Source organism: Lepisosteus platostomus, chromosome 13 (assembly GCF_059453375.1).
Source record: "Lepisosteus platostomus isolate fLepPlt1 chromosome 13, fLepPlt1.hap1, whole genome shotgun sequence".
Classification (NCBI taxonomy): Eukaryota; Metazoa; Chordata; class Actinopteri; order Semionotiformes; family Lepisosteidae; genus Lepisosteus; species Lepisosteus platostomus.
This window is the reverse complement of record NC_142623.1, coordinates 14,510,905-15,085,510: the sequence shown is the minus strand read 5'-3', so window position 1 is coordinate 15,085,510 and position 574,606 is coordinate 14,510,905. Positions and strand designations below refer to the sequence as shown.

Genomic DNA, 574,606 nt, shown 5'->3' with positions numbered 1-574,606 from the left:
TGATTAATGGTTTTATGGGGATGTTTTTTGGCAGAGCTACCTATGATTGGCTGAGGGACGATTACTAAGAGATCAATTTCGTTTCAGGGTTTTTGTGTGCCTGGCAGGGTGAAGAGTGATCTGTTTTTTAACCGCTTATTCCAATTCAGAGTCATGGGGGAGCAGGAGCCTATCCCAGCAAGCAACAGGTGCAAGGCAGGGTACACGCTGGCCAGTCCATCGCTGGGCAGACAGACACAAACACAGACATGCACGCACACACTCACTCACAACAGGACCAGTTTTCACACAAGCCAATCAGCCTACCAGTATGTCTTTGGACTGGGAGGAAACGCACACGCACACAGGGAGAACAAACAAACTCCGTGTACTGTAGATCGCACCGCAAGGCCTGGAAATGAACCCAGGGCTCCAGCGTGCAGAGTGATGATATAGTGCTTGAAAGAGTCACCCAAATTGTAAGCTTCTGTGTATTACATTTTATCCCAATGGATTCCAAAGCCCCCTAAGGGTGTAGGAGGGGATCCCACTTCGTCTTTTATGAGGTGTAGCTCACACTTCCGTGACACACAACCCCACTTCTCAAGCAGATGTGTTCCGGGAGGTGAGAACTTGCTTTACCACAGGAAATTGAGGGGAGTTTCAACAAGGTCAGGTTGTGCAAGCTCAGTGTTGTTTTTACTAGTGACTTTTACAAATGTCACTAGTAAAGCCGTTAGTGTATGTTCCTCAGAATATTAAGGGACTGCGCCCCATTCCAGCTTAGTACCCAACTCTTGTCCTTTAAGGTACAGGACCCTCTGGTTTCCAGTCTGTCCCGGTTATGAGGCTTTATTGAACTAAATTAAGGTCCTGGATTTTTATGCAGGTGGGGTTTGTGCTGCCATAGTGCATCTGTCTTACCTCCTACTAATTGAACCTGAATAAATTCAGTTGATTAATTGAAGAAGACGGATTTCGAATGGTGAGAATCAAAAACGGATTAAAAAAAATAGGGTAATTTCTGACCATGTCCGGTGTTATTTATCAGGGTACACCCACTGGCGTTGAGTTGCCTTAGTAGTGCCCTAGAGTGGAGGGAATGGGATTCAGCTTTTTTGGGCACGACAGCTGTTTCAGTATCTGTCTTTCCCAGTCACGGGCCAGCTCGGATAACCCAGTGGAGGGAATGCAGAAGCGTATTTTTTAGATTCTGGGAAGCAATGAAGTGTGGACTTGTTCTTGATTTTCTATTCCTGTTGAGCATCTTTGGGTTGTTTTTGACAGACTCATTCATCTTTCACAACCTCTGCCTCTCTACCTCCTTGCAGTAATTGCATGAAATATAAATGTCTGATTAAATTAAGGTAGTATTTCGCACCATCTGTGTGTCATTTCTCTTAGTCTCCACTGAATACTCAATTTATCTTGGGTGGACAGTATGGACCTTTTGGAAGAAGTGACAGCAGTGTGTGCTGTATTTTATTGTATCTTTTCTGTCAAGAGATGTATGTTTGCAGTTGCTGTGCAAAATTACTAAGAGAAAGGGTGTTCACAGCACACAGATGTCTGTATCAGTTGATTGGAGACTTCCTCTATGAAAGGTCAGCTGACATGGTTTCTGCTAATTTGCAATTCCCACTGGCTTTTACAAAGATTTGTTGAAGCTTAGAGGAAGTTGGAGCGAGATGTATATGAGTATAACGCATCGATTTTCTGATGGGCTATTAAAACAAGGACCAATGCAAATTTGTTTGCTTTTGCTTCTTTTCTGGTAATTAATTTAGGATAGTTTCTGTTTGGAAGATATTTTTGTTGAGAAGATGGGTAGCAGAGTTATAGAAAAGTAAACTGAAGTGGAATCGATCATAACACATATCACTGTGTGCAACAAGTAGGAAACTTAATTAAAAACAGTTGCAGGAGGAAATTGCCCTCAAATGTTTCTAAAAGGGAATGTAGGCTTGTGCAAGTCAATTGGTAAATTGCCATTGATTTTATTTTCAGTGATGACAAGATACCTACAAATTGGTTACTAATGATAAGATAAAAACACTTCAACACCAAATCAATAAAACGAATCAATAAAAGCCAGTGACGGGGGTGATTACAATTTTTTTTAAAGCCATCAGGTTTGAGTCGATACTCAAAACTATATTTTGTATATACAGAGTTTAAATGAGGCCGTAAAAGTGATATTTTTCAGCCATATTCTAACATGCAAACCAATTCAACAATGATTGTTTATCCATGAGTGTCCTCCCATAGTAGTCATCAGACAGTGGCCTTTATAGATAATCCGTGAGCCACGTGCTTTAGACAAAATTCCTTTTCTTGTTCAATAAGGACACTATTGCAGGTGCCTTGCAAGCAGCAGCCTTGGTCCTTTGTGGTTCGCTAACGTACCTCATCATGTCGTCCAACGAGAACTCCTTACAGGCAGGTGCTCAGAATCTTGAAAGGTATTGACAAAATAAGTGCAGAGGGGCACAGATGAAAATTAAAATGCAGTGCATCTAGGACAGACAGCAGGGAGCGTTTCTATACCCATGGGATGGCTGGTGTCCGGAGCAAGCTGCTCAACCACGTTGTTAAAGCAGACTGTCTCGGATCTTTTAAGAAATTATGAAATCATTGGATCCAGTTGCTGGTAGTAACGAATAGCTGCATGGTCTCCCCTCACTTTGTAACATCCTTTCTTGTTTTTAATGCGGTTCGTTGCATTTCTGTCACCTAATCGGACCACAATGTTAGCTATTGATCTCCGTCTTTCAAAGAACTCTGCTCTGTAACTTTGGAAGATTCACCTCCATTGGAGGCGTCGGAGCTGTTGCCTGGATTTCTGAGGAATGGAGAGAATCGCGGAGCGCCTCAAGAAATAGCTGAGCTGCATGGGAAAACTGCTGGAAAGGAGTCAGACTGAAGATCAGATTCTCAATCGGGACAGCAGAGGGAGGTAAAGTTATTGATTTTTTTTCACCGTGTCCTGGGAATGGATGTCTCTTGACTCCAAAGTTATTCATACCCTTGATACAACTCAACTGAAAGTTGATTTTACCAAAATAAAAAATAAATGCTTGGAGTATGTGTTGCTTGAATAAACGAATACATGGAAAAGTGTTAGGCTGCCAGAATTAGATTTTGTAAAAACAAATCTGTCCAAAATATTTGCATTATTTTCTAAATACACAATGCTGAAATTTTTCACCCTTTAAATGTATAGCATATTTATTTACAGAAATAAATATAGTAAATGCAATGGTATACTGTTTTATGGTCATCTGTTAGATTCTCTGAACTTCTGCAAGATATACAGTATGTACTGTAGTTTCTGGATGTCACCTCAATGACCACTGAATATAAAATGAGACTGTGCACAGAAGCAAACCTGTCAACATCTTCAGTCTTCATAGGGAATTGCTATAAGATCCCGTGAAACTTAGGCAAAAAGTTATGGACCACCACAAGTTATGAGATGGCTAAAATATAAAATGCATAGGAAATTGAAAATGTCAGTATCCACATTTTCAGGACTATTACAGTAGTTTCTGCTCCAAATATATCCAAAGTTTTATCCACAAATACAATCCAAAAACTAGTCTGGGAGGTTAACTCGCACTCTGGGGCAACAGATGGGAATTTAAAAAATCCTGTCATCATCAGAATACAGATTCTGCACAAAAACTGTCTGAGTTAACTTCCACAATCTGGTATCTGTGGTGGAGCATCACAGCAACTCGCAAAGAAAAGGCAGCGGTTTGCCAAACATCAGCTAATTGACTCCCAAGTGAAATTGGGCAACGTACTGTAGCTCTGGGAAACCGGAACTGAGTTTTTGGGCGGGATTTCATCCCTTGATCCTGGTGCCCTTTTGTTAAATTGAAGGACGGATGGATACCAAAATGATTAAGGATGTTGCATCCAAAAAATGGTCTCTGCAAAGAAGCTCCAGTCTGGTCACAAATGAACTTTGCAGCATGTTAATAAAACCCCATCTCTAGACTGATTACCAGAGAGACTCAGTTTTAAGGGAGAATAAAATCTTTGTCCATATAAATCTCCAGACCTCAATTCAATAAAACATTTGTGATAGAGGACTGGCGTCCCATCCAGGGTGTATCCTGCTTTTACGCCTGTTGCTTGCTGGGATAGGCTCTGTATTGGATCAAGTGGTTAGAAAATTAATGGATGGTTTTGTGGTAGGAAAGCTGTGCACAAATGCAAGATGTAGCTCCTTCAGATTACACAGAATTTCAGCATGAAGGAATTGTTGAAAATGCCTGGTGAGAAGTGCCTGAATGTATTAAGTTACAGTATTGTATTAAAATAACTATGTGTATTAAAAGGTTACAGAAGGAGCTTTCAGTATATTAGCAAACACAAAAGGATAGTCATCTGACTGTGAGGTACAGTATGAAACATTTTGAATATAGTATATTTCCAAAAATACTTGGGACACGTTTGTTTTTGTAGTGTATTTTACTGATTAGTCTGAAAGTTTTCAGGTTTTCATTTAAAGAACAGCGGAACAGACCACCTATACCCAACCTGTTCCTCGCTAACGTACGGTCCCCAGACAACAAACTGGACGAAATAAAACTCAGGCTCACTACTCGCCAGGAAATAAGAGACTGCTGCACTCTTGTGTTTACGGAAACGTGGCTTCACAACAACATACCGCCATTCAGCTGGATGATTTTTTAACTCTCCGATCGGACAGAACAGCCGCCTCTGGTAAAAATAAAGGAGGAGGTCTGTGTATTTATGTCAACCAAGCATGGTGTAGAGATACTACAGAAATCGCGATCCACTGCTCACCCGACATAGAATATTTAATGGTAAAATGACGACCATTCTACCTACCTAGGGAATTCACGTCGGTCATTATTACCGCTGTATACATACCTCCTACCGCTAATGCTAAGGAGGCAGTCAAAACGCTATCCAAAGCGATTAGTAAACAATAATCAGCACACCCTGATGGTGTTTTTATTATTCCAGGCGATTTTAATCAGGGAAATCTGAAATCAGTCCTGCCTAGCTACAACCAACACGTTGACTGCCCCACCAGGGGAAACAACACTCTTGACCTTGTTTATACTAATGTACCCGGTGCTTACAAAGCACTACCTCACCCCCCTCTTGGACAATCTGACCACATCTCCCTGTTCCTACTCCCAGCCTACAGATGACTTCTCAAACACACCAAGGCTCCAGTTATAACTGTAAAAACATGGACCAAAGAGGCAGAATCAATGCTTCAGGACTGTTTTGAGTGCACAGACTGGAGTGTGTTAAAAGATGCAGCTTCCCATGGATCCCACACCGATATTGATACGTATGCATCAGCAGTCACTGCCTACATCAGCAAATGTGCTGATGATGTGGTGAGCGTTAAAAAGATACGCAAACTCCCGAATCAAAAACCTTGGATGAATACTGAGATCCGCTCCCTGCTCAAAGCCCGTGATGCAGCCTTCAAATCTGGTAATGAGGAAGAACTGAGAGGGGCTAGGAAAAAATTAAGAGCTGGCATAAAATCTGCCAAGAAACAGTACAAATCCCAGGTAGAACACCACTACAACACCAACACTAACCCACGATGCATGTGGCAAGACATAAATACAATCACAAGCTACAAGAGCAAAACAAGCCCTGTAAGCGCTACTGACCCCTCTCTTCCAAACAAGCTTAACACCTTCTACGCATGCTTCGAAGGTCAAAACCCTGAACCAACCACCTGGACCACTGACTCCCCTGCCACCCCACGCCCCACATTATCCAAGCTAGATGTGTGGAAATCACTAAGTAGAGTAAACACACATAAAGCTGCTGGACCTGATGGTATCCCTGGCCTGGTACTCAGAACATGTGCCTTGCAGATAGCTGATGTCTGTACCGACATCTTCAACATGTCCTTGGTCCAGGCCACTGTACCTAGCTGCTTCAAGAAGACCACCATCGTGCCAGTACCGAAAAAATCACCCCCCACTTGCCTGAACGACTACCGCCCTATTGCACTCACCCCCGTCATAATGAAGTGCTTTGAAAAACTACTTATTCCACACATTAAAGCCAGCATTCCAAAAACGCTGGATCCTCTCCAGTTTGCCTATCGCACAATCCGCTCCACAGAGGATGCAATTGCTATAGCTTTACACACCACACTAACCCACCTGGATAAAGGGAACACCTATACAAGAATGCTGTTAATTGACTTTAGCTAAGCATTTAACACCATCATACCCATAAAGCTTTCTACCAAACTCAGGGCTCTAGGTTTAGATACAACCCTCTGCAGCTGGATCCTAGACTTCCTCACCAGCAGACCCCTGACTGTCAGGATTGGCAACCTCACCTCCAACACACTCACCCTTAACACCTTTAAGGGTGCCCCTCAAGGCTGTGTGCTCTGCCCACTGCTGTACTCCCTGTTTACCCACGCCTGTACTGCCAAGTTCAGCACAAACACCATCATCAAGTATGCTGACAATACCACAGTCGTGGGCCTGATCTCTGACAATGATGAGACAGGGAGGAGATAAAACAACTTGCAGACTGGTGCCGAACCAACAACCTATGTCTCAACATCAGCAAAACCAAAAAGCTGATTGTTGATTTCAGAAGACAAGGAAAAGTTCACTCCCCCATCTACATAGAAGGGTCTGTGGTGGAGATGGTGAATAACTTCAAATTCCTAGGTGTTCACATCTCTAAGGACCTTACATGGACACTGAACACCTCCAGTCTCATCAAGAAGGCACAACAGCGGCTGTACTTCCTGAGAAGGCTGAAGCAAATACACCTACATTCACAGATCCTCACTCCTACAGATGTACGGCGGAAAGCATACTGACCAGCTGCATCACAGTCTGGTACGGCAACTGTACTGCATCCGACCGTAAGGCACTGCAGCGGGTGGTCAAAATTGCCCAACACATCATCGGCAGTGCCTTACCATCCATCCAGGAAATATACAACACCAGGAGTCTGAAAAAAGCCACCAAAATTATGTCTGACCCCACTCACCCCAGTCATAACTTGTTTGTTCCCCTACCATCTGGCAGAAGGTTCCGGTCAGTCCAGTCGCACACAACTAGACTCCAAAATAGCTTCTTCCCCAGAGCTGTCAAGTTGGTGACGCCCCCACTCCCTCCCACCATATTATGATCTCTCCTAACTTCCTGTACCCACAATGACTGTACTCCTACACCACTACACACACATGTAAGCTGACATTGTACTGTCCCCTCGATAGCCCAGTAAAACTGTACCAGTCGTAATAATATTTAATATTTATTAATTAACCATACTATTTTTGCACTGTTCCAAGAATTACCTTGCACTGTTTTTGTCCTGTTATATTTTCTCTGTTTGCGGAATTTTGCACAGTTTTGATTACTTGATTACATGTTATTTATGTTATGTTATTACATGTTACTGTTATTGCTATTGTGTTACTGTCTATTGTCTTATCTTCTGTCCTATTTATATACTGCACCTGAGTGACTAAAGAGAAACACCTTTCATTATACTATGCACCTGTGTAAGTTTAATGACAATAAAGTTGAATTGAATTGAATTGAATTTATACATCAAATTCTGAATGTATATTTGGACTGAATTTTTGTTAAAACCAATATTTGTGGTATCAAGTGCATTAATGAATTTGGAACCAGAAGTATCCACAGAACAAGCTTAAGTGATCTGGGTTGTTATCTGTTGGTTTTTTTTCAATTTTGTTTATTAAGTGTTTCAAGGTAATCAACGTAAAATCAGCATTTTACTTTGTTTCATTAAGAGAATTACCGTGAAATTAATAAAAACAGGCACAGTGATCGCTGCATAAAAGTATACCATAAAATTTGTATAAATTAAAACTGTATATCAGATTTATAGTGAAAATCTAATTTGGGTTTAAGTGTATATATATAAGAGGATATATAGAGTATATATACAGGATGTACATTTCCATAAACAATGGAACTGTGTTCCATCTTGGGTTTTACACTTGGGGCAGTTGGGTGATGTGTGTGTGCTGAGCTTGCAGTATACAGTATATGTTCAATGTAAAGAATTAAGTGTGATTGTAGAAGTCAGTAAAAGAATCGCCTTTCAGGCATCACTATCCATGCAGCATCTCAGTTCTAGGCTCTGAGTTGTCTGTGAAGACTTTAGGGAGTCTGCTTCTTGCCTAAACAAGAGAGTGTAAAACATGGATAGGAATTTCTTTGAGTTCCCACTCTCGTGGATAATTTTTCCAGTATGTGTGAGTTGCTGGAAAAAAATCAAGCCCGCTATTGTTGGTGCCACCATAATGTCTGACCTGGAGTTAGACTCTTGTTGGTCTACTATTTTGTGCTTGAAGCTGTTCAAATGGTTAAAATACCAGTCCCTCAAAAAGGTCAGATATTCTATATATACTTACTGCTCGCCAGTTAGTGAAGTGGGAACCTGTTTATTCTGGAGGTAGGACAGGGCTGTCCACAAGTGTGGATAATACATAGGTGTGATAGTGGCTCCCATACTGTTCAGTTGGTTTAATTATCCTTCTTGTGTTGAGGTGCTGTTTTAGCTTCGTGCTTTTTTTCAAAGGGAATTAATTTTTTTATTCTGCTCCGTGTCTTTAGCTGGGTAAACTCTTTAACAACAGGAAAGGGCCCTGTTTTTAAAAAGAAATGAGTGCTCAGAAACGAAGATTAATTACAGTTCATCTGCTCCTTTGTTAGAAATGTCAGTCATCTTCAAACTGTCCACCATCAGTCCCTGAGCAGTGCAGATGTACTTGGACTTCTGTTTTGTCAAGGTGTTATTTTCTTTGTTTTAGAGTTGCTTTTTAAAACTCCTACATATTGCAAACACAGATGATTAAATATTGAACACTTGATTTGTGTGCTTGCTGTGGGGGGGTCTCTTGGTGCCCATTGTTTTTTTCTCCTGCTGTTTTTGAAATCAGAGTATTGAGCTCTTCAGGGTGTTAATGACATCTGTTAAAAAAGAACTACGCTTTTAGCCTGCTGTTAATTTTTAATCCTTGTAAATAACAGACTCTTTAATTTTTTCATTCCATTTTTAAATAATTCATAGTAACCAAATTGCTTAAATGATGTTATCTTATATCAGTCCCCAATGAAACAGTTCATTTTCTTTTTTTAAGATCCACAAATTGAGAAGGTTAAAATTTGCTAACGAGTATGTAGTGGTGACCTTTTGAAATTAATTCTTGGATTTTTCTTGGCTGTGGCATTTGCGAATACAAATGTCTGATTAATCATTAAATATTTTAACTAGCTTTGCAGAAAAAAAACTTTTTAAAAACAAGTTGCCCTTTTATTTTTTTTAAACAGATGCTTCAAACATGCTCTACAAAGTCCGCAAGTGAAATTTAAATACGATTGGTTTGGCATTTTCAAGTAATTGTATAGCAACAAGCCAGCCCATGAGTGCCTTTCATTTGCATTTTGGTAATCTCCTCACTTTTCTCCCACAAATGGCATAATCCTGATGTATTGCACTAATTTCCTTTTAGCTTGGCCCAACAAAAGAAGCAATTATTCCCATGAATAACAGCTATACAGACTTTAAAAAGAATAAAAACTAGACTCCAGATGAATCATGCAACAGAAGAGTACCAATGTTTAACTCCTTTTGAAGGGCAGTAATTATTTGCGCGCATGCTAAAGAAGTACAGATTACAGTATATATTGACCTTACAGACCTTTTTTTACTCTGCAGCTGGACTCTTGCATTTAAGGGAAGTTTTTTTCTTGTGTTTGTTAGCATTAAAAGGAGTTTATATCTGAAGATTTAGAGTTAAGGACTAAGTCTCTGACATACCCAACTAGGTAGAAATGTAGGTAATGAAACAACATTCCCAGAGTTCATTCATTTTACACCCTTCCTCCACTCCATCGTCCTTCAGTGAGACTCTTTATTGCTGCAGCCCAAGGTTTAATGTTGAATCGGTATTTCCAGTTGTTTGTGCACTAAACTGCTCAATGCTAGGGCTTGATCTGAGCCACAGGAATACTTTATGGTTTGGATGTGCAAGGAGAAACGATCTGAGCTGTAATGGTAGGTCTGAGCCCACCACCCTCCCCCAAGAAAGCAAGCAGAATAGCATCAGATACGCTGAACTGTGGTACAGTTACCTGTTCAACTGTGCCTTGGTGAAGAAGAGAGGAGAAGGCTGTCCTTCTGTTCAGTTTCTCTCTTCCGCTGTGTTTCTGTGAAAGGTCCTATGTTAAACCTTATTTTGCAATTTCAAAGCAATATAGAGTCCCCCACTTTTTTTGCATTGCTATGCATGCGGAACCTGCGTACAACGTTGGCGTTAGAGTTGTGAGTACGGAAAGAAAATCTCTGACCTTCACACTCTGGGGTTATGGTAACGATTGATTCTAATTTAATTGCAGATTGGAGGATCAGCTCTAAAAGTTTAGGTAAAATTAGTAACGACTCTCTCCAGCAGGGCAGAATGTGAGAAAGTGGAAGATCGAGGGCTTGAAATTAAGGGCAGACAGAGAAGGAGGGAATCTGATTATGTCTATGATTTTAAAACATTCTTCCCTAACTTAGCATTAACTTTGCACTTATTATGGACCTTCGTACTACAGTAGGTATGATCAGCAACACAGCTGAGTGCTTCTGTTTTTCCTGATAGTTACAAAACAAAAGCCATCTCCCCACAGTCCCCTTTCGATTTCTGCCCCAACCTCTGTTCTGCTGTGCTGCCATGTATCATTACTCCACAGTTCATATATCTGTACATTAAAAAATGAGTCCCTTCGTCTCGCAGTGCTTCATAGATGAGACATTCTGTAAGGATGGTGTGGCTTTGAAAGGGAGGCAGAGAGCAAAAGACAAACCCGCATTTGAAAGAGAGTTTTGCAATTCCAATCCTTTTTCTGTTCATGCCGTGGGGATGAATTGGCTCTGTTTAAATAGCTGCTGATTAAAGGGGTGAATTGCAAGTTTGTCTACAGCATCACTACCTCATTCGATGGCGTGAGTTTCAGTGCAATTCAGGAGAAGCCAGTGTTTTGCAGATGTAAAGCCACCTGCCAGATGCTCTGCATTGGAGTGGTGTCATTTTGTCATTGAACTGAAGCCTCTTAGAAAATGCCTCTACAGGCGTCTTAACTCTTTAACTCATTGAGCACTGTGTCTGGGGTTGTATTGCTAGATGAAGGCTGTTTTGCTGTTGCCCAAGATACCATGTTTAAAGTCCGGACACTTTTCTTGGTGTGCTGCTGCGAGTGAGATTGTGTCCGACCCAGTCCCCCTCTCCCTCTTGCCTTCTGTCTCTCCAGCCTGCTTGTTTATGCGGAGGGGCCTGATAATTGATGACTTGGCCAGGGGAGCAGGAATTGAGCTGCGGGGCTGCGCTCAGCATCCCAGCCCCGATGATTGATTGCCTTTAGCCCGCATGATGCGGAGACCGGACTAACCGCCTGGAGGATTGCACTTCCTCCCTTCCATCAACATGAATAGCTTTGCCGAGCGTTTTGTCTCACACCCCATCCCTCAAAGGGGCACTATGTGGACGAGGCGAAATTGCTATCGTTTAATTCTCAGTCCTGCTTATACGGGTGTCTCACTTGTGTTAGTTGCAAAAAAATGCCTTTTCACTGATGTGATCGTGTTTTGAGACATTAAAAGGCAAGAAGGAGATGTTGTAGCCTAATAATTCAAATCAGTCTTAGGGTGTCCAACAGGTGTTGCATTCCTAGACTTCAGCACTCTTTTAAATGCTGTAACTTACAGCAATACTGGCTCCATATAAAGAGTTTCTTTCAAAATATTTTAAACTGGGAATGTGTATTTGCTATGTGTATCTCATCACTTTTCGAATTGCTTTATCCAATAAAGGGTCATGGGGGAGTTGGAGCTTACTCGCAGAAAGCAACAGCCACTGTCTGGATACACCCAGTGCTTCACAGGGCACATCCAGATACAAAAGCCCACACACTCACACCAGGGCCAGTTTTCCCAGAAGATTATTAACCTGCCAGCATGTCTTTGGACTGTAGGAGGCAATCCATTGAAAAGGGGGAGAACATACAAACTCCACACAAGCACCCCAGGAGTTGAACCCAGGGCCCCAGTGCTGACAGGCAACAATGCTAAATCACTGGGCCACCATGTTTATTTATTTTATGCCTGCCAAATTTGTAAATGCTAATTGCTAATCCTCTGTGGTTTACAGCTTTGTCCCTCATACCGCACAAAGAGAATGAGCATTTGTGCACTCACATCTCCAACACATCCGTTAAAAGGAGCAATTTTCATTTAAAATGCTATGAACCTGTAGTGCCTGAGAGGACAGTTAGCACTGTCTCACTGGTAACCCTGCAAGCTAGCAAGGCACCTGGGAGGTCCCTGAATTTACCAATACAGTACATGTCCAGCCAAGGATCTCCAGGCCACCTTGCTGAGCCCCAGCTGCTCTGAGCCACGTGTGCACCTCCTCCTAGAGCATTCTGATCCTTTCTGCTAATGACCGAGCCCAGGCTTAATCAGGTGCAACAAGTTCAAGTAGGTAGCTGAGTCAGTACACAGGTAAAGGTTTATTCCATGCTGAAAAGAAAAGAGACATAACATTTCAGCTGGGGAGTCTTCTTCGGACTTCTCTTTTCTTTTCCTTTCAGCATGGAATAATCCTTTACCTGTTCCTTAGTCAGGTGCAGCTATATAGCTATAACTTGGCTTGCAACACGGCATGCAGTTTCAAAATGCTTGGCATTTCTTCTCTTTTGTTCTTGGTAAAACCTTTGTTTGCTTCTGCATGATCTTCACTTGCCTGGCTTTGAGAAGGGTGTCTTGAGGGAGACCAGTGTGGCACAAGTAGCATGTCAGGAGAGTGCAGAAGCGGTATACTCTCCATATAAGCAGTTGAAAAGTATGTGTGCCAGTGGGGTTGCTGGTGCAGAATGGCCACTACTTGTTGTCAAGGAGGGTGCTGCAGTGACAGATGAAATGGGTTCCCTCACTTATGTATATAAAGCACTTTGATTTTTTGGGGGGAGGAAAAGCAATACGAATATGGGAAATTATTATTAAAAGAATGCAATGAACTGTGTGGGTTATAATTTAATTTAGTAGTAAGCAGACATAAAGTAATGTATTAAGAACATTTCTGATATTTGAAATGAAATATCAACTGGATTGAGAGTGCTTACATTGCATCCCTTTCCAGCATTTTTTCCAGGGCTTCTGTGTTAACCCCATCTGGCACGTGTTAGTCTGTACTTTAATGGACTAAATACTTTTTTTCTGGGTGCAGTAGAACCACTGAAATCCATTATTCAGTCATTTTCGATTAGCAATCACTTCAGTCTTTTTGAACAGCGGACTGTCTTTCACATGGCAGAAAAGTCACATTTCATTTCACTGAGTCAGCCTGAAGTGCCCAGGGACAGGTACTTGGCTCTGGGAACCAGAGTAGTGCCATTTCTTGTGGGGCTCAGCAAACCGCATGTGCCATCCCCCCACCCAAATGTTTTTTTGTCAATAATGGCAGAGTGACCTACAGGACTCACATGAATATTTAAGTCTATAATCTGATTATGCAAGCATATCTTTTCAGTGTTTGATATATACGCTTTCAGAACGGTGTGACAAAATTTTGAAGGTCTGCGTTATAGTTCAGTAACAGGCATTAATGGATGTTAATTTAGTAGTAATAATTACAGAGTTAGCGGCACTGAAAAGAATACTGCCTGCAGCTTGTCAGAAATGAGTCTTCTATCCCGTGGTTATTGATAGGGCTGTGTGTCTTAGGTTTTCAGCTGCACTGTTTTTTGTTTGTTTTGTAAAGTATGTTTTAGCATGTGGGGAGGGGGTTGCAGAGGAATCTTGGCACAGACTGGAGGAGAGGTGTGTGTTTCTCTGTCAGCACTGGGTGGGAGAACCCGGAAAGCCAGTTGGCTGTCACCTGTAGCCAGCAGAGTCTTGGCCAAGGGATCCCAGCGGCTGGCTAGTGATGCAACATGCAACCAAGACTCCAGTATGGCTCATTCTTTCTTTATCCCAGATATTGCTTATTACAGTATTTGCCATGTCATATATCCATCCTTCCATTTTCTGACCACTTTTTCCAATTCAGGGTCACGGGGGAGTCGGGGCCTATCCTGGCAGGGAACAGGTACAAGGTAGGATACACTGTGGATGGGATGCCAGTCAATGGCAAGGCAGACAACCTCAAGTACACACGCTCACTCCAGGGCCAACTTGGTCTTTAGACTGTGGAGGGAAGCCGGAGCGCCTGATGGAAACCCAGGCGAACACACAGACAGCACCTCAGGTCTGGAATTGAACCCCGGGCCTCAGCACTATGAGGCAGCAATGCTAACCACTCCACCGCCCTGCCTCCCTGTGTGTAATAAACAAGTGCAGATGAGTTCACTCCTCATGCGTTGCGGTTTTGATCTTTTGTTTTGTTCTTGGTCACACGCAGGACTTTAAAAGAATTGTGAAGTCAGGAGATGTAATTGCTCCCTTCGTGCTTGAAGGTTTTTTCTTTTGGTCTGTTTTTTTTTTGCACCAAAGAATTGTGTGCTCATCTCAGAGTCAGTTCTCTCTCCTCAATGAAAGCATCTTTTCATGAAGCACCACCAGTGCCAAGAGTATCTCATAGAACCTTTAAAGAAGATGATGAAACAAGAAAATTCTGATTAAACTGCCGATTCTCCTTTGTTGCTGAGGCTTGTCACTGGTTGTGTACTTTACATTAACACACACAGGTTTTGTACTGAAATCAGTCTGTTTTGTCCTGCAAGACTAACCTAGTCTGAAGGAAAGCTCATTAAATCTCCTTGATTTGTATTATTCATTAAGCTGATATAAATGTTTAAAAGAATAATTCTGTGACTGGTTCAGTGTTAGACATTGCTCCCAGCCTCACCTTATTTTAATCGCTAATTGGAAGGGTCTTTTTTTGCATAACTTCTTAAAATGCACATTCATGGTGAATTTGTTAAAGTTTTAAGAAGAGGAAATTTTCAGAATTTCCAAAACCATGAGCATTGATTGCGATGGTTTTAAGACAAAATGCAGTACATGTTTTAAGCTGGCAATAAAATTTCTTATTAAATGCTGAGAGGAATTGAAAACACAGCACGGCTCTTCAAGCCAGTAGCAGTTGTTGATTTTTTAATGCCCCTCTGTATGTTTTGCGCTCTCCCTAAGCAACTAAAAGATTTATAACTTTGCTTCATGAGAGCTCCCATTAATGACAGACTGTTCTAAAAGGTTACATTTTTGGCAGTGCCGCATAACAAATGGGGATATTTGTCAATGTGCATAAATATTGCCTTGGTCATGCACATACCTATGCTTGGGCATGGTAGATCCCCGAATCTGTTACTAGACAGCTGACTTTCCACAGGCTTCCTTCAAATCAGGGCTTCCCAGATCCAGTCCCAGAGGGGCTCCAGTAAAAGCCAATAATGACATCAATTTTTTAGATTAGGAATTGATCTGTAATGAAAATCGACAGGACTGTGGATCTGTAGGATTGGGTTTGGGAGCCTTTGTTTTAAATAATCTGCTTTCCAAACAGGCATGGGAAGAATATAAACATTAGCCAGGCCCGGTGAGTTAATATTAGGTTGAATATTTTGGAGTCCTTCAATTGGGTTTTCAACTTTTTTTCTTGCTTGGCTTTACCCCCTTTTGCAAGTGATATGTCACAGTAAGACATATGTCACAGTAAGACTTACTGTAATCCGGCAACCCCCTGAGATACAGCAAATATCCATAGTAGTTATAAATAATTACACTTCTGGACCGAATCTTTACTATTTTAAAAGCTGAACTGCGTGTCCCCCGCTAGCAGTGTCAGAATGCAAGTGAAGTCTTGTTATTTCTGGGGCTTCCCAGATGGATTCTGAAAAACCCTGAAGGGTCCCCTGCTTTCACACTGAGAACTGTGGAGTTTGAACATGCTCCAGGAGTGTGTTTGTTGAGCAGGGAGCCCTGCTGCACTTCTCTGAGGGGGAAGCTGGTGTTTAAGGAGTGCTTTTAAGAGGGCAGCAAAATATAAAATATGTGGCCTTGGAAGGATGATGCAGAAAAGTGGGTCTTGATCAGCTTGGATCCACATGAGGGTTTCTTTAGGATTCTTATTTGTACCATGGTACTGTAAATATCAATAAAGCAGACCTATTGCTGTATGCAGCGGTCAGTATATGTTGTTCATAAAATTGAATATGGTGGCAAAGTGGTGCAGGGATTAGCATTGTTGCCTCCCACCGCTGGGGCCCTGGGTTCAATTCTGGACCTGTGGTGCTGTCTGCATGGAGTTTGTATGTTGTCCGTGTGTTCACATGGCTTTACTCCGGGTGCACCGGTTTCCTCCCACATTCTAAAGACATCCTGGAAAGTTAAATGGCTTCAGGGAAAATTGGCCCTGGTGTGAGTGTTTGTGTTTGTGCTTGCCGGGATAGGCTCTGGTTCCCTCACAACCCAAAAGAAGCAATTGGACAGATGTTGTTATGGTGGATTCTTATAGATATCTGTAAGCATGGAAAATAACTCTGTGGATGTCTCTTTCCACATTCTGTAAATGAGCTCCTCGGGAAGCTCAACCTTGTTGCAAGGTCTTAGCTGACGGGGCTCAGGCGAAAATCACACAGAAAATGTTGCAGGCTGTGCTCTGCTTGTTAAGAGGACCTCTGAAGACCCTGTTGTTCTTGACTTCTTTTACTTTCAAGTACAATTCTCAAGTAGATACATTTAGAAAAAGATGTGCACCGGGAAACGGGAGCCTGCTTTCTCTGCAGCCGCCTTTGTCCCTCCCTCCCCTTTCCTGAACCTCACTTTCTTCAGCAGGGCCCAACAGGCTGCTTGTCATTCACAGCCCCTCCTGTATTTATCAGGGAGAAGGAGGTGCCGCTTGAGGGATTTGATAGTGCTGTTCATTACCCCTGCCGCTGAATGTTTCTAATGTGATAGGCCACAAAAGGTAATTTATAAGCATGGATTAAATGTCAGTGCCCAGAAGACGCTACCCTCTGAAATCCTGGATGACTTCCAGAGCTAATCCCAGCTTGCTCTGAGCTCCCGGCACCTGGCGTGCATGCAGAGGCTGCTCTTGCTGCAGGTGCCAGGGCTGTTCCCAGGGCCTTCCAGAGGTTTAATGTTCCTCACAGTTCTTCTTATGACTTAGGCAAGGACGCATTAAGGAGCTGTAATGCCATTGGGTGATTCTGCTTGTTAGTTAATGGAACACTGGTGTAAACCAGCTGTGATAAGTCTTTGTTTTTAAGGTTTGCTCTCATGTTAATTGTCAGAGGAGTTTGGTTTTCTCTTAGAATGTAGTCCCCAGTAGGCATGAAACAACATTACAGAGTGGAAGTGTGCGACTCAGGGGTTAATGGACATGAAGACTGTTGTGCACCTGACACACAAATACTCAGGGTGGGGTAGCCACCCTGGATCAAGGAAACAAGAATACAATTATTTTAATAATAAGCAGGTAGCTTAGAGTAGTTTATTTGTTGTATTGTTAATAAAGGCATCACCTTTATAATAATTTGTATTCTGAAACTTGCTAAGACCAGTGTAAAGAGCTAGATTATGTAAACAAAACCCTGACGTTGCTGTCTGCACCCTCTATAGTTGTGGGTTGATTTCACACAAGGGATACAGTAGTGAGGTGCTCTGCTATTAACACAGTTCATCTAGCATGTCTCACCTCCTGCAAAAATTCACCAAATCAAATTACTGTATCTCACTTTTGTATTATAAAAAATACATCTAGAGGCCAGAGAAATGTCAGCAGCAGCCACAAATTCAGATAATGGTTCCAACTGCATTCCGGTCATGTTCAGAATTGGAATCCACAGCTAATTAGTTCAAGGAGCTTGTTAATGGCACATTGAATTTGAAATTGCTCAGGATGTATGGAGAATCACAGCTGCAGGACAGCCTAGAAGCACCTGCTGACTGATTAACCCCCCCCTCCCACCCCCCAAAAAAACTCTCAAAAAATACTAATTACTTCACATTCTCTTCTGCACGCTCAGAAACTTCTCCCAGTGCAATATGTTACACGTGAAGGCTTGCCAGCTCAATCAGTGCTTTCACTTTGCTGCTTACAAATCGTTCCTCCTTTGCAGGGAAAGAGCAATTCTGTACATGCCATCCTTTCAAAATCATATGTAGCTTCAGTTTAAAAAACTATGACACAAATAAAATGAAGGATTTGCTTGCTATGTTTCTCGAATGAGGTAAATTCTTTTTGTATCTGAATTGTGGGGATCTCTACCAGCATGTACCTTGCTGCAGAAGACTGTCCCTTTGGGCCCATAATCCTTGAATAGCTCAATCACCTATAATCTACACTGACTGCATCTTGTGCTCTGTCTTCGTCATTGGCAAATTGATCTCCTTTGCTCCCCAAAAGATGCATCTTCCTCTATATGCCCTTTGACGTCTGTGCTCCTGCTCATTTTAAGTTTTGATCACACAGGGTTTTGCCATGCAGTTACCTCCTTACTGTTCTCCAGGTTTTTTCTTAAAGGGATTCCTTGTGGTCCATCTTCTACGGGAATGTGAGTGGATCAGTGCTGCCACCACACTGTTGATAGATTGTTCCACTGCTTGAGGTGCATCTCTTCTGTGGACAGGCGCTATTAGGTATCTCATTTTTGGTACTTGCAAGCATTAAAAAAAAAGGGAGTTCTCCTACTATATTTACTATTGTCACTCTGTTCATGTACAGTATGTTTCTTTTTTGTGTGCAGTATGTATAGATAGATCTTCTATTACACACCGATCTCTTTCTGGTCTCTCTTCTCCTAGTTCTAACAGTTCAGAAACTCAAATGAGTACAAAGTTCTTTAAGTACTTTTTCGGTGAAATGGCTTGTTACGTCTATTGCTCATCTGCCTTGGTGATATGGCATATGGCTTCCTGTGTTTTAATCCAGGACCAGATGTTTTTTTTTTCTCTTCTGTGTGATAGACTTTTTTTTTTTGTTGAAAACCATTTTAAAAAAAGCACACTGCTGAGCTGGTGAGCTCTTGTTTGTTCATCAATCAGAATATAAAATTGCCTAGCCCTTAATTAAAGGCTTGATTAAGCAGGTATTTGAATAAAAAGTCACAGAGAGAAAAGTACGAAACAAACTTTTCCTCCTTTGATCTGTCCCTCAGTGTTTAAGTATTTTGATGGTGCCAGGTGGTATACCGTATGTTTTCCATCAATCGCAGCTAGAGATGATCAATCAGCCTCGGGAGTAGCTTTGCAATCAACACTCCATGAAATGGGATGTCAAGAAGCTGAGCAGACATAACCAAAGTCCGTTGACCATGTTACTCCTCTTTTAATAAAAAAACCAGGGTGTTGTAACACAAAGTTCTGTTCCTGCTATGACAAAACCAACCATTGTTTTGTAACAATGCGATCCCTCTTTTGCCAAAGTGAGGGATTTGTGCCCGTATTGCACCTGTTTTGAAATAGTTTCCAGGGAATGAGCCCTCTGTTGATTAATGAGACCTTTCTGCACCTTAATTTAGAATGTGTCAGTACTTAATATCCCTATACCATTCTGGGCAGTCTTTTAAAACAAATGACATAGAAGACATACATAAAGTAGGCTAACTGTTTTCCTCATACAGTGCTACTTTTGAAATCGTGAATTGCCGTAAGTCACATCTTAATAATTGATCCTAGATGATTGAATACTCAGCTGTGATGTTGAAGAATGTTAGAGGTGAGCTGGACAATGACTCAACATGGTGAATGATAGGAAACAGCTCATAACTTCCTGAACTCTTGTTTTGTTGCCTGTTGAGAGCGGGTGTGTACATTTGTGGCATAACATCATGGTGGCTTTTGCTTGCCAGGATGGGTTTGATCAGATACTCTTTTTGTTGAATGTTCCTGTATTTCCTTGTTCCCTTTGTCGCACGTAACATTGTGGCATCTTCTGCTGGTTGTGACACATTTCCTGATTTAAAAAAAACTCAAAATGTTCATGCTCACAGACATAAATCATTCCCAACAAGCCCGAGCCTCATCGGAATCTTCCCACGGAACAGACAGCGTGACAGATGGAAGCGCGCTCCCTCCCATCGATCGCCTTCCGTTTCAGCCCGCTCTCCTGCCATATGCTCTGTCCCTTAGCTTCCACAACATGGCCTCCCGCTCCTCTGGGCCTCTTCCCCCAGCCAAGGGGCTCTGTGGGAGCCCGGCGCAGGGGCTGCACCTCCTCCGAGCCACGTTCATCAGCGGCGACCGCTGAGGCTGCTCGGCTCGAAGAGGCGGCCGGCAGTCTTGGTTGGAAGGGGACTGTCCGTTCTTTTTTAATCGTAGCCAGAAACGGAAAAGGCAAGAGTCTGTGCCAGAGCAGAAACTGTTAACGAAAGAGATGCCCACAGTTAAAAGTTTGGCAAGCGTGCTAGGGCTTTAGCGGTTCACTTCTCATCCGTTTGCCGTGCTTTCACATTAATGCATTTTATACTGTGTAGTTCACACTGTGACTGAATGAAGCTTGCACTGATTTCAGGGTGCTTTACTGTACCCTGTGACATGGTGATTTAATTGAGTGAGACTTCACAGAGAGCTCAGACGATGATCCACTTTGGATAGAGAATCCTAGTATGATAAGGAGAGCCTTAAAACACCTAAGCCTCCTGTATATATTTTCATCAGAAGAGGATGTGGGATGGTGAAATAATTCTAATCTTCTGGGCACTGAAGTCCACACATATTCACTTTTTTATGATTAAGACTGAAAGCGTTCAAGTTTAAAAACAAACATAAAAGTGCTGCTTCAGCTTGGTTAATAATACACCCCTCCAGCCCTATTCATAGCACCTCCACTGCCTTTGTAGTATTCCTGTGTGAAAGAACTAATCTTTATACCATTGTGTCATTTAGAAAACATTTCATACATCATTTATTACACAAAGAAGCCTTTGTGATTGAACTGTTCCTTGTGTTCATAGTCTGCTAACTATAGAAATTGCTCCAAGATTTCTCCTGGCTGGAGAGGAATTTAAAATCAATAACCTTTCCACAGTCATGCTTATGGGGGCATGAAATAGCTTGCATTCTCACCTTCTTGAATTACTCTACACACTGAAAACAAGAGTAAAGCAATGACATGATTTAGACTTTTTGCAGCAAAGCTTTGAATTGGTCTTGAACTGTGGGCCGATCCCTGCCAACTAGAGTTTGTCCTAGAAGGCCGTGTGCTGAAACGCTGAGAGTGGGCAAGGTGCTAATGAACAGTCATTGAAAAAGAATATTCCTTTGAGACGCACTGTATTTTTAGAACCAACCATTTGTATGTGTGTGTAATATTGTGCTGTCAAGACTTTTTGTTCAAGACTGTCAACAGGCTTGGACAGAAATTAAGTGGTATTTCAGTTAAAATTGGGTTTTATAAACTGTCTTTTTACAATGTGTAAGTCTAAACCGGGTGTCGGGGTGATGCAATGGTTAACATTGCTGTCTTGCAGCACCAGGGCCCTGTGTTCAGTTCCAGAGGTGCTATATGCTGAACAGTATGTGGGGTTTGTATTTTTCTCCCTTTGTTCTTGTGAATTTCCTCCAGGTGCTCCGGATTTGTATTTTGTGTGCACTCTTTTCAGAGCTTAGGAAGTATTACAGATGAGAGGAGGCTAGTCAGTGCTTTTTGTCTTTTTCAGTACCTCAGCAGATCTGACAATCCATATTTTCTTAAGGGATCACAGTGAATATTCTAAACACTGACCACCCCTTGAGTAAGAAGTGTTACCTATTAAGTGCACAGCATAAGACAGTGTCCTCTTAGTTAAGGTATCCCTAGAAAATGGAGTTTGTGTGTGCGGGGTTATGTGAGAGATGATTTAGATGTTTATTTGTTGGCAGTTAATCAAAGCTCCAAAGCTTTGTCTTAAAGCATTTTCACCTTAGTGTTATTTTGTTAATTGCTATTACTGATTTCAGCAATTTCAACAACAAAAAAACCCACCCCATTAACGTTTTTGCAAACAATTGGCACAAATCACCGCCTTTGTTGTTCGGAGGATCAGGCTTCTGTAATTGCGAGAAAGCGCTTGTAATGGAATGGCATTCATAATCACGTCCCATAGAGCTGCGCTAATGAAGATGGCATTGAGATGCAGCCCTGCCTGCTCCAGATTCAGATGTGCCTCTGAATGCAAAGTCTGCTAATATATACATGGAAGTGGGCCCGGCGGCCCATCTGAACAAAAGTACGCTGGCTTGGTAATAAGACAGTTTTTTTTTCTGCCAGGCTTTTTCAGCTCCTTGCAGGTGTTGTGCGTTCTCAGCAACACCGGAGGTGACCAGGCGTACCAGCGATTTTGCTTTCCATTCTTCTTCCTCCTCCCTCGCAATACACTCCTTATCTGGTAGGGCTCCATTTCAAAATACTGTATAGTGTTCTTTAACAGGCTTTCGTGCTCGCTCCTGCTCCTGCGCCTTCGTAATAATTACCAGGGCATGGCTCTGGAGCAGTCTGAGTCAGGACGCCGGGGTTAGCGCTCCCTAATCTAACAAAATAGCGCCAAGGGATTTTAGTGACCAAGCAGCCAGGACCTTAGGAACTACTGAAGAGTCAGAATGACACATGATTTATGAGCCTTTTTTTTTAAATCGGCATAATGGGAACGGGGTGGTAAAAAAAAATAAAGGGCCGAAAACATTTTTGCTTCTGCAGCATGTGTTTTCTCAGAAACCCATTAGTTTTGCTGCTGTTTTGTGTTAAGCCTCAAACGGCCTAAACCCATTTGCAGGCTGGTGGGGTGGGTGGGGGGTGGCCGTGCTTAGAGGAAAAAGAAGAGGTCAGCGACCTGGCGAAATGCACTCCCTTCACAACCTCATTTCAAGCTCCTTTTACACTAGAGCTCTTTTGCTATGGAATCTGGCTTTACAGAACTGATAGTATTTTATCATGTTGAAGAGCAGAGAAACAGCTTTGAGATTGCTGTCTTTAGCTGCGGTGCAGGTCAAGGTTATCCATTCCTGATCTTGCAAAGATAGTGTTTATTGCTTTTCCTTTCATGCCAAATCTCATGGACTTAGCTGAGCCAGTTGTTCAGCTGTTGAAAGCATCTGGGGCTCTTCAAAACCACCAACCCAGGGTAAATGGATGACAAACTGTAGAATTTCAAATCTAAGAATTTCTCTATATACTGTAGGAGGACAAAATACAGGATTATGTAACACTTTTCATCTCACGCCTCTTAAAACACCTTCCGCCATTAACGTGTCACACTGTGCTGACCTTGCTGACACGCAGCAGCCATCAATTTAGGGAGGTCAGTGCGTGTAGTGGAATTTAGTCAGAAGACAGGGGTTAACACTCCTATTTTTGCAAACATAAGAACATTAGAATGCTGATCCTGAGAGACCCTTTGGCCTGTCTTACCCGTTTTATAATTAATAATTAATAGCCTTTTGGAAATGCGAGGGTCTTATTCAGATATTTCTTTAAGGAACCGGGGTATTGACTTCAAGAGAATTGTCAGGTAACTTTTTCCATACTCCCACACCCCTTCAGGTAAAGAAGGGCCTCCTGTTCTCCATTTTAAACTTGATTCCTCAAGTCGAGTCAAGTACCCTTGTAGTCTTCTCTGTTCAAAACTAAAAAGGTTCAGTTCTTTGACCACAGGACATTGCTTTAAGTCCCAGAATGCATTATAATGCGCTTTGGAATGATTTCTGAGAAGCAGTATTGGGAAATGTGACAAAATGAGTACTCGATATTTAAAATGAAGCCTTAGTAGTGCATTATTCAATTTTAAACCCCATGCCTTTAGCTATATATCCTTATATTTTGTTTGCCTTTTTTATTGATTCTCCATGTGAAGTAAACAGAGTGTTAATCTAAATGCCTAAGTCTTTTTCATAAGTAGACTCTTCTAGCTTAGTATTTTCTATTTTGTTTTTTACTACCTGCATTCAAAACCCTGCACTTGCCTACATTAAATGTCATCTGACAGGTGTTTCCCTGGTCTTTAATTTGATCTAAATCTTTTTTTAATTTAATTCTTCAGCTTCTTCAGCTTTTCCTAATCCTCCTGTTTTGTGTCGTCTGCAAGCTATACCAGAATCTATGTCATTGATTATAAATAATGCTGAGGGTGGAATAGTCAGATGTAAGGTCTCTTCTGAAAGGCTGGTCGCCATACTTGGACATTGGTTTGTAACTGCTGGTACAGAGGGAAGAGCACCACAACTGGAACAATGGAAATGCCAGGAAAAACAGGAAAATCCATACCTTTGGACTTCCTGAGGCCAGGACTTCAGGGGGGTCTCATGTAGCTTCTCTTCCAGGAGCATCCAAGATTTTCAGTTCTCTAAGGGAAATGGCGCTTTCTTTGTGTGTCAGTACCACAGTACTGACCCTGCCTCCCCCCCAAAAAGAAAATCCAATGTTCTTTTTTTAAAAAAAAGTAAGAAAGCAAAAATACAACCACCAGAAAAGTCAGCGTGCCAGTGCTATTTTATGTGAGCTGTCACAGCAATTAGGCCCATTGTTGGTGGTTTGCAATATGTAGGGACATTGATTTTCCAGGGCAGGGGATTAGAGTAGTTACATGTGCACCTGGCTGAACTGTAGATTTAGAAAGTGCTTCTAATCTCAAATAATTTCGCTTTGAGAATCCCTATAGACTAACAAAAAATTTAGATGCTTTTATCATTCAGGTTATTTCTTACAAAATGACTTGCTGTTTTGGCTCAAGTTTTTTTTATTCATGTGATAGATTCACACCTAACGTTCAACTGTACAATACATTACAGCCAGCCCTGAAAAAGCCCAGCGTTTTTCAAGGAACATCGACAGGTCACGAGACATTTGTAACATCTGCTGCACAAGGTAAAAGTCTCGTGGGTTTCAAAGATGAGTTAGAAAAAACGGCAGCACTGTAGAATTACCTTTCCCGTTTTCACACGCTGTTCCCTTTATCATCTTGCTCGAGGTCACTTGGATTCCACACTAACAGCCGTCTACATACATCCCCTGAAAACACTGAAAAATAAAAATAACAAAACCAAACAACCTTAATACCTGACCAGAGGAGTAATTGTTTCAGTAACTGCAGTTCTCTCTCCTGCATTCCAAGTAAGCTGTTGCTTTCAACCCTTTCACCTTTTGCAAATTGACTAGAATTCTGTAGACTGTGGATATTTTATGGATAACTTTTTATGGATAATTTATTTTAAGGGATAAATACTGAGCTAGTCTTTTTGAGCAGGGTAATTTTTTTCCCTGATGGGGTGTAAGGGTGGTATTTGCTGTATTTTCCCCAGTTCCTAGCTTTGCCTGAGGTGGGTGCCATGCTTCATGATGGGAACCATGTTGAAGAACTAGGGTGACAGTCTTCCTCAGATCTTTGCTGATGGCTTCCAGGTCATGATGACGTTTCATTGTAGGTATGCATGAGCTGTGTCCCAGATACCTGTACCCCTGGAGCTCTGCCTGCTTTTGGTGAAGCAGCCTTAACTGTTCAGTCTGCAAATTGGGAATGTCCTTGTGTTGCTGCCCATAATTATGTATTTAAAAAAAACAACTTGATTAATGCTTGATTAATGTAAAACTTTTTTACTCCTTGGTTGAGGAATGTTTGTTTTCATAATGAGAGCCTGGAATGTAATAAGTGATCGCCAGTTCTGAGCACTTGTGAGTATGGCAAAGCTCACTTCAGGGGGAAAGAGATAAAAGAGGGACGCAGAAAAGTGAAAAGGGAAGACAAGGGAATGAGAAGAATGAGCGAAGAGAGGGCAGTAGGAAAGAGGAGGACATTGGGGTATTGTAGAGGGTGGGAAGAAGGACAGAGGTGGAGGGAAGGGCTTATTGAATCAAGAGTTTTTATAGGGATTTATTTTGCTGTAATTAATTCACTCTTTTCAAATCCAAGCACCACTACTTCAGAGTTCTGCATAGTTAACCACTCTATGCAGTAGAGCTTTCCCTGTTATTAATGCTTTAACCAGCAGATGGCGCTTTAGCAGAGCTCAAGGGCTATTTTCTCTCAGTTGGTGACCAGTTGGTAGTGTTTCAGGACCAGTTCAAAATCGTCACAGGGCACCACAACGTTCTCCTCATTTCAGGATTTATCCATTGGCAGACTAGAGCAGTGGATTATGGTGAATACCCATGAGCATTGTGACTTAATTTATGTTTTTTGATTTGTATGTTTTTACTGAGGGTTCTGTTTGTAGTCTCTAATTATAGCAGGGGGCTTTTTTGCACTGATCGCTGTCTTTTTGCCTTTGGGTTTTGGAAGAATCCTTGGAAACGGGAATGGAAGCAACCAAAAATCACATTACATTTAAACCACAGTTTTTGAAACACCTTGGAAAAAGAGTTTTTTGTGCTTATTTTGTTCTCTGAGGCTGGCAGTTTCTGGATCGTCTACAGGAAAGGCACAGCAGTAATAGGGGTTTTATTTCAATTTTTTCTTCATTAACTTATCTCTCTAATTCCCAGATGGCTTGTATTCATGTCTCTTATGGGAAAAGCTCTGATCCCTTGAATTTAATATTTCTGTGAGGCTCCTGCTGTGTAAATGACAAAGCAACAGCAGATGTGCATAAAAAACAGAGTTGTGTTCAGAATGAATGGGCAAAAGAGCAGAAAAACAACAGCTCCACAGAATGATAATGTCCCCATTTTACACAGTTTTGGAACTGCAAGAATCAGTTGAAAAAAAGTCTTTGAGATCCAGGGCGCTGTTTTCACATGCAAGAACTGAAGCCAATCCTGATTGACATTGCTCTTGCTGTTCAGATGCAGTGGCAGGATACAGTATAACTTGCAAGTTTCTGTCCCTCCTAATGCTGCTGAAATCGTCTGTAGGGTCAATGTTTCGTCTGTGTCATTGTGAATGTACATTTAAACATGTTCAATACGCTAATCCTTGCATTCTAGTGCAGATAGACATTCAAGCCGATAGAACCCCAGAATTTCAAGTACCTCCTTGAAATTCTAATTTTCCTGCAATGATGCATTGTGCAATGAATTTTTAAAGCCATACAGCATTCAGGCTCAGTAACTACCTGCTTAGATTATTTTAATGAATGTTTCTCAAAGGTTGAGAAGTTGTGTGATGTTTGTATGGTAGGTCTGCTCCTTTTCTAAAGGTGGTAACTTTTAGCCCTGTAACAGCTTCCTTTCCCCGTGGTAGAAAAATATTTCCTGTCTTCGTGTGCATCTGTGCATATGTGCCCATTAGCAGGTTTAGCAGTGTTACTTTGGGATAGACGTCAAGCTCAACCTTTCAGACTTGAAAGCTCGATACATTTTTTTACTTATGCGGAGGGAGAAAAAAAATCCCTCTAAACATAACAGATTCAGGCCTGGAGCGAAATCTGAGAAGGCCCAAGTTGTTATCCTCTGAGGCTTAGCTGTTTAGGACAGCGTTCCCTCCAAGGGTACTATCTGCATTTAACTGGCATGCAAATACATTCTTCTCAAGGACAGTCCACAGAAGCCCTTTGAGTTCTCCTCCACCGTTGGAAGTGGCTTTGGGAGCTGGCGAACTCTTCTGCTGTCAGACGTCCATCATGAAGAAAGCCAAGCGGAAACAAGACTGGCATTTCGAGTGCAGCTAAAGCAGCATTCTTAATAGCCATTTTTCCCCAATTTTTGCATTCAGTCGTAAAATCTAAATTCAACATGATCTTGATGCCTGGATGGGGAGGATCCAGCAAGCTCATTAAATATTTTTAGGTTTGTGTTAGGCACCTCTCGGTTTTGCTGAACAGTGCTTTATTGACAGGCAATGAATTATATTTGAGTCTCTTGAAAACCGACTGAATGATTGTGACGCAGGGTGTTGTTGCGTGCTTTGTACTACTTTGATATGGATATTGATTTACACACTATTTATGGGACATTACAGCTTTACTGTTATCACAGTAAATCTAGTTTCCCATTTTTTGGGGTCATCCCACAGCTAATGACATGCTAATCTCTAAGGTTGATGGTGCTGACAGTCAACATTTTTTTTAGCTTGGCACTTCCTTCCGCCTTAAAGTTCTGTAATTTCAAAACCCCATTTTATTTCATCTGCATTTTTATTGTGCTGTAGAAATATTCTAAGACCTAGAAAAAGCTCAAACCCTACAAATGAGAACAGCAGAGAATCTGTTGGAAGACCAGGGACAGCTATTCCCGCAGTTGCCATTAACAAACTTTAATTTGTTCCTGCACAAACTACAGTAGCACACCTCTAGGGAGTCAGAAGATAAGGTTTTCCACCCATGCGTTTTCCAACCACTTTATTCAGTACAGCAGGGGGAGCCATAGCCTGGACGAGACGCCAGTACATCATGGGGCACACTCAGGCCACTTTTCCTAGAAGTCAATTAATTGGCATTTCTTTGGGCTGTGGGGGAAGCTGGAGCACCCAGAGGAAACCCACACAGACAGGAGAAGAACATAAACTCAACACAAACAACCCCCCAGGACTTGAACCCAAGGTCACAGCGCAGCAAGGCAGCAGGGCTCACTACTGCACCACTGCGCCACCCCTCAGATAAGGTTTTGAGGTTAAACTTGTTTTACTTGTCCAACCTTAAAACCAAGGAAGAAACTAAACTGTGATCATGGAGTTTTTCCCTACTGGCAGTGAATGATGCACCCGTGTTATTTAAAAGTGTAAATGCAGTAACAAATAATCTATAAACCTCTATTACACAGTGGAAGGAAGAAGAGACGGTTTAGTGTGCTTTAAAAATGTATTCAGCAAGGCTGCAGAGCTGCATTTACAAGCTGGTGAAACACTGGGGCACAATGGCACTGTGCTGAAGCATTTATTTTATGGGTTGAAACACAAAAAGGCTCCATAAATAAAGCCTTGGAGGAAAGCCATTTTAATCAGATTCTCACCAGGAGAAGAAAACTAATACCTCTGTTCGGGGAGTCAGTAATGCAGTGTAATGTCCGGATGCTGTGGAGAGTCTCTGAGCTTGACATTAAGACAAAAACAGGATATAGGGAGACACCGTAACGGCCCTTGCTGTTAAGTATCATTTTTAATTTTTAATGAGTTTTTCAGCTAAATGAATATTTAGACAACATAAAAAGTCAGTCCATCCATTTCCTAAACACTTCTTCCAATTCAGAGGTGCGGGGGAGCCAGAGCAATGGGCGTAAGACAGGATACACTCTGGACTGGATGCCAGTCCATCACAGGACAGACATATGCACACACTTACACCAGGGTCAATATTTCCTGGAACCAATTAACCTTACCATATGTTTTTTGCACCTGGAGGAAATCCATGCAAAACCAGCAAAACCTACAATCTCCACACAGATAGCATCCCAGGTCTGGAACTGAACCCTGGGCCCCCGTGCTGCAACCACCGTGCCATACTTATCAAAACAGTTATGAATTCAATGGTGATTTTCTGTGGGATCTTGTTTTGATTTAAAAGTTGCAAGGGCCTGCTCTTTGTGAGCTGTGAGACGACACTTTAGGGGCTCCTGCATGACTCTGCTGGTTATGGTACCTGCCAGCACAGGACAGTTGGTGTCCAGTAGACCACATCAGGCCAGTTTATACCTGGCTGTATCGTTAGTCAGCTCTAACCAGGATCCCGCAAAGCAATGGGTACACAACTGACCAAGCAACAGTGAACTTGGAAGGGCCACAAGGTAGACAGGGTGTTGTGTCCTTTGACCTGTGAGGCTAGAATTTTTGTCAAGAAAGTGTAGTGTGGTCTCACGAGGCACCAGTTCTGTAGGGTTTGGGCATTTACTGGGACAATTATTAATTGTAGCAGTAAATCACAAAATGATTATTTTAATGGCTTTAGAATCCAACCATGCGATATAACTCAAACAACGCACACACACAGGTACTAATACACGAGGATACATTTATTAATACATAGAATATGCATGTAAACCTAACAGATCTTATCGTGAGGGTTATCAGAATACAAAAGATATATATTCAGTTACGAAGAGTTACATATATCAAGAGGACATACGTTCAGTATATCATTCATTTAGACCGTTTCGTAAATGCACTTGGTTATAACTTCTACATTGGATACTCAAAACAAGTACATAACTCTTAGGAATTAAATTGATATCAACTGGTTGGGAAAACAATTGAATTCTCGAGCTGTAATGCATTGAAGTTGAATACTCATCCAATCTCTGGGGATTCAGATCTCCTGCAGGCACAAAGAAACAGTTGCAGGCTGTTGCTGTCCAATCCTTGCTCTCTGGCTCGGTGCCAGGCTGTGCTGTGCGGCTTGCGATGGTGCGCTGCTGATGCTCTCTGAACTCGCTAGTTAGTGTTGGCTTTAACTAGCAAAGTTGTGCTCAGGAGAAAAGATGACTGTGGGTCCCAGTAGGTCAGGAAGAGGACCGGTTCGTTCCTGATGAAGCACTAGTTCTGAATAGTGATTCAGCTGTCCACAGTTCCGACCTGTTCACGAGGCTTGCTGCTGATGCTAACCTCGGGTAGATCCTCTGGTTACTCGTGGCAACCTCCGCTCTAGACTCTAGACTCTTAGAACAAAGGAAAGTTCTGGCACTCGGACACACTGGCCGTTCCGTGGTTGTCCAGGCTGAGTCTCAGGATGGTCAGGAGGCGCGCTGCGAGAATGTCCTGCCCTTGGGAGCCTTCTGCTCCTGGGCCGTCCTGCCCTGGAATTGTCTCGCACCCCTGGAATTCTTCTTAGAATTCTCCTACTGGAATAGTCCTAATAGTTCTGGAGCTCTGTGTTGCCTGTTTTTACCTGGAGGAACTTTAGCTCATTCATTGGCTGAAAGTTCAATGGGCATCAGAGTCCCACGTGGGTTATTCGGCCCTACCAGTCCCTGATTGGTTGATCAAGGTGAGATATGAGTCACTTACTCCTGACACCTAGGAATGCAGTCCAGATGTCCATCTGGCACTCCCTAGACAGATAGGCGCCAATGGATGACCATTGATCATGATAGCCAGGCTTAGCTAAGTGCATCCCCATTTGGGAGCTGTCCCTTAACAAAGGAAACCTTAAATCAGCCTGCATGAATAGAGATGAAGAGAGAGATAGGGCCTCATTTGGGAAAGCACAGCAACACTTAATTCTGTCTTATTAACAAGCATTGCCGCTACAAAAGCTGCAGTCACTGTGTAGTGCTGCCTGTCCTGTCAGGGACCGCAGTGACAATCGGCAGATGGCTGTCACAAGTACACTGTTCGGAGAAGAGCATGCACGCTACACGCTGCTAAAATGTCTAAAGCAAATTTTCCAGTGTGCTTCAATTCCAAGGTGGAGGGAAGAGGCTAAAAGGAAAATAAAAGGATGTATCCAGAGTTTATATTTTTAAAAACAACAATAATGGTGCTTTTTGCAGTTATTAAAAATCTTAAAATAATGTTACAGTAAAACAGTGAGCTAAAATGTCACGCCCCAGCTTGGAAGCTCCTCTCAAGGGGGATAAGGAAGGAGCTGGGGCCTGCTATTCAGAAAGATTTGGGGGTCATGTTCCTCTTCCCCAACCCCACAGATTTTATTTCTGTTTCCTACCTCTGGATTTCTGAACATATTGAAGGGAGAGAGGGATTTAAAACCTGCCGATCCCGAGGCATTGGCAGAAAGAAGAACTCACTCGACAATAATAGAAAGTAAACCAAGTCAATGAAATATAGAAACCTGTGCTGAAGGTGTAATGACCCACAACGTTAGATTTACAGATTAGTTTATCGGCGTATAGCTGATATTGGCTGTACAAGCCACTTTGATCCCGTGGCCATTTAAGGATTAATGGGTCCTCCTGTGAATGCAGGCGGGCAAGTGCTGTTATTCTTGTAATGGCCCTACATGCTGGATTACATGACAGTTGAAGCTGTGGGTTGTTGTCAGGGCCCGGGAGAAGAACGTGTACTGCGACTGCATTGGGCTTTGGAGGTGCATTCAGCTGTATCCGTTTAAAAAGACCACGTGCCTGGTTTTTAAGGAATAAAGGTTCCTTTTTCTTTTTGTTTACTCTTTCCACGTAGAAAGTTTTTTGTTTTTTTTTGCTTCCGTGGCGCAACACCTGTTTATTGTTTTCTGAAGACTCAAAACGCCAGCAGGGATGCGGGTGGGGACTCCTAATGCAATCCAATTTATTGTTGTGTTGCAAGACTCTGTAGAACAGTGGGGAAAAAAAGGTTAGGTTTTTATTAGAAAGATCTATCCCAGTTCATGTTTTTGTACTTAATTTATTTTTCTTTTTTTGGACAACATTCCCTGCATATTAATAGAAGGATACAATGAACATTTGAACACAAAGGTAATGTTGTCAGGGGCTTGCAGGTGTCCTGGTAGTTAAATTGACTTCATTACTCTGTTCTCCTCCCAAACTGATAGCTGATGTGTGGTGAGGGCACTGGCACACTTTGGTCTGCTGGCACATCATCCAGGTGGGGCTGCACACTGGTGGTGGTGGAGGGGAGTCCCCATTACCTGTACTTTGAGTGGAGCGTCCAGAAAAGCCCTAAGTTCAAGGATGATCTATTATTATCTCTCTCTGAGCCACAGCTTATTCACAATTGTTAATGAATCCCAAACAGCTGCATAGCTGGGTATCTTCCCAGACTCAGGTTGCTTTTGTGTGTCTTGTAATCTGGAATCTGAGGTGCTTTTTCCCCTCTTTTCCCAAATCTCTTGGCAGAATGTTGAAAAACAAGTTTGCATTTTTAACAATTTTTTTAAGTTAGGAATAATGTCCTTCCATTCCTTTTCCCTTCTTTGTTTAAGTGTGTTACCTGTTCGGACTGTAACACTTATGTCAAGGGTTGTCAACTTTTTCTTTGCCATTGCAAATCTTTGCTTCAACTTATCCTTTTTTATTGACCTGATCTTCAGCACCTAGGATAATTAAGCTACTAAGGATCAGTAATTCAGTAATTAATTTGTTGGAAGTCTTGAAATAGCATAGTTAGAAAGACACATGACTACACAAGTCTTGACAAAGTCAGAAGGTCCAGCTCTAGCTTGTCATTGCTAGCTTCAAACCAGAGACTAATGTTGGTGCATCTTTCCAGGTAAAGTAGAGGAAGGAATCGTGCACAAAGAGGACTGCAGGACATGCAACCTGTCCTTTTCTTTTTTTATGGAAAGGGGTATCCAGCTCATGCCCCAGGATTCTCTAAAACTACAACAGTGTTTTACTTGAGGAAGAAGGGTAACCTGTCTAGTTACTGTAAGGCTAGTATGGAACTCCTCAACTGGGGTTAAGGTGGTGAGGATTTTGATAGACTCTAGGATTCCTAAAAGATTGATTCCTACAAGGATCAATACTGAGGTTATAAAACCTTTTTGGGTTTGAGGTTTGGGACCAACTTGAGAACAAGAGGCTTTGCCAACTCCTTTTAGCCGAATTGGTGGTTCTTGTTTGCAGCTTTGGTCTTTTGTTATTTAATGAAAGCTGAAAATATTCAGGGTGTAAAGGAGACTTTCAGAAACATTTTCTAATCTAAAGAATATCAATTGATGAGAGCATTTGACTTGGAATTTCACTTTTAATTTTATCTAGCTAGAATTTGTAGACAATTTGTGTCCCTGTGGTGCCACTCAGCAGGCCTCTGTGATTAATTTGGCTCATTTGTGAAAGTCTCCTTGCTGTAGAGTAGACTTCACACTTTACTGAATACAGCTCCCCTTTGCAGGGAAATTTAGCAAACAATGCAGGAATACAGTTTCTAAAGTCTTATTTTTGTAAAGTCCATGGACAACACCATCAGGAAAATAACACAGACTGCATGTCATTTACTTTGTGGGCTTTTAAAGAAAATGTGGTTTATTGTTCTATGGATTCAAAAGAACTGTTAATATTATGCTCTTTTGCCACTTTTGAATTGATTTTGTATGACTGAGAACTAAGTGAGAAATTGTCTGAGTCTTTTTCTGGTTTTCAACGTTTAAGTACTTTCTGAATCTCTTATGTCTGGGCTACCTTTTGTAGAAGAGCTCTTTCTGCTCAGGGTCAAATCTGCAGTGAAGGTGACATTGTTTAGGATAAGATTGCTAATGAGCGGCGGCTCTTCATCTCTCATTACTTAATCAGTGTATGATAACCCGCTGATTGAATGACCATGTTACTTGCTATGATATGGGTAATGAATGTTAACCTTTGTGGTGACAATTAGTTGGCAAGATGTTCAAAGTTAGAGGAAGCTTCTCTGCTTGCCCTCTTAGTTTCTATTTGAGGTCTGTTCTGATTATGCACTGTTACATTCGTCCTGTCTTTCAATGTGACTGACAGCTTCAAAGATCATTACAGGAAGCTCTTGAGGCTAGGGCACATTTCTGGCCTGGACTGAGTGCACCACAACATGAAAATAACAGGAATATTAGAAATTAATTAAAATCAAAGACAATATAAATTAAACAAAGTGAAGGGAGAAGGCAGTGCAATTGATCAATCCATCCATTTTCTCCTCCCTTCTTCCAGTTCAGTGTTCTGGGTAAGCTGGGCCTGTCCCTGCAAGCAATGGATGCAAGGTGGGGTACATCCTAGATGGGATACAAGCCCATTGCAGGGCACACACACATAGATACAAACAAAAAACACACTCACACTTTTTCCCAGAAACCAGTTAACCTACCAGTATGTCTTTGGACTATGGGAGGAAACCAGAGCACCTGGAAGACCTACAAGAACACAGGGAGGACATACACACTCCACACATATAGCATCCCAGGTCCAGAATTGAACCCAGGGCCCTAGTGCTGCAAGGCAGCAATGCTAACCACTGCAACACTGTGCCAACCGATGCAGTTTATTAAGCCCCCAGGAAAAAGAAACATTTTTCAACTGGGCCCTAGTTCTAACAAGAGAACTGGAATTTTGATGTCCCTGTGAACTGTTTTCCACAATCCAACTAAAATAGGAAAAAGTAAGAACCGTTTGACTCCTAAATGCATGCTATATTTAATTTATTAGCTGTCTACCTCACATGTTAAGGGGCCTTCGGTCTCTTTACCTGCATGTCGCTTTCTGTAGGCAAAGCTGATTCCCCCACCTCAAAGGAGCCGGGCTAAAGAGTAAGAACAACAAACATGATGTTGTGTAAAAAATGAGAAGGAGACAAGAGTCATTGTGTTAAAGTCTGACACAGAGCTTTGCCCATTGCGAGAGGCTGGACAGCTGTGCTTCACGCAGGCAAACAGGGAGCAAATGGGGAGGTTACAGAGGTCTTGGCTACATGTGTATGCAGCGTTATTTGTGACACAGTGAGTGCACAGAATCAACTATGTGCTGCACGTTTGAAGAGTTCATTTCACAGTGCTGTCTGCTGATGGATTCCCTGTGGTATATCATTGTAACTGTGCTTCAGTCCCAGTCTGTGAGCGTTCTGGTTTTCTGCCCATCTGTGTCCTCTGTTCCTGAAACAATGTTCCTGAAACAATTTCTTCAGCTGGAGAACCACAGTGTGCTGTTTTTGGTTTTACTTGTGTTCACAGCTGCTGTTTGTGAAGATGTGCCATTTCAAAAAGGAGCTCCCAAAACCGCTCAGAACTGTAAGCACAGGTGGAATGGGATGATTTTTACATCTGGCAGAGTAAACCTCTCCAGTTATCATCACTTGAACTGCTCCCAGGGGTCACTTTCAGTTCAGGCTAGCTCCTTCTCAAGGATGTAAAGTCTGTGAGTGTGTCCGGAACTAGCAAAACCAAAAAGTAAAAAAAAATAAGAAGCAGAGAAAATGTTTCAATCACATCAAAAATACGCTGTGTCTAAATCTTCTTGAATGATGGTTGAACTTTGATGAGAAGGTGAGCTCTCACTCCCACCTGACAGTAGTGCCTCTTGAGGCAAAATAGACTGCAGCTTGTGCCAGGCTGCCTCCAGACTGCAGCTTATTCAGTAGACCTGGACTGCCATTCCTCTGAATACCCTCACGTCCCGTTGCTCTTTCACAGCATCACCCTGGGGCAGAGTGGGGGGAAAGATTACATTTGCCTGTTTTCAGACACAGAGAGGTGATTCCTCCTCGTCCTTCTCCTCTTCCTTCTCCATTTCTTTCCTTCTCCTTCTAAGCTTTGAGGAAATGCAAAGTTATATCTATGATTCTCCAAGTAACAAGGAGGTCCCTTTCCGCGCACACACAAATATATAAATAATTTCTAATGTTACAGCAGGAGGTATCTTTTCATCAACTTGTCCTTCTGTTTTCACCCATCCTTCAAGCAACAAGCTGTCAGGCGAATGCAGGCTCAACTCCAGCAATCTGAACATTGTTTGACACAAGCATTTATAATGCAGCTTGTTTTTCTGTTTGAAGGCTTCTGTCAAAAGTGTGAGACACTCCTATCAGCTGTCCAGTTACTTAACATCACCTGAGGTATAGAACCATATGTTAGATTACTTTATCTAAAAAAGGTGCCCTTAATGTTTATTTCCTTTCTCTTCCAGACTGGGAAAACCAGTCTGCAAACTTCTATTTTTGACTATCAAAATACATATTTTAATGTCCTCTTTTAACCTTCAGTCCTGCCGTCTTCACACATCATTTAAATCCATATCTATTTCTCTTTTTTACACAAAGGAGCCAATTATAAGACTCAGTATGGTCTCTCCATATGTCAAAGAATTTTTTTAATTGGCGATTTCTGATAAAGTACCTCTGGAAGGTGAGAGAGGGCAGTGATAAACCAGCACCTAATTTTACAAGGATGGAAGAGAATTTTGCATCATAATTCAGCACTTAGCTTTTTTATATGTTTTTAATATGTTAGTATGGAGAAATTGCTGTGCTGTGTATTACGTGATCAGCCCTTACTTGCAGACCTGCTTTTTTATGTTGATTCTCAAAATGCTTTATGCTGACAGTGATTTTTTATTCTTGAGAGTAACTGTGTAAGGCTATACCTTGAAACGTGAAATAATAAACCAGTATAAATAATAAAAAGTTGCAAAGAATGTTGATGTGCTGAAAGCAGGTCAGCAGGTTTAATTAACATTGCGAGTAAATGAAGTAAAGCCAAGATGAAGTGACTTGAATGGTCTTCGTTGTGATTTTGTTAGTAGCAGACCGGGAGTTTTCTCTATGTTTGTGCAACATTAGTGGATTATGGGTGTGTGAAAGTTTCTGTGAATTCTTGTACAATTGTACTTTCCCCAGAATTTTTTAAAAAGCATTTTGTTTTCTATCGAATGTTTTGGGAAGGGTCAGGAATCCTTCCCAATCCTTCCCACATGTGACAGGATGTTTTTCTTTGTCTGGGTGCCAGAGCACGCTGGGCAGCAGAAATCCGCGTCAGTTGAAATCTAAAATGAAATCTAAAATGCTCAGCAATAATACTGAAATAAAACAGATGACCGTGATATGAGGGAGTCTGGAGTATCCTACCCAACCATGTGGTCGATTCGCACCCTGGCTTCTTTTGAGAGCTGATGAGATCCTGGAATCATTTTGTATCAATTGTAAAAAATTCATATCAATGTAAAGTGCAATAAGGCATTTTTCATGGTAAAAGCACACTGAAGGTACAGTAAAGCCCTTTGAAATGAAGTAAAAAATTACAGTGAAAGGTAGTCATTCACAGCAAAATTATGGTAAGAATACACTAAAGCCCAGTGAAATTGTGGTAAACATGCAGGAAAGCACAGAAAGAGTTGATAAAACATTATTCTAACCACCGGAAACCACAGAAGACATAATCATGCCAAACATATAGAATTGCTGCAAACATCCTTAGCACATCAGCTGCCTTACAACACCAAGATCCTGCAAAGGAATAGGGTTCTTTGGTAAGGTGTAATATATGTGGCAGCACAGTAAACTATCAGAATAGGAGACAGTTTATAGGTGACACTTGAAGGTCTTGAGAGAATGACATAGGTCTCAATCCAGTTCCACCCTTGATTTTGGCACCCTGAAAGCTTAAGGCAGAGTTAAAAGGATCCATTCTGCAAAAGAGAATAGTATAATACGGTGTAATGGTTTTTTCACACTCAGTGCAGTTTTGGTGTAACTTAAAAGTAAAAGAGCAGCGCATATGCTCTTATTATTCACCAGCAGAGGGCACTGTTGGAGCCCATATGCATGCATCACTGGGCTCTTTAGTTATGATTAAGAAGGACTGTGTAAAGCTTTGTTTTGGCTGCTTAGTTTTTTCATTTTTCTTTATAGAAAAAAGCAATCAGGTCTGTGAGCTATGATGTTACTGAATACTGCAGCATTAGCAGTGGCAATTTTATTGAAACAATCTGTCTCTCACAGTTGTTACGTTTGCATTTACAGAAGTCACTATTTTACAGGCTGGGTGATAAATAGCAATGGATTTAATGTATATACATCTGTACTTGCAGCAACCTACACTTAGAAGTAAATAATATGGTTTACAGTGTTATCAAGTACTGTACAACATTTTAAAGTGGCTATCTGGATTTCACATTAATATAAGTCAGTGGGAGCAGTGGTATGTATGATTGGCTGCAATAAGTATTATACAGTACATGGAAGCTCATTTATCTGAGCCTTGTATGATGTTATTCACACACTTAGCAATGACAGCCTACAATCAATTTGGCCAAAGTATTAGGAACCCTCCTCCAAGTCTAATTAGTAGACTCTGAAGTGCCAAGCACTGTGTGACATACCTGAGGGTCGTGACACAGACTGCTGTGTCCTTGCCTTGCCAGAACAGTTCTTAGATCTCAGTATGACCGAAAACTAGATGGCATTGGTGGATCATGCAGTTCAGTCCTACACTCCCCCATTACCCCACCTCACAACTTCAGCCAAAGACCTGCTTGCTAGCAGAAACAGGTTGCCAATGTTTCAAAACCCACGTGGAATAAATGGCTAAGTCCTTTTTAGGCTTTTCCCAGCTGCTCATGAAAACCTGACGCATAATTTGGTGGGGGTTTCTAAAAGTTTGGCACGAGATGCTGGCAGTCGGATTAGGTGCAAGATGTTCTGTCAGGCCTCAGCAGGCAGTATTGTGATGCCACATTCCTGCTGTAGCAAAGATCGACCCGGATTCTGTGTTTGTTTAGCTTGGCGTTGGCGTCTGTTACAGTAACTGTCTCGATATCGCAGAGAGACACCCACTGTCTACCACTCTCACTTCTTCTTAGTTGAAGGGCCAAAATCAACAACAACAAAAAGGGAAAAAAAACTCCTGAGAATTTTTTTAGTAGCTAAAAAAACATGAATACAGCCTTTTTTCCAGTTGGTAAAGTTTTTCTTGCCAGTGCTGTTGACAGAAGTTGGTAAAGGCATGTCTTTTATTCCTGCAGCCTGTCTAAAGGAGGAATGCTGGTAATTAGCTGCTCATGACACAGTGGAAGCTTGTTTTGATTGACTCTCCCATCACAGTGCACCGGGGTTTTGTCTGAGCACCTGCACCAGGCAGGGAGCGGCAGGCGCACTGCATCCTTTCAGCAGAATGTTTACCCCAGCTAGCTGATGAGTCATCTTCAGTGTCTTTCACAGAGCGGCCGTAAGAGCTGTTGAATTGCAAGCAATAAATTATCTGCCCTGTTTTTGCCTGCTGTCAAGATGGCTAGCTAGATGGATGGATATATACAGATGTGTCAGCGTGCATGTAGTGGAATGTACAGTAAGGATCCCATTTGCATTGCAGTTTGATCCATTTCTGGTTTTGCTAGTGGTTTGCTCGTATGTGCGAACTGTGCGTTGACATGCTTGTTACTTTGTCATTTCTGAATGAATTTTTTCTCGGACAGGCTCATGGAATTTGAAATAATACAAAAGATGTGCATTACTCATTCAGCTAGTACAGGAGACACCCAGCAAAACCTGAAAAACTACAGTGCAGAGAGAATCTCTCTACCTTGATAAATTTCCAACTTTGATTTCAGTATGAGTTGTGGGGTGGGTGTGCAGAATTCCCTCCTCGTGTTTTAAGATGATCTTTCTTGTTGTAGCTGGGCTGAATTACCCATTACAGCAGGCTGTTGGCTGTGAGAGGGACAAAGAGCCCATTTGTCTTGTGTCCTGCTGTAGAAAATCCCCTGTTCGCTCTCCCCTTCACAGGATGCAACGTGATGTGTCAGGAACAGTCTTGGAATTGTTCATGTCCAGCATGTCACCCCCTTTCAGTCTCAGCAGAGTTTGGGTACCTATCCAGAGTGTTTTACTGATGCATATGTCAATGTATTTATTTGTAAACTCATTTATTTAATGTTCTGTGTGCATGCAGGAATTAAAGGCAGGTGAGAGCAACACCAAGTCACACATGATTCTACCAGAGTATGTGAGTTAGGATCCTTGTTAACTTCTTTAAGATCCCACAGGATCTGACCCACATATCTCAGATGCTCAGCTCTCATCCAGACAAGGACCTGGGTTTGTGCTTGGCCACTTTACCTCTAGAGAATTGCAGAAACAGGGTGAAATACAGGTTAATTGCTTCCTTTTGCGGCCAGGAGGTAATTGTTAAAAATATCTTTTTTTATTTGCATAGGCAATGTTGAAGAGCACTGGGTGAGCTTCTGATTATTCTGGAGCAACAGCAGATGGTTGTGTTTTTCAAGGTCTCATTGGTGCAACCTTGTAGATCAAATAATGCTGAACTTCCTGCTGTTTGCAAACAGAATATGGTGCTGCAGCAACTGGAAAGAAATATGTTGACATGTATCATTCAAAAAGAAATGCAAACTTAAAAATGAGGGAAAATTGCAGCACAAATCTCAAATGCAGTACAAATCATTTTTTATTTGTATTTCATCTACTCAAATTTTATTTTAGAAGCTTGGTGATAAGATGCGAGTTGCTTTATTATTCTGGCCCTCTGAAAAACACCTGAACCCTCTGGTCTGAGCATTACTGGGACAGTAGAGGACAGAAGACAACCAGGGTTTGGCAGAGCTGCAGGATGGTTGATTAGGATGCTGTCCTATGGGTTAAAGGCTATAAATATTAATTCCCCTTTGTGTAGGCCCCCCATCGCAGAACAAAAGCTTTCATTTTTCAGTGCAGGGTTGTAAAAATAGAAACAAAATGGTTTTTGAGTTCTGGCAAGAACACATTGATAGAGTTGCACTAGTTTTTTTGACTGAACATGCAATGTTTCATAGATACAATTTATTTATAACACCTGGAAAGAGGTCAGTACATGACTGAGCTGTGTTAGATGCATCAAAAGATGAATGACCAAGGAGTGATTGGGACGTAGGAGACCATCTGCTCTTCTTCATTCTCTCCAGGGGTCAGGGGTGAGAACCGAAATTTAAAGACGTGGTTTGCGATTATTTATTTAAAGAAAAAGGATTGGGAGGGTTGGCCTACAACACGTTTAAAAGGTAATAAGAGTCACAGCGAGTTCAGTATGGCTGAACCGTCATTTGTGGTAATGACGTTGGCCCCATGTAAACTGGTATCCCATCTGTCCTTTATAGTATATAGTCCTATTGAAGGGCTTATTTGCTCACTGTTATCCCAGATAGAAAAATCTTCTTCGTAGTTAGATGAAGTTAAATTTGGAAATGCTTGCAAATAATAATAAGAAGAAGTAGGGCTTCTAATAGATACTTGTAAGAACATCATTCACAAAACTGTGTTTCCAGAAGCATTCATCTATATGACATGTTTATGGGACTTTACCTGAAAGCTCTACCTTTGTAACACTTGCATTCAAAAGTAGTCCGTGTAGTTCAAGAGACACTGGCTTCCAAGTCAGACGTGACTGTCCATGCAGAAAAAGATTGTGACTGATTGGATAGTTGTCTAAAGGTGAAATAGCTCTTGTAGTCTACTGGGGATCCCTTGACCTAGTACAGTCTGTCCTTTAACTTTAGCATCAGTGAGTTGAAGACATTTAGCTTTGATTAAGTGGTTGTCTGTCCTGAGCCTGTGCCTGAAGACAGGAGTACTCCTACGGCCCCTGAGGCTAAAGCTATGCCTTTTTTTTCAGCAAAGCTGGTGCACAATGCAGTCAAGGGGGCCAATGTATGAGTTACTGTCCGTTTCCTGATTGTCCAGGGTGCACTGAAAAGCCTACAAGTTGAACCACTCAGTGGTCAATCGGCGCTCTTTCCCCAGATCCACTAGTCAAGTGGCATAAAGATCAACCTTTTACCCGAATGTCTGCATCAGTCCACTCGCAGGAAGCAAGACACAGCTTTCCAATGTTTTGTGCTTGTTGTGAGGTCACACACAGGCTACATCAAGGCAAGACAAACGGGTCCTAAAAGGAAAATTAATTTGTGATTTCAATATTTATTAAACCCAAGAAAAATTGAGATCGGCTGGTCTGTGGACATGTTGAGAATGCTATTATCTTCTGTTTGGTGACATTCATATAAGGGTTAAAATAATTTTGTATAAAGTGTAAGTTATTACTTTAGTTCCAAATTCATAGCATTCATTTTAACACTGAAGTACCTATAAAAAATTTTTATATGGGAGCAATTAATATAAGCAATAACCTGTTGGTTAATAAACACATTATTTATCATTTATAGAGATCAGTTCCTACCAAGTTATTAACACACTTTTAATGCTCTGTTAATCTGTTACAGGTTGTGAAGAATTTATAATTGGTGTGTGCTGTCATTAATCTAAATAAATATAGCTGTTGACAGAAGCTTGGCTATGAAAAGTACATTATCTGGGACTTGTTTGACCAAGAATCTGCCTATGATGTCTATGTGTGTGAAATAACCTAAATGCCAATCGCTAGCTAAACATCTTTGATTAATAGCTTCAGTAGTTGATACAGTAAGGCTTGTGTGGGCTTACGAAGTGGAACAGTGTAGCTGCTGTATGAAATAAAGTAACACAGCTGTGGTAGCATCTGTCTCACATTGTGATGTATTTTCAGCTCTGAATGTGCTGTACAAGGGTGCAAAATCAAGTTTTCAAACTCTGCTTTGCAGTCCGTTTTTGAAAACGGCTTTCTTCTTCCATACTTTCCCTGTCTTTTTTCATTCAGTATCCCAGAGACGGGGCAATAATAAAACAATCTGCCGCTACGCATGCTGTGGCAGTGACGGTGAGAGGCAGTCATTAAGACGAGCTGGCTTAATACTGTAGCAAAGGAGTGAAAGCGCGGTGAAACAAATGAAAAAGGACCCCTTGGGAAATTAGTTTTCTACACCTGTAGGGATTTGAGGTTTTGCTGTTCAGTTTGGAGGCCCCGTGGATAGCTCTCATGTGCTGTGGTTACAGTTGTGGTGGGGGCGAACCTAATCCTGAACTACTCCAGGCTGAATTCCTGCGGCCTCCTGTCGTTTTAGCTGAGATTGAGTGACTTCTGCCTCGGCCACAGAGGCTCTGCTGTTGGAGGACTTTTGAAAGTTACTGCCTGAGACAAGGGAAGGGGGCGGGGGAGAAACCCACACTGAGTTATCGAACTGACGCGGGCACCCCTCCCAGTCCAGAAAGCCGATAAGCACAGGGTGCTGCACGTGTGTGTGTGTGTGTGTGTGTGTGTGTGTGTGTCTGTGTGTGTCTGTGTGTGTCTGTGTGTGTCTGTGTGTGTCTGTGTGTCTGTGTGTGTGTGTGTGCGTGCGTGCGTGCGTGCGTGCGTGCGTGCGTGCGTGCGTGCGTGCGTGCGTGCGTGCGTGCAGTCAGGATTCCAGGGCTCGTAGCTGCAGATCTGTGTTCATAAGGGCTGAAACAGACCAAAGTCAAACCCTTGTTGACAGCCCATTTTGCTCTCTGGTTTTCATGTATTTTCATTTTCTTGCGATTATCTTGTTTTTATGGCGCGGGCAATTTACAGTACGTTGTGTATTGGTTGGTCTTACACCTGGGAGACATCTGCACGTGCATGTGCACTGTTGCTTCAGAAAATCCAGTTCTGAAGTACAGTATACAAATGCACTATTGCACATACTGTATCAAGAAGACTAAGATTACTAACTGTTGTAGTATGTACTGCTTGCATAACTGAAAGACCTCTTTATTATTAATTTATTTGGTTGATGCTTTTATCCAAAGCATCTTAAATTTGTGCCTATTCATATGGTTGAGTATTTTACTGAAGTAATCTGAGTAAAGCACCTTGCTCTAGGGTACAACAGCGGTGCCAGACCCAGGATCTGAAAGAACGGCTGCATAGTCAAGAGACCATGAATTAAGTATGTAGTGGGAGTCTGGTAAACTTCACCAGTGGTGGAAAATGGAATGGGTGACATTTTGGTGATGCTTGTTCCACCATTAAAATCAAAGACAATATAAATAAAATAAAGTGAAAGGAGAAAGGCAGTGTAATTTATCCACAGATTTTATCCATCCACTTTCTATCTGCTTCATCCAGTACAGTGTCACGGAGGAGCCGGACCTTATCCTGGCAAGCAACGGGCACAAGGCAGGGTAAACCCTGGACAGGATGCCAGTCCATTGCAGGGCACACACAGACACATACTCAGACCAGACCAGTTTTCCCAGAAGCTAACTAACCTACCAGCATGTCTCTCGATTGTTAAAGCAACCGGAGGAAATCCATGTGAACATGGGGAGAACATACAAACCCCATGCAGGTAATACCTTTGGAACTGAACCCAGGGCCCCAGCACTGCGAGGCAGCCATTCTAACCACTGTGCCACCTCTATGAAAATGCTTAGGAGAGGCAAAGTGACCTTTCTGGTTTAAATCCTTAGCAAAATTCTAAAACATGAATGATAAATCTTAATTGTTCACTTTTATGTCATAGCAGAAGTGTCCAACTCATGCTCCTGGAGAAGAGTCCTGTGTGTCTGCAGGTTTTCTAGATTTTACTGCAGCAGCACCCGAAGAGCCAGAGGAAATGGTTAAATTGGTCCAGTTAAGCCACTGATGAGCTGTTTTTAGGTCAGTAAGCTGTGGACTGGAATGGGATCCTGCAGGCACACTGGCCATCTGGGAACTGGGATTGGCTACCCCAGTAGTGTGGTGCATCTTGGCAATGATGAGAGATCGTTTCAATGTGCCGAGTATTTCCGTTGCTTTTGTCACGCGGCGAGAGACGCAGTGACCTGCCTGCGCCTCTAGGGGGCTTTTCAGCGAGCGCCGTGGGCCTGCAAGTCGGCTTTATTTGGAAAGAAGAAAAGAAGCCTGCGTGTGCTCTCCAGTCGTTGTGCATTCCGTTTTCCAGTTATGGTGGAGGAAGATTAAAACGCGCCTGTCAGCTAGCTTTAGCAGTTGAGTGCATCAAGTATTGAGCCGTGCTGGTGTCGGAGAGAAGCAGAGGAGGGCCGGGGGGCGGGGAGGAGGGCGATCCTGTAGCCTGTGCTGTAATCTCTGGCGATGATGGAGTTCACTTCCCTTTCATCCCCTCCCCCGCCACTTCATGTCAAATGCATCCCGTGATTGCGGTTTCTTGTAACGCTTCTTGTTCCGATTCTCACCTCTTGCCTCGGGAATTGGCGAGAAATAAGAACTCATATTCTCTGTGAGCAACATCTTCCATCAGGCTCGGCAGATCGATGGAGAAATAAATTAAGCAAAAGTATGTTTAGGGCAGCACAATGGCGGGGAGGTTAGTGCTGCTTTATAGTTTCTTGGGTCCTGTGCTTGATTCAGGCCACAGATCCTTCTGTGTGGAACATGCATGATATTGGAATGCTTCGGGGTTCGTGTGGGTATGCGCCCTCGCCGCTGTCGCCTCAGGTCGGCCCCCCACCGTCAGGGACTCGAACCTGGGCCTCCGGCGTCACTCAACAGGGACCCAGCCAGTTGAGCTAAAGGGAAATCTCCCGTCAGCCCGACGGTGCGGTCCCTGCTATTCACAGCGGAAGCCGGCTTGAACAACCTGCAGTGGTGGCCGTATGCGTTACAATATCCTAATGACTGTGTTAAGTTTTGTCTGGGGGCTTCAGTTTCCTGCCATAGTTTTGCCCCCCACATGCACGTGTGTGTACACCCTGTGATGGACTGGAAACCAGTTTGGTGGTCCTGCCTTGTGCCCTGTACCTTCCAGCTTAGGCTCTTAGGCTCTTTGCTTTGTAAGAACAAGCCAGTTACTGAAACAAAAGTGTGGAAATCTACATTTAAAAAGAAGCTGTATTCCTAAGCATTTATAGCATCAAAATTGTGAATCATCTTTCTATAATTGTGTGTTTTTTGCTTTAAGTTATAAAGCCTTAATGATTATTTTTTGTTGAACTGTATTTTATTGTTCGCCCACAGTATGATTCATTCTGTAACATGTTGCACTGGCTTTCCTATTTCAATGGGCGATATCATGAAAACTTCATTAGGTTACCTGCTGCGATGTGTAACTGTGATTTTATGCAAATCATCTTGTCTTCACTATAATATAATAATCATCATTAGTATCATGTAGTACGAGGGTGTCCAGTCCTGGGCTTAGAGGTTCAGTGTGTCTGCATCTTATCAAGGTTTCTTTAAAACAGCAAGACCTGAAGAGCTGAGAGAAGCAGTTAAATTTGTCTATTTAAGACAATGTTGAACTGATTAAGATTAGTAAAACCTAGGCTGGAATAAAAACATGCACAGGCCCTGTTCTAGCATGTTCATAATAAAATATGTGCTATGAACACATGGGGGCAGTACAGAGTAGTAGACAGGGCTCTGGAATTGTTACTAGAAGGCTGTGGGGTTTACATCCCCACTGCTGACAGGTGCTTTAACCCACCCATCCAGAGTCACATGCTTTCCATCTCCTTAATTCAGGGTTGCACAACTCCAGTCCGGTACAGCCAGATGGTTTCTGATTTTTTTCCCACCCGCGTTTTTAATTACCTAATCGAAGTCATTATTTGCTTAATTGGACAACTTATAAAACCTGCTGGACTGCAGCCCTTGAAGACTGGAGTCACATTGTAGGAAGAGCCCCATGAACCTACTGTGTGAACTTTTTCAGAACAGAAAAACATGGTCCCTTTGTTCCCAAAGACCTTGAATGTAAGGTGAGAAAATTTGCTTTGTTTCACGTTATTAAAAAATAATACATAAATTAGTAAGACATCAAGCGGGAGAAGAAAAGCATCTTGCTGATCTATGGACGAATCACACTATATTGCAAAACATGGAGAAACAAGGCAAAAAATCCTTCAAATCTTTCTAATACTTGTGTAGAACGAGGCGAGTGAAATGGGCGTCATCAAAGCAATATATAGTTACTGTACTGCAGCAGAATCAGATGGAGGCAGAAATAAAGAAAGATCCTGGGTCAACTGTATCCCCCCACAAATGGTTTTTCACAAATAGTTTTGTGAGAAACGTTGAAAAAAACTGATATGTATTACTTTTTTCTATCTTTCAATCCCATCTTTATCTACAGTTCCACCTGTCTGCATTGAGAGTTACAGTGGCTTTGCTGCATACAAATGAGCATCAGAATTTTAATAGTTTTGTTTGGTAATAAAAATATGACCGCGATGTGGAAAGGAGTCAGCCCCCTTGTAATTAGGAGGCACGCTTGATAACCCAGGAAAATGAGACGCAGTTTACCAGTGTAAGTTGTTGACTGTAATACAAAGAGAGGTTTAAAAACCACTGTGCAGAAATGGAGCCCTGACCCTGTTTTGTAGATCTATACTTTTAACATCGGAGTGATTTTAAACCAGGGTTAGGATTTTTCATTAAAAAACCCAGGAAATGACAAACACTTTTGGATTGAAAGTACAGTTTGCCAAAAGACATAAGATATTGACTTTTTTGAAAACTTTTTTGACACTACAAGTTGGTAAACCACTAACATGTCATCTTCACAGCATCATGCAACAAGCATGTGCATGTTTTTCATAGAGGAGAAACAGAAATGAACCCTTTGATTCAGAAGCTGAGTTTAATTGCTGTGCTTCACAGTGCCGAGACTCTGAGGCACTGAAACATAATTCATTGCGGTGACCGAGAGATGCAATTTAAAAAAAAAAAGACATTTCCCGTTTGTCCTGATGAAATAAAACACTAGATCATTTTTATGAAAATAGGTTGCAGGATCTGTCTCAGTCAGACAGACTGTTTTTTCCCCCATTAGGTCCTTTAAAAAATATGGCTGCTTTATCTCAAACCCATTAAGGTGCAGGAATAGATTGCCAAGTTCCTGGGCACATGAATGAATGGTAGCAGTGTTACGTGTTGCAGGGCTGCAGAGTTTCTGTAGTACTTCTGGAGAGAAATAGTTGAGTGCAGAATGCAATTACATGTTGCATTCAAGGGACGATCCTTTGCTGGAATTTCTTGTCAGCATACTGACAGTTTTTGAGATGCATATCTAAATTGTGTACCATGGCCATTCTCCTATGCAGGTACATTTAACTTTTATAAAATTATTTGCATTTTTACATTCTTTAAATCAAGGGGCCTCTCAAAGTTCTTTGCCTTACAGTAGAGAACAAACTTCATTCATCTCTGAAGTGCAGCACCCACTTGAGTTATGAACAGCACTCATTATGCACCAGCCGCATAACTGCTTAGCAGACCAGATGCAGAAGTAAGAAATTGGAAGAGTTTAGGTGAGCCAGATTGAGCATGCCTAAGGTGGATTTTGGCTAGGATGCTGTAGCTGGCATCCCAACAGATCCATAGAACCTTTAATGACCACAAACAGTCAAGACCTCGGTTAAGTATCTTCCTCGAAGTGGAGAGATAGTTATTACAATTATTAATTTTCCTAGGAGGTGCCCTAATCAGGGCGGCACAGTGGTAACATTGCTGCCTTGGAGGAATGGGGCCCGGAGTTCAATTCTGGACCTGGGGTGCTATCTGTGTGGAGTTTGTATGTTCTCTCCGTGTTCATGTGGGTTTGCTCTGAGTGTATTGTTTCCTCCCACAGTCCAAAGACCTACAGATAGGTTCATTGGCCCTGGTGTGAGTGTGTGTTTGCGTCTGTGTCTATGTGTATTCTATGATGGGTTACTATCCCGTCCAGGGAGTGTCTTGCCTTGTGCCTGTTGCTTGCCAGGATAGGCTCCAGCTACCCTGCAACCCTGAGATAATAATAAACTGTACTTTATACAAAACGTTTAAAAGTGGCCCCAATGAGAGGAGACAGCACAACTACACAATTACAATAAGGGCTTAAAATACAGTAGGAAGGAAATCAAAGAGGCAGGTACAGAACCAATTACATAAAAAACAGTCTAAAGAAAGTAATTAATTGAAATTGAAGTAATGCATTGGAAGAAGCAATTAGAATAAATGGATGGATGCCCTTATCCAGAGCAATTTAGAAGAGAGATCCACTTTATTTATAGATTAAGTTCAAACCTGTTTTGTTTTCTTTTAGGGTTTTTTAGCAGCTTCAGATTGTCATTTGCTTCCTGTATTTTTTAATTCTTATGCCAATTTTGGTACAGTACATGCTGAATGGCAGATCTTTGAACAGCCAGCACCTTTCTTTGTGGTCTCATCAATACAGCTCAAGGATTGTGTTTTGCCTGAGATCAGTCCGCTTTTGAGTCCAGTGTGAAGTGATGTCAGGCTCCAGGCCCCTGTGCAACTAGGCACAAGAACATACTGGCAGGTGACTCAGGAGTGACAACAAGAAAGGAATAGAACCCAGGATTTTTACTTCCAGTCACTAAACATTTGTACCAGACTAGTGAGTTGAGGTGCTTAAAGAAAATGAATGAGATGTTAGTTGTACTTACTGGCTTAAAGCAGCGTTCAAGATTTATCTCTTGTGATTTCTCAGATAAGAATATGCGTTTGAGTAGGAAGTGCTTTTGATTCAGTTTCATACCTGGAGTTGAGCACTGGAGATGCTTATTGTTACTTTTCATCCTTTTAATAAAGGATTGTAGTTCCCATTGCTTTTTGGTTTTGCACGCATTCCATCACTCATAATTCCACTTTTATTGTGTTTTAATGAAACATATCATACTGTACATTCCTGGCAGTGTTGAAACATGAAGGATTGTGCTTATTAAACATCTGTTTTTACCTTGAAGTTACGAAAAAAAAATCTTCTCATTCAATAAGGCAAAATAATTTTATTAGTACAGACCTGTGAATTTTTATACTGCATATATCAGCATCTCATCAGATTTTCCCTTCCTCCACTTTAAGTTTTTATAACAAAACTTCAGCCTAGTTTAGTTAAGTTTTAGTTTGAAAAGGTACTGTATATGTTATGGCTGGCATCCTGTACATCCTGTTAAAGGCAGCAGAAGATCTAACGTTGAGTATCCTAAAAGGAAATAAAAGCATTTCTGTTTCCATACATAGTTTTACCTGAACATACACTACATGTAATCCTTACTCATTCCTTGTGTACGTTTATTAGGGTCTTGAATTGAAGGTCGAATGCCATGAGCCATTGCAGTCCTAGCTCCAGGATTTCAAACAAGTTTTTGAGAAGGGCCTCTTCTCTACCTGTATTCAATTCAGGCTTTATTCTCCTCTGGGGGAAATTTGTTTTTCTGCACAGTACAAGACTACAATATAAGGGAGACAAATATTACCAGAAGAGAACTCCGTGCAATAGTGTCACTGTGAAAAATATTCTGGCATTAGACAAACATTCTTCCCCAAATTAACAACTTAATCCCAGAATTCCTACACCTGCCAGAATCTGATCAACTCCTAATCCTACTGGGAGAATGGGGTGGGAACTGGCAGCCCAGTACGTTATCTTCCATCACTGCCGGAGCAACAGTGAGCCTGTCTCTTGATAATGCTCCATATGTTATATAAATTAGTCTGTATTGTGAATGTCGACACTCTAATTCATTGGTCATGCCAATAAAGCGTCTTGAATTGAATAGTGTCACAGGAGACAAGAGAGTTACTTTTGTTTGAGAGAGGTATTTCCGTGGGGATGCAAGATTTCCTGAGTCTGTCACTTTTACACCAGGGGACACAGCGATGTCTTTGAGATGGGAGTGGTGTACATTTTCAGTGGACTAGGTCAGATGCACACTCCGTAATAGTATTGGTCTCCTTTGCACCTTTGCAACCCTTTGTTTGTAGAGGATATTTGATTTGTAGAGTTGATTTGATTTGCCCCAATTATTTTGCTACTTATTTTCACAAATTTCCCAGCTGATTGCAGTTAACAGTACTGGTGTTGCCAAACCATCAATTGAGACAGTACTCTTTGACACCTTTATTAAGTGACTTAAAGGACAATGTTCACAAGCTTCTATGTACCTTAAATTAGTTGAGTTTTTTTTGATTCACCCAGGATGCAAAATTACATTTTATCAAGTATAAATTTTTTAATAAGACTTTCCTCTGTGCAACACAGGCATTTAATCCTACATTGATTAGAAAATTATTTTGGTCAGGGCTTTATTGATACTGCACTGGATAAATGATTCAACCAACACTAAATGCTAAAAGTCAAATCGCTTTGCTATCAGGAAACAGATAAAAGAGCAAACCCTGTAGTGAGTAGCCTGTTACTATTATTGTCCTATTATTGTATATAGAATGTTAATAGTACACCCTCTGGCTTATTATGCAGGGCCATTGTGTTTTGCAAGCATATCTGTACAAGGAATAATTCTAAATATTGTTACTGCTTTTTCCTCTTGACTTTTCAACAAAACTTTTCTCCATCAGTTCTGTCTGAGGATACTGAAGTTACTGTCACAAACTAGCAGGGAGCAATTGGACTGGTATCCCTCTGGAAAGAGCTATAATCTTCCATGTGGCTAAAAATATATAGAAGCATATTGCTTTTTTATTGTTTTGTGCTTTTTTATTTTGTTTTTATGCTTTTTATAATTGAAGGTAGATAGAGATTTAGTTTTAGTTACCTGTAGCAGTCTGACACCATGAGTTGGATGTGTTACTCATCCCGTTTGAAACTGGGGATCAGGAAGCACGTTTGTGTTCCACAGAGAATTGAAACACAATTGGTATTTCTGTTCTCCCTTCTTCTTCCTCCTGCCTTTTCCCCGTTTCTCTCCAGGAGCTTGCAGATTGAAACATATTAGATTTATAAGTCTCCGGCAAACAGTCTCGCCACTGTGAGAATTGAGGGACGCAATCTGCATCTCGAGTAGGCTTCTCGGGACTCGTTGGGATGCCAGGGACGCTTTCGAGGCAATCAAAAAAAATTAATTAGGTGACCGAAACTTACAGGTATTGGGGATAAAAGCAGAGATGAACTGTGTTGATGGCCGTTCTCTGGGGGACACTCAGAGAAGGAGAAGGGGAGCTGGTAATTTAGGAACAAGAGCTGTTTGAGGGTGCAGTGCAGTGTAAGATGGCTTATTGTTGCGCATCCCTGCATAGCATTAAAGTCAGATGATAAATCAATACATACAGCTCTGATCTCTAAAGCTGGTAGCAGGCAGAAACTCCAATTATAACACTCCTGGAGTGGCACGTCTGCTGTCGGGGAAAAAAAAAAGATTGTTTGCCGTAGAATTTATGCAGAGTAATAAAACCAACTGGAGTATCAAAACAGTTATATCTTAGAACGGTGCTGTTGTTGAAATTGTAGGCTGACTAGTGGAGTCCTCATGGAGTTGTCAGCCCCTTGCAGGAAACAGGATTGGATTCCCTTTCCTTGTGTCGCACATGCTACCTTGTTGTTTGCCACCAGGTATTGCACGGTTGGTAAATTTGTCATTGTTTCCCTGCGTCATTTCCACCCAGGTCTACAAGTATAGTACAGCCCGTTCTTTCTGCATGTGGCTCTTTTAAAATGTTAAAATGTTCTTTCATGTGGCTCTTTAAAAGTCACAGCACACTGTACAGTTCCTTGCGTCCACTGATATCAGTATACATGAGGCTCATTACATCCCTTTACAGCTCCATCCCTGTGTGTTGGCACTTGAGTGGTTTTCCAACAATGCGTGTCAACATTATAGCTTTTCCTTCTTTCGCTTTCGTCATGCCTGCAAAACTCCAGCGCTCAAGTGCACAGACACAGACACAAGGAATTGAACTCCAGACCCAAAGGGTTTGTCAAGGGATGAGTTTCTCCTCCTGGGAATGAAGAAGAGTGATGATAAAAAAATAATCTTTTGCGCGGTGGTATTTAAGAAATTGACGGCACAATCCATCAATTATGCACAACTCCAGACCTGAGAGGGGCCTGCTATCAAAAAGGTCTCTCTAAAAATTCAGCAACTCCTTTAGAAGTAGATGGAGCTCTAAGGAAAGTCATTCATCCCAGAAATGGAAAGATCTGGGAACCCCTGGCTTAGAGAAGACTACCTAACCCCTTCCCCCCTCTCCAGAAATAATAATGTAGAGCGAGTGGTTTATCATACCACCACACTCAGGAGACAACCCCCCACCTGTCCAGAAAACAACTGGACTCACAGAAATACCTTGAGGACTGTACCTTGAAGACTTTGGCCAACCCTGGTAACCCTGCACTTATCCTCAGATTTAATGAGAGACTTGGTGGTATATGTAGGCAGGACCATGTGTTTCGATAGAAAGGCGCTATATAAACTAACGATGATGTGTTTGTGTATTTGGAGTGCTAGCGATGCCAATTCCACTGAATATTTTTGTCTTGCAGTGTACTTTAGTCTATATCACATGGGACTTAATTATTTCCCAAATAAGAAAGAAAATATAGAGACACATGGACTGGAACCCCCCTGGCAATTTGCCTGTATTTTTGACCAGCTGGATGCCAAGTTGTATGTATTTTGGCCCAGCATATAATGCAATAACTGCATTATACAAAGTATTAATAAGTATATACAAAGTATTGTGCAATCTAAAAAATGCAATACAATAACTTTTATTTTAATCTCTATGTAAGTTTTTAGAAAGCAATGCAAATAAGAGTGTTTTCTGTGATGTAAGTCATTATAAATTATATAAAACAACCCCAGCTGTACAGTATGTGAGCATTCAGACTTGACATATAACCCCCAGTGAATGGGACTTGTGGGTAAGTCTTATAGCTTCTTTTGAGATTTACTCCTCTTCTGCCCTTTCTTATTGCTCAGGTTACTGCGAAAGATGATTTAGTCCAGCGGTTGTCCAATACGGAGAAATTCTAATCCTCATGGCAGAGCAAACTTTATCCAAGGTCACAGTTTAATCACACCTTCGTGATTTGAACGGATGTAATTATTCCTAATTAAAATGTTGAATTTTTAATGTAATTCACCCAGTCAATAATTCATGACATGCTATGGTCACCATTTATAATTTAAGACATTTGCTGATATTATTTACTATCTTGTTCTCTGTTTTCCCCCCTAGCTAATGTACTTAATCTAGAATATAGCAGATGCTTTTCCTGTTAATAAGTCCTAAAATTTTGTTACTGAAACTGATAAAACAGTGTTATGATTTTGAATGGAAAATAATCTGATGATCAATAGTGGCTCTATTATTAAGATTCTGGGTGTATCCTACTAGTTCAAGAGCAAAAGCTGTGCATGGCCTCCTGCACAGGGTGACCTGTATACAGGATAATTTAGTGTTTTCTTGTTGTAGCAGGTGTATGCAGACATTATATACATGGGATTTGTACAAAGATTCTCTTTACTGGATGCTGTCTGTTTGAAATGGGTTCGTGTGCAAATGATTACATTTATGTTTAGACTTTCAGTAGTAAACAGTTAGTCCCTACACTCTTATTTGCTTTTTCAGAATTTGTTTGCTCAGCCCCACCTCCTGGAGTCATAGGGCTTCAGAAACAAGGCTTCATTCCTCTTGCCTGGTGCTTCTTTTGGGCAATGGTTTTAACTCATGGCTTCTTTCACAGAAAACTACCTGACCTCTTCTTGTAAGACTACAAGTGCCTGCTGTTAAGTTGCCCCTTGTGAAAGGACAGCAGGTTAAGATGGAGGCTTGTGTGGACCACACTCTCCAGAAAGCTGTGGGAAATGGGCTTAGCTGCCCTCTGTCATCTGTCTGGGGATGGGAATACAATTATTCAGGTGGTGTTTGAAAAAGCAGGAAGCAGGGGCTTTCAGGGTCAGTCAGTAAAATCTGCTACCCGGAGCACAGAAGGCAGATCCCTTGTGTACTCCATTCAACAGAGGGAGAAGGACTGACCACGGGGCTGTAGAACCTGAGTTTAAGATTTGTGAAAAGTGTTTGTGTAAATTATGGAGAGGGACTGTACTGAAGTTTGTGAAGAATCACAGGGAGTGACTGGAGTTTAGAGGCACTTGTTTTGAGGCTAGTAAGCAGCTCACCTGCCCAGCTACAGTATGATAGTCAGGAACTGAAGAAGGTACTGTAGTTAGCAGCTGGAAGAGGAGCTAGGCTTTTGTTTTGGTGTTTGGAGTATTTTTGGTTTCCTTCACTGTAAATAAAAGAGAACTAATTTTGACCTTATTGTCCTGGACCTGTCTATTTTAAAGATCTTGTTACCACCCTGGGTGTGTCACAAGATGCTCCTGTTTCTTGTCTTGACAATAGACCTGGCATTGAACATACCAGAAACTGCTTCTAGTTCTGATGTTAGGTGTTAAGCCTAATGCAGACAGAGCTTTATAATTCCCAATAAAAAAGCACATGAGAACTGCCATAAGAGTCAACTCCGGTGATCAATCACAAGATTCAATGAAAGCGGAAATAATGAAAGTCTGAGTTGCAATAGATTATACCCAACTCTAAGTTTACATAATTTAAAAAGGGCAATAACATTAAGATTTTTCTATTCTGTTTCTAATACAGCTGTGTTTTATTGTTTTCTTGTCCAGTCATCAGTTTGAAATTTATCATGCCAAATTCTCAGCAGGCTATCTCTGTTTATAATGCGTGTTTGTTGTTGTTAAAGCCCTCATTTATAAAGCAGTCACAATTAAAGATCTTAACATGCTTTGATAGACATAAATGGAAAATGCAAACGCTAGCAACTCTGTAATGACACGGTGAATACTAAAGCAAATCTCAAACTACTTCCCTCCATAAGAAATGCGAGTTTGTCTCGTAACACTTTTAAATACACAGACAAATAATGCAAATTATTTCATAAACAAATGAGTGAGCAACATCAAAGGTAATGAAGCCCCTCGCTGTGCATTTCAGAAACATTTGCATGCTTGTCTGATATACAGTATGTATTTCTGAAAGCCTCCATATTTAGAAATATTTCAGTAAACAGGAATACAGAGCTTAAAGTTTTTGTTGTACTCATTCTTGTTGCTGTGCTACATGAACTTACATTATTTGTTTAAGCAAAGTTCACTGCTACACTAGGCTTGGAATAACCCAATTCTGTGGTGTCCTCATATTTATTCTGGTAGCTAAGGGATGATTTATCCCTCTGTAACACATGCACACATCCAAAAACTAAGAAAATAAAAAAAGTTAATGTTAATGTGTTCTTGGTTTGAACCAAAGGGGTGATGCAGTGCATGTTGTTTTTAATGGATAGACATCCAGCACTTGGTCTTGTTTCTAATCTGGACTGTCCTGTGCCTGGTCTGGGCTCACCATCCCCCAGTCCCGGGTAAATCATAATTCTTTGCATTAATATAGACCCTGTCAAAGGATTCCAAACTCTTTACATACAGTTGGGCACTCACTTTGTCCTTGACTGAAGTACAGTCCCACACTTGGGGGTGTTGAGGTGTTCACTGTTCACACTGTGAATATTACACTGTCTCTTCAGTACAGTCTCAGTCACAGGCAAATTAATACTTAATGAGCAGCCTTGGAGTACCTAGAAGAGTATGTATTGACATTGACTGAACCCATACGGGTTGGGCTGTTTTGTGGTTCTTTACATGTCTTTGCATGTAATTTTTTATTCCGCTTATCTGCAGATTTACTACCTTGTTCAGAAGTTGCTCTTCCTCCAGCAGTTAAATGCAGTATGAAGCCGTTAATCATAACAGGTGCTTTCACAGCATTATAATTGTGTACATGACAAAACAAACGCGCCGGCTGACCTTTCAGAGCAGGATTTCAGCCGCAGAGCTCACAGAGGTTTGCCTGTTTTGTCTCATTAGCTTTAAAATTATCATAAGGGCATTTTGTTTCCCTATTTTCCCATTCTCTACTGCAAGACTGAGCCGCAGTTGCCATTGGAGAATTGGTTTACACTTTCAAATTAACAGCTTGTGCTTGACTCGCACTTCGATATCTGTGATGATTTCATTAGCTTCTTATTTATCTTTCGCTCATTCACTGGCAAAACCGAAATCATGACCAGAATTCCAGTTGTCATTTGTGGCATCAAAGAAGCTTCTTCCCCTTCTTGACCTCTGTCTCCTGACCTCCAGTGAAAAGGACCTGCAGAGGTGGTGCTTGGAATCGATGGGAATAAGATGTCTGCAGCCGACCAGCCTTGCTCTCTGTGTCTGGAGGGTTTCCCCTTCCCACTGGCTGCAGCCTCTGTGCTGGGGAACTCTGTCGGGGATCCGTGTCTCAACATGTCCAGGCTGACATGCCCTTGGAAAACCGGAAAACGAGTCACTACTTGAAATGGGACATCTGCCCTGTCCTACTTTTTGTGTCTTAATCATAAGAAACATACTTCCCATGCTCAGGTCCAGTATGGCTTTTTTTCTATACATCCATATCAGACCAGCTATGGAGCCTCTCATACAGTAGCTGCAGGAAACAAAGGGGAAGAGGATTGTTGACAAGGTATGTCAGGTTATTCTTAGAAGCTGCATGGAATTGCTGATGTTCCTTATTGAATTGCCTGTGCATTCTCCATAAACATGATGAATTATTATAGCACCATCAAGAGCGATACGTGTTCACTTGAAACAAATAAAAGACGAACAGCTTCTCGAGACAATGATAATCAGATAAAGGGCAATAAATATGTCTGCACTGTCTGGATTGTTGAAGAGAATAAGGACTTTCCACATTGTCTGTGTTTGTGTTCTAATTCTATATTGACTGTGGTAAAACATCGCAATGAATTAGACTGAATCACTGTGCATCAGTTTACTGTGATCTATTAGTGTAAAGGACTGAGTGAGTGACAAGAGTCTGGCAGCCTCTTGCATTATCAGGACGGGTCTGAATTACTTGTTCTTTTGGCCTGGCAGTCATCCCTCACACGAAGCAAGTTAAAATGAAAATATCCATAAAGGCTCTTTCCACAGTTGCAGTATTGGGATTTGTCTGTATCTTAGCTTTGTAGCTTTAAAGCCCAAAGAGACAGTTCTGTTTCCCTCTCCCTGTAAAATTGTATGCACTTTCCCACCACACATATGTATCATGAGAATTGGAGAGCTAGGAGAGAGGAGTCTTTGACACTGGCTGTGTATGGTTTCTGTTTTGGAACTGGTGCTTTGTGAAGTAATTATACTATAAAGTAGGGCACAGGCTCTCAAAAGGAAGTGGGCAGTTTACTCCAGTCTGTGCCCTGTGGCCGTTAAATGTCAGCCTCCCACTCTTTAATTCCTGTGTTGTGTTCTCACAAGCACCCCACCTCTGGCCCTCAATGAAATTCATCTGTTGTTTGTGAAGTGTGTGGTGGAAATGAAGGAAAACACAGCCACAAAACAAAGAGGGCGCAACAACTCCTAGAGTAATTGTGGCCAACAAAGGTCTTAGTAATGGCCCCAGATAAATTAGAAACAATTAATAATTAAATCTGTATATTTGTATATAAATAATAATGTATATTTGATCACATTAGGTATCCCTTTAGAGTTAGATGGTATTTGGGAAGTGTAGGTCTTCTACAGGCAAATTTTGCCAAGTGGCTTTCTCTGGTTATTGGACCTGATCATGCAAATAAAACAGAATCTCCCTGAAAAGCAGCTCAAACATGTATTTTACCTCTTGTCCTGGTGGCAGCCGGGAGAATTGAAAGCAGTGTTTGATTTCTCCGATTTCAGCACCCTCTGAGTTGACACAGCGATACTCGTCTCCCGAGAAATCTGGTTTAGCCAGTTTGAGCACCAAGAAACATAACTTCTGGCCCACTTAGCCCTTGTGGTGTTTGCTTATTAAAAAAATGAGCTGTGTCTCAGGCCCTGGTATTGCAGAGTGGTTGAGTGGCGGCAAAGATTCCCACTAAATGGGAAAATTTAGCCTTGAAAGGACTCCACTTTGTTCTTAGTCTGTGTCTCTGTGTAGTAGCTAAGTGCTCATTAAAAGGATATGAGATGAAGTGGCCTTATTCTTGTTATATGGTGGATGCCCTGGTGCCAGGTACTGGTTGCCCTTAGAGCAGGGCTTCCCAATCCTGATCCAGGCAACCCCACTGTCTACTGGTGCTCGTTTCGGCTGAGTGCTCTGCTGCTTATCAAGCACAGAGGAGGTCATTCTGTCCTTATTGTCATGTTTGGTACTTGATTTGGTACTTGGTAAATAATTGATCCAAGGATTTCATCGAGCTGTTTCTTGAAAGACACCAGGGTATCAGCTTCAACAACATAGCTGGGTCTTGTTACACATTCCCAGTGAGTATGGAACATTAAATCCTTAATTGAACCAACAATTTGATTAATCAGATGTTTGTCTTTGTTTTTGCTCCGCTAAAACATTGTAGGTTTTATGTAGCATTAAAAATTTAACAGTCTCTGTGAAATCTCTTACGAGTTTAAGAACTGATTACAATAAAAATAGTTTGGGTTTATCCAATTATCAGTTCAGTAAAGGGCTTAGTGAATTACTGAAGAGCTCAGTTGGAATGAAACTCTGTGGGCCAGGGAAATTGGGATCGGAAACCTATTTTGGAAGCTGTTGTCTTCACCTCAAATCCCACTAAAGGTCTTTGGTCAGGAGGAGCTTTGAAATATAACCTAGTGGATCTCTGAATGCCTTTAGGGGAGATCAGCTCCACTCCTTGAGGGCCATACAGTCATGTGGTTCTCATTAATTTTATTACCTAATCTAATAAGTGGTCAAATCTCCTGTTTGTTCAGGTCTCTATCAGTAGAAATGTGTCTATAAAAACTCCAGGACTGGAGTTGCCCATCCCAGCCATGGGGTATCGATCATTGTTCCAAGTGTGGCCCAAGTACACCGTTTTCCCTTTCTAGTATTTGGGGGAACCCTATGCCTTTTGCTTTTCATTGCTTAACTGAAATTTTTATTGAATTAACAGTTTACTCAATTAGACCTTTGTCTTAAAATTGCTTTCAACATTTGGAGATGGTACGGGAAACAAATTAAAGCCGATTCGCCACTTTCATGAAGGGTTCTAAACATTTCACTCAAGCGAAATGTTAGTTTATGAGTGTAACAGCTGTACATTTGTAAACCATCTATAAATGCAGAGATATTTAAAAATGTGTGCTAACATTAAGCATCTCTTTTACATAAGACTACCACGTACTGATATGAAGCACAGTGGGATTTGTTGTGTGATCCCATTTAGTAGCCTTTCAGTTAGTTTAACTCCCATTTCATCCATTTGGAAAATGTAAATAAATCATCCCAGTTTCTGCTGTTCCCATCCGCAGTAAATAAAGTCTGTCTGCTGCAGGGCTTGCTGCTGACTGAGGTGAAGATACTTTGAGGAGTTTCTGTTGTTGCTGCTCAGTCCAAACATTCACGTCCTGCCTCTCCCAATCACCAGTAATGAGATTCCTACAGCGTAGTCTTTATTATTTTTTTGCTCTCAGTGTTAATTGTCTGGTTTGATTGTGGCTTTGCTCTCCAGGGTGTCGCTGTGCAGATCGCTCTCTGTGGCAGATAAAAAAAATTGCGTACACCCACACACACACGCAACCTCTCCTTCAGCTCCCAGCTGCAGTAAAAGGGTTATTTTTCATATGAATTACAGTTAGTGTTGGAAATAAAAGTTAAAAGTGTGTGACCCTCCCTCTCTCATCTTGTCATAAAAATTGCATCGCTGCCGTGTCTTAAAATTGCATGCTGTTAAATAAAACATCCATTAAACAGCAAATAATTAAAAAGATGCTTCGTGTGTGTGGAGGAGTTCATAAAATTATGGGTTGAGTTCAGCGAAACAACCTGCATCCCACTTACTCTTATTGATACAGGAAACGTACAGTATGTGCACAAACTGCGGATCTACCAATTCCTGGTCTATTACACACTCAGATTTTCACTGCAATATTTCAAGGCAGTGGCTTAAAGGAAAGAAGGAGAAAACAGAATGGCTTTTCCCTCCAAGATTTGAGATGTTGTCAATATCTTCAAATTCTTGCTTAGTATGTATCTGAAATATTTGCTGCTTCTTGTTAAAGAAAAAGGAAAAACATATTTTGGAGTCAAGTTGTCCTTAACAGTGTGACAGAGCTTACTTTCTAAAGCCGGGAGGTATAAGGAAGGTAGTTAGAGAGGTAATTGCAGTCTTTATTAATTTTAATTAAATGAATTTCACCTGAGGGGTGTGTGAGTGGGTGGATGCCCCCCCCCCCTTGTTAGTTGGTAGTGTCCTATGCAAAACGTGAAGAGAAAGAGGAATTTTCTTTGAGGGATAAGGGGGTGGAGAGGTGGAGGTTGGGTGTTCATATCAATTAAACTAGACCTACTTAACACAAACCCAGACATCTTGTTGAATAACCTAACTATTTAAGGTGAAAATGCATTGGAGATGACTCCTCATCACACAGTAATCAAGTTATAGGAAGTTTTTTTTTCAGGTTGCATGAAATGTTTTAGCAGTAATAGAAGGGGCAGTGTTTGTAATAATTATTCATTGCTTACCTACTGTCTACTTATAATCAAATCATTTTTGTTTAAATTAATTCATTGACCTCATATTAAAAAAGTCACATACAGTTGTACAACTGTCCAAAATCATTAAAAATCTGGAATAATAAAATACTTCAAAACTTCTATCCCTGGGTGAATGGCAGAATGATCTGTTCAAAGTTTTGGGAAAGAATAACTAAGCGCACATTGGGCACTACTTCTTCTAATTATCAGACTTGTTTCTTTCATGGGATAATTAACCTGATTAAAACCACACATCACAGGGCAGGGACTGATTCTTAAACTGTTGTTCAGCGTTCAGACAGGCAGGGAAACGAGGCAGCATCACGCTTGGAACAGATCACTGAGCTGTTTCATGTTTCTCCAGCACACAATTAAAACATAGCCCTTCATTCCTCTTGATAAGATGTCACCACTGAGCCCTTCAGACATTCATCCCAGCCTTTTAATTAGTTAATTAAACGAAGGGACTGTTTAATTATTTCTTTGATCCCCAAAACTTAAGGCTGTCCCTCGTGTACTCGTGCTGTGGCTCGATGCTTTGCACTGGTTTGTGAATAGACAGGCTGAGGTTGTTCTGTAATTATGATTAATAAATAAGTCCCTCGTTTGCTCAAGAATGGTTCTTGCTAATGGAGCAGGTACTGTACTGTAAATAGTCCGCAGAGACCAGAAGCATGTTTGTCGTGTTACTCTTGGTAGTTACTGTATGTTCAGCCTCCTAGTCAGTGGAAACTAATGACAGTGGCTTTCTCCTGCTAGTTTGCCATATCTCATTAACAACACGCATTTGTATTCAGAGAATTTATGCCGCATTGAGCCAAAGCCTTCATGGTGAGGCAGAAAGGGAAATTGGGAAAAGGGGGCATTTCATCCTCAACTGTTGCAGGCAGCTCAATGCCTTGTACACTGTATATCAACAGGTGACAACAGTGCCATATAAAGTACCATACGTTATGTGAAACACTGTGATTGTTAAAGATCCCTCAGTGCTGTTTGTAATGGCCGTTCTCCTGGCTACATTCACTTCTTGCTTATTCAGTATATCCTACCTAAATCTTGCCATCTCTTCAGTTGATGAAGTAATTTCCTCCCTTCGTATTGACCTGTGTGCAGTGGAGATGTATGTTCACAAAGGGTCGCAGTGAGTTGGGAGTATGTTGTCGAGTGGGTACTGTGGGAGCAGAGAGCTGCACACAATGTTCAAATGTTCAAAATTTTTATGTTCCCAGTTTCCTCCCACAGTCCAAAGACATACTGGTAGGTTAATTGGTTTCAGAGAAAATTGGCCCTGGACTGGTGTCCTGTCCGGGGTGTACCCTGCCTTGCACCCATTCCTTGCCAGAATAGGCACTGGCTCTGCCGTGACCCTAAATTGGAAGAAGCGGCTCGAAAATGGTTGGGTGGATGTTAGATTTCAAGGAATAATGGAACACCATAACCATTTAACAACAAAGGTAGCATACTGTTATGTAATATTCTGCTTAGTGCTTTTCTGTGCCCAATTTCCACTTAAAAAAATAGCAGCTGGGTCCCTGGCTCAGTCTGTAAAAGTAGTGAATGCACTACTGAATACAAAAATCCATCCGTTTTATAACCACTTTACCCAGTTCAGTCACAGGGGAGACAGAACCTATCCCAGCAAGCAACAGGTGTGGACATACACCAGCACTAACAGCAATTCTAACCACTGTGCCACTGTGCTGCCCGAATACAAACACGTTCTATACAATTTATGTGCCCGCTTTCCATAGTTTGATCATTGACCTTTTCAAAAAATGGAAGAAGGACTATTAAAGGAGTAATGATGTCCAACAGGAAGTAGGAACAGCTACACCATCCTTCGTCGGGACTAATGCAACGTAAAAATGAAAGAGCCAGAAAGCATTTACCCCGTGTTGCTTAATTGGATGCTATTAGCATGATTTGAGCATTTCATCCAACCGTTTTTGGAGGATCTCAGGGATGAAGGGTATGAAGTGTACTGTAGAAACAAGATTTTTAGAGTAGTTACTATTGCAGGGAAGGTGATTGGCAAGCCACAAAAACCATAGGGTGGCAACCTCCCTTCCCCTGAATTCTCAGTTAGAAGTGCTTCCATGTGGGCAACGTTTCAGGATCCCTAGAGCTGTCAGAAATGTGTATAAAAGGTCCTTTTTTCCTGTGCAAGTTAAAGCAAGTTGTTATTAGTTTATCTGTTTGTACCATTGTCTGTTGTACTTCCATTACGATCAGTTTGATTTTTATCTATGAAGGTTTGATTTTCATGTCTGATGTTTTTTCTCTTCTTTTATGTTTACTGATAAATTAAGTGTTTTAATTTGATTGTTTTATTTGTAATGGGGGAAACCTAAGACAAATTTCCACTCTTAATGGACAATAAAATTAATCTAATCTAACAATGTACATATCGCAGGAGAATTCTAGCACTTAAATATAATGAACAACAGCTCTGCGCTGAAACCGAAAAGATAAACAGTGAAGGAAAAACTTTTACATAACTGTAACAGCTCTGTCAGTGTAGAAAAACTAACTGAAGCTATACTGTGTGATTGTGATTAATCCTGAAACTTCAAAAACAAGCAATTGAAACAAAGCCCTTCCTGTTCTGAGGTAACAGCCTCATTGTTGTGCTCCTCACCAGTGAACTGCCTCCCTCCGCTTGCTATTATTTTATATTCTGTTTCTTAAAATGTTCATAAGTCGTGCACTGAGACATCTTTCATGAACTTCGCCTTTTCTTCATTAGTTTTAGTGTGGCATACTGAAAACTGCTTGCTGCGGTTTAAAATAGACAGAAGTCTTTGCATTTCCTCACAGAAATCTTTCAGCCAGTAATTCGTTTTTACTCGTCCGGTGAAGTCAGTCTTTCAGAGGTCAGTGTCAGATCAGTGATGGGCACCTCCTATCTTTCATGGCAAACTGGTACCTCTGGTATTCCACCTGTGTTATTAATTCATCACTTGAACTAATTGTTAAGGTAAGAAGCTAGATTCCTTTTTTTTAAGTCTTCAGCTTTTGTACTAATTACAACGTGCCTGTGAGCGCCCTGGTCCAGACATTTGTGACCTGCCTGAATAGTCCAGTGTGGCTGATGTGCCCCACATGATGGTTTACACCTGGCTGAATGCTGTTGGTGTTGGGTGGGTTTAAGCAAACCAAGTGTCTTTGGAAATGGCAACACGCGAGACATGTTGGTCTCCCAGTTGCTTGCAGCGGCATAAGCACGGCCCTGTGGAAGGCTCAGCTCATCGTAGGAGAGTGTGCACGAACCCTCGTTCCTCGTCTGGAGGCTGTAGCATTGAGTCAAAACTGATGAACACTCTGCAGGTCCTAATTGTGAGGATGTGACATCGAATAATAACTGCAGACCCCAGTACCCCAAACCTCCAGTTTGTGCAGTTTGAGCAGAAACACTGTTTGAAACCAAAGAGCATGAACTTCTCACATTTCATACATTCTTTTTTTGGTAAAATCCTAGAATTAGGCAATGGGGCATTTCCAGTTATTTTTCTTTTGAATACAGCAAGCTATCCTATCGCTCCTCTTTTGTGAGAAATTATCTTTCCAAATTCTAAACTCCAAACTCTAACCTATGTGTAAATCTAGTCTGTAGAAACTGTGGTTTTGCATGCTTTATCACACCTTCAGCACCCTCCACTCCATGGTAGAAAGCAAAATTCCAGTCTGTTTATTTGAATATGATAGACAATGCCGAGAGAAAGAATGTAAGGTCACCAGGGAACTATCCTATTGTACCTATATAGGATATACACACACTTTTGCCTTCCCAGGGAATTTCGTGGAACCCCCACAGATTCCTTTGATGTAGCACCCACTGCTTTGTTTTTAGTTTTCTGACAAAAGGGAGAAAAAAGTTAAAAAGAACTCCTGCATGTGATACTCCATACAGCAGATCTAATGGAGAAAAGAAAAAAAGAAAAGAGTGAAAAAAAGCTGACGGAATAAGGGCAGGCAGAAAACAGGCTGATTGAATTAACTTCAGGCTCGTATGCAGGCAATCTGGCACTCTGCGCAGGCACTTAATTCATTACTGACTTGCTAACTTGCTTAATAAATAATATCGCTTCACCAGAACCAAATGAGAAAAAAGCCTCGAATGAGGCTGCAATTATATATAGCACCTGTCCCCTCGCCTTGATGGATGGTCAGCCTGTCCTCGTGCTGTTGAGCGAAGTTGTCCATTTCATTTTTTAAAGTCTGTGCAATCAATGAGCTATTGCACAGCCTGCACTCCTTTTGTATTGGAGTTTAATGTTGACCAATTTTTTTTTTCCCCAGCTGAGCACGTACACTGTTGGATTGCTGTGTGATCATGTTTGCCATGTGCCCCTACCTCCATGCTTTATCCTTGGAGTTATCCTTACCTGAACACTTTTTAACCCTTTGCTCAGTGGAGGTTCATAAACCTTGCAAAGTCTTGTAATCTGTGGAGGAAAAGCAAAGCCTGGAATTGTCCCCCTTTACCTTTTCTGTTGAGTGGCTGATTAGCTGCTCTGAATGCAGGGAATTTAGAGAAAAAAGTAAGAGGCGAGAGTGGGATGGTGGTGCTGTGATTAGCATTGCTGTCTCGCATCACTTAATCCCTGGGTCCAGTTCCTGAGCTGGGGTACTATCTGCGTGGAGTTTGCATGTTCTCCCTGTGTTTGCGTGGCTGCTCTCTGGTGCTCCAGTTTCCTTCCACAGTCCAAACACATGCTGGTGCTGTAGGTTAGTTGGCTTCTGGGAAAATTGGCCCTGGTATGAGTGTGTGTGTGACCTTGTGCCCTGCAATGAACTGCCCTCCCTTCAAGGGTACATCCTGCCTTATTGTTGCTCCTGAAATGGGAGAAACAGTTAGAAAATGGATGTATAAAAGTAAGAGTTGCTTTACAGATCGCTTTGATCCATTTAGGTTTGTGTCAGCTGTATCTTTTCCAGGCCGCCTAAGAAATTGTATGAATGAAGCAGATAAATTGTGTTATTCGTAGTCCTAACATCTGAAAAATGCAGGATCTGGGTTTAGATGCAAGAGTCTGCCACTTATGAAGCTTAAAACAGAACTGCTGTATAAGGAGTGTAATAACTGATGCAGAAAACGATCTGAACTATTTAAATGTAAAACATCTCTTATTTTTTTGTGTCACTTGGATAGGAATTCCAAATGGAAAAAAAAACTGCATTACAGACTCCTCATACATTAAACAGTAGCTTGTTGTGTTAGTAATGGCTAGATAATTAAGCATTGCAATTGCAGGATTAGAGCTAAAGATTAATTGATCTAATAACCTATTCATAATCCAATTAATTACTTAAAGCATTCTTAATACAAATGTAAGAAATCTGAATGAAGCAAAGTACATCGTGTTCTCTAAAAAGTCGCTAGTCCAGTGCACTGCTTATGTCATAGAAATCCACTGCAGTGCAAACCCGAACTGTAATTGTTAAATTGGACCTGATTATTGTCAATGAAATAATGTAGGAGCTGTTTAGAAGCCTTTCCAGGTTTTCACCCTCTTGAAAATTGGAGATTTTCAATGTCTCATAAAACAAAACAGTTAAAAACACCTCCGTAATGATGAGTTTAAATCAATCACATTATTAGATCAGATGGATCAATTCAGCTCAGCTGGAACAGATACCAGCAGGTGTGAGGGTCTCCCAAGGACCTGCAAGGGGAAGCCCAGGAGCAGCTGATTAGGCTTTAAAAGAATCCCACTCTATGTCTGACCATTGCATCACGTGGATTTTGAAAGAGGGGGTTAATAAACGTTGGAGTTTAATATTTAATCGTTCCGTCTTTAAGTGCCTACTGACTTTTTAATTGGAACTTGATGGTGTTGGCTGGAATGCAGGAAAGCCAGAAACCCTGGTGTGCCACACCTTATGATATTTTATCGGTGGAGGTCTGCGACTCTCCTCCTGTGCCATGCTGGCCGTCTTCCTGTCAGCCAGCGCTGTTTGCCAAGATCAGAACAGCCTGGTGCTGTTGAGCTGATCTGTGGTGCTCTGCCTTTATATTTATCAGCTCGGCTGAAAATGATTGAAGGTCTCGGACAAAAAAAATTGATATGGTATGAGCTCTTTATTTAAAAGAGGCACATATATTTTTGAAATGTCAAAAATCTTAAATATTCTTATAGATCATATTCTTATAGTTGCTTCAGTGCTTCCCTTTTTCAGGGAGATGTTCTTTTGATAAAATCTAACTCTGCTGATAGATTCTGCTCTTGTGGTGACCTTTGTCTGCCAGTGCGACAGCATTGCACTGCCTTTATTGGGAATGCTTGTAATGGACTCTCTAGCCGTGGCTCTGTAACAGCGTCAAGAGTCTGGAAAAAGCTAGATGCCTGTAATTGTTATTCTTAATGAATATGCAGATTCTGTGGCAGCTGATTAACACCCCTCGTTATACCTCTGAGGAAATCGTTGCGACCAAACCAGCAGTGCTTCGGAAAGCAGTGCGTTGTCTTAATTAGAGATCTGCGCGAGAGCTCTAACGAAGGGAGGTGGAGGTCTGAGTGTTAACTCGTTTTCAGCCCGATGGGTGCCTTGGCATGATCCTCCACAGCAGTCTCATGAAACACCATGTCATTTTTCTGTCTAGGGGACTGAAGGTGTGCTGAGCTCCTCTGTGACTGTTTTTCGCTCCTTAATTTATTTCATTAACGCTGGAGAAGGGAAGGGGGTATTTAGGAAAATGTCAATGTATTCTGACTCACCCAGCCCCCTCCTGCTCTGTTTCAGTTTTCCTTAGAGGCTTTTAAGAGGGATTAATATTTAACTTGTTTTTCTTTTTTGTGTCTGGGCAAGGGGCTCACCTGTTCTGCCTGAGGTGGGGTTGGCATTGTTATCAGTCTCCTATGTACTTACAGTAGTCCCTCTCAGTCAGTGGCTATGGGTGAATGACAGAAAGGTGTTTCGTTCTTTTGCAAATGTACCAAAGCAGCTGGAAGTCTTCTTTGCAGTGCTGAGCCTCACTCTGTATGTAGTGGAAAGCAAAAGCAGGCTGATATGTACTGCTGATCAAATTTTAAAGTCTAAGTTTCAAAATGCAGAGTTTACTTAAATCTGAAGTACGTGCTGTATAGTGTCAATGAAGCATATTGTACTTACCAAGCATCTTTTGCAACTGATGTTAAGCATCCTCATTTAAACTTACTGGATGTCCTTAGCTTATCTTAACCTAGCTTTTTGTGTAAATGGTATTGTAGTGATTGATATATTATTATTATTATTATTATTATTATTATTTTGGTTAGCTAGTCACAAGGCACACCGATACCTATTTTCTGTACTCATTTTTTAATGTGTTGTCATTATTTGGCACTTGTCAATTTCATCTTCATTGTGGACTGCAGTTGCATGTAGACAGTGATCTACCTGTCCCAACCCATCCCAAACACAGCGCAGTTGTTCAGTTTGTCCTCCCCAATGCTTCTGCATTTCCATGTGGTGCCCTGCATGTTTGTGTCTCTTCCCTTATATGCCTGGTATTCTGTCGCATGCACTCTGTCAAGAGCTCACATCTCGGGGTGGCGCAGCTCTGCAGTGGAACGACAGGGCTTTTTTCTTACTGTGCATTGGCTGGTATAGCAGAGAAATATGAAAAACATGAAAAACATTACAGCCTAGAGTGCGTGGTTAGAGGTCTGATCCCACCCTCTCCGGATGTCACAATCTTTCAGAGAAGCAGAGCTGCGTGCGTGAGAGAGGGGGAGAAATTACGCGAGGCAGGAGAAGGACTGTCAGACTTTGGGCTATTAGCGAGCCTGGCTATGGAGAAGAGCGCGATTAATCAAGGTGGCAGGCCGATGAAGCCCTCGTGGGGTGTCATTTCCTCCTCAGCAGCTGTCAGTGTCGCAGAACAGGATGGAGCGACGTGGCGGCAATGACAGAGGGCCCTCACATCCCGCTTGCAGTGCCCGGGGAGCTTTGCCGTCACTGTCAGGTGATTGAGAATGGGATAAATTATCAGAAAAGCGCAGCGGCCATTCATTGAGGGTGGCAGGATATCCTCCTCCTGCCCCCTGCCCCCCTCAGCTTATGTCACCGCATGTTCTCCGACACCAGAGACGGCAGACCCTCTCACCCCCCCCCCCCCCCCATTGCAGGATCTTGGCATTGCTAATTGTTTTGACCAATTGCTAATTATTACACTGTCAAAGACCTATATGCCATCATCCATCTCTTAAATGTATCTTAAATGGATGCAGAAGAGTCTGCAATATGAACAATTATTGTCAATATATGATTCAAGAATGAACAAAATAGTTGTCACATATACAGAAAACAAAAGTTCTATGGAAAAAATTAAGAAAAGGAGAAAGAGAGGGAATAACATTCAGGCAGGAGTTTTGATTTTCCTGTTAGCATTTTTTTAATTGCATTTTCCATGAAGCTTTGAAAATAACTTGTATATCTAGAAGACAATTTCATGGCCATTAAACTCCAAAGTGCCATTTTCTCTCATTTGGCTCTCTTGGCTCTCTTTCGCTCTCATTTTTTGGCATGAAAGTAGCCTCAAAGGCAGTTAAGAGTTGTTTGTACCACCTGGCCTTCCTGGACACAGAGAGACATTATTATGGAATGATCATCATCACTATCACTTTCAGTAACCTGCCAAAATGGCAAAACATATTGCACTGTTTAAGCAGAACTGCCCTTATGCAGGACACAATGTTAGTCATTACAGAAAAGGTATCTTACTAGAAAGGTGTTTGAGATAGTGTTCTATGGAACTGGGGGCTTTCGTGTCTCATTAAATGACTATAGACATTACCCAGCTAATTGTGTGGGAGATACTTTAGAGCTGGGACTGGAGCATGGCTCATTGGACAGGGTGAGGATGAAGAAGTTTGCAAGGTCAGGTTGCTATAATGGGCCTTTGCTTCTTAGTGCCTCATTACCTATGGACCTAGGGAGCAAGCCGTTACCACAGCAACAGGTCTTACTTGCAGTCTTGTGTTTTCAGAAGCAGAACTTTGACAGCGGTTGCCTCCCTAAGCTGCAATTATGAGGGATCTCATTCACAATTCCTTTCCTTCACAATCTCATTCCTTTTCTGACACAGTGAGTTGTCCACATGTGTTTCTTAACGTGAGAACTCTGACATATTAAATTTGAGTTAAGGTGCAGACAAGGTTATGAGAGTCTGTTCCTGAATAATCCAAGTTTCCGAGCAAAACATCTGTAATTCCTGTAAGTGTTTTACAGTGGGTTGATAGGGTGAGGCACACTGACCAGCAGCTGTTGCATATTCATGTCTTTTGATTAAAAATTTATGGAGGAAATAAAAATGGATTCAAGTGTTGGCATTCTCAGGGAATAACATGGAAATGGAATTAGAATATTAAACAAACACCTTAAGGCAGACTTGAAGTATTGATCAAAAGCAAACCAGAAGAAATATGGAAATAAATACAATTTGAATGGAAAAGCACTTATTATCTAGGCTTAATTTCTTTTGAAAAGAATAACAAACAATTCTTACCTTGTTCACTGCTTATTGGCAGTACAGTATTATCATTCCTGAATGATTTACAAAGAAAGTATTTTCTAATTCAGTTTCTGAAAATGTTTGTGTTTATAATGAGTAATGCAGAAAATGTTTTTCAGTTTATAACTAGATGACCTCTTTTATAATTATTTATACTTCAGGATAAATAAATCTGATGACATGTTAGGGATTAAGTTTAGCTTCCTCATGACCTCCTTTTTATGATTTGTGGTGCATCATTTTGCTGCATTTATGATTAAAACATTTATTATGTAATACATTTTTTTGTCTATTAAAAGTTACTTTTGGCCAGCACGGTGGCACAGTGGTTACCATTGCTGCCTTGTAGTGCAGGTGCCCAACAGGTTCAGTTCCAGGGGTTCTCTATGAATGGAGTTCATATCTTCTCAGTGTGTTTGTATGGGTTTCCTCTGTGTGCTGCAGTTTCCTCTCACAGTCTAAAGCCATACCAGGAGGTTAATTGGCATCTGGGAAAATTGGCCCTGGTGAGAGTGAGTGCATCTGTGTCTGTGTCTGACCTTCAGTGAACTGGGGTCCCGTTTGGAGTGTATCTCACCCTCCATGCATCGCTTACCGGGATAAACTCCAGTGTTCCCCACGACCCTGTACTGGATAAAGTGGTGAGAAAATCGATCGGTACTGAGTAAGTGAGAAGCGGAATATAGCCAGGAGAACTGCTATTACAAATAGTACTTTGACAGTTACAACATTTCACACAAAAGATGGTGCTTCCTACAGCATAGTGTCTTCTGAAATCATCCTGGCAAACTGGTGTGTCTGTGTCTGAGTGTGCCCTGCGATGGACTGGCATCCCATCCAAGGTGTATCCTGCCTTATGCCGTTGAACATGAAATTGATGGTTGGATTTAGTGTCAGTGTGATCTATTCTAAAAGTGGTTTTATTACACTGAGCTGCATTGTACTAGCCTTGGCTTAAGAGTGAGAAAAGTGCAACCCCAAATCGGATGTGCCAGGTAAGCAATGCTCTTACATAATTTTGAGAGATGTACCTTTCATGTCTTAACAGTGGACTGATGATTGTTATTCAAGTCTGAACCATTTAATGGCTTTATATAGAAATAAACAAATCAATATCACATCTGTGCCAAAGCCATGCAATCACTCTATGAAAGTAAACAGTTCATGAATAATTGGACATTACCCCTCAGGCTGTGACAAGTGACTGCTATCTGGGACTAATCTTAAAAAAAAACACAATTACTTGTTTGTGTGCAAACCTGCGCAGCAAAATAAAATTATTTTTTTTACTGTTGACCAGTGTCATTGATTTGAATTCTTACCTTCCATGGAGATCACCTTGACTGTGAATCAAATATAACTTGAGAATAATTTGGTTAAATAATAATTTGATGTCTGTACATTTTGTTTACTCTTTAAAACAGTGTTGTTGTTGTTTTTAGAGACGCATGACACGCAAATGTATCCTAAGTCTTTTTTTGTTTTCCAAACTCAGCAATCTTTTAAAGGATGGGCAGCTATATCGTGTAATAAATGAATTCTGAATCTTTTGAGAAATGCTCATCATTACTATCTACAATTGAAAAAATCAATAAAATTAACAAACCAGAATAAACTTCTTCAACAGATTTTCACATTGTGGTGTTACAGAATTTCAACAGTGTGTGCGTGAGTCCAGCCTGATGAAAGATTTGTGTGCCCATAAGGTCACTACCTTCAGGTGATTATCAAGTTAACTTGCAATCAGTCACTGAGACTATAGGTTCAGGTTAGTAATAATTACCTTTAGTTCTGAATTCTAGTTTTCTACTCTGGAACTGACGGTAATTTATAACAAAAAATGAATGATTAGATGAACATGCCTGGTAGGATCCTTTTTACGTACATGTAGGATTAAGAATTTTTATTACAACTCCGCTCTGGAGCCATTAAAATGCTTGTGAGTGCGGTTTTATTCCCTCGTGCGTGAGCTTCATCCGTGCAGAACTTGCTATGCATCCTAAGATGTGACCTCAGTTCGCAGCTGTGACATACGTTGCTTTTTCATTTCCCTGTCTGTTGTTCTTGGGTATCTTGTCGTCATAACTACCAGGTTAGAAAATATCTTATTGCGAGCAACAGACTCCAATTAAATGCAAGCATGCACTTCTGATTTTATATCAAATGGTTAAGGCTTCCTTAGAGTTACTGCCTGAGTTGAACTGAACTAAGTAAAAAGGACAGTGTAAAATTTAATTGCAATGTGTACTTGATACTAGTTGGCTTCACTCTTTTAATTTGGGCTTTTATATGTTGGTGTGGATATGCATATTCGAAAGCAGGCCAGCTGGGAGATTAAATGAATAAATTGTGCCCTTTCTGATATATCTCATCTCTCTTCTTTAATCCCAAGAGTTGATGAAGATTGGGCACACCTGCAATTAGCCTCCCTTCGTTGTACTTTATGTATGTCTTCCCGTTTGGCAGTTTTAGCTGTCGTTGCCCTATTTTTTCCCCTTTTGCCATTATCGCCTGCCCCCACCCTCCCATGCTCAGCCCCTGCAGTGCTGATAGATAGCACCAGATGCGCACAGCTATTAAAGAAGCAGTTTACATCCTCTGCATGTGCCGAGTGGCATCTTTGTCTTTGTTTTATTTTTGTGCATCCTATTTCACTATGAATTTTGTTCAGAATCTGCCCAGCAAGGGCCCCTCATACAAGTACAGGAACTGGTCCAGTGTGCTGGCTGTGCCATGTGGCCAAGGCATGGCAGGGTGTATGTTATTGTATGTCACTGGCCAGCTCTGACCAGCCTTCCTCCCCAGCGACGCTTCACCATCTGTTTAGGACCACCAATGGGATTGAGCAGGCTTGAGTGCAGGTGTTCTGGCCTTTGTGTGAAACAGCACCTTCGTGCCTCTCTGTGATTTGCATGGTCACTTTGAGCATGCAGCAGCCGATGTTAACTGCCCTGTAGGAAACCAGGAACTTGCCATGTGAAAGAAAATTCAGACAACAGTTCCACACCTTATACCTGACATGGTCCTTCACCTGCCATTGACGTACAAGTCTTGGTATTCTCATCTAGTTTTGATAAGATTTTCGTTTAAATCGGCAAATCAACCTTTTTAAAAAAAGTTTGCAAGAGGGATTGCGTAGGGAGATCTGAGTAATATTGCATCGTAATCCAATTTAAATTAAACACTACATGTTAAGCAATTTATATTATTAATAATAATATGTTTTCTACTTAACATCCTCCACAAACTCTTCACATCATCCTTCACCTTCTTTCACATCATCATGAATACTTCCTGCTCTAGGCTCCTGTACTGTCCCTGCTTCTGCTCTGCTGTGTTGTCCTGCCAGCGCTATTAACCTGCGTTTTCTGTAAGGCAGAAACCTTACATCCCGTGATTGGTCACCAGTCTGTTTGAAATGTCTCCATTCTGAAATCCACTTTATTTAAGCAATAGTGCATGACTGACATTATTTAGAATATATTGCCAACATTTAGATAAGAAAATAGAGACCAAAATGCTCTAAATACTTCAATTATTTATTTCTCTTCTCTGTTCTGTAGCTCCCAAGATAAAAAGAAACGTTTGTTTTCTTGACACAGTGTCCAGCTTTCGGTTGTTGAGTTGTTGAGTCTTCTTCACTACTGCTGTATTAATACAGAACTCTGTCAGTACGACGAGAATATCCATTTACTGGTAGGAAAGTAGACAGCACTGAAATGTTCAAATTATAGGGCACAAAGAGCATTTGCTCTCTCAGTTTTACTACAGAAATTGTTACTATCTATTAGCAGTATTACACCAGATAGCGTTGAAAGCCTTTCAGTCTTTCAATAGGCTTTGTCCTGCTGATAGTCTCAGAGTATAGCCTGATAATCACTTTTCCCTGTGATCATATAATGACCAAGATGCCCTTTTCTGAAAACAGATAAGATTGTGCAAAATAACATGCAATCCAAAGTAATACCTAAAGGACAGTGCCTTTATTTTTCGATAAAGAAAATCTAAGAATAGCAGGACTCCGGCTGTCTGAATCCCACTTATCAAGCTCTGTGGATAACCCCAGCTACCCCTCAGCTTTTTTGCACCGCTCTGCGCCTGGAATGCCACATGTGGGCACATTTGGTTCTGCTTTGTTAATATTCAGTCATTGTATCCTTCTCGCTGCTAAAACGGCTTTGTCTTGTCAGCACAAGGAGGCTCGAGCACACTGACCTTTCGGCAGACAGAGGTACGAGATGGTGGAGTAAATCAGGAACAGGACACACGCTTCTCTGTACAGCATTCGTGAGCACCAGTCTTCTACATATAAGTCATTATTTCTTACAGGGGCTCCAGATTATCCAATACAGTATGAATGACTCCAAATCATAGGTTTGGGTCTAACTCTTCTCATTCAGTGTCTCTACTGTCATTTTCACTTCGTAGGGGCTTGGTCAGGCTTCTGTTGTGGGTTCTTGTTTATGCAGCACTTCAGCTGTGAGAATTGAATTTGGTGCTGGGAAGCAGCCCAGTTAGATTATACACTGACCTTCTGTACAAGACGGTGGCTTTGTCAATCTCATTGCAGGCTAAGACACCAGAACACACATTCGCTGTTCTCCAAAAAGCAATTGAGATCTCTGACCTGGCACTACACAAGGTTACGTTTGTCAGTCACCAGCAATGCTGCTCCTTTATCATCTCAGTAGCATTCTGGGAGAAGAAAAACATACTGTACAATAATCTCCCTTTTGGTCCATTTCATGCTTTTAACAAGCTGTGGATTTCTGTTCTAAAGTGTGTTCTGGCTAATTCAGAACTGCTACATTATTTTCTGAATGTTTGCATAATCAAACGTGGAGTTAAAATGATTTTGATATTTTCTAGTAAGGGCATCTATTTTCTGTTTCATTAGTACAGTGCAATGGCCACCTCATTTTTCTGCAACACAAAGCCTGGCAGATGCCCTTACATGAGGTTTACAGCCTACTGTATTCAGCAGAAACCCATCCAGTTCACATCTATTCAGATTGCAGAATAGATGCAAGCCTGAAACAGAGACTAAGAAAAGTTCTTCTTACTGACAGCAGAGTTTCAGTGACAGAAGACGCTGTATTTCTGTGAATTAATTTCATGTTGAATTACACATTTCAAAGAGGTTTACTGCAACGTAATCAGTAATCACTATTTGAGTGACTTAACCAGTATGGGTTAAAAACATGCAAATTCCATGGGTACTCCCATGCCAGAATCAAACCTAGCACTCAAGATCTGAAGGGTATCTTTTTAACAAATTGCCAGAAGGAATGTGTCATAATTTTTAATCTGGTACATCTATGTTTTTTTTGTTTTCCGTACAGCAGTTTTGAACTAAATTCAGTCAGACACTGACTTGCCTTCATAAAGGTTTATCATTCTTAACAGCTGGTTTATTTTTATTTTTGCTGTTTTGTTTGATTTTTTTTGGTGTTCACTGCCTGCTGACTGTGGGCTGTCCCACGACTCTGCATGAGCCCAGTTCACATGAGTGAAATTTCAAGACCAACCCTTGTATGTATGCAGATGCCTCACGTATTAATAAAAAACATGTGCTTCTGCACTCCCTGCATGTCTGGGCAACAGTTATGGAAGATTTATGTTTTTGTTTGCCTGAAGCAAGATCTTACTTATGAATATAAAGCAGGTCCCAGGAGATGAACCAATGTTTGTGCCTTGCACTATTCAGGCCGTGCACTGCTGTTTAACATGGGCAGAAATCACTGGCCCAGCAGAGGAAATATATTGTACATTTTTCTTTTTGAAACCTTGCTTTACATCCATCTGTCCATTTTGTAACTGCTTTAGCAAAGAAGCCGGAGCCTATCCCAGCAAGCAACAGGCCAAGGTAGGATACACCCTGGATGGGACACCAATCTATCACAGGGCATACATACAGTAGATACACACCAGGGCCAGTTTTACCAGAAGCTAATGTCTGTAGACTATGGGAGGAGACTGGGGCACCCAGATGAAACTGACATGAATACAGGAAGAACATACTTACTATGTGAAGATAGTCACCGTGGAATGGAATTGTTAGTCCACTTGAATGCACAGAAGAGCAGTACATCCAGAAAAGAGCTGTACTGCAGAAACTATACCAGAACAGGATGATGTCTGTGGTAGTGCATAATGAAAAGTCTTTGAATTGGTGGGAGTTTCAGAAAAAAATGAGTTAACTTTCACAAAAATAGTACCTTCAATGCCCATGATGTTATTATGTTTCAGGATTGAGTTTGGAGCTGCATTTATCATTGAAAAGTGAAGGGCAGCTCTCAGCTATCTGGCTTGGAACTGTAAATCGACAAATGACACATGAGCAGAGAAGATGTATGTGGGGCAGGAGTGGTTGTTAAATGCCTGTAGCCTAATCAGAAAGTCATGTGGTTCATATCAGTTCTGCAAATTAATTGCCCTTACTATCTCCTCCCTATCCCAAAAGAAGCGAATAACTCTTCCCATAGGTGATGAAACTATAACAATTAAGTGACTTAGAAGAAAACTTTGGAGTGTGGAACAAGTCAAGCCTGGTGCACTCAGAAGACCTCTTAAAGTGTGACGCACTGTCACTAGTAGCTCAAAGCTGTCAGACCACTGCCATTCACGATCCTCCACGTACAAATAGCTCACTTTCTGCAGCCCCCTCTGCCTCCTGACTCCTGACATCCCCGGCCTTTGAGCTGCGCAGTGCGAAGGTTTTTATTTTCTGTCTTTGTGGCTGTCAGCTTATTAAGCTGGAGTTCTGTCTCTCAGCCCTGACCTTCTGTGGCATCTCTGTTGTGTACAGAGCAAGACGAGGAAGAGAAGAAGGGGGATTTTTTTAAAAGAAAAGAGAAATCTTGCAAAGCCTTGTTTTCTTTTCCTTTGCTCAGCCTGTGCTTATTTCTGACTAATGAAGCCTGGGAGCTTCGGCACAGCTATGAGTGACACTGCCAGCCAGGTCTGCAGCCTGTAGATGACTTACTGTCCTGCAGGAGCCTTCAGCTTCACTGGTGCACAGGGAGAAGAATGTCAGTGGCCAGCAACTTCTAGGAAGCTGAACCCACCAGAAAGAAGCAGTTCCTGTCACCTGAACCACTCCCCTCATTCAATGTCATTTTTACTTCACATGCTATTGAGTATTTTGAGCAGCTCTCTACTGTTGTCCCTGGATTTCTAGTTGCTGTATAAAATGACTACTTAATAAAGAAATACCACTCTGTAGGGAACAAACATTCTATTTAAATTCTATCTCTGATTGTCAGCTCCTGTGTCTATGGAAAGGAACGAACTGCTACACAAAGTTCAGGAGTCGATCTGAGAGGCATTCTGCAGTCCATTTGTGGCGGCGATCTGATCCACTTCTCATTTTAGGGGGTTCATTCAGTTTTGGAGTAAAGGCAAAGGCGGGTTTAAAGTCACAAATTACCCCAGATTAGATTCAGGTGCTACCCTAGGAGCCATATTCCCACAGTGACCTGTTCTGCACCAGATGAAAGCAATGCTAGAAGATAGAGCTGAAGGTTGGTTTTGCAGTTAGTTTGTGAAGAGCCGTGTTGATACATAATGAGAAACAAAATATGATATTCAGAAACATAATTAAATCATCTATGGAGAAAAGACCAGACCTCCAGGATGAAGGAATTAATGTATGAAAACTAGGTGTTGGGGTTAATTGAAAATATAATAAACCTGTGACATGTGTCCTCTCAATCTTTTTCTGCCATTTTCCAATGTCATAAAGTGAGATATTATTGCAGAAAAATTGCAGGCAAGGCCCTGCTTTCAACTTTGGCTGCGGAGGTTGAGCTGTAATTATATTCAGTGATCGGCAATGTGGATGAAGAATGGGCGACGCAGGAGGAGATGAGATTGGAGAAGTCTGGACTGCAGAGAAGGTCAACTCATTTCTCCGTGTCTCCCCCTTTCTTGCTGCAAGCGTTCTGCGCAGTACTTCACTCCCAAAAAGCTCTGCTGTTCTGCTTCACGGAGAACAAAAATTAGAAGCAGAAAGCTTGAAAATGTGGCACTTGGAAAAAAACCTCAGAAGGGACAGTTTAGCCCACGTTTAGGTATGTTTGATTCTTCAAGTTCAGCCCATTAACTGGAAGTGGATCCTTCCAGTGAAATAATCCCTAATTGCTTGTTTGACTTAGAGCCCCGTGATTATATTTATTACAGGGGATTAGCTGGAAAAAAGACAAAAACCACGAGCCCTGAATTAGACTGTTCAAATATAATGGCATTGAGGAAGCATTGGTAACGTTCTAACTTCGACTTTTTAGAGGAAAGATGTAAAGGTGTGTGCTGTCATTTTGAAAGACGTTTTCCTGTAACAGTTTACGTTCCAATGGTGGATGGAAATAAGTAAGGAGCTATTGTTTTTTGTGCATTTTAGCCATCTATATTTTGAATGAAGAATCACACAGCTTTAGCATAGTTTGGACTATAAGCAGTCTGAACATTATGGTTTTCTATTTGTGCAGAAGTTCTAAAAACAAATTCTCCTTGTTTCCTATTTTTTGTATCCCTTCTCATGTTTTCTTTCAGCGGCGTTTATTAAGGGAAGTGAATAACAATTTCCAACAACGCTAGCAGAGCACCAATCTCCCAATTTTCCACAGTCTGTTGAAATCCGATTTTAGATTTGCTTATTATATTAAAATGAATTGTGTATATTGGTGTGTTAGAAGCTGCCTCTATTTTTAATTAATCTTTTCAAGGAGGTGAACAACCAAAGCAAATCAAGTGCCTCCGTGAAGGGAACTGAGGAAGGAACCCACTCCTACTTTTCCAGTCCAATGGATATTGTCATCCTTGATAGGCTCTTCAGTTATTGATAAGACTCCTTTCACAATTGCACTGTTAGGATGTATTTTGTATTTTGTTCCAGTGTCTTTTTTTCAAATTTTGGTTTTGTATCAACCCCCCCCCCCCAATAAAATGTAAAAAAAAAAACTTTTTCAGGTAAGTTTCATAGGTTTTTAATATATTTTTAATATATATAATGTTTCTTAATAAGCATGGGGAGGCTGATGGAAATTGTAGCTTTTAGTGTCACAGTGCTAAGTGGATGCCACTGGAGATGCAGATTTCTATCTTTAACTGTGTGCTGAACAAGGAAATATATTCATGACTGCCCTCTCTTTATCAGTGCCACATTCAGGAGCCACGTGACTGTGTTCAGGCTCACAGCAGGGGAATGAATGCTATTGACATTGACAGACTCGACTTCCATTTCTCCCGTTTGAGAAATTTTTTTTCACCAATCGGAAATTTAATCTGGGGATGTCTGGCTATCTAAAATTCAGGAGCCCTTTGGTGAAATGAGAGGGCGGAAGTCATTGAGACTTGAGAACCTGGGCTTGCGGAATTGCTGCTCTAGAGAGAAACCCAAGGCTTGTCTCTGACAAATCCCACTCCCCAGGCCTGGGTTGTAGGAATTTGACACAGGCAGGACTGCATCTTCCTCTGAAGACTTTTTTTCTTTGAAAAACCATCCCCTGTCCTTTAATCTTTATACAGTAAAACCTCTCCAACATACATGCATTGCTACAGACTTTAAACCACAGTGCAGTGTTTCTGTGCCTTTTGCATCTCATGGTACACTCCCAGAAATCTACAAATTCCGCAGACCCCTGACCCAGGCACATTATTTTAATCTCATCAATATAACATAGTTCAGGGTTTCATCTGGGTTGGCCTTAAAGTGCGGAGTCACCCTGTCCTAGTGGGACAGTGAATCAAGGAGCTAATCTCTTGCTTAGTCTTGCTCAGACATTATCAGGTTTTGTTTTTTATGAGGGACTTGAAGAATTGAGATCTTACCACGCACTTTTGCCTCCTGTGCAGTCTTAAAGCATGCCTCTGTCTCACGTGTACACTGAATGCTTTAGTTACTCCACAAAACTATCATATAAGGAGTATTTCGAATGTACTTGTTTTTTTATGTTTCTCAGATGTGACTTATGTGTTCTGGGAAACACCTGTTTATGGCAGACCAATTGAGAAACGCTGCCAGGGTGTCAGGATCTGTTCCGTGGTGAGTTGGGACATTCTGCAGTCTCGGTGACAACCCGGATCTTGATTAAAGGATGCTTTACTTCATACACTGGCAATGGTGGGGGTAGAACTCTGAAGTGGAATTGAGTTTTCCATTTCTTGTGTGTAAAGGAAGGGTGCAGTGACTCTACAGTGACCTTCCAGTTAACCTGTAATCATAAACCCCCTCCTTTTTCTATGAAAGGAAATGATTGCTGCACATTTTTGGTTTGTCTTAGAAGACCAACCCTCATTGAATACCACACTGTAAGCGTAAAACTTGTCTGGCACCGATCAGGTGGTGGTACTTATGAGAGGTGCTTAAGTGACTTTTTCTTCAACACATGTCTCTGAAAAGACCTCTAAATCTGAGATGAGAGGAGATGAGACATGGAGGGCTATTTGGCATTTAGAGGACACTGCTTCATCAGTGACTATTATATTCTTCTAATTTGCTTCCTCTGTATGCAAACCCTTTTGGAAGTATTTTTGTGGTGTATTTTGCAATTCTAGAATTTTGCGTCACAGTCATAATGGGATTATTATGTTTATATAAAAATGTTCTTATATTATCATGCATTTAAGGATGATTCACCATTTAACATTCTGCTAACATAATCTCAGCAGTCTGGCTCTAGAGTAGTGCATGTGAAGTAAAAGAACTACAAATTTTAACAACATTGATTTAGACTAATCAGCAGTTATTTTAATCTTTTTTTGTCCTAATTTGGATCGACGAGTGTTCAGTTCAATTAGATTTACCACCCTTGTGTCGGTATCTGGCCTGTGCTCTCTTTCTTCTGAAACACACGTTTCTCAGATCCCTGTGTCGTGTTTTTGTGCTGTGAGCCCACCGTGCCCACAGGAAGGTTTAATATTGGTTGGAGCAGTGACTGAACTCTGCATGACTACACTGCAGGCTCATGCGGCGTCTTCTGATGCCCAGGGATCGTTGTTGCACCTAAAGACAAGGGAACCCTCGCTGCCTGAAGCCCCCCACAAAGATGTGTCACAGCTGGCAGTGACTCTGAGAGGTGCTGGGGTGTTTGAGTCATTTCACTCCTGCAAAGCCTGGAGACCTTAAGCCACAACTCCTCTTTCCCACTCAGTTTGTAGTTTGTGTGCTGTTTTGCTCTTTCTTCAAGATGCTGTCTTCCAGTTGTGGAAGAAACAAGAGCCTGTGCATGCAGGCTTTAAAAAATGTCCTTTGACTGTAACATCTTTGTTTATAGGCATGATTGTTTTGTGTATTTTTCTATTGAGAGAAAAGGTTTGACTGCCTTCACTAATTCGGAGTTTTGCTTTTGTCTGGATTTCTCTCCATCTTGACTGTCAATTGCCTTAGCAGACCCTGTTACCTGTAACCATTTTCCCATTTGAAAATGCCCCTTAATTGTGAGTCACGTTGAACCAGGTGCAGCATTAAGCAAAGTGACACCGTTATTGCTATTGATCGCTCTGGCATGGACTCCTTAATTGTGTGGAGGCCAGCACAGACAGAGCAGGTTATAGGGAGAAGTTGCAAAAACATTTCAATATAAAAGCACAATTCTTCTGAATTGCTTAGCGTTAATGTGGCCATATGCTTACATTAATTATTTAAACTTAGGCTGTTAGAATAACAAGAAAATGTAAGAGGCATGACTAAGTACTTTCTTTATATAGGGTAGCATGCTAAATCTTTAATTTCTGTCTCAGTTTGTGATGTGAAGGGACTAGGAGAACATGTGTGGAATCAAAAATTTAATTTTCGTGTTTTTTTATGCTTTCATTTTCAGTCTTCAACATCATGTTTAGAGACTAATTGGAGTTTTCTCTTATCAGCAGTGCCAAGCTCTGCCTCGTGTATTTTCTTCTCAAGGAAAGGAAAAAACGATAATAAAAAATAATTTCCTAGGTTTCATTCTTGAAAATTTTAAGTCCTACAACTATATTTTTTTACATTGCTTATTATTGGTGTCTTATCAGGAAATTACATAGCTGGAATAAATTAATGAAAGGAAATTGCTTTTCTGTTAACTGTCTGGTGGACATAATGCTCTATGCCTGAAGATAGAAACTAAAATCTATAATTGTGGGCATGGAAGTCTGAGCTGGGCCGCAATGGGAATATTAAGCAGTTTTGATCTTTTAACATTTTTGGTTTATGATTTGGATTGATGCTGCATGCTGTGTCTTGATTAATTCTGAGCCAAAGAACTCACTGGGTTTAACGTAACAGGACTGCAGTTAATCGTAGGTGAGTTTGGTCGTTTTCTCTGAGTTGCTTGATTAACCTTAAGAACATAAGAAAGGTTACATACAAGAGTCAGCCTTTCGGCTCACCCAGCTCGTTTGGTTGTAGGGAGCTAATTCCTCTAATGACGTTGTCCAGCTGTTTCTTGAAAGGATCCGGGCGACTGGCTTCAGCAACATGGGAATGGTACTTTGTCCTGGACTTCTACAGTCCTTTGTGTAAAACGTGCCACCTGTTCTCAGTTTTGAATGTGCCCGCCCACAGTTCCCACTGTTCCCACTGCCTTCCTCTGGTGCGTGTTTCAGAGTCGGGTCTGAAGAAGTCTTCAGGGTAGTCTGTGTCAGTGCCCTTGAGGACTCTTGAGTGCCTGAATCAGCCTGGTGTTTAGTGTGGCACACTTTGGCAAAGCAAGGTGCAATGTGATGATACCATCCTGTGAAACCACGGCAAAGAAAATCCATTGTGCGACCACGGCAGGCAATCGTGGGACCCATGTGAAAAATGTGCCACCATAGTGTTTTCCAAAGGACACTGCCAGGTGCCCTCGCAATCCACAGGGTGTCTGCTGACGTGCACCCTGCCAGGTCTCGGCGGGAGCTGGAACCTAGGGCCCCGGAGACAGCGGACTCCACGCCAGACCCTGCCACTCCATGCAGAGCGCAATTACTCCACTCGCCGCGGGCCGCCCAGCCAGGCAGTGCAGCACATTGCTTTTCATTAGCGGCACCTTCTTTTTATAGCAGCGAAAAGACCCTCTTCCATTCATCACTCAACATCTGTTTGCCCTGGGTGATGGATGGAAGACTTTAGCGGGCTGGGTTTGCAAATTGCTCCGATTCATCACTGCGCGTTCCCATCCCTCACTGCTCTACAGCAGGTTGGGAGACAGCGGCCGGGATTCCTGTCCTGTTTCCCTGCTTCCTTGTTCTAAGTGGCTGAGAGGTGTATTCTGTTAACTTTTACTGCAGGAAAGTAAAGAGCTAAAATACCTAGATGAATTAGTGTCTCATTAAACCTCTGGAAAACATTGTGGAAAAGCTTTCTGGATTAGAAAAAAGCAACTATCAGGTTGTTCGCATCTTGCTTAACAGAGTGAAGTGTGAGATGTTGGTGATGGAATGCCATCACAAACCAAAGCTAAAATGAACACATGGGACTGGAGGTTTTCTGATTACTTTGCAAAACCCAGTGTCCTCCTGGAAATGAAAGTGACTTGGCATTATCTGTCTGTAAAGTGAAAATCATCTCCAATTTATTCACAAATAGTGAAGTAAATTGGGTAAATTGTGAATTGGGGGGCGACAGCTACAGTATACAGGTATGTCAGTGTGAACTTTCAGTGTTTCAAATGTCCTGATGTTTACAGCAAAACACACGAGTTGTTAAGAATGGTGGAAATGAGATGTGCACTCTCATGCCATTCCTGTGTCAAATGCATGTATATTGTATGCAGAGTGAAGACCAAGAGAACTATACAAATGTAAGACCAGATGAAAAGGTCTGTGTCATCCTTCTGTACGTCTTTGTTAGATCCTGATGAACTCTTCTTCTCAACCACTCAAGAAGTGTCTTTCTGTGTAATCCCTTTGCCTGCATGTGTGAAGTAAGCTGTGACATTTATTGCTTTACACACCTTACATAGTGCACATAAACTTTACAGTATAAAGAAGACAGTATAACAGACCTTTTCAATCAATGACCCCCAAGTGTCACTTTTTCTGAGAGCATGCGTCTGCTTCGTTAAAAATGCATTCCTCCAATTTTAGAGACACGTACAATCATTGCTAAATAGGCTGGGCTGGAAAACATGATTAATGAGCCTTGCAATCTGACGCCATGCTCGTCTTTTCTTTTCATTCCTGCTTTTCGTGTTTGTTCTGTGAAGCTCTCTGCCAAATGAGCACAAGGTCTCACACTGCAAATGTTACAGTGAGGACAACAGACTCTAATTAGCCAGACACCATCTGTTGCTTGCCAGTGTCAACACCATGCTGCCTAACAACAGCATTTTTAATTGAAATGAATGAGTTAAAGGGGGCGAGGGGAATCTCATCAGAATGGAGATGGACTTGGGGAGTATTCTATTATTTTTTGACAGGGAACATCCTCTTGTCTTTAAAACAGATTACCCCTTTTAAACGATTCCTTTAATCAATCCCATCCCTGTAGGTGCCTATTAGGAGTGCAGTTATGGATCATTCAAACTGAAATGAATAATAATGATTGTTTTACAGCTTCTCTCATGAAAATTGTTGATGAAATAAGGTGGTTGATGTAAATGTCAGCAGTGTAAGCCAGTCTGCCTTTTCCTGGTAAAATAATGAAATTTTTGTGAGGCCAGCAGGTCTTGTAAGTACGTGGAGGGGTAATTTCAGAGATGAGACGGATTAGCAATAGCCCTAGACTTGCTTCAGAAGCCATCAGAGGGAGCAGTACTAGTCACCTGGGCAATTGTGGTTTGCCAGGGGCTGTCAGCACTTTGTGGGCACTGTGTCATGGGGTCTTCCTTCCACCTGTATACTTCCTGATTGGCAACTTTTGAGAATTATTTTGCCTCAGGAATAGCAACAAAACACAATGCAAAAAAAGTTTCAGATTTATTTTTGAACTGAACTCGTTGAGTGGATAGTCAGAGATCATCTACAGGATGTGAATTAGTCCAGACAGACTCAGGTACAGTTCTTGTGATCATTTTACTTTTTTATGATTTTATATTTTGTAGAAAATCAACAGTACAAATTGGCAAAGTACAATAACTGTAAGACAGTCTTTGTTTCTCCCATGCCCTCTTCCCCCCACAGCCTAGTGTGAGGGTGTTGCACAGAGACTTGGGGGTGATAACCTGGTATAGGCAGAGAGCAAACATGTGTCTCAGGAGACAGCAATGAATAAGGATTCAGGTTTAAAATAAAAACACAACAAACTACAACAGGCTTAAAATGAATTTTACCTCAGGTTGTTTCTGGGATTGCTGGGAAAAAGAGGCTTTCTGACCTGGTTTTCACAAAGGGCAGGGGCATTGTTACCTTCAGGAAAAAACCTCACAGTGCAGCTTGGCAGTGTAGCTGCCTGACGCTCAAACCGACGTCCTGCCGCCTCTCAGCGGAGATCTGAAAGACAAGGGGCTCACGATTGCGCTTTGAGCTTGATAGGTCATCAGATTCTAAACTGATCACGGCTGGCCATGTTGAGTATGAGTACTGGTTTGGGACCCAAGCAAAGAAAGGAAACTCAAGTGGCTGCTTCAAGAGGTGTTGGTGGACTAATACAGTAGGTGGTGCTCTTTCACGTGGCCCAGAATCTCCAGTTCACTGCCCCAGTATGGTAACAGGGGACATTGTGCTGTAGGAGGTACAATCCATCCGATGAGACATTAAAGTAAGGTCCCAACTATTTGATCAATAAAGATTCCAAAGCTCTGTTTGTAAGAGTAGGGGCTGTGAATACCAGCATCTTTGAGAACCTTTTACAATTTGGTTCTCAAACAAGTTCCACCTTAAGTCCGTTAGTGAAGCAGTTTGTCACTTTTGTGCCTGCTGTGCTGTATAATCAGGCTGTTGGGGCAGGAGGGCTGCTGCCACCCAAGTAGGTCTTCTCCGGTGTACAGTGTATATACTGTACCTGTATGGCTCTTTGGTGTCCTGTGGGATGACAAACGCTACATGAATGCAAATATTTTTTTTTTAATTACACTGTGAAGTGAACTTTTGAAAACACTTGGCCTGAGAAACAGAAAAAGAAAAGTCTGATCTACACCATTCCACCTCAATTGTCTATTTTTCCCATTACTATGGAACAGTAGAAAAACACCCAGATCTCGATGATGTGCCAGTTCTCTGCCTGGTAGAATTTGTTGATCCTAAACTCATCTCTAATAACTGTTCACTTTCAATCAGTGTTCCCATGTCTGACGAGCCAGAGAGGTTTTTGCGTTGTGGTTGCCCTCTCTCTTGCAGTGGGATGATGTGCTCATTACTCATGCCGCACAGAAGTGCAAATAAACTCTGAATTTTGCCGCAACCCAATAAGGGGTCATGGATTAACAAAAATTATAGCTGTCATACACAAGTTTTTGAGCTGTTTGATTTGTTAAGGATTTGCAATATTACAGTTCAATAAAAAATAAGCTGTGGTTGTCGGCTGATTTCTGAATCAGTGTCAGCTCTGGGCACACAAGGTGAATTTGATTTCTCTAAGTGTTTAGAACTTCCCACCAGCACTAAGCTGTGCTTAGTTCATTTCACTTAAGGACAATGTCTATTTTAAAAGATGGCTGTGAATGTCTGGGTATGTATCTGTTTCAGTGTTTTTCCTTTGCCTTTAAGTCTGCTCCTGTGATTTTGACTTTTTCGCATCTTCTGAAAAGTAAAATCACTCTGAGGAAATAGAAGTGTCCCTTTGTACTGCAGACTGATGCAGTCAAAGCAAGGAGACGCCTGTGGTATTTTGCCCAAGGTGTTGACTTGCTGCTAAAAAAATCCAGAATTGGATCTCTTACAGTGAGATTCCTGTTTGTGTGTATGAAAAAGGGCTGCCCTTCAAATCAACAGCCATTTAGCAAAGATCCAAAGAGACTACAACCACAATGATAATGGAATGAAAAAAAAACAATTTCACAATTTTTTGCCATTTAAATAAAAAACAACAATTTTTTTAGACTCCAAGCAATACCAGTTTTTAGGTAGTGCTGTGAAATTCGTGACTTCTAGTGCAGGGTCAGTCGAGGAGGATTATCACCTCTCAGTCAAGGGTGGCATGCTGCTTCCTCAGCCTGCGTTTCCTTTGGAGTTATCCGTTGTTTCCCGGGAGCTGTAGTCATCCCGGGACCCGTCACTCAACAAGGTCTTCTCCTCTGCGAGGCGCCTGGCACGAGCTTACAGCTGCTGACAGGAGGAGCCATCCTCTCTGCCTGTGCCTGGTGACAGGAAGTGTGTCTCCGTGAGCCGGGGAGCCTGAGGGGATTCTCTGTGATTCTCTCTCACACGGGACTGTGTCCAGGAGTGAGCTGTGCAGCTCAGGCCAGCAGCCCTGTGTGGAGCACATCTGCCCAAACATCTGCTTCAGCTGTGCTCTGCCTTCTCAGAACTGCTGTAAAGCTGCCTTGGTTTGGCTTGCCTACTGAATTAGTTATCTTTGTGTTTTGTAGAATGTATTGCCTTTGTAGGGATTTTTGTATCTCTGATGTCAAGAGGCTTAACTGCTTGACTGCACTATCTATCACAGTGCTGACAGAATTTTCTCTGTCTATATTTAGAGCTTGTGAAGCCATGATGGGCCATCTCTTTGGGACCACAGGAGCTGTGGCACACCTTCAGAACCGGTGAGATTCTCCTTGCTTATGTGGGAGTGTTATGCATACTGCTCTGATTATCTTCACTGCTGCCTTCTGAAATACTGGGGCTTTGCAAAAGCTTGGCAACTTCATCACAAAATGGGTATTAAAGGTTTGCTTGTCTCCCACAAAATCAGGCTGATGCTGTGTTTATTACTATTGTGTTATCTGTCTTCAGCAGGAAAGTCACTGCTTAGTTTGCCAATTAAGAGTGAAAATAGTAATTAAGAAACATGTAATTCAGGGTTGGCCTGAAGGTCCTGCAACTGCATGATGTATAAGTGCCACTTTCCTACCTCTTCTTTTTGAAGAAATGGCACAGAGGGATTTAAAAATAACTGCAGAACTATCCAATCGGATATGACCTCCTTCAAGAGGGCACTAAGAACATAGGCATGTAATTGCTTATTTCGGTCTGCTGTTTTTGCAAGGAATTACCGTAAATCGAGAGAACCTGTTTTTACTTGTAGTTACAGCAAGCCATTTCAAGGGTCATCAGCAAAAGTAGGAACAAATTGCAGAAGTGTTTTCTAAAGAAGAATAGCCTTTTTTCGCAGCCATAACAGAGGAGTCCCTTAAGCTATGACTAGGGGTTAGCTGAGGTCTGCTAACAACCCTTGCAGTTTTGATGGTGTTTTGGTAGATACTCTTTTGCAGTTGTGGTTTTAGATGTCTCGTTGTTATTGCTGTAATTTGAAGCTGACACAAGGATTTTTAGTCCTTAAGATGTGTCATTACGGCTCTTTGATCTTCTGCATTGGTAAGACAGTGTGCCAGAAATGCCGTGGAACAACTGTGTTTTTGTAACAGCAGTGCTGTACTGTATCTCAACTTGAAAAAAACAAAATTGCATGGCATTAGCACAAACTATTGAAATTTGTCTGAAGTCCAGTTGAAAGTTTTAAGAAGACTGGCTATGGAATTGATATATTATTCTGATATTGTTTTGTACTAACTTTCCACTAGCATTTTTTTTTGGAATTCTGGATTTTTTTTTGCCCGGCAAAGAAGACCTGGAGTTTTAATCATTGCTGGTGAAGCAGTCGAAGTGCTTAGGCAAAAGAGCCAGGATTTTTTGCTCAGCCGTTACAGTTTTACAAGGTTTAGATTTTGTGGCCATTGAACTTTGCTTATGTTAAATTGCATTATGTTAGATGCAGCGTAAATTCAGTTAGATAATGCATTTTTAATCACCCGTTTTTCCTTTTTTATTGAACCCTTTTTTATTAAATAAGCAATATTTTAATGCAATTGTGTATTTTTTTCACTCCGCATATCATAGCCCTTGCTTATAAGCACCATTATTAATTCATGCGTTTCTGCAGCCTCGCTGGGTAATTGAAAATTCATGTTAACCGAAGTAGGCATTCATCAAAGGCAGAAGATCCATGCTCGCATTCTGATGAGCAGACACAGATGAGTTCCCAATAAGTGAAGCTTCACACAGCGTCGCCAGACACCCAAACAGTTACCACCGGTTGCAGAACTGCTCCCATTAAGACATATTAATTTCATAACCATGCATCAGAGATCTTGTTGTGCAAAGCAGTTAGAAAGTAAAACATTTCCAATGTGGTCTTCAGATAAGTGATCGGTAAAGAGTTCATGGTAGCGCACTTTTTAGGTAGGGCAGAGAATTGTGCTCCCTTATACCCCTTTCCTAGTCCATCTGCCCACTGGGTGCTAGTTTTGAGACCTCTTTTGAAATCAGAACTGTTGTGCATCTCAACTGATCTACCTGCTGGGTGAAACTCTTAGTTAATAAAAGATAAAAGACTTTAAAATATATAACGGCTTGGTAGTCCTGTGTGAGATACCAAGGTTTTAGAGAAGTTAATCAGAAGGTCCAGTAGCGTTTGAGTCACCATTCAAGCTTTACCTACAAAGAATGAAAGCATGGGCAGCTTTTAATCAGTCAGATAGAGTTGACCAATATTAATGACTTTCACTGTCTTTCCCTGTGCTTAAAATAAGACAAGAAGATCGGTGTGTGTTTGCTGTAAGTAGTCATTGCTCATGCTGTCCATTTGAGAATTGTTTAAACTCCGGACACTGTAGTGAATTTGTTAAATAAAGGGATATAGTCTAAGAAACGATCTGTTTTTCTTTCTGTATTACAATTACGAGGGCTGTATCAGCAATACGCATGCAGGCAGGAGGAAATCTATACAGAATAACCATATTTGAAAGTGGAAGAATTGATCATTGAAACTGTTGCCCATTTCACCAGGCTTAAAGAAAGGTGGGGGAGACCTCAGAGTCTGAAGCTGTTTCTCTGGCTTTTGCCTGTGAAAACAACAAAATTGGAAAGCGATGGAAAGAGTCCGTGAAGCTCAGGGAAAGCCAATGTGCATTTTTTAATTATCCCCCTGCGCCCTGGGAGACAGTCGTGTTTGTTATGTGGGGCTGTGATTTTTGACATTTAAAGTGGGCGAAGGCAAGCCAAAGGTCGGATGAAGGTAGTATCGACCGCAGTCCAGCTGGGTTTTGGGAGATTTCCGTGGTGGCGGGCCTTGATGGATTAGGGAAGACGCGGGGAGTGGTGGGGAGAGGGGCGATGATTTACTTTGCTCTTTCAGTTTAACGGCACAAACTATCCGCTAGGCATTTGCCGATGACAACATTTGTTCAGCAGATGTGTCAACACAAATATCCCTTCAAGGCCGAGTGGCGCTGAAAGAACGGGGGCTCCTGGGGGACCCCGCCACGCCAAAGGCGCTGCTGCAGAAACGCACGCTTTAAAAGATGGCTCAAGACATTTAGAGAGCGGCACGCAGCCGGATGCTCATTATTCCTGAGCTCTACCATACGGTACCCTATGGTGGTACAGTTTATCAATGGGCCCAGCCAGGCTTTGCATTTTTAACTGTGCACACCCTGTTTTTGTTTTACAAAAAATAGAACCTGAAATCAGTTTCAGCCTTAACTGGCATGTGATCCCAGTGGAAGAGGTTGTTTTTCCTTATAGCAATATTTTTTCCAATGGGTTGTCTAGGTCTTCATTGTTTAGAGTAGTTTCAGGAAAGGTAGGTGCTGTTCAAAAGGACTTTGAGTTGTTTTTTTATGTTGCAGAATCATCCTGTAATTTCTCAGCACACCTTTGTGCAAGATATACGAATAAGAGGCTTACTTAAGAACTTGACAATGTTTCATTTTATAAGCTTTTAAATCTGGCAGTGTATTTGTAAGGGCAGCAAGCCCTTTTTTGCTTCTGAGAACATGAAACTTGTTTTAGTCTTGAGAGAGGAAATGTAGTGAAGTATCATCCAGTACGTTTTTCATTATGTACAAGCAGTACTACTTTCCAAATTTAGTTGAGAGAAGGATGCTCAGAAGGGTGCTCTTTAGCTCTGTGGGATAGTAGCTTGCAGGAACATCCCTTCCTGACATTTTCAGAGAGGATTCATGCAAAATTGATAAGGGACTCATTAATATGCTGGACTTGGAAAATCCTATTGACTTCTGCAGCTGTGCCTTGCAGCTCTTTTAGGGTAATTAATTTAATAATGGGATCAGTGAAGCCCACTGATCAAGGGCTGTCCCTGTTTTACATATTAATGAAGCCCTATGAATCCTGCATGAGACATTTATGGTTGGATGAGGTGCATTGAATTGCTTTCTCTCTTTTCTTCTTAAAACCACAGCTAGCTTTGGGAAGTCCATGCCCGCATCCTGATGAGAAGCTTAAAGCCTCTTCAGCAAAACGTTTTCTAATGCATGTTTAGAGGTTTAGGCAATGTTATTTAGTTTGTTTTTTCAATACATTTGCATTGTTTTATTGTATTTATTTTTCTACTTAATCAATCTGCAACAGCATCCTTAACACTCCGCTGTATTGCTCAGGGGTGAAGGGGACATGCAGACAGCCCCAGATGCTGAGCCCAGTCTACTGATCCTGGAACTAACCTGGTGGCCTTCACCCAGTGAACTGCTGGGTGACCGCCTGGCTGATCCCAGTCACAGTGAACTGCTGGCCCTGTCAGATCCCAGTCATAGCAAACTGGTGGCTCTAGGAGATCCCTGTCACATTGAACTGGTGGTCCTTTGAGATCCCAGTCACATGGACCTGGTGGCTCTGGGAGATCCTAGTCGCAGTGAACTTTTAGTCCTGGGAGATCCCTATCACAGGAAACTGGCAGCCCTGGGAGGTCCCAGTCACAGCAAACTACTGGCCCCGGGTGATCCCTGTCACAGTGAACTGGTGGTCCTGGGAGATCCCAGTCACAGTGAACTTTTAGGTTTGGGAGATCCCAGTCATAGTGAACTGGTGGCCTCAGTAGATCCCTGTCACAGTGAACTATGAACAGGTGGCATGGTCAAGGTGAAGTCGACCCACTTTCACTGGCTGATTCCCATGGTAGCATTTATTTAGCTTCTAAGATTACATCATATTCAGAAAGCCATCAGTTACCTGCTTTTACTGTAACATATACATAAACCAGTATCTGTTACAATGTTGGCATTTATTTTTAATAAATAAAAATGACCTGAACTGAACTGATATCTATCCATCCATTTTCTAATCCACTTGATCCAGTTCAGGGTCGTTGGGGAGCTGGAGCCTATACACCCTGGACAGGAACATACAAACTGCATGCAGATGTTCTGTAATTGAACCAGGGCCCCAGTGCTGTGAGGGAACAATGCTAACCACTGTGCCACTGTGCCTCCCTATTGTCTATATCATGAACTAGAGAAGATTTAGCCTGGCATATGTACAGGTTGTTATGACCATATGCTCTGTAAATCTACAGTATAATACAGTATTAACAATAGGTTTGCTATCCAAGAACTAAATTGTACAGATGCAAGGTTGCTCATATCAGCTCTTATATCTATACATACTGTATCCAGTCTGTTGATCGTGAAGTACTGTTTGCATTGTTAGATAGTTTTAAATAAAAGGATGGTACCAGACTAACCCTTTCTGGGATGCTTAATTGGCGATTTTCACTTTCTTGTCTTAAGCCTGTCTTTCTGCTTATCCTTCAGAGGGGGGTGAAAGGGATTTGGAACCATTCACATTTGTTGTCTGGGTTAAAGCTCCTTGCATCACTGCCTGCAAAAAAGAGATCCATATTTAGTGTCTGAATCTTTGAATCAAACTATGTTCTCATTTTCATTCTAAGCACCTGCCAAGTGTCTGGGTTATTTTTTTACAGTGTATTGATCTGAAATTAGTCAGGTCGTATTAATGTTAATGCCGTCAGAATTCATTTTTTATGACCATTCCATAAAATCAGTGGCAATCAGCCATCTTATGCAGTGGTTGAAATGTGAGGCGTCTTTCCAGGACATTCCTAGTTCGAGCCCCAGCTGTACCACTGACTGTAACCCAAAATTACTCAGCATAACCCCATTGTGTGAAGCTCTGTATCCACAATTATCAATGTCCTTGTCTCAATGCCAGGAGATTTTCATGGGAGGCATCCAGCACAAATCTGGTCAGGTCTCCCTTAGAGCTACTAAAAGTCACAATTGTAGTACTGCATACCTTCAACAGATGCAATTTTTTAGTTGTTAGAATTGGTAACAAGTCATTACTCACCTGAAGAAGGCTCCACGGCAGAAACGTTGTGTTTTCTTCTCTTTTCAGCATGGAATAAACCTATTACTTGTTCTATTACTCAAGTCATTACTTATTTAGGGAAAGTAAACTTTTAGGCAAAGTCATTAGTCACCTCTTTAAGGTGTAATAAAACACAAATATAACAGAAGTGTTGTACAAGAGCTGAAAGTATATATCAGTATGAAAAGCAGATCAGGGGAGGAAAACCTACTTTTCCTTGTGTTATAGACATGACTTTCCTGAGACGTATTCCAAGAATATCAGGCTGGAAAATATTTTAACTCTATGATGATTCACAATTGTTTTTAAGGCTAGGGGTTGGGGATATGCTGAAATTTACTCTTGATGAAATTGTGTATCGTGCCAAACAAAATTGTTGGCCTTTAACAGAAAAAAAATTGTGACATGTAAATCAGAAAGGGCCTGAAAAGGTCTCATTCAGTCTGTAAAATCAGCAGCATCCAGTTAAATGCCTAGCTTGCTTGTTTACTGTGAATCATGGCATTATGATTAATTAACTTCAGATTGGGTTATCTGTCAGTTTAAGCTGGGCACCGTGCAGAGAGAAAGGGCTGCAGATCCAGAATATTTTTGAGTCTACAGGTCTGGCTGAAGCCGGAGTGTTGATCCTGCCACAGATCTTCAGTGTGTTTGTTCCTGTTTTTTCTGTGTTTCGCTGCTTGGCTGCTTCCTTCTGCTGTTTGCCTCCGCATTATTCTACACCCCCTCCCCCCAGCTCCCGCCCAATGCAAACTCTCAAGACGCTTCCCTGAGTTGTCTCTCAAGCATCAACCACTGGCATGTCAGTAAATCGAGCAGCAGATGGCTGGGGAACATGAAAGTCTGGAGTTTCCACAGAGCGCTTAGGCACTAAGACTCCCCACACTTTTTAATAAATGGAGGGAATCATGTGGTGCAGCTCTCCTGTTGCACTATGTAGCTTCGTTTAGCTTTTTCGTTCATTTATTCCAGGGGGACATGCATGTACAGCACGATTCTGTTTTTTACGTACATGCACAGACTGGAAGAGTACGTGTTTTGTTCGTGTTGTACAAAAATTTGCATTGGTTAAAAAATCGCTTTTGGACAAATGGCTGCTGTGTCAAAAAAAACATTGACATTGCAGTGCAGTGAAATTGTTCACCACAATGTCATCACAACCCAGTTAAGAACTAAGGACTTTTATCCGAAATGTCCTGCAGCAGATGACCATTCGTCCCTTCTGCCTTGTGTGGTGGTTGGTTAGTTAACTAAAAGTTAGTTTAAAAGGATATCATTCAGCCATTTTTGAAAGATGCCAGGGTATTGGATTCAACAATGCCGCTGGGTAGTATGTTCCATATTCCCACAACCCTGTTCTTAGTTTTAATTACAAGTTTCTTCTTGTATGTCTTTTACCCTCTGGTTCATGATTCAGTGTTCATTCTGAAGTGTTACATTATAAGGGTAACAACTGGGTTGACTGTGTTGGTGCCTTTGAGGATTTTGACTGCTTCAACTCTGTTAAAGACTAAAGAGGTTACATTCCTTCATTCTTCAGTCTTGGAATATATCTGAGACATCCAGAGCAACAATATCATTTTTATAATGATCTGAGCAAAGTTGTGCACAGTATTCTAAATGAGATCTTATAAGTGTGTTGTGCAATTCTAACCTAAGAATTTAAATCCTGTGCTTTTAACTATATATTTGTGTGTAGGATGTCGCCTTGGTCAAAATGAACAGCTTTTGGGGTAGGGGGCTGTCCAGTGAGTATAAGATGGAGTGATTTTCACTTGTTTCTGATACAATAATAACTAAGCTTCTTGTTGCCATTCAGTGTGCTTGTGTTGTTTCTTTCTGCATTTACTTTTTCTGTCTCCCTTAAATCCTTCTTCAGCTGTTCCCATCCCTATCCCTGAATATTGCTTCTGGCAAACTCTTTAATTTTCTTTCCTTTGTTTTTCTTTCCTCAGACATCTCCGCATTGTCTGTTGAAAATCTGGAGAAAAAAGCTTTCTCTTTTTTTCCCATTTGTCAGAAAATGATACAGCTCTCCTATTTGCAGGTTATTAAAAATCGATACCTCCAATTTGTTTAGTGATTGTTCATTCCAGAGCTGCCTGTCGCCCTTGACATATCTGGCGTGATCCAGGGCTGCGGGGTCTAGGTCACAGGAATATCTTTGTTAATGATGCTATTACATGTTTATTTCTCAGAGAGAGCGGTGTGCCCACCCCGTCTGGCAAGGAGCAGATGGATCTTGACAGTGTGTATGTTTTTTTCTTTTTCTGTTTGCTGTATTTTTCACGGAAGCTTGTGGCAAGGGGATAATGTCTGGTGCGGGAAGACATCTAGGATGCGATCCTGGCACTGACCTTGATCTGTGCTGTACATTCCTTATAAGACTTCATGTACTGAAGCCCACTCACATGAGTAGTAGGAAATTAAAAGAAATGGAGCAATCTTCAAGTGCAGTGGGGTTTATTAACTGCAAGAATTTCGGAACCTTGTACATTGCATAATGCACGCCAGTCCCATCAATGACTCAGCAGTGCACAGAGATAATGGAAGGCCTCGGGGAAACGTGGTGCGCTGTCATCAGATCTATCTAGGAATCTGCTGTAGGTTTGCAAACAATCAGGTGCCTCGGATTAATAAAAGCTCTGCTAAAAATACTGTAGCCAGATGTTTTGTTGTATTTCTAAGTGACGGAAATAGGCAATAATGAACATTGCACTAAAGTTGAGTAAATAATACTGTATGTTCAGGCCACACGACGCAACTAAAAAAGAGATGTGACTGAGACTGTCCTCAAGGACCATGAGTTCCTTAGGTCTTAATGTTTCTGCTTGCCGGCCTGTTGCATCTGCTCAGTATGCACACAGAAGCAAAGGACCAAATTTGAGTATTCTAGCATCGTAGGCTTTCAGAAACGGCTCCAACACATCATTTAATGCCTCCTAAAACCTCAGAGTGTGACTGGCCTTTTTAATTTACCACAGCCCCCCGCCTTTTAAATGCAAAGCAAAACTAATGAAAGCAAGACAACAGGCTGAGGAAATTTCAATCTAATCCTCAGACAGATTCTTTTTCTAGCTGCAGGGCTATGCGATCCGTGATTTAAAATATGACGGGGTGGGCTGTGAATGGGAATGAACTGAAGCACTCAAAAAAATTAAATAAAATTGCCAATTTTACCTGAGGCTTTTGTTTTAAAATACAACTCTGGGCACAACACATTTAAAAACCAAAATGGATCAGGAATTTACAGTTGAACAGCTTCAGTTTCCCCAGGCAAGTGAGTAAATAAAGCAGACCTTCAGACATCACTCCTTTGGGATGGAGCCAGAAGGCAGTAGAGGCAGAGGACAGTGAAGAATGTATCCAGAGAATCCGGTATACTAAAGACCTGTGGCCAGTTGTGTCCATGCAAAACTGTGATCTTCCACTCATTGCCTTGAAGAAAGCCATTGACCTGTGCAGTTCTGTTCTGTTCGGTTTTTAATTGAAGTAAAATGAACATGCTTTATTGTAGCTGTCACATGTGATATTTCAGGGATATGGGAATCCTGTGTCTCAATTCCCTGCTTGCTTGGGCAAAATGTACAGTACTTTAGCTTCAGCTGTGCTAAAGTGGTGCATTTCCCAATTAATGGTGGATCTATATCCAAATAATTGTGTGACCAGCTGGAGTCACTGTAACGAAGGATAAAAGAAAAAAGACTCAGTTTTGCTTGGTTTAGGGGTTTCTGCTCCTGAAAAGTAAGTAGCTTTATTTTTCAGGGAATTGCAATGAAGAATTTTGTAGCAAAGATGCTGAGTACTGTTTCTTTTTTAAATGCCCCTGTGTCCAATATAAGCTTGTGCAGAAATGCACAGACCTGTGGTATAATGCACATCTCCGCAAAGCAAAGCCCTTGAATACAGAAAAGTTCTTTCTATAATGAGGCACCAGTTCTCCATCCCCGGGTCCATTTAAATGTTAATTTGGCTCTCAGAATATATACAACTTCAGTAGTCGCAACAACATCTGGTTTATCAGTGCTACTGTTCTTAGAAAAGCAGCAGCAGAAAGGGAAATGTGACAAATGACTAAACAATAGGCAATACTTTTGTATCTGTCCAGTATTGCATAAAATATTGACTGTATTATATCATCCAAAGAATCTCAATCAGACATATTTTGTATGGAAAGCTTGTAGAACTTCATAGTTCCTCTGGTTTGGGCACATATTTTTACTTTATTGCAAGAAATATTGAGATGAAAAATTAAAATAATATACTGTTTTTGACCAGATTTGACCATCTGCTGCACTCTAATAGTAAGAAAAAAGTGCGCTCTAGGAAACACGCTGCTCTGAAAATTCTATCATCCTCCCATAAAATAGGCCATATTGACCACATCCCTAACTGCGCTAGAAGCTCGTTGATCTAAAATCCTTATCTCAGTAAATTGGATTCTGTGCTTTTAAGCTAGTTTAGCTCTAACTTTCATGGGCGTCTGCAGTCAAAGTCTGTCCCCCAGGATTCTGCTGCTCATGAAAGGGTCAGACACTCTTACAATGACTCCTTCTTGCAGTTCTGTTTCCCCCCAGCAAAAGAGAAGCAAAACCACACCTATGGATGGCCCTGCCAGCATATTACTCTCCTGCACGCACACCTCAGTTGGTGGGTTTGACACTTTCACCCAGCAACCCTTGACATCTGTGAATCACCTTGCTGCTAATCCCCTGTGAGTTGGGAGCTCTGTAGTGAGTGTGGATTAGACGTCTGTGGTGACTCTGTCTCTTCTTCTGGTGTGGTGGGCAGGGTGGCTAAGAACATCCTTTTTTATCTGTCAGCTCTCCTGCAATTATAGAGTGGTAAGCTTCACTGCATGTGCTTTTGTTGGAGTTTTTTTTGCCATATTCTCTGCCACGGATCAACAGAGTCCACAGATATTCACTGACTGTTCTAAGCAGAACAGGCATTTTCTGAGTGAGGGCTTTTAGGTCTTTGTGTGTTGGCTTTTTTGCATTCTCCCTTTCCCAGATGGCCGTTCTTCACGTTTTTCCCAGATTCCCATATTAGTGGGAGGTTGAAGTCGGTATGGGACCTTTGTAAAACACCGGATACCGCTGCAGGTAGTATATCATGGTCACTTTTACTGCCTGCATGAAGTGTGCTGTGTCAGAACATTGGGAGCTTAAAACAAATGGGCCGTGGTTATAAAACAGTGAATTTAAAGGTTTATAGTGCTTCACAAATCACTGCCTAACGAGCGATGGGTTGTAAACACTCCAAGCAGAACAAAAAAAAATACAATTAAAATGTCCATTAAAGGAATAGAGTCATTATAATATGATGCCCCACAAAAGAGCAGTGTCGTTTTTCTACCTCTTCTCCTTTAACGTTGCAGTAAAAGCCATTCTGCCTCCTCATGTGGGAGAGGCTCTGAATTGTTAGGGGCTACCGGTTGCCAATTGCCTGAACCACTGAATATCAGAGCACTACAGTATATTTGCTAAAAGGCAGGAGTGTCATCTGACTTTACTGGGGCACAGTGGTGTAGTGATCAGCTTTGGGGCCCTGGGTTCAATTTCTGGGGTCAGTCTGTGAGGAGTTTGGATGTTGGCCCCATGTTCACATGGGGTTCTTCCGGGTGCTCCGTGTTTTTCCTACAATTGGAGTTGGAAGACACGCTGCTGGGTTAATTGGCTTCTGGGAAAGCTGGCTCTGGTGTGTTCCAACCAGGGTGTACCCTGTCTTGCGCCTGTTTGTTTGCTCCGCCACAACCCCTAATTGGAAGAAGCGGTTATAAAATAGACAGATCTGAATTGACTCTATTTTTCCAAGGCTGGATGACAAACATGTTATAAAAATTGCACTTTATACTTTTTTCATTCTTCAGATGTCATTATCTAAGGCAGATTACGGAAAATAATAACAAATAGTACAGAGACTGTTGCACTGGGTAACATGATTCTCGGCGACTACAGATCAGTCACATAATGCAGCATGTAGAGTTGGGAGATACCCTCACACAGAGCAACTTATAGTGTATACTGTATATTACATTTTCTGGTACAGTAATTAATAATCATCTAAGTACAATAAGTTAAGAACATGACAAATAAGGCAGGCTGACTGTGCAATGCAAGCACTGTGCTAGGCAAATTGAAATGGTAAGAATGTGATTTAAATAGTACAGACACTGTGGTACCAGAAGCAGCTAGTTGGCTTGGTGGTCTGATACTCCATATCCACAGTGTTACAACAACCTGCCAAAAAAGTGTAATAAGTGATACAGCAGCAATTCAACAAGATAATGTGAGCAAACAACAGCAAACAATAGTCCCAAATCAGGCTTAAGAATTCATTGAAAATATATGAAGGTGCTTCTGAAGTAGACATTAATCCTTGAGGTGCTGATGATAAATTGGAGTATCAAGGCAGAGAGAGTGTAGGCGTTTTAAGAAGCTGATCTGATATTATCACTTCATTTGTATGACACTGGGTGAAAGGTAGGTCTTTCCAATGGAAATAAACAGCGCCACTTTTCCTTTGCTTAGGGCAAAATATCTTGAGTAAAGTTTAAACGTTCAGGAGAAGTGCACCACTGTTATTTATGCACTGCAGCTACCTGAATCCAGAGGAAATTGAATAGTGCATTGTTGGAACAATATGATTAATTTCTTGATTAATTACAGTGCTGGGTGTTTTTTTTAAAAAAACAGGAAATTAATTTAAAAAGCGATTTTGTCATTGTCTCAAGGCATCCATAGTCTCATCTTTACAGCTCCTTGATTTAAAGGGGTGTGGGGAGAGAGGTGGAGACTGTTTTGCAGAACCCTGCAGCAGTAAAATGAAAATACACCCCCAGTATTATAATTCTAAAATTTCCCTCTCTGTGCACCTTGAGGTTCTGTGCAAATATCAGCCTTCTGCATGACACTTTGCTCGACGTTCAGGGGGCCAGTTACGAGACAGAGGTGTGTTTGATTCTGCTCTGTGATTTTGTTGCCTGTATGTTATGCTGTCTCAATGTCAAGGCTGCTAATTCAGAATGGGTGAGGTGAGCTATATCATTTTGCCCGTCTGTTTGTCAGCACATCCATCTTTACACCTTCCTGCTTGTGCTGCCTTGAGGAGGCGGAGGTCAGGGGGGCATGAATCAAGTGCTCCCCCAGTTGGATTTTTGAAGGTTGTCTTTCTCAGTGCGGTCAACCCTGAGCACGATTATCTCACACACAAATCCACCCAGCTGTGATCCAATTTCTGCAAGAAATCCTGTTTCATGTTATTGTTTTATCCTTTAGTGAGTCTCCTGAGTCTCTCAACCCCCCCCCCCCCCCCAAAAAAAAAACAATCTGCTGGATACATTTCTGACCACCACAAGTTTACTGTAAAGTTCTAAGTCTGTAGTTGTTTTTTCAGGTTAAATTTGAACCGCACAGGCAGAAGTGTGCTTGTATCTGCTGAGCATGTTGCATCTGAGCCTAATCTCTTCTTTTTCAATTTTTAGAAAGAATTAAGCAAAACAGGAGTGCTTTGTTGAACTGGACTGAGAAGGCAGCAATCAGGTCATATAGTTATTAAAACACCTTTGTTTTTGGTTCGAGACTTCGGAGTACTGAACATTGCTCTAAAATGAAAACTCTATGGTGGGCCAACTTGTTTACCTTCCTTTAACAGTCTGTGGGATGTGAATTAATAAACAATCACCCTGGAACTGGCGGTGAAGAAACTTGACGTTTTAATTTCCAGAATGTAGAATGACTGTCAGCTTTCCAGTCCTCAGCAGGTTCTAATTACAGGGAGTGTGCATCTGGGGGCCAGGCCAGGCTGGAGTGCTGAACGATGTTCCCATTATTCCATTTTATTTCTATTTTTCCTTGACTGATTAATGTTTAATAACGCTGATCCCTGCTGTGCTCTCAGAATACAATTCTCTTTTTTTAATCAGCAACGTTATGATACTTTTACACTAGCATTATTGAAATATTTATAGCCCAGCTGTTCAGCACAGCAATGCGCTGAGCAGAGGTCACCACCCAAGCTGCTGTTCCTCCTTCTCCATGGTTGCTGCCATAATGATGGGCTTCCTGCACTGCAAGAGAGAGTGTTGTCTCCCCCCAAAAGGGTCAGATCCCCTTCTGAGGCCAGCAATTGCTTTTGTTCTCTTGTGCTGCCTGTGTGCATTTCCCCTACAGTCCAGCAGAGAGCACTCTTCTTGATAGATCATGAATAGACAGCTTGGCTTTCCATTGCAAGACTGTACCAGCTAACCCCTAACTATGAAATCATCTTCAACAGCACATACCTTATCGGTTAATTAGAAAGAATTAGGTACTAACTAGTTAAAAGTCCTGAATGGGAATGAAATTCAGTGAAATTCACTGCCATCCCAACATTTTTCATCATACTCATTGCTACCTATGTGTCCATTACCATTTTCTACCATTGATGCTTCCGCCATTGTTTCTCACCTAGTGATGACACTGTGCAGTCTCTGTAAACTGTTCTCCTAAAGGTAGGTGAATTGCAGTGCTTCACATTTGTTCATTTCATGAGTTTAAAGCTCCTCAAGCTTCACAGAAAACTCCTGCATCCCTTATTTAACTGCATAACCCAGGGGCTCTCCATTCCTGGTTGTGGAGGGCTGGTGTGCCTTTAGTTTTTCTAGGTTTCTTTAAGTTAGCAGCATCTGAAGAACAATGGAGAAGATGTTAAATTGCTCCAGTTAAGCCAATAATGAGCTGATTTAGGTAATTAAGAGTTGGAAACCTCTTGACGCACTGGTAGTTTTGGACCCCTGCCTTAATTAAAAAAAACAAGACCAGATAGATTTCTGCAGAGCAGTCAGTGTTACAACCTACGGTATGTGTTGGCAAGCACAGACGTAGCCCTTCTTAACCCTCCATGTTAGCTGGCACGCTGTTGCCATCTTTTGCCTTTTGTATTACTTTCCGAAGAGGAGACTATCTGCCTTATAAAACAAGCAAAAGGCCAATACTCAGCCATCCCACCTGGGAGTGGAGCAGGCCAGAGATTGACAGTCTGCAGGCTGGAGACTGCGGTGCAGCACGACCAAGTGCTTTAGGCCTCTGCTGGTTGCTTGGGGGTATTGAGCTCTCAAATAAATTAGATCAGAGTTTTAAATCCTGGGTTCCCTGTCTCAGATCACTGCAAAAATCAGGGCCACCTGTGCTTTGGTCCATTTGTGTACCCCGCTACCTCAGAACCGAGCCACCCTCTGAGATGTTTCTAGGAAGTCGCCTGCTGGCAGTGTGTGTCAGCTTGAGAAATGCAGATGAGAATTTATCCTGGATAATGTCACATCTATTTTCCACCAAGGCCTGTGCCAAAGATTTGAACACACACACAGGAGTCAATGTTTCTGCTGTTTGAAAGGGGTGCTCAGGGTTTGCACGGCGAGACAGATGATGCAAGAAAGAGTGAATGAATAAAAGAAAAAGTCTTATTAAAAAAGAATAATTAGAAAATGTTCTAATTTATCAAAGTGGATAAGGTTCAGTGTGACAGCTTTCTTACCTCTGTTGTGAATCCTAAGAGAAAAGGAAAGCTGAGAAACAAGAGATAGGAAATAAAATAAAACAGGGGTAGTACTGCCTAGACCTCTACCTTCTCGGATGTCTAATTGCATGTCAGAGGTGGACCCGGACTGCCTTGCAACGATCTTTGTTCAGATCTATGAAGACAGCCGTGGCAAGACACCAGACAGTGTGTCTCTGACTGTGGCACTGTCTCGCCTTATAAACAATCCCGGGTGCGGGTTATCTTTTCATCTCTGGTAAACCTGGTGCAACAGGTGTTACCTGCCTGTATTCAGTCACAAAGTGTTAGGTAAGTATTAAACTTCAAACTTTGGGTGCTTTTCAAAAGTATGAGCACCTGTACTTTACCCTGATATACCTTGGTTCACATGTTCTAAAACCTATTGATTTGCTCTTTCTTTGACAACCAGTGTACAGTACAATTAGACTACAGATGGCACCAATGTCCCAGGGTTACACAGTTCAACAATCTCCTAACTTCCAGGCCTTGGGGATCTGACAAGAGGCAAAGCTTAGTTTTAGTTATAGTAAATCCTATGTGTGTCACCTTTTCTTTCACATATGGAGGCTTTTGAGACGTGTACAGTAGGTGTCAGATCATCCAATGCATACTGTATATGTTTGGCTCTTTCAGCCAATAGCAAAACCAGTATTTTGTGCAAAACGGCTCTTAATGTTACAATATTCAAGTCGCTAGTTTTCTGAGTGGAGCTAATTGTATTCAGATTTTGCATTAGATCAGACTACAAAGGGTTGTACAGTAGTTTAGAGAGATCCATCCCAGACTTTCATTTGCAATATCTTAGAAAACAGAAAAGGACTTCCCCTGTCTTTGCCTTGATTGTGTGCTGCATATGTTTCAGAAGCTGATCCTTCTAGCACAGCAGGGAGACCAGGATATGCTAGTCCTGTACCTCCTAGTGCTTTATGTGTCTCTTCAGAGACTTTGTTTGTGTGGATTTGTGCAAACATTCACTTTCTTTTAGGCCTCCATGTTCTGCTTTTCTTGGCTTGTAAAAGAAAAAAAAACAGAATCAAAGGATAAAATGCAGAGGTGCACTTCAAAGACTCGGGAGCCTATGCAGACTCAAGAGTCTAATCTCCATTAATTAATATATAGTGTGTACAGTATATTAAGATGTATTCTCATCAATGTGTTAATTATTCATATACAGTATGTACTGTAGAAACCAGTTTAGAAGATTTCAAGAAGTTCAGAGGTTAAGCCATGCAACAGCAGTTCATCAGGTCTAGTGGAAGCGATCACACTACGCCTACCCTGGAGTCCTTGCACTGACTTCCTGACAGGTTTCGTGTCGTCTACAAATTCCTCATGCGCACTTATAAGGCTTTGCTTGGCTTTGCTGGCACCTCAGTACCTGTCTGAGTCACTATCGTCTTACTCCCCACCTCACAACTTTCTTTCGTCTAATTCTGGTATCCTATCTGTCCGCCAAGCCTATCTACAGTACATACTGTGGGTGATAGGGCTTTCTCCTGCTATGTCCCAATATGCTAGCTTCCTGCTCTAGAACTCTATCCCTAAGGATATCTGAGACTAACTTCCTTGAGCTCTTTCAAATCTAGACTCAATGCCTTCTTTTTAGAAATTTTTATTTAGGGCTTTTATTTGACTGGTTCTGTGTTTTTTTGTTCTGTAAAGCACTTTAAGAAGCCACATTTAAAGGCACTATATAAAAAGTTTATTTATCAGTTCAAGATGGCTGAATTATGAGGCATTGCAGGAGTCCTCACATTTTATTTCATTTTGGGGGAGCTCCTGAACCATGCTTTGGAGCACTTTCACGTGTCACCCAGTGATTTTCAGCAGGTGAGTTTCTTTATACAAAATAGAGTTTCATCAGGGTGATGTATCTTATACTTTACTTGCATGAAGGGAGCTGGAACCTCATGTTCAGATGAAAAGTCCATTATCAAAATGTTTGGATTTTTAAGGATAGGGTTCACTCAGAAATATGAGCATTTTACTGCTTGTTGTGTCAAAGGTTTTGCATGTAATATCTTTTCGTTGTTGTGGTTTACCCCTGCAAAAGATATGGTGTCTTGCAACTCAGATCTTCCCAATGACGTGTAGCCCCCCAAAAATGTAATAGTCCAGAATCTGGAAAGGGGTACTGCCAGCTTTCGATTATTTTCTAACACATTATCTTTACGGAATTCATTATTGAAAAAATGCAAAGCCAAGTCATTTTATTTCCAAAGGATTTTTCTAATTATATTAGCTTGGCTACCATACTGGAGCGCCATTAACAGAAGATTAAGCTCTAGAGGCAAGCTTTAGATATGTTAGATTTTTATATTGTTGCAAAGGTGTCGTGGAATCTGGCATCTTATCATACAAATTCAATTAGTTCTGCTGGAGCTAATGTCAGGATTTAAAAAGGCATTTATATTCAGCCCTGCTTTCCCGACAAAGTTTTATTCACAGACTCTTATCTCCATACTGCTGATAGCACCCGTGTTTAATTAAAGTCGTTTGATTAAAACTCTGTCTGATAATGAATTCTGAATTTCCAATAGTTTTCTAATTACCCCTGTTTGTAATTTTCTGGTTGATGCACAGAAAGGTGTAGCATTCATTGAATTGGTCTCTTAGTTAGATACAGGATGTTCTCCTGGATCTGTTTAACATACCCAAACCATACTTCTGAGTTCATGCTATGATGATAGTCATCACAATAATGTAATCACATTATTTTACTTTTGGCAGGTACAGGATATTTAAAAAAACCTTTCCCGTTGAGCCCCTGAGTGGCTCATTCAGTAAAGGCTAGCCAGTCAGACTGTATCTTCCTCTGCGGGGGTTTCAGGTCCAGATGTAGTCCGTCTCATTAGCTACTGTGACTAGAAATCCCAGGTGATGGCAGACAATGTGCTGAGCACTGAGTGAAGAGTGCTTTGTAGCGTCCTTTGTCGCACTTATCATTGTAGTATAACTTAATTTCTGTATTTCCTGTATTTGGCAGCATTTGGTTTGTGGCTCCCTTGGAATTGCAGGCTTGGGCAATGTCTTCAAACTCCACAAGCCCTGGGACATGGATGGCTATATGGCTATAGTGTCTGTGGCCTGCTGCTCATGTCAGCAGTCTGTTCTGCATCTGAGGCCTGGGTGCAGCTCTCAGCACCGTGTGGCTGGAGGTGTGAAAGGAAGAGGATGCTCTGATGGAGCATCTTTTAGAAACGGAGTCCATCCTGTCCTCACCTTCTCTAGTGAGAGGGTGGTAGTAGTGAGCTGAGCTGGTTAACAGTCTGCAGTTGCATAATTTGTGTTTGGGTGTCATAATAATAATAATAATAATAATAATAATTCCTTTCACTTACAGTATATAGCGCTTTTCTGGACACTCCACTCAAAGTTCTTTACAGGTAATGGGGACTCCCCTCCACCACCGCCAATGTGTAGTCCCACCTGGATGATGTGAGTGCACCAGTACACTCACCACACACCACCTATTAGTGGGGAGAACAGAGTGATGAAGCCAGTTCATAGATGGGGATTAATAAGAGACCATGGCTGATAAAGGTCAGGGGGAAATTTGGCCAGGAAGCAGGGTTACACCCCTACTGTTTTGACGACACCTTTTTATAGTATGGTGTCCCTATCACTATACTGGGGCGTTAGGACCCCCACAGACTGCAGGGTGAGTGCCCCCTGCTGGCCCCTCTAATACCTCTTCTAATACCTCCTGTCGGGGGGCAGGAGGTCCAGTATTCTGGTCTTGGAACGCCCAGGGTGTTTACAGGTTTTCATTCCAACTCACCTGTTACTGTCCTAAATCAGCTCATTACGGGCTTCACTGGGCGAACTTAACTTCGCCCACCTCCTCTGCAAGTGGTGCTGCTTTAGCAAGACTGGAAACCAGGACCCGCATTGGACAGCCATGATTTAATTTTTTTTGGATGAAATGAAAAAAAAATTAAATGCCGTGCAACTCTTGTGATTGGCTTTGAGAATTCACCGAATGAGCCATGGGACTTCACAACAAACGCACTTAACAGGAAAAAAAGTTTGCTGAGGAAGACACTTTCCAGTACACACATCCCTTTGCTCTTCTGCTGGCTGTTATCTTTGAAAAAAAAATCCGTCAGCACTCTGCAGAGCTGAAGACAGGCTCTCTGGAGCAGTATCCCTGTCTCCAGCCCTTTCCTAGATTGACAGGCTGTACCAATTAGGTATTCCAGTTAAACCCTATAGGCCAGCTCATAATTGCTTTCCTATGAGTTTGCAGTTACAGTTAATGCGCATTAAATGGCAGGCTGTATGTATCACAAATGCTTTGGGACGTAAACACTCATCAAACAATTATGGGCCCACATGCAGAATGTTTTTAAAAGTCGTGTGGTTACTTTATTTATAGAAAATCTTTTTTCAATTTTTTATTGAGTATTGGTTAAATTTGCATTTGATTTTTTAGCAGAGAGGGGAAAATTGAAAAAAACCCAACACAATGGCTCCTGAAAGTGAAACCACAGGTACATCAGCAGGCGCTGTTGAGGAAGCGGTGATAATCGCTCAGCATTAAGACTGTCATGTTTTTGAAATGCTTGTTGGGGTCACCCGCTGCCCCCCTTCTGTATCAATGATCCCCTAGACTGAACGGTGAATTATGCATGAACAGGGAAGCACCGAATCTTCACCCAGTTTCATTATGAATAAACTGGTCCTGGTGGCTGGGTTGCAGGGCAGAAGTCTCCATTATTTATTTCAATGCAAATGAGCCTGTTTCCTGCACAACACAGAGAATAGGATTAATTGTGGTTTCAGTGGGCACTGTGGAGGGTAACGTGGGACCCACTAGGATGATTATAGGGGGATAGCTAGAAATTGGAGCTGCATGCAGCATCTTAACATCTTAACGTCTTCTATTCTTTCCTTTCATGATCTATCATTGTTCCTTTTTTCTCGTATTCTCTCTTTATTTCCCGCCTTTCTTTCTGAAGTAAACAGAAGTGCATGCAGGAGGCGTCTTGCCAGCAGACAAACAAGGCAGAGCAAAAAGAGCAAAAAAAACAAAAACAAATAGAGAAATAAATGAAGGAGTAGGAAAAGCCCAGAAAAAAAATGAAATCAAAAGGGGTAAACAGAACTGTGATATTTGGAGTTCAGGATGAAAGCGCGGCGGAAGGGAAGACCGAGGGAAGAGTGTGAGTAAGGGAACAGCAGTTGGGGGGGGGCTAGTGGCTATAGCTCTCGTATGTGTGTGTATGTGTGTGTATGTGTGTGTGTGCTGGAGTGTTGGCTGTTCGCAGCTCTGACACCTGTTCACTGCAGCAGCGGGGAAATGTCACTCAGTGGCATTTGGACGGAGCGCGTGGCAGTGATTCGATCGGAGGTGACAGGGCTCCAGGTCGGGCCTGATCTCGAACACGTGGAGAGCTGCAGTGCCGGACTCCCGGTCGAATGTCAGGGGTCAGAGTCCACGCAGCATGTCCATGGTAAAGCAGGCGGCTTGCTTTCCCGCACGTGACTCCGCACATCCGGCTGTCTGGCTGCTGCCACTCACTCTGATTCTTAGACGAGCGCAAGAGAGACTGCAGTTGAGAGGAGGCTGTTCAGCCCACCTCGCTCGTCTGACTGCTGTCAGCTGATTGACCCAAGGGCCTCACCCTTCTATAAAAAAGCCAGGGCTTCAGCTTGTTCCAGTCTGCCAAACTCCCGGGCTTGGTTTTAAATGTGCTTCCTTGCAGTTCAGAAGATCATCGGCTACGGTCTCTCCGAGATTAAACAGCTCTATGAGGACCGCTGCCGTGGTAGAATTATGGCCATCACAGAGGACAGTCACCACCCCGGGCATGAGCTCTTCATCCCACTGCCCTCAGGCAAGAGATATAAGAGCATACGGACACTTACACTAGATCCTTCAATAGCTTCTATCCACAAGCAGTGAGACTGGCGAACACATTTAGCCATCCCCCTCGGACCACACCTACACCATCACCATCTACCTCTTTATGATTTCTTATCTATTGCACATCTCCAGATATTGTTTACACATCTGTATTGTTTACATTCAAACTGTCTACATGTTTACTTGCACATTGTCTATTGTTTGTTTGTACATTGTCTTGATGCACTGTTTGCACTTTGTCTTGTTTTTTACACTTGTTTTACAATCGAGAGACTTTCTGTAAGTAAGAATTCCATTGTACCAGTACCGGTTACATATGGCAATAAAGTTCAAGTTCAAGTTTCCACCTGCCTCCTCTGGCTCATGGTTTGCTGTCGGTCCTGAAGAATCCCACAGGGGTCGACTTTGTCAAAGCCCTCTGCTCCAGTCTTTTCTTCTTCCTTCCACACTTTCCCTGTTTGTCGTCTTCTCATTCTCCCCATTTTTCATATTGACCCCAGTCTGGTAATTCTTCTGCCCAGATTGTTATGTTTTTAAAGGATCATCCTGCAGTTTAAAAGCCCAATCTTCTCTGCCATGCTTTTATCGTTTTGTTATCTTTTACATTTCTTTTGTTTAATGAATATGGTCTTCTTCAGAACACAATGATAAATACAGGGAACAATTCAGAAACCAATTATATGTTTGTTTTTCCCCCATTTAAGGACTAGAGTATACTGAAGAATATGACAGGATTCCTGAATACTGTTGCTTTGCTTCATTACACCTTTTAAAGCTAATTATATTCTTTCAATTATTGATGGTAATTATTATAAATATTACTGCTGATGTTTTGACACACTTATGCAGTTTTTATGAAGACAGGTACTTGAGCAGAATGAAATATTTATAAGCAATAATATTCTGCTCCATCTTTGAAGGAAGACTTTGGGCTTACAATTTGTTTTTAGGTCTGTTTCTGACAATATCAGCTACAGCTAAAGTTTTTCATGCATAGGAATATAATACTACAGAGCATGGTAACACTGCGGTGAGCACAGTTAAGCACCTAGAGGGGCTAGAAAGCAGTCTAAGCAATGGAGTTGTCAGAGGGTGTATATCCGAACCAAGCATTTGGAGGTTTATAATTGCTGGTCTATTCTGTTGCAGCAACTTGTACATTATGAATGATAGTGCCAAATCACATATCCTGTCTGTTGGAGGAAGACGGGATATTCTTGCACATAGAACATAAATCTTCAGACACTGGGGGAAATCCCCAGTGATTTCAAATGAAAGTTAGTTCTCCAGCTTTCATGTTGGGTTTCTGCACTTGAGTTCCTTGATGTATGCATACAACAGAATTCCATATTTACGTCTCCCGTGAGCTTCTCTCTCTGTTTTTATCAAGGCAGCTCCTTCCTCACTTCCAGCCCCCTGGTTTACTGAAACATCACAGGGCTTGGGGATGGAAACTAACAAAACACAGTTCTGCTTTGTCTGTATGTTGATGGCTTACGCTGGAAGACACCCCTGGGAGATTAGAGTAACAACCCCGGTTTTCTTCAGTCCTTCATAATTGTCCACATGAGTTTAACTGACAGTAAAATAGGCAAGACACTGTTCAGCTGTTGGCAAATGCAAAAGGGAAATGGCAAGAGCTAATTTATATTTATTCTTAGGTTTCAAACACATACTGTATATCTGTCCTTAAATCTGTCTATTTCTATTTACCTTGCTGTGGGAGCCTGATTGCTAAGATACCGATTCTAAATGACCATGAATACATATTTTTTTTTGCTTGTTAAAGAGTACAGGGGTGGTGCAATAACATCCATAGGACCGTTACAGACTTGGGGGTGATAAACACAGCATCAAAACTAATGAGCAGTCACACAGCCACAGTGTATGTGATGAGAAATTAAGGATTAGCAGTTCAGCATGATTTCAGGTGAGGACCCAGAGAAAGGGGCTAGAACTTGTGGTGCCTTTTAGAGCCTTTTTCCATTTTTATGGTGTTCTGTCATTTAACACCTTGTCAAGTCTGTATCCGCTTTTTAAAAAATGAGAAGCCCACCATGATCTGTGCCCGCTGGCCAGTGCTGTTGATTGTAAGCCGTAATAGGCTCAAAGCAGTAAAAGCTAATGGGATTTTAATTAAAGGAAAGGTGGAATTGCATTAGCGAGAGGGGTCTCTTTCATATGTACCCCAGTGTTATTGTAACTGCAGTTGCATTAATTAATTCTTAAGGGGTGAAATATATATCTTTTTTTAAACTGCTTCATTTTTTATTACATTTTATTAGTCTTGCAATGTTTCTTCTAGCTAGCACTATTCTGTACTTCTCTTATCATGTTTTACTGCTTCTGTTTTGTGTTTTCACATATACTGAATATATTGAATTTCTTTTACCTCAGTGGCCACAGCCCTTGTCCTGGAGGACCTCTGTGTCTTCTGGTTTTTATTCCAGTTGAGCTGTTAATCACTGAAATACAATTGATCCCTTTAATTGAATTTCTTGCTTGATTAGACCTTTTTAACCCATTTCTGCACTCTTATGGTTTCAGAAATACTTTGAAGACGGGTGCGTAGTTGCGACAAGGAAATCGGAACCACATTCTGTCTGTCCCCACCTCAAGTTATTAAGTGGTTGCTGCTTTGTTTCTGTGTGAGCAGTTCTTTAACAGCTGAGAGATAATGGTGTCCAGACATCCAGGAGATGGGAATGACTGTTTATCAAACACAAACACCCAGTGTAAAAAAGCAACTCTTGTGTTCTGCAGAGGTCAAGTTACTGGCAGGCCACACACCAGAAGGAGGTGTGGACCCCAGAGACTGGTTCAGGGTTGATACTGATTGCCAACGTCCTAACGAGTCTTAATAATCGACTAGAAATCAGTTAACCTCAGTGTTAAAGAGCTGGCTCTGATGTAATGAAAAGAGTTTTCTATGAGCAGGGTTGAGAGAGCTGTTGCTCTGCATTGACTGATGAGCTACAGTATGAGTATGGACTCTTATACTTCTATGGCTTGTTGTGTTTTGCGAATTGTAATCCTTGGAAGTGGCATTGGATGAAGTCTTTAGTCAGACGATAGAACGATAATAACAATAAAAGATCCTGGATAATTTGAAATAAGAGTGATTATTATTTTAGAATGCTTCTCACTTAGCATTGACAACACTCCAGCAAGACTCAGTGTTGTTTTTAAGAAGTCGTACGGACACTGGCTACAATTTGGCAGTGAGTTAGCATCAGCGTGTACAGTATCTATTCTTGCAGGGTGGAATGTTTATATCTGTAAAAGTTTCTGTTGAGTCCAATATAACTCTAGAAGTCAATCGTCAGTCGATTTTGTATAGTAGATTTGATCAGATTTATTCTGTTAGTGATTGTACAGCATTGTATTATGTTGCCTGTTCATGCTACACACAGACCCCATGAATTGTTAAAAGTGCATTAAGCATGCAGGGTACTCAAGGAGCGTTTTTAACACATTTGAAAAAATATAGAGGAAGTAAAAGTCATTTGGTTGCATAGAGGAATAAACAGGGTTGTTTCTTGATGCTAGATTTGTATCTACAATTTCGATATTATTCCATAAATTTATAATTCATGTATATGAACAAACTGTATTTCTGTTCCTTCCAAAGGAACACATATTTTCATTTTCTCTAATTGTATAGCACTCAGTGTTCTTGTGTGCAGAGCTTAAGTGCACCTGAAATTGCAGTTGTTGTTTTTTTGCATGTCTGTTTTCAGTTTATCAGATTAAAGATAAAGTGAGACTTGCAGCAAAGACATAAGTTTCTCTAAACAGATGTTGCTGTTTGGTGCTGATGACTGCATCGGTGTGATAGCTGATGATGGACTGGCATCTGTCATGCATCAGGTCTCTGAATCTGTAAGCCATAGGGATGTAGCAAAGAGCTTGACAGGAAGATTGTGTTCTATTTTCATTATCGCTTTTTTATGTTTAAGTTTTGATGCATAAGACAAGTAGTAAGGCCAGGAATAGGAGGTATCCCCTATGTTTTAGCATGCTTGTGCTTTTTGCTTTCTATATTCTACTCGCAAATCTTGGAATCAGCCATTCTTCAGTGGTTTTAGCTCAGCCCTGTACTGCAAGTGGAGAATGAGGGCCTGTGTACACACTCCTCCAGCACACGCTCCCTTCAGAGCCATTTGTTATTGTCCACGCTGTGAGAGAGAGACCACCTTTCTTACTGAAGCTCCTCAATACAAGGAGAATAGGTATAGCCTTGGGTTTACTTTTAAGTTGATAAGCGATAAACCTTTACCCTGATTGCTCTAGTCTCCCCTGCAGACATGTCCCATCACTTCTTGGACCAATCCTAAGATGGACCAGTGCCCCATCCTGTTGGTAGTCACTCAGTTCAGAAACCAGAACACACTACATCTTACTTGCTCTACATGTGCATGAGTGTTTCCCTGCTTTGCAGAAGCCCCAGCTACTTCTGCGGCGTCTTATGGCCATTATGCCCCAATGCAGGGTGTAAACTGCTCCTGACATTATAATCTGTCTGCAATAATTAATAAACCTGGTTGGAACTGGAGGTGCTGTATGTTGCCGCAGGCACTGGGAGAAAAAATGTCAGTGTTTGCGCAGATTGGAAAATCGTTTCAGTGTCTCCCGCAAGGGACAGTGGCAGATTTATGGGTACAGTAAAGATTTTCTGACATGGTGGGGGGAAATAAACATAAATCAAGAGATTTCTAATTGAGGGGGTTCTGCCACTCAAGTGTAATTTTCTCCCATTTTTGTCCCTTTTGTTCTTTAATTACGTAGGGGCAAGCGACGTCTTTTACTGAGCACCGCTCAGGAAGAGCAGTAAAGCGCTGCTTTATGTGTTCCGCTCTGCCCTGCGAGGAAGGAGCCCATGGCTGTTAAAACTAATGAACTGCTCAGTTTATATACCACCCAGCAGAAGGAGAGCAGCACGGATGGCTGCTTTCATGCTGCACACCGCGCAGCGGCTGAGAGTTAATGCTTTCTATCTGGGATATAGCCATAGGTGGAAAGACAGAGCTGTAATGAATTGTACCCAAACATTTTTTTTTTAATTTTGGAAAGAGAGAGATATTTTATTCTTTAAAACTCAGTGCTGAACGGAAGGTAATAAAAAAACAATAGTGATGATCATAACAATAGAGCTCAAAATCCAATTTTCCTTGTTTATAGAATTTTCAGTATCTATAAATATTCAGAGAGAGGAGGATTTCGTTTTTAAGTCATTGAAGGCTTTTGGGTTATAAAATCGGCTTGATATATACAGGTATTTATATATGTGGTGGAATGTACTTTTCCCCGTTTTTCCATTTTTGTTTTATTTTGTTTTGGGTGCAGATTGCTTATTGCAGCCATGCAGAAAAAACCCAAGCAGTCTAATCTCTTCCTTTTCCAGCCAGAGCAGCAGCCCTGGCTCCTCGTGCTACGTTCAGATTGCCTGACCTGCCATCCCATCCTTGGACTTTGCTCAGGAAGAACAGAGTCATGCCAGACCCTGTGGACCCACTGATGCAACAGTGTTGCCATCAGGGCAAACCAGGTGGCTGCTATAAGTGGTTTTGGTGGACCAGTAGGTGGCGCTCTCTATGGTGAGAATTTCCCAACCACTATGCTGTAGATTCTAACTACTTGGTCAGCAAAGATCTCATGGCACTGTTCGTAAGAGTAGTGGTGTTAACCCAGTGTCCTAACGCTGGACTTGAACAGTCCGGCCTCCCAAAAATCCCCCTTAATTAATTTGGTGAAATAGTTTCTCACTCCTCCCCCTGATTTCCACTTCAGTGGAAGATTAAATGGATCCCTTCCTATTGTATGTGTAAAGCACTTTGAGATCCGTTGAGATAAAAATGCAAGAAATATTATCATTCTGTGTTATATCTATTTCTAACTTGCCTTAATACAAAAAGCTTAGATTGTGCTGTTGCAATACAATTTAATAGTCACATCATTGCAAATAAACTCTTTGAACCCTTCCAGTCTAGTTCCAGACAATTACATAGCACAGAAACTGCTCTTGTTAAAGTTACTAATGATTTTCTTATTGTAGCTGATTCCAATTCTCTATCTAGCCTGATTTTCCTAGACCTAAGTGCTGCTTTTGACACTAGTAGTCATGACATTTTACTCTCCCGTCTTGAGACTGTGGTTTTTTTCTTTCAGTAGTTGAACTCTTATCTTACTGATCGCCAACACTTTGTTTCTCTTGGAGGTTTTAGTTCTGAAGCTCTGAAATTGGGTTCATTAATACTGGTGTTGCCCAAGGTTCGATAATGGTTCCCTTGCTATTCATCATTTAAATGTTCTTACTTGGTCAAATATTAAAATCACATGGTCTGAATGATCATTTCTATGCTGATGATACTCAAATCTATATCCATACTAAACTAAACTCTATATCTACGCTCTCTAATTGCATCTCTGATATGAAAACCTGGATGACTCAAACTTTCCTACAGTATGTTGTCTTTGACAGTAAGCAGAAAAGCTAGTTAAACACATTTGTCTTTTCTAGATTTTGTTACTGGAATGCCCTTATTCGCTGTGTGTGTATCTAAATCTGAACTGAACAATAAGTTCAGAATTTGGCAGGCAGAAACCTGATCACATCACCTGCAAGCGATCACATTACATCACCAGCTTTAGAGTCCACTTAAAAATCATCATCTTCACCCATAAGGATCCACATAGCTTGGTACCTCAATACTTATCTGATTTATTTTCTTCTACTCCCCACCTCACAGCCTTCATTTGTCTAAGTCTGGGCTTCTATTTGTTTGTCCCCCAAGCTTGTTTACATTCTAAGGGTGACAGGACCTTCTCTTGCTACACCCCAAAGCTCTGGAATTCTATCCCTAAGGATATCAAAGAGTCACCAGCCCTGAGGCAAGCCTTTCTTTTCAGAAAGGCTTTTTACAGATCATCACTAATAAAAATGTGGTGTTACAATGCCCTGGCCACTCAAATATGATAATATTGCTTCTATGCTGTATGTGACTGCATCTCAGGGGCACATTTACAGTTTTGGTCACCATATTATAAAAGATACATTGCTTTTCTGTATTCAGTCCAAAAGGGTGCATTAAAGGATTGTACTTGCAGAAATGTCTGCACTGACAGGCTAAGAGAACTGTATCATCTTAGTCTTGAAGACTGTGAGGGAAGCAAATTGAGTTACTCAAAGTAGCTCCTGCACTTAGTGTCCACAGGTAATTGCAAAAGTATAGAGCCATTGCACAGGCTGTTTAGGGAAAATCCACTAAGACCAGACCACATAAGAACAGACTAACGAGCTGTTTGCTGTGGATGTTTATGAGTACTGAAGACTTCACACTCCTTTTTGGTTTGTGGCTTGAAAGGAAACTCAGCTCTCATGATACATTCCTTCAAAGGCCAGCACATCTTAATAGTTTAATGCACATTTTCTTAGACTTCGCTGTTTTGCACAACCTCTGAAGATCTTGCCTTATTTTACTGGAGCACAGTAAAAAATAGCACAGTAAAGACAGATGTCATCTTTAACCAGATGTGCGAGATTTTTTTATTGCTGGTTTTATAGTGGATGAATTCCATTTATATCAAAATAAACCAATTCTGGATAGGCTAATGGACGGATATTGTGTGCCCTTCACAAGATTAGCAATGAAATGTAATCTAATGTGCAGGTCTGAAACATGCCCTTCAAAGCTCTCAGTAGTTGTAGCTGATGTAACTGTGCTCAGAAGTGTGTCTGGAATGCTGCACATTGAAAAGCCAGGGAGCCCTGGAGTGTTTTCCTTTTTTTATAATGCAAGTGCCGTTAAAAGCGAGCCCTTTCTTGTGTATGAAGACGCCAGTGTGTGCAGTCTCTTCCTGAGTGAGACTAAAATGCACTGAAGCTCTGCGCTGAAGGCTGGCGCACCCAGGCACTTCAGACATTCATTTCCACGTCTTGAAGGTAACTGCCTGCGATCGCTCAGACGCCCACACACGTCCGGGCCCAACTCTGCCTCCAACTGAGAGGCCCTGTTAAAAAGCAGCTCCATGGGCAGCTGAAGGAAACCGTTTTGCTCCTCATTAAAATGCTTTGCAATCAGCCATTGAAACATGATTAAGATGTCTGGTTATTCGAGCCCTCCCCCGGAGTCACAGAGGCCTGTGACTATGGGCTTCCCATAATTTGCAGTGATGGCTAGACCAGGTAAGCTACCCTTGTGTTAAGATGATGTCTGGTGTTAATGTCCATCCTCTTATTTCTGTGAACGTGGAGGGATTTCTATAAACCACAGTTTGTTCCTTGATTTCTGTTTCTGTTTCTTGATGTAGTAAATGCAGTGTGCAAGACCTGAACCTAGGTCTCTCATGGGGGTGGGGGCTTGAAAGTTTTGTGTTAACCAACGCACTGTGATGGCTTGACTCTTGAGTGTTTTGTTGTTTTTAACAAATGAAGCCGAAGATGTCCTCATATGAACAACGGCAAAGCAAGGAAATGCTGTAAATGCTGATTGCATGCAACAGTTCATCTTTAAATAGCTCGTCTGTCACATTAACACTGTCCTGATATGCTTACGTCACACCAAAGGAGAGTTAGACACGTGGCTTTCAGCTCATAAATGCTTACTGTTATGCTCAGAGTTTTTCACAGGCACTGTTAAATAAAGTCCAAATCTATATTCTGCATGGATCTTATTAGTCTAAATATTTTTTCCAATAGAATCGCACCAAAAATATTATTTTCAGTTACTTTACTTCTGTAAATATCTCCTTTGTGGGACCTAGATAACACTATCATCAAAATAATAGGTACCCTCTCTTTTGTGCAGGTGTTGTGCTCAGAACGTTCTTATCTGAGAGACTTGAAGATTAAAACTATTGGATTGCTCTCTGGCGCTGAAATGATTTTTCTATGAAAGCACATGCTTACACGGTACATGGCACAGAGCTATTTCACTAGAAGTCACCATAAACCTATTGAGGTCAAATCCCTTTTTTCATTTTGGGCTGCTGTCAGTGTCTGTTGCAGAAGATTATTTAATTAGTTTGATTTGGGCTGGCATTTTTTGGGCATTAGAAATGCTTTCTGATTTTTTTTTTAAAGCAGAAGTTACAATTTTGCATAATCTGAAAGAAATAGGAAAAGCTAGGTATTACAAGGTGTCTTGCTCACTGTGACAATTGAATTCACATCATGTAAAACTCGGCACTCATTATGCACGTTCAGCAAGTAGGCTTACTGCAGTCGTACATTATTTAAGCCTGTGTTCTTCAGGAGTATCGTGCGGGACTGCAGATCCTCCCACACCTGCTGCTCACTCGAGGGGGCCTCACATTGCTATGCCGCTGCCCATAGTTTTGCTCCTAGGAGTGCTACTAAGTGCTAAAAGCCCAGAACAGCAGCATCTTTGCAGGCGCGTGTTTTCACAAGAGCTGATTAGATTGCAGATCTCATCTATTTAGTAAATGGGGCCCAGTGCTCTCTGAGCCGGCGTGTCCGCACCACCTGCGGTTTCAAAGGGTGATGGAGAGAGATGGAGGCACGTGTTTATGAGGCAGATGCTTCGGGGAGAATCAGCTTTTACGCCTCAGTAATGGTGGTGTTAACAAAGCAGTTTTTTTCCTGGTTATTTCTGAGCCTAGCCTGACTGAGAGAATGTCCTAAGGAGACTGCGATTTTACATGCAAAATCAGCACTACCAGACCTGGCAGGGGGTGGCACAAGGAGTTTTCTAGCGACAGGCCACGATGAGTTTAATTTATTTTCCAAGTGCAGCTCCACTGGGGTTGATCCTCTTGTTAACACATGATCACCCCTCTTTCACCAGGTTCCCAGCCAGATAGGAATGTCTTGTGTTTACTATAGCCGTTACCGTTCAGGATCCTTTGCTTCAATTCTAGGAATATTTGACTCCTATTCACTCCTTCTGACCGTCAGACTTAGGATCTTTGTGAATGAGTATGTGCATGGCCATCCTAGTGCCTATTTAAGTGGGTTTTCCCACTAGGGACAGTACATATCTGCCCTAGTGCTCTATCTGAATTTTATTTGTGTTTTTTTAATTAATTGTATTATTTGTAATAGGGAAAACCTAAGACAAATTTCCACTTTAAGTGGTCAATAGTGGTCAAGTGAATCTAATACAGTATGTGTTGCAGAATGCTTGCATAGGAGGCTACTGAGATATGCAGAAACCCTGGTGTGGTTAGGTTTTATTACGTTAGATTGGAGTCATCCTGTTCTGTCTCTGTACAGTATGTATCTGGGAATAAGGAGAAACACATTTCGGGAGCTCCACCATATGACATAAGCGAGCTGTGGCTTGTTCGCAGAGGTTTGCCATTTTAAAAGAAGCTGCCCAAGCCCCCCGAGATGTGTCTGGGTGTCTTCATGAGGCCCTGCAGGATGTTCAACGTGAAGCTGCCAGATGTGTTAGCAGCTGCTCAGTTTTAGGCTTGATGTGATGTTGCATATCATCCCTGTGTCCTGATTTGATTTTTGACTGTAAAAAGAAACTAGGGATGTAAATGTGCTTGGGCCACACAGCCCTTTGCATGTAAAAATACCCCTCAGTGGAGGAGATGCACAGACAGTTGAGCTGCTTGTTGCTTTTTCTCAATGAGTAGTCACCTGTGAGATTCCTTCTGGCAGATAGATTACATTTTTTCTTTTTCTTTTAATAATTCAGGATTCTTAGGCTTTGTCCATACTTACTGTACATGCTCATGTCCCTGCAACTCTTTATTTAAGGTGCAGAGACAGTGCTTTCAAGCAAACGTCCGAGTGATTTATGGTGGTTACCCAACTATCAATGACTATCATACTGATTTATTTATTTCTTGTAAAATTGTAGTAAATTTAGAAACGTAAACCTTATTTTTAGCTTTCCTTACTAAAACATTCAGTGTTGTGTTTTATATCCAGTTCAGATATCTAAATATCAGCTGTCAGCTGTAAGGTACAGTAACAGACAAAGGAGAATAGGCTGTCATGCTAATGTTGCAGGGTTCACTAGGAACAACAACATCCAAGAACTGAATGTTTATGAATGTTTGGAATACTGAATGAGATAGGTTTGGCCTAACCTACTTGGTTAAGTATGGCAGCCTCCTGGCCATAAGACCAGGAGGCTAAAACCACATTCAGAAAGGAGTGAATCAAGGGGTAGCTGCAAGGTGGAAATGGGGAGGAGCAGCCCTGCTGGAGACTAATACGAAGGGTTTGTGTTCAATATATCCTGTATAATTAATTTCAGAATGATGGTGATTAGGAACAGCTGTGATGTGTCGCTGTTATCCCATTATTAGGAACAGTAGATGAGACAGCATTCCGTTTGTACGGTTAACTGCTTAGGTATAAACGTGGCTATGGGTGGTATTAAACATCTTTAGCCACTTCTGTGTTAGAGGTTTATTGAGATTGTTTCTGTATGGGACATACAGTCTATGTGACATGCAGTACACATCATTGCTGAGTCACAAGGATTGCTGAAGAAAATGTCCAGTAATGTTTTTGGATCCAGAAGCAGGCAAGTCTCTGCACAGGTAGGATTATCTGCAAAATTGGTTTTTCTGAGAGAATTGCATGATCATGCAGTGAGCCATTGTGTTGCAGTGGCATTTGGTAAGTGCAAGGAGAAAGGAAATATAACAAAATGTTTACATTTTGTAGTATTAGGCTATCCATCCAGCCATTTCCAAACCCCTTTTCAGGGTTGTGGGGGAGCCAGAGCCTACCATGGCAAGTAACGGGCACAACACAGGATACACCGTGGACGGGATGCCAGCCCAAATCAGGACAGACACAGACACGAATACAGACACACTCACTCACACCCAGGCCAATTTTCCCAGGAGCCAGTTAACATACTATACCGGTAGGGTTTTGGACTGTGGGAGGATTGTAGCACTAGTTAATGTTCCAAATCGAGCCCCGTAAGACAAAGGTCTTTTGAAATAAAATAAAAAGCAGCCTCTTAAACGGCAAAGGTAAATGTTTATTTCTTGTCACAAAAATGAAACCATGCGCACGGACCACAAAAAGAAAAAAAAAGTCATTAATTTCTTTATCTCTTTATTTCTGGACTTTTATTTTTCGTTGTCTTTGTCCTTTTCCCCGCTGTCTATAAATAATAGCACTCTATTAAGATTTGTATTAAGATGTAAAAAAAGTCTCAGGATTCCCTTTCCCCCACTGTGTGGCGGTGTGTGCGGAGGGCGGCTCCTACAGTGTTTTACGCGTCTCCCGATGTCTTTATGACGTGGAAAAGTGTGACGTTGTACAGCACTTGGTGTCCATTGTTCCAAGTATATAGCACCCTCTCACGAGGGTTGTAGTCCAACATGGATATATGGGAGTACTGATTGTGGAAAGGGATGTCCGTGTACTCGTAACTGGAGGAGTTTGTGTAGTAGGCAAAGTAGATCTTGGCGCCGGCAAGGTGCGAGTTGGTCACGTAGAGGGTGCCGCAGATCATGAAGGACTCGCCCGCGCTGCGCTTGGGGTAGCCGGTGTCCCACGTCTGCAGGACCTCCAGGCTCTGCGGCTCCAGGCGGCTGATCACGATGTTGCCCGCGTTCTGGATGGTGGTGTAGACGGCCCACAGCCCGTTCTCGTCCGCCATGAGGTCGATGTCGGAGGAGCCGCCCCAGGAGTAGGGGAAGGTGTTGTTGTAGCCCGCGCCGTTCAGGCTGCGCTGCACCAGCACACTGCGCGACCGGAAGTGGTACTTGATGATGATGTTGCTCTGGTACTTGTTGTAGTAGAGGGAGCCGTTGTAGACCACGTGCCCCGTGCCGGCCCAGGGGTGCGGCAGGAGGTGCTGCACGAAGTTCTGGCCCTTCATGAAGTCGTTGAGGGTGCGGTACTCCAGCACTCGGCGGCCCTTGTAGTAGCCGTCCATTGACCACACCTGCGGAGAGGGGGAGAGAGACAGAATACATGACCTCTGGCTTTGGCAAGGTGTGTCCTGGAGTGCCCCAGTCTGGTCACCCTAAATCATTTCATGATCATCGTTAATCGTTTTGACCCATTCAGTGTGGAATTTGTTAATTTGAAGGGACTTTGGTCATTGGGGGTTGAAGGTTTTTGTTCAGAATTAACCATAAAGAAGTTCATTTAACAGCTCACCAGCAGTGGGTCACAAGTGTGTTTTCCCAAAGGATTTAATGGTGATCTACAATACCTGCTGGACTGGGGCTCTGCAGGAGCAAGCGGGGTTAGAGGTGCCCAGACTTACATAGTCATTAAGAACGTGCTACATTCCTAAGTTTATTTTTTTCCTTATTAAAAGGAGCCTTATAAAAGCTTATTAAAGAATCCTAGAAGGGATTTTTAATGTTTCATTTTGATATTTTGTCACGGTAACCTTAGTGTGTCTGAAACTGTTTAACAAATACGGTGCAGATCACCCATCAGTTTGTCTTGGGAGGGCAATACGAACTGTGAAGTGACCCTGTTATTACTTTGTGTACTTAAAAAATAATAGAGCCAAGTCTGTAATGGCTGTTTTCCAGGGTTGAGGAGCAGGGAAGAGAGCTCTAGCCAGCTCCCAGCAGGCTGTGATTTTCAGTGACGGCCACCCATGGTGAGGAGATCACGCTCCATCATTTTCTGCTTTGAAAAATTTCTTATCAAGCCAATTATTCTCAGTAAAGAGAACGTCCCAACCAGCTCCCTATAGGCGAGCATGGGGGAGCGATAATTGCTTCCCGAGCGCTAATGACCATGGAGGAGGGAGCAAGAGATTTGTGTTTGGAGATCCTGCATGGTCGTTAGGGAGGCAGTGGATTTCTGACATCTCTGTAATTGAGCAGGTCAGACTGAGGTCCAGCATGGCCGCCACCAATTAAGAGTCCCAGAAAAAGAAGGAGGCATCTCTAAGGTTCACGGTCTAGCATGTCCTGCACATGGGCATGTATTTCCAAAGGCACCTCTGTTAATAGATTGTTTTTATTCCAGGCTTTAAAGGAAGGGCGGGGCAAGGAAATTGCTTGAGGAGCATGGGAATCTAAAAATGACAGATAACACCCTGTGACCACTTTTTCTGAATGTGTGGTTTTGTTTTTGAACTGAATGTGTCTTTACAGAATGCAACTCTTGGCATATGTGGGACACAAGAGTGTGCCACACACTCTGAAAGCATGCAAGGTGGGCATTGACCGGACACACACTTCTGCTTGACATCGATGTTTTTTACTCTGCACCTTGGCTGCCTTCTTACGCAGCTGGGATCTTGAGCCAGTGGCGAGCACGACTCCTTTTGCAAGCCCTGTGTTTTGTAGTTTAATTTAAATGCCCTGAAGCATCTGACTTTTTACAGTCGCATGCTTCTAGAACAACAGTGCTTCTAGTACTATGGGCATGACAATGAAAAGACACCCCTCTGCCCTTTCCTCCCTCTCCCAGCACACCAGCGTGGTTTATTACAGGATTTATTAATAATATGAGGTCACGTCCTTAGTTAAGTGCCAGGTTCAGCTCTTTTGACTGATGGCCTTTGGATGTGGATGGCTTTCTGAGCGGGACTGGGCGGAAGCAATCAGAATCAATACTAATTTAAGATCTGAACCAGCATCGGGAGGAGTGCAGGGCCCTCATGCTGGCGTTGCTGCTGACGGCCTCCTCTGATCTGCTGCGATCGCATCTCGTTTTCTGCTGGACGACTTAATCAACCCAGACAGGGCCGTGTGTCTTTTTTTATTTTAATTTTGCTGAAATTAAATTAAGACCTGTCGGCCAGTTGATGAGCAAAAAAAATTAAAATGAAAATAATAACGTAGGGGTTGGTAGGTCACTTATGTGATATCTGCCTGATACCCTGGGGCTTCTTTGAGGTAATGGAAAGAGCGCTGGATCTGAAGTTTTCAGAAGTTAATTAATGCAGTGTTTGTAACAGCACTGACATCCACTGATCTGTAATAAACAGGCCTAGCTGTGTGTGTTAACACTTACTTGATTGGGGACAGGCTGACAATTGTATATTAATTTGAGGAAGACGCAAGACTGCATACACTGATCTATACAGTAGAAGAGGATCTCAAATCTTTAGAAAAGGAATCATAATTGGCTATAAATCTGCAAAATAATTTAGGGATTTAATTCTTGTGTGTCTATACATGTATATACTGTATATAAGTTTGAGTGTTGTGAAAATGCATGCCATTGTAAAATGCTGTAAATCCAGTCCTTTATAAATGGGTTTTACATCATTATAACCCTATTTGTTATATCACTTGGTGATTCTTTGTCTGTCTTTGTCTATTTTATTTTTCTCTGTGTTTAAAGGGCTTTGTGATGGTGATCATTATAAAAAGACTTTGGTAAAAAATGGAAGCTGATCTAAAGTAGAAGATATTTTTGCACTCCATAATGACCCATAAATTCTCATATCCGAAGATAAAGCCTCAGAAATTCAGACAGCCCAGCTTGTCAGGATTTTAAGTTCAAAACCTCAAGATGTCAGACTTCTCCAATAAAACCGAGCCGGAGAATAATTAAACAATCAACGTCAACCTCAGGCTTTTGCGATTTTATGATGTTATCAATTTTTTTGTTCGTAGTTAAGCTTCACTTTGAAACACATCAACTTCAGAAGAGCCATAAAGATCTTTACGAGGGAAAAGCTGACGATTTACTAGGATCTGAGGGAAGATTTACTAGGAGGCTAAAAGCCAGGGTAGCAAGTGTGTTTGGATACAACCATAATTTTCAAGGGCCTTAGACATGAGAGATGGGCTCTGCTGTTCTTACTGTATCGCCGTTCCTAACAGGCTGTATCATAAAACCTTTCTGAACCAATTGATTTAAATTTAATAAAACACACATATTCTAAGTCTATAATTTGATGCTTTAAGGGCAGTTTTTTCAGTGCTGTTGGGTTTTTTACTGTGTCTCAGGACATATTCAGAGTGAAGCTTGTTTGCAGGTGTTTAAGTTCCATGCACGATCTAAGAATAAATGCATTTGCCAAAACTGCAATTTGATGTCCTCACTCTAGACTTTGGGCAACTAAATATGTCTTAATAATAAAAATCGAGCTTTGGGAAGTGATAAAGCAAAAAAGTTAGGAAACTGAATACTAATGAAACAAAAAGCTTGCACTGCATTGCACAGTGTCGTGCTTGGCTCTTGAGTCAGTGGGGAGAATAGGGTGAACTGCAGCCCACCAGCTGCTCAAATTAACTGCTCTTCCTGTCTTTTTTATCCCCATATCTGTATTTTAATAGTTGGAAATCTGACTGCTAAACAAATTGGAAATTGTTTAAGTATCACGCCAGGAACCCACAGGTTTGGGTTAGTTTCTTGCCAGCCTCATTGTGCCAGACTGTCTGGCCAATTCCTTCATTGTACAGGGGGGCAAGCGAAGGTTATTTACATCACTTTCAATAACCACTTTATCCATGGAGCCTATCCCTGCAAGTATTGGGCACAAGGCAGGATACGCCCTGGACAGGATGCCAGTCCAATGCAGAGCACACTCACACCAGGGCCAATTTCCCAGAAGCCAAATAACCTACCAGCATGTCTTTGGGCTGTGGGAGGAGAACTGCATGAACATGGGTGGAACAAATGAACTCCATACAGACAGCACCTCAGGAACTGAACCCGGAGACCCAGTGCTGTGAGGCAGCAATGCTAACCACTGCGATACCATGTCGCCCATGAAGGTTATTTATTTATTTATATTTGTACATAGTATACTTCTGAGTGGTGGGAATCATTTCCAAACCTATCGGACAGAGCAATGGAACTGATAAACCCAGTGCAGAACAAGAGTGCGACAGTGGAGGAGAGAAGAGGAGTTAATGGCCACCAGTGCCAGGGCTAGACTGGCAAGCTGGAGAAGCACAGCTGCATCACTGCGTGAGTGGGGCAGTGTGATCTGTACTACAGCTCCACCTCTCCCATGTCCTCTGCCTCTCTCTCTTGATTTTTAAGCCCCTTAATTAACTAAGTTGAAAACTCTGTTTTTTTGTTCTCAATCAGTTGCTAAATAAAATGTACTGTACCTGTGAAATCCTCAGGACTCTTGTCCTTGAGGACCAGAGAAGGAGTCTTAGCAAGGACTGGAGAAAAAGTTCTCATGGAATACAAATAATATGAGCTGGCCTTTGACCTTGTAGTCTTGTGGCTGAATCTGAAGATGATGCCGACTCCAACTCCCCGTTTTACTCATTCTGTCACTGCCCAAATGGCTGGGCCTTGGTCCAGGTGTGTGATTCCTGCTAAGGACACCTCATTGGCTCTAGCCTTATGGGTCATCCTTAGTCACATAATTCTATTGAATGGCAACACTTGTAAATTATTGATCGATTAGGCAAGCACTTTGCTTAATTAAGGCAACTTTGGTCCCTGACAGATGCAATTTGCTTAGCCATGTATGCCAGGCGTCCTCTCGGAGTGCGACATCTGTGTTGTGCAGTATGAACATCGGCTTGCAAGTTTAAAGACTGAAGTAAAGAAAGAACACTTGTTGAATGGAGGCACATATGGGAGGGGGGGTTGTCTTGTTTATAATTTCGCTGTCCCAGCATGATGACAGCATAGGTAATTAGAGTGATGATTGGTGCAGACATTGTGAAAACAACTCGTTAATCCTAGGTTTGTTGATGGGTCCATTAATCACCCTGGGAGGCTTATCGGGGCCCACCGCACCTTAATGAGATGAGTTATTAGAGACGTCTGTCCTCAGCAGAGGGGCAGGGAGAGCCAAAGGGCACTCAAGCCAGAGCCTGCATGTGATACAGAAACCTTAGCTTTGTTCCCAAAATGTGCATTAAGAAATGGTTGTAGCAGACCTTCGAAATGTCAGACACATAAATCTCTCATTTTTGTCACCCCCATTGGTAGTTAATGTGTCGGAGAGGTTCTTTTCCATTTTTCAGCTTCAACACTGTGGTATTTTTTCATTTTCAACCAAGGATGGCTGATCAGCTTGTCTTTATTAAGCTGACCTTCATGCTGAGAGAGAGGAGCCACACTGTGCTGGGCAGGATGCCTGTGAAGTCCAGGTCTTGTGCTGGAGACGCCAGACAGATATTGTGTTGAAAGGAAATAGTGTTTTTAACAGAGACTACTTTCAAATAAATATAAAGAAAAACACTGAAAATGTATTGTGTAATTGACTGGATATCTTGTTTTTGTTATTGCCTCTGATTGATCTGTAAATGTCCGTAAATTTCCTTGCTGCACTGACAGTAGTGGTGGTTCTCTCTCTTTCTGTAAGATGAGTGGTTCTGAGTGCTGAGTGGTTTTAAAGCTCAAATGGATAATCCTGGCACTCGTTATGAAAGTTATGAAGTGTTATACTTTCAGAAAAAACTAAACCCTTTATCAAGTCACTTTTTTCTCTTAAATTATCATCCCTTCCCCTCCCCTCCTTTTTCCTAGTGTATTTGCAGCCTCATTTGAATCATAAATTGATTTTAAATATGTTGTTTGCAATTGTGAGGCTTTTGTAGATTTTTCCAAAACATTAGTTTTGCTAATGATTTCAGGCGCAGTTTGTGGGTTTTTTTCACCCCATTTGAAGGGGTTTCACATTTTTACACATAATAAAGAAAGCATTTTCGAAACAGTTCATTAAGCCTGTTTTTACTTACTACACTCAATACAAAGATATAAATCGGTTAGAAACTCATGATTGTGATACACCCTGGAGGTGCTGATGACGACTTGCAAATCAAAAGAACCAGTGCCTTATCCTCCCTCATTAAAGCAGTTCTTGTAACTTCAGGAATAGGCAGAGCAGCTGTCTATGAAACAGACAGGTTTGTTACATCATGGGCAATTCTTGAACAGATTGCACGGCCATTTATGGGGAAGCCAAGCTTTTAAGGACCCCCAGCTTAAATTTTCAGTAAGAGAGACAGTGCTGATGTGCAAGGTAGATGTCTTGGGATATCTGTAGATGGCTAATTGCCCACGCTGTGTATATTCAATAAATGCAAAGGACAGGGAAGAAGGGAACAGCCACAAGGTGAAAGCTAACAGTGCACTTCAAAGACAAGTGAAAGTTTACAGATCGTAAGGCAGAAGTAAGACAAAGAGTAGATGACTTCCCTCTTGTGAGTATTCACTTCTCCTGCGTCATCAGAAGTGAAGAAGGAAACAAAACTGGCTTAGAATAGCCCATCTGACCCATTTGGTAGTTAGAAGATTATTGATCCAAGGATCTGGTCCAGCTGTTTCTTGGAACGAAACCAGGATTACAGCTTCAACACCATGGCTAAGTAGTTGGTTCTATACTCCCATAACCTAATACTGAACAGCCAACACATTAGGACCTCCCCTGGTCAATATATTGGGCATCTTGTATATTTTAAGCAACAAATACACTTTGTTTAGAGCATTCTCCAAGTGCCAGCATCTGGAATCTGTCTTTACTGTGTGACTGCCATGTGTAATTTCAGTTTAGTGACGACATGTGGATTGTTGGGAAAGACTGTTATGGGCAAATAAGAGGCAGCAAGAATAGTTGGAACCTTAAACGACACATTAACAGATAATTTGAGATCCAGATGAAGGTCAGTTTGAGAATCCAGCACCGGGTGTTGACTTTCTGTAACTACATACTGTATGTCCCTTTACCTGTCCTGTGACTGTTGTCTAAAGAAGAAACCCCAGCTCCCTTACCCGATTGTCCGAACTGGGGATCATGGTGTCCGTCATCCATGAGCCGAACCTCGACCCCGAGGCCCGGATTGTGATCGGATTGCTTACTCCCGTCAGCTTCCCGCAGCCTGTGAAGAAGTAGGCATAGGAGGGTGGAAGGGTTAAAGGGTCACTGAACAGAATATGATAAAACTTTCAATGTCAATACTAACCCCTTATTAGAACCAGTGTGCTGTGCGATTTTGTTTCCTTTATACAAGACATTTAAGTCTTGTTTAAAAATATTCACCTGAAAAAAATGTGTAAACATAATTTGTAAATCAACAAAATGGGACATCATTGGAAGAGGGTTGTTGTATTGCACTGTATACAGTATGTATAGTATGGATTTCTTTATTGATGATTTGTGACTCTTCATACTTAAACAGATTCTTATAGTGGTCAAAACCCTACAAACCCCCCCCCGAGTATTGTGATTCAACAGAATTAGTGTCTTTTCTTTGAAAGAACCGTACTATTAAGTGTCCATTTCTGTTTCATCAGGTTAGGTTGGCAGCTGTATCTGATTGGCTGTATCTTGCCTAGCATACGGTAGCTGTTCAGATGAAGATAATAGAAGCCCCCAGCTGTGTCTTACTCTGAGACCTCTCCTTTTTTGCTTTCAAGTCGAGGATGTTTTGAGGCTGGGGGGAGAGTATTGGTAAGGAGCCCAGGGGGAGGTGTGTCGGAGATAGTATAAGGACATATTGTAGCAATCACAGTGCATTAGCGTGATGATGTCACCCATTCCAGATATCGGGATGGAAGTGACTTTCCAGTAACCCCATGGCAGGGGACTGGAAGTCGATCGTGACTAACATCAGCTGACATGTGGAGCAGCCTGGCTCCTTCTGAACTGGGTGAGGAGCTCTCTCCCAATTTCATCATCATTCCTCCTCAGCTGTAAAACACTGGGCTCTTAAGAAAAATAAAGAAATTCTAAAATGAGCATCTTAGGTTCTGATTTGCAGAAAAGAAATTGAACCCCATGTGCGGATTATGCATTCTGTCCGCTGTGGCACAGATGTGCAGTGATTAGCATTGATGCCTCGCATCGCTGGGGCCCTGGGTTCAATTCGGGGTGCTGTCTCCGTGGAGTGTTTATATTCTAACCACGTTTCCTCCAGGTGCTCTGGTTTTCTCCCATAGCTCAAAGAGATACTGGTGTGTTAATTGGCTTCTGGTAAAATTGGCTCTGGTGTGAGTGTGTCTGTGTTTGTCCTGTGATGGACTGACGTTCAGGGTGTACCCTGCCTTGTGCCTATGGCTTGCTGGGATAGGCTCTGGCTCCCCCTGCTATCCTGTACTGGGTAAAGCAGTCAGAAATGGGTGGGTGGATAGATGTTGGATCTTCACATAACTCCACATAGGTCCCTAAAAGAGTGACCAGCCACCATCCAACAGTTGCACTCCCCTTTCACCCAGACTCACCCAGCTTCTGCATGCAGGCATGTAGTCTGGCCTCCAGCAGCAGCACTCTCTGCTGAAGCTCCTCGTAGTCGTAGGCGCCCATTTCCTCTTGAATGGCCAGCAGCACCAAGGAGAGGTTGCGTACTTCCTCCTTCAACTTCACCACCATGCGCGCATCAGTCTTGTACTGCTCCAGGACGGGCAGCAGGGGGAGCAGCTGATTCACCTTGTCCTTCAGCTCCTGGAAGACATGGAGCAGTATTTGACTAAAAGGAACTGTGACTGACTGGTAAAAGGACACTCTAACACTGCCAGACCCAGCTTTACTGAGAGAGCATTTCAGATCCTGTACCTCCAACAGCAAAAGTTCATCATTATATTGCCAGCAGCCATATCACCCAGCAACTCCCAACTGGCAGCCCACTGAAGCTAATCAGGTGTGAGCCTGGTCAGTACCTGGATGAGAGACCTCCTGGGAAAAACTAAGGCTGCTGCTGGAAGAGGTGTTAGTGGGGTCAGCGGGGGGCGCTCACCGCCCACCCTGCGGTCTATGTGGGTCCTAATGCCCCAGTATAGTGATGGGGACAGTATACTGTAAAAAAGGCGCAATCCTTCGGATGAGACGTAAAACTGAGGTCCTGACTCTCTGTGGTCATTAAAAATCCCAGGGTGTTTCTTAAAAAGAGTAGGGGTGTAACCCCAGCATCCCGGCCAAATTTCCCATTGGCCCTTATCAATCATGGCCTCCTAATAATCCCCATCTTTGAACTGAGTTAATCACTCTGTACTCCTCCCCAGTAATACAGTAGCTGATGTGTGATGTGTGGCTGCTTTCGCATCATCCAGGTGGGGCTGCACATTGGTGGTGGAGTGGATCCCAGTTACCTGTAAAACACTTTGAGTTGAGTGTCCAGAAAAGCGCTATATAAGTGTAAGCAATTTTTATTATTATTATTATTATTATTATTATTATTATTATTATTATTAGGTTATTAAACAAAAAAGTGTATTTACAGTACATCAAATTGAGTTGTAAAGCAAACTGCAAACAACAATCATAATTTGCACTTTCAGCTGCAACAAAACTTCCATAATGCTGCATGTACTGTACTGTATCTGCAGCACACCAAAATATTCCAATCACAGGGGGAAAAATCCTTCCCACTTCTCCCTGAAGCTCGGGAACATCAAAATTTCATGCAATAGGAGCCATTCTTTTTTTTCTCATTTGTCTCTCTGATACAGTTATTGATTGTGATCATTTTGCAAGCTTTAAATATTAATTACAGTTAATAAGCATATCTTGTCTTCACTGGGAGGGAAGTCTCTGTAATGATGGAGAGTGGAGATTTATTACCTTCAAAAAATCTATAGAAAAGAAAGACCATAGAAAACAAGAAAAAATCCATACCAGGAAAATGAGAAAACATATTCAGCCCATCCACATTTATTCACAAGAACCAGTTTCTAGGATACATGATACAAGTTTCTTTTTAAGTAGCTCTTATAATTCTCCTGATGTTAAGTGACCCAGCTCCACTCTATGAAAGTTCATACTCTAACACTTTTCCTTGTTATAAATTAGGGTTTAGTGTGTATTTAAGTAGTTGTTGCCATAACGTAAATCAAAGACAGTAAATATGCAGTATATCCTGTCTTATAACCACTGGCTGCAAGGTCCTGTTAGGAAAACTGTAATGTTAAATGATTTATTAATGCAGTTTTTGGGGCATAAAGGATTTCTTTCAGTTTGCAAGTTTATATGGAGAATCTACAGAATCCTTATTTAGAATCACTTTATTTTAAACTTCAAACATAGCATTAAGGTTTATCAGTAACCAAACATGTAAATCTTTTCATGACCTTTGCTGAGCTTTTTTCATATTTGACCCACTTGGAAGATTAGTATTTAGTGCCTGAAAGATGTTCAGGTTAGTTTTTCGTTGCCTGAGAAATTTTCTTGTTGAAGCATTGCTGTCATGTGCAGCAGGTTCTGAAATCTATTTCAGTGTTACTGACAGGTGTTACAGAAATATGATCCCAGGAAAGACATGGGCATTTCAAAAAGTAGCAGTGTGCAGTTTGTCTGAGGTCTAATGTCCTCCTGTACCTCATTCTCCAGGTCTCTTTGCTTTTCCAGTTTTTGATTGTGTTGGTTACAGCTAACAGGTGCCACTTTTGCCCCTTCCAGTCTCTGTGCTTTCCTGCAATAGCATAATAGTTGAGCTAGTTATTAGCAATGTAGTTGAGCTTGTACCAGGGTAGGACTCTGCACTTCTCTGTAGTGGCTAACCAGTGTGAAAAGTTTTGTGCCAGGTGCTTTATTTCAAGTTCGAAAGCCCGCAGGTGTTAAATGCATTAAGATAAACAAGACGGAGCCTTCTGTTGGTTTAACCTAATGCTGGAACCTGCTGAGATGAAGGGACATGTAGCAAGGTTACACGGCCTGAGTGAGGAACTTAATGAAACACAGGAGGTCTTTCGGCCTCCCGGTGTGCAGCAGTACCTCGAGGGTCTACAGTATTCAATATTCTATTAAGCTGCAAGATGATAAAAGTGTTTCACTCCCAGCGGCCTACTGAATTTGCAGCCCTCCAGTGTTTCTGTAATTGCATATGCCTTTCACGTTTTGCTCTGTCGGTTTTTCTGGCTGCATAAGCTCTTCAGGAGCAGATGCACTGCAACAGGGTGGACTTAATACTGTTACCATATTATCTTTGTCTTCTTCTGCAGAAATTGCAGTTAAGTATTTGCAAACAAAGACAAGTTAACAGTCTGACTACATCTGAGAATGTAGTCCCGATAGGCCAGTGGCCAATGTTGGTCTTCCTGGTACTCAGGGCCAGTCTTTATATGTTTGAGTGGATCATCACTGCCTCCACAAATATTCTTGGCCATAACCCGCTGTGCAGTTGCAACTTGTGCTCCTTCACCTTGTCTTTTTGGTATGTCTTTTGTGTTTTTTCTTGGCATCTTACAGCTGGCCCATGTCGCTTTTCATCTGTCTCCGAGAAGCAGGCAAGAACAGCAATTAAGTAAAATGAAGGTGATGTTTCTCGGCTTGGGAGACACAGCCTGCAGACCTGCAGGAGGACATGGCCTGTGAAAACTCCTACGCTGGAGTTCCACTTGACAGGTTGCAGTCAGCTTAGTGTTGCTGGCTTTGCAGTGATCCTTCACAAGGGATACATTGCAATTGAAAAAACACAGCAACTCGCTTTATATAATGCAGCTGAAGGCCCGTGTATCCCTCTGTAACCTTGCACTGACGTTAGGTTTATTCATATTGCAGATTTAAATGATTTTTTCATGTTCAGGTTACTTTAGCAAATTAGCACTGAGATGGCTAATTAGATAACAGGGAGGGGGGAGGGGGTTAATGGGAGCAACAAATAAAGGAGTGCACATTAGCCGTGGTTAAAAGCATAGTTAGCATCTGTCTCTTTCTCTTCCTAAGCATCTGTGCAGCTCAAACCACAGTCATCCTCTCCTGTCCGCTGATATTCTTTTGGTTAAAACACTTCATAATAAGTCGGGACAAAAACACATCAATATGCAGTGCCCTACAGTGCAAATGTTTCTGTTGTCCTCTATGGTTTTGTTAAATAACAAGGGGACACATCTTCTCAATGAAGGTAGGTTTCCTTTAGCATGAATAGCATTATGATAAAATGAACGTGACTCATATTCTCTTCTGTACAGACTTCTCTCAAAAGGGACCTCCCCATCTTCTCGCTTTATCAGGTACGCTGCCTACTAAATATCTGTGAAAAGGTCAGTCTTGCCCAGAGTACATCAGATCCCTGGTGATTTGGATACTTGGAAAATACAGAGCCTTCTTACTCACGCAAAGAACTATATGTGACAGTGTTTAGCATCTCTAAATTCTAAATCTACTGCTTGCACCTTGTCCAAATTCGCCCCAGCATGGCAGGGGTCCTGACTTTGCTTTCGGCAGCTGCCCCACTGCAGAGACGATGCAGCTGGAGATGATAATCATGACCAGGCTGTTCGTCTATGAAGGAGAAATGGGGACCTTGCTGACATTCTTCTGTCTCGTGTTTTGCAGTTTTTTTGGTCAATTTGTTTTGAAGCCAGATTTAATAACAACAACAAAATAACAAACAATATATGATCCAGATTACTACACCAATCCATAATAGTAATAATTAAAATCTCACATGTATCCAGACACTACAGACACTAGGATCCCAAGAAGCAATTGTGGATATGAGTGCCATGGCTAGCTCAATTGGTGTTGAAGATTTTAGAGAACATTCTGAGAAGTAATGGAGTCATGCAGAAGCATATCATCTCAAATTACAGATACGGAGGTTTCTTTCCTAACCTCTATGTAGGCACAGGTATTTAGATACCTGCTTTCAGTTATGTAGCAGTGTTCTGGGTGAGATTTAGTTTGCTGGATGGCTTTCCATTCCCACCAGCCACCAACAGGAGCACTCTGATGGTCCCAGATGATATGGACCTCAATGCCCAAGGTCATATTAATGGAAATGAGGCATTGCTTTTTTCCGGGATTCTGTTGAGCGCTTTGCTGTATTTTGTTTCCAATTTGGCTTTTAAAAGGCATCCAATTTTCCTGCTCTTTTTGATGATATATTTAAGCATAGATTGACACTGCAGTCCCTAACTGTAGCGGATATGGAAAAAGATAAAACAGGAACGAACACGGACTGCAGTCTTCATTTAATACAGAGTGAATGCAAGCTGTCTGTTTTCCTGACAGCGTTAATTATGTTTCTGTAACGAATCCTCAGTGGGCAGCACACAAATCAGACACTGTAAAACATAACACAGAATGTAACCAGAGAGATCATTAAAATTTCTTTAGAATTCTGTAAAGCAGGAAGTAAAGATAAGGCCTGCTGAACTTCTCTTTGGCTGAGCTCCCAATACCCTGGAGGGTGATGGCTTCATCATACCCCTTAACTGGTGTGTATTTTTACAGCACATGGGCGAGGGACCAATGATAATTGGAAAATAACCTTCAAAACCTTCAAAAAGCCAAAAAAAGACTTAAGCTAACATCTTGCGGTGTGCATGACTATTTTATGTGTCCTTCCTAACCTGCCTACGCTTTAATGCCTGGAACTGTGCGTCTCCAGATCTAAATGTGCGGTAGTATCAGTATCCTCTTTTTTTAAGCTAATAGGATTGAGAAGCAAGATAAACACGAGATAAAATAAATGGATTAGGAGAAAGTGCCAATGATCTGCAGCCCAGTTCCTGATTATGTGCTCTTGGTTCTGCTGTAGTGGCCCCTGGATCTTGTCTACTGGGGTCCTCCGCTTGTGGGATCAGGTTAACTCGGGGAGCTGCTCCACTCTTAGTTGGCGAGCCCACAGCTGTCAGCGCTCAGGGGTACCCCTGCCTAAGGCGTTTACAGCAGGAATCCCCTTCGCCACAGTTTGACGAGCGCTTTGCTGTTAAACTGCTTTCCAATTTCAAGCGAAGCTGCCTGGATAGTTTTTAAAATATATGTAAACACTGCATTGCGGCACTGTCAAAGATAAAAATTGAAATCTTTACTCATTAGTCATGCTTAAAAAAAACAAAACTAAGGTGCTTAGAATTATTAGTTTTTCTAAACATGCCAAACCCCTTTCATTGCAGGGTGGTAAAACATTAAAACATTTCCACATTCTTGTTTCATCCTTTATTTCAGCAAGTACGTCATTGCAGAGCAAATTATCATTGACGATGGTGACTTGCCGTACGTCCATTAAAGTTCCCTGGCAATTTACTGATACAGTCTGAGACCAGTACCTTGTTCAAAGGTACAACAACAGACCCCACCCAGAATTCGAACCCTCATCCTTCCAGTCTAGAGCCCTAACCAATGCTTCCTTGTGCTATCATTCCCTCACAGGGTCGTGCCCGTGCTGTCAATTCACATGCTCCAGTTCTTCAAATTGTATTTCCTGTGCTGCATTTCAGACAATCACATAGTCTGGACCTAACAGAGTTCATGGTGATTGGACAGATCTGTGCTTTCCCAGACGCCTGCCTTAAAAGTAAGACCACGGCCTTTCTGTCGACTTTATACAGAACATTGAACTTGCAGTCAGGACTTGCTTCAAATTGCTGAGGATCAAAATGTGGTTGACCCTGCATCAATTTATACAAATAATAATGACTTATTAGTTGCAGTTATATAGCACTTTTTATTCCAATGATTCAAATGATATTTATATCTTTAGTAGCTTGGACTCCAGTTTAATATGTACTATAGTCCTTAATACGTCTGAATATGGACTACACTATTCCAATTCAGTTTCACCTACTCGCTCAATTCCAACACATGGAACATTTTCACTTTCTTGGTCATGTTGCCTGAAACAGAGAAGACAGCTTAAACTAATACCTCTTCACCAAGGTTTCTTGCAAATCTTATGATTTAGCACTACTTGGATGAGTAGCAGGGAATCATAAATCTTATTTGCCGTTTCACAGCTGTGAAGTTAAGTCTCGTAAATCTTATTGCTTGACGTGTGTAGTGGGGAAGTCAAGATTCATAACTCATCTGTAAGACGGAGAGAAATGAAGCCCAGCTTTCTAACAAAAGGACTCTTCTGTATGTGAGCAAATGTACAGAACCGCTAAAGACATTCATTTTAATTGAAGGCAGTGGCTAAATAGAATGAAGAGATACTTAGAAATAAAAACCATGGTTCAAAAGGAAAGATTTAACTTTTTTTGGTCTGTTGTACTGGACCATGGAAATGACTTTCTTAATGCTGTTCAAAAGGGAGGCATTTAAAACCTGCAGAAATGCCTTTTTTCAAAAACTAGCTTGCTATCAGATAAATTGGCATCTGAAACCAGTCCTCAGTGATCATACAAATGTGTGGATTTTCCTGATATGATTTTTGAATGTGTATGTGCTTTTATTTATTATATGTTGTTTTTTGTAATGGTGAAAAACACAGAGACAGAAACTTACAAGGAGTGCTTTCAAGCAGTAGTCTTTCCAGGTACAACACGTGGCCTATTGATACAGCTAAGGGTGGACTATTGGAATGCACCACTGTTTCTGCTGCAGAGCTGAAGTCTGCCCCTTTTACAGTGTAACAGTCTCATTTGGTCTCCACATATGCTGGAAAAGACCCCTGAGAAAATGTCAGCAATTTTAGGTGGCTTATGTTTTTTGTAATTGATAAGTAATGATATTGCCTACAGTATATATGTATTGTATACATATACAGTACAGTATACAGTATCACTTCTGATCCCAAAGAATTCCAAAGCATTTTACATGCATAGAAGAGGATCCAATTTATGCTGTGTAATGTGCACCACCCACCTACAGTAGGTGACACACAGTAGCAGCCATTTAGTTTCAGCAGCATAGTACACAGAAGATCAGGGGGTGAACTCAGAAAGTGAGGAGGAACTACGGGAATGCAACATTGGATAAACCCAGAGTGGAATAAAGTGTTAACATCCCTTTAATTATCTTGGGTTTGTGTACATTGTTTTATTGTGTGTCCAGACAGTCCCGACTGGACAATGAATCAAGTTTAATCCTGCAGCTAGTTCCAGTTACACTGCAAGACTGTGTTTTTAAGCAGGCAGCCTCATTCTTTCCTTCCTTTGAACAACCATCAAAAACAGACATCCAAAAAGAATCGAGCAATCATTAAAGGTTTTTCAGGCTTTGTATGGGGAAATTGTGATAACAGATATTAATGTTCAGATGGCACAGTGGGGATTGCACAGCTCGTTTAAGAATTGACTGCCCCTCTCACACACACACCGCCGCAGTAAGTTAACAGTCTGCCTCCATGCAGTTGTCGTGCGATTTAAGCAAGATGTCTGATTCGGGGCATTGTGCCAGACTCACCTGGGCTCTGGCTGAAGGTCATTCGTACGGCCCAACAGAGCGCAGCCCTGTCGTTTCGAGGCAGCCTGCAGTGGGGCGCGGTTTCTCACGACCACCTGGCGGTCAGTAATTCAGATAAATGTCTGCAGGGCGCTGCGGAGCTCACAGATCTTTATCAGCACAGAAAAGGCATAGGGACTTTGGAGCTGTTTGAAAGAGGCCCCCGAAACGTACGACAAAATGCCAATGAAAGGTCAAATAAAGTACCACCAACGGGATTAGCTTCAACTATTGCATTACAGATACACGAGGGGCACGCAGTGTGAAATATTGCAACTAATTGATACCGTGCTGTACATAACGAGAATAGCTCTGCTCATGGGAAGAACAACAGAACTAGCAGGAGCTCTTCCAGGTGAGAAATAATTGGTAAAAACATAAATATTGCACTTTGCATCTCTCCTTTCATGGGGACAGGCTCCTGTCAACGTGTTCATTAAAAACACAAAGGCAGCGGTCGTCACCACGGCCATGACGGGCGCATTCTAATGAACTGCTCGCGTTCCCATTGAAGAACTTGTCAAGAACTTGTGAAGCAGCCGTCAGAAAGAGAGGCCGGGAGAGGGGGATGACCGATCAATGGCAGGATCGCTTGGCTCAGCCCGCCCTTGTCAGCACCGGCCCAGGCGGCGGCTGCTGGCGGGTGGGAGACGTCTCCAACATCCTGTGCCTCTCCGGACTTCGCCGGCCCGCGGGAGGCAGAGCTCCTGGCCTGCCTCCCACTTTTTTCCCTCCCTTTTTTTCCATTCCTGTAAGCAGCGCGATAGGGGAAGATAAATAATTGGTTTTGCTTTTATCTTCTGTCGGCAGCGCAGTGCTGCGCATAGTCAGCTATGAGTGCCAGATCGGGGGAAGGCTCAGCGGCTCTCGGGAACACCCAGCCAAGCCAGGAATTATTCCTATCAAGAGCCGTGTTATTAATAGGTCGGCACAAATGGCGGTGTGACAACAGAAACGCTGTTTAAATAAGACCTGCGAGCCGTATTTTGGGAAAATTCCTCTTTTTCACGTGCAGAGGTTTTTAAACTCAGACGTGCGTCTGAGTTAGGGTTTAGACTTGCAGTCAGGAGTGCAAGAAAAAGCTTGAAACAAAGCTGCTTCTAACAAATTGTGTTATTTATTAAAGCTTCATTGTACTGTAACTGTGTACAGAACACTAATATGTAACCAATAACAAAATATATTTTTTATTAAATAATATTAAACAGGTATTGACAGAACTCTCTGAAACGTACAAAAACAATATTTCATTTTGTAGAAAGCAAGCATTGATGTTTCGACTGCTTGGAGTTCTTCAAATAAAGTGGGCAAATTTACAGTGCTTATAGTGTTTAGCACGTGTTTCCCGAGTTGATTTGTATGAAAGCTGGCAGGTATTACGCAGGTAATTTACGATTGTCTAGAAGGGATTATTGCAGATTTGCTGTTTTATTGCACAAAAGCAAGTCTGTTTTAATAATCGAAAGTGCTTTGAAGCCAGTGTAGTGTGTTTTAGTGAATACAACCACTTAAGGCTAACAATCTACTGTAAAGACTACATGCCAGCTACCTGCTCTGTGTTCCAGGTTTGTGTGAGAGCTGTTCTGCCTTAACAGCTACTAATGCTACTGTGACCAGACGTGTTTTCAAGCGTGTCTCCCTGTCAGCTTAATAGCATGTACTGTATTCAGATATGTCGTGTATGTTTCAGCTCAATTGGTTCCTCCCTTGAAGCAAAGCAAACATATTAGCCTGAGTTATTAAAAGGCAGAGCTTGATGGCAGACAGCTACTCCCGAAAGCCGAGAAGAGCCTTTTCCGCAGTGTTTCCGTACAAAGGCGACTCAGGTTGGCAGGATGAGTACCGGGAGTCATCTGTTGTACTGTATACTTGCAGTGCAGGGGACCCCTGTGCAGGGCAGGACAGCAGCACGAATGCGAACTTCACGATTGCACCCAGCACCCAGTCTCACATGTTGATCAGAAAAAAAAGCACCACACACACTATGTGAGCATCCAGGAGTGGCGAAAAGCCCTCCGTTTTCAAAAGCACTTCTTATACACAGATATGGCTGGGCTGAAGCCAGTTCAGCCCCTGATGTAAAGGGTTCTCTTGATTAAATGTATTGAGTTACTTCAGTGACGTGACAAAAGTAAAAACACCCTTTTGAGACAAATACGAGCTCCATACAAGCCTGGCAAGGCTGTCACTTTTGTGAAATGGATTGAAACGTGGCGCAATCCAGCTTTCCAAAGGTTCAGAAAGCAATTCAGACAGCGAGAACTGCAGCTCCTTATAGCATCCTGAAACATACTGAAACTCTTGCGGAAAGTATTCTTGCAGAAACAGGCTTTCTTTTTGTCGCCATTTTTAAATGTGAATACTGTAGGTGGCACTTTGGGAGCATCCGTTCCCAGTGGAAGTCAGTAAGACATTCCTCTGAATGGAGCAGGACTATGCAGATACATAGAAAAGGGAGAAAAGGAGAGCAGGCCCATCTTGCTCACTCGGTTTCTAGGTCTGAGGATCACATTCATTCTTTTTCTAGAAAGGCCTAAAGGAATCAGCATCAACCACTACCCACTGTGTCACAAAGTGTTAACACATCTCTTAACATGTCAGTGTACTGTTGGACATATTATATAGACCAGAAACTCATTCAGCGATTCTTCCTTGATCTCTTTCCAGGACAGCAATGTCCTTTATATGATGTGTGACCAGAATATGTGCACAGCATTCTAGACAAGGTCTGATATATTTATTGACTAAATTAAACATAACGTCCCTTGATTTAAATTCTGCGCTTACTTATAGTATTTACTGTTGTCCGGAAGAAGATAGTAATGAGTAAACACATTTTTCCTAAATCTATCACCTAGGGTGCTGCTTCAAGGCTCCCATCATCCATCTGGTATTTTTGTATGGGTTCACATCATCATAAACCAATGTATTCCTCTCAAGCAGGCCGGAAATGAATGTGCAGAAGCTGCTTGGTGAATGAAGCAAGGTATTTCATACTTAAAGTGGGTTGGGGGTTTTAAGGATTTGATTAGAAGGAAGAGGAGCTCTATTGTGTGTCTTTACTCATTTGGCACACTTCAAAGTGAGCATGGACAGTGTTAGACACGGAGGCAAAGAGCTACAGTAGAGATTATATAAATTTACAAGAATGGTGAACTCAGTTTTTTTTCTATTGTTTTCCTGCTTTCTAAATTGACCGATTACACAGGAACATGAGTGACTATGGTAAGCATTGATGATTCAATCTAAAGTCTGCTGTCGCCTGTCAACCGGTGATTAAGATTAATTTGCACTGCATGTCCTGTGAAAGACACTGGGCACATGTTAGATTGCTTTACTGAGCCGTGCAGTGTTCTATCATATATCAATATTGTATACCACTCACTATACTCTCCAGAAGTTTCATCAGAACCTCGGATGTGGGTCGAGATGCAGTGCTCAGCGAACGCTTGTGATGTTGACTAACGTAATCAATGGGGAAAGAATGGCAAAGTCAGGAAAAAAGAACTCTGTTCTGCAGAGAGCACTATTAAAAACTGTCACTGAACAGATGAAAACCCATTACAAGGAACAACGACGCTGGATTGAATGAGAAAGAGACGCCATTCATTATTTCCCATCCAGCGTGTCAGGGGCTCTCATTAAGTTGATTTAAAGCTGGGCATTTTTTTATTTTTTGGGGGGGGGGGGGTGAAAGAAAAATGAAGATTTTTATGAATTTGAGTGCTTGAATTTTGGTACATGGTGAATAGGAAAATCAAATGGAAAGAGGCTATTTTTGGTTTTCCCAAGCTGGCGGTCGGTGGGTCTCCATCTGAACACCGTGCCCCCCAAAGCCTGGGTTTGGTTCCTGTGTTGAAATTGGGACTTTTACTTTTCTTGCTACCAGCAGCCTGTGACAGTGAAGGCAGCTGGGAGTCAGCCACGGCTCTTGCCTGACCAGCACTGGCCGCAATGCAGACAGCAGCAAGCTACTAGCAATGCAATGAGCATAACGGGAGGAATGGCCTCCACCCGTTTCTGACCTTATGACATTATGCTGTAACTCTATTAACCCTCTGAGGACTGCTGTCGAGAGGTCACTTGTACTGCACGTGCTCTTCCACAATCACACGCACGTTCTTTCAGACCTCCGTGGCCCGTTGATGTGTGACGGATGTCGCTGGGGCTCTTCGTCAGTGACAATTAATGGAAAATAACAGAAATAATAGCCACAACAATCTTTTTGACCCTCCTATACAGCAGTTTAAAAAAAGATGAGGGAATACTTGATCGAACCTACACAAGAGCATCAGCCACCACAGTTTCTGATTGCCATGTTTCGTGATATCCCTCGCCGCCCCACAATGTGAGAGTGGTGTTACCTGAAAGCTCTTGGGGTCCAAGGTCCTGGTGCTCTCCGAGGCCACTTTCAGCTTACTGTTCACTTCGCTCACGAGGGACCCAGTCTTAGTGATGTACTGCAGGTCTCTCTCTGTCCGGAGATGCAGCACCTCCATGGACTGCGAGATGTTCTGTACCTGCAGAGGAGAGAGAGCGAGTTTATCAGAGGGGTGGGGAGGGTTCTGTTTTCTTATTTTTTTATTTTCTGGGTTGGGACAATGGACAGGGCATATTATTCAGGTGTGACCCTAAGCATAGCATTGTTGTGTAGTTCACAGTAGGTGTCACGATTGTAGTCCCTCCTACTTAAGGGCGCTCCGGCTCTTTCACTTTGGATTTAATTCTGTGCACCTGACCCCTGTTCCCAGTCCACTTTAAAAGCCAGGCACTGACCTTCATCCGGGCTCTGCATCTGATTTCCATATCGTGCGAGTCAGGGACCTGGAAGCGCCTGGTCCCGTTAAGGTTTTAATCTCTGTTCCGGTTCCCTGTCCGCCGGTTCCGACCCGGTTCGTGTTTTTAATTCCTTGTTGGATGGATCACCTGGCTATGGACTTATTCTTGTGTTCTTGGATTCCCTCTCTGGATTACTTTTGGATTGTTTGCCTCGGCCACACCTCCCCCGTGCACCAGCGCACTTTGGACACGCCCCCCTGTTTTTATCCCCGTATTCCTGCATGATCTTTTTCCTAGTGTTTCCTCACGATTCTGGATTGTGTCGTCCACATAGGGTCCGGAAAGAACTGTTCGTTACAGTAGGCTTGGAAATCATGTGATGAGGTGGACTCAAAGAACCAGGATTGCGTACCCTAGCCCTAGGCAACAGGCTTGCTCAGCGTGGGACAATCCTGTCTTTCAGCATAAGAACATGAGAGTCTAAAAACAAGGGGAGCACATTCAGTCCATTCAACACAGGGTAATAGCTTCTACAACACTCATGGGAACCCCATCACCCTTAAAAGGGCCTCTACTTCTCCACTTTCGGTGCATTCGTTTCTGCATGTGACCTCTGGTTTATCTGGTTTGTGTTTTTTACTGTTGGCTTCTATAGAACTGACCTCTCTCCTGTCTGTCGGTGAAAAAGATGTGTTAATATATTAGTGACCACTATTCACATCTGGATCTTTGGAGGTGAACTCTGTCCAGTGTCCACCTCACTTCTGCAGGCTAATGTCTCTGCAGACTGAAAACCTGCTTTCTTCCTGTCTGAAACCTGATTCTGAGTTCACAGACTTTTTCTGCTGCTCGAGCTTTCAAGTCAAGCAGCAGAATGATTACATATACTGTAGTACGTAATGACTCAGATTGGCTCTGCACAGCTACACAGGGATAAATCCTTCAGTTTACTTGAGCTGTTTGCTCATGCCTTTGAATTTAATCTGAAGCTGCTGCTGTTCAGTTTTGTTTAATTCAGGACTATCAATATCTGAGCAATTACCATACTTAATTCTGAGTGAGTGATACAGCTGGTACTCCCATCATTTTTTTTTCTTGAAATTTGCTTAGTGATTTGTAGGTTTTGTTATTTTATGAGAGAGGCCTTCTGTCTTTCACAACATTGCTGTTTTTTTTTTGCCCTGCACTGTTTGCACAGCCTCATTTAGTTTGGACTTCACATTATTTTGTTGCTGTCTTCCTAGATTTTATCAGCTCCTCCCTGGGTGCACCCACTGTTTAGGAATATCTTGCAAACACAAATTAAATGTCATTTAGGCGACAGAAACCTAATTTCGTAACAATCTCCTGAGCTTTCCACTGTCAACAGAGAAACTGTTCTCACTCCATGGAAACAATTCCAATTCCTCTGAGTGACAGTCCCAATAAAATTCAACTGCTGCTCCAGAAGACACAATTCCAGATGCATAGATGGTGTTTAGCTGAAGGTGTTTATTTTCCAAATCATGGGTTCTGGGTTCAAGCCCATGAGTTTTTCCAGGGTCCTCTGTGTCACATGCTGTCCTGAAGGAGTTGCGGGGCTTCTTTGCTCATCATCGTTTGGGTAAAGCGTACTGCAACACCAGCTGATGATGCCCTAGTTCCCCACTAGACTTTGCTTAAGAGCGTCTACTATATGGCTGATTATCATTAAATACAGACAGGAAAAAGCGGAGAATAACCTGTCACATTGCAAGCTGGGCACATTGGGGCCTTGACTGCTCTGTTAAAGACCTCAGCTCGTTTGCCTAAGCTTTCACCGCTCTGACTCACAGGCCAAAAGAAATGTCCTTCGCCTGCTGGAGTGTAGTTAGTAATACAAATAAGGAAAACCTTTCTTTATAGACACATCTCAGCAGTAAAACAGGACAAAGGCACAATGAAACAGACAGGTATGAACAAATTAATAAAGCCGATAATATGGCTCCATTTGAGTCAGTAGCTGGACAAGAACCTTGTATCAGTTAGCTACTAAAAACCACATGAGCTGGATGTCTTTCTCTCATCTGTGACCTTTCTTACATTCTTATGTTCCTGATCCAACAATGGGGAAAAAAAGGATGTTGCTGCTATCATGTACCTCCTCTACAGTTTGTAGAACCTGCTGAATTCTGTGATTTACCCATTTCTGGCTTCTGTGCTTCCTAATCAGCGCAAACTCAGCAGTTTGATTAAAAGTGTTTACTGTATGAGGGTCAGTCTGTCTGCACAATCAATTATGGCCCCATGTGTGCACAAAATAGGTTTGTTTACTGGGTTTGGAACATAAACTCTTAATGGCCCATCACCAAAGCTGGTCTGCAGCTACTGCCTAACTGCTCGATGGGGATTTCGTTGTTTTGTCATGTTAGCAATGTCTTCCCAAGCAGTCACGACTCAGGAGCAGCCAGAAGGCCTGTAAATGTAGCCTATAGACCCTGACGTGTTTGGCCAAAGACATGTTGCCTTTTATGCTGTCAGGCTTTCCTTAACTTAAAAACTCACACTCTGCACAAAAACACAATGAGGTACTAACCTGATCTTTTAACCCATCAACATAATAGTTAAGCAAACCAATGTACTGTAATTGGTGTCAGTCAGACAGTTGTGTCTCATCTGGATTAAGAAGCATTTTGCTGATTGCATAATTTCTTACAATAAGGCTGTCGACTCTGGAAGGCTGTCAGTGAATAGATCTCTAAAAGGATATAACCTGTTTCTTTCTTATTGTATTTTTCTAATGAGCTGCACTAAATCTTGTGGAATGCCAAGTGCCTGCCACATTTTAAATTCAGAGCCTCCTTAAATTTAATGCCCGAGACACATGATGCTGATGTAAGACTCTATCAGGGAGGCTTGAATGACGAAATCAGAAAAAAGAGTCTTTTACTCCCTTTATTGCAACACCCACCCCACCCCACCCCCCCTCCTCTTCTGTAACTGTGATAGTCAGGCAGTCAGAGACTCTCAGGGCCAGATTAGCCCTCCTGACCTGACAAGGAGGACAAATACTTTTTCTTCCTTAGTGATAAGATGTAACCCTGTATCTAATTATAGAGTGCCTATATATGCAGTAGCCAGGCAGCAGGGGGCATCACAGAGCACTGGAATCTCCTACATTATCATACATCAAGGGGAGCACGGTCACAACCGTGAGCCCAGCAACAACCCTAACAGGCTGGCATGGTTAAAGGTAACACATCGCAATTTACAGTTCAGTCACCCTCGGAAACGAAATGCATCCTTCGTGTCTGTAGATTGATTTTGATCAATGACTCTGTCCATATATAGAAAGTTGACATATTAAAATGAACTATCCCAAAATGGAGAGAATATGCATGAATGGGGTAGTTGCTAAGACAAGCAGCATCTGTATAGCTTGGGCCTTGTGCAGTGCACAGAATATCCATTTATATTCATATGTTGCTTTGCACATACTGTATGCTTTTATAAAAATAAAAAAAACTAGTAATAAAAATTGCAAACAATATAGAATATTGTTGAATTTGATGGGAAGGGAATTTATCCACATGCAAGAGAAAGAAGTAGATACTGTATGTTCTCAGACGTTCAGGCTGGCCACCCTTCCTTACATCTCCAGATTCAGGGAACCATTAGGTAGTAGATGGCTAAAGCACATTTTTATGTGATGTTATCACTAGCAGTCAGCAAGAATAATTAAGGAAAATGCCCTGTAATTTAGTCAGTAAGACTTGTTTGTGGACTAAATACAGCTTGGCAGCTGCTTTTAAAAATCTCACCTCCACTTCTTAAACAAGATCCTAATTGTCTCCCAACGGCTTAAGTAATCATTCTCTTAAATGTAGTGAACTACACCAAAATAATGACTTAGAAATCACAAATTCTTGGTGTCATTTGCATTAAATTGTAGCCATGATTTTTTTTCTATGGCTTGCAAAGACCTAATAATTGAATACAAAGAACCTTTAAAAAAGAATCCTCTAAAATCTGCCTGTCACATTAATCTCCTGAATTAAATATTAAAGCCTAGAATAACCCACTGAATTCCTTTATGCATTTAACAAGCAAAGCGTTTTCCATGCCATGCTTATCCATGTTCTTCTGATGTATTTTTTAAAATATAAATTGGGATCTGTAGTGCAATTATAGAAGAAGTAATACTGCTTGAAATAAAAGTAGCTTGTTATACCAATACGAAATTGCTACGGTACTTTGAAAACTCAAATGCATAGCTAAGTGCATTTCTAGCTTCTCTGTTCTACAGTATGTCCATTTGCTGATAACCTCATCCCTGACATCTGCGGAGGTCTATACATATAGATTTGTAGCCCGTTTCTATCAGATCTTAGTTAAAAAAAAACGTCCAGGACACTCACATAAATAACAACTACCATTGTAATTCCAGTTCGCTTTTTCTCAGTAAAATTCCAGAGTGGGCAGGGGCAGCTCAATTCAATCTCATTCTGCATCTAATGAGCTCTTTGAACCTGTCCATTGGGGGCTTAGACAGTGTACTGAAACAACCCTTTTTGAAGTACTTAATGAATTACTGTTGGCTTTAACTCTTGGTGTCTTAATATTCTCCCCCTTGTGGACCAGCAACTTTTGATATTTGTATCTTACTGGGGTACACAGAAGATTATGTGGGATCGGCAGTACTTTAATTCATTGGTGTGGCTCCTCTTGGACTATGAGGTGTCAGCTTGTAAATCCTGGCTGTTTTGAACTGATTTCGGTCCCCTTTGGGTATTCCATGGATTTCTGTGGTGAGAGCTTTACTATGTAGTATTTATTTTCTGTGTGGTCTTTGGTTTCACTGCTCACATTTACTTGTGAACCAAATCAGATGCTGTAGTGCTGTAGTTTCTGTACTTAACAGGTGCTTTTCAGATATTACGATATGGATACAACAGAGTTGTCTTATGGTAACTTGTGACAAGACTAAGGTTAGGCTAACAGGCTCCCCAGAATCAGCACTGACTTACAGTAATAATATTTTGTCAATCCTACACTAAATATATCTAATGCCATGTTCACAGAGTTTAATTTGTTGATAAGAGTTAACAAAACCTCAGAGAAAAAACACTGAACTTTTTCTACATTTGTCTTTACCTTTCTAGTTTCTTTTAGAAAATGAAAATCCCATCTAGTTGTTTTTACTGCACAGACTCTCCTCAGTGCCCGATGATGTCGCGCTTAACCTTGCTTACATATTTTTCCCTTGCCTTTTCAACCAGATCAGCTGCATGCCCCCTCTTTCTGTCTCATTATCCGTGTGATAAAGGTGAAGAATGAAAGAAAGATACCTGTATAAATGTCCTTTTTATATATAAATGAGCCTGAGCCATCCTCTCACGACAGCCTGGAGTTTGAATCAGAGGTGAGATTTGCCATTTTTAAAAGGAGACTAGTGACTAAAAGTGACTAGTTGTCTTCCAGAAGAGCATTGAACCGATTTTTAATTGCCTTACTGATTTTGCTGATAGCTACCTTAACACAATATGTTGGGTACCTTAAGTAGGCTAGAACATTGCTGACAGGTACAGATTGGGAATTAACCTTAGATTAGGTAATTGCAGCTCTGTAAATGAGGGTCTATAGATTGCAATTACTGTTTTCTAGACAGGCCATGAATTTTATCTGTAAAATATAGCTCCTGAAAGTCCAGTCAGAGGTAAATTGCTTCAAATTCCTGCTTATTAGTAATCAATATGCCTTAATTGGCATAAACATTTTTCCTAATACATCAGGAGTCTTTATGGTAATGGTTTATTTTTTCATAATATTTTATTTATAATCAGGACTAATAAATCATACCATTGAGTAATTTAAAATGTGTTTTTTTTTTCACCCAGTAACAGTGTTTGATCATAAATGCATGAATTCACAGTGGAGAAATGTTAATTTAATGTCTTAACACTGGATGAGTCAGAGTAGGCTTGAGCCACATTTAGGCTCTACTGAACTGGACTGAAATGCAGTTTGTGAGTCAGGGCTCACATAACAGAATTGCCCTGTAACTGTAACTGAAATGAGGAAGAAATCTTCTATTTTTGGAGATGTTACAGTTAAATGTCCATAAAATCTATAATCCTAGCTGCTCAATGGGAAAATATTGAGTTTTTATGTTTTTAAAACTGTGATTTTAAGACAGGAATACCTTCTAGGTATATAACTTTAATAATTCAAGCTTTAGAAAGGACTCTTACTGTGTTTTATTGAGTAGCAGAAAAAATGGATGATGTTGTGTTTTAAGCACAAAATATTGAAAACCGACAGTGTTCAGCTTAAGCACTGTAGTACTTACAGTAGCTCTTCGATGGTATGAAAGGAAAGAGTGGGGAAATGGATTGCTAACCTGAGTAGTTCAGGTGGTATCTCAGTGAGACAATCCGAGTAGCCACTAAACACCCTCTTGCTCTTTTAAATCCCTTGTGGCAAAGCCCTTCTCTCTTCATTACCAGACACTGTCATTTTCATCTCCACTGGACTGACAGAATGGTTACCCTGGCAGCTTTCGTCATGGACTGTAAAGTTTTGCCTAATTTTCCAAAAAGCCTTAGCTAAAGGAAAGCTGTGCCAGTGAGCTACAAACTTTTTTTTTCTTTTTGTTTTCAGCATCCCCGGGATTCACTTTTCCTTGCTCACATTGTCTGTTTTCAGCATTTCGACAACCTGAAAACACTGCTCACTTGTTTCAGAAATTCTTGCTCACATCCAGGCAGGTTCCAGGATCAGGCTCAAGTTATCCTGCTGCTTTTCTGCAGTTCCTCAGGGGAGCTGTCCGTCTTGTCAAGGTGCTGAACTGGGAGGCAGGTCTGCCAGAGGCGAAGCGTGTGGACTGTTTGTTTAACCGTATGGTCAGCGATTACAACCTCCCTAATCTGCATCACGGATTTCCACAGGCCTTCTGTGCATTCCCGACGGACAGTCCCCCGCCCCCGTCAGTCTGGTCTGGGACCATTATCCACGGCATCTTCCCGAAAGGAGCGATAGCCATGACTCTGATGGCGCTCACAAAGACTCCCTCAGGCCCCAGGAATTTCCCAAGGTGGGATGAGAGGAGAATAAGATTTAAAAAATGCAATCCACCAGAACTAAAAAAGAAAGAAAGGGTTCACAGCATAGTTTGCGGGTAATATAAATATGAGAAGGAGCCACAGATCGATAATAAAGTTCCTTGTTTCCTGTCTTGCTGTGGCAGTGTTTGCCTGGGATTGAGAACTTGGCTGTAAGCCAGTAGCTGGGGGCATTTTTCTCATTGTGGGAAAAACTGCTTTCTTCTGCTGATGAAGTGTCTTTCACCGAAACTGCTACGACCCCTACAAGTAACCTCCTTCCTAGGGTTTTTTTTTATCTGTACTGTAGGCATTACCAGTTGCGAAGTGGAAAGCAGCTGTTTTTAATTTTTCTGAAGGGATTTTGAACCTTTGTGCCTTTTATACACAAAGGACTTTGGTAAAAACAAATCAGAAGTGCAAAACAAAAGTGTTATTTCAGAAGTAGTTGATTAGTCTTTGGAGTTTTAGATATTACCAATGTACAGTGCTTCTAAAATAACTGACTATAAAGCTTAAGAACTTAGCCCATAAAATGTCTGAATTCAATGTCATAGTCATTTATTTTGGATAGATGGGCTGTGCAGTGGGTGCATTTTCACTTCCTTCAAGGGGAAGACACCAAATCATATTATGAAAATGTGATCAGTACAATTTTTACATTATTATTACAAATATTGCATTATTAAAGTGCTATGAGCTCTTTTTTCCAGAAAGGTCAATAAAAAAGAACAATCCTGGAAAAAAAGCTCTGAAAGCTTACAAAGTCAATAAAGAGACGATTATGAGCGAGAGAGTGGTGGCCAGGCAGCTCCTGTCCTCCTGAGAGCCAAGCTCATTTGCCAATTGGCTCTGAAATCTCACCATTTAAGAGGCACCTCTCTGACCTGACCCCTTGATTTTCAGTTCCCTGCACAGAATTAATGAAGTAATTAAGGCACGCTTCCCTAATAAACTGCAGGTCTTAACGAACCTGCTGTTTTTTCTCACTCGTAATCCCATCTCCAGGTAATAAAAGCCCTCCCTCCTTAGCGTGTTTAGTGCTGTTTTTTCCTCTTTGTTTTGTCTTCAAAGTCTAATTAATTGTTATGGAATGATTGAACTTGGTTTAACGAGTTTACCTGAGATAATCGTTTGTCTGTGTTGCAAAAGAGACGTGAAGTGTGTACAAACGTCAGCCTCACTTTGTTAAACACATGGGAGATTTGGCTGCCTCGGGGGACAAATGCACGTCACAAGTATTTGTCTTTGTGTCTTCTAGAATACCACAACTGGTCTGCCTGGTGTGTTTATAGTCTACAATTTTTCATGCCATCAATACCCATAATGATCTAAAAAACTCATTACTGGGCTTCAGTGGGGCCAATTTACCAACTTCTCTCAGCTCAAAGAGACTGGCACCTGTCCTGCTCTAAAGCAACAGACAGACAAACGGAAACTGCAGCCCATAGGAGACCCAGGACTCTTTTTCCTTGGTGAAGAATATGTGAATATAGCCAGCCCACCTCCCCTCTTTAAATTCCAAGCTACAGTATGTCCCTGGTGATTAAAACATGATTGGAATGGAAATAATGTGTTCAACAATTGTAGGAGTATGGAGCATGTGGCTACAGCTGACACAGAAACACTTCGGCCAGGCTGAGGCTGGCTGTGACATAAAACAGAATACAGAATGTGACTTTCAATACGAGACAGCTGCCTCTCACAAACCCCAAATGTATTCTGTTGCACTAATGGTCTTGTCAAAACGATCTGCCAACTGTTGTTGGTTTAGGGTAGGTGAGGAATAGGACATTTGCCTTACTGTGTGATGAGTGGCATCAGAAATAAGGCCTCCTGTCACTCTTAGATCACAGAGGCCAGTTTCTCTTTTTTACAATGTAAGAGCAACTGGGAGAATCTGGGGAGTTACAAAGGGGAGATGTGATGGAGGTGTTTTTTTTTACTTTTAAAGGGAACAGAATAAGATCTGGCCCTAGTAATAATTTCAAATCAAGTTCTGTATTTACGCAGAGCACAAGGACAGTGCTGGAAACCGTATCTGGTTCCCGGTACCAGAGTTTGCGATACTGTTCATAGAGTACAGCTGATTTCCAAGATGCCTTTGAGGAGCAGTGACGCAAGACTCTTTCAGAGCTAATGAAAATGATGACCCCTAATGTGCTGAATGGCCTCTTCTTGTCATTAGGCTGCAGTCTGGTGTTCTTTTATCCTTGTGTTCATACTTTCCTTTGTTCCACTCAGCTCACGGCATAATCTATATCTACTTGTCTGAAGGTGCTATATCCTGGAGGGGTCACTGAGGGGGTGAGATGGATTTGTGTCAGAGGTCGCAAATGGGGCAGCAAATCTAATTTTCTCCTGCTCCCAAATGAATCACCTGGTGCAACCTCTGGTCTCCCAATGCAATCTTTTGTTGCATCAAACACTCCTTCTCGGCTGAAAGGAAAATATTCTTTTCTTATTGCAGCAGGTGTGTAAAATGTAAGTGATTTTTTGTGTTAAGTATTTTAGTATTTTTCTTTTAAAAAGAGCTCTTACTGTATTTTATCTTCCTTCTTCCGGACTGAAGATTGTTGTGATTTATGTAAATGGAATTAGGTTACTGTGCAGCACCCGTCCCTCCTTTTCAAACGCAGCAACACAGGGCAGGCTAAAGGGTGTCAATAATACCGAGCCGCATTAGCCACTTTGCTCCATTAGCGTGTCCACTTTTGTATTTTCCAATTCTTTTCTTCCTGTATTATAAAATACATTGCTTGTCTGTTCGGTCTCTCCTTCCTATCGCTCACTAAAGTCAGGAGGGGGTCTCGTCTCCCCACTGTGCACTTCTTCAGCAACGGCAGAGTCCCATTTACACTCCTCACCCCAGACACCTTTCCCCAGCGTACTGCCCCCCCTCCTCCCCAGCTGCCAGATCTCTTCTTAGCAAAGAGAGCTGGTCCTTTATCAATCATACAGATTGACTGGTTAATTAAATGTCAGGCCTTTCTTAATGCCTGCCCTTGAGTGGCAATTGTAACCTTTGCGCAAGCAGACGGCGGGGGGGTGTGGGATGCAGGTTTTGATGAATCTCCTCCTTAGCCCCGGCTCCACACCTGTCTGACTTCCAGCACACCAAGAAAAGAAATGCTGTCCTATCAGAAAGAGACAAAGGGGGGTGAGGGCTCTACTTTATTCCTGCTGGACAAACACGTGAACCCTTGGGAAATTGTTTGGATTTCTAAGGGTTATTGTTTTTAAAATAGTGTTTTAACTTTAAAACCTTAAACGTTTGTGTGTTTGATTGATGTTTTGGTCATCCTTTAAATTTGGTTGTATGAATAAGGTTTTAATGGATATTCCATTAAAGAAGAAGGTCTTTTAAAGTGAATTTCTGTTGAATGTTACTGATACTTTGTAGTAAGTATATTAGGTGTTAGTCTAAAGTTTACAATATCATCACTACTGTATATCTGCACTGCACTAGGCTTGATCATAGCTTGATCTACCATGATCTACTCGTGAGGTTAATGTTTTATTAATATTATAGAGTATGCCCTTATTAGGTAGCAAATTATTATTCAGCAGATATTATCTATTAAAGCCTTATTTACAGTGTAAGCTTAATCTAAAGTATTACTGAATATTTTGCAAGCTTAGAATCTCAGTGCCAAGCAGCCCTGATACAATGTCGGAAGAAAGGCTTTCAATTTATCTTCTATCAAAAGCTGTTTGACGTAACTAAGCAGCCTTCTTTTCCTCCTTTTTGGTTTGCCTTAGTCTTAATCATCATTGTGTAATTCCGAAGTTATTAAGACTTTCCAGCCCGGCACCAGAAGCAGCTCTTTATCTGATGAGGGATTGAAGCTGTCCGAGAAGCTGCTCTTGCGCCCCCGAGCACCCCAGCTCCTCGTTCAGCCTGCAACTCTTAACTGATAATAACGTGGCAATAATTGCATGCAAATTTTTTTTCAATCCTTTCCAAAGGCTGCCTGTCTGCAGAGCCCTCACGTTGTAGACCTTCGGTGGAATGAACAGAAGTCACTGACTGCAAAGATGTAGAATAATTGGTACAGAAGACAAACTCTCCTTCCCCCCTCGACATTTATTATTGCATCAGGTAATAAAAATTCTCTGTAGAACTACACTGACTTGCTTCTCGCTTCCATCTTGTGAGCGTCTGACTCTTTGATCTCTTCCTGTTCACCACAGATGCTCTCTCTTATTCAAATGCATTTGAAATTGAACTAATTTGATCATATACAGATGCAGCCATCAAGACTGTGTGAGGTGTCAGTCAGTATACCACTTCAGGCACAGTGGTATCATCAGCAGCAGTGCTTTATGGCTTTTTTATTTTTTTGAATAATCTGATGCAGGTTAATAAACTGCCAGGTGGCGCTGTGAAACCTCATAGGACAGCAGCTGCGTGTGGTTGTCAGTACAATCGGTACAGTACTAAGTGTTTATTAACCTAGCTTTCCTCCGCTAGTCATACTGTATGCATGCTAGTGACAAACAATTGTATCATATACTATAATTATTGAGACAGGATGTTGTTAATAAATATTTAGTATTGTACTGATTTGACTTACAACCACAGGCGGCTGCAGTATAAGGAATCCCTGTGTGGCAAATTAACAACAGTCACAATTTCAGATGTTTTGATTAGTTTAGTCACTTCATTAAATTCATTGTTTTCTGAGAATTTCTGTGAAACCAGACACATTAAAAAATCGAGGTCCAATGCAGGCTCCATTCAAGGCATATAATGTCCTTTTCAGAGAAAATACTGTACACAGTTTTCAAAATATATACATTTTAAAATGGAAGCTAGGCTATGTATTATATGTTATTTTATGTTTATGTAACATATAAAATGTTGTATTTCTAAGAAATGTGATTGTTACCTTTTCAGTAACAACTACTGCAACACAAGTGCCACCTGTCAGTCTTCTTAGAGCTGTGACCGTAGTATACCGCAGTGTGCTTTCCACTGAAGCAAATTGAACGCACAGTCTAGATGGCTGAATTTATACATACTGATCTAACAAAACCTTCAAATGTGCTGAGAGATTGTATACTGTTTTGTGCACACATAGCTGCCCTGACGCTGATAGAATTAGAGAGCTCATGCATTTAGTGCCATGCTGAAAGTGTGAAAGAGCAAGGCTGTGACTAAGGGGAGCAGGAAGAATGGCCCAGGAAAGAGAGTGCAGAGGAAGGCTGTTGACAGATGAGAGTTAATGGAGGGGGGGTTCAAAGAGAAGTAAAGATGTGGGTTAAAGTAACATTGTGCAGTAATGGATATCAGCCATTCAGACCTGCGTCTCAGTCCCAAGAAGGCTATTAACCAAACCGTACTACAATTCAGCTCCGCAGCGCCTTTCAAAGTTTGGATGTAGTTCTCCTCCTTTCTCATTTGGGGGCTTTCAGCAAAGCTCTGATCTGCTTTTATTTTACTGCCATGCATCAGACAGTAGGAATACTTTGCAGGAGTGTCAAGGGCCAGACGACTGGGCTAATGGAGGAAGTGACAAGCTCAGCTGTGACAGTGGGAGGGCCTGAACCAGGGATATGGTTACCTAAACGAGTCGTGGTGGTTTATGATTAACTGCACTGTGACAGATGCCCCGTGCGCCGTGGTGCCCGCAGTGGAAAAGGAGAAGGCGGTTTAGGGCGAGGTGCAGGAAGCATGATAACGTCATGGGGGAGGGTACGTGTGTCCTGCTTTATCCCACCTTATTAGTGTTCCACACACTGCGCTCCTGTCTGTCCGCCCTTGCTGTGCTTTCCTCAATCCATGCTCAATCCATGCTAGTTTATGCCCACATATTCGTAGAGAATTCCTTGTTAAGTCTGAGGCAGTTTAGGATTTTCAAGCTGTAGACTCTCCTTTACTGGACATGTAACCCAGTACAAGTGCTGGATATTTCCTGCAAGGTGTTATTCTAAGCGTATCTGACTAGGCAGGCAAGCCGAGTTAAAATGGTAACGTCTTGTAAAATCATCAGACAAATCCAGCCTCTCCTCAATGGGGATTTTTAGCATGGAAAATGGAATCCCCGGTCCCATAACCTCTACTGTAAGTTCCACTCAAAGGAATTTTTTGCCAAACTTGTGTCCATAGTATCATAGAGCAGATATTCTCTCCCAATCATGTCCCTCCTCACATGACTTTTTTCCTTTGAACTCCCATTGGATAAGGGGAAGTGCTACAGGTACTTCTGCCCATGCTGCTTCACAGACTGGGGGAGGCCGGATTCAACAGCCCCATTTATCAGGGAGCCCAACAGCACTCTGCGTCCTCTGGGTCGAATTTTACTGTCATCCTTGAGCTACAGTAGTTTAGCATGGCGGCCCAGGCCACAGCAACAGGCAGAGGCAACAGCCATTTAAAATCCTCCACCAGGCAGCCTAGCGGAGTGGCACACTTACTCAGGGAATTCATTGTTAAATATATAGAAGGGAAGGAAGAAGAATGGTGTCACGACTGCAAAACAGGACAATATTGTACTGAGTACTTAGAAAGCACTCTGACTGCTGTCATGTTCTCCATTTATCATTCATGTCATTTCTAATACTTTTGTTTTTATTATTTGCATTTATGGTCCTTTATGAATTACAGTATGTACAACTGTTTTTCTAAAGCAGGCATTGATTAATTTAAAAATCCAGTTACTGTGCTTTTCTTCTCTACTCAATAAGCTTTTTTTCTTTTACTTTATATCCTGCTTGGCATTCAGTTAATAGAAAGTTCCACGTTTTTCTTTTTGTACTGACAAATGTGCCTGCAGAGGGCTAAAAATAATATTTCTGCATGCTGCCAACTTGCACATCCCAGGCGTGTTGAAATAATAGGCCTTAGCATAAAGATGTCAACTGCAAGCAAAGGAAGAGGCACAAACACACCTGCATGTAGTCCTCCCAGTCTTGTGCACCAGACAGGGTCTGATGTAGACGCTGTGCTTTAGACTGGAGGTACTTTTGAAAGCATGACAAGTTTCTCTCCAAAATTACTTTGTAATACAGAGTGTACTGTGTGTTTTGATGAAAAACTCAAAAGGTCTTTCTCCATAATCATACCTAACATCCATCCATCCTCCATTTTCTAACAAGTTCAAGGTTCTAGCCGACCTAACATTATTTTATTAACAATAATGGCTCTGTTTGATTTTTTTGGGTGGGATAAGTAATTGTACATGCGGGATTGTCTGTGTTCTGTTAGTGTATTCTGGGCTTCCCAGTAATTCCCAGTGCCACAGGGGGAACTGTTAACTGACTGCATGCTCTGTGCTGAGTCTCCACCCACCACGCCGCGCCTCCTACCTTCTCCATGAGCTGTCGGAGCTGCCTGCTGCGCGGGTCCCTGGTGCACATGCTCTGAGCGGGGGCCACCACTGTGCAGACGCACTTCCCATCGGGGTCCTGGGCTGAGCTGTAGATCTGCCAGCCTTCCTCCGGGCTCGGGAACAGGGTCTGCAGAGGGCGGAGGGGAAGGCAGGAGAGGGTCAATGCCAAGACACTGGCCAACTGCGCATCTGCAGTACAGTAACCCTCATGGAAATTAAACAAGGTCAGTAAGGCCACTCTGCCATCGCACTAGCATGAGTCTGGGCTGCGAATATTTCTAAATCCTGTCAGGTTAATGCCCTTGTCCTGTTTTAGCTATTTTCTAGCTACTAGAGTTGCAGCACATTAGTTGTTAGAAGCTTCCTAACACTGCCCATTGTGCACAGCCTGTACTTGTAAACCCTAGAACGGATCTAACTGTATCCCCGTGGGATGGTGTCTGTGATTGTTTCATTTGAAAGGGGTGTTGGGCATCCCTAACAGTTCAGTATCCCTGACTTAGACACACTGTTGTGCAGTAATAGTTTCTTAATAGTTCACAAAGCACCAGCATCAGTCTGCCCTGTTTGCTGGGCTAGCTTGTACCTTTTGCATGCTTTCCCACTTGTGCCCCTCCTGCAAAGGGTTGCATGAACATAGGAGAAGCCCTTCCCTTGCCTGGGTAATGAATTCCATTCCGATCTAATTAGGCACCACTCTGTTCCTACACACATAACTCAAGCCAGCAGCCTCCCCGTCTCAGGTGTTTAAATATTTATGGGATTTTATTCAGTGGCCTCAGCACAGAGACATCCATCTTCATCTGAACAGCTCACATTCATCTGCAAGGCCTGGCCTTTTCCCGATGGGCAAGGAGACTTGGCAGAGCACATAGGCTCTGCCTTTTAAAGATCAACTCCAGCCTCCTCCCTAAATGGCAGGTGTTGTCAGCAGCTCACTTCATTTAAGACACCCGTGTGGGAGAGAGGTGGATCATGTGCTGTCTGCTGCCTGCTGTTTATGTGGTTTGTTCTTTTTTTGTTCATTTTTATTTTTGCAAAGGGGGGTTGACACTGTCTGTCCCTTTGCCAGCACCTCAACTACAGATTTTGGTACTCTAATGTAATCGCAACAGTCCTTACAATGCAAAATAACATTTATTCATTGCAAAAACTGCTTTGTCTTTAGATTGTGACTTCAGTGTTCTTTCCAAGACTGTGCCATCACCATACCATAAACTTCTGTTCAAGTGTCTGAAAGCACCATGTAGTCTCAGCAGTGGTACAGGCATCACACAGAAAAGCTGCTGTTAACACAACACTGCATTCCTTCAGCTAGACAGCCACAGTAGCTAATACGATATGTCTTTGGTCTGCTTATAGAAATGAATTCTTTTTTTGCCTTTGGCTGCTCATGATAGTTTTGTACAGTATTCACTTTAAAGAAATCTTTAAATTACATTTAATGATCCCGAATATCCTATGAATAAAACAGAAAAGGCATTTCCAGCACATTACAATAAAGGTTTCCTATGCTGGGATTGCAAGCATTGTAAACAAACAAAGATGTTATATGCAGTAACTTTTTTCTTTAACTCTTTCTCTGTGCATTGTCATTTGTAATAGTTAAATATGAGAGTTAAAGGTCTCAGGGACCAGAAGACTTAAGTAGAAAGAGCTAATTGAAAAGAGAACTCTGAATGCCTCCTACAGCCCCATACTTCCAAGTGGGTTTCTTCAATAATCAATACGGTATAAGCTATTATGAGTAAGATGGGCCAGATGGTCTCCTCTCATTTGTAACCTTCCATGTGTCTTTTGGAAATACATTTACAGAGTTGTGTTTTGTCCTGAAAGCCCACTGTTTAACCCCTGAGCTGGCCCCGATGGTGGTGCAGACTGTTATAGTGCATAACCATAACGCGACACTGTCATTCATCAGTCTTCTGAACCACAAAGCACAGGCCTGACAGCTGGGCACAGTGCAGCACAAGCCAGCACGATCAGCTGGCAGGTGCCCAGCCCTGAGCGAGAGGCACCTGTAGCAGAGAGAGAGGAGGCTCTTGGAAATATCTCCTGGCACCCAGCCTTCCTGTATTCTCCTGGCCTTGTGGTTTGACCTTCTGTAAACATTGTTTAAAATTAATTATCTCATAATACATTTATACAAACATGAACCTATACTAACGCCTTTCTTGGGGGTTGAGATGATTTGTGTAAACTGCCTGCGATGTTGGTTACAGTTTTACTGTAACATCCCGAGGACTTTTGTACAGTAGCAGTGTTAGAGTTGCCTTTACAAGAAAAGCCCTTGCCCAGGGATGGATCTTTCAGCACTGTTTGGACATGCTGTGTGATTGCAGAGATTTTGTTTTCTAAGCCACAGACTCTCTGAGCACAGTGGTGTCTGCCTTGGTAGTCAGGTAGTCAGGCGTAGCTGACCCCAGGGAGCTAATTTAGAGAAGTGTGTCTCAGCATCAGTTCTGCAAGTAAACCTGATACTTTCTTATTTGTTTGCAAATAGATTGTGATGCATACAGTATGTTACATCAGGGCTGACCAATGGTCAAAGAGAGAAGAGTTGGAAAGAATATTGATTCCTCCTAATTAAGCAACTGATTCATCTAATTTTGCCATTCACAGCTCTGCTGGAACAAAACCCAGAAGACATGGTTAGACACTCCCACGACAAGCTGACCCATCTGATTTATCAAAAGGTACATACAGCACCTCCAGTCCTGGAGGGCCAGAGGTTTCTGGTTCTCTTTCCACCTACTTTCTATTTACACTTGATTACTTGATTGAACTTTAATTAAGTTAATTAGTTAATGAAATAATTAATTAATTAATTCACTATTTACTTAATTGAACATGTAGAATATTAAGAAGCCGGGGATATAAAAAGACCTATAAAACCTGCAGGACAGTGGCCTTGTGGACCAGACCTTGAGGACCACTTGGTACCCTTCACTAAGACACGCAGTTGTGCATTAATAGCTTCTTTATAGTTCGCAAAGCTGCTGTATTTGCTGTGCACAAGCTCCTTGCCACACATGCCGATCGTTTCTCTCTCATGCTGACTCCCAACTACTGGCCTGGTTTCTCTTTCCGACGTGCACTTTCATTTTCCTTCACTCAGCTCTCCGTCTCGAGCATCTCTCCATCCTCATCCCTCATTCTCTTTCATGATCCTCTCCCTCACTAGTCTCTTCCTCTGTCTTCAAAGAGCAGGACGTCAGTCGCGAGGGTAGGCATGTGATGGGAAGCAGAATTTGAGCTGCTTGACAGTTGTGTCGGCTGGGGTCCCCTGCTACCCCGCCCCACACACCTATCAGCTATTTCCAGTCTCGAGAAAGAGGATCAGAAAGCTGTCAGGTAGATGAAGAGATGAAGAGCAAGTGAGTGCAAAAAAAGAATGAATAAATATAGGAAAAAGGAATTGGGGAGGACAGGGATAAATTCTGCATGGAAGGGAGGGTTGAATGTCAGGATGTGTGTCAGACCTGATCTTCAAAGGCCCATGCGTCTGTTGGTTGTTATTCCAGGTCTGCTTTTAATTGCTCAGTCTTATTGATCCCTTGGTTTAACAGTCTACAGTCTTGTTGTTTAGCAAACATTCTTCTGGTCATGCTTCTCAAAGCCTGCTGCCCTGCACCTGTCTAAACAGTCCTCACTCATCAGTCAATCAGTGGTGCACGAGAGCCTCTCGATTGGCTCAGCCGGTGCAAGCACTTACTCTGGGCTCGGCCCGAGCTCTGCGATTCAGATGCACCACCCCGCTAGTCGGGATGCTTGTCAAATGAAGGCCTGAAAAAAGTGGGGGTGGACTGTGGGAGTGTCTCTGCCCTTCCTCATTGCTACAGTAGCTGTCAACTTCCAAAAACAAGTAATTTGCATGTGAAAAGAATATGGCACCAGACGCTTCAGTCACAGGCACAGGTGTGACACAAACGGGTGTTCTGAAACCCGGACCTAGTGCAGTTAATACTATATTAATATGATATTCATATCCAAAAATGCCTTGTTAAAAGCTGAAACTGGTCAGAAAAAGGGGATTTTTAAGGGCTTGACATTTAGAGCTCAGACCAGGACAGAGGTCAGAAGACACAGTCGTGATTATAAACCCATCCGGGAAACCTGTGATGGTGACTTTGTTTCCTACGGTGAGTGGTGGCACCTGCCATTTGTGTTATGATGTTGACAACTAGCTGTGTGTGTCTTTCGGGATTTAATACTCTCTAGCTGCTCTAAATGACATGTGAATGTTTGCTTTCAGTGTAACAATACTGAAATGTATGTCAGAGTCGTCCTTGGCCCTTTTTTCTGTTTACGAAAAAGCTTTGCCTGTATTGAATACCTCGATTCATTTCAAGGAAGAAATTGGCTCTTTTTAACTGGCAATATAGTGTACTTGTGAAAGAAAGTAATGGCCACTTACTTTGTGTGTCTACACACTATAGTGGGGCTGAGTCTATATTTTTAATTCTTTCTGCTTTGTGAGTCACCCCCATCAAAATTGTTTCTATGTGTTTTCACATGCATCCCTGTGTGTTCATTGATTTTACAGGAAAGGGTAAAAAAAATCCCAAACAAGCATACTTTAAAATCAGGGCAAGAGATGGACAGGTTGAAGCACAAAATCAATAGCCTTCACGATATTGCTCTCAATTATTCCCTTTGATATTTCCATCTCTTTTTTTTTCAATTCTATTACCCTGACAAGGCCACAGCCAAGACTTTGATCATTTTATTCCATCGATTAAGAAATTAAATGGGAGGCTTCTCGTTTTTAAACTCTGTCAGACAAACTTAAAGAGCATGGTGCATTTCTGTAAAGATCTGAACTCTGGAGTTTTAGGGACGATCTGCAGGCTTTTGCTTTACAGATGCCTGGTTTCCCATAGTGTTTTAATTAAACCTCAGGCAGTGCGTCTGTAATGCATTTAAACCTGTTAGAACACAAACATTTTTCCAGGTCATGCAAAAACAAAGGCACCTCTTTGTATAATCATTTGTGAGGCTAAATCGGCAAGCAGAAAGAAAGATTTTCATCTGGTTTGAACTCCCTACAGCTCCAACCTGGCTGAAAAGCAGGTGGTTTTGCTTGTGTTTCTGTTAAAGATCGTTGCTGTACCTCAAGCCCTATGGTTTTGCCTTTTTTAACACTGCCATTATTACTTCTCCATTCCTAATCTCTATATGCAAAAAAAAAACCCGAATGCTTTCCAGAATGCTGTCGGCCGCCCACACACAAGTATAATAGAGCACTGCTAGGGCGAAACGGGTTTGTCGATAACGAGACGTCACGCTGGCAAAACGAGCCATTTGTCACTTAGCCGTGCCACCTGGGTTACTGAGCTGCCGATCAATTGGAGACAAAGGACCGGCTGTGTCTGAGGGATCTACTCTTTCACACATGTCGATGGCTTTATTTTTACTGTGGCAGCGGAATCAGGGTTGTTTCGCCGACATCGAACCTTGATTAGGCTTTTACGGTGATAAACTACGCTGGTGTGTGAGACTTATGGCATACAGTATGTTTGCTTTTGTTATGTTTCTGAAGGAAAGGTTGCGGTTGGCTAATGACGGCAGGTGGGGTACACTGAGAAAGTGATCTATCACTTTCAGGTGACAAGTGGGACAGCCTAATAAATCCTCCCTGTGTTCCCTTTATTTTAGGCTTTAAAAGTAGAAATGATTTAATGCTTTTAATACATTTATAAAAAGTTTCTGGTCCCGTAATTGAAGAAGCATCTTACACTGAAGTACTGTATTTGACAGAGAAGCCTACGGTTTTAAGAATCAAAGTCCGTTTCGGTGGTATTCTTCAGGACCAACAATAAAATCACACACCGAAGGGCAAAAAAGTAGAAACGAAGGAAAGATGCATTTAAGATGGAGAACAGAAGTCACTTCATCGCAACAGTGGCTGTGTGGATGTGAGGATCAAGCTCCCCAGTCGTGATGCTGGAGCAGATACGCAGGGGTTCTTCAAGACATGGCTGATTGAGATCCTAGCATCAATTAGGAACAGCCAGTTTAGATAATATCAACCAAAACTCTGTGTGGGTAAAGTGGTTGCTTCTTCTTTCTTATGTTTTAATTAGAATAATTTGCTGTTATGTAGGGCTGTTGATTGAAAAAAGCACTGTAGTGATGTCTTGGCTTTTTTCAGCTAAACTGACAGCCAGGGGTGTCCCATGCATAGGAGACAGCGAAAAGAAAAGAAGCGTGGTTCATCGGTTAGGTGGTCTGGTGGCCCACCATTGATAGCTGCGAAACAAAGGGAGAGACATTCACAGCATGGGCTGTTCCAGTCAGAGCTGTGGGGCCTTTCAATTTGCCCTGGTGGATCAATAAACATCACCTACAGTACAGTACATCTCACTTTGTGGCTCCCTTGAAAAATGTATGCCAAACAAAACTGGGCTGGTGAAGGGTGGCCACCACTTTGTGTAGGGTTAATCCTGGAGAGTGGCTCAGATTAGCTTCTAAAGGACCGCCATGATGGCACAGCTTTATTTGGAATTTGTCATACTATTGCTTTGTGTTTCTCAGTTGCAACTGGTATTTAATTTGGGCAAGGCTGGGAATGTTAAGCTTTTTGCTTCCTACAGCCTCATTAGCTCCCTTTACAGGAATAAGAAACACCAGAAGGAAGAGGTGAAGAACGAAATAAGTGATACCTTGCAGCAATAATAAACTTGAGCTTTTTCCAGGAGGCAATCTGGAGCTACTCTGTCATTTTCTGGCAGAACCTAGTACTCACATCTGTCGTTTGATCACATGAGCTTCCTTTTCGAGTGGTCCTCAGAGTTACCCAAAAATGTGTGCTAGCGCTAGTCACGGTGGACACCTTGCATGTACCTGTATTTGCATGTATTTCAGAGCCTCCAGTCTAATCACGGTCTACAGTATGTTAGTCGCTGTGCAGCTTTTTTCATGAATTTCAGAATTATGTCCCTGATGCAGCAAACGCCGGACAATTGAGCATTCAGACCTCTGAGGCTCACATGGCTCTGATGACAATGGAGTGAGCTGCTCCAGAAATTTAGCGGTGGTCAGATTAATGCTTAAGGTATTCTGTGCATGAAAAGAGTCCCTATGGTCAGAACACGGATTTCTTTTGCTTAATTGCCACCATGCCCAGTCAGCAAAAAAAAAGACCTGACAGAATCAATTTCCTCCAAACTGACAGCCTTCCCACAAGCCTTTAAAAAGAAACAGAGTGCCAGCAAACGCTGTTTCTTTTCCCATTGCTGCTCATGATCGGAGGGTTCAGACTGTAACAGAAGCTGAGCCCGTTATTGTTTTCCGATAGAGGCACGGAGGTGTCGAGACAGGGACACTTGTGGAATCGGGTGGAGCTGGAATGGCCAGATTGTTCATCTCGGGACACTTACAAGTTTAATTAAAAAGAAGAGGAATGTAGCATGGCAGAATCAAAGCTCTCATCCCTGTGTCCGTCCCCTGGGGTACTGGAGTCGGCGCCGGCACGTGGAATGAAAGCAAGCTGTCAGACCGGAGGCGGATTCTGTGACGCCGAGGAGCCCAGGGGGGCGGGGGAGAAGAAACGTGTGGTTATGCAAAGATCCCCCTTCTGTTTGATTACCCCTGTCAAAACAGCACAGCTCTCCCAGAGACATCGGCCCGCACTTCCAGCTTCCTGACGCACACAAAGTCATGCAGCAAGACACTCGATGAAGTCTGCAAGGTCTGTTTCCTACCACCAGATCTTTAAATATATCTACTGTATGTTTGTACTGTTATTGTACTGTACAGTATGTTGGCATAACAACCATAAGCTAAACACGTGCTGATCGTGGCTTTTAACTCTAAGTCAGTAATGTTCTTCCATTCTGGGCATATATGAGTGTGTGTATGAACAGTACATCTGTGTGTTCAGGTCAAACGTGAACACTTCTTTGCAAAATGTGCAGTTAAAACCAGCTAAATACAAATACATAGACTATCAAACATTGGGTGTATATTCAATTTGTTTTATAGTCATAGAAACATTTCGGTAAATACAGTACCAGTCGTTAATACAGCTGACATACTGTAAGTTCACTGTCTGGCTTAAGCAAGACTCCTGCTCAGTAATTTAAAGAATACTGTTCCGTAACATGGAGGAAAACATAGGCAGAAACAGTGGTAACCAGGTCAAATTAACAGTGCACACCAGAAACATCTCAGTCAGGTTTTCTTTGCAGTGGGTGTCAGCAGTAATTGAAATGAACATCTTGCTGCTGTAGGTGAGTGAAAAGCACATTGTCCACAGCCCACTCATGCAGCATGGATACAAGTACCATGCAAGTAGCACTTAGATGTTCTCACGCAGTTAGATGTGCTTACACAGAAGAGCACTTAACACCTATTGTTTCCACTTAAAGCATCGGCTTTCACAGTGCAAGTGCACTGGATTCTAGTGCGTCACGGGCAGGAATAGAGGCAGAGACTGGAACAATCAAGCAGCCTGTTCTTTCCTCTATTAAAGTCACTATCAGACCATGTTATAGGGAGCTCTGCATAACTCACTGTGGACTGTGTTAGTGCATCATAAATGAACACCTAGGTACTGTAGGTAGGGCGGTGTTCAGAATGTGGGATATCAGACTCAAGATGGATGTCCCATTCTCTGACACATGCCCTGCAATTTATGGGACAGTTTGCATTTTGGTTTTTCAAAATTTAAAAATCACCAATTATGGAATCGCTTGCAGTTGCGAACCCCTCCACTGCACACAGGGGAGAATGAGGGAGTGCAGAGTCCTCTGACTCGCCTGTCTTCAAGCCACTCATACTTTAACACGTCACAGGCAACAACGCCTCATACTGGAGGTTCAGAGCCTACTGGAGGAGAGAAGGTCCTTTAGCGAAAGACAGCTAGACCCCAGGAGGCCGCAGAGCTCACTGACAGCTCTCTCTGACTGACTAATCCCACCCTGTTCCCTGTTGCACACAGCAAGTTGCACACTACAGCTTGGGAAATGCCAATCACAGTCGGCTAGTGACATGACGCAACCTGGAACCCACTACCATTGACACTCCACTTGAGTTCAGATTGGTGCTTGTTCCTGTTAGAGCACCTAGCAGGCCCTTCCTCTGTTTTTTGTATGAAGCCATCAGTGCTATGTAACCATTAGTGGTGCTCCTGGCTCCAGTTGGAAACATTTATCTCCTTCCCCGGTGCGGAATGAGATCTCTGCCTCCGTACACAGGACCACAGGAGGAAGTGGCACGTTTTCAGGGTAGCTGGTACATGCTTGCTCGAAGCCTGACAGTCTCTTGCATTGATGATGTCAAACTCTTAGGGAATATCGGGTTGTACTGTATTGAGTTTTCCAAATACACTGGCACCGCATGCTCGTACATTTCTTGTCCATCAAGTTCTTTGGTAAATACACTGTAGGTAGAGATATGTGGAGTTAAATGAAAGGTTCTGTGCATCATCAGTACACATTGCATGAGATCCTGCAGCTGGAAGACCTTGGAATGGAGCCTGCTTTTATGTGCTTTTTACCAGTGCTGCTGTACAGTATGTGAAGAATTGCTCTCCTGTGTGTGGCCCTACACGTGTCAACGCCTGCAGGCAATGAAAATGTTTAAAGCTTTTGTCTGTAGTTATTCTCTGAAATGACTCAGAACTTTAGAACTGTCAGCCCATCACTGCTTTATACAGTACAGTATTTAAATTCAAGACACAGTAGCACTGTCTTTTTACATAAAGGCCATTTCTTGGTAGAACACTATCCTTGAATTTAATTTTGTTTCTATGCATTAGGATTTAAGTTTTGTTTTAATATTTGTTTGGGTGCCACAGGGACTAAGGCTAAGGCCATTATTAACTTTGGACCATTCTCTTCAGGCACACGGGAGATGGATCTCCAAATAAGCACAAGAATAATAAATTTTTCCCATATTCTTTCACCAAAGCCTGTAGGAGATTACGGATATGTACATGAGATTAGAGACATGCAGGCTGGTGCCTGACAGCCAGAAAGGTACACTGTGGAAATCTAGCCTTTAGAGTGGAGAGAAGATTTTTTCTCTCCTCTTCCTTCTTGGCCTTTTCTGGGTTGCTGCATGTTTACAGTAGCTTTGACTTGTCTTTGCTGTAGGGTATGAAGAACAGCTGTAACGCGGAGCAGCTTGAAAATATATGCAAGCATTTTATCAAGAAGGGGAGGTGTCATATTGCATTGTGTAAAATGCACCTTACAAAGTTGAAGAAGTGGTTAACAAATAATTTATGTTGGAATGTGGAAAGCAATTAAAAATCTAGCAATTGAAAATATCAAATAGCGCAGGAGTATCATAAGGTATTCAGCTTTTTGATGTTAGAGTTCAGTTAAAAACATCGTTACTGCCTGAAGCTGTTTTCAACAAAGTAAACAACATTTACATTATCTCCCTATCTGCCAATCTGCCAGTCTGACCAACTGTCTATCCTTCTTTGTCTTCTATGTGTCTCTCTGTATCTCCTTCTACTTTGAACTTGATTTCAGCCCTTTTCCACTGCATTCTTGGTAAATAAATCCATCTTCCCCTGTCATTTGTGTTTAAGTTGCTAGCCCCATTACATTCTGGACTCATTGGCAGAAGACATCTCATCGATCGGGCAAAGGTATAACTAAAAGCAATGAGAGGGCCGTTTCCCTGGACTGTCTTTCCAGATTAGTGGCAGGCTGCTTCACGCAGGCCAGCAGGCACAAGTCAATTGAATGTTGTATACAGCCATCCTACGTGGCTTTGACTCCAAGGGCTTGTGTCAATATGCTACCATATTAAGAATAAAGAGAATAAAGAAGAAAACGCCTCCTGGTTCCTCCGCAGAGTTTGGAGGGAAAAAAAACCTCTTACGGGATACTTAATTCTCTTTTTCTATGCAAGCAAAATGTTTTTTTATTCCAATGACACTATTTTCTTGATTTTGAAAACAGCTATTGTCTGCGCAGGATACCGTGGGCTGGTCAGTCACACTCCCAGTGCAACTAAAACTGGTCTCGCCAGCCAGTTTCCCGAAGTGGGGGACCCCTTACGAGTCATGTTAGAATAGAGACACATGGGATAGATTGCCATTTAACATTGTTTTATACCAAAACCCTGAACCCCAAATCTGGCAGGTTTCAGATTAGGAGGAAGACATCATTTGCAAAAAAGGTAACGCATTACTGCAAAGTAAATTTTATTCATTTCACCTCTCTCCACGAGAACACAGTATTTAAAAAAGGGCTAACGGATGAGAGGAGAGACTGATGCAATTACGCACTTGAGGCAGAAGTCACAGACACAGTCTTGGGCCTTTTCAAAACATGGGCCCTACCTGAATAAGGCAAGGAGGACAGAGCGCAAGGAATAACACCCCCTTCCTGTGAGCATGAAATATTCAAAGTGTGCTCAGAGTTAATGACAACCGCCACACAGTGTCACTGATCAGATCAGATGACATCAGCCCAGCTTGCAACAGGGGGATCAGTCCTAAGTGTTCATATACTGTACAATATTTACAGCTTTGTGGGGGCAGGCAGAGACCTCCCTTTGCGTTTTGTTCAGTGCTGCAGTACAACAGCGCTGTTTTAATGAGCTCCTACAATCCCCTTCACCGCTCTGCCATCTGTTCCTTTCCAATCAGGGCCCCGATCCGGCTCAGGGGCTCGAATCCTGCCGTGAAGTGAAGCACGTTTCAGCACATGGCTTCGACTCGGGCCGGAGCATGGCTTCCCCCTGCACCTCGGGTGCCGAGAAGGAGGTGGGGTCCACACCGGTTTCTGTGACTGCATTTTGGGTGAAGGGGAGTTTCGTTCTCTTTCACAGTGGCTTGGGAGGGAGTGTCACCCGACTGTGCTGAGGGGTGGAGATGAGCATTGTCCTTCCTGTGAAGCGGTGCTCCGGAGTCACTTTGCTGTGTTGCACATGTGTGCCCTGCTTGCTCAAAACTGCCGATCCGTTCACAGACACCTTGTTCGCTCTGGGGATTTTACACAATGTTAACATGAAGATCTGGTGCTATTTTATACAGTATATTAGAAAAATGATAACTATTTTAAACTGGAACTCCCCTCCCCCCCATGAAATTGTGTGATTATGCTTTACTTTCGTCGTGGTCCCACTGAATGAGAATATACCTGTTCTCGGGAATAGGGACAGCAACTTGTGTTGTTAGGGTGCGCCTGGGATGGCAGGTGACATTGTGCCTGAAACATGATGCTCCCAATGCTGAAACACTTATTCATCAGAGCCACATAGCGGGCTGGGACTCTGTGTTCAATTTAAAAGGCGATAAGTGAGCAGGGGCTGTTTTCATTTGCAAACACCTGCCTGAGCCACAGGATTTAAAAAAAAGACGGGATTTGCGTGTGTTCTGGGTTGTTAATAATACTGAGGGCTATTTTTTACACAGTCTATCATCAACTTTGCAGTGCATGAAAAGTCTCCTGGTGGTAGTGTAGTTAATTTACTGTGTAGGAGCAAAAGTAGAGAAACTTTTAACTTCGTGAAGGATGGCAGAGTGACTCCCTGCAGTCATCTGAAATGCCTGTCGGAGTCAAAACAAAATTAAGTGCTTGTTTTTTTTTCATGAATTAAATGTGCACATTCAAATTTGCCTGGAAAGGACTAAGTAACAGGAGGTGTTGTCAAACGTAAAAATAATTTTCAGTAGCGTAAGTGCATAACCCATCTACAATATGAATATATACACAATATGAAATTTACAGTATTATGTCAGACATAATACAAATCTGTGTTTTTGTACTTAATGTTAGCTTGGACAGAAGACGGCTCGCCTTCCTCCTGTTTAACTTTGTACTGTACCAGGTGTAATGTGTTGACATCTGTATGGTGGGGTGATGTTGAACCTCCACAGTGACAAGCTCTTTGCGTTGTCTCGGAGGGGGGAGCCCTCGTTATTACCAGAGTCCATTTCAATTCAGCGCTGCTTTTTCCAGCAGGCTCTGCTGTGGCTGGATAGCCCTTTCTAAAGCTTCGAAGCTTGGCAGACCGCGCTGCAGTCTATTCCACACGGCTGGCCAGATAGCGTGACATGAGCACTGTGAAACTGTGAACGGACTGTTACTATCATAGCACAGGAGAGGGAGAGAGCCCTGACACAGATGCTATCAACAGTGGTGTAGCATGTCGGCCCCGATCTCACACTCGAGCTCGGTTTGGAAGAAATGTGTTTTGCCATTTAACACACTGCAAATTTAATGCATGGTCAGCGCTTCTCCCTTCTTTTTTTCCCTCCATTTATTAGTTTAGCTTGAGAAAATCTGCTCTTCCCTGACTCAGCAGCGAGACACAGAGTCTGTGTGTGGTTGCATGTGGTGGAGTATTACCTCAGTGACTACTTTGCTTTCCTTAAACCTGTGCACCTCAGGTCTGCTAGTGGTCCCCACCAACACAATATACTTTATGTACAACATTTCCTTACAGTTGGGTTTTTCTCATTTTTGAAAGTTTAGGTTATGCTCCTGTCATATTTTTTAAATTTGCATTATTTCTGAATGCCTATTGTATTGTGTTGAGGGGACTGGTTACTGCAAAATAGTTAATAGTTAATAATTCCAAATTATCACCTCTGAGACACTTTATGTCATCCACTACTGCTCTTATGCTGTTTTTAATACTGAAATTAAACTTTCATGTTTACTTTTAGCTTCAGTTGCAATATCCTTTTCTGTTTCTCTCTCATGGACATTCTAATATCCTTCGCTGGCAAAAGTGCTCCTTTTCTCTAACTGTATCCAGTTCTTTTAATAAAGCACTTTCTTTTGTATGCTTTTCTTAATTGATTTATTAAAGCTTTGGGTGCAATGCTTTCTAGCCTTTGATTTGCTTACTCTTGGGATGAATCTGTTCTGTTGTTCAGACAGAATGTCTTTATTCTGTAACCATCCTTTTTGCAGTGACTTCATATTGTATCTCTTCTATCCCATAGGTAATAAGCATGAGCAATCCGACACATGAGGGAGATAAGTTAATCATATCCCCAAGACACTGTATTTAAATGCCAGTGGCCTACTGTATGTCCAGTTAGCACTGCAAGATTTCCTGTCAGTTGGTTTTGAAGTGTTTATGCAAAGTACAGTGCTTTCAAAGTAGAGGGACAGCACAGTGGTTGTTACAGCAGGGCACGGGTGAAAGCTGAGTAAATTAGTGGGAAATTAAAATTAAAATTAAAGGGAAAGCCATGGCAGGAATTTTAAGGAAATCAATCATGAAGGATGAAGTCAGGCAATACAGCCTGAAGGCTTGTCACTCATTGGCTCCTCCGCCATCTCTCCGGAGGGCAAATGCCTCAACACCTTCCACTTGCTCTGGTTGATAAATAATTTAAGATGGAAATTCCGCTTCACACATTTCCCATATCAATTTTAAACGAGCTGCAAATTGCGCTTAACATTTGAGGCCAGGCTGTGAGGTCCTGGGATGCATTTCAAATGTTTTGTCTAATTTGAAGTGAAAAGGCAAAGACCAGCAAGCAAGCGCACCTGAGAAGGAGGCAAAGCCGAGTCTCGCCAGCTTACTGCTAGCTCCCTGACCAAAGGCAAGAGGCTGACTTTATAGCTGCTTGACAGTGATTACAGCCTTGAGAATGACTTTGTTTTGCTAGTCTATGGTCCCTCATTAAGGTGTCTAGAAAGCGTTGTATGTTGCGTTGTTCTTTTACTATTACAATATATGCTTTGCCAGGTTTGGATAAGTTGACCGTGTCCTGGTTTCTACAGCAGTGAAGTGCAGATGACTCCATAAGTAAAGAAAGAAAAATTAAAACAGAGAGTCCATTATTAAGTGCTTCATAAAATGAATTTTACTAACTCAGTATTCCTTATGGCAGCGCCATTACAGTCTTGTAGCCTGATCATGCCAGCTCTCAGAAGGTAAACAAAGCTAGGCCTCGCCAGTACTCAGATGGGAGACTTCTAAGGTATACCAGGTTGTTGCTGTAAGCGGTGTTGGTGGACCAGTAGGTGGTGCTCGTCTCTCTAGTCCATACTCCAAACTCCAAACTAAAGTACCAGTACTTATCTAATAAAACCGTGCTGTAGAAGCTGCCATTCTTAACTGGAGATTTTAAACAAAGGCCCTGAGTTCAGTAAAGAGCCTCGACACTGTTTGTAAGAGCAGGGGTGTTAACCCCGTGTCATGGCTGAATGTCACTCTGGGCCTGTACCTCCTCCCTAATGTTCCCCCTTCATTGACCTGGTGGAGCAGTTTCTCACTCATCTCCCTGATCTGCTGTGCAGTGTGTCACCCAGGAGGGCTCTTCGCTTCAGTGGTGCATGAAATGGCTCCTTTTCTATATGTTAAACACTTGGGGATTCTTTGAGATTAAAAATGCTACAGTATATAAGTGCAGTTGATATGTACTGTACTTAGATGAACAAGCTAGCAGCCCAACAAGCAAGATGGGTCAAAAGGCTTCCACTGTTATGTAAACTTTTTTGTGTTTGTGCATAAATGTGCTGGGCTAAAGTAATATAATTGTGAATTTTCACACACAAAAAGCTGTGGATCAGCCCCTTTTCTCTAGAAATTCACATGGGCAGATGCATAGCTCCCTGCCAGCTTTTCCTGGGAAGGCTGTGGATCGCAATATGGGAAGAATGAGTCTGCGTGTGCGTGTTGTATGCTCCTGCCCTTTGCCATGTGCAGCTCTGACAGTGCGTTCCTGCAATATTCCCAATGCCGGCAGCGAGCATCCTTCTGTCCCAACGTAACTTGTCAAAGAGCCATTCCCAGGTCCTCCGGCACAGCACCCCCCAGTGACCTGTCAATGCCATCATGCCACAAGTATCCTAGAGCACTGCCTTGGCCCAAGTGTGGAGGTAGCTCCCATCTGCTGTGTTTCAGTTTTAATATGCAAAATGCCTTTCACTCACAGGGAAAGCAGGGAGTGAGTCTAATATACGGTACATGATGTGTGACCTTTTGGTACTTCCCTTCTGCAATTGATTGTACAGAAACCCATCATTTGTGTGTAACAGCTTGTATGTATGGGTTTTATAGTACAAGCGTACTCAGTCAAGAACTTCTCTCTAATTGCTTGATTGATTATAGCAGTGGCTTCCACTGAAACAGATAGAAAGCTCCAGTATTTAACTGTTCCTTTTTTGCATATACTTTAACTGCTACTGTCTGTTTCTGGTTCTTATCTCTGTCCAGACGGTGTGAAGAATGCAGATCTCTTCAGCAGTCCCAGAGTTCTTTCCTCCCACATCCATCCGAAAGGTATTCTGATTTCTTTATTGCTCTCCCTGGTGTGTCCGCACTCTTCTTGGACAAGCTGCAGTCTCGCTGCGTCTCCGAGCTCACAGCCCAGTGTTTGTTTTTCTGCATTTACTGTACTCCCCCTTTACTTTAAAATATTCACAACGGGAAGCTCATCTAAGTGGTTTTTGGATATAATATTTTACAGATTTTATTATTAAAACCTTGAAGTCAAGCAGTATAAAATCTGAAAAAATTGGATTATAAATCTGCCATAGCCACAGTTTCTTTATGAACGGGGAGTTGAAAACCCTTTAGAAGCCATCGTATCGTATATTTATTGCACATTGTATATTTTTCTCACAGTGCCAGTGCCACTGAGCATTTAGTGCAAATTGTTGGTGAAAGTTCTGAAAAGGCAACCTTAACTTCAGACCGCTGGTCCCAAACCGAAATTTGAACAGTGACTGCTGGTGAAACAGTTTTTGACTACTACTGCTGTTTGTTGTGAATTTTCTGCAGTGCAATAATTCTCTGTATTTTGTAGTCAGTTATTGCTAACCCGGCATTACAAGTTGCGTTATTATGAGTTTTATTTGATTGGTGTATGAACACTTTAAAGAGCTTTAATTTGTAGCTAGTACTCTTCCCTAGGAATAGAGCCTGTCATCCACTGCAAACTTTCCTTTAAACCTGAAGCAGCTGTTGTATCATTGCAGTGGTGGTGAAGAGCTGTTTGTGAAATTACAGTAGCTCAGCAGACTATTTCAGGATCAGTTATGCAAAACTAGAGGAAAGTGACTCATTTGCACGATGGGTAGTGGGTGTCTGGACCAGGATGGATGGGCTAAATGGATTATTTTTACTTGTAACCATTTTTAAGTTCCTTTCTACAGGTTCAGTGCAAAGTGAGTACCTCCTGTAGTAATGTCTGACCTCTAACCTTAGTCTAAATAGCATACGTCTTTTTCAGCCCTCTCTCCTGTCTCATATTTCATGCTGTTCCAGGGCTAAATCGTTAGGTGGCTTGTGCTACTGGAGACAGCATGAAGGAGCCCCTATCTGTACAGTATGTAGGATTGGCCTTCGTGTTACTGCTTAACACTCCAGGAGATACTGTTTGTGACTGGCGACTCAGTCTTCTCCTAGTTCCCCCCCCCCCCACGACCTTTCCGAAGCTTTGCTCAGCGTGTCTTGTAGTGGGAGCTGTTTCTCAAACTCCAGCCCACTGTGGCTCAGGCCTGGTCCAGCCAGCGGCACAGGTTCCCACTGGTCCTGTTGGTGAGGGCTCAGGCTGGGGCCCAGGCTGCCAGGGGGACCCTGATTGCTCATGATTGCTGATGGCTCTCAGGAGCACCAGGCAGTCACCGACAGAGAAAATTAATTGCGCTGATTGGTGGCTCAGGGGGCTGTCATTGGCACTGAATGCTAGAGAGCTAAATCTTTTTAACATCCCATTAAAAGCCTGTTACTGGGGTACTCCATCCCAGTTATGGCCAGGGCAACGAAACACGAGTCCAAGGGATGTGGGTGTCAATCACCACTCATCTGCATGTGGGAAAGCCCTAGCATGTGGGGCAGTGGAGAGCCCTGGAGGCTCCCAGACAAGCTCCTGCCACCTTGATTTCATAAACATTTCTGCACACAAGGAGCTTCTGGAACGTGCGACTATTGAGCATTTGTAATTGGTTCTGCTCTGCTGCTCAAAAACAGCTCGACAGCTCTTTGACTGTTTAATTAAACTGAATAAAGACTATTAATTAGAAAGAAGCAAGTTCAACAGAAGTCCCAGAATAGAATTGAGTGAAAAATCTGTATATTGAGTTGTCTTTGTCTGTTATATTCGATTGATTTTTTTCTTCTTTAGTCTGAATTGCCTCTACTGACCGCCAACAACACCGCACAAATGTACAGAAAGTATGTTCCTATATCTAGTCTGTGTAGTGAGCTAGTAATGACTCAGTAATGACTTAATAAGAAGTGATATTCTTGCTATCACTCTTAAGCTGTTGCTCCACGTGAAATTGGTTGCAAAGGATTCTTTCTGTCTTTAAATGCACATTTAAACACAAAAGGATAAATTCCCTAGGCTTTGTTGAATAGAAAATGAATCCAAAAGCACAGTGGTTTCTGAAAAGGTTCTGAGCCTGGTATGGACAGTAGACCCAGAAACCATTGCTGCTGCAGTCATTTGATCCATACTGAGTGTAATCAAACAACCAAGCCACTATATAAGTGGCAAGCTTGTTTTGTTATGCTGGGGTACTATAATAAAGGTTTAAAACTAGAAAAAGGAGAATCAATCATTGTGCTGACATAAATTTATTTTTCTCATGGTGGAGAATGTTTTCAACGAGAGCTGATCATTTTCTTTTGGTTCAATGTTCTCTAGCTGTTCAAACAAGAGAGCTGTATTCTCCTCAACAAATGATGCTTTCAGGGCTTCACTGAAGCCCTAAATCTCATTCTCTCTGGTAAAAAAAAATTGCTGAAAACCAGATGGCTAGATACGTTCCTATGTCATGTTGGCGGAGAACTGAAGAGGTCGTGCTTGTCCCAATTCAGAAAGAAAATAAAACTGCCTAAAGGTAACGGTAATGGTGAAAGGGTTGTGGGTTCAAATCCTGGGTGAGACACTTTTGTTGTACCTCTGAGTTGCATTGAAATAGTTCCAGTACAATACCCAGATGTATAACTGGGTGTGACAGTGAGGAGCTCTGGACTAAGGCGTCAGCCAGATCAATTAATAAGTACTTTAGCTGCCTGCCCGGTCACTGCAGAGGTCTGTGTGGGAGTCTCATGAATTTTAACCTTGCCTAACAAAGTGAAGAAGTGAGAAAGTAAAGGATGTGGTTTCAGAAAGCCTGGAGAACTTTTCTTGATTGGTCTGACAGCAGCTACTCGACCGCAAGAAACGCAGAAGCCCAATTGCTGTGTCCGATGCCTGGCTTTAACAAGCTCTCCCTCTTGGGTTCTAGTGAGTTTGCATTGTGCTGTACTGGGAACATTTTCTGTCTTGTCCTGTCCTTCGATCCGGAGTGAGAAATCACTCAAACCTGGCATGGCTCTGTTGTATTTGCGCTACTTACTGCGTTGACACATTTCGTCTGTGATCCAAATATTGATCAAAGATGCCCCTTTCCACAATATCTTGGGACACAGAAATGCTGAGGGAGGTGAGGGGGTTATGCTGGTTTCTGAGTCATTTTTCTACATTTTAAATAAATGATAAGGAAATAAGTCTGGAGTTCTTGTTGTTCAGTCTACCTACAGTATTTGATGAAAATTGTTAAAACAAAATAACAAGTTGATTATTTTCTTTAGAGAAGCTGTTCTTAGTTGTTTTCAATTAAACGTTTACTTCTTAATTATTGTAGGTTGTAGGAGTGTCTTGATTTCACTTTATTCCTGAAATGTTCATACTACAGTCCGAACATCAGCATGTGTTGAGCTTTTTGTGTTAATACATGGACAGTTGTTTTTTGTCTAGGATTTCCGTGTGGTGTGACACAGCCAACAAGGAGATGGTGTTGTTGCAGCATTTCTTTAAGCAGCTTGCCTACTCTTGAGCATTAAGGGCAAACGCCTAGAGGAGGATCTTTAAGAATGATCTATTATAGATGCAGGACAAGGAAGAGGTTCATCACCCCTATTGCTCACCACATATGATGCCTCTTAAATCCTTTGGCTAACCCTTCCATTGCCTGCTCTTTTAAATATTTCACAAAGACACACTGCCGTTTGGTTGCTTGAATATAAATGGGTGCTTGAATATAAATGAGTTTTCGAATGGCTTTGGAAAGCTGCTCTTCCATCAGCGCAATTCCTGCGGCCCCAGCCTGCCCCTGCCGCACACTACGCAGACAACTCGTCATGAGCAAAGCAGTTTCCCAGCAGGCAGAGGAGCTCCGTCACCGAGCCCGACAGCTTAAAAGGGTCAGGCCCTGGGGTCAGGTCGCCTGACCCCTCCCCTGTTAAAACCCCATTCGGGACGGGACCTGAGATACAGTATTTATCTGGTTCTGTTCCAGAATGATGGTGCAGCTGGGGCACTTCAATCAAGGAAAAAAACACTGAAGTGCGATGCGATCGAAATATCCATCCATTTACACATCCACATCAGTTAAGAAAACAATATAAGGAAGTTTTAATATCAGGAGTGGAGGTGTCACACGGAATGAAAAAATGTGAAAGAAATGCCTGTATATCCCATTGGATATTGCTATTCTGCTGGAGTGAAGTGATTGCCACAAGGCTGCAGACGCCAGAGGATTTGGGTTTGATTTTGTTGGGCTAGGTGTCATCAGCTGAGAGCAGATTCTGCAGCACCAACCCCAGACCCGTGTGTGACTTCATTTTCTTTTAAAAAAGCTTTTTTTTCACGTGCTGACTGGCTAAATTGAGGAGGTGGTCATATCTGTGTCTCGTGTCCGTTTTTTTTTTTGGGAGAGAATCGTCTCTCTTCTGTGTCAAAATGAAAACCAAAAAATAACAACTGCTAGTTAAAACGGAGATGTGGAATTATCAAAAAACTGAACTTCCTTTGCTGAGTTTTTAAAAGGGGAGTAGGTTTATTTAAGGTGACATTAGTTGTGTTTTAGAAACAGAAATACTGTATTAACACTTTGAAAAACATACCCTGCTTTAATAGCCATAGCAGTGTCAGGTTCACTGAAGGCAGGACAGTCCCCTGTACTCCCCATTTTAACCGATCAACTCTCAACATACCAACAAGTGACATTAGGCATCAACATTAAAGAAAGACAACCCTTGGAACCCATATAGTCTCCCAGTATGTATTGTACAGCAAGCCCTATAATGGATCATACAGCAAAACCTATATGAAAAGTATCATACAGCGAGTCCTGTATACAGTAGATCATACTGCAAACCCCATACATATCATACAGCAAGTCCTATATAGATCATACTACAATCCCCACACGTATCATACACAAGCCCTATATAAATCGTACTGCAAACCCCACACGTATCATACGGCAAGCCCTATATACTGTAGATCATACTGCAAACCCCACATGTATCATACGGCAAGCCCTACTGTATATAGATCGTACTGCAAACCCCATACGTATCATACAGCAAGCCCTATATAGATCATACTGCATACCCCACACGTATCATACAGCAAGCCCTATGTAGATCATACTTTAAACCCTATATGTGTCATACAGCAAGCCCTGTATGGATCACACAGCAAACCCAATATGTATTGTACAGGAATCAGCAGAATTGCTCTTTAAATCTCCTTGAATAAAGTTTAAAACTCCAGTGCAAAATTTTCACTGCTGTCTCATAATCGATCTGAATTTAACCAAAATTCCGAAAGCCACACTGAGGAAAAGGTGCATTTTCCTTTCCCAGGCATAGCTGTAGTTTTCGTAAATGTTTACCTTTAAAACTTTTCTTATTACTTTTACACATTGAAAATGGGAAATATATTTTATCTGTTTTTATATCTGTAACGAAAATGGATGCTGATCATGTTTATCAAAGCAAAATTCATGATAGACTGATTAAGGCCTTTGTATGTCCCCAGCTCGTTAATGCAAAGTACACTGGGATTTACTTCTAATCTACCCACATATCCTTCTCTCCGCTGCTTTCTAATCAATGCAATATTTATGAGTGATCTTAAGCTGATATAATCGCTCTGCCTGTCAGGAGAGCTAACCAGGATCATGCTCTGTGCATATGTGCGGCCCTGATAAACCTGGCATTTATTTCACGCTGCGCAGGAGTCAAGTCCCCTTGGCACAAGCTGCTGTGATGGGTCTGGTTCTATGGGTTTATCCAGCTGGAACTGCAGGTTTCGAGTGTTTAAAGGGATCATGGGTTTGGAATCCTCTCCTCCCTTCTCCAGATTAACAAAGACAGAACCAACAAAGCTCAGGTCCCCGAGCTTCCCTGCCTCTCCTGCAGATTCTGCAAAGCCTCTCCTGCAAATTCCTAATCTTCGCCCGGTTTAATCAAAGCTTATTTGTCTGCTTGTTTAGTGAATGGGTTTGTGGGGGTTAAAGCAGGGCTAAGACCTTGATTGCACCATATTTTAAAAAGTCCGTCATATGCTGTACTGTGTGTGAAAGAGTCCCAAGTTCACAGACAATCCTCTGAAGTGCTACAGTAGAGTACAGGTGGGTACTCTACTGTTTGTAAAGTAGAGTACTCCTCAAGTGCAGAATTAGGAAAATAAGTCCAGTATACAGTATATGAGTTTTGCCATTTTATTGCTGCATCTTATATCCTACTAAGGTACTAATCAGATAAATTTGTGGACTGAATTGTGTCTTGGCTTCTTTATTTCTACCATTTGCTTCCTCTAAACTCTATTTCGTTATTATTATTTTTAAGCTTTCATGAGGGACGCGTTGACATGTTTTGCAGAAACCAGAAACAGACAAAGAGGGACTTCTTTAAGCAGAGAACCTGAAAGGCGTGGAGCCCGTTCGGCAACTGGTCTGGAAAGAGATCGGTGTGATTTTGTCAGGAAATGTGCCGAGCTGCTCTGTGGTGATGAGGGGAGAAATAGGGCAAGAAAGAATCATCTTGGTTATTGCCCCATCTTCATGTGAAGCCCTATCGCTTCTCAGGAGTGTCTTGTGGTAACATGGGGAGTTGTTGTTTCTGCTCTTCCAGCCCAGCGGTTGCAATTACGTTTCGAATCAAAGAAGCAGAGCCCCTGGGTCACTGTGTCCAGCCCCAGATCCATGCCAGCTTCTCCCTCATGACAAAGCATGCCAGGGTCTGCATATGGGACTCACAAAAAACACGACATCCTATTTCTACATTTATAACCTTCCCTCGTCGTCTTCGAGGAAAGCCGAACTGCTTATTCCTGCTGACCTTTATCAAAATAATAAAAAGAGGGCTCTAGTGGAGAAGAAAATCAAAGCTGTTTGTTGAAATGAAGTTCATTTCGGTTACTTTTTGCGCCTCTATGCTTTACCAGTCCAGTTTGTGCTCTAGCCCTGCATGTTCTCCAGATCACTTGGCCAGAATCGGGCAGCCAGACGTCTGTGTCCAATGACAAAGTGGGTGTATATATACAGGTATATGTCAGCATGTGAGATACCAAACTATCAAACAAGCCTGTTCCATTTCTGGGCTCTGAAGGAGTCAAATACCAGAAACTAGTCTGGCAAGGTCGGCCCATCCCTCTGGAATGGGCTTGAGATGGGAAGGTGGTTCCCAGTGTGCTCTGAAACATAGCTCCGAAGATCTCCAAGGAGAGGGTTGCACGTGGGTTCTACATTGCAGTAGGCACTGTAACAGCAGAAGGGTGCCTGGCTTTTAGAGAGTATATTACTCCTTCTGTCTCCCTGCAGCGCCCACAAGCAGTTCCAGCTGTGGCAGGTCCAGAAGGAACAGGGCAGGCAGGTTGTGGGAAGATGCTCCTTGGCACATGGGCAATCCCAGGGGGTATCGACTCCAGGACCCACTAATTGAGCACAGCACGCATGCCAGTCGGGGGTTACAGCCAGGGTTAGGGCTCTGTCACAGAGGGGGATCCGGAAGATGAATACTACAGCTATTCCTAGTCACGCCTGGAGCCATGTGAGGTCACCCAAGTCTGTGCTTAACATAATTTGTCACTGACAAGAATAATAATGTCCATAATAAAAAGGTCTGCATTTACAAAGCAATTTCACTGAGAGCAAAGTTTATTTGAGTGCCTTCTGGCTGGAAAAAAGGTGAACTTTGCCCCTGACGCAAGCCTTAGTCCAACTATGGTCATCGTTTAGTCCTCAATATTATAAAGGGGAAAAAAGTGGAGTGAGTGTTGTAGTGTGGGTGTATAATTTGTACTGTACTGTAAAATGCTTGTAATGTAATGTGAATGAAGATGGCTGGGAGAAACTTGTGATTAGACTCCAGGACTCAACAAACCATCCATCCCATTCCTTTTGTGAGAAGGAGTTAGTCCAGTAGAGGGGTCAGGGGGAACCAGAGTCTCAGCAGACAGTGGCGCACACCCCAGTCAAGGAGCCAGTCCTGATCAACCATTCAGAGATGGCATGACTTTGGACTTTGAACACATTTGACGGCATGCCATTCCAGGCAAGACATAAATCCAGCATCCAAGAGCTATAGGCAGCAGTGATGCTTACCATTGCACCACTGTGTCACCCAATGAAAATCAGCAAAAGAAATGTAAATATGCATCTTTGCCCCTGGTTCCAAATACCAGCCTTTATCTTTAAGCTCTGTGCCAGGCCCTGCATGTTGCAGAGGACTAAGCTGTTCACACATGACTGTGCTTGTGTCCGCAACACTCTGCATTCAGTGCCATCTCACCGGTTTTATCCTTGTGCGAACGCTGCTCAGTCTATTTTCTCTGGGTTGCTTTATTGTCCACACAGAAGCAAACCACAAAAGCTTGTCAAGCACCAACACAAGTCAGGACTGAACACTAAAATTTGCAGAAGACATCCTCTGCCATGAAACGTGGGTTGCAAGAGACAGGAGCAGTAAGCTGAGCTTGTGAACCGCACACCTCTTTGACATCGTGTAAGATCATACAGCCTCGTTCAACTGATGAAGCCTGTGGAAAGTGATCTGCTATTCTGTTTTCCCACTCCAATAAGAAGCAGTGTGAAGAAGAGGAGAAGCAGCATCTCACTTCCCTTGCCACTCTGCTGTGCAGTGGAGCTGTGGGTGCACAATGGCAGCCATGTGTCACTCAGATGGGTGCTGCACTTCAGGGGTCGAAGAAGCTGTTCTCCTCGCGTATGCAAAATGCTTATCAGTATCACCGTCATCTTGAATGGCACATACAGTACATTCAGGTCCTGCATGGTTTGCCTTGCCCTTTAAAGATAAGGTCCAAAAATACTCTCTTTTTAGAGAGGATTGCATTATTTCCGGAAAGATTAACCCTGAGCATCCCTTAATTACTTTTGACATCTGTTCATATGAGCTGAAGATATTGCAAGGTTGGGAATTTGCATAACAGAAATGCTGATTTCTGACAACTCCATATTTTTGATACGGACGGCACTGCCTCTCACCAAGACTTAGGTTAACAGAAGACAGGTCAAACTTTAAGGAGGACATTTAAAAGGAGGCAATTGGTCAGTCTGGCTTTAATACTTCACAGCTTCCTGATCAATTTTCCCTTCTATTCCAGCACTTTAATACTAACACCTCCATAATTGCTGTATTGATCTTGCTAATTATCAATTAAGGAATTGGTTAAAGCAAAATAGTAATACAGTTGTTTGGAAGAGCTGGCTGGCTGTTCCAATCCATTCAGCTACAATCCAGTGAAATGATTCCATTCCATGCCAATCCAAATCCCTTGAATTTGATTCCAAACCAGTCCAGTCCACAACAGGTCAGAATTAACACATGAAGTAGGGAAATTTAGTGAATTGCTCAATTCTTACTAAACCGTAGTGCAACCTCTCTTTACTGAATAAGAAAATCAAGGGTCTCAATGAATCAACAACAGGGTGATTTATTTTCCTTTTGCTATCCAAAGAAATGCTTCTTGCCGACAGTGGCAGACTTCTTATTTTCAAATCTTAAGAGACTGACGCGTGCAGATTGAGACTGCAGGAAACAATGTGCATCTCACAGGCAGGAATAGCTGGGAGGGCAGAGCAGGCAGTTTGGCTCCATCCTGTGACTGACAGATAATCCAATAACTGCGCTGCTTTAATTGCACTGCGCGTCGTGCTCAAAGATCCCTCGGCGAGCGGCGGTATTTTAGATGTGCAGGGCTTGAATCAGATCCATATTCAGGACCTGAGAGGCACCAGTTAGCCTTTTCTTTTACAGCTTAGTCACTGCAGAGCAGAGACCTACCCTTTTTGATTTCAAGTTTTTACCATGCACTCTTTTCATACATTTCTAATTGCAGTATGTGCTGTATGCTGTAAGCGTGATTTTCTTTTGTCTTTCTGCTTGCTTGCTGTTAAGATGCAATTGTACATCGGTACTACATATGTCAGTTACTGTACGTAGAGCCTGGACATTTCGCAGTATTTAGTTCCTTTGATGAATTTATCTTTCATTTGTGTATCTGCAGTAGTTTAACATGGCTTTGCTGTGCTTTCCTCCAATGTACCTTAGGAATACCGTGGTGTAATCCAGTACACATTCCTTGGAAACATCTATACAATGCTAGGTCCTGTACTAGCACTACTGCTAGGTCCTGTAGCAGTAGTGTTTAAAAAAATTGAATGCCATTGCAAGATTGAGGAAAACCAATATTAAGAATACAAAAACATCCTGAGAATTTATTATGGTAAACGTTTCTGTATAGAGGACATCCTGATCCTTATTTCTACATTTGCTCACATGATCATTGAGAAATGGGTTTGGCTGGAACACTGAACTGGAATTTTACTGTAGGTGCTCTATACTGTAGCTGGTAGCTTGTCTGCCTTCAGCCATTCTTAACAGGGCTTTTTCTTTGGTTGCTGTGCAAGTTTTGGTCCAGTGTCAGTAGCCTGGCAGTGAGCAGTGGCCTGAATGAACCTCAATGGCCAGGGTTGACACAGCATTTTTAAAACAAGAACCCACATCATACGTCAAGCTGGTCCCTAATAATAAATGCATTGGCCACTGGCTGCTCGTGCATTATCCCTTTGACAATTCGTGGCCTCTCTACATTTTAACAGACTGATTTCTCTTGTGAATCTTAAAGTATAAAAAACCTTAAAACATCAATTTTCCAGAAGCCCACACTAGCACCACCATCATCTGCACAGAACCAGATTCACTGGTGTGCAGTTGTACATCTTACTTTTATTTAATAAGACCCTGCAGACACCGGGCCGGTCTCCAGTGTGTCACCTGGATTAGACAGGCTAAGGACACACACACAGTCCAGCTGGCCTAAGACTGTAGTAAATACACTGGGACTCAGAGAAGGGGGCATGCTGCAGGGGTAGGAGGCAGACCAGCTTGTTAGCAGAAATGTAATGGCAAGCCCAGGTCGGCTTCCCCTTTAAAGAAATGAGATGAAGCTGAGCCAAGGAAGAAAGCCAGTCAGGGGTGGTAATTAACAATCAAAGCACCTTAGCTACTCTTTCCATGCTCCTTGTGGGTTCCCTGGACCCTGGTCCCACACCTGTTTGAACTCTCCAACACTGCAGTGCCCACAGAGCTCAGTCCGACTTCATTGAAGTGTAGAGTCAGTAAAGAGTCTGTTAATTTAACGACTTGTCAACGGGAGCCTTTATTTAATTTAGCGGAGCTGGCATGAGTGCAGCCACATTAGGGAAATTCGAAAACTCATTTGTTTGAGAGCGATAATCTGCTGAAGGAAAAAAAAAGGTTCCCTTTAAAGTTCTTTGAAAAAAAAGAGGAACTGTATTGGAGACGGTCTCTGGCATGTACAGTACATGTGACTTCACCCCTACTGTGGGTTAGATCTGGAGCCGAGCTCTGGGGCTTGTGTAGTTCATGCTTTTGTTCCCCGAGCAGGCTCGTGCCAGGAAACGGGCTCCTGTGCTTTACTTGTGCGTTACTGCCGAGCCGGTGACAGATCAGCTCAAGAAAACTCTCTGATCAGCCGATTTCACAGTTCTGGAATCATCCTTAATGGAGAATGGTAGAAAAAAGCCAGCATAGATAGATTTGACTGTTTATCATATTTTAAAAAATCCTTCTATGGATGTGAAAACACGTTTTTATGAGAAAGTTACACATTGGGGTGGAATATAAGACACTGTGTGTCGTCATTTTCCATACTAGACCACCTGGAGGTGCTGTGTTCCTTCTGATTCATTGATCTAATCATCTTATTATGGTATTTCCTATGTTCTGACGTGTTTATTGAGGTGGTGTTTGCCTATGAAAAGGCAACATGTATAATATTAAAAATATTGGCTACAATTGATCGAAAAATCCACTCATTCACCCATCCATTCATTGAGGATTCCAAGCCTCCTGTGAATACATTTGGCCAAATAAAGTCTCAATGAAGACTGTGGGTGAAATTAGGAGCACCTCTAAACCATGGGAAAACAGCGCCCTCCAGTGGATCAAGGTGCAACTTGTCACAGCCTCTAGGTACAGTATCACAGCCCAGCAGTCTGGAAATGCACTCCCTCTGTCCAGTCCCTAGACAAGCTCATTAATATCACACACCAAGCAACAGGTCAGACTGGCAACTTTCAGAAGGGCCAAGATCAGCAACCGCAGACCCATCTGCAGAAATAATCCATCATGGATTTAAACTACCCCCTTTTCGATCTCCACCAGGATTTTTGTGAAATTACCAGGATTATTCTAATTCAGGTCTCACATATGAAAAATGAAAGTACTCAATCATTCTTAACAGTGCTTAGTATACCAATAAATACATCAAAATGCAAATCTCTTAACAAAAATACCCTTTGCCAACAATCTTTATCTGATCAATCCATACACCTCCTCCACTAGGGCTTTGGAAACAGAGCGACAGTCAGGTATTTCCCCAGATTCAGAAGAATTATTTATAATCTGCCGTTCAGCAGGAGGACCTGCTTGCGAAGTATTTTCTGAACCCAGTTTAAGAGCAGTGACCGGTCTTTATGTCACATTACTGTTTAGTAGAGTACACAGCCTGGCCTCGGGCAGAGCATCACAACCTGCACTTTGAAATGATCCGGATGAAGTCGACACACACTCACAGCAGCAAGTGAGCTCCAGCGATACTCTAAACTAGTTGTAGCGAAGCTTGGTCCTCCTACAGCGCTTTTTATCTACAGATCACCTCGGGGGGGGGGATTCAAACCTTCGTCCCCCTGTAAAAAACAGCACCAGGAGCCCATTTCTCCAACGGAGAAGAGCTCTTGAAACGAGTCGAACCGGCACATGCAAACACTAAAGTCTTGTTTTGAAAAGGATAAAAATAAATTCAGATATCTAGGTACGCACCGAGACAAAAATGCTCTATACTAATCTCATGTTTCTCTCGGCAGGATTATTTGAGGACATTTCGGAGCACATACAGTAACACACAACTCCCTGCACCCTCTTTTGAGTCTCCCTGCTACTACAAGAATTTTTGGGCTGGATAACTAGTGTTACCAAAGCCCCCTGCTGCTCGCTACATCAAAGCTGTTTTAAAGATTGAGAAAGCTGGGGCTCTGGGAGAAGGAAGGTGGAGGGAGGGGTGGTGGGGGGGGGCGGACAATGGAAGCCTATTTATAGCTGACAGCACCCCCAAACAAGTTACGACACCCTTCAGAAAAACAATGCATCTCTTCAGAACAGCTAAAAAAACAAACTGCCCCGGCGTGAAAAAAGGAATCGTTTTACCCACACTCACGATTTTTTCGGATGTCCCCCCTCGAGATATGGTGGTCCCGTTGAGTCCCACGAGAGATGGAAGGGTCTGGGACATCCAGTTAGTCACCATGGCCATGGTACTGAGCACAGCCCCTATCTTCAGCAGCGGCACTGTCATTGCGAGCGCGGAGTCTTGCCGCCCGGGGCCCCCTGCGGCCCCAGCCCCTCTCTGTCAAAGGCCAGCCCGGGGGGATGAGCCTCACGCCCCCCTCCCCCCCCTTCTCCTTAAACCCCCCCCCTCCCTGCCTCTCCAACTTCAAGAGAAAAAGAAAAAAAATGCTGTAGAGAGAGAGACAGACCAGAATGAGAAGGGAGAGCGACTTGAGTGAGAGAAAAGTAAAAAACAAAAATGAAACAGGCTTTTAATCCAGTAGCATTTCTCGCTTTCTCTCCTTCAGTCGCTGTGTCAAAAGGCTGTGCGAGCGTCTCTCTCTTATAAGCTTAGGGATAGAGAGAGAGGAGCCATCCTCACTGCTGTGCATTCGCACACACTCTCTCTCGTAACACAGCGCGCATCCAGGCTGCAAATCAGCTCTCCCTCACTCCCCTCCCCGCACCACTCTCGTTCTCCCGATGACGCTGTGCTTTCCCTGGACACTGGCCAGCCTTCCTCTTGACGGGGAGGGAGTTTGAGCTGTAACTAATAGCTCCCAAGGTCTTTGGGGAGGACAGCAGTGCAATAGGGCCTGATAGTGGTGTTCGTCTTTGGAGGGGGGGGGGTTTGCAAATAGGAACACAAAGTGCCCGCAACCTTTGCGATTGACCTCCTGTACTCGGAGGCCAGATCCCCCCTCCAAATAAAATATAATGAGGCCAGCAGGCAGGCTGGGTTAAAGACACAGCACTCTATTTTAGAGTTTAGGTGTTTTTTTAAAAGAAAGTCACAGGTGCAAGTTTTTCCGAAGTCGTGCGGATTTCGGGATGTTTTCAAGTCATTGTCACTGAATGCGGTGCCACTGTGCCTTGTGGGCTCAAAGCATGTACAGCAAAGGCAATGATCAGCTCCTGTGAAAGATGAAATGCCAGCTTTCAGGGCTTCCCAGTCTTGGTCTTCATGGCCATAGAACGTGCTGGTTTCCAATTCAGCAGAATGCTTATTTGAACACTTAATGGAACTAATCAATCCCATCATTAGAGCTTGTCATTATTTCAGCTGCGTGTTTTAAGTTGCCTATGCAACTTCATAGCTGACCTCAGAGCTCTAGCAGTTGAAGTGCTGAAAACAGTACAGTAGATGTAATCCATCAAATTATCTGTTCAATTAAGGGCTCAAGAAATGAAGAGCTCATCTGGATTAAAAACCAGGAAAACTAGGACATTCTGGCCTAGTATAAGGTGCAACTGGAGACCAGGTGATTACACTATATCATTTTTAAGCACAGAATAATTTAGAAACATTCAGTGATGTTTCTCTTTGATCTCCTAACTGGTTGATTTTTAATGAACATCGCTTAGGAGGCTGCAGGTAGGCAAACATTCCCCTCCATCCCCAGTGTGCTGAAAAGGATTACATTTGTAATTAGAAATGAGAAAACGTATCAAATGCAAACACCTACTCTAATCTGAAATACCTTTCAGTACATGCCTGTCTAATTCATTAGGCTGCCATTTTTTTGTTAAAATGCACTTTAGGTTAATACTCAATCAGGACAGTTAAGTGTTGTAATAGCATTAGTAATTTAACATTTAATGGAGAGGATATGTGGTTTACGGTCAGCTATTTGCAGAAACTACTACAGGAAGTGGAAGAAATTATATTTTCAGGAATCAATAGCAATAATCTGGGGTTCTGCTGAAATGGCAGGGTAAGACAGCCTCATTCTACAGGACTTACAGGTGTCTTTGATTAGCAACTTACCAAGACACAGGGAAGAAAAATTACTTTAACCAATTAAATAAATGATCATGTCAATTAATAAATTAAGACAAGGAACAGAACGAATGGATGAAGGTGCTCAGCCCTGAAGAAACAGGCTTACACCGGTTTCTAACACTGAAGGACTTTCGGTCACGTGCCGATGAACTGGCGACGATGAGAACACAGACTCAACCTCTGTCAGGTCACGTGCAGGCTCCTGGGGGGTCAGGGAAGGGTCAGGAGGAGGTCACGGCAAGGTCAGGACTGTACAGAGGTGCAGCTTGATGCCGATTCAGGATCCCTACATTCTCCTACATTCAGCAGCACCAAGAACACACAAGCAGCTTCCTGAAGCCGCACAAAAATTGGGACTAGAAATATAACAAGGAAAAGGTACAGTATGAAGATGACAGTAATTCATAAATACATACAGTGGTGTGAAAAAGTGTTTGCCCCCTTACTGATTTCTTATTTTTCTGCATGTTTGTCACACTGAAATGTTTCAGATCATCAAACAAATTGAAATATTAGACAAAGATAACACAAGTAAACACAAAATGCAGTTTTTAAATGAAGGTTTTTATTATTAAGGGGGAAAAAAATCCAAACCTACTGTACATGGCCCTGTGTGAAAAAGTGATTGCTAAAACATAAATCAACTGTGGTTTATCACATCTTTGGAAAGCTGAGTTCAATTTCTCTAGCCACACCCAGGCCTGATTACTGCCACACCTGTTCTCAATCAAGAAATCACTTAAATAGGACCTGCCTGACAAAGTGAAGTACAGTAGATCAAAAGATCCTCAAAAGCTAGACATCATGCTGCGATCCAAAGAAATTCAGGAACAAATGAGAAACAGAGTAATTGAGATTTATCAGTCTTGAAAAGGTTATAAAGACATTTCTAAAGCTTTGGGACTCCAGCGAACCACAGTGAGAGCCATTATCCACAAATGGCGAAAACAGGGAACAGTGGTGAACCTTCCCAGGAGTGGTCGGCCGACCAAAATTACCCCAAGAGCGCAGCAACAACTCATCCAAGAGGTCACAAAAAAACCCACAACAACATCCAAATAACTGCAGGCTTCACTTGCCTCAGTTAAGGTCAGTGTTCATGACTCCACCATAACAAAGAGACTGGGCAAAAATGGCCTGCATGGCAGAGTTCCAAGACGAAAACCACTGCTGAGCAAAAAGAACATAAAGGCTTGCTGCTTCAGGACCTGGAAGACTTGCTGTGGTAAATGGAACCATGAATTCTGCTGTCTACCAAAAAATCCTGAAGGAGAATGTCCGGCCATCTGTTCGTGACCTCAAGCTGAAGCGCACTTGGGTTCTGCACCAGGACAATGATCCAAAACACACCAGCAAGTCCACCTCTGAATGGCTTAAGAAAAACAAAATGAAGACTTTGGAGTGGCCTAGTCAAAGTCCTGACCTGAATCCGATTGAGATGTTGTGACATGACCTTAAAAAAGCAGTTAAGGCTCGAAAACCCTCCAATGTGGCTGAATTACAACAATTCTGCAAAGATGAGTGGGCCAAAATTCCTCCACAGCGCTGTAAAAGACTCATTGCCAGTTATCGCAAACGCTTGATTGCAGTTGTTGCTGCTAAGGGTGGCCCAACCAGTTATTAGGTTTAGGGGGCAATCACTTTTTCACACAGGGCCATGTAGGTTTGGATTTTTTTTTCCCTTAATAATAAAAACCTTCATTTAAAAACTGCATTTTGTGTTTACTTGTGTTATCTTTGTCTAATATTTCAATTTGTTTGATGGTCTGAAACATTTCAGTGTGACAAACATGCAAAAAAATAAGAAATCAGGAAGGGGGCAAACACTTTTTCACACCACTGTACTGTACCTACACAGGTACACAATAATGCACTCATAAATAAGATTGATGATAGTTTTCAGTTCCAGTTTACATTTTTGAATATCTTTCAAATGCTTCATTAGTTGTTGTGCATGTCTGATAGTGTGTTGTGAGTAAATATTGAACTGTGGATGTACTTGTTAGATATTTCAGTTCCCGTGCAGAGTTAAGAGGTGGTCCTGTGGTGGAGGGGGTCATCCCGCCTCAGGCATGATCAAGCCCTGAGGCTAGACAGCAGGTCTCTCTCATTTTTACTTATTAATTCATTCAATAATTAATTCAGTATTCTAAGCCAACAACATCCCCTCCTTTAACCAGTGCAATGTGCTTGAACACTGGTTCTCACTGCCTGTGTGCTCTCTGTGATACTATTGCTTTCTATCAGTAACAAGACACGTTATTGTGTTTTCTGTGCTTTTCCTAAGGGAGTAAGGGGGGAGTGTGGAGCAGTAGTTAGGGCTCCAATAAGGGTGGGTGGAGTGAGGCCTGACCCAGCCTTTCCCAAAGCTGGTGTGGGGCCGTTGGGGTAAACAGGTTGGAAGCACTGTCCCGCAGTGGGGATGGGTCTATAGCTCATATACAGGCATGCATCATAGGGAGGAGGGGCTTGGCCCAGCTTACTCAGAGCTCTCCTCCATGTATAAGGTGTGTCATGCGGCGTCATGCCTTAACGCAGGTCAGGCTGTCAGACTTGATTGAGTCTGTCATGTGATTTGCTGTACAACCAAGATGGCTGAGCTCTTGCCACACAGGCAGCTGGAGGCAGAACACAAATATGGCTGGGGATCAGTGGTTCTACAGATTAATGTCTAGAATTTGCCTGCTCTCGCATCGCAAAGTGTGCTAAGGGTGGTCTTTTTTAACAAATGGCATAATCTGAACTCACGCTTCTGTGAGCAGGGGATACAACTGACTGTCAGGTCTCTGGCCTCACAGCCAGAGAGATTCATCCGGCATCTTTCTGGGGTTTGCTGGGCGCACACAGCTCGTGGACGCTGCCGCGCTGGAGATGGGACAGTCGGATGATGGACAAAAATAATATTTTGTGTCTCTGGAAATTTGTGCCTTTTTTGTGTGATCATGGATGGGTGTGTATGGATTTTCTCACACACCCTGTGGACAATTTTCATAGGATATATGGATGTTTCATTAGAGGCTCGTTCCTCTTTAACTAATTATTTGTTTGGGGCTCATCAATCCCACCTCTGGTACTTCCCATTAGTTCACAAGCTGAAGCAACCAATTACCCAGTTGAGCAATAAATTACACTCTTGTAAATTACATACAGCATATTACAACGCATGCAATATTTATTAAAGAATCAAAAAAAACAAATGAAAGATGGAGTTCAAACATGATCTCTTTGAGGTGTAAATGAGTAAAACCCCTTTGTGTGATTTGCACTTTGGAGACCGATTATCCTGACAGGAGCTCTCCCTGGTGCACGGATCCAATCCTGGTGCTGGAGAGCTGGTCTGTCTGCGGGTTTTCCTCCTACCTCAGCTCTTAACGACCTCAATCAGCTCGTTGTTGGCTTAAGCGGACCAGTTTAATGTCTTCTCCCATCTCTTAAGGTGCTGCTGCTTTAAAGAGACCTAGAAAGCCTGCAGAATCACCAACCCCCCAGGACTAGGATTAGTAAATTCAGACCTAATGTGAACGTTTCAAGCAAGGGATTCACTTCTGTACCTGTCCTGATGTACATGCGCTCGTCTTAATTCGGTTAGGTCTGACAGTAATTGATCTAGATATGACCCTGCGTCTATGCTGTGGGGGGGGCCCTGCCTCCTCTGTGAACCATCCATTCTGTGGAGTGGAAACATGGCAAGAGAGACCTCTGCTGGCAAAAAAGTGGAAGTGCATCTTGGCAGTACAATTTGACAACAAAAACCATACTGTATATAAAGAAAAACATAAGGTGGAACCGTAGGAGAAATCAGCAGGATGGACTGAATCACCTTCTTCTCACTTGTAACCCATCCTTTTTCAGAACACACTGCAAATGGATCACGCATTCATTTCCTCCTAAAATGTTCCTACTAAATATAGTATGCATGGTCATAGGGTGGCATTATGCTGTTCTAGACCCCAGTTCCAGCTTTGAAGTGTGTCTGCACTGATAGCAAAGGACATCTCTGTCAGAGTCATCTCTTACACAAAGGCTGGTGAGAGTTTGGAGCAAACTCTTAACAACCCAACCGTGTTGTTGAAGCCGATACCCTGGCTTCCTTCAAGAAAAAGCTGGGTGAGTTCTGGGATCAATCACTTTGAAAACCCCAACAGACAAAAGTCCTCATCTTATTTGTCACCTTATGTTCTCAGAAGTGGGCATGTTCTCTTTCCCATTGCCAGATGATATTAGCTACAAAGGAACAAGTAATAGGTTTATTCCATGCTGAAAAATAAGAAGGAAAACAACGTTTTGGCCGTGAAACGTGTTTTCTTTCTTCTTTTTTTCAGCATGGAATCAACCTATTACCTGTTCCTTTGCAGCCTACACATGCTGACGCAGCTACCCACCTGAACTACCACATATAAGCTACAGACAACAGTAGCAAATGTCTATACCATATTTGCTCAAAAGGCCCTACAGCTGAGAAATAGCTGTCAAAACAGTCAAACCCATGACTACACAGATGCATACATACATACTACACAGATGCATTTGAAGAGCTTTCAAGTCTCGAGAACTGATGTGCTTTATTAATTTTAAGCAAAAGGAGGATACAAAATAAAACAAGTCATATTTTCAGACAGAAACAGGATCTGCTGCACTCAAAAAAACAACACCCTCAAGAAATGGAACAGCAGTAATTCTTCCTCATTGCACACCAGCGTCTCATGTAAGTTGGGCAAGACTGTCCCCATGTGGTGAAAAGCTAGAATACAGCTGGAAATTTGTGTTCTGCCTCAGGAGCCTTTCCAGATCGGGCATTCACCAGCTTGCAAGATTCAGTGTTGACAGAAGTGTCATTTTATTATGATGCTCTACAGATACAATGATTAGAAAATACAGACAGCACTGCCAATGAGGGCAAAATTGAATTATACCACCTGCGTACTGTGCCGCAAAGTTCAATACCAGAAAAGACTCTAGTTAAACAAGTTGTACAAAGCATGATACTGTTGAATTAAATTACTGCTTGTGGAAACGGAGATGGACTGCTCAACTAGAACGACCTTTCTTAAATTAACTTTCCGGGTGATAATAGACTGTGTGTTAAAACATTGTTAAAACAGGATGGGTCTGATCCTTTAAAAGGCCCATGTTTCAGTCGTGTGCTAACACCCATTCACCAGAGTCATACAAATCATTCATACACTTGGGAAATGTGATAGCGTTTTCCACCCTGTGGCTGAACCTAGACTGGGTCTAAACAGCTGCAGCTCACAGTACACATACTCCCTTTTCTCTATTGATTGTCACATCCATCCATTATAATACATTTCCTGAACCAACCTTCTGGTCCATCACAATCCTTGCTTACTCTGTAGCAAATCTGCTGCCAGTGAGGGATGCCAGTGTAATACCAGCTTGAACACCAGCCTTCTTCTGTTCAGAAACAGGACAGCCCTGCCCTCCCAGCCCTCAAGCCTCACCCCCTCTCTCCCTGGGTTGATGCTAAATCAGCTCCTGCCCAGGTTGGGAAAGAGAGGACACTGGCTCAGGCTAAGCCCCTGGGCTTGGTAGCTTGACAGTTTCTGTGTGTTACGCCTTTGTCCATCTCCCCTTGGTGTCTTCAAGATTTCATGTTTAAAGTTTTTCAGCGTACTAATTTTAGATAATATTTAGGATTTTTAGATTATATTTGATATAATGATTTTTTTAAACCAATATAAACTCCCGAACTCCAGTTTAAGCCAGTAATGCACAGATTTTACGGGTTGTACGGATATCTACAGTTTGTGATGTGTGGTGACAAATATTGGTGTCTGTCCATGTTAACCAGTTCGCCTGCTGCTGTGAAGTGTGTGTAGGCATAGAGGACCTGAACATGCGATGAGGTCAGAGGTCACTGCTCTTAGTGGGGTGTATAACCAACAACCAAGGGGGAAAACACAAAGGGGGATATACTGTAGACCCTGCAGATAATACTGTTCACTCAAGACAGCTGCAAGCTTCCAGTCTTTAAGAGGTATGGTTATGCCAGGTTATGCCAGTGTTGGCTGTCAAGAGGCTTGTTGTTTAGTTAAAAGACCGGTCTTTCTTTGAGGTTGTTTAAACTGATTAATTTTTTCTCATTTATTCATTTTTAACTCGTTTGTCACATGTGGGATGACTCATGCCTCTCCTGCTAGAGCTTCTGCAGAGTGTTTGAAATTAAATTTCACAGACACGGCATGTTATCACTGGTCATCTCTCCTTACTAGCGGAAACAAAAACAGTCTAAATATAAAGGCCATTAACTTGTTTGCTTTAAGTCATTTTTAGCAACAATTTATTGAATTACATCAGTTTTGGGGGCTGCTTTGTATAGCCCGTGCTAACAAGTGTAATGTTCCTAGAGTGTCTTTGACAATCCCACAGATTAAACTTGACTTCCTTAAAAGACTGCGTTTGCGGATGGATGTTTCATGGGGGAACAAAAATGATTTCCTTTTTATAACGGTAGTTTGAAGAGAAGACATTTATTATATAGGCATGTGCACTGACAGTGAGGCCTCCATCCAAAATCATGCTGTTTAGTGCTCCTTTTGCATTGGGTGTAACATACAGTAGTTACAGTATAATGCATTTGAACATCTTCTGTGTAATGCATTTAAATCCTGGATCCTGAATTACGGACCTTTTTTTTTTTACAAATTCCAATAATGACCACTCCAGTTGCTGGTCATTACTGGGATTTTGCAAAAAAATGAACTGGGACGGACTCTTTCCTTGGCTAACTTTGAGACTGTAAGATAGCTGCATTTTACTGCAAAAGTTATTCTTCTAAAAAAAGAAAGAAGCACAGTGCACACAGAAAGAACACCCAGGAGGCAATTTATCATCTTAAGATAATGAGTTATGTTCCTTGACAGTTTTTTTTAATTAAAACCCCAATTGTATTGAAGCCCTGAGGAGAGACTTGGTTTCTGCTTAAGTGTTAGTGTTACATGAACCTGTATTTACTTGAGTTTTAACTCGAGAGCAGTCAGATGGACAGCTTTCCTGTTGTTTAAAAGACACAGCTGAACTGTAATTGTAGCTTAAAGCAGTTTTTGAGTGTCACATCTGCACGTTACATAATCAAGCAAACCTTGAGATTAAGATGTACTGTATATGCAGACATTTTTCTGCTCACAAAAAACAATAATTAGAAAAACAGACTGATAAATGTAGGAATGATCAGAAACAAATGAGCAAATTACTACATTAAAACACTTGATTTTCTGGCAATACCAAAATCTCAAAGATTCAGTGGTGTAAATGGTGCTGTTTCCCGGAAGCATTTATCACCGAGCACAGTGAGGGAATTTTCTCAACAGAAGACAGAGAGTCAGTCACAGGTATTTGAGAACTTAATTGTGAATTCAGACAGAAGGAAAAGCCTTAGAAAGTAAGGGAAAAGGATGCTTCGTTCTTTTCGAAAGCCCATCAGCTGTCAGAGCAAGCAGTGCCCCTTGAAGAAAGAGGGATACACATGAAAGGATTAATGAAGTACTGCGAGACAACAGTGATTTCTGTGGTCGCTAATGTGGGCTTGAACAGATGGCGCGGCCATTCCAATTAACAAGAAACCGGCACCCTCCTGTTGGCATTTGATCTTGTCTGCTCCGCCTGTCCACAGCCCTGCGGCAGCATGCCTGCTCTGTCTTCTGTCGCTCACACTTACCAGACCAGGCTCAAAGTGAGAGTCACCTCTTCACACAAAGAGTAGTGGGTGTCTGTGTTAAAAAGGAGCCAATTGTTTAAGTGATTTTAAAGATATTCAAATATCAGATGGGATTCTCCCTGTTTGCAACCTTTCTTAAGTCCTCAGTTTCCTAGCAGCAGTGTCTTCAATTTTGCCTTTTAATCAAAGTTGGCATCTCACAGAGTTTTGCTCCAGAAGCAGAGTCAGTTTTGGGTGATGAATTATGGCAGAATAATGACAGAATAATGGCATATGCTCTCAAGGGAGAATGCCGACACGGGAGACAGAATAGGACATCAAAAAGGCTATAAAAATAAAATATTTAATTAAACAAGGGAGGTTATCCATATGCCTGTTAATAACTAATGGATTTAGAACTTGTTTCTGGATTTCTGCAAGTGGGGAAAGACTGGAAGGTGGGATATACTGTAAAAGAGATGAAGGGAACTATAAACTTTGCAATATGGACAGGACCTTGAATTAACTCCCAATGGATTTTCATTAATCTATTGCCAAGACACGTGTATGGTACAGTAGGATAAATATTTTTAATTGCACAACCGAGTCATTGGAGAAGGAAGTTTTAAAGCTTCAGTTCCTGCATGTGAGCAAGTTACATGTTGCCCACCTGGCATGGAAATGGCGTTGTCCTCGCCAGTGCAGTGTCTGGATGCGTGCAAGCGTTCCCTGATGTGGGCCGATTGTTCTGAGGAAGGTGGCCAGCTGTTTGAGTGAACCAAGTGGGGGAATCGATTTGACAGCCTGTCATGTAGTGTGCGTGATACCACCCTGCAGGCAGGAACATGTGCACCAGAGTGTGTCTTTTGAAACAGACTCCATGAACTCCTTTGAGATTTAAACCAGGAGATCAGTGAAGGAACTGGGTCAGCCCTCATCGCCAAAGTGTCAGTTAGACCAGTCCGCTGCCTGGTCTGCTATGAGCTGCTTGGATGCATCAGATGCCGATTGTCTGTTCTCAAGCACAGAAGGTCAGCCTTGGGCTTCCTTAGCTAGAATGACTTTGGGAGTTTAGTTAGTGAGCTATGCCAAGCCAGTACTTCCTGCGGAAGAGGTGTGTACTGCATGTCAAAAGTCTTCTTGGTTTAAGCCTTATCCTTTGGAAACAATTTTTAGGACAGGGGTGTGGGGGCTCTGAGCGAGGAGTGACAACCTTTGAGTTACATATTAAATTTTCAGCACAGGAGGAACAAATCATAAAGTCTGCATGTGGGAGAAATAAGGTCTTGTTTCACAAATACTTTAGACCCCTGGCAGATGTTGCTAGGAGGCTGGTTTATCAGGTTGCATGAGACAAAGTTACCGTAAAAAATTCTTTGGAGTTTTTTGGAGGAGGGATTCTGTAGCCCTAGATGTCTAGGAGCCTGGATCAGACCTGGGTTCTGAGCTCTGCTGCCAAACTTCCTACAAGCTGTGCTAGAGCTTTGATGCCTCGGCATGTCGCTGATGGAGTTACCACCTGTCTCCTACGTCTGCAGCAGGTCCCAGACCTGGACCCTTCACGCTTGAGAAAAATAATCAAGTAGAAAACGAGAGGCTTCGACTTTGGTTTGAACCAAATCCTATTTTAATAGCATCGCCTAGGGTCCTCTCTAGTATTGTCTCTGTGGATTACGCTGGGAGAAGTGACAGATAATTCTAAAATAAAAATTCTAAACATAGTCCCAGAGCCTGAGCCTTTTCGGACTGGATCAGGTACTTTAGCTTAATCAGACAGTTGTCAATGTCATGGAACTCGCTCTGTCCTGCATCCACAAGTCCTAGCTGGAGTAACGCAGTAACAAAAGCTGGCAAATTTAACATCCATGACTGCTTCAGAGGCTAGGTTTAGCAACAAGCGTATTTCTTTTCTGAACAGTCACAATAACAAAGTAGCTGGGTTTTTAAAAGCCTGAGATGAAGAAAGAGAAGAATAAGAACTCCACCATGCTGAGTAATGGCAAGTTGCAATGAAAGCCTATTTATTGGTCTTTTCAGCGGTGCAGATTACCTAACGATACAATCTGCTTTTAAAAGCTTTGCCTCTTGTTCCGTTCTTATTGGGACCAGGCAGAGACAGGAGGGAAGATTGCAAAAGACACGAACGCAGCTTTTCAATCGCAGCCAGAGGTCAACAGGGCCAGGCAGACGCACTGAAGCACAAAGCGCTGTGCAGTATCTGCCGTGCCTCCGTGCAATTCCTGGAGTTTTACAGCACAGCGGGTCCTCTCCTGGCACAGTTGCTCCCAACACAGTGTAACACGTGTCTTGTTCAAGGTGCCTGGAGAAAGCATGGAGAGACAGCTAGAATCCTCTGCTAATGCCTCAGTGAAATCCCTTACTCTTCATGGGACAGAGCCGCTGTGTCACTGGGTTAACGTGACTGTGCTCTTCTGGGTGGAGGTATTTGAAATTTTCATTGCTCTTCTTTAGTTTCTGTGTTTCAAAACACTAATATTCTAGTGAAGGTTATGTATACAGTTTGTCTCAGAATTGGGACTTGCCATGTTAACTTTTTTATACTCTAAAAGTAAGAGATCCAACTGTGCATCCTAGCCCATATTGTACCTATCACTCAGTCATGAAATCCTGTACCACCCTCTATAGATGAGCTAAAAAAGGCTTAAATATTAAGCTTTGGGGTTTTTACAGAAACTTCACAGTCACATTAACTTCACTTCTCATTAAACTTCACTTCTCATTTTCCTAATGCATTGAATCTTAGGATATATACACTACCTACAGTAAAAGTACTTAAACTAAATAAAGACCTTACATGTAGAATATTGTATATACTTCTGGTCATCAAGACATCTAAAAATATACTAATGGTCTGTAATTAGTTCATAGGAAATAAAACAGGTACACTCCTGGGCGCAACAAAATGTCCTACACTGAAATGCATTTAAAAGAACTGAATCTTTTCTTTTTTCTCCTTGAAAAATCAACCTAGTGGTCTGCTTCTGGAGTGACAGTGAAACACTAACCAGGCAATACAAGTGAAAACTTAGGAAAACTGCATTTAATACTGGGGGTGGGGTCTTTACACAAAGTGTGGTGGGAGTCTGGATCAAGCTGCCCAGCTACTTTGTGGAAGAAGGTACTCTGGCTTCTTTCAAGAACTGGCTGGATGAGATGGTTGGATCACTTACAGTATGTAGTAAACACCAAGCAATTAAAATGATCGCTTTTTCATTTTTAAAGAGGCATTTCCTATTCTCCATTCTAATGTAATAGTAGCTCCCATTTTATATAAGATTTTATATCTTTTGCACTTAGGAACAGTTTCATATGCTGCAGCAATACAAACTCATCATGCTAGAACTTATGTTGTTGTCAATACTCTATACACGTTTGTGATCTTATTGGTACATACTGTATAGTGCAACATTTGTGAATGAGAGTAATATCAAATCACATGGTTGTTTGCAGCACCAGGGCAAACACCTTGTGGATTTTGTCTTGCAGTGGCTAAACTAATCTATTTATATTTCTTATTATTCTCAATAACACAAGGGGGCAGCAAAGTGTTAGGATAGCTGAGCTGAAGTCACTGAAATCTTTCTGCAGTGAAAGTGAGACGATTCATCCAGTGTGCTTTACAGAATATGTCTGCCATGTCCTGTTAGGAGTATTGAAAGCCCTATTATCGAGGAGTCATTGTCAGAGAGGTTTGCTGTAATCTTAGATGCTTCTCAAAATTCTCTTTCCTCTGAATTCAACAATAGTCCTTCAGTGTTACTTCAATGATTGTTATTAACGTCATAGTAAGACCAGCTGCTCAAAATGAGCCGAACACTGGGGATTTCCTGTGACAGTCCGTTTGTTTGCTGTTATAGGTTGTCCTTAAATCATCCTCTTCCAACAGTGTAAATGGTCAATTCAGGGAGACTGTTGGCTAATGCAACAGCTATCCTTTTACAGGGCTGCAGGATGTTCAGTTTTTGTTTTTAATATTATACCAAAAAAACGTCCCTGCTTAAGTGCTTACAATGAAGGCGACCCGTTAGGAATCAGTCAGCCCTATGAGCTGTTAGCTGTGGGTCCCCTGGAAGACGCTGGCCCTGTGCTGCTGGACTAATTAGGTGTCAGGCACTGCATATGTCTCAGTACATCAGCTGGGACAGCCCAGTTCACAAATCCGTTTACCCCAGGACGCTAAGTGTCCAGATTATTAGGATCCCCTAGTCGAATGGTGAGACCCTGGATGGCAGGCAGCAGGGTTCTCTAGGAGCCAGAGATAAAGGTCCCCTCCAGGTCTCAGTCCGGTGGCTGGAGCAGGCCTTCTTTACTCATGCCTGGTGTAATTCCCTCCTGTGGCTCCAGGCACTGCGGTGCAGAACCACTTTAGCAAGTCCAGTTTTGGGACGAAAGGGGTTTGCGCTATTTCTTCAATTGTTTGGCACAAGAATGTTAAGAATAAACTGTTTTCTTGACACATTCATTTCGTAGAATTTTATTAAGTGCAAGTTCATAACAAATTTAGCCCTGGTAGAGATGTCCTTTGTTTTACTGTAGCTAAAAGTACATAGTCCAAACCTGGAATGGGTTTGCTTGTGCTTGTTGTCTCCAGGGTCCGACAGCTGAAACCTTTTTTTAAATTTTGGCCAGAATGCAAATCCGAAGGGGCACAGCAGCAGTGTTTATGGGAAAGTGGCAGGGCGGCGTGGGATACTGTAGCATCTGCATGAAAAGGCAGCAGCCACGTTCGATAAGACACAAGCAGACGACAGACACTAATTACAAGAGACCTTATTCCCCCCCACCACCCCTCACCCCCCTCGTCCGTCCTGCTCCCTCCACAGGCAGAGACTAGGAGAGGGAAGTGTTATTCCCGGGAGCTATTGAAGAATGGCACAGCTCCCCTGTGATGTGCATCTCTTTATTTATCCCCCACACCCTGCGGAAGAATTAAATCAGCTGTTTGCAGAATCTGACAGCTATTTTCTTTCCTTTTCTGTCCTCACAATTAAAGGGAAGGATTTTAGTGTTTGTTCCTTTATTTCCTTCACATGTTACAGTAAGAGGGAAGACTTCTACGTACAGTATGTAGCATGCTGTTGCTAAGCTTTCTACAGTACGTCTGTCTTCTTCAGCAGTCACAGCAGGAGCACCACGGGGTCTGCTAGCTATGGCATGCTTGTCCTGTAAGCCTCTAGTGATATACTTGTAGTGCTGCAGATCTCCAGTTAGCAATAATGCAGGAGGTGTGATTGTAGGGCTGAACGAATGGATAGTGGGCAGTAAAGCCAAATCACAATTTTCATTTCAAGCTCAGGACTTGATTGCTGCCTTTCAGGCTGAAATGATGCTTTCTCATCACAGAAGCTCCACTTTCACAATCAGAAACAGGCTGTTCGAGATTGGACAGCACACTGGAAGTCCCATTTTTTTTCGAAAAGATAGGTCTGAGTGCCCTGCTACACACGGAGCTAATTTTACTGTTCAGCCAGGGACAAAACTATAAGGTGAAAATAACTTTTAAAGAGCCAGGCTTCATGAAAATGTCTGTTTTTGTTCAATGTCTTTTGTGTTTGTATTTTTTGTTACACAGATATTTTCCCACATGAAAAAGAGGTACATTTGTCTAATGTCCTCTTAGATCACAGACGTTATAATTTGGCTCCACATTTAAAGGGCATGTCTAATACTGGAAAGGGGTTCTGTCAGAACTCCTGGTACAGTACTTTATAAGCCCTCAACCAGGCTTATTAATTGTAGTTTGATTTCGGGTACCAGTTGCATTCACCTCTTCTACAGGGACCAATCTCTTTTCGTCCTCTCCCCAGTTTGATGGGATTTAAATGCCCTGTATGAAAAAATCATCCAATTGAGTTTATTTTTTCTCTCTCAATCTTGTCCCTTATAAGTCTTAGGTTTTTTGACAGTGCTGCTGTGTCTATTTTTTTATCCTCAAAGAGGAAAGAGGCACAGTGCTGGGAATCGCTGGCACACGTATAAGCTCACCCAGGGCACAGCACACAGCATCCCTAATACGGTTGGACACATACATTACTGCACAGGCAGCTTGGCCTTTTGTGACAATGATACTGTCTGCAAGGCCAGAAAACAGGAGTAATAGAGCAAATGCAGAACTCGGGGCTTATCAATGTCCTTTTTGTCCTCGCTCTTTCTAACTGTGCAGAAATAGACAGCACGCTAGAATCTGCTCTCGGTTCAGACAGTTCACCCCCACCTGAACCCTCACCCTGCTACAGAGGCTCCCACGGCTCTGGGTGTGAAAGTGTGTAATGACATCTCCCTCCTCTCTTACACCGGGAGCACCTGTCTTCCTCCCGGGGAAAAGCCTCGTGCCCACAGCCGCAGTTCTGACCACAGGCACACCTCCACAGAATCAGGCCGGTTTCGGAGATCTGCTACGGGAGAGTGTGCACACTGTACGGAGATGGATCCCGCAAATAACGTGGAGAAGAAATGAAGGATGCCCCCAAAATGCTGTAACAACACCACCTGAACTGTAGAGCTGTGTTAAGGGTAGAGCCAGGGGCTACGGATGCTCCAGCAGGTGGAGGGGAGGTGGCTGATCATGGCTCCTGTCATCTGCTGGGTCATTTTACAGTATGTCAAGAGAACCCAAAACAGCAGCATCATAGCCTTGTCGCCTATTCTTGTCAGCACGGATGGGATAGGAAACAGAATGGCTGCTGTGTCAACCAGGTTGGGCTGCACCTCAGTGAGTCTTTTCTATATGTAAAGCACTTTGGGATGAATAGTCCTATATAATTGCAGAGTATTATTATTAACCCACAACAGGTTTATAAACACATTGAATATACTGATGATAATACTCCAAATCAACTTGTTTTCTACACTCTGCGTTTTTCATATCAGTTGGTCTTTTCAGTGTTTTGCTCACTGTGCGGGGCTCGGGCCAGTGGTCGGGTAGCCTCTGTCTCTTTGCCCCCCTCATCCCCTACACTCACCTCTGCCACAAGAGCAGGAACCTGGCGCGAGTTCCTGGGTTCCCATGGTAACAGCTGGGGCTCAGGCCCAGGTTGTGTGCTAATGGGCGCGTGCTGCTGCTGCGTGAGTTACGCTCTGTTACTCAAGCGCCTGCTGGCACGTTTTGGGTCGGAGTGCGTCGTGTGGCAACGGGCTTGCTGATTGAGCCTGCTGCTGCTGTTTTTATTTCGTTTTCAAGGGATGTCAGCCGGGAAGGGGCACTTGTGTTTGCATTTGCCTCATCGTCAGAAGCAGTGCTGTGGCTCGGACACCTGCCTTCATCCGCTCCCTGATCCGCACGCGTGTGCGGCCGTGTGGGCGCGTGGGACCGGCTGACCCGCTGGGCAGTCCGAGCCGGCTATCTGCGGTCCTGCAAGACGAGGCCGGATGAGTCTGCGTTGAGCCGTTGTTCAGCTGCTAAGCAACTGAACGAGTGGGATAAAAGCACAAGACCATCTGCAGATCACAGGAGCCGGCCTGTCTTGCTTGTTTTGGTAGCTTGGTGGCAGAGCGCATCTGAGATTCATCCAGCCGTTTCTCAAAGGAGAGCAGGCTTTGGGTCTTCATCACCTGGCTCCACACACCCACAACTCTTTGGCAAATAATCTCTTTCTTTTTTTTCCATAACTTCCATGGATTAAAATTCCACACTTTTTGCAATATACCCAATCACTCTGTTTGCTTATTTCTTGCTTTCCCACATTGTCCTGATTCTACACAAAAACCCTTTATGTAATCTTTTACCACTTCTGCCCAATCCATGTCCTTTTGTCACATTTTTGTTACTCGCCTGCTGTTTGTTACTTGCTGCTGTTTCTTTGTCTGCAACTCCCCTATTTCTTTCCACTTGCAAGCTTTATTTTGTTATCTTATATCCATTTATACATGGCTGTACAAAAGTCTTAAACATCTTACAGGATTAAAGAACAATATGTGTGTGTTACTGTACATCCTCACCAGTTTATTCAGAGCATGCAGTAGTGTTTTCTGATGTTGTAAAAACCTTGGCTGTTAATACAGCTTAGTTTTGGTGAGAAGGTTGTTGTTTAGTAATCTATAATTCACATTGCATCTGCAAAAGCACGATCACCAGAGCTCAGAATGAACTATACATGAGCAATGCCAATGTCTTGCAGCAGCACATCCATCACATTTACCTAATCAAATATAAATGACTTGTCGACAGGTGTTCACCATCATTATTATCCATCCATCCATTTTCAGACTGCTCTATCCAATTCAGGGTCGCGGTGGGGGGGCCAGAGCCTATCCCGGCAAGCAGCAGGAGCAAGGCAGGGTACACCCTGGACACGACGCCAGTCCCCGCACACAGGCCAGGGCACACACTCACACCAGGACCAATTCTCCCAGTGGCTAAGTAACCTACAGTACCAGTATGTCTTTGGACTGTGGGAGAAAAAAACAGAGCACTTGGAGGTGCACACAGACACAGGGAGAACATACAAACTCCACATAGATAGCGCCCCAGGAACTGAACCCTGGATCCCAGCCCTGCAATGCTACCCACTGCACCACCGTGCCCCCACCATCATTAACATCATTTATGTTTTTTCTACATGTCCAGAAAGCTGGACTACTTTTTGTACTGCCAAATACAAATCTATATGGAATAACTGATATCTTACAACAAAACTGCTAAACTGTCAGCTGAACATCACAGCAGAATTGTGTTTCTGCATGAAGAATGAAAAACATGAGTGAAAAGAGCTGAAGAGACTCTGGCACTGCAGAACCTGGTTAAAAAGTCTTTTAGAAACCTGCATTTCACATTTTGTTCTCTAAATGCATTTATAAATACAGTCGAACTAATTCTATTGAATGGCTCACAACAGTGCATGTCCTTGTATTACCTAAAAGATAGTTCTGCAAGTTCTTGCTGGGTTTTTGTCAAATCTTATATGTCAACTCAGAGTACATTCTAATATTGTACATCCCCCCTCAGGGAGATGTACACATCTTTGGGAGCAGCCATTTGAAATATGCAGAAAATAATTTCTCACTGGTGTTATGAGACCTCAATCGTTGTCTCTGGCTACAACAAAAGATTGTTTACAAAAATATTTGTAAAAGTTGATCTAAGGTTCCGTTTTCATACTGCGCTCACAAAGTAATAAAAAGCCACTTGTGACAGCATGATCTTTTGGTGGGGGTATTTCCACTGCTTTGCAAGTGAAATAGCAACCTGAAAGACTCCACTCTGATCCTGAAAGAGTAACCTGAAAGACTTTGCTCTTAAGTGTAACGTTTGTGCGCTTAGCTCTGGGAGGAAAGCCAAATATGCAGTACTGCTCTTGACCTCCTGGTGGCAGCACCACCCCGTTTTCTTTATATGATAGATGGACAGCCGTGCACTCGATCAGCTCTGCATGGCAAGTACAGTATCCTATCTTAACAGCCCTTCGCTCAGCCTTTGAGAATTAGGATTATACTTCTCAATCGTGTTCTTGGGAATCCTGCTGCCTTCCTGTTTGTGTTCTAGCTGAACCCTCCAATTGTCCCCTGACTGAACTAATAATTATCTCGGCTAGGCTCTCTAAATCTTCTTTTATTATGGCATCTAAAGGATGCAGATTTCATGCTCCTTATGTCGTTCTAGAGGTTGCTTGAAATCTCCCCCACTGTTTCAGAGCTTAAAACCATTTTAAAAAGGATAATTATTCGTTCACTTATCACACAGCAGCAGCACTCTTCCTTGAACATGGCAGTTTAAATACTGTGTTGGCCTGCCAGCTGGATGTTTCTATATCTTGCGAGGCTGGGCTGGTGCAAGCCGATGGCAAGAGGGGAGCTGTCCGCCTAGAGGAGCTGGAGGCCCGCAGCGCTCACACGCCAGCCTGGCTCGTCCTGTCCCGCAGCTCAGCCCCAAGCCAGAGCCTGGAGGAGCGAAGAATGCGGAGGTCTTTATTTTTGCAACAGCCGATAACGTTACAGGCTGACGAAGGCGCGCCCCCCGGTCGCCTACCCAGCGCACCCTCTGCCGCCGCGGAGATTTACAAACGCTGGCACGGCTGGGCCCAGCACCGTCAGACCTCCCATAAAACACCCGGAAAAAAACTTTAAATTTGCTGGCACCTCCTCAAACGTTTAACACTGGGGACCTTAAAAAAAGGTGCGTGTGTGGAGAGGGGGGATGAATTATCAGTCAGTGTGTGTGTGAGCGAGCGGATGTGTTCAGGGTGCCACACACCTCGGGGTCAGTAGGCCTGTCTATCTCCGCTCCGCCTTGCCTGGCAGCCGGGCAGCGATAACGCCAGCCCTGCTACGACACATCAGATAAGAGCCCCAGTCGGCAGCAAGGCTGGCCTCGTGCGCTTCGTACACGTCAGTGAGCAAGAGCCAGCTGTGACAGCAGGAAAGGGCGCGTGCCTGTTTCTTAAGGGGTGCTGGGGGAACCGTAAGCACCAAGAGTCCTGTTGGGGCACACGTGGAGGAGCAGGATGAATGATTTGCCTGGTGACAATGCTGTCTAAAAATCAGTCTGTGGAGTATGTTCTCCTTGTGTTTTCGCGTAGGTCTCCTCCCACAGTCCAAAGACATGCTGGGAGGTTAATTGGCTTCTGGGAATACTGGCCCTGGTGCGAGTGTGAGTGTGTCTGTGTTTGTCTGCCCTGCGAGGGGCTGGTGTATCCCGCCTTGAGCCTGCTGCTTCCCAAGATAGGGTTTGGCTCCCCCACAATCTTGGATTGATGAAGTAGTTAGAAAAAGGGATACATGGTTGTGTATAAAACCATGTAGTATCATATAGAGAGAGTCAGCTACTTGAGAGGGCAGCTGTGTCAGTGTGTGTTGGATGCTAAGGAACAGGTAAAGGTTACTTGTTCCTTTACTTGCATTTATAGTTAAAGGTGAACCTCTCTTTCTCTCTACAGTATATAGCGTGTGTGTGCATATAATTACACAGAATCAATATACTGTACTGCTGTATACGAACTGAAGTTTTCCTGTGATTATGCATTCTGTTTTCTCTTTTTAAACTTTTTAAACAATGCTCAAGGTTGCTCAAATGCTCGAAGGTTTGCCAGTCATACAGCTCTATGAGCAGGCTGAGGGCAAGAACAGAACCTTTTAGTGCTGCATTCCAGCGATTCCTTCAGTCTCTGGATATCATCGTGCGGGAGGTCACTGGTGCCTGGGCTGGGTCTGTATTTCATGGACAGGGGGACCCCGATACGCATTGGTTAGGCCCTGTTTCTCGAGGCTTATGTTATGCTTCCTTCTTGTTCTCTCATAAATGAAATAACTTTTAAAAGCAGTGTTTTCAGTAATGTTTACTGTGGTCAAAAGCGGCATCTCGCTATCTTCATCCTGGAGCTCAGTGTCAGTTCAAGCACTCCGTTCTTCTGAATCGGAGCCAGCACCCCAAGAGGACAGCCAGTGAAACCACAGCACGTTCCTTCCCACAGTCTTTCTGCAGTATCTCTCTAATCGAGGCTCTTGGCACCCGACCCCACGCCCTGCTCTCCTTTCCCTCTGGCCAGCCAGCAGTCCAGCTCATCATTGCCCACTGCCATCCTCCGGCAGGGCAAGTGTGCCCATCCCCAGTGCTCACAAGTCTACAGTATAAACAGCCACACTCCTCTCCCTGCGCGACTCCCGGCTAATGCAAATCAAAAATCCATCTCCTCAGGATGAAGTGCTAGACTGACATTAATAGAGACCATTGATCCGGTGGGGGGAATGGAGTTCTGAGCTCATTAACTTTGTCCATCTGCCTTCCCATTTCACTGTTAGTTCTGTGTTTTTTATATAAAAAGTGTTAGAAGACAAATATGGCATCTAGAGATCTTCAGAGAACTCACAAGAGACAAGAGCATGTTTTGCAGTGCCTTCTCTGATGGCTCTGTAGGCATTGTATGAATTTTCGATCCATCTGTTAATTGACGACTGTATGCGAAGGGCTGTCAGACATCTTCAGTTTTTTTCCATCCTCCATCAAACAGCCCGAACTAGTGCTACACTTTGCATTGAGTTCTGTCCTGTTTTTCCTCGGGGACCCTCGAGTATAGCGCGCAGGAGTTTATATGACATTTCCCCCACCCCTGCCCACACTTCTGAAGTTCATGTGCAGGCCTAAATTAATGACTAGACTTTTGCTGTAGCTCATAAATTAAAAGGGCACGCAACTCATCATCAAAAGCTATTAAAAAGGCTGGTTCCTGTAACACACCTGCTCACTGAGACGCTTATTATGCACAGAGCGCTTTGCTGGTATTTCAGCAGAGTCTTGTGCAAATGTTTGGAAATGTCAAACAGGACGGCAGAACTTACAAAGTGAAGATGTTTAACTGATCGCTGTGATCGCCCAACTTACTCCCAGCGAGAGAAGGGGAGGGAGAGAGCTCTGAGCACAGCTGTAGAATGCAGAATTTTAAACAAACTTCCATCATCTTGCGGTGTCTCACAGCACAAAACAAAAAGCCCAGACTTCCAGGGAATCAGTCTCCGCTCTGTTGAGTGAGTACAGTAGAGGTTAGCAATGAAGGAGGGCGTTTGTTGAAAACTTTCCTAAGCCGGTGAGGCGTAACATCTTGCGTTTTCATTCACCCCCTTGTCTTAACGAGACCATCTGCATGACAGATCGTTCAATATGAAACACCACAATGATAAACCCTTGCTCTCCTGGATTTCTTGGAGTTTTTTCCTCAAGCAGGATTGGGGTCAGTCAGAGTATAAAGGGCCTCTCATCACTGCCCAAAAGCGTCTGTGTGCTGGAGTTGGATTTTGCTGTCCTTGAGTAATGGAGACCTCAATGTCGCTCTGGAGTTTTTTTTCCCTTGATTGTACACTGATAGCCTAGTTGAATTCCAACTTGCACGGGAATGATTATTTTTTTAAAAAGGGCAGAAGTGCCTTGCTTTTACTCAAATGAAATAGGCACAAAATATATATTTGTTTTCTTCTCTACGACAGAATCTGAATAAAACGGAATAAAACATTGAGGAACGTTGACAGTTGGCAGAATTTTGCTTTAACGAGTTCCTGTAGCTCCGTGTGTCAGCGAGCTTCTGGTTTTTTTTTTTATTTCAGGGTAAATCAGTCAGCAAAAGCACACACACCTTAAAAAATGACATCTCAGCAAGAATGTTTTTGGATCACAATATTGCTAGGCTGCAGTCGTGTCTTTCCTTTTCATTTTTTTTACCTCTGAACGTTAAAATGAGGCAAGTACCTGCCCCTCCATCCCACACCACCCCCTCCCCCCCTCCGCCCCTGGCATCCAGGATCCCCGAGGCAAGAAAACCACACTGCTGCTGAATCCGCGGATTTACATTTCAGTGATCACGGCAAAATGGGAAGAGCGGTCCCTGGACATCTCCTGATGCCTACTCTCTCAGGAACCATAAATCTTAGGAATGGTTATATGGGACAAAGGACGGAGATGCCAATGCCTTTCAGAGTTATCCTCCTCCCACCCCCTCACTTTTTTAATTAATCAGAATGACGCTTCAGTTGGGATTTTCACCCTTTCACAAACTGGGATTCTAAATGATCGTTCAGTCACGACTCCTTCCCAAACTGAGCTGCTAGGACAGAAGCCACACTGGCGCTCACACACACACACGCACCAGGGGCCCAGGGAACTGGTGGGCTGCAGTGATTTCTGGCAGCACAGGAGTCTCCAGCCCTCGTCTTATCCCAGCCCTGCCCGATGAGGACGACAGGGCACGTCATAGAAGAATAAAACCCCAACGGAACGGGCGTCACACGTGACAGGAGCAGCGTGGGCCGAGGCGTGGCAGGAGGAAGGAGCTGTGCGGGACAGGTTTGAGGTCCTTTGGGGAGCGTCTGCTGCCCCTGGAGAGAAGTGGGCACAGTGACCGGGCCGGGCTGGGCCGGGCCTGCTGGGGAAGGTCCAGTTTACCAGCAGCACTGCGCTTGTGGTGCACAGGCTTCCAGCAGCCTAGCTGATAGGACTGGAGAATTGCTAACAGCAGCAGAAAAGAGAGTGTGAAGCACATTTACTGCAGGTAACCCTTTAAATGAGGCATCAATAATACACAAGAACCTCGACCTGAGCGCTGTATTAATAAGTAATACTTTGCTTGGCCTTGATTGGACACTTTTTTTTCTGCCTGCTAAGGAGAGTTCAGGGAAAGGCCACTACATTTCTAACCTCGTGCAAAGTTGGTGGTTTTAAACTCATTAAAGTCATGAGGGATTAAAAAGGGACATTGAAGCAGTCAGGAGGCAAGGTAGGGGACATATACTGTAGCAGGGTTACAAAAGGCTTCACTTGCTCTCCCAGTGTCTGCTCATCCTCAGCATTGCTGAGCCTTCTCCAGGAACTGGAATTGCTCAGCAGAATCATTGTCAGGGGTTTCCAGCTGTAAAACCAATTTCATATGGGTGTCCTGGGCTCCCACAGAATGTGGAGGCCATCATAGCTGAAGAAAGCATCGTTATTCTTGTTTTATTATTTTGATAGTGTGCGCAGATGGTAACTTGTGATGATGATACTGTAGATAAAGCCTTTGACTCTCTGAAGGGGCATTCCTGAATTCCTGGCCATTAATGAATGCCAGGCCTAAGTACAGTGTTCACATTCATTGTAGATTTAGGGCAGCAGAAACTTCAGAGAGTCATAAAGGTTAATTCCTGGTTTTAAAAGAATATCTGACACATATTAAATGAACGTCTTACATCTTGAACAGAAAAGACTACGAGGGGTGCGAGATTCAAGTATTAAAAATCCAAAAAGGTCTTGCCGAGCTCCACTCAGTAAACCTCTTCAAGATCAACATTGAGACACAAGTCAGAGGACACCAGTAGAAGTTTTTTTGCCCAGGCAGTAGCAGGAGCCTAGCAAAAGCTATCCAGCCATGACAGTTGCAGCTGACCATCCTGGCATCTTTAAAGAAACAGCTGGATATGATCCTCGTCTCACTTAGCTGCTAGCAACCTAATAAGATAGACAGGTTACAAATGAGAGGAAGCTGTTTGGAGTTTGTGACGTTCCTGTCCTGTTTGACTAATGCTGCTGCAGTGTAAACAGAGCAAGATGTGTAGCATACGAAAAATACTATGGAAGTTCATACAGTGCAAATCCTTCTCTGCTGAGCTTGATACCAGATTATGCTGACAGCTGACTTCAGAGTAATTTGGTTCTGCAGGAATCTGGATTCAAATATGTGATTCCTGCTGGGAGGTAAAGACAAACGAACCGCAGAGAAGCCAGCAGGAGGTAGTCTTGTATACAGGAGTCTGTCACACATCTATTAAAGAGGTTTTTTTTAAATTGTCTTGCGATCACCTGGTTCAAAGAAAGAAAAAAAAAAGATTCTGTCCACTGTGCAATTATTTAAGTCAAGAAGTGTGTCACGTTTCTGATGTTCCTTCCGATGTACGGTGGGGGGGGCTGTGAAACACACGAGTCGCTTTAATAAACAGGGCGGAACTCCGGAGTACAGAAAACGGAGATTAAAAGAAAAGGGAGAAAGAGAAGAGAGCCATCTGAGGGTGTAATCCACTTTTGTCTGGGTCATAACAGTGTGTTCTACGGGCTCTGCTAATTAGGGGACTCGTCTTTTTCACTGACTGCAGGGTTTCGTGCACAGCTACAGTAATACAGCCTTAAAGGCATCAGACCCCCAAACCCCCCCCCCCAGCTCGTTTCCACTCTGTAATTATCTCCTGTGCTTTCAGATCACGCCTAGATGGATTAATAGTGACTGTCAGGCTAAAAACAGAAATCTATAGCCAGCTAATGGGGGAGGCCTCTGGTATTGGCAGCCATTCGTTTGCCAACCTGCTGCAGTGTGGAGTTAAAGCGCGTGGCCCTGCCACAATCGCTGGCCCACTCCCTCCCGCCTGGCGCGCGTCGGCGGCTGCGGTTGCTTGGTGGGGGAAGATTTTTTTTGCTCCATGCTGACGGGTGACCTAGTTACCAAACCCTCGGTGAACTTCAGGTAACCTCACACCGGCATTCTCGCTACCGCGGGGAAACGTTATACAGCTGAGTCCTGCTCACAGGCTCAAACTCTCCAAGCGCCAGCTTCTCCCATTGTACTTAAAGAGCACCTTTCACCTTTGTTTTCAGTTCCAGCCCATGCCTTCAATATTGCAAATTGATTTAAAAAGCTAAATTTGCCCACTGAATTGCTTTTTCTCCAAAGTGTACCTTCCCTCCACAACAGTGTCTTGAATGATCAGTTAAAAGCCAAAGGGAATACAGCACAGACTGCTATTGCCTATGACTGCGCCAGAGCCTGTGGAGGTTCTGTGTGCTCAGGCAGGGGTGGAGGATCTGTATATGTGGGGCTCAAATTAGGGTTAGGGTTAAGGAGTGGGGTGTGGCTAGGGGTGAGTTTCAGCCAAGATTGCCTTTTCAGCTCTAGTAATACACTCAGAATAAACCCAGCTAACGATATATTTGATACTACTTTTAAATCAGTCAGCAAACATCAGTTTAAAAGCAGCCTGTGGTCATATCACGGTAAAAGTCTGAATCTGATGCACTGCTCACTCTAAAAAAGGGTGGTGCTGCTTCAGCGGAGTCTGACCTCCTCTTTGACGCTCCAGCACATCGTCTTTTCTCTCTTTTAACACAGAGTGGTTTTACACCGGTTGGTGTGTGGGGGGGCGGCAGAAGCAGACTTTCGCATCATCCAGATTGAAACAAAGAGTCTATCCCAGCTGAAGCCCAGCGCTCTGATAGCCTGCTCTGTCTCCTCTCCCCGCCTTCCCTGGAAATAAACAGCTTGTCTGGGAGTACGATCACAACCGATATTTCAGCTCTCAACAGGCCTGCAGACTGCTTATCATATTTTAAGGTGCAGTGGAGTAGGATTCCTGGATATCAGCACAGATTTCTTTCGCTTTTTTTATCTCCCTCCTTTTTTCCTCCATAAAAGCATGTTTATATGGGTTTGCAATTAAGACCAGGCACCAAGGGGATGAACTGATTCAGAATCAGGGTAGTTAGTTGAAAATGCAAGTGTGGGGAGAAAATGTCAAGCTTGTTATTACGAACTGCTTTAGGGCAAATTCAATTTGCTGGGACATGATGCTGGTTTCCCTGGCACTACTGTTTTTCCTGGTTTGTCTTCATTAATCCTAATGTATTTTTTATGATAACTGAAGGTAACACTAATCATACTCGCACACTAAAAAGTAGCTCATGATTATAGGGGCAGTGCTGTCTAGTTTCCTTCTGCTTTTTGTAGACACAGCTGGAAAGGTTCTAAAACAAAGGAGCTTATTTGGCCCATCCACCCCATTTTAGCTGATTGATCCCTGGATCTCAGCCTTGTTCTTGAAAGAAGCCAAGAGATTGGCTTCAACACACGGCTGGAACCATGGCTGGGCAGCTTGTTGCACGCTCACATTGGCTGAAGAAGCACCTCCTGCTCTCAAGTTCTGAATGCACTTTCCTGCTGTTTCCATTTGGTCCAACATTTTGGACTACAAAAGAAGAGGATGATGCTCCAGAGACAGAAAAGTGCAGGTCACAGCTTTAACGAAGCTGGCACCAGCCCCTCAGAAACGGGGTCAGGTACAGCTGGCCCGGGATCCTAGGCTGGTTCCACTCTGGGTGCGCAGTTTAAAAACACAGCAGCTGGACTGGTAAAACACAGTGATGGGTGGCACATTAACAAGATAACAGTAATGATTATTAATAATAATACATTCTTACAAGGATCTCAAAGGGATTTACATACAGGAGGAATGACACTTCATCCACCACTGAAGATGGATTCAGAAACACTTGACTAAGCCAAGGAAATAGTGAGGAAGAAATGAGGAAATATGAACCGGAATAGGAAAGATTGAACGATACAGGTGGAAGCATGATCTGCCTGATCTGAACGCCTGTCCTAGGCCTGATGTATGGGGCTGCAGAGATCTTACAGCCAAACGTGCAGGACTCCGCCCCTGCAAGGCTGTGCTTGCTTCATCCCACATGTTAGCTCAAAGAAACCAGAGGGAGAGGCAGTGTCAATAACAGAAGGCCGTGATGTAGTTCTTACCAAAAGTGCAAATTCTTTACTCGCCGTTGATCAATAGAGAGCAGTGCATTTCGCTGCCGGCTGTAGTTATAGTGCGTTGTCAGGCACCTGCTCGGTGTGCTTACTGTTGTGTCCAGAAGCAGTCGAATGCTAATTACCTGTCCTCGGCACCTCAGAAAGGTCGCCTCTCACGTCACACAGCAGGGAGTGGAGGGGGGTACACTTGTTCGTTCTGCTGTGCTCGGACAGGGCTCCGATACAACAACTGCAGACTGCAGAGAATATTAACCGACCAACATCAAGCTAATCCCAATGGTAGCCTGTCCCCTGTCCTCTCCCCCTGACCCTGTACCCTAAATGCATTCAGGGCGTAGAGCCTAGAGGTAAGTCATATGTTCCTGGATTCATCCAGCAGGCTGCCTCTGTCCCACTGCTCAGAATAAGACATATCTGACTGTGAATTAATTTTCACCCGCAGAACCGTGCGTCACGCGACTTCGCCGGCGCTTACAGATGTGTGCCGCGCTCTGCTGCGTGATGACCTTGAAGCAGTTTTTCATCGGGTGCAACTCCGGGTGGAGGAAGACCAAGAGAAGAAGTACAAAGCGCAATAAATAAAGGTCTGAGGTGCATTATGCTAAACAGCGCTACTCCATTAACATTAATTTGCAGTGCATTTCAGCAAGGACGGCTTGTTTTATTCACAGTTCCAGCTGAAGAGTAGTACATAAAACACAAATCACAACACAACAAATCTGTAAACTCTAAGGGTCATGAATTTTGAGTAATTTACTAAGGAAATAATTTTGGTTTTTGGTGCATATCTGTGGGAGCTGGTCATCTTAGTATTTCTAGTATGGTCTAGTATTATGTTAGTAGGGAGCATTCTGGTGCACTATGGCTGGTCAATAGTGCACCAGAACGCAGGTGGGGCTGCACATTGGTGGTGGTGGAGGGGATCCCCAGTACCTGTAAAGCACTTTGAGTGGAGTGTCCAGAAAAGCGCTATATAAGTGTAAGCAATAATAATAATAATAATTATTATTATTATTATAATTATTATTATAATTATTATTATTATTAGTGATGTGTTTGAAGAATTAGAATGATCATCGATATTGTTTCTATATCTGTGTGACGCATTATGGATTTAAAAACCTAGACATAGTACTGTATACCTCAGGTATACTGACTTTCTGAATATGATTTATGCCGATCACCATAAGCAGAAGATGTGTGAGCAGCAAGATAAACTTTACTACCTTGTCTTTGTAAGCTGTGCTTTGTTTCCATCCTATACAGTATAACAAGACAGCATTCTCTGATAGCCTGTGCATTAGAATCCTGCACATACTGCATATTTGTATACTCTTTACAGACGTAGGGGATAAAGACTTGATGCTTTTCAATGCAGCAATGTGAAAATGTTGCAGTTTAGCCAGGTGGATGCATTAGCGTTTCTGTCATACGACAGAACCTCCTTGTGAGTCGCCCCCCTCTCTTTTACAACAATAGGCTGTTTTTATTTTCTCGGATGGAGCCCCTGTATTAATTTCCAGTACACACAGGCTAGATAACCATCATGCAAACAGAGCAGGAGCAGTGTAATGTGCTCGCAGAAGGGAGCCTGCTTCACTCGCTCACATTGTCTCAACCCACATCCCCACCCCCCCGCTCCCTCCCTCTCTCTCTCTATCTTCTGGCTAGTCTTTCTAATTTATACAGCACTGATTCGCTGCATAAGGGCCCCATATTGATTTAATGATATTGCCCTAATTAAACACAATCTGTTAGGGTGCTTAATCAGCCAGATATCTCAATGCATTCTGGAGAATACATTTGGAGCAAAGGAATAGAGGAAATGGAGAAAAAAACACCCATATCCTCTAGTTATTCCACCTACAATCATCTCAAGTTGACATACAGTAATAACGCCGTGGGGCTGAATGGATGCTAATATGTAGCATTTTGGGGTTTTGTCTGAGGAGTAGGCTAAGGCCACATCCGGTGTTGGGAAGCGAAATCAGAGATGGAAGCTAATCCAAAAACATGTGGGAAAGAAATATCACAGTCTAGGGGTAAGCAGGAGCCCCTGCTTTATAATAAGACCCCTGCTGGCAGGGAATCAGTCAGCACTGAGACTCTCAATTACAGGGAACTAGACAGCATTGACTGCGTCTACAGTAGAGCACTGACACTCTCAGTGAGACAACACCACAGTGCATTCGTTTACAAGCTCCATAATAAAGCAAACGGGATCATATCGACAATCCCTATAATAGACTGCAGATAGCATTGACTCTTTCAATAATAGGACGCCAGATGGCACAAATACTTAACATTAATAGACCTTACAGCACTGACACCATCAACAACAGGACACTTGAGGGCACTGACATTTCCTGTTGACCATCAGGCCTTGGCTTTTGGTCTTATCCACTGGAAGATGATTTATCATTTATGCCAGCCCCAGAAAAACAGTCTCCAGGAATTTATGGATCTGTTTTCACCGAGAAGCGTCACCGCAGCTCAAGTGTCCCAGTATCATTGCAAGGCTTGTTTCTGGTTGAACCTTTAGTAAGTGAGCAATTAAGCTGATCAATTAGGAAAAATTAGGTCAATTTTAAAGTATAGTTAGAATAAACAAGCTGCAGTGGCGTGGACTGAAAATGGCAAAATTTAGATGTTTTTTAGAATTGCACATATATTCATTTGTGAATGACAAATGTGCATGGTACTTGTAATTTTATCTTCAAGCTGCAAAAGCATTTTCAGATAGAACATCTACAGTATATAGTAAATCTTCATGTACTATAACATTCCATTTTAGTGCATAACTGGCTGTTTTATTCTTTTTTCTGTAGTGTCTTTTGTTTTAATTTCCAAGACAATATAAATAAAGTATAATTTACTTTTGGCATTTGTCCATGTTACATTCCAGTGCATTCTAGCATGCTCACACAACATAATTTCTAGTAATCGGCTGGCCTTGCTCAGTAATACTGCATACCAGGCGGAACAGATGCATTATGGAGGAGAAATACAAAACAATGAAAATGACATTGCAAGTGAAAGTAGGGACTGTGCATTTCTCCTCATTATTATTGTTTTAGTTACTATTGCTCGTGATATCTAGTACTTCTAATTTAAGTGGCTCTTACACAAGAACCAAAATTGTCTCCCATTGAGTCGTTATTGATTTCCCAGGGATTAAGCATACTTTCATAAGGAAACGCTCAATGCCGCTGTGACTGATCATTCTCATTATGGAGCATCACAGCTTCCCAGTGAATGAGAAATAAAAACTGGGTTGATGTTTACTGCCTGTCACTTCTATAGGAAGTGCCCTGGTCGGGGGGTAATTGAGTTTGAATTGGCAGTGCCTGCTGTGAAGTGAGACTGTATAAATCACGGTGAATTTGCCGTGCAGACTGTTGCCTCTTTGCTAGTGGCTGCCTGTCTCTGTGTACGGGATGAATCCGAAATGGAATAAATTTCGATTAGGGTAAACCGTTGATACGCAGCTTTGGGGTGAATTATGGATTTCACATCCCGAATGCATTTCCAATTTCATTTTTCTTGAAACCATTTTCCAATGGCACTTTTCAAGTCTCCTTTCAGTTCTTTTGACTCTTTTGCATTTGGATTTGGGAGTGGGTTTCAGAGTTGGAATTGGAGACCTGGATTGCTTCAGGAGGATGGAGTAGAATGGGTACTGTTACTGGCACTGGCTGAAACTGATCAGGAACCAAAGATTGGTTTTAATATTTAGAAAACTTTGGGACTGGCATTGGAATTAAGAACTCAAAGAAGTGGCTTTGAAACTATGGTAGTAGTGAAACAAGCAAACCTGCAACAGAGCTGCCTGGAGGGAAAAAAGTAGATGTTTTTGAAACAAAGAATGATTTGATATCAGTGAAATTTTCCCAAGTACACTGTAATACAAGCAGTCTGCAGGCTATAAGACTCGTTCTGCGCTCCAGACTGAGGCTTTAACCAGATACTCAAGCCCACTAAAGCCTGAGTCTGCACACGTGTCATCTTCGGGGTTTACTCAGCTTCCAAGACCTGAGTTTTGAAAACTGCTCTTCCTGATCCACATCGACCAGAGACCCCGCGCTTTCTTCCTGCACTGAGCTTTGCCTGTCAGAATCTCTTCACTGCTGATTTGATGAACAGGGCCTGCCACATGTGACCCATGCTTGCTTGACAAATAAACTGCGGCTGTCTTTCCCTCCGACACTACTGACGACTGACATGTCTTGTAGCTGAAGTGCATCCCTTCCTTGGATTCAGAGTGTTTGCGAAATGTGTGATTTTGCTTCTGAAAACGTTTTCTGTCGTGTCAGCGGTGTGGTGTGGACTAGAAAAGACATGATTACACATCTTCAGGGCGGGTCTGTGTGTTGTCCCTGCGCAGCTTCAGTTGCAAGAGGCACAGTAACGAATCCAGCCCACTTATGCAAATAAAACTGATAGATTTTGACATAATGCCAGCAGAACAGAAAATGAACCAATGTCTGTGTCACCTGCTTCGGCTCCGGGATTACTTTGGCATGCAACACCATCAGCCTGTCTCCCAATGTGACGGCTGCTGTCCCCGTAAAAACTAGACAAAAAACTACAGACTGACTTTCAAAAGAATTCTGTTCCAGTGTAAAAACTGTGCTGCATTTTTCTTTTCTCACTCCAAATGATTGTTTTTTCCCAGAGTATTTTTTATGGGGAATGTATTCTTTTTGTTTTCTTGCGCTGTGACAGGAGGGAGCTGCACTCTCATGCTACACGATACTTCATGTCGAGAGCTCCCAGCGTCTCAGCTGTATTCATATTCCGATCTCCTACAAAGAAACCCACAATGCTGTGCTCATAAAAGATTCATGGGACAGACAAAAGCAAGGTCACTCTGTGCATAGGAACAAGCGGCAGCCTAAATTCTTACAAAGCGATAATGTGATAAAAACTCTGTTTATAGAGACAGAAAGAACAACAGGAACTTCATGGCAATTAAATTGCTGGTGGCAGATCGGAGCCCGTAATGTTGCTCATTAACTCGTTGACCAAGGACAGATCGATGGGGTTTGTGGTTGATGAACAGACGTGCTGTAAATGATTGTGCTCTTTGAATAAACATTGCGTGTGCTAGAATCAGCCCGGGTTCTGGAGGAACACAAATTGTTTGCCATTATTTTGACCTGAACAGCTCAGTTGATCAATAATAAGAAACAGACACAGGTGGGCATGACACTATAATACACGCCCATAAAGAGCATTTTTTCCTTCTGCTTTACTTCCGGGTGCATTCGTTTTGGCTTTCCAAGAGTCAATTATTTGTGATCCACACACAATGAAGCCATGTGTAGGTCTGGGTTTAGTTGGATTGTCTGGGATGTCCATCCAGTTTTATCACAGGTCTCTGAAGTCAGGACCTGGAAAAATGCACCCCCACCTCTAAGTTAATTTCTGCTTCTTCAACCCTCTGCACTGGGGACTGGCTTAGACATTAAGCCAGTTTTAATTGACTCATTGTCATTAGGATAAGAAAGAAAGCCATAATTCAAATAGAGGGAGGATGGAATTATATATGTAGATTTCTGCAAAGCTAAATTATCTGAGCAATATATCCATATCTGTTTGGCTTCAAACACACCTGAAGAATTAGAATCTCTTTAGGTGACTCCTCATCCCTTAGTATTGTAAAAAGGGAAGAGCTAATTAATATTCATTCTGACGATTCATAGCAACTGCCTGCTCTTAAAGGGGAACTACAGCATATAAATCAGCATTGATGAGTGCATTTAAACCTCAATAAAAGTAAACAGGTGCAGAGGACACAACTGATGAAGGCTCCACAGCCGAAATGTTGTGTCTATTTTCTTTTCCTTTCAGCATGGGTTAAACCTTCACTTGTTCCTTTGCAGCCTCCGCATGCTGACACAGCTCCCAACGTGTACTTCTTCATGTACACAGGAACTTGTAAAACCTCCAATTTACAGCACAAAATAGACTAAATGTGCATTACAGCACCATATTCTGCAGCTCAGAATTAGGTAACAAACCTTCCTGTGACATGTTGCAACCTTATTACATGATAAACAAACAGCCGTATGAATACATTAATTCTAATCCAAGGGAGATATTGTTCTTTGATTTTCGCCGACAAACACTACTTGTTAACTGTGCATGCAGATCACGTTAGAACATTTCTGTGGTAAAATATCTGCTGCACAACCTGTACTTATTCGCTCGTACACTACATTACATTAGTCATTAGGGAGACTAGTGAGCATGAAGGGCTGCATCACATCGCAATTTGTGGGAACTCGAATGCGAGTTTGTGACAACATGGCAACATACAGTGCTTTCACAAAGTTCATGATTTTGTGCTTAATTTGAAATTTGTAATTTTTTTGTATAATGTCATTGAATTTATTTTGTTACAGAGATTTAATAACAAATTCCTCTTTAACACTCACTATATGCCTGAAAAGTGTCCCTCAAAAGATACCTATCCACGCCTGTTAGACCGGTCAAAGCTGGTTGTGTCATGCTGATGAGCCACATAACAGTGAACCAGCTGTTTGTGGCTGCTAGCTTTCATGTTATATATGAAAAAGAAGAATTAGAATTATTTTTAGACTGTTCTGTCCTCTAACGAAGAGAAACAGAAAGAGGTAATTAATATTCACTTCCTGTAGTTCTTCTCTATCTACAGTTTCTGTTATGTATTTTGGATTTATTATTACTAATTTATTTCAGTGATGCTTTTATCCAGAGCGACTTAGATTTACATCCATTTATAGAGCTGGGTATTTTTATTGAATTAATTTAGATTAAGTACGTCGCTCAAGGGTGTAACAGCAGTGTCTCGGCTGGGGTTTGAACCTGGAAACTTCCTCTTACGAATCTGAATCTGAAAGCCGCTGCCTCACACCGCTGCCTTTAAAAAAACCTAGTTCTTGTGTAACTGAGGTATACTGAGCTTCTGCTAGTGGAATACACAATAATGTATTTACAATGTATAATGTAATGTATAAACAATGTATTTGTATATATACGCAATTGTACAGTGCATTTAAAATAAGGCTGCAATGGACTGGCGTCCTGTCCACGGTGTATCCTGCCTTATGCCCAGTCCTTGCTAGAATAGGCTCCGACTCCCCCTGGAGCCTGTACTGGGTACTTTAAATAGAGCTAGTGCTAAAAGCAGGAATTGGCATTGGGAAGGGAAGCCAAAGACAGGAGCGGGTGCAGACACTCCTTCTGGAAGGAACCTCAATAACTTTCCTAACTAAGGTAACCCGTGGTTTTCCTGGGAAGGGCACGTCCTGGGTGAATACGTCCTAGGAATGCCAGGGTCAGGGCTACAGTATATGTAGTATTTAGTGCTCAATGTGTTGTATTGAACAGCTATGCTGAAACTTGCACTGGCTGAAAATGGGCAATATTGAGATAAACACTGAGACTCTTGTAGATGAGGCTCTTTTATGTGTTCTTCTGTCCTTTGGTCTACAAAGACTTTGAGAACGTGGAAAAGCAACAAAGTTCCCAAGCAGAAAGTCTTTATGAAGAAGCGTCATTCCAAATAACATTAAAAGCGACTGATGTGAGTAATGGAGTTCACATAAAAGTGGAATTTATATACATAAGGAGGTGCAGGGTTCATAGTTGTTCTTGAGGGCCCTGGAGCAAATTAATCAAGTCTGTCAGGGGACTTGCTAGTCAACTACAGAAAACGATTGGATTCTTTGCTGTTGAAGCAGCTGACAGTACATGAAAGCCGGCAGAGTCAGGGCAGTATGCTGGACGAGGTACTGTGGTGAGTCTCTGGAGTGAGCTCTCCTTTGTTCTGCTATCACTGCTTGATTACTGATATAACTAATGTGGAGAGACAGGAGAGGAGGAGACACGTGGCCATGTTGTGTGTGTGTGTATGTGTGTGAGTGGGCACGTGCGCAGAGGGGGAGGCATCTGAGCTTTGTATAAACTGGCAGCCCGTTGCCGACAGAGCTCACAGAAGAATTAATGCTGGATTTAGCTCTTTGTTTGACATTTATCATGGGAAACAGGTAATACCAATCCACCCTGAGCTACAGAAATCCTTGGAATCCTCAGCTGTTCCTTGCATCCCTCCCATTTTCGGATTGTTAGTCGTGAGTCAGCTCACGCTTGCAGTTGTGACCCATGACACTGGTGCAGAGGGGCGCTGACCCACAGGCACACTTTCCACAAGAACACACGCAGAATGGGCCCTGTCCAGTGGCTTCTGCCCTGCAGGAACCCCTCCCTCCACAGCAGAGAGAGCTGCGGGTCACTCAGGCACCCCAAACTCCCCCGAGTTCAGGGGCCATTGGGGTGCCAGTTCAGGTACCGTTTACTCTCTGTGTAGTCCAGAGCACAAGGGCACAGAGCTGTGCTTTAAACATTTTTGCTTCCATACACACAGAAGCTTAGAGATCCTTTGGCAGCTGAAAAAGATCTGGACTTGGAAGCTGCCCTGGTTTCCAGGTGTATAAACCCAGACACAGCAGAAGGAAGAAGCATCACGTTGGGTACAATATAAGCCAAAGGACTGAGTACAATGGTTAATGAACAGGACCCTGATACCCATGATAGCTCAGAGGTGCTGTACCTGTATTTACCCCTTGGATTTTTTTGCTGAAGGTCTGAGAAGATGAATTCTCTCATCGCAGTGCAGTTGGGCCTCAGAGCTGGAGGTCGCCCTCCTTGGTTCCTGTCCAGATCCATGGACGAGGCTGATTAGCTCCCGGGAGCTGACAGCATGTGGCTGAGCGAGAGGAGCTCTCTGCAGGGGGGCTGGCGGGTTGGGGGGGGTTCACTTTTTGACTGGGATCCAAGATGAGAGTGACAGTGTGGGGTAGCTCAGGGCTGTATCTCATTATGCAATACCCCCAAGGCCTTCTGTCTTTCCCTTTGAAGCTGTACCATGCTGGAATACAGGCCTCACCTCAAGTACCCTCCGGTAGAACGAGGCAGGTTAATTCAAGGTAGCACAGTTGCTAGGCTACTCTGTATCCTCTGTAGAAGGGCGCGAGCTGTATTATGTGGTGCTCGCAGGCTGTGGAACATCATTTATTTCACCTTTCCACTCATCACATACTAGCACACTAAATTAAAAAAAAACACTGGTTAACCCAGCCTCACTGTCTTTAAAAGGAAGGAGGAAACCAGAAACATCCAAGTGCCACATCGTGGTGTCGCCCACATACAGTATAGTTTCATTATGTTCCAAAAAAAAAACCCTAGCGGAGTTTCCTTTCAAATATGTAGCCCTTCAAACAGGGCACTAGCCACGTACTGCTCAAACAGAACTAATCCAACAGGGTTTTTCTGTTTTCTTCCTCGTGTATGAAACACAGACAGGAAGTGCACTAACTCATGAGACTGAGCTGGCGAGACAAAGAACAGAGGGTAATTCAGCTCAGTACACGGGCCTGATATCTAATGTCAGGCATGCTGCTCTCGTTGGTCTGCTGACTTGACTGTGATTTAATTCATTATTGTTATTGTGTTTTCTGTTGGTAACTTCTGTGCCTCTGGTTAATGTAAAATGTAATGTAAAATGGTCGGTGGCCTTGGATGATGATGGTGATTTGATCAGAAAGAAAATGCCCTGTCTTCGAAGTTGGAAATCTCCATTGTGATTGTTTCAACAGGTAATTAGTTAAATCAGAGTAACTTAGAGATCTGGATTTGTAACAAAACACCCTGCAGCCAGAACAAATTACTTGATTAATTGATCAGTAGCTTACAAGTGTTCCTGTTTGTTAGAAATTGGTAATACAGGATAATTGCTTCACAGGACCAGGAATGGAGACCCCTGAACTAAGAGCTTTTGTCACCGTTAATTTTCATGCTTTTGAGAGGTGAAGTTTCTGGCAGGCTTGTTGTCCTTTGACTTACTGGCAAGTAAGAGTTTAACAAGCTTTATACTGTACAGAAGCCTTGTTTCAGGTACAGGCTGTAGTACAGTATATGCGTTAAATACCGATTAGACTGCTTTCCACAGTGCAAACACATAGCAAGCACACTGGTGATGGAACAGTGCATCAGAGAGCCCACAGAGGATGCACTCTGCCAGCCCTGATCTCTTCATCCACTCTGCCAGAAACAGTCAGCAGGGCTGAGTCTTTAGCATTTTTTAGTAACCGCGATCTCTTGCCAACATGACACCAGTCCCAAAGCCTACAAAGAACCATTTGCCTAAATTAGGTCAGAAGTCAATAAGCAGTTTTGATGCAGCAAAACATTCAAGCCTTAAAGTGAAACAGAAACAAAAGAACTGATCAACAAATATGCAGTTGTCTGCCTCGTTTTCTGCTATCTGTCTGTGCTGATCAGACTTGCAAACCAATCACATCTAGAGTATAAAACCACAGGATTTTAGGAAGACTTGTTTTTTGGTACCCCTCAAAGAAGATGATACCAGTCTGGACTCTGGGGCATTAGATCTGCTGATTAAGCCCAAATGTGCAGAGCAGGCTGGATCCTAGAGTCTCCCATCCAGGTACTGGCCAGGCTCACACCTGCTGAGCTTCAGTGGGCCACCAGCTGTGAGCTTCAGGGTGATATGGTTGCTGATATGGCAGTTGGGAGTTTATCAACAGATAAGCATTTGTTGATACACTTAATGGCAAACCCTATCTGCTTACCTCCAGATTCTTAATCCTGCACAAAAGTGATTCCATTTTTAACTGCTTCTAACCCGCCAGCTACAGGAGGACAGTTGTCCCAGGCTGGGCTGACAGGGAGCAGATTCATAGGCTCATAGTTTGACAGGACAGGCCACACACTGGCCACACACAGTCTGCCATTAAAATGCATTCCTCTGGGGTTTTATTATTTCCTTCAACACACAATAAATTATCATGCATTTGCATTTAATTGTATTCAAAGCGGCATATATTAAAACTGCCAGAAAGAAACAAAGGAGTAGTTAAGGTCAAAATAAAGGTCAACCACAGATAAAGAGAGGGGGGGGGGAGAACAGATCATTTGGAATCAAGCTAATGTGTGACAAAGCGCGATGAAGTAATTAGGGCACGCGGAGGCCTTCTGCATTCACTGGACACGCACGGCTCTGTCAGACAGCTTCCCCACTGCCATACGTCTTCTGCAAACACATGACAGGAGCTCTGCAAAACTCATTACCACTCGGCAAATATTTGCTTTGCTGGAAATAATTCCCGCACATATCTCCCCTTTATTCCACATTTTTCATCCCCGTACATATGAAAACGAGGAAGCTGCGCCGTTTATTTTAAGGACGCGGCCGTGATGTGATAGATGGACACGTGGACCTGCACGAAGAGGAGGGCACGGCCCCCCGCCCTGCTGCTCGCGGATTGATTCTGCTTTCTGACGAATGCTGTCTTAATTGACGTTTAATTTGAAACCATTAACTTTTTTTTCGCTTGCCTTCAAGCCTCAGACGATTATATGCTGGGCCAGTGAAGGAGGCTGTAACCATTCACACAGCTGACACAATGAGAGGTTTGCTGTGCTCTGCAGGTCATGATGGCGGAGGCAATGGTGCCACTTTAAAATGAGCAGCAGTTCGTCTTCCTCACTTCTCTGTTTCCACATGATCAGCCATCTCAGACTCCTGCATCGTACATGGCCATAAGGAGTTGTTCTTGCCTGCTTTGTTTGATGCACAGTGTTCTGCTACTCTTCTGCTATCTTACAGTTAGGTCAAGATCAGGGTCATTAGGAAATTGGGGGTGCAACTTTTTTTTTTGCAGATTTTGCAAACAACAGTTCCCACGCAAGCTCTGCAGATTGATCAACCATTAACCATCTGTACGGTCTCAACTTGAATAATTGTAATAGTTTCCTCATAAAAAATAGCTTTTCTGTAGCTTTTAAAAAGGTTGTCTGTTATCTATTAATTTATTAATGCAATGATTCATCTACCTAAAAAATGTGAGAAAAGTAGACAAAAACAAAGCACATGAAGACACCTGCTGAAAAGCCATCAGAATAGATTAGTTCAAATAGCATCTGAAGAAATACGAACGAAACAGTCTTCACTCTTTTGCTACACACCACAGTGACATCATCGTTAAGCTACGGATGAATTAAGATCGCCCCCCTGCAAAGAGAACGTGTTGGCCTTTATTTCGTGTTAAACTGTAGATGGCTGATGTACAGTGCGGCAGTTGTCGTCTGTCTAATTGGTGTCTCTGCAGCTCTGGCCGCCTCCTCCCTCCAGCTTTTCAGAGAAGCGCAGTGAGACACAAACTGTGCACTGTATGCAGTCTGCGATGCTGGGTGTCCTGGCTGATTGATATGCCGATGCCGTGCAGCGGCGGAATACTAACTCTCTTTGTGTGTTTTTTTTATTTTGGAATGCGGGAGGGAACAGGATCCCAATGGGGGAGGAGGGGGGGAGGGGGGTTGTATTTGCACTTGCTCTTCGACACCACCAGCCGAACTCGGCGATGTACTCTCCTCTTGTTAAGTTACAACTCTCACCTCTGCTCCCCCGACCGAGGGCTTGAATTATTTAAAAAACGAGCTCTGATCGGGCCTCGGCCCAGGCCTGGCAGAGCGATCCTGTCAGCTTTTCCGCCATACACCATAGTCAACCCAGCGCACGCACGCGTTGGCTTGCTGCTGGATTGAGCTGGGAGGTCCTTTGGCGTGTGCAGTGCTGTCTGTCGCCTCTCATGTGAGTGGTTTATGCTAATTGCTGCAAGTAGTTTTTAAGATCAAAGCACTTGTTTTCAAAACGTGCACTCGGAGCTCTGATGCACACATTTTGAATTGCTACCTGACCAGCTGATGCACACTTAGAGCTTTTGTACCCTTTCTTTGTAGGACAAATCCAGTACTGAAACCTGCCTTTCTCCTAAAACCGCTTCATCCATTTAAGACAATAATAACCTGATAAAAAGAGAGGGTGAGCACAGCCTTTCAGGGTCATTAACACAGAGAAGACCCAGGATGCTGCTCAGCTTGTACTCTGGGCGGTACAGGACTTGTTGCTGCTTGTCCACAGGAAAATGTCTGAAAGTGGCGAAGAAGTGTAACTTAACAGAACATGCCCGCAGATTCAGAATTTCCCCCTCGGAATAAAAACATAAGTGCCCTGCCTTTCTATTCCTGAAGAGTTCAGACGAGGAAACCTGATCCAGCAGCCTTGGTACTGTACCTCTGCTGTTCACACTAAATAGTTTGTGGAATTTGAATATGAATTTGAATGGCTTTTACTTTAGGGTGCAAGATCAGTACAGACAGAAGCCTTACGGACCATCTCCTTAATGCAAGGCAGCATGAGCATTATTCTGTGTTTATTTAATTTCCCAAATGGAACAGAGACCTCAGATCAGAGCCAGTCAGACAGTGGGATTCTTCTTCTCTGTTTTTCCTTTTCGTTTTTCAGCCTGCCTTCGCTCCTCTCCTGCAATGTCATTGTACAGTATGCCTTTGGTGATCAGGAACTTATAATTACAGCTAGCAAAAGCTAGCTGCAGGCCCAAGTTTTCAGATAATTACCATATACATTTCAATTTGAGGCTTGAGCTTTTTGATAATGAATTCAGGTATGCTGATGCTTCAGAAACTGACTGAATCTTAGCAGAGAGAGAGGAAGAGGGGCTAGGGTGTGTGTTCAGAAAAATAACTCCACAGTCCTCAAGTTGACATTACTAGTATCAGTTTGCACCACTGGCAGTGCAGTGATGGTGATGAGCTAGTCATCCCCAGAATCCCCCCTGAGAACCGTCATGCAGCAGTAATGTAACCCTGTGGTTAATGCAGTGCTTACCCTTCTGCCTGTGTACAGATATACAGAATATTACTGTGCCAGGATGGGCAACCTGTTGCCCATTTTTTCCTCCCATCACGCCCATATCCACGAAGTAAAACACAAACGTTTTTTAGCGTCTGCGCCTGCCCTTGCACAGTGCACGAGCCATACAGTATATAGCCGTGTTTGTGGCAATTCCTGTAGTATCTCTTTATCAAGCCTAATCATTTCAGTAGGACGGAGCACATGCTGGCTGGTAATTTCTCTCATCAAAACATAAGAAAGCTTACAAAAGAGAAGAGGCCATTCGGCCCACATAGTCCATCTCGTTTGGTTGTTAGAAGCTAATTGATCAGAGGAACTCGTTCTCATCCAGCTGATTTCTGAAAGAAGCCAGAAGCCAGCTTGTCAGCTTTGAAAACATGCTAAATGCTTGCCCTCATGTGAGGAGATCTGACAGAAATCACTGGGTATCACAATCCTATGGCACAAGTCCTTGCTCAGGAAAAACCTGCCCTGCTGCTTCTTTATCCTCAAAGTTCCACATTCTCAATGTAAGTTTTATTGCACTGACACACGTTTGGCTTAACCTTAACACCGCAAGTTGGAAAAATCAAAAACTAAAGAAATTGTTGCAATGTTTGTATGAGCACATCCCAGCATCTGAAGAGATAGTGGTCCTAATTAGTCTTGTCTTTTTGCCATATTTAACTGTCAATTCCTTTAGGAAGCCTAACTGTGCAACTAAATGTTTTTGAGTTCTGAGTTCTCCAGTCATTTTCATAATACCATTCTGCCCTGTTTTTTATGTGTAGGCAGTTTCTGTCAAAGGGATAGTAACAGATGAACATCAGGTGAGACGAGTTTGAGAAGTCTGAGTCCTTATGGCTACAACCATGAGCCCCTTTCAGGAAGCCAATTACATGGCTGCTGTACAAAGGCATTTCCCCTCCCGTCTCTGCATCCTGCTGGAGCAGAGCTGTCCTGAGATCCACCTTTCATAAAATGCATAAAACATTTGGATCAGCAGAGAAAAAGAGGAGAAAATGTATTTTTGGATCTCTTTCTGTTTTCCTTAAAAGGAATTCATAGTGTTGGAGTACACAGAGCCTCTCCTTGCTTTGTCTGCAGCCTGTGTGCATGTAGAATGATTTAGAGCAGAAGGGAGAAACAGCCAGCACAGATTTATATTTGCCAGAGTCCCCGTTACATTGCATTTCTTTAGATCCTTTAACCTAAAAAGCTCATCATCGTTGATCAGTAGATCCCAGAAAGGTAAGTGAACCAGGAAAGTAAGAAATGAAAGTTGTGTGAAGGGCTCACAGTTCCAACTTGGAAAGTGTCCACAGTTGAGAGAAGAGATTTAAAGCCCTGCTCTTGGATCTTTTAATTCTGTTGATTCTTACTCTGGGCAGGGAGCATGGACAGAGACAGACAGAGGTGGCTGTTTGAACCATTCGGAAAGCCACAGTGCTGCTTTGTTGTCCTTGTTGTGGGGCTCCCGCCTGCCAAGTAGTGGTAACTTTCTGGTGTGTTTTTTTTTTCCTTTTTCGCCGTTGTCGACATCTGCTGTTGTCGTTTTTTGACGCTGCTGTTTCTTTGGGCGCCTACTTTGAATAATTAACGCGGCTCGTTGAGTCTTAATCGGCACAACGAAATGTTTATTAAACAGCTGATTTAGCCACAGGTTATCCTGCGTGTGCCCTCTGCTATACACACTCTTAACTCCTTCACCTCCCGCGCTGGGCGCCGGCTACTGTTCGTCCCCAGCCGCGGCTGCAGCGGTAATCCCGAGCAGCGTCTCTACCGTCTTGTACTGTCGACACCACCAGGCAGGTGTGTTGATGTAGAGTGGACCCGCACCGGTTTGGGGGCAGTCATACCGCGATCAGAGCTGCGGCGTCTGTCAGCTCGGAATCGAGCCGCCAGCGGAGCGAGCGCTACCTGCCCTGACCCCGCGCGCAGCCCCTGTGATCGTTAGGAGCCGCTCCGCGAGGCACCGAGTGGCTTTCATCGCGCGGGCCTCGCGGGAGCCCCCGTGATCGCGCTTCTGTGGTTGTGCAGTTCCTTTCAAAACGTTTTTTTTTTTAAAAAAGGTAAATCTTAAGAGTTTTCCTGGAATCACAACTACAGGGCCGTCTGGGGACGTCCCGCGCTTCAGTTCCTGCGCTAAAACCATCGGGCGACTAAACACTTCACTGCCACCGCTTGTTTGTAGCCACCGCTGGAAAGAAAGGCGCTGTCAATCAAAGCGCTCTCCCAAAAGGCTCCTCGGTTCCTCTCCATCAGATGCACGTTGTACCATCAGCTACACACAGTGCACATTATATATCAACCCTGTTCTTCCCCTGAATGCCATCCATCTTTGTTTGTCTATCTGTACCTTCCCCATCTATCTAGTTGCCTCTTTGTAATATTATAAAGGATTGGTTGGGAAAAGTTAACAAGCCTCAATACAAGGTTCCAGGAAGGTCTAGAGAATATCTGCCCCAAGTGTACAGTATGTGACCTAATGTACAGTATGTGGGAAAGAATAAAATAAAACCAGCGAGCTTGAAGGTACTGTACAACAGCGGAACCCAAATCAGAGAACACAAGTGAAAACTGTGTGGAAGCACCATATAAAGGAAGCACTTCTTTACACAAAGGGGTTGTGGGAGTCGGCCACAAGGTACCCAGTCGCGTTATTGACCCTGATACCCTGCTTTCCTTCAAGGTGGGATCAATTAGCTACTAATTACAAATCAATTGATGCTTGCAAGCTTTATGTTTTTAATTAAAAGCAATGCCCTTGTAACAAATCCCAGTGCTCCTCATTCCTGGACGGTAGACTGCCGCTAATTTGAAATGTTCAGTAGGTAAGGACCTGAACACACTGCTCTAGTGCTTACCGCCTTCCTGATGTCCTCTGTCCTTTTCACCAGCAGCAGCAGTTCAACAGAATCCACATCTGATGCTACACAACACCAATACAAATCTACCTGCCCACAAGGTACGAGCCAGCGCGCCTACAGCCGAAACTTCCCCCACAGTGAGAACGCAGCCCAGGATCCTGATGGGAGGCCTGGGAGTTTGTAATCCAGCGGCTGCAATCTCAAGGGAACAAGCGGTGGGGAAAAAAATAAAAAAGAGACCGCAAGCAATTTGTTGTTCCCCAGCTGGATGTTTCAGAGAGCATCTCTCTTAATCCCCCACAGTGGACTGGGATAAAAAGGCAGCTCTTTGGCGTGTGAAATCTCAGGGCTCAGGAAAAGCGAAACTAACACTGCCGGAGAGCGGGATGGATGCTATCGCTCTGTCTCGGAGCTTCCCTGAAGAGCTCAGGAGGGTCTCCGATCAGCAGAAAGCGTTTCATCCTCCTCTCTTTATCTCTGCTTTCGGGGGAAACGGGCAATTACATGCGTGTGTGCAGCTGTTAAAGGCTGGGGTCCTCCCGTAATTACATGGGTCTAGAGATAAGAAACTCCGAGGAGAATCTCTTCTTCAGGGCCACTAACTCCAAACGCATGACCTTTTCCGCTCCCAGGATTAGGCTCTTGTTCACTCCTAGCTAATTGCTCTCCCCGCAAGGGGTCTATCTTGTGTGGAAGGCTGTCACAGGAGGCGGTCTGAGCTCCAGTGAGCGGAATCTACCATTTTGCAACTGTTGTCTTTCTGTATCATCCTCCCTCTTCATCCCAAGGCCACTGCTGGGTCATCACAGCCACTGCCCTCTCCGGGCAGTCAGTGGGACAGGGGGCTTTTTCCCACCTCACCACCCATCGCCCCCTGGTGCCAAGAGAGCCCTGGCCCAGCGGGTCCAACCCTGCCCCCTGCAGCACTGTGCCCCTTGGTGACACCAGAACACAACAATTTACAATACAATCGCACAGTCTGTCAATTGTATTGGAAATTGCAATTGTATCATCACGATCTTAATCTCTTTCCCTATAAACATCCGTCCTCCTATTCTTCTGTCCCTCTTAACGAGCTCGCGGACGAGGCACTTCATTGCTGACAGCACCGCCGTACACTGGATTGTTCGTGCACTGATAAATCAACCTTGATTGACTGATCAATGCCAGAGGAGAAGAGGCCATTGTCTTGTCTATCCCCACCGGAGTCAGTAGGTAATTGACCCAAGGCTCTCATCCAGCAGTTTCTTCAAAGGAGCCTGGGAACCAGCTCCCACAACATGGCTGGGTAGCTCGTTCCACGCTCCCACAACCCCAGCAGTAAAGACGCGCCTCTCGTTCTTGGTTTTAAATGTACACGACCAAGGCTTATGATGTCCGGGGCAACTTTTTTAGCATTTTGTTTCACCGGTTGGTGTGTTTGGTAAAGGCTCGTGCTTTGTACATGTACGGGGGGTGGGGGGGGACCAGTTCAGGTACACTTGGGCTGAGCTGAAGTGCAGGAGACTCAACACCAATACAGCAAACAGCATATTAAAAACCCAGACACATATTCCTTATGTTTTATATTTGATGTTTGTATGTACTAAAACAGAAGAACACACAGGGAGGATTCTAGCCTGTCAGCCATGAAGTCCTTTTTAATTATAAACATTTACAGGATCTCGTTGACTGCTGCCAGCATAATTCGGTTCGTATTTTTAAATTACAATCACCACCGTACAAAACTCTTGTTAATGCCGTCATTTGAACACATTTGAATTGCTTTAATGTGACAAGAAGCTAATATATCACTTTTTTTATTCTTTACGTTCATGCAGTGATGAAAAGTTCACCGCTGTTCGTTTGATAGGAGCTGGACGAGGTACTTAACGCTCTCCTGACACCGGCACGAGACACCTGCCGGAAGTAGCCATTGGCCCGGTTGTGGGGAGCGGAAATGCGTCAAAACAACCGCCGCCACCGTTTGAAGTGTTTCGGTAAGTAAAATACATTTTATGGGGCTTTTGTTTTAATGTTTTTCCTACACGTATCGGCTGGTTTTGAAAACACATGTAATATGTGCACGTTGTACATGATGTAATATGATTAAATTGTAAGAAGGAAAAGTAAAATGTCTTAATTAAAAATCGACTCGTAATTGGTCAATTGGCTTTTAAAGACCGGGGGAGAGAGCGTAAGAAACGCTAGGCCACCGCTTGTCCTCTGAACTTGAGTTTTTTTTATTTTTCGAGTTTTGGCCTCCAATATTGAGTTCAACCCCCCTGTCTGTGACAAGTGTGTACTAATATTTCCCTTTTTTGTGTTAGCGCACTATTTCTAAAGTTGAGGAGTTTCGGTATCAGTTGGGAACCATCTAAAAATAACAACCCACACGTATTCATCACAATTGCGGTCACGGACTTGCCATGAATAAAGATGGTGTTGACTTTAGGTTGAGGGGAATGAGGTCTGAAATAAACGTTTTATTACTGTGAGAAGACTAGGCTTTGACGTGAACTTGGTACTGTGTTTTTATTTTAAAACTGGGAACCATATTGTAACTTAATGCAGCGATTCCCGATTGAACTGGGTCGTTCGGGTACTTTTGTATGTTAAAAGTAATCAGATATCATCACTCTCCTTTTGATAGTTGCGAACTAAAAAACAAGACTGTACACTGTCGTACTATGCCACCGTGCATATTTAACACGCATTACCTACGTGGAATATTTGTCATCGCTCTGAAGTGTAAGAGGCAATACAGTATTTATATCTGTTAAATTGAGCAAACGGCACTCATCAATTGTTGATGTTTTCAGCATTGCGCTGGGAAAGGGGAGGGAGCCATTTACCATAAATAATTAAACGACACTTTAAAACAAATTGGCCCTTAAGGGCAATTAACAAGCTACGATGGTGGAAATGAGGGGGCTGGAACTAGGGACGCTGCGATTTTAGAGCCACTCCGGTCCAAACTGGTAGTCTGTGCTGACGATTCCCGAACGGAGTTGATAAAAAAAATAGTAACATCTTAGATATATTTCCAAGAACACGTCCCATAAGAGTTCCTTAGAGAAGCCGCGTTTTAAAATCGTTTCGGTTGTAGTCTTCTTTTCTTCCGTACGCATGCCTGTACAGAGCGTCACGACACATCCTCACAACTTGTGGAACCGACACCTGCAAGAGGCCAGCAGTGGTCACGGGTATTTTGTGTTGTTTTTTTTTAAAAAAAGGCTTTGTCGGTTACTGGAAGATGTAAGAAAAGACTTGGCCGTCCTTTAGAACTTTATTCGTGTCGCGGGTATTCGCTGTCCAATCGGTATAACTGTCCTCAATGGGCGAGTGCCCGACAGCCAGCGATCTCTACCCGCTTGCAAGGCTCACACTGAGTAGTACTGTACGTGCGGGGTTAATACTACGAACACGGACTCGTGTGCCCAGACCGTAAGGAGACGAGAGACGCTATAATTCTGTCTGCACCACCACCACTCCCTGTCCTCCCCACCTACAGCAGACGTCTGGGATCTCTGAACTATAACCCGAGACCCTTGATTCGGCTTGAAGAAGATACCGTCAGTTTTGTCTTTCAACTTTGCGGTGCATCCCGCCGCCAGCTGGAGCACAGAGAGGGGGGGCAATTGTTTTCCACATCCTGCGTGTCCGACACCAGGCTAGCGCTATGCTAGTGTCCTAATCTGAAACGGTAACAGTACAGTATGTAACCCTAGTACGCAATCCCCGATAAATGGCAAGAGCGCTTTTCAAGTGAAGCATTTTAGCACTTTTTTCCCTCACTGAAGATGCTGACCCATGACAGTGCATGTTGTTGTTACTACTATTATTTTCCCCCTTGAAACGATGGCATAAAATGTCAACATCGCAGACTAGCCATTGAAGAAAACGCTGTGTATTTTATAGAGCCCGTACCCATCGAAAGGCATTAACTATTGGCACAGCAGCAGCGTTTGCCTGGTCTTCACTAAGCACACAACATAAGAGTCAAACGAAGAGGATTAGAATGTCGCCTTACCTCACTCGGTCCAATTATTAACATCAGCAGCAGGAATATGTCACTAAACAGATGCATCCTTTTGGAAAATGCAGGGTTGCAGCTATCCCGGGTCCTGTTCGTGGTCTGTTCAGCCTTTTTTGCGTTCTTTATACAGATTCCGTCAGCTTCGTGGATATCAAAGGGGTTTTGTGAATTCTGTGGCGAATCTGTGCAATGAAAGACATAACAGCCGGTCTGGCGAGCGTCTTCCCTTCTCACGATGCCGATCCTGCCACAGTTGCTTAGAATAATGATCTTCTGCTATTTATTTAATTTCGACGGCGCCTCCACCTCCAAAGATATTAACTGATCGCGTCTGGGGGGAAGGAAAAAAAAAACAGGAGTGGATTGTCTATCCGTATGAACAACAGTTTATACCATGCGTCAATCCCTTGATATGTTAAAATATACCAACAACAATTCTGGAAAATCAGAGGTGGGATTGAATTGGAGAGAGAGGGGAGAAAAACGCAGAGGTTGTAAGGTGATCGCAAGACAGCCTGATAGTGGCGTAATTGCTTAGTTTCGCCAGCAGGGGAAGCAAACCCCAGCCTATGAGAGGAGTGTCCAAGAAGCGAGTTCTTTCGGAGGGAGTTGGGTCCTCGGAGTACCGTGTTGCTTCGTTGCCTGCTGAACGCCATGCCAGTCAGCTTCGTTTTGTAAAGATTTTTTTTTTTAGTTGTGTTTTCTTTGTTCTATCAAAAAAAAAACTGGATTCATAAATTCATTTACTCTAACTCCTGCATCGGTTGTGTGTGCTACTGCTGATGCTACAGCATGTCTACAGATATCCAGCCAGTTTCTAACTGCTGTGTTGATCACATTCACACCAGCGCCAAATTTCCCAAGATCCAATTAACCTGCCAGTGTGTCTGTGGGCTGTGGGAGGAAACCAGAACCACAGCACCCACGTGAACACAGGGAGAGCATACAAACTCCATGCAGATAGTATGCCAGGTCTGGAACTGAACCCAGGGCCTGGCGCTACAAGGCAGCAATGCATCATGCCATACTAATACTTTGCCTACTAATATTTTATTTCCCCATTGGCACAGGAGCCCTTGCTTCTTCTCTGAGAGTTCTCCAGATTGGGAGTTTAAAACCCCCACAGAGTATAGTGCCTGACAAGGGGCCAACCTCTCAAATTGCTGTCAGTGTGAGAAGTTATCTGACTATAACCTGTTTCTTCTGGAAAGTGAAAGGCAGTGAGTGCAGGGATTGATATCGGAGGAATGTTAGTACAGGAAGTTAGAATGGTGTGCGTTCTTTTAATTGCTGTTGTTTTTTTATCTAGTGTGCTCGGTGTCCCTGTGGGGTTGCAGTCATCCTGTAGGACTGAAAGGATGTTCTTGTAATCCAGAAGAAATCGTTCTGATTTCCTATCTTTTTTTCCTTTCTTTGTTTTTTAGTGCTAAATTATTTTAAAGTCTTTAAGGCAAGTGGTTTGGGTTGCAAAGCCATTTTACCAAGTTAATAACCGTATAATGTAAAAACACAGTTCTGCACAAATCCTCTTTTCAGTTTTGCTTCTTCCTGACGCTGTTAGGGGGGCGGATAGGTTCTCTTGTTTCTGAATTGCTTGACACATGCTAACTTGACCACAGAAGGAGAAAAATAAAATACCAGAAAATAGCTGCATGTCTTCTAATAATGGTGGTGATCTTGACAGAACAGGGGTTGTCTTTAAGTGACTCATGAGAGTCTTGGAGACAAATAGAACTTTACTAAACACTTGGCTTGCATGGAAGGAAACTAATCATCGCACAGTGCTCTGAAGCCTGCAGAACTTCATTATGTTCCTCATACAGTACAATACTACTACTGTATGCAGAACTGGGCTGCTGTGGATCTTCCAGCCCATTATGCTTACAAAGTTTGGCGCAGCCATCTTATTTTTTTGATAAACTTTTTATTAACCCAGACATGTAAGTGAATTACAATTTGTACCCTTGACTCAAGGCAGCCAAGCCCTTTAAACAAGCCAAAGATACAAAATCAAGTTCTCTATGCAGACTGTTTTGTATGAGCTGGAACTGCTCCCCCAACCCCTGCCCCCCCCTCCCCCACCCCCCTTTCCCTGCTGGCTTTCAAGACACAGGGCTGACGGAAATTATGACAGTTTGGCTGACCTGCCTCCAGCCATTGTGAAATTGGCAGGTATAAATAGTGCATTAAAGAAACTGTATTTTCCTTTCTCTGCATTTGAAAATAAACCTTGTGGAGCCTGCAGTAAATCAAAAGCCTCTTTCAGGAGAGCTGGATAATATTAAATGTTTATTTGTGGGGTGGAGGTGGTTATGCATGTTTCACAAAGTAAATTAAACCAAAGAACCGTGACTTTTTAATTTATTTTGAGTAATTTGTTTGGCTGACATTTTTATACAAAGCAGTTTCCATTTCTACAGCTGGGCATTTTACTGAAGCAGTCCTGAGTGCCTTGCTCAGTGGTACAACAGCTGTGCCCTCCCTGCGATCGGAACCCACAACCAGAGCCCTGACTATTACACCACACGGCTTTGTGGTTTGGGTTACTTTTAAGTATTTTTGTAGGTTTCTGGAGACGTTTTCCAGAGGGATAAAAAATAACTACTGCAAATGAAATAAACCTGTAGTCTAGGTTAATTAATACTATTAAATTATTAAATATTATATAACATTAATTCTTCTAGTATTATGAAGAAGGGAAAGGTCAAAGTTATTCCTGTGTTCTCAGCCAAAATACTTAGTCTGTAGTAATGTTTTGCAGATCTGATTTTTTTCAGTTCTTTGTTATTCAGTTTTTTCTTACTTTTGAATGCAATTAAGGTACACAGCACAAAATGTAACAGGATTACCAAGGAGTGTGTAGGAAGTGGTTTCTTGAGGGGCAGTGTTCTGTGCTGTGTAATGGATTTACACAAAAGCCACGTGTCTCGTATGCAGGAGTGATCTGTGAATCAGTGATGTGTTCTGCTTATGTCTACCAGTGGCACGCACCATGGCTTTGAATTGCAGACTGACACTGAAACATAACATGAGCATGTTCGCAAAGCCTGTTCTTGTGTGCAATTAGGTCACAAATGCCAGGTCCCATTTGTAAGTGTTTGTACCCAGAATTGTGCGTTTCAAGGGATTCTACCCATGTAAATAGTAGTTTGGATGGAAAATAAAGAAACAAAAAATGAAGTTTATTACTCTGTCCCTCGGATTTTTGGCAGGTTTCCAACAGTAATTTTTCTAAGATCTGGCCACAGCACAGCAGTGGGAGAAAATGGACTGAATCTAAAAGTAGATTATAGCACAGCTGTCAAATGCACCAACTGCAGAAGAGTAGACTAATTTTTGTTTTAAAAAAAAACTGTTCAGTATTCTCTGGCTGTGGCTACTGATGCTAAATGATACCCATAAGGAGAACATAACCCTTGTTTTTTTTTTTGGGGGGGGGGATGAGATAAGGGGGGTACTGGTACAGCAATGAGGCTGAAAGATCACTCAGTCGGTTTTCTAAGAAGGAGACCATTACAGCGATTTCGATCAATTATCTGTGATGGAAGACATTAAAAATGTTTTGCTCAAGGCGCTTTTAAGTTTTGCGACTGTCAGGAGGCGAGTAAGTTGCCTTGTAAAACAGACTTTGACAACTTAAATGCATTTTCTGGCTGGCTTGTTCCAGGTGAGTCACTGGATCTCTCAGCTGGCGTCCGCAGTGTCTGTAACTGTTGTTACCATTGATTAGCTTTGAAGCAATGGCTCTGGTTGCAAATGCTTGGTGTGCTCTGTGGAGCTGTCTCAGGTGTACCAGGTATGATGAAACCCATCAGCATCAAAGTGAAATTAACTCGCTGCTGCATGCTTCAGATAAGACGTTTGTCAGAGGTTCTGTTGTTAGGAACGTGACAGCACCATAGTGCACTGTTCTTTGTCTTGAGAAAATTGCTCTAGTGGTTTATTTGCAGGGCTTGGTATGACAGGAGATTCCTAGTCAAAGCTACTCCACATCAGCGCTGCCAGTGACTCACTGTGTGTCCCTGGAGCGAGTTACTGAACCTGTATATACTCTGCCCTTCAAGTGTTGTTGCTCTAGTCTCTTCCCATTTGCTTTGTATAAGGTTTTGTTAACTTGATCCTATTTTCCAGTGAACAACAGTGATTAACTTTATATGAATAAACTGCATTCTGCAATTACCTACAGGTAAGTTTTCTTGATGTTAGTGTGAAATTTCAGTTCTCTTCTGTTCTTCTGTCTGGGACACCCTTGCAAAGTGTCTCCGTGTGGTTTTATTTCAGACTAAAGAATCAAAATATAAATAAATTGATAAACTGGCTACATTTTCACGTTGTACAGTAAGAATTCTGAGCCATTCACATCGATCCTTTGCTTTGTTGACAAGTGCTTCTTAACAAGACATAATGGGCCAAATATTTCTGTTGGCAATTAATAAGTAAATCTCAACCACCAGGGAAGGGTTCATTTAGAAACTCCTTCTGCATGTATTTATGAAATATTTATACTTTAGAGTGTGTGCTGCTGGAAAGATTCCAGACAGACAACTTGCGCACGTATCGTTCTTGACTGCAAAGCTACGCTCCCTGATGTGAAGGATCTGAAGATCCTCTTAGTTTTCTTTGTCTAAATGCATTGCTGTTAATGTTTTTGAGGCTGCATATCCTAGCCAGTTCAGTTCAGTTCTCCTGTTTCGGCTGTCCATGAGAGAGAGTGAGGAGCTGGGTGGAGGGCTAATGGAGGCCTTTTCTCATGTGTAACTCAGAAATCAAACTCTTCAGATTTTTTGTTCATCATTTCTTTTCTCAATTAGCGCTTCTTGTTCTGCTTTGCCTCTCAACACTGGGATATAACGTGACATTGTTTCTCTCGATCTTGCCAACTCCTGATCTGTGCTGGGGTAGAAGAAAGCATATTTGCTCCAAATCTTTGGAGACTCAGCCATCTGCCCCCCTTGTTCTTGCCTCTCTAGGAATTCGGCTGGTAAAAAGAATGCACGCTGTAGTTAAACTGAGCTGGCTCCAGGACACCTGTGGTTTCCACCCTGCTCTCTCGGCACCTCTTGGTCATGACCTACGCCGAACAACAAAGAGTAAGCAGCCTGTTTTATTTCCTGTGTGTGGGTGGCAGGTGTTTATTGTGTGTGTGTGTAAAGAAGACCTGTTGCCCCAGCCATTTACTTCATAAATAAAATCAAATGCTTCCGGCTTAGTTGCAAATACATTTTTTAAAAGCCTCAGTGAAATTCGTATACCAGTCACATTTCTGCCAGTGATTAATACTTTTAATAATAGTTTTTCCTTTACAGCAGAATTTTAAAAAATAACTTCTGTGTTTTACCATCTTACATTGAGAGAGCTATACATTGCCCAGCTATGCCATTCATCAGCCAGCCACAAGGAGGCAGTGGTACGTGGCAGGGCAAGATTTCCGTTTCTTGGAATAGCATGCTGCCACTAGAGCACCATCTGAACTACTGTTTGTGTTCAAACCCATGATCCCCAGATTTTAGGGCTCATCATGTGCCCTGAGTCTCTCAGACAGAGCTGCAAATTTGTTTATTTTAATGTGCAGCTGCATGACTTTTTTTTTGTAGGCCCATATAATTTGCTTCTTTGCACTGTCTGCAACCTTTCTGAGTAGAGTGCTTCCCAATCAGTTCTAATAAGCCGGCTAATTAGGCACATGTGTGCTCATCAAAACTCAAAAAGATGTTGCTAATTAGCTTTTTAACACCTAATATTTTTTCACTTCTAAAGAGCAGCAAATTAGAACCTGAAAAAAAAGACAGAATGGAAAGGAAAGTAATCTCTTCGTTCCGTCTTGACAACAAAAGGGACACAGTAATTGCTTTCCGGCCTGAACAGCACATGCTGGGAGTGAAAGCAAGCTTTTGCATAAATGCTTTTGGAAATCAGACATTGAACAGAGGGACTTGCCGACTAGCCATAGTCCCATCTGTATTGGAGTTTGTGTTCCATTGTGAGCGTCTCATTTTCAGATGCAGATGCATGCTTTGTTTTATTCATAGGGACGCTGTCGCTGTGGTATAACTGGTCTGTGTCCTGTTTTTTTTAATTGTATCTCCAGTCACTTCCCCAGTTTTTGAAATCAACATTTCTCACTCAGCGCTGCTCACCATTTGTGAAACTCATTTGGTAGTACCTTCCTCTGAAATGCATGCTGCTGAGCCATCTGTTTGGATTTGGGCTGTGAGCCCCATTGTTCCTGCAGGAGAGTTATTTTCGATTGGAGAGGCAGTGGAGCTCCCACTGACCACACTGCAGACTTGTAGCACTCATCCAGCTGTAGGAATATATCTGCAAAGTCTGGTATTTAAAAAAAAAATACTTCTCACCAATACTTATCTTATTACACTTGCAATCATTCAGAACCATAGGCATTTAATGTATGGAATGCAACCCGAGTAATTTATTATTATGTTATAGAGTGCACCCCCTCACCCTGTGGCGAACATTATAGTGCATTTAGTATGCACTATACAGCTGGGTTGACTTGATCAGGGTGAAGTATCGCACCTTGGTCAGGGACTCTACTGCACCATCTACACTATGAACCTGTAATTCTTTGGATATGGGACCGGAGACTTGAGTCGATACTGGATTTCAGTGGAAAAACATCATCAATTGGCTTCTGGAAAAACTGGCATTGGTGTGAAAGAATGTGTGTGTGCCCTGCAGTTGACTGACGTCCCATCCATGGGGTACCCTGCCTTACGCTCAGTGCTTGCCGGGATAGCCTCTGGCTCTCCTGCGACCCTGAATTGGAAGAAGCGTTTAGAAAATGGATGTGTGAAGCATCATCTACGGTAATTTAAAGAGATGTCTTTCTCTCCACAAATCCCTGTGGTTCTATAAAAGAACATGACCATTTCCTCTGGTCTGGAATGACAGACTCCCTCTGTTGTTCCAACTCCAACATGGTGGTAATCTGTCACACACCCATCCCTCCTGCACACTCTCAGTGGAGGTAATATGAATATGAAACTTTAATCATCCTCATTTTATCTGTCTCCTGAAGTGTAAAAATGCTGCTAGTCTGAGATGGATGTGGAGCCCTATCTGCACTTTCAGCCACAGCATTTGGAAGGTAGAACTGGAGAATTAGGTGTGTGTTTTTTTAGCAAAGGAGGGGTTCGGTCTGTCTCTAAGGCCACCAGATCTTCACTGCTGCTTCTTTGTTTGACCTACAGACTGTCTGTCACTGTCCAGCTGAAAGATGTTGTTTGTGGTGTCTGTTAGAACACAGCCAGTCTTTTCTCATATGTGTTCTGTTTGGGTCAGGTCATTAAAAAATTAGTTTGAAACTACACTGTGCTTTCACAGTAGAAACATGAAGTTCCCAGTTACTGTAATGATTATTGATTAGCTTACAAAGGAAATGTAATCAATAAGAAGCCATTATTATGCAGTCTCAGAATTGTTACTACTGTCATTGTTACTATTTAGCCATAATAATAAATGAAAAAAGGGGCACCCTTTAATTCTTTGCTAAAACAACTTGCCTCCCCCCAGAGATAATAAAGACACTCTCTCTTCTGCAATGGTGGAGAAGTTGTCATATTGGTAACAAGTAAAACAATTGATTTTATTGGGAGACAAGCCTATAGCTAATATCTTTGGAAGACAGCTCATTTGTAACAATATTTAAGCATATATAAACAGGATTCTTTAAATCCACGTATCCACAGGAGGAACACATTACATTAATAAATAAAGGGACAAGTGCATATTCAAAGTTTGTCCTTTTTATTGCATCCCCACCATTTCTAGAAAATGTATATATGTCAACCAAATATGTTGAGCTTTCCTTGTGAGAGTAAGGGATTTCACCAGTCTGCTATGGCTCAGCTTTCCCTATCCAGAAAATGTCAGCTGGACAGATTGATACAGTCGGCACCCCATGCCAGTGTGTGTAAAGTGAGTATGAATCCTCTGTAGAGGTAATGAGGTTGCTGTTGGCTTTGCAAGGAAGAATACATTAAAATGGGGCTTATCTGGGCTTCCTGTTGTGTACCTGGAAGAGAACTTGGTTCTGCTTCGCAGAGGCAGAAATTCTTAAGTTTCTGGCCGCTGTGCAGTGGAGTGCATTGGCTGCCCACGTGTGTCCTGTCAAGAACAGCAGATCATGGAGGTGTGAATAAAAAGCATGCCAAGCAGTGTTGCTTCTTTTCCTAGGCCGGTCTCTCCCATGCCCTGGAAAACGTTTTTTTCATTTCCGAAACAGGCAGCCCACCAGCGTCACAACTGTGTATTGCACTTATTAATTTATACAGCTCCTCAGGCATCGTCGGAATATTAGCATAATGGGGTGGCAGTACAGTTAGGAGGTCGACGCTCGCACGTGGGAACATGTAAAAAATACAGCCGTCAAGCTGCGCTGCTTTGGCGGATAATTGGAGCAACAGGGGTCTGGAGTGCCAGAAAGGGATTTATGCTTAATTCTCTTCTCCAGCACTCTTAGATCTCACAAGAAAATTTAAACGCAGCTTCCTGGCGGCGCACATACCTGCCAGTATTTAATGCCTAGATTACAACTCTGAGGTTGCACAGCCCTTTCTATAAACTGTAGATGAGCCTGGTGGGGTTTGGATTCTCTGTAATCTAGACAAAACGCATTGTAAAGAGAATGGTGGAGGGAGTACTTTTCTCTTTACATTAATTTTAAAGCTTTTTTTTATTTAAAGAAAGGCAGACGTTCTCAGATGGGCCATGTTTTGTAACAACTTTGAAACATGTTTCATGTAATTGTATTTTATGAATGTAATTTATTGAGAAGGATATATTAACAATATCAAAATGAGGGAAAGCTGCTACTACAGGGAACAATGAGTTGGAGATGCATAAAAAGTGTGAAAATGAAAGCATTGAAAAATATAGTGTACTTTTGAATATTTGTTAAATCATTTCTGTGATATATGTGAGTGTGACTTCTGCACAAGCACTCATTCCCTTCAGTAGTGTGGGATGACTGGGCACAGGTGATGAGGCAATTTGACCTGTAGAATGTCAAACCTGGGGAAAATCGAGAAGATGAAAAGGAACCATTATGCCCCACTTATCAAGACAATTCCTTCATGTGCACACCTGAGCAGAGCTTCACAGCTAAAATGACTTTCATCTTCCTTCTTTTCAGTATGAAATTGGCCACATATGTGTTCATTTGCCCCTCATAAACTGATGCATGCTACAGTCTCTTCATGCATGTAGTATTTGCACTCACCTTTTCCCCCCTCCTATGGTCCATAAATAACAAGTCCTTTCAGAAAGGACCCTCATGCAGTGATGGGGCTTTTCTGAAGGTTGGCCCCTGGGCTGTGGCTTTTGATTTCTACAAGAATGGCCTTTCACATACAGAGTGAGTGGAGAGCAGCGGGCATCAGTCATGCGGGAGTGAGCAGTAGTTCTCACTAGGAAGGGCAGTAAAGGACTGCTGCCTCTTTTCGCCTTAAGAGCGAATCCTTCATGCAGCTTGGAAAGTGACAAGATTTCTTCCTGAAACCCTCTCCTTTCTGTTGTCCCTTTACTCAGCTAGCTCCCTTCAGGCTGTGGAAGTAGAACCCATACCACTGATTTTCAACAGTCTGGCTTTGCCATCTCTTTTCTGGCAGCTTTTTAACCTTGTAGTGGCAAACAAACAATGTGTGACTACCTGTTATTTACTTCTACATGTCTGCTGTTAATCCACTGCGGGGGACAGGTGTGGCGCATGCATGTGCTTGTATGTTAGCATGTCACTGGAGCCGATGAGATTGCTTGTCTTGACGTTGTCTGACGGTCTCTATCTTATTATGAATTCTCAATTTTTGGGATCACATCACGGATATAAAATTTAAAAAACAGATGAGTTAGCAAATGTCGTAGGCTGGTTCTGTGCTAAGTTGAGCGCTAGATTTGCTTCAGGATGTTCTTGGTTACTCTTCAAGATGCTGATAGTTTGTGTTAATACTACAGAGGATTCCAGTATTCTGTATACAGTATACATTTGCAGTTTGTCCTCCACATACTTTAGTCAGGTTTGTAAGGAAATGGGATATACACACAGTATAACATTATGTAAAAATACTGAATCCAATGGAAATTACATAAGAAAGAATGCAACACTAAACAGAACTGCTCAGTTAACAGAAAACAAACTTTAAGGAGAGATTTGCTAATCAGTGTTAAGACACAGATCTGTTGCTGGCTCAGTGCTAAAGCTGTAAAAGGTTGGAAATTAACTGCTGAGTCTCCACTTGAGATTTCCCCAGCCAATGTGCTGACAAGCCCATAATTTGCAGGGATAATCCTCCAAAGGCCTTCTTTCTCGGTTTCTAATAACATTTCTCTCCTGACCTCTCATTAGAGCCTGCCCCAGTGGTTTCTTATTTTTCTGTATGATGCAGAGCTCAACCAGGGACAGTAGTAGGCTTATCTATTCCTTTACAAACTGTGTGTAACCACCACCACCTCGTACTGTACTGTTACAAAAAGCAAATTAAGTTGCAGATTTTTTTACCTCTTTAACCTCTAGTTCTTTGCTGTGACTCTGCATCAAGATGTTGTCCTGCAAATCAGTAACATAATCTGTTTTAACTTTATCCTTTCTGAAGTAATGATAACAATATTATTGTTAAAAATGTTGTTTGACATTGGCCAGACTGAAATGTATGACTGAAATGTATAAAAGTTCGTGTCTTCCAGCCTCGTGTTTCATGTTTGAAGTCTTTTTAAGTACTAGAACACAGACCACAGTCCTTTAGAATTCTAGACAGCTTCCCTTTCAAACTCCTGCAAAAGTCTGTGTTTGAAAGACTGGTTTTCTGAAAACAAACGTAGGCACATCTCTATCTGTAGCCTGTACTTCAGAATGGGTGCAAACAAGTGGAGGTCATTCAGCTATCGGTACTGTATTGGTGCAAGATCATTTCTTAATTATCTGAAAGACAACGGGGAAAAAACAGGGAACGTCTGAGAGTGGTTAAGCTCTGTCTTCATTGTCTTTGATTCCTGGCGGGATAGTGTAAATACGCATTTTCAGGCCATCATAGATTAAAACCTGAAGAAAGTTTTATTCATGATATTCAAATAAGGTTCTTGGGTCAGCGATGTGTGTGCAGGTGGGGAGGGGGGAGGTGCGCTGCAAATTTTGTAGATCTCTGTAAGGGTGCTGTGGCCTCTGGTCTCTATACTGGGCCATTGATTTGGAATTTCTGGTTCCTAGGAAAGAGTGACACCTACTGGTTCATCAGCACCACTTTCAGCAGCTACCTACAGGTCTCCTTTCCCAGTACAGAATGGGCCCAGTTCTGCATAGCTTCTGAGATCCGATAAGATCAGTCAACAGGGTAGTATAACTCAGCTTGCAGTGATTTCAGTAAAACGCACTACAACCCTTCATGCAGAGCTCTGTCAAATGCAGGTGTCAGAGGAAAACCTGCAGGACCCACAATGGTCCTGTCTGTGTTGAGTCATGTAACACTAGAAACTCCACATTGGATTAAAAACAAAAACAATGGTGAGTTGGGGGGAAAAGTATTTTTTGTTCATTTCTAAAGAAAGAGAAAATTAATTTCTGGTTACCTTTGTAAATCCCTGCTGAGCACAGCCTTTATAGCTTCACTAAAAGTTTTCCTCTTCTTTTTATTGTCTTTAAAGTGCTTACCTACTGAGATGGCAAACAAACACTCCTTTGTAAGCAGTTTAATCTATTGTTGTCTGTGAAAAATGTTGTGGAAATTGACAGTTCACTTGCAATACAGCCCAGAGCAGATGCCAAAATATAGCATCATGGAACCTGAATTGCAGAGATACAGACCTGTTTCAGCCTCTCTACCATGAGTCCTCTGAGGCTTCTTTAGTACAGATGTTCAAAGCAGACAGATTTGGGTCACTGGATAGAAATGGTGATTCTCTCCAGATGTTCAGATTAGCAAATACTTGGTCAGCCTTTTGAACATTGGTGAAGGGAGATTGAAGTGGGTCTAGGAAGCAAGCAAGAATTCTTTTAAAATTTTGTAAAGAGCACTGCGCTTCAGTTATACAGGGTTTGGAGATATAGGAGTGTGATCCATGTCAGGTGGTGGAAATGTGATTAATTTCAGGATTTCTGTGGCTGTTGTCTGCAGTGGAGTGTTTTCATTCAGTAAAAAATAAGTCATCCCCAGTACTGGGGGTTTTCCCTTATTCCCAGGCAGTGTAAGCCACCGCTGTAAAAACTGTAAATTACTCCATGAATTACCAATGAAAAGATAACTGATAGTGAAAAATTGACCTAACGCACTGCTTCTATAGGCAGAGAGTGGGGAAAACAAACAAGTGGTAGTTTCTGTCTTTAATGGCGTTATGTTCAAATCAAGCCATCAGTTCTATGAGTCGAGGAGAGCAGCAATCTTGAGAAGGAAAGGGTGTTCAAAAAGAAGAGAGTTTACAAGGGCAGTGAAAGGGGTGAATGGGAGTTGAGCTCATCTTCTTTCAAGACAATAGTGATTTAATAAATTAACACTAAGGGGAGGTTAAAGACTGCTAGTTGGAAGATTGCAAGTTTTCCCAATCTCATGTACTTTTTTCTTGTAATACAATGTGTGATAAATAATGCATTGTCATACATTACCATGCTCCGACATTAACAGCTCCTGACAGCAGGCAAAAAGAAAAATGGCATTAATTTTCAGAAGAGATGCAGGTGTGCAAGGAAACGCGAGACTTCTATTAAAAATGGTGACTGTATTACATCCTCCATGGGATTTGGTGGCTCTGTGGAAGAACAGAGAATCTTGTGACCTCTAACCTTTGGAATCAACATTAGATTTATTTTTTATCCCTTTACTCTTCCCTTGTTCATTTTGTCACTTAGTGTTTTGATCAATTCCCAGTTCATTTTCAAGAGCTACTGTAAATACTTCTATGAAAGAAAAAATACTGTGTGTTTGTATGCGTGTACATACCGTATAAGCCTACAATATATGCATTTTCCGAGCATTTCAATATGATTTTCATATTTTTCTAAAGGGGGATGTGTGTCTGAGTCCAAATGGCAGATCTGTGTTAAATATTAAAAAACATCAGAGGAATATTTCAGTAGTTGCTGAAATTGTGTTTAGCAAGGTTTGGTTGATTTTCACTTTCAGAAAATATTTAGATTCATTTCCCTCTGAATTTTAGTTAGTAAAAAAAAGTTAATTGGCTGTATCAAGGTTTTGCAGTGTTGTATGTGTTAGCTGATTATCACAGTAGCAGACAGGGTTACCAAAGGCAGTGCTCCTTCTTACTAACCTCTTTTAACCATGCATAGCTGCAATTCGGGTGAGCAGCAGCATTTTTTAAAAGCAGCAGTTGCATAAAAAGAATAAATCGGAGGCTTTGCATAATTAAACAGATACAAAAGATTACAAAAGCTTAGTTGCCGCAGACTGAACTGCACAGCATTATCATTCATTATGAAGTTAAACACCCCAATCCCACTGTAATGGCTTAATTACAGCTTTGTGCCGGAACAATCAGTTTAAATCCATTGCCTAGATCCACGAATATGCTCCAAAACCGTAGCCTAATTAAAGCAAAGTATCAGTTTTTGAAATAATACACCAGCGATTAAGAATGCATTTATGACTGACACCCTGGGCCACATTCTTCGGTGTTCCAGCTGGAGCAGAACAGAGAACCTAAACCACCTGGAAAGCAGAGTGAGAGAAACTGGGCTGCATGCAGGATAGCATTGCTATTCAAATTTTGCCTTGTCTGCGGTTCGTTTGCAGTCTTTCTATTAACATTTAAGTAAGTGAAGCTCTGCTTTCTGGAGAAAGGTCACTGCAGTGTTTCTGCTTCCCTAACTGACAGAACATTAATAGGTACAGTCCTGCTGGTGTGGTGTCATACATGGTAATGATTATGGTAAGGAAAATCACATCATTGTATATGTTCTAGTACTTTCTGAAAGAGTGGAGCAGCCTGTCGGCAGTTCATTTCTATGACTTGTCTAGCTTGTGCATCATCCACCCTTGAGGGTCAAGGGGTCAGTTATGTTCTTGTGATTGCACCATGATTGTGATAGAAATTTGAAATTGTGCCCTTCATTTTCTTATTGATCAGAAAAGAGTCTGTTTTCCATTTACGCTCTTCTGCTGTTGCAGTCCTTGATAATGAAAACACTACACATCAAAATCAGTGGAGTGGTGGTGACACCTTGTGTCCTAGGTGTGATTTCTGTCTGGGTTGCCTTCTTTGTGAGTTTTTTATGTGTTTTATGAAGAGTGTTTAAGTTTAGGGTTCAGAGTCTAAGTTAAGATTCATGAAGAGATCTTCATTATCTGTCCCTGTGTGTGTGTGCCCTGCAGTGGGCTAGCATCTGGTTTACTGTGACCCCTACCAGGCTTAAGTAAAATACATTTAAAATAAGATGGTGTATTATTTGCAAATATTTTTTTAAATAAATATTAAAAATAGCTATAATGCATAAAAAGATACCACAGAAAACTATGCACACTCATTTGTCTCTTTACACAATGTAATAAAACATGACAGTTCAGTTTTCCATAGACAACCACATCTGTAATATGGTAATGGTAAACTCTTTGTGGGGGATTGTATTTTTCTAAAAGTGTAAGGCAATTCAGAACTCATTGTTCATAGGAATCAGACGTCGTCGTGAATTTAGAGACATTTGTCTCTAATATCGCATACCTCTTGTTCCCTGAGCAGCCTGTGCTAATGTTTTGACACCTGCCAAGTACGAGGGTATCAAACAGCTTCCTCTGACAGTCTGCTTATCTCTCCTACTGACTTCTAAATAGCTGTTAATACAGCCCCCTATTGCGTCTCCCCCATCAGAGCCCTGTGCTTGGATTATAAATGAGCCATGGCAGGGATGTGTGGAAAGTTACCTGTTCAGATGGTAATCTGTGATGCGGCGGCATTTAGGCTGTTAACCAGGTGTTGCAATAGACTCAATGTCGTGCTGTTTTTTTAGACTTTTGGAAGTCACAAAATAAAATTTTGATCTATATACATGTACATTTGTCTGACATTCTATATGCCGTTTATCTGTCTATCCATCTATACATTGAACCATTCATCTATCCTATGTCTGTTCAAAATAAAAGCCACACTGAAATAAAGCCAGTCTGCTTTTTTCATTACATTTCCAGCCCTGTAGTTTAAAGACCATCTGTCTACAGGAGTGTCTGCATCAGGCCCTACAGTATGTGCAGTAAAGCTGACAGACCTGATAATGTTTTGTACATTTTTACAAGGAACATTGTTTCACAGTATTGGAAAGCAAAACCACCTAGAGAGACATACGCTTCTTCTTTGTGTAGTTGAGTGAAAGCAAACAGACTGGGAGCGTAGTTTTGCTTAATTTAGGATTCATCGGTGTGGCACAGTTGTTGTTGCCCAGAGAAATGGGCCCTTATTCTGGTGTTATATTGCTTTTGCAAGGAACACCTTACTGGTGTGTTTGTTAATGCACCCAGATTTTTTTAAACGCCAACCCAGCTGGCTGACTGGTAACTAAAGGCTCTGCTGTATCTTTGTATCAAAGCAAAGGATGAAAGACTGTGGATGCTTACTGGTGATCTTTCAATTCATAGGAACAGAGTCCGCAATGTAAAATACTGTAGTCTCTTCTGCTTTTAAAAATGTGTATAAAAACCATGTGAAAACATGATAGGCATGTCACAGAATCGCTAAGCAATCCTGACTTCAAATCATCCTAATGACCTTGAATGGTTTTGAATTGGTACCTTGAACAATAAGCAAGTGTGAGAAGAGACCTGTAATCACATAAGCAGAGATAATATCAATGACATACCAATTGCCTTACAAAAGGGTTACTCTAAGGCCTGCAAATAGCTCTGTCAAAGTCAATTATACGTAATGCTCCAAAGTGTATGCCTTTCTTGTTTAACCGTCCAGACAGATTAAATTCTGTTTATGATCGACCTGATATTGATCTTTTTTTTCTGCAGTAGCAGGATTTTAAGAGTGGGCATCTGCGAGTGTGGCATTGTGACAAGCTCATTACACGCATTGCAATAGGATATTTCCCTGTGATTGCAGGGGACTTTATTTATTTTGTAGATTGCTGCCAGTTTGTAGGCAGATTAGAGCACATCCATCGTTGTGTGACCAGTCATTCTGGCAGGACAGCAGTGACTGAAAACGCCGCTACCTCACTCTCTGGTATCTCTCCCTGCCGCTGCCGTCACGCCCTGTTCCTACCGACCTGTTAGAATCAATAATGATAAAAAAATAGTTGTTTTGGCCACTTCTTAAAATTCTGATCAGTCACTTTCACTGGTACATTAGGAAGACTATTAAAAAAAGCCCCAGAGTGGTCCATGATTGCCTGTAAAAATTCCTTTTTTTATGTATTTCAGAGCAATAAGCCCTTGTGTGTTGTGTACACAAGGGGAAAATATGAAATGCTGTTCACTGATTTGAGCAGACAAATGTTTAATCATCATTCTGAATCCTTTGTAGGATGTGATCACTATGTTTTTTTATCCATTCATTAAAAGCTTAATTTCCATACAAATTAATATTTGAAGATTTAAAACTGTGTTTGTGCATCAGGCAGGCGGTTAAGTTTGTTTTTAGGATTAGTGCTCATTCTTTGCTTTCCTCATCAAGTCTGCTCCATGATAAAGGTGTAGGTAACCAATGGGTGCCGTGTGACACAAGCCAAAGCTGATCATGTCTGGTTCTGCCCTTCGTCCTGCAAGGTTTACAGGGAACAGCACATCCTCAATAGTTAAGGAGTAGCATTTAAACCAATTAAGCGACTAATTGATTCAATGAAGTCATTAAGGGCTAAGGTGGAACTGATATCCACAAGACCCTGTGGATTGAGGGTCACAGCCTTTAATAACAAAACCACATTCCCTTTCCCTGCATTGCATGAGTGTAGCCCATTATTGTACTGAGAGGGTTTGAAGAGATTTTTGAAAATGGTGTTGGAGCTTTAGAAATAGGAACTCGGCCATCAGCCCACGCCTGCATTGCAATCCTCCACTGCAGCTAATGAGCAGTGACACTGCTCTCTCCCGCACGTAGTCATGTCTGAACTCGCGGTGGCACAATATGCTCTTAAAACGCACATTAAAGCTAATGCACAGCTACAGCAGCCGTAATTAAGATTTAATAAAGATTCGGCTAATGAGACAGTTGTATTCACTGTCATATACGTCTTCTACACCGGGGATAAAAGGTTCATAATTCAACTTATCCAAATACTGATGTAGGCAGGAACAGATGTGTTATTTAGTCATTTGCTTTTTTTATCATATTTATGTGTTCTTGTTTTTGGAAGCAGGATTGTGAGGTTTGTAAATGAGCAAACAGTTAAATTTTTGCCCATCAGGGCTGTTATGGCTCTAATTGAATTATATGTTATTGTAATTCCATTAGCAGCTCGTCAAATTACATGTGCTAATTACACATGAGTTCTATTACGAGAAGCTGTTGAGATAACCTGTTTATGGGGGAAAGCATCCCCTTTAGCAGGGCAGTAATGACTGCAGCACAATTAATGCGAAGTGTTGTTTATGAATGTAAATAGAGATGATTTGATGAGAGTTTCCATCAGGTCTGTGTTTTTTTCTGATTGCTAGGGTTTTGACAAAAAGCTACATTTCAAAATGCATTTTGTGACTGCCTTCATCGGGCTTTCTCCATGTATTTTGTCAGATTCCTGTACCTTTTTCCAAACTTGAAAGAAAATGTGTACTCTATGGAAAATGGCCCGTTGCTCGCTGGAAGACTATTGCCTCTTTGTAGAAGTGCCTTTACACAGAGTTGCAGGTGTGCAGAACAGACTGTAAAGCCAGCTTCAAGAAATGGCTGATTACAAATTTGGATTTAACTGCACAGTCGCAGCAAAACAAACAACTTAAAAATCTAAGCCATTTTGTTGCCTTTGTGGTAGTCCACAATGGTCATTTAGATGCCAACTACTTGCCAATGCAGATCTCATGATCTCCACTAGAAATTCAAGAAGGGTTTGGTGGAGAATGTGGAGAAATGCACACGCTGCCATCTTGTACCCTGCAAAACAAAACGCTTGAACATTTCAGAAAGCACCTTATCCACCCAACTACTTCCATCAGTAATTTGGATCAATTTTAGATGTAAAAATGCGTTAATTCATTGTTGTATTGAAAGACAGACCTTTATTAACCAATCTTGAAATGTAATAAATAATTTTACATAATGATTATACAGTGTATGTGACCTAGCCCTCTTACAAAACCATAATCATGGAGGATTATTCTCCAGCTTTAATTCTTTTCTGTTTGATTGATCTCCTTAGGTCCTCATTAGGAAGGGATGGCCTGTTGATTTACTTCGATGCGTCTTTACCACATGCTTAGAATTGGTTGTGTATTGTATGGATGTCTCGAGGTCATAAAGCTACATGTATAAAGTTAGCAAAAATACGTGGGCATGGCTACTTTAAATCACTTCTTGGCAAGGTGAAAAAACAGGACACACATTTTAGCTTGAAGACCCTGGCTGTTGGAAGGCTGGTTGCGTCTAGTGTGTCAAGAAGGCTGAGAGTTTGGTTTTGCCACATTCTAGTCTTAGGGTGCAAGGTCCAGCGGACGGTCTGCATTTCAGTAAATCATCACCGAGTTAAGGCCATGGGGAAACTGAAGAAGGATCCTCTGGTCTAGTTAAGCCTTTTGTCTTTGATGTAGAACTGCTTATTACTTTGGATTCTGAACTCCAAGGACCAATGCTGGTATCCCTGGCTCTGGGAAACTGCTTCCTGACAGTCTGACAACTCTTTATATTTCCATGTGCGTAAACATGGAATACAATAGCCATTTGGTATTTTGTTAAGGATATGAAATCTCATGCTCAGCTGTCACAATGTGGTGGTGAAACGAGAAAAAAACAGAACACAAGTACCTCCTTGTAAAGAAAAATGGAGGATGCTGTCAAGATGGGAACAGACCCGATTGGTTTTTGTTCTTTTGTACTCTGCCTCTCTTCCCCTTGGGCTTTAATTATAAAAATGAATACCTCTTTTCTAGAGCTGCACAACAATTATTTAGTGTTGTAGAGCATGTCTCCCTGTGACAGCAAATTGGTTTTCAGTTTGTAAAAAGCCTCTGTGTGTCGGGGACAGCGGTTTAAAAAAAAAAGGAATAGAAATGGAGTCTCAGCAGCGAATACCTCCATGCACCTCCTGAACTGTAGAGCTGAAGACACTTAGTCCCTGTATGGTGAGAAAAATAAAGATTTATAGATAAACATACAGGATGGTTTGTGGTGTTATTCAGAGGCTCTCTAGTCAAGAGCAAAAAACTGAAGATAAAATACATTCAGCTGGAGATTGTATACTGTATACTTGTCAAGGGCAGATTCAGAGGTCAGCAGGGCTGGGTAACTTGAACATCATGTAGGGCTTCACATGCACAGTTGGAGCATTAAATTGGAATTTTGCGATTCCTACTAAAGAACACAAAACAGAACAGGAAGTCCTCACCAGTTACACATCTACAAACTAAATGAAAAGGTGTTTATAGTAGGACGGGGAGTAGGACGGGTAGGGCATGTCTGCTGGAAGACGCGCGGACGTGGCCTTTTGCCTGTTTCTCACCTGCTTGCTTCTCTGGAATGCCTTGCGGTGAGTTAGAAGTCCTTCTCCTCTCTCAGCCAAGGTGTCTGGAGAAATGTGAAACTCAGGACGCGATTCCGCTAAGGGAAACAGAACCTTGGAAACGGGAAGAAGCTCATTAGCCATTCTTGGCAGACAGCAGGCAGCAATCTAGCTGAGGGAAAAAAAACTGAAAAAAGAAGAGTCGACGGCTAGAATGAGCCAGACAATTACCTTCTCATAAACCTGATAATTGTCCTAATTGCTTCCTTTCAAGTCCCTCTCCTGTTCTTCCCATTAAGATTCACGGTGTCTTGCGATCGGCAGCAGGCTCTCAGGGCTGTGCCCGGAGGAGCCTCATCTTAGAAACGAGATTTGCTGGCAATTCAACAGCACTACAGTGTGCCCGTCGCCTGGAACGCCTCTTAACAGAAACTATTGGACTGAAGTCTCTGAAAGCTTTGCTAGGTCTGTTATCAAAGTGTTTGGCTGGATTTGTCAGTCTGATCCCTTTGTACGGTGTGCATGCTCGTAATTCCAGATCATCTTCTATGTGGCGTTACACGTCACCCCAGCGCTCAGATTACCTTATTGTTATAATTGGTCTGCTCCAAGTTCATAAAATATTTGCAAGGGTTATTTTTTCCAGGATAAGACATTTGAAGAACTTACTGGATGCTCTTATGCTTACCTGATGGAGGCTGACAGGTGGGCAGACCCTGCAGCCATACCCAGACAGACAGAGAAATGGCGGCCAACAGCATACAAGCAAATGACCTTGACTTATAACGAAGGCTGAGCAAACTGCGCACTGGTGCATTTCAAATAGAAATTTAAATGAGATTAAAATGAAATATTTATAATATATTCCAAAGAGTTGTGTTCCATTTTCCTTCTAAAAGGCACTTAATGGAATTTTGATTTTGCATTAGTTTGGTAATTACACTGCTAATGTCTATAAGCTCTTTAATAACCCGCATTTACAGTATGTTTTGTCTTTTTTAAAGCCACTGTTCGTTTGTGTACTCACCGCAGTGCCCTTTTATTACAAGTTCATGTCTGCTTTGCTCATTTTCCATATACACTGCATGTTACGCAGAAATAACCCTGGGCCTCTCTACTCATTTCCATCTAAAAGAGAAGAAAAGCCAGTTCCTGCAGGTAAAAAGCCTACTAATGATTCTTACTTTCAGGGCATCTTGGGCATAAAATACTTTTTCAGATCTTTAATTGATGTGCTGGTCTTGACTGCTTCATACTGCTTGTCATTTCAGTGACTATTCTACGAAATGAAAAAAGACAATGGTGTGTTCCATTCATTTATTGAATGTCAGTAGTATACAGTATAGTGTCCTATAGTGTTACTGTTTGCAGTACCTAGCGCATCTTGTTGAGGGTACTGCTGGCATTAGTGTCCTGTTATTGAAAGTAAAACCTGAAATGGATCAGACTGCTCCGATTTTTTTCTTCACGGTAGGAACATAGTGTCTTATGATTTTGCATGTGATGAAGGAAAATGAATTTGGCTTGTATTCCCTCTTCTAAAGGCCAAGTATTCAGCACAGGAAACTAGTAGTGGTGATTAAAAAATGAAAATCTGGTCATGTTGTTCAAGCTGATACTCTGTTCAAGAAACAGGTGATTGAGATACTTGGCTAACTTACAGTAGCTACTTAAAGCCAACCAAGCTATATTGTTGCCTTAATATTTATTTTCAAAGGTTGAATTCTGTATATCTTGATCTCCTTAATAACCCAAGAATTTCCCAGCAGCTTCAAAAACATGGTTGGGTAATTTGTTGTGGGTAGTGTGCTGTCCTCCTCAGACCAGGAATCTGTGTGGTTGTCCTTGAGGATGATTTCAGCAAACATGGCAAAGGTGATGTGACTTCCCTTTTATACCTAGTGAGGACCTGTAGTGTTCATTTGAATTGTATCTGTCTGAGGATGTGGAGGTTCCTGAAGGTAATGTGGGTCTTCCCACTGGTATTATTGCCTTGGGTATACGCTAATAAAATAAACTCTTTATTTCAGAGTGCTGTCTTGGTGCTCTGCCAAGAGGAGGGGGGACAGATAAAGAAAAGAGAGAGGGGGAGTGAGAGAGAGTTTTTTTCATAGCTTTAACTGTGTGGAGGTTAAGAACTCTGCCAATTGATAATTTCATGTGAAATTGCATTGCCCTGCTCCCACAAGATATTGACAGGGGAATCTGGATGGAGGCTGAAATAATTTTTACTCATTTTGGTTTTTCAATAGAGCTAGGGGAATTTTATTTAGAGCCGAGTTAAAAATTGAAGTTAAGACTAAGCTGGTATTCTGTTTGGTTCATAGGTCCCTTGAGTGCCTCGTTTCGCACTGGTGGAGAGTGCAGAGAACCTGACATGTTTTCACAAACCGCCTTGTCTTTTCTCTTCTAAAGACAGGCAGGGTCTTTTGTAGATGATTCCCCTCAGAGCTGGGGCTGATTATTATTTTAAGCCCATTCTGTTAGACCTTTTGAAACGTGACCTTCAAAAGATTAATTGAAGCGTGCACTGTCTGGGTTATGCGTCTCTATTCATTCAGCTCAAGTCAGTGGAAACTTTTTTTAGTAATATCTAAAAGTTGACAAACTGCATGCTGTACATAAAAGAAATAATATTGTTTTATATTAAGAGTGATCTCGGTATGATCAGTTCTCAATAGCTTTGTAGCAAGTCATTGCATTTCCTTCTCTAGTGCTATATTTGAATACACATGGAGAAAAAAGGATGTAGAATTGTGATTTATAACCTTAAATCAGTGGCCTCCCGTAACATGTATTATTTAAAATTTTAGTGATCTCATATTTCACCCATTGTTTAAGTTCCTATGGCACATTAACAGGATTCTTTGCTAAAGTGATTCCTTACAGATCCCTATCTCAAATTTCCACTTCATACAGTACATTCCCTCATTCTTGGGATATACCATACACCGATGAAAGTGTGATTAATAGAGTTCTTTTTGTTTTGGGCTTTACAATATTTCTGTGGCGACAAAGTCACTGCTGCCAGCCCATAGACAATGTCGGATTGCAATTATTTGTTATTATTTCAAGCATCCCATCACAAAGGTAATTGTTAAACAGGCTTGCCAGTTTCCAGACTGCTTTGTCTTCTGCGTCAGGTTCAGTTACGGAGTCCAAAAGTTAAGGCTAAGTCCCCCCTCCCCCCCAAAAGGAAACAACAGATTTGCTTTGCCCTGGCCTGCCTGTCACTCCTCCATGTTTCACTTTATACAGAATTCCAGCTGTTGCTCTCTGTGATGTTATGTGGCAGCAAGGTGCTGAGCTGAAAAGCTGGCATTATCCGTGCATTAGCAGTGCCCACACAGTGCCATGGGAAGTGGCGTTCTCAGGCTGCACTGAATTAACACACGGATATAGAGGGAGTCTGCAGTCATGTTAATTCCCGGAAATCTGAATGTGCATCGATATCTGAGTGTTGCCACTTTCACACAGTTGCAAAGTGGGATTGCAAATAATTTCAGATAATAATAGTAATACTCTGATCTTTTTTTATGAGTCTGTGCTTTGAGGGGCTTGTTGGGTTGAGTGTATATTTTCAGGAATAATGAAAAACCAGACTCCTAAAGTGCATTCTGTTGATAGCTGTAGCAGCAGTTTTTGGATTCAATTTTTTTAATAAATATTTTCTGAAATACATAAGAGGAAGGAAAGAAGTTCAACCTAAGTCTTTATTGACACATTACCATTATGTTTTATTCATTGCTCTCTCACTTTTTCACTTTTAAATTGCATGTCTGGAGGTTCAGAAAGAAAATTATACTCTTCAATGCAGCTGGCAGTAGAACAATTCTTCCGTAATCATTTATTGGTCGGCAGTGCTATAAACTGTAAAGCCCTGCTTTAAAATACTGTACTGTCTTTTGTATACAGTGTGAGTTGACTGCAATACATGTACTGTATGTAACCTACATGTACATTCTCTTACGTAATTGGCACATTATACAACTTTTTTTGCAAAAGTGATTGAGTGATGGTCAAAGTAGCCCTTTTAAAAATGTTATGCCTTAGGCCGAGACATTGAGTCTAATGTTTTACTTATGGGTTTTGAGAGGCATGTTCATATAGAATCCTTCAGATTTTTATTTTGTTTTTTATACCCACCAGTTTGAAGTTGTTCAGTTGCTGTCCTACAAGGCTCATTGTCCCTGTTTCCTCCTTGACTTGGCATGGTATTCGACACAGTATGTTCTTGCCCACCAGGTCCTTTTTCAACAAACTTGGGAGTAGCTGCTCATCTACCTGGTCTCCTTATTGCTACACCCTCTGTGCAGCAAGCAGAACTGGGTCATTTGTCAGTTGACATGTTACAAGTTCCATAGTCCTCTAAAGAAGAATTGGCACCAGCTTGGAAGAGCGGGTTTGGCTGCAGGCTTCCAGGTGATCGGTAGGTCATCAGAGTCTTGGAGCACAAGCAGAGCAAACCAAAGCAGAGCTTCTAGCCAAGATTAGATATTTTTGCTCTCCATTCAGTAAACCTCCAGAGAAAACCGTTCCTCTCTCTTTATATCAACACAGCATTGAAGAGGTGAGACACCCATTCTTACAAAGTACAGCCTGCAGCAGTTCACCTTTAAGTTATCTGTCTCCAGAGACCAATGCAGTAAGGTTTTTTTTTTTCACAGAAGCAGCTAACAAGCTGTTGGAGTAATCCAGTTTTATTTCTTCTGGTTTTAGATCTACAATGGTACAAAGAAAGACAAGTCCTATGGGCAGCTTCAACAGGTCTTCAGGGATGCTGTTGAACTTGGGGATGGAGAGGCCGCCAATAAGTCACTTCTTTCTAATGTAAAAGACATATACAGTAGTACTTGATAGTTATTTTATAGCCTGCCAGTTGATTATAAGCACACTCTTCTGCAGTGCATGTTAATGTGTTCAGAGCAGCTCTGTCTTTAACTCCAGCATTTGTGTTCAAACGATACATGAATACACCTGCTGTTACACACCAAAGACTGGTGATGGACATGAAAAGGTGCAGCCATTAAAAAAGGATAATTTATTCCTCTGTTGGGCAAATGCTCATTAGGAATTTATTATTGATTTTACTTAGTCTCATCAAAGATTTAATATATGTTTAACACATGGTTGTGTATTGTCAAAACAGCCCTCATTACTTTGCCATTTGTGAAGTCCATGTGGCATGGAGAAAATGTGTTTCGACAATGCATAGCTGTTTTTAGGTGGGTGCTTGTTAATCTTTCTGAATAACTGGGTACAGTACCAAAACTGAAGAACTATTTTGCACTCGCCAATGAAAAAAATATATATTTTTACATTTGAATAGAGAAGACTCTAAAGAAACTTAATTCATTCTCACATGTCAGTTAAGTTTATTTTTTTCAATGAAACAGTTGAAGTTGAAATCTTTAAGACGGAGAACAGGAGGTGCTTTATTTGCAGTTGTATGTAGGTGGAGTCTACCCCACCACTTAGCTGAAGCTGAAGTCCTTCAAAAAGTGACTGGAGGAGATCCTCAGATTGATCAATCAAATAATGTATAGTAGATGGACCAATGGCCTCCTGTTTATTATCTTATAAAGTCGGGTTTGTGAGCTCGTTTTACATTTCTTAAATGCTGTAGGTGATAAGTTGCAAGAGACACCTAGCCCTTAGAGAGGGAAAAGAATTGCAAGAGTTACTTTTGATGTCCTTTTCATTCCTTTTCTAGCTAAGGCATTTAGATTGCATTAACAGGAGTGCGGAGTGTGACAAAAGGCTGTTTTCTGATAATTACATTTCATTACAAATGTTGCCCCCTGCTAATCCCTTCTTTTGGATCTAAGAGTAAAACATTTTGTAAAAAAAATATCCTCTATTAATTACTAGAACAAGCTGTTCAGTTTTTCTGAGCTTAATTGGATGAATTGAATTAAGAGTTTTCTGGGCCTTTTAAACCAGCAGGGTTCCACGCATAATTCAGCATGCTTGATATCTGATATAAAATGCTCAAAGGGCATCTAAAGAATTTGCTGTTTTAGTCAACTAGAATTGGTTAAACAGATCTGGCATCAACCTCTTCCCATCATGGCAAAAATAAAGACTTGAGATGTCTAGTTGTAGTCTTAGACAGAGTTTCAGTATGAGGAAAACATTTCTGAACCTTTTTCTTTCAGAAACCATGGCTGCTCCCTGTTAGGACAGTGCTGAACCTCAAGGGCGGGGGTCTCTAAACCTTTGTCCAGGAGAGCCCTTCTCCATCATGTTTTACAGGTGACCTGAAAATCATCAGTTCCTAAAGGCCTGGAATAATTTAGCTATAATCATTTAAACGTGGTGTGTTCAATTAAATAATTTAAAGATCGTCTTGAACATAAATCAGAGTTTCCTTCAGCCATCTAAGATTTCCAGTTCTGTTCATTGAAACTTTTTAATCAAAATATGCTTATTTTATGAATTGTTTAAAACAAGTGCTCATAATCATTAAATAATAGGTGATGTAGGGTGACCAATATGAATAACCGGACTGAGAGTCATAGTCAAGCAAACTGTTTAGGTCACTTTCAAATTATTGATTTCTATACACCTGGAAACAAATTTTTTTGATCACTGAAGCAGGTAATTTGTTCAGTCAAGTAGTTTAGAGACTATCAGCATTGAGAACCCCAGCACCCTGGACAGCTCATGGACAGTCGTGACTTATTAGAGCCAAATAACTTACGAAGTTAAGCGGGGGCGGAGCGGTTGCACTGTGGCTAAGGATCTGGGCCTGTGGCTGGAAGGTGGCCGGTTTGTATCCCGTGGCCGGCAGAGGAATCCTACTCTGTTGGGCCCCTGAGCAAGGCCCTTAACCCCAGCTGCTCCAGGGGCGCTGTATAAATGGCTGACCTTATGCTCTGACCCCTAGCTTCTCTTCCTGTCTGTGTGCCTGTGTGTCTCATGGAGAGCAAGCTGACGTATGCGAAAAGACAAATTCCTAATGCAAAAAATTGTATATGGCTAATAAAGGGATCTTTTATGTTGGTTACAACTCAACTGTTCCAATTCTTTGCATATTGATTTAAGGGTACTTACAGCTGTCCAGGACCTTAATTAGCCTACTGTGCAAGTGGCATGGTAGCATGGCAGTTAGCACTGCTGCATCACAGCTACATCTAGTTGGTTTTCTCTAGGGGGTTTCGGCATAGGTTCAGCTGGGCAGTGGCGTTTAGCAGAGGGCAGGGTTCTGGGCTTGTAACTAGAGGGTTGTTGGCTCCAGTCCCAGCTGGGAACCCATGTTGTACCCTTGAGCAAGGTACATCTCTTGATTTTCTTCAATAGAATACCAAGCCATGTAAATGCGGGAAAATAAACGTAACATTCAATAAAAGTGTAAAATAAATGAATTAGTAATTAGTAAGTGGTTATTCCAACAGACAGCACCGTGGTGCAGTGATTAGCATTGCTGCCTCACAGTGCTGGGGCCCTGGGTTCAATTCCAGACCTGGATTGCTGTGGAGTTTGTATATTCTCCCTGTGTTTGCATGGTTTTCCTCTGGGTGCTCCCGTTTCCTCCCACACTCCAGAGACATACTAGTTAGTTAATTAGATCCTGGAAAATTGGATGATGTGAGTGTGTTTGTGCCTGTGTGCCCAAGGGGTATCCTGCCTACACCCACTGCTTGCAGGATAGGCACTGGCTACCCCGCAATCCTGAAAATGGAAGAAGCAGTTAGAAGACAGATGGATGGAAAAACTTAAATGCTGAAAGTAAATATTCCTTCTTGCCCTGTGAGGACCTTGTGTGTCATTTCAGTACCTTTTCTCTAGTTCCGTATTTTTAGAATCTTTTTGTTGAAAGGGTTTCTTGTTTTTCTTATCTCTCTGAAACTCTCAGGTGTGGATTGAAACTGCATTAGGATGCACAGATAATACATTAGAGTGCCAAAAATAGATATGAAATTTGCATCTTTATTCTCTGCTTTTTTATTTAGAGGAATTTATTCAAAGGATGTTATAGACTTTTGAAGCACTGGGGCCTTAGAAGCAATAGTAAACACTAATTACATTCCATTTTACTCAAAAGTACAAGATTCTTTGTCAGGTCTCACAAAGGAATATTATTCCCCACCCCACTTGCCTTCTCAGCTCACAGTGATACAGTTGTGTTCCATCAGCCTACTGTATGTCCTTTATACAAAGAACAATTTCTCCAATTAAATCATGGCTTTTAACAGCTTTCATTTCTTCATAATCCCTCTGCCAGATCCTTATTAAAGTAACTGCATCTTTCATGGGGTTCTGTAAGTTCCTGAAATCAATTTCTTCTGCGGGGAAAAAAGGAAAAACTAAGCCGAGTGTCATAAAATATCCTTATAATGCACCAAAGGTGATATTGGCACTTCAAATTGGGAGCTAGCCTACATCTCTATAAAATCGCAATCACTTATAACTCAATTCTGCTTTCATGAGCTTTTTGAGTTACTCCTGGCGAGTATTCCAGGGCTTATTAGAAAAACAGGCCTTGTGATAGTTCTGGGAAATGTCATTTCATTACCATTGATTGTCACGCTGAAGGAAGATTTCTTTCTTCCAACATGTTCAAAATTCTCTGTCCTCTCACTACAGTGCTGCCTTTTGTGTTTCACCATTGGGCTTTACTGTATATGCCACTGGAAAGGAGGCAGATAAGGAGATAAACCACACATCAAGCCAGTCGCAGTGCAGAGAGCAAGATCCAAACTCAAGTTGAACTGCATGCAGTTATGCAATGTGTTTGGGGTGCGTTACGCTTAATCCCTTGGGAGGTGGCTCAGCTGCTCCCCAAAGTTTTTTGCTTGGGTGCTTGAGCCACTGAGTACCCAATAGATGCCCCCAGTAATCGGTTTACACATGCTCTTGTCCCATTCTGGAATGAACTGGCCATGATCTGTGTATTCCTTTTCTAGTCTGATGACTTGAGGAGGGAAATTACACTTTGCTGATTTCTCTTCCTCTTCTTCTTTCTCTTTTGGGTTTTCTTTATGGTTCCGTTATGTTTTTTTCACTTTCATCCTTTTGTTTTTTTTAAGCCTTTTGCTCTTAACAAGGGCTTCAGCATTTATTTTTTTGTTAAGAATTTTAAAGTCTTGCTGTTGTGCCAAGGAAAAGATGAAAGACATGCCTACTTGTCCTCATTCATGAGAACAAGACTTCCTCTTTTTTTCTCCTTGTCCCTGTTTTATCATTCTTATTCTCCTTGTCCTTCTCCTGAAAGGTCAGTGCAGATTAAAAGGGCTCTCGGGGAGAACCGCCAGCAGGTATTGAATTCACCCTGCAGTGAAGAGGTGGCTGGTGCAGGTTGCCCTAGCATACCATGCACAGCAGGGCTGGAACTTTCTGTCTTGCCTTCTCAGTGATGCCCTGACAAGTGAATAATGATCAGATACATTGAAGGTGGTTGTGATGAGCTGCTGAGCTGCCTTCAGTCCAGTCCAGGTACTACATGGAGACCACCAGCAGTGCTGCAGTGAGCACTCCCATCCATATAAAAAAAGTAGCGTGCATATCCCACCTGCATATGCACAGAATAGGCAACATCCATGCCATTCGCCCTGAAATCCCGCGGCTCATGGTGTGAATGTTAACTGTGCACTGTCCAATGAAATACTCTAAACGGCTGGTATGGGCTTAAGTATCGACTTGAGAGTTGATTTATGTAAATAGCTTGTGATGCACGGCCCTTTTCAAGGTCAGTGCCTGGTTAATAAATGCAGCTACTTGCTGTAAAGTCTTCCAATAGAAATGGATTGAAAAATCATCACATTTTGAAAATGTCCAACAAAAAAGTACTATATAATGGTAAAAAGTAAAATTTTTGCTTATTTTTCAGTGTACGTTTAAATTTTGTATCTGACGTAAGCAAACAACCAGCACACACAAATAGAACATATGTATGTGAACGTACAGGGAATTAGGAATGAGTAATTGCCTCTCGATGTGCACTTAGAGGGTTTTTTTTGTCTTCTGAACTGACGTAGGAGTTGTTTGATAACAACTATACAATGGAAGTCGGCTCTTCCAACCATTTGCTGGTTCTTTCCGGCAGTCTGAAGAGCATCATCTGATCAATAGTGACCCATCATTCCACAGCGTCTTTGTTGTGCGAATGTGGAACTGGATAAAAAAAGGGAAATCGATAAAGCTCCAGACGTGAGCCATCCACTTTCTGCACAATTTAGCTTTGTGTGTTCCTTCCTTCTTTTAGAAAATGCACTTAAAGTCCTTGTAGCCCACAGCTGCCCTTGTATGAAGCTCGGGCTTTTCAGCTAGCTGACATGTGGTGTCTAAACTCATGCAGCTGCCCCACAGCCGTGCTCTTTGTGGGCCTTGAAAGCTGTGGGCCATTGTTGCCAAGTGTGGCAGGAGCACATAGAGCCTTTCCCTTATGAAAATCCTTCCACAGCTTCAAATTAACTTCTTTTAAAATCTCTAGAATAAACAGGAAGATGTTGGCATGGCGTTTGAGAGAATGGGGACCTCGCCAAACCTTTTCTTGGAATGTAGAACTCGGCAATCTGTCCTTGGTTCATCTTCTGATTGCATCGCCAAGGTCGTGTTTTTCTCAAATTTGTAAGGAATTTGTTAATTACCAAGGACGCCGAAGTTAACAATTCATGTTGAAGGAAAGATCTCTCAACAGAGAACTGGTTTTGTTCACTAATGAACATTTTACAAGCTGATAAAACTGCATTGCTCATCAAATACATTCTTCAAGGGGTGGGATTGACACGTTTGTTTTCCCCACTTTTCTTCAAATCGGTACCTGCTTCTGACCTGGGAAGTACAGTTCAGTTGGCTCAGCTGACTGAATAAAAATTCAATACAAAATCTGAGACTTTAGTATGTGAAAATGACAAGGCACATCCAGTTAATCAAAAAGTTAAGAACTTGGCTAGACTGAAAACTAGAAGGCACGGGGATCCCAAGTCTCGAGGAATATGCTAAGCCTTTGATAATGAAGGAAAGGAATTCAAAATGTTTTGGTGGTTTCCATCGTTGACACTCATTTGCGTACCGTTTGCGTACCATCTCCGACAAAGAAAATTTGTTTTTTCTTATTCCTTAAAAGAACATGAAATTCGGTTAAGAAAGCTGGATGACAATTTTGAGGGAATGCAGGATACAAAGTAGTTTTTCCTTTGTGAGCTTTGAGCTTGCGATGCAAGTGTGTTTGGAGCTCTTTTATTCCGTCACCCGGATACCGCCTTCATTTAGGAAGAGAACATTACATTTTTTCTATCCTTTTGCTCTACAGCGCTGATTTTAATATTTTTCTGGTGGTGCAATCAAAAAGAAAAAAAACAATTTCAGGTAAAGCCGATTTCATTAGGAAGAAAGCTTGCTAATTGGAGCTGGGGAATTAAGATTCATTTCCATTCCTGCTACAACGGATTGCTGGTTTTGCTCAGAAGATGAAATCGAGCCTTGTGTGTATTGTGTGTTCTCCAAAGCATGGCATGAGGGAATGAATGTAAAATAAGACAAGGGGGAAAGAAAAAAATAGATGAATTTTGAGTACCTTAATAGTATTTCATATGATAATTCCTCAGAAGGTCATTGTCCTGCCTCTTTGAAGAAGAAAGCTGAGGGACTTTCAAAGCGGATAGGGAAGGCAGAGAATGTCAATAAGAGACACAGCGAGAGAAATCTGTATGCAGATCAGCCACTGTTTATTAGTGAGCAGATGTTGGACATCACTATTTATGAGACTGTTGGCAGGACCTTTTCTCTTTCACTTTCCATCTCAGGCCTGTTAATCAGCAGAATCTCAGCCGTCGGCCTGGTCATCACTTTGGCTACACTTGGCGCATCACGCTGCTTCATCAGGGCATATTAATGATTTTTTTTTATTACAGGGTAAGCTAGCTACCTATAACTCGCCAAGGAGTTAAAAAGGAGCATCATGCATTTACAGCTTCAGAGAGGCAGTTTCTGAAAATGTAATATAATGATATTAAAATATAATTGAAGGTTCTGGCTTTCATTTGCTGAAATGTGAAATAAGAGCAGCTAAACACAAAACGAATGTAGGGCAGGGGAGGAGTGGCTAGTTTGTACAGTACCCACTGTAAAACTACACTGGATGGTTGATTGTAATCTGTTGCATGAAAAGTTTAGATCAGTGTGGTTCATACTGCATCCCCGATCATTTGACTTTATTTCGAATCGCACTTCGTGGCAGGCTGGTGCAGAAAGTCAAAAGCACTGCTACCATTTACAAATCTGTATTCAGAATAAGGGTGGTATTAGATCTGCTTACTCACCAGTGCTCCTGGGTCCTGGGTTCAATTTATGGCTATAGTTGCCTCTCTGTGGTCGGGATTCTGTTATTGTTAATCCTGTTGGCATTCCTTTGTGTCCCTCCACTGACACCTGGCCTTTATCCTCAGCTTTTTGCTGATGGTACACAGCCTCCCATGTGGCAGCTCTCCAAGATTGTGACACACAAAAAAATTGACAGTCCCTGCACCTCTTTCCCAGGTTCCAGAATGCTCCTGTATTATTTACTGTCCTCTGGCTGCACAGTGTGCAGCAGATTGCTGACTTTACAGTGCTGGTCGATGGTTTCTGTAGTTTAATAAATAAAAAGCACGTTTGTTTTAAATTTTGAAAATGTTCTACCCACCCAGTTTAGAAATACATTTTTTTTTAGAATGCATGGCTGCTGCCAGTCCTGTCATGCACAAGAAGATCGACTCCCTGAAGAGAGACTCCTTTGACATGCTCACCTATAAGAGCCATTTGCCACTCTGAAAACTCCACCATGCCTAACAGGAGAGTTAGCGCAAACTCACCAGAGTCTGTCACAGCTGAAGAGGTCGAGAAGACCCTGGCCCACTGATGCCCATACTACCTTGCAAATGATATATCTAAAGCCCTGTATAAAATAATTACCACTTAGTCAATGGTTCACCACTGGTGAATCCCTGTCACCAGTATCATATCAGTTGGTGATATGATCCCAGCTCAGACTCCAGACCATAGAACTCAACCTGTGCTTCAAGCAAGTGCCTTTACTGGCTGAACCCCTTGGCAGCCCTAATGAGCACATTTCTAATTCCTAAATGCAAGACAGAGAATCGGATACCATTATTCACTGCACTGAGTGAACGTATTACATTCAGGAAGTTTTGCTTCAGCTCTGTCTGAGTTTTACAAAATAAAACAAAGTTCCATGGATTTTGAAAGTGAAAAACGTTTGCCACTTTTCATGTTTTGACATGCTGTTCATAGCCCTGGTTTAAAGGTGCACAGCTTAATGAGGAGGGTTAGTGAACTTTATTGTTGGACAGTTTCCCCAAAAACTGGGAAGTTCTAAGTTCTTGTCTGTTTTTCTTCCATCTGCACTAGATAGAAGTTGGTTCTCTCTGCTGAAAGGGGCCGCAGATTGGAGGAAAAAAAAAGTCCTGCACCCTTGCCTGTTTCTCTGCTGTCTGATTTCCCTGTACTAGCCTGGGCCATCCTTCAGCAGTCCTGGTTCTCCGCAGAATTTTTCAATCTTTCTTATGACAGACGAAACACGACAGTGTGCTAACAGGATAACGATTCGCTTGCCAGGAGACGCTTTGCGTTGGGGTAGAATTATGTTGTGTATACACAGTATTAGATTACATTGAAAAACAAGGGTAAAATAAATCAATACACTTAAAGGAAAGATAAATACACATCAGAGACGTGACCTCTGCGCTGCCAGTGCACAGTGGAGGAGAAATATAAGCTGTTGATCACGCAGTATGGAGTGAAGTAGTCTGAGAAAATGAGTCTTAATTGCTGAGTGTGGCTCTGACAGTGAATCAGGTCTGCAGGTACAGTGCAGCCACATTTGGTAAAAGTTGCATCTTACCCAGTGTCTTAAAGTGTTAATGAGTTACTTAACAAATGTAAGTTGTTGTTATGGAATGCAATGTTGTTATAGAATAGAATGTTGTTATAGAATAGAATGTTATAGAATGCTTGTTATAGAATGCAAGTTCCAAATGGATTTTACAGAGTACAATATTACAGAAGGCATAGCCTTTGCAGGATTGCAATTACTGGATCCTTTTATGAACATTTTTTTCAATAATTAAAAACAAAAATCGGAGTTATTTCTAAGGAACGGAAACCGAGAAAAGCTGAAGCATGTTTTGCAGTCCTGAAGTAGTCATTGTTAAGAAAGTTTGATAAAAGAAAAAGGTTTATATTTGTTTCGTACTGGCCATGCATTACTACAGTTGTGCCAAGCAGATGTGTTGTTTTAGCCCACTGAGTGCTTTACCAAAAAGAGCAGTGAAAAGTGCTTCTTTACACAGAGTTGTGCAGGTCTGGAGCACATTACCCAGCTATGTTGTTGAAGACGACACTCTGAGCTCCTCGAGGCACTTTAGCTTCTAGCAAAAGTACAGGCTAGATGGGGTGCAGTGGGGGTGGGGTATCCCCTGAAGCTGTTTGAGGGCCTTTTTTAGGTTGCCCTCTCTCCTGTACTCAAAAAGTGCAAACATGTAGAAGTCGGAACATGCTGAACTTAGACTGTGCTTGATTGCGTTTTAAGATCAATTAGCGACTAAAAGCCAAATGAAGGCCAGTGACCTTCTTCAAGGCCTCCTCTCTTTCATAACCGTTCTAATATCAGGGGAGAGGGCTATTTATAACATGATTTATGTTGCAGCAGTAGGCTGAAGACTAGATGGATTCATTGCATTTAATTTTTTTACTTTTAAAGCAAACAAGAATGCAGTTTAGTGAGCAAGCATTTGATTAATCTTTCAGGATCCTAAGCAGGCTGATAAAGTACAGGACCTGTCAGGCTACAACATAGAAATTGAGATCTTTTCCTTACTTCAGCATGTCCAATATAAGAGAGGTTGCTTGAGATTTCACAAAAGTTATTGGTTACTGTATTGGCTATGACCTACATACTGTATGTGGAAATGTACCTAAGTAAAAATAGTGTTATTGGGTGCCAAGATATGGCTGCCTTATTGAATTTTGTGCTTTTTTTGGAAGATTTTGAAAACTGTTCTTACGATCAGTATAGAGTACAACTGTGAAACTGTGTACACAAAGTCTTCTCATGTCCGCAACATGACACCCCCAGTGTCACTGTAATAGGCAGTGTCAGAAGTACTAAAAGCAGCAAAACAGGCGCATACAGAATGCATCCATTTTCCCAATGATCCAGTTACAGAAATAAAGAAAACTTTTGTTTTGGCTTCAGTGTACAGAATCTCACATGCCATTACTAGTAGAAAGCAACACACTGCCTCTTTCTGGCCTGGGCTTTCCTGAACAACACCGAATTGCTCAACGGCAACTGTAAATGTAACCCTGAATTACCCCTTTTCTTCATTTTCTGTTGGAAGCTGGGGGGGAGGTGGTGTATAAACTATTTTGGGATCCTTGCTCTTGCATAGTTTTAAGCCCTTTTTCACCCAAACCAGCTGGAAACATTAACAGATACTATGCCTTGGGAGTTTGCTGGAAAAAGCCTTTTGATGTAGTGTGTGTTTGGGGTGCAGGTCTATAGCTTCTATTTTTGCCCTTCTCTCTTAGACATGTGGGGTTCATTTCGTGAAAACGATCTCATAGGATCTGCTGTTGCAGTGAGGCCACAGGTAAACTTTAGTGTTTCACAAAGGAATCCCAGAGTTTTCAGGAGCTGCGAGATCACAGGATGTTTTCTGTGGTCGGTTTTGTTTTTTATTGTCATTTCTTGTTTGAAACAAGACCACAGATTTTAGAATGATATCTAGCCTGGAAGCAGATCCAGAGGTAGCAGAGAGTAAATGGAGAGAAGGCTGGTTTGTTGTGACTCAGGAATGAAGGGGCCTTCTGTTGCAGGGCCCTGAAGTTCTGCAACACCATCCCCAAGGAACCTGCACATTCATAACTTGCAAAGGAACAGGTAACAACAGAGCCTAGCCAAAGGCTGTGGAGCCTAGTCAAAATGTTGCATTTCCTTTCTTTTCTATTCAGCATGGAATAAACCCGTTACCTGTTCCTTTGCATGCTGACGCAGCTACTGTACCTACTTGAACTCATTCATAACTTGGAGAATTAAGGGCCAGCCTGCAAACTGGACTGTTTCAGAGAGGATTTTTTGTGGATATTTTTTTTCTCCTGCTTTTGCTGACTTTTCCTGAGCAGTTTTGCATTGTTAATTTTTATTCCGATATGCACTTTTTATGTGTTGTGAAGCAGTTTGGGATGACAGCTTTTAAAGGTATTGTACAAAGTAGTTTATCATTTACAAGGCTGTTGCTTATTCCTGTTCATCCATACAGTAGAGATATGAGGAAGGGAGAGAGTGTTTAGGGATGGATTGAGCTCCCTTAATCTGTGCAGCGATTCGGAAATTATGGTGAATTATAGACTGCTAAGGTTAGAAATCGCACTTGTTCCCCTAAGGCACGAAACAAGATGAAGAATGTTTCTTTCGTCTTTGTTGCAGGAACTGACGGCATTATGATTTTAAGTGAGTGGAAGCTTTCAGGATGAATAACAAGTTATGGGTTTTAGAAAATACAGTTGGGATCAACTGAGTTCTATGGATGATTTCCTGTAGCTACTAACTACCAAAAAGGCTAGATGGGTAGAAAGTTCTCCTCTTTTTTATTTTATTACTTGTTGAGAACTGTTATACAATGCATAATTTTTTCATCCTACAACATATGAACAGAGAAAAGAGATTCTTGAGGTTTATTAATCATTAACTTTCAAAATTTTTATTAATTTGATTACTTCTCAAAGAGTCCTGTGGCTGCGACATACAGTAATGTATATGGCTGTATACAGTGCTTTGCCCCAAAAAGGAATGGTATCTGAATTGCCCTACAAGCAAAAGTTCGAAAGAACCTGATTTAGCTTTCAAACTCTTGCCATGGGCTTTGAAAGCACAGGCATATTAACAACTAAAGCCAAAATGTATTAGTTGTTTTGGACTTTTAGGCCACTTAAGCCTTAACGTACATTCATTTAGCACTCCGTTCAACACAAACTTTCCAATGAAAGAATACCTTTCAAAAATGAATGTGACCATTCCTGATACACTCTTTTGCTTTTGGCAGTTTTGTATTGTGTTTTCAGACTCATATTTTGATTCAGAGAAGCACATTTTCCATTCCAATGAGTGGAATATTGTGAAATGTGTTTGAGAAATATCTGAACCCTAACCCTAACCTACTGTAGCTAAAGCCGAAGCTAGGGTTAGGGTTTTATTCCCATAATATGTAGACAGTTTTTGATGGCATGGCTGTGTTTTAGGGCTGAAAGGACACTTAGGAATATAGTTCTTTCAATGTTTTCTAAACATTTTTTTCTGCCCTATATGGCTGTATACACTGCTTTGCCCCAAAAAGGAATGGTGTCTGAATTGCCCTACAAGCAACAGTTCGAAATAACCTGATTTAGCTTTCAAACTCTTGCCATGGGCTTTGAAATTACAGGCATATTAACAACTAAAGCCAAAATGTATTAGTTGTTTTGGACTTTTAGGCCACTTAAGCCTTAACGTACTGTACATTCATTTAGCACTCCGTTCAACACAAAATGTCCAATGAAAGAATACCTTTCAAAAATGAATGTGACCATTCCTGATATACTCTTTTGCTTTTGGCAGTTTTGTATTGTGTTTTCAGACTCATATTTTGATTCAGAGAAGCACATTTTCCAGTCAAATGAGTGGAATATTGTGAAAAGTCTTTGAGAAATAATTGAACCCTAACCCTAACCTAGCAAAAGCCGAAGCTAGGGTTAGGGTTTTATTCCCATAATATGTAGACAGTTTTTGATGGCATGGCTGTGTTTTAGGGCTGAAAGGACACTTAGGAATATAGTTCTTTCAATGTTTTCTAAACATTTTTTTCTGCCCTATATGGCTGTATACAGTGCTTTGCCCCAAAAAGGAATGGTGTCTGAATTGCCCTGCAAGCAACAGTTCGAAAGAACCCGATTTATCTTTCAAACTCTTGCCATGGGCTTTGAAATCACAGGCATATTAACAACGAAAGCCAAAATGTACAGTATTAGTTGTTTTGGACTTTTAGGCCACTTAAGCCTTAACGTACTGTACATTCATTTAGCACTCCGTTCAACACAAAATTTCCAATGAAAGAATACCTTTCAAAAATGAATGTGACCATTCCTGATACACTCTTTTGCTTTTGGCAGTTTTGTATTGTGTTTTCAGACTCATGTTTTGATTCAGAGAAGCACATTTTCCATTCCAATGAGTGGAATATTGTGAAAAGTGTTTGAGAAATATTTGAACCCTAACCCTAACCTAGCTAAAGCCGAAGCTAGGGTTAGGGTTTTATTCCCATAATATGTAGACAGTTTTTGATGGCTTGGCTGTGTTTTAGGGCTGAAAGGATACATAGGAATATAGTTCTTTCAATGTTTTGTAAACATTTTTTTCTGCCCTATATGGCTGTATACAGTGCTTTGCCCCAAAAAGGAATGGTGTCTGAATTGCCCTACAAGCAACAGTTCGAAAGAACCTGATTTAACTTTCAAACTCTTGCCACGGGCTTTGAAATCACAGGCATATTAACAACGAAAGCCAAAATGTACAGTATTAGTTGTTTTGGAATTTTAGGCCACTTAAGCCTTAACGTACATTCATTTAGCACTCCGTTCAACACAAAATGTCCAATGAAAGAATACCTTTCAAAAATGAATGTGACCATTCCTGATATACTCTTTTGCTTTTGGCAGTGTTGTATTGTGTTTTTAGACTTATATTTTGATTCAGAGAAGCAAATTTCCCAGTCAAATGAGTGGAATATTGTGAAAAACTCTTTGAGAAATATTTCAACCCTAACCTAGCAAGAGCCGAAGCTAGGGTTAGGGTTTTATTCCCATAATATGTAGACAGTTTTTGATGGCATGGCTGTGTTTTAGGGCTGAAGGGATACTTAGGAATTTAATTCTTTCAATGTTTTCTAAACATTTTTTTCTGACCTACTGTGCCTAGTGCTGGGCGATAATTTGATAACGATAATTATCACGATATAATTTAAACAAAAGTTCGATATATGTTTATGCTTTGCACATGATATGAGCATGTACACAAAATACTGCACGAGTGCGCGTGCGTGTTGCAGACCGGGCAGCTAACGTGTTGGTGTTTTTCCACACGGAGGTGGCTGACAGGATTGTAGTTAGAGTGGAGAAATGAGCGACACTGAAGCAAATGTAGTGCTGCCAACGACCGGCTTGAAGGAAGATGACGTCGTCGACAGAAAAGGTCATTCAACTTCAGTAATTTGGAGATATTTTGGCTTTTTACAATCAGACATAAAACAGAGCACTTTAAACTTTGCAATCTGTCTGAGCCATCTTCTATGTGTGTTTTATCACACTGCAGTATTTAATTTTTCTATTTAGATCTTTATTTTGTACATTTTGACTTGAATACTCTCTACTTCAGGTTTGTTTAATGTTTCTGCTGTTTGGCAAGTGTTTGTTGTGTTCTTAAAATAAAGAGTTGTTTAATTTACCAATTAACTGTCTGGTTTCTTCAGCTTTCACTCGGGATAAAAAATCTTTCTTTAAACTTGAAAGAAATAATGATTTAACATTTATCGTGATAATTATCGATATTGACTGATATGAAAATTTTTATCGTGATAATGTTTTTGACCATATCACCCAGCCCTAACTCTACCTAGGCAGTCTACTAAAGTTAGATTTGAGAGGTTTTTGGTTGATTTTGTTCCTTTTTGGCCAATTGAGCTCTTTCCATGCATTACATTATGCTCTCATCGCAGTTTTTTGCAATCTAGCAAGCAACCATTGTCTTCTCACCATGGCCCTGCCTTCTTGAAATGATCCCATTTCATCTCTTGTGCCTGAGAGCGTCTCTCCCTGATATCAGCCATTGTAGGCACAGTGGCAGAAGGAGTGTGTCTTCTCATGATTCCAAAATGCACCTGACACCCACTTTCCCATGGGATTACTTCTACTTCCACTTGGATTCATGTAAATCCCTCATCAGGGACTAGGAGCCAGCAGGGGGTTAAATGTCAAAAGGCTTCTTTCATCTTCTCTCTCATCGTACATCCTGAGCAACAGTGCGAAAGAGAAGAGTGTAATTTCCTCCACAAGAAACAGTTTACCAATTTAATAATGAAATCTGCTTAAAGGTTTTCACTGGCCATTTATTACAAGAAAAAATGTCAATAATGTTGATTTTTTTTTTTAGTAGAAGCCAGTTTTTCATACTCCTCGACTTTATGGGTAGAATGATTAAAATTATCTTGTATGCATGCTCTGCTTGCCAAGAACTTATTTAGAGTGAAACTGTGTGTACAATATACATCCCTACATATTCTAAAGTAAATCACATCAATCTTCATATATTCCACAATTATGCTTTTGTTACCTAATGTATTTTACCCGTGACAAAGCTGTAACAACAATTTAAAAACGCATTGTAGCACATTTGTTTTGTTCTGTTTTCAGTAATTTAAAACAAATTTTCCCTTGGATTTTGGCAAGATATTGTGTGTCTTTTAGGGTTTTTTCCTCATGGAGATGCTGTAGAGCAGATGGGTTGAAAACAGACCATTGTTTTTACTTTAGTGCTGCTGCTGCCCCCCCATCTGAAATTCTTTGATAAAACATTTTTATTTTGATGAATGGCAAGCCCACATTCCCCCCAGGATCTCCTCTTCCTGGGTGTTTTGAACATAAAAAGGTCTGCTCTCTCACCATTTGCTGCTATGGCAGACTGCTAGCATGTTGGCACACAAGTGTCAAGGAGGCGCAGGGAGGGCACTCGAGGGTTCTTACAGGCATGGTATGAACTTTGCTATGCACTGAGTGTTATGGGATACCAATTGGCCAATACAGATCTCACATTCTCTGCCCATTCAATGAGTTTTTTGTACTTGAACTTTTAAAATGAAGCAATGTTCCTTAAAAAAAAGACAGGGTTCTCGGGTTGTAGATCTCCTTGTCACAGAGGGCTCTGTCTTTCCAAAGGTGTAGCAGAGGCCTGGTGTTGCACTGCTGAGTGCTGGCTGTGGTTTAGCACTTTTGTTCCACAGCTAACACCCACTGGCAGCAGGCGAGTTCGGGGTCTCTGTGCATCTTTTTGACACGTTAATAAGTGGGATGAGAGGCAGGCGAGAGAGAGGTGCAGGTGAGGTGCGTGGCAGCTCTGGAAGGTCATTAATACTGCTCTGGTACACAGCGCCACAGGGGAGAATGGAAAAGAGCCCCCCTTTCAGTCTATTGCTTCAGTCACGGCACCAACACCTCTGCACCACGCAGTATGGAGGCAGGACGACCTTGGGAGCAAACAAAGATGTTCTTTTCCTTTGACTGAGGTGGTTGTCCTCTGGAGTGCCGACAGCTCCCCTCCCTCTACATCTCCATCAGTCCACATCCACACCATCACAGGAAGAAGGCAAGGGTCATGAAATACATGCAGACCCGTCTCCCTGCTTTAATTTACTAGTATAGCACATCGGGGTTTTTTTCTGTGGGTTTGAGGTGTTACAATGAGGTACTGCTTGATAAAACACATTTGGAAGTGTTCAATTATGACCTCGGTGTTGCACCATTCACAAGGTGAGTGCTGACAGCAGAAAAAAATGACCTAAGACTAGTCAATCTAGGTTTGAAAGGTACATCACATCATGTATCATGAGGAGAAAGAAAAATGTTTGGTATTATTTGTGGTGGGTCTATTCAGAGGACGTTGAATGAAAGGAAAATAATCTCGAGTGCTTGAGTTGAAAATCTTCACTGTCTGATACATTATTGTGATGGAGCTGACTGGTGGTGATTTAGGACAGAGTTAGTTATCACTCCACTGTAAAGCAATAGGATTTTAATTAAGGAGCTGGCGTTGGTGGTGGGGATAACACGTCTCTTCTCCTCATCCAAAGTGCTGTGTGAGGAGAAAGCCAAGGCTCCTTTCAAATCCAATCTCAGCTTCCAGGTGGTCTTCCTTCAATTTTTAAGCCATTCAATTTTTCATTCCCTTCACAAATGGCTTTTTATGTTCACTTCATCTTTCAATAACAGATTGAACCATTGCTATCTAAAATACTTAAATGAAAATATTTTTTTCAGATTTTAAGTATCCTCTAAATCGGAGTCATAACTGAACTGTGTTTATTAATTCATCATGGTGGTGGGGGGTCATTATTAAAAACAAAGGAAACCAAAAAATAAATATAAAGGAGGGGTCACATACAGTAGTTGGCCAGGCCGGTCAGCCTCTACATGAAGATTACAGCATGTCACTGGCTACACCAAACTGATGTTTCGGTTCTTCTTTCAATGCCATGTGGCTAACAGCCAGAGTACCCTTCTAGTAACTGTTCCACTCCAGCTCCCTGCCCAGGGCATGAATGTTTTAGTGCATTTACTCCGCCATCTCTGGATTATTTTTACAAACCTTTGCCAGAATTTTTTTTTACAGTCTGCAGAGTTTGTGAAAATCATCGTATACAACTGTAAATGTGTAAGTGCAATTCAGTGATACGCCTCACAACAAGAATCCCTGGGTGATCTCTGAAAGAAGACGGGGGGGTGGCTGTGCTCCATTTATTATTTCTAGCACTTTGTAAATCACATTACATTAAATTGCTACATTGTAACCTTATTTCACTCCTATGGGTTTTAGCTGCATTTATAATGCATCATTTTTCTTGTTGTATCCCTTCTGATTTGCCTGAGATTAAGGTGTCAGTCAGATAAATGAATAACACTTGCACTGCCGCTAACTATGGGGATAGAGCTGACTTCCCCCTTTCTGTAATAATCAGTTATCAGTTTTGATACGCAGTTGCCTAAACAAGACTAATGCCAGCATTCAAACGAGTCATTGATCCCCCTGGCCCATACAGTCTAATCCCACAAAGGAGAGCATGATTACAATGCGGTAGATTTCTGTGCCATAGTGGAGAGAATACGAGCACTTGTGTGCAGAGCACATGTTTTATTGATGTTTCTTCAAGCCTTCCGGGCACCTAATAATTACAAATCTAAATAAACTCATTTAAGAACTTGCAAAGTGACAAAATGAAAGCAATTACAGGCCCTGAGCTGGAGTAGAGTTTGTCTTCCTGCATTTTTAATAATTATCTGACTGGGTCTTTTTTTTTTTTGGTTCTCGAATGATTTATGCACAGATCACCATTCAGATGTTTTCTGTTGCAAAATCTGCATTCTCCTCTGTGTGCAGTAATGCAGCAGAGTGGAATGAAATGGGATTCTGAAATAGAGCTTTAACACCACCCCGATTAAGAGTTAGGGGAGGAAAATCGAGTGTTAAAGTGTTAAAGTTTGTTTCCAGTTACACGCCAGTTAATAGCTCTGCTTTCTGTCTTTCACAAAGTCGGAGATCTTGGTGAAAGACACCAGGGTGTAGCAGACATACAGTATTTGCCCAGGAAATGTCATTTGTTAAGGTACGGATGGTAATGTAATGCAAAATGCTGTGAAACAAACTGGTATTACTCTTCACATGATGGGGTGTTTAGATTAATTTACTGATTATTTGTCATGTTACAGTGTGATTTGATTGGACCCTGCTTGCCAGCACTACACCATAAATTAGTCAACACATGCTTATGTGTGACTGGTTTTCAGCTGGAGTGCACTGTGCTTTTGGGGGCTGTTTTTAATTCCTCACAGTACAGTGCTCCAATATGCCTTTGGAATAGGAGTTGTATATAAATTTGTATTACATCATGTAAATAAGTCAAAGAGCCATTGATACAAGAAACACAAAGTCAGAAGATTGCTGTGCTCTGATATGCCTGACAGTATTTCGCTGTCCTGCAGCAGAACCTAAATTAATTTCCTTTTGTAATATAATCCTGTTAGTTGGAGTGATACATTCATCTACAGAATCACGCATTCAATCATAATTGCATTGAAAGAAGAAAACAGGACAGCTAAATTAAGTGACTTCTGTTTCATCATCTTTTTTTCCATTCTAAAAAAAAGATGTATTAAGCAGTGGTGTCACAGAACTGTAATTGAACTGTTCTGAAACACCTGAGGCAGCTGGCCATGAATTAAATTTTTCTTCAGTTAGTTATATATTCATTCACTGAATATATTTTCTAGTTCAGGAACAATGTTCCTAATATCACTCTTATAAGAGTGGGTCTTATAATTTTATCCTTTAATTGTACGTTTAGATAAGGATTCTAGATCAGATTCTAGAATTTTGTTGATGAACGTCTCTCTTGCCTTTTGTTATCATTAATATAATGCCTGTTTAATTTGTTCATATTTCATGCCTTTTTCTGCGGCATGTTCCAAATGGTTAGGATCAATGTCGGTCTTGCTCAGCGTATTCAATCCTGCATGTCATACAAGCGTGGCTGAAATTATAACAAAGCAGTTTGGATATGAGGGATAGCATCTCCAAGATTTATTGTGGACATGCTTCATTAAGAAAGTACCTCTCCTTCAGGCATCTAAATCTCCTGTGGCTTTCAACCCACAGCTTATGTTGGCAGCATATTTGGAGGGCCTTTTGAGATGTGGGCACTGATTTTACTGCATTGTATTTCTGGCTCTTTAAAAACAAAAAGGTGCATGCTAAATCTACATTGTCAGAGAGATGGAAAAGTTCAGCATTGCTATGCTTTTTGTTTCATCTGCAGGCTCTGATGTAACCCTGTATTCTGTGCTGCACATTACAGCCAAAGTCAGTGTTTTTTTTTTCAATTTGGATATTACTGCAAAGGTTGGGCAGAATGGAAACAAAAGTAACTGTTCAAGCAGGACAAAGGGCAAAGTCAACGAAAGGGATGTGAACCAAGCTAGCAAATAGAGGAAACGTGAAACCACATCAAATGGTTTCGGAGCACATATCCGGGCAATATCTGATGTTGCTCATGTCATGATTTCCTCCCATCAGAAAAACAGTTAATTAAAGGTTTGTGCTGAATGGGAAAATGTGTGTTAGTTCTGTTGTTTTGTGTTTTTACATTATTATTCTGCTATCAGCAGGAAAGGTCACTTTTTATGACTTGGGCTTTAGGTGTAATAAAAAATTGATCGCTGAAAAAGAGACGGGAAAGCCTTTCTACTTATTCCAGTGATAACCTTGATAGAGGTCCCAATGGGAAAGCGGAGTGGCCTTGTTAAAATAGGACAGGGGAGGAGAAGAGAGAGTGGGGAAAGAAAATAAAGGAAAGCAGAAAAAAAATCAATCAGGTAAGCGAGTGTCCAGCGCAAAGAGACAAGGACACCGGAGCTCATTTCCACATTCATCACTGCTGCCAGCAGATTATGGGTCATTATTGATTGGGCTGAGTTACTCCTGGGTCTTGGGAGCCTGTGGCGCCCCAGCACTGCTCTGTCAGGTCCCGCTGATGAGGTAGAATTAATCACACGGCACTGATGAGGAGCCTCCGTTGAACAGGAGAAGGCAGCAGGAAAGGAGCATCAGAGGACCACCTGTGCGAACAGTTTAGCATGTGTGACTTTGGGTCATTTTGTCAGTTTTCCCCATAAAAGGGCCTTTGATAGGGCACCCTGAGTGTTTTGCAAACATCCCACCTTTGAAGGCAATCTACTGTATGCTGATTCCTGGAGGTTTCCCTTGGAATCATAACAGAGGCCCACACTTAATATCCCAGAAACTGTGAATGGGATGCTCTCATTTCACTACCATACATTACAGGAATGAGTATGAACTAGAGACACTGCAGGCAATACTTGTTTTATCAGTGCTACTGGCTTTAGTCTCTTCATCCATCAGTTATCTCCATCCTTTGTTTTTGAACTTTTTCCAATTCTGGGTCGCAGGTGAGCTGGAGGCCATCCCGGCAAGCAACAGGCGGGATACACCGTGGAAAGGACACCAGTCTATCACAGGGCTCTTTTAATCATTTGATTAATAACACAGCATTATTGAAGTAGTAGTTTGTCAGCTGGGTTGCAGAGGTTTATTAAAATCCCCCCTCTTTTACTGCAGCAAACACTTACTCCCATTTTGAGCTAGGGTGCAGATTGTTTGGGGTGGGGAAACAGGAGCATTTAAAACTAAGAACATAAATGCCACAGTGCAGATTCCAAGGCCTGCACCTATGCTGCTGGCCTTAGCTCTCCTCACCCCTGCACTGCTTCAGCACGTGTCTGCTGTGAGCCGAGCCAAAAGCAAGGATCTCCAAACTCTTGCGGGTGACCCTGGTTGATGGGGGGGGGTCGTCTCCAGTGGACTCTGCCTGGGTTTTCTGTTACACCTGTTAAACAGACTTGATGCAGCACAGACGTTTTGGATCACGATTGTTTCTCACCCAGGTCCAGGTCGTAGACAACACAGCGCAGTTATGACCTGAGGAAATAACTGCTGAGACAAACAATTTTGGCAAAGAGTCCCCAGGTACCACACCTATACAACTGCTTTGATTTTTCTCTTCAATGTTCATGCTGCCTTGGTGGAGGATTCCCAGGGTAGCTCTTCTCATGAATAACAAGTCCTGCAAAACAGTGTTATATGTGCTAAAAAAAAAACAGTTCTTAAAGGGATGGACAAAGAAATACCATAAGTAGTAATTAGAGCATAAATTCTGGTTTTGGCCGTAACTCAATTATATTGTACAGCATTTTTATGTGCGTCCCCCAATTAACCTTAACAAGGGAAATCTTTAATACCAAGACACTAAAATAAATGGTCTTATCTGGAATTGCTTAATCTTTTCTGTGCTCCATTTGTCTCCTTGCATCACTAGTGACAGTTTGCATAAATGGCTGACTTGCGTTTTTACCTCATGTTTTTAAGGGAAAACAAGATTCTCCGATAAAGAAGGCAAATGGAAAATTAAGCTGAAAATTATTTTGGAAAGGGGCTATGAGCTGTAATAGAAGATAAGAAAATGTTTTGTATGGTTCCCTTTTGGTTTATTTATAAAGCACTGTTAGGTGGGGTGCTTCTGAAATTTTAAGTTCTGAATTGATCTTCAGTTCAATTGATCTTCTTCTCTGTTGTGAGCTGTGACCAGATCGCCTTCTGAGACCCAATCTGATTTTTCCACCATCTCCAGAGGTATACGAGTAAGAGATGATTAAAATAAAAGTGTCTCCTGCCTTTATGAAGCGAGGCGGGTGTGATAGATACTGTAGTTTAATCTCAATTTTCTCCTCGCTTGATTGATATTTGTGCTACAAGTATTTATCTTTTCTAAGGGCTGAAGTTCATCCTTTCCGTTTTTGTTAAAAACTGTCTTTTGTTCACTTCTCATGCAGTAAATGAGCAAAATAAGTGTAGCTGTACTGTAACAATGGGGGCTGTAGTGCAAGTGTGTTCAATATCTAGTTATCGTCTCTAAGTTTCAAGCAGGTGTGTGAGTATCCAAGAAACTCAAGCAGTAGAGGTGCTGGTTGGGAAAGCCATAATCCAGCAGTTACAGGGGCCCATTCTGTACTTGAGCACATTACAAAGACATACTCCCCTAAGTCAGTCAGTACTGTTGAATTCCTTTGCGACCTAAGGCCTCTAAATTTTTGTTTTGGCCAATCCTGGTGCTCTCCTCCATGTTTAACAGCTGTCAGTGACCAGTAGGCTTCTACAGTATTTCTGTATTATGATTCACCACCAATACCACTGTGGCCACCATGACTTGTCCTCTCTGACAGGATTCAGTCGCTCTCGCAGGGAACCTATCAGTCCCTCTTTCAAACGATGGTTAATTTCCCTATGTGGACAGGCTTCTTCCCATTATGGGCGAATTCAGTGCTGTAAATTTTCCTGGGCAATTTTGCCATTACAACAGGCTCAAGAGCAGAATGAGCCCCATTGCACAATGGCCATTTGGCACGGGTGGGTTTGAGACTGATCTTGCTGTGCTGTCAGTGAAGGCTATGGTGCCTTGCTCCTACAGTGTGCATGGGCTTTAACAACATCCTACTCCTGCCCCTTCCCTTCCCCTGGCACTGGCACAAGGTCCATATAGGTGAGCGGAATTGATTAAAAATGAGGAATGTTTGATTGGGGAGTGGCAGAGAGACAAACAATTGCCAAAAAATCAATATCTGCCCTACCTGTTATCTAATTTATTGAAACATGAAGTGGTCATTTAAAAATGTTGGAAAAGATAAGGAAAATAAATCATAACAACCTGTGATCAGGTTACCCTGTACTGTTCAGGTGTTTGTCTCTCACCCTGAAATGTATAAAATTCAGGAAACGTTTTTTTTCTTTCCCCCTTTACATGGGCTTTCTGTTCTCACAGCAGGTTTTCACTAGCCTGTTTGTATCACAGTGCATGTGGTCGGAGCACATGCGACGCGGTGAATAGGAGTGGTGCCGTGAAATCGTTGCTGCTGAGTTGGTGATCTTCCTCGACTGTTATCACAGAGCCATGAATTATAGATTGCGTAATTGAGCAAAATAAAAGACATTAACTTCAGAAGCACCTGGCACTGTAACAATTTTGCATTAACCTACGTCAAGCAGGAATAATGGAACTGTGCAGTCATAAAAATAAGCCAGAGAGAGTGACAGCAGGTTGCCCGTTAAATGCCTCCGGTAACGTTGATTAACCAGGCCTCGCTCATGCAGGGAAAGGCAATTATCATTTTTATTGATCAGTGATTACCAGCACACGTGGGGTGTTCCCAGGACTGATTAGGAGGCCCTGACTTGACAGGGGTTGTGATGGGTAAGTTTTTGGCATTCTGATGCATCAACCCTCAGACACAGGGTGGGAGTGGGGTGTTTGTTTGGGGATCTCGAGTTATAAAGGCGATCTTTCAGTTGGAATTAAAGATCGGGTAGTAATGAACTCAGCTGTGACTGGGAGGTCTTTACAGTGTAGGTGGTATTACAGTAAGTCAAACTTGTGATTTTTTTAACCAGGTCTTATATTGCAGAATAGTATAAAAATAGATTAATTGTTACTTGTTCCTTACAGGCACTATTTTCAATCCTAATTGCAGCACTGGAAAAAAAAAGAGTTGATTTTTCCTTTCACCCTCTCAAGGAGAAAAACAAAAGTTAATTAAAAAAACCTGAGAATCAATTATAGCCAATTATTAGAACATTCCTCTCTCTTTCTCTCTCTCTTTCTCTCTCTTTGGTAGCAGACATATGTTGATTAATAAATAGACTTGTCTTTCAGCCTCCCTGAGGGACAAAAAAAAAGTTCTGTTATTGCAAAGCACTAAGCACAATGGCCTTGGAGCCTTGAACAAGATGCTTAATATCATTATCAATCATACATCAATGACAATGCACACAAAAAGCATGCTAACATGCCTTTATGTATGTGAATAGAGACAGTTGTCTGCTAGGATGCCTTTTGTAATGACTTGACCATCTACAATTAGACAGTCATCTAATTTTCTAACATACTGTACTGTATAAAGCTGAAGTGAAATCATGGCTTAAAGCAAATCAAATGTAATCATTAATCTTCTGATGGCTTTTAATAACATCACGTCATTGATATTGATAAGTCATTGTCTTCTAATGTGATTCTTGCAACTTTTGACTTATTTATTAATTCAACTTACAATTATTTTTGTGCATTTGACCATTTTTAATCTATGATATTTTTATGAAATATGGAATAAATTGAATAAGTGCGTACAGATATAAATGAGCTTTTAGGTTACTCTGGTGCAGGGCTGTGCACTGTACCTGTTAATAAACTAAACTAAGATCCTAAAAACAATAACTGTAGTAGACAACAATAGAACAAATCTGAAACCACTCAGCAATATTCAGGAAAACATTGAATTTCACCTTGGACTTGGTAAAAACAGCACTTGTTCTTGTAGACCTAGTGGCATGATAAGGCAGTGTTGGACTTCACGCAAAGCATTTGCAGTAATTTCCCATCGTATTTACTCGAAAGTACAACATGTACTTGAATTGACCTTTTCTATTTGTGAGCTTTAATGTGACACACCAGCAGTGTCAGTGCACAATGCACTTACCTAGAGGCCACTGGGGCATGAGAGAACCTCAGTTCTACAGTAGGTTCATTACTCAGGTTAAATGAAGGTCTATTGATTTTATTGGTCCAATCGATTGATTGCTAAATACTGTTCAGAGTTGCTGATTCCCCAGATCCTGGACACTGGTTCTCCAAAGTCTTACTTCGTGCCAGCAGGTACTCTTGCTGCAGTGTCCACCCGTTACTTAATTGGTGTTGGCAAGCCCAGCTGTCAGAGGGAGCCGGCTGCTGGTCATCAAGGTATTGAGGAGGACAGTGTGTAATTACTTGGCTGCTCAAGCTCCATAAATCATCCGATTGGCTTCATTAATCAGTCCTTGCCTGCGGTCCCCACGTGCAGTGGGAGGCTGGTATATTGTGCACTGTGTGTGCCGTGTAGATTGTGGGCTTCTCATGCGTTCGGAATGACTTGGCTCACGGAAGAATCCCACTCGGATGCCCTCCCTGCCTGAGTCATGTTCTGTCCTGTTTCCGTGCACACCACGTTCTCACTAGGGACGTGTAAAGGTGCAGGTATAATAACATTGCCAAGAGTCATATTTTTTTGTACAATAGTTTGTGTTTTTTTTTTCCTGGATTCAGTTGAGTTTATTTGATTTTTTTTTTACTGTACTCTCTTCAGCATAGGGACTTAGTAGGGTCTTAATGATCTTGAACACTGTACATTGTACCTTTTTTGATCTCTGCAGTGTCCTTCCTTTATTGGCTTTTAAGCTTTGACGAATAAAAGTGTCAGTGTCAGGCCAGGAGATGGAAAGGCTAGGAGGTTGTGTAATTAGCAGATAATTGCATAGTCAATCAAGGGCCAGCTAATGACCTGAACCCTCCAGCTTGCGTGAAGACTCCTGATTGATAGCATAAAGATTTCTTAAGGAACCAAGGCCTGTAAAGGTTTTCATTGATTACTCTATCTGTATCGTTTAGTTTCTATTTACAATATCAGTTTCCCCTCCTCTCATCTCTTAATAAAGAAACACATAATACAGAAGGAAATGAAGCCTTCTGTGCACATCTAGTGCTGGTGACTCCTAAAGTGTAAAGAATGTGTCACTGAAGTGCTTTACATAGACATTTTGTTTACCTTTCACCATTGGTGAAAATCACTGGATTTGGGGGAATCAAACTAAAGAACAGAGGAAGTGAAAAACTTTTCAAAACATTTCAAAAGGAGATTTGCAGAAATGCAAATAAGCATGTTTTTATCTGATTCTTGTGGTGGAGTGTTTTGACTTACTGCTGCTGCTTGTGTGATGAGGCCTGCAGGCTGCTGTTCTGCTTTTTGGGGGGTTTGTTGGCACTTTCCTGCCCCACCATGCCTCAGCAGAGACCAAGCGGCTCGTGATTGTGTCCAGCAAGGCCGGGCAGAGCTGGTGATGAATAGCCCGTCCCCAGAAGACAAGGTGTTGGATCGTGGTGGCCTCCGGCGGTTTTGAAGGCAGGCTGAATGAGCAGTGCTCTGTAATGAAATTGGATGGGAGAGAGTGTCTGATGGAGCCCAGGCCCTGGGGCGTACTGTACAGAAAGACCGAGACAGGTTCAGGTGAGAGCTTTGAAGAGTCCCCCGCTCCCTGGAGAGAGACCTTCCGAAACTATGGCACAGCTGCCTGGGTCTGCTGTTTAAAGATGTTGGTGCCAAATAGCTAATTAGCTTCTGTCTTTCTCCCTGGAGATTCTGCACAGATGTCTGGAGGTGTAAGGCTCTCTGACTGTACGCCATGCTTAGTCTGAGACAGATGGTATTTTTCATCTCTTAACTAGGCTTGTGCTGAAAGCTGTGGACTTGTGGTGAACCCTTTATACAGGTGCCAGTGCTGTTTGCCGTTAAGTCTGTCTAATTCACAACCTACAGTAGTTGGTTTGATCTTTTCAAAATGTTTTAAAGGGGAACTACAACTCTGTTTTCATATTTCAGGGTTAGAAAGAATCTGCATTACTGAGTATATTTCAAACTGCAATAACCACAGTAAAATGTACACAGTAACGTGTAAAACCTCCAATTTATATCACACAATAGACTAAATTTCCAGGTAAGAGCAGCGCCATGTTCTGTGATTCAGAACGAGGCAACATGGCTCGGTGAGGTTTTGCTGACAAATTCTACTTACTTGTTAGCTCTGCATGCAGATCATGGATCACATTGGAACATTTCTGTGGTGAAACGTCTGCTGTACAACCTGTATTTAGTCTCACATACATCACATTACGTTAGGCATTGTGGAGACTAGTGAGCAGAAAGGACTGCATCACGTTGCAATTCATGGGAACTCGAATGCAAGTTTTACAACATCATGACTTGCAGTACTTTTACAAAGTTCATGATTTTGTGCTTAGTTTGAAGTTTGTACATTTCTTCTATAACGTCAATGAATTAATTTTGTTACCAAGATTTAAAAACGAGCCTGAGAAATTGGGACTGCACTTCCTTTTTAAACCATTCTGGGATGCCTTTGGGCGATATGTTTGAGATAAATTAGAACTGTACTGTATTTTTTATAATGTGTGAGCTGGGCTTTTCCTGACTGATGCTATGCATTGATTCATTACCTTTTAGTTTAAATATGTGTCAAAATACAGAGGCTGCGTCTGTAATCTTTCAGGTGGGTAGCTGCGTCAGCATGCGTAGGCTGCAAAGGAACAAGTAATAGGTTTATTCCATGCTGGAAAAAAGAAGAAAGAGAACATGTTTCGGCCAAAATGTTGTGTTCTCTTTCTTCTTTTTTTCAACATGGAATAAACCTATTACTTGTTCGTCTGTAATCTTTATCAAGAAGAGCAGTTTGTGTCATTAGTGACTTTGAAAGCAATGAAATCAATATTACCAATATGTAGTCCATTCTTAATCTGATGAAAAAGATATAGCAGAGGTATTGTTAGTCTAGTTTGAGCTGCGTGATGCTTGTTCCCAAAAGTCATGTCAAAATTTCGACACAGGTGCTGTTATGATTGTAGCTGAGTGCTTTTGTCTTGCACTTTATACAGTATTTAAGACCTTTCAGGTGACCTCTAGCTAAGAGATTTCATATGATATATTAATGCAATGCTCTGCATTTTTTAGTGGTTAACCTGATCTTGAATTCTGAACCATACAGTAGGTGCAGGTGACACACCCAGTCATGCTTATTTCCCCGTGCAGCTGGCTGGTATCTTATTCTATACCCTACCTCAATTTAGGGAGCCCTGGCAAACTGATTTGCAATTCCGAAACATTCTCCATTGGTGCCAGCCATTGAGTTAGCTGTTTAGCTTCGTCGCTTAGAGCAGTGTGGAAGGACGGGATATGAATCATTTAATTCCATTGCAGTAGCACAGTGTGGCTGGCAGATAGTACTCTCTGGATATGCAGGGCATCTCTGTGTCGTTGGCAAGGCTGAGTCTGGATTTCAGTGATTTCTTCTCACTCCTTCATCTGCTATTACAAACACATCCCACTGTGGAGCTGCAGTGTACTGCTACAGCTTTCCTAGCCAGAGCTATACCTTTGTCACATTAGTCACCTGGCATTTTTGATGAACACAAACATTTTGTTATGACGGGAAAAGCCATAATGCAGTACTGCTGCACTGTAATTAAGTGGAATGAATACTGCTTGCTGCACTATACATTGTTTTTTAAGATGTTCCTTCAAAATGTATTGGACTCATAGCAAAGTGGCTGTTGATTGAACCATTTACGATACTCAGTGTATTTCTGCTGTTCTCTAGACACCTATGGTAACACATTTGTGACAGCCTTTATGTTTAGTACCCCTAAATTGTAGTCCTTGAGTGCCATCGTCAAGCAGGCTTTGCAGGTGTCTTCCAATTATCAACAGCTGATGTCCTTTGAAAAGTATTAAATTGGTACTGTACATTAAGCTCATTTTTAGCTTAAATAGGTCATTAAGGGCAGTACTGCAATGAAACTTGCAGACACTGCACTGGAGCTGTGCACCACTGCAGTAAATAGTCCATTTTCTTTTAAATATTAATTTAAAGTTCGATAAAAAGTTCGATACAAAAATATCACAGAATAGACCTAATCGCTGTGATTACAGCTACAGCATACAGTAGATCTGTGGAGGTACAGTATGGGATCACATGTGATTTTCACATGCACTAAACATTAAATAATATTATATATGACATCCATCCCTTTAACTCAGTATCAGCTTGTAAAGCTGTTTCTGTTTTTTTGTATTCACCTGGCAGTACCTTTTAAACCTTTGGGATTGTCTGAATTGACCCATTAGCCAGGCCTGCTGTTGCCCTCTGCAATGCGCTAGAGGTGGGTGCACCTAAACCAAGTTTCTGGTCTTGACCATTTGAACGTTTCACCTTTCCTAATACCACAGCACACTCTAGAACATGCTTGTAAAAGTTTGCTAATAATTTATAGTCTTTGAGAATCATGGAAAGCATGATTATTTTCACTTTGGGATTATTCAGACTTCTTTGGCCTGGGTACTTGGTGTACTCTGTGCTTGCTGTAGGACTGTACTAACCTTTTCAGCATAAAAGGCTGACTGGCTGGTTGCTTTGTGACTGCAGGATTGTGCTTATCCAGATAGATCTTTACTTGAGCTTGTCCTTGCAAGTCAGGATGCACTTCTCTGAATTTGTGACAGGAAGTATAATAAAGGACAGCATCAGATGGCACTGTGCTCCCTGAGCTGTTAAATCCATCTCCGGTTGCCATGCCTCTGATTCAGTTGTTCATTATCGAAACTCTTAATCAGAGTTTTGATCTGAGTAATCTGAATAATTTTTATGAATCTTGGAAAAAAAGCCAAAATGCAGAAAATGTTGCAGTTTATCAAGTGTAATAGGTTTTAAATGCTTCTTTAAAAATACGCACATTTAGAAATGTAGTTGAATAAAGTTAATCATAGTGATCATAATACATGATGTCTTATAATATATTCTGTTTTAAACAAAAGCATATCTATATTTTATTAAACACTGTGGTCATGGATGAGCCATTATCTCCGTCATTATCCTAATAAGCTTATTTTAAAATAAATTAACAGGCTTTTAGTGATCAGACGAACAGTGCATTTATTATATGAAGTCCTTTATTCACCCCCAAGGACTGCTCATTTGTTAATGAGAGTCTGTCCCAGAAAAGTCATACATGCCTTGCTAACAGACATGCTCTCTGGGGTTGAGCACACCAGAAAAACCTAAGAATGAAACACTGTGGCATTTGACCTAGATATGTGGTGAGATTACTCTGCACTGCAGACTTTCTTCACCAAGCCATTTCATTCATTCATTTCTTTTCACTTTTGCTGTGAAGTTTCGAGCCAGCCTGGACAGATATTGTGTGTTTGTTACTTGCTGCAGAAGATTGGTCAGGCCTCTGTGTGGTTCTCTCTCTCAGGCCTTCCCCTCACAAAGCTTCCAAATGCAGATATTTATGTTTGCTCCATTTTGTGCATAGTGTTTTGTCATGGTATATTATATGTCAGAGTTGCTTTCATTGGCATAGCTTTGATCTTGTGAAAATGCTTCTCAGTTAAGCTAACGGTTTGCATTAATTGAGTGAACTTACTGAAGAGTACATATCAAACGCTTCAGTGAAGAGTGAGCTGCACGTGAGATGCTCTGCTGCCCACTGTGTGGAGCTGGGTTACAAAAGTCAGAATTTAAAGATCTGTGTTCAAGACTATACTATACTATTGGAGGTAATCCTTAAAATAACCTTGACCTGGATCATTTAGTATCTTATATGTGATTGGAGAACCTTAGTTTACTCTAGATTTTACAGGGATCCAGTGCAGCTGACATGCAGTAGGTTTTATATGCTGATTGATATAACATTCTTGTTCCTGCAAAGTTGAAATCCAGTCTTTTGATTTCATTGGTTTTTTTAGTGTTTTTATTTTTTTCAACTTTTAAAAAGTTGTATTTCGTTTGTTATTGCTATCAATACTGTGCTGATTCCCGAGTTTTGAAACTACCCCCGTTCAAGTGTGTCAGCTCAAATGTTCTCATTTGGACTCAAAGCAATAAAAGGTTTCATACATTGTCCCTCCCACTTGTCTGTTGATCAGCTATTAAGAGTTTATTATACAAAAATAAGCAAGCAAATTCCTAATTGAGGAAAGACTGTATAAAATTATGTATGCTGAAGTTATTGGAAATAATATATTTTGATTAGCATTATTGAAACCAAGAACCAGCTTTCTTGTTTAGAAAAAAGTCTAAACAAGCAAGCAGATCAATTACATGAATCAATGAGCTCTGGTGATTAAGGGCCCAGTTGGAATGAAAATCAGCAGACACAGGCTTTGGAACCACAGCCTTAGAGAGTTTTAAGTGCTTGAAGCAGGTTCTTTAATATTATTCATTTTGTGTGTTGAAGGCCAGAAAGTTTCATTTTTCAGTGAAGAACATTTCTTTAAGCCTAGTAATATCCCTAGATGCTCTTCTCTGGTCAGAGTCCAGCACGACAATATCTTTTTTTGTAAAGTCTGTACAAAATTGTGAGAGCTTACTTATGTGATCCCATCCCTTGATTTAAATTCTGCTTTTTAATGTACTGCCCAGTCCAGTTCTGGGGATTATAACATTAATAAAGAGCAAAAGCACTGTTTAATTTTTCTGTGGCTTCCACACAACCAACATTTCTAAGTCCTTCACAGTGTATTGACCAGGACTGATGATGTTGTGTCTTTTCCTCTACAGTGTGCTTAAGGTTGGTCTTGCCTGTCTGGGTCACAACACGTGACTGATATTCTCTGGTGACCACTCACAATGGACAGAGAAGAACAGATCAGTAGATCATGCCAGTTACCACGTTTCCATAAATGATATTTCCATGCCAGCACGGTGCACACACCACAGGGTGATACGAACGAGAAACAATGTCACTGTAACCATGGCAACTACTGTTGTGTCAGAAGCATCAAGTTGCAGAATTTAAATCAAGTTTTGGTTATTTTAGTGATGGTTTTCAGTTCTAATTCACAGAAGAAAACCCAAAACTGAAAGGAAAAGCGCTGTCTTGGTGGCAGAGTTTGTGTTTCTTTATGGCACTTTCTTAACTGCTCCTTCCCAACACCGGAGAGATGTGTTGTTTCTAGTGGCAGTAAATCAGCTGCTTTTGGAAGTCTTATCCCCATGTTTTTATAGACACTTTAAGTTTCTAATCATCCCGCGGTGCTGTCTGTTAACAGTCACAGCTAGCATCAGGTCTGGAGGGCCAGCATACCTCCTTTTAAAACTCACAGGAACAGTGTAGCATGCTTTCACAGCAGTGCCTGGGCTCTGCTGCTGTTCCAGGGAAACATGCTGCATGAGTCTAAACAACACCCGTCCATACTGGCCCCAGTTAACAGTGAGTGCCTCTGTTTCCAGGTCAGTTCTAGTGTCCATCTTTCCACTGCTTATTCCACACCATAGCGCACTCCAGCAAATCCAGGTGACATTGTCCTTTATAAAGTCAGGATCCTGCTACTGTAATTTAAAAGGTGGGAATGTTCTGGACTCGCATTTGTGACTTGTGAAGCAGTGGCCAGCAGTGACTTGGCTGTAAGGAACTATTTTAAGAGCATTCTTGATTACTCTAAGAAATGGTCTCTGAACAAAGTCCACGTCTCCACATGTGGGTGTGTACAGTATGTGTGCTGGTGTGCCCAGATAAATGTTTTTTTCCCCGAAACTTTCAAGACTATCGCTAGATAAATAGCAACTCTAAGACATTCTGAATTTTAAGAGCAGGAAAAATGTATTTGTTATGTTTATTGCCATGTGCTCTAGAGATCCAAGATGGAGTGTAATTGGTTGCCCAAAAACCTGTAGAGAACACAAGAGGCCATAAACGTCTGTATACTGTAGGCTTGGCAGTAGCTTAAGCACCACTCTGATGGCGGGGAGATTGGTTTGAGAGAGTGTTTCTGAACAAGGGAACGAGGCAGCTCAGAGGTCCTTGCTTCTTCTTCATGATGCTGACGTTTACTGAGGGGCAGAGCAGCCACCTCTGGGCCTCAGTGGGTTACTGTGCTGACCTTGATATTGTGCTGGGAGGCAGATTACTGCCATCATCATTCCTAGGAGTGTGCGGCAGGATGGCTGAGTTGGTTTAAGGCGGAAGTGGGACGCATGAGTAACTGAGCTCTGCAGACTGAAGAGGCTGTGACACCGGGTCACTGAATTTCAATTGCTGAGCAGAAGAGCTGCTTTCCGTCAGTTCCGATCACTGCCTCGGAAACAGCAGAGTTCAGGAATGACTGCTGATATTCACTGTAGGTATGTGAAGGAATGTGCTCAGAAACAGAATGTTTCATTTGGATTTTGCTGCAACTTTGGCGATCAGTCTCAGTCCCCCTTTGTATTATTGCCTCGGCTCAGGAAGCCTGCACCGTGTGCTTTGTTAGTTTTTACTGTAATCCGCTCAAACACCTTGAGACGAAGCTGGAAGTGCCAAAGTGATTGTCTGTAATTGAATAAGTAGCGCATGTCCTTTGGGGCAGAGTAATCACACAATTATGGCTTGTATTGATTCATCGCTTTATTAATAATTAGTTGTTATTGACTGGCTCTTCAGAGTGTCATCAGGGTAATTTTCCAGCCATTAGGATGCTAAACCAGTTGTAAACAGGCTAGATACAGTATAGGAAATAGCTGTTTCTTTAATGGCAGTTTGTTTTTACTTTGCTTTGAAGTTGCATTTGAAAGACTGAAAAAAAAAGCTGAGTTAGCCAGAGATTATACAACCAGCTGATGTCAGTCTAAGGGTTTTAGAGACCTGTCATGCCTGGTTAAAATAAAATCTCTAAGGATTCCGCAGTCTATTTGAATAGGTCCAGCTGAAAAACAACTCTAACAGTACTGTATCTAGAACTTGGCCTTTGGTGTATGTCTGCATGCAGGTGTATTTTACACAGAAAATCATAAACACCTTATTTTATTAAGCTCTTTTACAGTATACTGTAAATATGCATAGTTTTAAGTTGACATCTGGCTGGTACAGAAAATTTTGAGTTTTTGTTTCTCAGTGAAAGGTGCTACTGTATGTAAGTTTGCTTGAGACTTTTACAAATGTCATCTTAGAGTTGTGTCATCTTAATGGACATTTATTTTTCCTGAAACTGCTGTTTTCGCTTGTCTTTCTTGGTTCCTGAGATTGTTTGAAAAGAAGTGTGCTGTTTGGCAGTGAAAATTATTTTCAGAACTGTTTTTTGCAGAACAATAGTAAAACCTCTTTCAGTGCAGATTTAGATTGAAGACAGTGATTTTCCTGTATATTAAACACGACAGAAAATAAAAAAACATAATTCCCCCTTCACTTTTGAAGACTTTTTCTGCTACTGCAAAGGCTTTGTTTGAACTCACAGCAGAAAGGGAGGGCTGTAAAAAAAGTTAAATAAAAATCAGAGCCCTGCAAAAATAGGGCAAAATCCTCCCAGTAATAATTAAGCAAATTAGAATCCTAATTATCCTTAATGCACTTAGCTGTGCAGTGAGATGAATCGTGCAATTCTTTCTGGAATATTACCGTCGAAGTAAATAATGTTAAGTTTGTGCTGTAATTGCATCATATGAAGTATATTAGGAGAGCTTGTCTTAAGGGAGCAATAAATAAAGGATGCTTCCAGGATGATGGTGACAGCACTAATGGCTCCTTTTCGAAAGGGAACCTGCTAAGTTCCCATCTGGCAGCACGGGGCCAAGCTGGGAGTTCTTCTGTCCCGGTCTCCTGCGACGAGCTGCGGCACAACCGCGGGGATAAGCCGCAGGTGAGTCACGGAGGGGACGGCGGTTTTAGGTTGGAGCGTTTGACCTTCCTGCTTAACCTGCTTTTTGATGTCGCCGTGTAGCAGCGTGACGTCTGCAGGCCGCTTTTTACCACGGGCAGCAAACGGGGCCGCTGGGAGGTACCCATTCTTGCTCACGTGTTTGCCCATTAAATAGCAGCCTCTTGTCTGCCTCCAGTCTGCACTTTTGTTTGCTAAGATTTACACTATAATTTTTTTTTAATTTGTGTGTTTTTTTTAAAAAACGTGCCGTGAAGCGTGGCAGGATCCCCTGTGCAATGAAAGTGATTTGTTTTCGTCATTTTGTGCTGCTCAAAAATGATCCGAGTTCTTTCCATCTAAACATGAGAAAGATCACAAGTGAGTGGAGGCCCTTTGCCCCGTGCAGCTTGTTATGTAGTCACTAATTCATCCAAGGATTTCAACCGGCCGTGTCTTGTCAGTTTCTTCCAGTCTCCTACAACTGACAGGTTTTCCTTTTGTAGCCTCTGGTTTGTGTTTTACTCTTGATTCTGAAGTCTTCTGGGTTGGCTTTTTCGATGCCTTTGAGGATTTTAAGTACTTGTGCCAGGTCTCTTCTATAGTCTCCTCTGTTTAAGCCTGACTCTTCAGCCTGTGAGTGTAGAAAAAGCAAGCTCTTTAATGTGGTCACCAGACTTGTACCCGGTGCAGTGTGGGCTCTGAGCTGCTGCCTGGCGAGCTGTGTGTCGGAAGCAGCTATACGAGGATGAGCCAGAGGATTGTTCTGTGTTGCTGAAAGGCTATTCCTGAGGTGGGCTGGTGTCTCATCTTGGTGGAAGCGGAAGTCTCATTCTTTCTGCCTGCTTCGTGCAGTAGAAGCCAGGATCAGCACTGGCCACATGAGCAACTCAGCTCCTTGTAAGCACGTGCCTCTCTTTTCGCAGTTACAAGCAGAAAAGCAGCCCAAGTATTTGTAGGGGTATAAATAATTACGTCTGGTGAGGTCCTGCAAGATGCTGAGGATCTCCAGGGAGCAACCATGTGCATAATTAAGTAAATGTTAGTGTTTTGCTTCTTTATTCATTTTGTCCCCATTTTGCATCTTTTATAAATTGGCTTCATTTTTCAGTTGGGTAAAGAGGCAGGCTGGTATTTATGCAAACTGAATTAACTAAGCTAAGATATCAATTGCATTACTCCTCGTCACGCTTTGGCTGCTCTGTGCTTTTTTTGTTTGTTGTTCCTAGCAGTGTAAACAGACTTAACTGCTATGTGCAAATCTGTCTAAAGTGCTAATCACAGTCAAGAAACACACTGCGCCCAGTAAAAGATAACTTTTCAAAAAACTTTCCTTTTATTACTTTCTCAAAGAAATTCATTAAGTAATCAGCCGTGTTTTTATTTATGCAACTGCACAGTATACTGTAAGTGCACAGAAGTTCAGAGATCTGCGATTCTTCAGAAAGTGACCAGGTGAAATATGCAAGACTGGTCAGGTTCTAGCATACCGATCAGAGAATCTGGCAGACATAACTTTTTCTCTATATGTGCTTTTGCAAAATCTGTCCATCTATACAGAACATCTACTGGATTATCAGAAAGCTGCTTTTTTTCTGGGAATGAGTCACTACACCTCAGACATCATCCCAGAATCATATGGCGCACAGTGGGGCTACACTCTGGATGGGGCACTAGCCCGTTGCAGCATACAAACACCACATTTGGAGACATTAGTTCACCTGGACAGCTTGTGTTTGGAAGGTGGGAGCAACCCGTAGCACCTGGGGAAAACCCATGTGGACAAAGGGCAAACATGCAAACTCCGCACAGAAGGCACCAAGCTTCAGAACGGATGTCATTCCAGCCCAAAACACACCCTGCCTTGTGCTATTCGTTGGGCTTCACGCAAACAGTAGAAGGGGGTATCTGCATTTGTTCCATGAACCGTACACACAGAGGACTGCTGCCAAAGGACTCATTCCAATGCACAAGACTGAAACGAAAGCCTCACAATAGCTGTAAAATTGTACTGCAGCTTTCCGCACATAATTATGGCTGCTATTGTCGAAGAGCACAAAGGGGCATTGTTCACTCTGTAGCAGGCAGGAGAGTGTCGTAGATGCGTGCCTTTTTAATCTGCAAACAATAATTGTCACTGATAGCTGCAATAAGAGAGGACCAGCGTTTAGATGTGTGTGCAATTAGTCTGAGTGGCAGTTTGCTCGATGGCTTTCCTGACTCTTGTCGCAGCCCTCCTCCATCGTGGAGAGAGGCGACACAGAAGCAAAAAGCCCTCCATTGAGATAATGTCGTTTTTAAGTAAGCAAACACAGAGCTTTATATCAAACGTTTGCCCTGGTTTCGTCTGCACAAGAGTGTGAGATAAATGTTTCATGTTGGAGGGCTTTGCATGGAGAGCTTGTAAGTGATTTAGTCTAGTCATGTCAGTGTATGAGGGCAGCATGGTGGCCCAGGGGTTAGCATTTCTGCCTCGTGGCGCTGGGGCCCTGGGTTTAATTCTGGACCTGTAGTGCTCTCTGCTTGGAGTTTGTATGTTCTCCCTGTGTTTGCTCTGATTTTCTCTTACAGTCCCAAGACGTACTGGATGGTTAAATGACTTCTGGGAGAACTGGCCATGGTGTGAGTGTAGTGTGTGTCTGCCCCGTGATGGGCTGGTGTCCAGTCCAGGGTGTTAACTGTCCTGCACTCTGGCTCCTCCACAGCCCTGTATTAGATATTGGATGCCACTGTATGGTAAAAGCTGCTCCCCACAGAGCGATCTGTTACGCAGACGCGTGCAGTGTCTGTAGCTCGTAACCAGGCAGTCTTCAGCCCAGAGTTACCCGCTACTCTACGTCGCCACAAGTGTTTGAGCAACCCAACGAAATTTCTTAGTGCTGCAGGTTTTTATGTATAAATAAATGTCAGGCTTAATAATTCTTATTTATTTCAATGTATGTATTTTTATTGTAAGTGTTTTTGCAATGTATGCCCTTTCAGTTCCCCATGGCTTGTGCTGCATCTCTGCCATGGTCTGGCATGTTGGTTAGAAAAACTGTGTTGTGCAAGGGCAGGTCTGTGGAGGGAGGAAAGTGTACGGTACCAGATCTGTACCACAGCAAGCAGCCAGCCGCCTCCACCAAGATTAACACGCAATTTATCCTATTTTTACTTCCCTTTTCTCCCCGGTTTTAAATCCCCCCTCCAGTCATGCTGCATGCCACTTGGGACTTGTTTCTGCAGCAGAGCGGGAATCTAGATTGCTTTCCTCAGCTCGCAGCTCGGTGCCCCCAGGCCAGACCGTCGCCGGTGCTGCCTCTTCCTGGAAAGCACTCCTTTGATTTTCCAGCCGCGAGTTGGGAGGCTTGCTGATGCTGCAGATAATTAACTGAAGCTCCCGAGTCAGGAACCGTGAGGTTTTCCGTGGATGGAATATCGCGGGATTCATTTTCCCTGCATTTCATTCGCCGCTCCCCTTGTTGGTCATCAAAGACAATCATACGGATAACAATGGTGTTGATTCGTGAATACAAAGCCAGGCTGGTTATTCTGTGATAGTATCTAGAGAGCAGAAAATGACTGACGTTACCCAGTCATCACACTTGTGTACCTCTCAGCTGATACAGTGCATTGGAGGATTCCAAATGGCGAACATGTGGCTGTGTTTTGTTGATCAATTTGTTTGTTCATATCTGTTTCTCGTTAATATGCAGTTGTTTTTTTTTTTGCTGCTTCTACATAGAATTATAAATGCAGTACATTTTTTTTCCTTCAGTGTAATTCTTGTAATGCTTCCCGACCTGCTGGTTCTGGGTGAGAAAACAAATGCATTTGTCCAGTTTTGGGAATGTTTGGCATTTCAGTTAATAAGAGCAGAAACATTAGTGTAGGATCTGTAACCTTTCCTGGGAAAACAGCAGTCTCTTTGAAACAGAACTAACTGTTTGGTGCTTTTCAAAGCCTTTGTAATAGATCAAAATAAATGGCGGACAGAGAGCAGGCAGGCTGTCTCACATAGGATGCAGGACCATCATTTTGCAGCAATCGATCCACTACTGATTTTACATATTACAGGGCACTCTTGATGATAGGACAAGGACTGCTGTCATACTGTACATACCTACTGTATGCAAGTGCACTTAAAATAGCATATTTGTCAGTGAATATGTCCTGTTTACTCACTGGCCAAAATACTTTGAGCCCCCACTGGCTCGGATGCAGGCCTCTGCAAGCATCAGAAGCAGTTTGAGGTGGTGTGGCTTTTGCAGTGGCTGCAGCCCAGTCCCATTCTGTAGTTCTAGCAGGAACGCCTCCAGCTGAAGGTGTGACAAGGGTAACAGGTTGGTTATCTGGGGATTGTACCAGCCAAGGTACTCGTCTGAGCCCTTTAGCCAGCTGTGCATTGCTCGTGTATTTGACTGGGAGTCAAGTGAGTGGCTAGCAGCCAGCAGCCTGTAAAACCTGAAAAGGGAACAGAGTGTGTCCACTACAGGTTTGGTGATCACCAGCATGACTGCACACTCTTAAGAAGTGCATGGTACACATTGGTTATTGTTGCAGTATTTATTACCATGGGGAGCAGTGCTCTCCTGATGTAGGCTGCATCATTGCTTGTACCGTTAATTATTGATGCCTTTCTGCTACGCTTGTGATGGGCATCTGTGCGTCTCTCTCTGGCAGATGTGATGGGGGGGAAGAGAATGTGGATAGTACTCCTCTGGCAGTAATGGCTGTACCCTGGAATGGGCTGGGGCAAGGGAGGTTTGCCTGCTTTCCTGTCTCAATTTCTGCTTAGATTTGCAGTGCTTTTCTTTGTTACTGCACATTGGTGGAGTATAATGCAAAACCTCAACATTTTATTTTTCTTATTTGCTGCTGAGGTCTGTGACGTAGAGCGATGCTGCGACAATGACTCCAGTGCATCTCTAAACAAGAGCAGACGTGACACTCTAAGATGAGATAAGATGATGGCATCCTTAGGCAACTTGGATCCAGTGCCTTTCTCTTTGGCTGTGCGTCAGAAACCTGGCAAATTCCCCTCTTTTGAAGACCAGCATGCGGTATACAGCAGTGTGCGCTCCTTTGTATTGAGCACAGCTGGAGAGGGTCCTTCTGTGGTGAGCACATGAGTACTACTCGTCTGTGGGATCAAGCAGCTCTTTCATCTTGCAGCCACTCTCACTGCAGAACAAAATGCCTGAGATTTGAATTTCCTTCCCCATAGGTTATGCCTGCTAGTTTTTTTCTCAGCATTGCAGGACAGGTTATGCCTATCTCTGTTAATTTCAAACTATTTTTCAGCTCATACAGTATGTTGCCTTGATATCCTGGCTTCTTGGAGGACATAGCTGAATGAGAGCTTCATTATCAGTTAGCTACTAGCTTCTAAACGTATTAGATGAGGTAAATGACCCCCCTTTTGGTTTTGCAACCTTCCTAATGTTCTAAAATTGGAACTTCAGTGATGACAATGAGCAAAACTGTCTGGGGTACCATTCACAGTGCTGTTGCATTGCGAGGGACTGTCTCTAACCAGGTTAAGTGGTGACAGGAGTGTGTACATGTGCACACAGAGGGGACTATGTTGGAAAGAATCATGCAGCATACTTGTTGAATAAATTCTAAATGCTCTTTTCTTATTGGCATATCTGTACGTTAACCAAGACTCGACCTGTAAGGTTTACAGTCATAGAGGACTGCAGCCAGGTGACCCTCTAAATCGTAGGGAAAGTGGTCTTCTGTGAATGAAGAATGGGGTGTCTTTATTGTCCCCGTCTTCCAAAATGTCCGAACCTCTGCCAGTTGTGCATTCCCTCATTAAATGAAGCGCTACAAAACTGCTGAATGGAGTAAATAATTATTCCGATAAGTGGCTGTTGTGCTTTATGGTGGATTACGAAACGTACGTCTCTCAATTGTTAAAAATGCTCCTCGGTGTGAAATGACAGGCACAGGCGATGTGTGGAGAGAGTCGTTTGCTTAAGTAATTTGAGCTCGGGAAAAAAAGACTGACACTCGGAAAAGTGCCAGCACTGGATAATTAGATTTGATCATATCTGGAAAGTAATTCATTCACCGACGCATTTTGATAGAATTTACATTATCACTGTAATTTATTCTTTCATGCCCTTGCATAATCACCAGTTGTACACTTGGATCACATTACCCATCTGCTGGAGTCTGGGAGTTACGTTTGAGTTAGTGGGCCATTCCCTGGAGATTTCTAAGAAACTGATGAAAATAACATTTCTACAAACAAAAGAGAGCAGCAGAGAAAATTCAGGCAGGAGGCCGAGCGCCGTGAACAGCTGGGCTCAGGCAGCGGAGGGAGGCAGAGATGTGCTCTCAGACCTGGGGGAGAAGCCGAGAAAAAGGGAAAAAAATAAACCAGTGCGTTTCAAACAGGGCAGTAAAGCTGGGAGGGGGGCAGGCGAACACACACTGCTGAAAGCGAAAATACAATTCCTCTTCCCAGACACTAGGGCACATAGGGGGATGACTTCTTTGCTGTGAAAGCGGGATTCCCGTTTGTAGCATCACAGCAGAAAACTGAACTAAGACACAAACAGAGGCCTTTCTGCAGCACTGCCGCCAACACCAGACTTGTGCCGTTGGAGGAGGAAACTGTCAAGAGCAAGACTTCAGAGTACTTCAATAAAGAATACTTTATTTCACTTCTTTTTTTACAAATACAGTTTTTTTTTATTCAGGAATCGAAGGTTTGTTGTTTTCTTAAAAGAATAACTGTACAGTTTATAAAATTAGTACCACAAATCGACTCTACAAAAGGAGGGTGGAGATAGAAGGGATTTGGAGGTGTGCTGGTAAACAAAATCCTGATGCATTTTTTTAATATGCCACGCTGGGGAAAAAAAACGTTTAATTGCACTTTTTAGTTTATGTACATGTGCTCATATCCAGTGATACGAACTAGTAGGACATAATTTCTTTAAGAACTGAAGTACTACTACAGAGCAGAGGGTTTCAATCTGGGCTACCTGTTTAAAAAATTGCATGCTGGCAGCAGGTGTCCAGAAAAGCTTTTTTAGGAAACAATAGTGCATATCTGAATTTGTATCAGTACAAGGCCTGTGCAGGTATCTGTTCAGACATAAAAAATATACAGCACTTCCAGGGGGAAAGCTGAAATTAAATTAAACTTTCCAGTAATTCCATATTCAAGCCCACATATTTAAATAATAAATAACTGATTCTCAGTTACTTCTTGTTTTTTTAGCACCAAACGTCATCGCCCCACCTAGGGGTGCTGTTGTACCCCTGAGCAAAGTATCACCCAGATTGCTCCTAATGAATGGGTGCGAATATGAGTTGCTTTACATACAGTAAGTGGTGGCAAATCGCAGTAATATTAGCAAGAAGTTTGGTATCGAGAGCCTCTTGGCCTTCCTGGTAGCAAGCTGCAAGTCGCACTGAGTTTTAAGTTTTGGAAGTGCTGTTAATGGCGAACGTGCACCTTTTCTGTTGTACCAACTGAACAACATGCATGTTTTCAGCGTCATTACATGAACCCTCGTATTCAACCCCCTATGCTCTCGCCCCTCCCCAACATAAAAAATATTTTTATGCTTTAGCACCACTGTTGAGTTTAACAGTAAGAAAAAAAGCAATGCACAATGAAAAGCGTAAAAAAAGCAGGATTAGCATACAGTACGAAGGATCCTTGAGGCAATGTTGTACTGGTGTCAAGCTGCACTTCAACTGAAGTCTGGGACTCCCCAGGCGAGACACTGAAACAGTCAATACTGATCACAGGTTTCAAACTAGCCCAGGTTAGCAGATGTCTCTCACAGGAGAGAATGAACGTGTTGCCTGCTCTCACCATGGGCAACAACACTGTCACGTGGTTGCAAACTGACTGGAAACTGAGTGTTTGCTGGGTCTCACTCCACACCCCAAGACTTTAATTACTCAACGGACTCTTTTTTTTGATTGCACATAAGTACCTCTTCTTTTCAGGCCTCATTTGCTTGTTTTTTTACAATGATGATACATTTAATGAAGCACATCTTTTTATTGTGTCAGCTGTGGAAGACTTTAAAAAATGCAAAATACAGTATGTGCAGATATCACATAGGATATCTAAGCCAATGAAGCACCCTAAATTGTGAAGCCCCCTCACTTTGAAGGTTGACAAGGTAATGGACAAGGTTGTTTTGCTGTGATACAAAACACCCTTTGACCAATTTGTGAGCATTGTGCCTTTTGTGCAGCACAGGCATCTGTCTGGACAGAGCACAGAGAAACCTGATTGTTTCTGCAAAAAGTAACATATTCCTTTGCTCCATTTAATATGAGGGATATGTTGCTTTTTGCTGCTGTGTGAAGTTTGTCTTGCCTGTAAAAATGAAAAAGAACTCCAGTCGCTGTGCTATATATAATTGCTGTAATTATCGGTTTTAATGGGGGGGGATTTCAGAATCTTCTTTGAGGGGTTTAAAAATAGCCAAGCAAATTGTCTCTGTGAGCAGACGTAAAGTAACACGAGGAACAAGAACTAGGCTGTCGATTATCCCGTAATAAAACGTGCATGTGCAGTGGTGCCCCGCCTGTGCAGGGCGCTGTCCAGTCACCTTGCTGCCCACAAGATCAAAGTCGCTTGAATCCCTGCTAGACGTGCAGTGGTCATGTCCCAGTGATCTCACATCTGTGGGCCGACAATTTCTTTCCTTAGTTTATAAAAAATGTAAAAAAACATACCACAAACCCACCACAGAATAAAAACAACAAAAAGATATATAAATATTGCTTGTGGCAATCACAAATGTCTTTTCTTTTTTTAACAAAAAAAAATCAGTTTATCCCTTTCTCTTCCTTAGCCGTTGAAGCAAACAGGACCGAGCTGGAACCCGAACTTCTGGTTGTTGTTGCCAAAGTCCATAACGGTGACATCTTTGATGGGAAGGGGGTCCGGTCTCAAAGAGTTGATTTTCAACACTGAATGTTCGTAACCTTTCCGGGACTGCAAAGTAAGTAAATGGGAAAAGGGTTTTTCACTGGTTTGTCTCAATAGTTAGATTAACACAAGCGCACTGCTGTGAGCAATGGGGAGCTTCCAAGCTGGTTTTCACAAATAGAAACAACTTGTACAGTCAATTAAAGACTGAGTTTCAGGTGAGGTAACAAGTAAGGTGCAAGCCTTGGGCTCCTGAGGAAACGTGTTTGCCCTGAGTGCAGGTAGAGAGTGAAATCACACACTGAGGATGTGGTTTTGTGTCACTTGGTCTAGGCTTTCTTGGCAACCCCTGTGACTTCCCAGCTCCCTGCACAGCAGGCTCATGGCGCCCTTCATGAGGGACAGAGGACCCGTCTGTTCTTTTTCATGGGGTGGGTTGTCACTGTGATCTAAGATGTTAAGACGATTGATGATTCTAAATGTAAAAAAGCAGGACCACCTCAAGTGGTGCACTTAGTTAGAAAAGAGAGTTAAGCAAACTCTGTCTTGGGTAGAATACATTCATTTCTGTATGTGTATGTGCATACGGACAAATGCTTTGCCACTGGATTGTTCTGCTACGCTTCATTTACTTCAACTTGATCGAGATTGTAACAATCAAAAATCTTTCCGAAATGCAGTGAAGGCACATGTGCGTACCTGACAGCCGTCGTACACCGCCTCAAAGACAAGGGGCGTCTTTGTATAGGACAGCTCCTCGTCGTTGATGCCTTTGAAACGCAGCGCCCTGCTGTGGCTGCTAGAGGTAGTGTCGTACCAGCCGGCGGAGTTCTGGCAGTGGTAGGTGAAGGTCTGGTGAGCTGTGGCGCTGAGGAGCTTCAGGAAAGTCAGCTGGACCACGTGCACCGCGTTCCCATCTGCATCTATGTAGGAGAACTGCACAGGGACACAAGACAAATTCATTTCTAGGCACAGTGTTTCAGTTGCACTTCATGTATTTTTTTTAGATAGGGACATTTTTGTCATTTTAGAAAGTGCTTTGCATGCCCTGCTTTTCAGAGCACTGTATACAAAGCATGTGAGGAAAGTGGACCAAAAAGTGCTCACAAACTGAGCAAAGTGCACAGCTATACACACTATAAAAAATGGGTTCACTTAACAGAATCTAGTTTCAGGCCTGGTTTTATTTACTTTACAGACAAGACGTCTGAGAAAGTGCTTTGTGAAAGTGTTATTTTTATAACAGAACTAGATCCCCTGTATGTTTTTTGAAGAAAGGACGGTTGGAACTGTTTGGCTCAGATCTGTCATTAAGCTGCTATAATGCTTACCTGGCAATTTATTAACATGAGAATATAGCCCACACTTGCTTTGCTTTAAAATTAGTTGCAGAAATAACCAATAGGGGAATCAATTACAGACAAAGAAATGTCTGTCGAGCGTAGGATTATGCCAGGGACACTACTGTAATGGTTTCGGGCTCTGGCCTCCTGACTGAAGGGTCGGAAGGGAGTGAAGGCGATATACAGCACAGTGCTTTACCCAGATTGCCTCAGCAAACTTGGCTCCATAAACCGATTTTGCATGTTAATCAAGATAATCGTAACCTGTCAATCTGATGGATGAAACGCCAGATGGAATTTGTCAGTGTTCAATCCATCCGTATGAAAAGACTGTACCTCTTTTCCTTTCCTGAACTCGCTGAACCAACTCCCAGGTGTTTCCCGATTCCATGCTGCCAGCTTTACCTGGTCAGAGGAATACGTGTCAGTTTGTGCTAAAATGAACACTGAACAGCAGACATCAGCGTCAGGTCTCCTGTGAATCGATGTAGCTGTTTACTCACTGATTCCACCCTCTTATCAGGGAACAGGCAGGTCTCCCCCTGAGCAGTAAAGTTACAGAAAACCTTGAAGGAGTCACGGTGGCACCCCTGGTTAGGGTCGATCCAGTACTCCCCTGCAGGAGGAGAAAGATGCATGAGCAATAAGAACATAAGAGTATCCATCTGATTCTTGAAGGAAGCCCAGGGTATCAGCTTAAGCAATATGTTTGGACTCCTACCTCCTTTTGTCTAAAAACATTGCCCCCTGTTCACAGGCTTAAACACTTCCCCGTATTTCTCGTGGGACAGAGAAGGCAAATTTCAGACTCTTTCAATCCTCCGCTTAAGAAAGTACAACACATTTTTGTTCTTAAATTTAATTTATACTTAGATCACTGGTAGTGCTCTTTTCAGTGCACTGTACACCACATCCCTCCACAGGTCAGAGCAACTTTTTCCCTTCTAAATAAAGTGTGTTTGAGTTTAGACCTGAAATCTTAAATAAGAAGAGGTGGACCCTGAGCAGCCAGGCTCTGGGAGATTTTAATGAACAGCAGAAAGAGACGTTGGATTTAGAGTAAAGAAGTAGCTGACCATCCTTGTAATCTGGGTGGCACATCTGCAGCTCCTTGCAGGTGCGTGCTGGGCTCTCTTGGGTCCCCAGAGGCTTCCTCATGTGCTCCACGTCAGCCTTCATGGAGTTCAGGGAGGCGAAGACCTCCTCCATGCCATCGATGAAGTCGCTACCCTCCTCCGCCAGCTGGTCACCCTGCACTGTGTCCTCGGTGTGCCGCCGCCTTTTCTTCCTGCCCTGCACCGGCAGAGGCTCAATCATCTGGGCCGGAGGTCCCTGCAGCAAAGACGTCCCACTGATGATCACATCCAACATCATAGGCATCCCCTCAATAGGGCTAATAGAGAGCCACAGCCCTGCACCTTTCATAGGGAACTCAGACCCCTCAATGATCAGACCTATCAAGACAACTTAGTCTTTAAGACCTCATATAGAATGAAAACCAGACAACCCTCTGAATTCCACGGATAAGTAGTGAAGATCACCTTTTAATTCATCATCTTCTGTAAAAATTTGGAAAAGTCAACCAGTTTAACTGTGAGATTAGTTCAACCAGCCGTAACAACTTAAAATTACAAGCAGTTTCCTAATAAGTCCTACTGTCTTTTCCTCATGTTTCAACAAAGTTGAATCATTTGCTGGAAAAAATACCTACAGACCATGCAGGTTTGACATCTTTTTTTTAATAATCTCCTACATTTTATAATTCTTCCCTTTCACTCTGCTCTCTCTTTCCTCATCTCTGTTCTCCTTTCCTTTTTTCTCACTCAGATGTTTCATTCTGATTTTATAGAAGGCCAATTAAATCACTTCCTATCTCTTTCTGAATGATAGGGAAATGAGTTTGGATCTACCCTTCACACTCACCGGGGGTCCAGGGGGGCCTGCAGGGCCTGTGTCTCCTCGAGGGCCAGTTGGTCCCTGAAAGATAATCGCAGAAGACCTGAGTGTCGTCTTCAGAGAACTAAAGAAGACTTTCTTCTACTTCCTAGCTAGTACCTCAAAATTCAAAAGCACAGATAGAAGACAGCTCTGAACAGCGCCAGTTGTGCCTCAGTGAAAAAGATCATTCAACAAAGAAAAACTGTAGGGAACCTATTTTGCCGAGGTGTCAACAGAACGGAATATGACTGGATATTGTACGTAGTTATTGAGCTTTCTAGAGGTGTTATCCTGTTTGAAAAGCAGAGATTACATACCGCGTTTCCTTTGGAGCCCTTCTGCCCAAGAGGACCCTGACCGAGAGAGAAAGGAAGGTTATGCCATGAGCAAGGGATTCAGGTTCGAGAGAAAGGGCGACTGTTCCATTAAACATGTAACTGTAAACAAAGCACAACAACTGTGTTGGGGGGAGTCAATCGAGGTTGGACCAGGTAGGAGAGGTGTGAAATGAATGTCTGGGTAGATGTTGGTTATATAATGTCATGTTTACTTGTACTGCTTGCATTTTTTTGTAGGTTTCTATGTGTGTAAAACATTTGATGCCGCTTTGATGCAAGACAAAGTTTTGAGAAATCAAAGTATCATCGTATTGTACGGGAATGAAATGAGCCTAAACACGTCTCCTTGTAGTATATATTGTTGACTTTATAGCATCAAGGCTGTAATAGAACAATACCATTTATTTTATTACTTTTAAATAATATGCAAAATGGATCATTTGCTTCTACAAACTTTTTTGGGGGGCTTACAAGCTTTATTCAGTCTGACTCAAAAAGGTGACAAGAAGAAAATTACAGTTTGTATTGACTTCAGTTTAAAAAACATTATGTCATTTTAATCAGTACAGGTATTTTACAACATTCCAAAATGACAGCAGAGTTCAGTGGGTTTCTGAAATGCAGAAGCCTGGAGAGGTTGGAGCTCCTTTAATTCTCACATGTAAGGGGAATGAGATACTTACAGGCAGGCCTGTGGAGCCAGGGGGACCAGTGGGGCCAGGAGGACCAACAACACCCTGCAACACAGACAAGCCAGTGACAGTGTCACCCCATGATGTCAGTTTAACCTCATGCTTACACATGATATCTTCTATAGATGTGCTTCTCACCCCTGCTCCTACAAAACCCCAGCATTACAACGGAGCTCTTCACCACTGAGGCTAATCGATTTCTACTTGGTTATTCAACTAGCAACTAGTGTGAACCCATCTCCGGGGTTTACACCTTCTTCCACTGTGTGGCCTTCCACTAACTTGACCCCTGCTGAACACAGGATTGCTTTTTTCCAGATGTTTGTTTTTGGTAAACTGTCATCCCCCTCTGTGTCTGGACACCATTATCTATCGCCTGTTAAAGAGCTGCTCACACAGATACAAGGCAGCAACCACTTAAGAAGTGAGATGAGAAGAGACAGCCCTGGTTTTTGTTTTCTGTATTTTTCAGCTAAATACCCGCTGCAGTGTATTTCTGAAACTTTACACTGAGTGCAGAAATGGCTTATTAACATCTAACTAAGCAACAGGTTAGCGTTTACTCAAGAAATAAGACCTTTTCAGCACACTGCAGTTTCATGTTTCTGGAGTTATAAAACTGGTCTGCAATTCAGAGGAGTTACAGGGAAGTAGATATCTGCTAGCTCCTCTTGGCACTTGTTTTCCTGTGGTCCCTGTGCTGTGGTTCAGCACGGTGGTGCTTACCTCATCTCCCTTTGGTCCCTGTGTCCCCTGGTTCCCTGGCAGGCCCCGGTCCCCTTTCTCCCCCATCTCTCCTGGGGGCCCGATCAGCCCAATGAGCCCGGCATGACCCTGGGGGGCACAGTGATCAATGAACAGGATGTGCCAGATCTCACCCACACGCCTCTTGCCGAGCGACCCCTGTACCCCGCAAACCAGTGGCACCCCTGACAGAATTTTTCTAGTGGCCCTAAAGTGTTGGATAAGCTGAGAAAGGAAAGTTCTTGGGAATCGCAGACTCCACCCCCACCATGTCCCTGACTCTTGACCAGTCTTCTTCGTTGGGTTCTTTTCTGGGAGGGGGAAGCTCCGTTCACCTCTGGCTCTGTCAGCTCTCCTACTGCTTTAATTCCGACAGACTCAAAGCCATTCTTAACACCGCCCACAGCACTGTGCAAAGCCTGATAAACCTCTAACACACCAGCGCACAACTCAATTCCACCTCTGTACACCCAGAATTAACAGCTGCTTCCTGTATCACCCAGACTCTATTCAGTATAAATACAAAATGGGAAACTAAGATTGTAGGGGCTTGGGCGTGTATCCTGAAACATTATTTTCTTAACAATTTGGGGAATCAATAAAAATGGAAAACAAAATCTTAAGATAATTTAAGTTTAGAATATTCCGATTTAGAGAACTGTGTACAATTTTGGTCTCTACATTATTAAAAATAGATCTTGCGGCTCTGTAATCAGTATAGATAAGAGCCACCAGATGTAGGTATGCCCTGCATTGACAGGCGGAAGCAACTGAATCTCTCTTGCACTGATCAGAATAAACTGCGAGGAGACCCCATACAAGTATTCAAAACCTTCAAAGATATCAACATTCAAACCAGAGGACTTCTTCAGAATCAACACAGAAACACAAACCAGAGGCCACAAGTGCAACCTACTGTATGTGGAAGTGCATTTAAAACCAAAGAATACGGGACACTACCTACTAAATGAGTTAGATTGTAACTTGCAAAGGAACAAGTTAAATGTTTATTCCATTCTGAAAAGAGAAGAAAGGAAACAAAGTTTTGGCTGTGTAGCCTTCTTCAGGTGTGAGCAGACTGTAACTTTTTTGTAACCTTATGTTTATGTTTATGCTAAAATGTTACTAGGTTTATATTAATGATTTTGAAAGTGTTATTTGCAACCCTTAGACTAACATGTAATTTTACAAAAGACAACCTATTTTTTTAAGTGTAAATGTAAAACATTATTCAGGATGCTTTTTCTAAGAATCCCCAGGGACAATTACAATGTCTTATTCTGTATCTGTCTGTTTTATGATGAGTTTTATTTACAGTGTGCTTGGAACTGTAATTGAAAATTCAGCTTTTGTAGCTCTGTGCTGCAACACCCACTTTGGTGAGCTTACAGTGGTTCCTTGATGTTTGTCAGTGGGGAGGGAATGCTGTCACCAGTGTGTAAAGGCAGTTACTCAGGGCTGGGGAATCCTGGGAGAGTGGCAGCAGTAAGACGCTAAGGGCAATAGTAAGCTGCCAGCAACCCAGGTTTCCACTTACTGTATGGAAGATGCAGAGAAATGTGCCTCTAAGGCTTTGATGCTGGTGAAAGGTGAGGGGTAGCACCAACATCGGTAATGTGAGGGTGCCTGCCGAGGATCTACGGCTCTGTTAGCTGGCCTCCGGTGCACCAGTGTAAACTGCGACACAAAGCACGACAGGGGAGAGGGAGGCAGACCCACCTTGTCACCTTTCCTTCCTGGATCTCCTTTCAGCCCCGGCAGACCAGGAGGACCCTTGAAGCAACAGAAGCAGATGGACAGGATGACTTCCTCATCACTAAATCACTCAGGAATGTACTCTTACTGAACACAGGGCCTCATCGTCCAGTTACCAGGGTTATTTTTGCACTGTAGCATTTCATTTCTAAAAGCTTTTATGTTTTGTTCTTGGTTTTACTGGGTTTTAGTTATGTGTATTATGTGTGTGCTGTTGTATAGCACACTGAGTTTCCTAGAAAATGCTCAAATAAAATTACCATTTTGACTATTATGTTAGAAGAATGCATTCAATATTTTCTGTGCTCACCCTCTGGGATGCAGCAGAAATCTCATGACCTGTAGTACCCATATGGGCAGAGGTCTCATGACCTGTAGTATGTGTATCATGAGAGGTCTCACAACCTCTGGGGACATAGCAGAGGTCACATGACTTTTAGTATGCTTTGCTGCGGAAGTCGTGACCTTTAGTATAGTTGGTAAAGGTCACCACAACCTGTAGTACTCTCAACACAGGTCACATGATGTTTAGTACTGTCGCAGTAGAGGTCATACGACCTTTAAGATGTGTATCAGCACAGGTTACATGAACTTTGGGACACAGCAGAGATCACACAACCTTCAACTACAACACTGTCTCCCTACAACAGTGCAAGGCTGGTTACATGTTCTCATTGCTTTCAATAGAATGGGGAGGTCTTCACATAACTTCACACTCTGAAGTTGATTGAGGCTGACCATACCAGTGGTCCAGGAGGTCCGGTTTGACCTGGAGGTCCATTTAGCCCTTGTTCACCCTGGAAAACAATGACAGGAGTAGCAGAGGTTAGCAAGGGTGTCCTGAAATCAGTGTGAAAAGAGCCTGAGGAGCCAGAGCTTACAGCCCAACTATTTCTAGGGTGTACATTTATTCCAACTTGTTTAACAGTTTAGTTTATACTGTATGAGGACACCACACATTGTTCACAGCATGCTGGCTCAGAGTCACTGTGCTGTTGTTTTTACTCATGTTCAATAACACTCTGTCAGATAAATAACAGAATGCACTTGGTATCAGGTTTCCAGTCCTGTTGTTTATAATGTGATCTCTGAAGGAGACATGCCAAAAAACCCTTCAGTCTAACTTCTGTTGCTTTTCAACAAACTGTCGATTTGTACAGCATGGAGCCCGGCTTCCTGCCATGATGAAAGTTGAAGTTGCGCAGCTGTTTGAAAAGAGCAGACTCCGAGCTTGTGCACACACCATGGGGGCAACTTTCTCAGGTGATTTTTTTCCTTAAAACGTCATGCAGGAAGAAAAACTCAGCAATATGTTAAATCTCTAACATCAATCCTACGGTTCATGTCCTGTCCTGTACTCCTCTTTAAACCCACCACACAGACCAGACCTGTTTATTTACTGTGCAATACAAGCCAAACTGAAGCAGTTAGAGGTTTCTTAGATATGTTTTTTTCCCTCTAACAGCCCTTTACGCTCTTCTGTGCATCTCGTCAAGAGGCGCCTTTTTCTGACAGAAGTGGAAGAGAAAGAGCGACTCTTGAGACAAGAGGGGAAGAGGTGTGGAGAGCTGAAGGTGGCAGGGAGAGCTGTGAGAGAGTGCTGAACTCAGGCAGGAGACAAGGAGCTTGTTTCTAGCTCCAGGTGGGTCTCTCCCGCAAGGGGGGCATGCAGTGTACTTACCGCAGGTCCCGGGATGCCACGCAGACCTTGTGGGCCAGGTTTGCCAGGGTGCCCCTGGGGCCCCACTGGTCCCGTCTTCCCCACCAACCCCTCAGGCCCCGATTCCCCCTGTGAGACAGAGAGCAGAGGTAACGAAGGATAATTGTTGTATATAAACAGCTGAATGATCTTACTTTCTCACAGTGCTTCTGTGTCTTTGGTATAAATCTTGGCTTTGTCCATGACTGTTTGCATCAGCTCCTGCCTTTGATGCCGAAACAAACCTGAGCTCCCCGATACCACTGTGTTTGTGCCTGTTCCGTTCTGTATTTGGCGTTTTGTCAATGTGGTAGTGCTCCTGTGTCAAGGCTGCTCTGGACATGCGATGCGTTACTTTTTTATTTACTGTTTACTGCTGTGATGTTGTTCTCCGGTAATCATAGAGGAGCATCTGTACTGCTTTATCCCATGCAAAAATACATACACATTTCAGCATCCCCCACGAAACTAATCCACAGAATTTAAAGGCTCTTTCTCTTACCTTGGCTCCCTTTGCTCCTGCCTTCCCAGATTTTCCAGGAGCTCCCAGAGGACCCTGAAGAGAGAGAAAGAGAGAGACCTCGGTCAGACTGTTGCATTACACACCTACAAGTTCACACATATGTATGAAAACCACTGTGAATAGACAAATGCAAAGCTTGCTGTCTTTTATAGCTCCCAAAGATGGTATTTCTTATTCATGTGATTCAAAACACAACAGCACACGACTTGTTTTTTACCACTGTTTGTTTGCCATTTAAATGTGAAGTGCAAGACTTAACTCTTCCCGATCTCCTTGGTTCTGTTTGTTTTCTGTAAGAACTGATCTTATAGGAGAGAGCTAAGAGCCAGTGTTTACACAATGGGCAGTGTGACAGGTTTCAAAGCAGCGCAGGAAACACAAAGAGAGCAGACTTTCCAGGTTATTTATGATTCGAGGCATTGATTGGAAAAAAAAACATCAAATGGGGAAAGCAATTTCAAGAAATAAAGTGGACCTGTCCTGTTCTTCCCTGGCAGAGTAAGAGCAGCATTCATTTTTTTTTTAAAAAAAGCTTGATTGAGTCATTCAGAGTCATCTGAAAAGTTGTACACCGCCACAATGTTTCAGGGAAAGGCTTTAACCAGACTATCCATTCCTTTCTGATTTAATTTCATTTTCGACAAACCACAGCACCTGTCTGCCTTGGCTTACTTCAGAGGCAGAGGCACCTCTGAGTCCTCTGGTCCTCTGGTCAGAGGAAACTTGAAGCGCTGTAAGGAAGGGGAGCCAGTCTCCTCCTGCAGCCTAGTTCACTGTCAGTCTCTAGAGAGCAATGCAGTTTGTTTCCCTGGAAACAAGCCAGGAGCTAGAGGTCTGAAGGAGCAGTTTATATTGTCTGCCGCTACTACAACACCCACTTGTTAAATGGCCTATTATAGGTGTACAGTGATTTTCTATGGTCCATTTCTCCTTGAGACTTGTTTTTTGCCTTCTTAACTGATTTCTTTTCCCCCGGTAAAACCTACTGAACGCCTGAGACATGACCCACTTCCCTCAGCTGACTGACTTGAAATTCCAGAGGGAGGAAAATTGGGGTGGCACAAGCCCATAGATGAAGAGGACAGCCTCTCAGATCAGAACCATGTGGAGAGGGCAGCGCGCCTGATAAAAAGTCTCCCATTCCAGTGGAAACCCTGGCATTGCATCACACTGGAGGACAATCAAGTCACGTGTGCACCAGGCTATTTCAGAAAGACGTCTACTGCTTGAATCCTTTGCGTGAGAAAAGTCCTGCAGGGCACATATAGGGAATCAGAACTGCCTTGGATTTTTCCCCAAGAACAGCTGGTACAGTAGGATACTGCCAGGTGGTGGACAAACAGAACTGGGCAGTATAGGAACTGCTGGGCAAGTGGGGAGATGGGTAAGTGTTGAGAGACAAATTGTACAGGAGAAACAAATCAACAATCAGTGTTTTCCTCTTAAGGAGCATGATACCTTATGATCTAAAAATAAGGTGCTTAAGCATCAAGGGGAAGCAAATCTGCACAGAGTTTTGTGTGGGTTTGTGTCACTTACTCTCTTTCCTGGGGGCCCAGGGGGTCCAGGCTCTCCGGAGGCTCCTGGAGGGCCCTGAAAGGAACAGAGAGGCAGGGTGAGAAACTGAGGGAGCGAGAGGCTCCAGACATCCCCAGAGGCACAGCAAGGCAGTATCATGGTGTGGAGTAAAGTGTTATCAAAGCAGGAAAAATGAAAGATGGAAACTGACTTGCAGTACAATGAGCAGCATATAGTCTATAGACAAAAAAATAGCATACTTGGGAATCTGAGGAAACTATAGAACTTTAAACATCAACAGCAGAAATGACAGGAAGGAGCCCTTGGTCAGCACTAACTAAACACAAGCCTGGGCTGGAGGGTCTCAGTAAATGTTATAAAACAAATACGGAAAAGTTTGTGTATCGAAAGAACAGACCCCTGAGAGACAGCAGTACCGCCGGAAACGTGTCAATCCAGTTTGAATTTCCGACGGCTGCTTCTCGGAAGCCAAAAACCAGGCAGAAAGCTCCTCCGCAGGAGAAAAGAGGAGCACAGTTCTGGTTTTACAGCATGAGAAGAGGCCAGGGGCCAGAGGAGCAAATAATAGACACTGAGACTGAGGCCAGAGCCGACCTGCATGGCACCAGGGTCCGACAGCGCTCAAACACAGAACAGTTTCACACAGCCTTGCTTTTCAAAGTAATTGTGAAACCTGTTCAAATAGAAACTGTCTACTTTGAGACACTTAAACCCCAAAACAAACTGAGATGCACTAAAACCAAAACAAAGACTACTGGTTACAGTAGTTTAATGCCACCCAGTGTATTTTAGATGTTCCTTAAAGCAACAACTACAACACACATAAATCTGAGCATTTCCAAATATTTGGACACATGAAAGACTAAAACACAAAAAATGGGATTAGATTTCTTTTTGCTTGAAGAAAACGATTTTGTTATTGACTGCCAGAGAGCAGCTAGATTTCTGGGAGAAAAAAGGGACAGAGTACAAGATAAGAGAAGCTTACAGGATTCCCGGGATCGCCCGCGTCCCCCTTGTCTCCCACGCCGCCATCCAGCCCCTGGGAGAGACAGAGCCGGAGAAGGAGATCAAGAGGCTGGTCTCTCAGCGAGAGCTCCCTCGCACACTCAGGCTGCCCTGAGAGTCCTGTCACGCAGGCTGGCCACTGCACTGGCTTTACATGTGCTGCACGTTTGTTGGGTCTTTTTTTAGATGGGAAGTAAATTAAATAATGAGACACATTGTTTTAATTTTATGAACTACCCAGGACAGAGTGCTTATCAAGTAATGTGTTGTTTCCCACCAGCTAACAGGACTGCTGAAATAGATAAATGGGCCTGTACAGAGAGGAGACCATTACATTGAATAATCATTACCCCCTTCGTACAGATGTCACGGAGTGCATCAGAGAATTCTACAAAAAACAACCAACGCTGAGCGGCTCTTCCAATCAGACTTCAGCTATACTAGACCACAGCATTTTTTAAAACTGTTTAATACAGGTAAACATAGAGAAATTAAAAATAATAATAATAATAATAAACAAACTACTTGTGTTCAACAACGCAGCTACAGACACATCAGCTCTCCTCTTTCCACAAAGCAGATTTGGCAGGCGTTGATCACATCTATGGGACACTACAGCTTCCTACTGTTCTCTGCTGCTTTCAACCCAGTATGTGAAAAAAAATGTGACTTGGATGAGCTACAAAGGTAAGATAATTTGAAGAGGACACAAGCCAAGCCATTTCTTGATGAGCAATTTATTTTGTAACATTAATTGTTTAGGAAACTGTTCTCAAAATGTTTCGCAAGAGTTATCCTATTCTGATAAGAAAGGTGGATCACAAGGTTTGAACAGTAACAGAGCTAATAACAGTGTTCTTTCCAATACGCACAGGGTGATGAAAGGGGGATTATATAATAATGACATTATGATATGGAAACTCTTTCTTTTCGGGATCAAAACTGTTCTAACCTCGGTTTTTCAGATCATTTGACAAAAGAAAAAATTACAAATCAAAGAAGTAGAAAGGTTTGTGCATGTACCAGGTGTATAATTATTCTACCATCTGCATGTGATTGAAATTCTCCCTCATTAGTTTTTAATGACTATTCCTGCGTGTATAATCATGTGAGGGGATTGCTCAGCACTTGATGTGTCTCCTTTCACTGGCTGTAGGTCAGTAAATGGTTGGAGGTTGTTTCTTATTTGAAGTCAGGTCACAGGTTAGGTAGGGCTACAGGCCAGAAACCAGTATTTTCTGCAGATACTGTACCCCTGAAAGTTACAGTATAAAAGATACTCTGAAAATATCTACAGATTCCTCACTCTGGTCGCTGTAAAAGCATACATTGTGGCTTCGCTCGATGCGTCAGATCTTGTGTCCCCACAGATTGACAACTGTACTAATCTCGATGTGTTCTGATCTTGGTGAAAACAAACGTGTTTGATGTTCGGCTGGGAAGCATTCTTTGTGATGTTTGCAAATTCTCCCTCTGTTTATGTACTGGTGTCGATGAATTCATTGAATTTTACATCTTGAAAACCCGGAGCAAATGTTGCTTGCCGGCCACTGGAAAACAGCATGGATAGCATTCCTGGGATTTACTCACATTGACGCCTGGCTCTCCTGGTGGACCGGAGTCTCCTGGGAATCCAATGGGACCCTGAGAGAGAGAGAGTCAGGTGTCAGTGGTGTATACAGACAATCCAGCTCAAAATATTGGCATGCATTCCATAAATCTGTCCTTCTCATTAAACCCAGTTTGTACCTGGCAAGCTGCAAAGGCCCTGCTACCCTTAACACAGCTCTTCCCAATTATTTAATAATGAGACGATTTCTGCTGGGATTTATCTTTTCACTCTAAACATTGATAGAAATTAGAGTTCATTAGTACTAAGATCCTTCAAAACATCAATATAGTATCCTACTGCTTAAGCAAACAGTGTTCTCTAGATGCATTTCCGTTTGGCAAGGCTTTTGAGAAAAAGCACTTATTTTCAAGAGAAAAAAATCACAGAGCTGGGAACTGTTTGGGAGCAGGTGCTGTGCCTCTCTGAGCAAGACGCTCATCAAACCCATGCTGTCCTGTTCCTATAAATACTCCGCGCCTCCTCGCTCCCGCTCTGTGCCCGTGTTAATCTACGGACGAGGGGAGGAGGTGGGCGAGTTGGTGAGATCTGAAACTCTATTGACCTTCTTTTCGACGCAGCAGAGGGAAAGTGAGAGGAACAGAGCATCCAGCTCACCTCTGACCAGCCCTGCCATCACTCGGAGTCAAGACTCAAAGCAGAGGCTGTGTTATCAGAAAGGGCTCGTCTCCGGTTTCATTTCCACCCTTCCATCACCTGCTGTGAGGCTTCCTCCACACTACTTTGCTTTGCGTCTGTATTCAAGGTCCTCCAGAACAATTAGGCTCTTGATTTTTTTTTAATTTGGAGTTTTTGTTTTTTTAACTATATCCCTAACTTATTTTATTTTTTTAACTAACTTATGAAGAATCTCACCATTTAAGACCGTTCTCCACCGAGAAACACAGCGGAAACACAGGTACAGGCAGGATGAGGACCAGCAGGCGTGGTCTGAGGCTGGTCAAAGCCAACGAGCAGTTTCAGACATGTCTGCTGGCCAGAATACAGACTTCAGCTCCAGCGAGACCGAGGGAACGCGCGGGCGCTAAATAAGACGCAGGAGTCGCTGTGGGGAGCTCCAGCTGACATACTCTAACCCTACACCTAGGTGGCACTCTTCCTCTTCGCGAATTCCACTCACACAGTCATTGGCAACACAACACCACTACCAGTAAACTCAGCCTGCATTTAGAGTGGGCGCCTCCCTCCACTGATGTAGCCCCCTAGGTGCCCTATGGTCTCAGTGCCATTATATACTGGCAAAAGATGGCCTGGAATGGTCCCAGGAATGGTCTTACTCAGTGGCCATGTTTCAGCATGGAGTGCCATCTTTAGCACCACTCCAGCACTGATAGACACACCAGAGTTAATGTTTATGTCTGTCAGGTCAGACAGCAATGCCCTTTCTTTGTGCAACAACAGAACTGAAGTCAGGCTGAGAGCTGCTTGGGGCTCCTTCAGAACTGAAACACACCTAAGTTGTTGTTTTCAATGGGTGGCTGGGCTAAGATGGGTAGAACAGTTTCAGGTCGTCTCCGGGGAGACTCTGGAAATGAAACTGTCAGAGAACAAGGCATTTGGCACTGGAGTGGATTCTGACAGAGAAATACAGTACATGTAAAAAAATATATATCCATTGGATAGGATACCAGGAACCTCCACTGAATGAAGGGCTGAACCTTTCTGCTAACAGCTTGAGTAGGCCATGGGCCTGTATTCCTCAAGGTTCAGAAATACTCACAGCCCGGTGCTATCCCGTTCTTCCAGCAGAATTGTGTGGGACTGACCCAGTTCCAGCTATCTGCAACAGGGCCATCCTGTTCCTCAAGACATCCTGCCCCCGAGTCTATACTGCACATTCCTTACTTCACAGGTTAGATACCTCCCTCTCTCACCCCGGTGTTTTGGATCCTGTTAGCCTGACACAGAGACTCTTTCAGGTGAATTTCTGTCCACACAGCCCTTGTTCATGAATTGAGGTCAACTGCGTGGTGCACTGCGCTGACATTGCGAAGTGACTGAATAGAATTTGATTAATATGAAACAGTGATTACACTAGACAGACATGTATACAGAATAATTTGCCCTGTGTTTTTTTCTCCACGTAAAACCAACCATCAAAGCAAGAGAAAATAGAAAAGCTGTCCTTGCAAAGCTCAGCGAGCTGCCGTCTGCACAGGGTTAAGCAGCTGACGTTAAGACGAATTAATGAGAAGACGAATGTGACAGCCTCCTGTTGAAGAGGCTCTCTCCAGAGTGACTCTCTGGCAGTCACCGCTCCTAGCACTAGAGAAGGCGACAGATTAGAGATGGAGGGTGAGAGGGAACGAGACTCGGTCGTCAAGGAAACTAACGAGCTCCATGATGTTCAAAGAAGGAAGGGGCAGGCCGGGCAAGCTAGGGAGCTGGGGCAGCCGAATGACTGAGTGAGTGTCTGAGGGGCTAACTGTGTGCCTGGCAAGCTGGCTGAGTGACTGAGCAGCCCTATACAATCGCAGGTCACTGCTCTGCTTGTCTCTTCCTAATGGGCAGCCTGTCGCCAAAACAGGTCTGAGCCATAGCAGGACTGCAGCCTTCTCGTACACATGCCAGTAAATCCCTTTCATTAAGCTGGATGCTGTCTATTCAAGACGCTGAGTGCCAGATACACTCTTTGAGACACTTGACTAGAGATTTGATTGAAAATACAGACCCCTAAGGCTGAGAGCAGACTTTCATTACACTTACGGGCAAAAGGAACTTGACCTTTTCAGTCTTGCACAGCAAAGATTATGAGGGCAGCTGATACAATTCATTATTTAGTATTCAAACTCTTTCAAAGGCATCAACAAAGTCAGTCCACTGGACTTCTATAGGACTGCAGCCAGAGGACATGAGTGGAAAGTACGTGAAGTACAGGAGGTACTTCTTTACACAGGGTGGTAGGAATGTGGAACAAGATGCCCAGCCATGTTGGTGCAGCTGATAACCCTGGCTTCCGTGAAGAAAAGGCTGAACGGGATCCTTGGATCAATCAGTTACTAACTACCAAACATTCTTGAACCTTGGTTCTTGCTTGAAACCTTTCTTAGGTTTTTATTAAACTATTAGACAGCTGCTCGATCCAAAGCAACTTACATTTGTAAATCCAGGCAAGTGAAACGCTTAGCTAAAAGATACAACAGCAGCTCCCGTCCAAGGATCTAAACCCGCAGTCTTCAAGTCACGAGTCCAGAGCCCTGACCACCACTACTTACAGTGTTTCCTTTGGGTCCGTCTTCCCCAGGAGGACCTTTGACCCCGGGGGGGCCAGCAGCACCAGGTGGGCCCGTGTCTCCCTTTTCTCCAACTTCTCCCTTAGCACCCTGAAAATGCAAGGTCCCAGGAGCACAATGGATCAATACAGGAGCACACACTGAAGGAATGACTACCTATGTTTCACATCAGAGGGACAAAACTACAGCTCTCATGCACGTACAGTACTAGAAGCTGTGATCACACCACATGCAAGACCAAGACCAAGTCAGTAACCTAGAGCCTACAGAGCAGAGCTGTTCACTGTACCCCAGTACCTCCGCACCACCTGCTTTCAATATTGAGCCTTTAGCAGTAATCATCTGCATCAGGCCCTGTGGGATGTGCATTGCCTGGACTCTTGTTTTGTGTTCAGTGCTGACCTAAGAGGTCACTGGGATGTGAAGGTTTTGATCAGGCTGATGTAATTTAGTAAGAAATAGTTCCTTGACTGAAGAGGTTTGTTGAGCTGTCAGTGTGCGTTGGCTGCAAAGGAAGAATTAAAGGTTTATTTATTTTATTTTATTTTTATTTATTTTATAATATTTATAATATTTATTTTTATTTGATTTTCCATGGCAGAAAATAGAAGAAACACTGTGTTTCAACTATTGAGTACCTCCAGGTGTCACCTGAATTAACCTTTACTTGCTCCTTTATAGTTCCTAGGTGTTAGAAAAGCAGGCAGTACCTCTGTCGAGTGACTCTGGCAGTGAATGGTTTTTATTTGGGCTGTGGGAGATGAGTGATAATTTGATAATTCAAGCTCTGCATTTCTAGGGTTTACAGATAGTGTCTCCACACTGACATTTAAAATCCATTTTCTCTGGATACATCCTTTTTCAAGCACAGTGGTTGGCTCTCTATAAGGGAACACAGGAGACCGTTTTTGCTGTGTCCTAGTATAAAAGCACATAGACACGGCCTGTGTTTTAAAATTGATCTCTGAGAGAACGACAGGCCTCAGTTCTCTTGTGTAATAAACTTTATTCAGATCCGCAGCGAACTGAACTGTGGCTTCTCATTTCCCCCCACTGCGCGGTGTGTGACAGTAAAAGTAAAGCAGCAGACTCTGTGTTGCAAACTAGAAGCGGCCGGTCACTCACGGTGGGGCCTGGTTCGCCCACTTGCCCAGGGTTTCCTGCTTCGCCGTCTTCCCCCTGGAAGAAAACAGCACAGGTCATGGTCTTCTGCTTGCATTGGAATTGGTTTCGTTATTAGGAAGCGTCTCTCAGGTGTTGCACTGTTCTGCCACACAAAGCCAACGGGTGTCATTCTCTGCTCTGGGTTAGAGCAGTGACCATGAAGGTCAGAGTTCACCTCTGGAGGCCACAATCCCTCTTCACTCTTCTCCCCGTCCCCCTGCCCATCTGGGGACCCACCTTTTCTCCCACAGGTCCTGGTTGTCCAACACCTCCAGGCAATCCCAACGGACCCTGGAAAAGAGCAGGCCATGCATGACTGGATGGATCTCTGCTTAGGCTCCCAGTATCTCGACTTACCCAGGAATACAAGCTTCTGTCACGACTGGAGTATATTCCTGGGTGCATGACTGTCACAGTAAAATGAAACAGTTAAATTCTTGTGAAGAGTTCACCATAAGCTTCCAAATCCTGTGAAAGAAAATCTTATTCAGACAAGCACAACACAAAGCGCTTTACTATAGCAAGCAGCTTCTGTCTACATACATAACGAGGCAGGGCACAGTCTGTATAACACTGCACAGCTCTCATTCATCACTTGGAGTAATCCAGGACCTCCAACAGCTGAGCACAGATCAAGTCTAGGAGGGTGTGTGTATGCAGGGTGAAATTCTAAACACTGTTTTCCCCCACAACTACATATTTATATTCAGCTTAAAAATAGATCCTAATTCATCTGGATTCCTAATTCCCCTTGCTCCCCCGACATGCTCCGATTAGCAGCTCCCAGCTCTGCACCACAGCAGTGATAGAGCCAGTCTGTTGCTATCAGCGCTGTTGCACTTTGTGCTGAAATGTTTCATGGCACCACAACAAACGCCTTCCCCTCACCTTGGCACAGCACCTGCTAACACAGCAGTGTTGACAGTGCCAGCCAGGGGCAAACTGCTTGTAAGTGGCAGACAGGTGGCTCAAAAAACTCAAGACTCTGGATGTCTTGGGGACTGGTTCCGAAGCATGAATCCCTTCACCTGAGGGGCAGTGAAGGAGGCGAGGGAGGGCACAGCCACAATGGCACAATCAGATCGCAGGTGCAGAGAGATTGTGTTTATAGAGCCGCAGAACTCCACGAGGCAAGGCACCACACCGAATCGTCAGAACAGGACGGGTCATTTTATTTAAATTTACTCGCACACGAAACCGGACGGGCACTTGATGAAGCATCCAATGCTGGGAGTGTCAAGTTGAGAGTGTTCTGGACTGCTGTTTACACAACCAGAGCACAGCGCCTTCAAGACGTGCTCTCCAGACGTGAAGCCCTGGTGCTCTGTGTTCTCGGGACCACTGGAGATCAGAGGAGTGAGAAATCCACCGGCCCGGCCGACAGAAGACCAGCTCAGGTTCTCGAAGGGGTGGGGCACTTTCCCATTCGCAGTCTTGTGCATTTTATGGGTTGAAGAAAAAATTTGCAGCGGAAGAATTAATTAGTAAAGTAAAAGATCAGTAAAGTAAATGGTAGGCCATCTTCTGGAAGGCTTTGTGAAATGGAATCGGTTCTCTTTGAGCTACTAGAAAGAACGTGAGCGAATGTCGCCTGCAGGCCCTCTGCTGTCACTGTGCTGATCGGGGCTGTACAGCCTGTTACTTATCAGGGTCCGTTCACTTCGTCCTGCTCTATGGGAACCTTCAGAGTGGCTCCGGCAGAAATACTTGCTCCCCTCTGCCTTTTCAGATCCGCAGATCTGCGAGCACTGCCGGCGCTGGGGAACAACGCGCAGTTTTCCTTTAAATTCTGCACGGAGTTGCTGGGAAGAAAGGGATATGCCCTGTGAAGCGTGTATCCCTTACTGCACGGAATATTTAATACTGACTAGATCATCTCTCTCGGCTGAGGGGTTCGGTGCACGGGAATTATTTTCCATGCAAATCTGTTTTTCTGTGCGAGAGGCGACTGCTCGTCTTCCTTTATTTCTCACCTCTCCCTTCCCCACATTTTGAAACACCCATTTACATGGCTGATGTAAATTAATCAAGTTAACCTGATGTATTACCTAACTGGGGAGCAAAACAAATGAAAAGTCCCACTCCCTGGCCTCCCAATCCATCATTCTAATGACTGGAGAAACAGTCCTGTGTGCTGTAGTCCCAGTGAGAACGCTCCCAAGAACAAAGGCACTTCTCCTTCGCCATCCCTGTGCTACCCTGCCGTTTATAGATTTTTATCTATGAATCTGTGGATGTGTATCTTCTTAGCCACCTATCTGTCCTCCGGTCTAAATGCAGTAGCATTGCTGCCACCTTTAACTATAGCTTTAGAATTTAACAGTACTTAAGCTATTTATTCATCGGTCACCCATGATATTGTAGATTATATATACAGCACTCGGCACAGATACCTCCTGCAACTTTACTGAAACACTGATTCATCCTGGCAAGTGGTAGTTTCAGGCATTCTGGCAAATTAACTTATTTAAGACACACGGTGTCAACACTTAACGTATGTCTCCTAATGTACAGATAGTAAATCGAATTCAGGCCCCACAGGTTAGAAGGCAGTTTGTTTTAAAAAAAGAAAAACGAGTGTGGCTGTATCTAGGGTGTGTGCGGCTGCTATTCAAGTGATGCTATAGCTGAAAAAGAAATGACCTTAGGCACTGTTCGTGTGTGGGGAGTTATGGATTGTGCCCTGCTGCCTCTGAGCTGCTGATAAATCCCTGTGATGGCACGAGCCTGAGACGTCAGGGGTACGAACTAACACTGTCGCCGCAGGCCCCTGCTATCTCCCAGCCAGTCTGGAAGACAACCAGCTGGCTTTCCATTAAGAGTGCAAACCAGCGAGGATATTGACAGGGAATATATTAGGAGTGAGAGAGCAGTCCGCGGGCATCTCAGTTTATTTCAGTGACTTCAGATTCTGGTCCTTGGGCTGAGAAAGGTCATTAATCACTCGGCAGATAGGCAATCAAATTTAATAATATTTATTCCTGACACTGTTCCTATCTAAAGGAGCAGCTGGGCAGATCATGTTCAGTGCTCTAACAAGATCTATGGCCCCTGCGTGCCTGCTTAGTGTGCTCTCCTGTAGCCCTGCTCTGAGAGAAACTGCAGCTGATGAACAGTGAGCAGTCTCCTGTTGGAGACGCATGGCAGAACACGAAACGCCAGCACGGAGGGGTGCCTGGAATGTGTGGTGATAGAGAGGTCTCTCAGCCTGTCCTGTCCTTGTTAAGGGTCTTAGAGCAAGCATTGTTGATCAAGATGGGCTTGCTCTGCTTTGCAGCGTGCAGGTTTTGACTGTACCATAAGAAGAAAAAGGAAAACAAGAAAAACATAACAATACAACAAAGGCTTTCTAATTGCCAGTGTTCTGTTAAATGATAAATACATGCCTTTGTTCAAGCGACACATACTGTACAGCGCTGTTGTACACAACACAATAGTGCCCAAGTGCTAACACCCCTGTGCCAAGCTCAGACCATACTCCAAGGCCATCCAATGAAATACAATGCAAATCAGCCCATTTCCATTCCTCCTCAGGTGCAAGGAGGTCCTCTCCTACGGGTTCTCTCTATTTCATAGGCTTTTGAACAGGAATAAAGGGAATCTTTCCTTTGAAAAATGACCTTTCTTGGCACTTAAGTACAGTACAGGTTTTGCATTCTGTGGCTTTGTGTCTCTTCACTGATGGACACTGACTCCATCAAAACAGCTTGTGAAACCAGCTCAACACCCACAGCACCACCGACTGCCTGTATCCTAAACACAGCCTTTTGGTGTAATAAAAGGTGATTGAGGTTTTGCTGCGGTATCTCTTCTAAGGGCTAGGCCATCTAAAAATGCTGAGGCCCAGTGTTCATGCCTTCTCCAGTACTACTAGCCTGACGTACAGTACACTGCTTGCTAACCTACAATGACCTCTGGTCAGACTCTGCAGAAGATGAAATACTAAGCAGCTGTCACCTACTGTACAACCCACTGTACCTACTGTGGACATTCCACAAAAAATTATTGAAGACCTTCTTGGGCACACCACCTTGATCTTGACCTTGTGAGAGCACACCATGCTGTGTTTGCTCTAACACACTACCCTCCAGCCCCCTGCTTTGTTAAAAAAGAGCTGATCTGCACATTGGGACAAGAAAAGGAGTCAGATAAACTCACCTCTCCGCCGTTGGGCCCAGGTGCTCCCCTGGGGCCGTGCTGCCCGGGGGGACCCTAGGAGAGATCAGGCAAGAGCAGAAGAAACATCAGTGACCAGAGGAAGGTGCTTTACTTACCACACATGCTCGGTTAAGCTTAATGCTGGCTCGAAGCTCAGGGAACCAGGTGTCTCAAAATCAAACGTCTAACAGGGCAGTGTTTGATTTCAACTTTCATTATTCAAAAACTATCCCGTCCATCACTTGTCAGAGACCACTTGAATCTTAATGGGTCGTGGGTAACGGTCACCTGAAAGGTACAGAGCACAAGGCAGAACCTCACTCTGGATGAGAGGCCAGTCCATCGCAGGGGGACATGACTGGATGTACTCATGTACAGCCATGTGCTTTCTAACAGCTTTGTCCATCCCGGGGTAACAGGGGAGCCAGAGCCTATCCCATCAAGCAACAGGTGCAAGGCAGGATATGCCAGACCACCGCACGACACGCACAAACATAGACACAAACGTACACACACACACTCACACCAGGGCCAATTTCCCCAGAAACCAATTATACTACCGGCATGTGCTTGCACTGAGGGAGGAAACCAGAACACCTGCAGCACACCCACACCAACATGAGGAGAACATGCAAACTCCACACAGACAGCACCCCAGGTCTCAGATTGAATCCAGGGCCCCCGCTTTGCAAGGCAGCCATGCTGACCACTACGTCACCATGCCACCTGCTCATATCAAGGGAGGAAATGCAGAACAATGCAGAAATGGGGAGAACCTACAGACCCCATACAGTGAGGCCGCAGCACTAAGTTTGTCCACTATACTGCATCGCATGAAAACATCACTGTTCAGAACAATTCTCCTCCGGCTGCAGAACATGCACAGCAGATCCATGAACCAAAATCAATATGGAGATTTTGTGGCAGTGCTTTTCTCAGTTTTTTAAAGCAGCAACCTTACTGAGGCTGATTTAGCATGGGAAACCAGCAAAAGTTTTGATTTTCGTACCCTATCGCCCGTGAGTTTGGAACTGCCAGTACCCACATCACTGCCTCTCTCTGTCTTTCAGATCACTAATCCCAGAGAAATGGCACTTTCAGCGCTGCGGGATCATGGGTGAACAGCAGGGGGCGCTGCTGTGTCATGAGTGGGCCACTGTGACTCAAGCTTGCTCAGACCTGATGGCAATTGGCCAAGCATGAGCTATCGTCTGGTGAATTGTGCTCAGTTGGCACATGTGACTGCAAACTGCAGGTGAAGTCTGGCTACGGAGATCAGCCTTCGCTCCAAATGAACATCATCCCTCAGGACATATTCAGTCTGATTCCCCCCAATTCCCCTTGCCTATTGATTCCCTGCTGTAATCCCAATCACGTGACACCCATTGGACAAATCTCAATGCAAAAAAAACTCACTCGCCTTAAAAAGGTGGAAGTGAATCAGTTGGTGTTACTTTTTCACTGTTAGTTTTTTTTAAAACTGGGCAAGAAAGAGTGTTTAGAGGTGATATAGACCACAGCAAAACAACATAGTGGCACTGTCAGTGCTGTTTAAAAACCTATCCAGAGCTCAAAGTGAATCGTACAAACATTAAGCCTGACATCCCTCAAGGAACAGACGATGTTTAATCTTGACTAATCAAGGCAACCATGAAAGTGAGTTTGTTATTTCAATGTACTGTAACTGTTTCCCAGGGTTTTGATCGGAAAGATGACCAGCGTGGATCTATGTTCCCACTTTTCAGGACTTTTTTTTGTCTTCCAAAGCTGAAAAGAAACTCGTTAATGGCGACAAACTTTCAATCAATCTCGCCTCTTCTCGCTTGCCAGTTCTGGTTAGGAAAGAGCTCGCTGCTTTGCACAGCGCTATGCGACAGCTGCACACAAGTTAACAGATAATGAGTCTACAAGCCAGGGCAGGAACTGAATCATTAATCGGACTCAGACAAAGAAATCAGATGCTGAAACTCTAGACTGTGTTCCTAACACTGTGCTACATTTCCGCTTTTTTATGTGAAATCTTTTATAATCTGGTCATGCTCTGAATGGCAAATACAAATCTTCACCACAGACACAACCTCATTCAGCCCTGCTGTGCGGTGTATGGGCTGATAGTAATGTTCTTGTTTTACTGTTACAGAATTGTGAAATTAGAGAATATTCTAATGTCTATACATCACAGACACCAAGCGTCCCCTGTTGTTTTATTAAGCCAGGTTATATTAAAATTTATCCTACACCGTATTCTCACACCCCTCCTCCACAGACTCAGTTATCACTATCCTGCCAGCTCCTGGCACAGAGCGCGGCACCATGCGTGTCCCATATTATTATCATCAGTGTACAATTCCCAGCCGGGTTAGTAACTGCATATTGACTGGAGCAGCAGGGCGGGGCTGAGGAGCTGCCAGCCCACCCAGGTGACCTCATCAGTGACTGACCAGCGTGAGGCCGTGGTGACCTCACAACCAGACAGTCGTCAGCCTGGGAGGCAGGGCACAGCAGTGGCCCACAGCAGGGCTGGACCTGGGGCTGTAAGCAGGCAGCGCAGCAGTGAGCTCTCCACAGGTCTCAGAATAGCCAAGGGTACTTCGGGGTTGGGCATCTCCACAGGTACTAGTCAAGACCTCAAAAAACAGGTGGTGTGATATTTTCCAAGATGAAATAAGATCAGAGGATAAAAGGAAAAGCTGGTATTTGTCTCTCCCTGCTTGAGCATTTTTTCATCCTTAACCCTAACATACAGTACTTCTTGTTCGCCTCCACAATGCCCAGTCACAGTCTGTGTCAGCACTACGGTCAGGCAGGGAGACCCTCAATGGCACTGTCGGGTGCTGTTGGCTTTCTCTCTTTTCTCTGTTCTCCATTCTGCTGTTGGGTATCCGCCTTTACTGGTAAAGGCTTTGCAGATCGGGAACAGAAAATCGTGGCTGGCGAGGAGCTGGGTGTTTCAAGAAAACAAATTCGGAGTTGCAATCAGATCGCTTCAGTGCTGTTTGCCTGTAGGCTGAGGGCTGCCCTTTTCATTTTATCAAAGGCTTGAAAATGGTATTGCAGCTGATCATCTTATCCCTTTTGCTTTGCGGGAGCTTGCTTCTCCTGCCTTTCAGATTCTTTTTCCCCTCCCTGTTCACTTATTTGATTTGCCGTTCTGTAAGTTGCGGACGCTCGGATTGGGATTCACGTCCCCCCGGCGATTAACCCTGAGGGTTTGACATGAATCCAGAGCCTACAGCAGAGCAATCCGTCAAATCCTCTTTATTAAAACAAAACAAGATGGGGAGGCGGAGGGGAGGAGAAAGAGCTTTCCTCACAGCTGCCTCGGTGACACTTCAGAGATGTCGAACATGGCAAGACATGGAAACACGCCCTACAGTATGTTGCTCTGCGAATGAGGAGATGAAGGCTTGATGGGGGAGCGGGAGGCGGGATCTCCGAAATCCTCCTGCCGCTATGCTCCTCCCATTCCTATATTCATATATTCATCCCGCTTCTGCACTGGTATAAATTAGTCAAACGCCTGTTGATTGTTTTTTTCTGCAAGGGATGCACTGACCCGGGACACAGCGCCCGAGTGATCCCATCCCTGACAGCCCCGCCCAAGACTGACGCTGCAAGGAGAAGCTTTTCACTCTTGCCACGCAGGAGTGAGAGGACCCTGCCAGACCTGCCGGTGTTCTGTCACGGGATTTTGATTTACGGAGGAGAGTCCTGTGTGAAGGCCTGGCAGCAGCCTCAGAAGCATCTCTGCCTCGCATTCTCCTAGCTACACCTATGGCCCGCAGCTCCCATCCAGTCTGCCCTGTAATTTATAAAGCGCATGCTCCTGACAGCTTTCCTGGTACTAGACCCGCTAAGTTTCCTCTTTATGATCCTTGCATTAACGAGCACGATTGCTTCAGAGTTTCGATTGCTTGCAAGCTCAAGCTAATTGCAAGCATCATCATAAAGCAGGTAACACACAAAGGTTATCTGGGCATGCTGCCCAAATTCCCCCGGGCTCTGCCAGTGGATACGTCCAGCCTTGCCAGCTTTCTACTCTAACAAGGGCAGCCTCGTTCCGAGACGGATGGAAAAACACAGTTATGGGTTTAACTGTGCTGCAGATATTTAGAATGGGTTTGTGTTCCAAGTGGAAACTCCTACAAGGAATCCCTAAAAAGACATACCTTTTCTTTAAAAGTTCTGCTTTAAAAAAAAATAATGCCACAAATGATAATTAATGATTTAAAAATGTTAATTAAGAGGAACAGGTATTCAGTTCCAAACAGTTTCAGTTTCATATATTCCCCATTAACACGGAAAGGGCATTGGACATCTATCTTCATAAGACCTGCTACATTAATAATGAGAGTTATAACCATACTCACCATCAGCCCCGTGTGCCCACTGTCTCCTTTCTCTCCTGGTGGCCCTGGCATTCCCTGTGAAAAGAGGAGCATGCTGTTGTCAGTAAACAAGCATGAAGCTGAGAGAGGAGGATGGGGTACATCCATCAGGACTGCTAAACAGCACAGCACACACCCACACAGACACACACAGAAGTAGGATGTACAGTATCAACGAGGAACTGCAGTCCCAGCTTCCCAGACCAGTTATTAAATCTCGGTAACAAAATAAATTCATTGACAGTATAGAAACATTTTACTAATTTTGAATTAAGCGCAAAATTGTGAACTTTGTGAAAGTGCTGCATGATCACCATGTGGTCACAAAATGCTCAAAGCCCTGCCATCTCACTACTGTCAGTGTACCCCCCCAAAAAAATCACGGCTCATTGTTGTTAATGAAAAGGTGGAGGAATCACATTTGCATTTTCATTTAAACTGCACCTGTGTGTGCACGCTCGACTTCAGGGTCACAGATGCCGCTCTGCAGAAAGAAAAGTCTGCACGCAAATCAATACCAAAGTTAAGACAGGCTTCATCTCTCTGCAGATACTGGGCTGTAACCAAGCACTTCGTGCCAGGCAGTCTGCACCAGAGACATGCCTTCTGGTACTTTAGTGGGCTAATTAGGCATTGCTGGGAGGACAAATGCTTGAAGATAAAAACATTGACTAAGGAATTGCCACATTTGAGGAATGCAGTATCTTCTGTTCCAGCTACAGACAGTTTTGGTTTGTCTTTCTCAGCAGAGCGCACCTGCAGTCCGGTGGGGCCCTGGGGGCCAACAAAGCCCCGTAATCCTTCGTCTCCCTTCTGTCCGTACATCCCTTGCTGTCCCCTGGGGCCCGGCTCCCCGTCGATACCCTAGAAACACATGCGAGGAAGGGGTGCAGCTTCATGATCCAAGACCTCCATAGCCATACATTACAGTGACATTCACAATCAGGCAAAAAAAAACCACATCTGCTACAATATACAGTACATCTGTCATAATAGGTAATATTGTACTAATCAATAAGACACAGTCTACAAAGAAAAGTCTCAGATGTGAAATTGCTGTTCTCTGGTGAGTAACCCCACGCGCACTTTGCAGGTACTGCAGTCCAGCCGCACCCACTACCAGGTGACCCACATGCAGAGAGGACACTTACCGGAGACCCAGGCTGTCCGATCGGACCCTGGCTACCTGGGGGTCCAGAGGGCCCCTAAGAGAGAGAAAATGCCAAAATTAGAAACAACAAGAGTGCTTCAGTGACTGCAAGAATTGAATGACATGCTGCAGTGCCTCATAGTTTGGGAGAATCCAGTTTTTGTTGGGACTTCACTTGAAGGGGAATCCAATTACGTCAAGTGCACAGATTAAACGGGTCTGGAAACAAAGACTCACAGCGCACGGCTGTTTGAGGCGTGCCAGGGCCTACTAGCAGTGGCAGAATCTGTACTACTGAGACAGAACAGCAAATGTGTCTCTCAACACTCTACACAACCACCTACTCAATCCTCCCTTCCTCAGGTTGAGCCACCGCGACACAGTTTAGAATAACCGACAGCACTGTTACTTTGTGACTTGCCAGGCGCCCACTGGCCAGTGTGACATTGCTGTAATGCCAGTGACTGATGAGTCACTCCTGCTCTCGGGGCTGAGCTTCTTCACAGACCTGGGAGGCCCTCAGTGCGCCACAAGAGGAGCAGCCCTGGCAGACGAGCTCTCTGCAGGGCCACAGTTTTCCCTGTACCGAGACAGGGATCGGGACCAGAAAGACGAGTCTTGAAAAAAAAAACAGCGACTCCAAACGGAGCAATTTTAATAACTCAGCAAACAAATGATGGCAATCTCGGTTTAAAAGCAGGGCGGCACGTAATCGATACTGAATTTCTCTCACTTGCGGTGCACCGTGAAAGCCCCTCAGCCATCAGGACGCTTGCTCTGGTACAAAGAAGATCAAGCCTTCAAGCCGATCAGCCCGCCAGTCTGTGGTAGATTTTTAGGAGTTACGTTTCGCTCCTGTTTCTCCTGAGGAAAACTCACCGCTTCACCCTTGTCTCCTTTGCTGCCTTTCTGCCCAGGCCCTCCCATGTCGCCCTGGAGAATGAAGAAACGGGCAGTGAGATCAGAGTGTAATACTTCTCACCTTCACGCCTCAGGGTCTCTGACAGCCAGATCTTATTAATGCCTCTGCCTACACAACAGCGGCTACAGAAAATTAAAGAGTGCAATGGGAGGTTTCTCTCTGTTGGTAATGTCCAATTTCAGGTTTTTTCTCTTTCCTTCTGCTTGTATTTCACTTCTTCTGCCTTTTGGTTCTGTTTTTGACACTTCCATTTGCAACAAGATTTCTCAAACCATTAATCCTCATTTGAGTCTCTCTCTCCAGCTCACCCCACCTGTGAACGCAGGCACTGTTCACACCAGTAGCTGCTATATTACAACGAGCAGGTGCTATTGCAGCGCTGCACTGCCTGGGTACAAGCAGGGGATCAGGGCTGCATGTGTTTTATTCGCTCGCAGGGTGACATTCAAGAGTTTCCTTGCATGCGGTTTCCTTAGAGTGCACTGGAAAAAAATACGTTAAAATTCCAAAACTAGCAAGAAACACTGTGCTGTAAGATTCCCTTTATTTCCTCACTTCAAAAGAGTTACGGGGGAGTGCAGCTGACAGAGGAAAGCTAATTCTGTGATTAAAAAAGAAACTGCAAGCGGCCAGGTGTTACCTTGTCTCCGTCTTCTCCTGGGGGTCCCTGGGGTCCCACGACTCCTGGGAGACCCAGTGGGCCCTGTGCCCCGTCCTGGCCAGCTGGACCCACAGGCCCCTTCTCACCCTGTGGGAACAGACCACGAACCAAAAACAGGACATCAGGATTGATCCATGGGAATATTATGATAGACTTCTATAATCAAAGTCAGCCATTATAAACTACAGTTTGTCATTTGACTGATGATCCTAGGCATCTTAAAGAGGCTAAAGAGCCAACGATAAAGGACCTTCCAGCCTGAAATATAAGCAGGTCAATAGGAACGGCAGAGGCCAGTGATTACTCCTGAACGAGAGGGACTGTGATTTTTCTTTCCGCCACGAGAAACACCTAAACCTCTTGCCGACAAGGAGGCGCAGGGATCTGTCTTCTCCATCTGGCCTGTTCCAGAGACCTCAGCCTTCGCTAAGACAGATCGCTCCACGTTTCAATTCAGAATGATTAAAAATTAAAGCCAATTAATAACTTCTAACCTTCTATATTTAGCAGGAAACCAACTTGCAATGACATCTCGCTCATTAATCTGTCTGGGTATGTCTTTCAGATTAACTGACTGCAATTAATAATAAATACAAATCTTGGATTCTAAATTTGACTGTTTTGTACTGTACATGTAAATAAACACATTAAAGCCACCTTACAGACTCTATTTCTATATTATAATGAAAACACAGCATGATAAAAAACAGGACTCTAAGGCATAAGTGATACCAACTGAAGTACTCTATACAGTTTCTAGCAAGGCGATCCCTCTCAATCTCCCCATATACAGTATACTGTAGTTGCCTGCAGTTCTGCGATACATCTACATCCAAGACGGCTTTGCTGAGCTGAAAGAGCCAGGCTCCAGCACCAGGGCTGTGGCCCCCTATGCAGCACAAGGTCACAGCACTGGGCAGGCAGGCAGGGTGGCAAGCAAGCCAGCAGCCTTCAGCTTTGCAAAGAAGAGGTGGAAGCAGAGGCAGAAACGTATTTCACTGATCCAGCTGTTTTTCGCTTCCCACTGGCGGTAAATTAGTGCTGGATTAAGCATTAGGGACTTTCCGCTGTGGTTGTTACTAGCTCCGCAGCTGCGAGGGTGAGCTTGAGCACCCAGAGCACAGTGAGGACTGCCACCCTCACCCTCACTCCCTCAGATCTCACTAATCATTGTGTGCACGCAGCAGCACACCTGCCCGAGCATCTGACGAGCAGCAGCTCACGCCCTGCTTCTGTTTTTGTCCTGTCGTGCACCCGACTTACGAACGCTGCGTTACAGGTTTACCAGCGCGGTGCGACAGAGCTCAGCAAGAGCACGTGGAGAACGCTGTAGGACTCGTGAGCATAATGAAAGCAAAATATGGCTGAAAAGTGCAGGGAAGATCGAATAAAATTGCAGCATGAGCATTCCTGCAGTGAGCGTTCTCCAGCTCTCCTCCACTCCCGGTTCTTATTAGATTGTGCATGGCACTGTGACACCCTGCCTTCACCACGGCTCTGTAAGCCTTCAGAACAGAACAAGCCTCTCTCTGACATCACTGTGATTTCCTACAACTTAATAAGATCACAGTGATCTTCCATTGATTCGGAAGTTTTAGGCAGCGAAACTCAGTGATGACAGCAGGCTATGAGGTCGGCCAGATGTTACAACACTGTAGCAGGAAAATGCAAGCCAAGAAAAGCCCCTGGATGCCCCTGTCCCATGAGAGCAAGACGTGGCTCTTTTGATCAAGTGACCTTCAGAAAACACCTGCAGTCTGATATTAAACCTGAGAGGATCCCTAATGTCAAGCAGCTTTCGCTTGCTGTATCGCTCCAGTGGCTTTCCTTATGTAATCATTGCGATTGATCGAGCCATCTACTCTCTCCTCTGAACTTCACTGGCAAATGAAATGCAGTTTACACGGCCACACTTTCACTGTGAATAAAGTACGCTCCTCAGTACTGTGTGGCACGACTCCAGGACAGGTTCAGTTTGCTCCCTGGAATGTGTCACCTGAATTTTCGCTCACTGCTGCAGTTTCAAGTTAAAAATGTACAGTACACCCTTGCTTTAACAGACTGACAGGCGGGAAGGGGTATCTTTTACTGACGGATATCCATTAAATCAAACACAAGTGACGTTTTGTTAGCCCCCAAAACTCTATTAGCAAGAAACAATATATACAGTACTATATGAAAAACTGTTCCTGTGCCTTCTTATCATAAACGTTCAAGCTTTTAATTTCATATCATAAATATACTGTATAAAACTTCCTAAAGCATACAAACCACCAACAACATCCATGTCAAGAGACTGACCTACCCCTTATATTCATTTTCCTATATTTCACACCAAAGCAGTACTTTTTTTTACTTTGTTTTACTGCAATAAAACCGATTTTCATCGCCATTGGGGGGAAAGTCAGCTATTTCGGACATAATTTTTCTTTAGCAGATATTGTCTGTTACATCCAAAGTTACATTAAAGCCTAGTTCATTAAACCGAGGGTTTACTGTATCAATAAATCAATATATTCTGCATTTTTAACTTCTCTTAATCTTTCTTTCTGACCCAGAACACTCTTTGGTGCAGAAACTGACCCCTTCTAAGGAATTACAGGCTGACTGTATTGCCTGCATTGCCACCTAGTGCTAGCACACAGAACTATTCATAAAAAGTGAAAGTGCGTTTTTATCTCAGGTTTTCTCAACCCCAGTCTGCTCTTTGCATGTACAGTAATAGTTTACGACAGTGGTACAGTAGCAAAGTAGGCTACAATGTTTGTGATCTAAACCAGCACACCGTGTCTGTTTTCTATTTATTATTTGATCAAAGACTTAGGGGAACTGCAACGCTATTTTTATATTTCAGGGTTGAAAGAAATCAGCACTGATGAGTGCATTTCAAACCACAATGAAACTAAAATGCACACAGTCATGTGTAAAGCCTCCAATTTACATCACAAAAGAGACTAAACTTCTAGGTATGCGCAGCACCATATTGCTGTCATAGTCTGCGATTCACAATAAGGCAACAAAACTTCCAGTTATGTGAAGCAGCAGTATTACATTGTAGAGACGGAGGCTTGTGAATTCATCTCTTTCAAACCGATAAAAATTCTGCTCTCGACTTTAAGATGGTTTTGCGGACAACTACTACTTACTTGTTAACTCTAACTTTGGAACGTGTCTGCTGCACAGCTTGTACTTATTTGCTCGTATATCACAGCACATTAGTCATTACAGTGACTAGTGAGCGGGAACGGTCGGTTTAAGACACAATTCCCACAAACTCTCGCTCTCGCCCATTGGGAGACCAGCAATTTGCGACAACATGGCGACCATACAGTACTTTCACAAAGTTCAGGATTTTGTGCTTGATTCAGAATTGTGTAATTTCTTCAATACCATCAATGAATTTATTTTGTTACTGAGATTTAATAACTGATCTGAGAAATTGGGACTGCGGTTCTCCTTTAAGGCAAACTATTCTCTTTTAACATCTCAAACAGGGGCATCCAGTCCTGATCCTCGTGGGGTGACATTTATAAAGATCCCAGAAGAGCTAGGAGAAGCTGTTGAAATGGTCCAATTAAAATTCAGTAACCAGCTGGTTTAACTTATTATGATCTGATTTGGAATGAAAACAAACAGAAACATGATCCTTCCAAGGACAGGATTGGACACCCCTGATGTAAAATCTTTGAGATCGACATCATTGAAGATTCGGTAGAAAACAACTCTCATTGATCATGTATAGTTCAACAGGAGGGCAAGCACAGAACCATCGGTGCAGGAACAAAATACAGCATGGATTAATTCTGCAGCGCTCCACAACCACGCACTGGCATAATGTCAAGAGCAAAACACAAGCTAACCAAAGCCCAACCACCAGCTGGCCTTATTTCTGAAATTTCACTGACTGTTTCTATTTCTGTTTCAGCCTTTCAGAACAGAGCAGAGGATTTTACCCATCAGCATCGAGCTATCAAAAACGCAAATCCCACAATAATTCAGAAAAGGGAAATTGATCACAAAGCCTGTCATACAACCAAAATCTTTGACGCAAGATTAAGGGTAAACCCGAGGGGCTCGAGAGGGAACCCAAGTCTATTGATCACAGATTGGTTTCTGTTATTTGAAGAGAAAAAAGAATCTCGGTTATCGATCATTTCTAGTAAATCAAAAAGAATCCACATCTTTAAAGAACAAAAATGATCTTCAGGAACCCTACTGACCCTGCAGTAGAAAGAGGATTCTTTACTAGCAGGGAAAAGAGAAAGTTGGCAGTGTGGCAGTATATCTCCCTGCTCCTGAAGGTATTTTCTGATTTTACTAACAAGCAGTAAGCGGCTTGACTCTGGCAGCCAATAGGCAGGCTGCTCGGACTCTTACCGGCTCTCCCTTCTCTCCCATTGGTCCAGGTGGGCCGACGTTGCCAGGACGACCAGGCTGGCCAATGGCACCCGCTGGTCCGGATGGTCCTCTCTCTCCTGGGGCTCCCTGTCCAGGAAGTGAGCAGCAGCACATGTGTCAAGATCTGCTCATCCGGTCCTTCTGCCCATCTTCTCCTGTCCAGGGTCTCACTCCCTGGATCTGTCTCCATGCCATGTTGGCACCAGCTTTGTCAATATAAACCTCAGTTTGTTCATTATTAAAGGTCTGTTTTATCAGCTGATACACAGTATTACTGAAATACACTGTTTATTCACTTAACCAGTTATCCAAACTCCATGTTCTTTTTCTCCCCATTGCAGAGACTGGCTTTCTGACATAAAAGCTGGACACATGTCGTGTCGCCCAGTAGCAAAGTTTGAGCTGATTGGGACTGTGACACAGAAGACATAACCGGTACTTCTGCAGGTCAGAAATATTCTTTCCAACTTGTAATTTAAATGTACATTCTTTCCAAATCTCTCCCTTTTCCCAATATGGCTGTTCAGGCTGTATCGAGATATAACAACAGCTCATCAGAAATGACAGACCTCTAGAGCTTAGGGAGGGGGAGAACACTGCTTGGCTCTCCAAAACTTAATGATAATAAATAACACACTCATTTCACAACTATACTGAAGTGCACTGTGACTTCTTATATCCTTATACCGCTTGCCCAGTTCCCCCGGAAGAACAGCAGCTCCTGAGCTGATGTTTTTAGAGGAGGGTTGGTCAGGGGACTTCCTCTCTGGACAGTGTCTATCCATGTCAAACACCACCAGCTGGGTTGCTAGATTTCACTGTCTCCCCTAGATACAGCAGACCTCATTCAACATTTTACCACATCAAGTGCACTGCCGTCGTATAGCTTTCCCATGTTTCAGCATGCTTTAGCACATCTCGCTAAGTTTTCACTTCACTGTGCTTCTACCAGGGTGGACCACAGCAAGCTTTTATAAGGGAAGTCATCCTGGCACAAAGAAAACGAGCTATTGTGCAAGAGCTCATTGCTGGTGACAGTGATGGTCAGCACAATCCTCTTAAATAAATCATATGTTACCGGTATAACACGAAGGTGGGTCACAAAGCCTGCACAGCAGCAAGCAGACCGCTGTGCAATGCTTCAGCTTTGTTCCCCCTGTGGGAAAAAGAGGGGGACAAGCAGGTTCCCCGACTCGCTCATGTCGGTAGTGTGAAGAACTGAAGACAGCCCCCACAAAGAGGCTCAGGGCTGGGCTAAGCCTGACTCAGAGGAAGAGGCTGAGCCCGTCTGGGGAGGCACAAGTCTGCAGTCTCCTTCACATCAGACGCGACACGGCGAGAGGGAAACCGGAAGAGCAGCTGCACTTACGACTGGACCCTGAGACCCCAGGGGACCCTCTGCTCCTTTCAGCCCTTGGGGACCCTAGAGAGAGGAAAGACAGCAATCACAGGAGAGCAGGCTCAATGAATCGCAGCGAGGGGCTGTGGTGACACGCCGGCACTGACACCGAGGGGCCATGCAGACGGCACTCACTCTCCATCAAAGCCTCTTCGGCGTTTGTGTGTGTGAAGCACGGCGAGTCTGGCGGTGCAAGGCCCTCAGAAAACTAAGTGCCATCAGCTCTGAGTGGCAATCAGCGCTGGAACTGATACTAAGTGGTTTTACAGATGAGAAAGTGTAGGCCGGTTTAAAAACTCATTTTGCTTTTATTATGGTGGTGCGCTGCAGCTGCAGGCCTTGCAGCTCTTATTAGAACAATTTAAAAGCAATACCGTACAGGAGGGCGATGGCAAAAAAAAAAGTAACACCAAGCAGATGAAACAAACGAAGAAGCCAGCACTCTGGCATGTACAAAGCCCGATCATTTCTGAGCAAATCAAACTGTCTGGAATCTTGCAGCTCTCTGCTTTGGAAGGTTACGGTAGTGGATGAACTACGAAACCCCAGATGCAGTTACCATGGCTCCAGGAATCCCTCTGCTGCCTCGGAATCCTCTCAGTCCTGCGGGGCCATTTTTCCCAGGAATGCCGGGAGGGCCAGGATCACCCTTGAGGAACAGAAATTTGGAGCAGTGGTTAGGGCTCTGGACTTCTAACTAGAGGGCTGTGAGTGTAAATCCTCAGCAGGGCACTGATGTTGTGCCTTTAGAAAGCCACTTGACTTGGTAAAACACCTCATGAGAGCTGTGCAAGTGTGTCAAAATCTACACTGCTTTGCTCAAAAGCATCAGCCAAACTTGAATGAATAAGAAAAACGTCTTAGGTTTAGATTGCAACCACAACAGTCATGTACAGTATGTACAGTCCTGAGGCAGACATACAAGTGTGCTTAATACATTGAACCCCAATTTCTCCCTCTCCTCTCACCTTGGCGCCCTCTTTGCCAGCTGACCCTGGTAAACCCTGTTCTCCAGGAGGGCCAGGTGACCCTGGGTGCCCTCTGTCTCCCATGGGACCGGTCTCTCCTGATTTACCCTGAAAGGCAAAAAGAGCATTGTTGGCAGGACACAACACAGCACGCTCCCCATCCCCACCACGTGCCTGAAGACCCCGTCACGCCAACAGCCTCCGCCTTTAATGGAATCGCATCTCTGCATTACCCTTGGTGTGCAGTGTGTTTATTAGGAGGAAAGGGAGGTAAAACCCTCACATAAAAGGTCTAAAATTCATCCCAAGAGCAATCTTCACTGGAATCCAATAAACTCCACCTAAATCCCCTCCGAGCAGCACTCTTGTCTTTGCACGCTACAGATAAGAGAGAGAGCTGTCATTATTTGCTTGTTTGTGCATGGTTCCTTGACATAATCCCTTGTCAGTCTCACCCTCCACACTCTGTGTGGAACAGCAGCTCTTCCGTTTCTGCATTTTAACTCCCGAGATAAAGTGGAACTGTACCAGCGAGGTACTTAAAACAAACCCTAAAGCCGCACAATGTGTGTCAGCAGGTGGGGTACAGCTGCTTAATGGCATTATAAACATAGATCACAGCAAGCATGTCCTATATTGGCACTGGCAAATGAACCAGCAGACTGTCAATGTTTTTTTTTTCTTTGCTGCAGAGCAAAATTTGCTGCTTAAAGTTGCAAATCTGGACAGTCCACTTTAGGTGCTGCTTGCTAGTGTTTTGTGCACTTCCAATGAATGAAGCAGCAGCCCATTCTCTGTATTCTCAAGCAGTATCCTTCCTCAGAGAGTGCGTTATACAGCATTAGCCTTCAGTTAGCAAACTCAGCAAACAAAGAGTATAATCCTACAGCAAAGAGTCCTCCTAATCCCAGACCAAACAAATGAGAGTGCCTTTGCAAATTAACATTAGAAACCTAGCTATGGCTGACCCTGGGGAATAATCCTGATTGGATGTGGAATTTGTCTCTTCTGGATGTTGCGCCAAACTCAATAGAAACTTGTTCCAGCAAAGAAGTTTATTTTCCAGGCCAAACTGGAGGCTTGGACTGTCCACTACTGACCCGACGACTGCTCATGGAGAGATGGCTTTGCCGTCTCTTCACCCAGACCCACTAAGATGTAACTTGTATTAAACTTTTCAACAAAACTGGAAAGGTGAAGTGTTTGAGTACATTACATTTTCAGCACTCTCCAATTAACTTCAACAAAATGCACAGTATTATAGCAGTTTTTTGGGTAACCTGTTTTGGTGTGATAAACATAGCCTAGGCGGCTCGACACTAAAAGTTCTTGTTCAGCACAGTTCGAGTCCCACAACCGAGACATCTCTGGATCGAAGCTGGGTCATGTGACAAGCTGACTGTGGGAGGACTGCAGGACTGCCCAAGCAGCAGCTCTCAGGAGGCAGAGGGTCTGCAGGAGTCTTGTTGGGCTTGACTGGCCAAGGCCACGGCTCTCTCGGATCTCAGTGAACGAGAGCCTGCATGTTCGCAGAGGCTTCAATGAGAGATGCGGTGCCCTGGTTACCGACACTAACCTTCCTGCGAAGCCCTGTGGAGCTTCCAGTGTGTCAAACGAAGAAGCTCGCCCGCGTCTCCCTTTCACTGCCAAGAGGGTATTAGAAGCAGCTGGAGAGCCGGGTCTTTAAACAACTAGTGACTCTAAAAGGGGTGGAGGTGTAATTAAAAAATATGGAACCCCTGATTTCGATTCTGGACCTGGGATTCTAGTAAGAGAGCAGCATGGTGGTGCAGTGGTCAGCACTACTGCCTTGCAGCGCTGGGACCCTGGGTTCTACTCCTGGGGTGCTAGCATCATGGAGTTTGTATGTTCACCCATTGTCAGAGTGGGTTTCCTCCAGGTGCGCTGGTTTCCTCTCACAGTCCAAAGACATGCTGGTTGGTTAACTGGCTTCTGGAAAAACTGCCCTGGTGTGTGTGTGTTTGTGTTTATGTTGTCTGTCCTGCAATGGACTAGCATCCCATCCAGGGTGTATCCCACCTTGCTCCAGGTACTTGCTGGGATAGGCTCCAGCTCCACCGTGATGCTGAATTAGACAGTGTTTAGAGAATGGATGGATGAAACCCATGATTATAAGTAAAAATGTTAAGGACAAGACATTTAAATATACTCTGTCCCTGAGGACATGCCTGCAAAAAGGCCCCGTGCAGAGCAGGTGCATTAATTCCAGGGAGACTCTCACCTGCGGTCCCACCACTCCAGTAGGTCCGGGCGGACCCGTCTTCCCTTGGAAACCCTGGAGGAGAACAAAGAACACATGAGCTCGGCAAACCGAGGATCTGATCTCACCCTCGGTGTCAGTCATGGGCATCACTGCATCCCCTCTGCTGGGAAACGACAAATAAAAACCAGTGGCCCAATTTCATTCTTGTATCTAGACCCTCAAAAAATCTAGCCCTCTAGCCGTGCACTCCTGCAAATACCAGTGCTTGAGCCCCAGAGTCAACAGACTGATTGATTAAGAGACGTGTCCTGTGACACAACCTTCTATACTCATCCAGATGCATGCTTGTACACCACTAAGCATACACACAACTATCAGACATGAGTATCTTTGCACTTACGTACAATTCTGTCCAGGTTTTAACCATTTTTGAGAGCAGGGACAAGAAGGGCTTGAGATGGGAAAACCTGGAGAAAGGAGCTAATATGCTAACATGTTTATTTCCTGTGGCCATGCGTCTATTTGTGCACGGAGGTCCCTGCTTGCTATGCTTGTCCACTATTGTTTTTCTCCACCCGTGGGATGGCTCCCCCCGTCAACAGGATGACTCACCGGCTCCCCCCTCTGGCCTGGATGTCCTGGCAGCCCGTCCTTCCCTGCGGGTCCCTGATCAACATTAAAAACCACATGAGCATTCATCTGCGCTCATCAGTAGTTTTTTAAAAAAACATTGAGAGGCATTTTCACTGCAAAGTAGTGAGAAATCATTTTGCATATATGTTTTTCATTATGAAAAAATAATCACATCATTTATACACAGTGTGTCACTCTCCTTAATAACCCGGGTGAGCTGAATTGTAGATGCTGCAGGCTTGTAGTTTTGGATACGTATGGATGCTGTTGCTTTTGTTTCTGGCGAACATCTGCACGTAACAAGCCCATACAAATTCTAATACATGAATAAAAAGCATATTTTTTTAAAAGTTCGCTAAAGATCTCTCGTTGAGACAGTCTGCAAAGCTGATGACTGAACATAGACAATGGACCTTGTTTTGAGTCTTGTTTTGGGACAGCAGCTCACACTAAGAAGCAGCAAGGAGGTGGGGAAATTCCCCAAGCATTGATCAAAACGAGAAGGCACAAGCCAATACTTGGTACAGATACTGTGCCAAAACATGAGAAAGGCTTACTTACATTCGGTCCTTTGGTTCCAGCTTCTCCATTGCGCCCTTGAGGTCCTTGTGGTCCCTTTCAAATGGAGAGCTAGTTAACACACAGTTCACAGACTCATGTCACCCCATCAAGATGGCATCAGCCTGCCTGCACCCAGAACCTCCCCCAACAGCACCCCACTGTGGAACTGGGGGAGAACAGAAGCATTTGGTGTCTTCAGAGGTGCACTGTATAAACTCACAGCAGAATCATCCCATTATACAACACCCCCACCCAACCGCAATATCAGCCTTCAGCACAAGTGTCTTTGCAGGGCCAAGATCTACCAGGCAGCACTGCGTTTCCATCCGTTTTGTGCTAGGCATTTTGTTATGTGCGTGTAATTTCAGGGTAAATACAGCAGAGCGCTGATTGACCATAACTGATAAGCTGACTACCCTTACCCTCTCCCCTGGAGATCCAGGTGGTCCATCATGAGCAGAGGAGCCCTGTATAAGGCAAAACCAGAAAGGTCAGAGCCCAGAAAGGTCACACAATCTCACCCACGCCGGCTCCATTTATTAAAGAACACAGCATCTATTTAGGTACAGAGTCTCTCTCACCTTGGGCCCAGATTTTCCGGTGGGACCTCTCTGTCCTCGGCTCCCTCTGGCTCCCTGGAGGGAAAATGGAAAAGGTCGCACCTAAATGCAAGAGACTGTCCTCGACTGGCCGTCTCTCTCTGAGCTATGAATGGATTTCTGACAGTTTCAGCGTCACTTTCGTTTCAGAGACAGGACTGCCATGGCTGAATAAGGGAGGGTTTTCCAGCCCAAACCCTTCTGTTCGCTGTTAACCCATCCCTTCCATCTCCCCTGTAAATATTAGCCGTCACAAAGAATTAAGATACAACAGATGGGACCCCCTTAGTTGTCACACTATAGCAGGGAGCCCCAAAGTTCTTCCCTCAAGTGACAGTGCAGCTGATATCACAGGTCTCCTTAAAACATCCAAGCACAAGACCACAGGAAGAGGGCTTAATTATTGTAATTAAGACTGTAAACGGATCAATTTCATCCCCCTGTACTGGTATGAAGCAGCTGATGACTCTATGCAACCTAAACAACCTTCTGGACTACATCTCTCAAGGACTGGATGCAGAGTACCCTACACCGGCCTGTGGCAGGAGATGCATGTCTCCAAAAGTGTTATGTCCTCCCACTCAGGACAGCCTGTGCATCTCTCCTGGCTCTGGAAACGTATTTTATTACAGAGAATCAGTAGAAATTAAATTAAGCTGCTGACATCACACCGACCAATTTAAAAATAATAGCACACAACACATTTATAATTAAATTTACCCACGTACATGACAATATGTCCTATGCTTCTTATCTCATCATGAGCTCCCATGAAGAGTCCACCAGCTAGTCTTTAAGACAGTCAGAAATCTGCACTTACTGTGGGGCCTCTCTGTCCACCAGACCCAGGCTGACCGGCAGGACCCTAAAACAAAAGTGGAGAGTTAGCAGCCAACCAGCAGACCGCAGTCCCACAGAGCACTCCAGGCACCCCCTTCAGGAAGAGGAGGGCCAAGCTGCCCTACGGCTACTCATGTGAACCCCTCCATAACAGTGCTGGAGCAAGAGGGTGAGCGGCTTTCTGGGACAGGAGTAGGGAACGGTGGGAACACAGCTGCCCGGTCTGCAAGATGCCCACACACAACTACAGCCAGTCCAAACTCGCTGAAAAACTACATTCCACAGAGGTCCTTCCAACTCCATTGTTTCTCCATGGACTCGGCCTGGCAGTACGCCCGGCCTCCTGGCATGATACTCCTGGTTGAGAGAGGCTGCCTGAGCAGTCCCTGACACCCCTCGGGGCCTTGCAGACACAAAGGAGAGGAGTCCCTTTGGACCCTCCAGCCTGTTCGGAAGCTGGGAGTCTTGCCTGTCGGGAACTGGAGGAAAGCTGGTCGAAGTGTGAAAAAAGCATGTGTCAAGACAAGACAAACCACTTCGCTTTTTCACCCACTTACCCTTTTCCCCTTTTCTCCCGGAACCCCCCCGGGACCCGGGAACCCCAGCGATCCCTGAAACAGAAGAGAGACGTGCTGTGGGGCCGAATCGTGTCACACTACAGCGATGCCACTTGCTTTGTTGATTTTTAACAAAGCCATGTTCAATATGGCAAGTCTTCATCACGGGGAAAAAACTGCAAGATCTTTCAAAAGTCACGACGGGCCTCTTTTATTTGGCAATAATAGAGTACAGGGCTCCGGACAGCTGCTGCAATTCAATTACATTGCAACAGAAGAGAAACAATCCATGCAGCAATTCCCAAAGGATAACAATTCCTCAAAAGTGCATAGAGTGAGGCTGTGTCACATGAAGGTGGTAAAGTTCATTTTAAAAAAGCAAGGGATCCAACTGGCGATATAAAGAAGATTCCGATCTCCTTCTTGGACTGAGAGCTGACCTCCCTGCGTCGGGGGCGGCCACGCTGGGAGGGGGAAAGACAAGCAATCAGGCAGCGCTGCTCTGTGGTAAGGCTAAAGGAAGTGATGACATGCCCTCACCTTCGGCCCCTGCCGCCCAGGATAGCCCGGCAGGCCCGGCACTCCCAGCTTGCCCTGGAAAAAAGAGAACAAAGGAAGAGCACCTCATCTACAAGATGAAGACGCAGGGTTTTACCCACACTGCCGTGTGCTACTCTAACAGTACTGACGTACTGAACGAACATTCACACCAAACCCGCTCAGTCTCCCCATCCCACTCCAAAGTCATGGAGTCATGGAGCTGATGCCATATAACTGAAGTGTCACCTTCCTGCAGGGGTCAGTGTGTTACCTTCTCTCCTGGGGACCCCATAGGTCCAGACTCTCCGTTGGGCCCCGACTGGCCCTTAGGTCCCTCTGTTCCATCTTCGCCCCGGGGCCCCAGCGCACCCATGTCACCCTGTAGGAAGACAAGGGTATAGCCAATGAGGGAAACTCAGATGCCATCGCCCACATTCTGCCCTTTTGCCAATTTAATGAATTAGTCAGCAGTACAGACAAAGATGTTGCATGAAGATCAAGACAGCTCTTTCCTGCTGGCATATACATTTGCTGTGGCCTTGACCTTGGTCCCCGTTGTGACTCGGTGCATGACCTCCAAGTAACCCCGACACGCGCCCACATGACCCACATTGTTTGGGACTGCATGTTACAATGGGTGTCTTACTCTGTCTCCCTTCAGGCCCATGTCACCTTTGAACCCAGGGAACCCGTCTTCACCCTGCAGAACACAAGAACATTTAAACATGAGAAGAGTCAGAGAGGGCTGAAACTCCCGGGAGAGCAGAATTCCATTCTTTGGTGCTTAACTTCAAATGTCATATGGAAGATAATTATGTTTTCACGGTTCTTCCTCACTTCCTCTTACCTTCTCTCCTTTGTTGCCCTTCAGACCTCTAACTCCATCAGCACCCTGGACAGCGAACAAATAGACAGGTCAGCACAGAGAGACAGTGCATTTAACAGTTCAGCACCAGCCCGCACACAGAGAGACAGAGAGGCAGCAACTTGAGGAAATAATCCCGTGGATCCTGGGCCTTTGTGAAAGCAAGGTATTGCCAGGTGAAAGGAAAGTACTTTAATCCATCAAGCAATCAATCACTCAGTCAATTAAACGAATCAATTAATTCTTCAAAAACAGGCTGCAGTAAATCATGCCAGCATAGCAAGATCACCACACATAACTGCAACAGAGATAATTCAACTTAGAATAGTACAATAAAGTACTATGACAATGAACCCTGTGAAAGGGTTCGTTTAAAAAAATGGGAGAAATGAAAGAAAAGAACAATAAGGACTCGATCTTTTTGTATAAGGAGCTGATCTGTACTGCTGGTTACTATGAGGGCAAAGACAGTGCAGCCAGAAACTGTAGCAGAGGGATTGAGCGCTGTGTGGCCGGGTTCAGTGACTCTAGTGACATGCAGCACGCCAGCCCCTTTTCAAGCACACCAGCCCCTCTACCCCTGTATTCCATCGAGAATGCATGACATGCTGTGATTCAATATGGCATTAAATCTGCACATCACCCCTCTCTGCAGGGATCAGAGAGCGCGTTACAGAGAAATTTAAAAATTCATAAAAGCTAATTGACTTGAAAGCCATCTGAAAATTGCTCTCCTTGTCTGGTTCAGTGGGCCCCAGAGAGACATGCAAATCCCAAATTCAGTACTGAAAAGCATCAGATGATTTGATTTGAATTTAAAATATGTGCAAATGTAACTTTTTTTAAAAACCCAGTTAGAAAACCTTTGTCTGGATTTTTTGTCCCACCACCCAGGAATCTATTTAACGGGAGTCAAAATCAACGTTCCTCAGCAGACTGGATGCTCCAGCACAGCGAGAAGCTGCGAAAATTTGTGTGAAGCTAAAAAGTGATTCTTCTCAAATGAGAACAAACGGGGGAAAAAAATGGTTTGATTCCGTTTTGTTTCTCAGTCACACAGCTTTTGTAATAGACGGTAAATGGACCATTCCAATAGCTCAAAGCCCAGGAGGGGTCAGGGAATTAACTCAGATTAATCTCATCACAGACCCTTGCAGACCCTCACCTCATAAAGTTGGAGAAATTGCTTTGCACATTAAAGACATGTCCTACAAGACTTGATCTCTGTTTTTGATGACTTGATACAAATTAGTTGGAGTCACTTCTTCAAGGCCAATAGGTCATTTATTATTATTATTAGTCAGGAAAAATGCTGTAATACAGGCTGATCTCTGTATTACAAATTCAGTGCTATTTGAGCTACAAGCACTTTGACATCCAAGTGTCAGGTGCCCTTTTTTCGGAGCCCAGACAGATCCTCTCACCTTAACACCACGGGTTCCAGGATAGCCAACGGGACCCTGTGCGCCTGGTGGACCCTGCTCAGACAACAGGAAACCAGAAAGTGAGGTTAAAGGTCAAGGGAAAAGACGAGCTGTGTGGAGCCCATTTTTCCCTCCAAAAAGGAAAAGGAAGATTTTGTGTTGCACAGTTGTCCACATTTGCTGGCCTGCGGTTACGTTTCTTTCTTTCTAAACTGTAGGAGGACTTTGGTCTGGAAAATCTTGAAAGAAAACATTTTTTAAATATTTAAACCTCTAGGAAAACCTAAATAGTTTTAATTGTCTGTCCACTGCTGTGCAGCCTGCTCCTGGCATGTCTATTGATTTATCTATTACTTATTAATCTGTCCACAGATCGTTTAAATATCTGCTATCTACCCGTCTATTCCAGTTTAGAGAGTACCCAAGCTAGACACAAACACAAGAGGAAGGCTAGACAAACCATTGATAATCAATAGCCAATAATCCTGCATTTAAACCTTTCATATAGTCAAATTCCCATAGACGTAAGAAAGAATAAATCAATGTGTGGAAAAGACTTCACCTGAATTCCTTTTTCTCCTGGAGGACCTTCCCTTCCAGGATGACCCTGTGAACAGGAAGAGAAAACCACTTCCATGACCTCACTGCACCAAGGTGGAACAAGACTGTCAACCTCCTCAACCAATCAGATCAGAGTTGACTGCTGTGCTGCTACAGTATGGAATTCTGGGAAATATGACAATATGCTCCTACCCATATTCAATACAAGGCATTATAGCAATGGGATGGATTAATGGATTAATTCGCATTAACTGCATTCAATAACAGAATGAACTGTTAATATTCTTGTCTTCTTGCTCCTTGTTTTCTGAAGATAGCTTTTCATTTTTATGAGGTGCAAATCTAGCAAAAGCCAGTGCCGTTATCACTTTTTAAAAGGAATTTATTTTGGATTTTCAATGCATGGAACTTGGAAATATAAATTACAGTATATTGTGGTAGAAGTTAGCATTGCTGCCTTGCAGTGCTGAGGTCCTCAGCTCAATTATAGACCAGTGGTGCTAACTGCATGGAGTTTGTGTGTTCACATGGGCCTGTGGGAAAAGTGGCCTTGACGTGAATGTATCTGTGTGTACCCTGCGATTGACTGGCATCTTGTCCAGGGTGTACCCTGCCTTGGAAATTAATTTATAAAAATGTTTAACAAAATTCCAGAGTAGCAGAAAGCAGAGAAAAGCAAGAAGACTAGAAAATCATGTTGTAATTGTTTTCCAATTTTCCCTTGCACTAACTACACCTTCAGAATGTCCCAGCATTTGCTGTTGATCCCAGTGTTATACCAGATACTCACCGGAGGGCCATCCATTCCAGGGAGCCCCTGGAGCCCCTGTTTCCCCTGAGGACCCTGTTAATAAAAAAAGAATTATTAGTGCTGGCCCCTTACGCAGTGATGACAGAAACACTGGTCTCCACCAACTCTAATCTGTGTGTGTGCTGACCAGATGAGCTCATTAAGATGGGCCACTGTGCTCACTTTAGTTCTTCAGCATTAATAAGGCTTGTAATAGCACATATTTAATCTCACAGCAGGGCATAATCGGTTCCACTGCACCTGTGATAAGACAGCCAAGCTGTCAGTTTTGGCCAGTAGAGTCCTGGACTCATATGCAGTTTGCTGTTACTGTTGCAGAACAAATAGAGAGGCAGGTCATTTTTAACATTTACAGGCCTATAAGCCTAGTCTTAAAACAACCAAAAATATTAATAATAGAATCTGCAACTGGAAAGCAACCGGAAAGCAAGACAAAGATGGAATTCAAGCACCAAAAAGAAAACAACTGTGTGCACTACCTTGGCAAGTGATTGCTTTAAAGAACAACAAAGAAGTCTGCCTGATGAACCAGACTGTGACCATGCTGAAGCACAGCGCTCACCTTTTCCCCTGGCAGCCCTATAGGACCCTGAGGCCCAGGCAGTCCCTAAGAAAGACAAGAAATTCAGGTGCTGTAACATACAGTACAGAGCAAAACAAGACCAGATGCCCAAACACTGCTGTGATGCAGGTCGCTGGGAGCCTGGGCTTGCTCACCCCCCAGCCTGTTTACAAGGGGAGCTGAACAACATTAGGATTCCAGTACCTCCCAGACACTCCCAGAAACACAAACGACAAAAGACATGAAAGTGACCTAACTTAACAGTTAACATCAGACACGCTGCATTAGACTTCTAACAGGTCTGAATTGCTGCACAGTTTCACAGTTTGTACAGCCTGATGGGCTACACTGATGATATATGTTTAGTGTAAGACAGCCTAGTCTGTTACAGTAGGTCTCAGGTGATAATGGTAGGGAAGCTGATGTTGAGTTAGGGTTGGCCGTACCTGAAGTCCTGGGTTACCCTGCTGGCCGGGTGGGCCTGCCTCACCTGGAGGACCCTGAGGAGAAAATTGTTTTAAAGAAAATTAAAACCCATAAAAATTTCCCCCTATCCACGTTTTGTCAGAAAGCTGCTTTTCATGGGGAACACTGCAGCACGACTGAACTTATTCCAGAAGGCTGCATTAGGAGCTCACACCTGCCTAGAGTCCACAGTCTCACCGGGATAGTGAGTCTTTGCATTTCTGCGAAAACCATAGCACCTGGAGAACAACCACACAAAAACAAAAAAATCCACACTGGCAGGTGTCCCAGCTGGATTCAAACTCAGGAGCCTGGAGCTGGAGGCGGCAGTGCTAAACCCACACCCACATGCAGCCCATAGCGTTTCCCTGATGAATGAAAGACAATTACTGGCAAAACACCAGGCTTTTAAATCCAATGAGCAAAGGCACACTGGACGTTAAAACAAAGAATGAAAGAACTACAATAACTACATCAATAAAACACCTACCAAGTTTCCTTTGGAACCCTGAACCCCATCAATTCCTCGGATACCCTGTGGCAAAAAAAAGTTGGAAATGAAAAGGTTGTGTGGCAGAGTGAGAGAGAGCAACAGTTTTTTCAGCGAGTGAACCCTCAGAGTTCTAGTTTCCTTTTTCCTGGCAACATTAGGAATCAGTCTCCTGGTATCTGATCTTAAAGCTAAATCCATGTAAATAATATAAAACACCTCTAACAGCTGAACGTTCCCCTTAATTAACATTTGTAATATTGTAATATTGTGGATTGTGTGAAACGCATGCCGTGCTGGTCCTTCTAGGAAACCCAGGAGAATCAGATGTGTTCGGTCAATCAATGAAACACAGTGGCGCTGATGTCATACCGGTTGTCCAGGGGGTCCTGGGGGTCCCCTCGGCCCAACCAGCCCACGGGAGCCCTGTAAAACACAGGAGAGTCACAATCAGAGTTCGTGAGCAGCGAGGCAGTGGCTATTGGGAAACACTTCAGCACCTCGTCCTGCACCATGTGAACATACAGCACACAGCAACCTGTTCCTTTTCTTAACCTGTTAATGAGCCCTTCACTAAATACATCTGTAGACATGTGCACATATATAATTAAAACATACATATCTAGGTGTGTTTAATGTATGTTTGAAGGCACGGAAGCATATTAACATGCACGGGACATCTCTGTTTTTTAATTCTTATTTGAAGTGCTTAAATGGTTGTTAGCATGCTAACATGTGGGCTATTTCTGTATTACAGACAACAGGACAAGTAAACCATAATAGCAAACCAGTAACAGAAATACTGCAGGACCTTAAGAAAACAGCAGTAGCGATCAACTCAACATTTCTCCAAGACATCTTTACTTCCTGTGCCTTGTAAATGACAAAATGTATTCAAATGTACTCTTTGTTACCTTACCATTTATAAAATGTTTTTTTCTTTATATTGCCTTGGAAAAGCCAGATACATAACAAGAAAATACTGTGCATGTGGGACTCGCAGCTTAGAAAGCGGTTCTTCTTGTGCCTATATGTGATGTCTTTAAGAAGCACACCCGCAAAAGGATTTTTTACAATACTGCAAATCAGATGCACCTGTTTACGTCGGTTCCCCCCAAACCGAGGTCCCGGTGCTGGGTTTAAAACAAAAGCTGTAGTCTTGAGTCTTTTTAAACAACCTGCCAGAGGGCAGAAGAGGTTCCTTCTCCCAGTATGTCTTGAAATGTACATGCCTTTTAGAAACCAGGATTCGTGGGATTAATCCTTATAATCTTCCCGGTGTAAAAGAACACACATTATCCAGTGGATACTGATGTTACTGTCCATCACAAACCTACAGTGAAATTTACCTTTTGTAAAAGCAACTTCAGGTGGGGTGTTAACAGTGCTCATTTATACTTAAAACAACAACAAAAAACTGCTTTTAGCAAAGATATCTGCTCATTTCTAAAATCACTATGACCCACGGACTGTGAAAATGAGAAAAATTAACCTGACCTGGTTTCATTCCTGACCTGCCTAGTATGTGACATTTCAGGAATACACGAAATTCAGGGATAACCCAATCAGAAACAGACACTGTACCATGTGTGGGAGTCTCTTATATAGTCCTAAAGCATATGCAATGATCACTTCTAAACACCCACTCATGGTAATCACAGAGAGTGACTGGAGCTATAATCAGACTATAAAACATCCTTCAGAACTGCTTGAACTCAGAGCACCACAGGAGATGCATCTTGTGTGTGTTCTCTGGAAACTGCCCTTTCCCATTAAAATTAAACCTCATTTCAAGCCTTCACTTGACTGTGCTGTGACCTCTGGCATCTCTTACACAGTGACCTTCACAGTCAACAATGAAACTGTGATTTAGGTGGGAACATTAATACAGGGCTGTCTATGGTTTCTGAACATCAACAGTTTTTGTTGGCACGTTGGGCTGTATGTCCCGTCATGGACTGGGGGAGTACTTTGCTCAAGAGGACAACAGTAGCACCCTCACCCAGGATCTTAACCTCCAGTTACAACAAGCCCAGAGCCTTAACCACTGTTGTACACAGGTGCTCTCCGAGTCGAGTGGATTCTGACCCCTTCAGGGGAGACAGGGTAAGACAAAAGGGGAAAGGTGTGAAACTAGCAGATCTTGCAGATCCTGGGGCTGAAATCGGGCTCGCCTTTACAATTGAGACAATCGCAGGCCGCAGCGACTACTGGCCCATTCCTCCGCCCGCCCGCAGACGACCTCTCCCCAGCACAGATGAGCCCCGCGAGACGAGAGTCTCTGTCCTCCTGCCAAGACACCTGTTCACCGGCCACATCTGCGTCCGGCAGGGAGACCACCGACGTGGAAATCACAGTACGGCTCGCTGAAAATAAAAAACCTGTCCACACTCTGCCTAGGCAATATGACATTCACCCCATTTCTCAAGCTCGAGGTGGAAAAAACAACTAAAAACCAATTTACAAATCACTACATGAAGTGCACTCGTCTCCAATACATCTGTCTCCCAGACACCTCCCTCCACTTTCCCCACACACCTAGAATTCTACAAATATTCAACAGCAGAAGCAGATTAAGGAAACAGAATGCTTCTGACTTGAGACGGGATTCTTCAAATGCACAACATAGCTTTTATTACCTCCGGAGATAAGAGGAGAAAAATCACTGCCAACGTCTGCTCGAATTAATAAAAGTCTCTTTCGATTTTTATTAAAAGGGAGTGACTCAGACTTGTGTAATGTACTGGTTTTGCTCGCTGCGCTGTACAGCCCTGTATTCCTGGCTAATTCTGTGAGAGGATTAGTAACACAATCATATTTCGATGAAACGAGCCGAGCCTGCAGACATCACATATTGAACTCCCTTCGCTTGGCCTGTGGAGGACAAGCCAGGAACAGAATGACAGGAAGCCACTAGGCTGGGCTTTTAATCTTCTTGACCTAGCAGTGGATCTCAATATGGAATTAAAATTTGGAGTGGATAAAGAGGCTATACTCATCTGGAAAAATGGAAATGAGGTGGGGGAAACCGTGGCCTACCCTGTGAAAAGCTGCCACTGGCTTCAACTCTGTGGCACCAGCGTGTGCACGTACAGTAACTGGTGTAGGAAGCACTGGTTCTCACCTGTACCTGCGGGGGGCAGCTGTGGCCTCCGGGTCAAGGGAGGTGGCCACACCTGGGCTGTGGCAGCACACACTCTGGTTTTGTTTGTTTTTTTACAATTTTAAACCTTTCCCTGTCAATTTCTGCAAACTGCAAGGCTTCTGCTGCAGAGCGACATTTATTTACTTGATGCTCTGTTTACGCATCATGGGATTGCAACAGCTAGCCCATACAACCATAGCTTTTCAACACGCAGGGATGGAAGCAGCACCACCCAGAGGAAGCGGTTCTCGCCAATGTTAATAAATGCAAATTCTAGCCCCCGGTTTCGATGTGTTCTGGCCAGGAATTCCGCCGCTCGACAACAGAATGCAGATGGCAACATGGAAGGGATGTCCAAAACGAGAGGAGCACAGAACTGGAAGACATGCAAATCCTGGCACCTCTATTATCGGGTCATCAATTCTTAATGCGGGGGCCTGTCTATGCTACGATGAATTAAACACTGTTGTGACTGCAGCCCAGTGCTCTGTGTCTGCTGCCAGCTTGGGCTCCATGAGAGACGTCCCCTCTTCCTGCCAGTGACTGGCTGCTGGTCATGTGTCTCGTGTGCATTCAGCCCTGTGTGCAGTCCTGATACGAGGCACAGGCTGCGCTGTACGCGTCCAGGACATCATGATGAAGTCCTCTATGCACCGTTATTCATTTAAATTCTCCGCCAAATGCCAAGAGCATTTCTTTTTCCCCACTCTGTGACTTGTCAGCTTGCAAACACAAAAGGAGGAGGATCAGATGCCCACTGTGAACTGATATTGGGTTCTTTCTTTCTTTTTTAAACCAATGTGTTCCCACGGCAGATGCACACAAGTCTCACTCACAGGCTCGCCAGGCAGCCCTCTGGGTCCAGATGGGCCGTCCGATCCCTGCAACACAAGAAGAGCGGAAATGTTGAATCTGTGCCAGCCAGGGCCAGCGCACAGCCAATACTATACATGTTACTCACAAGCCTCACAAGCCTCACCAGGCTCTGCAGCAGCATCACTGTCTTTCTTATTACTGAGAGGTGTTTCCATGCAAATGACCAAATATGCCAACTCAGGCATGAGTGTGACCCGGATATTCTAACAGGGTATCTCACAGTATGTAAATAACTAGGCTCACTTAATCACACGAACCTCTTCTCCTTGCTGTACACCGTTTGTTTTGCTTTGTTCCAGTGCTGCTCACAGCTGCTTCATACATCTCCATAAACATTTTCTCTGACAAAAGTCCACTTTCAAAAGTTTCTTCAGACAATGCAGGGGTATTTGTGATGCATACTTGCTCACTGCTCCACCCATTAGTAGAAAGAACTGCGTTGCATGGGTTAAGACATGGGTTAATGGGTTAAGACATCACCTTCATCGTTCTGATGTACAAGTAAGTACCAGTATAAGTGTCTTCCTCAATGAGCTGGCTTTGGTCTGCAAGACTAACAGTGAACTTCTTACCTTCTCCCCCGGGTCTCCTGGTGGTCCCACTGGTCCGGGCTTCCCCCGGTCCCCCTGACAGAAACAGGCACAGCCCATCAGTTCCAGCACACAGGGCCGCACACATCCCATTAATCGCCCGGTGGCCTGCGACAGCCACCGACTCGCTCTTTCTCACCGGACACGGTGGAGGAACTCTCTTTTAAAAAGCTGAGGGCCTGCCTTGTTGTTGAATTACTACGGCAGATTACTGGAGACGTTTACAAGGCTTCTGCTGTGCTGTGACAAATTGACACGGCGCTCCCAGCGAGCAGAGAACAATCTCTGCTCGTTACCCTCCAATGCGGAAGGATCGCAGCTGAGAGTGGGGCTCTCCGCTGTGACCTCCGGAACTTCACACCTTTCCAGCACTACTTCTTCACTCTTACTTTCATTCTCTCTTTAGGTCACAACAGGGCATCCCAAAACAGGCTCAGACAACTCACTGAATAAAACCTCATTGTTTACAGCGTATATGAACAGTTTAAAAGCTCCAATTAAGAGAAGGACTGCTTTAATTAAAGAGTCAATTAAGTAATTGAGAGAACATGAATAGCAGTAGACTCTGTATGAACCTAAGCCAAGTGTACAACATTGACATCCTGCTTAATTCCTTACCCAACATTACTTTATTCGCCCACTGTACTACTTCTAAAGCAGCATCTGGTTCAAAGAGGACCAAATAGAGTGGAAGAAAACATCCTTAATGATGTGCAGCTTACATTTTGAGAACAACCGCCTAGGTGAGCGTGCTGTTTCTGCACACACAGGAGATACAGCACTATTACTGGTTCCTGCATTCTAACAGACTGGTTCACGCTGTCTTTGTTCCAACAGCGCGGACTTAACGCCTGAACTACAGGACATGGTTTAAAACAGCCAGTGCGTCACAGAAGATGAGAGAAGAGCCTCTTCATGTGCTCCTCTGAAGATGGGGAATGGGGAATGGGGAAAAAGACTGTAATGAAGGGTGCCCCTGGGGTTAATTACAAATGCTTTCATGCTGCCTCCGGGGCCTTGGCCTCAGCGGGGTACGCTTTGTAATTTACACCACGCGGAGTAACAAGGGGGCCTTCTCTCAACTCACCCTGTGACCTTTATCCCCCGGGAGCCCAGGCAGTCCGTCAAAACCTCTGTCCCCCTGCAAAAAAGCAAAAGCAAACAGCATGGGCATCGATAAAACCCCCAGACACACCCCCATCAACTCATGAACACTCACTGCGCCACCTCCAGCCCTGTCTCAGCGCAACGGGAAACTCCAGCACTTATTAGAACAGGAGTCGGCTTGAAAACGATCACTGTCTCTCTCTCTCTCTTCCCTTAATCAAGCTCACAGAAGGACTCCTGCATTCTGATAATGCACTGCAGATAAGAGCACAGATTCCTGGCGGTGCTTCAGATCTGTATTTAAAAATAGACTGACACAAACAGAAATGCACAAACTCCTAGAATCAGGCGTAATGAGAAGTTAGGAGGCTGGCCGACGAGCAAGGCCCCCCACAGAAAAGGAACAGGCAGGGGAAAAGTCAGGAATCTGGTAGGATTTGAGGACTGGGAGGGAGAGATGAAGAGGAGACGAAATACTGCAAATGGCAATGTATGGCCTGGAACCACAAGGGAGGTTGGTGTTGGTTTTGAAAAAAAATGCAGACATATCAAGTGAGTTTAAGGGGGACCTCTGCTGCTCAAAGGAGTGACGAAGCAGATCAATAGAAACAAAGAGGGAGAGATAGAGTGTGACCTGGCTGGGGGGTTAGAGCGAGGGAAGCCAGTTCAGCTGGCATTCAGATAGACAATGTCTCTTATTTGGGCTTTGGAGGTAATAGCTAGCCAGATTAAACTGAAATCTGCTAGCCTGATGCTGATTGAAATGTCCATGGAGACTCTCATCCAGAGCTGAACGTCAGCAGCAGCCACGGATGATGAGGGAGGCTACAACAATCCTTGTACATTCACACTCTTCTCCTTGAACACTGCTGCCCTGCATAGCGATCCAGAGCCTGGCTCATTTACTCAGAAATATGCATACTACTGTATGTATTGTATAACATAGACATGACCACTCTCGTTTTAAAATGTAAGACCCTCATACGCACCCCAGATCAAGGCAGACTGTAAAATAATAAGACAGGAGCTGGTAAGTTTAAAAACATGGCCTGGTGACTTGGGAACATGGCGGTTTGGGAAGCAATGTGAAGAGTTGGGCCCTGCAGGAAGGAAGAGCATGATGGGAGCTAGGTTCGGCAGGAAGAAAGAGGATGATGGGAGTTGGGTGCTGTAGAATGCAGGGGGAGATGACGATTCTCTGGTCAGTATGACAGGCTTACCTTTCCTCCAGGCTCTCCGGGGACACCCCTGATGCCATCTGAACCCCCTCGGCCCTGATAAAACACAGAGATGCCCTGGCATGGGTACTGTAGATGGTCACACAGACACCTGAGAGGGCAGCTTTTAAACCATTTTGACACTGTAGAAAAAATGTGCTTTTCCTTATCCCTCTCCGAATGAAAAGCATGGCAGGTGTAGTGGCCCTAGGAGACCGAGCCCCTTTCGAGCCGCTGGCATACAGAAAGAGTTATCAAGAGTCATCTGCTCTTTGTAGAAGGTCCTGGTGATAGCAGCAGCAGTTCAGCCAACAGTCTCTACAAGTCATTTTGGATGAATGATATTTGATAAACAGGGTTTAGTTAATGTTCAAAGCCATTTTAAGTGGACCAAGTATACATTTTCATAAATCGACTGTACTCAGTCCAATTTGTATATTTACACTTAGAAAACAAGGGGTTTTCAGCAAATCAGGAGCAAAATTTTGGACCATAAAAAAAGCTATAGAAATCTATGTTTTTAATCACGGCAAAGGTACAGATACACTGACAAAAGAATGAAAAACAAAAGAAAAATTGTTTTTCACGAATCTTCAATGCTGGGATTAAATACTCTGGGTATGTGTCTAGTCTAGAATGTGAAACTCTACTTTGGTGACAGCGACAGATAATTAAACCACCCACATTCGCAGACACTAACACCTGTCTGAAACATCTGTCACTGAAGGAAATCCACTACGAAATACATATAGAGTTTAAAGAAAGGTGATATTTCATCTTTCCTTTAAGAAAAAAAACAAGAAATCGCATTTAAATAACAAATGATTATGTTCCCATCTTGCAGAAATCAAAGCTCTCAAGCTCTTGTGGATGATCTATTAGCATTTACTAAACATTGCACAGCGATTACAAAAATACAAGGCATAAGAAGTTTAGAACATACAGTATCAGTAACTGTTCTAATTTGTTTGCCTCTGTTCACATAAAGGACTTCAGACGTTTACCCACAATTAATTAATGAGGTTCTCTCTACTCTGCAGCTGGGCTATGAATTATACATCAGATCTGACAGAGGTGTGAGATACTGTTTTATTTAATCATCCTCTTTGCAGAACAAATTTACCTCCAGCTTTTCTGAACGTGATGTTATATATGGAAACCTACAATGAACACTACCAGATAACAGTTGCATTAATGCTCATTCTTTGTTTTGTTTTTTACAACTTACATACAGTACGGCGACCTTGAACAGGCCAGAGAAAGGAGTGGCAGTGCATTATCTCAAAGCGGCAGTGCATAATCACAAACACAAGCCTGTGTCTTTGTCACTGGGTGCCTGCTACTGAGCTGTCCTGCTGGGAGCCCAGCAAGCAATAGAAACGCAGACACTCCAGTGCTCTTGCAGGTTACACAGGCTTTCCAAGACCCTGAGGAAAGTCTCTCACCAAACTCTAGACTACTGCTCAGTTGGGGTCTAGGACTTTCTTTTTTGCATTGCACTTAAACCTGAGCCTTGGGCGGCACAGTGGCGCAGTGGTTAGTATTACCACTGCACAGCGGTGTGGCCCGGCCCTGGGTTCAATTCACCTGGGCTGCTGTCTGTGTGGAGTTTGTATGTTCGCCCCATGATCATTTCCTCCCACAGTCCAAAAACATACTAGTAGGTTAGTTGGCTTCTGGGAGATGTGAGAGAGCGCGTGTCTGTGTCTATGTGTGCCCCGTGATGGACTGGCATCCTGTCTAGGGTGTGCCTTGCCTTGTGCCTGTTACTTGCCATGACCATCTCTGGCTCCCCTCTGACCCTAAATTGGAAGTAGCAGGTAGAAAATGGCTAGATCGATTAAACCTGGGCCTGCTGCTGCTGTGCCAGAATTTAACTTCACTGTGGGTTCCCCGCAGACCACTCAGCAAAACAAGCCCAACAACGGCCATGTCACAAGCACAACTGGATCATGTCCCCCAAGCACTGGAGCACATTGGCCTGGGGCTGCTGAGAGTAAGGGGGGATGCCGACACACCACTCCTCCAATCGGAGCTCTTGTATGGCACCCCTTAAAAGGGGGGCTGGCCTTTCTGCACGTCCTGGGTACAGGGGTTGTCAATGTGGGATGTCAAGGCACAACTGGTGACTCCGGATCGGGTGGGTGTGTAATAACAAACGTTTAAAAAAAACTCAATGTCCTCACATTGCCTCCAGGCTAGTGAGAGCTCAGGATTCCTCTCACAGCTGAACCTCTGTACTGCTAGTCTGCCCACAGCAGCGCCACGAGAGGCTGTTGCAATTTACTGATCACTACAGTGGTCAGTTTACTGGAACCTGCTGTGTACACATCCACAGACTGGATCCCGACCTTTTAGTTCAGAGCCTCAGAAAGACCCAGCTTCCTGGGCAAAGGATGAAGTCTAACACCTGGTCTGGGAACCTTTTCTTTGACTCTTGGGAAAGTCCAGCCTTTTGACTTACCCTTTTCCCAGTTTTGCCATTTGGCCCTGGAGATCCTGGGGGTCCCCGGGGACCCTGCATTAGGGAAAAGGAAAGAAAAATCATTCAGCCGCCGTGCAATCAGTGTACAATGAGTCGAAGGCAGACGTCTTGCTGGAGAATGAGCTACACAAACCTGACAGATTTAAAAGGACACTAGCAAGCGTTTCTAATTACCGATAAATTTAAAACTCCTGTGAAGTCCTGTTATTTGTGTGTTTGCAGCATCATTCGACTGCTTGTAACACGTGTACAGCACACATTCAATATACATGCACACACAAGAAGTTAGAGCCTTACATGTGGTCCTTGATCTCCCGCCTCACCTTTCAGGCCCGTTGGCCCAGGCAGACCCTGAAACAGAGACAGGACGTGTCAGAGAGCAGGCTTTCCCTCTGTCCAGATCCCTGTGCCCAGGAGGCCTTTACTATATAATGTCAGGGCTACATTGTCTCTGATCCTCCCCTGGCACCCCATCAAAGGATCATATCACCTTTTACTGAATGCTTCAGGACCTTTTCTTAAATACTTTTGGAGGTCAATGACTCTGTATTGTAATGTTATACTATGTTTTATGACCTTGATGTCTTGCACTCTAATTTTCACTGTATTGTTACATTAGAACTGAGCTGGAAATGCAAAGATATCAGATTCATTTCCATTACACTAAAAAGCTTTATTTACAGTTGGTTATCAGTTTGTTACCTTATTTATACTGCCATTGTAGTAATGAAATTTAAGTCTCCCCGGAGAACGCCACCAGCCAAAACAAAAAATATCTGGTCTGGTTTATACAGTAGGGCTGGACCACTGGTGCACACCTCCAGGCCTTGCAATGCCTGCAGTGTTTCATTCACCTCATTAGCTTAAATGATCTCATTTAACAATTTTCAAAAGTCTTCACCTGTTGGATTGTGTCTCTCGGGAGACAGGGAGCTGTCTTGCTGTGCTCTAAATGTTCTACCTAGAGGCATCTGGTCAGCTGGATCAATTTTGGGATAAGGCACAGCAAATTTCTCATAGGGATGAAATTAGATACCTTGTTTATATGAGTAAAAAAAACCAGGAAGTTTGCTTGACAACATAAGGTAGTCAAGTCATCCAGGCTGGATTCTCAACTCTGGGCTTGAGCGATCTCCCTGAAGTTCCCCCGTTAATTCAGTTAGTGAAGTAATTGGTGCAGGGGGCTGCCATGTCCACCTCCCGCATATACTGTACAACATTTGGGGTTCATTTGGGATGCACTGAAGATGCCTTGATTTTAATACTAAAGCAAGGCTGAAACGCTGGGATTTGTGCCTTGGGTAACTGAGCGTGCTCTGCCCAGGTGCTGGTCACAAGCCGTTTTTGGCAGAAATGGTAGCTGCCACAGAAAACACTCGCTCCAACAGGAACGGCTACAGAGAAGCAGTCACAAAGACATACTGGACTGTAACGCTTCGCAGGAAAAAAAAAAGATAAAAGGAAAAGGCAGGTGATATTCCTTTAAAGATTATCTCATTTCCAGTCAAGCTGAAGGAAAATGACTAAATATTGCATCAACCACCATCCGAGCTTCTCGGGCCATTTCTACGGGAAACTTATAACGCTTATAACTTGAGGATTCAAAAAGCAATAAAGGAAATGAATGAGCTCATTACTGCGAAGGTGGAGCTTGGGCCGGCAGGAGGGCAGACAATCTGTTCCCCAAGAAACGGCTCCTATAAAAACTGCGCTCTGGTCTCAGTTAACATTCGGCATGAATAATGGGGATGCCTCATGCAGGAGAGGAGCAATGGCTCAAACTGGGGGGGGGGGGAGGGGGGGGGCGGGCTTCTCGGCGTGGTGATACGGCGGAGCTGACATTTCGGTAATAGACCTGCACTCCCTGGACAGCTTTCAAGCATGAGTGACAAAAGGAGCAATGACAGACGGTCAGAAAGCGGATTCTGTCCGAAGTCTCGAAAACAAGCTGAAGGCCCTCTGCAGCCAGAGAGAAAGAGATTTATCTATGTTATTATCAAGCATCAGCTCCACGAACAACTCGATTACACCCAGTGAATTTATTTCATATATAAGTAATGCCACTGGCAGCGAGTCACAGCTGTAGAAAATATGTAAGATGAAGAGCCAGAGAACAGAGGGTTACAGGAACAATCCATCTTGTTCAGCCAGGTCAGACTCCAGACTCTAGCAAATATGGCTGTGCAACGGCATTTACAATAGGCAGCCAGCAAGTGGCGCTGTCTGCCATTACAAAAATGTAGGAAAAAAGTAACCCTGGTTGCTCATCTCTTTTATGATGCAACATTTAACAAAGTGGGTTGCTGACCTTCAACTTCATTTACCACCTGGACTCAGTGGTCCGATAATCTGAAGTGAAATGGAGAAAATGTATTTGAAAACAAAGAGGAAGAGGCTATAGGTAAGGAGAGGGGAAATTTGCTGGTTTAGAATTTACATGCCACATAGAAAGGTTGTAGTGCTGAAGGTCCTTTGCTGAACAAGAGAAAACAAGAGTGGTGCAAAAGGTTTAATAAATAAAGTGAATTGTAGAAACAAGGTACTTTATAATGCTATTAAAACAACAAGATAGTTATAGAAAAGAAGTACAAGGAATTGAAAGAATTCGCAAGAAATGCGAAGAGAGAGGGAGACCGCAAAAGATCAGGAAAGGACAAAGTTAAGATCAATAACTAAAAATAATAACTTACCAATGGACCTGGTCGACCCGTTAGCCCAATTGGACCTGGAGGCCCCTTCAGTGAAAGCTGTAAGAACAATAAGAGTGCACTGGTGTTGCCGGACTGTCTGGAACTCTAAGACGTCAGGCTGGCTGCTCGTAAGAGGAGGCGGCGGCACGCTGGGCTGTGCCAGGACACACTTTCCAGCTCCCTCTCACCTTGGTCTGCTGGAGGATAGCCTGGGCCTGGGCCTCCTGCGCTGAAATCACAGGTCCCTTCTGCCCATCTCCACCGAACTGGAACTGCAAGGGAGAGGAGGAGAGCAGGAATAAAAGAGAACAGCAGAGGAGCCCAGATGAGGAACGGGGAAGAGAAAACAAGAAAGGAGAGCGCAAAAAAAGAGAAGAGTGGAAAAGAGGGAAGAGAGAAGTAAGAAGGAAGGGAGAGAGAAAAGAGGAGAGGGGAACATTAATGAGGTGGGATGGGAGGGTTGCAGAGTGGAGAGGAGGAGAGCATAATGAAAGAGAAAGATGAGAGAGCGGAGGAAAACGAGAAGCCATTAAATCAGGAGTAGGGCCTCGCACACTCAGCCACTCAGCGCGCCTTGCAGACAGAGACTGCAACATCTAATGACACAAAGAAGAGCTGCACTAAGCCTGCCCTGAAACATCCCCTCAGATACACTTCAGTGCATTAGGAGGATCCCAGCTTGCTCTCCATGCGGATCAGAGGAGCTTGGAAGGCAGCCTCACCGCAGACACAAACAACACAAGTCCTTAACAGTCCTGCAAGATGACGCTGGTCTTCAGCACGGATTCGGCTCTGCCTCTATAATTCTCCAGAGGGCCTGAATGGAAAAGTTGGGTTTTTTTTTTGTCAGATTTGCACTCTGGCATGCAAGGAATTAAAACAGGGATCAGTAGAACACTCAACTGTTCAGATAATTAGTTCAACACAGCTGGACACTGTCAGCTAATGCAGTTACAATTTTAAGTGCCCTGATGTCTGTTAGGAAAAAGGGAAAGTGCAGCAAACCGAGAGCAAAGGGCCAGAGCAATTTTGAGAAACAAAGTCTTCTGCAATCAAGAGTACAGTCAGTCCTAGAACTTTTCTTTTTATTTGCTGTGTAAATGTTCTTTTTATGTTGGTGAAGAAGGAGACAATTTTGACAACCTTCATTTTCCCAAAGTAGAAATTCTTTCATATTCCTTGTCAGTGGTTCCAGACTGTCAGATCAGATCTAGTTTTCTTGAAACAGTTCCTTTAGCTTAATCCAAGATACCAAGATACTTGGATTAAGCAGTGAAGTGCTGCTTCACTGAAATGCATAGTTCTAATGAAGGATGGGGGAAAGTGGCTTCAATTGCAGAGCAGTCCAATCTTTTCCAGGTTTTACAATGAGTTGCAGGGCAGTTGTATGTTTCAAATCAATGTCATACTTTCTAACTTATTTTAAACCTACAAAGATGTAGAGTTGAAATTATACTAATTAATCAATATTCTGATTTTTTTCTGCATCAGAAACTATCCTGCCCAAACAAATGCTGTTAGCTGATAAAACCTGAATTAGGTCAAAACTGCTGTACACCCTGCAAAAACCTGAAGGTATTTAATGACTTGTGGGATGATTCCAGTTTTTATGGAACTTTTACTTAGCACACAGCCCCATCTGGTGGATGTAAGTTGCAATTGCGTTCTTTGTCGTGTGCCCCCCGTCCCCCCCAACATACCCACATCCACATACTAATTTCAATAATCTGTTCTGTTTTATGAAGCAGAGCATGAGAATGAACACTTCTTCCCATCGGTTCTATGGCCTGAAAACATCTTTAACGCTCTCACGCGGTGGTGACAAAATGCCAAACAGTAGATCTCAGTATTAATTCATAAAAGCACCAACTGGGACAAACAACCAACCCAAGCATGCTCTGTGCATCAGCAAATGGCAGTACAGTAAATTGCGGCCCTGCAATGTTGTGTTCCTATATCTTGGCCATTGAGAACCACAAGGATTCATCATTTTCAATTCAGCTGAGCTCCTAAATAGGTCACAGAAGGAACTATTCATTTAATTGGACCAGATCAGGTCTGAAGAATAAACGATGTGTAGAGACCTCTGCAGCCCCAGAGGAGCAACCATCAGGGCAGACAGGGTCTGTTCTGGGCTGGGCGCAGTGTTCCTCCCTCAGCATGGGCTGGTTCTGAACACCTAATAAACCCGTGTAACACAATTCTCAATCACAAACTCAGATCTAGACAGCTAATTACAAGGCAGGTCCCGCAGACACACAATTACTCACAAGGGGCAGCAGTATAGAACCAGAAAACACAGAGTGAGACAAGCACACTTTCAACAAAAACATAAACATCACACTGCATGAGTGAGAACCAGTATAATTTACTTATTACTGTCGTATGCATCAACAGTCACAATTATCCTTTGGGGGAAAATAATCTATTAGGCGGGTAATTTAATTCATAAACTAATATCAGTACACTCGGATTTCATTGTATTTATGATGTGGTAACCGCCCGTCTGTCTGCCTGTCTGTATCTTTTTGAGCAAGTACTCTGTGGCTCAAAAGAGTTTAAACAGTTTGTGTAGGTATTAACCCCGATCAACTCTGCGCTAGACAGGCCAATCAGAAGTGCAGGCTCACCAGCAAATCCATTTGTTTCCATCAGCTACACAGATAATAAGAAAGCTCCTGGAGGCTGTCAGTGTTGGATGATGTCGCAGTTCATTCAGGCTATCTTAGAAGACCCCATAAATTCAAAACATACAGTACAGGCTGAGATAGGGAACATCTCAGATGTCTCTAACATTTCAAAATATTGTCACTGGGGAAAATGAATCTGTACATACTGGAGCCCGAAATGCCATTTTGATAAATTCATTGTGCACAGCCTGGTAAAAACTGTAGGGTCGACTGATAAAGTGTTTTTTTTCCAGTTGGTTCATGTTTGGCTGAATAAATTGCTTCGACCTGGGAGGCAAGGGCAGGCAGCTCGGGATGGCACCCTGGACCGAACGCCAGCCCAGCGTGGGACGGTGCGGTGATGGGAAATGGAAGGAAGTGGAATCAGCTTTGAAACAACTTTATATACAGCGGCTGGCATTATGGTTTACATAAACACCACACTGGATAAAGACACAAGGTGTGCTGGCACACTTTGAAAAACATCTCACGCGCACAAAACAAAGAAATACGATAAAGGCTTTTTAACAAGTGCACTTCAGGGCTTCGCTGTCTGCTTGCTTACGGAAAGCCTGAGTGCAGAATTAAGAGATAACTATTGATCTCAAATTCGTGGAACTGCAAGAGTTACTGCAATGCCTAATGTAACAAACAGGATTTTAACATTCTTGGAATGTGTACAACAGTGAGGAAGATAAGAAAGCCGAGCAAAGAGATTTTACCCTCATCCTGACTGCTGACATCACATGTTCCTGCCTTAAGGAACCTTGCAACACTAGTGCATGCCCTATGCTTGGACACTATCTTCCTCTGCTTTGCCACACTATCCCAGTCTGTAACATACCCATGAGGTCTATAAGAGTAATGCCTGAGAGGGTGCAGTAGACCAAAACTGAATGAACCAGACTGACCCAACAAATGCAGTCGTTGTCATATCGGTTTGTGTGGCATGGCTACAGTCATTCCAGATACTGTTTCTGGGAGAAAGGAGACCTACTGGTATCAGGGCTTTAGAATAAGGACCACATCAGCTACAGGAGTTATGATGGTGCTGTATTGATCAAGCATGATTGCACTTTGAACAAACATCCTGCTGTTACCAACTTAGTCTGGTACTATTGCCATGAACTTTAAGGCATACAGAATGGAATCAAGAAACTGCAAATCACTAGTTGGTAAATAAGAATTTTTTTTTTTGCATTTTACATTTACGTACTTTATTCAGATATTTTACCTACCGGTAACATCAGCAAGGTGCCTGGAGGACCAGGAATCCCATCTGCCCCAGGAAGGCCTGGCCGACCAGCAGGGCCCTGTGATGAGGAAGTGACAGAGACAGGAGAGAAGGCGTGGATAAAGGAGGGAAACCGGATGCAGATATTTAGCATTTCATTGATTTAGCAGATCAGACAAACCCTCATTAGAAAGGAACCACTTTAATCTCAATTTTTACTGATTTAAGAGTCTGCAAAACTCTTAAATCAGACAAGCAGATTGCTTTGTCTTAAGTGACACCACCTTACAAAGGCTTTCTCACTGTTCAGTGCAAGGAGGTTGACACACCTGGACTTCAGAACAGCTGTTCCCTGGCTTACAAAATAACGAACAAAGAGCCCACAGTAGTGCACAGTACACACCTTATACCCACATGTGAAATACTCATTTTCACTAAGTCCATTGTAATCTCGCAGGAAAATGTATTAAAATAAGCAGACTGAAAGCTCATGCGTTCAGAAAAGCAGAGATTCAACTGTGACTTTTTCCACTCATTTGGACAAAAACCTTTTAAATTTTGCTAATTGCACAGCGTCTCTCCAACCCAAAGACGTATTGCACAAGGGGGAAAGTGCCCTGTGCAAACTTTTTCCCAGATTCCTGAGTATGTACAGTAAAATAAAAAACGATGCATGTATACATATGACACCTCTAGAGACAGGCAGTGAGACAGCGTAGACAGCTGCCCCTCCAGGAGCAAAAAGAACCAGAGAGAAGAAAAAAGAAGAAACAGAAAAGAAGGAATGAAAAAAAGGTAAGATCTACCTCCAGATGGTATGTCAGTCACCTCTACTTTTCAAATGAATTTCTAGCCCCCAGGCGAGAGCAGACAGAGAGAGAGAGTGTATGTGTGCTGGTGAGAGTGTTACTAAAAGCAAATGAGATCGACTTGACAAGCTCCTGTATCTCGGAATATAAATCACAGCAGCCAGGCATTCCATCAGATAACATTTAGCACTCTGTCTTGTCTGAGCACCAGCCGCTGGAATGGAATAGGGATTGGAGGGGGGCGGGGAGAGGGAAGGGAGGGGTATACAGCATGTAAACCCCCCCCTCACCAGGAGAATGACACGCTCAGTCATGGCTAAGGCAGCCAGGCTCAGCTGCACTGCCCAAGGTCATGCTTCTGCAGCCTCCTGGATTTTTCATTTGACCAGCCTGTGAGTGCAAGTTCCAGTCCAGCAGGAGGCACTACACTACAGACAGGTGTGTGGGTTCAGGCCCAAACCACTCCAACATCTTCTGCTTCAGGCAGAGGATCAGAAAGAAACAATTATCTTGTCTGATGATGTCATTCAAGAAAGATGTTTTAGTGGCGTCTCCCAGTCCTTTCTTGACATCATATTAAAATAAAACACTCAACAACTGGGCCCCTTCACTGACAACAAAGCAATTTTGTTTTAAACTGAGCTTTTTCCTCGTGAGACCACTTTTCCACAGAGGTCACTGACAAGCAGCAGACTGAAAAACATTCTACTCAGTAGAAATAATAATTAAAAGTGCAAGGAAATGCATCAATCTGTCCATATACTGTATCATTTGGTCATTATCAAATCTGTGCAGCTTTTTTTCCCCCCGTATGAAAGTTTTCATCCAGGTCTGAGAGTGAGAACATATCTAATGATTGAGTTGCTGTCCATATAGACCTGTGTAATTTTAAAGTTTAACTGTCTCCATGCTCTAATGCAAAGCTCCCTGAGTATCTTTTTCTTAACTTTGGTGAGTCAAAACCAAAAACCATCTGCTTTTTTCTGAGAAAACATTATATCTAATGATATAATATATTAATTTTAAATAATTAAAAAATATTAATAATAATCTCTGGCAGAACAAGTACTACTCCTTCTCAGTCTGTCAGTGACCTGCAAGTCTTACAAACAGGATCATGCTGTCCTGGCAGTGGACCTCAACAGCAGCTGTCGAAGTACAAGAACCACAACTGTGCGTTTAAAGCTTGTGCTACAGCTACAAGCTCCTTACATATGAAAGGAAGTGGACAACAAGTCAGGGTTGTCAGGGGACAAAGAATGACTCTGGTCAGGCCAAGGATTCATAAAGTAATAAGGGCCAGACGCACAATAGCTCGTACTGAAAAGGAAATGAAACGCAACAGATTCCCCCATCAGAGCTCAATAAGTAAAGGATGCGAACATCAGGCCACCACATGGAGATCGTGGGGTCTCGTGAGCCCCTGTCTGTCAGCGGAGAGCCCCGCTACGACTCCAGCAGGCTCAGCGACGGCACTGCAGGAGGCTGGGGTGGGCCAAGCCAGGCCACGCAAGCGCTGTATGAACAAGACCACCTGAGAGTGCAAGACAGCTGTGAGGCCTCTCGCTAGCCAAGCCGATCTCAGCTTCGTTTCACATGCCTCCCTGATCTGGGCCACGCCACCCTGCCCCCTTTTCCACCCAACACCCACGGGCAGCGCAGGCGCCCGTTGAGCTCTGCCCGGAGTGCACGGAAAGGGGGTTTCTGGCGTGTGATGTGGCACGGACGGGCTGCGTGAGCCCCCAATTCAGCAAGGGCCACTCACCAGGTCTCCAGGATCTCCAGGCGGCCCCGGGGGCCCCATCGGACCCGGGGGTCCAGTCGAACCCTGAAACAAAAAAAAATAACAAGAAAAGAAATCAGCAAACAGGGTGAAAACACTTCAGAACAACTCTCACGCAGGTCTGCATCATGCAAGCACTGCGCTGTGACATCACATCCTTTTCCTCTGCCACTTACACGTGATGGGCAGATTCACATTGATTACAATACAGAGGACAAAAAAAATAGTTGAAACTTAATAGGCTAGGAAAGACCGGAGGCAGGATAATTACATTACAATTTCATTCTGAAATTCCCCTCTTATTCTTCCTAAGTTTATTAAATCACATAAAGTCGCACTACACCTAATATGATGATTCCTGCTCTTTCTTCCCATTTCTTCCAGATTCTGATCAAACATTTCCAGTTCACAGAAAAAAACAATCAAATCCTCGATTTGATAATAACATGTTAAAGGCATTTTGTCCCGTTTAATGAACATGCTGGGCAAGTACTGTATGTGCCATTTGCATGCATTGTTTGTGTTCCAAAGGTCCTCACTGCTTCAGTGGATTCTCAGGCTTGACCACACCATTATCTTTGAATGGTTAATCTAGGTTCCTATTTCCCTCACTGCCAATCCACCACTCTCCCGACAGCCTGCTGTTTACATTCTCCAGACAAGCTCCCATCAGCTCCGTCACTCCAGCAGGCTTCCTCTTTTCCCCGTACCAGTTGAAAGTAACACCCCCACTGCACTTATACTGTATGTATCTCTTCTCACATCTGGCTTGAATGATAACTTTCGCATGTGGGATGACTGAATCTGTCAGAAGCACTACCAGCCTCAGACCCAAAGCAAAACCTAGAAAAAAAAGCAGCTTTCAGCAGGATGTGCTCCAGTGTGTCTCCAGGACATGATGACGGCGACTGATCTTTCCTCCTGCTGTTGGGTTAAGCAAAGGAAGGCTGCAAACTTTTTCATGCGGGGGACACGATGAACACGCTCTGAACACCTACGCCCTGTTTTCAGGTTGGGAGTTTTCTGGATGTTGGGAAACACAGACTGGTTTCTAAATCAAAGCTCTGACTTGTTCAGTTTTCTGCCACGACTTTAAGAGCTTAAAAAAAAACAGGTCCCATTCGCGCTACAGCTGTTTTGAAGTCTGCCCTACTCAGAAAGGAAAGCACATGTGGGTCCTGTGATTGTGGCGGCGATGGTTTTACTTTTCTCATTTAAATTGTTGTGTTTTAATACCGACGCGAGCCGACACTGAAACAGCCCTTGCAACACGTGGCTGAAAACAAGACTAGGAAAGCTGGGGCCCAACTGCAGACTGCCATGAGTACAGACTCTGTGGTTACTGACACGGCAAGGAGCGGAAGCAGGACATGTGATGTATCTAGCTGTGTGCAGGGCCGAAGGGTCGCGTGTGGCTCGGCTGCTCACACTCACCTGTGGTCCAGGTGGGCCTAAAGGCCCCTCCATCAGCATCCCCTGCAGAGCAGACACACAAATGAGACGAGAAATCAAGACAGGACACACAAAGTTCCAACAGCCAACCTCGATGTGAATTAACAGGTCAGATCTTTCCTTTCTTTTCCCCAGGATCCCAAAACTTACCGGATCCTTTGAAGCAGTCCTGTGACACAAACTGACCACATCCCCCAGTCCTTTGAAGCAGCGGAGTATTTTAAGTGAAAGAAACTCAGATGGAAAACCTGGATCGTTAGCAGCAATGGTGCTTAACGGAACTCCTAATGGAACTAATAAGCTGTTTGTATGAAACCTTTTCCAGATTTTCATCTACTCAAGAGTTGGAGACATTACTTATAGACTGTAACCATTGAAAGGAAACTCCTTCAATAGCTAAAAACGGAGAGAGCTAAAATTGATCAAGATCTGATCACATAACAGATAGCTCAGCATGAACAAAATCCAACGGGTGTAGGGGTCAACCAAGGACCAGAACTGGAATCCCCTGGTCTGGAGGACAAAGAATCCATACTGGACTGTGATACTGGCAGACTGAGGCAGGCATGGTTAGACAAGTGAGGTGGGAAGTAGGAATTCTTCCTTGCCTCACACTAGAGAAGCTGCGTAGCAGTCAGAGCCACTTGTTCCCAAACTGGCATTTGATCTGAGCTGCCAGAGTGGAGAACCGCTCCCAGCAGCTGTCCACCTGAGAGTTCAAGAACCTGGGATCTTATTAATACGATTCCACTCTTTACTGGTTTAATTGGACAAACGTCTTCCTGGTTCTGTAGTTGTCAGAGGCGTAAACAGACCTGTTAAATCTGCCGTTTGATTAAGAGTTTTCAACACTCATGATAATCAGCTCATCTTTACAACAGAAGTATGCCTACAATAAAATGTTAGCCCTTAAGCCAATATGGTTTCAGCTTTCTATTACACACATTTCACAAGAGAGCATTTGAAGCTGGAGATGAGCTACTTTGACAATAATCCTTTCCCCAGGAGACTAAAGAAGAACTGCTGAAAGGTAAAGGGAGAGTTTACCGGCTCGATGATGGCTGGTTCGCCTTTCTCCCCCTTCTCTGGCCTCCGCAGCCGATCCTGGAGGAGAAGAACATGCAGGTCAGGCAGTCATTACCTGCGTCTTTAATCTTGGACCGAAGTGGTGATCCATGTACTCTTCATAGCAGATGTAATAAGACAGTCATCTACTCTCTCTATATAGCTTTACTAGCCCCAGAGAGGCTACAGGTGGGCTGCAGCAGCCCTGTAGAGATCCCCACCTCCACCTCCCTGGTCTCCGCCCCCTCTCGCTCCACCAGGCCGTAGCGGTCTTCGTATTCGTCGTAGTCCTCGTACTCCACCACCTCGTACTCCCCCTCCTTGGTCCGCCCGTCCTCATACTCCACCGTCTGCACGGAAACAGAAGGGGCCGTCCTTTGAGTCCGGGGTCACAGCGGGCCCAGAGCGGTCCAATTCACTGGCACGCAGAGGGAGAGTAGCCCCAACCACCCTCACTGCCAGCAGCCAATAAGCTGGTCTCAGTAGAAAGAACTCAGCAATGAAGCTGCATGGACTCTATTGACAGGATTCACTCTACTGGGACGTGTTAGGCTTCATTTAATAGAAAAGCAGCTTCCTATTCATTCACAGGCTCAGCTCTTTGAAAGAACTGGAGATACTTAACTTCCTTCCTTTATTGTCCCAGATGGGAGACTTGCATTGCAGTCAGGCACATGACATAACACATTCAACACACAAAACATAATTCTTTCAACACAACACGAACCTGTTCACAAACAAGAAACATCATCTGCGTGAGATGAGAAAAAAGAGTTAGCAGCTGAAGTGATCTTGACAATTTAGAAAAACAAAACAAATTGGGTCTTGAGTGTGAGAGATGGATACACAAGATACATGCATGAAGAATTAATACATAAAAAATGAAATATACAATCAGTTGTCCGAATTGAGCAGGTTAATAGCCAATACAGACCTGGATGTCAGCAAACACTATGGTACTTCTGGAATGCAGGCTGGCCATTTTCCTTCTTAAACAAATCTTGTTGGGCTAACTTTACGGAATTGGGCCAGAAATTCCAGCAGTAACAATTTTTCATCAAGTTGAACTGCACTTTTGGAACAGACTGAGAAAGGCCTGCCGCCAGCCTTAACCTTTTGGTTTTTAATGCGGGACGCAGCCTGTAATCCAATGGATCCTGGCTCCACTCGTGCAGGGATACACACCACCAGAGAAACACACCACACAGGAGGAAGAAGAGGAGGAGGCTCACCTCGTACTCCGTGACGTTGGGACCTACGGTGACCGTGGAGACAGGGATGTCCTCGTAAAGCTCGTTGTAGTAGTCTTCACTGAACTCTTCCACCTCGGGCTCCTTAGGAGGCTTCTCCACCTGAACACAAGCACTGAGCATCAGCGTGGCATCAGCATGGGTGTGATGGGACCAGGAAACAGAGGGCAACATTCTTCCCTACTATAAGGTGGCCTTCAGGCAGGCATCACCTGAGCTGACCTCCAAGCACTTCACTCTGTGCATCACTTAGCATAAAGAGGACAGGCCACAAGGTTCACAGAACTCCCCCTGATCTTAAGAGCTTTGCATACTCTGCTGTGGATCAGAAATAATAAACCCTTCAAGAAGTTCATCAATAGGAGACAACTGGCACCATCTTGTTTGTATCTTCAAATAGGGACCTGCTTCAGTTCTGAGGAGTTAAAAAAATCAGACTTTACCATAAGGTTACGAAAATGTTGCCTGGTGTTTCACTGTTCACTCTTTTTTGGAATCGGTTGTGATAAATTTCTACTTCTAATGGTGTTAGACATTAAGACAGGTTGTGCGGTATTATACTGTAAGTTGCTGAAATTAGTTATTATGAGAAAGGGGAAATGGAATTTGGACAAGCGGGACAATATATATTATGTCATCTCACGATGAGCTTTCCGCTTCAAGAAACCGAGTAGAGAAAATTTATTGAAAATCAGTTTTACTCAAGTAATCTTTTCAGGGTTCCTTAATGAAAATCTGGGCACCACACTGCAACTGTGACAGCGCATACTTTTTCAATCCCAGATCCAGCCACTCAGTGTAATGCCAAATTATTTTTCTATTTTCTTCTATAACCCTATGTTGGGATATTTTGCCTCTGCAAATATGGCAAATTGCACAGACCGGCTTATTTCATTATCCAAGGACAATCACAGAAGCACTACGGGCACCTGGGGCTGCAGATACTGCAAGTGACAGAATGGGATTGCTGAAATGTTGTCAATTATGAAACAAGTCCCTCTCGCCACATGTGGAATGGGACTAAAGATGGTTTTACTGGTGATAATGCACAGAAACTTGGCTTTCTGGTTCTCACAGTGCACATGAGGCATTCTATTTGAACCATTTTGCTGTGTGCACATCTTCTTTTTGCCTCTTCCCTACAGCACATAAGCTAAGGGTGAAGTAAAAACAGGCTCTGTTCTTCAACGGGCAAAGATTTCCACTTTAAAATCCATTTTAAATCAGGCCATGTCAACAGACAGGCAGACTTGAATTTTCACAAACCAAAGCTAAAGATAGAATTTAAAACAAGTAACTTCTGTCTTTGCTTCAAAACATTATAAATCCTTTAGTTTTGTTGCAACAATAGTACTTTTGGCCTTTTAAAACATGACAAATATAAGCCAAAAATATGGTACTGATGCAACATGTTGCAGGGAATATTTTAAACATGCCTGTATTGTACATACACACACAAACCTATCACAGGACAACGCAGTTTAACACTACTCAAAACACACAGAAAACACTCCAAATATATACACATGTACTGTATTTATGTATAAATAAATATGTCACGTGTATATATATATATTAATTCTAGGAATGAATATTAAGGAACTCTGGCCATTTCATGAAAGGCCACAAAAACAATAAAATAAACTTTTGCATAAATGAAGTCAAAGTTAGCAGCCATGAACAACATATCTGGGCTCATCAACTCAGCACAGTTAACTTTGACTGGTGCAACAGGCACATATATGTATCCAATAGGGATATATATATATATATTTATATATGTTATAAACCATACATATCGTATTGCTGTAAGGATCACACAGGGTTCTAAACCCCTAATTAGAGTGGGGTGATGTCACTGTCAATCCACTGTAACAGTGACACCTGTAGGAAGGGTAGGGAAAGGCAGCTCTCAGGAGGGTTTTTTGGTCAATCATGACTGGATTAGAGGTAAAGGGCTGGGAGGGGTTCTAGGGTTAGGAAGCGTTACAGGGAGTCTACAGCAGTACGAGCTAGCAGGGAGGTCTAGGTTAGAGCTACTCCATCAATGTCCATTGTCTTTACTTCTACCTCTTCCCTAGCCACCAGGGACTCAGGCAGTCGAGTGGCCACCACCTGGGATGTAGATTCAGGCAGTGAAGAGACCTCCACAGAGGCCTCTATAGCAGATTCAGGCAGCAGAGTTGGCAGCACAGGGAACTCCTGTGAAAGCTCAGGCAGTGCAGGTGTGGCTACCAAAATGGGGGTTTGCTCAGTCTTTGGTAAGACAGTGGTTTTCTCGGGGCCCTCATCCAAAAGTTCAGGCAGAGCCGTGGTCAGCAAGAGAGCCTCTTCCACAGGACCCGGATACTCTTTCCTCTTCTTTCTGGATTCTTTCCTGCCCTTTTTCTTGGAAGACTTGTTCCTCTTCTTTTTGGATTTGTCCTTCTTGTTTTCTCGGCCTCCTTTCTTGTGCTTTCCCTCCGGCTCGTCGCCGAGGAGGGCGTCTGCCCCTTTCTGTGCAGGGGGCAGGTGCGGTTTGGGGGCCTGGGGTAGGGGGTGGGAGTGGGAGTGGATTGTGAAGATGGGACGGGGCGTAAATGAAAAACATAAACAGACCAGTAAAACACCAACTCTAAACAGGATGAAAGTAAAAAATAGGAAGGGACACTATTGTTTATTCGTATAAACGTATTCACACTAGGATAGCTGTCCTTCACACACGCACACAAAAGACAGCAATATAAAAGACAAGGTGAAATGAGAACAAGGCGTTCAGCCCATTAATGCCCAATCATTTTACTACGTGCAAGTGATTCTATCGCACCATCAGTCTTACATTACGGAGAATTCATAAAAAAATTCCAGAGGAATTCTGTAGGACACCTGAAGATAATCTATAAGATTTTCACCCCAGAATACCACCAGAAATATATATCCCATTTCCTATCTGTTGAATGTGTTGGTAAAGCCCAGAAACAGAAGACAGGAAGAGTGATCAACAACCATCAGAGCCCTGCCATGTGCTGCTGTTACTGGGCTGTTCACTTCATCAGCACAATCAGTGACAGGATCTATTAATAGATGTCTTCTCTTGGGGTCCCTAACCTGGATTTTTGAAATAATGAAGAACAGTAGCAGCAGCGCCTTTCGTGGGGTATTTAAACCCCGATAAATAGAGCACAAAAAGAAAACATCTAATAAAACTAACTGAAATCTGACATTAAGAAGAGCACTAAGATTAAATCTAAAAAAAGCAAAAATATAAGCTACAATATATACAGCTGTGTGCTCATCAGAGCTGCAGACATCCAAGTTTCTCTCCATCATATTCGCAGGGTTCAATGCAAATACGAAGGACAGAAACTTGGACCCATCTCATTCAATGCCTCCCACACTTCCTCAACCCATCCCAGCTCATTCCGAGCAGGAAGAGGGACAGAGAGTCAGATGGCTCCACAGAGACAGCCCTGCCATTGTTCGGTGTCTGACATGGCTAGAACACATCCCAGCTGTGCCCACACGACAGAACCTCAGCATGGTTTTCATTTAATGCTTTGGTACAATTTGATGTTCTCCAGTCCCCTGTCATTTTAACCTCCCTGTCACTTGATATGCTCCACAATAAGAAACCAATTAAGATGTTTTTTTTAAATAAAATTGTCATTCAAATCTTGCCTGCCTAGATGGTATGAAGACTACTTTTTGTCACAGATACCACCTGCAACACAGACTAGCAGAATCTATATCTACAAGATCTGCATCTGCGCCCAGATTGTCTAGAGTCCAAGTGTTAATCTTAACCCACAATCTTTGGCAGACACATCCATTATGTTTATGAACATTGACAAACACTGTTCTTGTCTTTGCATGCTGTAGGTAGGAAGCTGGGAGAAAATAATGAGTTATCTAGATTTATAGCCTAGGCTATCCCTGTGCTTTGCAGATATTAATTTCATTATGGTTGTGTTTATGGTTTTTGGCCTTAAACATATCATTGCTCGAGTTTGCATAGCAATAAAAATTTGGAGAACAAGGCTTGATCCCCATTTTGGCAACCACAGCTGATCAAAAACCTGATACGCATATTTTCTCTACCTTCTTTTTCTTGGCTATGCATGACTGCTTCTGGGAATGTAGCTGCCTGTCTCATCTAATTCCAGAGCAGCCCAGGGGAATATGGACAAGGAAGACGGAGCAGCTCCGACTTGGCTATGAAGCCACCAAGAGCACAGTGTGTGTGAAAATGACAAAAGACTGATGTCTCAGATTAGCTCCTTAAAAGCAAGGCATATATAATACTGTATGCATATCACACTTACACAGTATGTCCTGCTTGACATGTGGGTGCCAGACTTATAGCCAGTCCACACATTTCAATGTGACGGGGATTTGCAACGCGGAGATAAAAAATGTCGTAAGTGAGAGGGGTACTGGGAAATATGTGTGTGTGGGGAGGGGGTCTTCTGCACCCCGTTTGTTCAATGCCAGAGCTCTGCACTGAAGCAGCACAGGCCACATCATGCTTCCCCTCTCAGTGTTGGTCGAACAGCGGGCGACTGCTGCAGGTCCAAAATGGACTGAAACAGAGTCTAAGAAACTAGCAGCAGGGGGAGAAGGTGGGAAGGTGGGAGACAGGCAGTGCCCGGGCCAAGGATAATTAATCTGAGACCCCCTTCCCCTGGGCACGGTTCTCGAGTGTGGAACAGCCCCCTCTGAGGAGGCAGCCAGCCTGCTCTCCAACCAGGGAGCCAACTCTCAGTGTCAGCTCCCCTCCCAGCAGTGGCGTCTCCAGGATTTTATATTTGGGCTGGCAGAAGGGTGGCAGTTTTTAATGATACTGTAGTATTTGCCTTGTAAAACAGCATGCACTACTAAAAGGTGTACTACTATTCTTCCGTGCACCAGTTACGCTGGTAAAGGGTAACTGGTAACTGGTCACACAGGGTAACTGGTCATACAGGGGGTATGACACCACGAGCGAGGCAGAAATGAGGCAAAAGCCAGAGCCAGAATCTTGCGCAACTTTCACTCAGCCGCATGGGAACAACCTACAAAGATCTGCCACATACTTGCCGACACAGATAGGCAAATTCTGCACACTTCAAAAAACATTTAAGACGCGTCATAATTGTTGCCTACGTTTAAGTTTTCGAAATTGAAGACAACGATGGGATTTTAGGTAACGCCTAAAATGGGGTGGCAAAGCCATACTTAAGAGTGGCCATACTTAGCTGCTACCCCATGACACCCCGACAAACCCTGGAGTGTAGCCCCTATGTTCTCCGAAGGCTGTACCGGTGATCAGCAGCCGCACTGGGGAGACATGTACTCAGATAATCTACTGTAGATACTACTGTGGGTGTTCATGGGCACTTCCCTTACACACAAAACAGAAAAAAGTACTCTGCTGTCTCTGCCAGGGGTGTACAATAACCCAATGGAATGAAACACATTTATTATGAATCTATACTGCACATAAGTAAACTGTGATTGAAGCTTCAGAGCACATTGCTGCATTACAGTTCTTACAGGTCTTAAGAGCTTAATGAGTTCTCCGACTCATTAAGCTCTTAAGAAACCTGAGAAACCTTAGGATGACTCCTCCACTGGGGGGTTCACAAAGTTGACTGCACGTCTTCCTGGGAAAAATAAGAAGTTTGCGAACTTGGCTTTGAGCTCACTGGGGTTTTATACTGCGATTTCATGCTCAGTGCAGCATGCTCAGAAAACACCCATTACTCCTGTCGAAAGTATGTTGCTAAGTCGTCCCTAAATCAGGACTAAAATTAACGGGCGATAGCAAAACCTTATACATGGCATTTAACTAAACAACGACAATACATCAAAGAAAATCTTTTTTGTTGAAAACAGGCACTTTCATTACTCAGAGGGTTGATATACACTCTTGCTACTGAGTATCGTGCACAGAATAAACAAATAAAATTACTGACAGACCTAATCACGTATTTGCATTAAAGGGGTGCTGCTTAATTAAAAGGGGCAGTGAAAACGTGGTAAAAAAATTAACTAGCTACAGGTGGCAAATACTTGCGAAAATATAAGCTACGGCTTTTTTGGATCTCTAAAAAAACTGAAGAAAGATATTAGTCTCACTGGTTTATTATTGTTGCCTTATTAATGTGTGGCCTTACTAACGATTACTAATTTGTGTCTGTCTCTGTCTGGGAATGGACAAAAAAAGCATGCAGGGTTTTAGCAGGAGTACAAATACATTCTAAAAATAAATCTCATTCACTCTTCTACAAGCATGTGCTAGAGAAGAGATTTCGCACAGCACCACAAATAGGATAGCAGTGAGAAAGGAGGTCACTCAATCAATAGGCTAAGCAATCTATCTATTCACAGGGTCTCACTGGAAGATGAAGTATTTCTATTACTATCTGTGTGCAAGATATTAAGTCCTGTAAAACATGGGACTGTGCCACATATGGTACACATTTTGGGTACGGTCGAACAAACTAGACTGTGATGCCCGATGATGACAGACAGTGAAATCTCATGTTCTAACTCCATTGCCTCATTAAACTGCTACGCCCTAGAACTCCCTTGGAGGCAGAATCCTGCCAGGCCCAGTAGCAAACAGATATTGATTTAATTCAGGGGTTTGGCCCCAAAAGGGACCCATGCAGTCCACCTTGCACTAATTCCTATAAAGTGACTATTTGCTGAATGTGCTTTGGATGGACACCTATTAAATACAAAAGCTGATGCAGAGAATGTGGTCCTGATACTGTAAGCGCTGAAAAGCTGGAAATGGTACTGGAGGTGGACGCAACAGCAGCTCCACTGTTGGGCCCAATCTGAGCCGGTCCTCTGCATCTGCCCGCCCCAGGGCGGCGTGCTGTCTAGGCCGGTGCAGGAGGGGGCAACGACCCTCCCCAGGGACAGGAGTCTCTCACCTCGGACTGCCCAGGGTCCTGGGACAGCGTGGAGTAGGGCAGCGGGGAGTCGCAGTCCGGAATGTAGTGCTCACAGTAATCCACCGCGGCCTTGGGATCGTCCAGGATGAGCAGCTGCTGGATATCACCCTAGACAGAGAAAGGCAAGAGATACCGAGTCACCCCGCAGCCAGCTCAACAGGCCTGCATAAAGCAGCCTGCAACCTAACCCACTCCATCCTTCCATTTCCAGTCCCCCTGTCGTCCAATACTGGGCCACGACCCAACACCATCCATCAACCGTTTGCCGTTTTTCCACAGCACTCGGTCATTAAGGAGCACCACTCTAACGCGTTACTAAGTGGTACAGAGAACAGAGAGAGTACAACAGGTATCTGCAAAACAAAACTTCAAACAATCTGCCTGAAGGCTAGCCTGTCATAGATGAAACAGTTGGTTCAAAGAAAGCTTTCCATTTCAAGAATGATCACCAGAGTTTCAGGAGGAGCAAAAGGAATGCAGAAGTTCAAAGAAACTTCCAAAGGTCATAGCAGATTTAGTTAGACTATGAGATTGGTGACCAGACAGGCAATGTAAAAAATGAACTGTTGCACAAGAAGTGGCCAAGACAAATATCCCTGAGCAGCAGGTACAGTGAGCTTTCAGAGTTTTTTTCCACGACTCCCATGCAAGCGTGAGGGGAAACTGGGCACAGCTCTTTCAAAGCGCTTTCCGTCTGACCATCCTTACAGAGACGCAGGAGTGGGGTTTCCATAGGAACAGAAAGGCAGCCAAGGCCTGCTGTTTGGGATTTAATCCTCATTTGTTGTCTTCTGTGGAATGGGCGGGGGGGCAGGGCAGCTGGGGTTTCGTTGCTTTCCCTTCTCACAACGGGGGCTGTTTTGTTGTTAGGGGTTACCGGGACACGCGGAGGTCCTGTGGGGAGGAAACGACTTTTCTGGCAGCCTGTCAGCGACGAGGACGTGAAGACAGAGGACAGGAAGAGACTCGAAGCCACCCGAAGCCACCGCCTGGCGTCACAAAGGAACACTGGAGGGAGTGAAGTGGGCAACGCAGGATTGTCCTTTGTGCCTTTCGCAGAAAGAACAGAAACAGTGTAGCTGCTCGGCTTCGAGGAACAAATCCCAGCTGGAGAGAGTGGCCTTAGTGGAATTTTTACAACCTGTTGTTTGTGATGGAGATGGCTGGTAGGAATTCTCGCTGGCGTAGGCTTGTGTTTACTTAGGTGAGCCCGAGTGGGAGCTGGTGAAATTCCTATTGCCTAGATTACAAGCAGGTGTATGGGACTGGGCATGGGGGAGTGTAATTTCAGGTAATCAGGCACAGATGTCAAGACATTTTTTTCAGTTTGTGTTGGTGTCCAGCAGGCATGGCGGTTATCTTCATTACACATACTTATTCTTCTGCACCAGTACATACCTGTCTATTCACAAACGTACTTATAAATAAAATATCCCAATGAAATTGGCAAGTGTCACACATCTTTCAGTACAGTAAAATCACCTGCTAATAGTTTAAATCTTTTCTTATGCTTCTTGGACACTGCAAAACTGTATCTTCCCCCCTCTTAATAAAAAATCACTCATTCACAGTGGATTAGTGGTATGGAAAATGCAGTATCGGCACAGAGCTGCAAGTTGTGTAGACAAGGACTACAACACACTAACCTATTAGACTCAATGGCCAACTTATCAGGGCCACTGAATAATGTGTTAAGCTTTCTCTGAAAACCAGTAACAGCCTAAACAGGACAACATGCATCTCTCAAATGGGAAATTGTTCCAGCAGGATCACCTTCAGTTGAGGCTGCAATGAGTTGTACAGGTAACAATAATAATTCCTTCTACAAGGTTTTTCATCCCAAAATGCTTTACATGCCAGACAGGGGGCACTTCATCTAGTTGAAATGCATCCATCTGGGTGACACACAACATCCATTCTGCACCAGCAGACCCACTATAAAGTAAAGCAGGTGGAAGAGTAAGAAAATGCTTCACCAATTGAAATGAGACTGAACTCTAGATAGGCCAAATTGTACAAGCCAAGGGTGACACCTAGCCTGGACACTGATGTTAAAAAAATAAGAAATAGGAGGCAAAATGATATTTTTTTATCTTAAAGACGTTCTCCCTCTTTCTGTCATTACTGGATGTAATTAGTCAGGCTGGGTCACGCTTAGCTGGGTTTAAACAACTGCGAAACTTTGCTGCCACATTAAAGAGATCAGCTTTCCCCCCCAAAGACAGGCGGTAGGAGGAGAAAGTGTGGGCTTTGGCAGTTGTCTGCCATTAGCTCTGCGAATCAAAGCAATCAAGGCACCAATTCCAATCGCCATCCAAGCCATCTGACTGTTTTGAGAAAGTCTTGTTGAGGGCCCTGTTCTGCCATCTCAAATTTTCACACGCAGTCAGAAAAGCTGCAAAGAAGTGGAGTTCACATTTCCTTCGTTCTCGCCATCAGTAGTCCCAGAACATGTGGCGAGATGCTGAGCTATAACGTCTCTACAATAATGAAGGCAGCAATACAAAGCACATGGTTGGACATGTGGGGAACTAAGCAGACAGATGAGATATGTGCAGAGATAGGACAGACAGAGAGGCAGTTTGACAGATACACAAGATGGACGTACAGTTTGAAACACATCAAGACAGGCAGAAAGATAGATAATCAGACATGTGAGTGAATAAATTGGAAAGAGACTGGGAGATTGACAGAAATATCTACAGTATGTCAACTATAGAAACATGGGTATTAAATACTCCAGAAGCACAACCTGAAGGACTGTGAGCAGTAGTGTCTGAAGGCTCTCTCACTATCACTTTGAAAGCAACAATTATTTTTACGAAGCATTGAGACTCAGATTCACCATACAGTACCTCTCTACAGAGCTAGATAAGAGAGAAAGGCAGTTTGTATGGTGCTGTATTTCAGAAAAAGCAAGAGGCAGGTGAAAACTTTAATCTTCTGCAGAGAACAGCCGTCGATCACCAGTCCTCTAGGAAAGGTGTAAGCTTGGGGAGGGAGAGGGGTGTGAATCGTGGTGTGAATGGGGTATTTTAAGACAACATGAAAAAGGACTAAACTGGGTAATCAAAATGTAGCATAAAAGCTTAATTTTTCGCACTAGAGCTGCTCTGTGGGTAATGTTCAGGAATCGGCCACCCCCTCACACTGCAATGCCGTTCCCAGCATGCTGTCTCCTTTACGAGGCGTTTTCTTCTCGTCACGCTCAGCCAGACGATTCCAAGCCAATTGGCACCTCCGCCATCCTGAGCTGGGAGCGCGTCCTTTCACGCTGGCTTCCGAACTTAACACCTCTGGTATTGCAATCAGAGATGAAAAGGGAGAAAAATACCCTCGCTTTTCCAAAAGTGAACTCTTTCCAAAGTAGACCAGCTGTGCCCCCCACCCCCGTTAAATTTTTTTACTTTTAACCTTTGTGGATTTTATGCATCTACTAAAAGCTGAACGTGCACAGTGAAAAACAAGAGCTGAGATGACAGACGGGGCCGGTGAGAAGAAACCAGGGGTTACATCTTCCAGATGCGCCCCGTGAACACAGGGGTATCTTCACACCCCTTGTGGTTTGCACAGCTGCCTCTGTCTGGAGCTGCAAGCTTTGAACTTGGATCTGTAAAGAGATGACAGCAAAGCTCTGCAGAATTTGGAGAGACATCAACCAACAAACAAACACCGGGACCAGGAATCCTGCCAGAACTGTCCCATATTCCCGTAAGTCCAGAGCTCAAGTTACCAGTTCCAGTCTACACTCCTACAACTCAAAAGAAAACACGGCACGGTACGAGAAACTACATAGAGTTATCACAGTTTTCGAACAAAGGAGAACGGCCGTCTTGTCAGTGAGAGACGATGCCCTACAGTTTCTTTCAATTCATTTTGCTCTCTCTTGTTAAGAAACCACAGAAATGTACACTGTGTGGTTACAGTGTTGTTTCCCTTAAACTCAAGTGTGTTAAATCTGAACAGGATGATCAGCAACAGTAATAACAAGAATGTTAATAATGTAAGAGGGGTGACTGGGGGGCTGTGTCAGCATGTGGGCTAGGAGAGGTTAATTCCACACTGAAATGAAAATGTTCCTCCACAGGCAAAACAGGAAAACACACAGAAATTATATTTATTTATGATATGGTTTCTGCTCCTGGCTTCATTCTATGTACCAAAACACACGTCTTTTCAGCTCGGCTAATAAAGCAACGCAGTTCTAGGTCACCCTTTTCTGTGAAAGCTGTCAGATGTGTTTCTGCTGCGGAGCTGTCAGACCACTCACAGAGGACAATACACATACATGCATGCTCACAGACAGACACGCACGCATGCTCACAGACAGACGCACACATGAACACGCTCACATAACCAAACACGCCCGCGCACACGCTCACAGACACAAACAAGCACACTCACACGGTCACAGACTGGCGCACGCAGAAACACGCAAGCAGACACAGACATACTGTATATGCACACAAGCACATCTCAAAGCACGCAATCCAAAGATGGCATAAACTTTAAAACATGTCAATATCAACATTCACTCATTCACCAGGAGGTTCCTCAATAAGTGTGAACACAGTGGTCTTGGCACGCCAGCCCTCAGAGACAACTCTGTGGGGATCGGCATGTAACACCGGCCTCTCCGGTGAGAAAAAGACTTGTTTTCCGCCCTCCTGGCACAGCAAACTCTGGTATTCATTAGATTATTTTTTCAGTTACGTCAGACCAGGGCCCTAACGACCCCTGCTTGTGAATTCTAAAAGCAATGTTGCAGGCTGCCAGCTCACACAGTGATCTATTACAGTAACACAGAACGAGGTCAGGGGAGCTGGGTGGTTCAGAAGCTGGCATCCATGCCAGATGGCCCGGGTCCAGAGGAACCCAGGTTATAAAAAACCGCGCCAAGCTACTATAACTGTCCGAGCCATTGTCCTCCGTTGATATGGCTGTCTGGGGGCCTGACTTGGACACACGCCAGAGCACTTTCAGGCCATTAATACTTCAACAGGGGTACAGAAAAGCAGTGCGTAACTCACTTCTGCCAGCTCTGTTTTTGTTCTGGTCCGTCTCTGCATCTCAAGCGAGCTGGAACCACGGCGCTTTCGCACGGTCGTGTAACACAGCTGCCAGCCCTGGCACTGCACCTCCACTGTGACCAGAGGAGGGACGCGGCAAGGAAGGCGCGTTTTCCCCTGACGGCTGGTAGCATCACAGCCTGATTCCCCTGCCGCCACACCATGTGGACTCAGGAGATGACTCTCGGAAACCTAACGGACGCCCAGTTTAACAGGCAAACCAACCGCCAGCTCTGCAATGACAAGCGTTTCTCCTAATGCTTCGTGTTGCAAAAACACAGAGGAGGGGGAACGAGGAGTCTGTTACTCACACGTTTCCCTCCACACTGACAGCTTTTCAGAGCCACATCGTAAAATGTGTCATGTAGATTTTTACCGTTGCCAAATTTTTCTTGCTTTTAAAGAAAATTTAAGTTAGTACAATTCTGCCATCGATTTATAGACTTTATACTTGAGTGCTATGTAATCCATTAAAATCAGTCATCAAAATAACTAAAGGTAACACTTGATGTTAGTAATTAACCAAAAGCAACAATCTCCTCAGATTCTTTATCATCACAGGCCATGGCACAAGCAGTACAACCTATCAGCAGCTTCTATGTGATGCTATAAACCAGGATTGTCCAGTTGCAAACCTGGAGGACCACTTTGCCTGTAGGCTTTCTAGGACTCTTGAAAGCTACAGCACATGAGGATCTGAGAGAAGTTCTTATACGAGTCCAGCTGAGCCAATAACGAGCCGGTCATTAGGAGCTGCACTGGAAGTTGAAATCTTTCATCCCCTCTGCAAACTCCGTCTCAAACAAATGTAAAATAACTTCTTATCTCCTGAAACACTGCTGTACTGTATTCTCTGTTGGTGATGTTTATCTGTTTTTGTTGTATCACTGTGTTGGGACTCTGCGGTAAAACAAGTTCGCCCCCAGGGTGTAATAAATCTTGAACTGGAAACCTGCCGACAGTCCAGCTCCAGGACTCCATAACACCTCCTGCTGTGAAGCGAGTGTGGATAACTCCTGTCCTTGAGGGACATAGCCCTGCAGTGCTTCCTGGTTTAGCACAGTGCAGTGAGGCTGTCCTCCCCACTGTGAGAGCAGCGCAAGAGCGGAGCCTCTCCTTCTCCTGAGTTTGTGTGTTTGAGACCCTGAGAGCAGAATCGGCTCATTCATTACACAGACTGTGTAATGTGCAGGACTGCCTGGGCTAGATCACAGGAGGAGACCAGACCAGATGACCTGCACCGCTGAAGGCTGAAATTTAAAGAACAGGTCCACACCATGTGGCGAAACACCTCAAGGGATCCTCCTTGGCTCTCTTGTCTTTTATCCCCCATATAAAATTCCTGGCAAGAGGTGGAAAATCGTACCTGCACAGGCATGTCATCCCAGGAGATCTTTATCAGGCCTTGCACAGACACACGCCTGCGCACACAGGCGCACAAACACATTCACAAGTGAACATAACACAAGCACACATACTTTATATGGGTTAAAACACGTCCACCAGCCTGGACACAAGCATTGAATACTGGGGACCAGCCTGGACACAAGCACTGAAAAGGTTCCTCAAAAATTCTGCACACAAACCAACAATTCAGAACACGTGTCCAACGTGTTCTCAGAGATTCCTACACTACATCTTTAAGATCTTCAGACAGACAATTGAAATAAAAACGGGGGAAAAAACAATGGACTACGTCGCAACTGCTCTGAACATGTAGAGCCCTCTCTTACTGTCTGGGATTCAACTGCCTCCTTCATAAGCAGGAACAGCTTACAGGCAGAAGCAGCTCTAAGAAACGCCAACTACCGCCTCCTCACAACACATTCCTCATTCAGTGCCTAATTAGCTAATTTGTTAACCTCGTTAAGCTATGTTTCTGCATTTTTTCCCTTTATTTTCTTTTTGAGGGCTGATTGTTCTAGCAAAACCCAACAGGCGCCTTCCCTCTCCCTCTGGTGTGAGTCACACAGTCCCCGTTCCCTCCCTCCCTGTTTTCCAGTGCCAGTTTGCCTTCATTCTTCCCGGCCCCACTGGGCCGATGACGCCCCCCCACCCCCCAGCTCTGACCAGGCATTCCTTTGTGCCCCAGTACACAGCTGATCGCCTGTTCAGCCCCAGAGCTCCAGTAAAAGGTTTATTCCATGCTGAGAAGAGAAGAAAGGAAACACAACGTTTCAGCTGTGGAGCCTTCTTCAGGTGCCAAGGCAAGCTCTCCTTTACACAAGCTGCCGCCCTGCGAAGACAACTGGCGAAAAAAAGCTCAACAGGGCCGGTGACGCAAGTGAGGTGCACTCCTGGGCAGGGACAGGGAACCCCGAGATCCTCAAGTCCAGAGCCACAGGCCGAGTCAGTTCTGTAATCTGACAGAACCTGATTCCCTACAAACCCAGTTTACACACCTTAATCACCAGACCCCAGCTCTAACTTCGCCAGCAGCAACACTGCTCACTCTGTGTTCCTTCGCTCTTCTGCTAAACCTTCCACTGTTTTCCCACCATAGAAAGAAAAATCCAGGAAAAAAGAAATACTAAAACCACATGAACAGGTCATTAAGATGTACTAAAAAAATCCAACAAGCTTTCACAAAGAAAAAAAAAGTATTAAAAGGTTAATTAAAGCAAAGCTACCAGCGCCTGAAGCTTTGAACATTAGCAAACCTGTTAGTCATATAAAAGCATATCCACAGCCGTGAGATTTCACTGTGGCATGATGGTTAAAGCAGACCTTGAAGGCTTTGTTCTTCGCATCACTTCTCCTAGCTTTTTTAAATTGAAAACACTCAGTCTCTCCAGCCGCCCCAGTCATTCGCAAAAAGCTTTTAAGTGAATCTTAACAGATTTTCCTCCTCCCTAAACAGAGTCCGATTTATCAAAAAGCTTCTGCCTACTACCAACGAGTGCATGTGTAGGCTTTTTGAAGAACAGTGGGCTTTTACCAACTCCTCCATCATCCATCATCAGCCAGACCCCCTCCAGGAAGCGCAGGGCACCTGCAGGACTGAGAGCGCACAGAACCACCAGGCCAGTGCACAGACCCACAGGGAACATGCAGACTCCACACGGACAGACAACTGAACCCACAGCTCTGGAGCTGTGAGGCTGTGGCACCAGCCACCCCATCACCGTTACACCCTCAGCATGTAATGAGTTTATCACAGTAGCATAAGGTGCACGGTATTTTCTATCGGAAATATGAATCATATGCCACAAAACCACAAAAGCATTTCTTTCGGTTGTTCAGAAGAGACCGTGCATGCCCGAGGCTGCACTGAGCCTGGCAGTCTGTTTGGGAAGACCAGAGGCAGCTGACGACGGAGCGAATGCTTGCTAGCACCGGGGTTAAGAGTGTTCTGTATTTTCCTGCAGGAGAAGTGCAGCCGGTGGTAGAGTCACAGCTGACGCTCCTCCCTGCCGTCCATGCCAGCCCCTGCTCGTTCCGGAGAAACGAGCCCTGTTTTCAATTACAGGAGCCGTGCTGAGAGCGCCACCTGGCAAAGCCGCCCCCGCCGCTGTAAATCTGCCAGGGCCGACCCTGCGCCCCGGGAGAGAGAACACCCGGCCAGGTATTTCCAGCCGGAGTCAATGGCTCCTCATGCCCTGCAGGCATCTCGCAGTGCGGCCAGCGCCTTTAACACGCTCCCCCACCGTCGCTTCCTGTGCCCACTGCTGCCAGCTGGCCTGCCGTTCCGTCCAGTCAAGCTGTGAGAAGCCTTGAGGTACAAAACGCACTTTTCCTCTGACTTATTCGCTCAGCAAGCACCCGTGTGCCGGGTTGACCAACTCTTCCGGAACAATCTGTACGATAAGGGGACAAACGGAAAGTACAAGCCAAGAAGTCGCAGTAACAACACATCAGCATAAATTGGAAACAGGCACATACAGAACGGGCCGCTGAGATCCACCAACAGAGCCTGTTTTGAGCGGTACCACATCTTAAAACAAACGCCCCATGAGGTCAGAGGAACGCCACCCCCGCGGTGGAAACTCGCTGGGCAGGTTCGCCGCTTTTCTCCCGGCTTCGCCCTGCTGGCACTGTGCAGTACTGCTGCAAGCCTTTGACAAGCTTAGGAAGGAAGAAAACTGCACAAGACAACTCCAAGGAAATCAGCCCCTCCCTTAGGCTAGCAGGCAGGACAGGGAGAAACAGAGGGTCTCTCTGGCATGCTGGGACTCGAGCCCTTTCACAGAGGCGCTGGAGAGCCTCGCGAGGCATGCTCTCCGCTCCCACTTGGGGCTGCCTCGTCACCGTTGTTTTTCAAACTAATCTGAGGTCAACTCTCCCGCTCCAGGCCAAAACAGCAAAGCCCAGGAATGCGCTAAGGGTCCAGTTATCCCACGTTGAGAGACTAAGCTGGGACCTTTGTTTGGGCCCAGTTTTGGAGCCTGCTTCTGGGAACTGGCCGAACTTCCCGCTCCTTTCCCATTCTCCCTAATGCCAAAGCGGAATTGCGTTATTATAGCTTTAATGTGGTCGGGTCAGGGGCCACATTTTTGGAGTTCTGTATAAAAAAAGCCAAACTTTACAGCGCCGCTTCTCTGAATTAACTGCTAGCCAGATTGTGGACTTCAGTGTCCTTTGACCATGGAAAGAAACCCAGAGGCTTTTGCCCGAAGACTGCCTGGGACCAGTCTGCAGCATGCCTGTGTCTGTGTATGTTTCTGCTGACTCATGCTTGCAGCTCAGTGGTCAGTGAGTCAGTGATTTGTTTGAGCAATAAAGTTCAGCACCAGCACAGGAACATGTAGTGAAAGCATGGGAACAGCACGGTGAAAGTATGGTAATTAAGTATACACCATGTAGGAAACAAAAATGTATAATTCCCATCCCATATTTATCCAGGATAAATCCCAGGGAAAAGGCAGGAACAGTAGAAGGACTGAGAAAAGGGCTGATGAACCTCACAACGTCCGAACGACCAACTGGAGGAAATTCCAACCAAATGGTCGAGAGGTTGTCTACTGTTTGTTTGTTTGTATATTGTCTTGATGCACTGTCTGCACTTTGTGTTTTTACACTTGTTTTAACAATCGAGAGACGTTCTGTAAGTAAGAATTCCATTGTACCAGTACATGTACCAGTTACATATGGCAATAAAGTTCAAATCCAAGGAAGAGCTGGAACCTAGAAGCATCTCAGAAAGCACCAGCGTCTCCCTAAGAGAGCTGGGAATATCTTCCTCCTCTCCTGAAACCTGGTAGGACGAGCCTCCAGCGTTTACAAAACAGTCAGGGATACGCTCACCCTGGGATGACATAAAGAAAGATGGGCTTTTTAAAAAAAAAATATCTTCCTAAGCTATAACTCCCAAGGGCAAGGAGCAAGTAAAGACATGCAGGTTAAATGCAGGTTAGATCAGTCCATGGATGGTTATATTTTATTTTTTTTAAACCAATGCTTATCCTGGATGTGCAAAGACAACGATGACAGCTCATTCATTTATAGAGCTGCTCTCAGACTAACTAGGTCAAGGCCATTAACCCCAGAGGGAACATACAAACATACAGTATACTGTACAGTATGTCAGGCAGCTCTCACCCATCAGAGGAAAGTTTCCTAACCCCTCTGTGAAAGCACTGTAGGCAGCTTGTGTTTATTCTAACAGATTTCTATGCATTTTTCCTAGACTTTTCTTTCCCTGATTTCCACGGAGTAATTAAAGAGCTCTGGGTATAGTGCAAAGAGCAGTAAATGTGATTGATTCAAAGCAGGTTCTTCCACACAATTAATGGAGCCTCACCTCCAGTCCAGTCATTAAACATTGATTCAAGTTTAATGGCATATTTCACCACCCTGGGATTCATTACGAACGTGAAAAGAATGAAAAACTCACTAAATCTAGCTCAAATTGCAATATAAAGTAATCGTTCCACTAGGGCACATTACACAGCTCATTCCTCCTCCCCACTTCAAACGCTGAGCACCAACAGCAACTTGCTTAAAGTCGGTCCTCCTCAGGTTCTGGCTTAAATGAAGACGGAGATCAGACGTGTGCAGCCACACTGACACACGCCTCTCTCAGTACAATACAGCAAACCTCTGCTTGCGAACAGCACAAGCCAAAGGGTCACCTCATGTGAAGGAAGCTTAAAAGTCTTCGACCGGCAAAAACACAGGATTGCACAGTTCTGCCCAGGAGCCACACATCCTGCTGCCCTTGGATTCTTCTGGTGTGGACGTATCGAAGAAAGCACTGACAATGAGGTTTTGCTTTGCTCAAGCTGCGTATGCATTCCTCCCTGACAAATTGTCTCTGGCATGATATAGCACCTCTCCCCCCACACACACATACTGTACACTCCACTTCTGTATGTCATTCCCTTTGCGAGGTGTGCTTTTCCAGCTGTGGGAATTACAGAGTCGGCGCTCTGCAAGCACCAGCCCACTCCACCTCTCCCATCAGAGCGGGCTGGAGGACTCCCCAGAGCACGACAGCCACACGCACCCACTGAAACACAGCCCCACGGGCTCCTCCCTCCCTACTCCTCCCCCCTGGTCCCACAGGCCTAGCAACCCAGCTGTGCAGGGCCAGCTCCATATTACCAACCTGCAGGGAGGGCCTGCAGCTACCAGCCTCATGGGGACCAGTGCTGTCAGCCACAGGAGGGCTGGGACACCTTGCATTCCTTCTCTGTGCAGAATGAGGACACCTTTGTGCACAAGTAGCTTTCAGAAGCAGGTTTAATTTATTAAACTTAACTTTGCTTATTCACTGGGAGTCTTTATTCAAGTAGATCAATAAATATGTATTGCATTTATTTCAATACTGCTTCGCCTTTCACTGTGATATAGGTCCTCATTTCAACACTGCTGTAACAGGACACGAGTCTCTGTGTGCTCCACTTTAAGCTCAATTGTATTCTGACAAACACTGCACACCATCCATGAAAAACCATTTGGGAATTCTTGTCCAGCAATAAGGTACTAATTTTGACAAAGCCTTTCAAAAATGTCAACAACAAATGTTGTTGATTTTGTCCTGTGGGATTGGGATGTGAATGCATTTCACACAAATCAAGCACACAGCTCTCCAAACCCTTCCTGTTCCAGTGCTGAGCACTCTCAGTGCACGATGAAAGAGCAAACACAGTGTGGGCTCAACAAGCACACACTCATCTCCATGACGTGGGGAAACTGGCACACGCCCATCTCCCTGACCTGGGGAAACTGGCACACGCCCATCTCCCTGACCTGGGGAAACTGGCACACGCCCATCTCCCTGAGCTGGGGAAACTGGCATGCTCTGATGAACTTTGAGGTGAGACAGTCATGGAGCACTTTTTGTTTTCTGTCTTCAAAGTGAGAAGCGCACAGGTTCCTAAAGGAAACAGTCCCCACCGTGCACTCCAGTCCAGCTCGGAGCTGAAGACACGGCGCAGGACCTGTGCTCACACCAGTGAAAGAGGGGCTGGTGTCTCAGCTGACAGTGACAGCACTGAGGTGATGCTAATCTTTTGATTATAGGTTCAGCACACCGCTGCTGCACACCAATACGAGCTGAATTTACTGTTACGATAGAAATAATGAAAACAGCATCTTCTGGTTAGCTTTAGATAAAAACCAATGCCCCAGGATGGTGAGCAAGGACACTGTGCTGTAGGTGGTACAAGTTCACAGGGCACTGCTCATAAGAGTAGGGGTGTGAACCCCCTTGTTCTGGCTAGACTCCAGGCTGGGCTTGTACAATCTGGCCTCCCCCAAGTTCCCCCTTAATCCAATGCGCTCCTCTATGCAACAGCACTGTGAGCACATTGCACTGAGGCCGGACGCTGCCCCTACCTCAAAGACTTCCTCATCCAGGAGGCGGGTCCCAAACACCGTGACGCCGTCAGTGCTGACAGAGGGGGTGTCTCCTCGGCGAAGCTCCTGGCTCTCCAGCTTCACGCAGTCCAGATACAGGGTGACCGCCTTCCCTTCCACGCTGAACGCTATCCGGTGCCACCTGGGAAGAGACAGGCACTCCGCTACACTGTGTCCACATGCTTATACTTCTGCCGCTCCAATTCGCAAACAAACACAGGATCAAAAAGTCCACAGGGCGCCGATTTAAAAAACACAGCAGCTGGAAGTGTTACTGGGTCTAAAAGATGCATTGTCACGTTAGTTGCACTCTGACATGTTTCTAGGGTTCCTGCTGACAGTCAGCATGATTCTCTGTGATTGTTCGTTGGTTTATACCAAAGTCTCCAGCCCCGGCCCCGGAGAGCCCCCTGGTTCAGGAGGGAACATCGGTCACCATAAAATCACTATTTTCTATAGAGCGGGGATAATCTAAACTGTGATCAATTCTGCGTATGTTTTGCTAAATTAAATAATTTAGAGATCATCTAGGTCCAAACTCTGATCCCAACCTTTCAGCTCTCTGGGACTAGAATAATTTACAGGTGTTCCCAATCAATCACCCAACTGATAGAAGTAGACACTGAAGGGAAACTGGTGATTAAACTGTCTTTTAAAACAGGGGTTCCCAATCCTGCTCCTGTGGATTATCACACCTGCTGCTTTTCATAGCTGCTCTTTACTCAAATGAACCCTTCACTGAACCAGCTTGCTTGGTTGGAACCTTTGTAAGTTACTTTCTTCCACTCAAAGGTTGGAGATTTGAAGTTACTCTTGAGTTCAGACTAAACATTATGTCTGAGAAGAGTTCAATAGTTTAACTGAGGGCTCATGTGCAATAAACACCAGCAGGTGTGTGGGTGCCCAGAACCTGGACTGGGAACCCCTGTTTGAAGATACTGTGTGGAAGCCCAGGTGTACCCACTTTCCATCAGCCAGGTTGATCTTCTTGAAGATGGGGTATTCCTCTGGGGTAGGCTGGCCGTTCTGGTCCTCGTAGAGAAAGACAGGAGAGCGCCCGATCTCCAAACCCAGCTGCTGGACCCCCTGGTCATCATAAACGGACAGGAGGAAGAACTGGGATCCCTTCTTGGCTCGGACTGTGGCCATTATGGAAAAAGCTTCCGGGAATGCAGTGTCTGGTGAGGAAGAGAATGCAGGGTTACCATCCAGTCTGGAACGAGAACCCTCTGGGGCCCCTGCCCAATCCACTCCACCACACACTGTGATGTACAGGTCTCTTTTGGACAGGGACATGAGTGTACAAGGCAGATTTCTTGCAGTAGTACAGGACCACTACTGTCAGGTCAGCTCCTGGACAGCCCAGCAGGTCTCCTTAAATCATCTACAGCACAAAGGCTCAGGAAGAAAGAGGGTGAGATCAGCTCAATTAGCTACTGACATTGATACTGGTCTCCGAACTCTATAACACCTGCACGTTGAACTTTAAGATTTAAGAGAGAGATTGATAAGATGAGCGATTCCTTTCATGAGGGAATTCGCAGCCATTAATGACATGACTTGCTTGTCTCTAAAATCAGTCATTACAACTGCTCCAGTACTACACGTAATGACCAACAGAGACACTAAGAGAAAGCATGCACAGAAATACTGTATACCTGCCACTAGACAGCTGCCCTCCAGAATATGCTAGTGTCAAATTCACATGATATTTATCAAGAGTTTTAGCGTTACTGTGTAATTTGCATTATGAGGCAAGGATATTTTATTACAATAATGATATTTATACACTCCACAATGCTGCATTTCTTTTATATGTTGATTAAAAAAACAGCACTGATAATTTCCCGAGTCAGAATGAAACAGTCACTCAGGTCTTACTAAAGATGTTCTGGCCACAACCAGGGGCAAATAGTTCTGGATAAATTTAAGAGAAAAAATAAAATATTAAAAAGCTGCTCTGTTTTTCCATTTCAGGTTAACTGATTACATGGGTATTTGTTTTTTTTAACAAAAAAAATGTTAATTATGATAGGACTCTCTGTGTCAGTTCCAGAACTTGTGATTTATGACTGGCAAATTACTTTCTAATTGTCTTTGTTATAAAAATAGAAGTTTCCTTGTATTAAAAAAGGGAGCGATACGTGTGAAGAATGTGATTTCCTTGGGAAAACAAGCACTGGGTGTGTAATTAAGAATAATAACAGGTTTGGGCCTTGAGCTTTTATTTGCCCTGTTTCATCTCAGTATCAAAGCAAGATCTGAACACGTGTTTATTGTCGTAGACTAAATAATGAGAAAGAGGAATGCTCTCAGTCCCTCCATATTTGTGTGTGGCCTCCCAAAGGAAAGGTCCAGGAAGCCTGGGATTTCAAGCTGGGAAGGAATGCTGGGACAGCAGGAGAAGGTGGAGGGGACACATGAGAAAGATGAGCACAGCTCCGGCCTAGATCAGTGGCAGGGCTCTGCTCCTGATGACTGAATTGGTCTCGTTGATTGCGGGATGGAATCAATTTAATGTCCCGTTCTGTGTTTTCACAGCCGAGGCGCTCGAACAGCACTCCGGCCGGCCGCGCCCAGCACCGCTCCTGCAGAGGAGCAGAGCCGGAGAGGACAGGGCGACCCACTCCCACTCGGGCTCTGGACCACAGAGGCTCCAGCTCCTGGGCCCGCCAAGCCAGGAGCCTTTCAGAATAAGCCCGGCAGACAGGAGGGGTCCGAACAGACCAGAGACTCCCAACACCCTGACAGTTTAAAGAACAGCGAAGGCTCCCCAGAAACAGCTGGCGAGAGGAACAGAACAGAGCCCCTCGGGTGTAGTGGGTCACGGAGCCCGCACTTCACTGCAGTTCTTCACAAGCAGACAAGGAAACCAGAGCGATCCTCCGCGCCTCCAGGACCACTTTATCTCCAACCCACACAGGTGGGGAACCGTTATCTATGACAAGGCTCCCTCTTTAATTACGTTTATAAGCAGTCTCTGACTTATGGATCCGTCAGCATCAGCTTAATTAGATTTTCCCCACTCTGAGATGGGGAAAAGAGAAAACGCAATGCATCTTCATGTTGCAATGACCTATAGAAACAACATGTGCACCATGCATATAAACACCCCCGTTAAGACATAAGGTACATATAAAACACTGGTCAAATATACAGTATATATAAAAGATGTTCATATTAAGATACAAAGAAAGATAAGTGAAATAATTATGGTTCAATGATGAGAACAGTTAAAGGTGAGAGGAGACCACCTGGGCCCAACAAGCCCACAGCTATGGTACACAGCTGCCTACTGTTCCAGGAAATCCACCCGTCTGTGTAGGACATTCCTTAAGGCCTGGGAATGAGTAGCAAGATCTGTAATGTGGTGAATCAAGTAGCACACGATATTTGAAATGAGGCCTTACTAGTCTGCTACACCGTTTTAATACAAATCATCCCATTTTTCCCACTCCAGAAATCTCCCCCTTTTCCCTCAGCTCTTCAGCAGCACTGCTATAAGCACCGACTGCCATCAAGCATCTGCTTCAGGCCCTGCATGGTTCATTAGAAGGTCAGGCAAATCTGGCTTTGATAACAGCGGGCATTAACGTGGATTAACACACGGAACACTTTTCTCACTTGCATTAGGGATATGAAACTGTAACTGCTAGAAAGCCAACAGGTTAAAAAATCTCTCAATCTATCCCCATGATAGGAGTCAAAACATGATGTTTTGTTCCCTCCCCCACTCACATTACCTGGGAAGAGCTGCTTGGTGGGTGCACTCAGCTGGATCTTCTTTTCTATCCTATAGGCCATGTCTGCCTCCTCCATGTCCTTCCGGGCCGTGCACAGCCCTGCCGCCATGGAAACGCCCTCCATGTTCTCCGATATGTCCAGGAGCCTCAGCACGTCAATGGGATTGGCTGTCAGGTTGAGAAAGGCACAGGTACATAAGGAGGTACAGTACCATTAAAGCACAGGTGCACCACACTGCCACCAAGCGAAGCTTCTCAGGCTACACTGAACCACATGACACTGTACAAATACAAGCTCCAGTTATACAGAGCTTTTTGACATTTCAGAAACGGCTAAAGCTGCATAGGACTTTGTTGAGGAAGGCTCACAACCTATACGTCGTGCAAAACTATTATAACTTTAGGACAATGCTTTGGGAAAAATATTAAAATGCAAATATGAATTAAAATAAAGAACATGAATGTCCATCAGAGTTTTTGTCATAAACAACCCTGTACATGCCCTGGAAATCACAGGCGGCACCCATTATTCAGGTTATTTTTACAGATTTTTCCAAAAGCTTTAACTTCACACTATAATACTGAACAGAATGAGCGAAAGAACAGTTACAAACGAGAAGAGGCCATTCAGCCCATCTAACCTGTCTAACTAAGAATCTCGGCTGTTTTCCTGAAACATGGCCACTTTATGTACAGGTGTGCCTCCTGTTCCCAGTTTTAATGCCACTTTCAATAGTTTCCACATGAGCCCTCTGGATGTGACCTAAGCATGCCAACATGTTGGCAGTGCAAGCTGTAGATCTGGGGACGGTGTGATCCAGAACCAATCTGCAGCAGCACTAGCATGGCTGTTCAAACACTTTGGTTTTGAAGAGTCTGTAACATTCCCTACATAACGTTGGAAGGCTCTAACAGACAGCAGTGCTAAAGCAGACAGGACATTCCAAGATTTGTGCTTAGTTTTCTCATGTTACAAAGAACGACAAGTAATCTAATTGCGCAAGATCTCTTTTGCACACCTTGGCAATCTCTGGGGATTTGAGTGCTAAACAGCTGTGGAAAGCCCCTGCTGAATGGCTTCAATGTGGGGGTATCTCACAGGTGAGCTACTGTATAATAAAGCCCACCCCTTGCAGGGGAACCCCCCAAAGAGAGCGCTGTGTCTGAAGGAGCAAGGGCCTGTCTGCGTGCAGCCCAGCTACAGCAACGTCTTGCAGACAGACACCCAGCAGATCGCCAGGTGCCTGGAGCAAATAACTGTTATTATGGAATAATCAAGCCTGGCAGGACTATGTGAACCCCGGGCCCGGAGCTTCAGTACCAAAAGCTGCAAAGAGCCCTGCTCAATGGCACCTGCCTTTGATGGGGCAAAGGAGGTGTGGTTTCTGCATCGAGTGCTCTCTCTGTCTCTCGCCGATCAGGGCAACATCACAAGCCTCCTCAGATCAAACAAGTGGAAGTCTGCGGGTTCCCACTGTCTGTAAAATAGGGCCCTTTAATTCAGACAATGAACAAATCATTGGATCGCTCGCTTAGCATCTTAAACACTTTGATTGCCAAGAGTTTCAATATGCAAAAACCATAACGGCTGGAGCTTTTATAAAAATTACTTTTCACTAGCCAGCATTTGTTTCATTTAACGGCAAACCAGGAAGACGCCTACTTTACATCCTCTCTGATTTTTTTTACTGGCACCCGCAAGCAAAAGCACTCATCGCAGCAGAAAATAAAACGATTTAGAAAAAAGCCCCCGGGGGCTGAACTTCACGTTGCAAGGCGGAGAAGGAAAAATCTGGAGCACAGGCTGCAGTGCACTGGTTCAGCAATAGGATTCAGAGCATTGTGTAGCACCATCCTTTCCAGCTGTCTGGTCTCATTCAATCAGATACTGCTTCCTCTTTTTCATACAAAGACTACAATTTGCAGTAGGGTCTTCGCACTGTGGACCATACTTGTCATGAGATATTGAACGGTTCGTTCTCACCTGTCCCATGATCCTTGTTCTGGAAAGATCACACCTGACTAATCCTGGGGGCGGACGTGAAACGCTACTCTTTTCACCGATATAGAAACACGCAAATCAAAGCCAACGAGCCAGCCCCAAGCCTGCCCTCCAAAATAATCACCTGAGATAAACATTCACTCTAAACACAGAGATAAAAAAGATTTAAAACAAACTAATGTAATGACGATACCACATGGACAGGAAGACAGCTGTACAAATTAAAGGTAAGGAAAGCCATTGAAAGTCAGGGTAATAACCTTTAATTCACAGAGACAAATACAGCACGTTACTGCTGATTCAGTAAGAGCGATTAGAGAAGAGAACGTGCACAGCATGTGCCCGACACTTTTTAATTACCAATACACCTCTGACTCCAGCGCTGCAGCTACTGAGTCGTGGTTAAAAGCTCTCTAGTACAGCCATCAATGGACTTGTTCAAAGCTTCCCTCCTATAAATTATACAATTAAAAACTAAGACCAGAGCTTCATTTAATGCAATAAATAAAAGATTCAGAATCCCTCTGAGCTCAAGATTAAAAGTCTTTATATTGGCAGGTGGCTTTTTTTTTTAGCAACTCTAAGCTATCAATTAGGCCCTGGCAAAACTCTGGAAAAAGGCGCATTATTAATTTTTATCCTGCAATGCTCATCGGATCACACAGCACAAAGATGAAAGATGCACACTTTTTCTCTCTCTCTCTCTTTTTCAACAGGCTTCCGCTGGGCTCGTTTTTACAGTTGAAAATTGATTGTGGCGCTATCCCATCCACCCCCGCCCGCGCTCGCGTCTCAAGACGAGCCTCTCTGCTTCGGAGAAAGGATGGGATGACAATGGAAGGTGACATGCCCGGAGGCAAGAAAATTTTGCTTTTATTGGGACCGGCTTCTCGTCCTTAACTAGGTTCCAGTGTTTCTCTTGTCCTCGCACATTTCTGTCTCCATATCCGTGACAAGCTGTCAAACTGCAGATCCCCGTGGGAACAAGGAGTTCAGGCAGAAAAATCAGAGAAAGGCCTACAGCAATATCAGGCCTGTTCCCTCTCACCCACCATTGGCTCATTCATGTCAAAAAACAGCCTCAGTTTTGCCTTCACACTTCAATGTCCAAATACCTGAGTTTTATGCAGCATAAACCACAAAATCAATCTATATAACTAAAACCATAAAATCCTTACATCCCATCCAAGTGGTTTTGCCACCGGCCAGCATGGATACTGTCATTGTTGAAGCGGTCTTCAGAAGTAAACTTTTGCAAAGATCAGAAACTTTCGGCCTCTACCAAGGGTTAATGCCTTACACTGAGACTGTACAGTGCTTCCTCTGACGTTACAGAAACATTAGGCACAGTAGAGACACCAAACAGGACAGTGTGCGCTTGGAAAGCACATCCTTGCTGTACAGGATCCGACCTGGTTCAACACAGCAACGTTGTACAGTGCGACGGCAAAAATCAGGATGATCGCATCTACCTCATGAGAGCCAGCTCACCCAGACCTTCCAGCACGGCCTCAGGAACACATTCTCCCGGTACCGTCCGCTCCCTCCAGTAGGAGGTTCGTGGCACTATCGGACCAGTTCTGACACATTATGGAAACAGACTGGCTGGGATCTTCACGCTGATCTCTGAAGGCCGAACTGAATCTCGGTTCTCCTCCCTGCATCAGACAGCCGATGGACCAGGCCAGCTACTGCACAGAGTGCACAGCCCCACTGGCACACCCCTCACATCTGTGGAGCCACATTCCTCACTCCTCAGCCAGACAGGAGGCTCACCAGCTACCAGCCGGTCCTCTGTCCCACTCTGGGCTGCCTGTGGCCATTGCTGGTCTATTATGTACAGAGAAAAGTCTGATAAATGCTGTAGAACAGCCAGCTGGTCATGCCTCTCAGTGCTGCACAAACAGCTAGCACGCCAGTTGATTACTGTACTAAGGGGGGAGCAGAATTATAAGTACAACATACTGCAGGATTAGAGAAGGTGTTATATACAGTACAGTGCTGAAATGTGTACCAGAAAAATAATAACTTTCTTTTCCATCATGAACAGCTGAGCTCTTCAAAGACGGCAAACCAGACTTTTTCCCAATAGGTAAATTAGAAGAGTGATTTAAATAATTAAATATCGACCACCCACCTCAGTCGTGTGCCAGTCACCAACTGCCTACCACTGAGATTTACTCTCCAGTAAAATCAGTACATTAAGACCCCCCTGGGCTGAATTATTACATTTTACAAGCTCTACCATCGCTGAGGCCATTACAAAGGGAAACACGGAGGAGCACGTGTTCATTAAGACTGGGTGGTCTCTGCGCTGAGCAGGTCATATCTACAGCAAGGCAGAGGAACGATGATTCTGAAGGACTTCTGATAACCACTTTCAGAAAGGTCTACAACAGATTTGAAGAAGGTGAATATATACACTATAACAGAAGAATTATACTGGGACTACTACAATCGCATCACGGTCAAAAGGTTTTGCATGTTTGATAGCGCTGGAGATGCTGTATAGGAAATAGTGTGGACCGTGCACTGCAGATAATCCAGAGTGTGTATGTGCACTGAGGGGAATGTAGATGAGGAGCCTGCAGCTCCAGCCTTCATAAGCTGAAGGGGTCTTTAATTCTCACTCCCCCTCTGATCACAATTAATTAATTGTACTAATTATTAGTCTAAGAAGTTGAATCAATTGTCCCTTTAGGCCTTCATCAGTTGGTAATTGAAATGTGCCTGTACAATCTGCTGGAAGTCTTGCCCATCTCTGATTAAGGCAATGTATTGTGGATAAAGCAGACTCTGCATTGCGAACAGAGTACATAGATAATAGCAGGGTAACACAAACCCCAGCTGTGTGCATTAGACTACGGTGACAGGAGTAGACAATTAACCATACTATATATAACACTACCCATGAAATTACACGGGTCATCAAACGTTTCTTATAAGCCCATCATTTTAAAAGCAAGAACGCTCCGATGTAATTAAAAGCCACTTTAATGAAAATTGCCGTTCGATTCCTTAATGAGCTGAAGTACAGATTTTCAAAGCTGTGTAAAAAATTGTTTGGAGCCAGGCTTCCTCAGCGCTCGTTAACTGTGGAAGATAATTAATGCTGGCTTCTTAATAACCGCAATACGTACATCGACTAAGTACTCAACATGTTATAAATGAAGTGCTTTGTTATATCCTACCATAGTGGGAAGAAACTCCATTCTGCAGCAACTGAACATGTTTCATAATCAAAATTATTGATCAAGTAAACATTCAGCCATGAATTCTTTAATGACAAATGCAGCTGTCACATGTCACGCTTCCACAGTGACTGTGGACACTCCTGTCTAAGGGAGCTCCTGGACAGCAGCACCTCGCTGCAGCTGGAGTTAACACAGCTCTTCCTTCACGCATGACGACAGCCAGCGCAGCTGCCGATTCCTCTAATATCTGATTATTTTCACAGTTTGTGAGCCGAGCAACAGCAGTCAGCTCACAGGACTGCTGCTCTTCACAAGACATGCCCGAGGACCTGAGTTTCTTTAAAACAAAAAAAAAACAAACAAAACATTTCTCTCTTGGCGTTTGGAGGATTGGAAATTAATAAGAATGAGACCAGAAAACTAACAGCTGAGGAATCCAGTCTAGGGAAAAAAAAACAGACACACACGGGTTAAGTTCACATAGCGTGGTCTGCTCTTCGGCGTTTCATTCCCATCAAGATAAAATATTTTCACAGCAGTTACGGGTACATGGCTTGGCCTTTCATGAAAGAAACCACAATTTGCTTCAGCATCAAAGACAAAGTCGGACATGCTCTGCAGCTGCCCCCAGAGTTGGACCTCAGGACTGCTGTCACGGAAATTAGTCCTGTGAATAATTTATTACCTCTGATAAGGGGCGGGGGCAATTTTCAGGGCACTCATCGTGAGCCAGCACACAGCCTGAATTTGACCTCAAGAAGGAGGCCACAAGGAAAGCCTTGACCTCTGCATCCCTGAACTGTCAGGGTTAATAGCATTAACTCACTGCCATGTAATGTGCATGAGTGTTTCAAAGCCCCACTGTCTGCTCTGCTTTTCTTACATGGAGCACCAAGGAAACTGTGCGAAGCCAGAGAGAATCCACTTGCTGATGCTAATTTGCAGAACGGGCACGTCGGCATAGCTGCAGCTTCCACACGAGCTTCCGAGGATATCCGATGGTCCGGTGGGAAAATGGGATCTCGATTAGCACCAGATCTCACTTGCAGGAAGACAGATGCGCAGACTCTCAGGACTTGTTAAATTGGAATTAATGGTACTGAAAAAAATCAGCAATGAAATGATTTTAAATTTGAGCAGAACCATTATTTGCACAGAGGACTGAAGCTAACTCTTATCGAGATACTCCTAAAATCAGCTAGATGTTTTTTTTGGAGTTCAGTCAAGATAAAAACGCAATACAGGCAATAGGTTCACATGAGCAAAATCGGACCTTTTGGAAAAATGGAGTCCCTCACCTTCGACCACCTCACCTGAAGGGAGCAACAGTCTGATAACTATCTGAAGTATTCTGATCAGATTGAGAACAGTACTGGTCATGGCAATGCAAAAGGCATTTTAACTTCTCATCACTCTTTAGGAGCAAATGCAACATACATACTAATTATTGCTCAGAGTGTAATGGAAACACTGAGCTTTAACATATGCATCTGGGCTGGGGAGTAGAGAAGTCATGTTTCTTCACAGATGTACAATAAATCACGCCTGAAATTCTTCTTGTGCTGATAACGCAGACGCCTGAGCGTGATAAGTCATGAAGAGATGGTGTTCAGAACAGCAAGCAGGTCCAATGCGCCACGGGTTCAATTAATGCCGAATGAACTCTGCCTCAGCCTGATGCAGATATTTCCACAGGCCCAAAGCTGTCTGCCACTAAGAGTGCCTGACAGCTCAGCTCAAAACAACTTCAGTTAATTAAGATGCACGTGCTTTGCTAACTGTGTTATGCCGGTAACATGCAGACAAAAAACACACTCTGTGTTCGCAGGCTCTCCCAACAGACGTGCACTGATAAAGCTGTCACAGCTCTTTCCCTCCAGCATGGGGAGGCAGAGAATGGCTGAGGCAGACAGCCACAGAGCACTAGAGCTGGTACAGGCATCTCAGTCAAAAAGGCTTGACACTCAGATAATACACATGGGAGAGACTGCAGAGCACAAGCAGGATCACTGGGAAGCTACGCGAATCCTGTAAGGCTTGACAAAGATACCCATACCAAAGGCTGAGACATGCACCCACTCCGTTTGAAGTGATAGATTTTTCAGAAAGCAGTTAAGGATCTTCGGCAAGCTAATTTTACTCTTAACGACCCCCCTGGGCTAGTGTAGTATAGTAGTTGTGTGGCTAATGGAGCCGGGGACGTTCACACACAGGATCCCACACGTGAGCTCAGATGAACAAAATTCAAACCCCTTTCACCGTCTTCTACGGATAAGTACAGTAATATAGTACTGCCACAAAATTTGGCAGAGGCAAAGATTTAGATAGAGATGAGGGGCTTTAAATTTGGGCCCATCTTCAGAAATGTATGCAGAGACCTCAGGGCTGCCAGTAAGTGGAGGTTAAGTGTGGGGTTGTGTCCAAGTGGGAAATATAAATCACACAGGCCATACAGACCCCACTCCTAACGTCTGAAAGATAAAAGTAATAAGATCCCCACTGCCTTGCAGATGTAGACACAGAAGTAAAACATCAGCTTCTCTCAAATGAAGCTCACTAAATGATAGTCTCAGTATTGAACTTTTTCAGCTTTTTCAATTAATTCAGTTTTTAAACCAAAGCACGTGCAAAACTCAGGTGTTTGAGCTCATCATTAAAATAGAGAAAGGAGCCTTCAAAACTGAGCAGCAATCCTCCCTTTTCATGCGATTAATTCAATTCCGAAGCCCTGGAGCACTGAACGTAGCCACTGAACTCTACTGTAAATGAAGCACACCGTACGCAGACATAAATTTTACTGATGCAAATTCCTGTCTTCAAAGCCCTCATCAGAAGTGCTGGTCTGTGGCAGCTGTCCAGGTCCTGCGGTTTGGCTCCCATCCTGCGGGAACCAGGAAAACTTTCTGTGTGTACCTGTGGAAATGAGATCGCCCTGATGCACCGGGGAGACTCTCAAACACTACCGGTGGCCAATCACCACACGCCAGCCAGGGGACTTAGTTGCCCGGCCATCTCTGGCCAGGTAGCGCCCCTGGTCGGGACGCTACTTCTGCACCTCCTGTTTCATCGTGAAGTATAAGTGAGGTGTTCGTTGACGTTTTCATTGGTTTTGTTGATAAAACTGTGTTTTAGTAAGCTACAAACACCCCCCCTCATTGTCTCTGCAGGTTTGGGCAGCTTGTCAAAGCTGTAAAAACAAAAAGAACTGCCTTGGGGGCTGGGGGTGGGGGAGGTATGGGATGGCTGATATATAACAAATCTCAGCAAATCAGCCTCTATTACTTCCAGAAACAAAACCGCAATTGTTTTGTTTTTTTAAAATATTTTCCAAGCCGGAGATCTCACGGCGGTGAGTCATGACAAAGTGGAAACGGGCCGAGATGGGTCTTTGGTGCTGCAATGCATCTCCCCACTTGGCGGAGACCATCTGAGTCGAGCCTCTACCTTTTAAGGTCCAACAGTTTTTTTTAGAATTTTTTTGCATTGGGCAGCCAGGTCTGAATGAGTGTAGGAAGAGACCTGAGAATCAAAACGTCTACAGTTTGAGCAGTCTCTGCTCTGTCAAATGTTTTAGACTCTAGTACAGATAAAATAAAAAGAATAAATTTTCATCGGAGTGAACTTGCTGCCATTTCTTACACAATCCACTGTTCAAATCTATTAATGCACTAAAGATCTGTGAATCTTGGAGGTGTTCTATGAGATGCTCTGTATCATAGGTATTAATCCAAAAGGTTAAATCAACACTAGAGACAGCAGACTGCTTCTGGCTATCTAGACCAGCCCAATCATTTGCATTTCAGATAAAGGTGAATTTGCCAGACAGCAATTGAACAAGAGGAAAAAAGTAAACTGTCTCAATTAAATATTAAAAAAAAAAAAAATTTAAACACATAAGTATAATTTCAGTGACAAAAGCTATAGCCATAAACAGCAATGTTAAGTGCTTACAGGCTATTAAAAGCAGTGCTGGCCTTCCTACATGTTAACTCCTTCCCCGTCAAACTATCTGATTCCCATGTTGTATCCTTGTTGCATTCAATTGTTAAATACTTACTGAGTACCATTAACATACACGTTATATATATACTGTATGTGTGTGTGGGTATCACAACAGTAGTCTCAGCTGGACACGCTGTGTTTTGTCTTGTTGATCACACTTTACAATGTGGCCATGTTTACAATCTCTTCGAATCTAATATAATGGGTTCTTTTTTAAAAAAAAGTCTGCGGTTTCCATATAATATCTGTATCGGGTTTCCTAAAAGAATCGCACGCTGCTGTTGCCAAGAGAAGGAACAGGCTAAAAACACAGGAAAAAGAAGCATTATAAAAGGGTGCAGCTGTTGTACATTCTACCTAGGAAAAAACGGTGGTAATTCTGCTGTTCATTATTCCGTCTCTTAATCTCTCTTCATTATAAGATCTCAGCAGTTTTTAACTCTAACCTCTTCTGACAAATATTACAATTACTACAGGATACAAACTGGAAAAGAGACACAGGGAATATGTATCAGACGTCAAGCACTACCCAATTTAGAATTTCAGTCTGTGCATTTTCTACCATTATTAATGGCTTCTCCACAGGTTAGGAAGGAAAAGAGGAAAATGTGCTGACAGGCAATTTCTGCAGTGGGTGCTCAAATGCCCCACTACACACTCAGCCTCTTGCCCCCAGGTTTGACATTCAAGTAGGAGGAAAGGCTACAGGGGCCTCCCAGTGTCTAGAGCTCAGGTTGAACTCTGTCGTGGGTTTGAGCCTAGGTCATGTCACAAATTAACAGTGACCAGGATTCTCCAAGCAACTGGCTGAGGACCACCGAGAGTTCAGTGGGATTAGCTGGCCAGGAGGCCTGTGGCTCTGTGGCCTATTTGGTGCTTGCAGACATGTGGCGTTGTCTGGGAGGGGCACGCCTGTCCTCCAGGACATGGCTGTGGCATCTCTGATGACAGATGGCTTATAGGCGGGTGGGGTGGGGCAGAGGTGTCTGCCTACACTTCCTCATTCCTCCCTGTCTGTGGCCACGCGGTTCGTAGACACAACTGGCTGTTCCAATTCGAGCGAGATAACAAGAAATCAACTACTGTAAATTCAGAAGCAGAAATAAAAAAGTCTGAGTGCACTGTCACTGCAGGTGCCACGGTCGGGGGCAACAAGCACCCTGGAGGTTTATCAGAAGAGCTGCTAGCTTCATGGTCTGCCCACCTGCCACCCTCTTGGGTTAAAAGAGCCTTCTCCCCCCCCGTAACATCACACTCTCCAGAAAGACAGGCGATCAGGAGACAAAAGCCCCGGGACTATATATAAATTACTCCCTAGGCAGGTCAGCTAATCCTTTAACTACTGAGCCCAATGCGTTAATTAATGGCAGCAATCGTGACATGTGCAGGGAGAAACAGAGACAGCCTATCATCAACTTGTTCCACCTAGATCAAGTGCACTAAGTGCGTTTGTGTGTGTGTGAGCCCAAGCGCAAGTGGGTTTGGCGCATTCCAGCACCACAGACTGGGAGTGTGAAAAGCTGGGGTTTGCAGGTCAGGCCCCCTCCACATTCGCAGACGAAGGAACAGAAGGAGCAAATCAAGAACAAAATGAAGAAGGGAGGAAGAAAAGAAAGAAGAACGATGGTCGGTGGGGGGGAATTCCGTCCGTCAGTCTGCGGGCTTGGGCAGGGCAGGCTTAATGAAATTACCAGGGACGCGACCTTCTGACCTTTGGGAGTCTTCTTCCAGGGGCAGCTGGAGCGCTGGATGGGAATTCCTCTTCGCTGGCTGCGAGGGCACTGGCCCGCAACAGTGCAAACAGCAAAGGCACAGAGACGGTCTGCCCCCCATTAACCCTTCCCCGAAATCTATCCGAGCACAGCACGCCACTCCCAACATCAAACTGCCCCCCCCCGGTGGCCACTCTCAACATACTCACTCCCAGGATGCTCATGCTGACCAAAAAACAAAGGGAGCTGCATGTGCTGCAGAGCTGGCCTTTGAAGGGGAAGGTTACTGTCACTGTTAAACAGCTCCCCGGAGCAGTAAAGCAGTGCTTAACAGAGTTATATCAACAGGAAGCCCCGACAAAGCAGCCCCCGAGGGATAGCATCGCTGACACACTAACACAGACACCCCTTGATCTCCCAGCTGTCCCCCCCAACTGCTCTCCGTGACGTTTTCATTTGTGTGGAACATAGCGGATGAATGTTTTACATTACTGGCTAGGACGGATTAAAGGCCGCTCGATAAAATAAAAAATGATCAGCTCATGAAAGTCTGCAGATATTTGTGCAATTAAGAAAACGGTGATTTCAGCTCCAAACACTGATCCAGAAAGAGAAATCAGTTCAATCCACGGGCCACAGTCAACATCTGTGTCGAGCTGGAATGATTTCTAACAATGTTCCACATTTGATTTGATTGGTTCTTAATAGTATTTACAACAAATGCACATTTCTTATGATCTAAGTCCCCCGATTTATAATGAAAAGATACTCCAAAAACCTCTTGCCTGCACAATTTCGGTATTGTGGCATCACGGACTGACTATCCTGACACTTCCAGGTGACCACGGGCAGAATGTGGGGCACACAGCACCAGATCCCTTATTAAACAGGTTTGAGACCGCAGACACACTAAACAGACAGCACTTGCGCACTGGCTACAAGGTCCACTCACTTATCATCACTCAGAGCAGCATGACAGGAAACCTCACTCTCACTTATCATGTGGACTTTTTTCTCAGATCCTAACTGTGGCATTCCTGAAGCTGAGGGAAGTCCACACACACGCCTCTCTCTCTCCATCTATCTCTTGCTCTTCCTAAATAATCTCACCACCACAGTCTGCGACTGCATAGCGGGAGAGTGGAAAATGTGCGCAGGGGACCCTTTGGGACTGGAACCTTTCCTTTCAGTCAGGCCACGTTCCTGTTTCAGTGCAGGCTTTTCATTTCCGGCAAACTCGCACTACACGATCATAACGACACAAAATCCCCAGAAAGTGTGGGGGACAAAACATCACAATGTTTTACAGTCTGGTTTCCATCTGGGTTGTTTCATTTTACTACGCTCCATTATTTCATTAAAATTTTTGGCAAGATTGTCAATAGCCATGTGTTAGTCACAAACTGTATGACTGATACACAACCACTTAACAAATGCTGCACAGCCTGTTTATAAAGACTTGTTACCTTTTGTGTTAGTAACTAGGCTAGGCCACAACTCTTTTACTGACAAGGCGTGTATATGGTATTTACAAGGGAGTTTAAAAGCTGTGTTTCAGTAATAATTAAGTAATATACGCCTTACAGGTGCCACTTCGGCAGGGAGTTACCTTGTATCCAAGGCTGCAGTTCAGATCAAGTGCTGCGATATCTGTACGTTCACCAGCATGCCTTACAAAGTTTGGCTTTGTACAATACTTAACTACTGCGCTCAAGCTCTTGAGAGACAGCCAGCACTTCGCCTTCCTTTGCCTGAAAGACAAACCCCTGCTTTCCAAGACTAACACAACCACAGAGAAATGGCCCGTTAGTACATTGCTTGAATTGCTAAAAAAACGGCAATGCATGTCCTTATTTAGCTGAATCGCTTCCTACAGGAAATGTTTACTTGTTGTTATTAGTTGTTGGCTGTGGTATTAATTATTTATCAGCCTGATATTTGTGTCCAAAGCAACTTGCATGTGTTGTATGTATTTCTGCATGGCTTCCCAGTCCTAGTCCAACATAATCCAGTGTTTTGCAGGTTTTCATTCCAGAATGACCCTTGGCTGCATAAATCAAGCCCAAAACTGAACTAATAACCACCCTGATTTGACATTTTCTATAGTTTTCTGTTCAAAAAGCCTTGCACATCTACCAATATTTCAAGGTGAATTTAAAATCTCTTACAGCTGTAAAACTAAAGAAGATTAAAAAGTATGTTTTGATTGAGGCACAAGGTCCTAGATGTGAAGTCTCTGGGCTGTTTTAAGGGATATAGTCATTCATGTTCTGATACACATGGCCAATTCACTATTGCACTCTGCCTCCCTGCCAGGATCATGTGACCTGTGACCTGTGATCCCGAGTCCAGCTCAATCTTTTTTCTCCCCCTCTGAGGGCTCCTTCACTTGACTTACAAAAGCTGAAACTGCAGAGGTCACTAGTGTTTGTCTTTGTGCTTCCGGGATTTTTTCCCCCCAGTGTTATTGTTTAGAGGAGACAGGAAATTCAGTGATGCCAACCCAGTAAGAAAGGATAACATCTGACTGGAAACTAACACACCTAAGAGCTGGCAAATTAAAAAAAAATGTTATTTGTCTCCCCTTGTGAGGCTGTGCCTCCAGTAAATCTGCTTGTTACTTAGCCCATATTTTTAGCCTGTGCTCTTAAACGCCCCGGTCTTATCTTAAACCTGACATAAAGGTTTCCCCTAGATCTCCATGCTTTAACATGCTATCAGTCTGCCTCACTGCCCTTGAATGGTCTTTTAACACTGCAGTAAACTCCGATAAGGGTATGCTCAATAGGATACGTTCTGCACAGACAGCGTGGAGTTAAAACAGTATTAAGTGCATTAGCTTTTCTACATCATCAGAACATGTTCTGCACAACAATAGCCCGTGGCTGCTGACAAAACCTGTCCTGGCTCAAAACAGCTGTGCACTGGGACTCTTGTTCGTCTACCCATAGCTGCCCAATGTTTGCCTGTACGATTATGCCCAGAACCACATTTCTGAAACACTGAGCCCTCCAACCTCCCTGTTGCCCCCTGGGTCTTGCATGAGTGGTTTATTGGCGTCATTAGAAAGCCAGCTGCTAAAGACCTACAAATGTTGTTAAATGAGTTCATTTAAGGTAATTAACTGGTTGGGCGGAATGATTCGGAGCAAGGGACAGAATGCGATTTACCACTGCCCTAACCTCAGGAGATTTAATCTCAGCATCCTCCTGCTGTTTAGTCTGTGCTCTGAACTTCACTGTGAGAAATCTCTCTCTCGGCTTGTTTACAGTCCCCAGGCTCCGCTCACAGTCCTCCTCCTCTGCCGTAAAGCCTGGCTGATGGCCAAGATAGGAGCGCACAGAGGCACAGAAAGACCAAGGAGGCTCAGTCACTCTCAGCAAGAGGACAGTGAACCTCTGCCTGTCACCTGTGCCTCCTGCCCTCCCACGGACGGACAGTAATCTGACGACACCAGGCAGCTTCCTGCCGAAGGAATCAAGCCGCACCTACTCCCCCCCTAGCAGGAGGCGCGATCCCAGGAAAAAAAGTGGGTTATGTTTGTTTTTTATTCCTCACACAAGAACACTCAATTGTAACCCCACTGCTGAGAGCCTGCAATGTCAACTAGCTTGATCTGCGCGGAATGCAACAGAAGAATTTATACCCGCAGCATGGCAGTTTTGGCAACAAGCAACAAGATAATTTCAACCAATTTGTTCAGCAGCAGGAGGGGCAGAGACCACAGTTTAGTTAGGCCAGATTACAAATTTTGCTATCAATAAAGCACCAAACTCTGCTCAAATAGAGTTGGAACAGATGACAATAAAAGCACCACTGTTCTGATTAAATCAGAATCCAGCTTCACTTCTACAGATACTCCAAATCAAGTGTTTGGAGTTGTGCATGAAAGGAACCTTTGTTCCGAGGAATGCAAAAATTAAGCAAAGTGTTACAGCAAAATGGAAGCAGATGAGATTAATTCGAGAGAACAAGACGGAGGCTGCTTTCAGGACCTCTCCTGTAGGCAGGACGTGTCCCAGCCGGTCAGGCAGACTTTCCTCATTCACAGCTTCTCTTGACAAGTTGCGCAATTCTAGGTGTAAATCAGGCCCAGCAGGCCCCTCACTGAAACCCTTTCAACCCTCTTAAGCCCCCTGCTCCTGATGTCTTAGCATGCATGTCATCAGATCTCTTTGGGTGCGTACATTCCAGGGCATCCACCTTATTGACACTCCAAACAGGGGCAATCGCTGTGCATATCCGGCAACACTTACAAACGTCTTGGCAGGCCTTCCTTGGTTGTCTCTGGAAGTGTGTGGGGGGGCTAGGTCATGCTGTATGTTCTGAGATGGGAGGAAGCCTGCCAGATCTAGGTAACATCCATATCCCAGCCACATCGGCTCATCGGGACAGAGCTTATCCTGGTTTCAGTGTCTTACAGTGCTTAAGAGTCACTGTGAGTCTGGAAAATTGCAGCAATTAAACCCAGGAAAACTGGTCCATATTTATACAGACGGGTGGACCGGAGAAATCTTGGTCAAGTGCCTTGTTCAAGGTACGACAGGAGGTCCACAGCGCAGACTTGAGCCCACAACTCACCAGTTTTAAAACCACAGACTTATCTACTATGCTACTCTAGCCCCCCTTCAGGACACAGATATTGAGGTCATTTAATTCAAACCAGACACATGTGACAAGTGGGAACCACAATACTCTATCCTGATCTTTTGGTTTGATCTTTAGTTCATAGATATTCCACTGAAGCCAGATATTTCAGGAAGAGTCCAGGGGACAATTATTCAAGTCACACAAGAGCTTTCGATCTATTGGTAAAATACAGCGGTGTAACACTCATGTTCTTCCCCCAGTCGTCTCTATATTCAGCATTCTGAAACCTATTAATGGTCTACTCTCCAAACATTTAATACCATTGCTTGCCTCTTAGTATCACAATTTGTTCTCAAAACACTCACCATCTTGCTTGTTTTTCTCCATTCTGAAGTCCCATATTTTAACAGAAATCTGCAAATATGAACATGTCTCATTCTGCACAGTGCTCTTACTGCACTGTTTAGAAGTCTGGTCTTCCAGCAGAAATAAAGTAATGGTGGAGACCTAACTGTGGGAGCAGGAAATCTGCCTTGCAAGATTCCCTTCCAAAGTCTTTCAGCTGATATTTGCTCAGTGCATACAGAGCTGTCTCACTGCAACAGGTTTTACTGACACAGAGATGCACTGCGGAAACAGACGAAGGGGATAATTTGCTGCTTATTGTAAGAATCTTGTTTCTTAAACAGTCCCAGGGGAAAAATATTCACTAAACCTGGATCATCAATCTCCTGCATACGCCACCCTATCAAACACCCTCATTCTCTCCACAGCTCAGTGGGTTTACGGGTTAGATAGATCTCATTCATGAATTCCTTGACGGGCGCAGCGCTAATCCCCTATCACTACTGCATGTGCCGTTGGAGGAGAGCCTCTGGAAGCCAGATGTTTGATCCAGGGACGGGGGGGGGCTGTAGAAATGGAACAAATGAGCTGCCAACTTAAGAAGCAGCTGATTTCTGGATAAAATATGAATCCATTTCACCCTTTAACTCCAGCCGCCCCTTCCACACGTGCCCACCCTCTCCAACTCCAAAAAAAAAATGTCTGCCAGTCTGATTTGCTGCCACGATCAAAGGAGTACAAGCGCTCCCCTTCTCGTACAAGTATCGACCAGAGATCTCCCAGGGCTGTGAGACCAAATAAGAAAAAGGAGCTACGCCTGAAGACATCCCACGAAAAAAAACAGACATGGCGACCAAAGAAAAAAGAGGGGAACCACAGATCAGAAAGTCTGGAGGGTGCAAGTGTGTGTGCCACATGTCGTCCCTACTTGAGGTTTCTGTGGTTAACTGAAAACACCGAATGGAGTTTACACGAAACGCTTGGGAGGAAGGGCACTGTAGATCCTAATCTCACACACGTCTGCTCACCTATGTAATGTACACACAGTACGTCTCGCACCCAGGACTTCCTCTCGTAACCCCCGCCTCCCGGTCTACACCCCAGCAGCAGCTCCCTGGCTCAATCCTCGCTGTCGTGAGGGGCTGGGCTGTCATCCCCTCAGCTAGGCCAGTCACGCCAGATACCCTGTACACATGTTCTCCCTGCATTGCAATCATTAGGATCTAACCAAGCTACTGAAGGAGGACTTACTGTGCTTGGTTATCATCAAGACTATGTGTTCTCTGAAGACTCCATAGCCAGAGTGCAATTTCATCAGTGTGAGAACAAACACTCCCGCATTTCACTCAGGCTGATCGTTTGTTACCTGCGGTGCACATAGCAGCAGCAGGTGAAGCATCTGTTGTTGGAATTTTCTTTCCCCTCACTGAGAAAACATAGGGAACGTGGGATGGAGGGAAAGAACCCAGAAGGCGAGGCGGATCTTAAAGAACAGGGCTGCACTTGCAAGCAAGCCTGGCCCTGCTTTCCATAGGGCCTTCTGCTGCTTCCTTCTGCAGCAATGGGGGGGTGAAGGGCGGCTGCTGTCTACAGCCCCGATTTGTTTCATCACCATACAGATATCCGAGGCAGCCAGTGGAGTTACGGGGTGACTGACCACACCTCCAGTGCACCCCACTATACCATCAACCAAGGACTCGGGGACACCAGCAGAAAGTCAGAGGAGGTGCACCTGAGCTGAAAACCAAGTGCGGAACATTTGCGGAAAGAGCAGGAGGTGTCTGGAATGAACTACACAGCCGTGCCTGTGGTGTGGATGGCCTGGGAGTCTTCAAGAAATGGCTGGATGAGCTCATCAGGTAGGTAAGTTCCTCACAATCCAAGAAGTAAAATGTAAAGGGCCTTACCAAAGATTTGCCACATATTATATACTTTTTATGTTCTTACAGGATCTGGATTGAATGGCACGCTCTTACATGCCATTCAATGGGCGGAGTCCACAGGAGAACACAGAAGTACACACGTTTAGGGGAACCTATGTCTTTCTATAGCACAGCTCTGTGACACTGTCTCTCCAGGGACTTCCTTCTCAAATCAAACTGTCCTCCCAACACAAACTGGCAGGGACCTGCACAGATCTTTGGTGCCAGTGAAGAGAGAATGGATTATGATTTCCTGGGGCAGACTGGGAGGATGAAAATAATTACCTTTATAGAGTGATTTTCATCTGCTTCATCCACCACTGAAGCCTAGAACCCACCTGCATAAAACCCCGGCAGCCGTCCTGCGCCAACAGCCCCGCCGCACAGCAGATCAGAGGGAGAAGGGAGAAGCTCATTCACAATTGCAAGGCTAAACGACTCAAACCCAGAGCTGGAACCAGCCGGGACACTGAAGTTAACACTCTGGCTCTTACTAAAGCCATATGATCTTTAAAAGCACAGTAGTTTGGACTTCGGTTTAACATCTGTATTGAAGTACGGCACCTCCTATACCCCATTGTCCAAAGTAACCTTACTGGGGCACTGCTGTGCAAATCCTGGTTCAGAGAAAAGAGCGCCACCTACTGGTCCACCACCTCCATCACTTTACAAACACCAGCGCCTGGAGGGAGGGAGGGACTTGCTCTTCTCACACTGGCATGTGGTATCTGGTCTCCTGGTGTAGCTTCTCCCCAATAGCAGCCGCTGCCAGAGGCTTGTCAATTGCACTACTGGCTCAAGTACAGAGGGGTTCACCAGCAGCCCTGCTCACCTGTCCTTGGCCCTACAGCAGAGAGAGCTTTAGCACTCGCTAGCTTTACTCTGAGGTGTCCCAGTGGCTCCATACACATCAAGGCTACTGACCCCACAGGAACACTGCACAGTTACTTCTGCTTCATAAAAACTGGCATGCTCAAAAACCCATTTTATCTCCCCCAAGTTTTGACTTAACACTCGGGAAGGAGATGGAAAATAATCTCAAAGTCTGGAGAATGCCTTTTGCTTGGAAATATGCGACACATCCTGCAACATCACAGACGCAAAGGGGTTAAAAAAACCTTTAAACGCAGAGATGCTGCAGTCCGTCCGGCAGCAGGTTTTCCCCGATGCGAGAAGCCGAGCCCTGCTGATCGACTCGCAGCAGAGGCGAGAGGATATCTGGGGACACAGCCTGGTGTGATCATTCAGATCATTAAGAATGTGCCCTTCCTGGTCTTTAATTCTTCCAAGGACGGATGCCCGCACATTTCAGAACAGGTGCAGCTAACTGCAATTAGCGATCCTTCCAGACAGGGGGTGCTGCAGGTACGGGAGAGGTTAGCCGGGATGTTTCCCGAGCGCTTCCGTGCTCCCGTGGCAATGAGCCATTTAAGCCCTTGGAGAGCCTGTGCAACCATATGGACAGTCGCCCTCATCTGTGACGTGCCTGCGTTTTAATTATCGCTGCGCTGCAGTTGAGCTAATCAGGTTGTTGATTTTTTGTTCCCCAAGGGAGGCCATTAAAAAGTGAAATGGGATTAATTATCACCTTTGAAAGGAGAATGATGGGGTGTTAAATGATGGGATTGTTAAATGCCACCCCGGCCGAGTATCCTTTAAGCAACTGCCTGAGGCGACGTGTTCCGTCGGCGCTGGAGAAGCGAATGCCCCACTAGACAGACCCCGGGGGAGCGGGGAGGGACACAGCAGGTAAAACACACTGTCCAACACCCTTCCTCCGCGAGTCACTGCCGGACCCTTTTTTTTTTTTTAAAAGTGGGGTTTTAAAATGGTCTCTTGTCCTGCTCCTGTTGCTCGGGTGGTGACTGTAGGGATGTCCCGGGCGAACGAACTGCGATCCTGGAAGGCGGAGAAAGGGCACGAGGGAGAGGAAGTCGGGTCGCCCGCTGAAGAGTTAAACTCCTTCACTGGGGGGGTTACAGGGCGCTGAAGGACACCTGCTATCCGAGCTATCCGAACGGAGAGACGGGGGGGGGGGTCAGCAAAAACCATAGCCCACGGCCCCGTGTCACCACCTTCCGACCGATAAAAACCGTGTAGCGCACAAGCCACGCCAACTCTCAATCGCGGTGCTTCTCTAAACGCCGCGATTTAGACTCGTCTACCGGATGAACACGAGCTGCCAAGAAGAACTGAGCCCCCTCTCCCGCACGCTCAGAAACACGAGCAGTTTTACTCCCGCTTGTGCAAGCCGACGGCCCCGGTCCGCACGCTTCCTCACGCCTCCCAGCCTGGTCATCTTGAAATGAACACTTCAGGTTTACCACAGTATCGCGACGTCAGGCCCCCGAGCTCGCACAGGGATTTCCACTTTTAATGCATTTATACTTTGTTTCCTGTAATGCAACTGCAACGACCTAACGACATCACTGCGCCAGAGGATGCAGAATAATAATTTCGGTAGGGTCAGTTCCAAGAACTCTGTACAAATCGCGTCATTTTGTAACGTTTCGTGTCTTGTTCGATTGCTAACGCGCAAAAGTCACAAGTCTAAGAGAAATGACCCCCCAGGTACTTCTAAAATACTTCAGAATTCAAATACTTTTCAATTCCTTGCACCTTGTACAGCAGATGAAATTTACAAGATACAATAACTTCATGTACCAAATACAGTTCTCTGGATCTTTTAAATTAAAAAAAAAACACATTAGGTGACAAAACACACCAGGAAGTTCGAAATAATTCAATAATTCAAGGTCAGAATCCACGCACGATTTTCAGACCTTTCGAAAGCATCTTCGAGCGCCTGGTCAGAAGACGGAGAAATCAGGCTAAAACCCCTCGGATTCTTTCGGAAACCGAGCAAGTTCAAACCAGCAGCCAAGCGCTGAAGATGTGCAAGATCCTGACGAAAGATAATGTCTCTTTCTGAGCCGCAAAGCCCAGAATCAGAGCACCGCGGCGTGAGCAAGCACACGCAACTTCGGCTCGTCCAACTATTCTTCTGTTAATCACTTATGAAATTAAGACCTTCACAGTCGCTGCACTCTGAAGTCTTACATTCCCAGCCTTTTGTTCTGAAAGTGAAGACGTTAAAAGGTTGGGTAGTCGCCCATCACAACTAATGAATTACAGCAGGCTCAAACTATGGGAAATTTCTATTGAAGGGAAAAAAATGCATACAGATGCTGTGTAACCTTAAAAAAACAAGACATGGCTACAATTTTACCTGCTCTCGTCGTCGTTGTCGCTTGTAGCAGAGTGATAAGAAATAGCTGCGATAACCGCATCCAAATAGCTGTCCTCGTCCTGTATTTCCACCGACTCATTTTTTATTTTTTTTAAAAAACGGCAAACCTGTCGCTGGGTCCGTGAAAAGCACCAAAAAAAAAGTTTCACAAAAAAGTTTGAATTCAGCTGCGGGACTTGTCCTCGGCCATGAGCACGGGCTCGGGGGGACCAGCACTGCGCGCAGCACGAGAGCTCTGTCACTCCTCGACTAGACCCGCTTTCCACCCGCCGCCGGCCGCTTCTACTTCTGCATTTAAGACAAAAAAAAAGTTGCTTCGGGAACCTTGAAGTTTTTTTTTCCGAGATCCTCTCTTGTTCACTCTCTCTCTCTCTCTCGCTCGCTCGCTCCCTCCCTCATTCATTCACTCTCTCTCCTCCCCCCGGACGGTGTCAAAGTGGGACTCTGATGATCCACGATGCCTCCAGAGGTTATCCGTCATAAATTACTTTCCTCTCTCACACACACACGCTCGGTCTCTCCCTAGCACACACAATTACACACACCAAACCCCTCTTTATCTTCACTCAAGGGAGATAAACAAAGCAGCAGCCTCTTGGTAACACCCCAGTCTCCACAAAACGGCATTTATATCGAAGTGGCTCCATGTCGTTACTATACAACTGACTTGGGAGTCGGAAACTCGTCTTTCCCACATTACGATCAAATTTAAATCTTGGAAAACGGTTAAAAGATACGACATCATTTTTAGAGCACGGAGCATCTGAACACAATTGAATTATCTAGCAATTATTTAATAAAACTGTACTGTGGGGAGAGGATTCTGAAATACCATCATTTTAAAATCCAAGTGCTGTCTTACTGTAAGTGCCTATACAAATGTGGACTCGTTTGTGGCAACTTCAGCACAGTGTGCCCATCTAAACTTACACATGCAGTAGGAGACTTCTATATGCATGTCTCTATGTCTGCACACTTTCACCTAGTGTAGACTTCAGAACAGCAACACAGCAATAAGAAAGTAAACTTTCTATAAAAAGTATATTCTATAAACTATAAACTAGCCAGAGGCAGGACCAGGTTAGATCACAGCTTCAGCCAATATATCCCATTCCACACCCAGTAAATGATGGGGGACCTCAGTTTGCCAAGAGGTTCTTATTAATACAGTATGTAGAGAAAACCCGCCACCAATTACTGGGTCTGCAACTGGCAACTGGCGGGTCATATTTTTTTACTTAATCCAGGCCCAAGTACTGTTTTGAATCTGGACCTGCAAAACAAAGCCTTCTTTAAGACCGAGAACCCGTAAAAATAATAATAATAAAAAATAATCATGTCTATCCAACCGCACAAGGCACATGGTTTTTCTGAAGAACAAACAAGAGCCCGGGTTTGAATAATCCATCCATCCATCTTCCACCTTTTCATCCAATTCAGGGTAACAGGGGGGCCGGTGCCTCTCGCGACATGCAACGGGCACAGGGTGGGGTACGCCCTGGACAGGACAGGCCCGCCAGTGTCGTTTTGGAATTTGTGTGAGTTTCCTCCAGGTGCTCCGGTTTCCTCCCCCAGTCCAAAGACATGCTGGTAAGTCAGCTGGCTTCTGGGAAAACTGGCCCTGGAGTAAGAGTGTGCGTTTGTCCGTCTGTCCTGCAGCGGCCTGGTGTGTCCTTGCACCCCCTGGGCTGCGGCTCTCCCACGGCCCAGAGCTGGAAGGAGGGGTCAGAGGATGGGGGGATATGGCTGTGCTCCAGAGGAGCCCATATGGCCCATCAGGCCTGTTTGGTCATGAGTAGCCGACTGATGCAGAGATCTCATCCAGTCATTTCCTGAAAGAAGACCAGGAATCGGGAGGCTCCACACTCCCACAGCCCTCTGTGTAAAGGTGCACCTTCTCTTCTCAGCATCTAAATGCACTTCAGCACAGTCTCCACTGGTGTCCCCTGGCCCACGTTTCACTGTTTGATGCGTAGGCAGTCAGTTGGGTTGGCTGCCAATACCTGAGGATTTTAAATGCCGCATCTTCACCATGGCCCCTCAGGACTGGGGATCCAGCTCCACCTGCCTGGCAGCGTAGGAAACTCCTCGCTTTCCGAAGTTTGTCTGCCAGCCCAGGGCTCTTACGCACAATCCTGGAGCTGTCAGAAGCCAGGTGAGGTCAGTGCTTACAAGGGGTCTGCTTTCACATTACAGCTCGCTCCTGCTGTGAGCATGCCTTCGTCAGACATTGTCGCCTTTTTCAGAGAGAAACAACATCCTGGAATCACGAATCCAAGCATGTGCCTATGTTCCCTTCAGTCAAGAGCAGAGAATGGAGGCTCCTAGAAAATATTACAGCTCAAAGTCATGTCCAGCTTTTACCAGTCTAACAATGCAGTATAGGGGTCCAGACACCCCTTGTACAGCTAGAGCTAAGATAGGATCACACACAAACGGGAGTTATCCGTTTCCTTGAGGGCCTGTCTTGCATTGGCAAGACATTTTTATGCTGGGTGTCCCATGAACATAAAGGGTGTTGTGGTCCAATTACAAGCAACTTATGTCAAAGAGCAGGCAGTGGTGTGGTGCAGTGGTTGGCGTTCTAGAGTTGCAGCTGGAAGCTTGTAGGTTTAAATCCCAGGTGAGACACTGCAGTTGTACTCCTGAGCAACATACATCCCTTTACTGTATACGTGTGTGCAAATGTATGCTGCTTTGTATAAAAGTGTCAGCTGAATTAAATAACAATATAGTACTTGCAGTATCCATGCTTGCTTTTGGGGTGAGAGCAATTCTTCACAACTACTGCACTGTCAAAAACACTTTTAGGGGGATCGGGGGGGGGGGGGGGTTGAGAAAATGCACTTCAGTTCCTAATAACAGCAGCTGCTCTGCCCGAACAGATTCTTTCAAAAAAAAGTTGCAAATGAGTGCTGACATTGCTCCCCATTCCTCAGGCTCAGGGAATGACAAACAAAACTCCAAAAAGTGCCGATTATTGCAGAACCCCCCTCCGGTTTAACCCTAAGGTAAATAACTTTGCTGCTCTTCTGTACCGTTCCCCTTCTCCACCTAGGAGGCATGTTAATCTTCCCCAGTCCAGCTCGCATTCCAGGCAGGTTTTAGCAGATAGTTACCAAGAGCAGAGTCAGGAGTCTGAGCTTAATGTTAGAAATACTTCCTGTGCCACGGATGTGTATCTACACCCTCTCACAGCTCTCTCGGGGCCCCGAAGGAAAAGCTTGCCTGGCAGGGCCACTGCCTCACCGCAGGGACGACACAGGAAGGGCCACCCAAGCCCTTAAAATGCTCCAGTAAAACACCCAGCGCATGCATGTTGCTTTGGATAAAAGTGTCAGCTGTGATCCAACTACAAGCAACTTATGTCAAACAAAGTGGGCAGTGGTGTGGTGCAGTGGTTTGTGCTCTGGATGTGCTGGGAAGGTTGTGGGTTCCCAGCTGCGACACTGCAGTTGTACTCCTGAGCAAGGTGCCCTTTTGCTATTTGATTTAGCTGACACTTTTATCCAAAGCAACAGATTTGCACACATGTGTGCAGCTGGGTATTTGACGGGAGCAATTCAACGGAAGCACCTTGCTCAGGTGTACAACTGCAGTCTCAGCTGGGAGGGGAACCCACAACCTTCCAGCTGCACATCCAGAACACAAACCACTGCACCGCACTTCCCACTTTTTGACACAAGTTGCTTGTAATTGGACCACAGCACCCTTTAGTTTCATGGCACACCTGGACAAAAAATGTCTTGCCAACAAGATGAGCTGAGATGCCAACTGAGATGAGAACAGTGAGAGGTTGGAAGAACTGAACTGAACTCTTGCACCCAAATAGAGAAGATTACAAGGGGACCTGATACAAGTATAGGTACTGTCCAAGCAGTAGTACTGGGTCTGATGTCTGGACAACAGATGGTCACCACATTGGGTGATGTAATTAGTGAGGTTTCACATGGATCTATACTGGGACACTGCTTTTCCTGATTTTTGTAGATGGTCAGGATTCTGGTACCTATAATAAACAAGTCAAATTTGCATATGATACCAAATCTGATGGATTTACCCAACACTGCAGAATCAGTAAATTAAATTAAAAAATACTTAGATCGAATTCAAGGCTGGTCAACCACCAACTGTAGTAGATGTAGTAGAGAACAGCAAGGTTTTTCATGTGGGTAGCAAAATCATAAACCATTATAACAATTTCTAAAAACAAAATGAGAAACATGGAGCTACTTATGAAAGATGTTAAATTTTTATATTGATACACCATCTACATATTCTAAACATGGCTTAATGAAACTGAAGGTAATGTCGTATGTAATGTCCACTAACAGGCACAAGGAACTCAACCCTTTCAGTCTTGAACAGAGAGGTTCACAGGGGGACCTGACACAATTATTTAAAATGTTCAAAGGCACTGATGAAGTCGAAACAAGGGACGTCTTCAGAGCGAACGGTGAATTATGAACCAGAGGGCACAAGTGAAAATTACATGGAAGTGCATTTAAAACCAAGCATAGGAGGGACTTTTTCAACCAGAAGGTTGCGAGAGTCTGGAACAAGCTGCCCAGCCATGCCCTTGAGTCCAGTACCCCAGCTTCCTCCAGGAAACAAGATCCTTGGATCAGCTAGATACTAACTACCAAACATGACAGATGGGTTAAATGATTCCTCTTATTTATTACAGTACTTATGTTCTTATGCATTCAAAATTCTTTAAACCCCATATATATGGGTTAAACTACAATGCTTGTTTTTCTCATCCTGGCTCATTACCTTGTAAACTCTTTGCTTGGGAAAGTTAAGTGAGCTGTTTATCGCCTTTATAAACAACCTCAACCACAAGCTATATGAAAAAAAAAGTTCTCATATTTAAATGCAACTTTATGCAAGAGAAAAGGGTCATCACTTTGCTATGATACAGTACATGACCCTTTATTTGAAACAACTTTATTTCACCCTGAGATTTATTATTGAACATGTAATTAACTGGGGCAGCACGGTGGCAGGGTAATCAGGGGCCGTGGGATTTGGGGTGCAATCTGCATGGGGTTTGTATGTTTTTCCTGTGTTCATGTTTCCTCCAGGTGCTCTAGTTTCATCCCCAGGTCCACAAACATACCGATTAGTTAGTTCAAAAGTTAGTTCAAATCTGGGAAAACTGGCCCTGGTGTGTGTCAATGTCTGTGTGTGCCCTGTAATGGACTGGCGTCCCATCCAGGGTGTTTCCTGCCTTGTGCCCACTGCTTGCCAGGATAGGCTCCAGCTCTTCTTCAAACCTCAATTGGAAAATGGTTGGATATAATAAACACAATAGCCCTCACCAAAACACCGGATCTAGACCTGTTGGTTTAGAAAGCACAACCAGCACAAAGCAACACAGAGAAGGACAATCTATGCTAACTGATTAAGGTTACACGTTTTCTTATATGCACAACAGTTTACCTTCTCTTTTTTTGGAGGGGGGGGGTCAGAACTCCTTATCTCTTTCCAGAAACATTATGACACAAAACGGCAAAAACGTATAACTTCATCACTGCATAGAAAATAAAGATGTTTATAAATATTCGAGTTCAGGGGTAGCTAGCCCTAATCCCAAAGAATCTCTGATCGACAGCTTAAACAGGTGGCCTTTAAATCACTAGTTCCCGAATGCCTGGAACAATTTAAACATTTGGTGTTTTCCATTAAATAGCTGAAATAAAACTCCCAATACCTTGTAGCTCTCAAGGACTGCTGTTGGCCATTCCTAACATAACCAAACCACTAAACTTAGAAAACTGGTCATAACTCGTAACTTCAATGTGCTACAAGCCTCTGTAGACTGAGGATTTCAGGGCATCTGATAAGGTCTGCTGGACTGTGGATCTCCAGCACCACAGCTGACTGCCCCTGAATTACAGCTAATGCTTTTCACCATTGTTATACAACACAACATCCAACACAGGTGAACTCTCAAACCTTTGAGAATTAGGCCACATTTTTGTACGTTTCTGCCTTCTGGATTCAATTACAAGTATTTTGAAAACAGAGCCATCATAAGGTCTTGAAGGACTCTTCGTACAATTCTGTTGTGAAATACAAGCAGATTATAACCTGGTTCATTTTCAGTTTGGAACCAAAATCAAACCAAATTTTTGACATCCAAAACCAAGGAAATGTGTTTCAAATTAGTCTTGTCCTCACACACAAACTGTACTGGTGCTCTTCTCTTTTGGAACCCTTTCAAGAAAAGGCAGCTCTTGAGTTTCGGAGCTCAAGGGACCAGGTCAGTGACAGATCTCGTTTTTTTCCCATCCGTTCATCCGTTCATCCATCCATTTCTGAACCACTTTATCCAGTACAGCGTCGTATATGGGGAGAACATACAGACTCCATACAGATAGCCCCGCGAGTCTAAACATAACTGAACTCCTGCCCCAGCGCTGTGAGGCAGCGATGCTAACCCCTGCACCACAGTGCTGCCCTATTTAAGATTTCATTATCAATATTATTCTTCAGCTGTCTTTCACATTTCATCACAGGGCAGGGGAATGTGATGGGGAAATTCTGACAGATATGAAATTGCTGGTGTCAGGCTGTAAAAACGGGTGGCTAAACGTGCCAGGACAGGAATGCTGTGCTGTTCAGAGCTCTGCCTCTCAATTCAAACTATGCAGCTAAAATCTGAAGGTGCTCTGCTCAGTCACGACAAAAATTGACTTTAATTTCATTACAGGAAAATGGCTCCTGGCGTCAGCCGAGCCTAAATTTCCCTATTCCAGCTTTTAAAATTCTTTTCTGAAAAAAATTCAGTTGCATTGCCATTGTAACCCGTCTATAACTGTAAACGTTTGAGCAATATGTGCATAAATGTTGCTTTTGCTTCCTAGTAAGAAAATTAAGGTGTATATCAGCACTCAAACTGACATTTACTTTAGTAAGCTTTAAGAATCCCTACTGGCAGCTGTAAGGAAACATCTCTCAATTGATTTGCCTAGAAAAATAAAAAATAAATAAAAATATCTTCTTATGGCAGATGTGTTACAACTATGATTATTACTTATGTACTAAGTCAAATGCCTTGATGCTGGTTTTAAGAACGGCAAAGATTGCTGGGAACCCTTTGACACTGCCAATTAATCTACAACCTGTGGCAATGCTGTATGTAGGCAGCAATCTGGAAACACCACAGCAATGCATCTTTATTTTATATCCCAGGGCAAAACCCAGAAGGGAATGGGGAATTTCATCTACCTCAATAAAGGCTCCTCCTGCAACTATTGTTCCTGCATGGTGGGTATGATGACTGATGTTTCAGGGCTGCCCTTCTTTTGTTCTCTAGGCTAGCACACAGTATCTGTGGGTCCTGAGAGCCCCTAAAGCTAACCATCCTCACCCTTCACTCCCCTCAGACAATGATGGCCTGTGCTTATCCCATGTAATGTAATCTGTCGACAGCTGCACATGATTATGGAATGTTAAATCCCAGAATTCTGCCAAATCACAATTTCAACTTCTCACTAAACAATCAAAGGACTGCAATGAGATGAATATAGAACTCCCCAGACTGTGGTTCTTGAGCACTACTGCCAGGCATCACTGGTCCAGAAGACCCTGCTCTACTAAAGGAAGCATACTAACTTGTCCAGGGCTGCACAGTGCACAGCACACCTAGCTTGAGAAAGAGCATGACCCAATACAAGACACCCTTTGAAAAGTTAACAAATAATAATAATAACTTTATTAATGAAGCGCCTTTCCAAACCCAAGGCCGCTGTTCGTAATGACAAAGAAAGGACAAAAAAAAGTACAATAAATACAAAAATGAACAAGAGCATGCAGGTTTATACAGACGGAAGGTAGGGCTATCAGACACAGACCATGGTAAAAAGGAAAGTTTTAAGCTGGGATCTGAAGAGTCAAATTTTTTTATTTTGTCTTGATTTTGCCTACACACAACAAAAAAGAAACAGAACCTGTAAGAACAATGTGAGATTCCAGGGACAAACCAGAACAGCACCCTTTTCTAATCTATGTGACTAAACACATAATCCCCAGTTAGGACCCGAGTCCACATCAGAAGTAAAATGACAAACTGCTGCCGCGAGCTGTAAAGATATGGCTTGGCTACCATCCAGCCAGCCAACACATCCTTTATTGTGGAACAGTCTGATCTGTTTGTTATTGAAAGAAGATGCCCACTGATTGATATCTTATGACTGGCGAATGCTTAAGAAACACATTTCACATACATAACAGAATGGTTGTCACAAACAAAGCCCACAGGGATGCCCAGCACTGCAAAGCTGTCATGTTAAAAACACAATACCAGACACCAGAGGCTGCATGGGGCCCATTTTCTCTCCTAGAAACGGAAAACATGCACATTCTTTCTAAATGAAGCCAGAGTGCTCCACACTCTGTACCTTTGTCTCTTTAAAGCTGCAGCTCCCGAAGAGCCAGCAGAAGCAAGTACAGATGAGAGTCTGAAACAGCGGGGTTGAAATAAAAACCTGCAGACACGGCAGCCCTCCAGGACCAGAGCAGGACCACCCTGAAATCAACAACTTTTCCTCCTCTAATTTTGAACAAATCTACAAAATGCTGACTGCAGGCATGCAAGCAGGACACACTGTATGTGAAAGCAGTAATAGAAAAAGGTCTTGATGTGAGCAATAGACGAGCACAGCCATGGAAATTGGTGAGCAATGTACCTTGTGCCATGATATTCTTGAATTTTCTTCTGAATTTCTCCAGATTGAAATAAGACTTTGGCTTCAAATACTAATTCTGCAAACAATTTTTGGACAGGATTAAGCCAATCCAGGTCCACCCGCCCACTGTAAATCACACATCCAGTGCTAATCAACAGGTTTCCATTGTGTAGAAGCCAGAGCCTTTGGCAAGCTACTCACGGAGAAATAGGTTTTTAACTTCTGATTGGTGGGTGGAAGTTTCGATTTAGTTCACTGTCGATTCTGCCCATTGAATTACATACCTCTCGGAGGCATCACATCAATTTACTAAATATATCCGCATGTACAGTACGTGTTCTTTAAATAAACAGATATACCCTGTGCCTAACACCTGGAGTGTCAAATTCATACCATGTCCAAACATGCCAGACTCCATCCCAAAACACCACCAAATTAAATATGAAGATCACGAGCGCATTAATAAGATGTAGCAGAGACATTCGGAAGTCAAGTGCAGCATTACGTAATGATCTTAAAGGATTTTTTAACAATTAATACTAGCGTTGACACATCGGCACACCTCAGACATCTCTCACCCAAGCGTCACACCCGCCGGCAGCAGAAAGCAGGCGAGCTCCTATCTGTGCAAGCCTTCCCATTTGCCCGCAGTGTCTGGGCAGAGAGCGCAGGAGGAAAAGTATCCTTCATTTAAACAGTGAGGAACAAACTCACACCCGTCACACAGCACTGAACAGGCACTCTTGTCTTAGAATTTCTGAAGACCACGGGGGACAACCTGCGGTGTGGCGATACAAACCTGCATGTAGTCCTGGGCTTAACAGGAAGATGGAGGATGGGGATTGTCTCTCAGATCAGAGGTTCAGGCACAGCCCGCGACCAACAGCTGACTGCAGTCGGGAGTGAAGGCATGCGGCGGGCGGATTCAGAGCCATCCACCTCACTGTGTGTCACCACCTCACAGCACCAAGCGAAAACAGAACAGCAAAAGGGCACGAAAAACACAAAGACATGCAGGATATCACCAAGCCTGGGCTGACCCAGTCTGACTGGGCTGAAGTTTGGACTGCGTAGGACATCATTTAGGACTGGGACCAGGAGGCTCTTTCTTTGCAAACAGAAAACAGAGCACATAGCTAGGGCACAGAGGCAGCAAGTCTTCCTGCAAGAGGCTGGATAAGATCTAGTCACTAGTAGATAAATGACAAAGATCAAATGGCATCCTCTCATCTGTCACATTATCTTGTGCTCTTAAATTCAAGTACATGGTTACAGTCCAGGAAAACCTCCACCACTATGTGACTGATATTAATCACCGAAGCCCAGAAAGCCTGGCTGAAAATGATTTGCCACGCTCATCTTTGCCATCAGGTATGTGGATCAGAGTGACGTTGTGATCTTTGACCTTTAACTCTAAGGTCACGGCCCCTCAGCTGAGCAGTCTCCTGTCGTGAGACTAGTGAGCTTGGAGAATCCAGAGCCACTCTTCACGTCTGTAACTATTCCATCAGGAGGATTGTACTACTTTTTTTTTTCCTTCTTTGTATGCACAAATATCTACCTGCAAATAGTTTTAAGAATAGTCACTGTACCTCAACGAGATACTGTTAAACAGAGAGTATGGGTGCTCCATATGATGCACGATGAATGACGGGAGTAGTCAGGTGAGTGTACTGGAGCATTTCTTCTTTTTCGTACAAATCAAAATCTGTTCAGATAGCCCAGAATTCATGCACAATATTAGAACTGTGCAAAGCAAGAGTCCCTACTGAAATGTGTTTTTCTGATGGGACCCGAAGGAATGGTTCTGGGATGCCCTAGTATAAGGAATGGAGATTCAGACGTGAGCAATGTCAGTCTTGTAACTTGTGGCTTGTGGCCCTTTGTCTACCCACAAAGCAAGGCCGCTGAGAGACAAAGACCGAGCTGAGAGTCCTCTCTTCGAGGGGACTCACCTGCCTGGGCTCCCTGGGAAAGGACGGGGAGCAGCAATGGAGCCCGGAGGAACGCAGCGGCAGAGCTCTCCGGTCTCCAGTGGGCATTCTTGGCACAGGAAGGAGAAAGCCATGGAAGCTGGGGGGGGCGGGGGACGTGGCAGGGAGAGGACGGGGACGAGACTCCATGTGGAAACTATTTTCTGAGAAAAGGGAAAGAAAGAAAAAGGGTGCCCTTTATGCGAACAGCCTTGTTGTCTTCCAACCCGAATTCCTCTGGGGTCACGGTGTCAGCAGCGCGAGGGTTTTGGCACAGCGGCGTTAATTGCATCATTACAGCAGGCGGACGAGAGACCTAATTAACAGGTTCAGCTCAGCCTTTCAAATAAGCTGCGCAAACAGGGCTGGGGACACGCAGTGCAGACAAGGGAGAGGGACACAAACCGAGTTTTTCCCTTTTTCTTCCCCTGTTTACCCTCCCCTTCTCCTCTCTCTTGCAGGGGGCATTCCACACCACCTTAAGGAAAGGAGGGCTGTTTGCTCAAAAGGAGCACGGAGCACAGGCGGCTCTCTGACCCGGCGCAGGCTTGCCACCACGGCTCTGCTGCCGTTTGCCGACTCTTTTGTTCATGTTTTTCCCAAAGCTTATTTCTCAGAAGAGAGACCTCCAAGAACAGCCAAAGACTGGAAAAATATTAAGCAAGAGAAAGAGAAACCGCATCTGCTGCACGTGACCCTTGTTTCTGCAAGGATAAGTGCACATAATGTGCGTGGATAACGGCATTATGTTCTTCCTTTCAGTCCCAACAGATTGCAGAAAGATCAGGACAACAAAAGGAAATAGCTGGCCAGTGAGCACTACGGCACGCACTGGCTCTCTTAAGGCTGCCTGCAGGATCGGGTGGTACTCCCATTACAAACAGACTGATCCATTCCAGGTTTTTTTACCTGCAGGGTTTAAAAAAAGGCCATGTTGTTCAGATGAAGCTGAAAAGGATGATGATAATTTCATACTCCTGCACATGCACATGCAAATTCACTCAAAATAAGGCACCAGACCTGAAATATCCTCCGCCTGCGGCAGTAACACCTTCAGCGGATCAAAGTGCCATGAAATAGGACCCTCGTTGATACAGCCGCGATTCTTGGGGGACCCCATGCAGGTATTGGGGATTCAGCAGGATTGAGACGGAACAGGACTGCGGTACACGCATGAAGGACAGGCAAACAACAGAAGCCATGCGTCCTACCCCCCCCCCCCCACTACAAGCACAGGCCAAGGAAAAGTCAACGCAGACGCCAAAATCCACAATCGCTGGATAGGTATGAAAAATGATAGATGGGAGACAAAGCAAAACGAGATGATTCCTCTTCTGACGGCTCTGGCGAGAACATGACTGGTCAGGGGAGTAGGGAACAGGCCTAAGGGGCAAGAGGCAGCGCTCGTGATCCCAGGCGAAAGCCGGGAATCCTCTTCTGATCCTGATCCCTGTCAGTTAGCAGGTTAGCAGGGATGGAACCCTCTGCTAGGCAGACGGAGTGGAAGGGCCCTGCTCCTGGGGTGGGGAGGGGTCCGTGGGGACGGCATGTCAGGTCCTGCGCCTGTTTGAACTGTCGAGCTCCGTAGCTGGGAGGCTGCTGCTGCTGCATTCTCCGACACCCCCCCCTGTTTTCTTCCCTCTCTCACTCACACCTGTCCAGTATGACCGCAGGCACACAAGAGAGGCATCCCAGGAACGCCACCTTGACTTAATTCCCCTCTGCCAACATTCTCTGCCTTTCCCTCTCCAATACGAGCTCCGCGAAAGTCACAAGACTGGTGGAGGGGGCTGTATCAGAAACCCAAGCATCCTGACTCCAACACGGATGCCTGCAGGATGCCTGCTGGAGGCTTCCCTCTTTATTAATATTCATCTATTTTTTTAAACACAAGCAAGATCTCGCGGTGTAATGAGTTTGAGGAGACCTCTTCTTCTTTCTTCTAGGACAACGGCGCTGCATTGAAGTCGGTGTTAAGCCAATAAACCAAAACAAGAAGAGGCCAATCATCCTGGAGAGTTTGTTTTAATCGGAAACTTTTGTCCTGAATTAACGTGAAAAGCAGACCGACGGATCAGGGGCTTCAATTCAGATTTTACACCCATGACTCTTTGCCGAAGGCCATCCCTCCTACTCCCGGTGCCCTATGTCTAATTGCAGTTCCGTGTGTGAGTACACGTGTGTGTGTGTGCATCCCTGTCTTCCAACTCTGTGCTGCCTACGAGGTTTACAATCACAGTCCAAGCTGATTTTAACACAAAACAAATCATCTTACACTTAGAGTAACAGCCTTGAATTGCCAGGCACCCGGTGTCCCCTCGTCCACGGCTCCTCAAGCCTGCTGTCGAGCCAGCTGTCACGTTACAGGAGCCTTATACTCCAGGTGCGGCAACAACAGATTCAAACAGTGAAGTAGATGACTGCTGGCAATGCTCTGAAGCCCACTGGTGGCAAGCACCACACTTCCATTCAATTGACTTTAATGCTCCTCCAGGAGCTCACTAAACAGGGTGCTGCATCCAGTCCCCTAAGATCCAGACAGGCAATGAGAACTGTGCAAATTAACTGTGTTTTGATACTTGCAGATTTCGTGTGGTTTTGGTGACAGGCCATTGTAGTTCCATCACATCTGCCCCCCCCCACACACACACACAAACACACACACTGCGCTCCAAGAAGCTGTTTGCAAACAAAGGGATTATTCTCCCCGATGTCTCTCAATGTTCTGCAGGAAACGGCTGTCGAAAATCTTCCCAGACAAAGGCTGCCTCTGTCTCTCCCTTTTTCCATCTTCCCACTCAGCTGCCCTCTTCCCAGAGCACACCTCGCCGGGCCCTGCCCTGTGCCACACGCAGCAATGTGGAAAAGACATCTGGATAAAAAGCACTCTCTGACGTCAATATTCTTCTGCTTCAGCTTGCTTGCCTTTCCCCATTTTAGCGGAGCAACAGCCGGTGACTTAGCTGCAGCACCGTTGGCAAGAGATCACACTTGTGTTCCACTCCAAACATCTCCACACTTTTGTTTTAAAAGAAGAATTAATGGGGCTCCCGAGTGGCTGATCCAGTCCCAGAGCTCAGAGTGCAGGAGCTGCCGGGTTTGGGCCTGGGTCACGTCACTAGCCAACTCTAACTGGGATTCCCCCAGCGTCGGTGCACAGCTGCCAGAGCTCCAGCAGGGATTTGGGATGAGCTGGCCAGGGATCTCCAGGCCTTACAGCAAAGCGGCATCTCCTCTTGCAGGTGGTCCACCCTCCTTCTCTCCTGAGCTGGGCACAGGAGTCATTGCTGGAGAGCCTGGTCTCAAAGCAGCCAGCCAGCCATTCCAAGCTGGAAAGGTGCAGGGCATAAAAATAATTAGAACCGTTCATTACCCTGCAATCGTATACCCCACCAATTTAAGAATCACCATCTGTTCAACTCTGGGGCTTTCGGCACCGACTCCCAAACTGAAGGAGAAGAACGAGGACCTGTCAACGAGGCTCCAAATCCATGCCATTGAGAAGATCAAATTATTTCTGAAGTAGAGGCGCTTGTCAGTGTGCTTGCCGTGGAGAGAATTCAGGCGTAGTCCGAGTAGGACCTTTTCCTATTCTTTTTAGATCAGGACCAGCCCAGACTCCTAAATTCATACACTGAGAGCTGCGCTGGGCACCAGGGCAGGAAGTCACTTCTCTTCTGTTCACTGTATTGATTGATTGAATGTCGTCCCCATACTTCAAATCCTTCTGCAAGGCGGGGATGCTACCATAAACACACCCAACCATCCTATCCTCCTGTCATGGATGTCTATTGAAAAGGTTTTGACACAATGACCAAGAGCGACGTTTAAATCAAACCCATCTGGCTCAAGGCTGGGGGGGATCCCTTTGCAAACCAAAAAGTTTCCACTGCAGCGTCCGTCTGAAAAACTGCCCACAGCAAAAGACGGGCCATAATGAAAAACAGTGACTCTGCATCCCCCGGCAAGCATCACAAGGATATGAAGAGGACAAATTGGGAGCCCAGCCACTTCCCTTCCACTCATTCTCCTAATGTAAAGCCAGACATTTTTTTTAAACAATGGCTATTCATCGCACCAGATGCTTTTCCCTCCTGCGGTTTCAGACTGTAAACAAAATTATTCATCCTCCTAGGCATCTCTGAAGATACTCCCGACACCAATGGAACAGCGGGTGCCCCCTGATCCTGACCCACAAACACTGTCCTAGAAAGCGCAAATTTCCTACGGCACATAATCTGCAAAATGTACAGGGAAATTCTGCACGGAGAATGGGATTCCCGCACTGTTCCTAGACTTGCATGATGTGTCATGAAACGCCAGACCCTTAGTTCAGGTCTTCACACGTCCCGGTCATATTGAAATGCAGGGCGCTGTGCTTGCACACCACGACAGGGAGAGTTCTCCCTCTGCCCCCTCCGTCTCCCCCTCCCTCTCTTTCTCCCCCCTGCGCGAGTCCGCTTCGGCTTCACAGCAAGGCTAAACTTGTGTTCACTGTCCACTCCATCAACCTGTTCTGGAGCGCCTGACCTTTCCCCACACAGGCAACAGATTCCAGGCATACTCCAAATTGATAAACCGACACCCCGGGGAGACCCTGCCACACTCGCTCCTTGAAACCCCTCACAAAAGCAATAAAAACGGCTTTTTTCCCCAGGAACGCTCATTGAAGGGGCTCTCAGGTTTATTTCATGGCATTCCTTTCTGGTGCAGCACCCCCCCACCTCCAAAAAAAACCCCGTCAGGCTAGCAGGGGAGGTTTTAAAGGAGCTGAAAAAGTCCTATCGATCAGATGGGAGGTCACGGTGCTTTTAAAGTTCTTCCCCTTGTCCGTGTCAGAGCAGCTACTGCAGGGAGGGCTCTCCGACAAGCCAGTCAGTTGGACAGTTTAACCCAGGGCTGCACAACTCCAGGCTGGTCTCGATAGCACCCAAGCGCATTAAAAAAGACAGGTCTACAAAAGTCATCCGGGCCAAGCTAACACGAGGAGGAATCGGGCTTGTTCATTCTTTTTCAGGAACATGTACTGTGAGGCATTAAAAATGCAAGAAATGCTAACAGTTCCCATAACTACAGTATGTGTGGCGTTTAGAATGCCTCTTGGTACAGACTCAAAGTTCAAAGTTAAGAAGGTAACTCAAACCAGAATGATTCTTCTCCTCTGTCAACCCGCACAGAACAAGCTGTTCATACCGATTCTAACGAGGAAAGAGGACGTGCTGGCAAGGTCACCTTTCTAATAGGGCTATCTGACAAACTCAAAGTACAGGAAAAGAGCAGCTGTTTTTTTACTGTCATGGTGCAAACAAGTTAAAGATACATTTTAAAATGCAAAACACACAGCCACTGCCAGGGGGACAGGATGGCAACCCATAGCCCACGTGCAAGTATATCCCTAATACATCCATGCTGTGAACAGCTCTGACTGGATTTAAACTGCAGTGCATTCAAGCACAGCATGCCTTTAATTTCAGACAGACTTACACTGATACATTTCAAATAGCTGGGCTATAAGCCACTATGTTCCAGCTTGTCTGAAATTGGCTATGGTCGTAATTTGTAGCCATATTGTGGCGAGAATATATTTCCTGGCAGTACTCCAACGGCGCAGATAATTATTATTTTGCACACATAGGTATACCAAGAGAGACGGGGGGGCTTTTCAGCAACACAACTGTAATTTCACTTTAATGGATATTCTATTTATTTGATAATTAATTAAGATAAGGTCATTGCAATCAAGTCTGCAGTAACCTGCTTTGTGCAGGAGAATGACCCAGACTGAAAAAGCTGAAAAAGTCACCCAGAACAAATGCAGAGAATCTGGAAAGAGTGACCCGTGACTGGGAAGCGTGCCAGGCCTTGCGATGTGGTGACCAGGGCTTAGAGCACGTGCAAAATGAGTCGCAGTTCACAGGGCTTCAGTGGGGCAATAAAAGTGACGGCGGGGCTGGGGTGCTATAAGGGCAGGGCTTGACCTTGTGTTGAGCACTACAGGCAGGTCTGAGCACGAGATGACCAGTGCTGAGGCACAAGCTTCCCCCACCCCCCACTGGCCTGCGGCCTCAGCGCTGCCCAGCGATCTTATCTCCTCTCTCAGGGTAGCCCAGACAGGCTCAGCACTTGGACCCTGACCTCTGACCTGCACTCATACCAACTTGGACTCCAACACCGGAGGAGATGGGGGGCCGGAGGGGGGCGGGGAGCGCCCACGGGCCGTGTGCTGCAGTCGCATGTCTCAGGGCTGAAGCTCGGGTTTCCTCTGCTTTGCCCTGCGCGGCCACATCGCTCCGAGTCTGAGCCGCACAGGCCAGGAGGCACAGTCCTCGCTGCAGGAGCACTGAACGCCACCTGCGGATCACAACTGGCTCTTTAACACGGAACGGGGTTTGTAAAAGCGCTGCATTAATCCATGCTTCGTGAGGATGTTATTTATGTATTTCAGGAACGGTAGGACGGTGGCACAGAGGTAAGCACTGCCGCCTCGCAGTGCCGGGCCCTGGACCCGGTTCAGTTCTGGACCCACAGTCCGGAGACCTGCAGGCATGCTGACTGGCTTCTGGGAGAACTGGCCCTGGTGTGTCTGTGTCTGCAAAGTGTGGGCGTCCCATCCAGGGTGAACCCTGCCTTGTGCCTGTTGCTTGCTGGGATAGGTCCCAGCTCCCCCATGACTGAACTGGAAGTATTGGTTAGAAAATGAATAGATGGATATTTTAGGAACATATTTTTTGTATTATCTACAAACGTTTGCTAACAGGTGCTCATAACTCTAAAGTTTACTCAGTATCAGTGCTTACTAAACCACATGGAATCAGACTCATTTCACCGAGTAAAAACCATTTGACAAATTATTTTTCTAATAACCTTCGTCATTATCTTGATTTGCAATACCTATATGCCACCACTAGGGGGAGGCAGAGTCTTTCATTTCGTCTTGGTGTCGATTAAGCGCACTATGAATCCTTGAGCCTAGAGATAATGCGGCTAACCAGAATTACATAACCGACATTCTAGCGACGCACTAATTTAATATTCATAATTCAATAAGCACATAAAATCAAATGGAAAAGTGAATAATGCAGACCACATGTTTTAAATAGCTACAGTCTTTTTGTTGTTTCTGGTTTGATAGTTTATCACCTAGAAACTGTAACTCTTGAATTTAGTCTTCCCTTATAAATTCAGCAGGTTATCCTGAATGCACTCAGGCTTAAATGCCTGAAATTCTGCACACGCTGCCAGGCGTTGTAAGCAATGCCTCGGCGTCTCTTCAGGCAGTGGGTTTAATAAATGTGTCTACACAGATAACAGTATTGCTTGAATCGGTTAAAGTACAATGAACACAGAGCCCAGCCCAGGCCCCACGTGGCGACAGTATGGTCTCGTCTTTTTTCAGACCGGCCCTTAGTGAACACATTGATCAGCTGATCAATTCATTAGCTCAGACAACCAGGGGTTTCACCGATTCGGGTTACGGTGATCTTCAGATCTCCTGCTGGTCTTCGCTCTCCGCCTGAGCACGCCAATGTCCGAGCCCTGAGGATGTGTCAGGACGTGTGAGGAACTTCTTGTTCCTTCATCCGAGTCAACAACTCTGTCCAGCACCGTTCTTGCGTCGCCAACAGCTAACAGACTTGGAATCATGTCATCTGGACCCATAGTGTTCATTAAGCCTTTTGGTTCAAATTGCCCTTAAGGATTGGGAACCTGGATTTTCATTCTAAATTGAACCGATTTATTGCTTATTTGATCACAAGTGTCCCTGATACTGAGAAACTGAGACCCACGATAAGAACAGCTGCCCGGAGGGGGGGGGGCAGACGCCATCAATACCAGCCCCCCCTCCAGCAGCCCCGAGCGCACGAGGTGAAGTCACCGGGGCTGATCCGAGCGGCCATGTGACCGCACCGCCCGCTCCGAGAGGTCCCTGATCCTCCTCAGTGCTCCTAGCCAGCGCACAGCGGGGCGGACGCCCTGCAGAACGAGAGCAGAAGTAGCCATGGCCAGCGGCGGACAGAGAGTCGTGCTGATCACCGGCTGCTCCTCCGGGATCGGTTTGCGGCTAGCGGTGCTCCTGGCCCAAGACGCTAAGAAGCGTTACTATGGTAAGCACGTTTTTTACTTCGCTGCCCCCCCCCTCCTTTATCTTCGTGGTCACTATACCGACTTATACCAGTCTCGCATACAGGTGCTGTTCTTCCTATTCAAATGAAACCGAAAGGTTACAGTTATCCAGGTGCGAAGCCGGGACAGTGGACCGTGCGGGTCCACAGCCGGCTCCTACTTTTCCGCTCCTCTGCCAGACTTGTCCTGCGGTGGCAGGAATGACCATCTGAATGAGCGGCGCTTCCGAAACACTGCGCGCCAGAGCGGAGAGCGCACAAGAAAGAGAAGCCCCGCCAGTTCACAGGGGTCCCTCTTGTCGCGCGGCGCCGCGGCCGACTGAGCCCCGCCCGCGCGCGCGGTCAGGGCCCTGCCTAGACGAGGACACCGGCACCGGTACCGGGGCGCTTCTGAAATCTCCACTGGGACCCGGGGTAGAAAGTAGTTGCGCTGTACAAAAGGGGCTCACAAAAAGAATACACCCCTTTGCGAATGATTCCCGCGGTAGAAACTTGGCGCAGTTTAGGTCCGAGCGCAGTGAAAGGGTGAAAGTAGAGCAGGGTTATGTAAACGGACCAGACAAGATAACCACGGCGAGGAGGGCTCCCGTTATCATTTAGGTACAAGGATCGCAAGCGGAGTAAAGCGTGTATACACGAATGTCGTCAATTAGAGAGACGTGGACCCTGAAGAAAAACGTGACCGATAAACTGGAGTCACCGTAGAGCTGTCATTCAGAGTTGAGATACTCGGAGAACTCTCCGTCATCCTTTAACTTGCGAGTTTTCATGATTAATGTCCATGAAACCACACATTTGAGACAGAGATCGTATCCCCTCCCCCCACCAACAACACCAGGTGAAGTTTGTCTTGTTTTGCGAACCTCGTGAACAAATATGGCACGAACTCGACGACACGTCGCGCAGCTGTCCCCGCGCGCCCAGCCCCTGTGATGGTGCGAACCGACCCCGTCATGGCCGGACAACACCAGGGGTCACACGCTTCGTGAAGCCGCAGTGAACTCCAAGGGAAAGTAACCAATGTATCGATTATTCCTCCTGAGCACTAAAGGCAGTGGAGCTTTAGGGAAATAAAGCATTTTTAAAATGTTCTCCAAACACGTTATGAAACAAAATCAAGTTATAAAAGCAGGTATCTTAGGAGCTGACTGCAGGACACGAGCTTACCGGAGCTGAAAGTAGATGGTGTTCAGAACAACGTCATGTTCCTGCTTGAAAAGAGTTCACAAACATTCACCTGCAGCGCTTCACGCTGAACACAGGGGTCACGGTTTTATTTCTTTTTCTGTGGAGGGATGAGGATGAAGCTGTTCGAGATGCACATTTATCAGCTGGGGTCAGCGTCAAGCTCGATTCTAATTGTGGGGAAAGCTTCTTCAGCCCACTGGGGACTTCAAACAGCGCCAGTCCACATTATCCAACTTGATAACGCTACAGCCGGTTCTAGATCACGTGACCCGTAAGAACGTGTAATTAAGGAAGCTCCTGATTTTTCTATTTCTTCTAAACTGAAGGGAGGGGAGGGGAGTATGGACCTCCCAAACTCTGCTCGGGGGGCAAAAATTCCCTAAATTCCCCACACCTCCGACCTCAGTGCCCGTCGCTGGGTCAGACCAGAGGACCAGCATGCATCTCAGCATCTCGGCACGACATCACTGCAGGTGAAGAGCAGGGTTAGGGTTACAGGTACTGTACAGAGACTGCTTGGACACCCCGGGGGCAGGCAGCTGTAAAATTAGGATTGCAGCTGGATTTCGGGGGATGTTTAGGACTAATGGAAAAGTCAGCAGCAGCCTCCGAATATTGAAATGCACTCTGAGGTGTTCCTGTGCCATTCCGGTGGACACAGTGAGGAAGGAAAGCTGGGGCTGCTGTGCTCAGGTGTTCTTTTACTGCTCACAGCTGGGCAACACGGGTACCTCTCGGGCAGGTATGGCGTCCCAAGGGTCACAGGGAGCACCGGGACCACTTGAGGAGGTGCGGGGTATGCTGGGTCCCCAGGGGACACTGTGTCTTCTGGGTTTGGTTGCAGACGGGTTCCAAAGCATTCCCAGTTAGGGAATATTAAGTTAGGTTGTGTGTCCACACTGTAGCAGGTAGCCAAATGAAAAGAGTTTCCACATACTGACCTCATCTGCCATCAGCGCAGGTTGTGCCACAGAGCAGATTCGTGGATTGGACACCTGACTGCGATTGAGCCTGTGGGATTCGCAGGCCAGATGAGATGCCCCCCCGGTCACCCACAGGGCTTCACCTGTCACCCAGAGGGCCTATTCCACAAGAAGAGGACCTTCCCTTTATCCCAGATTAGGTTGGGCGATCAAGTTATAAAAGACACTGCATCCCACACAAAAGGGGTAAAGGCTGTAATAACAGTCACAGGAAGGCCTGTATCTGGCAGGAGAGCTTAAGCAGCTTGTGCTGTAATTGCATGGAGACTGAAAGCACCGCTCTGACAAGGGAGTTTATTTTCTCTCTTCAGTGAGCCGCTGTGAGCTATAAAAAACTGGACTACGCAACTTAAAAGGGGAGACGTGTCTTATTATAGAACCATAAGCCTTTTCAAGTCCATTAAACAAAGAGGAGCGAATTAGAAGGGCTGCCATCTGGCCCATGTGTGTGCGCTCTCTCTTTGGGGACTGGGAAGGACGGTTAGCAGATCTGCCAGTGCGAGAGTATGGCCATCGCACTTCGTCTTGATGAATGTGCCCAGACGAGAAGATGCCTGCAGGTACTATACATGCCGAAGTAGTTCAAGTAGGGAGCTGTGTCGGCATGCAGAGGCTACAAAGGAACAAGTGAAGGGTTATTCCTGCTGAAAAGAGAAGAAGAGAAACGCGTCTAGGCTGTGGAGCCTTCTTCGGATGGGGAACCTCCTGGGAGAGCTAAGGTTGTTGCCGGAAAAGGTGTTAGCAGGACCAGCAGGGAGCGCTCACACTGTGGTCTGTGTCGGTCCTAATGCCCCAGTATAGTGATGGGGGACACTATACTATAAAAAAGGTGCTGTCCTTCAGATAAGACTTAAAATTGAGGCCCTGATTCTCTGTGGTCATTAAAAATCCAAAGGCGTTTTGTGAAAGAGTAGGGGTGTTACCCCCAGTGTCCTGGCCAATCCCCCCGCCGCCCTTTACCAATCATGTTTTTTTTTAAATAATTCCCATCTCTGCTTTGGCTTCATTACCCTGTTCTCCTCAACACTGATAGCTGGTGTGTGAAGAGCGTACTGGCACATCATCCAGGTGGGGGCGACACACTGGTGGTGGTGGAGGGGGGTCCCCATTACCAAGAGCGTCCAGAGTGGAGTGACCAGAAAATCTCTATATAAGTGTAGGGAATTATTCTTAATTGTTATGACAAGAAAAGGCTTTTGGTGAAAAATGGTTCGGATACGGGTCTCGACTGTCTGGAATCTTCAACCCTTGCTCTTGGCATACATGGTGAGAATTACCACCTGCAGTTTTTAAACAACTTAAATTCACAACTAATTTGTTTTACAAAGGCCTGAGAAACAATCTTCTTCCCCCAGCTGTGGCTCTTTGCAAGGGCTACAGTCACTCTTGAAAGGCAGCATAGAAAAAAAATCAATATTAAAAAAACGCTTAAAATGAGATGGATTAATTCTGGGCTTACCGGAGAACACTAATTGACGGGAGCTCTAGCGGATCTGGCCGGGAGCGTGCTGAAAACACGTTTGAAGTGAAGCCGATTAGCGGGGAGGGTAATCTGGGGCCGGAGGGGCTGTGCGCTGTACGCCTCTGTGTCAGCGGGAGGACAGACTGCAACACCCCCTTGTGCAGGCTAGTCCGGTGAGAACTGAGCTGCAGGAACGGGCCGTTTAGTTTGTGCTCTCAGGTTCAGGGCGCTGGCAGACGAATACCAGGAAATGCTGCAGAGATAGCAGAGGCCAGGTAAGGCCACGTAGAGGTAGCAATGTGGAAAAGGCAAAGCAAAAACACAAACGAATGAAGCCTCAACCTTAAGAAAAGAAGCGCCTTACATCCATCCATTTTCTAGCAGCTTTGTCCAGTACAGGGTCACAGGGGAGCCGGAACCCGTCCCAGGAAGCGATGGGCTTAGAGCAGGGTATCCCCTGAACGCGACACCAGTCCATCGCAGGGCACACACAAACATGCAACACTAACACCAGGGGCAATTTCCCCAGACGCCAATCCACCCAACATGGTGTCTTTGGACTGTGGGAGAAAACCAGAGCACCCAGAGGAAACCTACACGAGCACGGGAAGAATATGTAAACTGCACATTGGTAGCGCCTCAGGTGGTCCGAAACTGAACCCAGGGCCCCAGCACCGCAAGGCAGCAATGCTCACCACTGCACCAGCATTCTACCTGTATGCCTTACAAGTCAACCTAAAAGATTAGGTTAAGATGTCTTGCTTGTACCTGGATGAATTCCAAAGTGTTTTTCATGTAAGAGTAAACCTGCCTGTCTGAGTAGCTCTCTGTAGCCTATTATGTGTCAGAGGATTAAAATCACAGCAGATTAGGTGGAGCAACAAGGAATTAGTGCACCAGTTAAACTGCAGGAGACAATGGAGTCACCTTGACTGACTGTATACAGTACATCATGCTCAAAAGCTACAAGAGCTTGCTCTCATAAAACGGCAGTGAAGCCAGACACCTTTGTTGTAAAAATTACATGGAAGGAGGTTCAATGCCTGCAGCACTACAGCAGCTCATCAAATGGGTTTGCAGGAACCGCTGAAAAGTTTAAGCATGTGACAGTGTAAGCATGTTATAGTGACAGAAGCTACTCACTTGCAAGCCGCTCAAGCCATGCCCACAGTTCCCTAAATGAGCAAAGTGAAATATACAATTGTCAAAAGTGCAGCAATGTTGATTTTTTTTACTTAATTCAATTCTGTAATCACTCGCAAGCTCCAAAACCTCTTCCTGCGGTAGAGTTTCACTCAGCCCTAACTCCCTGGCTCCAGATTCAGCCGGGAGCTTGGCATCCCTGCGGATGCCAGCTCTGCCCGAACAGATCCTTTGGGGGAAGTTGCTGTTCCAAGATTTGGGCTTTCACAAGGTCTCTGAAAGGTCAGACGAGGCTTAAAGAGTAACCTCTCAGGCCAGGAACAAGCTGGAGGCATGCGAGGAGAAACCACTACAGTCCAACAGCATTCAGGCTCTGCTGGCCTGAGCTCTGCAAGGTTAAGGACCAGCACAGCATGAGCCTAAATGATTCCAAGCTTTATGTATGGAAACGGAATTAGCAGTTTTGTTTTTCTTTAAAATGAGAAATCTCAGAGGAACTCACTTGTGCTAGTGCATGTCAAAAGGCAAAGTTTTTAATTTACAGCTTATATCTGAGAAAATAAACAATGGCTTCACAAAATGAGGGTGGAAATAAGGTTAAAGACAGTAGTCATCTTCATCAGTTGCTAACATTTCTCACTCCTTAGCAGAGAACTGGTTGGGTAAATTCATTATGCAATATTTTTTTTTTTTAATGTGTCAAACATTATAAATGGCTATTTTAGGACCTGCATCAAACCCCTTACAAAAGCACTGCAGCCTTGAGGAATCCAATGCCAGAGCTTGCCGGGTGAATATATAAGTATCCTGTTGACGTAGGCGCATTTATCCGAGACAAAGGCATTTCCAAACCATGCGGAGCACCAGCCTTTTGCATTTCAACAGTCCTTGACACCATTAAACTCGGCTCGTCTCTGGTCCCATACCAAAAGAGAAAGACAGGCCACAACATTCTGGCTCATATTGGCATAACAAGCAATTAAGAAGCTCGTCATTATGCGACTGACAAGCGTCTGAGCTGCCCCTTTGGCTGCAGTTGTCACTTCAGATTTTACTGCTGTGCTTAAAACGCAGTTGGAGAAAGAGACAAAAGGTCTTTACATAAAAAAACGCTGAATAAACAAAGCAATGGAAAAAAATAGCCAAAGAAAATCCAAGACATTTTCAATAACTAACCCCCCCCCCAAAAAAAAATAAAAAACTGAAGGGCATACAAAATTAGACCATAAGAGCAGAAAACAAGGGGAGAAGACTGGCTGATTGATTCAAGGGCCTCCTCTCAGATGTTTCCCTGAAATACTCAAACAGCATGGCTGAGCAGCTTGTTCCACACAGTGATGCTGTAACCCTACCGGGGGGGGCGTTGGTCTTAGTGGGCATCTTGCCCCAGTCAGCTTTGATCTGCCCACTGTTCAAGACCCCTGCAGCACCTCAGGGAACATGTGACCCAGCCTTCCTGGTGAAGCTCAGGATGATCAGTAGCCACAAACCACAGGCACACACAGTGCGGCACAGACAGTCTTCTGGAGCTCTTTAAATTTTCCCGGATGACAGAACAGCGGGTTTTATTCAGACCTTTTCCAACAATGACTTAATCACACACAGCAGTTACAAATTACATCAAACAAACTGACTGGTTGCTGACTGACCTTCCTTGTTGTTGGAATCCTTTTAGGAAGGAATGGCATTGCTGAATATATAATCAACGCTTCTAGTACACTGTCCAGTGGCTCATAATTTTGTCTGCTGTGCTGAGTTTGCCCTTCCAGTTGCGTTGCATTTTCGAAAAAGGAAAAAAGAAACCCCTCACGTTAAACATCCAAAGAAAAGAACTCCGTCCTGCTGTTACTTTCCTGCCGAGACATGAGAGTGTGACCTGTGGGGGGTGTCCCTTGTTCCCCTGTTCCCCTGTGTGGCAGTGGTCGCTACCATGCGGGACCTGCGGAAGAAGGGGAGGCTGGAGGAGGAGGCGGGGGACACTCTGAACAAGACCCTGACCATCCGGGCGCTGGACGTGTGCAGAGACGAGTCCGTCACACAGTGTCTCGACGGCATCCAGGACCGCAGGGTGGACGTGCTGAGTAAGAGGACACCCTCGCTTGCTGCCTGCTTACCTGCTTACGTCTGCCCACCTGTCAGCCTGCCTCCTTCTGGGTTTCCCCTACAGTACCAGACATGAGTACTGCACACACCGTCCTTTAGTTGAATAAATGTTTTTTTTTAATATTTTAAAAATTAGCTGGGATTTCTTTTCAAGGGTTACTGAGCACTGATTCCTGAAGTGATCACCTGGGAGGGAGGACACTTATACTCCTGTCTGCCTCTTCCTGTCCTTCTATCAGTGATCTTTCATCCAGTGCGCACCTCTCTCTCTCTCCCTCTCTCTCTCTCTGTTCTTGGTCATGAAAGACAAGTGTCCGTCATTAAACCTAGCACTCAAAAAACTTTACTGTGGTACGACATGACAAAAGAGCAGACGAAGTCAAGTGTGTTGGCGCACCCGCGAAATTGTAACATCATAAACTTGACAAGGCCCTTTAGTAGCTTAGCGAACCGAGAATCTCATGAAAGGATTCTTCAAGGATCCCACAGAGCCAGCTGCAAGCACGTGGCCAGGGAGCTGATTCCAGACTCCTCCAGCTGTTGATGTAAAGAAGTGCCTTTCCTTTCTCTGTCCCAAGAAATCGGAAGCATTGATGCGGATCCTAAAAAAAGCCCTCAGAGCTGTTTTTCAGCTGTCTTTGGGGACTCTGGGCAGGACCCTGTCCTGAAAGGGACTTGTCTGCAAGTCTCTGTGTAATCTGTGCTGCAGAAAACACTTACTGCTCTCTAATCACAGTCACGCATAGAGGTGTGGAAAAGCCCCCAGAGCTGCCTTTTAGCACAACGCAGACTGTGGGAATCTACTTCCCTCCAAATTACACATGAAAGAAGCATGTTATCTCTCCATGGAGAGAACACAGCACAAGCACAGTCAGATAGGTCTGTGATCATACAGTAGACTTGTCATTTCAGTACAGAGGGTGTCACTGATGGTAATGGTCCAAACTGATTTGAAGCCACAGTCTATTTTTCCAATAATCTCTTGTAAGTTTCATTGATAATATTCAAACATATTTTGTAATAGTTTTATCTATAAAATAATTTACCATTTTACAAATTGTATCTTTAAAATCTCAAACCACATAATGTATAAAACAGATTTCCTCTCCTGAAACAGCATTATTAGTGTTTTTTTTTGCAAGAGTCAAAAGAACTCATTAATGGCACCTCTATGAAGCTCACAATATCAACAGTGACACCTTGTGGTTTAATCTCAAAAAGCTCTTGTCACAAGCGGTCTCGAGCAGCTCTTCTCTTGATCCTACTAGTTGTAATCAGCAGCTCTGGCCATGCTGTACTTAGAATACAAAAAACAAAGCAGGAGAAAAGCTCTGCCCTGTTGTTGAGCAATGTGCACAAAATGGAGCAATAACCTGACACTCTTGAAGTGGAAATAAAAAGCGAACCCCTGCCTCTTATGCTTCACTGAAGCCATAATGAAGATTTCCTTGAATGAACTTGTGCTAGGCTTTCTGAAAACATTCTGCCATTCTAGCACTGAGAGAAAAAAGTCTCCATTTGTTACCACTTAATTTTAATCACTTTAAACTGGAATGCTTATTTCATCGTATTTTCATATTGTATATTTACAGGACACTGCCAATAACAACACCACCTCCCCTGAACACCAAAGAGCTGTCTGGCTTCCCAGCAATACTTTCACAGTCCTGTGGCATACAAGGCCAAGTTAAACCAGACAGCGGCGTGTTTGAGTCTGCTCCCCTTTGTGCCAAGTGTTGTGTCATACTAGCACAATCTGTCTCCGGGGATTCTCAACTCTGGCCCTCAGGGGGCCAGAACCCAGCAAGTTGTCTTTACTTGCTTAAATTATAAACAGCTATACACTTTGTAGAAAGGTTAAATGATTCAAATAAGGTCTAACTCGTACCACATTTTCCACAGCCTGCCGATGCTGGTGATAGAGGAATAGAAAACAGGACCAGATTGTGGTCAGGAAGTCAGGAATCCCAGCTATACAGTACCTCAAAGCTGTTCATTTAAAAACAACAGATCTGGATGTTAACCATCTTTAACCTGACCTTCTGAAGTTCTTTCTTAATGGGCTGCTCACCAGGAGAAACTACTCTGGGAAATCAAACTGTCCTGATGGACTAAGCTGAAATTGCCTGTTGCACTGGCTACATTTTTCTGTCCACCGTTCCCCCCCACCCCCACCTCTGTGCTTCGCAGTCAACAACGCTGGAATAGGGCAGATTGGTCCCATCGAGAGCCTGGGCATGCCGGAGATGCAGAAGGTGTTCGAGACCAACTTCTTCGGCGCCGTGCGCATGATCAAGGCTGTGCTGCCGGACATGAAGAGGCGGAAGAGTGGCCACATCGTGGTGATGAGCAGCGTGATGGGGCTGCAAGGTATATCGACACACCGAGTCCCCCCGAAAAAACTATACTCAACTCTCATCACTAAAAGCTCCAGGTCTTCCCAAGACGCTAAAAGCCCAGATTTAATGTCATTTGTTCCATTACCCTTCTGTAGCTATTAAACTGTGCATGGCTGCCATCAGGGGAACACAAAAGACCTGGGGCACCAAGTCAGCTAGCCCTGACTCTTTAAATTGCACTTGTGCACTATGACCTGTACGGTACATTTGGATGCACAAAACGCACGTCTCCCGGCACAGAAGTTGTTGGCAAAAATGCCTATCCAGTTGTGACAGGACCCCTTGTTAACAAGTGGGCAGAACTGCACATACGTAAAAGCTCCAAAGTCATCTGTGCTGGACTGGAAGGAGATGACATTCTCTCTAACAGGGCTTCTACCAAAATGAGTACTCCTTCGGCCATGCACATGCTGTGACGAACTCTCTCCTGTCTGCCTGGTGCAGGTATTGTTTTCAATGACATTTACTCCGCCTCCAAGTTCGCCATGGAGGGATTCTGCGAAAGCCTGGCAGTCCAGCTGCTGAAATTCAACATCAAGTAAGTGAATGCGAATGGAGAGTGCACACACACACAAGTCTGCAATTCTATCATTTCTAATTTAAGCAAAGCTTCTAAGGCTGGGCTACGATGTACTTTAAATCTTTCGGTTTATTAATGACACTTTAATTGTGTTTCTCACATCGTGGCTCTCAGCTATGAGCCCTGGGACTGTGCACAGGGGAGGATGAGTACGTTGAGACTCCTCTGACCCGCTGACGTTCAGGCCACTCGTCCTTTAGCATGTCACAGGCAACACTGCCCCGTACCGGAGCTTCAGAGCTAACTGGAGGACAGCTGAGCTCACTGTCTCTCCGACGTCACCCAGGGCTCTGTCGGCTTAATCCCACCCTGTTCCCTGAGGCACACAGCCAGTTATGTACTGCATCTTGGGAAATCCCAGTCAGTTGGCTAGTAACACAAACCAGACTCGAACCCGCGATCCCGGAGCTCCACCTGCGCTCAGGTGAAGACCTTTACAAGGTGAGTCACAGGGGAGGCAAAAACACTCACATGTCATGAACTGGACAAGTGAACTAAAGGGACTGTTCTGTCAGCTTTTGAACAGCCTGCTGTCTTAGCCATCCCTTTTCCCCATTAGGGTGTCCTTGGTTTACCAATAACCAGTAAAAGGAGTGCAGCCTGGCAGGCAGAAGATACTGCTGTGCTCTCCAGTGTCCGTCGGAACCATCGGCAGCTCCTCTCATTTCCCCTTTCTTCCTTCAGCTCGAGCCAGGCCCAGTCAGAACCGCTGTCTCGCTGTCCGCTCGGTTTGGTCTTTTCTTCTCCTACTCCTTTCACCTTCTCCCTCCCTCACGTCTCGGAACAACCCAGGCCCTGTGAACCTGGGAGTGTGAGATGACTCTTATCTATCTATCTCTCTTTCTCTCTACAGTGTGTCTCTGATCGAGCCAGGCCCCGTCAACACAGAGTTTGAGATGAAGCTCATGGAAGAAGTGGGGAAGTCCGAGTTCCCAGGGGCAGATGCCGACACTGTACACTATTTCAAAAACGTCTACTTGCCGGCCTCTCACGAGATCTTTGTCACCCTGGGGCAAAGCCCTGACACTGTGGCTAAGGTCAGCACGTCAGTGACACAAGCTACACCCTTGTGAAACACTCTCCCATCATCTCACATTTCAGCCACTAGGGGGAGGTGCTGACACACAGAAGATGAACACAACTATGATCTAGTCATCAAAACCACTGCCAAGTCATGCCATTACTCCAGCCTCCATTCTTTAGAAATCTAACCTTTAAACCAAAGGCTGGGCAACTTCAGCCCTTGGGTTTTTAGATACACCTTTCAATGACCAAAACTAGAGAAAAAAGTGATAATCTGACCTCCTGCCCCCATAATTTGAAGGGTAGAAACAATTGTGGCCCCTGCGGCGTGATGCCTCACCCCGGCGGTGCCGACGTGAAAATCTTTTACAAAATACATCTCTGCAGCTCACATTCTCCAGATGAGCAGATGAGAGAGGGAAACCAAAAAACAAGCTACAAATCCCCATCCCATCTTCCAAAGAGACGCACACGTACAGATTCGCGAATCCTGGTTCGTAACCGTTCGCCGTTTGTGTTTCTGCTGGCTCCCCAGGCCACGGTGAGGGTGATCGAGATGAGCCGCCCGGTGTTCCGCTGCCAGACCAACGCGCTGTACACCCCGCTGGTGGCCATGAAGTACGCGGACGAGTCGGGCAGCCTGTCCGTCCGCACCTTCTACAACCTGCTCTTCAACTACGGCACGCTCTTCCACCTCAGCATGAGCGCGCTCAGGTGCCTGACCTGCAGCTGCTTCCGACGCAGGTCCGTCTACCCCAGCTGAGGAGAAGACGCCCCAAAACGATTTCCCGCCCCCTCGTTTTATCACTGTAGCGCACTACAGATTGTTGTTTTTTTTTTACTTCTGTCATGTTGCCCAGCAGCTTAAGTGGTGGACAAAATAGCAACCTTTATTTTATGAAGCACCTTCCATAGGTGATAGGCTATCGCGATGAAGGGATTCCTGGCAAGGCAGCAGCTCCTTCCACATGAGGCATCACAAAACCGATCAGAGAATCCCCCACCATCTTAAAAATTCTCTACAGACGCAAGGACGCCGTATGTGAAACAAGAGATGACTGCCCTTGCAGAAACATCTGTTACAAGGCTTGGATGCTTTTTTTATACAAGCTACACTTAAGAAAGTAATTTAAATACGAGCCGACTGGAGCTTTGCACACCAGGCTGAGATGAAAGGAAACTCTGCTGCAGCATTTTCCGAGCATCACAGAAGACTGAAGTTGCAACCTTTTTCTTGCCAGACTGATTGTCAGGGTTTCTCATCTTTTAGCTAGTAGTCAGGGCCCACAAGGTAATACTATGCACAAGAACAAGGCAAGTGATTCACAATATAGGGCCCCTTGCTTACCATACCTTCCCAAACACTTCCCGACAACACCAGGAGCAAGAACACCGGCCATCCATGTGGCGGCTCCAGGAAATACCCCTGACTGGTGTGAAACCCGAGTTTCTGTGGTCTGGAAGCATTACAACCATTATTTGCCAGGCTCTGACTGGGATGATCTGAGTGGCAGTACACGTCCTGCTGGGCCCTGCAGGGTAGGGTCCGGTGCGATTGAAGTTGGACTTGGCTTAGTCATCTTCTGGTGACAGCAGCCTTTCTGTTGCCTGGTAGCTTGCTGAATGACTGCACAGCAGGACACCTACAGCAAGCACAGTCAGCCACAACCTACAGTCTCTCTGAGGTCCTAGACCTCCCTGTGCTGGACCAGGGCTCACAGAGCTGAATGGATGGGATGGCCTGACAGGCAAGGGCGAAGCATTGCTGCAGCCAAGGTGATCAAGTACTTATTATTCCAAAATGGACGTCAAGAGGCAAACACAACTAAGCATGTGACGATGCCCGCAGGGTCAATCCCAGTCAAACATTCATTCAGAAAGGAACAGCAAAAGAATCAACATTCATGTAATGAACAGCTACAAGACCAGCACCAGCCATCAACACCCCACAGGAAAACATGAGAAGCATGCAGATCAGGGGATTGAAACGAAACTCTGATCCTTTAATTGGCCTGAGAAAAAAAACCTAAATTGTACTTGAACAAAAAAAATTCCATGGATGACAAAATCTGCTTGTCCAGCTACCTGGAGTTCCACAGACGCAGATCAGATTAGGGCTTGCATCAGCACATTTCCTCCCTGACGACTGCAGAATGTGACATTAGAACACAGTTTCTTTCCTGCAACGTTCAGTGGAATATCAGCTTTTGCAGTTGTTGGTAACTCTTCTTTACCCAGCCTATGAACAGCAGCTTCACGCTCCAACACATTAGTCGATGGATATGAAATTTCAGAAAACCCTGAGTGCTGTTTTTTTTTCCTCTGTAGCATTTTTAAAGCTTTTTTCAGATCTTTATCAGGCATTGTTTGAAGCGACTGTACGGATGAGTAGAGCACAACAATTCCAGATCGGAACAGAGATAAAAGCAAAAAATATATACTTCTCGCTGCCGTTGTACTCAGTGTAAAGACAGAGATAGTTATCAAAATACTGGTTTCCAACCAAATCTTTGGTCCCTGGCCTTAACGTAAGTCTTTAAACTGAAGAAAAACGTTGCACTCTGAATAACTTTATTATGGATTAAGAAAATGTTCAGGATTCGGATCAGCAGAGATGCAACCAATCAGCAGGCCCATCCAGAGTGCAAATTGAGCATTTAAGTCCAAGGCTCCAGACCAGTAATCCCAAAAGAAGCCCCCAGCGCTCTGGGGCTGCTGCTGGGCTGAAGACTGGGCTGGGTATAACCCTGCCACCCCTGGCAAGAGCTGCCTGAAACTGTAATGATTCTCCGCTCAGTGGCCACAGCCCTCGCAGTCCAATGGGCAATCACCTATCGAGGAACAGGGGGAATACATGACCATTCCAACTTTACTAAAAGGAAAAGGTGGACCGGTTGTGGTGGGCTTTCCTGGGGCCCAGAATGTCCAAACTAACACTACTGGTGGTGACGTTCTTCAGTCAGGGTCTTGACTACATTACCCTTCAAGATCCCCAGGCAATGCTTGCAAGTTCAGTTGCGTTTGTCACGTGTACAAGTGTAGGTGTAAGTCCAATGAAATTCTCATATGCTTAAGAGTGGGGGTGTCAACCTGCGAGGCCTGGCTAGAACTCCTCTCATGGCTGCACCATCTGGCCTCTCTCGAATTCCTCCCCGGTTCTACTGGTGCAGCAGTTTGTCACTCCTGCCCCTGATCTGCCTTGCAGTGGGACTGCTTGTCCACAACGGCTGCTGTTTGTCACCAATGGGCTTTAGGATCCTGTGGTGTGAAAAGCGCTTTGTAAAAAAACATGTTATCACAATCGTTAATACCAAAGTCATTAGAGTAAAATCAGTGGTTAAGGTGCACAGTCCCTATAGATGCCAATGGCATGAGGTAGACCGTCTCCTCTGTCACGAGGAGAACGAACGAACAAGACCAAGGACAGATGAAGACAAAGGTGTGCTGTTCCGGTGCGTCTTCCCTGACTGCGTTACCGGGGCCCTCTGTTGGAATGAGACCTCTTATCTCAGGAGGTGAAAAAGGTGCCGTTTGATCACCGAGAAGTTGCCAATCCAGTCAGTCAAAGACGTCAGAAACCAGGCTTATCCCCACCCCCCACCAGCACCCCCAGGCGCTGTACCGAGGGGGGGGTTAGGGGGGGCAGCATTCCTGTCAGACAAGCGCGGGAATTGTAGCGCCAAGCCAGCCTGCGCCCGGGCCGCGTGCGCCGCCCACAGTCGGCGGGACCTGCCCCTCCTCTCCAGGCTGCATTTTAAAAAACGGCTTCCGCTGAAACTGGTGGAATTTATAATTTAAATATTTTCACTTGCTTTTCCTTCTTCCTTTTTGTAACTCCTTTTGATCTGCAAATCATATCATTAAGCGGTAATCAGGCTGGAAAAAAAACAGTCTGTTTGAACTACTGCTGGTCTGGGTGGAAAGCTTTTCTAATGCAGCATGTTTCCGCTTTGTTTTTTTACAAGAGGGACGTGGTACGAGTATCTTTGGATTAATAACTTATTTTTATAAAATGTTAATTATTAAAATAAGTAATATATTGAAAACAATGTATGGCTTTTACTGCAAAAATTAAAAGGAGTTTTTGACTTTATCTTGTTAAAGCTGTAGTCTCTCAGTCTTCAAGGAAAGCGCAAGTTAAATGTTCCTGAAATTCAACTGACAAACACCTGCTGCACTGTCTGCATTGCCTGTTTTATTTTTACAGATTGAAGGCTTCAATCCTCTGACCCCTAAGGCATTCACTCATTATGTGAGAGGATAAAATTCTTGAGATCTAAAAAATGAGTTTTTAACAATGGCTTTACGGTTACAATTCTTAAAACTTGCTGTACTGGTGCTGCAGAGTTCTTAACCCCACAGCCCTTTAATCCTGTTCGGAATTCCAGGACGTGAGTCCCAAAGCAAGCGCTCACTTCCTCCTGCTCCGGCAGAGTCAGCCACTGACTCGAGAGTCATAACACCGCTTAAATAAACACGTGTCACTGATTTCCCTTCTATAATTTATTAATTGCTGTGCTTGCTACTCTAAATGCATCTACCTAAATTATAGTGATAATGGGAATAGCTCGTTTTGAAAGAGTACATCTGTTATTCAGTTCCTTTGTCTTTAGTAGGACACTCCAGTGAGGGACAGATAAGATTTTTTGGAGTATTAAGTAAGAAAGGATCATGCTGGCCCTACTTGGTGAATTATGTTAATAAATACACTTGTGCACTTTAAATGACAGTGATAGTGAAACTCGAGATCACTGCACAAAACATTTGGAATTGTCCTATGTGAGACCTGCTTTACAAAGCTACCACCAGCACATCAGTGCAAAACACCGTGAAAATGGCAATAAGGCATGTTAAAGTTGCGTCCCCAAAGACCTATAAAGGTCACACGCAAACACGTAAATCATCAGAGGCCAAAGGTCGCAGCAACTAAACACTACAATGTTATGGGATGACGCAAGACAAGCTTGAATTTTGCATGACATTAATGCAGCACCATAAATTTGGGCTGATTTCAATACATCACCTCATTTATCACTTTTTAATCACTCATTTATCACTTTGTCATTCGGGGAAAAGAAGATGTTTCTAGGAAAAGAAGTCATACATGCCAGAAGATACCAGGTTCGCATGTTACGCATGTAATCCAAGCCATTCCTGGAGGTGAAGTGTGATGACTTAGGTCAATGGATGCTCCACAGCAGGTTAAACAATTCCTTGACAGTGTTACCACAGCAATGAAATATTAACTATTGCTGTTTGCAACAAAATAGAAGCCGTGTCAAGATGAAAGTTTATTTACATAAAAAACAGGGAATTTTCATCAATATCCAATATATTTCTCGGCTGCGCTTCTTAGTCCTTTAATTGAAAAGATAATGAACTGCAAAAAAGTCTGATAAACCTCTTCTATAAGTGTTTACTTCATTACCAAAGTCACATTACGGTGGAATTCAGCTGTGATACTTCAGTTCACCAGCAGAGGGGGGTGCAAACCTCTTCTAAAACGAACAGAGGCAGAGGAGCTACACGAGTGCTGAAATCCCAGCAGGAACACTTCTGGAATTCTACACAGCTGTTATCACAGCATTGTTTTTGCATTAATAATGAGAACAATGAACTCTCTCATTTTGCAATGACCAATATGGAAATTTTGGTCTTGCCCTCCAAAAATTCATACATTTCCCTAATTTTCCTGGACTCTTTGCTAGTAGTCAGTATTGAGAATCGGCTGGTATGACTATTTGATGGAAATACAAAATATTCAAGTTTTGATCTCACATAATATATTTTGTCTTAATTATCACTTGGTACGATCTTCCATTTAGCAAACAATTATTGGTCGATTTGTGTCTGTCTTCAGAGGAAGGGTGTGAAGCCCAACCTGACTGAACGTGTGGACTAAAGGTGTGGTGACTGGAAACGTCACCATCAACCGCTCTCAATGCTGGGGACAGTCCTGGCTTCCCATTCCATTCCAATTCCCTGCTCCAACAGGAATGTCTGCGACAAAGAAGAACACATTCAGCCCATCTAGCCAAATCCAGAGACTGGCCCAACCTGGGAGCTGAGCCCCAGCCACCTGGCCTGCTGGATGGGGAACTGGAACTGTGAGAAGGGCACTGGAACGGAGAATCCGAACGGGAAGAGCAGGACGGACGCTAACCTATAAAAAGTGATCGTTTTCTTAACCAGAGGGTTTCTCCTTAAGTGGGCCTTAAGTTCTGAGGACTGTGCACGTGAAACAAAACATCTTAGAAAATGGATTTTAAACGTGTATTGGCATTAATACAGAACGACGGCCACACAACAAATGGAAAAGATGTTGTTATAAATATAGCCCGAGATCCAGACACTGATATGGGAAAAATGCACAAATTCCAACTGGAGTTACTTACTGCCTGCCAGTACTCTGCAATCCCTCACTGCTCAACTGGCAGGAAATGAGTCACACTTGAATGCTGTCATGTAATTTGGTGTTATTAATCAAAAACTTAAAGCAGAACATGATGTTTTCCCCTTGTGCTTGGAAGCGGCATTATATTTAAACAGTTGTGAAATCGGTGAAAATACAGCTTCACAGCCCCCCGCCGGTCGCCAAGCACGGCTGGGACTGCCGATTGCCCATCTCGGAGGATCAACAGACCCCTCGTCTCGCTTCCTCTGCTCGGCCCCAAGTACGTCTGGAGATCTTCCCGCTTGGCTTTGAGCGATTCGGCCGAGACCAGCGAGCACAGAACTTCACAGCGTGTCTTTTTGCCCAGTGAACTTCTGCAGCCCCGCAGGCAGCCCTGGCGGGTCCCCATCGCGCCCCGGCCGACAGCCACGGCTACCAGGGAGGTTTCACAGGCAACCTGTAACGAGACCTGGCGCCTTGATTGATTCGTTTTGCTCCTGCTGCACTTCCCTGCGCTCTTACAACACCATGTGCAGAGGCCCCCTCTGCTGTCAGCACCTTGTCAGGCCGTGGTCCCTGTGTGACCCCAGACTGGGGGGGGCTGGGTGTCAAGGGACCCACCTGCTGTGTCCATCAATGACCCTCCTGGGGCAGATCAAAAACATCAGCATGCCCTGCCCCCTTCCGCGCCAGCAACACGATACCCTCCGCGAGCACAGCTTCACCTGTGCAGCTTCGATAAGTATTTAGCAATAAGCAGCATGCTAGGACACAATAATACTGGTCTGGCTTTTCAGAAATGTGTTTTGCATTCAAGCAGCTCTGTTACACACACACACAGCCTTACAAAAAAGGTATCAACAGTACAAATTCACATTACAAACAACTATAACCTTACAAAAAAAGGCATCATTCCATACATGGACATTTTTACACAGTAAGTCGTAAGTTAGAAAGCTTACTCCTATCACAATCACCTAAAACCTCTATAATCCCATATAACTGCAATGCTCAGGGCTTGTAACATACTCTGCACATGGCAATATCAATTATTCCCTCCTCTGTCCCTAGTATAGGAAGGACCAGTTTGCCTCTTCATGTTTCTCCAAATGACATTCAATCTCCTAAACATGCTGAGAAGCATCCTTAAAAACACTGGGCCCTCTACCTTTTATTTTTATTCCCATCCACAAGGGTAGGAGTGCTGGCTAGTGCTTAGGGCACTGGGTTCCTGCTGTACTCCTGAGATGGGTATTGCACCCAGAGTATTGCAGCAAACGCATCTGTATGAGTCAATACCAAAGGTTTTCATGCAGGCAAACGAAACTCTAACTTTCTTTTAATTAGATGCATTACTTTCATCTTAAATGCATAAGAAATAACGATGCATAACACGACAATAAAAATACTATTTGAAAAAGACAACCTCTATAGTTCTTTATATTCCATAAGGTACATTATTTAACCAGGTGTTTTGTTAATTCAGATTTAAGGGGTGCATATCGAGGCCGATATATTATTCCGTGATAAATAGGAAGATTTAATTATCGTTCCGATATCGGAATTAAATCCGATAATTACAACCGATAATGCGGCGCCGTATTTTTGTTTGCGCAACTAGTTTTGTTATGTGCATGCACTGATGCACTAGCCTGGGGACAGTACAGCTGCTGCAGAGTGAAAATGTCGGCAGTGTGGAACTTCTTCACCATTTCACCAGAGGACAACAGAACTGCAATTTGCAAAAAAATGTTCAGCCGAAGTACAGCAAGGAGGAAACAAAGAACTTGGTTTTAAAATGCAAAAAAGTTAAATTAATCGGTTATCGGTCTCTGTATCGGCCACAACAAGCTGTTAATTGCCGGTTATCGTTATCAGCCCAGAAATTCCATATCAGTGCATCCCTAGTATTTTTAATAAAAATTGAATTTGCTGAGGCATAAAATAATCTATTCTCCAAACCAGTCCAAAGGGACAGCAAGAAGAGGTCTCAGACTTACTGCCCCAGTGGGCCTCACACCTTTAACAACTGCAGAGCACATTACGGTATATTGGCTGTGAGGAGGAAGCACTGTAAACATTCCCTGGATACCCGATCTCTTCTGCGTGTCTGAGAGCCTAACAGCTGAAGGTTACCGCAGGTTCTAAAGAAAGAGCAGTGGAGTGGACCAGGAAAGAGATTTTAATTGTCATTTCAGGATGTCCACAGGAACGGCTGGTCTGTTTTTATTTAAATAAAGTGACTGTAAGCTCGGGGAGTTAAGCGAGGCAATTGAAAATGCAGCCTTTTTGTTCTTCAGAGCAAGAGAATGAATCTTGCCAGAATGACCCTCCAGTTTAAGAAACGTCAAGCAGTAAAAAAAAGCACCTTAGGTCACAAACCCTGTGGAACCCCAAGCGAAATCTCAGCATAATCTACAGTCAACACCTTCCTGCAGATCCGCACCCCTTTGTCAAACCTAGTCCTTCCACTGCCTGCCCAGCCAACCAGTCTGACCTGATGACCATCTGATGATCTGAGTGCACTAAACAACTGACCTGACTCATCACTGGTTATCTGAGTGCATGATTATACAAATGACTGATAACTTGTTATCTGAGTGCACTAAACAATTGACTGATCCCTAATTATCGGAGCGCATCATTACTCAATAGACTAATAACTGGTTATCGGAATGCACTAAACCATTGATTGATCACCGATTATCTGAGTGCCACACTAAATAATGGACTGACCATCTGATAAGCAGTGGTACATAACATTTACAATTAAATTCATAATATTTATAAATCCACAATTTCCAGTCACATTTTCACAACTCCTCTTTTGCTTTTTCATTTTATATATATATATTGTAATTGTCTTTTCTTGTGTATTCTCCTTATTTATTGTTGTATTCTTCTTATTTATTGTTATTGTCATCCTGTAAAGCGCTTTGAGAAGCCACCTTTAAAGGCGCTATATAAAATCAAGTTTATTATTATTATTATTATTATTATTATTATTATTATTATTATTATTATTATTATTATTATTATTATTATTTTCCTTGTGATCCAGAGCCTTAAATCCGCCTGGTGTAGAAACATGCTATATCACAGTGCAGAGGTAGCTGAGAAATGCTGGATGACAACCTCTCGCTTGCCAACAAAGAATACTGGGTAATCCTGGGTGCAGAACTGCTACTGCCAGCTCCCCAGCTGCAACATTCCTAATGCTCAACCTGTATTATCCTCCCTCTGGAGGCACTGACATCACAAGGAAACTCCGTTCACTTGCAGCAACACAAGTTCACCTTTTTCACCTTATGGTGCAACTCTGAGCTCTGGATGCAACTCAGATGGATGCATCTGAATGAAACCTCACTGCCCCTGAACTAACCAGCAAACGTAACACAATTAGAGGAGCAGAACAAACACAGCCAAGCGTTGTAATTCCATTACCCCAGCGAGGGCCCAGACTACAGACAAGAAGAAGTCATGAAAGTCAGGCTGGAGGACCAGTGTTTTTAGTCCGGCATGGTGGAGAACAGAAATGTGCTGGAATATGAGCACAAATACAAAGCACAGAATTAAAACACGTCACAGAAGTCAAATTCAATACTCTTCATGATCCTTCCATTGAACTACATCCCATATTTACCCGATTCTGTACAATCTTACCATACTGTGCAGTAGTTTGGATATTTCAGCTTTTCAAGATGAAGGTTCATTAAAACAGTAATTTGTCCTCACAAAGCCAGTTCTCAGGAGGTACGAGTGTTGTGAAGACATTTGATCAACTTTACAAATGTAACAGGCTGCCAACACACAGGCATCAACACAAAAACTGGATTGTGCTGAATATTCAGAATCCAGAAACTCTACCTACAGCAACACCTCTATACTCTAGCCACCCTGCACCTCCCGATTAACGAGCATTTAAAAGTCCCTTCTTTAGAGAAGCTAACATCCTCTCTTTCAGTTCACTTTTGTAAGAGAAACTCCTCCACACTTATACCGATCCCAAGGTCTGAAAAATGAATCCGCCCCACACAGAAGCGTCCGAGGCGCATGTAGGAAAGATAAAAGAGTCTGTCCTCGAGTTCTGAGTGTCCGCAGCGATAACGAACCGCGAAACAACCTCATCGCCTGGCTTAATCTTCTCCCTTTCTGGACTTCTTCATACCGGACAGCTTTCCTAAACACAAAGGTCACAGTCCTTCTCTGCAAACATAGCTCAGTAAACCGTACTGTTGTCAGAGCTGCCTTTCTATTTTATTGACTCATTTGATTTGCTAGACTTTGGCATTTTTGCTGCAGTGCAAAGTCCATTTGAGACCTATATACACTGTGTAAATTCATACGGGGTGAAGAGACAGAAATTCCTCATCACTGTGACCCGTTTCAGGAATTAACCAGCTCCGAGGCTCTTGCACATCAGACAGCATCAAGGTGCTGTTACCTTATTGTGAGCACTTGTAGGTTTCCCTGCTTTATCCGGGCAACTTGTCTAGCAGCCCTCAGCTCGTAACACCCACAATGGATCAAGAAGTCCTACAACAGGAGCCTTATTTTTACAGGCACTAGTACACGCACAGTCTGCAAACTGGACTAATAACATTATCTTTGGCTAACGGACACATTCCACTCACAGGCAGCCAAAAGTTCCTAATGAGTCTACTGGTTCGGCTAGCAACAATTACTCTTCTAAAACAAATTAAAAATCAGAAAAAATGCTTTTTGACTGGTACTTTCCTTTCAGTAAGGAGAGATTTTTTGTATGCATTTATTTTTGGACTCTGCTTAAGACTAACATTATCTAAGCGTCACAACAAACTGCTACAGTACTTGATTAGTACACAAACATACTGAGGGACTGGATCTCATCAAGGGAGAAGAAGAATGCAGATGAACAAAAGGAATCCAATCCATCAAGATTTTTTTCCCCTTAATTAAACCCTGACAAGCATAGTATGTATACTGCTCACAAAGCGTGTGTAAATCGAAGCTTGATAAAGCCATAGCAATGTTGTACTGTTTGATGACCTGCAGACAAGCTGCATGCCATTCAGCCTGTAAGGTCCTGCAGACAAACTAGCAGTTTCTGATCCAACCACACCTGAGCCTCCGTCTCAAAAAACTTCAGGGCACAATCCTGCAAGTGAAACATGTTCCAAGAACTAGGAAAAATATTCATAGCTGTGAATCCATCTCCAAAAACAATTATTGAGAATCTGGAGAAAGAATAACTGGATTGCTAGTGGCTCCCCTGATCTGAAACTGGGAAATGGTGAATTAGGGCAGATTAAAGAGACTCCACAATGGCTTCAGTAGAGTAACTCTGCTCTTCGATTTTCTTCGAGTTTCCCACTGCACAGCACAGGATTTCACTACAGTCCAGGTTATCACAACAGTTACATCAGATGAGCAAAACAGATGTGCAAAAGAAAACTGAAGAAACAAGGTTGCTATTTTTATTCTTAATGATTTTCAGATTTTAGGAGCAAGGGAACAATGTTATTGTTGGAGTCCTTGTGCTATCATATTGAGGCCCCATCACAGACAAGCACTACAGACTAGTGGCTCTGGATTGTGCAGAAAGCTGGGTAATTTCCACACTGCGTCAAACCCTGACTACTTGCCTCGTTTCTCAGAACATCACCATGTTTCACAGAGGAGGAGCATCCGAGCAGCACTAATGAAAACGTCTGCAAAGCATTTCGTCTCGATGAGAAAAATGCTCTATCTGCAAAGTGTCCAATCAGAAGCCCAGTCCGCACGGCTAATATTCTGCAGCACCTCTTGGTCTTGACACATCTTATCACTGTCGGCCTCCAAGCTCCTGAGAGGACTCAGACAGGATTACACACTGGAGTCCGTGACAGGCCAGCCCAAGCCCTGCAGACAGTCCGATCCAAGGTTATAGGACTACTGACGCAGGCACAGGCATGCTGGTGACACACCTGAGACTGGGTGCACTACGTCACCCAACACAGAACAGTTACAGGCTGTTTCACCTAAACCCCTCACCAAGCTGGGTGGCTTAATGCCTTTTCTGGCATACTGTATTTACCAATGAGCCTCCGATCACAGCTCCCAGTATTCCACTATTTCATGACCATCCATTCACATTCTAAACCGCTTTGTACCACTACAGGGTCATGGGGAGTATTTAACATTTTTATATGAATTTCAAAGCTGAAATAAAACGTTTCAGGACAACTGTGGTCTGAATGTCAGAAACAACGCAACAGTTGCTTCTACTAGTTGTTTTTTGGTACCTAACCGAGTGACCTCAGTAATACAAGGAATACAAGGCCCAGTTTGACAGAAGCTTTCAAACTCAGACAGGACCTAACTCATCATTAGAAATAGAAGATGGGGAGGAGGGGGGGGGGATTATTTATTCTTTTAGAAGCCCTGATGTGTTCGCAGTATCTCTAAAGTTCATGGCTACCAGAAGCACGGCACATCTTCTGAAAAGAACAGCACACAACTGACATGAGCTGAAACCTGAGCTGCCCCTTCCACCCTAATTAGAGTACAGTACATCTGACTGGCTTGGTGGCTTGAGCCTGGGACATAGTGTAGGCAACCTGGTCTCCTGTCTGAAGGGCCTGTATGAGAACAGTCCCTTTCTCCTCACTGTCTCTTCTTCTCAGCCCACAGCTATTTTATTCTATTTAGTACATTAATACTCATTTTGTGCTCTGTAGGCTGCCTCCAGTGACCGAATAGCCTCTCAGATGAGGTGGCTTTTACAGTGCGGACAATGCTGTGAAGCATTTACAAAAAGAAAAATAGTTTTGTCATGTAATATTTGCAAAGGCTGGGCTTCAGCAAATATTTCAGGCCTATGCTTCAGTAACATGGATGGTTTGAGATTTATCATAAATCTGCGAAGTCATGATGCAGGGCTTGCATTACTTCATAGGAACAGAATAATATCACACCTGGAAAGTCACAGTGCTTTTTGTACATTTTGTTGTAACGGATAGTCTAAGACTATGTGTACACACCTACATTTGTGAAATCTCATTCTCTGAGTGCTAAAACTACTAGAACTATCTACACATGCTGGCTTGGGAAGAGGGCTTTACCTAAATAAAGTAATACAGTGAAAACAGTAGCAGGAACAACAGCAAAAGAAGTACTACCAGTCACAGGGATGGCAATAGCACTGGGAAGAGTTACAGGCATAGTGCCAATAAGAACACAAATAATGATGGGGATGAGGTGGCGTATAAAGGATAGTTTATAAAAAGAACAGTGCTGGGGCAGTGACTTTGTCCACAGTGTCACATGGATCTTTCCTTCACGTCTCTTCAAGGTTGAGGAGATAAGCCATTCGGAAACCAAGCACATCCCACACAAGGAGAGCTTGCATCCGTTCTGTTTGTTTTGAAAGGCAGTGGGAAGCACAGCCCTGCTGGGACATCGCCCTGTGCAAGAGGAGAATCTGGTCTTCCCAGCAGAATTCCATCAGATGGCAAGACGGGGGTGGACAGACCAAGCAACCCTCACTCCACACACCCTGGGCAATACAGATCTGTGCCCAGTCTCACAATGCAGGCCCCCAAAAGTGTTCATCAACTGCTGGGTCTCCTTTACCTGAACATTTTTTCCTCACTTTGTCTTCTTGCCTGCCGCTCCTAAAAGTAGTTCAGTTCTGAAAGCCAGTTTCTTCTTGCAGTTCTAATTCAATTTCCAAGTCAACAGGGCTTGCACTGTAAAAAGGAACTGCAGCTGCAACGGATTATAAAGGAAATGCGAAATGGAATGGGAATTTAGGAATTTAGGAGGACCGGGACAATGAACTGGTATTCAGAAACTGGGTTCGATCGCTTGGAATGGTGTGTAAAGGTTGATCAAAAGCAAACGGAGATTTCACTGTCCCCACGGCGACCCCAAGCAGTCCGGCACACACACTCCTCCCGATTGAGGAACGATTTTGTAACCCTGTTTGTCAAACCCCCCAGCGCCGTGCCTACGGGTGCCCAGTCAGCCAGGTAACCTGAGCCCCAGATACGGCCTTGCCGCAGTGTGTCAGCTGCATCTCCGCCATGGCAGGTGATTAAAGACTAATCCAGGTACTTTCCTGGCAGCCACTTCTCTCCCACGGCTCTGAGAACCCACCCACCTTGGACAAAAGCCTTACAAACCTGCCTCACTACGGCTCTGCCTCTCTCCCTCCCTCCCCCCTCCTTCTCCCTATCCCTGTATTTCTCCCACTCCCTATTTCTCTCACTGCTTCTTCAGCTATTTTAAGATTCTGTCATTTTCAATATCTGGGAAGCCATTTCTTTCGGTTTAATTCTTTCTCTCTATGCTAGCTGGTTTCCGTGACAGGGTTACGGCTGGTTTTAACTTTCCTGATGATTGCTCCTTTTCTCATTTTCCCAGGGCTTCTTATTTTTCCGATGTACTGCATGTAATTTATGGAAAACTGTTTGCCGGCCAGCCTGCCTCTCGTTATGCCCTGGTAACCTGCATCTCAGCCCTGTTTCCTCAGGGAGCCAGATCCCCTCCTCCATCACCCCTATCTCCCAAAAGCACATTTATTCTCCTCCATTTCGACAAAGATTCCCATAAATCCAAAGACCGATTTCTCTTTTAAGACCCAGAGACGTTCCCATTGGCTAACAGGGTTTTTATCCTTCTTTTATAGCCCACAGATCAGATCATCCCAAGATACATTGGCAGTGTGCAGAAAGCTCCTTTCCAGCATGCGGGCGTAGATAAGTCCATTTTGAAATAAACAAGTTTTATTACCATTTTAATTCTGGCCAGTTGTTGCAGAAGGCAATCAAGATGTTACCACCTCCTTCTTCTTTTAGACTGTTTTATGAACAAATGGCTTCCAATCAAATCAACAGTGAGTTTTAGTATGAACATTGTGACCACAGCAGAGGGAACAGTCCACAGGCTGTTCCTGAATTCGGCCCGACTGTCACTTTCTTTGGCTTTTGCAGCTACAGTCAAACAGGGAAGACAGCGAGTGGAGAGCAGGTGTGTCCCTCCAAGGAGCTGAAAGGACGGACTAGCGGGGCGCTCCTCAGGTGTGCCCGTGGCCAGCTGCGCTTGAGGCACTCTGCCAAGCAATCAGCACAACCTGGGGTAAACATGCCCAGTTCATTCGCTGATTACTGGCAGCAAGCAGTCCGGAAAGGGAATGAGCGTCCCATTATATGGCCCTTGGGTTCCAGTTACCCAGTGGCCCAGACGGGGAGCAAGAAGGTGCAGGTATGGAAGGAAAAAAAAAGGTTTTGGAAATTCAAATTCATGAGAAAGAAAAAATAAATGGCATACAAAAAATACGCGCACCCTCAGGTCAGTGAAGTCATGATCTAAAACACTGGCAATTAAACAGACTCCAGTTTTCTTGGGCAGACGCCCAAGTTCTCCCTGGTTCTCTCCCACTCACACTCACACACACAGTCACAGGGTTTATCGCTCCATCGTTTACACAGCCCCCACTCCACCTTTACGAGAACACAAAGGTTTTGTTATTTTCCGCGTGAGGAGCTCAGGCTGGCTCGGCTATCTCTCTTTCCGAGCGCCAGAGATGACGCCGAGCCACCCACTGCCGGCGGAAGGGCGAGGGGCTCTGTGCGCAGCTCTCGAGATGGGACAGATCCCGCTCCCCCCCCCCAATCTCCCTCGTGCCCCCGTGTCGAGTCAAAGCCATCTGCTGTCAGCCTGCACTGCTGGGTGCAGTACAATACTGCTCTGCCGGGTGTCTCACTGTACAGTTTAGTGATCAAAGCCAGCTTTAGAGCAAACATACTCGACACACGTCACTGTGCTCTGAACAGGACCTCTATCATCTCCAAATAAAGAGGAACAGTCCACTGCCTGCTCACCACGACCTGGATTCCAGCTCGCCCTGTATGAGGTTGGCTTTTCCAACTGGGTTTTGCGGCGACAGTCAAACACCAGGGAAAAAGGCGGGATAAGGCGAGCCGTAGTCAGCCCTGTTTGGAGAGTGGAAAAGCCCTGTTAGAAGGTTCTGTTGATGGAGTAATAATAATAATAATAATAATAATAATAATAATAGATTACATTTATATAGCGCTTTTCTGGACACTCCACTCAAAGCGCTTTACAGGTAACGGGGACTCCCCGCCACCACCAATGTGCAGCATCCACCACAAGTAAGTCATGTGAAATGGATCTAACGTTGATCACAGTTGGGTTTTTTGCCACCGATAAGTCACACTTGTATCTTGGAATGAGAGCAAACATGCTTGCAAAAAAACAGCAGCGTTCATTGAACAAAACATCCGCAGTCAAAAACAAGGTTTTTAGCAGGGGGCGCAGATGCATCAGCAAAAGGGGATTCTAGTTGAACTAAATGGGCATCAGGTTTTTACAGAAAGAGAGATCTCATTGTTAATTATTTCCAAATGAAAGCAAGCTCAGTTTCGCTGATTTCAATCAAAAGCAAACACTCCTCTCTCCCCTGGCTCGAGTTCCTTTCTCCATTCTTCTCTCAAGCGCTGCCTCCTCTTTGTTCGGCCTTGGCCACATGCAGTGGAAAAGGAAAAAATTAGTCACCCTTATTTTTATTTCAAACGCTCCGTTTTTTCAAGGAGGAGATGGTTTTTGATGTCGCTGAAAAGCAACGTGTCCTCCTGTCCCGAGAAGGTCCCGAGAAGGCCACTGTGGCCTGGCTGCAGAGGAGGTGCATTCTGTGGCCACAGGGAGAAGTTCGCATCTGGGTTAAAAGAAAAACACCAAGCACAATACAGACCAGAGACAAACACTGTGGCATCTAGGGAGACTGACTCAACCTCTCACATAAGCCCATGAGTTCATGACAAATGCAGAAATCAGGACTGCCGCAGTTTTTTTCTACGCAAGCATGAGGTTAACTGGACTTACAAACTGCAGCCAACGGCACAGGGCAGCACAACTCATTGCAGCAAGCTGACAGGAATAAAACCCCACTAAAGAAAAATTCATGGGCTATCCATCAGAGGCAAACACATCACTCAGTTGGAAAATAAGTACTTGAAGATACCAGTTCGCAAGGTTCATTTCTCACTTGGGTCTTTTTCAGGAATTCAGGTAATGCAGCTGGACTCCAGATCTGCACCGTGCTCAGCCAGTTGTGCGATAATGCTTCGGGAATGCTGGCCTGGACAGCAGAACAAGTGAACATCACTCTAACAAATCTGCACATAGATCGACAATCAGCACACCACTCCACCAAATAAACCTGGCTCCCAACATAGTTGAGGTGCACGCAGCCTGTGCAACAACGCAGGCCTTACATCGGTGACCCCTCTGACCATTCATAACCAATTCCTCTGTCATGACATGAGAGGGGGGCCGTTAGGTCTACATACATGTAGCTTGCCTTACTTTTAAGAAGGTAGCAGATCCAAGGATGTTTCTTGAAGGAAACAGGGGTTCGGCTTCGACAACATGCCTGGGTACATTAATACAGACTCCCATAGAATTAAGCTCTTATCATCCGAGTAGCCTGGGGGGCCCATTTTTTTAAAAAACGAACAGATTTGCAGAAATGCAGAACTTCTACACAGATGTAAAGACTTTTTCCATGATCGCACCCCCAGCAGTGAAGAGCGAATCTGCGGGGACCTAACCTTCCAGCTCTGGAGAGAAGACTCACGCCTTAGTGGCTGGATTCCGGGATGCGGCGTCACGACACTGGTCTCCGGTCTGAAGGGCCTGTATGAGAACAGTCAGACTTTTCCCTCAGTGCCTCTTGCTCTCAGACCAAAGCTCCTTCATTCTACTTTATTACATTAACACTCCTTTTGTGCTCCGTGGGCTGCCTCCAGTGACTGAACAGCCTCCCAGATGAGGTGGCTTTTACAGTTGGGACAATGCTGTGCCCAGGCTGGGACTGACCGGGGCTGGAAAGGTTAGGAGTCTGAAAAGCAGGAGCTGTTGCAGAACGCAACATGTGATGGATTCTTCTCTGGGGGAGAACAATGAAACTTGTGCATTTTTGAGGAAAAAATCCTGGGATTTTGTTTTGCAGGAAGGAGGGGGGGGGGGAAAGGTTGGATAATAAGAGCACTGTGAGGGGTCAGTGGTACAGAAGCTGTTTCTTCGCAGGAATGCTGGACGTTTTTGCTTCAAGGCATGGGTCATAATAAACTATTCTACCAAGAGACAAAATAGGTTACATGTTCTGCCCACGTTGGTACTCTCTCACGGACCCTTGGCTCATTATTGAAACGGGCAGCTTATGAGAAAGTCAGAGAGTAGCTATGACGAAATGCCACAAAAATCAGCACTTTGCAGACTGAAGGGGGAAGGCCAGGCTGACATTGACATTACTGTACAAAAACAGGATAATTTCCTGGTTTTACTGGACTTCTTTACATACTGCAGAGATCTTTAGGTCCAGAGCTCCGAACTCATATGTAACCTTCACAGATTAAGGGCTTGCCTGAGCCCAGATCTCACCAGGCCATGGTCTGTCTTTCTTCCCGCAGTGTGAAGTGCCCCGAGAGAACAGGACTTGAAGGGAACACATGGGTGTGTAGAGCTACGCTCAGCAGAGGTGAGGCTCTTTTACGGGACAGAGTCAGGAGGACTAAAACACTAATTGTAAGTCACCTTTGCCCTTTGCCCTTTGTAAGAGCTCAACAACAGCATCACCTGCAGAGGCTCTGACCCATTACTTTCGAGCTGGGTGACCCGAGTCCGAAAGACTACTGTATACTTCCATCCATCCATTTTCTTCCCGCTTTATCCAATTCAGGGTCGCAGGAGAGCCGGAGCCTATCCCGGCAAGCAACGTGAAGAACATACAGACTCCACACAGATAGCAACCCACCCAGGAACTGAACCCAGGGCCCAAGAAATGCCAGCCACTGCACCACTGGGCCGCCCTACTCTGTAGTTACCCCATGTAATCCTTCCAGTAGCCAGTGAAGTTTTATAAAAACATTATATTGACCATTTAATCAAAACTCTCAAAAAGGACCTCATTAGGACTCCCCGTGTTCCTCTCTCACACAAGCATTTATTAAACAGCACAAACCTTTGGGGGGGAAAGAGTGTTAAAAAAAATGAGGGGGCTTAAGCAGTCTTGAGCCTTACAATAGGTTGGTCCTGGCCGAGAACAAAGCAAGTGAGCACTACGCTTTAGCAAATCCATCTGAAAAAAAATCTAATCCCGGCACACCTCAGAAACTGGCGTGTTGGGAGAGGGAGAGCGGGCGTGTCCGCCCAGCTCTGCCCTGGATGACACACCCCCCTGCCAGTCCTCTGCCGACTCCTGCACCTTTCAGAGAAGGCCCCGACGAGAACGAACATGGCCTCAGTACGTTCGACCGAAAAACCTCCCCGGGCAAAGCAGACCAGCTATTATTCATTTAGACGCCTGACACTTCAACCAAAGCATCAATAACCTCTTTATTTAGTGCATACAAATCTGGGGAGCAATTTGGGCAGCTGGATTTGCTGGAGCAATCTAGAAGCAGCACAGCAGCAAAGTGTGCATCAGTGTGCATGTGGGTAACTGAACCCACAACCCAGATCACTGCGCCCCCTGGTCAGGAGTCCAGAACCCTGAACCCTACTGTCAAAACCCACTGTCGCGGGGCACAGGCTGCGGTTTATGTTCACAAGATGAGCCCACGCACTGCGCGAGACAGACGAGAGGACCCAGGAAACAGCGAGCAGCTTGCAGACCTGAGAGACTGCGTGCACACTGGGAGACGAGCCTCAGGCTGGGGAAATGGGCTGAGCATGGTGTAGACAAACAGTCCAACAGTCCAAATCCCAGTTCAGAAGTGAGCGTGGTTCAAAGCCGGAGAAGAGAGTGTAAAGCACCAAGGGCAATGCAAGAGACGAAGCACAGGATGGAAAAACTAGTCTTGAGTTCTCCTGTTCCCTACGCCGAGCTTGGCACAGCGAATTCCTTAAATATTCCGCACTTCCTGCAATGGGCATGGATGGAACTTGCTTGCAGGTGATGCAGATATCCTGTCGGAACGCATTTTCATGGTAACCGGCAGTGCAAGACAGGAGGGAAGCTGGCTACCACGGCAAACACAAGCTCGCTCCTCAGCTGTGTGGTGGGAGAGCATGACACAGCCTACTTTTGCTGTTCATCGCCAGGAAGTGTTTCATGCACAAGTGGTCCCTGTTATAAATTGCACCGCTATACATCATGACTTTCTGGTCCCTAGCCCTGTATACCAGGGACCGTCTATGTACCCATCTCACGTTCCACTGGAAAAGCGCCTTGAGAAGGTGAATCATGAAAGGCGCTATAAAAGACGATCATTAACAAGAAGCAGAAGTGGTGCACCAAACAGGGATGCCGTCCAGGAGAAAGACAGCCACTGCTCGTCTATCGGTTTGGCATTTAATTGACTGAGCAATCACTGCTTGTCTCGACAGAGAAAGGGCCCACGGTAACTGCACCTCTCATGAAAGCACTTGTCTGCTCAGAAAGACTTGCCTCCTTCCAGGGGAGGACTGTGCGCTGAACTTCTGGGTGGGGCACCGCTGCTGTACCTCTGAGCAAGGGACTCCTCTCCAGATTGGACTGGCTCTTGGCCCTGCTGTATAACAGCATGCTCTCCGGCTCATCACTGCAGACGAGAACCTCTTCTCCATCGGCTTATCTAGTTAATAAAGAATTAAAATTAAAAAAGCCTTGTGGCATTTCCTATGAAGTAGAGAGGAACAGTGGAAGTTCATTAGGATTGATCCACACATTTCAAAACCACCAGTACCCCCACCCTCCTGGCCCTCGTTCCACAGGCTGCTTTCTGGATTAAAGGATGTTATGAAAGAAAAGTTGACAAATCACATCAATCTGCCCAAGGAAGCCTTCAGCAACCCCCCACACACCCCCTTCCTCTGCTCCTTTTCAGCGTTGCAAGTCCTTGCAAGCAAATAATAAACAGATGACTTCTATGGGAACCACTTCCAAGTGTCAGCAATAAAAATCGGTTCCCATGCTTTGGGAAAAGCCTGGAGAGCAAGCCTTGGCCTGAAAGGCAAGCCCACGGAGCAGGAAAAACGAGAAAGGTGGTACCAGTATCTCTCGGTCGCTCCCCCAGCACGTCAAGATGATAATACCCCTCTGAACATGAGTGCGTCAGCTCTCTTCTGGCACGGATCACAGGCTGTGCTCTTATCCCATCCACGACTGTCAGTCACGCCTCGCAAAAAACAAAGATCACCTGTAGATACATCTGTAAAACGCAGATCTGTTTTCTCGTCTTCCCCTCATGCAGCGGCAGAGGCAATGCTTCACAGCAACACACCGGGCCAAGCCTCTTCCAAAGGGATTTTTTTTTTGCTTTCTGTGTTTTTGTTTTGCGTTTTGATTTGACGCTTCGCGTATCTTTGCAGAGGCACAAAAACAGAATTCTCCCAGGGTTCTACAGTGCATCCGCCAGGAAAAGCCGCGGGAGTCTGTTCCCACAGGAAAAAGGGGAAAGGTTTTTTTTTTCTTGCGCTGCTCTCTAATCACATCTAAAAAAAATGAGACACGGGTCTTCAGAATGATTGACGGCTGTTGTTATAAAATCCATTTTCAATTGTCTCGCTCGTGGAAAAAAAATACTGTTTATCTGCAGAAAAAATGCTCGAAAACACAAAGACTCAACAGGATTCCAATTCAAGAGCAATAAAAAGCAGACAAATTAATAACTGCCCGTCATTTCAGATTCTCTGCAAGGACTTATACTTTCTTCGGATGAAACTGAAAGGAATATTGATCCAAATGCATTTCTTAATGGATGAATCAGTCCCTGTTCACCCAACAGGAAATGCATGATCCTCAGTTAGGAACTCAGTCATATATGAAGACGAGACATTTTTATTTCACCTAATCAAGCGGATAAACAGTCAACATGCTGGATTTGGACAGGCAGGGGTGTGCTGAATCCAGTGCACACAGGAATATGTGGTTGTTAAAAAAGGAGAAAGCAACTCATTTTGCCCACTTGCACCCAGTGTCCAGACCAGTCATGCTACCAGCAAGGCCTTGGCTGCTGCCCTTGCGACAAGGAGAGAAGAGGAGACATTGATGAGAGATGCCAACTCTGAGAGAGCAGAGAGGATCAGTTCTAGAAAAGTGCCAGGGTGCCTCCATGCCAAATGGCACAAGACCAGAGTTATGCCACTATCAAAGCCAATGCAGATCCACCATCTGCTCCCACAACTGGTTCAGAACAATAGAATGGCTGCCGATAAAAAAATAATCACTGGCACAGTTCCTTGCACGTTATTTAATTACCATCAACGCATGCCTGCACCCCCCGCTTGCTCCCCGTCAAATATGACACAGACAGATACTCTATATAAATCTTATCTTTATTAAAAAAGTACAATGCACACTATCCCAGCAGCGGCTCAGGACGGGACAGGCACTGAAATAATTTTGAAAACCCGGGGGGCTAAAATGTAAGTACTACTGCAGGCACTGAGACAAAACAGTGTATCTGAGAAAAAAACCAAAACGGTCTCAACTACTAGAGCTAAGTCTACTCTTCTCTCCATTGTGTCAGCAGTGAAGGACCACAGCCAGACAGAAGGCACAGAGATCAAACCATCTCTCCTGCATGCTATGGCTTCAAAGCGGAGCACACTAGAGGCAATGCAGAGCTGCTTCATCAGAAGCCATTAGGGTGAAAAGCAAAGGACGCAGCTAATGACCAGGTGGTGCAGTGGTTTGCATTGCAGCCTCATGGGGCTGGGCCCTGTGTGGAGCCTGTATGTTCTCCCTGTGTTCACACGGGTTTGCTCTGGTCACTCCAGGTTCCTCCCGCAGTCCAAACACATACTAATGGGTTAATTGGCTTCTGAAAACATTGGCCCTGGTGTGAGTGTGTGTCCGTGTTTGTGTCTGTCCTCCCATCCAGGGTGTTCCCTGCCTTGCTCCCGTTGCTTGTCAGGATAGGCTCCAGCTCCCCTGCGACCCTGTACTCGATTAGGAAATGGATAGATGGATGGGAAATTGGTTCTTGAGGTCCGAGAACCTATTTTAAGAAGGAGCCCAAATTCTACCACACTCTTTATCTGCCGGTACTTTTATTTTCTGCACAGAAAGTTACTCATGTATAGAACAGGTAGACTCCCTCATTTGGTGAGTCAGAGCCACTGGGATCTTACAACACCTAGAGGGTTTTGGCACTGCGATTGAATCACACCGAGCAGGGGAAGCTGGAAAAGCCACGAGGGGCTTAAGCACCCCTTTTCATGAATTACCAACCCCAAAAAGACACAAGAGGCACACAATGACATCCGTAGCAGAATGAAGACTGCAGCAGCTACTACGACAAGTCAGAATTCATATTAAGCTTTTGAATAAAAAAAAAAAGTTTTGAGAACCGAAGAGTACACCGGGGAATATGAATGTTACCAAACAACAAGCTCACTTAGATCTTGCCTGAAAAAGCACTGTGCCGTCGCCAAGACCCACTGCCCTGGCCACCCCGCACAGGCTGCTGGCCTATGAAGGAGTTTCCCAAAGCAGGGGGAGCTGGAAAAGCCAAGAGAGGCTGCAGCAGCCCCTTTAATCAATTCTAAACCCCAAAAAGACACAGCAGCACACAGTGACAAGCCCTGGCAGCCGCAGCCTCGGCCGCCGCACCTGTTCCCAGCAGACAAGTGGCCACAGGTAGGGCCTCTCGGTGAGGCAACCGTGTGAGTCACTCTGCACCAGCATCTCAGCACGGCGCTCACACCGCGGTTCGTGGGAAACGCGTGTTGCTGCTTGCACAGCAGAAACTATTTTACAATGCAGTGTACTATCGCAAAGAAAACCAAAAAAATTAAAATACTCGTCTTTATCATGGGAGAGACCCCGAGGGGAAAGATGAGATACTGTAACATGTCAGCGAGATCCCATCATTAGGTGGTATTGGTGTCAGGTTTAACCAGGTCTGCTCAATGTTCCTATTAAGCAAATTGCTTTTTTCCCCCATGCTTTCACACTCTCAAACACGCAATCTGCCATCTCAAATAAAATCTCTTTTTGCACATAATCTTTGAATGTTAGTGTTCTCCAAAGGTCACCCAAATAGTAAGATCCACTGGTATATTATCACTCTCTCCACCACTCTCTCAACATAAATCAGTTGTACATTTGCATTACAAGGTCAACGTAAACATCTAGGTGACATGCCCAGAGTTAGATATAACTTTTTGTTTTGCTTTTTTAAAAAACATGCTCCGAGAGAAATGAGGCGTGGAATTACGAAATCTTAACTTACACCCCATTAGTGGCACCGACAGCGCCGCCCATGCGTGGGGGAAGGACCCCAGAAGGGCAGACGGGTGTCCCTCGATGTGCCTGCCCCGACGGCATCATTCAACGCCCACGGTGAAGCTCAATGCCAGCGGCACGCAGAGCGGCAGCAGGACTCGCATTCAACAAGCCTTTCGCCAGAAACGATATCCCAGAGCTCTTTGCACCAAAATCCTTCCCCTCCCATCCACCACAGACGTGCTCACACAAATTTGGATTTAAGAAAAAGTTGGGCAACAAGCATGCTCCTTATGGCTTTCACACCTTTTCAAGCAAAAGCCGCAGAGCACATGAGTTTTAGTTAATAACCAAGTCGCGTTTTAAGCAACAACAATTTGCAATAAATGATGGAATCAACGGGGGACCGAGGATCTGGATTTCACACTCCCGGAGAGCTGAAGTGGCACTGGGGGCCCCAGCAGTGATCGTGGGTCTCGGGGAAAGCTACGTCTGCTTCAGCTGTGACCCCACCCACCCAACCACCTCACTGGCTTGATTCCGATCACAGGGTGCCCCTGTGCCACTCCCAGCAGGGCAGAGAAAACAGGTGGGGATCCCAGCTCCCTCCCTCCTAGGGACCAGGCAGGTATCAGACCCTGGGAGGGGCAGTGAACTGCTGGGAGGCGAGACAAAACCAGAGATCTGGCAAAATAACTTCCCCACACTTCCATGTCTTCCCCACTATGAGGCAGTACACCAGACCTGGACAAGGGAGGCAGGATACAATAAAACAGAGAAACTGACTTACTCCTAAAATAGAAAATCTTTTCCTCCCCGTTTGGTAGCAAATCCAACCATTTTGATGAAATCCGTCTAGAGAGGCTGCTTTTCAACAGCGGCCGAGCACGACCTCACAGACATGTGGCAGGACACTCTCTCTGGTGCTTTCCTGCAGTTGTTTACCAAACTCGGCCCACCAGTTTAAGAGATGCGCGGCACGCAAACCCTACAAAACAACAATGCAGGGAGCCGGCCAAGGGGTACACAACACAAAACAATTTAATAAATCAAGTAAGCAGAGTAACTCTGCCTGAAGCTGGTGAGCAGTTATACCGGCAAGCTCTTCAGTATACTTAAGGAATAAATGAAAACAGATCAGAAAAAAAATTCTATGACAATCTGAACTAACTCCCAGAACTAAGGAACTGTATTCTGTTCTCCCTCTGAATCCCTGGAGCAAATGGGAAACACACTGCTTCTTTCTCTACCAAAAGCCCAAGATATTAACTGTGCCAGGGGGAAGACAGAAAAATGCTCTTACGAAGACCCAACAGGACCTAGTTCAGACAGGACAGTCATGACAATAGCTGCACCCATTTCCAGCAGGCTGGAAGCCATTGAGGGGCCTCCCAGCAATGCAAGTGTGTCAGTCTGCACTCGGCTGGGGACAAGAATGGGAAAAGGGCAGTGCACTGGTCAGGGCGAGGGGGCAACAACCCCTAAATACACCTCAAACATCTCTGCACTTGTTTCCACCCCAGGTAAGCAGCAAGGCAGGAGTAAGCCAGCAACTGATGCAATGCACTAACTACAGCAGGCTAAGCACTTAATGAAACACTGATGCAGGGATTACTCGCGATGTATCAAAAACAAACAAACACATCCCATCCGCCAGCACAGTGACATCAGTGCTGCAGATCTGAGAGCCTCGATTGAGCAGTGAGGACGCCTTGTGTTTTTCAGCTAACAAAGCCCAGGGTACCTTATGCAGTGGAAAGAACCCTTAGTAGGATCAAAGGAGGCTGGTCCATCCGCTCCCTCATGGAAGCTTACCAGGGTAAATGTATCTCGGCAGCTTTGTACTATCACTGTGGTCCTGCCTCATTGTGATGTGGTTTCCAATGTTTTGAGTATGCCTTTACTGTGCTTTTTTTTTTTTGTTTTGTACAGCAGACTGAGCAAATACTACAACGCTTAATGTCTTCTTCTACTGTATAAACATGAAAAATGAGTACTCGGACACAAATAATCGACTGCGTTTTTAATGTCTCTGGGAAAAGACTCCTCTACCGCTACCATTAAAGCGAGCGATTCTCATCTGAACTAATAAACCGTACAGTGTAGAGTCAACAGCTTTGGGGCATCACTCCAAAGAGAACCCCTTCTTCAGGAAGTTTGGGTCTTCCTTCTGGTTAAACATTTTACACAACCAAGACATGTGTTTAAGTCTCTCTGGCAGCGCCAACATGTTAGTAAGGGGTAACTGTCGCAAAGAAAAGCCCTTCTTGTTAGAAGAGACATGTACTTGTTCCTTTCCAGCTTGAAAGTTCACGCAGCATCCCAGAACCAGCCGCTGGAATCAGGAAGCACCACTTGCATATCAAGAGGGGTCAGGTTTTCGAAAAAAAAAAAACAGCCAGATTTCTCTTCTCGGGATCAATGAGACACTCCTAACCTTGCAACCAAGAGAGGCCTCCCACTATAGGAGGGCTCATCTTTCCCATTTCCCTCAGCCAAGCCCACCAACCAACACAAAACAAAAACCTTTAGGACTTCCATTCACTTTGTTTAAACTACGCACCATGGAACGAGGAACTTCAGGACTTGGAATGAGGCCTTTGTAAACAAGCTAGTAACAACAACGCATCTTCATGTTTCTCTCTTTCAAAGGAATTTGAGGGAGAAAGCAGGAGAAAGCTGCAAACTGCCTAGACTGTACTTAAAACTGGTGGCAAGAGGCTGGGCTCCATGGATGCAGTGCTTATTCCCAAAGCTCACACGAGCTGTTGACAGGTGCCAGGCCCCAGCAGTATCTCTCTGCACTGCAGGAGGCTGGAGGGGGGGAGGGGCTGAGCTCAGAGACCAGGAGTGCTGCGCTCTGGTTAACTGAACCAGAGGAATGTGCTCGCTGTTACATCACTCAGCCATCAAAAAGAAGCCAGAGCCCAGCAACTCTGGACACTCTCAGGCAGGATGTCATCGAAGAGCGCCCACAGAACCCCTGCTAAAGCTTTGGGAACATATACAACACAAGCAAGTATACGAGTCCAAAGATGCACTTGTATGACAAACTCCTGTAGTGCAAGCAGAGAAGAGGACAGCACAAGTTCAGGGAGACGAGTGGAAAGGCACAGAAGGGCACAGTAAACTCTGAAGCAATCCATGGAGCAGGAGCAGTAAAACCAGGGAAAACAGACTCAATACCCAAGGCAAGCACCCACGCTTCAGTGAGCTTTCACAGGGGAACACATTTTTAAATGAAAGAGTTTTAAGAAAAAATAAGAAAAACAAGGACCAGGGATGTGAACATCAGAACAAAAGTGAAGAGAAACGTATTAATAATTGTTCAAAGCAAATCTGTTTATCATGGTTGTCGGCATCACATTTATTCTCTCTGGAAATGCTTTCGGTCAGATTTTAAATCACTGCAAATTAAAATCAGCATTCAGAGATGGAAGCACAGGGCCCCCCATGTCTCTGCCTGTTTAAAACCATTACGACGTGCTTGTGTAAAGACGAAAGAACGTATGGTTACAATTTAAAGATGCTTATTTTAGCCCCCTGTAAGTGTGGGAAGTTATTAAGCTGTAGGCATTTCGTGGTGGAATGGGGAGGGAATGGGGGGACTGTGATAGCATGCTCATGTTTCACCAGTTTCTCCTTCACTCCAAGAGTCCCACATACACACAAGAGACCACAGTTACGCTGAATAGCATGGTTTATTTAGATTGGACTTACATGTTTTGTCAGAAAATAAATAAATACCTCCAGGAAGTGAAACACAGAGCTCTGACCACATGCTGCATTTCTGAAATGTGGGAACACCAGCCATGTTATGCCGCATGAACTATAATTACACCCAAATTGCTTGTAGTGGGTCTCATACCAGCTTTCTCTTGAAATGTTTAACAGGAAGGACCAAGTGAGATTTTATACAGTCTATAACATTCACTAGGCCCAGCCATGCTCACTGAAAAGGACAACTGGCAACTCTTCTACCAGAAAACTGCTTTAAGGTTCGTTCTTGGAGCACCCGAGTTAACTGCAGGTCCTGTCACAGATTAAAAAGTCAACGCTACGAAAAGAGGGAATGATCTACTCTTGTTTCATTAAGCTGAAAGTTGTCAATTCTGTGTAAGCAGATCTAGTAATAAATACATTACAATTCCACAACAAAACAATAGTAGTTTCTACATTGAGGCATTTTACGCTTTGGAAAAGCCAACCTGAATCCAGACTGCCTTTTCTCAAGGCAGGGAGCGAGGGCTAACAAGGTAATAACACAAACTGCACACAACTCTGCCACGGGCATGCTGGTACCCAGTCCCTGTCCCATCCCCACAGCCCTTCTAACAGGGGAGCGACAAGCCCAGTGGATCAGCGCTTCGCACATCCCAAACTGGAAAGGTCAAACTGCAGTATTTAAACACAGTAGCGGTATCTCCAGAGGCTGAGTTGCCTACACTTGCCTGGATACAAGTGTGCACAGGGAGGACGGGAGCAGCTCAACACGAGACAGCAGCTCTGCAGAAAGACAGGTGCCCGAGTGACCCACGACCCTGACGAGGGTCAGAGCACCGTGTGGGGCAAGGGGGTGGAAGTCCCAACTCTTCCAGGTGCAGAGTGCCAGTGTGTGTGTGTGTGCACGTGATGGGAATGTTGTTTTCCAGGATCCTGGCAGATCTGGCTCAGCTCCAGATGCGAGCCGACCGCTCCGAGCCCAACCAGAGCAGCGGCTTTCCCACAGCCCAGGCCAGCTGTGCGGCTGGAAGCTTTGGTTCCGGCGCGACCCAGGCTGGTCACAGCTGTTGTGCTGCACTGATCAGATAAACCCCAGGTGCCCGCTGAGGATCGCACCCCAATCCATCACGAGGGCAGATCATAAACGGAGCCGGAGCAGAAGAGCATGCAGCGCACAGCGCGGCTCTGCCAGCTGCTGCCGAATGCCCACATCACTTCTTTCCATCCCCATAATTCTTCAGGCAATTTTCTGGATCACCTTAACTCTCTGGGTCAGCCTGCGTGGGAACGAAGGGGAGCGGAAAGCCGACAGGAGTCCGCTAATGCCTGTGCCTCTACGGCAGCAGTAAATTAAGGCTCAATTAAATGCAATCACCAATTACCACCCGTGGAAATTTCAGGCCAGCACAGGTCCACAGAGTCCAATGAAGTCATTCCTGTAGCTGGTACAAAGATGTCTTTTGTTACTTCACAGAACATTTACCTCGTGTCATTCAGTCATCTAGGGGAACCGTCCCAGAATTAATGCTTGGTGGGGAAATGCAACAATGCAACAGGTGTCATAATGGGCAACATCAGACACAGGAAGACCAACGGCAATCATGCCCCCCAGTCGGCAAAGAGGTCTGGCGTTTCCACAAGCCGAGTTCGAGGCTTGTGCGAGATCGGTAGGTGAATTTCCGGGCTGGAGCAGCCCGACTCAGAATTCACGCATGACACACATAGGTCAACACCTCCAAAATAAAGTGGAATAGCATCGCCTTCACCTGAAAATCGGACTCAAATGAAATAAACATGGTCTTGCTTCCCGTTGCTCCCTTTAATACATTAATGCTTCCTTCACTGCTATTCTGAAGATTCCCGACTCCCCAAAGGGCTCGGGTGCTCAGGGTTTCCGTTTAAAAAGAAAAAAAAAAGGTTTCAAACCAGAGTGCCAGAATGAAAATTCAGAGCAGCTGCGAGCTAACAAGTATGTTGAAGAGCTCCGACACTGGCGTTTCGATTTCTCTTCAGATCCGAGCAGCGTCTCAGAAATCATGCTGTCAGTTTGCTGTTGTGCAGCTGACATCGGTTTAACGCTTTATCCCTCAAGATCCCCTTGAAAACCCTGAGCCCGAGTCCAGCTGCACCTCCCGTGACCGAGCGTGGACAATTCCACTCGGAATGCTGTTGTGCTTCCTCGGCCTTTTCATGTTTCAGCTCAAAACAGTGCAATTCATCACGCATCTCCCCCCGCGCTGTTCCCTGAAGTTCCTGCCAGCGCAGAAGGAGAACGTCTTGCTTCAGTGAGCTCATGAGGTACTGCGGTGAACGGGGCAGACCGGCACCAGAGCCACTCCTGACAGGGGAACCTTCCTCATGGGGACGAGGCCTCAGTCCTTGTTGCACACTTAAAGGCGCTTTTCACAAGGGGGGTTAGAGTAGGGAATAAAATGGGAGCATCCATAGAAAACCCCTCACCAAAACATGCAAGTGCCTGAGGGCAGAACCGAACCCAGGCCCAACCCGACACCACCTTGCTGCCCACGGGTCAGAGCAGCAGAATGTGAAAAATATATATCTGTATACAGTACGTGTAATTTACCTGGCTTTGCCTGTGTCCTGGATTGCTTCGATTCCGAGTTTGGAAATTAACGCTAAAAACTGCAAGTTACTCCAGGCCTGCACTGGACAGCTGGCAACACTATCAGAGCCCATGTTTGTGTGAGTTCATGTCTCTTCGGGGAAAAATGCATTTCAACGCCTGCTGCCACATGTGGTTTAGCAACACTGTAGTTTAGTAACACCGGACAGCCCTCTCTCACAACTGACCAAATGTGTGAGTGAGTGAAATCCAACTTGGAAACACATCTTCGCTATTTAAGGCCCTCATGTCGTTTTCCTGGCACTGCAATCCCATTGTTTCACAGCGGACCAAATAAGCAAAAGTGATGCCAGATTGGCCAGTGTCACCCTCAGGGCAACACACACTTCTTCCCAATAAAACCGGAGTGCTCTCTGCCGCATCCGCATGCAAGAGACTTCACACACGCCGGAAATCTGTCTCCGGCTGAGAATGCCAACCTTCACCACACGCTTTCGTTCCGCAAAGGCAACACTTTCATGATGCCCGATGTTACAGAATGGACAAACATTTAATAATTTCTGCGAGGACTGCAGACTTTCAACTTCGCAGGACAGCTGCCTCGTGAGGTTGGTAGTAGCTATCGAGGGCAGGGATTGCGTTGTGGGAAGAGGGGTCTGTGTTGCAAAAGCGAGAAGCCCTGCTCGAGACAGCCTGGTCTCCAGCTGGCTCTTTCAGACAGTTCAGCAATCTGTTGCTCTCTAATGTGGTACCCAATAATAAACTTGATTTTATATAGTGCCTCTAAAAGTGGCTTCTCAAAGCGCTTTACAGAAAGAGAAAAAAAAAAACAGTGAGAGTAGGCAGAAGAATTACACAGTTACAATGAGGGTTTGAAGGCAGAAGGAAAGCAGGGGGGCAGACACAGAACCAGTTAAATAAAGGCCCTTCTAAAGAAAAAGGTTTTGAGTCTAGATTTGAAAGAGCTCAGGGAAGGGGACTCTCCAATACCCATAGGGATAGACCTCCAGTGCTCTGGGGCAGAGCAGGAGAAGGCCCTGTCTCCCATAGAGTGTAAACGGGCTTGGGGGACAGACAGGAGACCAGAACTAGAGGAAAGAAAGTTGCGAGGTGGGGAGCAGGATGATAGTAAGTCAGACAGATACTGAGGTACCAAGCCATGGGGAGCCTTATAGGTGAGCTTGAGGATTTTGAAGTCGACACAAAACCTGAAAAAAAGCCAGTGCCAAGACCCCAGGGCAGGATCCAACGTGATCTGGACATACTGTAGTTTGTTGATTTAGGTTTTTCACCAAGTAGGACATTACAGTAATCAATCTGAAAGAAAACCAAGTTGACCAGCATTTAAGTACCGTTTAGCGACAACATAGGACATAGTCTTAGAGATATTTCTAAGGTGGAAGAATGTTTTTACAATATTTCGCTCGTGTGGGTTAAATGTCAAGCCTGGATCAAATGTCACCCCTAAGTTCTTCATTTTGGTTGAAACTCAAGTACAGCAGCATCCACAGACAGAGTTACAGCACTGGCTTGACACAGCTGATGGGGAGATCCGAGAAGCATGACTTCAGTCTCGTCGCAGGTTAAATGAAGGAAATTTTGAGCCATCCATGTTTTCACGTCAGAGATGTAATTAGAGAGAGCAGAGACGTCAGTGTAGAAATGATCATTTAGACCATGTGATCTTAATAGCTGATCAATTTGGAACATGGGCATGTACCACCTGCTCACATATCAGTTACTGTAAAAGAACAAAACAGACTCTCCTCCAGGATGTATAACCATCTCCTCTCAAAAAGAACTTGAGCACAAGCCCGTCACCACAATGGCCAAAATTCAATTCCACATTCAGGAGATGCGTGTTAAACCACATGAAAGGTACCAGGCTTGGACAGACTAGGGCCTTAACAAAAATGACGCCAGTTGCAGGGCGAAAACTACGCATAAATCTAGATTTAAAAATGATACATAAGCAAACAAACCGGGCTTTCCCAGAGAAAATGTGCGCTTTGCCATACAGTCCATGAATGTAAAACCCAAATTAACTGCGGGCTGTTTAGATTTGCGCACGCTGTCCGTGACAGCTCCTTCTAAAAAACAATAGCACATTATGCAGAGGCATCTGGAAGCAATCTGTAGGCGCCGAGTCCAAAGTGGGTACAGTGCCGACATTTTCTGATTATTGATGTGCACGATGCTCAGCTGCCAACGAGGTGGAGACACCTCTCCTTACTTGCAGAGCTGTGCCGAAGCAGTTTATACCAAGAGTCAGGAACCCCGCATAGCGCTTTCAGAGCAAGCTACAAGCTCCTCACTCATCACGCCTGCAAGAGCCTGGCCTTCAGCTCTGTGCAGATCTCGATGAAACTATGAGTTAAAAAAAAAAAAAACAGCTCCTGATGTCCCTGAAGGCGAGACTGTCCAGAAAGCCTGGTAACAGTTTCTTTCACTTTGGAGTAGCTAACAAAACGCGTTACAGTTTAACCGTACAGAGTGTTCTGACTTTCTGCATGTATCAGGAAGCACGGTGGTAAAAACAAAGAAAAAAAAACACTCAGACATTTCCCCTGCCAGAAGTTCCCATCCCAGGATTTGGAAAAGACAGATGTTTAAGACGGAGAACAGGAGATGCGTCTTTACACATAGGACTGTGGGACTATAGAACAATTCTGGCTTCTTTAGGAGTCAGCTGGATGAAACCTTCAGAGAAGTGAGCGACTGGAAAACTAAACAAGCCGGACAAAGGCCACATGCTCACCTCCGTCACTGTTCCTGAAACACCACAGGGCTCTCAAAAAAGATGAGGATGCCGGAGAGGACTGGTGAAACGGGATAACGAGGCAGAGAGCAAGAACAGGACCAAGAGCGAGAAAACTGAGAGGACATATTTTCCATATGGAAAATGTGGCAAGCTGGGTCAGAGCTGCAGGGGTTTTTAACCCCTGTGTTTACAGTAGCTGTCCCCATTCGATGCTGGGAAGTTCCCAGGACACTTCCCAGGGCTGCATGAACCTCGTTACAGCAAAAATGAAAAATAAAATCCTACTTCCTCCCTAACATTCTGCTAGAAGGACTAGCCTGCATCGTTTCCTGTGGCCTCAGTCCTTGCGCTACTTTTAGTAAAGGAAAGAGCCCAGAAGGAACAAAAACCAGCATGTCTGTGGACACCCAGGACCAGGACTGGAAACCCCAGTTTTAGAGGAGAGCCAGAACCCCCTGGTGGAAAAGAGCCGGAGGCGGCTGGCGATTCCCCAACGGGCAGGTGCTCAAAACCAAAATAACTGGAGAATCCAAATTTGTTTTTCTGAAGAATCGATTTAGTTTTAGAAAAACAAATGCATGAGCACAAAGAAAAATAGTCCCTCTTTTAAATGTTGATTCAGGGCGCTGGTGTAATTCCAGGGCGTGGATAAACTTCCACTCCTACAGGGTCAGGGTCTTATCCCTCCGCTGTGACCTTATGAGGACCAGGGCTTAATGCTTGAATAAACATGTACTATTTACAGCAAACCAGCACTGGAACAATCAGGAAGCATGTGGGGGAGTTAACTTACACAGTTTTAATCACAGAAGCCAATGTAGAGCATACACACATCCCCAGAAGTACGATTTATTCCTAGCCGTGCACCGTGGAGCGGCGGAAGGTGCTTTTACAGATGGGAGAGTGGGAAATACGTTCCCTGCCCTGGCTCACGGTGACCACCAGTTGCGTCTCTGCTGGCATGCAGGGTTTGCACCGTTGATGTCCAGGAGCATGTGAACTCCGCATGGACCCCTTAACACACAGGCCAGGTTTCACTGCTGCGTGGTACACAGCTCTCCTGACACACTGAATTGAGGAGGGCCATCTCACTTTAAAAGCGCTCTGCAGATATCAGATTTACTATAGGTCTAATTTCCCAGAAACAAGGACAGCAGGCTGAAAAGAAGAAGTACAAATGTACAAATCCTGCATATCTGTGGACTCCCATTCCTTCTCCCAAAAGCTCCTGCCAGCAACAACCCCCTCATTAGGTTTTTACGACCAGCAGTTAAAAGTTAACTTCATGTAGATGCACTAAGGGGGGAAAAAGCCTGACAATTAAAACTGAAAAGCATTTAACAATCCCTCATCCTCTCTTCTGGAATCCCTCCTTCAGAAATAACAACAGCTGCCGGCTGAGGGTTCTGTAGCCCGTTTGGCCCGGCCAGTATTACATTTTTAATGACTTATTAGTGTCAAATAACACAGTGCTGATGTACGAGCCACTGATTGTGGGAAATCTGTGCATTAGGTGTGCCTGGTTGCAAAAACAGTTTGGAGTCTCCCGCCAGCTTGCTCTCAACAAGAATAGATTCTGTTTTGCAATAAAGAGCTTTGCAACAGCTTCACAACCAGCTGGTATGGTCAGCAGGGCTATTGGTGTTGTCATGCATCCAAGCATTTTTAATGTGTAACAGTCAATCAAGGCTGAGTCTTCACACAGCAATTAAAACATCTTCTTAATTTAGATACTCTAGTAGCATACCAAGTCACAAACTCCCATGGCTCCAAACTCCCAGCATTGGCTCAAGAAAACCGTTTTCCTTATTTGAAGATCCTGCCCTGTAACAGATTTCTGTGGTGAATCTGGGTAGTTTTTCATAGTTTCTACATAACTGTACCAGAATTATGCAGAAATTTCACATTTTCCCACAGTCAGCATCACCCCTCCATGGCTTCACAAGGATATCACTGAGCTATATTGTTCACTGCCTATGTTTTCAGATGGTATACCACAGGAAACCTTTATGAGGCTAAGCAAAACAATTTACAAGCCAGTGAATTACACTTCTATCTATGTTTTAGATGAGACAGTTATTTAAAACGGCCCTCTCCTGCAGTGAAAGCTACTATAATGACAGCGTTGGGTAAACGTTGTGATTACGGCCTCTCCTTCTCCATTGATTGCACAGTGCAGATAAACCAGTCACACATACAGGCAGAAAACGTTGTCTGTTGCCACTCAGTACCGTTGCTACAGCGTGTACTGGTAACCCCCCAGAGCAGTCCTGCAGTCCTCCAGCCATAAAGAGACCATGCATTCCCCCTGCTCTGCCACCCTTCCCATTTTCTGCTAAAGCTCCCTTGGTGCTTGTGATGGGGACACTGTACTGTAAACAGGCGCCGTCCTTCGGATGAGACGTAAAACCGAGGTCCTGACTCTCTGTGGTCCCACAGGGCGCTTCTCGAAAAGAGTAGGGGTGTAACCCCGGTGTCCTGGCCAAATTTCCCATTGGCCCTTACCAATCATGGCCTCCTAATAATCCCCTTCTATGAATTGGCTACATTACTCTGCTCTCCTCCCCACTGAGAGCTGATGTGTGGTGAGCGTTCTGGCGCACTATGGCTGCCGTCGCATCATCCAGGTGGATGCTGCACACTGGTGGTGGTGGAGGGGAGTCCCCATTACCTGTAAAGCGCTTTGAGTGGAGTGTCCAGAAAAGCGCTATATAAGTGTAAGCAATTATTATTATTATTATTATTATTATTATTGTGCAGGAGGATTAGCAGCCTTCATGAACATTACCACAAGCCTGAGGGAACTAGGGTTGAGCAGCATGTTGAAAAGGCCCTGCCTAACGCACGACTATCCACCAACACTCCCAGGGAGAATCCTTCTTGATTAAGCCACTTGGGAGACCCTGTTTATTTATACCAAAAAGAGAAAAGAAGTTATCTGCAATAGAGCTAAATTGTTTTCATCGAGCAGCCCAAATTAACTTTTACTAGTGAAGATGACAGATGATGCACAAAAAATAAGGGCCTTCAGTTCAGTTATTACCCATGTCCCTGTGCCTGGTTTAAACCAGCCATATATTGATATGATATAAATCATATTTTGATATAAGATTTTGCCCCTGCCTATTTAGTAATTGGTTAATTCTGCTTTCTTGAAGATGCAAAATAAATCTTGCCTAACTCACAGTATACTTAATGCAAAATGCTTTAGCTCCTTTGACTATTAATGGAGACTATTATAGAAGAAATGACTGTGCAGCATGTAGAATGGCGACAACTTGAATGACAGCTGATTACAGCCTTTAAAGCCTTGTAGATAAATTTAATGAACAGCCCAAGTATAGTAATGTGTCAGTTAGCGGCTGCTGATTAACATCATAAAATACAACTGCCGGTATAGGGAGCCGACACAAAGTTAACTGAGGCTGTCCAAAACCGTTAACTTTCGAACCCTAGGAGAGGCAAGGATATCCTGTATAATACCCTGAATATTGAAGCTTTAAAGGGACCAAAGGGTGCTCTGGGGATCCAAGTTCCTCTAATCAGAAACATACCCACCAGACCTTGGCAGCATTTCCCAGCTCTGCTTCCAGCGCAGTTTTGCAGAGATCAGGGAGAGAGGGAGCCTGTTGGAAGCAGTTAACATGAACTCGCCGTCATCTGTTCTTACTGCTGTGTCCGTACTAATCCAGAAGAAAACACACCGGGAAAATACCGGTGCATGCATTTACTCCTACTGTATATAGGCCAAAAGAAAACTGCCCTTAGAGCTCTACACAGTCCAACATACCTGCACAGATCCCAGACAGTCTGTGTCCTAACTGGGGTGACACAGAACTGCTATACTGTAGATTTCAAGACATACCTTATGACAGACTGCACTTGATGGTAAAAGCAGTTAAATTAGTAAACCAGTCCCTGTTTCAAGAGTTGGCTCAGCGAGATGATCTCCTCAGTCACAACGGACAGGATTGGTTTCTATAGAACAAGCCTTCTGGAGTGATTCCATAAGAATGTTTTAAAAAAGACAGAGCTTTATGTTCATTCCTGACTGTTTTATACATTCAGTCATTTTGCTATTGCATCCAAGATTTTGACTTTATTCTGATCTCAAGAAGAACACTAAAAGGGCAAAAGAAACTTTGTGCTTTTTGTTCATCTGGCAGTTTATTATTTTTTGGGCATTTCATTCTACACACAAGTTATTTTATTTAAGACACTTTGGGGAAAAAAAAACATTTTGAACAAAAACAAACAATTAGAAACACCTGTCATTTTGCACAACCGATATGCACGCGGTCCCACCTAGATCTTGGAAGATGGAGATCTGTGATGTTATTAGATACCAGAGGTGCCGTACAGGTAGCGTCTATGATTCTATGATCTTCCTGGGAAGATGAGGTACATGAAAATAAAACAAAACCAAAAACCAATAAATCTGTGTCCAATAAATCTGTGCAATAATCTGCTGTGCATCCACAAGTCTCGCGTCATCCCTGGACATGCCGTCAAGCTGGAAACCCGAGGGCAGTAATGGGTTGAGTCCACAGGGATTTTCTCCCTCACCCTGCTTTTCTTACACCCCTGTAGCATGGCTGCCTTCCAGCAAAAAGCTGGGCTCGTGATGACTAGGACCTGTGACATCGCACAACACCATCAACGACCCCACTGGCATCTTCTGAGATTCTTATACTTTATTTGATTTAGCTCCCCAGCTGAGCACTGTTTCTCTTCTCGGCTGTGAAACTGAACACCCCCCCACCACCACCACCCCTCCTTCCCAGTATGAAACGTCCTTCACCACCTCCCTTCCCGGCTCTGGGTAGTTAGCCAGAACCCCAAGCAAAAAATTCCATACCATGGAGAACATCCAAACTCCACACAGACAGGCAAGAATATGAACCCAGCAGCAAGGCCACCAGATCACCGAGTAACAGAGAGCAACTACAGTTCTGTCTCCAGGAAAACGAAAGGCAGAAACAGTTCCCATCAGCCCAGAAAGCCCTGTCGCAAGGAGCCAATCTACTCTGACTCAGAGATTTGTGGTTTTGAACCATAATGTGTGTGTGTGTTCAGTTAATCAGAATAAAAACACAGACATTGGAATACAACACTAATGGCTCTCCTCCCGATACCTTCACGACACAGACATGACGAACGCCCCTGCGCGCTTCCTAGAGAGGGATAAGTACACTAAAGAACGGATAGCAATTTAAAAAAAACATTATTGTAATTAGTAATAAATGACTAATAACAGAGGACCACACATGAAAGGATCTCTCAGGACCACACATGAACATAAAGCTGATGTTAAAAAATAAAAAGTGCAACATGAGAATGAATTACAATATCAAGAGGCCTGATGAGAAAAACTCCATGAGAACAATAGCCGTTTCACACTCACACACATTCGGCAACAACAGCGCAGTAAAGCCGTGCACCCGCATGTTTGCCTAGATCCGTGACTATAATTTGTCTCGGGGTAATGAGGCAGCAGGGCCTTGAGGCACAGCGAATGACATGGGAAAGCTGCTGAACACATACCGCAGCGCTGTACCGTGCAGTGGAGGGAAAGCAGCAGGGTGCACGCAGCAGGCTTTGGCCCTCGGGCCTGGAGTGAGGGAGAGAGATTCAGATGAATAGGGGAAGAAAAAAAACAGATTTGCCATGCACAAGGCAGCAACTTCTCCACACCCGCTTATGGAAACATGAGTCCCTTCTCGCTGCCTTGGAGCTGCTGGCCAAAGGAGTGAATATGACAAAACTGTGCACGGATATGTTTACAGGTATATAGCACTTTTCTGCACACTCCACTCAAAGTGCTTTAAAGGCAATGGAGATCCCCTCCACCACCACCAGTGTGTAGCCCCACCTGAATGATGTGACAGCAGCCATAGTGCGACAGTACTCTCACCACACATCAGCTATCAGTGGGGAGGAGAACAGAGCGTTGAAGCCAGTTCAGAGATGGGGATTATTAGGAGGCCAGTAGGGGAGATTTCACCAGGGCACTGGGGTAACACGCCTACCCTTTTCAAAACATACCCTGGGATTTTTAATGACCACAGAGTCAGGACCTCGTCTCTATCACTTGTGTGTAGAATTAGGACCCACACAGACTGCAGGGTGAGCACCCCCTACTGATCCCTCAATACAACTTCCTGCAGCAACAGCAAGCTTTCCCAGCAGGTCCCCCATCCAGGTACTGGCCAGGCTCGCACCTGCTGAGCCTCAGTGGGCAGCCAGCTGTGAGGTACAGGCCAAGACAGCGCAGGTCCCCAGGTCTCTGGAAACTTGTTCCTGGTGCAGGTGAAGCAGAAAAACTAGCACTTGACCTCAGATCACTTGACCCCAGCAGACACGCTCTGTATTGTTAAAAACTGCTTTAAATCTGTCAGCTCAGGCCCCGCTGTTCGCTTTCTCAAGCTTGCAGCACTAGCTGGGTCTGCTGTAGTGCTGTGTGGCCCCCCTTCCCACCCTCAGCCAACCAATCCCCATAAGTATGATATATAGAGCACAGCTACAACATCTAGCAGAGCGAGGTCAACTCCTTCTGTACGGCACAGAGAACACAGGTGCGGTTTGGCTCCGAATCACAGTCTCCGCTACTCCAACGAGAAAGAGAGGACACCATTTATCATAACCGCTGTGCTCCTGCGTTTCTGACAGCTGTGAAGTCTGAAAAGGCGCAAAGAAGGCACATTTAACCATGCTCAAAAAACACACACAACACGAACTGTGAGACAGGCAGGCTTGGCAAACGTGTGACAGTATCTTATCTGTAACTTGTCATCCAATTCTCACATCTGTAAGGATAATTTTTAGAAGCATATCAGCAAAACTGATTAATAACAAGAATATTTGCTAACCCTAAAGCTGCATTCAAGGTAGAAATGCACTAAGGCTGGACAGTTACACAAAGAGGTCTAAGCATAAAAACAGACCTTTACATAATTTCAGATCAAATCTAAATAACTGTCTCATAAGAACACGCCATTCGATGCATTTAGCTCGTTTGGTAGTTAGCAGCTAACTGATCCAAGGGGAAGCTGCAGAATTTGCCCCCTCCGTTTGCAGAGCATTGTGCTCACCCTTGCTACTTGATGTGCATGGGAAAGCGATTTGGAAGCGCCTGGAATTCAGGCTGCAGATCAGAGGATGGGAAGAGGAAGTGCACCTCTGCAAGTGCTCAGGTGGGGGCTTGGAGTCTTCGCTCTACAAACCCCTCGAGCCAGAGGCAGCTCCCCAAAACAGGCCAGCCACCCCCAGCACCTCAGAACAGGCAAAGAGAACGTCTTTCAGAGTCCGGCAGCATGCATTTCCCACATAACCTCCATGACACAGTGGCTCCCTGGGTTCTGAATGCTGGAGGTGAAAAGAGATTAAGTGCTTAAAGTATTACACCCTAAAACACAACCAGTATTCAGACCCAGGGGCGATCTGGAATTACAAGAAAGAGCTCACTAAAAAAAGGGAAAATGTCTGCTACAGTAGTTTGTATTCATACACTACCAAAGGTCACCTCCACCGCTGTGCCTTTCTCCTTTCTCATCCATAGTGGACACTTATCTCAACACTTATCAGAGGTACTCAAAATACAGATGAGAAAAGCTCAATTCCAGTGTGCTTGGTAGTGGGATTCAGCCACGTAATTAGCTAACCAAGTTAATGAACAATGAAGCAAGCAATTAAAGGTTGTGCGCTTGAGCAACAAGACTGTAGAGAGAGACCGAGAGGCAATCTGCATCAGATTTTTAATGATGCAGGGTCTAAGAGCTACTAAAATGTATTGATATGTTTGTGCATGCTCAGTAGTGTGCTTGGTATTTTGTCTATGGAATAATCTCTCTCTCGTTCATGCCCCCCGTCACCCAACTAGCATTACCGCCGACCCCCATGCTCTTCGTTGTGGGTGGCTGCAGGCGTGAGTCCAAGTGCCACTTATCTGGGCAGGGCTGTCTGGTTTTTAGAGGAACCATCATGGGAGAGGAGTACAGATCTTCGTTGCCTGGCCCTTCACCTTAAACCCAATTTGCCAAGAGTAACCCTGCCAGGAGCTCAAAGCTCCCGACAACACAGTGCTCAGGCTCCCCTGACCATGAAAAGGTCCCTGTCCCAGGTGGGGATATTTCTCAGCTGGCCTAGGAAGACCTGGAGTCCTTCAGGAGGAGCTGGAGACTGTTGCTGGGGAAAGGATGTCTGATATGCTCTGCTCAGCCTAGTCCCCTAACCAGGGAGAAGCAGTTCAAGATGAGAGGAAATCAGAATAATCACCCTGCAACAAAGAGAAACCTTGCTCCTCCATGTTATATGGGCTTTAGAAAGCATTTTTCTGAACCTTACTTTCATTCACTGCTTACAAACATGGACCATAACGACTGACCCACAACTGCAGGGGAAAAACCATGTGGATAAAAAAAATCGACAGAGCTCCATACACAAAACCGATAGGAGGGTCATAATCAGGCAGCAGCAGCTGCCATTTCGAAGCAGAATCATGGCTTTCCAAAACAGGATCCAAGTTTTTGAAGCCCCTGATTGCGAAATTGGAAAAACAGAACTGAACCCCTGACGTTTCCAAGATCAGTGCTGCACAAGCATGGGGGAGTAAGAAGACCCTTTTCACTTCTACGCAAGACCTATCCTTCAAGACAAATGTGCCTACTTTGATTGGGAGAAACTCCTTGCTTAACAGTAACAGTTCTGTGCCAATGTCCAAAGTCACGGCAATAAAAACACTTCTCTTTCTCAGAACATGTGCTTTTGTGATCAAGAGGAAAAGAACAGAGTCCTTCCTCCAACAGCATTAAGATATACTTATATGATTAAGGATCCGTAGCGAAAAAATAACAGAATTTTTTTTTTAAAAACATATACTGTTCCAATCCGGACATCTGTGCAGGCACTTCTAAAGGCAGCAAGATTTCTGGGACATGACATCAGCCGTCATGGGCATCTGCAGAAAACAAGGACGTTGTGATGTTTGATGTGACTCCAGTGTCCGTGAATAATCCCAGAACTCGCTGCCAAAATCAGGCTTTTATCAAAACACTGTCGCATTGCATGGCTACGTTCACAAAATTCTTTTTGTCTCAAAGCAAAGACATTTCCTAATATGGTCCACGAGTAAGAGAATTTGACTTAAAAAAGAAATATAATATTCTAAAAGAAACAAAACATTCTTTGTGGTTTTCCTCCCTTCTACTAACAGTGACAGAATTTAGAATGGGGGTGAGCTGGATGCAGTAAATATACCATGCTCACTTCCATTGCACAGAACTGTCAGAACTTATCAGAACTGTCCTTCACAGGAATCTAATGATAACGCGACTGAAAAGATTAGAAATTAATTTCTATATTTTGCAGCACAACCTGGAATGCTCATGTTCAATGAATGAACTGACCACTAGGTCCGTCCCCATTCGCTATCTACGGAGTGTTTGAAAAGTGTGCTAGAAAAGTGCTGATTTCTGAATCAGACCTTACACATCTAATTCCAGCAAAATGAGGTCAGTAACACAATGATAACATTAGCTTACAAACTGCTGTACTGACTTGACTGATCACCACCAAAGGAAGCAGACTTCTCATAAAAACTAAATAGCATCACTCCTTCACTTCCTGGCTCTGGTGCAAGTCGGAGCATGTCTGCCCTGCGATGGATTGGCGTCCTGTCCAGGGTGTATCCTGCCTTACACACAATGCTTCCCTGGTTAGGGGCCGGCTCCCCCGCGACCCCGAGTTGGAAAAGTGGTTATTGACAGTGATGAGGTGATGGTGACGCTTTTCTTCCTTTAGTCCTCTACAGAACACACACCATCAGTGATCTGAAGTAGATCTCTGCTTACAGTCGTATTTTAAAGTTAAGCAGTTACTGTATGAGCTCCTTAGAGAAAGCAAGCGCTAACAAAATCGATTTTGGCCAGACAAAAAATGGATAAGAAGACTATCTTTAACAGCAGGTACCCTTCCAACTTTTTTGTTACATGGCCTGCAAACCACAAGGCCAGGGGCCCCCGAGCGGCACAGCGACATGCGATCACAAAATCATGCGATCATCCTCCCTCCAGGAGGAAGCAGGAACCCCAGCGCTGAGAGAGGCTAACGCAATCGACCCGACTTCCTGCTGCTCAGTCCTGACTCTGCTTCGGCCTCGTTACGATCTGGGGTTTTATTTTTGCAATTCCAGAAGCATTCAAATGAATGCAAGCTGTGATAACAGTTCCCGTCGGGAGAAATCCCAGCGGCGCTATGGGAACTCGGGACGGGGGCATGCGAACCGTCTCCGGCTGCCGAGCTTCGGAAATTCCTCCCTCGGATAGCGTGGCAGCTAGCAGCGTGCTCCGGTATCTCGGACAGCTTTCTCCCCGCTCTCTCCCTGGGCTGAAGACGGTGACAGTTAAATCCACCGCTCATCTGCGCACAACCTCCAACCCCTGTTCCCTTTGTCAACTGCCTAGGCCTCCGTTGACAATTCAGCCAGCAAAACCGCCGCCGACGGACACCAGCGCCGTGCAGGAGAGCTTTGACAAGAAAGACAAAGGATTCCCCAAGTACTCCTGCGAGACACTTTGAGAACAAAGCCATCTCAAGAGTCCGGAGTGCAGCCCTAACAGCATCCCAACATGTGCTTCTCTCCCCTGCACCCCATCAAAGAACGTCTCCAGTTAACGCTTCAAAGACAAAACAAATTAAATTACTTAGCACACAAGACTCTTAAAGACTTTTTCACAATGCCTTCTTTTAGGTCTTTCTGCACAAAATACAAAACTGAAAGAACATGTCATTTCAAAGTGCTCCTCTGCTGATCTGCTTCACATGGGGTCATCTGTGAAGCTGACACTCAGGTCAACAGGACACTCCGGATATACGCTCTTTCAACATCCCGTTCTTGCAAGCAGTCTGTACAGTCTGTACAGAGAAGCCTCTGGCAGGATGCGAGTGCCCACCCTCTAGCGCTGGAGGAAAAAGTCAAACCTGGAGGCAGCGGAGAGGAGTAACCAGGATAACGGCAGCTGTTATAGTCACTTGTTTACTGTTCCTGCAGACATCCACACAGTGTTCTGTCCTCTAATTTGCGCACCAACGACAGACGATCAGCCACCGTGAGGCGCTTGCTCGGAGGCCGCGGCCAGGCCCCGGGGCAGTGGAGACCCAGCGACGCGTCTGTGCTCGTGCCGAGCTGTGGAGCGAGCGATCCCCACCGCCTCGGCTTTGATGACGGGGCTCAGGGCAGACACCGGCCAGCTGGTCCCAAATTAAAGGCCAGTTACAGGAGAGCACAAAATATGTGGAAAGCACGTCAGGATTGTAAAGACACTTTTGCTTCCTTTGAAGCAGGATGAAAACGTGCACGAAAAAAAAAATCACAGGTCCCAGAAATAAACAAGAAGAATTTGAATTCCTTTGGCCTTTTTCTCCTCCCTCTTCACAACCCCTAATGTCTGCATTTCTTTCCTAGCTGTTAAGAGTCAATCTCAGCTGTGTCAAAGTCAGGTCCCACCACAGAGCACCATATCCCAGGGCCTTCTGGGTCTGTCCTAATTGTTTGCGCTCAGTGGCTTTCTCCAATCACTTTTTATTTAGTGGGACCCCTTCAATATTCTTCTTCTGCCCAAGGTCTTTTAAAGTGGATAGGTAAATGGATGCTATTCATACCAGCATAGTGATTAAACCAGTTATAATGGAAGGGTCAGGGAGCTCAAAGACACAGTAGCACTCGCTCTGGAAAACCCTGTTTCACGTCACTAGTGCGGATCCACACAGGACACATGGCTCCTGGCAACTGCACAGTTAAGCCTGTCAGGCAGAGCCTGGAGCAGGACTGATCTAGTTGTGTGCAAGGTCTAAAATTAGCAGCTTGCAGATAAAGGATATTGGGATGCTTGGTTCCCCAAACCTCATGTTTTCCAACTGCTTCAACCCCGTCTACCCCGTTCCAGCCACAAGAACACAACCGTTTTTGTGTCTCAACTCAGGGTACAAGTGCTCATCATGGCACAGTGCTGCTAGAGTGCCAATAAGCCTTGTCATGATCAGTCAAACCATGAAATGGGAAAAAAAAAATCAGGCTTGAAAGAAACAAAAGCAACTTGCGCACACAATAGACCATTCAGCCCAGGACAGAAGTGCACATTTGCAAGAGAGTGGAGATTAAAGATATGATTATGTTTCTCAAGGATAAAATAAAAGCATTCAGCTTTCTTTGGCTAAGGGGCTGCAATGCGGAATGTGGGCTGGCCTTACTCTCAGACCCCTTGTGAAACACAAGTAGACCATTTGTATTTGAATTGTCCTGCAGGCCGGGTTTTTGTTTTATTGTTTTTCTCTCTCTCTAAGAAATCAGAGGTGACGCACACATTGGTGTTTCATATTGTGTTCAACCTGAAATTCCAGTTCCCATGTCCTGCTGCACTGGGAAATGTCAAGCAAAGATCAGTGTTCAGTCTCCTTTGGCTCAGAGATGTTTTAAAGGCAATAATCTGGCTACAGACCCTCTCAGACAAAAGACAACAGATCCATGAACAAAGAGTATATAATGTTTTTTTTAGTTGTTTTTTAAAAAAGGCATTTTGACTGACTGCTCAAGTCTAATTCACCTCCACGATGTAGCTGGCAGTCCATTCAAGGTGGAATAAGAAAAATTAAGCTTCACATTAAGCAAAACAGTGACTATTGTAGGGTTTCCAAACTCTGGTTGTCAAGATCAGGAGCTCTAAAGGGCTGGCACATCTCTTTGAAACTACAATAGCTGAAGGCAGTGTAGAAAGGACATACTGAACCAGTGGAAACCCAACTGGATCATCTGGACTGATCTCACAGGAGCAGAGCTGTGTACAGTGTAAAGAGAAATCCAGAAACCCAGTATCAGAGCTGGGAAATCCTGCACCAGTGAATGCGCCTCCCCATCCGACCTCACCCTCCTGCACAAAAAAAAAGTCTTCCCAGACTTGGGAAGAGCCAGAGTGAAGAGTTTGCAAAATGAAGACGAAAGCAAATGAACAGCAGCCGCCGTTTGCTGGGCTGGATCTCTCACCATTTGTAATCAAAGCAATCGACCACTCACAATTCAGAGGCAGGAGGCCTCGGGCTCATCAAGGCTGTAAGTTTTCATTTATGAGATGTGCTGACATCACTCTATTTCGTAAATGCAGTCTGACAAAATTACCACCAACACCTGCGCCAAGGGCTGCTGGAGGAGACCAGAACCGGCCCCGACTCCAGGATGGATATTCAGAGAGACTCCAAACTGGCAAACTGGAGGGTAGAAGGCGACACACCAAATGGTGAAATATCAAACCCTCCTTTCCGTGTTAAAGATGGAACCGAGATTAAAAAAAGCAACACTTTTATATTAAAGCAGATGCATCCATTCCTAATCTACTGAGTATTATTAATTACCGATCACTACAGAGCGGTTTATAAGAGATCCCTGAAATAAGTACAACACGACGGGAGCCATGGAAATCCTTCAGGATCACCAACACAGGCGCAGGCACACAAAAATTAAAACCGGGGGCCCCACGCCTGGACACCCCTCAAGTCTGCTTTCATGTGCTCTCCAAGCGATGCTCCTCTGGCACCTCCAGAGCAGAGGCAGTGACCACGCGTCACACGAGTGCTGACCGCTTTCGCGATTTCCACGTCCAGGTCGTTGTTAGCCATGATTTATGCCTTGCCATGACTGGGAAAACAACACCCCAGCTCCCCCCCCGGCCCTCCCTGCCGCATTACGGGGCCTCCGGGCTGCGAACAGGAAACCCTCAGTAAAAACTGCGGGGATTTGGGATCAGAGCCGTGTCCGAGGTCAGACAGATGAACAGGCCCCCTGGGGAAGACTCCCCCCCACCCGCTCGTATTCTCATTTTCTGCAGCTCAAATGTTGTTTTTCTTAAATTAATTCTGATAAAGGCGGCATTTACCCCCTTCTCCCTCAGCAGCTTGGAATGCAGTGGAGTAAGAGGCCTTCGCCCAGGCAGTACAAGGGGCCTCAGACAGTTCCTGGAGGGCTAAGTATCTTGATTTGTCTTCTAACCCAAGATGTAAACTAAACAATTCTCCTAATTAAGACATACACAGGACTTTTTTCTTAAGGTCTTTTACCGTTAATTACTCATATCATTCAGTTCACTGACAGAACAGTTACCTGTAAAGGACCTCAAAGCTCATTCAGAAGTATTACTATTCAGCAGTTAATTCACTCAACAGATCCACCATGAAAACTGAGATCGCGGGTGGAAAGAGAAGGAAGACACCAGGCCCTCCAGGAACAGAGCCTGGAGTCAAATCAGGCCAGCAGCAACGAAGACAGCTGGACACGCTAAAGTTCCTGATTGCAATCCGTTTTATGCAAGCGTATCCAGCAAGAGTATGAGGAGCCTGGGACGAGCTTTCAGAGAGACTCGATCAACAAACTGAAGGGGATAGTAAAGTACCAAACCCTCCTTTTTGTTTTAAACATTAAACATTTTTAAATCAATCATCATTTTTATATTGCAGTACATGTATTCATTTTTCGTAATGGTTTAACAAGTCTAAATTACACATAACTTGTGACAAAATACTGAGTGCACTCTAATTTATTGCAAGTTCATTACAGGTCTTTATGACATTCATTACTGGTCTCTATGATGTAGTTGATGAGAAATCATTATGACAAAACACAACAGAAGCTTGATAATAGAATTAGGGTGTAACCAGTTAAGAGGCCAACGATGACAGGTTTTTAGTTAATATTGTGACGACAGACACTGCCAAATAAGGTTCGTCTTCAAGTAAACAAGTTCTGTGCATCACCAAACAGAAATGAAAGCTTAGCTTAGTTATCCTGGTGATATCACAGGCAGGAACACACACACACTAAAGAGCAAGAGTCCCAAGACTGAACTGTGGGGAACACCAAACTGCACAGCTCTCTATGCAGAATCGCCTCTATCTCTTGAGACATACTAAAACCAATGAGAGATCCAGGAAGCAAACCAGTCTAAAACCTTCCCAGACCAAAATGAAACAGCTGCAGATATCTCAACCAGATCTCATAAGATAAGATCACTTTATTGGCCATATACAATTTCTTGTATTAGGAACTTGTCTTTTCGCACACCACAGCTTGCTCTCCATGAGACACACAGACAGGGAGAGAGAAGCTTGGGGTCAGAGCACAGGGTCAGCCATTTATACGGTGTCCCTGGAGCAGCTCGGGTTAAGGGCCTTGCTCAGGGGCCCAACGGAGTAGGATTCCTCTGCCGGCCGCAGGATCTGAACCAGCAACCTTCCAGCCACAGGCGCAGATCCTTAGCCACAGAGCCACCGCACCTCTCATGATACAGGCTATCAAGTGCAGCAGTGAGGTCTATCTTGACAAGGCCAGTCAATACCACCCTGAGTGCTAGGAGGATATCATTATGAATCTCTACAAAGACTTTCTTACTGCTATGACCAATAAGAATCCCAGGGTAAAGTGTCTCTATCAGATCGTTTCAAAGTTAGCTGGCAACAACATATTCAAGTTATTTTCACATGAAAGGGAAGGCTGAAGTAAATTAGTTCTCAAAACCTCAGAAAAGAAAACTGCATGTCATGAGCAATCCACTCAAAAAAATACAAAAACGGGAGGAGATCAGAACTAGGTTTCTTACAAGAAAGCAATACTGAGCACGTGGAAGACAAACCTAGGTGGAGATCTGCAGCGTGCATCCGTTCTCCCGGCCGATACTGGGAGTTTCAGCGAGTTGTGGATCGTGGCCCTCAAGGAATGTATTGCACAAGCCTCTCACCGCAGTGGGGGAGGAGGGAGAGAAGGACGACATATGCCCGTGTGCAATTACAGATGTGTTCTGGTTTGGCACCACAGCGGCAGACTGACGGCTGCTCCAGCGGGAACATAAACCACCTTTCAACACCTTACGCAAATCAGGCCTTCGCCTGCGTGACGGGACGCGAGAGGACTTGTCCACTCTGCCGGCAGGATCACGCAGAAGCCCGACTCCCTCGTTCACTGCTGCGTTAAAAAAAGCAGCGTTACCGAAATTAACAATACGTAGCCAGAGATCAGTGATAACTGCAGCCTGTGTAACAGCAGGTGTATGTCAGGAGGTGGATTTGGGGGTTTAATGTTTTAATGTTTCCTCCGATGGGCTTCAGAGCGTTGGGCAAGACTAATTGGTTTCCCCTGAATCCAACACATTTAATAAGGGTTACTTTAACCCGAACAAGCAGTCAGCCTGCATGGCAAAGCAAAAGAGCACAGACGTATTTACAGTAACAAAGCAATCAACAACTTGGTTAGGCAATCTTCAACCGTTTGCCAAATACAGAACAAACAAAGGTCTACAGTGGTGACCCACCCACTAGAAGCAATGAAAAGCTGTTTGGTCATGCAGGTATCAGTGAAAAAGTGACACAGATTGAAACGTAATGATCACATCAATGGACTTCATCAAGTGCTTCAAGATAAACATGAAACGTCCTTTTCAATGAGTCACGCGCCGAGTTCATCTCGGGCCCTGTGCTGACTCGTCGGCAGCACCCTGAGTCACAGCGCTCCCGAGACGCTCCTGTCGGTCTCGGTGCCACGGACCTCCTGCAGGTGCCCAGCCGCGGCCAAGAGCTCCCGACCGCCGCAGCAGTAGCACTAATCGGGGCCAGCAGGAGCCCGCACCGCTTGCACAATCTGGCCCACACTGCCAGGTCTGAAGGCCCGAGACACACTGCAGAAGCGCCACACTTTATGGGTAGCTCACACGTTCAGTACAAATTCACCTTTAAAGGAACTCACTGAAAGACAGGCAGGTGGACTGATGCTCAAAGGTAGGCAGGAGGGTGTACATACCCCTGGGGCACAAAGTAACACAATACGTACATGCCAGATAAGGTCATGTAAGCTTATATGTAGATGTGCTAATAGGAAAAAACTCAAAACCCATTTTAGTCATTTTTTAACTCTATTAGCTTCCAAGAACCAGGGACAGTTTGATAAATGCACGAACTCCCTCTCACTCATGATGAGCATAGCAAATGCCACTCAAATGATACGACAAATCTGCAACATAAAAGAACAGTTTCCTTCTTTCCCAGCCGAGCAAAAAGAAGCGAAAGCTTCAGCCAGATCCTTCACAAACACCTTAAACCAAATCAGGATGCAACATGGCTTCTAGAAGCAGAAAAGCCGGAGAGGATCCTCTTCCCCGCCTCAATCCAACATCCTAGTGCAGCTGTAAACCCACACTTAAGAAGCGAAGCAAAGAGAAAAGTAAACACAGAGCATTAACAGGTTCACTCTAAACTGGCACTATGGGTTAGTGAATTCGTACAGAAAGCACAGCTGACAATCTCTGGATGAAATATCCAGGCTCCAAGAACAAACAACACTGTTTGTTTTGGCTGCAAAGAGCTCTGAGCAAATAGGACGAAGTGGGTTTAGACTAACAGAGCTGATGTAAACACAGAGAGCAACATCGCAATCCTCAAAGCCTGGTCAGTGTTTCCCTTTTGCGGGGCACTATCTTACAATCAAATGAGAAACCATCAAATTCAAGGGCATCGTTCCACAGAACGTGTGGACGGGGGGGAAGGGGGTGCCCCTGAAGAGAGGTCCCCCTTCCTGCTTTGCACAGTGGTGATGGCGTGTGCAGGGGTGGGGGTAGGGGGCTCAAATTGTTTCCAGGCCCCCTCCCTAACATTTTGTGCTGTATTTCAGGACATACTTGGGGCTGGGGTGCATCTGTGAGGCTAATAGAGTTTTTGCATGTGCCCCCACAATTCCCTGCAGCTTTGAAGAGGGCGCGTCCACCAACCCCCCCCCCCCCAAGTCAAACTAGATGACCCGACTACTGCACCAGTTTCCTGGGCCACTGAGGTTGAGGTTTCTTCAAGCGGACCTCTCCGGGAGAACTAAACTGACCCAGCCGGCCAGGAAAGGCTGCGCCCCGAGTGTACAATCGCAGCCGACGGGGTCACACACACGCACATTTGCCTTTGATGCCGTTTCGATTTTCTGTCTGGGCCGCGGAGCCCCCTGCTCAATCGGAGCGGAGCCTGCGCGCGCGTCACTGCTCCGAAGCCGTACCCATGCACGGCTCCAGCTTCAGCTGGCTCACATTGGCACGTCAGAGCTTTCGAGGCGGCGCCGCCCGCGGGGCACCTTGGATCAGAACAGCGGCGAGACTCTTCCCTGACCTCCCGAGCAATTTAAACCAGCAGTGAAAAAACAAACAAAACACATGACTCTGCCTCCGCCGAGTGTCTGCCTCCTGACTGCCTGTGGCTTTCCTTGCAGGCCCACGCAGTTCAACTTTCAGATGCGCTGCCCGCACACAGAAAGGATGCACATCTGGGGCATCACGCCCAGACGCAGAACGGCGCAGACTCCGACAAGCTCGACGGCATGTGGGAGCCCGGAGCCCGTGCGCCGTGCAGAGCCTTACGCAGACATCCAGCCAGACACGGCAGACGGCCGTGCTCTCTGTTCTAACGTCGGGGTGCGGGGGCGGCAGTGGCGAAGTTCATGCGAATGCGCCGCGGCTCTCCTCGCTGCAGCAGCGCTCGCCTGCATCCCGGGGCAGAGAGAGGCCGTGTTGGGACGTGCAGCGCTGCAGACAGGGCTGGGCCGCGGCAGACAGGTAGTGGCAGGTGCAGCCGTGGGTACAGGTACACTCACCTGAGCACAAGGGTGTGGGAAAGCAGCTAGCAATCAATGTTGCTGGTGTAAAAAAAAATGCCCCAGGGGCCAAGTGCTCATAACACTCTTAACCGCTGCTCGTTTTCTTTTGGACAGGCCGTTTCTCTCCCCCGCTCCCGACTTCGAGAGCCTGGCTGCTTACGCTTCAGGGCACATCCTGCACCACTGCTCTCACAGACGGCAAGCAGAGGAAATAAAACACTGATAACATTATAGCACGGGGTTCAGGGAAAGAGGACCAGCAAGCCCAATCCTGAAACGCATGAAAAACAAAACCCCTGAGAAGAAGGAGAAAGAGGATCTGCAGGAATTGGAAGCAGACGGGGGGCTGGCGTGAGGAGTGAAAGCCGAGAGAGAGAGAGGGGGGGTCGTTCGGAAAGCATGCAACGGCTCAGACAAGTGCAGAGCCATCATCTTAATCGTGTTTGATTAAGTGAAAACATCCCTTCTTTTCTGGGCTCAGTTCTGCTCGATAAATCGTGAAGGTGCTCTAATCACATTCTCAGAGAGTTGAGTTTACCGGTTTGCAAATGACCTCAGGCTCAGAGACTCAATTTCAAGTGCCTTCCATCTCCTGCAAAGGCATTCACCAGGTCATCAAGTATAATAAGCACTGTTTGTTCAACTCTGCTTATATTACAACGTGACACTGAAAACTCCCTCGCATATCTTGTAAATGATCCCATTCCTAATGCAATCCTTAAAAACAATGCATGTTCCTACAGCCAAACAGACGTCTATGGTTATAATTATCGGCACTAAGTACTGCTCCCCTTCAGCACAGCGGAGCAAGAAGCTCCAGCAATTACACCCAAACCACACGCACCCATTCAGGAATGCACCCGGCCAAGCAAAAAAGTAAGACTCTTATACCGATGCAAAATACAATAAATGGATGACTTCGGAAAAGCTGCTTTCAGGGAACGAGCACATTCCCTTACGAGGCTTATCGTCGGACATTGCCAAATTCTGAAGCCACTGGACGGCTTGACCAGACAAGACTTTCCCAGGATGCTCCAAGGCACAGCTCTTTTATTCACCCTGAGCAGCAGCCTGCTCCAGCATCGGCTCAGCGGCCCAGCACACAACAGACTAACATACGGGGCGTCGGACATTGCCGTCCAACACAGCGATGCCATCTCTGCCCACTGGCCAGCAGGCCAGGGCTGAGTGGTGCTCAGCTCCAGCCAAACCTTACGGCACGTTCCAGTCCGAAACCGCCCCCTTCATGCACCAAAAAGCCCCCAACATCAGACAGACACCACACATGACCCACAGGAAGAAAACCGAAGCCGTGCTGACTCTACCAGAGCTCACAATAACATCCCCAATATCTTAACATACCTCTTTACCAAGAGAGTGGTGGGCGTCTGCAACAACCTGCCCAGTGGCACTGCTGGAACCAACATCCTGGGATCTACAAAAATAAACGGGCTAGGTGAGACCCTCTGACCACTACATTACTGACAAGAGGCTTCTTATTTCTAACCCGTCATCCATTTTCTATCTGCTTTATCCAATCACATCCAATCGCAGGGGAGCTGGAGCCTATCCCAGCAAGCGACAGTTGCAAGGCAGGATACACCTTGGACAGGACTCTAGGTCACCACTAGGGCCAGTTTTTCCAGAAGCCAATTAACTCACCTGCAAGTCTTTTGACTGTGGGAGGAAGCCCACACGAACACAGGGAGAACATGCAAGCTCCACGCAGACAGCACCCCTGGCCCCCAGCACTGCGAGGCAGCAAAGTTAACCACTGCTCCACCATGCCACCCCTCATTTTTAACATTTCTCGGACACATAGCAGTAAGTCCACAACTGCAGCACAGCAACTTGCATATCCGCAGGAACTGCACAGGAAGAACCACAGTGGAAAATTTAGAAAAGTCTGGATAAACAAATCAAGACAAGCGCCTGATATCATAAATAAATGCATACACATTCGCCATAATACTTCAAATCCTACCTTCCACTTAAAAATTCCACAGTGTTTCAATATTAATGTTCACATTGGTACAGGTTTCATGCCACCCAGAAGCAGAAACGATTGGTACTAACAATCTCTCCTGCCAAAAAAAAAGGCAAAGCTCACAGAGACGGGACTTAATCGCTTTCTAAGTGGCCGCAATTAACGCAATGAATGATTAAACACTGAGCGCTCTATGTGGGCACCCTTTGGCCTTTGAAAGAGGTGTTTCTATTGACGCCAAAGCTGTCAGCGCAGTGTCAGGCAGAGCAGAGGGGCGGCCAAGCCAACGTGCTAAACCCTCGCGTTAAGTTCTGTTGCGTGTTTTACAGGGTGTTAATTCAGCACCTCGCCTTCACTCACACGTCCTCGGCCCTGTCGCCCCGGTCCTGACCGCCCGCCCGTGACCTGCGCCACCGCAGCCCGCCGACCGGGGGCGCTCCTGACGCCACAGCTCGACTGGAATACTTCAATTTTATTTACATTACCCTGCCGTGTTTTTATTAAAAATTGAACAAAACGAACCAAAATACATACATATATATTATCACTGTTTGGAAAGTGGCTTCTCCTTTACACATTTTATTGAAAAAACGAAGCTGCCTGTGAGGGGAATGGCGTCCCAATGAATTTTTTAAAAAAACGTCAGAGCTCAGTGAATCCCAGTGAATTTCTGAGTTTAATTTACCAGAAATTTCGCCATGGCAGAACTTTCGAAATTCAGAGCCTGCTAGAGCTATTTAACCAACACCTTTACGCAGGGTGCGACTGTGAATTATCTCTTGGCATTAGGGAGAGTTCACGCCTGGTTGGGGGGGGACGCATCACGCGGGAAGGGCCAGTCAACTAACACAAAGTGAGCATTGGACACGTACCCTCGGTAGTATTAACCAAAATCTCATTCTTATCAGGATATCAATTACACATAACTTTCTTTAGTTATTATTTAGCTAGAAACGAACCGGGCTTTGAGGATAATGAAGTTTTGTACTCACCTCTGTAAAGCACATCTTCCAAAAGTTGTGGCTTGAGGTACTGCTTCATTTTCCAATAGAACTGTTCAAATTTGGAGGGTGATATATTTTGCTGCCGCGAATACACGTGTGTAATAAACCACCAAGAAGCATAAAAATAAATTTTAATTACTGTACCGCAAGCACGACTACTTTTACATCTGTGAAAATTTAGACTTAATTACGCATGCGTAGAGACCGGCAATTTTTTTTTTCACTTGAGAGGCGGGCCGCAGGCAGATCTATCATCTGATTGGCTGCTATCTGAGTCGCCAACCAATCATCTTTGGAGCTGCTTAGGTGCCCGTTGACGGAAAATCGTAACGCAAAAGCGCGCGAAAGTTATTTTTATTTTTTTTAATCAAAAGTGGTACTTCTTGGGTACGATCGGTCATGATATGTGTACACTTTTCTATAATTAAATGTAATAAAATAATCTTTTAATCCTAACATAGCTTGTCTGAATTAGATTTATATATCAAAAATCGACATTAAATCGTATTTTTTCTTTGTGGCCACCTTAACTCTCCTCTTTGTAGTTTTAGACAAACAAAAATACAGCTTTGATTGAAACTCAAAGCATATACCAAGTGAAATTAATACCAACTCTCACATTTATGTATCTTTGCCCTTCTCCAGGTGACGTTTCTGAATCATCACATCAGAATCATGAAATTGTACACGACATTAAATTGCTCTAAATCTGGCGTCTGGTAGAACCGGGGGAGGAGGTTGTTCAAACTTTGAAAGAAGTCATCTGGCTCAAAGAAAAGGCAGGGGGATGAAAGTAAGTAAATACTGGGGATTTTACATTTTTAAAATAATTTTTTAAAAAAAGGGGTTTCACGGGCGTCCGTCCGGACAGCTGTTGCCACACAGAGTAATCTTAGGGCCTCGGCCTGCTGTAATGGGGAAACCAGCTGTCGGAGTCTTGAGGTGCGGGGCTGCAGGGCTCTCGGAGGCGGGGAGGGCATGAAAACTCGCTCTCCCCTTGTCTAGAGGGGAGGGTCTCTCCCGGTCCGCCGGCTTTAAAGAGCAATGAGGGTGATTGATGGCTCCGAGGGTTATCAACACCAGCGGAATGAGCTGTGAGACTTGAAACAATCAGGGTTAGCTGTTTCAGAGCATCGGGATCGTACTACCGCCATCTCGGCGGCTTTTGTCCCTCGCTGTCCTCCTCCCTCGCTCTCACTGAGGCGTTTAACTCATGCAGTTTTATTATTTTTTTCACAGGGGATGGAAAAAAAGCACAGGCCGTCGCATTAAAATAGCAAGGATGTCTATGCGTTGACTTCTGAGTACTTTCGTTGGAATTTATGTACCCCCAGGAGAATCAGGCCGGGCCAGTGCCTCGGGTTTGGGAAGGAGGTGGGATCGCACTGTTGAGGTCCGCCGTGTTTTTAACTGTTTGTGAGCGCTGTCAGGGAGCTGGGCCACCTCTGGTAACCTGTGTCCAAATGTGTCACAGTAAGTAACGTGCTTCAAGCCACAGACCTCTTTCAGCAAACAGTTTATTTCTATAAACTCTCACGGATTTCCTCCTGTTGCGTGGCGGTGAGTGTGTGTGTGTTGGGAACAGGTGTTGGTTGTGGGTAATGTTTAGTAATTCAGGGCAATGAGGGCAAAACTCGGTAAACACGAAAAATTCTTCTAAAGGAGTTAGACACGCATTCACACCAGGGCCAATTTTTCCCAGAAGGCAATTAACCCACCAACATGTTTTTGGACTGAGACCAGAGCACCTGAAGGAGACGCATGTGAACACCTTAGTTCCCTATACAACTTCAGGCTGTTTCCACATTCCTGTTTACATTGGGACAGAAGTCTCGTCACCCAGAAGCAGAGACCAATAGGACACGGAATATCTCCTGCTCCCCAAAAGAAGGCAGGAGATACAAACTTGACACAGACAGCACCCCCAGGTCTGGGATTGGACTGAGGGCCCCAGCATCGCGAGGCAGCATTGATGACTACTGTGCCACCTGCCCCCCCCCCCCACCCCAAAACTGACACACAACTGACCAGGCGTCAGCTGACCCTCCGTGTAACACTTTCAAAACAAAGTCCCTTCAGTGCTGAGATGCCGTTACAGGCTGGTGTGTCGCGCGAGGCCCAGCAGTGGGTTCCGCTCTCCGGCGGGATCGCTTCCTTCAGGAGGATTAGGTGCCGTGAGCCTGACCCGGCCAGCCCGCCCGGAGCACCGACACCAGAGCCTCTCAGCACCTCGTCCCCCCACTCGTGCTGCGCCCCGCCCCGCCCCGCCGGGCCGCACAGCTGTTCCCAGCGGTCTTAAGCAGATATTTCACGCGGAAACAGAACAGCGGGCCTTCCGACAGCCCCAACAGGCCCTGCGTCTGATTCAGGGACAGCGACCTAATCCCGCCAGGAAGCGACTCCGAGATCTCGGCTTGGAAACCAAAGAATGGGCCGCTTTCAGGAAGGCGGATGTCTCTGAAAACACAAACACACAAGTAGGAAAACTGTCTAATCCCAAACCTGCGGACTGCACTGCTGGGGGAGAGGTGCAAAACCCCCTTGCGTTTGTTCATTGTGCCCCGAAGTTTTTTCTGGTGATTTACAATCCAACCCTGTGTTGCGGGGGTATTATCTAAAAGCCGCAGGTCTGTTTGACAGCTGTTAAATTAACCACACCACACAAGAACACAAATGCTGCCAGAAAAGGCAGAAAACCCCACATCAGATGAAGCTCAGCACATCTCCGTTGAATTAAGTTCCACAGTATAGCGACTTTGACAGTGCGCCACCCCCAACTGTGGCGGAGCGGTGGCACTGTGGCTGAGGATTTGCGCCTGTGACTGTAAGGTTGCCAGTTCAAATCCCGTGGCCGGCAGAGGAATCCTACTCTGTTGGGCCCCTGAGCAAGGCCCTTAACCCCAACTGCTCCAGGGGCGCCGTACAATGGCAGACCCTGTGCTCTGACCCCAAGCTTCTCTCCCTGTCTGTGTCTCCATGGAGAAAAGCTGGGGTATGCAAAAAGATGAATTCCTAATGCAAGAAATTGTATAGGGCTAATAAAGAAACATTATTACATTATAAACATTCTAACATAGAATGGCTCTGACTGCTTGCTTATGTCTTACATCATTTTCCCAGGAGAAATGGAGGAATAAGTTTCCCCTCTCCAGTTCCCTAGCCTGGCCTTGTTCTTACGGAGGCTTTTCATTCCCAAAAGCCAGCTTCCTACTTCAGATGGCAAATTTCCTGCACGGAATGTGATCCTGGAAGGGCCCAACGTCAGCGCCCACTAGATGTGGAAAGGAATAGCAGGGTAATTAGAGCCGCGCTGCACAGCACTGCTGTAATTATTCCACTGCAGGCCAGTTGTATTCCTTGGGAAACTCACATTGTGAAATATCCCATTATAAACTGGCTGTGCTAATCTGTTCCAGTTGGATTTTGAAATGATCTGATTTTCGTCCAGTACTGGTTCTATTAATTGCAGGTCTGTAGCAGCTTGTTGTGGTTTATAGTCAACCCTTAGCTCGGCCAGGAGGAGTTTTTTTCCTGGGCATTTAAATTTCTACTTCATCCACTTTTTTCCCTGTGGTCGTTCTGGACTGGGGAGAAACGCTGTTGGCGGAGCGTGAGGGTTTGCGGATGAATGATGTTCTGTAGTCAGGAACATCCCCCCCATGGAAATGCAGGGTTGGTTCGATTCTCAGCGCTGCACCTGAGCATGCTTTCCCCCATGAGTCTCCTCGCTTTGCTGCGGGCCGGGCCGGGCTAACTGCACATACAGTACTCACAGCTCCTGCTGAGTCCACGCGCCCTGTGTGTGGCCATGTTGTCTGCTGCTCTGCACTGCGCCTGTGCTCCAGCGGAGATATAACTCGTCGTGCTCTTAACATCACCCTCGTCACCCTGCGCTGCACAAAGCAGCGATGGTGCACCTCCAGACCTGGCAGGGTGCTGGCTGGGGTTCCCCGATCGCCATTTGGTCCTCTGCTCCGAATTCCGCTACGTTTTTCACCACTTTTTTTTTGCAATAGTCCCTAGGTCGCCGTACCGAGGACTAAAGCTCGGATTTGTGGTGGCCGTGCCTTTTCTGTCGCTGCTCCGTTTTTGTGGAATGATTCCTAAGGGCCCACAAGAGACAAACTCATTGACTCTCTGGAAATGCCAACTCAAAACTCATCTGTCTACCGAGGCCTGGGTCTGATCACCGTCTCCATATAAACCTGTATGCTCTTGGTTTATATTTTAACTTTTACTTTCTAATGTGCTTTCTTTATCACTCTGAACAGCATCCTTGGGTTTGTATTATTATTGTTGTTGTTGTTGTTGTTGTATCTACCACGTCAAGTTTGATTGAACCCAGCTGGACTACAGTTCCCTGACTTTTATTCGTCCTGTCTCACGAGATGAAAGCCCGGCACAGCTCTGGGGCTTGAGAGCTCTCCACGCTGTCTGCCTCCCTGCCCCTGACCCCTGGGACTGGCCCTGGGGGTATCACGTTGCTGCCTTTAAGGGTCCCTCAGCACGCCTGTAAGAGAGGAACCCTTCGGAAACCAAACAGCGGGAGGAAGTGTCCCGCGACGTGGGGGGTGTCGGTTACAGTCAGGAAGCTCCCCGCCGAGAGGTCAGACTGGACTCGTAAACCTCTGGAGTGCCGCCGCTTCCAGGTCCCTCTGCCCTCCCCCCAGCTCTCTTTCTGCTTCTGTCCCTCTCTCCCGGAGGATTCTCCTGGCTCCGCTGTGCACGGGCTTCTCGTCGCCACGCCGGGCTGACGGATCGCCAGGGCAGCAGGCGTGCGACACCCCTCAGCCCGAGAGAGCACGATGCCCCGGGGCAGCTCCTCTTCTGGCAGAGCCTGCTGGGTGCTGATGTGACACCCCCTCAGCCCGCGCAGGCGGCCAGTCTTGAGGTGCGGTGAGCCGGGCACCCTCAGAGCCGACCGATGGGCGCCAGGGCCCAGCCGCAGAAGCTGGGCTTGGTCTCCCTTCCTGACGTGCGGGTCCAATCAGAATAAAGACCGCACACGAGGAGCGGCTGCTGAGCGCCAGGACGACCCGCCATGCTCCTGGTGAGCGGCAGTCCAGAGGGCCTTCTGGGTCGTCCTCTGAACCATTTTATTCATTTTTGAGAGATGAGGCTCAGACCTGTTCAGTCTCTGATGTCTCTGAACATGTGTTAAGGCTGCGGGGCGAGTAAGTCTCCAGGGGCACAGCCCGAACAAGATGGCGGCTGGCCTGGGGCTGTGGCCCTGCAGAAACCAGGATCGCCCTTTGCTCTGCTAACACCGTGAACGAGGCGGGACACACGGAGGACACAAGCAGCAGCTTTGCAGAAATGCACTCGAAACCAAGAACAGGAAGCACTTCTTTACACAGAGGGTGGTGGGAGTGTGGGACAAGCCGCCGAGCCCTGCTGTGAGAGGAGATACCCTGGCTTCTTTCAAGAATGAAATCCTCTGATACATTAGCTACTAAAAGGGCTAGATGGGCCCTAGGGCCTCTTCTCGTTTGTAAACCTTGTGTTCTGACAGCCCTGCGGTATTTATTCGCACCTGCTTTGTTCTCCAGGTGCTTATCTGCTCTCCTGAACGTGCTTCCCTGAGGGAAGGAGACTAACCCCTGTCCTCACACCTTCATCGAGCCGAGACTCCCAACGCTGCATCCCTCCCTCCTGTCTCCTCTGTCCTGGCTCCCCGGCTGTCGGGCGAGACTGTGAAGCTCCGGTATCCACCGAGATCCACGCTGGCATTTCTCTTACCTCCCCCCTAGCCTCTGCGAGGCCGTTCTATTTGCTCTGTCGCGGTCGGGTTTTTAATGCCTCTCAGCCCCGGTTCTGAGAAAGTCAAACACGTTCCTCGCCGTGGGGAGAGAGATCCGTCTGTCAGCGGTATTTGCTAGGAGGAGCTCTGTCGAGGGCTTTGACAGAGGTTACTGGGCTGGTGGACACGGGGCCACGCTGGTGCTTCTCTCTGGGAATCAAGTGAAAAGATCCCAGTATGTGATGAGGAGCGTTTAGCCCCCTGTCTTCTGTCAAGAACCGCTCTAGTTTCGATTCTTTATTCTTTCGTCCGTGAAGAAAGAAAGACGTTTTTGTAGTCTCTTCTGGAAGTGTAAGCAGTAGTGGCGTGTTGCGCAGTGGGTCAGCTCACTGTGGTTGGAGGGACGGACAGCCCTGGCCTTGAATAGCCAAGGTCTAGCAGATCGTACTGCTAATGGCATCCACTTAAAAAGGCTCTGAACTCACTATGATCAATTTATCAAGTTGAGTGGCTCATTTAAGACAGGAGAGGCCAGCTATGGTGCCTGAGAGCCACAGGGGTTTGGGATTCTCATTCTGAAATGATCTGCTTAAGATGTGTTCCCAGTGGTCTAGGAATTGATGATGGTGGAGTGCATTGGATTACTGGATTGTGACTCCCCAAGACCAGGCATGGCCACCCCAAGATGTGTGAAGAGTCATGGCACTGTGGCATCTCAGCTTCCTTCACAGGGCAGTCTGATGCTGGTTGATATCTTTATGAACTGGCTTTCAGGTGGCTCCTTCACAGCAGCAGATGGGGCTCTGGTTTCCTGCAGTCACTTGGGAAATCAATGTCTCACAACAATGGCCTAAAATACCTTAAAACCCAAAATGTTTTGCTGTTTTTTCCCTCCCTTCCACCCCTCTCTTTCTCATTATCATCATGGGAAAGTTAGCATCCTTGGAAAAATAACTCGGTGTCCCCTCCTCAGCAGATCTTATCCCACGTGTTTTCCAAGAATAACCCGGAACAGACGAGAGTTGATATCCCTTATCTCCAGGAGGAGGAATGTGGATGGATTTTTCTTCCCTGGGACGGGACACTGGTAGCTCGCGGTGGTCAAGGTTACCGGAAGGGCTGTGCACGTGCGGGGTTCAGCTCTCCTCTTGGGGCGCACTGGGAGCCCCCTGGGACTTGAAGTTGCTGGGGCTGACGATGGAGGTCAGTCCCGCCCTTCGGCAAGTGTCAGCAGTGCACTGCCAGCAGCATCACCGGCTCAGACTTGCTCATTCGTTGTCTGCAGTATTGGTAGTAGTTTCCCAGCAACTGATTTTTGAAACGGGCACGCTTTTGCTGGACGTCTGTGCCAGCCACGCCTGTGGGCTCTGGGACGGAAAATAAGTCCTGACGGGGTCTCTCTGACAAGTCACAGAGCGACGGGCAGGTGTCTTACACAGAACAGCCCCCTCTTCCTCCGCGTGTATCACGGTGCTGTATTTTGGAAGCCCCTTGCCACTGACAGGCGATTCCACAGTATTGTTCTCCTCAGGTGCGCAGGTGCCTGTCTGTGCCTGCCTGCCCATACACGGGCATCCCCGTACCTGTCTCTGAGAGTCGCCCAAGCCCCACCGTGCCCCCGTCTCCCACGGAGGAGCACAGTAGCGGCAGTGATGCCCGTTTCCAGTGTGTGAGAGCCCCGGACAGCCCGCTGAGATGCGAAACTCTAATTAATGACCCTCAGACACAGGACCGAGCGGGATAATGAAGACGGTATAAACACTCATGGGGTTTTATTTAGTGTCGTGACAAGCCGTGAAGCTGCGCCCTTGGGGGGGAATCGCGTTAATCCGGTCAGTGTGGATCAGGATCAGTCTAATCCCTCTCTCGCGCTCACCATGTCCCGCAGGCTGCCGTTCCCACATAAATCACCGCGCCGGAGTGCTAAAGTCATCACATCCAACATCCTGTTAGCGCCTGTCTGCTCCACCGGCCTGCTCTCTTTCTTCTTCTCGTTTGAAGGCCCCCCTGCAGGGCTAACCTTGCCCCCGCAGAGTGGTGGGTAAACAGAGAGGGGGCGGGGCGGGCCGGTTCCCAGCCCCAGTCTGAGGGGACCTGTGTGGCTGCAGCTTTTCCTTCCAGCTGAGCTCTCGGCCTGCAGGCCTTTAATTAACCTGCGCGCTTGCTCTGGGCTTTGGGCTATTGTTTCAGACTCACAATTAGCCAGTTTCCAACAGCAGAGCCTCCAGCAGCCCCTTGACTTCCCTCTCTCTCTCCCTGACTTCCCTTTCGATTCAATTCAAGAAGCTTCATTGGCATGGCCAAAGCATATGTCCCAGCTTCCCTCTCTCCCTGATTCCCTCTCTCTCTCTCCCTGATTCCCTCTCTCTCTCCCTGATTCCTCTCTCTCCTCGATTTCCCTCTGTCCCTGACTTCCCTCGGTCTCTCCCTGATTCCCTCTCTCTCTCCCTGATTCCTATCTGTTCCTGACTTCCCTCGGTCTCTCCCTGATTCCCTCTCTCTCTCCCTGATTCCTATCTGTTCCTGACTTCCCTCGGTCTCTCCCTGATTCCCTCTCTCTCTCCCTGATTCCTATCTGTTCCTGACTTCCCTCTGTCCCTCTCCCTGATTCCCTCTCTCTCTCCCTGATTCCCTCTCTCTCCGATTTCCCTCTGTCCCCGATTTCCCTCTGTCCCTGACTTCCCTCTCTCTCCCTGACTTCCCTCTCTCTCCCTGACTTCCTCTGTCATTTTAACCTCAAAGAGCTTTATTAGCATGACAGAGGAATCGGAATCAAAATCTTCTTTATTCATCAAGTATATTTCATGTACAAGGAATATACCCTGGTGTGCCTGATCCTGCTAGACCATTCCCCATATACCACACACAAACAAGGCAGTAGACATCATTACGACACATAATTGCACACATAACTTGGGTAAGCAAAGACACAGCCCTAGGGAAGAAGCTGTGCTTCTGGGTTTAATAGACCGGGAGCGTCTTCCTGAGGGAGGTTTGTGAAACAGGTGCTAGCCTGGGTGGGAAGGGCCATCAGAAATCTTCCCTGCCTGCTTTTTTGCTCTGGATTTGTACAAACTGTCAATGGAGGGCAGATGACAGCCAACAACTCTCTCTGCAGAGCGAGCAACACACTGCAGGCATACGCATTGTCAAACCAAACAGTTATAGAGATAGTCGGAATGCCAGTAAAACCATCAGAATGTGTTGAGAGACAAAATTGTTTTTTTCAGTAGGGGAGTGTATTCTCTGCTGTGCTTACTTTGCAATGCTGGTGATATTCATGTCCCGCTAAAGGGTATTACAGATCATAACTCCTAGAAACATAAAGGACCGCGCCACACTCACAGCCATGTCATTGATTAGTTAAGGGAGGGCTTCTGGAGAACGTCTCCGCTGTTTTAAGGGTGGTTGACACACCTCCAGCATGTTGCTCCACGGGTGTTGTTTGCACACCACGATACCAACGATCCACCTCCCTCCTGTGCGTGATCTCATCATCATGAGCGATGGGACCTGGAGGTAAGCTGTAAGGGGACTAGAGTGATTATTCACAGACAGGCTGACAAATAAGGGCCTGGTCACACCGGCCGCCTTCTGTCCACGAGGAAGTTCAAAATCCTCCGGCAGTCGAAAATCCAACTGTAACAATTACAGTGTTGCCAAAGCAGAAACAGTTAACACAACATTTCCGTACGATACAGAAAACATACATCACCCCTGGGAGACAGACTCACTGTCTGTTCCTCATGATGGGCTGCAGCTCTCCTGAGCTCCCCCCCCCGCCCAGTAAGACCGGGAGCTGCTCTGGTCCTGGCAGGTGTGGGAGTGCTGGGATTAGGTTTGTGATTTTAGGGACGAGCGCTTGTCTCATCCCAGAGCGTCTCTCTGTCTTCCCGGGCGGCCGATTGCAGATGAGCAGACACAGGTGGGGAGGATGACTCAGGCGCTCTCACAATGAGAGTCTGTTGCTGCTGCTCAAGCTCAGAGGGTTGTATTTCAGGCAGCCTGATGAGACACACGGGAACTTGCACTCGAGCGCAAGTCAAAACCCTCCTCATTTTGTAAGAAGCCACTGCAACTCTGGGTGCATCAGACACGCCAAGGCACAGCCTTGAGGTTTTTATAGCGAATTTTACAGCACAGCAAAACAAACTGCTTTATACAGCACCTTTCAAAGCAGTAAACCCAAGGCGCTTGAAACGGACTTGGGACTGGCGGAAAGTACTAAAAGCAGGTTTCAAACCGCTCTCTGATTACTCATGCTTTTCATGTCAGCTGAAGCAGGGGTTAGGAACTGCGCTGGCTGACCTGGAGCCTGACGTATAGGCGCAGGCTCCGACTGTGGGTGTGAGCCCCAGGGGATCCCCTCACTCTGGGGGTGCCTCAGGAATCGTCGGGAAAGCGCTGGCCGCTGTGTTTGCGCTTCTCGAACCCGCTGCCGAGGCTGAGACGCCCCTACCCCCCCGGCCCCTCGGGCGCGCTCACGAGCTGCGCGTACGTGATCGGACTTCAAAGCGCCGGCGCGCAGATTCCGTCCTCGAACTTTGTCTTCAGATTCGTCAATTAAAATCAGCGAGCAGCGGCGTTCGAACCCGGGACTCCGAGTGCTTTGTTTTTTTGAATATACTGTAACGCAACGGGGGCTCAGGCGGGCGCCCTTGCCGCATTAGGTCGGCCCACCACCGTCGGGGGCCCACCCGGTGAGCCAAAGAGAGATCTCTCTACTGCCCAGGGGCTGTGGTCCTGCTATTACTGGGAAGGGCGGTGACGTCACCTGCTCTGGTAAGCCGGCTCTTACACAGTACCTGTCGGCCGTAAGCGTTACAATACATTTCCTGTCGCCAGTCCCTTTGAGAAGATGGTTAAAATAGTTAAAAAGGGACCGAGGGGGTCACCCGTCTCCCTCTGCTGCTTTTCCGCTAAGAATCTAGCCCGCTTTCCTATCACGGACGACACTGCTGGGGGGCGCACGATTTGGGGGGTGGGGGGAGACAGACTCATTTGTCTTCTCCAAAGCATGCATCTTTTTTTTTTCGGTAAGGGACTGGGATGGGAGGGGGTTAAGTCATCCCGGACAATCGCCTATTCTCCGAGAATGGCTTCCCCGTTTGCCCTGCGCGGCGCCGTCAATGGAAGACTGATAGACGGTCTTTTGTCTCCGGTGACACCGGGGCCCCCAGGAGGACTCGAGTCCCCTCTCTCGCCAGAGGCTCTTTTCAAGTCCTGTCTGCTGCGGAGCTGCCTTCCCCCTCAACCCCCTCCCCTTTTATAAATTCGAAAGCGAAGAAGATTTCCTTTCCTTAATGTCTTACCCCCGGGGCGAGAGCGCGAATACGCGCGCTAGGGCGAACGAGTCGCGTGTGGGGCTCCTGGCCGGAGAACCCTGTACTGGACACCTTCCCGGCCGCATCATCAATAATTACAAAAGTATCTGAAGCTGGAGTTTTTACAGACTGAGGCATTCATCGTATGTGCTGCCTAAAAACACTCTGAATAGGAACGAGCGGAGAATTAGCATCAAAACGCCTGAAAAGCAGCATCAGCAGCGCTGTACACCAGCCCGGCCTCCCGGGATGAGAACGGCTCTTCCGCGGCAGGACAGGACAGCGCAACCGGGGCTCGTCCCGGGGCACTCTGGAGAGGCGAGCACTCAAGGATTACCGCCCTCCCGGGCCCTTTCACCCGCTGCTGAACAACCAGCAGCTAATTGCTAAATTAAAGTCACCTGGCTTTGCTTTGTTGTTCACTTAAGCGGTGTTAAAAGTCCCGCTGCAGCTGCGATACATGCTCTGGAATGAAAGGGAATGCGGTGCGTCTCGTTTTGCCATGAACATGTCACTGCCAAGCCTGAGCTTCTTGTTGAGCGTTAGCTGCTGGTTTGAAAGGCGTACGACTCCCGGACAAACCGCCTATACAATCGCACAATTAAATCACGCTGGAACTGTTCTATATGTTTGGAAATTGATGATTTTAAGGTGACGTACAAAACCTGCTGGAGTGGGGCTCCCCAGGACCAGAGCTAGAGACCCCTGGACTGACTGGACTGGGGCTCCCCAGGACCAGAGCTAGAGACCCCTGGACTGACTGGACTGGGGCTCTCCAGGACCAGAGCTAGAGACCCCTGGACTGACTGGACTGGGGTTCCTGGTCCAGGGTTGGGGATCCCTACATCAGAGAGTTTCCCTGTGATCCAGTTTGTGTGGAGCTCTTCTCCTGTTCAGACATCAGTCGTCTTCTCACTGCTTTATCCAGCTCAGGGTCACAGCTAGAGCAAACCCCCAGGTGCAGGGCTCATCCCAGGACAGGAAGTGGGGGCTCCTCTGATAGAACTTTGGTGCCTGCACTGAATGCGGGGCCATGAATGAACCCCGAATTCGCTGCTCGTGAGGGTGTGGAGCTGAAGGGCGAGCCCATGACTGAGCCCACCCAGCTGCCGGCGGGCCAGCTCTTGGGCAGCAGCTCTTGGTCCGGCCCTGCTGGAGGGGACGAGAGTGCAGACAGGCGGGTGTCCATTTCTTGTCACTCCTCCTGCGCCCCTATTTAGCGAATCAGCTGCAGCCTGAGGGGACCCCGATATTGGAGAGAGCTGTGATCCAGCCCCTATCAAGGGTCACCCCCAGATCCCCTTCACGCCTGCGGCGGAGCAGTTTGGAGGGGCCAACGCCCCCACACCCCATGGCTCACGAGGGTCCTGACCATGGGGGTGACCCCCTGCGACTCCTAAGTGCTCTGATATGCTGAAGGCCGAGCTCCCGGACAGCGCCCCCGGTCCCTCTCGCCCCAGGGTGCAGTCTGCGGGGCTCTCCGCCGGCGCCCCGCTGAACAATGATGGATGCAGAAGGAGGCAGGGGCCCGGTCCGGCCCGGCCCGGCCCAGGTCGGCATTTGTCGCGGTGCGTGTTTCTGCCTGCACTCTCGGTGTCTCTCTCTGGAGCGGAGCCAAGCCCTAACCACAGAGTGACAGGGAGACACTGTCGCTCTCCAGCCCGAGCGGCGCGCAGGGGCCAGGGAAACTCCGGGAGCAACTCCGGGCCCGGCTGTGCAGGACAGCTACCCTCACTGAGACTCTCTTCCCTCTTTGTCCTCCCTCCTGCACAAACTGCACACCGCAAACAGATTCAGTCTCCTGGCGGATTGCGAGCCACACGGGACGACGAGGTAGAGCCCACACCCACCAGTCCACACACACTAGTGGGAAACACCACTGGGGGCATAAGGAGATGTGCTACACCTGTTTGCTGCCAATACTAACTGGGTGTTAATCAGACACCCAGATCACCTTCTGACAAATGAAATGCGAAGTGACGAGTCTGGCAGAAGTCGCGAGGCAGACGCGCGCAGTCCCGCCTCTCGCCACCGGTGGCGTAGTGGGCACGAGCACCGGGGGGGGGCTGGCGCGTTACCACGGCCCGCGGCTGTCTGCCTCGCCCCGGCAGAGCGAGTGCAAGCCACGCGCGGAGGAAAAACCCGGAGCAACCTGCGGGACGCGTTGTTTGAAGGTGCTGGAGCGCGCAGCACAATTGCCTTCATTAAATCTGGGCGACATCACGAGGCTGCACTGATTCGGACACATGCTGGTACTGTACCCCCCTCCCCCCCCCAAAAAAAACAAAATCCGCACATACACACGGATTCATTCTGCACCATTCTACCAGAAACGCCTCCTTCCAGACTCCTGCAAGCGCACTGCGCCTTTCCTTCAGGTATTTTCCTGTGAGAACGCTGGGGGGGTCTTGCAGCATATTTGCATGAATCCCTCAGCAGTTTGTGGCCCCACAATAGCGCAGAGTGGGTTTACATTTTGTGCACGGATGCGTGTGGTTTAGCGCGGACAGGAAGACTGGGGAGGGGGGTCGCCGCTCCTCCGCTCTCGCAGCCCCCCTACGGAGAGACACTGTAAAACGGAGACCCTCTTTTTCATTCAGATGTGGAGCCATTGTCTCCCTAAGCGACAGGGCCAGGCTCTGATGGAGGACTGCCGCGGCTCTCACTGTGTGTGTGTGTCTCTGCCCGGAGAGAGCGCGGCAGTGACTCGCACTGTGAGGAGATGCCCAGTTCACCCGTACAGGAACAAGCAAACTCCCTGCAAAACCACGCTACAGCTCCTGTTTGCAGGGCAGAAGGCAGGAGAAAGGCGGGTTCCGGACAGCCGTCAGCTGTAATTCACAAATCCTCTTGCTCCACGTCGATTACCAGACCTGGCCTGGGGTGATTACCCACTTTGAACAGCTAGATTAGCAAACGCAGGGTTACCGTGGCTCAGCTGCACAACGTGAACACCTAGGACTAGGGAATCCCCATACTCAATCCTGTCGCATCTGCTCGGGGTTGAGATAGTGTATGAACTCTGGGGTGACTCGGGGGTACAGGGCGGGGTGCGACTGCAGACGTTACTGTTAACCCCCTCTTAATGGCACACAGAAGCGGCTCAATCCGGAGGTTCGGTCAAGAGGCGGTGCTCACACCTCTTGTCCGGATCAGGAAGCGCTTGGCGAGGGGATACTGCAGGCCCACGTAGGCTACAGGCCTGAGTCAGGGGTCCGGGCTGCAGCCTGCCGGCCCGGAGAGAACAGAACCACAGCCCGCAGCAGCTCGGCGCCGGCCTGTGGCACCTGCGTGACGCTGCTCTCGCAGGGTGGTCTGGAAATGAAAGCGCGCTGTGCAGAGAAACGCGCTCACAATGGGACCTTAGCTAACACACCTTTGCAGGTCCCCGAGCATGTATGCAGGTGAAGTGTCAGGCAGAGGTTCATTCCATGCTGGGCATACAGGGGTGCACGTTAGAGGGCTACTTACAAACTGTTTCATTCTGGGAAAGACCTGAAACTCTGAGTCATTGGAAACGACGACCATATAAAATAAATGTAAAAAAACAGAACCGAAATAATATGGTTCCTGTAGTTGTGGTGTTCATGCTACATTAAGAAACTTAAGCTGAAATATGTGCCCATTGTCTACAGCGGCGTAAATTAAAAAGAAAGAACACATGGATTCCGGCTTATTTTGCTCCGCTCGGTGTGGTTCTGTGTCATGCGGTGTTGGTCAGCTGCCCCAGGGTTAAACCCATTTCTGCCACACAGAGTTTATGGTGGCGCAGTAGTTCCTGGGGTGCTATCTGTGTGGAGTTTGTATGTTCTCCCATGTTTGTGTGGGTTTCCTCCCACAGTCCAAAGACATGCTGGCTGGTTAACTGGCCTTGCTGGGAGTGTCTCTGTGTCCGTGTGTGTCCGGTGGTGGACTGGCCTTCTGTCCAGGGTGTACCTTGCCTTCTGTCCGTTGCTTGTTGCAATAAGCTCTGGCTCCCCCAGACCCTCTACTGGATAAACTGGTTAGAAAATGGCTGGATGGGTGGAGGGAATTGGGTCCTGGTATTTGCCGAGGCCCAGGTGAAGAGTAAGGCAGCCCTCAGTTCAAGGGGTGTGTCAAGGGGTCACTATATCCACTGCATCTCCATATACACCCCACACACTGTATCCACTGCATCTCCTTATACACCCCACACACTATATCCACTGTGTCTCCATATACACCCCACACACTATATCCACTGTGTCTCCATATACACCCCACACACTATATCCACTGTGTCTCCATATACACCCCACACACTATATCCACTGTGTCTCCATATACACCCCACACACTATATCCACTGTGTCTCCATATACACCCCACACACTATATCCACTGTGTCTCCATATACACCCCACACACTATATCCACTGTGTCTCCATATACACCCCACACACTGTATCCACTGTCTCCATATACACCCCACACACTGTATCCACTGTGTCTCCATATACACCCCACACACTGTATCCACTGTGTCTCCATATACACCCCACACACTATATCCACTGTGTCTCCCTATACACCCCACACACTGTATCCACTGTGTCTCCATATACACCCCACACACTGTATCCACTGTGTCTCCATATACACCCCACACACTATATCCACTGTGTCTCCCTATACACCCCACACACTATATCCACTGTGTCTCCATATACACCCCACACACTGTATCCACTGTGTCTCCATATACACCCCACACACTATATCCACTGTGTCTCCCTATACACCCCACACACTATATCCACTGTGTCTCCCTATACACCCCACACACTGTATCCACTGTGTCTCCATATACACCCCACACACTATATCCACTGTGTCTCCATATACACCCCACACACTATATCCACTGTCTCCATATACACCCCACACACTGTATCCACTGTGTCTCCATATACACCCCACACACTATATCCACTGTGTCTCCATATACACCCCACACACTGTATCCACTGTGTCTCCATATACACCCCACACACTATATCCACTGTGTCTCCATATACACCCCACACACTATATCCACTGTGTCTCCCTATACACCCCACACACTATATCCACTGTGTCTCCATATACACCCCACACACTATATCCACTGTGTCTCCCTATACACCCCACACACTGTATCCACTGCATCTCCTTATACACCCCACACACTATATCCAGTGTGTCTACTAAGTTATGCACAGCATGGAGAAGAGTTAAATTGCGGTTCCATTGAGTTTGAACTAGACGGGCCTGTTCTTCAGACAGGACATATCAAACTTGAGTCTGGGCCCCTGTTCTGACGTCATCACAGAAGTCTTTTTCAGGACAGTCCCGTTTTTTCCCGTCTTTTATCTGTCACACAGAAGTTCCTTTCATCTTTTTATTTATTGAATAAACGGTTTACATGTAAACTACACATTCCGTAATGAGTGTATTCCTGTTGCGCCGTCTCTGTGACCCCTACCTCTACACTCGGAATTAGGCCATGCACACGAACAGGCAGAGACGTTCAGAAAAAAACTCTTTCACTTTTCTTCTGATGTGTTCAACGTGTTGAATAAAGAGAGGAGGTCTGTTTTCTTCTGGGTAGGGGAAAGCGGAGCAAATGTCGTTTTTTTTTTCGAACGCCGAAGTGCACACCCGAAAAGTTTCAATCGTCTTAAAATAAGGAAGGATGATGTCCCAGAGTTTATAACAGACTACCAGCCCCCTTCTTTGTATGTGTCTGGGGGTTCAACTGACTGTATTTGCATGTCGGCTTCCCTAAGGCCTAGTTTAATTCCATTGGTCCGAGGTTTTAGAAATTCCTCGCTGGTCTCTGGAGACGGAATTAATTATTCTGAGCCCTCTCTCGGAATTAACTGCCAAAGGGATGCGAACCCATCGCGTCTCCACCATGAGAATATAGTCCCTACCCCAAAAGTGTTTTTTTTTTTTACATGGATCAAACTCTTGTGGAAAGAAAAAAAACCCGTGAATGCATTCCTACCAAATGAAAAGGGAAGAGGCTATCAATCAGCCTCCACAACCGAAGACAGTTTTAGACGATTTGTCCGCCCGCTCTCCGCTCCGTGCCTGCCGCTGGGGGATCGCCGAGCTCGGGCTCCGGGCGGAAGGAGCCGTCCTTTCGCGACTTGTGGGGAGGGAGAGGGGGCGGAGTAATACTCCACTTGCTCCGGACCTGAAGTAAACTAGAGGAAAAAAAAAAAGTTTTTCAAAGTTTCTTCAGAGGTTCGGAGCGACGGAGGGCAGGCTTCTCCTCCGCTGCTGGGAAAGAGGAGAACACGGAATATACGAGTCGTCTTCATTTCTTCGCCTTCGCCGTTGAGATTTTTAAAAATCTATACATTAAAAAAAAATCAACTTTATGTCGCTCCGCTTCACAACGTGATTTCTTGGAACGCTTATGCTCTGGGCATGCATTTTAATGGATGAATTATAACACTTTTAAGAGAAGAGCTGCTTTGAACACGCGTCTTAAGGAATGGGGACTTACAGTATTTGGATATTTCTGTGGATTTTACACCTGTGTCAAGACTGCGAAGGTAACACGTCGCAAACAGTCCAGTATTATGCTTTTGAAAAGTTTTGCTCTTGTTTGATTGTTAGTAATGACAAGCGGCGCGATCATCTCTCTGAGCTCGGTGTAGACGCCAAGGCAGCCCCGGTGTCTTGTGCTCGTGTGGGTGATCCTCGAGCGCGGAAGGGCTCGCCTGTGCTCGTGTGCGTTAACCTGTTGCACCAGGGCAGCCCGTGCCCGTGCCCGCGCTGGGCGCTGGCAGCGGTGCCCCGCGCCGCTGGGGTACAGGGGGCAGCCGCTAGCAGAGTCTGGCACGGAGGTGCTGTTTTCTGTTTATTCGGGGCTCGATTTCCTTGAAGCGCATAACGCCCGTCTAAAGCCTTGATCTCTTTTTTTTTTGTGCTCAATCAGCACTTGGGAGAGATTGTGGCATTAATGTTACTCTTTTTAAGTTTTTCGCGTGACGCCGACTGAGATTACGGTCGCCGCCGTTGAAGTTTTAGGGAATGCACGGGTGAACCCTCTTTATCTGCCGTGAGAAACGCGGAGGGGTTAAGGTACTGGCGCTGATGCCCCGTGGGAATCTGATGAGAACTTTACGCAAAGAAGTATTTTCCTGGGAACTGGGGTTTCTAAGTGCTCCCTACTCCACATGTGATGGTGCATTCTTTTCACGAAGGTGACCAAAAAAAGCCCTTTTTTTCCTGCAGCTCTCCGTGGTGTGTGTGAGGGAGAGGGGGTGACGGTATTTCAGTCGGTTTCGCTACTCCAGCATCTGTCTCCTAGTTGGCCGCCCTCCTCTCGTCAGACGGCGGGGTTGATGCGCGGAGTGTAATTCTGTAACAGGCTGAGCAGCACCGTGAGAAAAGCATTGAGCGAGGCACCAAGCCGCCCGGAGGAGCTGGGTCATATCCACCGCAGGACGGCCCTCCGGGAGCTCTCTGGAGCACGCTCGGCTGCCTTTTAAACCGAGGCGCCTCTTCGCTCGGCGGCAGGAGTTTTCATTTTAGCCCTTTTTTAAAAAAAAAATATAAAAAAAGCTCAGTTGCGTTCTGCAAAGTTGCGAATGGAAGAGTTGCAGTTGAAATAATTAAGAGTCGGGAGGAGGGGGTGTTACGCTTGTGTGTTTGTCGTGGGGGAGTGGGGGGTCGCTAAAGCGGGTAGTGACCCCCTCCTTGCGGACAAAGAGCTTTTCAACAATTGAACTGTTTTTTTTTTCGGGTGGGGGAAGGGACGCTCGTTAATGAGTGTGGGATTGTTCTTTGACGCGCCTCGCATCTTTGCACAGGTCATGCGTCGCCCTCGCAGTGAAATCACCCACCCTGCACGACTGCGAGTTTTAACTGACCTGCAGTGGGCTTAGCCACTGAAGGAAACCGTCCTCCTTCGGCCCACACGAAGTGTCACTTCGCCGCGCTGGAGCGAGCGCCTGACGGGGCTCGTTCACACCTCGCACCGCGGCGTGGACTCCTGCAGATACCGAGCGCCTCGTAAAGCAATAAAGCAGTGCAGCGCGACGCCGAGGACACGAAGGGGAAGCGGCGTGGACTTGCATTTAAACGCGGGGGGGGGATCAGGAGGCCGTTCTTTACACGAAGGGTGGTGGGGGGGTGTAACAAGGCGCCTAGCCACAGCGTTGAAGCCGGTACCCTGGCTTCGCTCAAGAAACGACTGGATTCGATGGGCCAAAAGCCTCCCCCTATCGTTTCCAATCTCCTTGAGTTCTTAAGACTGTACTTAATTAAAATTTATCAGTTCAGTGCAGCGTAAAGTAACGGGTTTGTAAACGACCCTCACGCTATTTTCGCCGTGGTGTTATTCTATAAAGAATATATCCGGAAACCACTGGAATTTCTGTAACTCCACGCCTCGGCGGTTTTTCTTACAGTATCAGCTGCGGTTGGGGTTCCGGATTCACAACCGGAAGGTTGTGGGTTCAAGCCCTTGTAGAGACGCTGCTGTTGTATTCCAGAACAAATGATTCATCCCAAAGTGCTCCAGTAAAAACAAAAGAAGCAGCAAGATTTACGTTTTTTTAATTAAAACATCAGGCGGACTAAATAAATGGGGTACCATTCTGAGATTAAAATCCGATTTGTCGTCGAAATCGTGACGATTTGCCCCTGAAATGTACTGGTACACAGTTTCTGAACGCTAAAGACGATCAATCACAGGGCTGCCATGTCTCCAGCTGACTTCAATCACGGAGCCTGTTTACCCAGGTACAGGGAAGTTTGATATGGACACGGCTCAGAGATAAAATGCTTATCTCCTCTCTCGCCCAGTTGGTAAACATAACTGTGTGTCTTGGTAAACTACAGTGATTATCAGGAATTGCGAAAAAAAAATCACAACACTCCACACACTTTTTTTTTCCGTGAGGCGACGGCTTGTTTTTGTTGTTATTTAAAACCGGTCGGTCGGGACCTCCGGAGTAAAAAAAAGAGAGAGACGAGACTCGTATTTTCAAACCGCCAAACTGGAAGGACTTCGACCGCGCGGCGTGGGGTGGGGCTCGTCAGATCCGCGCGTGGAGCTGTGACGGACGGGAGATATTCACTCCCAGTGATAAGGGCGATGGGATTATCGATAAAGCAGCGAAAGGTGTGAATGACATTTCCTCGCGAATGTGGCCGCCGGACCAGTATGAGATGAAGGTGTGCCCGAGAGGATCGGAATTAAGGCGAATGCTCGTCCGTTCACATGTCGCTATCAGATGTCCAGTTGCCCCAAGCCCGTGTCCCCCGACAGTCTGCGAGTCGCGTTCACCTGAAAACCCTTCGTGTTCTTCCATTCGGGCGAAATGACGGGCTGTCAGGCGCTCGTCTCGGAAATCGCGGCGCCGAATTCGCCCGGTGGGCGAGCAGCACCTGCCGGGTGTTTTTAATCTGTACCATTTCAAGGTGCCCCACACATCCCCCCACTCCCCACTCCCACTCCGTGCCGTGAGGACGCGCGCTGAGGGTCGGTGGACTCGCAGCGCGCGCCGGTCTCACGCGTGTCTCTCGTGTCTCTCTCCCCCACGCAGGTCTGAGCTGCCCGGACGTGCCGTGCGAGAACGGGGGAAGGTGCGAGGACAAACGCTCCATCTGCATGTAAGTGTTTTTAACAACTCGCTGTTTCGGGGAGATTCTTCAGGTCTTCTCCGTGACGCGCGTTTCTCCTGGGGGCTGGTGTGGAAAAAAACGGGGGTGTCGATTTCGTTTCGAAGTTTTTCTGTGCTGTTTGTGTTTTATTTGTTTAGAGCTGTACGTTAAGACACCGGTGAAAATATGTTGAAATATGTGTTGTCCTTGCAGCGGGTCTCGTCAGCTGTTCTGGATGTCGGTTCTTTCGAGTGCTCTTGCGTGAGGGAGCCAGGCCTGGTTACAGCCTGTGCAGTACGGATGGCGTTAGGCTACTGAATTCAGGGTCTCTGTGCACTTATCGGCCTTATCGAACAGATATCGGTCCTCTTTAGTGGGCGTGTTTGCGACGTGCTGGGGGGATTTTAAAATCGCGCTTTGACGATTCCGGGCGTGAAGGAAATGTCTGTACTCACTGGTTTGGGAAATTGGAGGATATACACTGGAAGCGAAGTGGCTGGTGGCGAGCAGGGGAAAGTGGGCGGTGAGCTCAGGACGTGCCCTTCGGCGATCCAGTGAGAAGTCTTCAAAAGCGAATGAAACGTAGACTAAGCCAGCCAAAGAGGTCAGAGCCGGGACGGGTTCGTACCCGTCTCGCCGCCCCGTCCTGTCGCACCTGTTCGGGGCAGAGACGGCGCATTGTTCTGCAACTTAGTAAGCACGCCGGAGACAGAGCCCCCGGATCTCTCGGGAGGCTCGTGTCGTGCTCTTTCATCGCGTGGCCCGTCTATCCGTGAGCGAGGCCCCGGGCTGGTTTTTTTCTCTCCCTGTCGTTTCCCGCCACCGGAGAGACGTGCTTCCCACGTGACTGCCCTGGGTAGACTGCCACCCCCTTCTCGCGCTCCAACCCAGTACAATAGCTACAGTCGCGTGGGAAAGAATCTCACGAGTCAAACGGCGGTCCCTGGCCCGTGCGCGGAGGGCGAGAGCAGCTCGCGCCTGGCGCAGGTGACGGCTCACCTGAGCGTGCGCGCGCGCGCGCGGGGGGTGACGGGTGACGCAGCGCCCGGGTCCACCGCTGCGCCGATCTTGAGAGCACCTTCTTGGCGTTGGGGTATTCTGAACCCCAAGGTCAAAACTGTAAAAAAAAAAAAGCCAAAAGAAATAACCTCTAATTTATGGCTTGAAAAGCAGCAATTTAGCAACTGCGGGGGTCATAACCGCATTTATAATGACCTGTTCTGTTTTATCCCACCACATTGGTCTCATGACATAAGCGTTGAATTGATGTAAGTGGGACTTTTTCCCACAAAGCTGTAGGCATCAGGACAGCTCCTTTTCGTTCCTGTTTTCTTCCCCCTCCCCTTGACCGGCCGGGTTCTGCTGCCTGCTCCCCCTCCCACGCCCCGCAGACGGGGGGCTCTCAGGTGCGGTGGTGTGGGCCGGAAAGGGTAGCATTGCGGGGGGGGGGGGTGGACCCCCAGACCTCAGCTGCCTGCAGGCAGTCAGCTCCCCAAGAGCAGCCCGGCAGTGCTCACGCTCCCCAGCAGTACAGCCATGGGGACCCCCAGACCTCCCCAGGAGCAGCCAGGCAGCCCGTCATAGCCCGTCGGGACCTGGAGAAGTCGGGTGGGGTCCCACTCCCCCCCGAAGGTCCCGGTGCGCAGGGATCCAGATGTGTGTCTGGGCAGAAGTCCAGGCCACAGAGGGTTAATAAGTGAGTTATACGCGCAGGCCTGTGGCTGGGGTGCCTGCTGTGGCGAAGGCAGTGCTGGGGCGTGGATGAGCTCCTGTTGAGAGAATGACTTTGTTGAGCTCTTCTCTCCTGCTGAAGGAGCTTCGGTCGCTGGGCTTCCAGACAGGAGCTCGGATTCCCAGACGTCCGGGGGGCCGCGCAGCCCGGCGGCTCGAGTAGTGGGGCTCGATCAGCACTCTCCGCTGTCCTCCAGCTGCGGGGGGGGTGTGTGTGTCCGCCTTTCCCCACGGCCCCTCGCAGCCGTGCGCGCAGACAGCCCCTCTTCCGCTGGGCAGCCAGCCAGCTCCCCCCGGGCCGATCAGGAACGGGCAGCGGCGTGGCCGTGATCTGAGCCCGCCCCCGTCTGCCCTTGCTGCGCGCAGATGGCTTCCTCTGCGCAGGGCTGCAGCCGGCTGCGCAGGCCCTGCGCGGCTTCAGCAGCTGGAGCTACTCCTGCCCGGGCGTAAGGGGTGCGTGGCTCAGGGGGCGGGGGGCTGCTCCGAGCGGGGAGGGGGGCCTCCTGTGACACCCCTGCGGGGTTGGCCAGCGCCGCAGCCCGCACAGCACAGGCAGGGCCTGACGCAGACGCTCGGTGCAGACGCTGATACTGGTTGCGCTGGAAAGGGGGGAGACCAGGTGGCTGAAAGCTGAAGACAGTGGGGCTGTAGTTGGGCAGGGAGACGTGGCGGGTAATCGTTTATGCTCTGTGATACCTAAAGACAGGTCCGTCTCCATTTCAGAATTCCCCACAGATGCATTTAAACTTGTCTATTTTCTCTTTCACTAATCGTCTCGGGCACCACGAGCATCTGGATTATGGTAGCGTAGGGTTTCGCACTACTGTGACAAGACTCCCTGTAACTGGTCAGATGGAGCCGGCTGAAGGTGACCCCACTGTGTGTCTGTAGGCAGCATTGGGGTCCACTGCTCGGATCGGCGGGATGCTCTCTGTGCCTCCTTCTTTCTCTGTCTGGCCTTGGCACTAAACCTTCTCCCTGCTCAGGACCGTACACTGTTCCTGCCCTGACGCTCTCCAGCTCTCTGATAAGAAACGACACCGTGCACGGGTAGGCGATCTCTGCCTGGCTTTACCGCGATGCACTGGAGAGCACATTTCAGTCTGGAGCAGCAAAGCCTTGGGTGTTGTCCCCAGTGCCATGACAGATCCCCTTTGCTGGAGAAGAACCCGATTCAGACACATTACGCATACAGGCCCAGAAATGGGACACTGCTTTACACAAAGGGTAGTGGGAGTGTGGAACAAGCTGCCCAGACATGTTAAGATAAGATCACTTTATCGGTCATATAAAAGTTCTTGTGTAAGGAATTTTTTCTTTCCGCATACCCCAGACACACAGACAGGGAGAGAGAAGCTTGGGGTCAGAGCGCAGGGTCAGCCATTTATACGGCGCCCCTGGAGCAGTTGGGTTAAGGGCCTTGCTCAGGGGCCCAACAGAGTAGGATTCCCCTGCAGGCCGCAGGATACAAACCGGCCACCTTCCACCCACAGAGCCACCGCCCCACCCAGGACAGTAGAAGCCGATACCCTGGCTTCTTTCAAGAAATGGCAGGAAGAGACCCTTGGACCACTGCAGCTACTGACTACCGAACGGGCTCGGTGGGCCCGGTGGCCTGCTCTCTGTGAATGTAGTGGTAAAGCTGTGTAGATCTGGCTGTGGTTTCGGCCTGCTTCCTCTTCAGGGACGTTTCCCAGTTTCCTTTGCACTCTTCACCAAGGCTGCACTTGGCTGTTCTCCGGAGTTTCTCTCTTTTCCTTGAGCGGGGCCCCCTCCCTCCCTCCCTCCCGTCTGTCCCTCTCGCAACCCTACCCCTGGACACCGGATCCCGTGGCCCCGGGTTCCTGCAGGCCGCGGCTGCGTGGCGGGGCGGGGCCTCAGGGGAGAGGGGGGCAGGTAGAGGCTGGGCCGCCTGCCAGCAAGCGCACAGGTGGGTCCGGCACCTGAGCCAGGCCGACGCGGGCGGGGCTGCGCTCCTGTTTTCAGCCCAGGCTCCTCGCGGCAGGTGCCTGTAATCTGACGTGCAGTAAAAGCACAGGTAAGCGTGGTGAAATCACAGGGAGAGCAGTGGTAGGACTGCAGGGAGTGATACTGTCATACAGACTGCCCCAGGCCATGCTATTACAACGCGTGTGTGGCACCAGCGTGGCAAGAGGGGGGGCGCTGGTGTCTTGACAAGCCCGGGTTCGAAGGGCAGGAAAGCAGGCAGGGTGTTTGTCGTTGAGGGGGGTTGGGGAGGAGAGAGGAGGGGGTGAGATCTTTTTTCCCTGCACAAGAGGAAACTTTTCCACGCAGACGGGGGCCGGATTCAGAGCCGCGCGGATCGCGCCCCGGCTCTTCCGGGATCGAGCTCCGAGCGGGTCCGAAGTCTCCGGGGAGCGTTTGCGTGCGTGCCTCCCGCTGCTCCCTGCGTGGAGACGAGCAGCTCTCCTGTGAAAAACCTTCGACCTCTGGGCGAACAGCTGGTGACAAGAGTCCTTCCAGGCGGCTTCCGGCACCGTGCCCGGCCCTCCGGCCCCCGGGTTAAACAGTAACCTGCCCGTGTGCGTCGTGGCACGCCCCGCCGGGGAAGTGAGTGTGCAGGCGCGGCCAGCGAGCACTGGCAGCAAGTTCATTAGCAGTCAGGTGGGTTAATGGGTAATGGCCTTGTGACTGCCAGTCGCTGCAGGGGAGCTGTCTGGAGGAAGCTCTGTGGGTTTGTGGGGGGCACTTTTCTGAGTTTCAGTCGCCGCCCGGGGGTGTGGCAGAGCCAATGTACCCAGGGTGCTCGCTGGCGTGGAGGAGGGCTTGGAGCAAACAAGGCCTCAACAAGGAAGAAAGGGAGTACTTTAAAAAAAAAAACCCCAGCAGAATCGGGAACGTCATGCCCCTGCACAGGAACAAGAGAGACACAGTCATGGAGAAGCTGCCGGACTGGTCTGTAAAGCGAGAGGGGACTGTGGCGAGAGGGGCACTCAGGTAACCAGAGCCTTTGTCCCTGGAAAATGGCTTTGTTCTTGGGAATGAGTGTGTAATCAGGCACTGGTGTCCGGAGGCAGGGGAGAGAGGGTGTACCGGCAGCGCAGTTCGGATTTAAAGGTGTAGCCGCCCAGAATTGATCTTGCTCCTCCAGGCGCTCTTGTTTGGCTGTTCAGGGATTCTGGCCTCGGCGGGTGTTGGGAAAACGTGCCGATGACTCCCCTCGGATCCTGCCCCCGGAGCTTCCCAGCTCCAGTTCCACCACCTCTCCTCATCCCGCCTCGGCTCCCTGTGATCTCCAGGCCCAGGGCTCTTCGCCAGCGGGGGTCCCAGGAGGCTGGGGGGGACCCACAAGCTCTGGAATATTTCATCCGAACGGCCGTCCAGGTCCGGCGTCCCTTTCCGAGGGCTCTCCCTGCGGCGGGGTGCGTCTCCCTCCAGGCGGGAGAGCGCAGCCCCGACCTCCCGCTGCTCGGGTGAAAGGCGCCGAGAGGAGAGGAGCAGCTGGCCGGCTGGGCCTGGAGAGGCTCCTCTCCAGCGGGAGAGCGGAGATGCGCCATTGTCGGGCGAAGAATGATCCCTGTGTTCTGGCCCATTAAACTCTTCCGCACGCCTCCCTCTCCCCTCCGGAGAAGGAAAGGAGTGGTTTCAGTGCCTTGCATTTCTCTGTGTGACCCCCTTCTCTCACTCACGCACGGACACACACACTGCTTCGTTAGCTCCTCTGGGATCAAGGCCGCCCAGCGCCCAGCGCCCAGCGCCGGGGCTCAGAGCAGGGGAGAGCGTTGTGTGATGTGGGGCCCTGGGACATGCTCCGTTTCCCGGAGTGGAGAAAAGAGCAAACCTGGAAGAGGAGCGGAAATCAAGCTGGAACGGAAAACCAGCTGCAGGATATTCCGTGCTCCGGGGTTGCTGCCCAGCCAGCGGTGCAGGGGTCTTCTGGTTGTGGAAGTCACCCGGCTCACCAGGGAGACTTGCCCTCGCTTCACACTCTCCAGCTCCGATCCTGGGACTCTGGAGCCGCGGTCCAATACCCGCCTTCCCAGCTCTCTGCTCTGGGACCGGGAACTTCTGGTGCAGTGGCTGTCTCTGCCCTTCGGAGCAGGGTCCCGCAGACGGACACTTCCCGCTGTGTGGTCGCCCTCCTGGTGCACTCTGAGCAATCGCCCGGTCTCTGCCGCAGATGTACTGTTCTTGGCGGATTCGGAAAGGAGGAACAACCACAGCTGTTCTCTAGTCAATTTCTAGACGCGGTCTTTGAGCAGGAAACAAAAGAGAGGCCTATTTTTGGGGCATTGTCACAAGCGCATAATTACAGTGGTGTGAGACAATCTCACTGTCCAGAGAGGATGTGGTCACGTGAATCTGCAAGGCGATGTGCATCTTTTGTGACAAACAAGAGTCTTGGCACGATGCAGCAGATGATCCTGTTGGTGTGTGTCTGGGGGTAGTTGGGTTGGTTTTTCCTAATTGTTGTGTGGAAAACGTGTAGCTTGAGCCCAAGTTTGCTCCCTCTGGCAATTGCACACCACCTCCAGCACTGGGCCAGCGCTGGGTATCTGAGTGTCCAGCAGGAGAGCTGATGGCCTGTCTACACTGGGGAGACGGGGTCAGTGACTGCAGTAGTGTGGGGACAGGCGCTGGCCGGAGGTGGACGTGGTCAGGTGAAGGGAGCTGATGTGAGGCAATGCCAGGGGTCAGCAGGCCGCCCTGCTGCGAGGCAAGGCCAGCTGTGTCTCTCCCTCGTCCTCAGGCATTATCAGAATGCCGTCTCCTCTCCTGCCAAACCGTCCGGCTGTCCTCTCGGACCTGGAGTCAGGTTTGGGGAGGGGGGGTTCGTGATGCCCCGAGGCACTGTCCCAGAGGAAAGATCAGGCACTCCCTGGTTTCTGGTTCGAGTCTCCCAGCTCTTGCTGCTGTACCGCTGGGCTGAGTTCACTCGGTACGCCCTCTCCTCGCAACGCACAGACGAGACCTCTGCGACAGTCAAGCTCTTCAGCCTGCAGCAGAATTCTCCCCTTTTAAGACAAACTTCTCGTCTCCAGATTCGAAAGAGAGGCCGGAGCCAGAATGAGTAAAACTGTCTTTTTAATTCTTCAAATTGACTTCAGTTCTCCCAGTTTGACAGAGCACATGGCCGATAACCAGCGGAGGCCCTGTGGCCTGTTCTGCTGGTGGGTTACTCTGAGGCTGTTGGTCCCAAAGCCTTCACAAGCCGTTTGTGGGAGGATCCTGGGAAGAGTTCGGCTGCGTGATCCGAAGTTTCTCGAGGGCCATTTTTACACCTGACGTGGGTCTCAGAACAGAGGCTGAGGAGGACTGGTGCTCCTGCGTCCTAAGACCAGCTCCCGCTGGTTGTAAATTCCTTCTTCTTCCGGGCGCTCCCCTTGTCTTCCTGGGCGAGGAGAAGATTCACTGTGCTGCGGAGGACGCTCGGACTGCTGAGGGACAGAAAGCAGTTGGCTTTCACTGGCCTCTCCTCACAAGGGCCTTTAGGGGCCCTGATATGGAACGAGAAGGTGTATCACCCCATCTGCACCGGATCAAGACCGAGTCTGCTTGGCTTTGTGTTCTCTGTGAGCTCCGGGCCGGCTCAGTAAGTTGATTCCTGACCCAAAGAACCCTCTGCAGGCCGCAGATTTAATTCCGGAGCGTCGCAGCTCATCCTGCACCGTGGCGGGGTATTCCGGGATGTGTGGAGAGATCCGTGCTGGGACAGGAATCCATAGGGGTGGGATGAGGGGTTGGACCTGGAAGCCCCCCTGCGCGGCGCTCCTCCAGCTCCGGCGGCCAGTGGGGAAATGAAGACAAAGATGGAGATGTACCAGATTCCCGTGTCCCTGCCGCTCCCCTGGCTCAACCTGTGGCTCGTCAGAAGAGCATGGGTGGTCAGGCCTGGCCTGGTTGACATTTGAAGCTGTGGAACCCAGGAGGGATGCCCGCGTGTAAAGTGTCGCTCAGCTGGCCAGCTGGGGCTGCACCCATAAAGCTCTTCTTACTTTTTTCAAATGTCCAAATAAACTCCCGACCGCATTTCCAGCAGCCCTTTGATTCCCACACTCCCGGGACCTGGCTCCCAGCCCCCAGCTCTTGCTGTCCCTCTTGAAAAACACCACGCAGATGGGTTGTGCGTTTGTTTAGGAGACGTTCTTATACTTCTTAACAGACAGTCAGTGCACAGACCACATGCCTGCTGACGTGGGCCAGTGCTCCTGCCTGCACTGTGCGCGGTTCAGGAGTGACCAGAGGGTCCGTCTCTGGACGGCGCGGTTCAGGAGTGACCAGAGGGTCCGTCTCTGGACGGCGCGGTTCGGGAGTGACCAGAGGGTTTGTGTCTGGACGGAGTGGTGCAGGAGTGACCAGAGGGTTTGTGTCTGGACGGAGTGGTTCAGGGGTGACCAGAGGGTCCGTCTCTGGACGGCGCGGTGCAGGAGTGACCAGAGGGTCCGTCTCTGGACGGCGCGGTTCGGGAGTGACCAGAGGGTCCGTCTCTGGACGGCGCGGTTTGGGAGTGACCAGAGGGTCCGTCTCTGGACGGCGCGGTTCGGGAGTGACCAGAGGGTCCGTCTCTGGACGGCGGGGTTCAGGGGTGACCAGAGGGTCCGTCTCTGGACGGCGCGGTTCGGGAGTGACCAGAGGGTCCGTCTCTGGACGGCGCGGTTCAGGAGTGACCAGAGGGTCCGTCTCCGGACGGAGTGGTGCAGGGATCTGCACGCTCATCGGCGCCAGCTGCCCCACAGCAGGCAGAGGGCATTCCTGCGGGCACCCATCACCCATTCCAGGGCGAGGCTAGGAGCAGAGGCTGAAAGACAGGGAAGCACGTCTTCCAGGCGGAGAAGGAAATGTGCTGGTTACACTGGAGGACAGCGAAGAGGGTGATAAGGCAAAGGCCTGTCTTTGAAATGTGTTGCGAGAGAGTTCCCGGCATGTCTTGCAGCACTTGAAGGCTGTCAGAGTGGTGTTGGAGCTTGACCTTTGCAGCACTGTTTATTTATGGATTTACCGCGACACTTCACAGCCGCCGCCGCTGCGGAGGAAGAGTGAGGTTTCTTAATGCTTGGCGACGTTTGCTTCTTCTGCTCGGAACGGAGGAGGAAGAGGAGGATTGGCCTGCCCTGCTCTGCCACACATGGTATTGACTCCGGCTGACGGCTGGCTGGAGGCTCTCTAGCCCTGCAGGACGAGCGAGGCCCCGCTGCTCGTTGCGGCCTGGCTGTGTTTGTGCCTGCTCCCTTTTGAGCTTGGTGTTGTTCGCACCACCCAGCTGGCTTCCACGTGTTGCCCATCACACGGAGGTCATAGACAATGACCGGCGGTAAGCCAGCGGTGAGTAATGGGCTGCCCCGGCACCCCCTGACTTGGGGGCGCCCTAATCTCTGCGGGCACCAGCACCATGAGAGTGCATTTCTCTCACTGCTTAGAGATCGGAGAAGAGTGTTTAGTCTGGGACTGCGGGCTCCAGTTACTCTCCAGGAGTTCTCAGGAATGCTCAACCTGCTTTTAAACCTCCTTTTAAACGGAAATGAAACCCACCCGACTCATGGGCCCCAGGGCAGCCAGTGTGAGGTGCCCTCTGGTCTGGGTTTCTGTGAGCTCATTCAAAACACACATGATGCTGGCGGGCGGCCAGGGGACCCCGAGATTTCCCCGCAGCTCGTTCTGCGGCCCACCTACCTGACTGACCATGCGGCCGTGTGTTTTCAATGAAGAGTGGAGGGGCTGGTGTCCGAGTGGCACGGAGGAGCTGCCTGGTCCTTTGTACCCTGTCTGAGCTGAGGGAGCACAGCAGCTCTGCGTTTTCATCACCACGCGCTTCTCTCAGCCCGAGTCGTGCTACACGACTCATGGTGAATGGTTTTGCAGTCGATTCCTTGTCAAGCTGAAAACAATTAGGAGTGCAATAAAGTGTCTTTGGGGACAACAGTACCCCAGACGTCCTCTGGCTCCGAGCTCCTCTGCTTTCCTGCTCTGTCCTTGTGTTCTCAGGCTGGAGGCTTTGGAAGGCTTCGTGTTGTGAAACGTGTGGGGTCTGCTGGCTTTCAGAGCAGCTGAGCTCTTTATTATTGAAACACAAAACGTTCTCCGTCAGATCCCATATTCGCTCGGCTACGTCTTCATCTGCTCGGGGCTTGAAGACATCTGTGTGTTAGACCTTTGGGCTTGTGGGATTGGAGGGCTGGTGGAGGCCCCTCACCGACTCCAGTTACATCACTGGCGGTGTCTCCACCGGCCGGCGGGAAACGACATCGTCGTGATCTTGCTCTGCGTTCACGCCCCTCCAGAGCCCGCGTGGCTGGTTCTGTATCGCTGACTGCGCGGTACTTCACATGGGTGACGTCCCCAACGACAGCATGGTGAGCATCATTAATTCTCCAAGGCTAGGCGCTGGTCGCTTGGCTTTCTTTGGGACGCAGGTGTTCCCGAGGTGCCAGCTGTGTCAGAGACGCCCCTGGCCCTGTGCTTCAGGGAGCTTTCCTGCAGGGTGCTCCTTTAAAACGAGCCTCTGGGTGCAGGAGCGTGGGAGGATTCCTGCCTGCGGTGCAGGAGAGCAGAGAATTTCATCAGCGATGCAGATCGCAGCCTCTGGGTTCCCTGCTGCTGCTCGTTTCTTTTACCCACAGTGCTCTCTGATTCCCGCGCGGTCTCTGCGACCTGTGACCTGCGACCTGCTCTAGCGGTGGTCACAGGAATGGCATCGAGAGGAAGAGGGAGCAGAGCCACAGGACTGCAGTACGTGACTGTCTCGGGACAGTCGCTGCCTGGCTGTGGGCTCGTGCAGAATCGGAGCAGGACGAGGGATGAGAGAGAATGTACAGAAAAACAGCAAAAAGGAAGCAGCCTTAGAAGTTTGTTTTTTCTGGAAATACTTTTCAGATTTAGAAATCCTTTCTGTCAGCAGGCCCGCGGGGGGGGTCGTGTCCCGCGGCCGGGCGCTGTGACTCTCTCCCTCCCTCCTCCCCTCGAAAGCTCGCAGCCTCCAGCCTCGTCAAGGAAACATTCGGCTCCAATTATCTTCCTTCGGCTTTTCTGGCGCAGTGGGAAAATGGCACAGGGCTGATCCTCGGTTCCCAGAGTCCTGGAGAAGGGAAATAGCCGTTTTAGGAAAGCGATTTACTTGGCAGGGAGAAGATTTTTCCGTCGTATGTTTTGTTTTGGCTTGTTTGAAGAGGCAGTTGAACTGGGTGGTGTGGTTTGCAGAGGGAAAACGAAGGAAAGGGCAGGAGATGGGGTCAGGTCTGGTCATGTTGTGGGTATTAATTTTCCGGAGACCTATTATTGGCAATTCTTCGGAGAGGGGAATGGGAGCCCGAGCCCCCGGGTGACCCCTGACGTCCTCGCCCGCCCTCTCCTCCTCTTCAGCAGGACGGGAGGCTGCTGGATGCTGTCTGAGCTCTACCTTTGATCTGCTCTCTTTAAACCGGGGCTGTGAAGGACGCACACAAACTCCCACGATCCTGGGAGGCGCTGGAAACAGCACAGCGGTCCTCTGCGATGGTTTTGGTTTTGGGAGATCGCCGCCCTTGTGGTGGCCTGATACCAAGAGGGAGGGTCGTGGGCGGGGAACAAACTGGCCTTAAAATGCTAAGGGCAGATTTCATGTGGCTCGCTGGGTTTGCTAGTGTTGTGACCTCAGTAGCTTTGCTTTGATCTCGGTGATCCAAGGTTCTGATGCGGCCTTTTCCCGAAGAGGATCGTCAGCTTGTTCCATACCCCCACTACCCTTGGTGTAAAGAGCTGCTGCTTTAGTTGGCTTTTTTAAAGGTATAGACAGTGCAGGTATTTGTGCCGACAGTTTTCCATGAACCTATCTATACAGTGAGCCAGGCTCTTGCCTGTTATTTCGGTCCAGATGCGGGCTGTACAATTTAAAAAAGGAATCCTGCAGCTCTGCAGGTTCTGCTTGTTTGCACCAGCTAAACGAAAACACTTGAATGAAAAACGGTGTTCCTGCGCAGTGAGCTTGCGCAGCACCTCAGTGGTGCGCAGTCTGTGCCAGAAATCCCTGCTGTTTCAGGCACTGTCAGCACCACACATTCCTTTCTCCCAGGGCGCCAAGAGTTAATCACGGAAGAGCTGGCTGGCAGGGTACATTAAAATAAGGCTGCTCTCTAGGATGTGTTTATATCGGGCCATTAAAAAGGCCCTTTTATTTTTCCCCCAGCATCCGGTTTAGAAACTCTGCTTCCCAGAGCAGGGGGCTCTGGTTCAGCTCAGAACCTCTGGGCTGAAAGGAAACAGATTTGAAGACAAGCAGACGCCTCCTTCTTTCTGTTGCGAATTTACTTGAAAGGATACGGCCCCTCTGGCTCTTGGCGGGTTCTGGCAGCGCTGAGAGCCGAGTGTCTCTCATCCCTTCTGAGGGGCTTGTGCTCCTCATCCTCCTCCTCCTGCTCCGAGCCATCCGTGAGCCGAGCCCCGCGCACACAGGGAGCGGATTCCCAAATGGAGCGCTGGATTTAGAGCGGGATCAGGGAGGCCACAATGGGATGAAGAGAGGAAAGATGACCTCTGCTTGCTCTCTTAGTGCCTTGGTGGTTTTCTGGGATCTGAGCCTCAGGGTGTTGCTCTGTTGCTGATTCTCGCCATAGGCTGCTGTGCTGTGTACTGGACCTTGGTCCGATCCATCCCTGGGTCAGCCGATCACTCTGATCACTCTGATCAATCCCTGGGTCACATGATCACTCTGATCACTCCTTGAGCCAGCTGATCACTCTGACCAGTCCCTGGGTCAGCTGATTTCCTGGTCAGTCCCTGATCAATCCCTGGGTCAGCTGATCACTCGGATCAATCCCTGGGTAAGCTGATCACTCTGATCACTCCTTGAGCCAGCTGATCACTCTGATCAATACCAATTATGCCTGTACCCCGCTGCATTCGCCTTACCCACTTTCATCACACCAGTGCAGTAAGGTTAGAATAATTAGGGCATAGCTGTTAACGAGCAGGCCATGAAATCATTCTGAGCACTGTCAGGCCCAGAGGAAGGTGTTGCCCTCCTGCCTGGTGCAGGGGCACGTTTGATATTGCTGGTGTTCATCGCCTTGAAAGTCTTATTTTTGAAAGTTTCCAGAAGCTTAAGAAAATGAACAATTTAAAAACAATCCTGAGGGCTGCTCCACTTCCCTTCTACACGTCGGTCTTGTTTTGTCTTGAAGCAGAAGGACTGGTCGTCTTGGGGCTTTTGTCTCTAGACCGCGGAATGAAGCACAATCGAGCTTGTGGAGGTCTGTCTGCACAGAGAATCTGTGTTTTTCCTTCTTTCTGCACCTGTCCTCTCTTGCCAGGTTTTCACCAGTTTCCCACTGACCTCCCCTGCCAGGCAGAAACCAATATATCGACATCCGAGCTGAGGAACTCCTAATCCTGGGCCTGGCTCTGAGCTGTGGCAGCAGTGCCATCTAGTACGCCGTTTTAAAAGAGCACGTTTTTGGTGCTGGAGGGGGGGGGGGCACGACCTGTAGCTTTAAGATGGGGGGGGGGGGGTCGGCCTCTCCAGATCGTTCAGCAGCTCCCTGGTCAGATCTTAACTTCTGGAATGTAGATCTTCAGGTGGTCTGGTGGGGGAGGGAAGGGTTACATTTTTTAAACCCTTAATAAAAATAATCCTTTGTGTTGGGTTCCAAAAAACTATGCAAACTATGTCCTCATAGAACCCTGTCTAACCTCCCTCCCCCCCCACTTTAAACCATTGGTCTCGGTTGCCCCGACAACAGCTGAGGCCTGTTTGTCCTACTGTCCCTGTAGGCCTGAAAGCCTGGAGTCTGAGTACACTATGCACCCCCTTCCTCGCACAGACAATGAGGTTCTGACTACTTCAGCCCTTTTATCTGGGAAAAAACCCTTCCCCCACTTCTGATTTTTTAAGAGGGGGTGGGGGGAGGGTGCAAGCCATCTTTTGACATTTACAACCGGTCTGTGTGTGTAAGGGGGGAGGAGGGAGAGGGTAAAGTAGACCTCTTTTTTAACAATGGAGTGTTAGTATTGATACTTCCACAATGGAGGCCCACAGCTCCCCTGCCTGCGGAGGACTGGGAGGAGGAGGAGGGGAGGTTTTTATCAGCCGGCTCCCACTGCAGGCCCTCTGGGATGGCTGGCATAAAGAATGTAAGAAAATCGAAGGTGGGGGGGGCAGGTCAGGCCCCTGCTGTACAGCGGTTTGATCCCCTGTAGGACGAACCAGCTGTGTGGCTCTGTCTGCAGCAGGTTGTCTGGCTGAAGCATGAGAAAGCAGCCGGTCGCTTAATATTCTGTAACCTGCACTCGTCTGCTCAGTTCCCGTTTACTACAAATCATCAGTCAGTTCACCTTATTGCCATTCTGCACTTATACAGATGTACAAGAGAGAACGGAATACAGTTTCTCCTGGCCCGAGATGCACAATACACTAGAAACAGTCAGCATAATCTCACACAACACAGAACACACGTTGGGGGGGGGAACCGACGATCATTAGCAGCTGTTGATTAAAGTCGTGTCGGTATACAAGTAATCATGGTAGCACCGTCCTGAACCTGGTGCTGGTCCACTGCAGTTGGTAAAACCCGGACTGGGTCCAGCCGCTATGCAGCGGGAGTCTGACTGGTTTGGCTCCAGCTGTTCTGAAATGAGTGAAGGGGAATTCGGGCCGGGGAGGGGTGTGTGTATGTGGCGCTGTTGGAGACCGTGGGCCTTCACATGTGGGCTTCAGGGCGCTGTGCCACCCAGGATGTGCCCCCGACTCGCACACACCCTGCTGCCTTGCGGATGTTTCTGAGAAAGTGTTCTGAAAGATGGCTTTGCTGGAATTAAATTAGCTGCTGGGTGAAAATAAACCTGAGGACGCAGAAGCAGGACCGGCAGGGTGGGTGTGGGAAAACGCACACAGCAGCGGACCTATGTGGGTGACAAGTGAACAGCAGGACAGCACCCCTTCAGAAAGACAGAGACCCCGAGATGCTGCTTACTGGCTCCTGAGCATTTGCTCCTTTTTAAGAGCTTCCTGCTCTTCCTAGACTAAAGCCCGAGGCACGCTGGTCCCGGGGGGCCGGGGAGAGCGGAGCTCCGGGATTCTGGGGTTGACTTTTTGGAATTGCGGGCTACAGTTGGGATTGTGTTGCCGACGGGAAAGGAGGTGAAGCATTTCCTGCGCTCAGGAGAGGACTGAGGCAGGATATATAACAGCTTTACAAGCCTGTGTACTGTTCCCGGGTCTGGACACCCAGAGCAGCTCTCTGAGGGCGGACAATCCCATCGCACCCAGAGACGTGGGGGGGTCGCGCGGCCCCGTCCCGCTCAGTGGGTCAATCCTGCGTTTACCTGCTTGAGGTCTTTGTTTTGGCAATGAAAAAAAATCAATACTACGCAAATTAATTAATATTAAACGCCTGCCATACAAGGGCATGCTAATTACAGCAACAACCACCCAGACAAGATGCCTCCAGCAGGGCTGCTTGTTCCAGACACTTGCAACTCTCCCTGTAAAGGCGTGCCTCTGGTTTTCAGTCTTAACCTGCAGTCTGTGCTAATGATTGCACCATTGTGGGCAGTGATCGCGAGTAAGTGTGAATCAAGCATTCACTTTTTCACAGCTGTTCTCTTTGCGTGTCATCTTGCTTCAGCACTGGCCAAAATAGTGTAGTTCCAGATGCCAGATTAGAGGCCTTAAGCTGTTTTACTAACACACTGGGCTGTCAGTCCTCAGCCCAGTTTTTTCAGGGCTCAAATGTGGGCTTTGAGTCACAGAAACTATAAAAGACGGGAGTTTACAGAAAGTTTGGAGAGTTTCTCAGGGAGACCTTCAAGGTGTCACACACTGTCGCTGAAATATTCTCCCCAGTTTCGACTTCAAAGGTACAAGCAAAGCAAGTGCTAAAATATCCATACAGATATTTCATTTTTTCATTTCAGAAGTTTCTCTGGAGAACGGTTCATTGTCCTTCTTGTGCAATTTCCGCAGAGGAACTTTTGCAATAACATCGGATTTTTCATGCCGTTTTCCACACAATCCTGGCAGGCGCAATAAAAAAACACCAGACGGATTTGAACTGCTGGCCGTGTCCAATCGCTGCCCCCTTCCCTCGGCTACACGGAGACCGTGTCCTCGTTAATTATGACAGATGTTGACATCTGCAGAGCTGCGCCCAGCTGTCGGGGGGTGTCTCAGTGCTTGGACACGCTGCGGATCGGGGCGTGGAGATTCTGGGCAGCTTCCCCTCTCCTTTCTCGTGCTGCTGGGGCATGGCCAGAGCCCTAAAAACACGGAATTCCACGACCGATCCGAGGATCTCGTCCAGCTGTTTCTTGAGAGGGTCCAGGGTATGGGCCTCACGAACGTGGCTGGGCATCCTGTTGCACACCCCCACTGCCCTTAGCGTAAAAAAAAGCGCCTGCAAGTTAGCTGATGCCGAGTCTGTGACACAGCGGTGTGTCTCGGAACGGTCCAGTACCTGGCCAGTACCAGTAGCCAGCTTGGCTGTGGTGGAGCGCCGAGCTGGAGGAGGAGATTCCCGATGCTGCCTGGAGTTTAGGGAATTGTGCATGCTGATATTTTTGTGTGTGTTTAGGACTTGGAGACCCGCTGTGGCAAACGGCTTCGTTAAGACCTGTCTTATTACCCTACTTGGCAGTGCTGCCTCCTGCCAGTGCTTCCAGGCTTTCTGTGACAGAATTCCCATCTATCCCATCCTCTCATTTTTCTAAGGGAATGAGCAGGAGTGCTGCAGCATTCCAGATCCTGCTGAGCTTCTCCAGGCAGAGTGCTTGGCCCAGCGCTTCTATTCTCTCGGATAATTCTCTGCTCCCTGTCGTGGAGCAAACAATTTCCAAGAAGAATAAGAATTATGAATCCACCAGCTGCCAGAGCTGTTGAGCTCTGGATGTGAAACGCTGACTCCCAGCAGCCTTGGGTGGGTCTGAGTGCTGCGCGGTGTGATGAGGGCAGTCCATCGCCATCGCTCAGGGAGGAAGCTAAGGAAGTTGTGCCGCTCTGTGAAGGGAGTTTTCCAGATCTTTCTGGCACACGCCCCAGGGAGAGGAGTCAGAATCAGGGGCAGCTTAAACTGGCATCTCTGCTGGTTCCCCTCTCCCATCTCTCTGCCCTCTCCCTTCACTCCATCTCCTCCCCCTCTGCCTCTTCTCCTCTCTTCATCCTCTCACCCTCTTCTCCTCTCACTCCATCTCCTCCCTCTCCTGTCTCCCTTCTCGGTCCTCCTCTGTGCTTGCTGTCTCCTCCCTCCTGCTCTGTTCTGTTCTGCGGTTCTGATTCGAGCGGGGCCGAGCCCCGGATCGCCGTGACGCAGATCCAGTCCAGCGGAGTGTGGCTCCTGTTTCACCGAGCGTCCTGACGGGCCACAGGCGCCCCGCTCCGCCCCGCCCCTCGGGGGCCCCTGCTACCCCCCGAGACGGAGCTTGACCGCCCCCGACAGGAAGTCGCGCGCCGCTCGCAGAGTGACGTGAGTCCGCAGGTGTCCGGGGTGTGAGCTGGGGAGGCTGCCCCAGGGTGCCATGCTGAGGTCTGGCCAGGTGCTGGCGATGGCTGGACCAGCCCTGCAGCGGTGCTACTCCGATGGCAAGCCACGTGTGGCGCTGTGTTGCTTTGCCTTGTGTTGTGTGTTGGCTCTCTAAAGCACCTGTGCTGGTTTAACAACAGCTGGGAAATAACAAGGTTTTGTCTGCACATCAGACTCTTGGCCTCCGTTTATGGGCTAAATTCTCAACGTCTTTAACACCTGCGGCACCCTGCTCTCCTGTTTCTTTGTCCAGGGGACCTGAGGTCTGGCCACTGTACATCTATAGACAGAGGGTCGGAGCCTGGCAGTGTCGGTCTGCGGTCAGCGGTGCTCCGTGACCTTGCTCTGTGTTTGGTAGAGGGTGGCGTTGGGGATGGGTTGGCTTTAGAAACGACTGTCTCTTCAGTTTCAGTCAACCCAGCTGCCTGCTGATGTGGCTGGGAATCTGCTCCTTTTGGGTTGATAGTTGGTGCAAAAAATATGGACCATATATTTGGTCATATGAAAAATATCTTTCCCAGGATTTAGGATGTTTCATTTTAACATCAAACACAGGATGTTTTATTTTCAGAAAGGTTTTCGCAAGAGTAAGGATATTCTCAGAAGTTTGACTGCTTTTGCACTTTTCTTAGAATGGAGAGAAACGTACCTGAAGTCATGCTTTTTCAGGAGCACCTATGTGATGCTGAGCCAGGACTTACTGTAGCGTCTGTCTGCGGTGTGTGTGAACTGGGGGGCTGGTCTTTGTAAAGATGTGTCTTTGTGCCAGTGAGCAAGGCGCCATTAAGAGGTTTCTATTCCACAAACGCTTGGTGTGAATTTACCCAGAGGAGGTGTCGTATCGCTTTCAAGCATAAGAAAATAATGTCAGAGAACTTTGCCATCCAGTTTTCATCTTAAAGTCTGAGTTTCTTTGAAAAGCGAGGTAAAAAATTGCTGTAATTAAAATTACCTCACCCCTCCCCTCCCCCTGCTCCAGTGGGCTCTGTGATCCCCAGATTCCAGACATAGTTAATTTGCTTCTAAATAAACCCAGCCAAGCCGTGATGAATACCCAAGGACAGGGGTCAGAGCTCTTTTCTTCCATTTGATTGGTGGGATGTCAGGCTTGCTTATTGGCCTGTGAGGAAACCATGGCAACAGGGATTGGGGCCTACAATAACATGGCTGGGGATTTCAGGCCTGGAGACAAGGGATTACAGAGAATATGACATACCCGCTGAGGGGAGGCAGCGGAGGGGGCAGAGAGGGGCTGGGGGGGGAGAGCCTGGGGGGTGGGGGTCCTGTACCCTCTGTGCCCCCTCACTCTCTTTTCTCTTAACCTGGGTGGCATTATCATCACAATTAAGACGGCCGACCTTTGGCATTTGACCTTGCGGTGTGAAATGGGTGCAGGGGAGGGGGCTGGCGATGCAGAAGCTCGAGCGCCGCGCTCCTGCCTCCTGCTCTCAACCAGACGCCGTCGTATTTCAGCGGGGAGAGTGGGGAGGGGGGGGTGCAGAACCTCTGGGCCTTGAGCAGACTGCCTCTGCGCTCGGGGATCAACGTCTTCCCGACTGTTCAGTTCGCAGGACAGGCAGACGTGCACAAATCACGGGGTTCGGCTCCGCGGCCCCGCAGGAATCGGAACGGTTCCTTGGCAAGGTGTCTCCGATTCCTGCTTTGCGGCCGGTGAAGGAGCCAGATTTATGTGCTGGCGACGGTCCTCTGAGGCCGGGAATCCATCCATGTCCTCAGCTTCCCTCCGGCCCCTTCTGAACCCCGGTGCCAGTGGAATGGGGTGGGTGGTTGGGGGGGGGGGGTAGTGACTCCATGCTCGACATTCCTGAAACTGGGATGCGGAAGTGATAGATGATTGCCCGATTGTTTCCATCTGCATCCTTTTTCTTGTGGTCTCTCCCTTGCCATGTGCTTCCCATTTAAAGTAAAACATGCCTCCGGGCTCAGAAGGGAGCTCGGCTGCTTCTTCCCGGGCGATAGCTATAAAAGCGGCACCGCATCTGTCTTTGCTTTCCGGCCTGCTCTCCTCTCCTCCAGACTCATCCCGGAGTCAGCTCCGATGGATGCTTGCCATGCGTTAAAGAGAATCTGGGAGGTGAAAGAATCTGATATTCAAGTGGAATGCCCTTTCAGACTGGAAGAATTAGACAACAGCTTTTATGTGCAAAAATGAGTCCAGTTTCATGAGATCTTATCTGCAAAGGCTGTGGCTGTAAGTTGACACTGCAGGACGTGAAGCTGCCAGGAAGCCCTAGTGGCTGTCGCACAATCTCGTCTGTCTCGGCGCTGGTGTGATGTTGACTGCTGTTCTAGGTGGGCTCCTGCTTAGTGCTGGGCCTTAGCTGGTCCGGCACTGAAGACGAAGGGGGTTATTATACCAGGAGGTTCCCAGTCCCGCAGCTCTGCCCCCTGACTGCCTAGTGTGAGTGTCCCTTGTCCTCTGTCCCACAGGGGCGAGATCCAGCTGTCATCAGCAAATCTGCACCCCCAACCCCCCCACCCCCCCACCCAACCACCCTAACCACAAGAGCCGAAAAGGTTTCAGCCCAGGACTGGGAGGGGCTGATTGTGCTTGGAATGCTTTGGATGCTTTTGATCGTGGAAGACAAAGGCCATGGAAACTCTGAAGCAATTAAAAAAAACAAAGGCAAGATTTTGCGGTCTTCCTCAATGGAAAAACACGTGTGGAGAAGGAATGGCAGTGGGCAGGAGGCCTGTGTGTGTGTGTGTTTGGGAGTGTGCCCTCCTCAGACGGGGTGCTGCTCTCTGGCGCCCTCTTCCTTCAGGGAGTGACATCTCCTCGCCCTCGCCGTTGCCCACTGAGCTGTTCTCCGATTGGGAACGGCAGGGCAGAGGGGTTGGCTGGCTTTGAATCACACTGCCCTTCCTCATCCAAGCACTCCCTTAATTGCTTAATTGACCAGGTAATAGCGATTTGACCCCAAACTCTCTTGCTTATTTGAACCTGGAGCTGCAGACATCTTAAATAGTAAAGGACTGCCTGGAATAAGGCCAGGGCTCCTCATCTTTTGCTTGTTACAGTGTTTCCTGTGTTCCAGTCTTTCTACTTTGACGGTAGCTGCCGTCCACCTTGACTTCTACAGGACTCCTCAGGACACTGTGGGAGCCTTGGCTTGGGGAACAATTTTAGTGTTGTGCTGCAATGTTTTACGGGGAAAAATGGGCAATGGTGTGACATTAATTTCCTTCCCCTGTGAGCTTCCTGGCATGGTTTTTTGAGTGCTGTTTTTAGACGTTGCTTCAATTCCACTTAATTGTCGTGAACGATAACCAAAGCAGAAAGAATAAGAGAGAGAGATGAAACTGTGATGAAGTCAGAGGCCATACCTCCTTTTACACCCTCCAGTTGTCTGGGCTGAATTTGTTCTCCTCGTACGGCATCGAAGAGCTGGCCGTTCTAGGGAATTGTGTAAGTTGAGCGTGCTTTGTGTCAGGTGTGCTGGTGTCGGCTTTCTCCCCGACCAGTAACATCTGAAATTTATTTTAAAAACCGACCATGAAGAGAGTTATCAGATCATCCCATGGGTGACGCAGACGTCCACAACAATTGGAACAGCTGGGCGTTGTATTTCCTGGCGTGCGGAGAATTGATTTATTTGCGCAATGGGATCCTCTTACACGGAGAAAAGAGAGGCTGACAGAAAAAGAGAGTTAGAGAGTTGTGATATGAAGTTTAAAACCGCGCCCTCTCTCCCTGGCTTCACTTGTGCTCTTTGAAGCCTGGGCCCCACGGTGTACCTGCCTTTAATGATCACAGTGCGGACTCACAGTGCACATATTGACTCTAGTACAGCCCTTCTTTTGTGCATCAAAGATGCTTTTGTGCATGGAAGCTCTCCTCTGTAAAGCAGTGCTGTAAACCCGTCTGTTCTAGAAATGGCGTTCTGTGGTTCGGCTCGGTTACTTGCACAGGGCACAGGATACGCTGGGGAACTTCGCCTCTGGAGGTTTTGACTTGTTCCCTCCAGTGTCTGCTACTCGTTCTCAAGCACCTCGTCCCGCTCAGGGGTTACTAGTCGGCACTAGCTGCTGCCTTTTCACAGAGCTGCCTGGCAGTCCGTCTCGGGGCTCGGGAGCAGCCCTCTCCAGACCTGGCCCGCGCTGGTCCAGCTCGATCCGCCCAGCGGCGGCTCTGAAGCACATCTGTCTGCCCACGGCTCTGGCAGCAGGAGTCTGCAAGGCGAATACCCGATCCTGGCGAGGGCGGGGACTCGAATCTGCACGGTCTGCCCGGAGAACAATGTCTCCGTTGATCCTGTCGGGCCCGGGCGCTCTCGGAAACGAACGAGTTGGAAACGGCGAAGCAGACGGCGGACTCCGGGTCCGAGCCGCGCCAGAACGAGGCCGCAAACGAGGCCGAGGGACGGAGATTCTGGAGCTCGGCGTGCTAGAGCACGGCGCAGGAACGCTAGAACTCCCGAAGTCCTGCTGTCCGCTGTGCTGCCGTCTGCTCCCAGTGCGCGGTAGTGGGCGGTGGGGTGTGTGTGTGTGTGTGGAGGAAGAGGGGAAAGCGCGACAGCTTTCTCATGCGGAGAGAAGGCAGGGAGCGGGATGCAGCAGCCGGCTCGGTGTGAGTGAGGAGCTCCAGCTGTGGGAATGTTTGCAGAGTGAGGCCGTGACGGGCGGCTGACAGTGTGGGAAGAGCAGCTCCGACCCCTCCCCCCCCCCCCCTTCAGACCAGCTTCGCAGGGCACGGCTCCGGATCTTCCCTCTGCCGGGGGCTCGTGCTGGCGGTTCTGCGCCGCCCCGGGCCGTCTGCTGAGGGGCAGAGCGTGCGGAGAGGGAGGCGGCAGAGGCTGTGGTGTCGGGCGCTTAACGCAAGGGGGCCTGATGGTGAGAGTACGGTTACTCTTTTATACGCTCAGGGCCGAGTGTGACAGCAGTGTCTCCAGTCCAGTCAGGTGTGTGTCAGTGTGTGAATGCAGGGGGACTGTGAGACGAGAGGGACAGCAGTGTCTCCAGTCCAGTCAGGTGTGTGTCAGTGTGTGAATTCAGGGGGAGTGTGAGAGGAGAGGGACAGCAGTGTCTCCAGTCCAGTCAGGTGTGTGTCAGTGTGTGAATGCAGGGGGACTGTGAGAGGAGAGGGACAGCAGTGTCTCCAGTCCAGTCAGGTGTGTCAGTGTGTGAATTCAGGGGGAGTGTGAGAGGAGAGGGACAGCAGTGTCTCCAGTCCAGTCAGGTGTGTGGCAGTGTGTGAATTCAGGGGGAGTGTGAGAGGAGAGGGACAGCAGTGTCTCCAGTCCAGTCAGGTGTGTGTCAGTGTGTGAATTCAGGGGGAGTGTGAGAGGAGAGGGACAGCAGTGTCTCCAGTCCAGTCAGGTGTGTGGCAGTGTGTGAATGCAGGGGGACTGTGAGAGGAGAGGGACAGCAGTGTCTCAGGGCAGTAAGATGGGGTGAAATGGAGGGAATCCATGCTAAATGTTCATTGAAGCCACAGGTAATTAACCCTGCTCCCTTCCCAATGCAGGGCTGTATGTCAGGGGTCAGGGTGGCATGCGGGGGTTAAGTCTGTTTGCCCTCAGCTCGTTTATAAGGTGCCAAGATCTGCGGTAAAGGCGCCACAGACCCACTTCCCCAAGCGAAGCCGGCGGTCTGGTAACACAGCCAAACCCCCAGCCCGTTCCCGGGCCCGACCAGAGCGCCTGCACAGGCCCAGTCCTGCTGCAGCTCCAGACGCTTAAGAAAACACCACCAGGCCTGGCTCCCGGCCCCTCCTCGTAAATCACGCAGACCTCCGAAACGTAAGCTCGGAAACTCTTCCTCTCCGGAGTCAGCCCTGGAAAAACACTGCAACTGCAGTCTGTCCTGACGATTGATGGATTAATAGGCTTCAGTATGAGCCTGACAAGAATGGACTAAAATGAGAAAATCCGCATTAGAGTGTAAATAAATGTCATAATTCAGAAGTAGAAAAAATACCTCCAGCTATTTGTGTCTCGTACAATTTAACTTAACTGTCGAACTAGGAGAACACACACGTGACACTGTGCTGTAAAATTCATTTGGATGTGTGTGTTTTCCATCTGTGTGGCTCAGACAGAACATGATAGTCATTAATCCCCAAATCCTCAGTTCCATGTACGTGGACATGAGTGCTTGCTGAGCAACAGAAGTCATGTTTGAAGGACAGTTAAGAACAGCTCTGTGGATTTCCAAGTCGACAGAGGTGGCACCTCTTTATACAAAGGGTTGTAGGAGTGGGGACCGATTTGCCCAATCAATACCCTGTTTGTTTTTAAAGAAGCGGCTGGATGGGATCCTCAGATCAATTGGTTACTAACCAACCACCAGGCAAGCCGGGTGGGTCAGATGGCCCCCTCTCAGATTCGTGACCTTATTTCCAAAACCCCATGTTCTGAAAGAACGTCAGGGCCTAGGCGAGCGTTGCAAAGCAAGGTGCAGTGCAGAGAGGGGCTGATTGTGGACTCGCCACTCCGAGAGGGAGAGGAGGGTCCGAGGAAGGCGGCTGGGGCCTGACCGAGCCTGATGAAGACGAGTCACCTGGCGCGTGTCCACAGGGTTTGAGAAACGGAATTCCGACGAGCCGGCGGGGGCTGGGGTGGGCAGGGTGGAGGATCAGAGGAAGTTGGTGACCCACAGTGGCCCAGGCACAGGGTGTCTGTGATCAGTCAGTGCCCTGCCAGCAGCTCCCATGGGCTCGAGAGACTGCTGCTGAACTCATCCTCGGCTGTCTACAAGCTAGAGATGGGATTTATCTTGTGTTGTTCACAGCTGATTAATCGCCCCACTCCTTTCATGGAAAGATCACATACCTGTACATCTCCTCAGAGCCTGGTTAGCCTGCTTGTGACCGTGCAGCTAATTGTGGATGTAACTAATGTTAATAATGATGATAATGTTTCTTTATTAGCCCTATACAATTTCTTGCATTAGGAATTTGTCTTTTCGCATACCCCAGCTTTTCTCCATGAGACACAGACACACAGACAGGGAGAGAAGCTGGGGGTCAGAGCGCAGGGTCAGCCAATATACGGCGCCCCTGGAGCAGTTGGGGTTAAGGGCCTTGCTCAGGGGCCCACTGGAGTAGGATTCCCCTGTCAGCTGTGGGATTTGAACCAGCAACCTTCCAGTCACAGGCGCAGATCCTTAGCCACAGAGCCACCGCTCCGCCCGCAACTGTGGACCTGTGCGTGCTCTTGGTGTGAAGTGGACATGATATTATTGATTGTTTCCATTTGTGTTCTTGCATCGCGACACCAGATCAGATTCCTTGTATGTGTTAATGAAATTAAGGGACCAACTATGCAGCTGAGGCTGGCAGTGGAACAGAAACCAGACACACCAGGCCCCCCAGGCAGCGTGTGACCCTGACGGCCGCTCTGTCCGTGCTCCCGCCACACTCACCCCCTCCTCCTCCCCTCTCGTGTGCGCAGGTGTCGCCCCGGATTCATCGGGGAGCTGTGTCAGTTCCAGGACCCCTGTCACCGGTCGCTCTGCGTGAACGGAGGCACGTGCAAGAGCTGGGTGTCGGAGATGGCGGCGCAGTACACGTGCGTCTGCCAGCGAGGATTTCGAGGTAACGGCGCCCCGCCCCGGGACAGGAGCTCCCCATGAGGCCAGCGAGCCAGTCTGTGGTGTGCGGCCCGGTCCGGCCCAGCTGAAACGTGCTTGAGCTTCAGAAGATCGAGCTTGTTCTTCCTTCTCCTTTTAGACCGGCACCCTCAGATTGTGACTGGCAGCTCAAGATTTATCTCAAAACTCGAGACCTTGGTTTCTGGAAAAAAAACGTGATTCTTGTGCTTCTTTTTGTTATTTTAGAGAACTAACCAAAACCATTTTACATATAATCACCATTCCTCAGCCTTACTTTTACAGTACACTTTAGACTACACACAAGCAAAAAAAGGTCTATTCCTATTTGTTCCCTTGTATTTTACAATTATATAACTTTTAAACAAAACTATATACATTCAAAACGAGGAAGATGTGCTCTGATTTATTTGAGCTCTTTCGGCACAGTGAAGACACGCTGGCAGACTGAGGCCTCTGTAAAGATTCCCCTCAAACAGAAACCAAGCAGCTCCGTAGGTGAAGCGCGAGTCCGTGTGTCGGAATCCCCCTAACCCTGTCCTCTTGCCCTCCAGGCCAGCACTGCTCCCTGATCGACGCCTGTGCCACCAACCCCTGCGCCAACGGTGCCCGCTGCACCAACTGGAACAACCGCTACAACTGCTCCTGCCCGCCGGGCTACCAGGGCAAGAACTGCCGCAGCGACATCGACGAGTGCCGCAAGCCCGGGGTGTGCCTGAACGGCGGGGTGTGCGTCAACACGCCGGGCTCCTACCGCTGCCAGTGCCCGCCGGGCTTCAGCGGGCGCGCCTGCGAGGTGCCCTCCGTGCCCTGCGCCCCCTCGCAGTGCCTGAACGGCGGCACCTGCCGGCAGACCAGCGACCTGGCCTACGAGTGCGCCTGCCTGCCGGGTACGAGAGCCGCGGGGACGAGGCGGGGGGTGGGGGGGAGCTCGTGCAGGAAGTCGAGTACTTCCTTCCCGGATCCGTGGCGGAATGCAGGAACGCCGTCCCCGTGCCTGAGCTCCGCGCCGCCCGTGGCTTGCTCACTCCCCAGGAGACTGATCTCCTTCTCTCCGGTCGCGCTACTGTCCTGCTGCCTCGCTGGCGGTGGGCCGCGGCTGTCAGAACAGCGGGAATTGAGTTCCCCGCGGGTCTGCGTATCCCCCGGAGGGCCGGACAGGAAGTGGCTCTCGCAGCGGGAGGAAGCAATTGAAAGTGAAGGGGTTTGGGACAGGAAAGAGGCCCTCCTCTCTCTATTACCGCCCTCTCATGGCTCTGGCGCGACAGGAAGACCCGGCGCTTGCCCGGAGTGCTCCAGTGCAGACGACGGGAGAGATGAGTGTCTTCCTGTTAGATTCCTGTTAGATTTGCGGGGAAGGGAAGGACCCGAGAGGTGCATTGTTGACATTTTCCAACCGATGCGTCCTTGCCCTATCGGCTTGCTAATCTGAATTTTTAAAACGGGTGTCTTGTGTCCAGTTACTGGGGATGCAGCCTTTACTGCTCCTCCCTGTCTTTGGCAGGGCTGTATCTGGGGGTGATCCCTGAATGAGGGGTCCCCTGGCTGAGTACTTCTCCGTCAGGAGATCCGCTGTCCTGGTCGTGGCGCCATTGTGCCGCTGTTATTTTTGTTTTGGGGCGTGCGTTGTACCAGATGTTAAGATTTTTCCCCTTCTCTCCCTCGCCTTCTCTCTTCCTCCATCTCCCGCTCTCCTCGACCCAGGGTTCGAGGGGCATAACTGCGAAGTGAATGTCGACGACTGTCCGGGCCACAAGTGTATGAACGGAGGGATCTGTGTGGATGGGGTCAACACCTACAACTGCCAGTGCCCGCCAGAGTGGACAGGTACTCCCGACCTCTTTCCGGCCGGACCTTGTGTCCAGTTCCATCTCGGAGCGCGCGCGCCTGCAGGGAGCTCTTGATGTGCTCGGCCTTGACAAAAAGCCACATTTCTCGGGTTTCGAGCATGGAAGCACCATAGATTAAAAAAATCTGCAGGGTCCAGGATCACGAATGCCGAAATGTAAGCCTATGTCCTCTGAAATATTCTGCTAGTTAAGAGGGATTTTCCAAATTACTGCTGGCCTCCCTTCCCCTCTCTGTAAGACTTGTTAAAAAGGCTTTTAGAAGCAGAACTCTGAAAAGCTGCCCATATGGGCATGAGATGTTCTGTCTGGTGCTTCTGCTATCCTCGCTGTGTTGTGTGCAGAGGGAGAGGCTGATGGTCCCAGAACCTTGCAGGACAGAACAGGTCACGCGTCGGGACAGTCTGGTTTTGTTGGACCGCTGGTGGTTCTGGTCCGGAGCAGACACCCTGACGGGGTGCTGCCTGTGTTTGCAGGGCAGTACTGCGCGGAGGATGTGAACGAGTGCCTCATGCAGCCCAACGCCTGCCACAACGGGGGCACCTGCTTCAACACCATCGGGGGGCACACCTGCGTCTGCGTCAATGGCTGGACGGGCGAGGACTGCAGCGAGAACATCGACGACTGCGCCACCGCCGTCTGCTTCAACGGCGCCACCTGCCACGACCGCGTGGCCTCCTTCTACTGCGAGTGCCCTGTGGGCAAGACAGGTACAGCCTGCACCTCTTGTCTGGCCCAGTGTCTGTCTGTCCACTCCCGTCTGTCTGTCTCTGGGTCTGTGTGTCTGTCCTAGTGTCTGTCTGTCTCTGGGTCCGTCTCACTGGGTCTGTCTGTCCCAGTGTCTGACAGTCAATCGATCTGTCCCAGTGTCTGTCTGTCCTCTCCCGTCTGTCTGTCTGTCTCTGGGTCTGTCTCCCTGTCCCAGTGTCTTGTCTGTCCACTCCCGTCTGTCTGTCTCTGGGTCTCTGGCCAGTGTCTGCCATTCTGTCTGTCTCCCTGTCCCAGTGTCTGTCCACTACTCTCTGTCCACCCCTGTCTGTCCCAGTGTCCGTCAGTCCACCCATCTGTCCCGGTGTCACACTTCCTGTCCTGGATCGGTCTGTCTGGTGCTGTGTCTGTCTGTCCCAGTGTCATTCAGCCTGCCTGCCTGCCTTCCCCTGTGTCCCTTCTCCTGTGATTGTTCCTCCTCTGTCTGTTCCCCGTCCACGTTGTCCCTATCTCTTCACTTCGCTCACTCTCGCTCCTCCGAGAGGATGGGTTCCCTCCCTCTGGGTCTTGTCTCGCTCGGGCAGGTGATCCTTCTTTTGCTGTCGCTGACGCTGCCCCCTGTCCCTCTGCGCAGGTCTGCTGTGCCACCTGGACGACGCCTGCGTCAGTAACCCCTGTAACGAGGGCGCGGTGTGCGACACCAACCCGCTGAACGGCCGCGCCATCTGCACCTGCCCCCCAGGCTTTTTCGGAGGGGCCTGCGACCAGGATATGGATGAGTGTTCCATCGGTAACTCCTTCCCCTCTTCACACACCCCTTCTTTATAGTCACTTAGCTGGACAGGTGTATAAATATTACTGGAGCAATGTCGGTGAAGTTCTTTGCTCAGGGGTCCAACTGCAGTGTCTCGCCTGGAAGTTGAACCCACAAAGCTTCTGGTTCCGAGTCCACAGTCATGAACCCTGCACCCAGTTCGGTGCACATTCTTCCGCAGTCCAGAAAGCCTGGAAATCGCAGCCCTGGTCCGTCAAGGTGGGACGCTGCTGTCGGACCCCAGCCAGCTCTTCAGGACTGTCCCCCTCAGAAGCGGAGGACAGGCCTCTCAAGGGGACGGGGGGTGATGAGGGGCTCGGCTCGGTGACCAGTGGCAAGCTGACTCTCTCTCGGGGCTGGGCTGGGCGGCAGGCAGTGGTGGGGCTGCAGCTCCCTGCCTTTGGAGAAGCAGCCAGTGCTCCCGACGTCACGTAGGTTTTCCTAGGACTGGGGCCGCGGAGGAGGGGCGGTTGGGTCCTGAGCTCTTCCCGCGGTTTTTCTTCCAGGCGCCAACCCCTGCGAGCACTTCGGCAAGTGCGTGAACACAGTGGGCTCCTTCCAGTGCCAGTGTGGGAACGGCTACACCGGCCCGCGCTGCGAGATCGACATCAACGAGTGCCTGTCCATGCCCTGCCAGAACGACGCCACCTGCCTGGACCGCATCGGGGAGTTCAGCTGCATCTGCATGCAAGGTGAGACGCGCGGATCCTGTTCCGTAGCAGCGCGAGCCGCTCCGGGGTTTCCACTACCCCGTGTTGGGTAGATCAGCGTGGACAGACGTCAGACCCGGCTGCGCAGGTCGGGGCAATTCAGCAATCGAAAGGTTCGGCAGTGGACTCCGACCGATTCAGCCGAGTCCCAAGTCTCTCTGCCCGTCCCAGAGCTTTCACGCCCGGAGACGCAGCCCAGGAGCAGGGGAGGAGCTGGGCTAGTGCCGTCGGTGCGATCTGCACCTCTTCCTGCCGCCGCGCGCTCTGTGACTGCAGCAGACGTCAAGAGCACTTCTCACGCCAGATGTGCAGCGTTACGGCGAGCAACCGCGGAGCCTGGTGCTCGTTTGCGCACCTCTGGGAGCGTTTTAGAAAGCAGCGCATTTGTTCTGCCGGAGTGGGTACAGCGCAGGGGTGCGGGAGGGAGGACTCTTGGACAGCGGACAATGGCTGCGGTGCCGTCGGCAGGGAGCCCCGACTCAAAGCTTTCATTGAGAGCCCTATACGTTGGGCTGGGGGGAGGGGTCTGGGAGAAACTGTGTGTGTCTGGGGTCTATAGGCCTGCAGACCTGCTCTCTCTCGATTGAGAGGCAGTGTGCGTGGAATGCTAATAGGGTTTGAAGTAGTGGGAATAGAGCACAGCACAATGGGAGCTCTCTGTGTTTATCACTGTGCCCCATATAGAGCGCTCGTCCATTCCCATCATTAATTTCGGCTTTTACCAGACCCCAGGCTGAAGGTGCAGACGCCGCCTGCCCTCTGAAAACCCCCCTTTTATAGCCTGTGCCCTGGCCGTTCGACACTGTGCTGAATTTCTGAACCCAGGCCCTGTTCCGGACCTGCCAAGGCCCGTGCAGTGCCAGCTGGCCTGATCCGAGAGGCTCTGGTGAAGATCCGGGACAGAGGGTTGTCGGGGGTATCCCTCAAACCCCTCGCCTGGTTCTGCTGTACTTAGAAGCCCCCTCAATGAGCACCCCCCTACATGCAAGCCCGCCACAGCTCGTTTGCCTGGTGGTCTCTGCGTGAATCATGCTGAGGTTAGCCTCGTGCATTGGAGAGGTCTGTGATGAAAAAGAAGTGACTGAACATGAAGCAGGGGCTCCTCCTATTTTACAGTCCTTTACTGTCACCAGCTAAGGCAGTTGAACAAAGCTTCTCGTCGCAGAGGGAGCACGCATCTATACAGCATGCGTATGGGAGTAATTCTGAGTGAGGAGCCTTGCTCAAGGGTAGCACAGCAGTGTGCCAGCTAGGATCTGAACCCACAACCCCCTGGGCCAGAGTCCAGAACTGTAACCACTGCCCCCCCCACAGGAAAGCTGGGTTATGTCCCAAACAGGATTTGAGCCAAAGCTCTTCGAGTTACAAAGAGCTCTGTCTGTTTCACCTCACGTCATCCATTTTGTGCTTGGTGCTGTGTTGCTTTTTGAGTGAGGGGATTTGGGAATGGTGTTGTGGAGTGTGCTGGGTGCCAGCGGGATGTGTGTTTGAACCTGCTCTGTTTTGTGCTTGGTGTTGTGTGGTGTGCTGGATGCCAGAGGGCTACGTGTTTGAGCCTGCTCTGTTTTGTGCCTGGTGTTGTGGAGTGTGCTGGGTGCCAGCGGGCTGTGTGTTTGAGCCTGCTCTGTTTTGTGCCTGGTGTTGTGGAGTGTGCTGGGTGCCAGCGGGCTGTGTGTTTGAGCCTGCTCTGTTTTGTGCCTGGTGTTGCGTCGAGCCCGCTAGTAGCAGGGGCGGGTGGGGGGACAGGCTGGGGGGAGAGAGAGCACCAGGTGCCAACTGGATGTGTCTGTGCCCTCCTCCACACACACACAGGCTACACGGGGACGTACTGCGAGGTGGACATCGACGAGTGCGAGAGCAACCCCTGCGTTAACGACGGGCTGTGCAAGGACATGGTCAACGGCTTCAACTGCACCTGCCTGCCAGGTAAACGGCGCCTGCCGCTCCCTCTCCGCTGTCCTGCTCCCCCTGCAGCCCCTCTCCATCCGATTTCCTCTGGGCCGCAGACGAGCAGACGAGCCTCCCCGCTGGCAGGAGGCAGGTTGAGAGATTGCGCTTCTCGGCGAGTGGGGAGCTGCTTGATGGTTTGGGGATTTCAGCCTTGGATGCGACTGGCTTCTTGCGAAGAGGATAAGATCTTGGAAGGGTAGCAGTGGGCTGCGTGTGGCTCAGAGTGCTGCCGGATGCCCTCGTACCCGTGGCGGGGCAGGAGTGCATGGCACCTCTAGCGCGAGCTGGGCCGCCCCCCATCTCCCTCTCAGCCCCGGTGTCGCTTTCCCAGGGGTTAGAAGGGGGTCAGGGTGCAGCAGCCCTCTCTGGGGTCCTTTGAAGGCTGTCCCTGGTGGAGCAGCGCTGACAGGCAGGGCCTCAAGGCCGTCTATCTCCCTGCCTGCACAAAGACCCCATTGTGTCCTCACCAGCCTCTCCACCTCCCCCCCCCTTCCCAGTCCACCGGCCTCTCTCCACCGCGCAGTGCACAGGAGCCACAGAAAACAGCAGTCTCTTAATGAGATTCTTTTCCAGCTCCCAATTTACATCTGGGGCAGACACACCACAGCCCCCTGCTCCGCGTACAGCTATTGAGACTGCAGACTTTTTTTGGGGGGCAGGGAAGGAGGGGCGAGGGGGGCGGGGGGGTGGGGGGGACAGAGGGGAGCCGACAACGACTTGGAAAAAGGGTGGAAAAAAAATTGGGAGGACAAATCTATTGTCAATCAGCTTGCCGTCTCCATACATCAGCCGGCCCCTCTCCGACCCCACTGGTCTCGCCCTTCGCTCGCTGAGGCCTCTCGGCCGCCCGCAGTCCCTGCCCGGCGCTGCTCCAGTGCCCGGCTCCCGGCGGTCCGCACTATCAGCGAGGAGGGAGCGGAATATTCCGGGCGTCAGTCACGTTTGGCCACCCCTGTGCTCTTTTAAGAGCTTGCCGAAGCAGGGGTGGTAGTGGGAAGACCCGGACGGGTCAGTCAGTGCAGCCGTTTCGAATTGAGAGAGCGCCCCCCAGCGACTGAACTCCGTTGCTCCGAAAGTGATACTCGCCCGTCCAGGACCGCTGGGAAGTCACTGAGTTCTGCATCAATTAGGGGAATGAAAAATAGGCGTTGCAGCCGAGGAGCCCAAGATAAGGTGTTCCATGTGCCGTACTTTCAGTCTGCACCGTGATATCAAATCTTATTCCAAGATAAACGATGGAAGTGCTGGTTTTGGTATCGTTCAATTCATTCAGTATCGCAATATCCCACTATTCCACTGTACACCCCCCCAGGGGGACAGCACCCCCGTCTCTGGTCTGTGATCCCTTTCCCTTTCTCTCATTTAATCGTCTGCGTCTCGTTTCTCGCTCCACGCCCAGGGTTCACGGGGTCGACGTGCCAGATCGACATCGACGAGTGCGCCAGCACGCCCTGCCAGAACGGCGCCAAGTGCATCGACCGGCCGAACGGCTACGAGTGTCGCTGCACCGAAGGTGAGCCTGGGGTGGGGGGACCCGCGGGCGCTGTGTTGGGCCGGGCTCCGGCTGCCGGGAGCCGCGCTGTGCCAGCTGGGGCAGGCCAGAGCAGGAGAGGCCGGGTGCCACATCTGGGGGGCTCCCCTGTCCGAGAGTGTCATCTGGGGTGCAGGGCGGGGGATCTGGGAGCCAGGGGGCAGCCAGCAGCACTGCACTCGGGCTTCTCCGTTCCCCCAGAAAACAAAACATGTAAAGACATGGACTGTTAAGGTGGGAGTTTGTCCACTTCATCGTGGTTTTATCCTCACAGACTGGGAAAAAATCTGCTCCCATGTCCGATCAGAGAAGAGTCTCAGGAAAGTCACAATAAGCTTAAGAGTTTATTTTCAAGGCATTATTGAACAGGAATGAAAATCACACCACTTTTGTAGTGTTCAGCATTATGGATTCTAATGGAAATCTAATTAGAATTATTATTATTTTTTAATCTAACATAATTAACATTTGTAAGTGGAGGAATCTAACACGATGGACATTTGTACAGGAAGTAATATTAGAGAGTTTATTTTGTGAATAAACCATTAAACAAGAAGTTGTGATTCACTTTGTGAATAAATCATTAAAAAGGGGCCGGGAGTCACAAAGAGCACTGCAAAAAAAATCGAAAAGCTAGACGTGCCAGCACTGCGCGCCACACAGAACTTCTCACCGTGGAGATCGTTACCGAGGCCTCTGCTGCCCCCTGCAGCCCAGGGGCCGCCTCTGCACGAAGCCCCTCGACAGTGACAGACTCCGAAACCCTTCTTCTTCTCCCAGGCCAACAGATCTGCCCAGCTTGTCTCTTTATTCCTCCCGCAAAGCTCACTCCGCCGACTGCTGGGCTCGAGGCAAACGGCAGCCGAACCCCCAGAGCGCCGCTGCCCACAAGAGCGGCGCTAGACACTGCCCTGCTGGGGCCACGCTGCGTTTCCGTCCTCGGGCGATGGGGGGAGGGGGGTTGTGAAGCAGCATGCTGGCTGTTTTCCTGTTAAGCCAGGAGGTAGTAGTTGAGATTTGTTCAGGGGGAGGGTTGGGGGAGTGGAATAGCTCCTATGTGCAGCACCCAGGGAGAAATGGGTGCCTTCTTTTTAAAGGAAACCCCTTTTTAATGGAGAGGGCAGCCAGCGCGGCGGCAGCAGGCTCTCGAGCTGCGGAGATAAAGCAGTATTGTGTGTCCAGGGCCCTGCTTAGTATTCAGAGAGCTGGGACACCTCCAGCTCGCTCGCCTATTGGACAGGCCAGGGGCATTGTGGTCGCAGCTTGTAGAATATCTTCCGAGGGGGGTGGGGGGCCCTGCTCTTTTAACACCAAGGACCCCCCACCCCCCTTAACTTGGGACCCCAGGAGGTTTTGATTGGGTGTGGGGGGGGTTTCGCGGGGGTCTCACTTGATAGCGCCCGTCTCACGCCATGGGCTCCAGCAGGAATGAATACCGTTACTCAGGCCGGCTTTGTCAGCCCAGAGCCCCCCTTTGTGCCGTCCCCTTCGATGTACGGGATGACGTCGCTCGCTTACCTCAGCCGGGGTCTGTTCGCTCATCTGGGCCAGCGTCCGTCCCCCGCAGATCCCCCGCGGTCCTGTGGCCAGGAAGTGTCTCCGGCCCCCTTTCCGTTCGGATTCCCGTCGCTTCCTGGCGGCTCGCGAGACGAACGTGGAAGCTCGAAAGGACTGTGCGTGGTCCTTTGGTGCTGGAACTGGGAGAGACTCTTCGGCATGGCTGCTGTACTGACTCCCCCGCCTCCTGTACCCCCCAGGCTTCAAGGGCACCCTGTGCGACGTCAACGTGGACGACTGCAGGCCGGACCCCTGCCACCACGGCACCTGCGTGGACGGCATCGCCAGCTACACCTGCCTGTGCGAGCCGGGCTACGTGGGATACCGCTGCGAGAACCAGGTCAACGAGTGCCACAGCAGCCCCTGCCAGCACGGGGGCAAGTGCGTGGATGTGGTGAACGGGTACCTGTGCCACTGCCAGCCTGGCACGTCCGGTGAGTGCACACAGCCCGCCTTCCTGCCTGCCCTCTCCTCTCTGCCCCTCTGCTGCCTGCCTGCCCTCACCTCTCTGCTGCCTGCCTGCCCTCACCCCTTTGCCCCTCTGCTGCCTGCCTGCCCTCACCCCTTTGCCCCTTTGCCCCTCTGCCCCTCTGCTGCCTGCCTGCCCTCACCCCTTTGCCCCTTTGCCCCTTTGCCCCTCTGCCCCTCTGCTGCCTGCCTGCCCTCACCCCTTTGCCCCTTTGCCCCTTTGCCCCTTTGCCCCTCTGCCCCTCTGCTGCCTGCCCGCCCTCACCCCTTTGCCCCTTTGCCCCTTTGCCCCTCTGCCCCTCTGCTGCCTGCCTGCCTGCCCTCACCCCTTTGCCCTCGCCTCTCCACGGAGCCCCCGTTTCTCGTGGTGATGCGAAGTGTGGGACTGCTGCCCCGCCCCGTGGGACTGACGCGCTGCTGTCCTCTCCAGGCCCGAACTGCGAGATCAATTACGACGACTGTGCCAGCAACCCCTGCGACTACGGCATCTGTGTGGACCGGATCAACCGCTACGACTGCGTCTGCAAGCCGGGGTTCACAGGTGAGGAGAAACCCATCTGCTGTGGTCCTCTCCCATCCCTGGCGACCCCTGCCGCCCAAGACCTCTCACCCCCCCCCTTCTCTCCGTGGTCACCTCCCTCTGCAGGTCCGCTGTGCAACGTGGAGATCGACGAGTGCGCCTCGAACCCGTGCCGCAACGGGGGCACGTGCGTGGACGAGGAGAACGGCTTCCGGTGCCTGTGTCCAGAGGGCTTCCACGACCTGCTGTGTTACTCGGAGGTGGACGAGTGCAGCAGCAGCCCCTGTGTCCGCGGGACGTGCCGGGACGACGTCAACGGGTAAGGAGCCCCAGCCCAAGCCCGGGCCGGGGGGGGGCTTGTAGATGCAGGGGGCCCCCCGAGTGTGGGAACTTCCTCGTGAAATCAGGCGTCGGTTCCTTGATGAAGCGAGGTCTCAGCCGGACCACAAACCAGCCAGCTCGGCTCACCCCGATCCCACAAGCTCACCGGGATCCCGCTCGGCTGCAGCGGCCTGGCTGGGTGGTCCGGAGACGCGTTCCTTCCCAGAAATATGAAACCCTCTCCCCCCGCTTTGTAGGCCTGAGTCTCGCGTCTCGTTCCCAATCTCCGTGTGTCCCCGCGGGTCAGGCCAGCGAGGTCTGGGGCTGCGGGGCTGGTCCCCCCCCGACACCGGCTGCCCCGTGACCCCGCCTCTCCCTGCTCCGTGTCCCCCCCACGCAGGTACAGGTGCGACTGCGAGCCGGGCTGGGTGGGCAAGAACTGCGACCTGGACCGGAACGAGTGCCAGTCGAACCCCTGCCAGAACGGCGCCAGCTGCATCGACCTGGTCAACGGCTTCAGCTGCAGGTGCCGGGACGGGTTTCGAGGTGAGGAAGAGGAAGAGGAGGAGGAAGGGGCGGACGAGGATGAGGCGGGTGGGGTTGGGGGGGCTGGAGCGGATGCAAGAGAGCCTTTCCCAGCCACTGGCTGAGCCCACGTGCCGGTGTTTGCCCGCAGGTACGCTGTGTCAGACCAACATCAACGACTGCGCCTCCGGCCCCTGTCTGAACCAGGGCACCTGCGTGGACGGCGTGGGCATGTTCACCTGCCTGTGCGAGCTGCCCTACACAGGTGAGCCTCCCGCTGGCACCCCTGGCAGGAACGCCTGCGCCCTGTGTCCTGGATGGTTGATCCATGAGATGAGATTCACGGATATGAGGCATGTCTCTGAGAGGGCGGCTGCCTCACTGGCTCAGATTGCATCATGGGGCGGGACAGGAGAAATTCGGGATCAGCGGCAGAGGGGAGGGGTCGGGGCTCGAGCGACGTCACTTTCACGTTGGGAAAACCATCAAGAAGCAGGGTTTCTGGATCCGAAAAGATCCGCAAGGCTGTTGGAATCTCGGGCTGGAGCTCGGAGCTCGGAGCTGGAGTGTGGGTGAGGCTCCCTCGCTGCCTGTGCCGGCTGACCGCTGCTCTCTGTCCGCAGGACGCACCTGTGCGGAGGTGCTGACGCCTTGCTCGCCCAACCCGTGCGAGAACAGAGGGGTGTGCAAACACAGCGCCGACTACCGCAGCTTCTCCTGCGCCTGCCAGCCGGGCTGGGAAGGTAAAAATAATAATAATAAACTTTATTTTATATAGCGCCTTTAAAGGTGGCTTCTCAGAGTGCTTTACAGGATGACAACAACAATAAATAAGAGGAATACACAAGATAAAACACAATTACAATATACACAGGAGACCGTGGATGGTGGTTCTAAAAAAAGCAGAGGGGTGAAGAATGGAACCAGTTATGTAAAGGCTTTTCTGAAGAAGAGGGTTTTGAGTCTGGATTTGAAAGAGTTTAGAGAAGGTGACTCTCCGATATCCTTGGGCAGAGAGTTCCAGAGCTTGGGGGCATAGCAGGAGAAGGCCCTGTCACCCATACAATGTAGACTGGCTTGGGGGACAGTAAGGAGGGCAGAATTTGAAGAGCGGAGGTTGCGAGGTGGGGAGTAGGGCGATAATAGTTCAGACAGGTACTGAGGTGCCAAGCCATGCAGAGCCTTATAGGTGAGCATGAGGATTTTAAAGTCTACATGGTATTTGACCAGAAGCCAGTGCAAGGACTCCAGGATAGGAGTAATGTGAACACTAGACCTGGTCAGGATTCTGGCTGTACCGCGTCTCCCTTGCTCCCTTCCTCCGTGCCGCGCTCGCTCGTTTCAGCGGGGTCTCTCGGCCCCTCTCTTTCAACAAGTTGTTGCGGAACACGGTAGTTCTGTGGTTTTACCGTGGTTTTTCGTGTGCATGCCGGGCCGTGTGTCCCCGCTGCGGGCGTCTGATCCGCAGCCACTGCACGTTCACTCCGGTACTCCGGCGTCGTCCCCGCGCTCCTCTCTGACCCTCTCTCCTTCCTCTTCCCTCTCCGCTCACTGTCCCCCCCTGCTGTCGCAGGCGAGCGCTGCAACATCGACGTCAACGAGTGCGCGTCCAGCCCCTGCAGGAACTGGGGCACCTGCTCCGACACCCAGGGAGGGTACCTGTGCTCCTGCCGGCCGGGCTTCACCGGCGCCAACTGCGAGACCGACGTGGACAACTGCGCGCCCAGTGAGTGCCGCCCGCTCGCGCCTCTCCGCCCGCCGGGCCTGGGATCGCGCGGCCGGAGAGCAGAGCGGAAGAGTTAACGCCTCTCCTCCCTGCCCCTCCCCCCCGCAGACCCCTGCCTGAACGGCGGCTCCTGCACGGACGGGGTGAACTCCTTCCGCTGCAGCTGCATGGCGGGCTTCACCGGCCCCCGCTGCCAGGCCGAGGTCAACGAGTGCCAGAGCAGCCCCTGCCGCAACGGGGGCACCTGCACCGACTACGTCAACAGCTACACCTGCAGCTGCAGGCCGGGCTTCACTGGCATCCACTGCGAGACCAACGTCCCCGACTGCACGGAGAGGTGAGCGGCCGGGTCTGTTGTGTGAGACACGTTCCTTGGGCTCAGCTGGCGGGAACATCAGAAGACCCCCTGGACTCTCCAGGATCACGGCTAGACGCCCGAGGGGTGCCCGCTGGCTTCAAGACTGCAGGGCACTGAGCTCACTGCTCCACTCTTGGTGCCATTGCATTGGCTGCCAGTGAAGTTCAGAGTCATTTTTAATACTTTAGTCCTAGGATTCTACTAGTCCATGATCAAACTCTGAAATTCTAGTTCTAGGATTCTACTAGTCCATGATCAAACTCTAAAATTCTAGTTCTAGGATTCTACTAGTCCATGATCAAACTCTAAAATTCTAGTTCTAGCATTCTACTAGTCCAGACCCAGACCTGAATTCTAAGTCTTGGATTCAGTGGCTCAGCAGCAGACTGCAGCTGTGCTCTTCCTACGTGTCCGAGGAAGTCCGCAGCGATCCCTGGGTGCCTCTTGCTCCCAGCTGCTTTGCGTCCCGGCTGGGGAATGATGCGACACCATGGGCGACTTTTAAAACGGAGTTGGAGACGTGCTCTTTCACCTTGGCCTGTCCTATGACGACGTGTTGAATTTCTGATGGCTGTTGCCTGCGGTGTTATGTTCGTGAAGCTGTTGAAAGTGGTCCTCGGCCCCAGGGAGGCTCTCGGTCTGTCTGCGGTGCAGCTAATGGACGTCCTGCTTTTGTGCTGTTCCCTCAGCTCCTGCTTTAACGGGGGTACCTGCATCGACCGGATCAACAGCTACTCCTGCACCTGCCTGCCCGGCTTCACCGGCTCCAACTGCCAGCACGAGCTGAACGAGTGCGACTCGCGGCCCTGCCTGAACGCGGGCACCTGCGTGGACGGCCTGGGGTCCTACCGCTGTGTCTGCCCACGGGGGTACACCGGCGCTCGCTGCCAGGTCAGAGAGACCCCGAAACCCCACACCTTCCGCTCTTTCGCTCCGGCTAACTTGCAAGCGTTTGTTCCCTTGATGAACGTTAAGAAGCACGGCCCCGTTATCCAGCTTTTAACGGCCAAGTTAAAGTAATTAAAATCAAAGAGCAATTAAATTAAATCCCCAAAAAGAAATTGCATGACTCCTTGCATGATCCAAATAAACAGTTAATCAGTCAAGAAATTGAAACCTAATTAGGCAATTAAGTGTCAATTATGTGAATATGCTTCTGGTTGGCTGGAAATTGTGGAATGGAGTAGAATAGAGTGGAAGGGAGGACCAGTCCCCGCCTTGGTGCCAGACTCCAGGGCAGTGAGTCCCGGTACAGCACCTCACCCTCGCCGCGTGTGTCCGGTGTCCCCGCAGGTCGCTGTGGACTTGTGCCGCTCGTCTCCGTGCAAGAACGGGGGCCGCTGCCAGCAGCAGGACTCCAGCCTCAGCTGCGTCTGTCCCGCCGGCTGGTCGGGCCGCTACTGCGACATCCCGGGGGTGTCCTGCGAGGCCGCGGCCAAGCAGAGAGGTACGGAGCTCTTCCCCTGCCGGTGTCGCTCTCCGGAACGAGGACTCGCTCGTGCACACCTTTGAATCTCCTCATTGGTTGCGTATGAAGTCCCATATGCAGTGTGAGCTCTTGTTTCTGAGTAATCTGGCCCCATCAGACATCTCCATGTTCATACCCTTCCTGTAGGCTCGGTTGAGGCTGGTCCCCTGCTCAGTGTCTCTGGGAGTAAATCTCAGACTGCTGGTGGCCGGCCCTTTTCTCTCACTGCTCCAGTACTGTGGGATGCCCTTCCTCAGACTCTCCGAGAGATACATCCTCTGATTGGGTTTAAACTCACAACTCAAAGCTCACCTTTTTACTGGGGCCTATGTCTGGTTGTGGTACAGCTTGTCTTGTGTGTTATTTTGTTTATTTTGATTGGCTTTCTGTCATTATGTACCTTATCCTTAGGTTTGGAGAGGTGTTTCCATAAATAAAATGTATTTATAAGTTATAGGATTATGATTATGATTTGCCCCCAGAGCTGTATTGTTGTGCTCGGGTGTTTCAGAGCGCTAGTCTCTCCCAGAGTGTGGAGTCTTTACACCCCCCTCTCTCCCGCCCTCCCCAGGCCTGAGCTCGGACCAGCTGTGCCAGAACGAGGGCCACTGTGTGAACGTGGGCAGCACGCACTACTGCAAGTGCCCCAAGGCCTACACCGGCAGCTACTGCGAGAGCCAGGTGGACTTCTGCCTGGACAGGCCCTGCCGCCGCGGCGCCACCTGCACGAGCTACCTGGGCGGCTACACCTGCGAGGTGAGCCTCTCTCAGGAAGATGTACAGAGCTAAACTCAAAAACACGAAGAGATACATGAGTATGGTTTATTGTTCTATAAAGACTCAGAATTAAGAGGGTTTTGTGGCGTGGCTGGTAGTCAGTCTGCCCATGTCTTTAGTTCAGTGACGTGTCCCCCTGGTAACAGCTTAAAGCACAGAGATGAAAGCTAACGCCCTGGGAGTGAAAAACTGGAAAAACTGCAGCATGAAATAAAATTAGAAACACAGGAAGTGCTGCAGATGATGGGAGTGATTGATCCGAGGGTCCTATTCAGCGTTATCTATAAGGATCCCTGGATTTCGGCTGGGGAGTTTGCTCCCTCCTCCCACAACCCTCTGCGTGACATGATTCCCGATTTCCATCCTCAATGCATGTCCTCTCCCGCCCTGGCGCTGGCGTCTCACCCTGGTCTGTGGTTGTGCCCTCTCTCCAGTGTTTGCCAGGGTACGAGGGGGTGAACTGCGAGTCGGAGATCGACGAGTGCCAGTCTCGTCCCTGCCAGAACGGCGGCACCTGCATCGACCTGGTTGGGCACTACATCTGCTCGTGCCCCCCCGGCACGCTGGGTGAGTACCGCGGCTCTCCGGAGACGCCCCGCCCGCGGAGAGGCCCCGAGGGCGTGGCTCACCCTGTCTTCCGGCCCCCCGCAGGCGTGCTATGCGAGATCAACGTGGACGACTGCGCTCCGGCTCCGGACGGCTGGGGGCCGAAGTGCCTGAACAACGGGACCTGCGTGGACAGGGTCGGGGGCTACCGCTGCAGCTGCCCCCCCGGGTACACGGGCGAGCGCTGCGAGGGCGACATCAACGAGTGCCGCTCCAGCCCCTGCATCTCCGCCAACGCCCTGGACTGCATCCAGCTGCCCAACGACTACCAGTGTGTCTGCAAGCCGGGCTTCACCGGTAAGAGCCTCTTCCTCCTCCTCTGCTGTTTCCAGTGCTGCTGCCGCTCTGGATCGGCCAGTAACTGGCTGCGATAAAGATGCTGGACAGTGCACCCGGACCCGGTACCCGCGCCTGGGATAGCCCTTTCCTCGTTTCTTACCTGGGGCAGGCAGGTGTTGGCTGTCCCAGGGCTTCCCAGTCCTGGTCCTGGAGTCCCGAACGCCGGCACGTGTTCGTTCCAGCTGAGATGAGCTCCGTTACACCATTGAACCCACAAGCGACTCAATAATGCCATTAATTGAAGCCGTTTGACCGCGCTCGGCTATGGAACGTGTGGGCGGTCGCCTTTTAACCAGCATGTTTCATAAGTAAGAGTAAATTCCTTGGAGCGAGAAAAATATCAGGCAACTTGGTTATTTAATTAGTTAATTGAGGTGTTGGGGCCTCCGGGATCAGGATGGGGATCCCCTGCTGTCCCGCACAGGAGTCCCGTGTGGTTCTGTCCGAGCCCGATCTCTCCAGCAAGGAGGACGTGAAGGAGGAGTGGGCAGTACCAGCAGTGGCTGAGATCCTGGCCGTGCTTGACGTCAGCTGCTCTGTGCTCTTCCCCGCAGGCCGACAGTGCCAGAGGGAGTCGGGCACCTGTGGCTCCCAGCCCTGCCTGAACGGGGCCTTCTGCCGGGACCTGTTCTGCCACAACGGCGGGACGTGCATGACCACGCCCCAGGGCCCGCGCTGCCACTGCCCGCTGGGCTTCGCCGGGCCCGACTGCCAGCGCCGGGAGCCGGCGGGCTGCGCCGCCAAGCCCTGCCTGCAGGGGGGGTCCTGCAGAGACGTCAGCTCCTTCCCCTTCTTCCAGTGCTCCTGTCCGCCCGGCACGCAGGGCAAGCGCTGCGAGGGCGGGGGGAGGCTGGCGCCGGCGCCCCCCGCCGCCGAGCCCCCCTGCCCGCGGGCTGACTGCGCGGGCAAGGCCGACGACGGCGTGTGCGACGCCGAGTGCAACCTGCACTCCTGCCAGTGGGACGGGGGCGACTGCTCGCTGACGGTGAACCCCTGGGGGCGCTGCCCGCACCCCGAGTGCTGGCGGCTCTTCAACAACAGCCAGTGCGACGAGAGGTGCAACACCGCCGAGTGCCTCTACGACAACTTCGACTGCAAGGCCAGGGACAAGATCTGCAAGTGAGTGCCGGCCCGCCCTCAGTCCGGTGTCCTCTTCCTTCCTGTGCTTCCTGAAGCCCCTCCCGGACTCACCCCTCCCCGTCTCCCCCAGCCCCATCTACGAGAAGTACTGCGTCGACCACTACGCGGACGGCCGCTGCGACCAGGGCTGCAACACGGAGGAGTGCGGCTGGGACGGGCTGGACTGCGCGGGCGGCGTGCCCGAGAACCTGGCGGACGGCGTGCTGGTCATCGTGGTGCTCATCACCCCCGAGGAGCTCCTGCGCACCAGCACCCGCTTCCTGCAGAACCTCAGCACCATCCTGCGCACCGCGCTGCGCTTCCGGCTAGACGACGACGGGAACATCATGATCCAGCCCTACTACGGCCAGAGCAGCCGCCGGCAGCGCCGGGAGCTGGGGTCGGAGCGCGAGGTCATAGGGTGAGCTTCCGCGTCGGATGCCAGTCCATCGCAGGGTACAAACAGACTCAGAAACACATGTTCGCAGCAGGGCCAAAAGCCAGTTAACCCACCAGGGGTTAATTGAACCTATGGCTCTATTCCCGTGAGGTTGCTAACCACTGTTGCACACTGTTGACATGACAATGTGCAGAATAATACCACACGAGACTGATGCAGGAACCCAGCTGATTTAATAATGGCGGAATAAAGCTGTGCTAATTCTATAAGCAGATGTTTTTAATACGATTAGGATCGGAATCCGATCCGTGTTAGAGGATAATGTCATAATAAGTTTTAGAGTTAGACTGCAGGGGCGTCATAGTGGTGGAGTTTTCGGCACGGCTGCTTCACCGTTCCAGGGACATGGGTTCAATTTCTGCCTGTCTGTGTGAAATTTGCTCGTTCCCCCCATGGGCTGGTGCCAGGTGCTCCGGTTTCTTCCCACCTCCCAGGGACGAGCTGTCCTCAATCCTGGGTTGGACTGGCGTCCTGTCCAGAGAATGAGAGCCCCTCTGTCCCTCCCTGGGCTTCCGGGATCGGCTCTCGGATGGTGGGGTCGTCACCAGGAAAAGTAGCACGTGATCCAATGACAATCCAGGCGTTTGAGCTCATGGTGTACGCCTCTCTCCTGGTCCGTGTCACGCAGCTCCATTGTGGAACTGGAGATCGACAACCGGCTGTGCGCCGAGGGATCGGACAACTGCTTCCCGACGGCGGAGATCGCGGCCGATTACCTTGGGGCTTTGCACACTGTGGACAGGCTGCGGTTCCCCTACCCCATCAAGCAGGTCCAGAGTAAGTAGCCCTCTCCCGGCCCGGGAGACTAGTGGATCACGGGCTGTGGAGCTCGCAGTGCATCCAGGGGGGCGTGGCAGAGGGGAGCATGCACTCTCTGAGGGGAGGGCTGCAGCTGATTAGCAATCGGCCATTCCACATTGGGAGGTTTCAGTAGAGAACCTATCATCGACGACCGCAAATTGAAAGGGAGAAACCTAACTAAAACAAAATGTAGGATTGTACTGACTCCCTGTCTTCCTCTCCAGGTAAGAAGGTGCCTCAGAACGAGGTGGAATGGAGTAAGCTCCTGCCCCTGGTGGGCGTGGCGGGGCTGTTCCTCCTGGTCATCCTGGTGGTGGGGATGCTGATCGCCAGGCGCAAGCGGGAGCACAGCACGCTCTGGTTCCCCGAGGGCTTCTTCCTCAAGAAGGAGACGAGCAGCAACAAGAACCGGCGGGAGCCCGTGGGCCAGGACGCGCTGGGCATGAAGTAAGGACAGAGCCCCAGCCCCGCAGGGCAGAGCTGTCGGATCGCCTCCAGCTTTTACCAGCAGCCGGCTACGTCACCACGTGTGAGACGATAGCAGGCGTGGAAGATGTACAGTCTGATAGCTGATTTTGAGAAGTACTGCAAAGGCAGTTGATGTGAAAGAGTGCGTCGTGCCTCCTGGTGTTCTGTGGCACGTGTGGCACAACGCTCTGCTGCTGGTAAAACCTGCCGTGGATCTTGGAGCTGTGCATTGGGAGTCTGAACCAAAGAGACCAGGTCTCCCTCGGGGGGGAGGGGGGCACTTGCTGGGATGTTGCCAGCTGGTCTAAGCTGGTTTTCGTCTTTCCTTGCAGACACATGCCCAAGACGGTGGAGGAGAGCCTCCTGGGTGACCACAGTGACCAGTGGCTGGACCCAGACTGCCCAGAGGCCAAGAGGCTCAAGGTAACTGAGCAGATGGGCGTGCTATAAAAACTGGACAGAACCCCAGCAAATTCAAATGAGTATTCTCCACAGCGGCCCTTCTCCACCAGAAGAGGCGAGCAGGGACACTGTAGTGCTTGGCAGTTAAATCCTCAGCCCCCTGTGATCAGAGCCAGTACCCCTTTGTACAGCAACGTGCAGGACTTGAACCTGCAGCCCCCTGGAGTCTCACCCTCCCGTCCAACGCCACCTGAATGCAGTGTCTGACTGCCGTGTGTGTGTGCGTTGTGTCCCAGGTGGAGGAGCCCAACGCCCTGTCGGACAGTGAGGACGCGGTGGACTGCCGCCAGTGGACGCAGCATCACCTCGCTGCCGCAGACATCCGCATGCCCCCCTCCATGGCCCTGACGCCCCCTCAGGGAGAATTCGACAGCGACTGCATGGACGTCAACGTCCGAGGGCCAGGTAGGGCTGAGCCTGCGCCTGACCAGCCAGTGGACGTGAGGGCAGGTAGCACCGGTAGAGGGTAGAGCCCGTTTTTCTGAGCAACTCGCCTTTGTCCGCGCAGACGGCTTCACCCCGCTCATGCTGGCCTCCTTCTGCGGCGGGGGCCTGGAGACGGCCGTGGCCGAGGAAGAGGAGGGCGAGGAGTCGTCGGCCAACATCATCTCCGACCTCATCTACCAGGGCGCCAGCCTGGCTGCGCAGACCGACCGCACCGGGGAGACCGCGCTGCACCTGGCCGCCCGCTACGCCCGCGCCGACGCCGCCAAGAGGCTGCTGGACGCCGGCGCGGACGCCAACGCGCAGGACAACACGGGCCGCACGCCGCTGCACGCCGCGGTGGCCGCCGACGCGCAGGGCGTCTTCCAGGTGAGTCCCGCGCTCCCCGGGCGCTCAGAAGAGGAATAAATCCATCACAATTGGAACCGGTCACATCCTGTCTTGATGAACCTCCTTACGGATTGTACTCGGTCCTGCAGGCTTCCTGTTGCCCTGTGTGTGACCGATTTCTAGAGGCAGTGCTCTTCCCACGGACTGACGGGACTCCCCCCTTCGCTGTCTCTCTGTCCGCCCTCAGATCCTGATCCGGACCCGAGCCACGGACCTGGATGCTCGGATGTACGACGGCTCGACGGCCCTGATCCTGGCGGCGCGGCTGGCGGTGGAGGGGATGGTGGAGGAGCTGATCGCCTGCCACGCGGACGTCAACGCCGTGGATGAGCTGGGTGAGTGGGGGCAGCGCGGTACGGGGCCGGTAGCTCCTCCGGACGTTGCTCTGGAGCGCTGGGACGATCGCCTGTCTCTCCAGGCCCAGAGTGATGACTTCAGCTCGTGCTGACTGCAGAGCTCTTCACTGCTTGGCCAGGCTGATGCACAGGGGCAAACAGATGCCATTCAACCTGTCCTGATTGGCACCGTGATTGTGCCTATCTGTGTGTGTCTGTGTGCTCTTCTGGTTATTGAAGGGGTGTCTGTGTGCTCTTCTGGTTATTGAAGGGGTGTCTGTGTGCTCTTCTGGTTATTGAAGGGGTGTCTATGTGCTCTTCTGGTTATTGAAGGGGTGTCTGTGTGTCTGTGTTGCAGGCAAGTCCGCTCTGCACTGGGCTGCAGCTGTTAACAATGTGGAGGCCACCGTGGCCCTGTTGAAGAACGGAGCGAACAAGGACATGCAGGACCTCAAGGTGACGCATCCCAGCCCCACCCTGGCCCAGTTCAGGGTGTTACACAGCACGGTCCAGTTCAGAGTATGAGACATTAGACATCCTGGCCCAGTTCAGGGTGTTGGACAGCCAATATTAAACCAATATGATACACAATTCTTAAAATGTTTGAAAGTGTTTTGGAGTTTGCCAATATATTACTGTGTTTTTAAGCTCCGGCTTGGCAAATGCTTTCTATCTTGGAAGTTTTTTCTTTCGGAGGACATTTACAGATGACAGAAACCGTACTCCGGTTATTGTATATATAAAAGCCCAAGACGTCTGGGTCCTGCTAAATTAACGGGTGAAACGGGACCCCAGGGTGGGCTCACTCAGTTTCTCCTCTCCCTGTCCACTCCAGGAGGAGACCCCCCTGTTCCTGGCAGCGCGGGAGGGCAGCTGCGAAGCCGCCAAGATCCTGCTGGATCACTTCGCCAACCGGGAGATCACCGACCACATGGACCGGCTGCCCAGAGACATCGCGCAGGACAGGATGCACCACGACATCGTGCAGCTGCTGGACGAGTACAACACCGTGCGCAGCCCGCAGGGGCACGCCGCGCCCGGGCACCACATGGCAGGGGGGCACACGCTTTCCCCGCTCATGTGCCCCCCTGGGACCTTCATCCCCGGCCTGAAGCAGACCCCGCAGGGCAAGAAGTCGAGGCGGCCCAGCGCCAAGGGAGCCGGGATGGGCGGCGGCCAACAGCAGCAACACATCTCGGGCCTGGCGAAGGATTCGGCCAAGGCCAGGAGCAAGAAGCTGACGCTGGACATGCAGAGCGCCCTGCTGGAGAGCTCCGTCACCCTGTCGCCCGTCGACTCGCTGGACTCCCCCCGCGGTGGGGCCAGCAACGCCGGCTACGTGACCAACCCCGCCTCCCCCGCCACCATGCCCTCCCCTGGCATGTTCCACCCGGCCTCCTCCATGTCCGTGCCGTCCACCCCTCTGGTGCACAGCCTCATGGACGGGCCCTTTGCCGTCTCCCTGGCGCAGCTCAGTGACATCGGGGAGGGCCCCAGCCAGAACGCCCTTCTCTCCATGAACCCCATGCAGGGGCGCGTCTCCATGTCTTCGGTCAACGCCAACCCCGGGCCCCCCAGCTACGTCCTCAACTCCGGCCAGCTGGGCCTCAACCTGGGCATGGTGAGCCCCGTCAGCATCCCCTTCGACTGGCACGCCCGCCTCCCCGCCAGCTCCCAGTGCGGCCAGCAGGTCATCAACCTCGTGCACCCCATCAGCACGCAGGCGGGCATGCACGCTCAGAGCCAGCAGGCCATCCTGCAGCAGCAGCACGGGCTCCTGCTGCAGCACCAGCAGCGCATGTTCCACGGATCGCAGGCCCTGGTGCAGCAACAGCAGCAGCAGCACCAACAGCAAGTGTCTTCTCCACAGCAGAGCCTCAGCCCGGTCAAGATGCAAACAGTGGCGGAGCAGCAGAACCAGCAGCTTACTGCCCAACAGCAGCTGCACAGCCAAGTCCTGGCCACCCAGCAGAGCCTGGCCAGAATGGGGGGATCATCCACTCCCCCCGAGCCCCAGCAGCAGGCTCCCCCTGGTCCTCCCCAGGCCCCCTTCTTCAGCCAGCAGCCGCCTCCCCAGCAGCCGCCTCCCCAGCAACCGCCTCCCCAGCAGCCGCCTCCCCAGCAGCCACTTCCCCAGCAACCGCTGCCCCAGCAACCGCCTCTCCAGCAACCGCTGCCCCAGCAACAGCAGCCTCCGGCACCCCAGCCGCAACCGCAGGCCTCCGGTGCTGGCAACCCGGCCCTGGAGGACTACCCTACACCCCCATCCCAGCACAGCTACACCTCGGCCCTGGACGCCACCCCCAAGCATTACCTCCACCTCCAGAGCGAGCACCCCTACCTGACCCCCTCCCCAGAGTCCCCCGAGCCCTGGTCCAGCCCGTCCCCCCACTCCGTGTCCGACTGGTCCGAGTCCACCCCGAGCCCGGCCATCGTGGGTACCACCCAGACCCAGATCCCCCACATCCAAGAGCAAGGGGGCAAGATGCAGGTGTTCGCGTGAAGAGGAACACGGGCGGATTCTCGCCTCCCCCTGCAGGGAGCGCTCCATCCCTCTCTCTGCAGGGCCTCGGACTGTCCCTGTTCCCTTCACATCCAGCCCGTCCGCGGGGCTCCGGGTCCGGATTCGCTGATTTTCGGTGCTGGCTGCGGGTCGAGAGAGAGAGAGAGAGGGAAGAGTGAAGCGAGAGGCGCGCTGTCTGGAGAAGACAGAGAGGGCACCTTTAATGAAGTACGACTCACTGTGTCGCTGACGGACCCTCGGGACCGCGCGGGGATGGGCGACCATTACATGAAGGAGAAAGTCTTGAATTTCAAAGACTGGGTTACGTTCTCCTGCTAAAGAAGAAGATGAACTTTCACAAGCCGGAAGAGAACTCTTGAAGGAAGTCTTTCATTTGCCTTTTTTTTTATTTATTGTCTGTGTTCTGCTGGGCCTGTCCGGCCTGGCCCCCCCTCTCTCCTGCCTGCTCCTGCTCTCGTTGTCTTGAACCCGAGGTCTCGGCTGTGGCGCCCTGTGCTTTTCCTCTCGCCCTCCGCCGAGTGTCCAGAATTCGGAAGGAGTCACTGCCTTTTGGCTGAACCCCCCCCAGCGCCCCTCACCTGCGCCGCTGAAGCACGGGTCGACTGGGTGAGCGAATCCGTACATTCGGAGAGGGAGAGGTGTCGTGCGGATTGGATCTCGACGTCGGACACAGGACACTGTGGGGCGCCCCATGTCCCCCCTAATAATGTTTGGGCTTTAACAGTAATGGCCCCACACACGAAAGTCACCTATGGAGACTTTTTCCAAACGGCTGCCTGCTTTCTCCTTTCCTTGTTGCCTGTGGGACAGGCTGGGCGTTCCCCACCCCTGAGCACTTCCTGGAGAACTGAAGAGAATAAAGCTGAAGTCAGTAATATAATTCCGATCGTAGGACGTAAAGTGTACATATAGAGATATATTTATAGCGGGGCTTGAGGAGTTTGGAGGGCTGAGGTTCTTAAAGGACGTGTTTTTCAGAAGTACGCACGCAGGCCGAGTCCGGCACTGCCGACTTCCCCCATCCCGAAATACCGCCATCCGTTTAGCCGTCTCGGGGACGTCCCGGGTCCGAGGCTGCACCCACACCCGCCGCCACTCCCCGCGGCCGGACAGGCTCGCTCTCGGAGAGCTCCGACCTCCGACCTGGCCCCCTTCCAAAGGGGGACGAGCCTCCAAAACAAAAACAAAAAACTCCCCAAGAAAACCGGTAGCTTCAGCCGCCCCGCTGGTCACTGCCCTTGTCGTTGAGCTGCGCCCTTCCTGACTTGCATGCTGCTGTACGAGTGCGGGTTCCTGGGATCTCCGTGGATTCCTGCTGCTTCCGTGGGGACCAATAGCTGAAGAAGCTCGTTTCCACAGCTGCTACATTCCTGCCCCGCCGCAGGGCTCGCGCTCAGTCCCGGCTCCGGCCTCTTCGCTCGCACAGCTCCACGCCTGGGAAATCCCGGCTCAGCCTTGAGCGCTTCCACAACTTTGACAGTCCCGGACTGCTGGGGCGTAGAACTGAGCTGGTTAATCAGGGCTGCTGGCTCTCGGTAAGAGAGTACGGCCACTGCCTGGACGAGAACTGCGTCCCTCGTTCTCCCCCCACACCAGTGATGGGACACACGCGGGTCAGAGGGCCGGTGTGACAGGAGGCAGGGAGGCGCGAGGGGGGCTGTGTGTAGGCTGCTACGGCCATGTCACTCTGTACAGAGGCGGTTTATGGAATGGTGTATGGCGCTCGCGCTGTATCGGTAGTAGCTCTACATATGCAAGTGCAGGGCTGGCTCAGAGGTGTCTGAGTCTGGGCGGAGCAGATGCTGCCATGCAGTACCGCCACCCCCCCCCCCCTCTCCTTTGGCATTTTTAATGAAGCCGTCCTGCCCAGCCAATCACAAGGTACCGTGGGGGGGCGGAGCACTGCCCCCTGGGAAGGCTATGAGCAGTGCATGTGTTTCTCCTCCTGAGCTCTCCTGTCCTTCATGGGACCTGTAAAGGGTTAACGGAATTGGTCGTGGGGTTGATTCGAAACATGGAAAGGCTTTGTTCCGGGTTCGGGGAAATGTCTCGGGACATTATTGGACCTGGAGACTAAATTGAAATAGTTTTTCTGTATAGATCTGTATTCAGTAGGACCTTTTTGTGTGTGTGTGTTTTTTTTTGTAAGAAGAAGAAAAAGAAAGAAGACAAACATTCCTTTATAGCTGCCATGCCAGGTGTCTGCTCTCTCTGCCGTCTCGGACGAGAGTGGACCTCGCTGTTCCAGACTGCTGTCCAGATGTGTGCGGCCTCCTTTCCTTCCCTGAAGTGTTTGTGCTGGTGATCGTGCCTCTCAAGATGAGAAGCACTTCTCTGGTTCACATGTTTAAAAGTAGCTGATTGTGTGTGTATATATAATATGCACCTACACATGTATATTCTACATATATATTATATATATATATAAATGGTATGGAGAACACCAGCAAGGTCTTAACTGAAAGCAAGCTGCTTGGCCCAAAATTAAAACTTGTTTGGTTCTATTTTACTACAGTCCCGTAACTAGCGACCCTTCCCTCTCCCCCACCCTACACCCCCAGGGGCAGCTTTGAAATGTGAAGACCAAGCAAGCGTCACACACACACACACACACAGACATGCCCCGAGAGCTGCACTGGAAACCGGGACCCCAGGTGCTGCAGAATGAAATCAGAAATAGATATTAACCAAGCATCTCACTGCCATTGAGTTGATCGCCACTGCTGAGCCAGCAGGTCCCACAGCTGCCTGTTTTATAAAACCTCTGGATCAGATCTTTCAGCCTCCAGACTTTCCAACATCTGTTGTTTGAGGGCTTTTGCACTCACGTTGCTTCTGTAGCTGAAGGCAAATCGAGAGTTCGTGTTCACAGAGAGGCGCTGCAGTGATTTTCCAATACATCCACACTTCCTAAAATGGACATTTTATTAACTACTGTGTTGATCAGGCACAGCACGCTAAGGGCTGAGGCTGTCCATTTTGGTTTTGGTCGGAATGCACTTTTCCCACTTCCTGGAGTTTTTGAAATGAGATTTTTAACCGGAGCCCAGCTGTAGAGAGCCCCAGCGGCAGGCTTTGGTGGCTCTTGAAAGAGCACGTTTTCCCGTCGTCCCTGCCTGCGCTCCGTGAATGTGCCGGGATCTCGGGAAAACCAATCCCGCTCGATGTCGGGGACCCTGTTCCCCGTGGTCCCGGCTCAGTTTTCCCTCTTTCTTTCCGAGTGCAAACACGCGTGCGAATAAAAAAGAAAGCTACTTGTACATTTCAGACATTTTCCTTCTATTTGTAAATATGTCCATCTGAAGTTGTTCTGATTGCTTCAGAAAATTTTATGTTTTAAAAAGTATGTACTAAAAAGTAAAAAAAGAAAATGTATTTCTTATTAGCATTATCAGGGAACTGAAGAAGCGGCCAGTTTCCTTGGTCTTGTATTATTAGAGCAGTTATAGTTTATTTTTGTTATTAATTCCTATACTTGTTTAAAAGTAGATTAAAAACTTTGTACAGAAACACTTTTTCACAATGTTTGTATTCAACAGATGACTTGTAAAATAAGTTACTTCTAATAAAAAAATGTAGGTAACTACGAATTCTTGAGTGCTTGTTTTTTTCTTGCCGTCTTTGTTGTTCAAGAGGTTTTTACTGTTGAAGTAAAGAAGAACAGGCGGCCCTGATGTTTACTGAAGGAGGATGTGATGTCCTTCAGAAAACTTGCATCAAAATGGTGACAGTTAAGAGGTCAATTGGCCCCTCTGGCTCATCTGGTTTCCAGTGGCTGTGTGATCCATTAAACCACATTTAAAGCTGACGACCGGAGACACCTATTTACACAGACTGGTGGGACAATCAGCCATGTTGTTGAAGCTGATACCTGGCTTCT

The 574,606-nt window shown here is 45.4% G+C and overlaps 4 protein-coding genes and 5 long non-coding RNA genes across 17 annotated transcripts; 6 read left to right on the top strand and 3 right to left on the bottom strand.

The window, feature by feature from the left end:
• The first annotated feature begins 117,405 nt into the window (after positions 1-117,405).
• LOC148650036 (uncharacterized) lies at positions 117,406-312,529 on the top strand. 4 transcript variants are annotated; one of them, XR_015926000.1, is made up of 11 exons: positions 117,406-117,618; positions 154,186-154,318; positions 160,173-160,246; positions 173,700-173,765; positions 215,027-215,168; positions 233,069-233,195; positions 303,293-303,442; positions 303,703-303,800; positions 306,603-311,004; positions 311,340-311,442; positions 312,410-312,529. It is a non-coding gene; the product is annotated as an uncharacterized LOC148650036 (long non-coding RNA). The 4 variants fall into 4 exon arrangements; XR_015926002.1 differs by lacking the exons at positions 117,406-117,618; positions 154,186-154,318; positions 160,173-160,246 and adding an exon at positions 161,479-161,692; XR_015926001.1 differs by lacking the exons at positions 117,406-117,618; positions 154,186-154,318; positions 160,173-160,246 and adding an exon at positions 169,181-169,281.
• On the bottom strand, positions 121,388-235,741 carry LOC148650037 (noelin-2-like). 3 transcript variants are annotated; one of them, XM_088603432.1, is made up of 6 exons: positions 235,229-235,741; positions 157,528-157,677; positions 142,744-142,899; positions 130,498-130,717; positions 129,049-129,155; positions 121,388-122,323 (listed from the first exon to the last, which is right to left on the bottom strand). In XM_088603432.1, the coding sequence occupies exons 1-6, from the start codon at positions 235,283-235,285 to the stop codon at positions 121,646-121,648; spliced, it is 1,368 nt and encodes a 455-aa protein (XP_088459558.1). In that variant the 5' UTR covers positions 235,286-235,741; the 3' UTR covers positions 121,388-121,645. The 3 variants fall into 3 exon arrangements, with proteins under 3 accessions (XP_088459558.1, XP_088459556.1, XP_088459557.1); XM_088603430.1 differs by lacking the exon at positions 235,229-235,741 and adding an exon at positions 187,024-187,606; XM_088603431.1 differs by lacking the exon at positions 235,229-235,741 and adding an exon at positions 187,030-187,605.
• LOC148650038 (uncharacterized) lies at positions 142,062-142,730 on the bottom strand. Its single transcript, XR_015926008.1, has 2 exons — positions 142,306-142,730; positions 142,062-142,272 (listed from the first exon to the last, which is right to left on the bottom strand). It is a non-coding gene; the product is annotated as an uncharacterized LOC148650038 (long non-coding RNA).
• LOC148650032 (uncharacterized) lies at positions 301,103-502,236 on the bottom strand. 3 transcript variants are annotated; one of them, XM_088603407.1, is made up of 68 exons: positions 502,047-502,236; positions 500,430-500,502; positions 396,059-396,226; positions 393,280-393,493; positions 392,295-392,457; positions 379,426-379,554; positions 374,594-375,049; positions 372,506-372,625; positions 371,495-371,623; positions 371,256-371,312; positions 370,191-370,232; positions 368,739-368,801; positions 366,169-366,243; positions 362,450-362,533; positions 362,262-362,318; positions 359,869-359,922; positions 359,551-359,604; positions 357,090-357,143; positions 355,850-355,903; positions 354,745-354,798; positions 354,133-354,177; positions 350,524-350,577; positions 350,152-350,196; positions 349,643-349,696; positions 349,197-349,241; positions 348,614-348,667; positions 347,825-347,869; positions 347,263-347,316; positions 345,821-345,865; positions 345,620-345,673; positions 345,245-345,352; positions 344,974-345,027; positions 344,434-344,487; positions 343,857-343,901; positions 343,019-343,072; positions 342,860-342,904; positions 342,438-342,491; positions 341,856-341,909; positions 341,262-341,315; positions 339,020-339,127; positions 338,611-338,700; positions 338,022-338,075; positions 336,632-336,739; positions 332,234-332,341; positions 331,551-331,604; positions 330,673-330,726; positions 330,278-330,385; positions 329,504-329,557; positions 325,134-325,187; positions 321,213-321,266; positions 320,937-320,990; positions 319,794-319,901; positions 316,539-316,592; positions 314,929-314,982; positions 313,941-313,994; positions 312,381-312,434; positions 311,861-311,968; positions 310,923-310,976; positions 310,144-310,197; positions 308,407-308,514; positions 307,672-307,725; positions 306,968-307,003; positions 306,636-306,689; positions 305,789-306,044; positions 305,216-305,328; positions 305,049-305,117; positions 304,069-304,305; positions 301,103-303,435 (listed from the first exon to the last, which is right to left on the bottom strand). In XM_088603407.1, exons 3-68 carry the CDS (start codon positions 396,180-396,182, stop codon positions 303,289-303,291), a joined length of 5,514 nt encoding a protein of 1,837 aa, XP_088459533.1. In that variant the 5' UTR covers positions 396,183-396,226; positions 500,430-500,502; positions 502,047-502,236; the 3' UTR covers positions 301,103-303,288. The 3 variants fall into 3 exon arrangements, with proteins under 3 accessions (XP_088459533.1, XP_088459532.1, XP_088459534.1); XM_088603406.1 differs by lacking the exons at positions 500,430-500,502; positions 502,047-502,236 and adding an exon at positions 417,055-417,488; XM_088603408.1 differs by lacking the exons at positions 374,594-375,049; positions 500,430-500,502; positions 502,047-502,236 and adding an exon at positions 417,055-417,480.
• Positions 313,481-316,445, top strand: LOC148650035 (uncharacterized). Its single transcript, XR_015926005.1, has 3 exons — positions 313,481-313,785; positions 315,312-315,424; positions 315,529-316,445. It is a non-coding gene; the product is annotated as an uncharacterized LOC148650035 (long non-coding RNA).
• Positions 356,184-365,466, top strand: LOC148650034 (uncharacterized). The gene is made up of 2 exons (XR_015926007.1): positions 356,184-356,383; positions 365,185-365,466. It is a non-coding gene; the product is annotated as an uncharacterized LOC148650034 (long non-coding RNA).
• LOC148650033 (retinol dehydrogenase 8-like) lies at positions 435,587-450,841 on the top strand. The gene is made up of 6 exons (XM_088603405.1): positions 435,587-435,849; positions 442,563-442,724; positions 444,937-445,116; positions 445,590-445,683; positions 446,579-446,762; positions 447,284-450,841. The coding sequence occupies exons 1-6, from the start codon at positions 435,744-435,746 to the stop codon at positions 447,509-447,511; spliced, it is 954 nt and encodes a 317-aa protein (XP_088459531.1). The 5' UTR covers positions 435,587-435,743; the 3' UTR covers positions 447,512-450,841.
• A 17,114-nt stretch (positions 502,237-519,350) lies between the features above and the next one.
• notch3 (notch receptor 3) lies at positions 519,351-574,316 on the top strand. 2 transcript variants are annotated; one of them, XM_088603403.1, is made up of 33 exons: positions 519,351-519,688; positions 522,692-522,758; positions 547,342-547,484; positions 548,053-548,388; positions 549,203-549,325; positions 549,822-550,055; positions 550,688-550,843; positions 551,374-551,559; positions 553,390-553,503; positions 554,927-555,040; positions 556,816-557,049; positions 557,514-557,624; positions 557,730-557,922; positions 558,325-558,470; positions 558,601-558,714; positions 559,073-559,192; positions 560,023-560,175; positions 560,284-560,512; positions 561,223-561,424; positions 561,827-561,980; positions 562,573-562,757; positions 563,213-563,345; positions 563,430-563,681; positions 564,278-564,842; positions 564,934-565,263; positions 565,931-566,079; positions 566,328-566,550; positions 566,904-566,994; positions 567,270-567,438; positions 567,542-567,846; positions 568,055-568,202; positions 568,561-568,658; positions 569,038-574,316. In XM_088603403.1, the coding sequence occupies exons 1-33, from the start codon at positions 519,628-519,630 to the stop codon at positions 570,703-570,705; spliced, it is 7,506 nt and encodes a 2,501-aa protein (XP_088459529.1). In that variant the 5' UTR covers positions 519,351-519,627; the 3' UTR covers positions 570,706-574,316. The 2 variants fall into 2 exon arrangements, with proteins under 2 accessions (XP_088459529.1, XP_088459530.1); XM_088603404.1 differs by lacking the exons at positions 519,351-519,688; positions 522,692-522,758 and adding an exon at positions 532,915-533,168.
• Positions 533,178-545,863, top strand: LOC148650031 (uncharacterized). Its single transcript, XR_015925999.1, has 2 exons — positions 533,178-545,268; positions 545,319-545,863. It is a non-coding gene; the product is annotated as an uncharacterized LOC148650031 (long non-coding RNA).
• Positions 574,317-574,606: the final 290 nt, after the last annotated feature.

Bases quoted from the DNA above. Each gene is read 5' to 3' on its own strand.
- LOC148650033 (XM_088603405.1), top strand. From the start codon at position 435,744: ATGGCCAGCGGCGGACAGAGAGTCGTGCTGATCACCGGCTGCTCCTCC. The intron at 435,850-442,562 runs GTAAGCACGTTT...CCTGTGTGGCAG, and splicing joins CGCTAAGAAGCGTTACTATG to TGGTCGCTACCATGCGGGAC. The intron at 445,117-445,589 runs GTATATCGACAC...TGCCTGGTGCAG, and splicing joins CAGCGTGATGGGGCTGCAAG to GTATTGTTTTCAATGACATT.
- LOC148650037 (XM_088603430.1), bottom strand. From the start codon at position 187,167: ATGACAGTGCCGCTGCTGAAGATAGGGGCTGTGCTCAGTACCATGGCC. The intron at 142,900-157,527 runs GTAGGAGGCGCG...TCTCCTCTGCAG, and splicing joins TCCGACAGCTCATGGAGAAG to GTACAGAACATCTCGCAGTC. The intron at 129,156-130,497 runs GTGAGTCTGGGT...ACTTCTTCACAG, and splicing joins TGCCTGCATGCAGAAGCTGG to GCTGCGGGAAGCTGACGGGA.
- notch3 (XM_088603403.1), top strand. From the start codon at position 519,628: ATGGGGACTTACAGTATTTGGATATTTCTGTGGATTTTACACCTGTGT. The intron at 557,050-557,513 runs GTGAGTGCACAC...TGTCCTCTCCAG, and splicing joins CTGCCAGCCTGGCACGTCCG to GCCCGAACTGCGAGATCAAT. The intron at 557,625-557,729 runs GTGAGGAGAAAC...CTCCCTCTGCAG, and splicing joins CTGCAAGCCGGGGTTCACAG to GTCCGCTGTGCAACGTGGAG.
- LOC148650032 (XM_088603406.1), bottom strand. From the start codon at position 417,154: ATGAGTCGGTGGAAATACAGGACGAGGACAGCTATTTGGATGCGGTTA. The intron at 375,050-379,425 runs GTGAGAGACTCC...CCCCTACCCCAG, and splicing joins AGGACCCTGGGCAGTCCGAG to GCCCCCAAACCGCACCTGCC. The intron at 332,342-336,631 runs GTAAGAGTCCGA...CTGTTCCCACAG, and splicing joins TGGGAGAGAAGGGAGAGCCG to GGTGAGAAGGGGCCTGTGGG.